The sequence below is a fragment of the Myotis daubentonii genome, chromosome 9 (assembly GCF_963259705.1).
Source record: "Myotis daubentonii chromosome 9, mMyoDau2.1, whole genome shotgun sequence".
NCBI lineage: Eukaryota > Metazoa > Chordata > Mammalia > Chiroptera > Vespertilionidae > Myotis > Myotis daubentonii.
The window spans coordinates 49,935,694-50,512,409 of record NC_081848.1 but is presented as its reverse complement, the minus strand read 5'-3'; the positions used below and the strand labels follow the sequence as shown (position 1 = coordinate 50,512,409).

Genomic DNA, 576,716 nt, shown 5'->3' with positions numbered 1-576,716 from the left:
AAGAATGGAACTGGACCACCATCTTACACCTTGCACAATATTTAACTAAAAATGAATTAAAGACTTGAATGTGAGACCTAAGACTATAAAATTCCTAGAGGAAAACTTAGGTGGTAAGCCCTTGACATAGATCTTGGTGATGATTTTTTTAAAAAATCTGACAGCAAAAGCAACAATAAGCAAGTGTGATTACATCAAATTAAAAAGCTTCTGCACAGTAAGGGAAACCATCAACAAAATAAAAAGGAGAAATGGAAGAAAATAACTGCAAATCACATATCTGATAAGGGGCTAATATCCCAAATACACAAAGAACTCATACAACTTAATAGCAAAACAAACAAACAAACCCCCAAACCCCAAACAACCCCCCCCAACAATTCCATTAATAAATGGGCAGAAGATCTGAATAGATATCTTTCCAAAGAAGACATAAAAATGGCCAATGGGTACATGAAAATATACTCAATATAATTAATCATGAGGGAAATGCAAATCAAAACCACAGTGAAACATTACTTCATACTTGTTACAATGGCTATTATAAAAAAGAGGAGATAAGTGTTGATGAGGATGTGGAAAAAAAGGAACTGTTGGTGGGAATGTAAATTGGTGCAGCCAGTATCGGAAACAGTACGGAAGTTCCTTAAAAAATAAAAAATAGAACAACTATATGATCCAGCAATTCCACTTCTGGGTACTTATCTGAAGAACACAAAAACACTAATTTGAAAAGATATATGCACCTCATGTTCGTTGTGGCATTATTTGCAATAGCCAAGACATGGAAACACTCTAACTGTCTATTGATAAATGAATGGATAAAGAAATCACACCCCTCAGTTTCAAGGGTTATTATAATGCTAAAATTATCAGAAGGGCATGTTATTTTAACATGAAGAGATACGTAGAAATATTCGTCTATAAAAAAAGAATGAAACCTTGCCATTTGTGATAACATGAATAGATCTCAAGGGCGTTATGCTAAGTGAAATAAGTCTGATAGAGAAAGACAAATATTGTATGATATCTCTTATATGTGTAATCTAAAAGTAAAGCTTATAGATACAGAAAACAGATTGGTGGTTGCAAGAGGAGATGGTGAAGGTGGGAGCTGGGAGAAATGGGTGAACTTTTTAAAAAAAAGTTTTTATTGATTTCAGAGAGAGGAGAGGAGAGGGAGAGAGAGATAGAAACATCAATGATGAGAGAGAATCATTGATTGGCTGCCTCCTGCATGCCCCCTACTAGAGATTGAGCCAAAGGTCAGGCATGTGCCCTGACTGGGAATCAAAATGTGACCTCCTAGTTCATGGGTCCATGCTCAACCACTGAGCCACACTGACTTGGCGGAACTTTTTTTTTTTTTTTTTTTTTTTAGTTTAAACAAATTGAATAATTAAAAAAGAAAAATATGAAACACTATTGAAAGCAATGAAAGAAAAATAAATAAGTTGAGATATATTCATTGTTCATTATCAAAGGCACAATATTATTAAGATGTCACTTCTTTTTAAATTGATTTAGAGTCAGTGAATCCCAATAAAAATCTCAGCAAGCTATTTTGTAGATATCGGCAAACTCATTTTAAACATTGAGTAGTCTAGACAAAACTGATGAAGAACAAGTCGATGAATTCACACTTTCCCAGTTTCAAGATTTATTATAATGCTACAATTATCAAAAGAGCATGATATTTTAAAATGAATAGACACATAGATAAATGAAACAAAATAGAGTCCAGGAATAGAACTGTGCAAATACAGTCAACTTGATCTTGGCCAGAAGAATAAAGACACATCAACACAGAAAAGATGGTCTTTTTAGTCTTTAGTTATCATCAACAAATGATGAGAGTACAAATGGACAATCACGAGGAATTAAATGAACAAAGATACAAACTTTGCACCTGGGACACAAATGACCTCAAAATCATTCATTGCCTTAAATATAAGATGCAAAGCTGTAAAAATTAGAGTGGGGAACTTATTGGAAGATTCTTGTGAAGCTAAGCATAGTGTCACCATGTGGCGCAGCAGTTGTGCCCTCTGTTGTGAAAATATAAAAACCCCTAAGAACACACATAAGGCAGAGTTATTAACAATGGGCAAAACCTGGAAGGAACCGCTGTAGGTGAACCACAACCAAGTGAGGCATAGTAGGTGGAGACACTTGAGGTACACATAGGCTGCAGGCACAGGGTAAGGAAACAGGAGCTCAGACAGGGGCTAGAGGAACAGTAAGTGAAAGCACAGGTTGTCCAGATGGACTGGAGGCACACAGAACATAGACATACATGAACTGGTAAGGCTGAAGCACGGGGTGGAATAGGGATGGAATAGGATGCAGACATATGGAGTGAGACATTGGAGGCCTGGTATTAGATGCAGGCACAGGAGATAGAGACACCCAAGGATGGATATGTGCTGCAGGTACAGGGGAAATTGACACCAGTTGCCTGACTGGTTTTAGGAACAGGAGATGGAGACTCATGTGGGTTGGCAAGGGCTGCAGGAACCAAGAAAAACAAACACACACCACCCTGCTGCATCCCAGGCGGAGGGCAGATAGCCTTTGTGGATACGCTCCCTGTCTTCTTCCCTGGGCCAGGTTGATGAGTTGGAACCTGCTTCATCTCTGTGACAGGAGTTCTCATGAATTCTGCCATTCTCTCTCCTTTCTGGTCATAGGAAACCTGACTTCTAATAGCACCAAAGACTGAATTACTGGTGTCAGGTTTTGTGCAATGCATGTTATATAGACTAATAAAGGCTTGAATATATAAACAAATGGAAAAAATCAGTTGTGTTTCTATACACTAACAATGAACTAACCAAAAAAGAAATTTACAATAGCATGAAAGAGAATAAAACACTCAGGAATAAATTTAACCAAGGAGATGAAAGACTTGTACACTGAAAACTGTAAAGTACTGATGAAAAAAATTAAAGAGGACACAGATAGATGGGAAATACCCTCTGTTTATTGTTTATGGGTGGGAAGAATATTGTTAAAATAGCTATACTACCCAAAATGATCTACAGATTCAATGTAATCCCTATCTAATGGAATTTTTTTTATAGAAATATAAAAAAATTCTAAATTTACTATGGAACCATGAAAGAGCCCGAATAACTAAAGTAATTTAAAGTAAGAACAACAAAGCTGGAAGTATCACACTTTCTGATTTCAAAATATAAAAATATAGTCATCAATATAGTATGATACTAGCATAGACATATAGACCAATAAAGCAGAATGGATAGCACAGAAATAAACCCATGTGTATACAAGTCAACTGAAATTCAACAAAGATGCCAAGAATACACATTAGGGAAAGGATAGTCTCTTCAATAAATGGTCTTGGGAAAACTAGATATCCGCAAGCAAAAGAATGAAATTAGACCCTTATCTTACATCATGCACAAAAATCAACTCAAAATGGAATAAAGACTTAAGTGTAAGACCTCAAACTATAAAACTAGAAGGAAACGTAGGCAAAAAGCTTCATGACATTGGTTTTAGCAATGATTTCTTGTTCATGACATCAAAAGCACAGGCAATCAAAACAAAAATAGACAAATGGGATTACATCAAACTAGGAAGTTTCTGCAGAGCAAAGGAAACAGTCAGCAAAATGAAAAGGCATGCTATGGAATGGGAGAGAACATTTGCAATGCATATATCTGACAAGGGGTTAATATCCAAAATATATAAGGAACTTCTAAAACTCAATAGCAGAAAAAGAAATAAGCTGACTTAAAAATGGGGGAAAACTGAATAAACAATTGTCCAGAGAAGACATACAGATGGCCAACAGGTAAATGAAAAGGTGCTCAACATCACTAACCATAAAATGCAAATCAAAATCACAATGTGATATCACCCTATCCCTGTTAGGATGGCTATTATGAAAAAAACACCCCAAAATATAAGTGTTTCAGGGATATGGAGAAAAGGAAACCATTGCATATTGTTGGTAGGGATATAAATTGGGACAGCTACTTTGCAAAACAGCATGAAAGTTCCTCAAAAAATTAGAAATACTGCCCAGCTAGTGTGTCTCAGTGGTTGAGTGTCAACCTATGAACCAGGAGGTCACAGTTCTATTCCCAGTCAGGGCACATGCCCGGGTTTCGGGCTTGATCCCTAGTAGGGGGTGTGCAGGTAGCTGATCAATGATTCTATCTCATCATTGATGTTTCTATATCTCCCCATCCCTTCCTCTCTGAAATAAATAAAAATATATTTTAAAAAATTAGAGAGTTCTATGTAATCCAGCAATCTCACCTTTGGGTATACAGAAGTGAAATTGCAATCAGGATCTCAGAGAGTTTTCTGTAGTCCCATGTTCACTGCAGATTTATTCACAATAGGCCAGACATGGGAGCAAATCTAAAATAAGATAGACACAGGACAAACACTATGTGATAGCACGTATATGAGGAATTTAAAGTAGTCAAATTCACAGGCACACAGAATGGAATGGCAGTTGCCAGAAACAGAGGGGAGGGAGAGAAAGGGAGGTATTAGTCAAAGGGTACAAAGTTGTAGATATACAAGGTGAATAGTATGGCAAAGTGCCTATAGTTAACAGCATTATGTATGCTTAAACATTTGCTGAGGAAGTAGATCTCAAGTTAAGTATTCTTATCACACAAATAAAGAGGGCAGTGGGAAACTTTTGAAAGTGATGGATATGTTGATGGCAAAGATTGTGGTGATGGTTTCATGGGTGTATACTTATCTCCAAACTGATCAAGTTGTATACGTTAAATATGTACAGCTTTTTGTATGTCAATTATACCTCAACAAGTGTTTTCTTTTCTTTTCAAAAGGATGGTGAAAGTGGACACCTTGCCTTCTTCCCAATCACAGGGAGAAAGCATTCAGTCCTTCACCATCTAGTAGAAATGGTGTAGTAGGTCCTAGCACTATTGAGTGTCTGGGCTTGTTGAACCACAAAATCATTGCAGCCCCAAATTCCTCCTCCCTGTCCCCTTCCTGACACTGCTTGCAGGGAGGATTCTCATGTGTGACTAATTGGGGTTTTAATGCTGGAGAGAAAAACTCACCAAGGCTTCATCAATAGGCTAAGGAAACCGCATGCAGGAGGCCATCCTGTCTGCAAGTTTAAGATTGGGTTTGGACTCTTTGGCCTTCTTTTGACCCTGTAGACAGAAGAGGCACGATCAGGGAAAGGGATGGCATCACTTGGGCTCAGCTTGGGTGGCACTCTAAACAAGTAAGTAAGGTTTGGATCGATGGGCAAGCACAAGATGGAGCATAGGATGTCAAGTCTTACAAACTCATAACCCCTTGTCTACATTGGCCGGCAGAGTTAGCCCGGCACACTTCTACCCAAAGAAAGGAATGAAGGAAAGTACAGCCAGGAGAAGCTGAAGAGCTGGTCCTTCATTGTATCTTATGTCTTTTAATCATTAGTGCAACAAGGCAAGCTGTTTTGTGTGTGTGTTTAAAACTTTCCATTCTTTAAAAAAAAATTTAGCTTTAAAAATATGAGGCAACCAAGCTTTTGGGAATGGGGAAGGGTGTTGAGTAACTGGCTCAAAGCCACACAGCTAAGAAGTGGCATAGTAAGGACTCAGACTCAAGTCTGAAAACCCAGGGTCTTTTCACCTTATCAAGCTGCCTCACTTAGTGTCTGGCGTGTATTGTAAGCTGGACACTAAACTAGAAATCAGCTTTATTCCCTCTTTCTTGTTCCTCAGGTTGTAAAAACACATTTTAAGAGGTTGGGGAGAGCAGTGCCTGCTGAGTCAGTCACTGGGGTAGAGACAATAGTGGTGCCTGAGGGTGTCCCATCACATCTGTGGACACACGTTCCTGTTTCCTGTCTGAAGGGAAAATGCCACAGAAGGAGTGGGTGCGATGCCGCCCTCTCTCCCAGTTACCTTATCCGATGAATGATTTAGGAAGGAGACATCTCAGAGAGGCCCACTTTAATTACGCCCACGAAAGAGGAGCTGCTGAAAGTGCCTCTGCTGGATTATTTATGAAGATGGAGGGGAAAGAGGCTTGGAAATAAAGAAGTGTAGAGAAGAGGAAGCAGGTGATGCAAAGGCGAGGAGAAAGAAAGGGATGGGAGAGGGGAGGGAGGAAGAGAAAGAAGCCAGGACTGTTGCTGCTTTTGGGGAGTGGAGTGGGGACGTTGGTAAGGTCAGGGGGAGAAGGCAGCTGGGAAGCGCTGAGTGAATGGCTCGGCTGCTTTCTGTCATCATTACAAACCATTGCAGAAGGGATCTCAGCTTCTGCTGAGAGGAGATACATTTCTGTTGATGCTCATGTTCAGGTTGACCCCAGCTGATAATGGAGTGACCTTCTGTCCACCCTTATGGTTCTGCATGGGAGAATTCCACAAGGTGAAATTATCCTGTGGGACTTTGTCTTTCTTAAGTGACCTTCCCCATACTTCCTCTGGGACCTTCCTCTGATCATCATTCCCTCACCCTGCTTTTTAAAAAATTTAGTTATCCTCTCTCCTTAGGGTCCTTCTCTCTCAACTTGAAAACAGAACTTCCTTTCCTTAAGTTTGATTAACCTCTGTAAGCCTCAGTTTGCTTGGATGTCAAAATGGAGCTAGAGCTGGCTCCCTTACATGACTCCGGGGGGTGGAATTAGGCAGTGTTGTGTAACATGGCCAGTTCCCAGGAGGTTTCCATTACTGGGTGTGTCTCTCCTTCCTTATTTTTTCTGTCTTCCTTTGAAAAGTGTGCTGTCCAATATGATGGCATTAGCCACAGGAGGCTACTGACACTTGAAATGTGGCTGTCTAATCTGAGAGGGGCTGCCTCTGTGTGAAGCATCATGATTGCATCCTAACACCTGCAAGTCCCTTACTGGTCATTCTTACCCTGGTCTCATGATTCATGTTACATGTATTTCCTTCTGAGATAGTTCTAAAGTGAATTTTATATATGTCACATGGCATACACACATATTTAAAGTAATAGCTTTATTGAGATATAATTTACAGGCCATAATGTTTATCCCTTTAAAGTATACAATTCAGTGGTTTTAGAATATTCAGAGTTGTGTGACGATTACCATGATCTAACTCCAGAACATTTTTATCAGCCCAGAAAAAAAGCTGTTCCCATTCCAGTGTCTTCTCATTTTCCCATTTCCTTAGCCCCTGGCAACCACTAGTCTGCTTTCTGTCTCTATTGATTAGTCTACAATCCATGAGTATTTCATATTAAATGGAGTTATACAATATGTGACCTTTTCACATAGCTTATATATGAGAACATCCCAATTATAATCTCCACATCTGGTGACAATCCATGCAATGTATTTTGTGTGATGTAGTGACAAGCAAGTGCATGGAAATGTAATTTTATTTATATACATGTACCCTTATGACCACGTTGTTGTTTTTTTAAAATATATTTTTATTGATTTCAGAGAGAGGAAGGGAGAGAGATAGATAGAAACATCAATGATGAGAGAGAATCATTGAACAACTGCCTCCTGCACTCCCCCAAATGGGGGATCGAGCCCACCACCCGGGTATGTGCCCTTGACCAGAATTGAACCTGGGACCCTTCAGTTCACAGGCTAACACTCTATCCACTGAGCCAAACCAGCTAGGGCCCCTTATGACCACTTTGGAAAATATTGTCTCCATTTCACAGGTGAGGAACCTAAAGCACAGAGAGGTTATGTAGCTGCCTAGGGTCACATTTCTATTAAATGGAAGAGCTGGGACTTAGACTCAGATTGCTTTTCCCCCTGTAATCTCCAATAGAGGTATGTGGGGATATTTTTCTTCTTCTCTCCTCTGAACCAAGCAGAGTATCTGATACTCATGTATATGTTTGTGAAATGGATGAATAATTCAAGGAATGAATCAGCTGAGCTATCAGGTGATGGGGAGAGGGGAGTGGCCTCGGAACCTCAGGTATTAGCCTGCCAGGCCCAGCAGGCCTTGTCACCCATGCTGTGTAGTACATGCCGCCTGCCTGCCCTGGGATGCTCGGCTATTAATCCTGGCTCTCCTCCTCCCTGGGCCATTAGTGTGTCACTGGGGTGCAGCGGCGAAACCTCCCAGGGCACTCTCGGGGGCGGCATGCTTCAGGAGGACAACTTCCTACAAATCAGGATGGATGGACAGAGGAGCCAGTGTCTGCTTGGGCCACTTAGAGTAATTTAGCGTATGAATTGTTTTCTCAGCTGGAGACAGTGTGGGTGTCTTGCTTTTCATTTGTGCTTCATTGTACATATTACCTCATGTGGAAAATTAACAGGCGTTAACCCCTCTGCACGGCCCAGGCTGGAGCAATGGACAAGGCTCCTGTAAAGAATGCAAAAGCTTAGGGTAAGAAGAGGGCTGACCACAGGGTCAGGGCAAGGGGAGACCCTCATCCCAGGTACCTGGGAGCATGTCCAGCCTGCATGTGGGCCCCTCAGCCCCAGGGGCACCAGAAGGGAGCCCTGTGCAGTTCCCTGAGATCCGGGGCTTTCTGGTGACTGTGCTGTGCAGCCAGGTGGGAAGGTAAATTAGACAAAATAAACAGATTAATAGGCGCTCCAGCCACTGGCAAGGGTGCCCCATTTCTCCCAGAATTCTGGGAACACCTTCTTTATCCTTTGTTTCTGACAGTCTCTTCCCTATTACGTGTGACATCATCTTCTGTCCTACATGTCATATCACTTGCTTAAACTTCTAGTGCAAAGGTCCTCTGGCCTCCCCTGCTTACCGACCCCTCCCGCCCTGCTCCCCCAGCTCGTCTGGTCCTGCTCCTCATTACTCTCGCTATTCTAGACACACTGACTTTTCGTTCTTCCCTGCATCATTCAGCCCCGCGTCTTTGTACACAGCTTCCTCTGCCTTGCAAACCCTATTTTTTCTCAGAGCCAAACTCCATTCAGTTTAAATGTCACTTCCTCGGGGAAGCGTTTTCTGATTTCACACCTCTCACCTCAAACCATTATATATGGTCTCAGTCTGCTATATTTCCCTATTAATAGCATTTGTCAAAACTGCAATTAAATACTTAGTCTGTAATTAGTTGTTTAATGACTGCCTTTCCTGCTACACTGTTGGCTCTGAGAGAGCAGAGACTGTCAGTCTCATTCACCTTTGTATCTCCAGGGTCGAGCACATTGCCTCGGGTGGAGTAAGTCCTCAAAAATGTATTGGATGAATGAATAGCTTTCTTGTTAGGTTGTGTTTTTGGTTTTTTTTTGTGTGTGTGTTTTTTTTTTGCCTTAGCAGGAGGTTTTTTTCTGAGATTTAAACTTGGCATTTCCAGGAGGAACTAATTACTAAGTACATTTAGTTCTGAGAATCATGTTATAATCCACATATAAGCCCAAGTACCACACACCACAGGCTAATCTTAGAGCAGTGTCACAAACAAAGGAGCACAGTTCAATACCAAAATAAATGCCCCTTCCGCTTCTAGCTCATTTTTCTCTCCCTGCCCTGACCTCTAATTTCTACGCTTTATTAGGCAGATTGACTCAGGCTTCTTCATTGAGCTGGGTATGCAATGGTAGTCCTTACCTATCACAAACTTGTAGTTTGATTACATAAAAGGCTTTTGGTATAGTCCAGGCAAGAGATTATGGTAATTTGGAAACCCATGAGATAAACACATTTAAGATATATTTTAGGAGATAAAGTTGAGGAGGGGTATCAAGGATGTTAGGGCTGACACTCCATATTAGCCATAATCCAAATGATATGTCCAAGTTGTTCATGGAATTTCATCATCCTATTTTCTGGGGATTAATTGTAAAATTCATGTGATTTAGTGCTGTCTGTTTCTGAGACGTGAGAAGTCCAATGGAGACTTTGGGGAAAGAATCACCTTCCTCTTAAAGAGAGAACCACAAAGGGGAACAATATCATTCTTTTGCTGAATGTGAACCAAGAACATCTTCTCTGACTACTTGTATCTCTGACTACTACTGCTACAAGACTGGAGGGGACAGCCACGGGAAGGCAGGTTATGGAAAGAGCCTGAGCCCTGGCGGACATCACTGAGTTGCTGATGCAGTGCGCCGGAGCCCACCCTCCCTGGAATTGTGGGTATGTGACATAAAGAACTTCCCAGTCTTTAAGCCGTTTGGCTGGATTTTCCATTACTTGCATCAGACAGCATACTGAATGATGGGAGGAGCCGTGGAAGCTCAGTGGGCACAAAGGTGTCTTTGTCTTGCTGGAAGATTTCCAGTCACAGGGACCACCTCGCAGGGCTGGGGCTCCCAGTTTCCCTTCTGACCTGCTCAGAGATGGAGCTGAGGCAGCAGGTGGGGGCCTCACTACCCATAGTTGGGAAGGGGTGGAGAATGACCCAGATCAAACAATAAATAGTGAATTCCTCTTTTGGGCCTTCAATATGCATTGAAATGGGAAGATGGTTACTTACTGATTTATTTGTTTTTCACCAGCTTATGTTCTAGACTTACTCTTCTTAGATCATGTATTTTTGAGGCATTTCCTCCCCAAAGAAATACTGCATTACAGTAACAGTAATAGAAATTAACATATAGAGAAGGATAAAAAAATCTCTATTATCCCACAACAAGCACAAACTGTTTTCTTTGCCCATGCTTCCTTAAAATTCTTGTTCATATTCATACAAAAATGTGCACAATGGTAATCATATCCAGGCATCATTAATTTTTTATTGCCGTATGACATTTGTGCTGTGAATTGCCCATATCCGTATAGCTTGATGATTTTTCACATGTGTTCACTTTTGTAACCACCGCTCAGTTCAAGATACAAAACACTTGACTGGGTATCATTTTGCAGTTTTATTTTAAAATTTAATGTCATATCAGAATCATGTTACCCTGCTGTTTATCCTAAGAATTTTTTAGTATGCTACATGGTCTTCATACTGATGACTATTAAAGGCTTTAAAACTTCAATCAAATGGCTGTGTCACAGATATCTGAGCCAACCCACATTACTGGACACTAAGATTGTTTAAAATTATTCTATATCATAAATAATGCTTCAGTGCTCTGTACAGTAGAGGTCAGAAACTGGAAGCCTGTAACCTGGATTCTGCCCACATACCCATTTTGTTAGTCTCATACAATGTTGGCACACAATATTTTTAAGAATACAGTATCTGAAAAAATTAAAAGAAAAGACTATCTAAATTTTGTTGTAGACTTGTAAAACTTGAGAGAACTCACATGCAAATCTAGATTTCTTGATTCCTTGATAAAGCAGAAGTTCTGGTCACACGGTCTACACTCCCAGGAGTGGCAGTCATGCGCAGACGAAGGGACTACCTTCCTTAGAAGAATATGCTCCCAGTTTGCCACAGTCCCTGTGACTCCTGATTTTTCAGGCCTGTTCACTAATTAACAGCATCTGTCTTGGCCCAGTAGGCAATTGAATTTGCTATTCCTGGCATATGGCTTCTTTTTCCCTGATGCTTATAAAGATGTCATTTATGCATAAAGTTGTTGACAACTCCAAGAAAATAATAAATAGAAGCACTTTCAGAAGAGCATAGTGAAGAAGAGCCTGCCTATTGTATCCAGGGCACCCTAGTATCAATCACAGCTCATGACTTTGGTCCAGTCACATCTTCTGTGGGCTTCAATTTTCTCAGGCTTCAGGTGAGAATATGACTCCCACTTCATGGAGCAATTGTGAAGCTCTACTAGAGCATAGCACACAGTAGGCAATCAGTAAATGGTGGCTAAGTAAAAAAAAATCTATTGGAAATGTTGATTGACTCAATTCTAGTTCTTAAAGAGGAACTAGAACATTTACTTTTATAAAAATAAGATTTAATTTCCTCTGAATTTTTGTAGTTCATTCAAAAAGTCTTCAGAGATTGTATAAAGTTTTAATAACAGCAACAATAATAATGATAATTGGATAGGATTAAATAAAGCTGTGTCTGAGTGTCTAAAGAGTGGCCTTCATACTATGATTTAATTGAAGTTGTAAATTAAAAGTGTGCTGCATTAACCCACCATATTAAGGAGGCTAAAATGGGAGAGAGATGGTCCTTAACATTGTTGTTTGAGCTGATACTTTTTTTAGGAGGATCATGATTGCCAGCTACTCCGTTTGGGCCTTTTCCAGTTGATTTTAACAGGTCCAGAGATTCTTTGAGGAGAATCTCTAATAATACAGAGGCTTGCCTCCAGAATTTTGAGAGCTTAGTGATTGACCTCCATATAAGAAACCTTTCCTAGAAGATGATTTGTCTTTCTCTGGTTCATGGTCCCACCATCTACTGGAAACGTAGGAATCATATTTACCTTGTTTTTCTCCTCCACATCCAATCTATCAGTAAGCCTATCAATTCTCCTTCCTAAATATCTCTCAATTCAACTTACTTCCCATCCATAGCAATACCACCCTCACTCAAGCCACAATGCACCCTATCCCTAAACAGCAAATAAGGTGATCTTTTAAATATTTAACTCAATTCATCTCACCCTACTTCTCAAAATACTTCCATGACTCCTATTTCACTTCAAACAAAATCCAAACTCCTTATTATTGCACACAAGGCTCTGTGTGATCTGTCCCCCAAATTCATCTCATACAAGGCTCCCCCTTTCTCATTATACTCCAGCAACATTGATCATCTTTCACACCAAGTTCTTACCCAGCCCAGAGACATTGCACATGCCTTACTTCTGCCTGCCATCCCAGCTCCTACCCCAAGTTCTTCAGCTCTCTTTATAAGGTTGGCTTCTTCAGGGCTCAGGTTCAAAGTCACATTTTCATCCTAGGGAAGCCCTTCATTATCTTTTCTTACAGCATCCTCTTCCTCATACCCCTCACACACTCTCTAATGACTTCGTTTCCTAGTTGTTAGCCTGTTTCCCCATAGTAATGTAAGTTTCACAAGAACTGAAATCAAGACTCTCTTATTTACCAGTTATATCCCCAGCTGCTAGCACATTGCTGGGCACATAGTAGGCATCAATAAGTATTAATTTAACGAAAGAAAGAGTGGGTGGATGTAACTGCTGTGAAATTCAGAGTAGTCTCAGGAAGGTTTTACTAGACTGTGATGTCTAGAAAGAATTTTAACCTAACTACCTATATCGGCATGTGTATGTGTTTGGTATTACTCACAGAAGCAAGTGTTTCAAAGGATATGGAAAAATTATCACCTTATCTCTAGCACTGTCCAGGGGAGGTCCTGGGTTCCAGACTAATTATCGCTTATATTTCTTTCTGAAAATTAATGACTCAGTATTGGGCTTATTGATCAGTATCCTGTAAGTTTGATTAGTATGTATTAGAACCCTTAACCTGATGAGTGCTGAGAGAGCTGACAAATCTAATCTGCTGAGGGTTGGATGCACCTTGGTCTCTCACTGGTGCTCAGCCCTGGTCACTGACTCATTGTTTAGCTGTGACCCAGGTCTCATTCTACACTTAATCAGGATATTCAGCTCTGGCCCTGCCTACTCTCTCACCACTTGATGACCGTGTGCCTTCCTCCTCTCAGCTTCTACAATCTCCCTTCTTCCCATTGTATGCCTTGACATAGTCAACAGATTTAAAACTTAAAAACCATTAAGTTAGGATACATATTCATATCAATAAACTGAAATTAACTTATGAACCAAGAGGTTTGACAACATCATGGACAACATTATGCCAACACGATTTGCCTTACTGGTGAAATGTGATATTACAACCCAGCTCTATGACATGTTACAAGTGTCCAGGTGAAAAGATAGGAAGAAAGCAAAATTCTGGGAGATATTAAGTGGGACTCGAGGACTGATGAGTTCTGGAGAATAGGAACAAGACAGAATTAATAACATGAGATATACAAAAGAAGAGTAAATTTCTAAATAAGGAGCATATTCCTCTTAGGGTCAGGACCAGCTAGGATCCTACCATGATTCTGGAAAATATGGAGGAAATTATTCTTCTTAGTCTTTATTTTAAGTTCTCTGATCTTGGTTTAGTCATTATTTCAACACCATGGAACCTTCTACTGGGAGCTTTTCCTGTGATCTGGTAACTTGTAGCTCATGGGAATGAGAGTGCTCAGAATCTCAGATCAGACAAGTCTGGCTTTGATTATAGCTGGCTACTTTCCAATCCAGGCCTATGCTAATGTGTAGTCTTAGGGAAAGTTGTGAGGTTGGACATATTTATTACCTACTAGAGGCCCAGCACATGAAATTCGTGAACGGGTAGGGTCACTAGGCCTGGCCTGCGATCAGAGCTGATCTTCCCTGACTGCTGGCAGCTGGTTCCGCCCCCCCTGCCGCAGCCGCCACCAGTCGCCCTCTGTGTGTGGGGCGACTGGCTGGGCGATCGGTCTCCCCCCACCCCCTGCAGCCCGCATCCGCTGCCACCCAGCCCTGGTTCCAGGTTCCCCATCGGGCCATCCGAGCCTGCTGGCCTGGGGGAGAGATCAAGAGGTTGGCTCACAGGCCCCTATCAGGTGATCAGGGCCTGCAGGCTGGGGGCAGCTCCTGCATTGTCTGCCCCTTGGTGGTCAGTGCGCGTGACAGCCAAGTGGTCATTCCGCAGTCTGGTCAATTTGCATATTACACTTTTATATATGTAGATGAATTTATTCTATCTTGTTTGTAGCATATACAACCCTCAGAGCCTCCACCACTTCCTATTCCCTTAGGTCCACTACTCTCATATTTGTAAAAGGAACAAAGTAGAAATAGGGGTAGTAACAATAATGATGATAGTATCAATCAGGATTCACTGGAGAAAAAATAAGATCTGGGTTCAAATACTAACTTCACCACTTATTAACTGTGCTTCATTTTGCTTTTAGCAATGTTAAAATCACAAGGTTATTGTGAGGATTCAATAATGTTTGCACTCATCACTTTTCCCCTTTTCAAGTATAGTGATATGTTTTAAAGTTATCTGGAGAGGCAAGGATTAAAATCAAGGAATGCTGCTTTAATGGCGTAATTTTAGACAGTGGGTGGCATACATACTTTTGGATTACAGCTTCTCCACATGCTCCTGGCATTATAATATGGAGGTGCCTTCTTCCTCTGCCTACATGTAATGGGATCTGGGCGTTGCCACTATGATTTCAGTATGATGGACATCCCTGGTCCTTGGCTCTGGCCTGTGTAATTGATCCTGTTCAGATGGAAGAGAGATTCTTTAAGTTTTGTTCAGGTCTATTAAATATTTCCTGAATGCATTCCTTCCTCTCCAGCCCCTCACTACTGTCATGGTTCAGGAACTCATCACTTCCTATATGCATCCCTGCATCATCCCTGCTGCTGGGCTCCAACTCTGCTGCTCACCCTTCACACAGCAGGCAGGGTGATCTTTCAAAAGCATGCATGTGTTTCCGTCAGCCCTTCACTGAAGGGCCTTCAGTAGCAGTGTGCTTTCCAGCCATAGTGGATCTCAACCTCTCTTGTAACACTCCAGTTTGTCACATCAGTGATAAGGCAGATTCATCCATCTATTCATTCAACAAATATTTATTGAGCATCTACTATGTGTTAGTTACTATTCTAGGTTAGGTATTTGAGGGGTACCTAAGTGAAAACAACAACAGCAATGACGACGACGACAACAACAACAACAACAACAACAACAACAACAAAACTCAGACAAAAATCAATGCCTGTTGTCAGAAGCTTGTTAAAAAAATAAGAGTTAAAGTCTGAAAGATTGTGGATGATTTATCTGTTTGAATATATAGTGGCTACATGTTTATTTCTACAGTAACATTTCCCTAAATCACTTGCCTGGTGAGGTGCTCCTTGATGGGGAGTGGAAGGGGAATTTATAGCTACTAGTCGGGGAATTGTGTATAAATCTGCATATTCCTTTGGCAGTGTGCATCTGAACAGCATCATCATTTAACTACAGAAAAAACGTTAAGGGTTGCTGCTTGTCTACAGGGTAGGGTACAAAGCTTTTAGCCTTCATTATTTGGCCTGGGCTTACCCCATCGGCCTCATTCTCTGCCGCTCCCTATCTTGTACTGTACACTCGCTGGCCCTCTCCCCATAAAACTGTTTCATATTGATTCAACTTCCCACAAATAGAAGGGTTTGGATCCTAGATAACTGAAATATGTAAATAATTTCCTTGCAAGGTCAGAGGTTGTCTTGTGGGAGTGGGTACTAAGTCCATGTTGTAAACTGAAAATGAGGAGTGAAGGGGGAATTTGGCTGGACCATCAGACTCCTGAGAATAGATCACGTTTCTAGTGTTTTAGAAAGGCACATTTCTTGGCATTTAGACAAAAAATAGGCACAGTCGGATGATAATAAATCTGAAAACATTTGTTGGTATTGGTATGTTATTATTCAGTCGCAAAAATAGCAAACACATTGGAGAATGGGTTAGCTTTGGAGGATAAGAAAGAAGTAAAACTTCTAATTAGTGTAGAGATGATCCTAATTTGGTCCATGTGTGAGAATGGAATGGACAAAAATGAACTGGAGAAGAAGACTTTTTTTTTTTTTTATTTATCTTTAAAATTTACTTTCCAATCAATCAAGCAAGCATACTCTCCACCTGATATTACACTGGTGAGTGAACATATTTTCATTTAATACCCTCATTCACATTTTTCTTAATGCTTATTTGTATATTTCTGTTGATGTAATAGTTTGCAAGAAAAAGAGGTCATGTGTCTGTCTGAAGGTGGAATCTTACGAATATGCAAATAATGTTTTGATGTGAGAAGAAGACTTTTACTACCCACAGGACATAAGAAAACTCTCAAAAGATGCAAATAGGAGCCAAGGCCAGGTGGATTCCTGCAAACATCAGAATTGCTCCTCGCAAAGTGGACTTGTAATGGAGCCTTAACTCTAAGCCACATGCTCCATTCCTCTTATTCTCACAATAAAGTTTTTCTCCTAATTCTCCCAACTTCTGACGCTGACACTTGTCTTCTCATGTATGACATCAAAAGTGATGCTCGACACAACAGTGGCAGCTTGAAGAGGGAGAAAGTAAGATCAATAAAGCTGCTCTTACTAGGTTTTTATAGAAAGGTGTGAAAGGGAGAATTTAGGCAACACAGATAGGGCTGTTGAACACGATCTGCCTGGGAGTCCACAGATGGTATTGGATGGAGATTCCCTCATGCCGTTTTTTCCCATGACACTCAGTATGGCTGGTTGGTGGTTCATCAGTGCGAGATTCACTAAGACGTGTAGGAAAATGGAATAACATCAAAGACACCCTTGGGGTATATCTCAGTGTCTTGAAGCAGGAAACAGAAATAGGGACTGAAAGCCAGGAGTTATTCTGGGAACATGAAGAAGAGCATAATAAGCAGGTTGAGGAGTATAGAGCCTGTGACTCTTCTGCTGTTGGGGTGACCCTGGGGGATTATGTCACAAGGTTCCCAGAAACAGGGCATATAGAAAGCTTGGCCTCTCCCCATACCTTTCTGCCCCCCACACAGGGCTGGACAATTCTCACTTCGAAAGGGCCACTATACAGTTCTGCAAAGTCTTGGCCTTTGCAGCCAAGACTTCAGTGCTTGGCTTCTCTCCAACAGTGGGTGAAATGTGGTGAGGGGTCATTCTGGGGTGACCCTCACTTTGTAATTAACCTTCCTAATTAGCATCTCACTTGCTTCCGATGGGGCAGTGCACACATGTTTGTGGTTATGTAACTGCCCAACGGGGCTGGGCCAGCTGTTTGTTGGCATCCTAATTGTCTCCAAATCACAGGGAAATGAATTGCAGTGAGAAGAGTAATGAGGAGTGGAGCACCCTGGCAGCCAGCCAATGGCTGCACACTGTCAGTGGCAAAGCTGGGGAATCTGCCATCAAAGTAGGGCCCTGGAGAGCCAGGGAAGGCAGATTCAGGTGCCATCCTGCTTAAGGAGGACTGGCGGGGGGCGGGGGGAGGGGGACCTAAGGGAGAAAAGATTGGGACCTAGGGAAAGAGAGCACTTGAGTGGGGACAGAAGGAGAGGTACAAGCACTTTCTCTTCTTTGTGACCTCTCTTTGTTCTTTTTCTTCTCTCCTATCTTCTGACCCCCAGCAGCCTCCAATACCACGTTAGCAGTGATCTGGAGAGCACAGGGAAGTGAAGAGAGGGCAGGGCAGGGCATGAAGAGGACGGGAGTTGATAAAACGGGTCTGCATAGATGTAAATGATGAAGAAGAGCAAAAAATATTAAAGAACAGTTATTCTCCACCCCATGTGAGTTTGCTGTTGCTACTGCCACTAAGGTGATTGTGCTGGCCCTACCACTGAAGTTGTGGCTGCCGCTGCTGGTGTAGTTATTTAAATGATGGGAATGGAAACCCTAGAGTTTAAGTCAAATGAGGAAGATTACAAATGTCATAGAATGAGATCAGCACTCTATAAAAACATCCCAAGAGTTCATAAAATGGGAAGTTAGTAAAAGGCAGTCAGTAAAAAGGAGTTTAGGAGAACCTAGTCCATCAAGGCTCAGTCAAGCTGGCGAATCTTGCATATTGGTGTGCATTAACGTGGCTGCGGCTGAAACCTAACCATGGGTTGATGATTGAAGGAGATTTGCAATGAGCTTGCAGGGGAAATCCCTATGGCCAGATTTGTCACTGAGTTCCCAGCATTGTCCAGGGAAGCGGGTCTGAAAATCAGGAAGACAGAGTATTCTTGACCTAGAGAAATGCAGGCAGGGATGTTTCATAGGTGCTCACAAGTGGTTGGGTGTAAAGTTCTTCAGGACTCTTCAGTTTCTGTTGATAAATTGACTCATGAATTTATTCCATATTTACTGGGCACAAGCTATAGGACAGATACTTTGTTAGTCCCTGGGAATAAAGAGGTGAATAAAACAGATGCAGCCCCTATCATCATTGAGCTTTTGGGAAGAAAATACAGAGAGTTATGCAAGAAAGTCCAGAGAAGAGATTGAGCATGGTGTGTTCTAGGCACTGAGACAGGGAAAATGGCTGGAGATGACACTGGAAAGGAAGGTGAGACCCAGGTCAAGTAGGGCCTTTGCTCTGTGTCAAAGGATTTGGGCTCTATTCTGAGGGCAACTGTGTTAACCAGAATATTTTTTTTATTGCAAGTGAAAGAAATTTAACTTGAACAACCTAAGGTGAAAAGGGATATTTACTGGCCTGGAATCTAAGGAAGAGATGACCGTACACTGATAGGAGCATCTGAGATGAGATTGAACTGAGGACACCAGAAGATCAGGAGCTTGAACCTGGCTAAGACTTTCCCTGCCTTTCCCACATTGCTGGCTTCTATCTCTTTTCCTACACACTTTCTTCAAATGGTAGAGAAAATGGACACCCTAGATTCTGAGTTTTTAGCTTACAGCGTCCACGATGGGAAAAGGAGTCACTGTCCTTTCTCCTGTCCCAGGTCAGATATCCCTGAGAGGAGGCTTATGGCCCATTTGGGTCAACTATCCATCCAGGACCCATCCTGTGTGTCTAGAAGGTGAAGTAAATGAAATAACTCAGAAGCTACACTAGGAACTATGTAAATTGGGTAGGGTGAGGGGGGCGGTGCTAGATATCCCATGGATCTTCACTACAGCCATCAGGACCCACTAAGCAACCCCTGGGCTTCTAAATTAGGTTCCCAAGATACACTGATTATGGGAGAGATGCAAAAATTAGTGTTAGGTCATTTGGCAAGTAATTGATATATGTATACTATGATTGATGACTTAGAGTAGTAATTCCATCTAAGTCTTTGTGATTGTAATTTATGATACAATGATGATGATGATGATGATGATGATGATGATGATGATGATGATAATGATGATGAAGAAGATATCCATCTCTTTTGGGTGTATGGACATAATTCACTTTTGAACCCACACAGCTAACATTGAGGGTTATGGCAACCCTATTAAGGCAGGGACAGCCTGAACCACCAGCAAATATCTTCCCCATCTCAAGTTCATCTCCTTTAAGCTTCATTTTCAGGGATGTCATTACTAAGAAGTAATGACAAATAATGACAAGCAGGAACCACATTTTCCTTCCACAATTAATTACCAAATATGGTGCATGCTCAATAAATACTTGATAAAGATAAGTGATAAATATCACTAGAGAATTCTTCTTATTATTTGTGTGCCTCTATTTGAATAAGCTAGGGTTTTCCACTAAACTTTTTGTTACCAACAGAATCTCCATGGATCCTCTAATAACAACCTTGACAGGCAAAGCTCCAAACAAACATTAATTAAATCTCTTAACACTCTTGTAAATCAGTGAGCCATATGGCAATTATAAAAAATGATAATTTTAAGGAGCAAGGAATTTTAAAATGATTGTTTACTTTATCATGACAGAGAAATAATTTATATACATACAAAAATGAATATTCAGAGCCATAGGTGAGACAGAAATGCTTGGCTAATTTCTGATGAGCCAGAATCAACTAGGTTAGATTTTGATCTTTTTGAGGGCAAATATATATATACTCTGCTTTATATCCCTAATTCATATGCCTGTCTTAGACCCACACTATCTAATAGAACTTTCTGTGATAATAAAAATGTTCTGTATCTGCAATGTCCAATAGGATAGCCAATAATGGCTAGTGTGACCAAGGAAATTTTAATTTGTCTAATATAATATAACTTAAATACCACATGAGGCTAGCTGTTACCATATTGAACAGTACAAACTTAGATCATGGATCATGGATTTGGAGGGGATATACTAGTACAAGAGATGTTAATATAATGTTAACCAGATCATGGTCTACATTCAGGAACAGGAATTATCATAATGTAAGATTGTACATTATCTCATCAGAGGTCATTCATTCATCCTTTCAAAGACCATATATTGAGTACCTACTATGTGCCAGGCTCTGAACTAATCAGGGGGTGGGGCAACAAATAAAGACTAATTATTGCCCTGACTTAAAGGTGAAGGGAGAAGACATGAAGAAATTTGTGATTATATTAAGGGCAAGCATGTGATATGTGGGAATATAGAAGCAGGACAACTAATTTATCCTGGGGGGGGGGTATGGAGTGGGATAGGTAGGTCACAGAATACTTCTCAGAGAAGTGGAGCTGATTCCTAAAGGAACAGTAAGGATTCTCCCATGTGATGAAGATGTGGGGGATCCGGGGAGAGAAATTTTCCCAGGCAGAGGGATAGGAACAGGCAATGGTACAGTACTATCGAGTTTGTACCTTTAGGGGAACTTCTAGATGTGAAATGTGTACTATAGAGTACATGTGGTGACTGGTCAGTCATGGTCCCAGGAAGAGGGCAGGAGCAGTAGAATGAAGTTTAGATTTTACCATAAATGTAGTGGGCATTCATTCAAAGGCTTTTAAGTAGGGGAGCCACAAGATCAGATTTTTGTTCTAGACAGACCCCTTGGCAGCAGTGTGGATAATGATTTAGAGGGAGTGAGAGTGGAGACAGGAGTCCCTGGGGGAAGACAAGCTTTCTTCTGTGAGAGGTCCCGAAGTTGCATCTAAAGTAGTAAGTGCTGCTAGCCAGATGTAGACATCTCTGCTCCCTTCTGAGAAATGGTGGGGATGTCTGGGGTACAGGGTGTGGGAAGATTTGAATTTGGCTTCAGGGAGAGCCAAGAGCCTGGCATGGCACCAGGGAAACCCTCCTTTGGAGAGAGAAATGTGTTTACTTGAGCTGCCTGTGTTTGCGAGGGTGGGTAGCCTGAGCTCGGTGAGCCTTGAGGTGAGCAAGTGGACTGGATTACTCTGCTACTTTCCTTCCTATCTTTCCATTGTATGCATGAACTTTTTCCTGGGTCACCTGCTGTATTAGTTTGCTCTGATTGCCATATACAAAATACCGGAGACTGGGTGACTTAAACTACAGATATTTATTTCTCATATTTTTAGATACTAGGGAGTCCATGATCAAGGTGCCGGCCAATTTGGTTCTTGGCAAGAGCTCTGTTCCAGGGTTGCAGATGGCTACCTTTTCACTCCATCCTCACATGGTCTTTTCTCAGTGCCTGCCAGTAGAGATACCTCTCCTCTTCCTCTTCCTCTTCCTCTTCCTCTTCCTCTTCCTCTTCCTCTTCCTCTTCCTCTTCCTCTTCTTTTAAGGCCATCGGTGAGTGCTCCACCCTCATGACCTACTCTAATTGTAATCAACTCCCAAAGGCCCCATTTCAAATACCACCATGTTGGGGTTAGGGCTTCAACATATGAAGTTGGGGATGATGCAAACGTTCAGTCTATAATAACTGCATCGGGCAAATGACCAGGTTCGTGGCTTGGTACACACATTTGGATTTCCCAGGGATATATGCTGAGTTTGCCTCCACTTGGTATCATAAGAGCATTTATAAAACCTGGGCAGGAACAGAGGGCTTCTGTTTCTAGAGGTTGCATAGTTGATACTCTGCTCCCTGCTGAGCAGGGGCAAGGACCCAGACCCACTCCCAGCCACCTATGCTAGGCCCAAAAACGATGTACTCATCTCTCCTGTGGTTTGCCTTTCTTATCTTCCATCTCTCATTCAGAAACAAGAGTCTGTATTTCCCAAATGTGCACAGCTGACTGGCCAAGGAGATATGAACTCAGAAGAATTTGGGTGGTTGGCACAGGTCAGGTTGGGTTGAGAATGTTAAGCAGTTCTGAGCTGCTCACATCTACCTGTCATTTTGACAGTGGTGGCCTTCGGGGGAAAGCCAGGGTCAAGATGAGATTAAAGAAAAGAGATTGGGAGTTACTAGGAGTACACACTTTTAAATCTCCCTCGATAAGATGGAGGTCTTGATAGGTAGTGGGTTCCCATTACGAAGGTGTGAAGGTAGATTTGGCAAAGATACTGTAGGGGCATAAAAGCAACAGATGAGGAGTTAGACTGGGAAAGCAGCAGATAGGACAGACTGAGGATCAGAACATTATGTACGTTCTGTGCCACATCATTTAAGTAAGCAGACCATAACAGGATAATGCTCACTGGGGGAAGTTCGGGTGCCTCGGGAGCACATTGGAAGGGATATGTCATCCAGACTTCAGGAAGGCTGGGAAGACCACCCAGAGGAAGTGATATTTAAGCAGAAACCCAAGGGATGAGTAGGAGTTACCTGGAAAAAGGGTGGTGGGATTGAGGGACACAGACCACTCCACTGTGTGATTCCTACGAAGAATGATCTGCCTCAAAGTGTCAATAGTGTGAAGTTAAGACACCATCATGTAGAATTAATTTGAAATTCCTGCCTCATGAGAGATGGCAGGCCTCTTGATATTAAAGCTATTTGAATGAGGTTTTTTTTTTTTTTTTGCTTCCTCATTTTAAATATGTTCAATATTCATCAAATTTAACACCTTTTGACAGGACCTATGACACTGTAGTGTAGAAAAGAGAATAGGGCCATTCTTTGCAATCTGAATTCTTTGTAGTACTGTACATCCTGGGAAGGCAATGGGCAAGTGTGGACAGTCCAATGAAATGTAGCCATGGCCAATAAACCACAGAATCCCTGTTTCTCCCATCTCTTGGCATCATCTTGGGGATGATGTTGTTCAGTCACGTGTCATTAGAAAGCTCCTCCTCATAGTCTCCTGTGATTCCTCCAGCCTCCAGGCTGTGAGAACTCTGGAAGGCACAGGCTGAGCCTGAGTTATTTATGGAGGAATGGAATGGAGAATGAGAAACAGACTTATGGGAGGCATAAAGGACCTCTGGGGAGAAAATGGAATCTTGACCTGGCTTCCATGGCCAAATTCCAAGAATATGCTTAGAAGTTTGGACTTTCTCCCTTGGGTAATGCACTCATAAATGTTTAGTTAAATGTTAAGAGAGCTGAAGCTCAGTTATAATGAACTAAACCTGACTTTGTGATAATCTGTCATATTGCTCACTTGCAGATTTTATGGTCACATCTTACACCCTCTTCTCTGTGGTTATTTGAATAATTATCTTGCTTTAACATGTTACAGAGATGGTATAAAGAAAACTAGCATGGAATTTGGAAACATTGTGAATCTCACCATCTGCATAGTTAGCTATGTGACCTGTGTCACTTATGTAACATGTCTAAGTGTGTTTTCTCTTTCAAAATTTAGGGGTAACCTCTGTCTCATAGAAAGTGTCCGGTATGGTGCCTGATACATAATATCAATAGATACTCAGTAAATATCCCCTTTTCTCAATTCATACTCATCTCTTCTCTTTTCAGTGTTCCTACATCTTAGGTCCTGTGAAAGTTTGTTACATTTGATGACTGTAAATCATATTTTAAATGAGGAAGAAAAAACCCTTAGCCATATGGCTTAGAGTATTAAGAAGTGTGTTGTATCTTACAAGACAGGAATTCCAACTTGACTCCAGAAAGAATATACTGTTTGTCAATTTTTAAGACCCATTTCCTTTAAAAGATCTGTATAAGAATGAAGAAATGGGAGACATATTTCAACTATCACATTTTTGACCAATCCAGAAAATTCAGTCATGCAAACTTTTTACTTTGAATAATTTTGATTTGAAAAATCATGGTGTAGGTTCATTTTTTCCATGCATAATTCAGAGCTGCCTCAATAAAATGTTGTAGACTCTTTAAACTGGGAAAAACCTTAATGATGACCTGTAAGAAATGCATGTGACAGTGGCATGGATTATTTTCAGGGATGTTAGTTGTTCCATAAACTGGTCCAATAAGGAAACTCAGACTCAGTTGAGTAGAAGTGAGTTGATCAAGATGTGGTGACAGGGTTAGTGACGAAGACATTGTGGTGGCCTGCGTAAGGCTTCTTTTTCATATGGCACTTGGGAGTCAGCTGCCTCTCTCTTGACCAATTGGCAGCAGCAGGACATACAGGGAGGCTGGCTTCTCTGGCCTTTACCTTCCCTCTCTGCCCTCCTAGTGTGGCTTAGATTCCCCTGCCCAGTGCAGCTAGGGGAAAACATTGTGAGTTGAGCATATTTACCAAGCTCCCATATGTTTCTCTTGAACTATTAGAAAATGGTCTGGCAGAGACTGAAAGTCAAAGCAAAGGAATATCCTGGTGGGGCTCATGCTGTACGTGGCGGGATCGGGGTCAGGCTGGGGAACCCAGCAGCAGGGGTGTGAGTGGGTGCATAGCTCAGAACTATGGATGGCCTCTTGACACATGCTCAGATGGGAAGTAGTTGAGGATCTGTACAGCAGCTGCTGGGACTTGTCACTCAGCAGCACTGTGGTACCTTGACAAAGCATTGCTGATTGGAAATTAAAATGCATGGAATTGTGAGGGGAGTGTTTTCAAGAAGAAACAGAACCAACTTAGTAGCCCCATTGAGGCTCTTACAGCCGAACACCAGATGCAAGGATTTTTCAAAGAAACCACAAGGCTTTCTTCCTTCCCGGAGCAGAAGGCTCAGTGTTTAGGTTGGTTATAGTAAAGCTGTTTTAGGATCAACTGCCAAATCCCGAGCAAGAGGTGTCAGAGAACTGTGTTGGGATTGAGGCAGACTCAGCCTTGGGACCAGTTTGGCCAAGCGGCGCTTTGATTCTATCCGGATCTGTTTGCCTGACTCAGACTCACTGGTGGGGATGGGCTCCTCAGGTTGTCCCACTGTCCCAAATCAAATACCTGCTGTGCTGTGGGGAGCAGGGGACTGCTGTGCCCAGGGAGTCACCACTTCTTCTCCTCACTCTGCTGTGCTGGACTAGATCAGTGAGTGCTGGCCATATGGTAGACATGAGATAGGACATTCCTGGACCCCTCCTCTCCTGGGCAGGAGGCTCAGCCAGATTTCCTCTTCCTGGGCTCAGATTTCTTCCATTAAAAAGTAGAGGTATGGAAATATACTTTATGTATAAAGTGCTGTAGAGGCAAATCTGCTGTTAATCAGTACACATTATAGATGTATAAAAATGACCCCATCTAATCTCTGAACCGATGCATATGTTACCTTAGATGGCAAAAAGGACTTTGCAGATATGATTAATTTAAGGATCTTGAGTTTGGAGATTATTTTGGATTATCTGGGTGGGCCCAATATAATGACAAAGTCCTTACAACAGAGACAAAGGAGTCAGAGTCAGAAAAAGGAGATGTGGTGATGGAGCCTGAGGTTGGAGTGATACACTTTGAAGATGGAGAAGAGACCCTGAGCCAAGGAATGTAAGGCAGCCCCTAGAAGCTGGAAGGCGCAAGGAGAGGGTTCTTTTCTAAAGCCTCCAGAAGGAATGCAGCCCCGCCACCACCTCGTTTTTACTCTTTTGACCTCACAGCTGTAGCATAATTTTTATTTTTTAAAGCATAACTTGTGCAATTTGTTACTGCAGCAATAGGAAACTAATACTACATATATATGTACTATATACACATACAAATGTATATATATATATATATATACACATATGTATGCATATATACATATATATTATGAGTTTAAAAATTCAAGGAATATAAAACTTATATGTATTTGTACATATTATATAAAGTAAAAATAGCAATAACACACAGTACTGGTTATGACTTATAATTGTGGTCTTTGGATGTTCTAGCATTGTGACTTATGAAAGTCACTGAATCTCTTTGTACCTCAGTTTCCTCATCAGTAAAAAGGCAATATTACCTATCTTATAGAGTTGAAGTAAGAGTTAAATGGATTAATCTATATAAAGTACTAATAAAAGCACCAGGCATGCAGGAAGTGTCATATTAGATAATATTATTATTATTACCCTGATTTTTCAGATGGAAAAACTGGAGTTGACTTTTCCATGGTCCTGCAGCTCTGAAGTGACACAGCTGGTGTCAGAACCTCATTCTCCACACCACACTTTCTTACCAACAGAAGGAAAGTATCTATATGGACCGAATGTTTGTATTCCTTCAAAATTCATATGTCAAAGCCCTAATCCCCAGTGTAACTGTATTTGGAGATATACCTCCAAAGGTTAATTAAGGTTAAATGAGGTCATAGGGTGGGGCCCTGATCATATCGGATCAGTGTTCTTAGAGCTCAGTAACCCCTGCAACCCCCCTCCCCATACACACTCTGGGGAAGAGGCTACTGAGGACATAGCAAGAAGGCAGCCATCTACAAGTCAGATAGAGAGGCCTCACAAGAAATCAAATATGCCAGCACCTGGGTCTTGGACTTCCAGCCTCCAGACCTATGAGAAATAGATCTATTGTGTAAGTCACTCACTCCATGATATTTTTTTATGGCAGTCTGAGCAGATTAATAATATTATCTTTCCCCAGGCCCCAATTCCATTCCACAGCCATACACTTCTGTTAGCTGATTGGTATATACCCTTTCAAACAGACAGACAGACACACATACACACAAACTTACAATGTAGAATAATTTTAAATAATATGAGGTTTTGTAACTTGGTTATTCATTTACTACATCATGAATGCCTTTTTTATTGAATTTATTTTAATTATAGAATAATACATAGATATATTCTTTTTACAAAATCAGAACATTATGGGTAAAGCTAAAGTCTCCTTTGGCCACCACTTTTTTTTTTTTTTTTTTTTTAAAGAAGAGTTTAATGAGCTTTTAGAGAGAGAGAGGAAAGAAGAGAGAAACATTGATGTGAGAGCTCAACATTGATCAGCTGTCTCTTGCACGCCCCCTACTGGGGATTGAGTCCTCAAACGGAGCAGGTGTCCTGACCAAGAATAGAACCAGCAACCTCTGGGTGCACAGGGACGATGCCCAACCAATTGAGCTACACCTGCCAGGGCTGGGCACTCTATTGATTTCAGAGAGTAAGGGAGAGGGAGAGAGAGATAGAAACATGAATGATGAGAGATAATCATTGATTGGCTGCCTCCTGGGCATGTGCCCTGACAGGGAATTGAACCTGGTTCATAGGTCAATGCTCAGCCACTGAGCCATGTCAGCCGGACTGGGCACCACTTTTAATGCTGCTCTTCTCCCCTGTGCCTTGTGATAACTTGTTTGAGTTTAGTGCTTATCCTTCCAGATTTTTGTTTGAATATCTTTGCACACGTGCACATGTATTCCTAGTAAATGTATTGTATTGTTTGTTGTTTGTGTCCATGTTCTTACCTAATTTGTGTCATACTGTAAAGATTGTTTGGAAACTTGCCACTGTGTTTTTGAGATCCGTCTATACTTGTGAACATAGATTTGCTTTATTCCTTTCTACCTCTGAATTGCATTCTATCACATGGATGTATTGAACATATTTGTCCATTCCATTATTGATGGACCTTTAGGCCATTTTCAATTTTGTGTTATTATAATGCTTCAATTAGTTTCCTTATCCAGTCTTCTTGCATGCATATTAAAGTGGTTCCCTGAGGTAGAGATGTAGGAAAGGAAATTCTGGGTCACAGGATATGCACATTCACAGTTTTAATAGAATGCCAAAGGACCTCCCAAAGTGATCGTCCTCATTATGTTTTTTCCAGCAGTGTGAGAGTACTCTTTTCTCTACAGTATCACCAACACTTGATTTTGTCAGTGTTTTAAATTTTGCAGATTTGGTGATAAAAATAGAATCCTCTAGTTTTAGTTTGCATTTAGAGAAGTTAACCAATTTAGATAGTTGAGCAACTTTTCAAACTGGCTTTTTGAATTTTCACATTTATGAATTGCCTATTCATATTCTTTCCCCAATTTATTGCATTGTCTACCTTTTTTTTATGATTTGTAGGAGTCCCAGTGGATATCTTTCTGTCTAAATACATGCAAGTTTACTTTAATTATTTCTTTAAATATATTTTATTGATTTTTTTACAGAGAGGAAGGGAGAGGGATAGAGAGTCTGAAACATCGATGAGAGAGAAACATCGATCAGCTGCCTCCTGCACACTCCCCACTGGGGATGTGCCCGCAACCAAGGTACATGCCCTTGACCAGAATCGAACCTGGGACCCTTGAGTCCGCAGGCCGATGCTCTATCCACTGAGCCAGACCGGTTAGGGCTAATCATTTTTTAATGGTTTTAAAGTATTTAACCACATACATCAAGGGTCAGCAAATACTGAAGCCAAATCTGGTCTTCCATATGTTTTTGTAAATAAAGTTGTTGTTTTTTTTGTTTTTTTTTTTACACATAGTCACTTTTGTTCTTTTACATATTGTCTATGGCTGATTTTGTGCTGCAACAGCAGAGCTGAGTAGCTATAACATAGGCTGTAAAGCCTAAAAATATTTTTTATCTGGCTCTTTATAGAAAATCTTTGTTCTCAGATAGATAAATCATAATTTCAGCATTTTTCGTTGGGTGCAGAGAGTTTGTTTCTCATTCCCCATTATTTTTATAAATCATCTGTAGTTTATATCATTAGCACATACATCTTTCCCTGCAGATGTGAGCATTTCCTTGGGCTGGATTCCTGGAAGTGAAATAGCTGGCTTATCAGAAGGCTGTGTTTCGTGAAAATTGCTTATTGGAACTAGTAATATGTCTGAATTGGAGCATATTTTACAGAATGATGATAGTTCTTTCCTAGGAATGATGATAGCCCCCATTATTTAGTACTTGCTAGATACCAGGCATTGTACTAGATGTCTTACATACTGGTATATTCTCTCATTTAATCCTCCCAATAACCCTGAAATTGCCATTGAAAACTGCCTTTTGTGAGGAAATTGAGGCTCAATGAAGTTAAGGAGCTTGTCTAAGGCCGCAGAACTGGCACATGGTAGAGATAGGATTTGAATCCATTTCTCTGACTTCAAAGCTCCCATATTTACTACTGCACAGTGATGTCTCTCAGTAAAAAACTAGATGATGCGCACTATTGGCATAACATCGTATTATAAGTAGCGATTTTGCATAATTGTTCTTCTTTAGATGAGCAGGTAACAACATTTGTAATTAATGTAGTAAGTTTTTATAGACAGATGGGTTAAATTAAAGTAATTTTATAGACTCTTAAAACTGTTGGCTTTCTTAAGCAAGCTAAACATTTCCTTTGCAATCTTATTTCTGTTTCTATAAATAAGGACGCAGCTGTGATGTGGGAGAAAGAATACTGGATTTAGAAGTTCAAATTTAGAAAAAAAAAAAACATGATTTCTGCCTCCTCTCAAGGTTGCTGTGTGACTCTGGGCAAATTTCCTGCCCTCTCTGCACCTCCGTTGGTTCACAGAGTTGTGAGAAATCAGTGTGAATGGCTGAGAAATGCTTGAGGCAGTATCTGACATGTAATAGGGTACAATCTACGATGGTTTTTGTGCCCCAAGGGTATTTCCAGGAGGAGGGCTCAATCTAATAAACCCTCAGTATACTTCTGGGAGCTTCTTTTTTTAAGCTCTGCTGTGCAACGCTAATATCACACCGTTGGCATAATAGTAACAGAGGTAGCAGACAGCGTCCATTGCCAAGAATGCACCTAATGCCTGCACACATTAGGGAGGCCGGGCTGTGACCTTCCCTGGCATTTCTATATTGCTATACCCGGCCCATGCTCTTTTGCATCCTGAAAACCTTAATGTGAACAGATAACATTTAGTCAACACTACTGTGCCAATTCTCTTATTTAATTCTCACAATGGTGCTAGTGGATCAGCACTCCTATTCCTCTGCAGGATAGAATAGATGAGGAAACAGAGGCCTAGACAGATTAAAGAGGCATGTACTGAATAGGTAAAAAATTAGGATTTGATTCCATATTTCTCTAACACTTAAGCCTCAGCATTTAATCATCATGCTATACTTTTCTCCTCCATTGGGAAGCCTTCCAGAAGAGGATCCCTTGCTGGGACCATGCATGCGCTTACCTCAGCTACGGGCTTGAGTTGGAGGATTTCCCCCCTCAGACATACAGTGCATCAGACTTGTGCCCGCTAAATGGTCATCTCTCAGCATTTGGAGCAACGGCTTGCCCCTCTTGACCATCTGGCGCCACGAGTCAGCGTGTCTGCCTTAGACATATTGATTTTTACTGCCATCTCAGCGAAGCCTCCCCAAGCATTAGAAAGCGAGATCTGACAGCTGACCATTTTGCTTTTATCACAGCCTTTCTCCTGTCAATGAAGGAGCCTCTTTCACCCCAGATTGCTTTCTAGCACCCATGTCAGAACCAGATCAATCTGTCTGTGCCATTCTGTTGGGGTTGTTGTCATCTTATTGGTTTTAGCCGCCTCCCAGACCATCTTGCTCGCAATAGAAGCTTCAAATGGCCTGGAACTCGTCTTTTATGGCCTCTGCCAGATTAAACATTTAGAACATAATATACCCAGCTTCAAAAACAATTGCACAGCCTTCCAACCAAGCAACATATTGATTTTAATTTAGGCAATTGCATGCGTTTTCAGGCCTTAGGAGGGACTTGGGGGCTTCAGACTGCCAGTGGCTCCTGGGTCTTCTCCCTCCCCACTCCTACTTCTCCACTTGGGGTGGGAAGAGCACCGGGTTGGAAACATAGGCCTCGTTCATTGCGCCATATTTTTGCTTTTGGAATTGAGAACATTTGAGCCCCAGTTCCCAAGTGGCCATGAAGTAGAAAGGCAGCAGGGTAACTGGGGTCAGACCCCTGGCTTCCCAGGGAATGGCACATGACCTTGGGGAGTCATTTCATCCTCTGGACCTCAGGCTTCTCACCAGTAAAATGGGGCAATGAGGACATTTAATATCTTAACAAAGCAGATGTTAAGATTAGTTATCAGGTGCTAGAAGATTCCTCAATACAAATTTGGTGAAAAAGTGGACTAGAGCGTAAAACATATAATGCTTTTTCATTGCGTGACTAACTATGGCGGAACATTTTAATGCCCAAGAAGGGTTTTTGCTCACCCCAAGGAGGCATTGATTCAACACCACCACCACTGCATGGAGACAATGGGGATTGGAACATTCTACATTTTGATAAAGATAACGGCATCCTACTTACAGGGCTGATGGTGTGTAGCTTGATTAATTTGCCAATTTCAGGGACTCAGTCATTGACACCAGACCCCAGCACAGTTTTCACTTGTTCGTTCAACATACATTTGGAGAGTTCTCACCTTGCCAGGCGCTGCTACATAACTGTGAATGTTGCCTTAAGGAACTCGTTCTTTAGGATGGAAGACAGACACACATAATGGTAATTTCCATGCACTGCTCCAATGGCTGTTCCAAAGAAACATCTGCCAAGGCTGGGGAAGGCCACTCTAGGTCTCCTTATTTTCCACTGCCACAGGGGTGCTAGGAACTGAAACTCAAATGCAGTGGCTTAAACACATTATCTGATTGTTTTGTAGCCCCTGGAGGTCAGGGGCTAGGGCCAAGGAGTTCCAGCTGTCACATCGACATGCCAGCAGGAAGAAGAGATCGGGTGAAGGGACAAAAGGCTTTTACTCTCAGCCGAGTTGGCCCTTTTTAAAGTGTTTTCCTGGAAGCCCTGGCCACTTACCTTTTTTTGAGACCACGTGAGTCTGCTAGCTGGGCACTTTTCCGCCCCCTACAGAAGAAGGAGGGGTAATGGTTACTGCATAGACTACTATTAGTTATTGCAACATCCACCAATAGAATGTTAGCTTTTCCCACCACCTCAAGATTTCTTACATCTGTTTAAAAATAAAGACGGATGAGGGAGATGTCAGACTGAGCCAATGACAAAGTTTTGTGGTACCACAGCTTCCAGTGGCATGATTAGTGTTGATTTGCATTCCTGGTGTGATGAGTGGGACTAACAGAGTGGAGGATGGAGATGAGATGGAGGGGCAAGCTGATGGGAAGCTGGCTCAGAAGGAAGCGACTTCCTTGGGGGGAGACGGGGAATGAGGCACATGGAAAGCTGTGTCTCTGGCAATCAAGGAGCCACTTTTCGTGTCTGCAATGGAAATGGGGAACGCCAGAGAGAGCACTGGGAGGTGGTTGGTAGTTGGGGCTATTTCTTTGGCTAAGATGTCTTGATCTGAATCTATAGCAGCAGCCAAAGGAGTTTTGCTACTTCAGCAAACTGCCTGAGAGGCCCCAAGCCCCTGGAATGAGTTTTAGCTCTCAGAAATGAGCCTGGAAGTTATGCTATCAGCCTCTTATCTTCCTAAATTGACCTGTCATGATGATATGAAGCAATTGTGTCTTTCAGATCAGAATAACTTTATACTTAAAAAAAACTCCCCACTCTGGTTGCCGAGAAATTAAATTAGAATAATGGATTGAGTTTGATAAGTGAAAATCTAACTTTGCCTGCTTTTAGAGAAATAGCTGAGTGTCAGCCAGAAATGAATGCTTCAGGACCTTGGAGAGTTTGATAAATGACAGATACTAATAACCCATTTTGTGGAGAGGTGCTCAGAGGTGTGGGAAGACATAGGCAACGGGGCCCATTGTAGCATTCATCCTGGACTCGCCATTGACTGCACAGCCATTGTGGAAGTCAACACATCCAACTTTCTGTCCTCCATCCCACTGGGACACTCCAAATTCAGCATGTCCAAACTGACTATCATCCTTCCCCCTAAACACTGGGTGGCAGTCTTGACTCCAGCCTATATACCTAATTCTTATCAATCACAATGCCCCACTGATTCAAATACCAGAATTTTTCTCAAGACCATTTTCTTCTCTCTACCCTTAGTAGAGTGGCCTAGTTCAGACTCTTCTTTCTCTTGTTCTGCTACCAACCAACCTTCCAATGGACACTTCTCCCCTCAAATCTCCTCCCTCACCTCTGTCTTTATATGTATGTGATGTTCCCACTCTCTGTGTAAAATTCTTCAGGGGCTCCCTTTCCCTACATGATAACATCCACTCTCCAAAGCATGGCTTATTCCAGTAATCAATCACACAGGTAGTGGAGTGTGGCAGTGTAAGTATATTCATCCAGAGCCTGCCACTTGCTGTGTGATTTTGGACAGTTACTTATACTGCCCGTGACTTGGTTTTCTCATCTGTAAAATGGGGATGATCATCTTGTCTCATTAGGTTGCTGTGAGAATTGAGTAAATAAAATAAAATTTTGTAAACACACACACACACACACACACACACACACACACACACACACACACAGAAAAGTGCCAGCCACATAGTAAGCGCTTATGAGCATTTGCTATTGTGACTCCTTTCCCATACACTATACTCCACCACACCTTGTCCTTTCCTCCTAGCAGTGAGGTATCCTCTCTCAGTCAGGCTGTCCCTTATTTTTGTTCACCTAGCCTCTGCTCACATTGACCCCTTTGCCTTGGAAGTTCTCCTGCACCTGGCCGGCTCCCAGCCATCTGCTGTGAGTTCAGGAAGTGCCTTCCAACCACCCATAATACCTCGGGCACATCCTTGGCTTCACATTTTACCTTCATCTACGTGCTTTCAGCCGGAATCCTCCACTAGCTCATGGAAAGGATGGGCTGCATCATATTGTTATTTTTTATCTCCTGCCCCTAGCTCAGTGATTGGTATGAAGAAGTGCAGTAAAAGTTTGTGGACTGGAAGATATTATAGTACTAATAAAAACCCCACTGTCAGAGCTATCTTTCTAAACATAGATCTGATGACAACTTTTCTCTACTCAGAAATGTTTATTCTGAAACAGTGAGGACTGTGTTCAGAATAAACCACAAAACTGGCAGCCCACTGGCCTTGCAGGACCAGGGAGAGCCTGGCTGGGAGATGTCTAACGCGGGTGTCCTAAGGCGGTGTAGCCTGAGGGAGAGCAGAAATCCTGAGCTGGAGAAGCAGAGTCTCAGCGGGGTGACCCTCATGCTATGTGAGCCACTTGTGGAGGGAACAGCTACCTTAGCTCTTCCTGTGACAAGCCAGCTCTGCCTACTCAACCCCCTGCTCACTGAGAACCCCTGGGCGGAGCATCAGAACCTATTTGGTGGCAACAATGATCCAAGGTGGTAGAGCTGTCAGTCATGGCCCAGGAGGACATTCAAAACCTGTGAGAGCAAGCCCCGCTGTAGGGCAGTGACACCAGCCCTGGGCAGCATCCAGACCTCACTGTGTCCAGGCAATACCTTCAGTGATTGAATTAGAATGCCTGGTGGTGGGACCCGGTGTCTGTCATGCAGCAGGTGAGGGAGAGCCACTGCTGTAGGAGGGGAGTGGTGCCGGGCTGGGTCCGAAGAAAGAATTAAACTCCACCTGTCTCTTTCCTTTGGGCCAGATGTGCTTCCTTCTTAAAAATCATTTATAGATTAAATTACTTTCCCAAATCTAGTCTGTAATAGGCAAATGATTGTTTACTCTCGAGCTTTTGTTCATTTGTTTGGTTTGCATGTTTTCGGGGTGCCTTGGGGTCATTATTGCTGTGACCAAGAGCAGCGATTTTCAACCCGTGTGCTGCAAGAATTTTTAAAACGTGCGGTACCTGACTATTTGGTCAGAGGCACTGACCTCTTTTCCCTTTGATTGTCAAATAAAAAAATGACAACAGCCAACACAACAATAGCTGTCCAGTGTGAGTGAATGAAAATTATAACTTTTTTTTGGTCAGATCAGCAAAAACATATATTGTTTGGTGTGCCACAGAATTTTAGTATTCGTTTATGTGCCATGAAATGGAAAAGGTTGAAAATCTAAGCTTAAGTCCCAGCTTAGATGGCAGGTTAGGCAGGTTCTGAGTTGCAAATAACAAAAATCAGTTTTTTTGTTAAGAGGAAAGAAAAGTTAAATAGAAAAGGGATTTTTTAAAGAAAGTTTTTATAACATGAAAACAAATAAATGCATATAACATACATTTGCAATTTTAACTATTTTTAAATTTACACTTCAATGGCATTAATGACATTCACAATTTTGTGCCACCATCACCAATATTTCCAAAACTTTTTCATCAACTTAGGCAGAAACTCTGTACCCATGAAGCACCAACTTTCCATTCTTCTCTTTCCCCAGCCCTGGGTAACATGATTCCTACTTTCTGTCTCTGTGAATTTGCCTATTCTAGATCTCTCATGTAAGCAGAGTTATGAAGTATCTATGTTTTTGTTTTTTTGTCTGACTTCATTGAGTATAATGTCTTCAATTTATCCATGTAGCATGTATAGGTACTTTATTCCTACTAATGGCTGAATACTATTTTATAGTGTGGATATATCACATTTTGTTTATCCAAGAAAATGAAATTCTTAAAGGATATTGAGAGGTTCTGTAGAAGAAAGCCTGGAGCCTGGGTAGCCAATGTGGGCTCCAGGTTCCACAGGGGCGTTAGCTGGGAATAGATCCCTGAGTGTTGAATCCAGTGGCCTCTCTACTGTGTGGTCTCAGATAAACTACTCTGAGACAGTCTCTCATCTGTAAAATAGCGATAAAAAATCTTGTTCAATCATTTGAGATAATTCAGGTAAACCATTCGACATAAATTGTGACACAAATAAGAGTGTTCGAGAATGTTACCCATTATTATGACTTATGCAATCATTGTTTATGCTTCTTCCTAATACAAAATCAGACAAGTACAACTTTTTTAAAAACATCTTTTTCTAAGGAAAGAAATAAAACTAAGTTGCTTTTTTTGTATGTGATTTCAATTGATTTTTTTGTTTTGTTTTGTTTTTGGTGGGAGGGTCCTTGGAACTTCTGAGGAAAGGAAGGAGGCTCCCTCCTGACTAAGAGGGCCACTACCCTGGGCAGTCCAGCCTATTGTCCTCTTTAGATGGGGCACCCTTAGGGCTATACTTTCTGAGTACAAGCCCACCCCATGGGAGCACGAAGGGCAAGCTGGGTGGAAGAGATGTCTGTGGAAAGGAAATAAAATATAGTTCCTTTTGACATGAAGAACTGTTGATTCTGACTGGACTCCCCTGCTATGGGAACTAGCTATAGACCCGGAGGATGCTATGGTCCTTTGGAAGTAGATGGACCCGGATTCAAATCCCAGTTCTGTTGCTTATAGGCCAAGTTACCTATTTTATAGGCCTAGAAGAGGTCACCGTGGGAGCTACAAAGGGTGGTAGCACCCAGGAGATCTACTGCACAAGGGTGCTGTGGGCAGAAGGGTCCTCATAGAGCCCCCAGAAGAAGCCTGAATATCAGGCAGAGGGGTCTTGTTGCTTATTAGTCTTTCACTCCCTCTGGCCTCTGCATAGTCAGCTCAGACATCTTGGCTGTGAGGAGCCTTCTGTGTGGTCTTTCCTCAGCAAGGAAGGAATATGAGAATTTCCCATCCATTACTGGTTGAGGTCCAACTTGAGCAACCTTGTAATGTAGCTGGGCTCTCTGATTTCTAAATGTTTTAGTTAGTTGCAAAATTGTGGGTTTTTTTTTTACATACATAAACGTTGTTAGAACAAAAGAATCTTACTCACTATTCAGATGCCCAGAGAAATCAAACCGGTAGGCTGCATTTCGACTTGGCTCTTGCCACTGCCCAGCAAGGCCATGTGAGTGCTGGCAGTGCAATTGTAAGGTGTTTTCTGAGACGTATCAGGGGCCCCCCTAATAGTGGTGTTTAGGACTGCATTGTAATCATGGCAATAATAATGACAATCTCTTACATGATACTGATCATTTAACTCCATCACTAATTTATGCTTTTCAAAACTGTGTCTAGCTTGTGATGGAAGACTAGCTTCCATTTTATCTATCTATCTATCTATCTATTTATTTAAAATATATTTTTATTGATTTCAGAGAGGAAGGGAGATGGAGAGAGAGTTAGAAACATCAATGATGAGAGGGAATCATTGATTGGCTGCCTCCTGCATGCCCCACACTGGGGATCTGACAGGGTTCTTGTTCCAGCATTAAGAAGGGTTCAGCAATCTGGAGAAGGCTGTGCATAGATTAAATAGGAGTCCAGAGACGAAACATAATTTTGAAAGGCATTTGGGGGTCAAAGGAGCTTACCTTAAAGGAAACTAAGATCTAAGTTCTAAGGTTTAAGGTCTCCTCATCTCAGGACCCCATGCTTTTTATTAATACAACTTGTCCTGAGGCGAGGCAGAGATATATACTTCAAAGGGTATATACACAAGCCTTGTCAGAATGGGGGAATTAGCCTACGGCTGTTCAGGTGTTTGGCCAGTAGGAGGCAATAACATGTAGATTAAGATGCTCTTTAGCTGTCTGGCAGCCAAGCAATCATCCCTTTTCAGGTTTGGGGAAATGCCATCAGCCATTCCCAGATTCAGCCCTGCTGTCATTCTGGAATTGGTCTCCGGCAGGGATCAAGCCTGCAACCCGGGCATGTGACCTTGACTGGAATCAAACCTGGGGCCCTTCAGTCCGCAGGCCGACCCTCTATCCACTGAGCCAAACCAGCTAGGGCTAGCTTCCATTTTACAGATGTGGAAACTGGAACTCAGATATCGATTGCTAACAGACGGCCCATCTGGGGTCAGTATACACATTTCTGGCTTCTGGTCTGGCGGCCAATTTATTTCCCCCACTATGAGGTAGCAATGTGGAGACTCTAGATTTTATTGACGTGGTGGTTTGTGATATGGTTCCAGGAAGGTCACTTGATCTCTCTTTGCCTGGATAGGGGGCAAATCTTTCTCTCTCTCTCCAAATTTCCAAAGAGGAAGCAATTCTCAGCCAGAGCAGGAGCCTGAGCCTATTTTGCAGACAGTGGGGTGTACAGGTGGATCATTGCCTGTGACCGGGGCCACAGTAAATTGATATTTGCTTCTCTCCAAGCCTCAGACAGACATAGGGAGGAAGGGCTGGGAAAGTGACATTTCTGTAAATAACTCCACCTGGTTCGGAGGGCAGGAGGATTGGCATGTCCCTGTAGCCTCATCAATTACCATCAACCCTTGCAAAGGGAGCCCCAGGAGAGAGCATCTCTTCACACTCTTATGATTATTTATAGTCACCTAATCCTGTCCATACTCTGGGGGGAGTGTGGTTTGCTCAAAGCAGCCTCCTTCCAGATGTGTTTATATCCTTCCAGGCCCAGTGGAATGCATCCTTCAGCCCCTCCACTACGTGGAGCAGAGGACATGCCCAACATTGGGGCATAACGAAGATGTGGAAGGGGCTGAATTTCTCAGTTCCTGTGGGTTTTGTTTGTTTGTTTACTGCAAAATAGCTTTATTGTTTCATTTGGTCCAACGCATGGGAGAGGGCTTCAGGGTGGTTAAAAGAATGGCTAGTAGTTTCGGAAAGAGGCTCAGGTAAAAGCCAGACACCAGGGGAATGCAGAGGGGCCCCTCAAAGGCCTCTGGGCTCCAAAGGCTCCAAGTCGTGCTTGACGGTGAACCCTTTGAAGAGATACTCACCCAGCCCAGCCTGGGGCCTGTTAGTTGGCTGGTTGCCCATCTTCTTGATGAGTTTCACCTCCTCATCCAGGAAGTGCTTCTCCAGGAAGTCACAGAGATGAGGGTCTGTGTGGGCAGAACCCAGGGCATGCAGCTCCAAAAGGGCCTGGTTCAGGTTCCTCTCCAAGGCCAGGGCAGCTTCCATGGCGTCCTGAGTTGGCCTGCCCGCCTCCCCCCGCCCCCCCCCCCCCCTTGGGAAGGCTTCAGCACATCCTGGAAGAGAATGAGGCCACCCTCAAGCTTCTTCTCCGCCAACTCAGGGAAGAATTGGCCCACAACCTCGATAGCCACATTGTCATGGTGGAAATAGAAGCCCAGAGAGTGGTAGGTGTGGGAGGCCCACGGGTGCAGGTTGACGGAGAGGTTGACCGCAGCCTCCACCTCAGTGGAATAATTCTGACGAATTTGGGAGCTCACGGTTGTTCAGCAATAAGGAGTTAAGGTAGAAAAAGAACACCGGTGTGTTGGCTCGTCCCGTGTGAAGGTGATGACTCGATAAGATGCAGGAGAGTGGCTGGAGGCTGGGAGAAGGGGGTCCCTGGGTCTGTTCTGTCCAAACACTGTTGAAGCAAGAGACAGGTCCGGGACGCCCGATGGCACCGCCTGAATAGCCTCTTTGCTGCTAAAGAAGGCAATTCGGTGTAGTGATTAAATAAACGTGCTTTGCAAGCAGATAGACCTGATTTTAAATCCCAGCTCTGCTGTTTACCAACTACAGTGTATGTGGTTTTCGTTGTTACTTAAAGCTTCGTCTCCGTTTCCTCATCTGTAAAATGGGATAATAATATCTCCTTCCAGGGTCATTGTGCGGTTTGAATGCAGTCCTGACACAGCAGGTGATAGGTGGACATATGGTGCCTATTCTTTTTTTTTACATTTTAAATATGGAATACTTCATGAATTTTCATGTCATCTTTGCCCAGGGGCCATGCTAATCTTTTTTGTATCATTCCAAGGTTAGGATATGTGCTACTGAAACAAGCACTGGTGCTTATTCTTATAAGACACTACTAGTTACTGTGTGTGTGTGTGTGTGTGTGTGTGTGTGTGTGTGTGTGTGTGTGTGTGTAGAAACCCATGGGCAGGACAGGTCAGAGGGGACTTCTTGGTAGGAGAGGTGATTGAGCTACCTGAGTGTCTGAAATATGTTACTGGACGTGCCAGCTGGGTGCCTACTGCCTGATTATGGGTTGGCAGAGTGCCTTAGACCAGCATTTAGGAGCAGCTGTTCTAGCCTGGGATGGTGGCCTGGGCGGCCAGTGTCCAGCGTCAAGACTTGGCAGCCTGTTCAGACGAAGAGTTCTGTTGGTTTGCCACACTGAGAGGAGCGTTTGTTTAGGAGCGAATCCAGCCCCCGCAAAAGTGAGGCTGCCTAAAGTGACAAAAAGAAAACATACATTTTTGGGTGGGTTATCTGCAGTTAATAGATTTTTTTAGTCAATGTTCAAATTTCCACAATTGTTTTCGTATTTTCCCCCAGTGGAATCTAAATGACATTCACACATGGCAAGTGGTTGATATTTCTCTTAGTCTCTTCAGCTGATAGATCCCCAACTCTCTTGTTATCTGCTTCCATCCATTTGTTGGAGAGACCAGGTAGTTTTTAGATGGGACTGCATCCCTGTGGTGTCAGCTCCCTGGCTCTTTGTCCCCTATATTTCCTATAAAATGGCAGCAAGATCTAGTGACTTGGTCTGATTCAGGTTTGTTTGTTTATCTGTAGGTCTACATTGTAGGCATTGTCCTGTGCTCCTATCACTCAGTACATATTGACTGGTTGTCTCTTTGTGATATAACAGCCATTGATAATCATTTTCCAGATTCATGATTTCATGTGTTTGCAAAATGGTGACATTCTATTCTATCATAAAAAATATAGAAATCTTGCCATTTGCAACATGAATGGACCTTGAGGGCATTATGCTAAGTTAAAGAAGGGAATGTTAAATTCCATATGATTTCACTTATATCTAAAACAAACAAACAATCAAAAACTGTGAACTCTGAACTACAGAGAACAGATTGGTGGCAGGGAGTGAAGTGAGTAAAGGTGGTCAAAAAGTACAAACTTCTAGTTAAAAAATAAATAATTCCTGGAATGTAATGTACAGCATGCTGTAGATGATAAGATTGTATTGTATATTTTAAAGTTGCTAAGAGAGTAGATCTTAAAAGTTCTCATCACAAGGAAAAATAATTGTAACTATGCATGGTGACATGTTAACTAGATGACTTACTGTGGTGGTCATTTCACAATATATGAAAATGTCAAATAATTATGTTGTACACTAATATAATGTTATATCAATTACATCTCAATTAAAAATTTTTTAAAAAATAAGGAAACAAAAATGTACAAAAAAGAACAGACAATTATTTTTCCAAAGTGTTATACCATTAACAATCCACCAAAAATGTAATTGCTCTATATCCTCATTGACAAATAGTATTATCAAGCTTTTAATTTTTAGTCATTCTCACAGTTCTGGAGGCTAGAAGTCCAAGATCATGGTGTCAGTGAGTTTAGTTTTTTCTTGGCTTGCAGATGGCTAGCTGCATGTTGGGTCTTCACATTGTCTTAGCTCTGTGGGTGGGCATCCTTGGTGTCTTTGTGTGTCCAAATTTCCTCTTTATATAAGAACATCAGTCAAATTGGATTAGGGTTCACCCAACAGCTTTATTTTAACTTAATCACCTCTTCAAAGGCCCTGCTAGATAGTCACTTCCTGAGGTGTACTGGGGGTTAGGGCTTCAACATATGAATTTAAAGGGACACAGCTGAGCTCATAACAGGATTGTATTGGATCTATAGATCAATGTTGAGATAATTGACATTTTAATAATATGGAACCTTCCAATCCAAGAGCATGTTATGTCTCTCCATATATCTACTAAGTCTTCTTTAACTTCCCAGAAATGTTTTCTGGTGTTCAGTATGGGGGGCTTGCATATATTTTGTTAACTTTATGCCTAGATTTTTTTTTGATGATATTGTAAATGGTATTTTCCCAAATTTCTAATTGTTTGGGACTAGTGTATAGAAATGCAATTACTTATTTGTATGTTGTATCCTGAAATTTTGTTAAATTACTGTATTAATTAGTATATTTTTGATAGATATCTTATCTATACAATCATTTACTTCTCCTTTCCAATCTTTATACTCTTTTCTTGCTTTTTTTGCATTGGTTAGGACTTTCAATACAATGCAGAATAGAAATGGTAAGAATAGACAGCCTCAACTCATTCTGGATCTTAGAGAAAAGTGTCCCAGGTTTTACCATGAAGGCTGAGATTAATTTTAGTTTTTTTCATAGATACCCTCTAACCATTTGGTAGCTATGAAAATGCATTTTTCAGATTTCCAAGCGTGGGAAGCTTAAAGACAGAGAGCCCAACAGCTGCATTCTGAAATCCATCACTTTGTGCTGAAGTCGATTCCCAAAGACTTCTCCCAGCCAATGCCTAGGAGATGTAGGATTCCTCTGGGGGGCCGTGACTGTGGCCTGAGGACTCCTTGATGGCTTTGCCTAACTCTCTAAAAGCTTCACTGAGGTTTCAGATGCTTCTACGTCACCTGCCTTCTTCCCCCACTCCTTCACCAGATTTGTATCAGGATCTGACAAGTCTCTCATTCTCTTCTAGGCCTTCTCCTCATTTCCTCTCACAATATTGTCCTCTAATAAATTTCTTGCATGTTTAATCCTGCCTTATTATCTGCTTTTTAGAAGACCTGTACTAACATGGGGATTAAGGAATTCCTTTTTTATTCGTAGTTGCTGAGAGGGTTTCCCCCCCTCTTAATCATGAATATGTATTGAATTCTGTGAAAGGATTTTTCTGCATTTACTAAACAATCATGTGATTTTTCTCCTTTTTTTCCTGTTAATATAGTAATGTTAATTGCTTTTTGAAAGTTAAGCCAACCTTGCATGTCTGAGATAAATCCTAGTTGGTTATAAAGTCTTGTCATTTTTTATATATCGTTGATCTTAGTTGCATATTTTCAAGGTTTTTATATCTTTATTCATGGGGGATATTAATCTGTAATGTCTGGTATCTTTATAAGGTTTTGGTGCCAATGTTATTCTGGTCTCATAAAATGAGTTTGGAAGTATTTCTTCTTCCTCTATTTTTTTAAAAAGTTTTTGTAAGATTGACATTATTTCTTTCAAATGTTTTGATAAATTTCACCAGGGCAGCCATCTGTGCCTGGGCTTTTCTTTCTTTTCTTCTTTGCATTTTTACTCTTTATTTCTGGCATATTTCATTGTCTGTAAGGACATTATTCTGCTCATTCTTCTTCTTGTTTTTTCTTAAAATAACTTTGTGTGGGATTGAAACACAATCCTTTTTTGTTGTTTATGCTTAAAGGGCATGAGTTATTCTATTCACTTTGGTAAGGAGAGTGGGCCAGGATTGTTTTCTTAGCTTCATAGCTCTGGAGTTCACTATTCTGTTATTACCAAGTGCTCAAATATATAGCTTATATATTCTAACATCTGCTGGTTCATTTAACCTCCTCCAGTTTTATCAGGAACTTTCCTTTCCTTTTTCCCTAGTGCCTTGTCCTATGTAAATTAGATTCTACCCGAGTAATTTCTATTCAGTTCACACCTTTGTCCTGAAGGGAGCTCTTGTAAGTTCTAAGAGTTCCTAGAACCCAGGCTGCCCCAGCATTCTCTGATCTTGTGGTCACACACTGAAGCCTGCAAGGTCCCTGCTGTTTTCCCCAAATTGTGTTTCCCTTCACTAGGGCATTTTCTCTTCTATTGGCAATTTGGGGTTTTCTGGCTCCCGAGTTTAACATAAATCCTGTGTCCTTTTTGCTTTCCTCACACACTTGTTGATGTCACATGGTCTGGGGGATATTTATGTTTTTTTGTTTTTTGTTTTCTCAACTGCTCATATTTTCGGGCTGGTATAGATTCTTGTTTTGCTGTAGATGTTGTCTGCGGGATTTTGATTTTGCTATCGTAGCTTGTCTGTTTGTGGAGTGATGAAAAAAAGATAAAAAAATTATGCCACCATTGCTACCACCTTCCTAGAGTCCCTGAATGTCTGGGAATTTTACGGTGAGGGTGGGTATAAAGATATCCAATTTTATGCCTGCCTTAGGAGCTTAGGCAATATGTACAAACCACCAAGAGTTTTATTTGATTTTGAAGTGTTAGAATTCTTGCAAGAAACTACAAAAGAACTTCAGGATTGATGGTGGTAGGCACAGAACACTAACAATAATGTAAGTGGGGGAAAATAAGATGAGTTCATTGAGCTCTTCCTGGTACCGGGTATTGTATGCAGTCTTTTGTGTGAATTTTCTTAATTTTTTCAACCACCTTATAAAGCAGGTACCATTATCTCCCTTACTTTTTCACTTTTATCATAAGGCAAGCAGTATCACTTTTACTTTACAGTGTTGAAGATGAGGCATAGAGTGGTTTGTAACTGTTCCACAGCCACACAAATCTCCCAGACTTCAAAATTGGTGTTTGTAGCCATTCTACCGTACCTCCCTCCCCTCTTTGTGCATATACAGCAGTGGATAAAGGGCTCAGAGTGTCAGGGAATCACTGCCATGTAGGGACCTGAACTCTTTTTTTAAAAAAATATATTTTATTGCCATAACCCGTTTGGCTCAGTGGATAGAGCATCGGCCTGCGGACTGAAGGGTCCCAGGTTCGATTCCGGTCAAGGGCATGTACCTTGGTTGTGGGCACATCCCCAGTGGGGGGTGTGCAGGAGGCAACTGATCGATGTTACTCTCTCATCGATGTTTCTAACTCTCTATCCCTCTTCCTTCCTCTCTGTAAAAAGTCAATAAAATATATTAAAAAAATATATATATATATTTTATTGATTTTTTACAGAGAGGAAGGGAGAGAGATAGTTAGAAACATCGATGAGAGAGAAACATCGATCAGCTGCCTCCTGCACATCTCCTACTGGGGATGTGTCCGCAACCCAGGTACATGCCCTTGACTAGAATCGAACCTGGGACCTTTCAGTCCACAGGCCGACGCTCTATCCACTGAGCCAAACCGGTTTCAGCGGGATCTGAACTCTTGCCTGAGCCATGGAGATGGCACCATGTGTCTAGCCTTAATGACTTGTTCTGCGGATACCATGCAACACTCTCCCCTACCTCACAAAAAGAAAAGCTTTGAGAGAGTATCCTCTAAGAAAGTGACGACTCTATAGTCCAATGGCAGGAACAGAGGGCTCTCCCCAGTGAGGCAGGGCAGCCAAGGTGGATATGTCAGTAATGACAAGGCCAGTGGTAGAAGCTTCCGTGGAGGTCACCAAATGACAGATGGGAGATCAGCCTCGGGGGAAGTCTCAGGAAAGCTTACCTTGCTCTGGATGAGAAAGTAGGTGCCGGTTCAGGTCTTCAGCTTCTAAGTGCTTCTCTTGAGAAATGAAGGCCATTGGTGGCAATTGCTACCCAGAGACAATGGGGACTACGCCTGGGGGGTTCTAAAGAAAGCTACCTGGGTTCACGTGCTGGCTTTGTCACTTCCTGGCTGTGGGCTGTGGGACCTTCAGCAAGATCCTTTACTTTTTTTTTTTTTTTGGCCTCTATTCCTCAAGTTGTAAAATGATACAGTAGTAAGACAGGCTTCATTGTGTTACTGATAGAAAGCACTTAGAATGATCCTTTCTGTCCTGTAAGTCTCTGCATATGTTCCTTCCAATTATAATCCATCCTTATTATTTGCAGATTCTGTGTTTGCAAATTTGCCCACTGGCTAAAATTTATTTGTAACCCCAATACCAATCTTCATGGTGCTTTCATGTCATTTGTGGAGAAGAATTTGAGTCACCCAATGTGTGTGTTTCCCACTCAGGTTGAATTAAATTGATGCTCAGCCTCCTGGTTTCAGCTCTTGTATTATAAACACTGTCCTTTCCACAGTCTAGTTAGTGTCACGTTTCCTCTTCCTCTTGCATTTTTGTGCTCCTTGTTGGTGATTGCACTGTCTAAAATGCCCCCAAGTATAGTGCTGAAGTGCTACCCACTGTTCCTAAGCACAAGAGGGCTGAGAGGTGCCTAACAGATAAATATGCAAGAAAGGCAGCATCACATGGACCTCGCCACCACTCCACTGTGCAAGCGCACAAAGCCAGAACCCAGCAAAGTTGCCATGGCCCTGTAACATCCTGGCAATCTGGCAGCAAACACGGTGATACAATTGCTATGGTACACATGTGACCAGAACATGAACCATGACAAAATGGGTCTTGGCACCAACACAACAATACACCGTGAGATTGTACCCAGACTCCACACCTCACACACCACCATGCCATAGCACTGGCATTATAATGTGACAACTTGGAGCACCACTCCACGGATCATGGTACCATCACATGCATATCATGCTATCTCAGTGCCCTGACAATCACCAGCATCTTGCAGAATTCTAGTATCTCTTTTGACCAACTTCCTTAATGGAGTCTCATCAGGTATTTTGGGGGTATTTAAGCTCAGCCTAGAAGCACCACTGATGTAAACTTCTGAAGGAATTCCCTCTGGCCGCGCCCTCCCTTGTGCTATTGGTTGATATGCCCGCCTTTCCCCCTGGGTATGAAGAGAGCAGAGATCATTTCTTTCTCACCTTTGCGTCTCTCAACACTTAATAAAGCACCTGGCTCAGAGTGAGTGTAAATAAGGAAAAGGCTGGTGAATGTGGCACTGAGTTAAAGAAATCCAATGACCTGGAGGGATGTTGTGTAAATCACAGTCACAGGTCCAGAGGTACCTTAGACTAGAATCAATATTTCCCAGAGTTTACTCATCCCTGCATTCATTTTTGCCATGTTTGTATATTACCAATTATTACCTCAATATCTTTAAATGTATTCATTAAAAAAGAACACACACACACACACACACACACACACACACACACTTCATTCCTTAAGAAGAAAAGAAAGAGCCCAAAGAATTAATAGCCCCTTGTTCTGTGTCGCTGTGGGATTTATGCCGATGTTGGCCTCTGTGCCCTGCTTGGTGTGTGAGGGCTGCATTTCAGGTGCTGCAGGAGATGAGCGAAGCCCGAGATAATCTGTGCCCCTGAAGAATGGACGGCTCCATGGATTTGGTGGCATCAGCCTAAGCTGGGTGGGGGTCTTTGAGGCTGTGCCTGACTGAGGCTGGGGAAGCAGCTGCCTCAGGAAGGCTGGGAGACTTAAATCAGCCTCCTGGGGCCTTCCTGGGAGAGGGGAGGTGCTCTTGTATTTGTTTCCAGTACCACCCTCGCTAACATTTGTTGAGCTCTTTCATTAAAGTGACCTACTTTCTCTTTAATTTTCATAACAGTTGAATGAGATTGGTACTTTTCACTATCCCCAGTTTGATATTTGGGAAACTGAAGCTCAGAATGGTTGTGCTTTCACAAGGCCACACAGCTGGTAAGAAGCGAGCTGGGGTTCAACCACAGGCGGGCAGCTCTGCGCCCCAGAGTCTGGTCTCCCAGCCGTTGCACTGCACTCCCGCTGTTTTTCCTCATTGGTATCCTGCTGCCCCGTGTGGCCAGGAGACACACATAGGAGTGGGATGATGTCTAGCTTCGCCTCTTTGCTTGGACGAAGCCATTCTCTGAGGGTTTGGAGAAGCTGATGGGTGAACCTTGGAGCACCTGAGAGCCGGTGGTCAGCTGAGCTGTGTGGCTCTTCATCTCGGAACATGTCTGGAGGCCCAGCCACCACTGCAGCCTGAGGTGTTCCAGAGACACAGTGGGACGTATTCTCAGGCATATAGAATGAGTAACATGAGAAGGTAGGATGCGGCTAATTCTATTGCCAGCATTTTGCTTGATTAAATGACACTCCCAGAGATGTGTAGTAGTAATTACTTCTTCTCTGTCATGTCCCCCTTTTCTCCCACTAATTTGTTCCTGAAATACATCTACAATTCAAGCTTGCCATGGTTGGTTACTTCTCAATCTACAATGATTTCATCTCGCTGATTTCGCTGGGGCTTTGTCCTAGTTTGCTCCTCAATGTGGGAGGCCCCTGATGGAAGTCTTGAGATGGTGAGCACAAATACTTATCTTAGAATATGAGCTCATTAATATTACATATGAATCAAGTACATGTGCACACATGTTCATAGCAGCCCTATTCACAATAGTCAAAGGGTGGAAATTGCCCAAATGTCCATCAGTGGATGAGTGGATAAACAAAATGTGGTAGAATCATGCAATGGAATATTATTTGGCCACAAAAGGAAATGAACCTTGAAAAGATTATCTTATCTAATAAAAGAGTGATATGCAAATTGACTGTCACTTCAACACACAAGATGGCCGCCCCCATGTGGACATAAGATGGCTGCCACAAGATGGTCAGCAGGGGAGGGCAGTTGGGGAAGATCAGGCCTACAGGGGGAGGGCAGCAAGAGAGGACCAGGCCAGCAGGGGGAGGGCAGTTGGGGGGAACCAGGCCAGCAGGGGAGGGCAGTTGGGGGGACCAGGCCAGCAGGGGAGGGCAGTTGGGGGCAATCAGGCCAGCAGGGGAGCAGTTACATGTTGATCAGGCTGGCAGGGGAGTGGTTAGGGGCTGATCAGGCTGGCAGGCAGAAGCGGTTAGGGGCAATCAGGCAGGCAGGCAGGCAAGCAGCTGGGAGCCAGCAGTCCTGAATTGTGAGATGGATGTCTGACTGCTCATTTAGGTCCGATCCCACACCGGTCAGTCAGACATCCCTAAACAGGCAGTTGGACATCCCTCGAGGGGTCCCAAATTAGAGAGGGTGCAAGCTGGGCTGAGGGACATACCTCCCCGCGCCCCCCGCATGAATTTCATGCACTGGGTCTCTAGTACTAAGTATAAGAAGCCAGACTCAAAATATCACATGGTTTCATTGATAAGAAAAACTCAGATTAGGTAAGTTCATAGAGACAGGTGTAGATTGGTGATGTTAGGGGCTGGGAGCCGGGGGGAATGGGGAAGAACTGTTCCCTGGGTATCCAGCTAGGGCGATGAAAACATTTTGGAACTAGATAGAGGCAGTGGTTACACAACATCGTGAATGTACTAAATGCCACTGAATTGCTCACCTTCAAATGGTTAATTTTATGTTATGTGAATTTTTCCTCAGTGAAACAAGACCAAAGTTTAAAAAATGTTATGTGGGAGATATTTGGGCAAAGCATCATATGGTTATTAAAAGGGATTTGAAGTCATGTCAGCACCTACCCAGTCCTTTAGTGGAAGCAGCATCTGTATTTTCTCATCTTTACACATTTCCCACACCGACAGGGGTGCTGCATGCTAACTGGGTGTCCCAGGAAAGCAGTAGGGATGACAAGAGGGTGACAGGGATGGGAACATAACCCAGGCAGGGAAGTTAGACTCCAGTTTAGGACACACTAGGCCATTTCTTCTGCCTGGAATATGGGAAGGAGGAGACCTTTTTTCATTTCAATTTCTCTAGGATGTACAAAAAAATTGATCAGAGGATATATAATTAAACAGCAATATAGTTTTAGAGAAGTGGAAAATGTTCTATTCATGAATTTTTTCCTTCAAGTTTATTGTTTCACTTAATTATAACAGCAACATAATCTATATATGTAAAAGGCTAATATGCAAAGTGTCCCCTCGGGAGTTTGACAGGAAGGATGGGAGTTTGATCACTCGCTATGATGTGTGCTGACCACCAGTGGGTAGTGCGGAACATGGCAGGCAACCAGCAGCAGCTGTGGGAAGTGAAGGAGCGAGGGAAGGAGGAGGCAAAGAGAAGGCAGGGAGGTGGGGAGGTGATTGGCCCTGATCGCCAGCTAGGCCTAGGGACCCTACCCATGCATGAATTTCATGCACCAGGCCTCTAGTACTTATTATAAATTGGGAAGAACGTAAAGCATAAAGAAAAAGGGGGAACATTACCTATTACCTCACCATGTAGAAGTAGCTACTTTTAATAGTTTAATATATCTTTCCCAGTATTTTATCTTTGCCTTTTAGTCACATAGCTAAAATCATGATGTACATAAATTTTTAACCTACTTCTTTTTTCTCATTATATTGTAATATAAGCATTCCTATGGTGGTTTATTAAAACTACTTTGTAAACATTATTGTGTTGGCTGCACAATATTCCATTGCCAGGAGGTATGGCTTATTTAACCAGCCCCCTATCATTATACATTTTGCTTGATATCTAAGAGCTAAATATTGAAAACTCCCCAAATGCATAGATCTCATGGGAGGAGTGACCCAGGAGGTCACCTGATTGGGTGACTGAAGATACAAAAACCTTCAGTGGAGGTGTCTGGGTACACTCTTGGGAAGGCATGTGATTATAACTTTGCTAATCCTATATAATAAAAGGCTAGTATGCAAATCAACCAAATGGCAGAATGATGGGTCACTATGATGCTCACTGACCACTAGGGGGCAGATGCTTAATGCAGGAGCTGCCCCTTGGTGGTCAGTGCACTCCCACAGTGGGAGAGCCACTCAGCCACAAGCCCTGAGCTGGGCTCACAGGTGGTGAGTGCAGCGGCAGTGGTGGGAGTCTCTCCAGCCTCCGTGGCAGCACTACAGATGTCTGACTGCCGGCTTGGGCCCTCTCCCTGGGGAGTGGGTCTAAGCCATCAGTTGGACATCCCCCAAGGGCTCCCAGACTGCGAGAGGGTGCAGGCTGGTCTGAGGGACCCCCACCCCCACCCCCAAGTGCACGAATACCATGCACCGGGCCTCTAGTAGGAAATAAACTCATAGCAGTAAATATCCTGTTTGGAGCACAAACACAAGGGTGACATCAGCACGCAGCCTAGACAAGAAAGAACCCAAAATTGACAGACTCATTCAGGCAGCTGCCCAGTGAGAAGGGATCCTGGCCCAGAGATTTATAATCTTCACATCCCCGTAAATATTTCCTGAGACCCAGTCTAGATAGTGGGCGATGGGCACCGTAGAGATAAGGCACCCACCCTCCTTGCCTCAGAGCAGCATGACATGCGGTAGGCAAGCCAACTGTTGTGTGATTGTGAAGACTGCTGCATAGTGCGGTCAGAGCCATGATAGGGCTGTGCATACTGGGAGCACAGCGCAGCGTGCTGGCCTTGTCGTGGTATGGTGTGGGAGGTGGGGACAAGGAGGTTGCCCAGAGAAGGTGACTCCGATGCTAACTCTCAGTAGATGAACTGGAATTACGGAGTCCTCTGAGCACCCCCAGTGGCCACCCCCCTTCTGATTCCACACTCACCAGGCGGCCATTGGTGAATTATTTGGCTTTCAACATCCACAGAGCAACAAGGCCCTGTGCAGGTCCATGGGATGGGTGCACCTCTCATTGCCATGACCATGTTAGCATCTGCTCTTGAGCTTGGTTCCTGAGAGTCTGTCCCTGAGAAATGGGCCTGCCCTTTGTTCCAACCTGGTGAGTTTTCTGGGCCTGCAAAGCTAAGGATGCCAGGGCCTGAGGCATGATGAAATCGCCAAGGGGACCCAGTCCCCCAAGAACGCCTCTCCTGTAATACTACAGCTTCATGCATGCCTTTTCCTTTCTAACGGCAACAGCTCCCTCTCAAGGGGTAGTGCAGAATATGCAAGATGCTGTGGGCAGTGAGGCTGGCTCAGAGCTGGTGCTCGGCAGTCTAATTCCTGGCCCCCTCCCTCACGGACTCCCCTGCTTCTGTTCGAGGGTAGCTAATGAGTGGAGATGAGTCACATAGTTCACCACACCCTCCAGCTAGTTCTCCCAGTTCATTAAGCAAGCCATCCGTCAATGTGACTGTTACTTTTTGAGATAAATGTTTAAAATATCATCGCTTATGACTAGTGTTTTTTTTTTTTTTTTTAAAAAAAAGCTCAAGGACTTGTTGGGGAGGCAGGGGGAAGATAGTGTGCATGCACAGAGCAGCCAGAAAATAATACTGGAAACTATTTGATGGTGAACGTTCCCTCCTCTAGGTGGGCTGGAATGCACCAACTCAACCCGGCTGGTTGTTTAGGGTCAGCATGGGATCTAACCAGGCAGTGCTCAGTACAAAGACTGGCTTCTTTCCGGACTTTTCCTGCTCTGCACCTGTGCTAGCACTGGCACCAGTCACCTTTATATCTGTGTGTGGAACAGAGGCTCTCCTTCCCCAGACTCTGTGCCTCATTGGTATACCTGGAACCAGTCCTATTGAAGAGCCTGATGTGGGCTCCACCTGGGAACCCCAGAAAGCCCCACTGTCCATCCCTCTTGTGAGCTGAGAGCCAAGGGAGTTTCACTAAGTTTGGTTTCTTAGGTAGTGGAAGCAGGGTCACGAAAGAATGGGAGACAGATGCCTTAAGCTGTAGTAGCAACATTTCCACAGGCTTAGGCGAAGCTTTGGGGAACTTTCATAGATGCCCAAGGTAGTCTTGGAGTTGAACTCAGACCTTTGGGTAGCCTGGATGAACTGAGCCAAGACTACAGCCCTGGGATGTCAGAGCTGTCTGGGGCCTCCATCAGGAATGCCCCTGACCACACACACTAGACTCACCCATTCCTTTCATTTCCTGTCCCCTGCCTGCTCTTCCCTTCACCTTCTTTCCAAGCTTTTCTCTGAAAACACTTGTCAGTCAGAGTCCTGGGGTCACCATGGCTACACTGAGGGGGAGGAGTTAACCTGAGGTGCTTGCTCCAATTGGAGCTTGTCGCTGGCCACCCTGGGCTGGACACAGCCTCTGGGCCCTGACAGGGCCACACGGGCCCTGATAGTTCATGAGCCCTGACACACTCCATGAATACAGTGGACCTGTCCTGCTACTGCTGCCCTGACCCTGGGTCTGTGTGATGCTGGCTCGCTTGTCAGCTGGCTGAAAACATCATTCTAAGCTCTATACTTAGACTTGCATCTAGGAATAAATACTCCTTTTCAGGGACGAAACTAGAAGGTGATAATAAACCAACCCTCCTCTACCATCACCAAAAAGAAAATCGAAAGGGAAGAAGCGGGGTCTGGCACTCAGTTCCTAATGTAATGCTCACGCCCGTCGCCTCCCCGCTCCCATCCCCAAGGCTGCTTCAGTTTCCTTAGGGTCCTCAGATCTCAGGCGTTGCCCCTGCTCGTGCACAAAGCAGAGGCCTGCGTCCAGCTCCTAGGTCAAGAGCAGCGACTCTGGGGCCAAATGTTTGTGTTCAAATCCTGGCTCAGCAGATTATAGCTGTTGGATTTGGGCTCGTTACGTTCTTCTCTGTGCCTCAGTTTCCCCATATGTAGAATAAAAATGATAATATTTCCAACCTAATAGTGTTGCTGTGAGGATGAAATGAGTTAATATATTCAAGGCACTTCAAGTACAGTGCTGGGAAGATGGGAAGCTATGTCTGCAATGAGAAGGTCCTGGGTGGTGACTGGGTTTCTGGCTGGGGTTGCGCCAGTCTGCTTCAGACAGGATTCTGCTCTGCGCTTTGGGTCTCTGTCACCTCTGCTTTGAGCCATTTGCAATAACAGATGATATTTATTGCAAAGGGTTTAATTAGAGGGACATTGGTATTTAATCCCCCCAAAAACTCTAGGATTAAAAAATGAAACCTGACTTAGAGAAGGCGTCTCAGGACAGTAACGGGAGACCGTGGGTCTCAGCTGAACGACAACAGGAGCCAGTTTATTTCTTGCAGGCGCAGCCGAAGTCTTTGAACCCACCCCCGAGCCTTCCTGACTCGGGACCTTGCTGCTTTCTCCCTTGGTGTCTAGATGCAGGCATGTGTCATGCACGGGGCGCATGGGGCTCTCAGAAGCTCCGGGCAGGTCCCCGAGCTCTCCGTGTGCAGACTGCAGCAGGAAAGCCCACTCCAACCTTCAAAAACAGAAGCAGCGCCCTGCGGGGCTGTCGGCTGCTCTGCCTGCCGCACGAAAGCGGAAACCTCTGAAACTATTGTAGAGGTACCTGGAGTTCTCAGTGTCTAGGACCTCAGGGAGTTTCTGGCCAGTGTTTGTGAATTTAACGAGAGAGAAACACACACTGTCCGGCAATATCTTCAACTGCCAGAAAAGCTACCCCTTGACAAGTATAGGGGCATGTGTTTAGGAGGGGGTCTCCCGGGGACCTGAAACCCCCAGCAGGGCAGCTCCTCCTGGTCAGCATAGAGTTTGCTGAATGACGTCTGTGCCCCTCCAGTGGCTGATGAGAGTCATAATAATTAAGTGCATTAAGCACTTACTGAGAGTTTTTGTGTCTTAGAACACTTACTCCTTACAACTAACTTGGAGGTGGGTACCTTTATTATCCCCATATACAGATTCACAAACTGAAGTTCAGAGAAGCAATGCGTCTTGTCCAAGGCACACAGCTGGTCACTGGCAGAGCTGGAATTCAAATCTGTTCTGTCTTTCTAGCCCCAAGAAGCTACACTTTTGCCTGCTTCGTGTGGTGCCTCTGTGTGTGATGAGTAGACAGAAAGGTTATGGACTTGGGTGCCGGATTGGCCTGGCTCTGCCTTATGAGCTGTGTGGCCTTGGACAGACCATTTAGTCTCTTTAACAGCAGCAGCAGCAGCGGCAATAACAGTGGGTACTTACTTGGCACTTGCTAGGAGCACCTGTGCTTTACTGTCCTCATTTGTTTAACTTGCAACAACCCTAGGAAGTTGCTACCGCTATTTTGCCAGGGAGTAATAACAGCAACCTCCGTGTGATCACATGAAGATTAAATGAGCTACTATTTAGGCAGCAGGTTAGGGCTAAATTGTAGGTAACGTGGTTGACTACAGCGCTGAGAGAGACACACAGGCCAGCTCCTCTCTGCCAACAGCCCCCGTTTGTGAGAAGAGCCGAGCCTGAGCTGGATCAGATATCTGTGCTTCTTTGATTTTCTCTGCTCAATGCATTAGCTCTGTGTCATGAAGCTGCCGGTCCTGCTATTTTCTCCAGAGCAGCCTAGACACCCCACAACCGTCTGCTGAATGGATGGGCCAAGGGGTCAGCAATCCCCTGTAGTGATTTTGTCATCATGTCCAGAACAGAAAGGCCGTTTTCTCATCGACAGAGAAAACTCATCTCTGGGAGGAGGCACTGGGGCCACCCGTGAGTCCCCTGTACATTTGGGTGGTATTTGGGGGCATTCTGCATGGCTCACCACCATCCCACTCCCCAAAAGATGACTTACTTTTCTGCACACAATTCCTAAGATTTTGTTCCTGGGGGTCAGAGGCGGGAGGGGGGGCAGTTGTAGTGGGGAGAGAAGCCATCACTACATGGACCAGAGAGGCACTTGGCATCCTGGTGAAGGGCGTGTGCCCCTAGCGCCTTGCCTGGACAGAGGCATCCTTGTTCGGGAGGCTGTCCTCCGGGCATCATGCACCACCTAATGTGTCCACTCCAGTCCCTTTAATGGCCCATTTCCATCCTGACTGGAAGGTTTTTTGTGTTTTTTTAACTGAACCTGAGCATCTCCTCCTCTGGAGTGTAAACTCATTTATTTTGGTCCTGTGCTCTGAGCAGAGAAGGGCCACCTGGTCACCAATTTCGATATAATAACCCTTCAGATCCTCAAAGACTGTTATTAAATCTCTCCCTGGCTGCCTCTTCTCCAACTAAATAATTCCTGCTCCTTTCACCTTTCTCCACAGGCCCAGTTCTTCCACTCGGTGAAGCACTGTTCAGATCCCCCCTGTCTTTCCTACGTGACCAGGAACTAGGAAGCTGAGGGGTCAGCCGAATGTTAGAGGCCACTGCTAGCTGAAGGGGAGGGGGCAAAGGGCAGTGTGTGTGTGGGGATCAGCCCATGGTACTCTCTTGTCCCTGGTCACTTGCACGCAGCCTCAGCTTCTCTCCTTGCTGCCGCCATCTAACAGATGGAAAGAAGAAAAAATGTGCCCTGGCTGGTTTGGCTCAGTGGATAGAGTGTCAGCCTCGGTTTGAAGGGTCCCTGGTTTGATTCCGGTCCAGGGCACGTACCTTGGTTGCAGGCTGGATTCCCAGCCCTGAGGCAACTAATTGATGTGTATTTCTCACAGCAGTGTTTCTGTCTTTCTCTCTTTCTCTCTCCCCCTCCCTTCCATTCTCTCTAAAAATCAATGAAAAAAATATACTCAGGTTAGGATTAAAAAAAAGAAGAAGAAGAAGACAAAAAAAATGCTTTCCACCAAGGGACAGCCTTGGCCCCCAACACTCCACCCCCTCCCCACTTCCTTCCTTCCAGCTCTGCCCGCTTCCATGTTGACCTCAGCTTTCTAGCTCCTCTGTTCGGTTCACATGCACAGAGAGGACAAGCAGAGAGCTGAAACAGGCACCCACCCACAAAAGCAAATAACAGCTACAGCTGACATGGCCTGGTGGCGGCCAGCTAGCTGCATGCTATGCTCTGTTCTTCAAACAACTGGATGGTCTGTACTTCACCCAAGAAGATTCTAAGTCTCAGCCATGAGCCCACAAGGCACTTGCCTGACAGCACACCCAGGAGTCAGTACAGCCAGAATGGAAAGCCAGGCAGTGGGACTTAGGACACAGTGCTTTTGACACCTGCTGTCTCATTCTGCTCGCTTTGCAGAAAGTGTATCAGGGATGGAAAAGAGCCCATGATGGGTACACCAGGAGCAGGTGACTACTGTGGCCACTGGGCTAAAGAAAGGGGTTCCGAGAAACAGAGGACCAGAAGGGAGCATCTCGAGAAGGAAGATGTGCGCAGAAGGCCCAGAGGTAACTTTTCCATGTTTGTCTTCCATCCAGGCCCAAGGTGACCTGTCCCCATGGAGCCCATTTTCTGGAAGAGGCCTGTTTGTGATCCAGACCTGTCCTCTGACTGCACAGATGTCACTGGCCTCTTCTCCATAAGGGTTCTCCCCAAGCTTCTCCAGTTCCAAGACTCCAGATCTCTCCCAATCCACCTTCTGGTTCCCAAATGGGCTCTCAGAGGTGAGGCCCAGGGGAACACCCTGGGAAGATATGGATCCTCCATTCCCCAGGCACTGGCCTGGACCCAGCCCTCCTGCTTCCCAGTCCACAGGGTCTGGCCTCTGACTCCACTCCCAGCATACTCACTTCCCAATTCCTCTTCTGCCCTCTCCGCCCAGCCATCACCTATAGAAAAGGAGTCTTTGCTCTCCCCCCCCCCCCTCACTACTACCAACTGGGGTGTGGTTGGCTAAAATATGACCCTCTGAGTAAGAGATAGCCACATCCTAATCCCTGGAACCTGAGAATGTTTCTGTATGTGGCAAAAAAAAAAGAGTTTTTTGCAGATGTGATTAAGTTAAGGATTTGGAGGTGGGGAGAGTACCCTGGGTTATCTAGGTCAGCCATTATCAACCTGTGGGTCACGACCCCTTTGGCGGTCGAACGACCCTTTCACAGGGGTCGCCTAAGACCATCCTGCATATCAGATATTTACATTACGATTCATAACAGTAGCAACATTACAGTTATGAAGTAGCAACGAAAATAATTTTATGGTTGGGTCACAACATGAGGAACTGTATTTAAAGGGCCAGAAGGTTGAGAACCACTGATCTAGGTGGACACTAAATGCAATCAGCTGTGTTCTTATCAAAGCAAGGCAGAGAGGGATTTGGCACCATCTGGTGTCAAAGTCTGGGAAGAGGAGAAGGAGATGTGAAGACAAAATAAAGAGAGGTTTGAAGATGTTGGCCTTGAGGATTGAAGTGATGTGGCTGCAAGCCAGGGAAAGCCAGCAGGCACCAGAAGCTGGAAGAGTTGAAGAGCAGATTTCCTTCCCAGACCCTCTGGAGTGAGCATGGCCCTGCCAACCCTTTGATCTTGGCCCAGTGATACTGATTTCAAAGTTCTAACCTCTAGAGCCATAACTGAATACATTTCTGTGCTTCTTTGTGGCAATTTTGTTACAGCAGCCATAAGATAGCGAATATATGGGCGCAACCAGTACAAATTTGCAGGTTGAAGTTTACCACCATGTAAAAATGTATGGACCCTATTTTTGCAATTCATTGTCTAGGGGTGGGCTAGCAGTGGGGGTATAGGTAAGAATTCGAATTCATAGTTTAGGGAGGTAGTACTTCTTTTCATGTTCAAGGCTCTTAAGGCCAGAAGCTTCTCCTATAGCAGTGATGGCGAACCTATGACACGCATGTCAGAGGTGACACGCGAACTCATTTTTTTGGTTGATTTTTCTTTGTTAAATGGCATTTACATATATAACATAAATATAAAAAATATAAGTCTTTGTTTTACTATGGCTGCAAAGATCAAAAAATTTCTATATGTGACACGGCACCAGAGTTAAGTTAGGGTTTTTCAAAATGCTGACACGCCGAGCTCAAAAGGTTCGCCATCACTGTCCTATAGAGTATTAGAGGAACTCGTTGAACTTGTTAGTTTGTGCCTCTTAGAGATGCTTGCATTTTTAAAAGAGAGCTGTCCTCCCCCCTCAAAGTGCAATCTTTAATCTCGTGTCTTCCCTAGGCTTTGCAGGTCCTGAGAACTGGCTCTTCTGTTGGCCCCTAAAATGCTAGAAGCCATAAAGATAGAGAACAATAAAAAGCGGGATGGGTGAGGGGATGAGGCTACTTAGCTTAGGTTGTCAAGAAAAGCTTTTTGAGGACATGACTTTTATGCTTAAAATCTGGATTATTCCAGGCAGAGAGAATAACACGAGCAAAGGTTTCGAGGCAGGAAAACACACAGACGTGCTCTAGGGCGGAAAGGAGGCCCAGTGCTGAGGAGCAGAGCGAAGCTGACCATGCAGAGCTTTGTCGGCCACTCTGGAGAGGCTGGCTTTTCTTAAGTCAAATTCAAAGCAGGCAAAATCCCAGACCCTTTGCAGTCTAACCTACCAGAACTATCTTTTTCCACCTCACAGATGAAGGTATTGGGACACAGAAAAATTAAGTTAAATAACTTCCTCAAAGTCACGCAACTAATGAATAGAGTCTGGATGGAAAACCATTTGTGGGTGACGCCAGACCCCATGCCCTTATCCCCCATGGCCAGGATCTCCAGTGGATTTCACTGTGGTTGACGTGCAGCTCAGCCTGGCTGTCAGTAGAGATGGACCTCTCAGGGCACCGTCTCCGATGTTGCAAACTTTAATTATTATGTCAGTCAGAGAAATGATCACTCAAGACGCGGTGAGGAAGTGTGGTTAATTCATCCTGTGGTTGGACCCATGGGGCCCATGGCTTTGACTTCTAATTGTGTGAAATGCCTTTGTAATCTAATGGGCTCTAATGTGGAGTGTTAATGATTCAAAACTGCTAGCTGATGTTAGAGAGGAGAGAGAAAGAGATAGAAGAGAGAGAAGTGGAGTTGGGGGTGGGGGCGGCAGAAAGAGAGAAGAGAAATTCAGTTAGCTCCTTGCCTGGGATCTATTTTCCAAATGGTCTTCTCATTCCTCTTTCTCCCATTCTCACTGCTCAATAAATGTTGCTATTATTATAAGTTACTAGAGGTCCGGTGCATGGATTTGCACATCGGTGAGGTCTCTTTGCCTGGCCTGCAGGGATGGGGCCAAAACCAGCTCTCCAACATCCCCTGAGAGGTCCCAGATTGCGAGTGGGTGGTTCTCGGGTGACACACCCTGGAATTGGGCTTCCTCCTCTCTGGAACTGCAGCTCTGCAGCTCCTGCATTGAATGTCTGCCCCCTAGTGGTCACTGTGCATCATAGCTACCAGTCGGACGGTTGAACGGTCAGGTGGTCGCTTAGGTTTTTATACATATAATTTCCTCAAAGTGGTGGAATTATGGGGGAACTCCCTGAAGAGAAAGAAAGCCAAGAAGATGGAGGAAGAGAGGACATTGCCAGAGGGGCTCACCTCATGGGATGGGTGGGGCCAGTCCTGCTGGGTCTAGACCAGCGGTTCTCAACCTGTGGGTCGCGACCCCTTTGGGGTTGAACGACCCTTTCACAGGGGTCGCCTAAGACCATCAGAAACAATATATATATTAAATATTGTGTTTGTGATTAATCACTATACTTTAATTATGTTCAATTTGTAACAATGAAATTGGGGGTCACCACAACATGAGGAACTGTATTAAAGGGCCACGGCATTAGGAAGGTTGAGAACCACTGGTCTAGACTGAGCCCTGAGCCACTGGAGGGCACAGAGTGGAATGGAGAGATCCAGGTGCCCCTGCAATAGGACCTCCCTGGAAATTGTTCACTTTAGTGGAATTCCGGGTTTTATGGCTCCCCCTGTGCTACCAGGTCCAAGCATAGAAGAGGAGATCCTTTAACATTGGGAGAAAGATACCTAGCTCTGAAGGTGAGGGTAGGAGGTAGAGGCAGGGGGAGGGGGATACCCTTTATTCATCTCTATACCTATTGTTTAGCACAGTGACTGACACAAGAAATGATGCACTGCAGGAGTGGACAGAACGAAATAATTCTAGCTCAGTCCTGCTGCCTGTTCCCTGGGTGACCTTGTTCCAGTTGTGTGGCCTCTTTGAGCTCAGTTTCCCCACCTTCTGAGTGGGCACGAGAGTAGCAGCCATCTGTCAGAGTTCGTCTTGGGGAGAAAGCACAGCGAACGCACCATGTGAATTCTAGGGCCCTAAACAGTTCTAAGGCATGAAAATCTCCCAGGCTGTGTCTGTTGTTCCTTTTCAGATATGCCAAGGTATCACATTTAGAAATGGTGAAAAGTTCTCCCACTGATATAATTCTGCATAATAATGAGAATATACATTTTCTTCTCCATAGGATTCAGGAAAGCTATTTTCAATTTGAATGGGAGGAGAAAATGCTGTCAATAAACATAATAAACATATTGTACTCCCTCCCCCCACCACACACAATTACTCTGCGAAAAGGAAAAAAAAGTAGCTCTCCACTGGCTTAGGACTAAAGAGTCAGTAACAGTATTTTTGTGCCTCATAAAGACTTCCCCGTTGTCCTCAGTCCCAGCAATGGAACTTTCTCCTCCTCCTCCTTCCCTATTTAACTTTGGGTAGTCTGATGTCCTGAAGATCGTTTTCTCCAAAGAGATCTCAGAATCCGTTGTGATCCTTCACTCCAGGGTTTCTGTGGGCCCCCTGGAGGGGCTGGGCTCTGCCTCTGGGCTGGCTGTAGTGGCTGTGCTAAGCCAGGCATCCCTAAGGCCCGGGTTTCTGAGCTCAGATGGTTGCGAGGGATACATGTGAGGTAGTGTTTGCTGGTGGAGGCTACATTCTAACGGAAATGCCGAGCAATGTCAAGGTAACAGCAGCCCTCCTGCCAGGAGAAGGGACTCATTACCACCCATTTTCTGACAGCGAATAGGAAATGCATTGACACAGAGGGAGCATTTAAAGCAAAAGTCTACCCAGTGAGTGCAGCATTCTGGGAGCTTCCATCCCTGCCTCCCCAGCCCTCAAGCCCCAAGCTCCTTTTTCCTTAGACACAGCCAGGAAGTTTCCCAGTCACCTTGGTGTGCGGATCAGCCATCCAGGGCTACCTTGGGAATGCACCCTTTTCTTGCTCCCAAGAAAGACCCGGAGGAGCACTTTGCCAAGAGCTCCTTCACCCCTGGGGTGTTGGGGACTGAGCGCCCTCTGGATCCCAGGCCTAAGGGATTGCAGAGTAGAGAAGCTGTAACAGAGGCCTCACCCCCAAATGAGAAAAACATCACCCCGTGTCCTTGCTTTCCATATACTTCCACCTTGGAGGCCAACAGAAATGACACATATGACTAGATATCAGACACAGTTGTTTGAGGCTGAGCAGCCCCTAACCTTCGGTGCCAGTGAGTGAACTGCAGTTTCCCTGCTGGGAGAGGGAGCTGGTGGCTGGAAGCTGGGAACTGAGCCAGAGGAATCCAGTTCAAAGATGCTGGGGAAGAGAGTGAAGAAGAAATCTCCAGTGCGCTGTCATAGCACCCAAGGGGTTCCGGGAGGGCATGCTTTCCTGCACCTCGGCTGATTTGGAAGGTGACAGAGTGGAAAGGAAGCTTGGAAAGAGACTACATCAGGTTTAGGTAAATATTTGTAGGCAGAGAGATAGACCCTGGTTCCAGCCTTGGCTCAGCCACATATGAAGTCCGTGACCTTGTGCCTGAATCTTGGAACCTCTGAGTTACCATTTTCTCATCTAGAAAATGAGGCCAGTGTTGCCACCCTCTTTGGGTGAGGTGAGATTTAATTAGAGGCTTGTGGCACAGGGACTGGTATCTCTAAGCTCAGTCAGCAGGGACTGTTTCTAGGACTTTTGAGCTCAGATGTCCATTAGCTGACAAACAGAGGAGGTGTCCCCAGTAAAATGCTAGCATTGGGTTTACAACCCCAACACTTCTTCAGCACCTTCAGGTGCTCCTGAGGTGTACCTATGGGTGGCTGGCCCTCCCCCGCTCCGAAATGTCACAAACCCCTGCCCAGACATGCGATTGGTCAAATAGTTGGCCATGCAGTGCCTGGAAGTGGCTGCCTCTGGCATCTGGAAAGAACTGCAGAGCCTTGGAGAGCTGTTCTTTTTGAGATACTGTCCGGCTCATTCTGCCACCCCTTTGGGGCCAGGCTTAGTGGCAGAGTGAGATCCCTAGTTCTACCTGGTCAGTGCTTGCTCCCCTCCCAATAGTCCCAGGTGCTAAAGTGCTGCACCAGTGCCTCTAGGCTCTTGATCTTCCGTCCTGTGCGATGATTACAATGCAGACTGCAGATGTGGCCTGGGTCTGGAGGGGGACTGGTGACAGGAAGGGTGAAATCTGGCCCGGGTTGAAATCCTAATGAAAATGGACCACTGACCAGATATTACTCAGTTCCTTATGGTAGAGTCCATAGGCACAATCATAGAATCAGCTATGGACTAAGCAACCCTGTGTGATTTCAGTTCACCACTTCCAGCTTGGTTTTATCATAATAACAATACTTACCATATTGACACACAGAGCAGGTCCTCAATAAATTATTTATGAGGGAAAAAAAAAGGATGATTAAAGTGAGAGCATCTAGCCCTGGCCAGTGTGTTCAGTGGTTAGAATGCCGGCCCTCCAACCGAAGGGTCTAAGGTTTGATTCCAGTCAAGGGCACCTACCTGGGTTACAGGTTCCCCACTCTGGTTGGGGAGCATGTGAGAGACAATCAATTGATGTGGCTCTCTCACATTGCTGTTTCTCTCTCTCTCCTCTCCCCCATCACTCCCCATCCCTCTCTCTCTAAAATCAATGGAAAAAATATACTCCAATGAGGATTAACAACAACAACAACATAAAGTGAAAGCAATCTAGCCTGATGCCAAGTAGGTGATAAATATATGTCAATAGAATCTGAATTTTACCCATTTTCTTCTCTGTGAAAATGAGAATAATATTAATAACACCTCCTTTGCACAGAATGAAGTGGGACAATCTGTGCAAAGAGCCTAGCAGAACGCCTGCCTTGCACTGGGTTTGCAATATCTGTTCTCTGTTATTGTTATCAACTGTGCAGGTAGGGGATTTTTATAATGTGGTTAATTTGAAACCAGGAAATGAGAAATAACTACCTCAGGAGTCCTCAGCTCTCCACACGCCAGCGGGGGGGTGGATGGAGAAGCAAAGTGAGGGACAGAGATAATGAAGAACATTGTGGCCTGCTAGGTACTTCCCAAGATGATAGGATTCTAAATCAGTTCCAAATGATACTTTTTCCCCCCCTTTCTCCGAGAAAGAAAGCAATTAGAGGCTACAAGAAGCCGAGAGTGACCAGGCGTGCTGTCCTTGGGACCCTGGGAGCATGTCAGGGGACAAGTCTGATTTTCATCTGCAAGAAAAGGACTCCGAGCATTCCTGACAAACGGCTTCATTTCTAGACAAGGCTGTTTGCTGTGGAAAGCAAGAGCAGAATAAGGCGAGGCTGAGCAAGGGAGTGTCAGCTGCAAATGCATCCCAATCATTGTGCAAGACAGATGTGCAAGACCAGGGCTCTGTGTGAGGATCATCAGACTAAACCTGGCGCGTATTTGATGACAGCTGAGACCTCGCTGTCCCTTACCTCTGGAGACGATAGAGTAAGTCCCCTGCCCTGGCTGCGAAAGCCCAGCTTCTCCGGGAGATTTCTGTAAGTCCCCCTGGCTTCGTGTCTGCAGCACGTTTATCGGGTCGGGAACTCATCCCTCTTCTAAATTTACACACACGCAGGCTCGCACATGGAGTTGCGTCTACCGGACTTGACTGCACATTTGGCTAAATGAAAAAGGTACACAACTTAGAACGGAATATTCGACACCCCTGTCCTAAACCATGCCTTAGCCATTCCTCAGCTGGGAGTATCGCTTCCCACCGTTCTCTTCCTTGTTTGCTTTCTCAGGAGACTAGTCTCTTCAGTCCAGCTCCCAGCCACCTTTCGTGTCCATCTGGAAGGGACTGCCGTTGAAGGGGACCTGCCCTCCTCAGGTGGCAGGTGTGCTTATACGTTACCCTCCCCCAGTCCACAGTCAAACCAAGAGGGTTTCTAAACCTGCTTGTTGAGGAAGGACAGGAGAGCGTGCTCCACGCATGGGAAGACTCTTCCTCCTGATCTGAGCAAGACAAAAGGTCAGAACCATCTGCCTGGAGCCGCAGGCCTCCCTTGCCAGCCTGGAAAATACACTGGCCAGGCTGGCTTCGTGCCCTCCAGCCTGCACACAGGGCTGGGTCTGTCATCGGGCATGCCCACTTGCTGCCTTGGACTAATAAGCCTGGGTGACAGGTGGCAAAGCAAAACATTATAGGCTGAGGTTTCAGCCAGAGGCCAACACTCATGCTGACCAGACCAGCTCTCCAGAGCAAAGATGGCACCAGCCTGCAGATCATACCACTCACATTTGCTTCTGCTCCATCCTGCAATGGCACAAGAGCAAATTAAACACACCTCTGAAGAGCAGGGACCACACAGCTGTCCTTTGCCAGCATTCACTGAGGGCCTCCTCTGTGTGTGAATGCTCCATAGGTGTCCTCACAATGACCCTGTGGGGAGAGAGGATCTCGCCTTGCAAAGGCAGATGCAGGCGTGGGCTTCCAGCCGGGCTCCAGAACTTGCTCATATCACCCTTCATGGCGATGATGGCCCATCCCTCCTGGGAGAAGAGGAAGGACACTGCCATTTACGGGGCACAAGCTGTGGTGCCTGGTGCTTCCACATGTCACCCTTTTCATTTCTCGTTGCACAGCTCGGACATATCATTAGCCCTACTTTTCAGACAAGGAAACCAAGTCTCGGAGAAAGAAAGGTCACAGGCCATATTATTATTCTGACTGCAGCTCTCCTTGTTGTCACCCACAGAGCAGCGACTCAGGGCTCAGTCCAGCATGTGTGGATGCCATTGGAAACCCCACCAAGCTCTCCACCCAGCTTTGCTGGCTCATTGTCGCCAGGTCTCTCCAACTGCCAGCATTTCTAACTAGTTACAGTGCCCAGGCCCGCAGCCACTGGGAGCCTGGCCTGGAACAGCAGGAATTCCCTCCCCAGCAGAGAGTGGCTTCTGCTGCCCATGCCCTGTGACCAGGTTGTCTAGAACAAGAGAGCTGAGCAGGAGGTGCAGGAGGTGCGGAAGCATCTAGCTGCAGCCTCCCTCCTCAACACCCTCTGCCTGCCCTGCCATTGCGGTCCAGTTCCTACCTCATAGGTCTTAGTGGGCCTGGAGCATGTTCTTGACTTTCAGTCTTTACTTTGGGGCTTTGATCTGATTTGAATGTATCTTGGTCAAGCAAGGTAGGTGCTCCTTTATACAGATTAGGGTGAAAACAGCACCCCAAGCCCATTCCAAGAATGCAATGCTTGATTGCTGTATCAGTCATGGTTCTACCAATAGGACATACCTACACACACACACACACACACACACACACACACACACACACATGTGTGTGTGTATATATACATATAGAGAGGGGGGTTATTTTTAAGGAATTAGCTCACTAACTGTAGGGGCTGGCAAGTCTGAAATCTGTGGGGCAGGTTGGCAGGCTGTAGACTCAGGTAAGAGATGATGGCAGGCATGATTCTGAATTCACAGCAGCAGGCTGGAAACTCGAACAGGACTTCTACATTGCAGTCTTGAGAGAATTCCTTCTTCGTTGGGAAACCTCAGTCTTTGCTCTTTTAAGGCCTTCAACTGATCGAATGAGGCCCACCCACATTATGGAGAGTCATCTGTTTTGCTCAAAGTCTACTGATTTAAATTTTATCACATCTACAAAATACCTTCACAGCAACATCTAGACTGCTGTTTGACCAAACAACTGGGCACCATAGCTGAGCCAAGCTGACACAGAAAGCTAATCCTCACAAGTGCAATCTGTGAGTAATAGCGGCAAGACCCTTCCACAGCTCCTTGATGTATCGGGAGTGGCCTCATCCAGGAGCTGCTGCAGTGGCCACGCACAGAAGTCACCATAAATAGTGGTAGAAGCTCTCCTCAGGGAGGGCATTCAGTGGAACTGATCAGTGCCCTTTAGGAGAAAGCTTCGAAACTTCCCAGGCATGAAGAGGTGGCTTTTGCCGTGGCAGACCTGTGTGCTTGGAAGCAAAATGCCACTGGCTGGGCACCGTGACATTTAGGAAATAGGCAACGGAATCTCACCCACAGAAAACAGAAGCAGGTCAGCTACCCCAAAGGTGGTGTCCAGAGCACAGCAGTGGAGATGGAATCTCCTGCTCCACCTGCCACCTCAGGCAGCAGTTCCTGGCAAGCTGTTCAGCTCTGGGGCCTTCCTGCCCTCAGAGGCTTAACCCCAAAGGGAAACAGAAAGAGAGATGTCAGGTGTTGCTGCTCCAGCTCCTGGTTCTCAGTGTAGCAAAATGCCCTACCCGAGAGTCTTGTCTCCCTTTTCCATAACAGAAGCTGGCTGCTGCTGCTTTTGGTACAGGCAGGGCTAAAAGCTTACATTTCTTAACAGGGGCGACCTGAAGGAGCTGATCATCCAGAATAATAATAGGACTGGCAAGCCTCACCTCCCTCTACATAACTGAGGGACCCAGGGAAAGCGCATGAATGGAGAACCACATTCCATGTGCTTAAATAATTGAATTATAAAATGTGCAAACACGCTATCAAATTGTGTTTGTAATTTTCTGTCCACATGTCTGTTCCTCCCACTACTCTGTCTGAGGTCAGGGACTGGGACTTGTTCATGCTGTATCCCCAGTGCCTGCAAAGAATAGGTGCTCACATGCCGGGATTGTGGATCCCTGGTAGGGGGCGTGCAGGAGGCAGTCGATTCATGCTTCTCTCATCATTGATGTCTCTGTCTCCCTCTCCCTTCCTCTCTCTGAAATCAGTAAAAATATATATTTTTAAAAAGTAAAAAAGAAAAAAGGAAAAGAATAGGTGCTCAAAGTGATTGTAGAATGATGAATGTGTAATGCTTATTCTCATAATTGCAATAGAAAAGGCTTAAGGATTTCTATCAAACTGCTATTAATAGATTAATCTAGTGGGAAAAAAATGTGCAAACATACTGTTGAATAAAATATGTTTTATTCTCCTACCTGGTTAAATATGCCTTCATAGGCACCTGAAAGGCCAGTTTGAAATGAGCATCCTCAGCTTCTACTGAGTTCTGAGAATATATTGTTACTAGAGGCCTGGTGCATGACATTTGTGAACTTGAGGGGGGGTTGTCTCTCAGCCCAGCCTGCACCCTTTAGCAGTCCAGGAGTCCTCCAGGGATGTCCGACTGACAGCTTAGGCCCATGGGGAGTGGGCCTAAGCCAGGGGTGGGCAAACTTTTTGACTCGAGGGCCACAGTGGGTTCTTAAACTGGAACAAAGGGCCGGAACAAAAGCATGGATGGAGTGTTTGTGTGAACTAATATAAATTCAAAGTAAACATCATTACATAAAAGGGTACGGTCTTTTTTTTTTTAGTTTTATTCATTTCAAACGGGCTGGATCCGGCCCGCAGGCCGTAGTTTGCCCACAGCTGGCCTAAGCCATCAGTCAGACATCCTTAGTGTGCTGAGGAGCAGAAGATGCTCCTGCCACCACCGCCGCTGCACTCACCAGTTGTCAGCCAGGCTTGTGGCTGAGCAGCACTCCCTCTGTGGGAGCACACTGACCACCAGGGGGCAGCTCCTGTGTTGAGCATCTGCCCCCTGGTGGTCAGTGCACATCAGAGGGACCAGTTGTTCTGCTGTTTGATCGATTTGCATATTACCCTTTTATTATATAGGATAAGGAGAACTGAGACAAGACCCCAGCCTCCAGGCTGCCTCTTACTCTGACCCACCCTTCAAGGGCCATTTCATGCGCACAGTAGACGCCCCAGCATGCATGTCTAAGCTCTGTCTGTAAGCCCTGTAAGCAGCTTCTCTTGGTCACCACTCCAGCCTAAGGGTGTACACACTAGCAGAGTGATCTAACTTTTGGAGGAGGTGTCCAGGAAAGAGGTCTGCTCAAACCTGGGGACCAGACTCAGGCTATCTGGGCAAAACTTAACTCAGGGTACCCAGAGTACATCTGGCTGTAGAGTGTGGGACAAGCTGAGGGTGGGCTCATCCTTTGGGCCCTGTGGACTCTGCTTCATGGAGAGGAGATCTAAAGTAGGGCTCTCTAAAGTGTGGGTGCCAGGGCAGGGAGCCCTCTTGTCTAAGAGTGGTCCTGTACATGGGAATGGTACCATAAGTGCCAAATCAGCAATAGCTTCTTGCTCTGGGTACCAACTATTTTGTGACTTGTTATTCAATCTGTTTCCATGGTTATCACTTCCCCTCTCATCATTTCCATCTCTTTTTTCCCCTTCTCTTTAATCTTGGAGATTTCACCAAGTTTTCCTATATCACAGATTAGATTTTTTTTTTTTTTTATGGTGAGTCAATTTTTCTGACCACTGCTATTTAGGGAGCATTTAAATTTTTTTTTAATATTTTATTTGGGGTTCTGTAGTCTTTTAAATTCTCTCCAGTTCCCTTTGCATCCCAGATTTTATTTCAAGCCCGGTTTTCACTCGTGATTCTTTTGGTCTACTTTACAGTGACCAGGTCTCCTTTCATGGCATTGAAGCATCAAGCAGGTTTTAAATAATTTATTCTGTCTCATAGTAAATAATTTTTCAAAGATAAATTTTGTCTTTCTTTTTCAAAGATGTAATTTTGCCTTTATTGTCTTCATATTGGGCTGTTAGTTGTTTGTTCATTTGTGAGAAGAAATTAATCTAGGTTTTCATTTTGCCAACACACTTCCCTAAATTCCTCTAGTGTCTGGCACTCCCTCTGGCATAGCTTGAGCTGCTGAGTGATCTGAGGGTCATGGCCTCTACCCCAGTGTAAGGTTCCTAGAAGTCGATGCACCTGCCTCCGGACAGTGGCATGGGATCTTGTTCTGAGGTCCCCGTCCTCTGTCTAAGCGTGAACCTGAGTACTGCTCTTTCTGACTGCATATAGTACGTAGAAAGCCCTGAGCCCTGGCATACTGGGCTTCTAGGGGGTCTGTCTCTGTCCCCATTTATGGTTTTCTAGGCACAGCACCCTCTACTCCCAACCCCATTGTATTCTTAGAGTTTTCATTTCTGAACAGATCTAGAGAATAGAGCTGGGGGCTGGCTGGTTTGGCTGAGTGGATAGAGCATCAGCCCGTGGACAGAGGGCCACAGGTTCGATTCTGGTCAAGGGCACGTACCTTGGTCGCAGGCTTGATCCCCAGCCCCAGTTGGTTGGGGCACATGCAAGGGGCAACCAGTCAATGTCTCTCTCTCACATTGATGTTTCTCTCCCCCGCCCCCTCCCTTCCACTCTCTCTAAAAATCAATGGAAAAATATCCTTGGGTGAGGATTAAAAAAAAAGAAAAGAAAGAAAATAGGGCTGGGGGAGGGGAAGGGAGCAAACAAATTAGCATGAATTTGGCTGTTTCCAAAAATAAGTACTGAACAGGAAGATGGGTAGCTCTCTTGTGTTTGGCAGATAATCACATGCCCAAGCCAGGGGAAGATGGTGGGGGGTGGGGGCGGCACACAAAGCTTTTTACTGCCCCCCCCCCTCCTGTTTCTGCCTAGGGTTCAGAGGGCAGAATATTTAGTCATTTAACTGAATATCTCAATCCAACCTCAACAGGAACAAACTAAGTGTTTGCTTTTTAAATCAGCTGTATACCTTAGAGAAATTTCCACCTGGGTTCTGGGAAAAATCTTTTTTTAGCCGTAGATTCTGCCTCATTCAGAGATTATTTAGTTGCAAGTGATAGAGCCATGCAAGCTAATTTAAGGAAAAAATAGAATTAATTGGAAGGACATAGGAGGTGGGAAATGAAGTTATGCCCCATGAGGGACTGGGAAACGGAGTGCTCTGATTTATACTGTGGGATGTGATTAGCTTGTCTTGGCCGAGAGTCAGAGTGAACGCTCCCCATGCTGGTAGCAGTAGGAAGATCAGAAATTCAGTTTAACCTTTCAAGGCCACAGCACCTCCCCCTTTATATGTACAATGCTTCTACTTTCAACTCAGGGATTCTGTTCATCTCATCGTGCAGCAGGCCTTGGTGGAAGGGTACTGGCTGCTGAGCTAAAGCTGCCCTCCGTAGGTCAGATCTGAAGCCTGGGGGCTGTGGCTGCAGCAGGTCTTAGGCCTCCATCTTGCCCCAGCCATGGTTCACTTTGAGAGGTGGTGAGCCCACTGCCCAGTGAATTAACGATGCCACCCAGACTCTCCTACCATGTGTGGAGGCTGCACCTGGGTGGCCTAGTCAGCACAGGTTCAATGTCTCTCACCTTATCAGTTGTTGGGGGGGATTGCACGGGAAGCAAAACTCAGCTCTCTACTGTGGGAAATAATTCATGGAATATAGTGATATCTCAGGCTTATTCTCTCTCAAATCTCTATAGATTTTGGTGTGGAACCCTCTTCAACTGCTATGGTTCCTCAAGGATTTCAGGTGGGAAGGCTCCATGCTTTAAGCCTACATGTTAGAACATTCAGTCATTGGCCTTTTCAGTACAATTCATGGCCCAAGAAGAGGGCTCAAGGCAGTGCCTGAAAGACTGGAGGTGGACTGGCTTTTGTGCCTGCAAACCCACAATCCCTGGTAAGTGGGACAGGACTAAACATAAGGGTGCCAAGACTAAGCATAAGCTCTACCTGTCTTTATTCTCATTGGCAACTTATCTCGAGGACTTTTTTGGGGATTCTTACACCTATCACTGCTCCTGGATTTGGATTAGGTGCATCCAAATTTGCCCCATAGAAATTCCTACCTTTAAATCTTGAAGGGAATGGGTTAAAGGTATCGGTGTCTTTCCTCCCAGAACTCTGAGTCCACTCTGCAAATTTCCCCCACGTTCTCACCAGAGCTCTGCACACCATCAACAAGTAAAAGATTCCCACACTGAGTCTTTTCCTCCTGGCTGGGACCACCTGCCTTACGTCTACATAAACAAGAGAGGTTCTCAAGAGCAGGTCAAGGTGAATGTTAACTTTCTTCTTCACTGAAGGAAAAGATTAATGAACTCATATGGGGCACTCCAGAATAACCTGAACCAGAAGTGAATATCATTAGTACCTAAGGGGGTCTCTTCTCTCACCCTCCTTTTCCCTCCCCCTGGCCACTCCTCTCTGCTTCTCTCCCTGGCTCTGTTCCATCCACCCATTTGCCAAGTGCTTTTCTCTGTCCTGCTTAAACACGATGCAGATGTAGCTGCCCCAGTCCAGCTTTACACACTTCCCTAGCTGAAGTGCTCTAGAGAAGCCAAGCAGAACTGTGGTGCAATTTTAAAGTCTTGGAAGAAAGAATCACATTGGCCAATTTGGGTCAGGTGTTCATCAGTGAACCAATCAGCTCTAGCCAGGCTGTGGGGCCACAAGTCTACTGCCCAATCAGTAAAGGCCACAGAAATCTGTCTGAGAGTGGAGCTGGCAGGGCAGGGAAATGGGAAAATGTCTACCAGTTTCCATCACTTTATTGCATTTCTTTCTGGTATTTTGATAAGAGGAAGAAGCGAGTTCTCCAAATGTTCAGTGCTAATCTGAGAAAGGAGTCACTAGGTTAATCTCCTGTGGCATCTGGAAGGCCTGTCATCTTACTTCACGGAACAGAGACTACCAAACTTTACAGGGTGTGGAGGTTTTATATCCAGAAATCTGACAATCTTTGATCAGCTTTAAGCTTTTCTGATACAGTGGTGGATAATTCCAATATGTGATTATTCATAATTTGAATCCAGTAATTCAAAGGGGACTGAGAACAATAAGAATGAAATAATGTCTGGAATATAGGGTTGAGGATGTGGAGTATGAGGTTGTAATAACATTTCACTTTTCCTTTTATTTTATAATTTATCTAGGTCACCATGAAGTGAATGCAATATATTTTCTGCCACCCTAAGTCCCCCGGGCAGAGCTGTGCCCCTCCCCTCTGCCTTCCACAGCACTTTGTTCATATTTCAATTTACTATTTATCACATCGCCTGGTCATTATTTGCTGATGGGTCTGTTTTCCCGGCCATACCATGTTCCTCTGGGGAAGAATCTGTATCGTGCTCCTTTTGTACTCTTAGCAGGCTTGAACACAGTAAAGGTTCAATAAATATTTGTTGAATGAACCAGACCCAGGACTAGATGAGCACAGGCAAGCCTTGGGTATTCGTGCAGCATCCAAGTTGAAGAATTCCCTGCCTTTCCGCTTCTTACTATGTGGACTCCATCCACGGCGAGGGGGCCTCTCATGGCTCTCTGCCTCCTATAACACACTCTCAGAATGGGGGTCTTCCCTGCACTCAGCCCACTTGGCTGAGCCTTCACCCTCTGCCTATCTCTCACAGTCCTCTTCCTGAGAGACCAGACCCAGCACTGCCTGGGTCCAACCTGGACAGATTTCTGGCACCATAACATTGCCCAGTACTTGATATGGTACAACTTCCTGCTCCACGCGGGCTCTTCTGTTTTCTTCTGTATGTGAGAATAGATGGTGATCCCTACACTCCCTTTCCTGTCCCTTACTCCAGTGTGGACCATATTTAAACTTGATCTGCACTTTGGCAGTGCAGACCCTCCCTCCACCCGATTTGACGTCATCCCTCTTCCTCATGCTATTGGTTGACCCCTGCTTTTCTCATTCTGTGTCCTCATCAGCTGCATGCAAATACCACGGCACATAAGGGCCCTGTTTTCTCTGGGTCACTATGCCGAGGGCTCAATGTGAACCCGTCCTGGCTCCTTTCAGAACTTTTACATGCATCACTAGGAGAGTGGTGTTTTCCCGCTGGTCTAGCTGGACCACTCAGTGTTTCCTCAGCTGGATAGTTGCCATGGCCACCATGTCAAACTGACCCTTCTGAAAGCTAAGACTGGGATCTATTGGCCCTCGTAAAATCAAAGCCAATTTGTGTTTGACTGGCTGACATGTCATGGAGCTGAGCCCCGCCTGGCTTCCTAAGGCAGCACGGGGGAGATGTGGGAATAAAGCCACCCACCAGAAAGGAAGCAGGACTACAGGCAGGCCACTTCTGTCACTCAGGGAAGCTTCAGTCTGGCATGAAAGCAAGTATCTGTGGGGACCACAGTGATAGCAGTAATTGCATTAGTTTCTAGGGCTGCCATAACAGAGAATCACAACATGGGTAGCTTAAAGCAACAGAAATTTATTGCCTCATAGTTCTGGAGGCTGAGTCCAAAATCAGTGTGTGGGCAAGGCTGTGCTCTCTGACCTCTGTAGGGTATAAGCTGCCTTGCCTCTTTCTGTTCTGTTGGTTTGCCCGCAATCCTGGGTGCTCCTGGGATTGCAGCACTCCAGTCCCTGCCTCTGTCACGTAACATTTTTCCTTCATGTATCTGCATCTTGGTGTCTTCTCCTCCACTCTAAGGACACCAGTCATATTGGGTTAGGATCCACCCCACTCCAGTATGACCTCATCTTAACGAATTACATCTGCAATGACCCTATTTCAAATAAGGGCACATTCTGAGGTGGAGGGGTTAGGACTTTGGCATATGTTTTCTGCAGACACAATTTCTATTCACAACAGTAATGCCAAGGGTGTCAGAATGAAATCTTGGGATTTCATTAAGTGGGTGGGGCTAAACAATGGAGAATTTAGGATGAACATTAATGAAGAACCCTGGTAGATTGTTAGATGGTTTAGGACTCAAAGCGAAGTTTGTATTCCATTATGATGACATTCAGGCCAGGTACATAGGAATGCCTGACTCTTATTCCCACTAGACTCTTAACCAAAGGAAGTACCCACAAGGATCATTGGCCAAGTGGGAAACCAAACACTGAGCAAGTGCCTGGACTTCAGTGCCCATTAGTAAAATATGGCACATTGATTGTCCAGGTGCTGATTAATCAGTTTAAAGTGCCTTCTCCCTTAGAGAGAGCTAGTAATGTGAGGGGCAGAGAAAAGCCAGTGGTGGAATGAGTCAGTTGGGAAGCAGGCAGTAAGACTCTAGCCACTGGTCTGAAGCACCCATTTTACTGGAGCCTGGGTCTGGGAAAGTAGTTTGAAGTGATGATAGCCCAGTTCTATGAACTGGGGTACCACATGAGACTCAATCTGGGCACAGGATGGGTACAAAGGTGTTCAGCACATGCACGATGAATTCCAGAAGCAAGGCTACAAACTAGTTAGATCTCTTCTCTAGCTTCTAGTCAAAATCAGTAGACACATGGATTGATCCAAATGCAATGGGTAGTGGCTATGGGGAGATGGGAGGGGGGCGAGGCACAGATATGGAAACTAGAAATTGTGATAGAACCTGACCTTTCTATCTACATGTCCCTTCTTAGTCATTAGTTTTCATCACTCTTTCGGCCCTTTTGTGCTCTCTGCAGCGGTCATACCTACTTGGCAATACTCCAAGCCTAGATGAACTCAACCAGTTCCCTGCATGAATTTGAATAACTAAACATTGCTGGAGAAAAATCACATACCTGAGACACTCCCCTTTAAACTCATAATTTCAATGCACTGCCCAGAATTTCTTATTATCTAATAAACTTGCTATTTCACCCTTTCTGATATTTCATACCTTCACCTTTCTTCTCAAATCTCCTACTTCATTTCTGCACGACTCATTCTCATCTAATTATCCTCAGTCAATTGTATCTAATTGAAAAATTAGAACCATCAGACAAGCACTAGTCTACATCTGCATTCATTTGCATTTCCCCTTCTGCCCTCCTGGAATAAAAGAGGAAGTGTGCTTCCACCACAGCTCAGATCCTCCTGGAACTGGATCCCATTCCCTCTCACTTTTTCAATGTTTTACTCTTCTAATTATCTCCTATCCCACCTCAATGAGACAGTCCTCCCATTTTCTATGGGATGATTTTCTTCAGCTCACCAACATGCTTGGCTCTCCTTTTTTCCTAAAAGTCCTTTGTTGGTTCCCTCATCCCTCTCTAAGTACTTATCATTTCTCTACATTCCTTCACAACTTATTGCCTCAAAATAGTTATTTACATAATCTCCATGGTTTCACCTCAATTACTCTTCAAATTATCAAATTGTGTCTCTTCCCTTATCATTTCACCCAAATCGTCTCACGTCAAGGTCCCCAACAATTTTCCTGTTGTCATATTGTCGATTTGTGTTCTTGGCCTTACTCAGCCTCTCTGCTGCATTAGACCCAGATGACTACGCCCTTATTTGACGTTACACCATTGGTTTTCTTCAGACATTTGGTATCTCCAACCATTTCTTCTCAGTTTCTATTATAGACCCTCTTCGTTTCCCGTTGTTCACATATTGGTGTTTCCCAGGGTTTGTTCTCTTTCTACACGCTCTTCCTCAATAACCAATTTTTATGCCCTAAAATATTGTCTACATGCTGATGATATCCAAATTTGTGTCTCCATTTCAATCTCTCATTTGTGCTCCAGACATGTGTATCCAACTGTCTACCTAAATTTCTACTTGAGTACATCATAGGCACTCTCAGCTTAAATATGCCCAAAACAAAACTCTTGAGTCTTTCTCCCCTATATCTTCAACCAAACCTATTCCTTTAATAGTCTGTTGATCCATTTCAGTAAATGGTGAGGCTATCCACTCATTTGCTCAAACCAAAAATGCAACTGTTGTCCTTTATTTCTTCATCTTTTTCAATAAACAAATCATGTCATTTCTATCTTCTAACACATCTTAAATCTATATATCAGCTTCTCTTATTCTTCATTAGTCAAAGCCTTTTGCATCTTTCTCTGGGGCTGCTATATATAACCATTTTAATGGTCACCTGCTTGATTTTTCTTTTAGCTCCTTTCAAATCTATTTTCATAAAATGATCAGAGGAATCTAAAAACAAATCAAGTCACACTTCTTCCTTGCTTTAAAGACCCCTTTGCATCTTTTCATTATGTTTTTAAGATTGAACTGAATTTACATGTAATAAAATGTGCAAATCTTACATGGCCCGTTCACTGAGTTTTCATAATTATAAACACCCGAGTAGTTACTAACCCAAACAAGTTTAATCTTGCATGAGTAGTTTGTTCTCTTTTACTTGCCTAGCAGTATTTCATTGGATGAATATACAGTTTGTTTATTCATGCTTTTATTGATGACAATTGTTTTCAGTCTTGGGCTATTATGAATAATGCTGCTGTGAACATTCATGTACAAGTCTTTATGTAGATATATGTTCTCATTTCCCTTGGGTAGTGTAATTGCTACCCAATTAGTATTGTAATTACTGGACTATACAGTAGAATTATGTTTAACTTTTAAAGAAATTGCCAAACTGTTTTCCAAAGTGGATATATTTTCATTACATTTAACATAAAACTTAAATTCCTTACATGGCCCAAACTCTTTTCCTCTGCAGCCTTATCTCACTCTACACATCACCTGCTCTACTTAGTCCCTCAAATACATGAAGCTTTTTCCCACCTCTAGCCCTCATCTCATTTATGATCATTTTTTAATTTACTTACTTTTTCTCTCTCCTCCACTAGACCGTGTCCTCCTTGATGGCAGGAACATGACTGTTTCTTCACCACTGTATACTCCGCTCTCAATGCCCTGTATGCAGTAGGTGCTCAACAAGGATTTGAAAAATAAATGAAAGCCTATTGACTGGGCTTTAGAATGTCTTGGGATACAGGCCCCTGGGCTGGGTGAGGATCTCACCCAGGATGGTAACCCATTTTAAGAAATTAGTGCTGAGAAAGAACATGAGATTTCTTTCTAGGAAATCTGAAAACATTTCAAATAAGTGCGCCTATTCATTTATATAATTGCACAGAGCACTTCCCACAAGCTCTCATTCTAAGTATTTCAGTAAAATAGGATAATGAGTCAGAGGGTTGAGAAGAGACAAACTGCCTTGAAACTTGAGGTCTTGTGAGAATCAGGACCAGCACCCTTCCCATGGCTTATAAGGAGAGATGCTGATAAAAAAAAAAAAAAAAAGGGCCAGAGAAGGTTCTTTATTAGAATCTGGAAGACCAGACTCAAGCCTGGGAGATGCCCTGGCAGGTGGAGTACAGCTATGAAGTCTGTTTTATGTTGCTGTAGAAAGAAGACTACCTTGGCTAAATGAAGTTAGCCTCTGTTGCCTGGATTCCCAAATACATAGGACTCCTTTGAAGATTGATGTTCATGATATTTTTCATTCCAAAACAGCCTCAGAAGATGAGGATAAGGTTGAATATAAACAACTGAGGCAGAACCAATGGTGCCTCTTACATAAAAGGCAGCCCAGAAGGTTGGGTCAGTAACTAATACAAAAGAAGAGAGCAGTGGAGCAACGGATCAATAAAGAAATATTTTATTTGTTTCAGGGATAGTATGCTTCAGAGATAGCTGCTCTTTCCACAAAGAAAGACTTCTTCCAGTTATTCTAAATGGACCAGGGGAGAAACTGGCATTCCCTGGGAACCAAACATATCAGAGAGGCGTCTGAGGTTGAAAGTAATAGAAATGGACTCTGACTACTTGAACAAGATAAGGGGAGTTATTGGAAGGATAGGGAATAGCCCTGAGGTTGAAGAAAAAGCTGAAGAATTCGAGTCCTGAAAGGTCAGGAACCAGGGGAGCTCCAGAGTTCTCAACTGTAGAAACGGATCAATATTTTATTATTTTTATTTATTTATTTTTAGGGAACTACCATCCAATGACTTAGCTTTAAAATCCTGCATGGAGAAGCTGGACTGACCTGTATTGTGGGCCATATGTCTGCCTCAGTGGGTGGGGGATCGAAGCCTGAGATTCTTTGTCCCACCAGAGCCACAGGGAGTAGAGAAAAAACTGTTTCACCAAGAAATCGATGTAGGCAAGACAAAACAAGTGATTCACTATTCTGATAGCGGTAGAGGTGTCAGCAACCGGAGTAATGAATTCATTCATTATTAATCTCATCAACACATATATAATTCAGTCATGTTACTGAGCTGTGTTATACCGATGAAATAAAATACACTGCTTATCCTTAAAGGAGTTACTACGTAATGTTGGGAGACAAAAAGACACATGAAACTATTCGAGTTATGGCTCCTTTGGTTGCGAGAAAATAAAATTCAAAGTTACTCTAGTAAAGAATGATGTTTATTGCAAGGACACAGAGTTCTCACAGAATCAAAGGACACGAAGTGAGCATCTGGGAGACGGAGAGGAGCAGAAGCAACTGGCTGCCACCTCCCTGTCTCTCTCCTGGGCCACGGACTCTTCTTTCCTCTCTGCATCTTATCAGCTCTCCTTTCCTTTCTCTGAGGAACAGCTTCCCCCTTTTACTCACCAACCCGTACATGGTGGTCATTACTTTCAATTTACAGGACCTTCTCACCACCAACTGTCAACAATCTTATGTTTTATGTCAAGTTCTCAAGACAGAATTTGTTCAGCCTTGCTCATCTTTTGGTGCAACACGAAGTTAGATTTCTAGCCAACAAACTTATTGGCTACTTTTGGGTCAAGCAGTCATCATTAGTTCAATTCCGCCTTAGATGTGTACATGTGTGTATGTGTGCTCATGCGCATTTTTTTTTTTTTTGGTGGGGGTTGGACAGAGAGGGGTGAGTTTGTGAAGCTATCGGTGAGGCTGGCTCTGTGGAATGCTTCTATTACAACGTACAGTTATAATGATCGAAGAGGAGGCATGACTGATGTTGACAAAGACAGCCCTGTTGTATCCATGCGCTGGAAACAAAGAAGAAGGGGAGAGGGGAGAGATGGAATGAAACCTTGATAAATAGTAGAACAGAGGGAAGGTGTGGTGAGCATCTGTTGCTTTTGTCAAGCATCCCTTCAGCTTTTGACTTGCAATCGTATTGCGTTTTGCTTCTGGAACTCACCCCACATTCCCTCTGTTCTTTTAATCTAGGCCATTTCCTCCAAGCACATCTAAGCTTTACATTTATCCCAGAAATTGTGATATTTTTATTTGTATTTCAAAATATTTTCTAATTTCCCTTTTGATTTCTATTTTTGTCAGATTAGTTATTTATGATCATGTTGTTAATTTCCAAACATTGGGATTTCCCCAGATATCTTCATGTTAATGATTTCTAGTTTGATTCCATTGTGATCCGAGAAAAAATGCTTTGTAAAGTTTCAACTCCTTTAAATGGATGGGCTTTTTTATGGTCCAGGAAATAGTCTATGTTGGTAAGTAGTGCGCGTGTACTTAAAAGAATGTGCATTCTGCCATTGATCAAATTGTTTTATATGTGTCAGGTTCACTTGGTTCATCTCTTCTGTATCCTTAGTGATCTTCATCAAGTTGTTGGGTTACTGAAAAGGTGTAGAAATATTCCACTACAATGTGGATCTGTGTAATTCTCCTTCCAGTCTATCAGTCTTTACTTCAGTTTTTTGAGGTTCTGTTATTAAGTGTATACACAATTAGGTCTGTTATGTCTTCTTAATGGAATCACTGATTTATTATTAGAAATAAACCTCTTTATTTTGTAATTTTTCTTGCACTGAATTCTTTTCTCTGTATTAATATAGTCACTCCAGCTTTCGTTTGATTAATGCTTTCACAATATATCTTTTTGCATCCTTTTACTTTTTTACTTATTTATTTCTATATTTTAAAAATGAGCTTCTTCTAGATAGCATAAAATTGGTTCCTGCTTCCTTTTTTTTCATGGAATAATTTCAGTATTTTTATTTCTGGTATTATTCTGAAATATTAAAATACATGCATGCATATGGACTTGACTACCTATAAATAGAACTTCATTTGGTTAGGAACATGTTCCAAATTGCTATATAATACACTCATTTTAACAACTAGACATTGGGTTATTTGGAAATGCACTAAAAAAAAATCTGGAAGTCTCATTTCAAATTTATAATTATTTTTCATCTTGTTATTTTTTTATATTTATTTCAATATCATATTTCTTTTACAGAAAATCAAAGTGGCTTACAAGTAGTACCTTATTTTAGTGAGTTCCATGTACTATCCAGTCTGTATAATGGGGCTATTTCTATATTTTTAGCTATAATAATGGGCTTTTTATATGGGTATAGGACTACAATGCTTCCTCTCTAAAACTTGTTTGGAAAAAAACAACAATTTTTTTTTACCTTTTTTATTAAATTTATTGGGGTGACACTGGTTAATAAAATTATATAGGTTTCAGGTGTATAATTCTATAATACACTATCTGTATATTGTATTGTGTGTTCACCACCCCTAGTCAATTCTCCTTCCATCACCATTCATTCTCCCTATACCCTCTTCTATCTCCCCCTTTCCCTCTTATAATCATTCTTGTCTATGTCTATAAGATTTTTTATTTTTTAATATATATATATTTATTTCAGAGAGGAAAGGAGAGGGAGAGAGAGATAGAAACACCAATGATAAGAGAGATTCATTGATCAGCTGCCTCCTGCATGCTCCACACTGGGCATGTGCCCTGACCAGGAATCGAACTGTGACCTCCTGGTTCATAGGTCAACACTCAACCACTGCACCACATCAGCTGGGCTATTTTTGTTTTTTGCTTAATCCCTTCAGCTTTTTCACCCAGCCCCACAAACCACCTCCCCTCTGACAGCTGTCAGTCTGTCTCTATCTATGATTCTGTTTCTATTTTGTTTGTTAGTTTATTTTGTTCATTAGATTCCACATATAAGTGAAATCATATGGTATTTGTCTTTCTCTGACTGGCTTATTTCACTTACCATAAAGCTCTTCAAGTCCATCCATCTGTCTCAAAGGGTAAGATTTCCTTCTTTATTGACAGCCGAGTGGTATTCCATTGTGTGAATGTCTCACAGCATCTACTGATGGGCACCTGGGCTGTTTCCAGATCTTGACTATTGTAAATAATGCTGCCGTGAACATAGGGGTGCATATATTTTTTCTGTTTGGTGTTTCAGGATTCTTAGGATATATTCCCAGAAGTGGAATCACTGGGTCATAAAGCAGTTCCATTTTTAATTGTTTGAGGTAACTCCATACTGCTTTCCACAGTGGCTGCATCAATCTGCCTTCCCACCAGCAGTGCACAGGGGCTCCTTTCCCCCCCACACCCTTGCCAAACCTTGTTTGTTGATTTACTGATGATAGCCATTCTGGCAGGTGTGAGGTGATATCTCATTGTGGTTTTAATTTGCATCTCTCTGGTGATTAATGATGTTGATCATCTTTGTGTATGCCTATGGGTCATCTGTGTGTCCTCTTTGGAGAATTGTCTATTCAGGTCCACTGCCCATTTTTTTATTGGATTAATTGTTTGTAGGGTTTTTTTGGTGTGTTGAGTTTTGTAAGTTCTTTATACATTTTGTATATTAACTCTTATCAGATGTTTTATTGGTGAATATGTTCTCCCATTTAATGGGTTGTCTTTTCATTTTGTTGATGGTTTCCTTTGCCGTGTAAAAAATAATCAGTTTTTTATTCTTTTTCAAATTTATAATGGCTTAATTTAAAAATATATGTATATTTTGCTATTCATGTCTTCTTAATATTTCTCAATGTTATGGACTTTCAATCGATCTCTTGGTCATTACTCCTGCCCACCATCTCTAAGATGCCTTGGAACCCCGTACTTCTGCTAATTTTGCCAGAAAACTCAGATATTCTTGCCTGGGGAAGAAGTGAGTGGGCTGGGTATCAGATATCTTCATCTAGGTGTACTGGCTCCACTGAATTCATTGACTTTCCAGGGTTTTATGGAGTAAGTTGCTGTTTTTTTCACATCCCTCCTCTGGCTTCTTTTACCTTTGCCAAATCAGTATCTATTGCTCCAACAACTTTCAGACTTTTAAAAAAAAATCTATAGAGATCTTTCAATGCTGACTGATGTCCCCTTTCTCATTCTCTATGTGGTTTTTAAGAATTATTCTTTTTAGCAGACTAGTGGGAACTCAAAATGAAGAAGAAATAACACATGCTAGCAAACAGCTATATTTAACCAGAACTCCAACTTGTATAATTTTTATTGCTATTGCTATAATGAACACCTTTATCTGCCTGTAGCGTTTTATTCTCCTTTTGCATTTATGGATTAGTGTAGGATCAAAAGCACACGTAAGAAATTAGACTTAAGTAGCTAGAGGGATACGTTATCTCACATTTCTGAAGCTGAGAAGAGCTGTAGGGAGAATTTTAGGCTAATGGGAAGGGAAATGAATATCTTTGTTTCCTATGTTTTCATCTTTAATGAATGTATTATTTTTTAATGTTTTTTTATTAATTTTAAAGAGATAGAGAGAGAGGGAGAGAGAAACATTAACATCAATAGGCTGCCTCCTGCACACCACACCCCCCACTAGGGATTGAGCCCACAACCTGGGCATGTGCCCTGACCGGGAATCAAAGTGATGACCCCTTGGTGCATGTGTCGATGTTCAACCACTGAGCCATGCCAGCTGGGCTTAATGAGTTTATTTGTAGAGTGACAGGACTATGGATGTCTTGGACTCTTTAAAGGGTGGGGGAGGAGGAGTCTAGAGCACTTTTCTTTGAGAAATAAAGAGCCATACTGGAAGCTTCTTCAATTTTAGTTCTTTGCCTAAGACAGACTCTGTTGACTTAACTTCCCAAGGAAATGAAATCTTCATTGAAAAGTCCAAGGCATTAGCCCTGAGGGCCAGACATCTTCCAGGGATTGTGCTTGCTGGTGCGCAAGGCTTCTGCTTTTCCCAAATCCCAGCCCGAATGGGCTGTGAGTCTGCGGAAATCCCAGAGAAAGAAGGAGCCTGCAAAGATTTCCCAGCAGGTAGGAGCTGCTCCACATGTGCTCTGGGTCTAGGTGAAACCAGCTATCTGCACATGGTTTCACCGAAATGAAAGACCCCTCTTTTTAGCTGGTTGACTCTGAGCTTCAGCTCACTGAACTGTGATCTGTAGCAGGAGAATCCTTGTCCATTCTCAGCTGTACCTTGTCTGTTAGAGCCTGGGCCCAAACCAGCAACAGGAGGCCCTGAGAACCCAGACCAAAGTAGGAACTGAATAACTTGACTCATTTCACCCTATCCCTCCTTTGGAGTATGAACTCTTCCAACACTTTTATTTCTTACATTTCCCCCACAACGCTTTATATAGCAATGTGAGCACAGTGCAGGCACTAAGAAAATAATTATTAGCTAAAAATTTGTCCAAAGCGGAGGGGGTAAATGACAGCCCCTCTCATTCACACAGCATTTTATAGTTTTCATGGCCCTTTCCTGGCTCATCTGATCCTCACTATAGCCCTGGGACGTTCTCAGGATAGTGAATAGTGTCTTTTATAGATGAGGTAGCTGAGGTCAGTTACACAATTTGTCCAAGGTCAGACAGCTAATATATGTCAGTAGCAGGAGTCTCCTGACTTCAAGTCCAAAGTTATTTCCCGAGTATAATGTTGTCTTGGAAAATCAATAACATCACAAAACTTGGGAGTCACCCACATAAAAAAAATATCCTATAAATCTTATTATGTTATACCCAGACTATGCGCCAATACCTCCTTTACTCCCCACTGCTAACAGATTTGGTCTTTTGTGCCTTAATCTCAAAGTCCTGGGAGAAAGAATCTGATTGGGCTAACCTCTGGCCACGAGGTGTCTATCTCTTGTTCAATCAGCTTTGTCAGAAGTGGACCTGAGGGTGGTGGGGGAAGCAGGGTCGCAGAATGCACCTGCTATGGCTAAGGGTTACTCCGGGTAGAGAGTGTGATGCTTCTGGCACAGTGTCCTGGCCTCTCCTGCTTTGCCTTCTTTCAGAAAGAGAGAGCGACAAGGAAGAAAGGATGGGAGTTTTTGAAGAACAAAAGTGGCTACCAGTCAACTAATTTTCCTTTGTTCCTCTATTGCATATGTTGTCTTTCTTGTGGGTTTTTAAATTAATTTGTTTTGTTGTTGTTGTTGTTGTTATTATTATTATTATTATTATTATTATTATTTGATTTAACCCCTTTTGTGGTGCCACCAGGAACCCTTGCTCAGTTTTGACAGGATCCAAGGAAGTCCTGTCACTTGCCCCACCAGGCACAACCCTCAATCCTGATCTTCTCAGGTTAATCCCTTGAAGGCAATCATTAGAATAAATGCTCAGGCTGGGGCTTAGTTGATCAAGTAGTTTATGAGGAATGAAGTTACAGATGTTAGCAACATATAGGCAATTGGGAGTCTCCTTTCCTTCCCATGACACTGAATGAGTCCCCACCATCTTTCCCTATTGACCATATAAACTCACCTTCATGTATATGGTGGTCTTGAATCTACAAAATGACCTGTGGTATGAGACACACTCAGGTTAGGTGGCTGCTGTGAGAGTTGGGTCTCCAACTGGGAGCTTGGGAGGCATGGAGTTAACATAAAAATAAGAGAAGCTGGAGTGCTAGGGGCAGAGACATAAAAAAAGGGGAGCTTTCTTTGTACTGTAAGATCATTAGACAGGAAGGGCTGGGAAAGGGGCTGGTAGTGGTCCCTTGAGTAGGATGGGAAGACTCTACCTTAATAAAACCAAGCATAACAGTAAGCATTCTGTGTATCTTCTTGCTTTCTCAGATGTCCCTTGCCGGGGTCCAGCCCCAGCGGATCCAGGGGTCCCCAAAGGTGTGGACGGAGTTGGCGAAGAAGGAAGGACACGGAGACAGCGTTCAGTTGATCAGCAGCCCAGCCAGGATCTCCAGCCAAGTTCTGGTCTGGATCTCCAGAGAGGTTCTGCTTCGGATCTCTAGCGAGGTTCTGTAGCCATGTTCCCTCGCTAGGTTCTCCAGCCAGGTTCTGTCCAGGCTCTCCAGTCAGGTTCAGTGTCCAGGTTCCAGTCAGGTTCTCCTGCCAATCTCTGTAGTCAGGTTCAGTCCAGGATCCCTTGCCATGTTCTCCCGCTAGGCTCTGTCTCTAGGCTCCGAGGCCAGTCCCTCTCCAGGATCCTCCGGCATGCTCTCTCCAGCGAAGTTCTTCTGTCTCTAGTGAACGTTCTGTGTAGGTTCTGTGCCTAGGCTCTGTCTCTCTTGGTCCTGTCTTCCAAGCCCTGTGTCCTTAGTTCTGTGTTCTGAGTTCTGTCTGTTGTTGTCTTGTTGCATCTGTATTTATACCAGTTGATTCTAATCCTGTCAATTTCTATTACAAAGGTTAGGGCGTTTCTTATCTCCATTCCAGGGAGTAAAGATTATGTAGCTTAAGCATGATTGTTTGTAGTTAAATTGATTAACTACCCGCCTGGCACTTAGTTAAGGAGTTTCATCCCCTCCCTAACTTCAGGGGAAAATCCCTACCTGGGGATTCAACCTTTCTCAGAGAGGTGACCTTGGTTAAAACACAGCGCCAAGAAGGTGAGCAAACATATTAAGAACCGTATGCCATATATGCCAGGTCCCTTGAAACAGCAAGGATGGACCGGCTCCCGGCAGTCCCTGATCAGGGAGGATTTATGGTTTCTTTTTCTCTCTTCTCTTTTCTCTTCTCTTCTCTTCTCTTCTCTTCTCTTCTCTTCTCTTCTCTTCTCTTCTCTTCTCTTCTCTTCTCCTCTTTCTATTTTCCTCCCTTTCTCCCTCCTTTCCTCTCTCTCTTTCTTTCTTTCCTTCCTTCTTTTTCTTTCTCTTTCTTTCTTCCTTTCTCTCTGCCTTCCCCCTCCCCCCCCCCACCCCCACCTCCATCACCCTGATATCATAGAGACTGAAAGTCCTCCATCCTAGGGTTGATGGAATCAGGTCCAGCTGTGCCCATCAGCTGCTGGGCTGCTTTTCAGGGAGGTTTGGAAAGTTCCAGCAAAATCCCTGCCTTTGAACCAGAACCCTGCTGCATGTGGATCCTTTGTAGTGGAGACAAATATCTTTGTTCTCGATAAAAAGTAGAGCGGCACTCTTGTGGGGCCTTTCTCTCTACTGAGAATTCCAAGTAAGGCTTTTTTATCCCTGAGAGCACTATGTTGCTTTAATGTCTGGCAGAGCATAACTTGTAATCATGTCATTAGAAGTAAAGGCTGCCCTGAGATGGTGGCTGGAGGAGAATGGGCACCAAAGAAGAGAGGATTTTGGCTGAAAATGAGCTGCTGAATAATTTATCGGGAATTGAAAAGTCAATACCTTAAATGAGGCGTGGTGAAGCTCAGGAACTCGGAGGTACACACTGTGAGGATGTGCTTTTCGAGAAAACATTACCAAAAGGAATGGCTCTTGAGAAGGAGCAGGAGGCAGAGAGACCCTGATCAGGGGCTGGGGTTGGGGTAGGGCACAAAAGGATAAGAACAGAGCTTGCCTTCAAGGCCACTGCATGTTACCTGGAGGAGAGGTGAGGCTTGAAAGGAGTTGGGGAAAGGTTCAGAACAAAATGGGTGATGCTAAGCAGGAGTTCCAAGAAGACTTGAACAGTGGACATGGGAAAGCTTCCTGGGGGAAGGAGGACTCAGGCCTGGAAGGGAGCATTTGACAAAGGGAGAGGAGATAAAGGGGATTTTATCAGACAGACTGTTAAGCTGTAGCAGAGAGAGAAGCTAAGGAGGCTGCTGGCGATACGGGTTGAAGGATGCCATGCAGAAGAATGGAGATGTGTTCAAGTTTGAAATGAAAACCTTTGCAGATTTTGGGGCAAGATATTGACATTTATTGATTCTATAGATATTCAGCATATAACTGAAGAGTTATGTTTCAGATTTTGTGTTCAGTGCTATGCATGCCATGGTGAGCAAAAATGACAGGCATGAGTCTTGACCTAACAGGATTTATATTCTGGTGAGGTAGATAGAGAACCAAAAAAATAGAAATCATATTTATTGTGCTAAGTGTTCTATATGTATCATCTCAACATTCACTGTGAAGTTAAGATGTGGGTGAAATAATTATTTCCAGTTTACAGATAAAGAAATTGAGGCTTAGAGAAGTTAAGTAATTTGCCCAAGGCAACCCGGCTGATAAATGGTGGAGCTACAAATCTAACAATGATGATTTGGGGCTAAATGTTTGGATGAGGAAGTGGATAAGGCCATGGGTCAATGTTGGATGCATGTCTTTGTTCAGGGGGTCAGGGAGGCTCTGGATGTGGTTAAAAGAGATTAATCAAAGAACTTAATATACTTATAAGCATAGCCCATAGACAGGGGTAATAGGGTGGTGAAGACCTGAGGGTGGGTGGGTAGGGACTGGGAGGAGGGGGATAAAGGGGAGGAGGGACGGGAGACATCTATAAAACTATCAACAATAAAATATATATATTTAAAAGTAAAATAGCTGAAACCTGTAAGATGAACTAGGGCCGTGGTCGGCAAACCAGGGCTTGCGAGCCACATGCGACTCTTTGACCCCTTGAGTGTGGCTCTTCCACAAAATACCACATGTGGGTGCGCATGTACAGTGCGACTGAAACTTTGTGGCCCATGCGCAGAAGTCGGTATTTTGTGGAAGAGCTGGTATTTTGTGGAAGAGCCACACTCAAGGGGCCAAAGAGCCGCATGTGACTTGCGAGCTGCGGTTTGCCGAGCCGCAGTTTGCCGACCACTGAACTAGGGTGATGTGGTGAGGTAAGAGTGGCCTAGAAGTGGTGAAGGAGGAAGGTAGGAGGGGACAGATCTGTAGGACTTTAAATGCTTGTCTGGGAGACTAGACTGCACCCTGAGCTTAATGAGAAGCCACTGAAGGGTTAGCTAAGAGGAGAGGAGTGTGTGTGTGTGTGTGTGTGTGACAGAATCAATTTTGCATTTTTAGGAGATCACTCTGGCTGCTTTGTGGGGAATTGATTGGTGGGGCCAAGAGTGCAAGCAGCTGGAACAGTGAGGAAGTTGAGAAGCAGGAAATAAGTGAACCAATAAATATGTCAAACCCTTGAATACTTTATTCATTGGAGAGTCCCACAGCCCGTCTCACGAAGCCTTTTTCCCCTCATTTACATCCAATTCTAATAACTCAGCTGTTCGTTTCCACAATTTATAGCAGATTAAGAGTAACAATTTAAGAAAGAATTTGGGAGTGCAGTGGGTGAAAAACACTAGCAATTCTGAAAAGTGGCAGTTTGATTCTAAGGAAAAGACAAACCTAAATTGCTCAGCAGGTTGGTATTATGCAACGGAAAGACACATAGCCCTACTCCAATGGCATCCTCACATTTTAATGTAGTATTTGATAACCTTAGTGATTAATTTGAGTCAACAGCAAAGTGAGATCTTAACCTTTCTTTAAAAAGTCAGGGAATAAGGGAAGCCTCCTGTTCCCAGAAGCGCTTGCAGGTGGAACCTCCCAAGATTGCCGCCAAGCATGAGCTCGGTACTCTGGCCTGGTCTCCAAGGCCAGCTCTGTGTCTCCCTGGTGTGAGGGTGGCCACCCTAGGGTTGCTTGAGTGGAGGGACTGTGGACTGGTCAAAGCCTCCTGACTCTTGTCAGGGACCCTGAAACATGGGCTGAACCAAGATGACAAAGTGACATGATAGTCTTGGGCCTCCTCCTTCAGAAGTCCCGTCAGGACACTTTTAGCCTTTAGGGTTTAGAACGGTTGCAGCTGCTAGGGAACCAACTCAGAGAAGCACAATGTGTAAATGACCCCTCAGTGCCTGGACTCTCAGATCTTACCAGGGTGGACATGGCTCCCGCCCCTCCCTGGGGCCTGGCCTAGGTTATGTGGGCATCGTCCTGTGCTGTAAGGACTTAGAGTCACTGTTGGAGTATTGCCCAGCGTAGTACTCAGACATTCAGGCACGACCTGTCATCACAAGGATCATACTCCACCTTTCACAGTGGGAGGTGTCAGTGTAACCAGAAACAGGGCCTGGCCCTTGGTGGGTCTGCCTATGTCAGCTGGTAGGTAGTGTGTGGGTTCTTGACTTTGAGCAGGAAAAAGTTCACAACACAAGTCCAGATGACCATGAGGGAACATTTATTAAAGCTGGGGATGTGAAACATGAAAGGGCTTAGCATAGAAAAAGCAACAGGAGAGCCTATGCTGCCTTAGCTCTCTGGGAAGTCAGAGAAAAGGGGGCCCTGGGATCAGGTTCAGGGGTTAGCCTGGGACAAGCTGCTACTGCCCATTGCTCTCCTGGTGGGGTCCCTTAGAGTTTAGGGGGAATAAGTTGGGGGAAGAAAATGGGGGAGAGAATGGCAGGAGCTGCTTTCCAGAATGAGAGCACGTACTGGGTCCTTTGTCTTGAATCTTTATCTCTTTCTCACAGGCAGAAATCTCAGGGGAGGTCTCAGGGGAGGATTTTAGCAGAATATTCATCAGTTCTCTAGGTGTGCTCCTCCAGGGCCATGGTCTGTACCAATTGGTCAGTGTCAGGGCAGGGGGTCATTAGTCATTGCAGCTGGTCCTGGTGTCGCCCACTGGGTTTTGCTGCTTTTCTGGGTCTGGAGATGAAATATACCTGAGGCCTTGATGTTATCTCCAGGGAGATGACCTGTAAATTGCTCTGCATTTTGTTCAGCTATCTGTCTCCCTGTTCCACTTGTCCTGGCTCACTGGCCTGTCCATCAGAAGTGCGGCCCTGGAGTTGGGTAGATGTAAGACTCCTGAACCACTCCTATTTCAGGTGACTTATTTTGTTGTTGTTAGTATAACAGACTTTAAGAAATGTTATTTGGTTAAGATCTAGGAGGCCACAGTAGGAAAAAATATTGTCCAAATTCTGGGGAGGCCCCCCAGGCCTCCATTCTGTAAGGACTTAGATCCGCTATTGCTTCCTCCAGCTATCCTGGACTCTTGGCTCCATGGAGTTACTCCAGATGATAGGGTTCCATCTGGGAGGCCCATTAGGAAAAAATATTCAGTAGAAGACAGTTGGGCTGGTCTGAGAGGCCAGCCTGGACCTCACCTTTTACTCAGTTAGGACATTCTGGCAGGGAAGCATAACCATTGGAAGTTGACTGTGGGAGCTGTGCTGTTTCTTACACAACTTATACTAGCTTCAGTTCTGGGTGTATTTTTTATTGCTATGATAAATGTAATTGAATTGTTTCCAAATTGTTTTTAGGAGTGTAGAAAAACAATTGATTTTTGTTTATTGATTTTATATCTAGAAACTTATTAAAGTGCCTTATTAATTATAATAAATTAGCATTTATTTGGAGTTCTCTCTCTATATAATCATCTCAGAATAATGACAGTTTGAATTTTATCTTTTTGGAAAGAAAAAAGGAACACGTGCAAGGTGCAAGTATATTTTAAGAAGATTCTTTTCCAAACTGATTTAAATATAGGAGAACAAATAAATCACATTTAACTTACCTGTAGATTCTTATATGTCAGATTTATTGTTGTCTGACACTGTCAGATGACACATAATTTAAGTAGAAATATTATTCATCAATTTATTTTTAGTACCCTGATAGGCTGTGGGGATATTATTGTGAGTAAAACTCAGAGAACCATCTCTGCCACCAGAAGCTTATAGGCTAAGGTTGTTTATTAGTTAAGGGTCTAGGTGAGACATGGAGACAGTTTAGTTAAGGTCATGATGGAAGACATGGAGAGTTGTGCAAGGATTTGTGGCATACTTAGTAGTTAAGGCCAATACCACCTGGTCATGGATTGGGCATGAGGAGCAAAGGAGAGGGGATTGGCAGGGATACTTCTGGGCTTGTGGTTTGCACAAGGGAATGAATGTTATCATTCATTGAGACAGAGAACCCTGAACGAGGACCAGAATTGGTAAGGAAGGGAATAGGGGATGCTTGTGAGTTTGGTTTTGCCATTTTGATCTTGAGATGTTTTTGAGTCATTTAAAGAGGGATGTTAGAAGGCATTTGGGTATACTGGTCTGGACCTTGGAGGAGAGACCTGGCTGGAACCATCTGTTGTTAGAGTAATTGATGGTTTGGCAATTGATGAAATTGGCTGGAGAGAACAGAGGAAGTAGAGAGAGACTTGGATGGAATCTAGAGGAGCTACATTTAATGGCCAGATTAAAAAAAGATAGGTTGGCAGTGAGGAGAGGCAAGAGGAAATCTAGGAGAGTGTGCTGTCCTAGAAGCAAAGGAAATTGAATTTTTTAAAGAAAGAAGAGAAATTTAACTGTCAAAAGTTAATGAAAAGTAAGTTGAGGACTGAGAAATGAATGCTATTGAATATAATCACATTGTAATCATGGACAACGTTATTAAGAGCTAATTTGGAGGTGATTATCATGGTTGAAGACTGAGTGGGAAGTGAGATTTTTTATAATTTATTGGAAAACAAATGAATTTGCACTGTTGTATTTTGGTATCAGAATATGTCCCACGTAAGAATGTTACCTGTTAAGGCTTATAAAAATAAACTTTATGAATGAGCACAACCTTAAAATATTGAACCTACCCATTCAGCATTGCAGTCACCCTGCAAGGAAATTAGGGTTAGATGGCCATGAATTTGTCATGTCTTTCAAACTACTTGGAAATACTGGGTCCTAAGTACTTTGTTCTAAAATCTGTCAGTTCTCTCATCATGCTTGCAAATGCTTGGATAAGAGAGTCCGTGCACAGTAGAGAATTACTAGCACTTAGACATTCTTTGGTTTTGGACTCTGTTAGAGAGTGATTATACTGATATCTGTAAACATATCCTGCCACATCCACCTATCTATTGGCACCTGCTGAGGTTATTTCAGCTGGAATCATCCATTTGAGTACTTTGTACACCTGCATTTGTCTTCGATCTAAGTTTAGAGAAGTCCTTTGATGACGAATAGCACAGTTCTCTGAGGAGAGCTTGTGGGACTGCTGTAAATGCAAGCTGCCCCCATCTCTGGGCTCTGGCTCTGTCACAGGAAGCAGATTGTTGACTATCTCCCAGATGCTTCTTGCCACTCGCAATTTGTGCTTTCTACAGAAATCACTCTGTTCTGAACAAGCTGGTCACCTCACTGTTGTGAGAAGGTTGTGTGTTTGCTGAATATTTTATTTACCATCTGGCTGGCAGCAAAGCGCAGAACATACTTAAGGGCTAACAGTGCCCCAGACCATCATATACCAACCCTGAAAAGGCCACTCGCTTCTCCTGGCTGGCACCAACAATCCCTCACACGGGTCCTGTGCTACCTCTGAGGTTTTGGAAAGGAGGGCTCAGGGCTGTGCAGCAGCTGAAGGAGCTTTCTGTCCTTTCATCCAGGCAGCAGGGTAGCCCCCAGGCATTTTCCTAAGAGGAGGGGCATTTAGTTATCCCAGAGCCTCTTCTTTCTGTCTTCCTAAAGTCCACGCAAGCTTCCAGAGAAGCACCTTTTATGGGTATGCAGAAATCTGTGATGTACTTCTGCTACATGTATTCCCTAGCGCAGTGATGGCGAAACTTTTGAGCTCGGCACATCAGCATTTTGAAAAACCCTAACTTAACTCTGGTGCCGTGTCACATATAGAAATTTTTTGATATTTGCAACCATAGTAAAACAAAGACTTATATTTTTGATATTTATTTTATATACTTAAATGCCATTTAATAAAGAAAAATCAACCAAAAAAATGAGTTCACGTGTCACCTCTGACACGTGTGTCATAGGTTCGCCATCACTGCCCTAGCGGCTCCATAAATGACTTCCCTTTCCTTCACTTCACCAACCAGACTATCTTTCGGAAAGGGGAGATTCAGTAGCTCTTTTCCTTGTTCAGGGGACAATATCTAGTTAGAGTTTGAAAGCATTTTTGTTTTCAGCAATCCTCTTTACAGATGAAAATAATTCAAGTCTCTCAATTTTGAGTCTGAATCAGCCAGTAATTCCTTCATTGAAGATAGATATTCCTTAACAGATACCCAGGAGGGATGTGGTAGATGGAAAGAATACTGGACTTAGAATTATAAGTCCTATACCACTTCTACTTATTAATCTTTGACCTTAGGTACAGTGTCCTCATCTGAAAAATGGGTATAATAATATCAATAATATTTCGTTATGGGCTTGTGGTGAAGATCAAGACATGTTTGAACAGTTATCTTTAGATTAAACAGTACAGTAGAGCCTCAGGTTACATCGGAGATCCGTTCCTACGGTGCGACGTAATGCGATTTTTTGCTGTAAGTTGGAACCCACCTACATAAGCATCTACGTCACTAACATGGAGCACATACACAGCAGTAATGAAGTGAAACAGTAAAAGAAATTTAAAAGACAGATAACAATTCCTGACCTTTACTTGTGGTAAATAAATAATAAAAAACATAAAGCACATATGTACATACGTCAAAATGACAGAACTTTTTTTTATGAATAAATAAGAGATGGCGACGTAACCACGAAAAGACGTACGAAACGATGTATGTCAAATCCGATGTAACCTGAGGACTGTCTGTACTAGTATACCCAACCCACCCTACAGATGTAGGTGGTCTAACAGGATACATTACTGCTCTGTAGTTTTACTAATATAAATTGTATTTATATAAATGGTACTAATCCCTTTAAGTTATGAAGCATTAAAAATACATACAGCCCTAGCTGGTTTTGCTCAGTGGATAGAGCGTCAGCCTGCAGACTGAAGGGTCCTAGGTTCGATTCCAGTCAAGGGCACATGCCTGGGTTGTGGGCTTGATCCCCAGTGGGGGGCGTGCAGGAGGCAGTCAATCAATGATTCTCTCTCCTCGTTGATGTTTCTATCTCTGTCTCTGTCTCCCTTCCTTTATGAAATCAATAAAAATATATATATGCTAAAGGCCCAGTGCACAAAATTCATGCATGGAGGAGGGGGGTCCCTCAGCCCAGCCTGCACTCTCTCCAATCTGGGACACGTTGTGGGATCAGGCCTAAACCAGCAGTCGGACATGCCTCTTGCAATCCAGGACTGCTGGCTCCTAACCGTTCGCTTGTCTGCCTGCCTGATCTCCCCTAACCACTCTGCCTGCCGGCTTGATCGCCCCCTAACTGCCCTCCCCTGCTGGCCTGGTTGCCCCTAACTGCCATCCCCTGCCAGCCTGATAGCCCCTAACTGCCTCTGCCTTGGCCCCTGCCACTGTGGCTTTGTCTGAAGGACATCTGGAAGACATCTGGTCTAATTAGCATATTACCCTTTTATTGATATAGATTAAATATATATATTAGTATTTATATACACAGAAGGATTAGTTTCCTGAATATTTGCTATAAATGTGTCTAATTAGGGATTGGCAATGAAAAAGCATGATTTCTTATTTAAATAAAAGTGTTAAGTACTATTAAAACTAACATTTGTTAAATGCTTACCACAGACTGAGTAGCAAGCGTTACAAATATTAATTCATTTCATCTTCACAATCCTATGAGTTAGATATTGCATTTTACACATGAGGAAATTGAGATACAAAAATTTATAACTTGTCTACTTTCACAGAACTAGTAAATGGCAGATCTAGAGTTCAAATCCAAGTCTGTCTGGTTACATGTGTGTAAGCACTATGTTCTACTGCTTTCCTAATCAACATATCTCCTCTTGAGCATCCTTTTAAAGAACAGAAAATCAAAACATTTATAAAATCTTTTGCTAATATTCACTAGCAGACAACTCCTCAAAATGTAATTTATAGAGAGTATACAAAACTAAGAAATGGCTTTGAGTGAATAAAAGAAAGAGGTGGTGGTTGACAACATTCCTGCTCTCACAAATGGTGAAAGTGGTTATGTACCTTGATGATTCCATTGATTTTTTCAATAGGAAACACACACAACTAGTATAAGTAGCTTAAGTCTTGGGTGTGTGTGTGCGCACATGCACGCATGTGTATTATATGTGTGTGTGCATTTGCTGCATTTGCCAAAAACCTTCCTCCTATGGAATAGCTCTCTTCTCTATGGCCATAAACCATTTAGGTTGGCCACTTTCCTGATGAAGAAGAATGATTATTATGAATGCAAAGGTTGAGTTATGTTTGGTGTGATGAGCTCAAAGCCTACCAATGTGTGAGGCTGGGCTGGCCATTTGTTTACTGGGTGTCATAGTTATTTCTCATGTACCAATGAGGAAATGGTTTTAGGTCACAAAGCAGGACAGCAACCAATGTGAAGCAAATTTCAACTCAACCAAAGGAATCATTTTTTTAAATTAAAAAAATAATAATTCAAACATCAGAAGTTATTACATTAAGAAATATTCATTGTAAAAATTCAGTCATTACAGATGAACTTGGTAAGAAATTCAGAAGTTGGTCACTACCCTTAATTATGGGTCTTTTCCCAAAGGAAGCTTATAGCTAACAATTCCATGTGTATTGCCTCTCAGAACTTTTGTGTATATAACTCATCTGGCGATTTGGTTAAACTGCAGATCCTGATTCAGTAGATGTGTGATGGGCCTGGGATTCTGCATTTCTGCTAAGCACTCATCTTATGCTGATGCAACTGGTGCATGGACCACACTTTGAGTCCAAGGTCATGAGGTATGTGCGTTGCTAATTTTATCATGTATGCCAAAGTGCATTTCAAAGTGATTGTACAATTACACTTTCACCAGCAGGACACATGAGTACTTATTTCTCTTACATTCTCTCTAATATTTAAAAATTATCACATTAAATTTGCCAATCTGTTAAGGTGAGATATGATATCTATATTTCAAAAATATATTTCCTGATTTTTAACAAGTTTAAGCATCCATTCATATATTTATTGGATATTTATACATTCTCTTTAGTTAATTGCTTGCTCATATTCTTCTTTTTTAAAAAATATATTTTATTGATTTTTTTACAGAAAGGAAGGGAGAGAGATAGAGAGTTAGAAACATCGATGAGAGAGAAACATCGATTCAGCTGCCTCCTGTATACCCCCTACTGGGGATGTACCTGCAACCAAGGTACATGCCCTTGGCCAGAATCAAACCTGGGACACCTTAGTCCGCAGGCTGACGCTCTATCCACTGAGCCAAACTGGTTAGGGCGCTTGCTCATATTCTCGCCCCATTTTTCCTTTTGGGAATTTTTGCCCCTCTGTTTTATTGGTTTATATGAAATTTTTTATACATTTTGGATATCAATCCTTGGTGTATTAACTATCTTACAAATATTTCCCTCCAGGTCTAAAGAACAAATTCCCACTTGGCAGAGCTGTCTAGTGATTGAATGGAAGCAGAGCCACTCAACAATCCCTTGTTGGGAAGGAAGTTCGTGCCTCTATTATTAACTGTGGGAGCCTTTCTCTTTATATTAATATAATATATCAAATTAGAACTTACCCGACTGTACTACAGTTGTTTGTTGATCTCCTCCACTAAACAGTGATCTCCTGAGCACAGGGGTGCAGCTCCCCAAGGCACCTCTGCATTGCCAGTACCCAACATTGGGTCTAGCACAGAGCAGGCACTCAGAAATACTTAGTGCAGTGGTTCTCAACCTTCTGGCCCTTTAAATACAGTTCCTCATGCTGTGACCCAACCATAAAATTATTTTCATTGCTACTTCATAACTGTAATGTTGCTAGATATGAATCGTAACGTAAATATCTGATATGCAGGATGGTCTTAGGCGACCCCTGTAAAAGGGTCATTCGACAGCCAAAGGGGTCGCGACCCACAGGTTGAGAACCGCTGATTAGTGGATGAATAAGTGGACAGATGGTTAAATGGGTCTAGTTGCAGGATTCCTGTCAGGATCTGCCCTGCAATTCAGCTAGGAGTTGCCTTGGGCCTTTCAGTAACTGAAGAGGAGGAGCCAAGAGTCTTAGAGCCTTTGCTCCTAGTTAGAGAAAAATTTTCTCAGGGTGGCTTGTCTTTCTCTCCTTTCATTTAACTTTCAGATACTTCGGTGCTTAGAAATAGTAATAATAACAATAGCCAATACTTATATAGTGCCTTTAACGTGCTTTATATACATGAATTCATCTAATTCTCAAAACAGCTCCACACAATAGGTATTGTTATTATTGTCTCCATTTAGTAGATGAAGGAACTGAGGCACAGAAAGGTTAAGTAACTTGCTCAGGATCATACAGCTAGTAAATGGCAGAACTGGAATATGGACCCAGCTGTTTCTGCTCAAGGGACAACATATGAAAAACACCAGGCTTGCCCCAATGTTCCTCTTTGTTCCCCTTTCCTCACCCAGACATGTGCCTTTTCTGTCATTGGCTCTCAGTCCTATGGCTTGGCAGAATCCAATCTCAGACCTATTGTTCCTTTATCTCCTTTGCCTCTAAACCTTGCATCCATCCCTGCAGGAAGCCCCAACAATCCCTTTTATTCTAGGGACCTGGCAACCTTACTTCCCATGCAGCCAGACCAGGGGTTGGAGCTTTCCACCCTCAGGGCCCATTTTCCCCCAGTAGCCCCCCAATTCCAGTTGCTACTTCTGGGCCCAAGGCTTTGTATGGTGCTGCCATCTGGTGGGTATAGATAACCACTGACAATACTCTCTGATGAGTGGACCCCTGCCATTGGCCGAGGTTGGTCTACTGTTCCTTTTTAACCCCCAGTCAGGGTACTTCGCTTAGAATGTATTTAGCTGATAGTTAAGCTCCATTAATGACTGGCTTTTCCAATTCTGGTGTCAAAGATAATCCAAATAAAGGCTTAGTACTGGTGGGAAGACGGTGTGGCCGTACTTGTGGGTGAGAAGTCCTACTTAGCTGCCCCTCAAATCACCTGAGGAGAGTATCTGCCTATATAAAAGATGGGTGCGATACAAAGGTTGTGCTGTGAAGACCCTGCCGGGGTCCAGCCCTGGAGGGCCAGGGGTTCCCAAAGGTGTGGACGGAGTCGGCGAAGAATGTTTTACACGGAGACAGTGTTCAGAACTCTCTAGCTCTCTTTAGTCTCCGTGGATCTTCCTGTGCCTGGCTGAGGCCACAGAGAAAGATCCCGAGGCAAACCGAGCCTTTATTTTATAGTCAGAGGTAAACAAGGTAGTGGTTACCAAAGTTACACTGTTCTTGTGAGTTTCACTTGTTTTTGTTCTTATTCTTGCTGCACTTCCCTCAGCCCATTAGCTTCCCAGATAAGATCTAGGGAGGGTCATAAAGGCAAGCCTAATGATGCTTAAGAGGACTGTGCCCTCTAAGCTGGGACTTGTTTGTGACATTGCCAACAGGTCAGTCCCAGGCTTAACCCTGTAGCTGCTCCCCACAGACCCTACCAGGAATCTCCAGCCTTTTTGTAGGCTCCTCTAGGTACTCACTTTCCTCTTGCAGCCAGAGTGGAAGGAGACCCCAAACTCAAATGCTAGGCATAAGTTTAAAGAAACACATTGTACTAGATTCTCTGTTAGTCTGGCTCACATCCATTATCTGACTAACTTCAGTGATCTCCTGAGGCAGGATTTATTTAAAATAAAGATGAGGAAACACTTAGGAGTTAGGTAAATGACCTAACTTGAGAATCAGAAACATCCTTCCAATTCAAGAATTATTTTTAGCAGCTTTCAAGGCTCAGAAAGGAGGCTCATCTGGAAGCTCTGAGACCCAGGTTATAGCCATATGTCTGGAGTCAACTGGGTAGGGCCCTGAGCAACTGGTCACGAGACAAAACCTCAGGGGCTCAGTAATTGTTTGGATTGAATGGAATTGAATGGAGGGCCAAAGATATGAATCTCTACTCAGGCATCCTATCCTATATAATAAAAGGGTAATATGCAAATCAACTGAATGGCAGAAAGACCGGCTGTTATGACACGCACTGACCACCAAGGGGCAGATGCTCAAAGCAGGAGCTGCACCCTGGTGGTCAGTGTGCTCCCACAGGGGGAGCACTGCTTAGCCAGAAGCTGGGCTGAAGGCTGGCGAGCACAGCTGCAGTGGCAGGAGACTCTCCCGCCTCTGCTGCAGTGATAAGGACATCCGACTGCCGACTTAGGCCTGCTCCATGTGGGGAGCAGGCCAAAGCCGTCAGTTGGACATCCCCTGAAGGCTCCCGGACTGAGAGAGGGCACAGGCCACGCTGAGGGACCCCTCCAAGTGCATGAATTTCGTGCACCAGGCCTCTAGTTGTTTTAAGAAAGATTACATGAGGGCTAAAAACCTTTGTGGGCCAAGTTTTGTGCTCCCTTCCAATCTACTTGTTTATAACCAAAGGGTCGGGAGTCTTAAGTTTGAGGTTACTGGGGGCATCAGTCTCTGAAAACCAGCTTTCCATTTTTACCATCCTATCAGCCTATGGAGATCCCTGTACTACTGATGGTGAAGACAGACATTATGAATAGAAAACCACTGTGCTAGAGCCCAGTTAGGCAAGCTGAGTACCTTTCTTCAGTATAGCTTCAGTTCCAGTTAGCTTACATTAGAGAGAGAGCACTGATACTGGTTGGGGAGAAACCAAGTATTGCTAAATAGGATAGGGTTCATGGATTTGAACTCTGGCCTGGAAGGGGAGGAACCATATTCTGGAAGGAAACTCACCTGATCCTGAGCACCCATTATGTGTCCTGAACCAATTAAAGCCCTTTCTGGTGCACTCTCTCATTTAATCCTCACAACTAATCCCTTCAGCAAGTCTTGTTTACATTTGACACGTGGAGAAATGGAGACCCAGTGACTTTTTGAAACTTGTCCAAGCTCACATAACCTGGGATTAGAGTCCTGGAGTCTGGCTGCACCTCTGGTGGATATTCTTTAAACAGGTCATCTGGACCCTGTGCCTTTTCAGAGTGGAGAGCCTGCTCTGCATTCCTCCACAGTTACACATTAGAGGATCAGCCGGACAAAAATGTAAGGTCACACAATCCACGTTGCTTTCTCTTTGAACCTTATTTTTAAACTTGGGGCCTCCTCCCTAACCCGCACCCCCATCAAGAATGTGAAAATGAGTACAGCTTTTCTCTCTCTAGCCCTGTGATGGTTTAGGAAGATGCTGGGAGGAGCTGGACTTCCAGGGTTTCTCCTGGGAGGGTGCAGAACAGAAAGGAGAACTAGACCTTTCTCATTAGCAAAACCCAAGGCCATTGCCTGTACATCCAGCCAGCCAGAGGAAAGACCAGACCCTTCATCTGTGAGCTGGTTATACTTCCAGAGGAGAAGAAGGGGAGAGGCAAGTTTTTATCCCCTCATGGATAGAGATTTCTATACCTTGATTTCCTCCCCCTCCCCCACAAATAGCATGTGTTCTTTCCTCTCAAATTTATGGACACATACGTACTCTCCTTTTCTGCTCTCCTCAGCTCACACCTATTGTTCTCCCTTCTAGCTATGGGTAAAGAGAAATCTTCTGGGATCCCCAGTTGGTGTCTGTTTTCACAGCATCTTTTAGGGGTTTAGCACTGGTCAAAGGGCCCCTGGCTGATGGCTATAAAGTGCCCCTTCTGTGGTTTTGTGCTCTCCCTCTTCGGTGGGGCCAGTGCTTTGAATCCAGAAGACATCACTTGAGGGAGCCACAAGGTGTACAAGGTGGGCATGCAGCAGGCTGCCTCCCTGAATCTTCAGGCCAGGGAAATGCATGCTACAGATTGAGAAGAGGAAAGAAATATGTGTTTTAAAAAGTCTTTGTCTAAAGGAATTCTATTCAGGTGCTGAGAAGACGTGAGTTCAGCAGAAAGGGGTAATATGAATATCTGCTCTAATAACAAACAAAATAGTGTCAGCCATTGGAGTCCAGACTTGTGCCTTTGCTGATAGTCACAGGCCTCCCTAACATCAATCACAAGAAGCATGCATGGGGGCTGTGCAGTTCACAGAGAGCTTATCCACCTGCTCCTTCCCCAGGGATGATTCTGTGCTGGGTGTCCCTATGCACTGAGATGATCCTGGTCCCCCATTGGAGACAATGGGTGTTATAGGGTGCAGTGTGGTTCTGGGGGTGCACAGACTTAAAAACAAATCTAGATCAGGGCAAAAATTTTTGAGGGGGATGACGGTAGTGGTGGTCCAAAATCTTCTAGGAGATGCCTAACAGTGGTTGGCAAACTCATTAGTCAACAGAGCCAAATATCAACAGTACAACGATTGAAATTTCTTTTGAGAGCCAAATTTTTTAAACTTAAACTATATAGGTAGGTACATTGTTATTAACTTAATTAGGGTACTCCTAAGGCTTAGGAAGAGCCACACTCAAGGGGCCAAAGAGCTGCATGTGGCTCTTGAGCCGCAGTTTGCTGACCACGGGAGGTTGGCTCCGTTGACAGTTGCCAAGTTTGGAGACATCCAGGAGGCCAGCGGACAGGGTAGAGGTCAAAGTGAGGTCAAGGAACTAGTGGTACCTACAGAGCCTGACCAAGAGCAAGACAGGGCAGGTGATCCCACACATGCTTCCTTGGCCTCTCTGCGTCTTGGCAGCCAGAAAAATCAGTCCAGGAACTGACTGGTGGGGGGGCCAGTGCAAGAAGCCCCTTGGCAGGGGCCAGGGAGGGACTCTGAGCTTAGGGAACTCCCCGCCCCCCCCCCCCCCCCCAAAGACTGGAAGTTCCAGAGCATGAGCAAGAGGTGGAATTTACCCAGAGGTGGAATCTGCCGACGGAGGGGCTGGGACTGGCAGTGCGTCCTGGCCAGCAGCTTTGGGTCTGGGGCAGGAGCGCAGGTGACGGTGGTTGCTCAGGCTCACCCCTGCAGGGCGGGAGCCAGGCGCGGCTGGCAGGTGGGGCCTGGGGGCTGGACTCCGCCCCGCCACCCGCCTCCCGCGCCCTCCGCCTTGGTCCCGCCGCCCAGCACCAGCCCCTCTCCCAAGCCGGAGCGCGATTGGTGGCGGCGCTTGTCGCTCGGAGGGGGCCGGGCGCTCTGCTCCGCGGCTCTCACCGCCGCCGCCGCTGCCTTCCCTCTAGCAGTGCGGGCCGGTGGGACCGCCGAGGCACCCGGAGGCTGGCGATGGGAAGCGGCGCGGCCGCGGACCCAGGCTGTGGCAAAGTTTCCCAGGCGCGCGTATTGGGGCTCGCAGCTGCCGGCCACCCGTAACCGCTCGGAGAAGGGTTCGGAGATTTTAAATTTGGGAAAAATCCACCTCATTTCCTTTGTCAGGCTCTCTCTCCGGGCGGCCAACGGCGGGAGCGCCAAACTTGGGCTCCGCGGCTCCGCAGCCAGCAGACTGCGCTTTGGGGAATCTCGGGACTCGGGTGCTCGCGTGCCCCGCCGCCCGGGGCGGGCCAGGGGGTGTGAGCGCGGGGCAATCCAGGGCGCGCACCGTGAGGAGGGGCCCGGAGCTCTATATGGAGGAGGGAGCCCAGAATGGTGTGCACCAGGAAGACCAAAACTTTGGTGTCCACTTGCGTGATCCTGAGCGGCATGACCAACATCATATGTCTGCTCTACGTGGGCTGGGTCACCAACTACATCGCCAGCGTGTATGTGCGGGGGCAGGAGCCGGCGCCCGACAAGAAGCTGGAGGAAGACAAAGGGGACACCCTGAAGATTATTGAACGGCTGGACCACCTGGAGAATGTCATCAAGCAGCACATCCAAGGTACGGGAGCCCCGGGAAACTTGGGCCGCCCGTGAGGCCCGGGAGTGCCCAGCGCAGCGCGGGGTGCGTGGGTGCCGGGTCACAGCTAAGGAGCGACTGCGGGGCTGAGGCTGCAGATGCGAGGGGGCCTGCGTGTACGCTCTCGCCGGAGTGCGGGACCCTCGTGCCTGCGGCCGTGCGCGCTTCTCCAGGACACACGTGTGTGCTGCTCACCGGCAGTGTGGGGGCGCGCTGCACACGTGTCCAAATGTGCGTGTGACTCCCGGCTGGTTGCTCGCAGGCTCTCGGGATCCCACACAGGTCCGACTTCAGTGTGTGTACGTGTGACTGTGTGTGTGTACAAGAGAGCGCACGCAGGCTTTAGAGCTCATTTGGCTACTGTAGGGGCCACGGTGAGATGCCCACGCGGCCTCAGCCATTGGCATTTAGAACCCACAGGCTGCGGGACGAGCGGAAGCTGGGAAGATTGCAGAGCCCCAGCCCCGCGGTGCGCGGTCTGTAGGGGGAGACGCAGGGAGATCCGTGGTTGGGGTGCTGCTTGTCCTCTCCACCACCACCGCCTTTGGCTCTAAGACCCTCTCTAGGAGCAGGTGTGGACCGGGGAAGAAGAGTCGGCGCCTGGAGCTCTGTGTATTGCGGTGGCGCCTCCGCTTAGGATCTAGAATCGGGAGAACACGCCCTGGGCTGCGCCTTCCTCACGGAGCCGTTGGCAGCTGGATGAAGGCCCTTCCCCTTGGTAGCTCCACTCCTGGGCCCAGGGAGTGGCTGGGCGGAGCAGACAGACCCGCCTGGGTGGGTCTGGAATCCAAGGCAGTGCTGGGAGGTTTCACTCCAGGCCTGGGCTGGGGCCAAGGGGAGGATGGGGTGCTGGGCAGGCGCTCCATCCAGGTGACCTGGTCCAGAGAGCTGTCAGAGGCAGGGAATGGAGAGCTCCAGGCACCGTCTGCACGCAGGCTGTGCACACACATGCAGATCTCTCACGTTCAGTTCACACTTATCTTTTCTTTGCCACTCACACCCCCTGCTTTCTGCCAGGCCTGTGAGCTGCTTAAGGGCAGGCTCAGCTGAGCCTAGTTCACCTGTAAATCTGGCAGGCCCACCTGGCTTTGGTTCCAGCACCTCGTGCACCCTGTAGAAGCACTCTCTTTTGTTTACACGTGAGCGTCTAGATCCAACTCTTGCACCTGCTGCTCCTGCCGGGGTGGAGACAGCTGCTCTCTCCACCTTTGGTGTGTTTCCTCACTGTGTCCAGAATAGTTCCTTCCCAAGCAGGTCCAGGTGAGTGCAGGCGAGGGGTGCATAGCCACGGTGCTTCCTGACTGATGACTTCAAAGCAGGTTCATGGCGCTGACACTTCCCCAGAAAAGGAGACGGTTGGCAGCTTCGCCTTCACACCTGCCTCTGCCTCTCAACCTGGCATGGGTCTCGGCAGACCCATTTATCTTTCCCATGGTGCCTGTTGCTGCTCTTTCTTACTTGTCCTCTTCCCTCCCCCGGGTCTGGGCTGACAATTCATCAGCAATGGAAGTACAATGTTTGCCCCAGGGTGACTCAGAATGTTCCCAGGGAGACACAAGGCCATTCCTTACTTTGACATTTTCAGTTTGCCCACAGATTTTGAGAGATTTTTAATTCACAGATTCTCTTTCTGTATCTATATCCCAGAAAATGAGTCTCTTATGTTTCCCAGTCTGGTCAGGGAGGAGGTGAGCAAAATACTACTTTGGAGAGCAGTGAGGAGACACTCTGAACCCGTGAGCTCATCACAGAGTGGGCCCCTGTCATGTTGAATGTGGAAATGTGGACCATGTCACATGGTTGATAAGGTTCTGCATGAAAATGAGTGCAATGTTGAAGTTGAAAGAAGCCTTTGTGATTTTTTTTTTCTCCCGGGAAACCTTATAACGATGCATTGTTTGGGAGCTCTCAATTTTATACCTGAAAACACTGACAAGGATGGAAAAAGAAGAGGGAGCAGGATCCTTAAAACGTGTTAGTACCGTTCTCTCGAATATGTGCGATGCCTGTGTTATGACTCCTGTGGATGTTCAGAAATGGCCAGGTTCTCAGGACAGAAAGCCACAACCCAGGAGGGTGGGGAGGGGTTGGTGACAGGAAACGACTGGGCAGGAAGCAGATGGAGGGCAGAGGCTACATGGTCGGTTGTGCCAATGACAAGTGACAGCTTCCTGTAGTGCTGGAGTCATCCCTGAGCTGAGATTTAGGGGATTTAAAGGGAAATTTAGGGATTTACCGTATTTAGGGGTTTACCTACAAATTTGGGACTGGCAGAGTGCTGTGCTCTGAAGGCAGAGGAGGGGAAAGGACAGATTAGACTCTTGTGCTTGATGATATGGGCGTTTACGTATACTCCACCATCAGGTGTCCTGTAGTCAGTGGAGACTTTTTGAGCAATTCAGTTTACTTTGCTGAACTGGGGGGAGGGGGGTGGAGATAAAGGATGATAATAATAATAATAGCTAAAAATTACCCAGCATCTATTACGTGCCCAACACTACTCTAAGTGCTTTACATATATTTACTAATTTAATCCTCACACCCCTTTGAGGTAGGTAATATTAATTTCATTTTACAGATGGGGAGGTTATACGACTTGTTTAGAGTCAAGGGCAAAGCCTTGGCCTTGCCTCAGATGTTCCAGGAACGACACTGGGAGGTAACTTTGGATACAGAAGTGAATCAAGACACTTCGGGTCCCTGTCATAGCAGACTTGTTTTCAAAGGACAATAGAATTTCTCGTATTAAACAGAGTCAGGGTTTGTTAGCCAGTTAATGGAAGAATTGGTTAAAGAGGGGAATGAAACATTACCTACATGCATTAAATATTTTATTTTACTATTATTCACTGAGGTGTAGTAAGTAGTGCAGGAATTTAAAGCCAGCTAACGTGACTTCAGAGTCTGTGTTCTTAACCATATACTCTGCGGTCTCCTAAGAGGGCCAGGGGATCAAAGGGGGACCAGTGCCCATCTGGATGGGGGATTTGATATCAGAGTGAGGTACCTCAGAGGGAGGCCCCGTGTCATAGCCTTCCAACTTGGAGACTTCCTAAATAAACTCAGGAAGCTCTGGGGTTTGTTTTGCTTCATGCGGAGAGGCAGAGGTTACGTTCACTTAAAAAGTGTTTGAGGAACAGCCAGGACATTTCCTGGCATTCACAGCGAGTAGGTATTGGATGGATGCGTGGATGAATGAATGAGTACACAGTGCGGGCGCCCAGTGCACTGCTTAGTCATTAATGAAACATTTCCATTCGCAAATGAATATGTTTTGCTTTGGAGCCTTGCTCAGGCTCCTCTTTGCTTTGGAAGAAAAGTTGTCCTGGAAGCTGCAAATGTCACAAAATGTTCTGCAGGATGTTCCGTAGGACTTGCAATTAGAAGAGACTTTGGAGCATCACCCTAGAGGTCTGTTCCAGTCATGACTGAAGAGTTTATTTTCCTCTTGAGGGTGGCAGTGATATTTCATTTTAATTTGTTTTCTGATTGAATGATTTAATTAGATGGTGTTTGGGAATCTCTTGGGAATGTAAATTGCAGTTTTGAGATTTATTTATTTATTTTATTATTATTATTTTTTTTTGCCAAATAGATGGTAAACGGAAGGGTGGATAACTCCAGATTTACAGAATAGCATCCTAATGGGTTGGGAACACAAAATAACTGTTGGAACAGATTTGGTCTTAGGAGGAGAAAGATCGGATTACTTGAGGTGGTGAGGTGGAGAAAGTAGAGGGGTGCTGAAGTAGGCCTAAGTGTTGGAGAGCTTAGGAAATGTTAATGTTAATTCACTTCTTAATTTGGAAGTCCAAAAGAAACAAAACCAGCATTTCCCTTTTCTTGATTAGTATCTTTTTGAGTCTGAAAAAGAATGTGCCAATATGAAAGAAAATACTTAAAAATGTATAAAAGTGCCTCTAATTTATTTATTCTACCCTCAAGACAGCCATTTGGCTTTGTGAGCCTTCCCTTCCAGCTTTGTCCTTCTGTCTCCATCTGTCTCTTAAAAGCAAAGGTGTAGTCGTGGTTTACATGTAATTTCCTATTCTGATTTTTTCAATTTGCTTTTTGTTAGAAGCATTTTTTCATGTTTGCTACATGGTTTATTGATTCAGTCCTTCTCTACTGGAGACTTAAATGTGCCAGGAATGACACTGGGGAGGTGACTTTGGAAACAGAAGTGAGTCAAGACACTTCGGGTCCCTGTCACAGCAGACTTGTTTTTAAAGGACAATAGAATTTCTCATAATAAACAGAGTTGGGGTTTGTTAGTTAATAGAACAATTTTTATTTTACTAATCTTCAAAAGGTACATTCATTTACCAGCCTTCTGATGTAAGGCTGAGGCCTTGCCTTTGGCCAGCGTGTGCTTTCTGATCATCTTCCTTGCATAAATCACACCCATAATGTGCTGTTTACAATGTCTGAATTTTTATTGTTTTCCTTAAAATTCATTGAGAACCTAAAGATGCTTATAAAGCAATCTCAGTGTAGGAGCTTACATTTTTATGATTCTGACTGATCTTTTGCAGTCATTTTGCACTCTTGTAATTTGACTGCTATGTAAGTGACTAGCTTTATAAAGTCTTTCCAAAGCATTTAAATTAATTTTCTTAGAAATAGCAACTCTCATCTTTTTAGTAGTCGTATTCCATAGGCTCATATAACATGCAATTAAATTACATTGTTACCAGGACAAGTACCCAGAGTATAAACACATTTGGGAGCAAACCCATTGGGCTGGTGGTAAGCATACAACTCAGTTGCTAGCGGGAGATTGAGTGGGGGTAGGAGAAAAGCTGACACAGAGGGACAAAGGCATCCTGCAGTTTGTTTCTTAGGGGGAATGAAAGCATGGTGAGTCTGGAGAGATGATTCAGTGCAGGATTTTTAAAGAGAACTTTTACAGTACTTTTAATGACTGCATAATATTCCATCATTAATATAGCATCATTGACTTAACTATTTCCCTATTTTTGAACTTTCCATGCTCTGTTACAAATAATGCAGAAATAAACATCTTCACCTCACTGTTTTCTTCATTTGAATTACTTATTTCCAGAAGTGGGATTACCATCGACTCAAAGATATGAACATTGTGATGAAAGATTGTTTTTCAAAAGGAAAGCCTTTGTACATGACCACCAGCGATGTATTATTGTACCGGTTACATGGAGACTGGCCAGCACTGGGTGTTACCATTCAATATATTCTGGGAAAATATAATCCCTGTCAAATATCCTATTCTTTTGCTTTCCACTCCTTTGAGGACTATAGAACATAATATCCTCCCGCTGCACCCAGGTGTGATTTCACCTGGCACTGGTGTCCTTTTGTCAGTTTTCCTCTTGAGTTATCAGTGTTTGTGATTTGTGTGTTAGATAGTTATATTCTACTTACGCATATCATACATAAATAATACCTGTATTCTATATGACATATGTGATTTTTGCTTTACAGAGATGCCTTAGGGCAGTGGTCGGCAAACTCATTAGTCAACAGAGCCAAATATCAATAGTACGATGATTGAAATTCCTTTTGAGAGCCAAATGTTTTAAACTTAAACTATATAGGTAGGTACATTGTTATTAACTTAATTAGGGTACTCCTAAGGCTTAGGAAGAGCCACACTCAAGGGGCCAAAGAGCTGCATGTGGCTCTTGAGCCTCAGTTGGCCAACCATGGCCTTAGGGCAATGGTTTTCAAACTCTGTCCCCAGGAGCCCCAGGCTTCTAGAAGGATTGTCAAGGGCGGGGGGGGGGGGGGGGGGAGGAGACATATGTAATACTCTTTGTAATACTTTAAGCAATAAAAAAAAAAAAGAAAGAAAGAAATGAAAGGGGCAAGTGACATCTCCTGGACCCCTCCCCCCTCCTTCAACCAGGGCAGCTCCTCTGTCATCTGTCTTATGTTTGGTGTTCTGTAAAATATTTCACTGTCTTGGGAGAATCACTGTCTTGGGAGAAAAGAGAGATCAGGCTGTTTCATTTTTGTGGGGGATGATAGTAGCAGAGAGAATTCAAGAAAGTAAACAAATCTAAAAGCAAATTGAATTCCTGGGTGGTGTTCTTATAACCTCTCTTTCCCCTCCTGAATACCATGATTAATAATGTATTACAATTGTATGATTAATTTCTAAATCCATTACCTTACTTCATTGAGTCAAGATCATCCCAACAATAGGAAATGGATTAACTGCTTTTTGTTTCCTAAAAATTTATTAGCCATATTATGTACATATGTTAATGTATATCAGGTCAGTAGAAGTGGTTGCTCATGGTGGTTAAAAACCATATAAGGTCCTTAAAAATCAGAAAATATTCTAGGCCTGAAGATTGGGAGATATTTTTCTCCCTACAGCTTTTAGATGTCACCTAGAGTTGGTCAGTGTCCTCTTCATCTGATCTCTGACTTGGTGGGGTTGTGAAGAAGAGGATATGATCTTTGCTGGATGCTTGCAGTTTATTTGAAGAAAGGGTGTCATTTATTATTATTATTTTTTTAATTTGCATTCTTTTTAAAAAAATATATTTTTTATTGATTTCAAAGAGGAAAGGAGAGGAAGAGAGAGATAGAAACATCAACAATGAGAGCGAATCATTGGTTAGCTGCCTCCTGCACGCCCCCCACTGGGGATTGAGCCTGCAACCAGGCATGTGCCCTTGACTGGAATCAAACCTGGGACCTTACAGTCTGCAGGCCGACGCTTTATCCACTGAGCCAAACCAGCCAGGGCAAAAGGGTGTCATTTAAGCAGTGAGGCTATTTGTCCTTCAGAATGAACTGTGGCATGTGAAATTATATTAGGAACAGTGATTGATATTTTGAGAGAGTTCAATAGCAGGATGTAGAAGTTGAGCCCAATTACCTTTATTAATAGCTCAGGACCACATCTTTATGGACTAGAAAGACCTTGCCAAAGAATACAACTTTTTCCCATGGCCAAAAAATTTTCATTTTTATCCAGAAGTGTGTAGGCTGTAAAATAAATGAGTTCCACATTCTTTCCCACTCACTTGACATAAATTGTTATTTGCCCTTGATAAGTAGGCTGATGTAGAATCTCAAGGAGAATTCAGAATGAAACGTCGGAGAGCCACCGTCTGGTTTTCTGCTTTTTGAGGGCCTCAAAGGTCAGCTTCCGTTGCTTGGGTTAGGCTGGTCTGTGTTTCCCCAAAGGTATTAATGGGATTCAGAGCCACATACAAGGTTACTGGAGTATCTTCATTACCATCCTGTAGGATTTCGGACTTCACTTAACTTGAAAAGCTGAATGTGCTATTGCCTTGATCTGAGGCTTGGAGGTCTCTTTAGGATTGTTGCCCCTGGGACAGGCAGGCTACCCTGTGGAGAAGCAGGTAGGACGTTGGTCCATCTGGAGGTGATACTGCACAGATGTTCCTTTGGGGAAACACTAAGCTGAATGTGAGTGATGCAGGTAGCCAAGAATCAGCAAGGTGGGGTTTTTGGAGAAAAAGGATTAGGCATGAAGTTGGAGAGGTGGACGTTCATATATGTGGGATGGGTACTAAGTCTGCTGGTGGATGATCCAGATTCAGTGATTGGTGGGCTGCGCTGCTCTTCTGGCCTTGCATGTCTCTCTAGGGCTAGGGGCTCTGCCTTGAATTTGTCAGAGATTTGATTATTTGCTGGCACCTACAATAGTCCTCTTACCAAATCTCACGCTGCCTTTGGGGTCAGCTTCATTCCTCAATGCAGTGCTTGAGCACAGGAGTTCTTGATATTTCTTTTTCCTTACACACACACACACACACACACACACACACACCTTTACATGCAGGGCACATTCCCCAGGGCAGGGTCAGGATGCATGTCCCAACACACTGCATGCATTCACTTTCACTCCATTTCTTTGTCTCTCACTTCAGAAAGCATATTAGTATGCAAGAGAGTGTGATAACCTTGAAATCCCGTCAATTTATTAAACTTAATCATTCATAAGCTTTGGTACTGAAATTATTGTTAATAACAAATTACTGAACAACTGTTCCATCATACAGTACGCAGTGGCAGTGATCGGGAACAGCTGCTGTTCTGGAATCTTCTGTGTGGGTCTATGTACTCTTTGTGGACCCAGCTGAGGGCAGCCCACAGCAGCTTTAAGCATGAGGATTTCTGCTTATATGAACACTGATGCTTTGGTAGTTTTTCTGGCTACATGATTATGGATTTAAAATATGTTGGTCGAACAGACCATCCCAGTAGCTATGCAGTTTTGAGATGTAGTCCTTTTTCATTGCCTGACATTTAATTTCAGTTCTGTGAATCAGGTTTGCTGAAAGCCCTGAATGTCCAGCCCCAGTGAACAGTGAGAGGCTTCATGTATGATGCCACAGCTCAGATGGTATTCGCACCAGCCAGCACACTTCGCTGAGCTATGTCTTGTTACCACTGTCCTTTAAGAGCTCATAAGCATACAGGGTTTGGAAAGATCCAGGACAGTGGCTTCTGCACCCATCTCCTCGGGACAGATGAGAATAATGGAAAATGATGCCTGAAGAAGACATGAATGGGTTCATTGCACCGGGGTCCAGAGTCTACGTCTCAGAGTGAGCACCCTATTTAAGATGGTTGGGTGCTGCATCTTGAACAAGTTCTGGTGCCTTGTTTGGCTTCACCAGTCCGACCTGCCCATCTTTGTCCTCTGGGGACTTAGAGTTAAAGGCCATTGAGGTCTCAGAGGAGCGGGAAGGTAATTCAGGGGCCCCGGCAGGACAGCATCTGAAACTTGGGTTAGTAAGTGTCGTGCTAGTGGCCTCTGGGGACCTAGGGGAACAGCACCAACATTGCTCGAGCCTATGACTATGAGAGTAAGGATACTCAGGAGAGATGTGAAGCTACAGAAGTGACAAATGAGAATTCTAGCCAAACTCTTGATTTATTTGAAAAATAACAGGCCTATAAAGAATTGAAGATTGATTATATTAGAGGGGGATGGAGGAAGAACTACCACTGAGGTCCGGGACTGGGCTAGGTACTGTCCATGCATATTGCTTTTTATCTTCAGAGCATGGTGAGGGACAGTTTTAGGGGTGTGAACATAAAGATGTAGAGACTTAGAGAGTTTGCACAAGGTCACAGAGCTGATAGGTGGTAGAGCCAAGAAAGGTAAGTGTCTCCAACATCTGTGCTCTTTACCTAATAGAACATATCAACAAGACACTCTCACAGACAGAGGACCGGAAGATCATTATATCAGAAACTGTGTGAGAGTCTAAGCTCAGAGGCCGTGGTTCAGGTGGGATAGGGAGCCAGGCAGATGTCTTGGTCTGTCCTTGTGTAAGCAAGGAACCTTGAGGTCAGGTCAGGGCACCAGAGTGAGAAGACCTTGCTTTGGAGGGGCAGTCATGAGGGCTTGGAGAGAGAGCCCTTTCTCCTGGCTCTTGTGGATCCACTGGGTGTTATGGGGCCTGTGGGAACTTGACCTTGTAGGAAGAGTGGAGTGTACCAGCTGCAGACTCAAGCTCATTCAGGTTTCACATGTGGCTTTTGAGCACCTCCAGTGTGCCAGTCACTGTGCTGAGTGCTTTCCTGTGCACTGACGTGTCTTCTAGGATGACCAACTCATCCCGTTTGGCCAGGACTCTCAGTGTTTTAAAACTGAAAGTCCTGGGTCCAAGGAGGCCCCTCAGCCCTGGGCAGACCTGGATGATTGGTCATCCTCTTTGTCTCAGTGAGGGTGGTAACCCTACTGATTGATTGTACCACACCCGTGTCTTCTGCTCTCTGTTCTTGAATGTTGACTTTGTCCAAGAGTTAGAAAGAAGACAGTGAGAGACCCAGCAGCCCCTGTCTTATCCCCTACCCCCCAGCCCGTCCAGGCTGCATCCTCTCTCCTTTGCTATTAGTTCCACCTTGGCGCTCTGTGATTTTTAGCTGTCTGAGCCTCTTAGGATTTGGAAAGGGAAAAGAAACAATTGCTGTAAATGAAAGCTCTAATAAAGTGATTTGGGCACAGAACATCAGCAGCTGTTTATTTGCCCCAAACAGTAGGAGTCTGTATTCATAACCTTGTGAGTTACATGCTAGGAAGTTAAAAGTAAGCAAAAATCTTACTTGAGACCCGCAAATGTGACTTGCTTCCTTTATTGAACTAATCTCTCTTCCTGTATATGCTGGTGACATTTTCCATTATCCACGTGGAAGATTCCTTTGGATCTGCTGTTACAGGTTATTTCGCTGGGCCTCGGCGAGGGTCCCAGAGCAGAGCGCTTTTCTGGTTTGTCTTTACTGCAGTCCTGATGCTGGGTGTTTATGTGGTTCCTGCCTCGAAGGATCTCGGGGAGTGGGACAGGCTTTGTCTAATTAATCATCTTATTTCCCTGACAGAGAGGGAGCCACGGAAGGATGGGAGTGGGCGACGCTTTAGACCCGCCTGTCTGTTCATGGCCCTGGAGGGAGTCTTTTAACATTTTGGTTTCTTTTGCTTCTAAATCTCAGTTTAATAATAAACCGAGCCTCTGATTTGTTTTATTTTCTAAAGGACTGTATGGAGGCAAATATCACATGCAGGGATTATGATGTAGACCCTCCAAGTCTATAATTGGGCCAGGCTTTAAAGAAAAAAATTGTTAGAATCTGGGGAGTTATGCTGGAAGGGGAAGCCAGTGGAAAGTGGATAGAAGATATTTTTATCAGTGTTTCAAAAATTGGAAAAAAAGAACCAGTGACGAAGTATAGAAATAGGTCAGAACCTGTCTGGGAGATGGGAAGGGGAAGAGAATTAATATTTGTTGAGCATCTATTATGTGCTAAATGCTTTACACGGGTTACACCATTTTAATGTTGTAAGCAACCCTGTGGAATGGTGTTGTTTACCCCTCCCCCCCGCCTCCCCCATTTTATAGATGAGGAAATCCAGGCTCAGCACCTATCATTTACTGTCCAGGGTTATGCGGTGAGAGTAGGAGACAAAACCTTGTTACCTCTACCAAGCTCCTTAGTAAGGGGCTAGGGACCCTCTTGTTTTTCTGCTCTAGTGATGCTGATCAAGGGAAACAGGCTCATCCCTATGTCTCAGCAGAAACTTTTCAGGTGAGACTGGAAGAAGGAATCACGAGAGCAGCAAGGCCCTCCCTCCATGGGTTACAAAGTGACTGCTTTGTGCCTTCTTTCCTGGAGACTCAGGAGAACAGCCGTGCCAGGAGCTGGCCAGGACAAGCACTCTGGCAGGCTGAGAGCCTCCCGACATGGCTCTCTGCAGCTGGCAGTGTTGTGGTTTTTTTTTGTTTTTTTGTTTTTTTCCGGGAGAGGACTTAGTGTGAACAAGACCATGTCTTCCACTCATTCAGTTCACAACTTTATTGGGGTTGGGGGTGGGGAGCGGGTGGGCATCCAACACAGGGCAGGGTCCGGCCAGGGATGGTAGAGGGGTCTGGCGCACACAAAGGAAGCAGCAGGCATGCCCAGGTCTGCCAGAGCTTCCCATTTAATTGAGGTGGGTTACTCAGGGTGCAGTGCATGATACAGTGGGCTCTAAGCTCTGTGGGCAGATGTAAGAGGTAGACCCCAAGTTTCATATTGTTTATTGGGGCCTGTGGGGCCTATGGGATGATTGGGAGAAACTGCAGACATGCCTCCCAGTTTCTATTCTCCTCTATTTGGGCTGGAGTTTGATGGTGGCCTGGGATGTACTCCTGCCTTCTGCTAGTCACATGCTCACATTCTCCCTTTCCTTCATTCAACCAGCATTTATTGAGCACCTAGTAAGTGGTGGGAATATACTGGTATCAGTGGAACAAACACAAAAATATGAAGGGGTTACAATGAAGTGAGGTGGTCAGTGACTCAACTAGAAGCAAAGGCTTGAAGAAAGTTAGGTGGGGACTCTGTCTGGGGGAAGAGAGTTCCAGGTGGAGGGAACAGCCAGTGCAAAGACCCCGAGGCAGGAATGTGCCATGTGCCTGGTGTGACTGGGGAACAGTGGTGTGGCTAGTGGGGCCAGAGCAGAGTCACTGTGAGGAACAGGCTGGCAGAGGGGCAGCCAGGGGCCGCTGGGGAGCAGGTTGTGCAAGCCTTGGAGACCACTGTGTGAGGAATGCTCTGGGAGGAATGGGGAGCCACTGGAAAGGGTGAGAAGAGGAACCTGCTCTTAAAGGCATCCATCGGGCAGTTCTCTGGCTGCTTCCTGATACTTCTCCTGGTCTTGACACGGTGCCAGGTGTGGTGTGGCGATGACAAAATACCTGGGACAAGGGTCCTTTTCTTTAAAAGGCTCATCATCAGGCTGGGCAGACAGCACAAGAAACGATTGAGGCTCATTCATAAGCGGATGCAGTGCGGGTTAAAGCTGAATTCTAGGAGTGCCTCGTCAGAACAGGCTTCAGGGAGGGCTTGGGACTTATGACACATCTTTGAAGAATGAGGAGGATTTAGAGGAGTGTAGTCCGGAAGATTAGCGGAATGCAAGTTAGATATTAAGTAAAACCAACAGTTACCTTGAAGAGGGAAGCCCGGGTTCTCTCAGTTAGTGTGAGGCCCACGGGGATCGGATCAGCACTGCCGTTTCCACGCAGGTGACCTTGGGCATGTCTCTTCATGTCCCAGAGCCTCCGTTTCCCTAACTGCAGACATGAGGACAGTCGCTCCGTAAACACTGCAGGATTGTTGTGCTGAGTAAAGGAGGTGACGTGCAGGAAAGCACCCCACCTGCCTACCACCTTTTCTTCAGTCTTCCTTTCCCCCCTCTTTCCTTCACTCCCACTCCTTTCCTTCTTGGAGCTTGTATAGAAAGTATGGTCCGGAATACATTTTCTGGTTGTACCACCTGGCATATCAAATGTGAAGCCATTCCAGCGCAATTAGACACTGTGTGTCAGGACTTTCCCCGTCAAATCCAGCCTGAGAGAGTCATCGGGGAGATTAGAGGGAGCCCGACTCAGGCTTCTCAGCTGAGACATGTTGGAGTGTCTGTCTGATCTGACTGCTCCTCCGAAATCCGAAGCCTGCAGGCCTGGGGACTGCCCCTGTCTGCAGACAAATACTTATTTCGTAAGGCCTCTTGGCATGGCAGTGGGCAGCGGACCTGTGAGGAATGTGGTGTTTGTGGGGAGCTTGGCGGGTGGGAGAGTCATGCGAGGTGTCCAGTTACCTGGCGGAGAGTCTCATTTCTGAGGGAGAGCCTGCTTGGGGAGAGACCGCTGTTTTCCCCATCTCGGCCTCCCCAGAGAATCGGAGCTGCTCTGCCTGTCTTCCTGCCACGGTGAATTTGATTTAGCTCCAAGCAATGTGACTTATAATTTCAACTGCAGGCAGGAAGGTGTGATTTAAGACAATTGTCAGGAAGATTCAATTTAATCTTTCTTCCTTCCCCCTCTACAAAATGTGCATTTTGTTGCATGATATAATTTTAGTATACACTTTTTACAACTCAGATAGATGTAGTTTCACGTTGGGAAGGTACACTCTACATTTTTTTTTTAAGTACTTATCTATTTAAAGTCTCCTTAGTGACAGCAGGAAACTAGGCTGGCTTTTGTTTTTTCACGCGTGAGAATTGTAGTAAATCATTCTGATACTTCCTGGGCAATAAGCCTTTTTATTTTTTTATTATTAGCAAGGTTTCTTGATTAATAAGTGATTTTGGTCACTTATTAGTAGGGAGATAATTGCCTTAATGTAACAATAAAATTATTTTATTTACTTAAAACTGTACAGTTGTGAATTTTGAATATTTTCAACAATAGCCAGTTGCTCTTAGCAAAACAGGCATAAGTATTTTTTACTTAGTAATTACTTTAGAAGTACAGAGAGTATGCATTGATTTTTGTAAATAGAAAACTAAATGTCTTATTTCACCCTGACTCATACGGTATTAGAAACTTAGAGTATTGTGTTGTGCTGCTCAGTGCAATCCTCCCTCTTTCTCATATATTAGCAAAGAAGGGTGAGCTTTGTCAAGTCGAATCTCAGTTGTAAAAATTCTAACCTGAAGGGTCGTTACTTAGAATCAGAGCATGCTAGAGCCAGAAGTTAACATCAGCTCATCACCCTCAAACTGTTTGCTGCCCTGACTGGAGTAGAACATCAGCCAGTGCACCAAAGGGTCATGGGTTGAGTTCCCAGTCAAGGGACACATACCTGGGTTGCAGGTGTAATCCTGGCCCTGGTTGGGGTGTGTGCAGGAGGCAATCAGTTGATGTGTCTCTCACATCAATGTTTCTCTCTCTTCCTCCCTCCCTCCTTCCCTTTCTCCCTCCCTCACGCCCTCCCTCCCTCCCTCCTTCCTTTCCACTCTCTCTCTAAAAATCAATGGGAAAAATATCCTTCGGTGAGGATACTTGTTTGCTGAGGGACCCAAGGTTCAGCACAATTTGGTGACCACCCTGAGTGCCCTCCCATGGGCCCTAGAGACTCTGGGATGGGCATCTAGGAGTCAGTCCTGACTCAAATTTAGAAAGTTTCCTTCTACATCCATTGCATCCCTCAACCTCAGAAGAGCTTCTGCAATGGGAAGGTAAATCCTTAGTTGTATATTCTCAGATGAAGGCAGATGCTTAAGGGGCCAAGGGATGGGTAGATTTTCAGATGGGCAGGTTTCCTTCCATGGGGTCTCAGGGAATGAGGCTAAAGGGGCCCTCAGTCCCCTCTCCCTGTATGCCTGGATCTCTGAAGCCTGCACCCTAGCATATTCAAGGTTGGGGATCATTTCAGGGTTGGGGATCATCTTCAGGCTTGGGGACATAGCACTGAGCAGGACCTGACTTTGGATCCAAGCAGTGCGTGGGAGCTCCTGATGATGCTGAGTCTGTATTGGGAGTAGTTATCGTCCCAGCTTTTCAAATCCCAGTGGTGGTGCAGATGGAGGAGGAGCAGAGATTTTATACCAAGGAGAGAAAAAGAGAGAAAATTTAACATTTAACAGGCACCAACTAGATGTTTGTTTAATTCACTTCATAGAGTTTAATCCTTAAAATAAGCCTGAGAGATCATTAGCCCCATTTTACAGACAAGAAAATCGTACTGTATTGTGACTCTTAACCTGCTTTTCCCATCACACTGTGGGTTCTCCGAGGGTAGAGACAGGGCCCTGTGTTTCCCAGTTTCCGGTTTCACACAGTGGCAGGCATGTCGTTGGGACTAAGTAGGAATTTGTTGAGTGACTGAATGAATAAATAGCAGGCCTGCCTAAAACCACTTACTGAGAAGATTCGTATCCGGGTCTGGAAGGGAGGTCAGGGCACTGAAGGGCTGCTTCTCGTCCCTCAGGCTCGGGGTGGCTTGCGGGTGGCTTGCGGGAGGTGATCTCACACTGCGTCCTCCTTCGGGGCCCCGGGCAGGAAAACATGTGCTCCTGGGGTCTCTTTCACGGCACCTCATGGCTCGTCCTGTGCTTTCCAGGCTTCATCACAGGGAAGCAGCAGCGCAGTGGGGCGTGTGTGTGCAATGTGCTTTTCTGCACTGAGATTCCCCCGGAGGCAGCTGGTGAGAGGAGCATGAAGCCGTCAGGGGGGCCCCCAATGTCTTTATTTTCATAAAGCTGTCACTTGTGGTCACTTTCAAACGAAAGCAATCCTGTGGGTACAGAAGAGGGGGAAATAAACCCGCACTGAAAGCAGAGCATAATGCCCGCAAAGATGCAGCTGAACAGAGGACGGAGTTGAGGTCATTTAAAGGGCTACTGGGGAGTCAGCAGGAAGGAGAAGGCATGGTTTGATTGTCTCGAAAGAGTGGAGAATTCCTCAGGGCCTGGGCTAGGGGAAAGGTGTCCTTTGGCTTCCCGTTGAGGTGATACCTGTTTGGCTTCCTGTCCCTGCTGTGCAAGTGAGACCCTCAGGATGGATCCACGGGTAGGGGTGGCAGGTGGGAGGCAGGAGTGAGTTGGGACTTGCTCTTTCACACCCAGGAGAAGGGGCGGGGGGACTGTCTGCAGGGAGGAGCACTGTCAGACAAGACATCTCTGGAGTCCGGAGTGGGTTGTCCTTCCTGCCCTGTCGAATTCCTTGGGCACCCCAGGCAGGAGGTGGGCACGGGGAGAAGGTCCTCTGTGACCAGCCCGTTGGACAGAACAGCCCGTTAGCAGGAGCCACAGGTTACTACGGTTTTTCTTTTCCCATTATTCCCCGATATTTTCTATTTGAAAAGAGTCTTTTAAGCAGCAGGGTGGATGAGGGCATAGTAGACATAAGGGGAAAAATTGAAAATGTCATTTAAAAATGGCTATTCGATTCTTTTTTACCTCCATAGACAGATGGCTGCCTCACCTTTTGCCCATGGCCAGGAGCAAGAGCCTGATGGGTCTGCGAGGAGAGCAGTGATTTTATTTTTCTTTTCATTCCGAGCAGATTGTGTAGCCCTGGAGGTGTTGGGGACCAGTGGAATGAAACTCTGGGCTGGGAAACTAATTATGCCGCCCTGCATGGCTGAGCTAGTTAATACCAAACTGTCACCAGGCTGATTCTTCCCTGGGGCAGAAAAGCTTCCCAAACTCCTCATCTCTCTCTCTTTGCCTAGGGAGAGGAGGCCTTTGGGTTCTGCTGGTTTGAGAGAACAGGAGCAAAATCCAGGAAGCTTCTGGAAGCTCTGAAATGGTGCTCTGGGTTCTGGCTCCAAAGGTGGCCTCTGATACACAGCAGCCCTGCCTCCTCCAGCTCAGATGAGGCGCTGACTTTCAGAGTCAGATCCACTGGGTTCAAATCCAGGGGCTGCCACTCACTGGTGTGAGGTCGCTGGAGGCTGCCCAGAGTACCGAGGACTGGAAACGGAGTGCCTGTCCACCCTGTCCCTTCCCCCTCCCCAGCAGGGTGGGCTCAACAATGTGTCGCTTGAATGGTAAGCCTGCCTCACTCTACTCATCCTTAAAAGGAGACCCAGCCAGGTGGAGGGCATGGTCAGCATGGTGTCATTTATGGAGACCACACACGACAATGGATACTCAGAAATTCAATTATGCTTTTAAATGGATTTTTAACTTCTTAATCAAACCAATACACATCTGTGAAAAATGGATACATAAATATGAGTAAGGCATATTTATTCCATCTGTAGATAATAAAGTTGTTATGCTTTGCAACGATTCTCACTCCAGTACTTTCTGCTCCCCTTCCCACCCCCCCCCGCACCCCCTTCACCCCCCACCAAGGGAGAACTGTGGCCCACAGTCTATGCAGACCCCAGCTAGCCAGGCATCTCCAACAGCACTGGGTCTAATAAAATCCATGGGTCTTTTGAAGGACAGAAAAAGAATTTTAAACATTGGTGGAAGCATTTAAAAATATAGCCTTTGTGACAACGAGAACATCATGACTATTCAGCTTGTGCACAATCTCAAGCAATTAGGCAGATGTGTACTTCCAGGGAGGGTGTTACCCTGATGGCTGAGGGCACTAGGGCTGCTATCATTTCAAAACCAGATTTCCCTGGTGCCTTTGGGGTCTGATTTCAGGGAAATTTGGGGATGAAGTCTCAGAGACATTCTATTTCCTTCCCCCACCTTTGCCAGGCCACATGCCCCTTGCCTACATCCATATACCCAGACTTTAGCTCAGAACTTGCCAGGTCTCCTGAGAGAGGACTCCCTGGTTCTGAAAGCTGAGGCGGCAGCTGATGCAGAGGGGCAGCAAGGCAGCCTGCTCCAGCCGGGAAGGACGGCTGTGACGGGGTAAAGCTTAGCCTGGGCTGGTTTCTGTCAAGAGCCCAGTTCTCTCCATGTTGAATTCCCACCAGAATTAATTGTCTTTGGAGAAGCACCAAGCACCAATGGAAAGAGCTGATGGAGGACACGGCTTAGAACTGTGCCCTGTCAAAGGAGACTTTGCATCCTCCAGGACTTTCTTCTGACTTTTCAGGAGAACCAGGGTTTTAGCAACTACAGGGTGAGACAAAAGTAAGGTTACTGTTGTGAGTACACAAAACACAGAGTTTATTCTTCTTATGATTTATGAATGATTGTATTATCTTCCATACACACAACTGTAAACCTACTTTTGCCCCACCCTGTATGTATCTCCAGGTATTCTGGGACAACTGAGTTCCAAGTATTCTGATCTGTTGTCTTCAGGGACCATCTAAAGCAGCTGTGGGCAAACTACGGCCCGCGCCGGATCTGGCCTGTTTGAAATGAATAAAACTATTGAAAAAAAAGACCGTACCCTTTTATGTAATGATGTTTACTTTGAATTTATATTAGTTCACACAAACACTCCATCCATGCTTTTGTTCTGGCCCTCCGTTCCAGTTTAAGAACCCATTGTGGCTCTTGAGTCAAAAAGTTTGCCCACCCCTGAATTCTAAAGGAATCATAACTTCTAGCATTTCCAAAGTTTACTACTCATGTTGATCCCTGTACCTGGAAGCGTAGTGCAAGGCCTTTGCCAGACCCCATGCCCCTTATTTTTAATTTAGACAATATGGTCACCTGAAGTAAGCAGAGCACTGGTACATGGAGCCAGCTGTTCCCTAAATGATTTTTCCCCTGCAAATCACATGGGCATTTCAGGAATGGTAGTGTGAGGAACTCAGTGGATGCTCTCCCCGGTTAAAAACAACAACACAAAAACTGGTGAAAATTATTTTTAAAACCCAACCATTTAAAGTCTCTGGGAGTTGTTATAAGAGCATACATGAACTGGAGAAACACTTACTCAAGGAAATCTAAATCTCAATAAGAATAGCTATAATCTGTGGCTTTGGAACCATGACCTGCTCCTTCCCTGGGCCCCACCTCAAAGAGACAGAAGCTGTTCTCTGGGCAGATATAGATAAGAAAACAGATCAGTAAATATCATGAAATCTGGAGAAAAGAGATAAACTGATGTAAAAAAGAATGACATAAAACATACAGCATTGTTGGGTCTATAACAGAAAAATAATATTAGATAATAATAGCATAAAGGAGGCACAAAAATGGGGAGGAGAGATATAACTCACCAAATTAAGTTAATGGATTTGGGTGTGTTACCATGTATGTTGTAAACTTTAGAATAGCCACTAAAAAATAACTTAAGAAATGTAGTTAAAAATCATTAAAAAATTAAAATGTTGTACAATATTCACTTAATGCCCAAAAATGCAGGAAAGAAAGAAAAGAGAAACAACAACAAAAATAGATGAGATCTATAAAAAACAAAAAGTAAAATTGCAGGTGTAAATCCAACTATATCAATAATATTATTATGTGACTGCATTAAGCTCTCCAGTCAAAATGTAAATGATCAGACTGGATGTAAACACAAGGTGCAGCTACATAAGGTCTAGAGGAGACTCACTGTTAATTCAAAGTACAAACTGCTGGAAAGGGAGAGGATGAGTAAAGATACAACCATAAGGAACATGCAGTGACTACATTAATATCAGACAAAATGGCTTTTAAAGTAAAAAACACGTTACTAAAGAAAAATAAATAATAATAAAAGGGTCAACCCACCAACAATATATAGCAATTATAAACACAGATGCACCTAACAGCAGAGTCCCAAAAGACCCAAAGCAAAAAAGGAAAGAATTGAAGGGAAAAATAGACAATTCAACAGAAATAGTGGGATGACTTCAATACCTCCTTAAAATAATGAGTAGAACAATTAGGTAGAAGTACAACAAGGATGTAGAAGACTTGAACAAAGCTATAAACCAACAAGACCTAACAGATATCTATAAAACAATCCACTCAACAAAAATAGAACACACGTTTTTCTCAAGTACATATGAAACATTCTCTACAGTAGACCATATGCTTGGTCATAAAACAAGCCTCAGTAAATTTATAAGGACTGAGATCATGGAATTAAATAGGGAACAAATAAGAGAAGAGTATCTGGAGAATTCACAAATAATGTGGAAATTAAACAAAACACTCTTAAATAATGAGTTACAGAAGAGATCCAAAGGGAAATTAGCAGTTGTACCCCTACCTCACTCCATACATAAAAACTAACTCAAAATGGATTATAGACCTAACTGTAAGAGATAAACTAAAACATTCATATAAGAAAACAGTCATAAATCTTTATGACCTTGGGTTAGGGCCCCAGCCGTGGGCAAACTACGGCCTGTTTGAAATGAATAAAACTATTGAAAAAAAAGACCATACCCTTTTATGTAATGATGTTTACTTTGAATTTATATTAGTTCACACAAACACTCCATCCATGCTTTTGTTCCGGCCCTCCGGTCCAGTTTAAGAACCCATTGTGGCCCTCGAGTCAAAAAGTTTGCCCACCCCTGGGTTAGGCAAAGGCTCCTTAGATATGACACCAAAAGCACAAGTGATAAAAGAAAAAGATAAATTGAACATAATCAAAATTAAAAGGTTTTATGCATCAAAGGTCACTATCAAGTGAGTGAAATGGTAATCCATAGAATTGGAGAAAATATTTAGAGATCATATATCTGTTAAGTGATTAATTTTAAAATATGAAAAACTTATAACAATTAAAATGTAATAAATAACCCAACTGAAAAATGGGCAAAGTGTCTGAATAGCATTTCCCCAAAGAAGATATACAGACCTTCAATAAGCACATGAAAAGATGATCAACATAATTATGCAGGAAATGCAAATCAAAACCACGAGATATGACTTCACACCCACTAGGGTGGCTTTAATAAAAAACACAGATAATAATGAGTATTGGTGAGGTTGTGGAGACATTGGAATCCTCATACATTGCTGGTGGGAAATAAAATGGTGCAATCACTTTGGAACCAGTTTGGGAATTCTCTAAATTTTTAAATTTAGAGTTACAATCTGACCCAGTAATTTCACTTCCAGGTATATACCCAAGGTAATTAAAACACATGTCCACACAAAAACATATATGAATGTTCATAGCACTATTATTCAGAACAGGCAAAAAATGGAAACATTCTAAATGTCTATCAACTGATGAATGGTAAACAAAATATGGTATATCTATGCAATGAAATATTATTCAGGCAGAAAGGTAATGAAGTACTGATACATGCTACAGCATGGGTAAACTTTGAAAACATTCTAAGTGTAAGAAAACAGATATAAAAGACTACCTAGTGTATCATTTGATATATATGAATAGGCAAATTTATAGAGACAGAAAGTAGATTTGTGTTTGCCTAGGGCTGTGGGTGGGAGTAGAAAATGGGGGGTGGCTACTAATGGGTATGGTTTCTTGTGGGAATGACAAACATAGTCTAAAATTAGATTGTGGTAATGGATACACACAGGTCTGTGAGTACCCTAAATACAGTTGAATTGTACCCTTTAAGTGGGCCAATGGAATGGTATGAGGATTATATATTAACTAGAGGTCAGATGCACGAAATTCGTGCAAGAGTAGGCCTGCCTTCCCCCAGGTGCCGGCCCCTGCTTTCCTCTTGCACCTGGGACCTGGGCTTCCCTCGTAGCCCCAGCTTTGTCTGGAAGGTCATTCAGAAGGTTGTTCGGAAGGATGGCTGGGCTGATTAGCATATTACCCTTTTATTATTATAGATAAAACTGTTGAAAATTACATAGGGTTATTAAATGTTAAGACCTGATTTAGGCTAGTGTTTTCCCAGTGTTGGTGGGTGGAGGAGAGCTTTTCTTCATGTAAGATTTATTTCTGGAATGAGATTCACCTGGAGAGGAACTACAGCTACCAATGAACTGTGGCCATTTGGATCTGACACTCCTTTAAGAACTGTGCTCTCTTCTCTCTCTTACATGCAGACACACACACACAGAGTCTGGTGCAGAATGAAAACTACTTTCAGTTATAAAAAGGAGTATTTACTATGTTTGTCTTCTGGCAAAACAGAGGAGCTGAGAAGCAATAGGAAAACACCTTTTTTTGAAAAATTCTACCACTCCCCATAGTACAAACGTGAGGACCAGCTCTTTGAAAACCCACAAGCAGCACAGGGAAATCATGTTCCCGTGAGCATGGGGCTCATCTTTGAAATCTTATCGCCAAAACTCAAGAGTGCATTTGAAGAAGCCTGGAAATTTTTAGAAGGTAAAATTCACTTACAGTATCTTCTGGAGATTATGGGGGAAAAAAACCAGGTGTGGTCCAGTTACATAAATATCTCACTGGTATTTTGAGATATTTCATGTGGAGAAAAGGGAACAAAATTCCTTGCACACCTTAGAACCCTTTTGTTAGCATCAGTGTGATTCCAGGGAAGAAAGGCCAAGCTTCACGGTGCCTTTCAGAAATTTGGAAATATTGAATGTGGTAAAAAGAAAAAGAAAAAAAAGATATATTTTTGATTAAATGAAAATCTGGGTTTCTTGAAAAAAAAAAAAGAAATTTGGAAAATTGAGGGACAGATTTGGAATGCACTGTTCATGCCACAGATATTTTAGCTCATGAGCTGACAAAGACGGAAGCATCCCTTGTGATCCTCTGGTCCAGGGGCTGCAAATTCAAATGCCAGGCCGGTAAATTAAATGGCTGATAAGGGCTTGTTACAATATAACAGGGGATATTTGGGGTGACAGAGAAATGGACACTGTATGTCATGCCCAGAGGTGGCTGGAGTGGACATATTGAAAGAGAGCTTGGGTGACCCTTGTTCTGGTCTGACTCCTGACATTATATACACAAGGGGGTGATCAGAGGCCTTGAAGAGGAAATGACTTCATAGGTTACTGTGTCTGCTGTTTGCACAGTGGAGCTACATGAAAAAAAATTCCAGGATGGGTCTCAGACTTCCTTGGAAATGAGCCCCTATCCTGCCTCTGGCATTTCAGTGAGTCCCGACTCCCAAATGTGCTTTGGAGAGTGGTAGAGTTTTTACGTGCAGAATGTTCCCACTGTCTCTCACTTTTCTGGCTTCCTAAGAAAGAACCGTGATGTATATTCTGTTTCTGAATTCAGTGTTGTTTTGAGCTTGTGCCTGACTCAGGATGTGTGCTGTGTGCCCGTAAGGGGAGGGAGCATGGTTCCTCCAGGGAACCATGGTAGGAACTTGGGGGAGGGAGCCCCTTATTTGGCTCGAGGTACCTTTTGGCCTTGGAAAGTGTAAGACAGAAGTGGAAAGAATTAATGGCTCCACATTATCTAGAAAACTCCGTCCATTTCCTTGCAGGAACAGCATGTCAATATGTTTTTGTGTGGTGGACAATGTGTGGGAAACAACTTTGATTTTTTTTTTTTCTTTGTAACTGTGCATGCAATTTCTTAGCATTTTACTTCCGGTAATTGATTAAAGCTTTCCTGTCTCTTTAGTCATTAAATAGTAAAATGCCTGCTGGAGATGAATTGATGGTATTTCTAGGGGCTTGCTTAGAGAAATAGGAGTCTCCTTAACTGGTGGAAAAGTTTGTTTTGATTTGTGCTGAATAGACTTTAGTAGCTAATGTTTACTGAGTATTTACTATGTGCCAGGTACCATGCGAGGTGGTGTATACAAATTATCTCACTTTATCTTCACAGAAACAGTCTGCGATAGGTACTTTCATTATCCTCATTTTCTGATATTAAAATTGAGGCTCACAAGCATTAAGTAATGTATCCAGGGTTACTTACTTGGCACGTGGCGGGAAAGGAATTGACTTCATGTGGCCAGACAATAGAGTCTGAACCCTTGACAATTGACCGATTTTCTTCAAAATGAGAACCTTTACGTCCTTATGTAATTGCAGGTGGATGTGGGCTTTCATGATTATAGGTGTGTTTTTAGGAACTCAAACCTTATAACTGGTGTGTTTTGGACCTTTCAAAGAGCATGTGTATGGCTGGGCCCATCTGTATGGCTGGGCTTAATGTATTTCTGTCCAGCACTAAAGAGAATGTACTTCCATCACTGTCTTAGCCTCCTTTGACCCCTACCTTCACCCAGAAAGGAGCATTTCCATAAAGTTGTTTTAAAATGACAGCAGTATGCACTGGGGGACCGCATTCCTGTGGTTGAAAATGTAAGCGAGGAAGAGAAGATTTAGGCTGCCAGGGCCTCCTTCCCACTCGCCTATAAAGCAGAAAGGGAATATTTGGAATAATTTTCAGTTTCCAATGAGGAGCCTGAGAGACACGGATGAGAAAGAACTCCATGAGGTCCGTGCAATTCAGTCAACCATGGGCCAAGCACTGCACTAGATGCTTTACATACAGATCTCAGTCAGTCCTCCTAATAACCTTGTTGAGTTGACGTCCCTGTTTCACCAATGAGGAAATAGAGATTTCAGAGGCAAGTTGGGGGTTGATATCCCACTAGCATATGCCAGGTGCACTGGTGCAGCAGAACAGCCAGGGCCCTTCTGATTGGCTGGCACCTATTTTATTTAGAGTAAAGAAAGTTAACTGTAGTACTATCAAACTTCAGTGGCTTTGACTAGTAAAAATGTATTCCTTACTTAGCCAATGACCAGGTTAGGGTGAGCCAGACATTCCTGCCATCCAAGGATACTGGCTCAGCCTTGAAGCCTTCTGCTTGACCCTCTTCATGTAGATGACAGACAGGAAGAGAAAGGACATGAGAACCTTCCAGGGAGGTTTTTATGGGCCAGGACTAGAAGTGGAGCACATAATTGCCACCATATTTTAAGGGCAGGAACTTAGTCATGTGGCACCCCCTAACTACAAGGGAAGCTGGGAAATGTAGTCTGGCTGATTGCCCAGGAGGAAAGGAAATGAGTTTTAGTGAACACATAGCAGTCTCTGCCACATGAGCATGCTCTACTGGTTGTTGTCTATTGGAGTTCTAGGTTAACTCACAAAGCCAGCATATGTGACCGCAGATCTGGATGCTCTGCAGTCTCTCTCATTTTCCTCGCAGCGGTTCTCAACCTGTGGGTCGCCAACAATGAAAATACATCCTGCATATCAGATATTTACATTACGATTCATAACAGTAGCAAAATTACAGTTATGAAATAGCAACGAAAATAATTTTATGGTTGGGGGTCACCACAACATGAGGAACTGCATTAAAGGGTTGTGGCATTAGGAAGGTTGAGAACCATAATGCCTGGATCAAATTCTGTGGGTGCTGCATGTGACCATGTGGTCTTTGCCTTCTTGGGTCACATCATGTGGATGCCCTCCCTGTGCCCTGCCCTGCACTATTTGGGCTGTGGATCTAAGAATAGGTTTTTGGGAATTTGGGGGAGCAGCCAACTCAGGTCAGGTCTTTGAAGCTCCCAGCTTATGTGGTGCTCAGTGGCTATGCTGGGAGTGAGAGACGATGGACCGACTGTGTCACTCAAACTGTGCCACTCTACCCAGCTGAGCTCGGACTGTCATTAGCATTCAGCAAGGCTCTGAGTTTTGTACAAATCAGCTGTTTAGGGATGAAAAAAACAACAACAAAACTGCTGAATGCCTCTCTTGGTTGAAGCTCCTATGAGTGTCCATGTTGATTAGAAGCAAAAGGGGAGCCATGGTATAGTGTTTTCCTTTGGGAGCATAGTTAGGAGTCATTTTCAGCAATGTAGCTACATGTTACGATGCTCTTGGAATGTGGGCATCTCCTATCTTTGGCAAAGGGCATGGCTTGCTCCTCTTTAGAGCTCCAGACCTTGCTTATTTGAAGGAGCCAGAAGGAACTATTGGTTTCCTAAGTGTGCTTGTCCCCTGAAAAAAATGCTGGATTAACCATCTCTTCCCACATTTTTACACTGGTTCTTAACAGAAGTCTCAAGTTGCAAAGGGACTCTCTTCCTTCAAGCCTCTCTCTCCACTCTTATGGGGACTCTCAGGAGAGGGGCTCACACTAAACATCAGGTTCAAACACTTTATCCCTTTACTCAGAGCTTCGGCATCACTTCCTAGTCTCTTACCACTTGGGAAGGTGATTCCACACATGCAGTCCTCCCAAAACAAAGGCTTGGTGTACCATGCCAGTGTTGACTGCAGTCACTGTGGTCACTGGTGTAGCAGATCCCACTTCCTCAGGCCTGGGCAGAAACAGGCCTTGGAAGTAAAGAGTTCTAATGGGCACTGCCTGTTGATGGTGATTAAGTGGGCACTGAGAATTTCCCTAGTTCCAGGTGTCGGGGAGTTTGAGACAAATAACATCTGTTCTCATCTAAAGGGAGAGTGGCAAAGTACAAATCATAAGTCACTCTCAATAAATCCTGGAGCTGGGGTTTGAGATCAAGAGTGCAATCTGTTCGCCCAAGTGCATAGGGTATTTGTAGTATTTTCGTTGAATATCGAAAACAGAATTAAATTTCTCCAGAGCCCAGAGCTGACCCATTATTGCTAAGCCTGGTGTCTGCCTGATCCAGGGAGAGAATTCATAGGCAGAGGTAAGAATTGACTCACCTGGCAGGAATCAAGGCATAACTAACTAACCTCCCTCCCTCCCTCCCTCCCCCCTTCCCTCCCTCCCTTCATCTACCCATTCATGCATCCATTGACTTGGTCAACAGACAGTGCCAGATTCTATGCTAGGGAGATGTAGTGCCTGCCTACAGGTTCATATGCCAATATGGGTGGACACATGGACAGATGTAACCCAGTCCCCAGGTAGAATGTGGTAAGTGCCATAAGAGAGGGACCAGCAGGAATGTGTGATGGAAGATCAGCAGTGAGTGGACTCTCCTCCAGGTGAGCAGATGTGTGAGTAGGTTTGGAAGTTTTCATGGAGAAAGGGGTATCTGAGCGGATCACTGAAAGATGGGTTGGATTTTAACTACAAAAGGTTGGGGAAATGGGTTAGGAGCCTCAAGGCTCCTGTATATATAAAGGTGTGGAAGTTAGGAATGAAAATGGAGATCTGTGAAATGCCTCGCCTATAATCAGTTAGTGGAGATGTGCCACTCTTAGTGAATCAGGGGAAAGGCTTTCTCCTTCTCGCCCTCTCCTTCGCCTCAGATTTCAGCATTTTGGGTCCATATTAATCTTTGGGATCATGAAGAGGTCTTTGAAATGGGGGGGGGGGGCACGAGTGGCTGTGGCTTCACCTTGTCTTCACCAGCCACGGACTTTTCCCTCCTCTTTCATTGTGAGCACCTACCAGGGAAAGTCAAGGGGAGACATTGCCCATTACTTTTCCTTATTCCAGGTTGGTTTTGATGTTGATGACTGGCCTTACTCCGCTAGGATAAAACTTCTGGAACAGAATTTGTGAGGACTTTAGATTTTAAAACCCCAGCTTTCCCCACTTTAGACTATTTCCCCGGTGTGACTGTGGGTGGTCCTGCAGGCCCGGGTCTGGAGCTCCGGTTCAGAGAGTAGGCTGAGCACCAGGGAGCTCCTTTCTAGACCCCGGCTTAGGTGTGGTTGCTGCTCATTCCCATCTCACAGAGAAGCTGGAAGTCCCAACAGCCCCCTCTCGCAGCTCTCCTTGATCTGGCCTATAACTCATTCTTCAGAGGCAAGCCTGCTTGGCTGATAGGGTCCATCTACCTGGCATAGTGACTTGGGCATCATGGTGTTTCCAGCCATTGTTCATCCCTCTGGAATGTTGCCCCCAAGTTACATGTCTCAAGTTATATCCAAGTTTTCTCTTTAGGGAGTGAGGCAAGGGAGGTTTGTACTCAAAACTTTGTGCCACTGATAATGGCATTTGGCAGTATCCAATCAAAACAGATCCTGGCTACAGCACTTTCTAGCAGGGTGCTAGAGACCCCCGAATGTGACGGACAGTAACTGTTTAGTTGCTGATTCTTGAGGGAGGTTGGAGTACTGAGGGAGGGGCCAGGATGGTGGGTGGTAGTGGTGGGAGATTATCTCTGAAGTGGCTCAGGACAGTAACTTTTTACCAAATGGTAAGACACTGTGTTAGTATTTTAAGAACTGATATGGTGAGACCAGTCTGTGCCAGCTAAATGCCAACCCTGAAACACGTCATCTTATCAACCTCCCCCTGGCTATTTATAGCCCAAGCAGAAAGGTCCAGGTTGGCTTCTGCTTGTCAATCAGGGAAGATCTTACCATTGGGACTTGGAGGAGGCTGAGCCTGAGTCATATGGATAGTGGGCCCTGAACAAGCATAATTTACTATCTTCTAACAATAATTTAAACCTGTGATTTTTAAATATTTTCATTACACGGCTCCTTTATGCTCTTAAGAATTTTTGAGGGCCCAAAGAGCTTTTGTTCATGTAAGTTACATCTATCAATATTTACCGCATTATAAATTTAAACAGAAACATTTAAAAATAATTTATTAATTTATTTGCCGATGACAATAATAAACCCAATTATATTTCAACATAAATAACATTTTTTTTAAATGAAAAAGAGCTACAGTTTCTAAAACAAAACTTACTTTATGGAGATGAGTTGCACTGTTTTGTATTTCTCACAAATATCTTTAATGTCTGGCTTGGTACTGGATTCTCACATCTGCTTCTGCATTCACTCTGCTGCAGTATATGTTACTGTGCTTGAAGTATAAGAACATTGTTCGCATGGATATGTAGAGGGGAAAGGGGGGAGTCATTTTAATAGGATTTTCAGATAATTGTGATATTCTCCTTTGAGGCTATGCCCAAACTGGACAAACGGTAAGTTTGTAGAGGCTAGTTGCCATGTGGAATATGAAACTGTACCAATACACTTTTGTGCCTCTTACATTAAAATCCCCTGATCCGTCTTGTCCTTTTATACTTGTATCTTCTACCGGAGCATGATTCTGTAACACTTTCACTGTGCGTTTGGAAAAGATAGGTTCACTGAATTATGGGATCTAAATGTTGATACATTTTACCACCCAGTATCAATAATTACTTTTACGAATATTACTGGGGATCTCATCAGAAGTCTATGGGGAAGTTATTAAGCTCCTGGTGGTGGATGCAAGTTTTCCAAAATTCGAATTTTGGCTTAAGAGCTTACATTTTATCATTGGGATAAATACTCTCGGGAATGTTTCTTGAATTGACAAGCTCAAGTATTTTTTTTATGATAAAAGTCTGACAGATTCCTGACTTGGAATAACTTTGGTCTGTCAGTCAGTTGCTCTTTCAAGTAAAAAAGAATGTCCCATGAAAAAAGTGGCCAGTTCAGCTCGCATGTCAAACACACAAGTGCTTTTTCTCGAGACGACCATCACACTTCCATCTGCAGAAGTGCTTTCTGGGTGTGTTTGTTTACAGAATAATAGGAATAGTTTACTCGATGGCTCATTGGTTTTGCTTGTTTGTACTCCAACTCCCCAGGAATCTCAAGGAGAAAGGACTCTCTGGGTGCCTCACTCTACACAGGCCTCCCGCCTGCCTGTATGGTCCGTGCTCCTCGGCACAGTGCCCGCCCATTCACGGCCACGTCAGATGCCTGGAGAACAGGAACCGCTCCTCTCGCGGCGTCTGCCATCATTTCCACCCGTCAGTAACCTGATATCTCCAAGGTCCATGTTTACTTTGATGGATCTTCTTAAGAGTGTAAAATACAAGCTGTCCCCTAGTGTTTATGTTGTTTTCTTTCCTGGACATAACTTCCTGGCTCAGCACAGTGTCTACCCTTGAGCTTCCTGTCCGTCACTGTTGGAAGGACACTTTGCTTTAATTTTATTGCCTCTGGCCACTTGTCCTGCCTTTTGGAACCAAGTTCCTGGAATTCAGGGGCCACTTCTCCTACTGTCCCTTTTTGCTCCTCTATGTGTGTCCTCTCTTCTCCTCTCTGCCTGATTATACTCTTCAAAGCGTAAATGGTGTCTAGCCAGCCAGCGCACGATGCCATTTCTTTCTGACTTCTTATGTCCTCAGGAGAATTTGGTTCATCTCGATTTCATTGTGTGACCCCGTGCTTTTGTTTTGTGGAGAGATAACTTGCCCCAGACCAAAATTCACTTACGTGGGTCCTATATGGGATGCCGAGACCATATACTCCTTGGAGACTGGACTATGCCTTGGACAACTTTATTTCTCCGTCTTGGTTCCGCTAACACTTGGCACATTGTGAGGATTCAACCACCACTGACTGACAGTGTGTAAGTTGCCAGTTTGGTTTTGGCTTTGCTAAAGGAGCTGAAGATTTCAGCATTTTCCATTGCCACACATGGTGTGTCCCCTTCTGAAGGTCTGCATTTGAACGAGCAACATCTCAATGGACCTCTGGTCTTTGGATGTTCTGCCTTTGGGGAATGAGATGTAAATGTGTCCTTTGCTGGTGCCAGGTGGAGAGGAATTTAGTAGCTACAACCTTTTTCATTTATTGATTAAATTCAGCTTTCATGTGTTTTTCAGCCAAAAAAACAGAGCTAGCAACCTTTTCACCCTCTGAATTTTATTTTGGCCCATGGATTCTGATAGTGTGCATTTAGTCATTCATTCCAAACATGCTAATGGAGCACCTGCTATGGACGAGGCACTGTGTGGAGGATGCAGAGGCATGGAGTAGGTCATCATCTATCAGGGGAGGTGACATATGCACACAGAGAATGAGCATCCAGGAGGACAGGTGCCAGGAAAAAGAACCCAAGAAATGCATAGTGTAATTGGCTGCATCTTCCCTGACCACTAATCAGGTGGGAGGCCTATATCTCAACACAGAGCCTGGGTCTGTGTTGGTTTGGAAAAATTCTCTCATATGGTGACAAATTGAGCGCAACTTCTCAGTAAAGAACTGGAAAGTAGCATGTCTTCCCTGGCCCTCATGGCGTTCTCAGAAAAGCAAGCGAACGTCCCTTCTGAGGCCTGTGCAGGCAGGACTTAAAGAGAGGCCAGTGCCTTTCAGGTTGGGATATAAGTTAACATGGGGGAGAAGATGGCTCAGGTTATCCCAGACCCTTTCCCCTGCAGGCCCATGGTGGCTGATTTGCAGAAGGTGTGTGGCTGGGGTGAGGGTGGGTGAGGTAGTGCGGGTACAGCTGATGGGGTGTGTGTGTGTGTCTGTTCTCCACTTAGCAGCCAGGGGAGTCTTGTAAAAACACAGTCACATCAGAGCACTCTTCTTAAAGTGCTGTAATGGTTATTCATTGTACGAAGAATAAATTGTGCCTCCTTTAACAGGGCCTGCAAGGCTGTATCAGTGAGTTTCTTCTAGGCTGGGCTGTAGCAACGTCGCAAAGGCTTTCATCCCCAAAGCTGTATTTGCCACCCACATGGAGTGTGAGCACTGCTTCACAGGCCTTCCTCATTCCGGGATCGAGGCCGAGGGAGCAGCATGGCTGAGCATCATACTGGTTCTCAGAGCTTCAGTTAGAGGTGCTGGACATCACTTCTGCTCACATCCATGCCCCTGGCCCATGCAGGTGAGAGCCACTCCCTGTGGGGCCAGACATGTAGTCCCCAGTGCATGGCACTGCAGGTCACAGGGCAATAGATGAGCACGTTTCACCCCTTTACAGGAAGGAGCAATAGCACACTGCCCCCCTGCACCCCCATGGCCCTTTGCTCTCTGGTCCTGCCCCTGCCCCTTCCTCCACTCCACCACTCTCTCGGGCCTCTCACTCTGCTCTGGCTCCATCAGCCGTGTGCGGATCCTCAAACACAAAGTACTTCCCACCTCAGGGCCTCTGCCCAGAATGCCCGGTTCTTTGCCAGGCTCCTCGTCACTTCATTCAGTCTCCTGCCCAGATCTCAGCTCCTCAGAGACGCCTTTCCTGACAGCTCCCCTCCTCTTTGCCCCTGCCTCTGCTTTGCTTTCCTTTGTACACACACAGCCACCTGAGATACGTGATCTATCTGCTCATTTGTTGTCTTTCTCCTCCAGTAGACTTCACTGTCATGAGGGCAGGGACTTGGTCCTGTTCTTCTTGGCATCTCTTGTACTGCCTGTCTGACATTTGGTGGACTTTCAATTATACATGTGGAGTGAACGGGTGCTCACCCATAGGATGATCAAGTCCGTCCCAAAGCAGACATGCTTCTCGCCTATGGGGGCTCAGGGTAGCAGCCCTTTTGGGAATAAGCACAAGACTCCAACCAGCCTGGATGCTCCTGTCCTGCCGAGCATGCAACAGCCACATGCATCCTTTTTAGGCCCCTGTATGGGGACTTCCCCTTCATCTGCTAGTCTACCCAGGGGGGTTAGATGGATCCAATTATTATAAAGCATCCAATCAGCAGCAGCCCCTGTTGAATTAACAAGGACCTGCTGGCTCTCCCCCCAATACACCCCAGTGGGTGGGGAGTTTTAGCTGGGGTCACAGCTGCTCCTGTCTCTGCTTGCATCACTGTTCAGATCCAAAGTAGCAGGGAAGTCAGCAGCCATTACAGATGGGCAAGGAAAGCAGAGAATCCTGGGGGGCACCCCCAGAAGGCATGAATTACACATGACCAGCACCTGGCTCCATTTAGAACCCATTTGCACCCAGATGAAAAATGAACTTGTCACATCAGTCAGATCCAGTGGGACTCACCGGGTCTCTGAATCCAGGGAACAGCTAGAAAGCCAGGCCCACCTGGGTCCTGCCTCTTGCCCTGTATCTGCTCCCTCTGCCCTGTGCTCATACTTACACAGCATCAGTGTGGGCTGTGCTCCCCATGCCCCCACCCCCAGCTCGGCCCCACCCCTCAGGCCTCAGGGCACTTCTGTCCTGTGTCTTTGAACAGTTTAGGAAAGATGAGGCCTTCCCAGCTGTGGCAGCTGGAGCTCAGCAAGCCTGCTTCTCTTGGGACACCAGCAAATAGACTAAGCTCATGTAGCACATAAATTGCCCTCATCAACACTCACTGTCTCTCTCTCCAAGGACCACAGGAAGCTGCAAAGCAGGCTTCAGGGTGGCACCAATCCTTGGTATCCTTTCGATGGGACGGCCTTGTGCTGGAGGAAGGGAAAGGTCACAGAGACCCCAGTGTGACCTTTTCAATGTGATTGTCCCGCCCAGTGTGGGATGGAAGTAAGTCCTGGTCCTGTGTTCATAGATTTGGAGATGTTTGTCAGCATGTAGAGAGGCACTCACCCTGGGCCCTCATTCCTGCTGAGCCTAGGTGTAAGATAGGTCCACATTAGGTCAAGGGAGAGGCAGCTCTGATATTGGTGATTGTAGGTGGGGACAGGGCTGGTGGACACTGGAACATGTTGGTGTGGCCATATGGGCCGTCTTGATCAGTATCTCTTTGGATTGTTTTGTTGGGTGTTCTGTTTGGGCTGTGCCCATCCTATCCCACTATTACATATTTTGCATATTACTCTTGTGTGGAGGTCTCATTAATCTGTAACTTCCAGTGGCTGAACTGCCTGGCCATAGAACTGCCGGCATTTATACTTGAAAAATGAGTGGGATACCAGCCCGTGTGGCTCTGACCCACGAACCAGGAGGTTATGGTTTGATTCCCTGTCAGGGCACATGCCCAGGTTTCAGACTCAATCCCCAGTAGGGAGTGTGCAGGAGGCAGCCTATCAATGATTCTTTCTCATCATTGATGTTCCTATTTCTCTCTCTCTCCTGAAATAAAGAAAACATATTTAAGAAAAACTGAATAAGAGTTCAGTAGCAGAATGGTGAAGGGAGGGATTCCAAGTTGAGGGAACAGCCTGAGCAGAGGTCCAGAGGCATGAGGAAGCCTGAACTATTTAGAGGTTAACATCTTGGGGACGATAAGGAGAATCCAGAGTTAGGCCTCAGGGTGGAGAAGGAACAGGATGGCACCTTTCTCAGCCTTTAGGATCAGTAACAGGTGAGATTTGCCCTGGGCCTGCCAAGGTACTTTCTCATAGGTCTTTCTCTGTTGTTGGGGACAGTCTGGGCAACCTGGACCCAGACACAGAATGTGAGTTAGTGGTAAACTCAGAGTTTATCTAATTGTTGAATATCGGCCTCCATTTTATAGAGATATCTCCTTTCCATCCATCCATCCATCCATCCATCCATCCATCCATCCATCCTCAGTCTCTTTGTCTCCAATCCTCTTACTCTCTCTTTTGCTTTCTTGTCCAAAGTTGAGTGATACAGAATTTTCCATCTTCCAAACTCCCTGCTTCCTGGCCTTCTTTTCATTCCTGTAGGAAACCCACCACACTGAGGGTGTGGGAAGCACCTTTTGCTGAGTTCTCAAGTCCTCTGAAGCCATTTTCAGGTGAAGTTACTGAGTCACATTTCAGCTATGAGCTGGGTTCTGACCCAGGGCACTGAAGCTACGTCCTGACAACCTCCCTCCACAGCGCTCCCAGAATGCCCTCCTCACTGAAACAGGGTTAAATGTGGGAATTAGTTCTTGAGCATTACAGGGCTTAGCACATTGATTTATAAAATCACCCATTGGCATGGCTTCAGAGAACACAGGAATGGGCTTACGAGTTGATTTAGAAGGAGGCAGATTATCAATGAATCTGAATCACACTGCTTTTTCATTGCCCTTCCCACATTGATACTCTGGGTGTCAATTCCTGAGCCCTCATCTAATCTTCCTGGTGTCTGATTATGTCCTATGAGGCCATGGGGACCTTGATAGTGATCCAGGGGCTCCGGGCCTGATGGGCAAGGGTAGGGATAGAGACCTTAGCTCAACCTTGCCTTTCACCACAGCGACTCTGTTCTACCTATATTTTAGGTTGGACACATATCTCATAATTAAAACAAGTTTGGAAATCACTGGAGTGAGGAAGCCACTCCAATATATGGTAGCCTGGCCAAGTAACCTGCTGCCTGTCTCCTATAAGCCCTGGTCCAGCCTGGAGAGATGGTGGCAGCTGGGCCTCGACTCAGCACTCACTAGAGCCAGCTGTGGGCAGAGCAGGGTGGCCCTATGTCTTGGCAGCAGAGCAGGATGCTTCCTCTGTCATCACCACCACTTGGCCAAACATATGCCCAGACTTACATTCCCTCCCCTCCCCCGCCCCCAGCCCCACTGAGATAGTCTGTCCACAGCCAGGTTCCAGCCACCCCTGTGTGTCTGCTGGGATGCCACTGGGCAGGAAACTCAAGTTGCCCTCCTGGCCGGGTTCGGATCTGGAAGTGGCCTGTCCTTTTCCCAGCTGTCCAGTGGTGTTGCTCTCACCTCCTTCCTTCCTGAAGCCCAAGGCGGAGAGAGGCCACCTCATTCCTTTTGGATCTCCAGGGAGCCAGTTGGTCCAAGCTTCAAGTTCTTTGCTGTTGACATATCCGTTCAATTTCCAAGAAGGCACAAAGCATCAGAAGGCTAATTTTAGGAAACAGATGGTAGGGAAAGGTAGGTTTGGGATTGTACTTTCGCTTCTTCTCCTCATCACTGCCTTTGCGCATGCAGCAGGAGTCCGGGAAGAAGGTGGGTGGTAAGGAGATGGCAGTGCCCATTTGTTCTGTGCACGGGAGGCCAGACCTGCCTGCAACATGCTCCCCTGGCTCCCCCTGGCCCTCTGACTCCAGGAGATGTGGTCTCTTCCTGAGACACCAAGTTGCGTTGTCCCTTTCTTCTTTTCTAAAAAGCTAGTCAGTAAATCCATCTTGGCAAAGGAAAGAATAAAAGCGAAACCTCTTCTTAATTGGCTCAAGGCCATTGCACGCATTACCAGGTGCATTCAAGCTGCAATTTACTTTTTAATTAAAGTTCTTTCTTCCTCCCAGAAAGCTGAACATTGGGCCAGTGTTCTCTCACCTGGAAAAGGTGTATTGGGGAGCAGTTACAAGGAGAAAGCGAGGAGATCATTTGGCTTATCGAGTTAGATTTTTCCCCCTCTTTTTATTCCTTTTGGTTCCTCCTCGCAGGTTTTAGTTTGTTCTTAGCCAGTGACCTGCAGGAGGGTCTGCCCAGGATCCTTGTACAAACTCCATGGCTGCTAGGGTATTCTTGGCTCATTCCTCCCAGTCCCTGATTCTGTGGCCCAGGGACCCAAGTCAACACAGGCAAGAAAGCCTTACCCAGAGCAGGCTCCCATGAGGAGTTCACAGTGCCTTCACTTTAGTGAATATGGGAAAGGCCATGGGAAGGTCACATCCTGAGGTTAAGGCCTTGCTTGCTCCTTCTCCTCCCAAATTGCCACAGTCTTTCCTCTCATTTTATAGGGTAGTCTCCTGCTCCTTTGAAGCCTTGGCTACCCCAATACCACCCAGGCCCTGTCTTCTTGCTTTTCTTTAAGCAATTCCAAAACCATGAATCTTCCTGACAAAGACACTCTCTTGGTGGGGGCGGGGAGGGAGGGGGGTCCTAGCTGAGAACTTGTCTGCATCCCCTTTCCACTATACTAAGGTGAAGGTTGCATCTGCCTGCCCCAAAACGTTTAGCACCGCTGTATTCTGGGTGTGAAGCCCAGGATTTTGTGAAGCCCAGGATTTAGAACCCCTGGGTTAGAGGGGAGAGAGTAGGCAGGCACTCCTTACCAGTGACACTATATCTAGTGAGACAGAAGCTGGAGGGGACAGGGTCTTTTCCCTCTTGGGGGTGTGTGAATGGCTTCCTTTTCTGGCACTTAGTGATCTTCACTCTTAAGATGTCTGGCATTTTCCAGAGCATGGATAGGGAAGGTTCAGAGGGCACCTGCCCTGGAGTAGGGCTGGATGATCAGAGTTGCCCCCGTCTGGGCCAAGCTGCATTCTGTGGTGTAGGGTGATGGGTGGTCCAGTGATGGGTCCCACAGTGGTCTCCATGAGGACCTGATAGGTGTGAAGTTGATGGTAATAATCGGACTAATGTCTAATATTACTGTGTCCTTGGTATGGGCCAGGTACTTGCTGAGTGCAACGCATCCGTCATTTCATTTACTCTCCACCACTACCCACTGAAGTAAGTATCATCATCCCCATTGTACAGATGAGAAAACTGTGGGCAGGCCATACACCAGTCAGTGCTGCAGATATGTGGTCTTGCATTAAAGCAAGAGTCTGGCAGTCTAAGAGGCTACAAAGATAGTTTGACAACTGCTGAAGTCTGAGTTTTGGTTTCTGTCTATAGAAGGGATAGCCCGGACACCCAGCCAACGGTGGTCCCAGGCCAGGGTCTTTCCCTGGAGGCGTAGTGAAGGTCTGCCCTCAGCTAGCCACACACACACTTTGTTTTTGTTATTGACATTTTGTTATTTGACATTTTACAGAGTGGAAGGGAGAGGGATAGAGAGTTAGAAACATCTACGAGAGAGAAACATCTATCAGCTGCCTCCTGCACACCCCCTACTGGGGATGTGCCTGCAACCATGCCCTTGAGCAGAATCAAACCTGGGACCCTTGAGTCCGCAGGCTGATGCTCTATCCACTGAGCCAAACCAGTCAGGGTGCGCACATACACACACACACACACACAGACACCCCCCCCACACACACACACACACTTTGTTCCATCTCTGGAACTAATGGTGTACAGTCACACTGTGACAACTGGGGCCCAGGCTGTGGCCAACAGAGAGATATTTGCTTTGTGCAACAGCAAATAAAATTTTAAAAAATTATTATTTGGTTTTCAGTTTACAAATCACATTTTCATTCTTGGGTAATCCGGACCTCATACCCAAAGCCCTGACCGTATTAGTAACATGTGCTAACCCAGCTAAGGGAGCAGGCCCAGACCCAGCTTGGGTGTCTGAGTTGGGCAGGCATGGGATTGAATCTTAGCCCCACTGCCTTCCAGTTGTGTGAACCTATTTAATCTCTTAGAGTCTTAGTTTCTTGATATGTTAAATGGGATAGTAACTCTTCTTATATGGTCAATGTGAGACTTAAAAGAGGGTCACACAATGTGGCTGGCGTAACACAGAACATGTGCCTGCACATTGTAGATGAACATATCAGTGAATGCTAATACCTCCTCCCCCTCCTCCCCTCCTATCTCCCGCCCCTCCATCCTCTCATCTCACTACATCAGGTTAAAGCAACGTCTTGACGCTGATCTCTTTGGGGAAATTTATTGGGATTATATGATGTTCTGTCATTTAGATTTTTCTCTTACTTATTCTAAACCCGAGTCATGAAGCCAGGATGAGGCTGTGCATGGATCCACAGCTTGGTGAGCAGTGATGGGAAGCCTGACCAAAGACCCCCACCTGGGAATCAGTGCCCAGAACCTGGCCAGATGCAGTCACAGCAGGAGCTCAGGCTAGAGAAGGGCAACGGCATCCTCTTACCCGCCTGGGCTTTAATACATCCCAGGCTGCCTTGCCTTCCAGAAACAAACAGAATATTGATAGCCAGGCGGTTCAACAGAAGAGCCTGAAACCCTGGCTCTGTCTCTCTCTGGGTGACCCTGGGTAGTTACTGCACCTCTCTGAACCACGGTTTCCTCTTATGTGGAATGCGGGCCAGGTCACCTGCTCCTAGTATCGTTGTACAGGCGCACTATGTTCTTAACGAATATGGGTATTACTTTCAACGTTTGAGGTTGATATCACATTTCCTCCTCAAAGGAGTGACCATAATGATAATTTGTTGGCTCCAGAATGGTTCGTGACTTACAAACGGAGTCCCTTACTTAGCTGAGTGGCTTTCTTTCCTTCCTTCCTGCTTCTCTCCTCTCTTCCTTCCTCTCATTCTCCCTCCCTCCCATCGTTTCATAGCATCTGCTGTTGGCCAGACACACTGTGCTGGAGCTGGGGAGGACAAGGGGAGGGATGAAGTTTCCACACTTGAAGAGCTCACAGAGAAGATAGCACAGGGCATAAGTTCCAAGGCAGGAAAGGCTGAGCCAGGGATGGCGAGTGGCTCTGGAGTAGGGGAAAGGTGACTTGGAGACAGCGACCATGAATGACCACCCAGTGGCTCATTTCATCATGGGCTTCTACCCTCCAATGCCGTACCAGGAATTAATTGTATTCATAGTAATGAGTTTGGACCTGGCCACCAGACTGGCTTAAATAAACCTCTCTTAAATGTTAGATTTATGATGCATTTTTACATAATAGCAGCAGTAACTAGACCGGGCACATGCTAAATAGATGAACCCAAATGTTTAAAGAAACCTGGTCCAGGAACGCCAGTGAGAAACACCTCATGATAAATCATGGCTATTAATTTGCGTGCTTTGGGTCTGCCAGGCTGGAGCAAACAATTCTTTAGCCTCCCGGGAGTGTTGAGCAACAAGCCTTTATGAACATTCCGAGTAATTTATACTAATGCTTCTGTTCGTCCTTGCTTTCTGAACACGACTCCTGTGCTGAGAAAGATGTTGTGTTGGCACCATCTGTTTTGTGTGGCTCTCCTGCTCGTCCTGCAGAAGGAATTTCCTTTTGACATTGGCTCCTGCCTGTGCCCAGAGTGCCTTTTGCCATCTTGGACAGTGGTCAGTGTTGGTGGGACTTTTCATGACATGGAACAGACTTGGACCCTAAATAAACCTCCTGTGACATTCTGGTGGCCACGATGCTGTGGGTGAAAGGCCAGCCAGAGCCAGGACTGACTGGCTTCTCCTGGAGACTGTATTAGGTTGGCTTAGCCAGAACTTGGGTTAGGAACTGAGGGAGGATCTTGTGTCTGTCCTCACTTCCAATGCTTTGCCCTCAGAGTCTAAAGCTTTGTTCACAGCAGCTCCTTGCTCTCCATCAGCCTTTTGCAGACACAAGTGAGTTTGTCTTCCTAGGGAGACCGAGGTTGCTGGGGAGATGTGGCGGCCGAATAGTGCTCCCACCTCCCTCATTACCTTCCTCCTTCCCAGAGCTTCAGGCTCTGGCTCTGTAACATGGGATACTAACCTCAGGCTGGCATGGTTGTGGTGAACGGAAATGTTATCATCTATGAGAAGTACCCAGTCCTAAGCAGTGCTTGGTTACTTGTGACTGTTCATTTTGGCCTGACCCGTTGAGGTGGGCACACAGACCTTAGGTAAGGCTGAAACCCCATTCCAACCAGTCTTGTCGCTGTCGTGAAGGGCTCTCTGAGGAATGCTGTGGCCCCTCTGAATCATGTCCTGTGTCCACTGCTTGCTGGCCCTGGAGAATAGGCTAAGGAAAAGTCCTGTGAGGGTAAAAAAAAAAAAGGTTACTGGAAAGGGTTTTGTGTAGCCTTGGTGCTCAATACATGGCAGTGCCGTCTCCTCTTTGTCAAATGTATGAGCATAAGGGGCTGTTGTTTTAAGAATTCTTCTCCATGGTTTGCCTTCTGGCCTGGTGAACTCAAAATGGCCACCTGGGCTGCAGTTAGAGTTGTTGCTGTCATTGTGTTCCCTTCTTTCTTGTCAGCAAAAACCGGTGCCTGCTTCCACACCCCTGGCAGCTGGCAGGGAGGTCAGGTCACCCCAGGGCCATCTGTTCCTTGTCCTCCTGCAGAAGGGCATGGGCTGACCATGTTCAATGTCAGGGCTCCTCCTGTCCCATTCCTGGGCTCAGACTCACGTCCTGATGCTGTCAGTGCAGGACGGGCAGGACGCCTGCAGGCAGAGCCGCTGTCTCACATATGCCCCACTTGCCTGGTTCCATGGATGGGGCTGGAGAGGAGCTTGGGCCCTGGACTGAGGCCGAACTTATGTCCCAGCTCAGCGACTTTGGACAAGTTGCCTAGCCTCTCTGCGCCTCAGTTACTCATCTTTAAGGCAGAGGTAATGACCCTGGCTGGTGTGTTGGATCATCAGCCTGTGCACTGATGGGTCTTGGGTTCAATTCCTGGTCAAGGGCACATATGTACGTGGGCTGCAGGTTTGATCCTCGCTCCCTCTGACTCTCTCACATTGATGCTGTTCTCTCTCTCTCTCTCTCTCTCGCTCTCTCTCTCTCTCTCTCCCTCTCACCCTTCCTTTTCATTCACTCTCTCTCTAAAAACTAATGGAAAAATACCCACAATCCTCTAGTGAAAATTAAAAGAAGGTAACAGTAATAACTCCCTCATATGATATTTCATGAAGACTGAGTTATGCAGGCGAAGTGCTTCAATGGTTCCTGGCATATAGTCAATAATTTATGAATGTTAGTTACTTTATTATTTTACTCATATCATTTGCCTTGTCCCTATGAGCTACCCAAAGGCCAAGTAGGGTGCACTCCTTTTCTGGATGAGGAAACTGAGGCTGAGATGTTACATGCTCAAGGATCTCACAGGAAGGAGTGGCTGAGCCTGGATCCCTGCAAGACATGGCATGACAATAGTGTCTATACCACTACTTGATGATGGTGTCCAAACACTGCTCTACAGGCCTGCTTGCATGGGGAATACAGATTCCTGGGCCCCACCCTGGATCTGCTGAGTCACCATCTCCAGCGGTGGAGCCTGGAAATTTGTATTGCAAAGTGCCTTCCAAGGGATTCCAACTGATGCCCAGTCAGTGTTGGGGTCGGAGTCATCCCAGGGCACACGGACAGGGCAGGGACCCCGGAATGAACAAACACCTTCACCGCCTGCAACCCAGGAAAACGTGCCATCCACAGGTTAAGTAAAAACTTGTGGAGATGTAGGTGAAGAAAATGGTCACTTTACCACACACCAATTATTTTTCCAGGCTATTGGATTCCTTTGCAGATTGAATAACCTCCTTAGGTATTATGGGCCCCGTGGAGGAAGTCCATGTTAACTGAATCGAACCATTCTTTGTTAAGATATTATGTTTGGCCTGCACACAGTTAATTGACAGTAGATTGCCAAAGCCAACAAATTCAGTTGCTTGCCCAAGAGCACACATTGCAGAGGGCCCCTGGGGACTTGGTTGATCTGAAATTGTGCAGCATCCCACCCACAGCACAGTCTCTGTGCCGAGGAAAAGGCATCCGTCACCAGAGGAACATGAATTCACCTGGCACTTCCTCTGACTTTGATCTGACCCAGTCATTGGGAGGACTAGACCCTTGGGGGCTTCTGGAAACACAGGGCCCAGACCCAGAGGGTGACACTAATTTTGAAGAGCTACATTTATCACCAAATAACCTTGTTCCCCAGCACACGGAGGAAAGGCATTGCAGACTCCTTGGTTGCCTCCTTCCATCACAGAGTCAGGAGGCGATTCTCCAAAGACACATCCCTGGGCCCTTTCCCTTTAGTGTCCTAATGTTGCTGTGTTGGGGGTAGCTAAACGCGTGGGTCAAGGATCAGTGTGTCTGACACTCGCTAGCCATGTGCTCTTGGGCAAGCAACTAAATTTGTCTTAAGCCTCAATATTCTCATCTGTAAAATGGAAGTCCCCCAGGAGGAAAAGAGCTTGGTGCATTCAGGGAACCTAGGGTGTGAAGGGAAGGAGGGCAAATGAGGCTGGAGTTGTGGGCAGGCATAGATCACGCAAGGCCTGGTGGGCTGAGCTGCAGGGAGAGGCAAGCAGCTGTGGGCAATGCCAGGCCAGCCAGGGCATGTAAGGAGGGAGGAGACTTACAGATTAGCGGTGTTAAAAGGTTCCATTAACTGCAGGGTGGAGACTAGGGGTGTGGGAGCAAGAAAGCAGCGGGGAGGCTGCTAGCGTGATTCATGGTAGACTCAGTCCAACACGTTAACTCTCATACTGTGTGCTCAGCCCAGTGCTAAGCTCTTTGGGGCAAATACTGATCCATGAGATGGGGTGCATTCTTCCAGTCACAGTCCAGGGCTCAGCCTCACCGACTCTCAGCCCAGCTGAGCTCATCACACATTCTCTGCTCACGGCGGAATCTAGGCCCTTTCCGTGAGTTTTCCCAGCCAGGAAAAGTCCAGGCTGCATTTCCCATCAGGCAGGCCCTTTCCTTCCTGAGCAGCCTGCTCAGCTCATGTCCCTCTTAGACAAACCTCCCTGAGCCAGAGTTCCTTTCCTGAGAGTTTCCTTCCTGAGAGTTTCCTCTCTCCATGGACCAGCTTCTGACGGTTTCAATTAATCTCCTCTGGCTGCTCCAGCAACCTCATGTCCTATTTTCTGATCCCCACGTCTCATCTCTGCCCTGCTTGCCTACTTACCAGCAACTTGAACGTAGGTCACGGTCACTGCTGGTTGTGCACTGGTATCCAGACCCCTCCTTGTCCATGGTCTGTGGTGGGTGGAAGAATGGACTCTCATCACATTGAGCATCATTCAGTCATTTGAGGAAGCAGTTTTCCTGGGCAGATGGAATGTAGCCCTTGGTGTGGTGAAGGCCTGACTGTCAAGACTCTTACCTATTCCTCTGGGCTCAGGACGTGGTCCCCCTACAGGGACTTTGGCAAACCAGGAGGCTCTTTGTCTCTTGGGGAGAGGCCCTATGGCCTATGTGCTCCCTGAAACCAGAGTTTTTTGTTTGTTTAATCCTCACCCGAGGATATTTTTCCATTGCTTTTAGATAGAGTGAAAGGAAGGGGGGAGAAATGAGGGGGGAGAGAGAGAGAAACATCAATGTGAGAGAAATACATCTATTGGTTGCCTCCCACATGTGTTTCTACCGGGACTGGAGGTCAAATTTGCAACCAAGGTACGTGCCCTTGACCAGGAATTGAACCTGAAACCTTTCGGTGTGCAGGCCGACACTCTAACCACTGAGCAAACCGGCCAGGGTGAAACCAGAGTTTTTTTTAAAAAGAATTCAGAGAGAATGTGAAACAGAAAGTGGGGAGCGTGGCAGGTGAGATTCTGAATTCGGATCAACAAACACCGTAGCAAAGTTCCACACCCTGATACAGTTTCCAGGCCACTCTGGCTGTGTAATGTGATCTAAAGGTATGACTTATCCGGAAGGACCCTTTTCCAGTTGGGATGCTGCGGTTAGGGCAGGCGGTGGTCTTACACACTCCAAGCAGAAGATAAACCTCAAGTGGAAAGCTAAGACTTTGGGCTTCCTTCCATAGTAGCATCTCTGAACTGAGTTTTCTTTAGCTTTCCAAAGTCTGGAACGAGAGGCAACTATTTTGTAGCTCTTGGTTGAGTTGTTCTGAATGTACCTCATTCTATTCTCGCTTGCCGGTCAGTCATCACTGGTTGCCTTCTGGGTGTTGGTGAATCCTTAACTACAGTGACAAGGAACTGGGTGACCACAGAATGCACAAGAAGCTGGGCGTTGGGAAGACTCACAGTGCATTCGTCACATGGTCAAGGGTTTTGAAATGCGTCTGTCTTAGAATCCCCCGCCAAACAAAATCTTACCTGGAAACCTAATCAGTTTAACAGATCCAAGCAGAACTGATCTGGCTAAAATAAGAGAGGAGGGCCCACTGGCCACAGGCTTCTTCTCACCCCAGCTGTCTGCTGAGACTTCTCTGAGGAATCCAGGGCTGGGTTTGAAAACCACTGATCAGTTGAGACAGGGAGAGTGACTTGGAGACTCATGGTTTAGGGAGTGCCTTCCCGGAAATGGAGTCCAGCATTCCCACCTCAGGACTCGCTCCTGTATATCGAGCTCTGTGTCTTAGACCTTGAATGTCCGTCAGCTGTGGTGTGGAGCCTCTGCAGGAGAGGAAAAGGGGGGATATCCGCTCTGAGACCCCCAGTGGTGGTGTTGAAACATTAGGCCTTCTTTTCTCCCGACTAGAGTCGTTGGGAATGAATGAGCCATGAACTAAGAGCACTGCTGGGAAGGTCCACTTCTTAAGGCGTCTTCAATGTAAATGGGTGGAAAGAGAGTCACAGTAAAGATGGAATCAGGCCCGGGCTTCGTTAGGTGGCAGATAAGAGCCATAGGATATGGGTGTAAAGAGCTGGCAGACTCCCAGCAGCCTTCTTGCCACTCCTGGATCGGAAGGTGATTACTCAGTTGTTGCTAAGTTAGGCTGCATAACAAACAGCCCCCACATCTCAGTGGCTCACAAAACAAAGGTTTATTTCTTCCCGTGTTGCATGTGGGTTTTGCATCGGCTGTGGTTCTGCTCCATATACGTTTCTCATTCCGCAACGTGACTCTTTTATTGCAGTTGAGAAGAACAAGAGGCCGAGCCAGGTTGCACAGTCACATTTAAAACTTCTGCTCAGACTTGGCATACTTCACATTTGCTCACATTTCATTGACCAGAAGAAGTCACATGACAGAGCTTGATAACGAGGCGGGGTGAGGGGTTTGTAAGTCACAAGGCAAGGGGAAATTATCTTACAGACAAGGGTGAGGTTAATTGCAAATGACTGATGTCTACCAGAAAGAGGGTTAGGGTGGAATTGGTGGAAGACATGCATGGTGCTTATCTCTGTAGGACACTTTAAGATAGATGCTTTAAGATCTCTGGATCCTAACTCTTAAAAGAGCTAAGAAAGTCTATGCCAAGTCTATCCCCTGGTACTCAAGCAATGCCATGTATCCCTCGTGAGGGACTTCTGTTTTCCTTTTTCTGCCCCAGCAGAGTAGGTGGGCCTGTGCTGGCTTATAGAGGCAGTGATGGGCATCCCCTGGTGAGGTCGGCCAACTTTGGTGCCCAGGGAGGCTCAAGGAGCACCACTGATTGACATTGCTTTAAGGCCGTGCTTTGCAGGGAGTTGGAAGGTGTGACCCTCTCTGCTGACCAGGAGCCGCTGACATGTTAAAAAGGTTGTCAGCAGCACTTTCCCAAGTTACCCAGATCCAAAACTACAATGAGGGAGGCCTGGAGTGGTCATTCCCACCACTCTCCCCCTCCCCCTTCCAGGAATTGTGCATTCTGGACTTTATGGTATTGCTCTGACAGATGAAAAATCAAAGCAGAAGCAATTTGAGACACTGGGCCTCCAAACAACTCTACCTTCCCAATGAAAATCAATGGGTGCCTACTTTAATGGAGGTGTTAGTGCTCTTCATGGTATTGATTACTCATACGTCAAGAATTAGTAAATCACTCGGCAGTGGGGTCATTGTAGTTTCGGATCTGGGTAGCTTGGGAAAGTGCTGCCAACAACCTTTTTAACAGTGTCAGTGGCTCCTGGTCAGTGGAGAGGGTCACACCATGCGCCTGTGAGTTCCAGGTGGCCTTTGACCAGAGGGACAGTGCTCAAGACCTCCCTTCGGCAGTGGCTGCTCCCCCGAGCGTCTTCTGCAGCAACTCCCATGCCAGGAGCGCCCAGGGCTCTCAGGGCTGCTTGTTCTTCCACCGCTTCAGAGGCCAGTCAACAGGAAGCTGGTCTCCAGGCTGTGGGGTGAGAAAAACAAGCATTCAAACAAAAAGAGCCCTGAGAAGGAGCCAAGAACCTGCACCCACTTTTGCATTCAAATAACCTTCCCTGGCATTGCATAAGCAACCAGGAAGGCCAAGCCCAGGATCAGAAGCGACCCTGCACCCTCTGCAGAAGGACAGGCCTGGGCCAGGTCAGGTCAGAGGGCTCAGGAGGCTGAGGGCATTCAGGGCAGTCTGTTCAGGGGACCTTCTGATCCCCTGAAGCGGCTTGCCTTGTTTTTCCTTCACACTTCTTATGTTGAATTATTTCAAACTTATAAAGAAGTTGCAAGATTAGTACCAGGGACATCCATATACCCTTCACCTGCTTTCACCACTCTTAACATTTTGCCACATTTCATATTTGCCTTATCTCTCTTTCTACATATATTTATGATCTCCCTGAACTACTAGAGAATTATAGCCTTTATGCCCCCTAAATACTTTAGCATGTATCTCCTAAGAACAAAGACATTCTCCTGCAGAACCACAATATACTTAGCACTCTCAGGAAAATTAATGCCACTACAATACTATTATGCATGATTCTTATTCATACTTCCTTGCTGGATGCAAGGATGTTCTTTATAGCAGGGGTCGACTCCAGGGGCCACGTTTTGCCTGCTGCCTGTTTTCATAAATAAAGTTTTCTTGGAACACAGCCACACGCAGAAACTTCCGTATGGTTTATGGTTGTGCTATAGCTACAGAATTGAGTAGTGGTGACAGGAACTATAAGTCTCACAAAGCCTGAAATACTTTACGACCTGACCCTTTAAGAAAAGGGGTGCTAACCTGTGTATTAACATTTCTGTAATCCAGGAGCCCTTCGAGGCTCATACTTTGCCTATGTTTTTGATGTTTAGAAAACTTGTAAATGATCCCTAGCTTATGGAGGTTCCTTCCACACAATGACAAGAGGCTCCCTGTTGGAATGTGAACAGACATGAAGGATGCTAAGTCTGCACAGAAATTTGAAGTGTGACTGTGCCTCTTGTTCTTCTCAGTCACAATATAATGGGCATGTCATGGAATGATAAAATATATGGGGCGGAACCATGGCCTGATGTCCCTGCTCCCTCCATCCCCATGTCCTGTTGCTTCCCTGGAACCCCTGGTTCTGGGGAGCTGCTTGATGTGTGACACGAAGGATTCATGCCCCAGATATCTTCGTTCCTGCAGTTTCCTTTGCCCGCAGTCTCTCCACACTTTGTCTTTGAAGAGTTGGAGCAAGCACCACCTTCTGGAAGCCTCCCAAGCCTTTTTCACTTCCCATTCCCAAGACCCTTTACCCACCTTCTAATTGTCTAAGCTCCTGAGACCCAGTGGGTTTTCCAACAGCAGAGCACTTACCACAATAATGCATTGACTCATATGCGGTTGGTCTCACCCACTAGTTTGTGGAGGCCTCCTTGGTACCTAATATACAATCCTTGTTTATTGAATGAATGAATAGATTCTTAAATGGCTAAAGGGCTTCTCTCTTATTCCCAGGGTCATCTCATGGGATTTCCAGCTCTTCCCTTCCCAGTGCCTGTGATTGGGTTACTTACCCTCATGGTGGGTAATTTCAAAGTGTCTTTAAACTTCTGTAACATAGGGACTGAAATGAAAAGAGATAGAGTGAGGAATACAGGGCACATGGTGGAAGCCACAATCCCACCAGCTCCCTGCCTCCAGCACTGCTTCTTTGAAGCCAGGAGTCCCATTTCAACCTTCACCACCTCTGTCCTAGACTGTGCCAGTCATTGGTGCTTGCTTGGAGTTGGGGTTCCCAGCCACCATTATGTGGCCAGGGGCATTGGTAGTGGACAAAAGAAGCATTCACTGTGTGCTGAGCACCATCTCACTTGATGGGAAGAGGCCCAGTGCACAAATTTGTGCATGGGTGGGGTCCGGCCTGCCCGGTCGATTGGGGTGCATCGGGCCAGGCCTGTTGGGAGGAGGAGACGGCAGGAGGTTGGCCAACTGACCCACCCCGATTGAGGCCCAATCAGGGCCAGGCCAGCCGGGGGGAGGGGCCGTGGGTGTTAACCACTGGCCTTGCCCTTGATCGAAGTGCGGGGGGCTGATTGGGAGTGGGGCTGGCTGTGAGGAGGGACTGTGGGCAGTGGGCTGGCTGGCCCCACCCCTGAATGGGGTAGGTGGGACTGATCAGGGGGCCAGTGGCCAGGTAGAGGGGCCATGGGTGGTTGGCTGGCCGACCCCACCCCCGATTGGTCTGGGGGGGCGGGGGGTGAAGGAGGGCGCGATCAGGGGCAGAGCTGGCTGGGGGGAGGGGCCAAGGGCTGAGTGGGGTGGTAGGGGCCCATCGGGGGCGGGACGACCAAGAGAAGGTGCCACAGGTGGTTGGCCAACCGGCCCTACCCCTAATCGAGGTGGCGGGGGGCTGATCTGGGGTGGGGCCAGGTGAGGGGAGGGGCTGCAGGAGGTTGGCCACCGCTGGCCCCACACACAACCAGGCCAGTTCACTGGCTGCAGTGGGTGTCATAATGACCGGTTGTTACAGTGTTCCAGTCACTTTTTATATACTGGTATATAGAATTTATTTATTTATTTATTTATTTATTTATTTATTTATTTATTTATTTATTTATTTATTTATTTAGAGATGGAGGGAAGGGAGAGAGAGAAGCATCACTGTGAGAGAGATACACCAATCAGTTGCCTCCCATAGGCACCCTTCTTGGGATCAAGCCCACAACCTAGTCATGTGCCCTAACTGGAATTTGAACTCTGACCTCCCAGTGCATGGAGTGATGCTCCAACCAACTGAGCCACACTGGCCAGGGCTCAGGGTTACATGTGAGACAAATGAATCTCCCAGCCCTCACACAGGGCAGAGGAAATGCATGGGGCCATGAGGAAGAAAGGAAGGGAGATGTGGAAGAGAGGACCCCAGGGGCCTAGGCAGTGCAGCTGTTAGGTATTTACTCTAGGTCTGCTCTTCCAAGTGCTTGCCCACCAGCCTTCTGGGGACTGGGAATGCAGGGCTGGCTTTGGGTTCCCAGCGGGAGTTGACTGTAGAATGTTGATTCCCAGGGATATGTTTGTCCTCTTAGGACCTAGAATGGGGTCCTGGCAGAGAGTGGGGTGTGCTGCCTCTTAAGCGGGGCTGATAGTAGAGCACAGTGGTCACAAACCTGGGCTTTGGAGCCACACATCCCGGGGTGAAGGCTTACAAGCTCTGTGACCTTGAGCAAGTTATTTTACCGCTCAGGTTTGTGCAACTGTAGAATGGGGTAATGCCGGTACCTACCTCGTGGGCTGTTGTAAGGGTTAAACAAGCTAACATGCATTTAGCACATGCCTCTCTGGTAGTCAGCCTCGGTAGGTCTTTGCTGGTTTCAGGGTGTTGGTACAAGCCATGATACTCCCAATGGCAGATCAGCATGACGCTTATCTCCTGCGCTCTGCTTTTTCTTTTCTTTTCTTTTTAAATTTTTTCTGCATGGACAGTTTCTTGCTTTCAGAACTCAAAATGCTACTTAGGAGTTTTGCAAGAATTTGCTCACAAGTCCTGGGAAAGAATGTGTTTTCTCATCTCATTTCATCTCCCTGTCTCTGGATATTTATAGTTCTGGATAGAAAAGAGTTGCTTTGATTTCTCAGAATAGTTTCCACAAAAGTGTGGTGTTGGGAGGCAGGGCTGGGTGCTGGGCTTGGCATCGGAAGATCTGGGTTTGAATCCCACTTACTAGCTGTGTGACCCCTCACCCCAACCACAAGCTAAGTCAATATTCTGAGCCTCAGTTTCCTGACTTATGAAATGGGGATACAGTGATCGTCAAATGAGGTAACCCCTACGGCTGTGCCCAGCCCACTGCCTGCAGAAGGAAGACACTGTTTCAGTTGAATCTGAGCATTTAAATCCTTTTCTGACTTAAATGTTCAGCCTCAGAAGTTGGAAGCTACCCGGGCTGTGATGGTAGGGCTCCCAGCTGGGAGCGGTCCAGAGGCATTCTCTAGTGATGCAGTTAAAGGCAGCAGAGCCTGTCTTCCAGCTATTGGCTGTTCCCTTACCAAGGGGCCCTATTTCGACTACTGGAACTGGGCTTCTGGAAAGAACAGACTGCAGGCTGAGCTGAAGTGGCACCGTGGGAGCAAAGTCAGGAAGAGCCTAGTCCCCAGACCCAGGGCAGCATGAGACCAACAGCCACACGCTCGAGGAGGACCAGTTTGGACATTCACTCTCCTTCGACCTGAGGGACTCCCTGAGGGCACTGCTGCTGGATGGGGTGAGGGTCAGGGAGCGCCTCCTGAGCTGGGGGTGGGGGGCTGATTTGCAGGGGGGAGTCTTAGGCAGGAAACATCTGGAAAATGATGGCAAACTGTAGAAGGCAGGGAGAGAACCAGCACACAGAGGAAGCGGGCAGCTCCTGCATCTCCATCTTCACCACAGGGGAGCGAACAAAGTGTTGTGGAGAGAAAGCCTGTGCCCCAAGCTTGGCAGACCAAGGTCAAGTTTGTCTTGCTGCTTCCTTCCACTTAACCCAGGTTAAATGGTTTCCCTCAGCCTCAGGGTGCCCATCATCAAAATGAGGACTAAAGGCATGGCACTTAGTATTTGGACGCACTTAGTATGTGATTGTTTCTTCTTCCCCATGGGATTTCATAATAAACTAGAGGCCCGGTGCACGACATTCGTGCACTCGGGGGTTGGAGGGCTCCCTCTGCCTGACCTGTGCTCTTTCGCAATCTGGGAGCCCTTGGAGGATGTCCGACTGATGCAGCTTAGGCCCACTCCCCACACAGACATCCTTAGCGCTGCCACAGAGATGGGCCGCTGCTCTTGCCAATTGTCAGCCTGGCTGTGGCCAAGAGGTACACCCCCTTGTGGGAGCACACTGACCACCAGGGGGCAGCTCCTGCATTGAGCGTCTGCCCCCTGGTGGTCAGTGCACAACATAGCGACCAGTCATTCTGCCATTCAGTCAATTTGCATATTACCCTTTTATTATATAGGACAACACAGTATTTGCTCATCTACCAACTTATTTTGCTATTTGTAAAAGTTCATATGGACCATGCATGGAGCTTTGAAATTGTGCTGTTTGCTGTGGGGTTGAGGAGGGGCAGAGGCTAGCTTGGCAGAGATAGGGATGTTTCCAGGACAACTCCTAGGGCCCCAATTCTGCCTCCTAGAAGATGTAGCACCTAGAGGAGTGACCCCCACATCTTTATTAAAGAGGAAGGATTAAGAATGTGGGCTGTGGAGGCATTTAGATGGCCTGGATGCCTGGCCAGAACCCTGCCCTGCTCTTACTCACTGTGTGACCATGGGCAGGTCCCCTCACCCTGTTTGCAGACTGGGAAACAGTGTTGAAAAGCTTACGTAACTTGCCCCAAGTCAGCTGGCTTGTAAAGACCAGCGCAGGGATTCGAATCCAGAACTGTAGGATTCCTTTCCCTACAACACGGTGCTTCATTCATAGGAGAAGCATTGATGTTTGGCCCCAGAGTGTGGGGATGCGGGGGGCGGGGGGGGGCAGGTGGAGGTAGAGAAAGACTCTCCAGAGCTGCTGTGAAGAGAAAGTGACTGCTCTCAGGGAGCCCAGACTTCCCTGTCACCTCCCTGAAAGAGGCACCGGCAGTTTCTGAGGCTGCTGTTTCTTCATGGATTTTTAATAAAGATGATAAATGAGCCAAGCATTGATAAGAAAAGGCAATTGGTATTTGGGCTATGCATTGTTCTAGTAACATGTATTTTTCACTCCAGGCCCTAAGTGACTTTTTTTGTTAAAATGCCAGAACGGAAAGAAAGGTTAAATAAAATGAGTTTTTTGTGGCAGTGTCAACCCAGGGGCCTCTGCAGGACAGGCTCCTCGGGCAGCCGAGCTGTGAGCCTGTCAGCTCCCCAGTGACAGCGCTGTGGAATGTCATGCAACAACACCTTTCTCCCAGCAAGAAGGCTACAGGAGGGATTCCCCAGGAAAGGCCTGGTAGGAATCTCAGTAGTTCCGCTCCTTGGAGGCCCAATCGGGTCTGAAGTCCCAGGAAAATGGTGTCAGCACCTGCAAGGTGGGCAGGCAGGCAGAGCTGCCAGTGGCTGCTTGACCGGGTCAGTGCCCTGCATGGAGCCTGCAGCCCGAGAGGGTCAGGAGCTGAGCTCACGGCTGGCTCTGAAGGAGGCTGCTCCCATGGGAGCGTCCAGAGGACTGGCAGAGGTCCATGTCCCCAAGAAGACCTGCTTAGTCCAGGCCTTAAAGACCCTGGATACCAGTTGGTGAATTGCCTTCTAGACTCAGTGGTTCAGCCACGACCTATGAACCAGAAGGTCACAGTTCAATTTCTGGTCAGGGCACATGCCTGGGGTGCAGGCTCAATCCCCAGTGTGGGGTGTGCGGGAGGTAGCCGATCAGTGATTCTCATCATTGATGTTTCTCTCTCCCTCCCTTCCTCTCTGAAATAAATAAAAATATATTTTAACAAATAGAAGGTTATATTAAGCAAATGTCCATGCTGTGGTTTGAAAGGATGTTGTCACAACTATCTTGTTCCATTCCATTGCATCTTATCCTGTCCCAACCCATCCCATGCCATGCTGTGCCATTTTATTCCACCCCACGCCTCTCTCTGCTTTAAGCCAGGGGTGGGGAACACCGGCCCAGGGCCGTATAAGGCCCAAATCATTTGGACTTGCCCTGCCAAGGCTTTAGGGGTGAGTTAAATCAATGTCTGACCAAATCCAGCAGGCTAATTTTTAAGTTGACAATTTTGTATGGCCCTCGACTGATGTTAAAAATATCCAAATGGCCTTTGGCAGAAAAAAGGTTCCCCACCCCTGCACCAGTCACGAGGGTGTACTTGGTTCCAGATCCTGTATCAAGACTTAAATCCTGGCCTTTATGAAGCTCTCGCTCTAACGGGAAATGAGCAGACAGTTACAGGGTGATGAAGACAATAGGTGGAGAGACCGGCCTTCCCCCTTCTCCCACACATTACACCCAAGGAACAGAGGCAGCTGGAGGGGGAAGTAGGTTGGGGAAGGTTTCTTGAAGGTGATTATTGGGTTGAATTTTCAAAGGATGAATAGGAGTTTATCAGGCAAACAGCAAATCACTCGACTAGAGCTTCAATAGAACATGCTAGGTGCTGGTTCACACTCCTGGCATTTTCCCTATTATAACTCACTTACTCCTCATAACAGCCTGAGAGGCGGGTGCTCTTCTCATCACCATCACCTCCACTTTCCAAGCGAGGAAATAGAGGCACAGAGCGATCCAGTGTCGGTAGAGCTGGGGTTCAAACCCAGGCAGGCTGTGCTTCCATCTCCGTGCCCCGTGGCCACTCTGGCAGGGCAGGGGGACATTGCAGCACAGAGGTGAGAAGTGGTGTTGTCCTTGGTCATGAGGACAGTAAGCGGGGGCTCCAGGGCTCACTCCTCCTGTCCTGCAGACAGTTTTCTCCATGAAGTCTTGTTGACCCACGCTCTGCACCCTCGGTGTCACAGTGGGCAGCAGGAACCAGGGTCACCCCCCTCCACCTCCAGTGTGCTCTCCTGCCGGGGGAGCTGGGGGAATCCAGCAGCTTGTCCGCTGCTGAGGCTCCAGGCCAGGAAACTCTGAGCCCGGGCCGGACTTTCCATCGCCGCTGTATGTGGAGAAGGATGGGAAATGCTGCCTGGTTCCAGGCATGATGCGCGGCCATTCTGGCACACCCAGGCTCCAGCCACAGGGACAAGTGCTGTGTCCACCCACAGCTCAGTCTCCACCCACACCCAGTCTCACCCTGCCTGACACCTTGGACATATGTGAAGCACGTGAGCTGGGGCATGTGCCAGCTCTCAACAGCAGGACTTAGCCATCCTTTCTCACTTGTCTTTTCCTAGAGAAAATTGAGAATCCCATCTCATCTGTTGTTACAAGGTATGGTCTTTTCTTGATTTTAGACTTAAGACTCGTTGTTGATTTAATAATAGTTTTTCAGAGGAAAAAGAAGAAACTACCACATTAAATGTACACATGACTGTAAGACTGTTTGACATTTCAGGAACATTGACATGTAAGAAAGAAATGAGCATCTGAGAGTCTTGGGAATATAGCGTTTTCTAAAGCTGTTGTGGCTGTGTGAGGACATCTGCTTGGGGGCTTGCCCAGCGAGGAGCAGGGTGGTGCTGGCTGGCAGAGGCAGGGCAGCTGGTGGAGGTCCACATCTGTCCGGTCTGCCTCGGCCGCACCCAGCGTCAATCATGCAGGCCCACTTTGGGGACAATCCAGGTAGCTCCAAAGCACTCACCGCTGAATTCATTCTTCAGTTGAGTTTAACAAATAATCAGCTCCCACTTCAAGCTGGGAAGTGTCAAGCTCAGCGGTCACAGGGATCCTCTGTGATCACCGGGAGCCTTGGCGCATCCTCTTGGAGGACGAGTGGTAATTGGAGCCTGAGGTGACAAGAGAAATTGGAGCCTGAGGTGACAAGAGAGCACCGGGCCCTCAGAGCCTCTGAGTCAAGGGGACTTGAGCTCTAATCTGGGCAACAGTAGATGCATTGCTTTGCCTCCCTGTGTCCCAGATTCTTCTTCTATGTAGTGAGTTTGCAAAACAATAAGTATAGCAGCTAACAGTCCCTGAGTGCCTTTATGCAAAGTGCTGAGGTCCCAGAAAACCTCATTGTATTGTTTGTGGATTCCAAGGAAATAACCTAGAGCCATGGTCGGCAGCTAGCGAGCCACATGCGGCTCTTTGGCCCCTTGAGTGTGGCCTTTCCTAAGCCTTAGGGGTACCCTAATTACGTTAATAACAATGTACCTACCTATATAGTTTAAGTTTAAAAAATTGGGCTCTCAAAAGAAGTTTCAATCGTTGTACTGTTGATATTTGGCTCTGTTGACTAATGAGTTTGCCGACCACTGACCTAGAGGACTGGTGTGAAAGACGGGTTTATTAGGAATTACTGTGCTCACCCGCGCTGCCAACCATTGCTATTGTTTTGCCACCACCCAGACTTTCCCAGCATAAGGTTTTGTAGAGTATAGAAAACAGGGCATGCGGGGGCAGGGGCACATGTATGAGATCAAAACACTAGCTGTTTACAATCCAGGCTCATACCTAGACACAGTTCCTTTTTGGCCGGGTTTCCAAGTTCTCACAGTCGGCTGACAGATGGCCTTCACTATATCCCCACAGGGTGGGTGGGGGAGTTGGAGCATGGGAAGGAGTCCATGTTACCATTTACCATACAGGTGCTTAGCATGTGCTATCCATTATTCTGCAAGTCTTATCAATACTAGTTCATTTAATCCTCACAACAACTCTGAGAGTTAGGTACTGTTATTATCTCCACTTACCAGATGAGGTAATGGAGGCACAGAGCAGTTAAGTAATTTTTCCAGAGTTACACAGCTTGTAAATGGAAGAGATAAGAGCTGAATCCAGACTTTCTGGTTACAGTGTTCATGCTGTAACATAATAGCCTCATTAATCATGAGGGGACTAGGTTAGAGCAATAATTATTTCATTTTAAAAAGCCAACATAACCCTGCTTGCAGGGACCTGGAGGCACCTCTCTGGCCTCCTGGGGTCCTTGAAACAGCTAGACCGGACAAAAGTTAAGGGCCATCTGGTGCCAACATCCTGGGATTGTCAGGGAAAGACACAGGGTCGAGCACCGGGGCCTCACTGAACCCCCTTACCCTCTGGAGCAGGCTGATGATGTGGCACCTCTTCTATCTAATATTTTTGAAATATTTGATCAACATTTATTTGTTGGGATCAGGGAGAAAACAGATTTTCTAGTAATAAAATCTGTACAGTTTTCTTTTTAAGGCTATGATATGCACTGAGCTTAACATTTGAACTTATTTGGAGCTGTAGTTTACTGCACATTTTCCCGTCCCTCCTAACTGTACAGCACCGGTCAGTCATATTCGCTAAAGGTAACGGTGGCTTACACTGACACATCATAAAATGCTCGTTCCCTGCAAACAGCACTATGTTCTGCTTTACTTCTTTTGGAAGTTCCGTTGACTGCTGCCGCCAAGTTCAGGCTGCTGGGAGCGGGCATCATGCAAAGTTAGTGGCACTGTCTGTACTTGCACGGTGCTACTTCCACGTGAAAATTGCAAAAATCCTCAGTGGAGGCAGCAAGCTAGGGCCAGTGAGAAGGCTTATTTATTTATTTATTTTCCCTCAAGGGAACTATCTTGCACAGAAGTGAGACTGCCTCACTTTCCAGCAGTTATGTCTATTCCATAGTTGCCCATGGAAACCTGAGCTAACTGGTGCCATATTGCTGATGTACTCGTGCTTTTGCAGTCCAATCCAGGAGAATGTCAGGGCTGCCATGTACACAGTGCGGGGTGTGTATTGCGCAATTCTAGAGGAAAGCAACAAGGTGAATTGTGCAGTTGTATCTCCTGCACATACAGCCTTCTTGCTCAGATAGTTGACTTCATAACCCCATGATGGAGTCTCAGCTTTGCTTTGTACATTTACCCCAATTGCAAGGGAGCGGAAATCCTGGGTTCATCTCTGCTTCTACCTCACTGTGTGTCCTTGGGCAACAAATGCCTCTCCTTTCTTTGGGTCCTAGTTTCTTCCTTTAAACCTAAAATGTTAACACAAGGTGACTTTATAGGTTCCATCATCTACTAGTACATATCATTGATTTGCTTTATCCTTGAACTTGGCACTGATGGTCTGCTGATTTCTGGTTTGGCTTATGTCCGATCTAGGTTATAGGGCTGCAAGGACATGAAAGTAAACCAGATTAACGCTCAGATGTCCTGCTCTGAGTTCTCTCAGATCCTAGCCTTTCCTGTTATAAGCTGGGATTCTTTGGAGAAGCGACCATCTCCTTGAGAAAGGGTCTGCTTGGTCCAGCGTAGGTGTCACCCTAACTAGGCTGTTTCATTTGACCAAGGAGCCTATCCCTTGATCTGAGGAAGCTCTGGCTGAGGTAGACATACCCTTGCAGGAAGCAGAGACTGTTGCCTTTATGCTCTGGGAATTCCGTTAAGGAAATGAGGAAAGTCTGGTAGGGCGCTTCCTTGGTGGATGTATTAGTTTCCAAGGGCTATTGTAGCAAAGTACCACAGAGTGGGTGGTTTTAAACAATAGAAATCCTTTTCCAGTTCTGGAGGCTGGAGGTCCAAAAATCAAGGTATCAGTAGAGCCATACCTACTGATATGGTTCTAGGGAACAATCCTCTGAAGGTTCTGGGGAAGAATCCTTTCTTGTTTCTTCCTTGCTTCTGGTTGTCAGGAGTCCCTGGTATTTCTTGGCTTGTAGATGCATCACTCCAGTCTCTGCCTCCATCTTCACATGGCCTACTTACCTGTGTGTCGCTTCATCTCTGTTTTCTCTTCTTATAAGGACACCAGTCATTGGATTAGGACCCACCTCAATCCAGTGTGACCTCATCTTAACTAATTACATTTACAAAGATCCTATTTCCAAATAAAGTCATGTTCTAAAGTTTACATGGACCTGATTTGGGGAGGGGGGCATTATTCAATTCAATACAGTGGGCCATCTGGGCTCCTAGTGCTCAGATCATTGCTGGTGTAATTCTCCTGGAATCTCTCATGGATACCACCACAGGTCTGAAGTCTAGAATCTTTTTATTTACTCTCTTTAGAACTGCAGGATGCTTGGTGCCAATCTCTTGACTTCTCTCCTGTTCTCCAGGACTCTTAAAGACCACTGAAAAGGGTCTGGTCCTTCACTGGCAAGTTCTCACAGTGCCCTGAGTTCATCTAGGGCAGGAGGTGTGCCTTGTGTATTTATCTAAGAGCCCTCTTGCATTTTCTTCAAACACCTTGGGTTTCTGTGCATTTGTCATCCAACAGACAGGTATTAAGAGCCTACTCTGTTCCAGGCATGTGCTAGCCCTGGGACAGCTATGTGCATGGGAGCTGTTGTGTCCGTGGTGGGTGTAGCCTCTAAAGAAGTAGATATACAGAGAGGTGATACATTGTCAAACAGTGATAAGCCCCGTGAAAGAGGAGTCATGGGAGGTGGGGGAAGATAGATAGGGAAGGGAGGGAAGTCCTCTCCCATGCCAATGATTGTCCAATGCTTAGCATTAGGTTAGAGTCTAGACCAGGGCGTTCATAATCCAGTGGCTCCCAGCTCCAGGCAGGTATCTTGGTTGCAGGTTCAATCCCCAGCCCTGGTCAGGGCACAAGAGGGAGGCAGTCAATTGATGTGTCTCTCTTATGTTGATGTTTCTCTCTCTCTCCCCCCCCCCTTCCACTCTCTCTAAAAAAAATTTAATGGAAAAATATACTCACTCCCCGGGTGAGGATTAGTGTGTGTATATATATATATATATACCCATACCATGGGGACACTGGAGTCCCTGACAGCTGACGAGGGCCTCCACTCGGTCCCCAGGGCCACCATCATTAGCTGGTGCTAAGGCAGGATCTGCTCTGACATGCCTCTGACAGTGGGCGTTATCCAACATGAGGCTGTTTGGTGCTTTTCAACCTTTTAGAGCCCAGGAAGACAGGTGAGGAGGAAAGAGGTTGGCTCCTGGTGACAGATCAGCATGGATACGTGATTTTCCCCCCGAGTAATTTAACTTCCCTGAGTTTCGGTCTCCCCTCGAGAAAAGGGGGACACTCTTGCCCACCTCATAGCCTTCTAGTGAAGATTCAGTGAAGTAAACCATGTCGCATAGCTGATGCCCACAAATATCAGCTCAGGTCCAATCACTTATAAGTAAGACTCCACAAGACAGCACATGTGGTTGACCAGGGAAGCTTCTGAAAGCCTTCCCTTGGCACCTAGTAGATGCTCAATAAAAGTTTGTGGCCGGAGGGGGCAATGTAGCGAAGGGCTGCCTGTCTTTGGGGGCTCAGCAGGCCCCGAGCTCTGAGTGTCCAGAGTAAGTGGGAGCTCTCTCCTCCCTCTGGCACTGAATGCCCTCTCCCTCTTCCTCTCTTCCTTACAGGACTTCCAGGCCTCTGCGGGGTGGCGGGGGGGAGGGGAGAGGTTTCTGCCCGAATGTGTTTGGAGGTGCAGAAGCTGCCCCTGGCTGTCTTTGCCAGGCACAAGACTAAATCTGTTGGAAACAATGGGGTGCAGGAATCACTTTGCAGAGAATAATTGGATTTCCCCCAAACAAACGGAGCAGGTTTAAGTCGGAGCACAGAGTCCAGGTGGGTTTTGTCACAGGGGAGGCCTGCTAGACTCACGTTTTTACATGCCCACTCCTGGGCGATGCTATCGCGGTCTGCGGTCTGACTTCCAAGCACTGGAGCGTGGATTAAGCTGCAGTGGGGGAAGATAAGAGCCCTGTTCCTGGCAAATGTTTACACCATGTCAGGAAAATGCTCCTGAGTTCGATCTGATAAAAGAGGCCCCTGCAGCCTCCTGCCTTCCAGAGAGGAGCCCTGTCCTTGGCATTTGATTGGCATGGATGGTGTGGCGGGCAGGGGTTACAGGGGTATAGTCTGTCGACTCTGCCTTTTGCCTTCCCCAGCAGCCAGAGCTCCTCCCAGGAGAAGAGGTCTTTGAGAGCAGCTCCCTCTTAGCATCTTTGAATCTCAGTTTCCACATCTATAACATGACAATCATGATATACACTTCACTGGGATGTTGGTAGGATTTCATGCCACATGGGTTCAAAGAGCCTAGGCGGGTGCCTGCCAGAGGGGGTTCAAGGGTTATGACCTTCTTGATCAGCAGGCTGCTCCCTCCTCACTGCCTGCTCCTTCCAGAGCCCTCACCCCTCTGCTGGGAGACCACAGGCTCAGACAAACACTGTGGGCAACAGGGCCGTGCAGGCCTCAAGTCTAGCTATTCTTGCCTCCCCATTAACACCATCTTTGTGGAGGGTGTCTACAGGAGAGATGGATGTGGATAAGCCACGTGAGGGAACCAGCCACACTTCTCACAACACAGCTGCTGGGAGAGCTCCAGTTCTCAAAGTGCATCCCATGGAACACCAATGGAATTTCGAGGGTAAATGCACTTGAAAATACTATTTTAAGGATGACCTAACTATATTAACCATACTAAAGGCGCTATGATACCTTACAGTAAGAAAGCCTGGGTCTCTTCTAGGGTGTCCCAAATAAATTGGATCACAGAAGACCCCAAACTCCACCCCCCCCCGCCCCCGCCCAATATAACACCTGCTAAGAGACACAGATTGTGTCTTTCATGGAAGGCACATTGAAAAACACTGTAGAATCAGATAGAGGTGCTTCTTGAGATATTTTAGACCACAGCACCCCTGAGGCCACCTCTGTCCCCCCACTCACTGCTGACCCCCATATCTCTGCTGCCCCCTCTCCTCACAGAGACTGTGCTTCCTCTAGAATCCAGCTGCTCTCGGAAAAGAGACAGGGCTGATGGGCAGTCGGGCGGCATTTGGGGATGGGTTGGGGCAGAGGGGAGCAAGCTGACTGGGAAGATAGCTAAGGCAGGGCATAGGGCAGGAATGGAAGCCCTGGCCACAAGCTTCAGCTCTAGAGATATTGCTGTTGCAGGGAATGCGTAGCTCTTCCAATAGAGGGGGCAGATGAACCTGGGCTGAGGGGAAGAGGCGGTGTCAGCAGGGGGGTGGTGACACAGAGAAATCCACTCACCCTAGGTGACTTCCACTGGCCCCTCGCCAACAGATCCTTTCGTGGTTCTGAAGTGTGGAGCAGGGGCCAGCAGTGCAGAGGGAGAGCTGTAATCAATGTATAATTACAACGTATCAGGCAGGCAGAGCCAGCCGGCTGTGTCTGGTGAGGCAAATTCTCCAGTGCTCCCTTAGGGATGTGCTCATGCATTTCTAGGAGCTAAATGGATTTCTGGACCACATTTGTGGACTTGCAATCAGGGACATGGCAGGCAACCTTGGCACCCAGCAGCGAGCGGATGCAGCTGAGCAGAAAGTGAAACTTAAAAGGGGGACTGATAGAAGGGCTCAGGAGGGGGCAGAAGTTAGCAGGGCCGCTTTGGGCGGAACCCCGGGGACAGACAGTGCAGGGGCCTGCTGTTCCTTAGCCTTCTGCATTTCTTTCTTCTGCTAAGGGCCTTCTATGGGTCTCTCCTATTTCTTCTTTCAGTGACTTTCAAAGGCATTTTCCATCTCTGAGCCATCCCTCCTCTCTCCTCTGTGGATCCTCTGGCTGTGGATTCTGGGAGGGGCAGGCAGGGAGGGGGTAATGGAGGCCCTGGCTGCAGCCACGCTCGGGGCGGGGGGGGGGGGCGGGGGGGGGCGGTTAGGGGGACTGTGTATATGGGCTTAGTGGGGTGGTGTCTTATTCCAGCAGTGCTTGGCCCTGGGTGCTGGGTCAGGAAGGCAAAGTACACATAGTCAGCCTGAAATCCAGGCAGCAGACAGAGGGCCTGCTCAGGACCTCAGTGCCAGCTCTGGCCGGGGCATAGGAGGAAGGCCCCAATCTGGGCATGGGGAGAGGTATAAAAAAAGAGGTTAAAAAAAGAGTCCTGGCCGATGTGACTTAGTTGTCTGAGCTTCAACCTGTGTATCAAAAGGTTTCTGGTTCCATTTCCAGTCGGGGCACATACCCAGGTTGTGATCCCTAGTTGGGGTGCATACAAGAGGCAGCTAATCAATGTTTTTCTCTATGCTTCTCTCTCTCTCTCTCTCTCTCTCTCTCTCTCTCTCTCTCTCTCTCTCTCTCTATCTCCCTCTCTCTCTCTCTCAAAAAAAAAAAAAAGGGGGGGGGGAGAAGAAGAAAAAAGGAAGAGGAACCAGGCAGAACTTCAGGGTGGTTCTCAAACTGGAGAATCCCCTGGAGGGCCTGTTAAAAATGTGGGTTTCTGAGCCCCACCTCCTGGAGTTTGTAGTTGCCTAGGTAGGAAGTAGGGCTCCAGAATTTGTATATCCAGCAGGTTCCCGGGTGATGCAAACCTGTTGGTCCTGGGTCAATAGCTTGAGAACTAACTGTTCTAAACTAGTACAAGTAGGCAAAGCACAGAGCTGATTGGAGGGGTGGGGGTGGTAAGCCCAGGCCCCTGGTGCTGGCTTCGGGGTTGCTAATGATGGATGCAGCAGCCTGTCTGCCCAGAAGGCCATCGTGTGGGGAGTGGTGTCTCCTGGAAGCTGCTGCTCTGGAATGGCTCAGGAATGTGGGTGGAGGTGGAGGCCTGGGGATGAGTGAGGCTTGTACTTGGTTATTTAATCAAGGAGGCTCTTGTATTCACTGAGAAAAGCCAACAGAATCCGGTGGAGGCTAGCATGTTGGGTCCAACTCTGGCCAAAGGCAAGTTCTCTAAATCCAGGCGAGGTGTCTCTGGGAATTGCTCTGTGTTTAGTGGGATCTCAGTTCTCTCCAGTTCTGTCCAAAATAAGCCCCCGCCTAACGAACCTTTACTGGGAGCCAGGCTGCGTCTAAATTGCTTCCTCATATTTAATTCTAACGATGAGGCTCTCCAAGGTTAAGTAGCTTGCCCAGGTCTCACAGCCGTACCCTGTTTTCCTTTCTTCAGCAGTCATTTACTCACACCTACTGTCCATCGGGCCCTGCGCTGGGCACAGGATGCTGGCATGGCCCTCAGGAAGCCTCTGGCCCGCCTAAAGCCATGACGCATAAGCGCCGTGTACACACCACGTTGACATTACTGTAAACATCTGAATGAAGAGTTATGGGGCCAGAGGGGGCCTGGCTAACCTTCTCGGGGTCCCAGGGTCCTTGTCACAGTTTGGCTCTGGCAGGTGAGTGAGGCAAGTGGCCACAGCTCTCACATGACACATAGGCTCAGAAACTCCTGAGACCCAACTTCCTGCCAGAGGCCCCACTGGCTGCTTTCTCCTCTTCCTCCTTTTTGGTGAATGCATTTGTAAATATGTCATTTTCCTTTTCAGAAGTTCTTATTTCAGTCCAGGAAATGAGCAGTCACGGCAACTATATCCACCGACTTTTCCAGCACCTTCAGCCTGCTCTGTCCTCACCAGGGCCATGAGCTGTAACGGCCTCCCAGGCAGGGCTGATGCACCTTTAATGCTGAGGAAGCCTAAAGCAGCGGTTCTCAACCTGTGGGTCGCGACCCCTTTGGCAGTAGAACGACCCTTTCACAGGGGTTGCCTAAGACCATCCTGCATATCAGATATTTACATTACGATTCATAATAGTAGCAACATTACAGTTATGAAGTAGCAATGAATATAATTATATGGTTGGGTCACAACAGGAGGAACTGTATTTAAAGGGCCAGAAGGTTGAGAACCACTGGCCTAAAGGGTCAGAGGTCTTGGAAACTGCTGGGCTTTGCTAATGTGGGCTCCCTGCCTCAGTGATGACCTCGGGGCCCAGTGGTTCTCCGGGTGGAAGTCAAGGCCTGGCATTCGCAGAGGACAGGCTCCGGCAGTGGTCCTGAGGCCAGCGGCCCCTCTTCTCCAGGACCTGGTAGGAACACTTTGCTCTCTGACAGACTCTGTTGCATAAGAAAAAAGAACCAAGTTGGCCCACATAGAAATAAACAGCAACTTTATTTAGTTTACTTCGCTTCAGAGAGAAAGATATAGTGTTGTGCTGACCCACTTTTTAAAAAAGTTTATGTTTTTCTTTATATAAATAAATGAATTCATTATAAAGCATTTGAAAAAAGATTTTTGGAGTATTTCCTTTCAGGCCTTTTCCCCTTGTATAGAGTTTTGTTTTTATACCTATAGTCGGGCCACCTTCTAAAATGTTCCCTTGCCCCCAGAAAAGGTTCAATCCCCCCCATTATCCATCCCCACTGGGCACTGCCCACTCCCGCCATGGTATTTATTGCAATTAATTACAATGACATCTATATTAGGACAGCTATGTGCTTATTTGTCTGACTTCTCTAGATCTGCAGTGTTCAAGATGGCAGCCGCTAACCACGTGGGGCTATTTAATTTAGATTAAATGAACTGAAATAAAATTAAAAATTCAGCTTCTTGTTCAGTTGCACTAGCTACTAGTACATTTCAAGTGCTCAAAACCACAGGTTCAGAACTGTTTTGTTTCAGAAAGTTCTATTGGACAGCTCTGCTTCAGACCGTCCTTTCCCATGCACACAGGAGAGCCAGGCCCATCTTTACCTTGTGTAATGAAATATTCCATACACCTGGAATCTGAGAATCTAGTGAAACTTTGGAAATGCTTTATTTCTAAATGATGGGAGGGAGGAGGAGAGGGAGAGAGAGATGGCAGGAAGAAGGAGGGAAAGATAGGAGAAAGTTCCAGAAGAGCTGTGTGGAGGTGTGACAAGAGAATGGCTTGGGGATTGCTCAGTTCTAGGCCCCACATGACTAAGAGGTTAGTCAAGGGTTCCCCAACTGCAGGATGCCAAAAATAATGTGTTATTTGGAAAGCTGTGAGGTCCTCGTGTCTTTCTATAAGGGGATCCAAGCATGTAGTCCCTGGGAAACAGGCACCATCACCCTGCTTGTCCAGGTGACTGGAGCCCAGGAAGGTTTAGAAACTGTCATATTGTCTAGACTCGAGACACTGCACTCTGTGGTCCCACCTGGGCTGAGACCACCTGTGCGGCTCCCCCAGGGGCTGAGAGCTGAGCACTCCCTGCTTCTGTGTCTTTGCTGTGGGTTCACCCTATAATGCAGCTGATTCCCTGCTTCCCCGGGCTGCCATTCGCCTTGTCTAGTCAGCAAAGCCTGCTTTTTCAGTAGCATCCGCTACTGCATTATGTGGGTCTTCTCTCCCCAGCTAACCCAGATCTGGACTGGCTGTGAGCGGGGCGTGTTGAGAAGCCAAATCAGCCAGGATGGGCCCTTACCTTGTTTCCCCATGCTTCAGGGTAGACTGAATAAGGAAGGCGAGTCCATAGGGTATGTACGTGGGCTGGGCTCTGCTACAGGGGGAGGGCGGGGGGAGGGGTGATGCATGGGTCCCGACCCATCCCCTGGGTTTGTAAGCAGAGCAGTTCAGAGAAGCTAGTGACCTGGAAACCACCCTGTAAATAAACACTCCATGTATGCAACAAGGAGCAGGAACTGGGAACCACTGGGAAGAGTTGTAGGCCAGCAACCTGGCCGGTGGGTATCACACTGAAAGGTCAGGGCGGAGAGGAGAGTGAAGAAGAAAACTCAAGGGCCAAGGGAGCCTTTGTGAGAGTCAAGTTCTGGCTCAGAACTGGGATCGCATGTTCCAGTTCAGCGGTTCTCAACCTGTGGGTCGCCAACCTGTGGGTCGCGACCCCTTTGGGGGTCGAACGACCCTTTCACAGGGGTCGCCTAAGACCATCGGAAAACACATATATAATTACATATTGTTTTTGTGATTAATCACTATGCTTTAATTATGTTCAATTTGTAACAATGAAAATACATCCTGCAGATCAGATATTTACATTATGATTCATAACAGTAGCAACATTACAGTTATGAAGTAGCAACGAAAATAATTTTATGGTTGGGGATCACCACAACATGAGGAACTGTATTAAAGGGTCGCAGCATTAGGAAGGTTGAGAACCACTGATTTAGATGGAAGCAGCCTCTTAAAGGAGCCCACACTCATGGGACAGATTACCAGGGGTGGGCAAACTTTTTGACTCGAGGGCCACAATGGGCTCTTACACTGGACCGGAGGGCCGGAACAAAAGCATGGATGGAGTGTTTGTGTGAACTAATATAAATTCAAAGTAAACATCATTACATAAAAGGGTGCGGTCTTTTTTTTTTTTTTAGTTTTATTCATTTCAAACGGGCCGTAGTTTGCCCACGGCTGGATTAGCCCCACATGCAGTGTTGGGCACTGGCGTAGAGGAAGATGCCTAAAAAAGCAAATCAAGCCATTGCGGTCACCTGAGCTATCAGTTAAAATTAGGTTCAGCAGTGAGTTGACTGAGGACCCAGGGTAACAGTGGCTTAAGCAGGACAGAAGTGTGTTTCTCTCTCACATTTAAGATGTCTGAGGCTGGTGTGGCGGTTCCAGTATCAGGGGCCTGGACTCTTTGTAGCTTATTGCCGTCATCCTCAACATAAGCCTTCCAATTTGTGGTCCAAAATGCCTGCTCTGGCTCCAGCCAGCAGGAAAAAAGGAAGGAGAAGAAGGGCACATCCTTCCTTTTAAGGACAATCCCTGGAAGTCACTCATAGCACTTTCTCATACATCCTATTGTCTAGAACGTAGTCACATGGCCACATCTAGCTTTAAGGGAAGCTGAGATAGACAATCTTTCTTTTTTTTTCCTGAATAGTCACGTACCCAGCCATCATTTGGGTGTTCTAACTAGCAATCTCTGCCACAAGAGCTATTATGAAATGCATTATCATGAATGAGAGTATAGATGAAGCATCGGTTGTCTACCAGGAAAACATCTATCACGATCAGCCAAATGCTTTTGTATTTGTGTTGAATCTTCTGCTCTCAGCACCGAGATCTGTTTATTGAATTTACAGTTACTGCCTTGGATGGGAGACTTTTAGCATGCGAAAGCAGAGCTGGGGAAAGTGATAAGTTGTTTATGTGTTTACTCTTGTGTGCCTGCCACTTATTGCGATTCAAAACTTGTTTAGATGTGCCATCATTATGAATGGGGGGAGAGATGGTTTCGTTCGCGTGGCCTGGAGGCCTTCAGAGGAACCTGCTTCTGTCCAAGGGGGAGGTTTCTGGGCCAGCGGCCCCAGGAGGTCCAGATGTCAGACCGAGTGGAGGCTGCAGAGATGCTCCTGTGAGCAGAGTGGCAGGGACCAGAGGGCTAGCTGGACAAGAGTGTGTTTTGGCTGGAACAGTTTTGTCTTAGCTCTTGGTGCCTTGCCTATTGGGTGTTGAAGAGATACTCCCTCGAGACCTGGGGAGTCAGGGCTGACTCTCTCCCTGGACTCCTGCCTCTTGCAGTCCCAGGAGGGTGTGCCGTGCAGTGCATGGCGACTGGGAGTAAGGACAGGGTTAATTGGAAAGGTCAGCTTGTGCTCTCTTCTGTAACTGAGCCGTTTAAATCCTTGGAGCTTGCAGTCGGTGCCGGTTTTATCTGGATAACCATCAACTAGGTGCTCCCCATGTCACACGGTGATTTGTAATGAGGGCAACTTCTGAGGGTCTGGGATGTGAGAAATGGAGAAGGTCTGTCTTGGCATCTCAACACCATGGGGCTGAGGTCCCCAAACTCTTCCCGCCCAAGGAGCACCCTGGGCTTCGTCTGGAACTCAGAGTTGAAAGAAAGGGCCTGGAGTCCTGGCTGTCACCTTCCCACTGATTGACTCTGGGGAGTGGGGGGGGGGGGTTGTTCCGGGCAATGGGAAGAGCACGTGCAGATGCCTTCCTGCGTGAGTGAGCGTGGTGTGTCCCAGGGGTGGCAGGCAGAGCATGTGGGGCAGGATGAGAGGCTGCGAAGGCCCTGAATGCCATGCCAAGGAACTGGGCTTTCTCTGGGGGGCAGTGGGGAGCCTCCACCGAGTGAAGTGTGGGCTGGGGAGAGAGAAGATCGGGTCTGTGTTTATACTGCTCACCTGGTGCAGCACGGAAGAGGGGCTCGAGTATCTGGATGCAGGAAGACCTGAGAGGACCCTGAGGACCGTGGAGCAGGGGCTCGAAGCTACTGTGGATGAGCAGGAATGTGTTTTATGGAGCAGCTTTCCACAAAGGTATTGGTGAGAGCTTCCCTGCGGCCGGGAGTGACAGGGTTGCCTTCCTCAGTTTGTGGAGTGGGAGGCATGCCTGGCAGCTACACAGAGGCCTGGGTCATGGTCACCACCAAAGGCTGGGTGAGAAGAGCGGTAGGCCTTCGGGCTGAGCAGCTCCTGCTGGGAGAGCCATCTGGGTGCCCTGGCCTCATTGTCTGCAGTGAGCTTTGAGTGCTCTTCCCATCGCTTACTGCCTGGAGCCTTGCCCAAGCCTAAAATTGCACCAAGCAGGAAATTTGGTGGCTGCCCTCCAGCCTTCAGGAAAGGATCCATCTCCCCCAGAACTAGGAGAGGCTGGAGGACCTGGGTCCTGCCCCTGGAAGGGGCTCACGCCTAGGGCCTCGATCCAGCAGCAGTGCCTGTCAATTATTGTGCACCTACTGTGGTGGGCACAGGGCTGAATACTTTCTGTACATTTTCTCATTTAATCGGCACACCAGCTCCACAATGCGGGTAGGATTATTCTTATCTTTCTTATTAGTCAGTTTAAAAGTACAGGCTAAGCTACCTTTGTGTTTGAAAATATATACTTACACATGGAATGTGCACAACAACCTGAGTAAGTTTGTTTACTTCCTCTCCCTCCATATTACAGCTGGGAAGGTAGATGTTCAGAGAGGTGAAGAGAGCTGACCAAGACCACTTAGCTAGAAAGTGGTAGAGGTAGGATTTGAACCCAAACAGCTTAATGCTTAACCAGTTTACTCCATAATCTCTTCTCAACACCCCAGCTCTTTCTCTTTGAAATTGGCTTGACAGCTTTTCATGACGGGTGTGGTAGGAGTTATTTCTTGGCATGTGAAAAGTAAGTAATATGTGGTGCTTTCCTCATCCATGTATTCTTTCATTCATTCATTCATGTATTCATTCATTCACTCATTGAAAAATCGTTAAGTGTGTACCAGCACTGTGCTCCTGGCTGGGATGTCTAGGATGGGGTCTCTGCCCACTAAGAGTTCATGGCTTAGAGAGGAGATAGATATATAAAGAAACGCTAAGATTTCACGGAAGGAGGAGAGCTAAGGGGAGGAAGCCCAGGTTGCTATGGTAGCACAGAGGTGGCCTATCTGATAGGGTAGAGAGTGTGAGGAAAGCTCTAATAGGAGGTGGATTTGAGCTAGATGAGCTGTTTCCACGGTGGTGGGGTAGGGGTGGGTGCCACCGCAGGAAGGCCTTATATGTCAGGCTAATGGATTAAGACTTGATCCTGCAAGCCTTGGAAAGAAGGGAAGAATTTTAAGTAGGGAGTAGCATGAGGAGGTCTGTGGCTTAGAAAGACTACCCTGGTGGAGGCTGGCTTGGAGAGGGTAAGATTAAGGACCAGGAGCCCAACTGGGAGACTTCTGGAACAACGCAGGTGAGGAAGGCTGTAGGTGGAAACTAGCACAGTAACGGTGGCAATGGAGGTGCAGTTCCAGGAAGATCTGGTGACGGATTAGGTATGGGAATGTGAGAGAGAAGGAGGAGTGGTGATGATTTTGAGTGAAACATGCATGGAAATGCAGGCAATTACTCCCTGCCCCTGTTTGGGGAGGAAGGGTGAAAGAGCATGTAGGTAGAGAGCGTGATGGTGAAAAACATTGGCAGCCACCATATCACACCCTTAATCTCAGCCAGTGGGGACACTGCAGCCTTAGGATTGGGTGTGGGCAAGTAAGGAAGCCTGCAGTTTGTCTCCGTTTAATCAGGAGCCTCTCTATATGACCACATTTCTGTTTTCCAAAGTGCGAGCTATTCTTTGGAAAAGAGAATTATACCAGTGCACAAACCTTTTAGCCAATCGGATGCGTTTATAGGGTTACTAGAGACTGGGAGAATTTTCCAACACATTTCCCCTCTGCCCATTCCGAGTCTGAGTAGACAGCACTGCCCATTTCGCCTTTCAGGAAATTACAAGTTTCTGTCTGGGCCCTCGAAGACCTGCTTTCTGACACATTTCTGAGTTGATATGTCATCATGATCAGAAAGAGTCACATAGAAGAGCTGTCAGGTCTTTCAGTGCTTGTGGAGGGTACTGTTTTGAAATGTACATTTCCTTTGAGGTGACAGGAGAGTCGTAAAGCTGCATGGCAGTCACAGAGCAGGCCAGGGAAGCCCGCAGAAGCCAAGATCAGAACCAGGTTTCAGGGCCAATTGTGGGAGCCCCACAGTGCAGTCCCAGAACTGCTAATGTGACTGCCATGACCCCAAGCTTTCTAACAAAACTTCGTAATTAAACAGGGAATGGCAGCGACTCATATCAGCAAGCCATCGCTTTCAGCTCTTGGAACACTTCAGTGCTCGTACAATGCATGTGGACAAAGCAAACCCGAACCACCCAGGAGTTCTGGGCACACCATTGTCCTAGCACCAGGGATGTAGGAGTCGCAAGTTTCCATAGCAACGAGGCAGAGAAACTGATCTCAAACCTTCCAGGGCCCTTTGCCAAGGTTATAAGGACACTGTCTAAGCCCTGGAGATGATGAAACTGACTATCTCTGTCTTTGAAATATTGACGTGGAGGTGAGGAAGAGGTTCTTTTGTTGTTGTTGTTGTTGTTGTTGTTTGTTTGTTAATCTTCACCTGATAATATTTTTCCATTGATTTTTAGAGAGAATGGAAGGGAGAGGGAGAGACACAGAGAGAGAAACATTGATGTGAGAGAGAACCATCGATTGGTTGCCTCCTGCACTCGGGGCCAGGGATCAAGCCTGCAACTGAGTTACATGCCCCTGACAGGAATCAAAGCCGGGACCCTTCAGAACCCCCCCAACCCCCCACCCCGGGGCCAGCTTCCCTCTGTGTTCCCAGTAACCCACTGTTGCAGCTGCTTGGCCTTTCACTGTTGAGGCTTGGTCCTCAGGGGCTTGCTGAGGGGACGGTGTGAGGCTTCTCCTTGGCGGAGCCGGTATCTCCATCTGACTTGCCTGTGATCTTCCTGCAGGAGGTTGTGAGCAGTGAGCATGTGTCAGGATAGCTCACTGGAGCGGTGACCAGGCTGAGGGACAGCCTCTTCAGAAGAGAACTCTGGGCTTGGCTCCAGCTCTGGGCTTATATGGAAAGTCCTGGAAGGAGGGCGTGGTCTCTCCGGGAGGCTTGTATCCAGGACAAAAGTGAAGGGAGGAGCAAGGAGGAAAGGAGCATGGCTCCACTGCTGACTGAGACACTTGCGGGCAAGAGGTACTAGGGGAGGAGAAGGGCCTCTGGTCCATCTTGAGCCCTTGAGAGGGAGGGAGCCTTGGGTGGCAGAGCTGAGGGCAGAACCACACGCCGCAGATGGGATTGTCCTCAGCACCAGGCCCCACGAAGATCAGGTCGCACAGCACGCGCTTGTTAATGACGGAATTCATTCATTTTGCATGTTTTGAGCGCCTGCTCCCTGCCAGGCACTTGTCTAGCTGGGGAACAAGACGGTTAAAGCTTTGCTGGCAGGAAGCCTACATCCTGGGGCTGAGTGGGCAGTGGGGGGCAGGGCCCCCAGAGCTCTGATGGTGGGAGGAAGGGGAAATGGGGGAGACGCCAGCATTTATTGGAACCTTTGGCCTTAGGTGGTCTGGCATTGCTGTCCAGTGGGGATAATGCCAGGAAATTAAAGAAAGCAAAGGCAGGAGTGAGGAGGGGAGACCCGCACACCCACAACGTGTGGGTAGGGGGCCGGAAGCCTTCTTCTTTTTTTTTTTAATATATTTTATTGATTTTTTACAGAGAGGAAGGGAGAGAGATAGAGAGTTGGAAACATCGATGAGAGAGAAACATCGATCAGCTGCCTCCTGCACATCTCCCACTGGGGATGTGCCCGCAACCCAGGTACATGCCCTTGACCGGAATCGAACCTGGGACCTTTCAGTCCACAGGCCGACGCTCTATCCACCGAGCCAAACCGGTTTCGGCTGGAAGCCTTCTGTATGGTGTCTCCTGTAATCCTCCCAAAGACCCAGCGAGGCCCTCTTTATTATCACCATTTATAGATTCGCTGAGAGGGTGAGCAGCTCGCCCAAGGCACACATCTTGGAAGGCAGGGTTCCCCTCAGGTCAGGAGGACATCGTTCCACTGGGAAGGGGAGCTGTGAGGTCCCGAGAAGAGGGCCTCAGTTTCTAGGGCCCTAGGGTTGCTGTTTCCAGCAATAAAATATTTGCCTCAACTGCTGACACGGGAAGGTGCCGGTGACACCCTGGCCTCTCCCAACCTTCGGCCCAGCAACTCAGCTGGCGACCGAATGGGACAGGTGCCCCGGGGTGTCGGCTGAAATGGGAGCGCAGCTGGAGGAGCAGCTCGGCCCAGCTGCTGCTGCAGGACATTGGGCCTTTTCCTCCCAGTGGCCTTCTGTCCCCAACCGTGGCCCTGGGTGGTGGCGAGGGGTGGGCTGCACTGCCTACAGCACCTGCCTTGGGCTCAGAGCCGGTGTGGTCAAGGTGACACAGCAGGTTTGATTTCCAGCTTGCTTTTTTCCAGCCCTAAGCCAGTTTCCCAGACTCCCATAATTTCATCATGAGCAAAACGAGGCTGACCGTCACAACAGCACAGGACTGTGACGAGAATGAGCACAAACAAGACTGGCAAAGCACTCAGCAGTATCTGGCATCTAGTAAATGCTCAATAATTGGTAGGTATTCTGATTGTTATTATATTATATTAGTATCAGATGAAATGTGGTCGTGGGCTGGGCTGTAAGGCACAGTTTATCCTGGGGGTTGAGTCATATTTCCCCAGGATGCACAGGGCAAGGAAACTTACAGCCGATAGAGACTTTATGGCAGAAGATTCTAAACTTCCTTGTCATCAGACCACCTAGGAGCTCATTAAAGGTCCAGGCTATACTCCCCCCCATTCCCTCCTCCCTCCCCAGGGATTTTGATTCATGGGTCTGGAGTGAGGTCTTGATTCTGCATTTTTAATAAGATTCTGAAGTGGTTCTGTTGCAGGAAGTCCAAGGGCAATGTTTGGGGCAGCACTGCTTTCTAAGCTGTTTTCTTCGGCCCGGCCTAAAGGCTGGCTCTCCTTCGCGGCTGCCATGGCCAGGCTATTTCTGTCTAATCACCAGGAGCTGTCGCCTCAAATCGGGCTCCTTTTCCCGGGCAGCCCTGGAGACACGCGGACAAGTCCTTTCTCCTCGCTCCCTGTCTAGACACCATGCTGACCTACAAAAGCTTTTCTCCTTATAAAACATGATCACCTGTCTCCCGGCGACCACATTTTTCAAACTCTCTCCCGAGAAACATGGTTAGAAAAGAGTTTTTGTTTTTTTTTTCTGACTTGGGAATCTGTCGTAAAAGTGTTCCAAAGGTGCAATGCATTTGCTTTTATTGGTCTATTGAACAGATTCCCTAGCAAATGTAGAGTAGGGTAGCTGAGTAGTTAAACATACAGACTGTGGCACTGGACAGCCTGGGTTTAAATTATACTTCTGCCCCTTATTAGCTGTGTGATCTTGGGCAAGTTACATAACCTCTCTGTGCCTCAGTTTGCTCATGTTTGTAACAGGACTAACAGCAACGCCTATCCCATAGAGTTGTTGTCAAGATTGGCTGAGTTAATATGGATAAAGCACTTAACAGTGTCTTCATCATAGTGAGCAAACTGTAGCTGCATGCCACCACCTGGACACATCCAGGGAGTGTGGACATCGCATACATTTCAGGAAATTCAATGAGAATCTACGTAGTGGTGCTGACTGTCTTCAGCCAAGCCCTGTTGTTTCCCGACATAGAACTCTGCCTCGAAGCACCGCTTTGAGAAGCAGGAACGAACAAGCCAATATAGTGATGGAAGAAGCCATGTCTGTGGCCGCCACGTGTGAAGCTGAATGTCATTTTGGTCAAACCCTATTAGCAAACCCCGGCCAGCCTTCTCTTTGCAGAATCACTCTAGCTGCGATCTAGGGGGCATGCAGGGGCCAGGGGACTATTTTTTGTCTCAGTCTTTATTTCTAAGATATGGACTTGCTTCAGATCTTGGTTTCCTTGATGACAGAGCTGTAGAGGAAGAATCTGAGGTAATGAAGGGAGGTATTAGCAGTGGCCAGACGGCAGTGTCTATCTGACCTTCAGTGATGACCAAAGACAAGGGAAGGAAAGCCCCCCCCCCCTCCCCTCCCTGCAGGTCAGAGCCTGCCTTGCCTTCCTTGGGAGGCAGGATAGCAATGGGGCTTGGCACTGGGGCCTTGGGGTAAGCAGACCTACTGGGCAGCCTGGCCTGGCACCTGTTAGCTGTGTGGTCTTGAGAACTTTGCTCACCAGCCTAATCCTCCTCTGTAGGATAAAGGTAATAATAGCACTTACGTCACTGAGTTGTTGCATCGAGTTCAGCAAGGTAATGTATATAAGGTACCTAGAACTCAATAACTAAGCTTTTTTATTATTATTTCTGAGTAGTCTTTTCCATGCACTCAATCTAGGCTAAAGTCTTGATATTTCAGGTGTTTCCCTATGGAGGCTCCTTAAAAGTATAGTCAGGAACAGCTAGAGAGAAAACACAGATTGAAAGACAGTATACGTGGGCCAGCCCATGAGTTACTGTGTGTGTGTTTGGACAGGAAGTGGGTAGGGACTTGGAGCTCCGTGTGTAGGGAGCACCCTCTATACCAGTGATGGCAAACCTTTTGAGCTCAGCGTGTCAGCATTTTGAAAAACCCTAACTTAACTCTGGTGCTGTGTCACATATAGAAATTTTTTGATATTTGTAACCATAGTAAAACAAACACTTATATTTTTGATATTTATTTTATATATTTAAATGCCATTGAACAAAGAAAAATCAACCAAAAAATGAGTTTGCATGTCACCTCTGACACGCGTGTCATAGGTTCACCATCACTGTTCTATACAGTAAAAGTGCTCTTTTTTAAAAAAAATATATATTTTATTGATTTTTTACAAAGAGGAAGGGAGAGAGATAGAGAGTTAGAAACATCGATGAGAGAGAAACATCGATCAGCCGCCTTCTGCACATCTCCTACTGGGGATGTGCCCACAACCAAGGTACATGCCCTTGACCGAAATCGAACCTGGGACCCTTCAGTCCGCAGGCCGACGCTCTATCCACTGAGCCAAACCGGTTTCGGCTAAAGGTGCTCTTTAGGATTTCCTGTGACTCTACTGGGTGCTCCTGAAGCAGTTGCAGGAAGTAAAGGAACAGGCAGAAAAACAGGTCTAAACAAGCAGGCCCTAGGAAGCAGGGCTCAATACCATGAGGCAGCCAGCCCCTAAGCTGCCGAGGAGGGTGTGGCCTGCAGGAAAGGCACCGGCTGTGCAGGCTGGGTGGGCTTGGGTCACCAAGGTGGCGGAGAAGGTCTGGAACTCAAGGTGGAGGTCACTGCGTGCCGGTCAGCAGGCAGACCTCAGGGCAGGCTTCGGGAGCTCAGGTGGCCTGGCCTAGCTGGGCCTAGTCACCCGGCTGGCAGCAGGGCAGGACTCTGCTCGCTGGGAAGGAGTGGCATGAGCTCGGAGCTCAGAGCCCAGCCCTGGAATCTGGAGCCCATGGAAACAGGGGAGCCAACCCTAGGAGCCTGGAAGTTGGCCCCAAAGGACAACAAAGGCAGTACAGAAAAAATAACACAGAAGATTGCACCTAGAGCAGTGGTTCTCAACCTTCTGTCCCTTTAAATACAGTTCCTCATGTTGTGACCCAACCATAAAATTATTTTCGTTGCTACTTCATAACTGTAATGTTGCTACTGTTATGAATCGTAATGTAAATATCTGATATGCAGGATGGTCTTTGGCGACCCCTGTGAAAGGGTCGTTCAACCGCCACAGGGTTCGCGACCCACAGGTTGACCTAGAGCTTTACTATGCACAAAAAATCACATTATCTCAAGCAATTTTCCCACCAACCCAAGGAGGAAAGTATTGTTATCACCGTATTACTGATGAGAAAACTGATTGCCTGGAGCTGCTCAGCCCAGAACCAGGAATTGTCCAGGCCTGCTCGCTCAGAGCACATGCTCTTACCCAGGCACTAGAGAACTTGGGTCTCCAGGTGGCCAGGGCCCAGCATCTGCCTCCCCAACAGCTTTTTACACTTGTTCTTTCATGTTATATAAAAAACACAACGCTGTGGACGGAGAGCCACGTAGCTGCACCGTGGGTTTTTGGAAAGGAACCTGATGGAGCTCCTTGTCCAGTCTCCTAACTTAAAGATAAGGAACTGAAGGTTCAAAGAGGTTAACAGCCTTGCCTCGGGGCACTGGAAGATGGTAGCAGAGCCAGGTCTGCTGGCTTCTTGCCCACATTGTCTCCGCTGCATGAACGGTCTCCCTCCCATGCTGTAGTCGATGTGGATTATGGGCCGTGCTCCATAAGGAACCGCAGCAGCAGCAGCATGAAAGGCACCGGCATATCTCACAGGACAGGTGGCCAGAGTCATTTGTGTCTGTAGTTGCATTTGTAAACGCAGCATGAAGAACCCATCAAGAAACTGGCAACAGTTGCACAGGTTCTGTTTGTCTGCTAATTAAAACAAGGGGAACGCCAATGGAAAGAAGATGGATTGGGGAAAAGGTGGCAGTTCTCAAGTCATGCAGAATGGCAGGAGGGGTAGCAGTCCATGCCTTGGGCAGGGATAGACCTGCCCCTCAGTGGGCGGGTGTGTTGGTGGCTTTGGCTCAGCCACCACCTCCTCATCTGTCTGGCTGACGGGCTAAGCATCTTGAGGACAGTACTGTGTCATATTTACCTTTGCATCAGCAGCACTCAGCACGGGGTCTGGCATGGAGCAGGTATCCAAGCAAATGTTTGACTTACTGAATGAAGGATTGAAAACCATTACTCAAGGCAAGGGTGAGACCGAATGTCTGGTCAGTAGCTCTCCCCTCCTTTCATATTACACCTACCATGGTCTCCAAAGTCTCCAGGTTTGGCCTGCAGGGAGGCCCCATGGTCATCCTCTGCCTCTTTGAAATTAGCCTCAGGAGCCATCGGCTTGGTGATGGGGATCACCACTGGCGTTGGTTAGTGCCGACTGGCTGTGGTCAAAGGCCTGGATGCCAGGGTCAGGGTGCTTCACTTCAAGTCTTGGTTTTATCCCTTTTCATCTGTGTGACCTCTCAAGCTTCCATTTTCTTAACTGTTAAGTAGGGGTGATAGCACCGGGGATGCTGAGGAATGAATGAGACAGTATACAGTTCTGGCACCTAGTAAGGGCTCAGTCCATGTTAGGTCTTTATACTGTCATTCCCTGAGGGGCTGAGGGAGTGACAGGTCCCTTCTTGCTCCCTCTGCCAGGTGGGCAGTGAGCAAGCCTGGGCTGTGCCCACATTGCCTTTGTTTAGGAACACAAAGGAGAGTGGGAGATAATGAGGCAGAGAGGAGAGGAGTCTATCAGAAATGATGGGAGAAACTATCGGATGCACAGACATTCGTGGGGCAAACCCACGATTGGATAATATTTCCATTCTGTTTCTTTCATCTGTGACTTAGTTATTGGAAGTGCAGGGGGAAAGCCAGAATGCACTGCTATGATTGTATAAATGAGGCTTATAAATACCTGTTGTGGAGAGCAGGCAGCATGGAGAGATCGGGGTGCCCACAGTGAGCCCCGACTCAGTGCCGTGGGCCCCAGCTCTTCTGATCTGGAGATGTTACACATGTCTGTCTCTGAGTGACTCACCTCACTCCTGGAGGCTCCTCAGGGAGACCTACGTGTCTCAGCATTGAGGCTAAGGAGCACTGTGGCATTGAATGGGCTTGGGAGACTGGCATCATTGGGTATGGCAAAGACAGCACGGTTTAGAGCAGGGAAGACCTGGGTTTGCGTTCCACTCTATCACTTGCCAGCTGTGTGGCCGTTGGCGCCTTGGCCAGGCCCCAATCGCCCTGTACACTGCAGGTAGTGACACATGACGGATGGGTTGCTGTGAGGATGGAGCTGATTCCTGAGGGCAGCTCAGCAGGAGTCTTTCCAGCTTTGGCAAGATAGGCAGGCATTTCTGAAGCCAGACAACTGTAATATTTTCAGGGGCCTGAGGTTACCTAAAGGCTGGGGATTAGCAGGGATAGGCAGGGGTCTAGGGCGACGTGCTGGTCATCAGGATGGTGCAAGTGTGCACAGGCCCAGCTTTGGCCCCCGAGCAGACCCCAAAGGTTGAGCCATCTGACCTTCCGAAGGATGCCTCTAGTTATTGTTCTAGTTATTATTATTATTTGTACAATTATGCAACACCCACATTGCCATCTGGTTAGTTAGCTGGCCTTTCAGTTTCTGTCAGTGACACCGACTGCAAATGATCTGGGTCTGAGTCCCTGCTTGGCCTTGCTCAGAGGGAGGGTTGGCTGAGGGCTGTTAGCTGGTCAGCCCTCCCACTGCTTCAGCCCATCAGAAAGCCCTTGTCCTGCCACTTAACACCCCTCCCACCCCACCCCCCTTCTTTCTCCCCTCCCCCCTGCCCCACCCTCCTTAGCTTTGACCTGGCCAGCCTCAAAGAAGCTTGTCGGGCAGCCCTTTGTGTTTTCCGTAGGACTGCAGCCAGGACAGTAAGTCTGCCGTATTGGTTGAGGAAATCTCTAATGCTCTTCTCCATCGGCTGCACAGCTGACCAGAGTGGCCCTGGGATGTGAACATGGAGGGATGCCATGGATGGTTTAGTTCAGGTGAATGGTGGTTGGGAGCTCGGTCTCCAGTCTCGGCTTGGTGTGGCCTGAGGAGTCTCCACAACTATAAGGTCAGTTGTCTGTCTCCCCTTTTCCTCAGTGGATGCAGCACCACACCTGTTTTGAGCAGGTTGGCTTCCAGAGGGTTAACTGCAAAATGCACCCAGGATAGCAAAGCTAATGAGCCCTTTTCAAATGAAAAGTGCCCATTTTCAGGTTGGGTATGTCTGCCCAGAGGGATGTTAGGATTTTGGTTCAGATGGTATTGCCCTGCTGTTGCTGAGAGAGCCTGCCCCGTGCCTGCCTGCCTCTCCTGTAGGCAGAGATAGAGCCCTGTCAGCAGCCCAGGAAGGGCCCTGCCTTTGGGTTCCTGTGGAGGGAGGGCATTAATTCACTTCATTTAAAAATTGCCTTAAAAGCTTTTGAGTGTATGTTAAGGATGGCAGGGAGCTAGTTCCCTTCCCTGACCATTTTAGGCCAGGAATTCTCGTTCCCTGGGCCTCTCTCTGGCTAGCCTGGCCTTGCAAGCCCATGCCTGTGCATGAGTCTGCGTTGGGGAGGAGTGGGCGAGGGCCTGGCTCACCAGCCCTGGGGAATGAGGAAGGCCCTGGCTCCAGGAAAAGCTGCCCCTGTGGGAACCAGGTAGACCTGTGCTACCTGAGCCCTCGCTCAGCTGCCCTGTCCAAGAGTCCTGCAGTGCTGAGGACTGGGCTCAGAGCTTCCGCAGGTATAGGAGTGTTTCTGTAGACGATCCATACTGAGTGTGAAAACCAAGGATAGCTGCTCACATGTACTCACTCATACACAAGCATGCACCTATAAGCAGTCATACACATACATACACACATTCACACACAGCAAACACACTTACACATATATATACACACCTGTACGCAGGCTCTCTCTGTTTCACACACACTCTCATATACACACATATACACACTCTTTCACATACATATGCTCACACACACTCTGTCACATACTTTCTCTCACAACACACACTGCCTCACACAATACTCACTTTCATACACACACATTCATGCACATACAGACATCTATGCATACACACACATATACATATACAGAGATCGGGTTTGGTCAGAACAGGTAAACCTGTTCGAAGAGATTGCTGCTCCTATCTGCAGCTCCCAGCTAAATCCACTACTGGATGACTTAGACTTACCTGCTCAGCACAACGTGGGGACAATGCTGTGACTCTGCGCCCTGGGTACCCAGCCAGTTCTGGGACCGGAGGCACACATCCTAGAGCCAGAGCACCCAGGATCACAGAGATACCAAGAATGAGGGCCAGGCTGGCTTCTTCCAGAGCAGCAAGCCCCCTAAAGAATCCCAGGCTGGCGTGACTCACTAATGCATGGGCTAGACGCATCTTCTACATTAAATCACGCCCCTCAATGGGCCCGTGTCCAGCTGCTCACTTCCCCTGAAGGGCTAGTGCCTGTGGACACTGAGACTGTACTGCATACACTGGAATTTGCATGATGTGATCAAACTTGTCCTTTCCCCACTCATGACTGTTCTTTTGTCCTTACTGGAGGCGCTTAGCCAGGGAAGCAGGATAGGGGTGCAGAGAACACAGGCTCTACAGTAAGACTGAACCACAGTTGCACCTGGGCTCACTGTAGGATCCAGGTCAAAGCCCCGAGCCTATTTTCTCAACTGTGAAGTGAGGATATTCATGCCTATCTTTTAGACTTGTTGTGAGGTTTAAATAAATGTTATGAAAAGAGACCAGCAATGTAACTGGCATACAGTAGGTGTTCAGTAAATGGGTAGCTCCCTTCTCCAGTCTTTGTTTTACGTTCTCCTGGCTGAGGGGCAGCTTCAACCTACATGAGAGAACCAGACCCATTCAGACACAGGTGAGTCTCCATGCTGCCTGTGCTGCCCTGCCAGCTCTGATGACGAGGGGACTCGATTCTGGCCTGCTCCTTCTTGACCTGGTGTATTAGGTTCTTCAGAGAAACAGAACTAACAGGATATATATATATATATATATATATATATATATATATATATATATATATATATATATAGTTTATTATAAGAAATTGCCTCATGGTTATAGCGGCCGACAAGTTCCAAGATCGGCAGTAGGCAAGCTAAAGACCTAAGAGTGCTGATGGAGCTCCAGTCTGAAAGCAGCAGGTGTGAGACCCAACAAAAGCCAACATTTCGTTTCTGGTCCAAAGGCAGGAAAACACTGATGTTCCAGCTCAGGCAGGCAGGCAAGAAGTGCTCCCTATGACTTGCAGGAGGATCATCCTTTTGGTTCTATTCAGGCCTTCAGCTGATTGGATGAGGACCACACACATTGGGGAGGGCTGTCTACTTTACTCAGCCTACTCATTCACATGTTAATCTCATCCAGAAACACTCTCATAGACTCACCCAGAATAATATCTTACCAAGTATCTGGGCACTCCATGGTCAAGTCAAGTTGACACCAAATTCACCATCACACCTGGTACTTGGTGACCTCATGCTTCAGTGGGTGTCCTGGTGCAGACTGGGGGCAGGCACCAGTCTTAGGACCTCCTGGAGCTGTTGGTCATTCCTGTGACACTGCAGAGGCTGTATATCCAGACATGAATATATAACAAAGACCCACACCAGCCCTGTGGGCTTCTCTCGATGGCAGAAACATTAAAGCTTTGCCATCAACTTGTTTGAAATGACTCTCATTATCCTCCACATTATCTTTAAAACCCCCTTACCTCTCCTCCTCACACTCTGTTTCTGTTTAAATCCTTCCAGTTCCTTCCTCTTTACTATTTCCTTCTCACACCCATGACTTTTTTCTACCCACTGCCATCACCCAAGCCCTGGCTACCATTGCCTCTTGCCACTTTCCTGCATCTTCCTCCCCAGTGTTGTTCTTGTCCTCACTCTTGCCCCACAGAGCCCATCATCCACACTCACTCTTGCCAGAGGCAGCTCTCTAAAATAAGAGAACCAACCATGTAATTCCCTAATTAATTCCCTTATCAGCTTCTCACTGCCTAGTAGAGTTTGCAAGCTGATGCCATAAAGGCCAAATTCAGCTCACACGTAAGAAATAATAATTTGAATGCCTTCACATATGAAGGTTGTGTGCCTTCCAGTTTACCACAGTCCTTACCACTCCTTATTGTCTTACACCAGCTCACCTCCCTCCTTTGTTGCTTGTTCAGTTCCTGAAGTCAGAGGCCCAAACTCTTCAGTGTAACATTTGAGTCCCGTCACAATTTGACTTTGGCTAACCATCCCAGATTGATTTCTGGCCAGTTCTATCTAAGTACCTGGTGCTCTAGCCATCCTGGTCTGCACCTTTCACCAAACACACAGTATTCTTTCTCATTTTCATGCCTTTATCCCGCTGTTCAGTTTGCTTGGGTGGTCTTTCTCTCCTTGAACTCCTGGCCAGTTCCTCATTATCCTGTAAGACTTTGTTCATATGCCACCTCTGTTCATATTTCTTCCTCTGTAACATGGAGTAATCATAGGACCTGCTTCATGGGGTTGCCATGAGGATTAAATGAGAGAACCCATGCGAAGTGCTTACTGTGTCAGGAATATAGGCAGTGCCCAGGAAATATCCAGCCATCTGCCTTCCTGGTTTTGATGGTGGCAATGAGAGGGATTGCTGTCTGTCTTTAGCCAGGGTGCCCGAGTTTGACAGGCTTTTACCACCCACAGTTAAAGCAAATAGAGAGTGTTTGGTGTCCATTAGCTATAAATAGGAAATATCCCATTGCAGATGCCTGGCTTGATGGGGTGATGCAAAGTTGGGGGGGGGGGCGGGTGGACAGAGAGAATTTATTATGCCTAGAAAGCTCTGTGTGAGAAAATAGAACAGAGACAATGAAATCTGATTTTACAAGTACTTCTAGACTTGTGGTTTAAAACTATGTCTGTGTATATTTAATCTTGAAGGAATTTAAATATTTCACGGGCCATTGCTCATGGCCTGGCACCTCTCACCAGTGAACTGGTGGCGGAGACAGCGCTTTGTGTCATCTGTTTACAGTTCAGGTGAACGAAGCTCTGAGGACATTTACTGAGGAAAAACCTGTTAATTGCAGAACCACTAGGAATAATAATTATTGTTTCTGTTTGGTGCTGAAATGAGTTGGCTGCATCAGACTGGAGACTTGCAAGGCAAACAAGTTATCTGCAGGCATAGAAAGTGGATGATAGGTGACATTTGATCTAAAAGTGCCTCAGATAATAAAATACAGTTCTGTGCCAGTTTTTTTTTTCCTTATGCAGAGAAGAGTCAAAGTGGAGGTAGAAGCAGATGCTTCTTGGCTCTATCCTTAGTCCAGGGTTGGGGGCATCTCCAAGATAATTAAGACTTTTAGAAAGATCGCAATGCAAGGAGTTCAGGCACAGACTGAAGCATTCTTGGCTGGGAACACTGAAGTCATTGGCAATCTGGTGCCAAGACCTGAGAGATCCATTTCTTTTTTTCTTTTTTAAATGTTTTTTATTGATCTTAGAGAGAAAGGAAGGGAGAAGGAGAGATAGAGAGATGAGAGAGGAGAGAAAAACATTGATCAGCTGCCTTCTGCAGACCCCCCACCAGAAATCAAGCCTGGACACTTGTCCCAATGGGGAATTGAACTGGCGACCTTCCAGTGCGTGGGGTGATGCTCAACCAACTGAGCCACACCAGCCAGGACTGAGAGATCCATTTGTAAAAGGGAAAATCTAATCCCTGTGTTGAACTCTCTCCTGGAGGAGGTATCTACATCAAATGGGAGCTGCCATATTGTCGGTGAAACATGATCACAGACGTGGAAGAAGCCAGCCAGCTTAGTGTGTGGTGTATCAAAGGCCGTGTTGCTGCTCAGTGAGGTCTGATGTGCTCCTGTTGGAGGGTTATACTTCCCACTGCCCCCAGACACCAGGCGTGGCCATGTGACTTATTTTGGCCAAGGAAAGGTGAACGGAAGTGGCATGTGTCACGTCCAGTGGAAGCTTTAAGAGCCAGCCTGTGCTCCACCTTGTTCTTTTTTCTCTCTGCCATCGACACAGGGTCACTGGTGCAGGTGCTCCATCAGCCCGGATTCCCGTGGGAGGTTGACAGTGACAATACGGGAGCTCTCAGTTGACTTTGATGGATATGTAGCCTGAGGAAGAAGTAAGCCACTGATATTTGGGGTGTTTTTATGACTGCAGTCTAATCCAGTCTATCCTGACAGGTACACTTTTTAAAAGGAAGAATGATATAGCATTGATTACTTCTGTGAATAACTAGATACATCCTGATTTTTATAGCAGAAGGACTAAGAAAAAGAAGTGTCCACAATGCTCTAAATGGACCAACAATTCAGTTTGTAAAGTAACATCAAGGACCTCAGGAGTCCACTTTTAAGAGTCTGGAAATTTATTCACAAAATCGTAGTATGTCACGGTCACACTGACACTCCCTCACCCACAGAAATGATCAGTTCATGACCAGCCCCATGGATTGTGGGGAAATGTCACATAAGGGAAGCCATCACATATTTGTCTCGTTCCCTTCAGCCATACCCATTGCTTGATCTTTCTTGATTGCATCTTGCCTTTATGGCTTTGTACATGCTTGATACCCTGCCTAGAATACCATTGTCCTCTTTGCTTCCAACATTTCGTCCCTTTAGTGAATGCCTGGATCCCCTCCATGTGGATTATCTCCTTTACTATAATAAACCTATGAGGCAGTTCTTATGACCACTCCCATTTTGCAGATAAGGAAACTGAGGCTTATAGAAGTTAAATAGGTGACTCCAAGTACAGTGGTAGCAGGAAGCGGGAGGTCTTCAAACCCAAGAAGTCTAGTTTCAAAGCTGACATTCACAACCTTATACATGGCCTCCCTGGGAAAGTCAGTGGATGCGCCAGGATACACGGCTGTAAGCAACAGCAACAACAGCACCGGCTGATACAATCAGAGAGAATTACGAAAAGAGTGGGCAGCTCATGGCATTTCCAAGAGGGCTAGAAGACCAGGCTCTCAGTTATGTACCTCACCCCAAGTCTTCCTTCAGTGGAGGGCCACCCCAGCACAGCCAACACGGCCACTGGGCCCTGGAATGTGATGTATACTGTGCCCTAGTAGAAGCTTTAGGAGCCACTGCACAGAAGACTCTTGCTGCTCTTTTTCTCTTCCAGGAAAATGGCCCACATAGGGCTTGCTCCTTCAGCCTGTGCCTTGGAATAGGAAGACACATGGAACAGCAGAGCCTAGCAGAGCTCAGTAGCAGCCACAATTGACTCACACCGTCTGCAGCATAAATATGAGCAAGAAATAAATGCTCTTGTTCTAAATCACTGATGGCTATTGGGAGGCGGGGAGGTTTGAGCATTTGTTATAGTTTTGTTGGGACGAGGGGGAGGTTTGAGCATTTGTTATAGCAAAACTGTCTGATAACATGTATCCTGAGAACCACTCCACAACAGCGTCTGCTAAGCAAAGGAAATGCATCAATAAATAGGACCCAGTCTCTGCCTTCATGCCGCTTTTCTATGGCACTCACAAGTCACAGCTGGCACAGAGAGTGGAAATGTTTTTTTTTTTTAAGTATATTTTATTGATTTTTTGCAGAGAGGAAGGGAGAGGGATAGAGAGTTAGAAACATCGATGAGAGAGAAACATTGATCAGCTGCCTCCTGCACACTCCCTACTGGGGATGTGCCCGCAACCAAGGTACATGCCCTTGACCAGAATCGAACCTGGGACCCTTGAGTCCGCAGGCTGATGCTCTATCTACTGAGCCAAACTGGTTAGGGCGGAAATGTTTTAAGAAAGGCAAAAACACTGGGGAAGAAGATAGACTTTATTTTTTAAAATATGTTTTTATTAATTTCAGCGAGGAAGGGAGAAGGAGAGAAGACATAGAAACATCAGTGATGACAGAGAATCTGTTGGCTACCTCCTGTACACCCCCCACTGGGGATCGAGCCTGCAACCCATGCATGTGCCCTGACCAGGAATCAAACCATAACCTCCTGGTTCATAGGTCAATGCTCAACCACTAAGCCACACTGGCCAGGTGTGGGAACTTCTTTGTTCTCTGTGTGGAGTGTGCCTTCCATTGCCAGTAGCAGAAGATCTGAGTTTGGTTTCATCAGGGAAGCTGGTAGGATCTTTTAGCTGCTGCAACAAGGTCCTTAGAGAGGGAATCGGCAGAAGGAGCTGGCAGTACTGCTGGTACCGTCAAAGCCCGGAGAGCAGGCCCTGGGATGTTCTGAGGGACTTGGGCCTGGAGCTCCTTCCAGTTTTTCCTGGTCTGTGTTTAGAGAAGCTGATGGGTCCCGGGCTCCCACCCTGACCCGAATGACTGATGCTCTCCCCTGGACTGTCGATATATTGGTTCGGGCTCATTTCTCAACGAGAGTCCTTTCCTAGTGAAAGCCACAGACTGCAGTGCCCCTAAATCAGTCTTCTATGTTCCTGTATTTTCAAGAAGTTGCTTCTCTGTGTCTTCAACTTTGTGGGAAGACCAAGAGCTGTTTTCCCTGTTTCAGTTTAGACACCAGTTATGTACCTCACCCCAAGGACACCAGGATCTAGTTGATTCTGGGCTTTGGCCCCAGGAGTTTTGAGTAGAAAACCAACCTTTGTAATCAAGACACCCAAAGACACATTGTCTGTGTTATAAAGGATTCAGGGCAGTGGAAACCCCTGGATTCCCAAATCCAATTAATAATTTCACGAGACAGTTCATTAGAATGCACAAGTGCTTAACTAAACAAAACCGTAATTGAAGCTGTCAGAAGTGATCCACGTTGTGTTAGCATTTTCTCATTCACACATCATTTCCTCTACAATTTAGTTAAGTAACAAACACTTCGTATCCTGCCACTGGCATTTTCAGCCATGAAATGCAATTGGTGTTTGTATTGGGCAAATGCAGAGAAAGGGCTTTTGAACAACTGGTTGGCGGGAGAGGGGCTCCAGCTTGGGGATAAGCAGGGTCTTGTGCAACCAAAGCCAAAGTCAACCTGGTGTGGCATGGCTCCTGGGAAATTCTCTGGAACTTGGCATCCTGTGGGAAGGTGGCACCTTCTGCGGGCATCTCTGGGGCTCTGCCATCTTGGGGACTGTGCGAGGGAGACAGCCTTTCTGAGCAGAGCTGGCTAACCAAGTTAGAGAGGGCACTGGGCCTGGGCAAGCCTGCCTCTCCCAGGATGCCTGCCAGCCCACCTTCACTGCAGAATCCCTTTAGCTGAAGCTGGTAATCATGGGAAAGAGATCCCTTTTCTTAGGAGGCTCCTTTTGCAGGGTTACCAGTGTTCTCACCTTGGTGAGAATGGTGTCAAGCCTTCTTCTCAGTAGGTTTTGAAGCTCAAGGGCTGGAGGTAGGAATCGCAGGGAGTGAGAAGAAGGGACCTGGGTGTCCCAGCGGGGGCAGGCCTGGGACTGAGGGTTGCTGCAGGAGCTCTGTGACTCCCAGCCTCATCCGGGTAGCCATTCTCACACACAGAAATGGAGAAGGGAGTAACTGCTTGTTTTTTAAGTATTTCTTAGGACAGAGCCAATTTGTGCAGCCCCAGAGTAAGGATGACAGAGCTGTATGTGACGGTCTGCTTGACCATTAGTTATCTGAGGATAACTAAAACACCACAAATACTCACTTAATTGAATAAAATGAATCCATATGTGTGTATACATTCCCCCTCTTTATTTCTTCCAGGGTGGGAAAAAGCATTCTCATACAGCAATGAAGTGATACGTTAATGCTAACAGGGTTGGCAATCCCAGTAGGTTTGGGTGGGTGAAAGCCATACCTCAGGTCTCACTAGGGCTGTCCAGTTGTCCCTGGACCACAGCAACCTTCATGTGGCCTGTTTTACAGAGTTGACCTTGTCTGGATGTGTAGCTTGGTCAGCCAACTTCAGCCGTGGCCTTAGTGTCTCTCTTGGCTTTAGCACATCTATATGCTACAATGGTAGTGGGGACAACTACTGCTTATGGAGGGCCTACTGTGTGCCAGTGCAGCCCTGTCTGAGGGTGGGTCTCATTATGATAGGGAATGGAGACTCAGAGGGGTCAGGTAATTTTTCTAAGGCCACTAAGTGCAGAGCTGCGAATTTAAGTCGAAGCTTCTTTTGCTCCATCTGAGATGTTTTCTGTTTGTTTCTCTGCCTGCTAGAATGTCAGGTCTGTGAGGGCAGAGGTTGTGTTGGTTTTATTCACTGGGTCTGAGGGGTAGCTCACCCATGGAAAGACCAGAGGACTTGTGAGCAGACAGAGACCATGATTACAAACTGTCTCTCCCTCTTAGAGGTGTATGACCTCGAATATATTCCAACCTTCCTGCATCCAGTGTATTTGTCTATAAAATGGGAATACTAATTCTGCCTTCTTGCACTATTGTGAAGATTCTCAATAATAGCTAACATTTCCTGGGTACTTATCATGCGTGTACCAAGCATTTTGCAGGGATAACCTCATTTCATCTTCGTGATATCCCAGGAAGGGGACCATAACTTTCTTATTTTATAGATGGGACACCTGAGACACAGATGGTGACTTGCTCAAGGCCCCACAACTAGGAAATGGCAGGTTCAGAACCTGAGCCTGGCATCTGAATCTAGACATGGTGTACTTTTCTCTAATGCCTCTCTTAGACAACATGCGCTTGGTGGACGAGGCCCCCAATAAATGATAGCTTTTCTCCTTATGGGATCTGCCTTTTCCCATGGCTAAATTCTTTTCTGGGATCAGGCCTCCTTTTGGATTCCTGTCCGACAAGCAATCAGACTTTGGCTTTCTCTCACCCCTGGTGTCCTGTTGGGCTCTGGGCTCCAGACTGCCCTGGTCCAGTTGCTCCTGCTTCTGTGGCCACTCATCTAGGTGGCCATAGTTCTATCTCTGTGTGCTCTAGTCCCACCTCCAGCAGCCAGGATGGCAGCGCTGGGAGATGGGTCCAAGCTCAGCCTTGGGATGGAAGTCTATTAGTCTTTTGACAGCTTCTTCGAGTTTGCTCTTTATAGGGTAAGAGCGGGAGTGGGACAGGACTGGTGGCTTGTGGCCAGAGCCAGATTAGTGACAAACAATGGGAAATGTAACATTTCACTGTTAGGAAACAGATTCTCACTGTGATTGGTCTTTTTCTCATCCACATTCAGAAATAGCAGGATCGTTGACGCTTAGGCCACTAGGGAGGCCTGCCACCCATTGTCACTGCAAAAGCAGTGCTTATGGACGCTCCCTCCTGGGGGACAGTTCAGGATGCTGCTGCGTGAAGGCCCGAGTCTATGTCACCCATGTGGGGAGCCTCGGCCTGCAAGTCAGGAGTGACTTCCCGGAATGGTCAACCTGGGCAGGCAACTGTAGGAGTGAGCTTGGGAGTGCCAGGAACCTAACCCTGCTTCAACGCCACGCTCCCAAACTTACTCCTGAGGAACCTGAGATAAGCAACCTCAGTTTCCCCACCTGCAATGTGGGAATCACTGAGCAGTTTTGGGTCCAAGATGCTCTTTGAGGGAAGCTGTCTTAGGAAACTCCCTCTCCTGTTCTGACTCCACCTCTGAGATCACAGGAGATCTCCCAGGGAGAGGCCCCTCACTCTCAGCGGCCTCCCTGAACCAATGCTGGGGCCAACGCTAAGGGTCTGAGCTGCCCACTGGCCCACCAGCCCGCTGGCCTTATTTCCCATCCTTGTCCCGTTCAAGCCTGATGCTTTCTTTCTGAAAGTCCCACCAGAACTGGTCAAACGGGAGCCTGTAAGTGTCTAGAAACACATTTTCAGTCCCACTTACAGCAAAGGAACAACAACCTTTAAAACTCTACACAAAAGTAAATGATGTTCCCTGTGAGCAGCCCCAGAAGAAATGTCATTGGAGACACACACTGTTTTATGTGCCCTATGTAAATGTCCTAGGAAATTAGCTGGCTTCCTTCTTTAAAGCCCTCTTGTCCCTTGTCTTGAACAAAACAGATTAGATATTTTGAGTGGCAGGAGCTGGAGGCTTAGCAGAGAAGACAAGTGCCCTGGTGATGTGGAGGTTGAGGTGGGCTTTGCATTGATGGGAGACAGAGAGTTATCAGTTTCATCACCAGGGCCTCTTTGAGATGTGCCAGCCACCGGCCTCTCATAGGATGTGCAAGATGACCCACACCTTTGAAATAGGTAGACTCTGTGGCAATGGAGGGCTTCAAAATCCAGAGTCAGATTTGTTTTTAAATATTTTTATTGATTTTTTAGAGAGAGAGGAAGGGAGAAGGATAGAGTGATACCGGTAAAAACATCAATGAGAGAGACACATTGATGGGCTGCCTTCTGGGGATCGAGCCTTGACCGGGAATTGAACCGGTACCTGTTGGTTCAAGGATTGGCACTTAACCACTAAGCACACCAGCCGAGCCAGAGCCAGATATTTAACTCAGATAATTCCATTAGGAGTTGCTTAGGAATGGAGCCAGGTACAGAGAAGCAACTGACAGGTATTAACATCTGCAGTGTGCCAAGCACAGTGCCAACTCCTTGTCTGCAGTCTCTGCATTTATTGCTCCCACCCCCATGAGGGAGTTCTGATTCCCCTCTCACGGAAGAGGAAACTGAGGCTCAGAGGCATGCAGCACCTTCCCCAAGATCACACAGGGAGCAAATGCTGCAGTTGGGACCTGAACCCAGATCCAAGTGTCTGTGCTTCCAAAGTGGGAGCAGGAATCCTGGAAAAGAGCTCTTCTTCTCCACCACCAAGCTGCCTTTTCTTCTCCATTGTGTATCTGTGGCCCAGGGAGGAGGGCTGCCCATTGTTTTGGGGTCTGTCTGCTAGGAAATCTACATGAAGTTCCATCCACACTTACTATCCATTGCTTTTTCTGTGTTTGTACCTTGGATGTTTGAGCTCACACATGAACACACATATGAAGACACCCACACACCACATGCACAGACATACATACACACATACACACATAGAAGCCACCTGATTGATGAGAGGAATTGGCTTCATTCTGGGACTTTCAAAGGAGTTCTTTTTCTAGCCAGCACCTCGTGTCCTGGTTGCACTGATAGATGGACTTAGACTCTAAGTCTTAGAGGGTAGCCAAGCACAGATAATACCCTTGACTTAAGGCACATAATGAGTCCAGGCCTCCGGGGCTGCCAAACCCCCACAGCACCTTCTAGACACAGTCTCTGCACAAACTGCCAATGGGGATGAAGAATCTGTCACTTAAATTATGTTGGACAAGGTCTGAGCTGGGCTGAGCCATCCTGAGGAAATGGCCAATTTGCTGTCACCGGACTAGGCACAGAAAGAACCTGCATTGGGGTGTGTGCGTGCGTGTGTGTGTGTGTGTGTGTATGTGTGTAAGCATGTGTGTTCCCTCACACAGACCCCCACTCCACATCTCTCACCCCGACTTCCTGGTCCCCCTTGGAATGAGGAGTTTCCGGGATGCTTCCCTCTGTCTCTAAGCGACACCCGGGGAGAATGCCTGTGAGTGACAGGGGGCTGTGAACTGTTCCTGTGGAGGAAAGCACAGTCCTGCCGGCGGAGCTGGAGCGGCCGAGTCTGACAGCCGGGAGACGGGGGTCACGAGTGCCCACACACACGACAGACTGCGTGTGAGGTCACATGCCACGGGGACTGGGGCTGGATTAACCCCTTACTGATCCTGTGGAGGCAGGAGGGTTCAGAGAAAAAAATTGACTTCTTCTTTGGTGACTTTAATGAAGAAGGTTCCTAAGAATCTGGCTTGATAGTTTCCTGGGAAGATTTAAAAACAAGGATTCTTAACCTGGACTTCATGGATAAGCTCTAGGGAATCTGTGAACATGCAAAAATTATGGGAATAATTCTGTATATATATGCATACATATGTACATATGTATGCATGTATATACATATATGTGTGTATGTATACAAATGTAGATATGTGTGCATGCATTTTCTGAGGAGATGGTCCAACACTTTTCTCTGATTTTCCAAGTGGTGTGTGGCCTAAAAGCAGAGAAATACTACTTTATTTGCACAACTAGGGCCCAGCAAAGTCTTCCCAGAATTGGGAAGTCCCGCTCTGAGGATCACGCATGTGGGGTTTGGCTCTGTCCGCTTCAGGGAACTGGCACAGTTGGGCTTCATTGGTGGCTGTGGACAGAGACACCTCAGAATGAGCTTTCCGCAGACCAATTTGTTAGGTTTGACACCAGGGCCTGGTGGCAGGTGCAGCACTGAGGAGCTCTCCCTGCGTGACCCTGGATAGCAGTCCCTCCAGTCTTCAGCAGATTCCTTGGCTGGGATTTGGGGATTCAGTGCCATTATTCCCAGCAGGAAACCTCATTCTATCCAAGAGGAGGGCAGCCTCTTCTCGGAATTTCCAGGAAAGCGGGCCCTCATCGGCAGCCTGTCCCTCCTCCGTGGCACCTGGGTGGGCCTCTGTCTTTGGCAGGGGTTACGCAGAAGGCAGGGTCAACTGTACACCCACCCAGGAGGGAAGGGTGCCAGCTGGGCCTGCAGGAACTGCACTGAACCAGGCTTCCCCAGGCGCCGTCCTCACCGGTAGAGCTGTGGATGGAGTGTAGAGGCTGCAGACAGTCCTTTGGGGCTGGAAGGCCTGCATCCCAAAGGATGACTCTCCACCTGAGGGGGAGCTCAGTGGGCACATGTGTAGGGTTGGGTTCTGAGACTGTCTGCGTCATAGACACAGAAGCCCGTCTTTGAAATGAGTTGTCATGTGCTCGGCCCTGAGATTCGCCCTGAGGCCACAGAAATGCCCTTTTTCCTGAAAAGATCACAGCCTAGAAGAAGAGACTGATGGGCCCACAGGTCCCACTAGATGGTATGAAACCTGGACAATAGCTGGTGGGTCAGGCACTTTCATTCCTGCATTTCTTGCACTCAGCCCAGAGTAAGACCCAGGAACTGTGTCACGAGTGGATAAATAAATGCCTTCTACGTGGTGCTCGAAGGGACTTCCTGTGCCCTACTGCCTGGCATAAGGCCTGATGATTAGTTGTACTCACGGAAGGTTTGCACAGTGAGTGGCCTGACTAAAGGTAGGAGCATGGGGAGACTTCATCAAAGAGGAGATGCAGCGCAGGGAGCCTTCATTGCCCTGTTTCATATCTCATGCTTCTTATCTGCCCATCTTGTAAGGCTCTGAGAGAGCATGAGAAGACAATAGATGTCAAAGTGCTTTGTGCACTTCAGTGCTAGGCAAAACGCTAGCTGCCACTAAAGGTGGTTTTCCCAGTGCGGGAATTTCCAGTACCTTGTTTGTTCTTGGTTGCTGTAGAGACATCGGTATTGTCTCTGGGCCTTGTTTGTAATGCTCTTTTGGGGCAGCAGCTGGGTCTGCCCTTGTGTTGAACTTCCCATGCTACAGCTGGCACAGGCTAGGCACTTGGTTGGCATTCTCAGGGCCATAGTGAGGGGTCTGGAGGGTTCAGATGCTGTAACCAAGAACCCAAGGGGTGTGCTAGGAGGCCCTGCCCTCAGGAGGCTGCCCGGAGGACATGACCACTCGGGCTCTGTTGTGTATGAATGTACCTCCTGAGTGATGCCGAGTGGCCCCAAGCATGGCCAACGGAATGAGAGTGCCCTCCAGTTGTCATCACGAACAGGACGTTCCAGTTTTCACACATGATGGAGTTGCCCTTGGTGTGGACCACAGGCCAGGGAAGGTCTTGAATTCAAATTGCCAGCATGTGGCTGAAGGTCAGAGGTCAGAAAGTACATTTTTGTTCTCTGAAAGTGGTTAGCCATCGAGGGCCTTGGTCTCTCCTTCTGATAAGATGTGCCAAGGGTGGTGGGTTAGCAGAGTGGGAGAACGTCATTCCATCTTCAAAGGAGCAGGTCAATTGGTGGAGCTCTCAGTCTTCTCTCAGTCTTCCGGTACCTACTTATGGAGTAGTTACCATGCATAGCACATTGCAGGGGGCCTGGGGCGAGGGAAGAAGTCACATGAATTCTGTTCTTGGAGTTTTCAGCCAGGACTAGATTAAGATATATGGGTTCCTAAGAATTGTAGTGCTCTCTCCCCCTCTTCCCTGTATGTAATTCAAAATAAAAATGTATTACATTATAAATATTTGTGAGGAATACCAGTCAGTTCTGATTTTTCTCATGATAACTACTTAAACACTTAATTTTCTTAATATATCAAATTCTTTCAAAAGTATTTTGGTGCTTGAACTTTGTTGATGTCTTAAACACATGCCCAGTGTGCTGTTCAAATGCCACAGCCCTGACCTCAGCCGTTGGGGAGATAAGACACACACAGAACAACAACATGTACCAGGTGCCCTAAGTGTCAGAGACTAAGAGAACTCAGGCAGGGGGTGGTTACTCCCCCAACAAATTCTTGTGGAAGAGCAAACATTTGGCCCTGAACTGCAAGGCTAAGTGAAGTTTGTAAGTTCTGTGGTGGAGATCAAGTCATTCAGGATAGAGGAACCAGAATGAGCAAAGGCAAAGCATGGGGATTGTAGAAGAAGAGGGGATGTGAAAGGGAGTCATGGGAGACAGGATAAAAGACCTGGCCAATTCTATAGGGCCTTGAATGCCAGGATAAGGAGTTTGGATTGTATTAAAGTAGTTCTTGGGAGTCACTGAGGATTTCTGAGCCTCTTCGATTGTAGACCAGTTTTCACCTTCAGGATATTCAAAACCACCCTTGCATTGCCTTTAAGAGTATCTACAGTGATGAAGTGATGCCCAAGTAATTGCGTATTGGCAATTGCTTTCACTGTGCTTTGGTGTAATGCTTTTTTTAAATGAAGTTCTAGCCTCTAAGTGCATCCATAGGAAAAAGTGCCAAAGGCTTCATTATCATTAACCGGTGCCAAATGGGATTTACAGAGATAGGGAAGTGAATGAAGACCGTGTCTCTGTCCTCCCATTACTGTTCAATTCTGCTGGGGAGGGAGCACAATAATTACAGCGATTAAAAAACAACAGCAATTTGGGGAAGCAATATTCTCATGGTCTCAAAGTTAACACCCCACACATTACTTATTAATTACAAAGGAACAAAGTAATTTTATAATGGAGAAATATGGCGGCAATGACCTGATGTGATCACACTGAGCATTGCCAATAATGGGACAAATGTGGTTTTGATGGAGTACATGGGCAGGACACAGCATCACCTACATACTCTTTTTTATTTTCTTTTATCCTCACCCTAGGATATGTTTTTTAAATTGATTTTTACAGAGAAGGTAAAGGGGGGAGAAGAGAGAGATACATTGATGTGAGAGAGAAACATCAATCAGTTGCCTCCCCTGCAGGCCCTGACTGGGGATCGAACCCACAACCTAGGTATGTGCCCTGACCGGGAATTGAACCCTCAACCTTTTGGTGTATAGGATGACACTCCAACCAACTGAACCATCCATCCAGGACACTTACATACTATTCTTGCCAAAACACTTTGACCTGAATATAATAAAGAAAATTAATCAGACACTTTCCATTGTAGAATGTGCTTCAAATCAAATCACATAGACTCTAAAACTGTCAATGTTTTGAAAAGTGTGTGTGTGTGTGTGTGTGTGTGTGTGTGTGTGCGCGCAGAAGGACTGTACTAGACTAAAGGAGACCTAAAAAGATATGACAACCAAATGCAATACTTGAGCTTTGACTGGATCATGAATTAGAGAAATGAACAAAGAGCTATAAAGGACATTATTGGGAAAATTGGAACATTTTTAATATGGAAAGTATAGTAAATAATAGTTTATTCTATCAATGTTCAATTTCTTGGCTATGATAATGGTATCATATTAATGTACAAGAATGCCTAAATGCGATACAATGTTAACAACTGATGATCTAGATGAAGGCTATACAGATATTTATTGTGTTACTCTTTTAACTTTTCCAAGGTTTGACTTTTTTTAATTTCCTTAAGGCAACAGCAACTCCAAAGGCAACAGCAATCTAGAATAATGTATGCGTTTAGAACTGGGACCTCAGATTGTCATGAAGTTAACTATGTGTTATAAAGCTACCCTGGACCAAATGTACATACCCCTTGTTTAATAATAGAGACGTGTGCTATAAGCTTACTACACAATGAATTGTGGCAGTTAATCTTATTTTCTCATCTATTCCCATTGCAAACATGAAGGATAATCTCTAATAGGTTGAAGTGCAAATGTTTGCTAGAGGAGGGCTTGGAATGAACTGCTATATTCAGGAGTGTTTGGGCATTTCAGGGCTCTGTAGACATTGTTTTATTACGTGCCTTGCTTCCCTTCGTGTTTTCTTCGCTTTACTCTTGCTAAGATAATGTGCTCTGCTCTGCTTGAATGTCTTTACTATTAATAATGCCCAGCTTTTGGGACATTGTTCTGACAGTTGTCCCATCTCTCAGTGTCTAACAGAGCTAGGTTGCTATGCCATAGTTTGCCAGTAAGTGTCACTGATCAGCAACTTTAAAATTTTCTGAGTCTGAGGCTTTGTGATCTAGAAAATGCATCAGTAATTTTCCTTATCAATTCTGTAAACTAAAATTCAACTAAGATTTTTATTTAAAACCAAAGAATACTTTTGAAAAGCTGTAATTCTTGGATTTTAATGAGTGTTGCACCTGTGGTTAACATTAGGAGAATGAGTGTAACTGCTGTGTAGGACACACAGTCCTGCCAGTGTCTTGGGGCAGATAGAGATTCAAAGTCCAGCACATAGAGAAACTAAACGAATTAGGACAGTGGCTTTTTGTTTTTGTTTAGGTTTTTTTTTTTTTTTTTTGGTGTCATTAAAAGCATAAATTGCATTCAGGAGAAAGATACTTTTTATTTATTTTTAGAAAATCAGCTTTTTTAAAAAAACATATTTTTTTATTAATTTCAGAGAGGAAGGGAGAGGGAGAGAGAGATAGGAACATCAATGATGAGAAAAATCATTGATTGGGCTTCCACCTGCTCCAGACAGGAAGAAAGGACAGATAAGAAGGAAGAAAATCAACAAAAAAATAACTTGAAAAAATTTTCCATAACTGAAGCACATGTCAAAATTGAAAGGTCCCACAGAGTGCCTCTCCTAATGAATGAAAATAAGCCCATATCAAGGCATATGAAGTGCATTTTAGGAATACTATGGGCAAAGTAAAGCTCCCATAAGTTCCCATACAGAAAAGTCAAAGGGTTAAGAATTATAATGACCTCAGATTATTCAAAAACAACATTGGAAACTAGAAGATAGGGCAATGCCTTTAACATCCTGAGGGAAAATGATTTCCAACTTGAAATCGCCTAAATTATTAAGTATAGATATGGAATAAAGTCACTTTCAGAAATAAACAGCTACAAATGGGTGGGGAGGAGAGACAGAATATGATTATAAAAGTTAAACTTTCATTTTTTATTAGGTAAGTCAATAGATAATGCTTTGAACTGAAAAAAAAAACTGAGAAAGAATATAAGCACATTATATTGGGGTTTTTCTCTGAGACTCAGCTTCCTCATTTATTACTAGTAGGTGGAGAAATGTGTCTTCTTCAGTAGGTTTTTATGAGAATTAAATATTCCCTGTATAAAGTAAGTCTTTAATAAATGTTTATTTTGAGGATTTCTCCTTTTGTTTTGAGTTCATGAGAGACTTTAAAAAGTAGACATTCTTAATGGAAAAGTTCACCTACTCACTCATCCATCAAACACTGGGGTCCATGTGATGGTCCTGAAAAACAGTGCCGAGGCAGTCAGCCCTGAGTGGCAGGTCACTCGTCTGTTTGTCCGTGTTTTCAGGTTCCCAGTGTATGGGGAATAGCCTCTGCCAGGGAGAGGCTTTCTTCAGGTGCCCTTTCCATTGGAAGCCTCGGGGGGCGGGGGTGGGGGGGGGTAGGCAGGTACCCTGTACTCTTCCTTGTTCTATCTTCCTAGTGTGGAAGATGAAAAAGCAAAAGTGTGGTCTGGGAAGGAATGTTGGATTGTCCAACTTCCTGAGCCAGGACCAGCAGGCCATGTTACTGACCTGCTCTTCACCCTTCTCTGTAGCTAAACGTCTCCAAGGACACACCAGGGCATCTCTGGCGCCATCCCACCCTGGCCTGCCACGGGTCCCCTGAGCATTTTCTTGCCCACTGGCTACTCATTTTGTTCACTTGGTACCTGGAAGCAGCATGATCTTTAAAGTTTCTTCACATGCCTTCTCTTTTCTAGCATCACAGTTCTTTCTCCTAGTTCATTTTTAATTAATCTAAGACAAGTGCCCCACTTTCTAGCAGAAAATAGCAGTGACAGGAATCAATAGTGCCAGTTGATTCATGGTCGGCCCTCCTCCGGGGAGCCTGAGCCTGAGACACGAATACTCTTCAGTATAATCTGGCGAGGGGGAAGGTCATGGAAATTTTAGAGAGAACAGTTTCAGTGGAGTGTCAGGGACTGAAGCCAGGCTCTATGGCATTTATGAGGGAGGAGGTGGTGAGGCAATGGAAGTCATAATGAGCAACCCAGGATGGTGCCAGCTCCTGTTACTTGTAGTGTTGCCTAGAGCTGTTTGCGGAGCAGGATTATAAAGTTGCTTCTGGGGGAATCAGGGAGGAGCATTATGATTGATTACTAATGTCTGATATGGGCGTAGGCGTGGGCATAGTTGGCATGCCTGGCCCCTATGTGCCATCCTTAGCAGAGATAAGATGTTCAAGGAACTGGTTATTCATCTCCATTCCCTTGGCATGGCCTGCCCTTTCTTGTCTCCCCATTTGTACTCAGGGTTGTTACTCATGGTATCTCACAAGCAGCCCATGGCTCATCGGAGCAGACACTGGCTGTAAACAACCAGTGTGCCCATAGCGGTATGTACCACCAAATCTCAGCCCTACTGTTGCTTCTGTTGTTTACTGAACCTGTAGTGTTCTTTCACTGTGTTGATCTAGTGAACCCCACTCATTCTTCAAGCAATCTTTAAATGTCATCTCCTCAAGGGAGCATTTCCTATAGATTTGCCCCTTAATCTATGTCCCCATGATACATGGTGCATATCAAGATGATAGCACTTGCACACTTTAGAATTGCAGTTGTTTATGTATTTTTCTTTTTTTCCTGGAAGCTACTTGTGGGCATCATGGGGGCTTGATTCATCTCTGAGTCACTGAAGACAAGAGAATGCTTGGTATATAATTGGCACTCAGTAAATTGCCTCTCTTGCCTAGCATAGTACAAGCTTTCATTAAATGTTTGATGATCTGATTTATTTGTGGTCAGTTTTCTTTTTAATAAGGAAAATGTGAATATGTTTGAGGACAAAACAAAAATGCCTGGTACTCAATGGAACTTCTATGAATTGGGATTGGGCCCAGGCCTGTCCAGTCCACAGGATCCAATGACCTGGAAAAGAGGCATCTGATCTAGAGTTCCTTCTAAGACCTCATCACCACATGCCCTGCCTGCACCTTTTTGCTCTGATCCCCCTCTTGGTCAGGTCTGGAGACTGTTGAGGGAGTCTCAACACATACTTACTGAGCACCTACTATTTGTGGGCACTGGGGACACAGGCCCCAGCCCCCAGGGGTTCGTTAGAAAAGAAAACTATGTAAAGACTTTATGATATAAAAGGAAACCTTTCAATTGTTTGTCTTTATATGCCCCACCCATGTGAAAGCAAACCAGGAGAGAGGAAGCCAGTGCAAATAATTTTTTAAAGATAATGTCAAAATACCAAAACAGGCAAATGAATGTACGCAGCCAGAATTGAGCATCAGTTATCCTTGGTTGAGTGTGGTGTCAGGGAGGACCAGGGGCCAGGGATGAACTCGCTCTGGGTGACGGTTGTATGGAGGCGCTCCACTTGTGAAGGTTCATCAGGCTCTCCTCTGTGTGAGGTGCACCTTTCTGTATGTACCTCACACATCCACAAAAAAGGGAAGGAAGGTGATGCCTGGAAATAAGTTGGAACATCGTAGAAGGTAGTGAAGTGTTCTCATAATCCTCCCCAACCACAGGGAGTACTGTTTCATTATCATAGTTTGGATTCAAAAGTACGAAATTCTTTCTAACTGACAAAGACACCCACAGATGGACTCGGCTTTGGAGGGGGTGGGGCAGAACAGTAGCTTTGTTTTATTGGTTGCTGAGCCCATCGTGCCTAGCCCAGGGCCTGGGCTGAGCAGGTCAGCACCTCAGCTCTGTGAAATGATGGTACAGTTTTGACAATGATGATAGCAATAACTATTCTCTATCAAGAATTCCAGTTGTGTGTGTCAGGTCCTTCACCCATGACCTCCCTTGGCTTCCAGCAGCCCCACTTAACTTGAAAGAAACTGAGGCTCAACAAAATGAAATACTTATGCAAGGAAACTGAGCTAATACGTGGGACAAAGCTGGCCTTTGAAATTTGGCTTCTCTTACTTTGAAGCCCTGTTCTTCCTCCTATAGCTCTTGGATACCTTCATGTCTGGCCCCAGTCCTGGCATTGTACACTTCTAGAATCCATCTACTGCTTTAAAGGGTGTGGCTGGGAAGAGCAGCCTGTTTGCTTCTGCCCTGAGGACAGAGGTGAGGCTGTTGGTGTGTAGGGACCAGGTCCCCTTCTTCTCCCTGTGTTTGCCCAGCCTGTGTTTTGCAAACATTTTAATGGGGAGCAGAGTCCAGGCCAATGGGGGATGCCTGGGCTAGACCAGAGTCCACAGAGTGAGCGACTGTGCTTCCATCTCAAACGCTTTGCCTCCTGGGCTGGAAAGTACACTTCCTTCAGGGAGAGTTGGGGCCTGAAGCTGCTAAGAAATCCAGCGGTGAATCCTCTGAGGATGCGCTGCGCCCCTCATGACTGGCAACTTATTACAAATGTCACAACTTATCTGCAGCTGGAAGGATAATTCAGCAAACTCTGCCTCCGCCAAATGAGGATGTTTGCATTTCCTACCAAGCATCCTGTTCATGTGCTAACAGAAGCGATCAGCGAAGGAGGTCTCAATCAAACAAACACATGATTAACCTTTAAAACAGACACATAAACAATCACAATGGATGAATTATGCAGCCCTGCTGCTGACACCAGCCCACATCTGGCTTCTCTGCCCAGGCTGTTCCTATAAATGACTTTCCTTCCTTCTTCCTTTCCTGGCGCTCTACCTGTTTTCCTTTACACAGAAGCCAGCAGAGTGTCAGAGGCTTCCTGTCCGTGCTCCCGAACAGTCCCGCCCTGGAGGGGCTTGGGGACCAGTCCTCTCAAAGGCCGCACATGCTCCCGCCTGCCGGCCTGTTCGCCCAGTGGGATGGCCTGGAACCACCCCAGGCAAACACAGGGACCCTTTACTGCCAAGGCCGACAGTTCACAGAAGAGAGGAGAGTTGGGTACTGGTGGTTTCAGCTTGTTTGCAAGGGGCCTCAGAGACCACACCCCCTGCAAACCTCAGCTCACCTTAGAGAGACACCTTATTTATGCAGCATGAGCCTCGCTTTGTGAGGTGCTGAGCTCAGGGGGAAAACACTTTATCCTCAGACAGGCTCTACACATAGACCTGGGGAGTGTCCTTGCAGACATCTGCTGTAGGCCAAACGGCCATTTGGCATCCTGCAGGGCTCCTCTTGGCTCCTGCCAGCGGCCAGCCTCCTGGTCCAAGGCCCCTACAGAGGATCTGACAGGGAGGGATCTACAGTGTTTGGGGCAGCAAGGCAGCGGGCAAGGGAGCAGGATGGAGGGAGCCAGCTCTCAAGCCTTCCTGGGCTGCATTTGCTTCTACCCTCCCCAGACTAGAGAGTCAGTAAGTGGAAGAGAGGACAGGCATCTTAGCAAGTTGGAGTCCAGGCTCTAGAAACCCAACTCGTGCTGCCCCCTGGGAATTTGGAAATTATGATGGCGGCTGCTGATAACAGGGGCCCACATTTGTACCAGGCCTTCTGGCTTTCAAGGCACTTTCCCCTGTGTTCACTGACATACGCAGACAAGGTATAAATAGGCCGTTCTTGGATTTAGGAATGAGAAATAAGTGGCTTCACATTGGGCCATCTCTGTGGCAGACTCATTATTATATAATATCGGCAGATTGTGTCTTGGAATAGTTTGTTCATGAGAGAGTAACGCAAAAAAAAAAAAATACTGTGCTTTAGAAACTCAGCAGATCATCTCTGATGCCTTAATAAAGAGAGAGTGAATAATAGAATAACATTAGCTTTTACCACTTTATCAAGTGGGTATTTTCACCATTTAAAATGAGGCTGGTCAGGTCTAAGCTTCTGTGAGATTTAAACATCTCCTTCCCTTGGTTACTTATTCATTCCCATCGGTGTCTCGGTTAAATAGTGACAGTGCTGGAAAAATAATAACACAGAATTTTTTCTAACAGAGACTGTTCAAGTGCTATGCACACCAGAGTACGCCACCAACGTGTGTTGAATAATTGAGTGAAGGAGTGAATTCTGACTTCTACTTTCTGAAGATAGGATTGTTATCAAGTCTGGGAGAAATTGTGCATTCTGGGCCCAAGTGGATAGTCATTTTTTTTTTTTTTTTCCCCTTTGGTTTTTTTTTTTTTTTTTTTATTGCTTAAAGTATTACAAAGGGTATTACATATGTATCCATTTTATCCCCCCGCCCTAGACAGTCCCCTAGCCTCCCCTATCACCCAGTGTCTTATGTCCATTGGTTATGCTTATATGCATGCATACAAGTCCTTTAGTTGATCTCTTACCCCCCTACCTCCTGCCCCCCAACCCTCCCCGGCCTTCCCGCTGCAGCTCGACAATCTGTTTGAGGCAGCTCTGCCTCTGTATCTATTGTTGTTCAAAAGTTTATAATAGTCTCTATTGTCCACGAATGAGTGAGATCATGTGATATTTTTCCTTTATTGACTGGCTTATTTCACTTAGCATAATGCTCTCCAGTTCCATCCATGACGTTGCAAATGGTAAGAGTTCCTTCCTTTTTACAGCAGCATAGTATTCCATCGTGTAGATGTACCACAGTTTTCTAATCCATTCATCTACTGATGGGCACTTAGGCTGTTTCCAGATCTTAGCTATGGTGAATTGTGCTGCTATGAACATAGGGGTGCATATATCCTTTCTGATTGGTGTTTCTGGTTTCTTGGGATATATTCCTAGAAGTGGGATCACAGGGTCAAATGGGAGTTCCATTTTCAGTTTTTTAAGGAAACTCCATACTGTCTTCCATAGTGGCTGGACCAGTCTGCATTCCCACCAGCAGTGCACAAGTGTTCCTTTTTCTCCAAATCCTCTCCAGCACTTGTCGTTTGTTGATTTGTTGATGATAGCCAGTCTGACAGGTGTGAGATGGTACCTCATTGCTGTTTTGATTTGCATCTCTCGGATGATTAGTGACTTTGAGCATGTTTTCATATGTCTCTTGGCTTTCTGGATGTCCTCTTTTGAAAGGTGTCTATTTAGGTCCTTTGCCCATTTTTTGATTGGATTGTTTATCTTTCTTTTGTTAAGTTGTATGAGTTCCCTATAAATTTTGGAGATTAGGCCCTTATCAGATATGTCATTGGCAAATATGTTTTCCCACACAGTGGGTTTTCTCGTTGTTTTGTTGATGGTTTCTTTTGCTGTGCAGAAGCTTTTTATTTTGATGTAGTCCCATTTGTTCATTTTTTCTTTAGTTTCAAGTGCCCTAGGAGCTGTATCAGTGAAGAAATTGCTTCGGCATATGTCTGAGATTTTGTTGCCTTTGGATTCTTCTAGAATTTTTATGGTTTCCTGTCGTACATTTAAGTCCTTTATCCATTTTGAGTTTATTTTTGTGTATGGTGTAAGTTGGTGGTCTAGTTTCATTTTCTTGCATATATCTGTCCAATTTTCCCAACACCATTTATTGAAGAGACTATCTTGGCTCCATTGTATGTTCTTGCCTCCTTTGTCAAATATTAATTGAGCATATTGGTTCGGGCCGATTTCTGGGCTCTCTATTCTATTCCATTGATCTATATGCCTATTCTTGTGCCAGTACCAGGCAGTTTTGAGAACAGTGGCTTTGTAATACAACTTGATATCTGGTATTGAGATCCCACCTACTTTGTTCTTTTTCAGGATTGCTGCAGCTATTCGGGGTCTTTTTTTATTCCAGATGAATTTTTGGAAAGTTCGTTCTAGATCTCTGAAGTATGCTGTTGGTACTTTAATGGGAAGTGCGTTGAATTTATAGATTGTTTTGGGTAGTATGGACATTTTGATGATGTTGATTCTACCAATCCATGAACACGGTATGTTCTTCCATCTGTTTATGTCTTCCTCTATGTCTTTTTTCAACGTCCTGTAGTTTTCTGAGTAGAGGTCTTTTACCTCTTTAGTTAAGTTTATTCCTAGGTAGCTTAGTTTTTTCGGTGCAATGGTAAACGGGATTGTTTTTATAATCTCTCTTTCTGAAAGTTCACTATTGGTGTATAGAAATGCCTCAGATTTCTTGGGGTTAATTTTGTATCCTGCTACATTGCCAAATTCATGTATTAAGTCTAGTAGCTTTTTGATGGAATCTCTAGGGTTTTGTATGTATAATATCATGTCGTCTGCAAATAAGGACAGTTTTACTTCCTCTTTTCCAATTTGGATGCCTTTTATTTCTTCTTCTTGCCGAATTGCAATGGCTAACACTTCCAGTACTATGTTGAACAGGAGTGGTGAGAGGGGGCATCCCTGTCTTGTTCCTGTTCCTAGGGGAAATGGTGTTAGTTTTTGTCCGTTGAGTATGATGTTGGCTGTGGGCCTGTCATATATGGCTTTTATTATGTTGAGGTATGATCCTTCTACTCCCACCTTGCTGAGAGTTTTTATCAAAAATGGGTGTTGAATTTTGTCAAATGCTTTTTCTGCATCAATTGATATGACCATGTGGTTTTTTTCTTTCAATTTGTTTATGTGATGTATCACGTTTATTGATTTGCGGATATTGTACCATCCTTGCATCCCTGGGATAAATCCTACTTGGTCATGGTGTATGATCTTTCTGATGTACTGCTGGATCCGATTTGCTAAGATTTTGTTGAGGATTTTGGCATCTATGTTCATGAGGGATATTGGCCTGTAATTCTCTTTCATTGTGTTGTCTTTACCTGGTTTTGGTATTAGGGTGATGCTGGCTTCATAGAATGAGCTTGGAAGTGTTCCTTCCTCTTGAATTTTTTGTAGTAGTCTGAGGAGGATAGGTTTTAGTTCTTCCTTGAATGTTTGGTAAAACTCCCCTGTGAAGCCGTCTGGTCCTGGGCTTTTGTTTGATGGAAGCTTTTTGATGACTGCTTCAATTTCTTCCATAGTTATTGGCCTGTTGAGATTTTTAGATTCTTCCTGATTGAGTTTTGGAATGCTGTATTTTTCTAGGAATTTGTCCATTTCCTCCAGGTTGTCTAGTTTGTTGGAGTAAAGCTGTCCATAGTATTTTTTAACAATCATTTGTATTTCTGTGGGGTCTGTTGTTATTTCGCCTCTGTCGTTTCTGATTTTATTTATTTGGGTCCTCTCTCTCTGCTTCTTGGTGAGTCTGGCTAGAGGTTTATCAATCTTGTTTATCCTTTCAAAGAACCAGCTCTTGGTTTCATTGATTTTCTGTATTGTTTTTTTGGTCTCTATGTCATTTATTTCTGCTCTAATCTTTATTATCTCCTTCCTTCTGCTCACTCTGGGGTTTTCTTGTTGCTCTCTTTCTAATTCTTTGAGTTGTAGAGTTAGATGATTTACTACCATTTTTTCTTGTTTTTTGAGATAGGCCTGTAGAGCTATAAACTTCCCTCTCAGGACTGCTTTCAATGTGTCCCATAGGTTTTGGATTGTTGTGTTTTCATTGTCATTAGTTTCCAGGATGTTTTTAATTTCTTCTTTGATCTCATTGGTAACCCAATCAATATTTAATAGCATGCTATTCAGCTTCCAGGTGTTTGGGTATTTTGGGTTGTTTTTATTGTAGTTTATTTCTAATATTATGCCATCGTGGTCTGCGAAGACGCTTTTTATGATTTCAATCTTCTTGAATTTGGGGATACTTTGCTTGTGACCCAATATGTGGTCTATTTTTGAATATGTCCCATGAGCACCTGAGAAGAACGTATATTCTCTGGCTTTGGGGTGAAGTGTTCTGAAGATGTCTATTAAGTCCATCTGATCTAGTGAGTCATTTAGGATTGCTGTATCTTTGCTGATTGTTTGTCTATAGGACTTATCCAGTGCTGTCAATGGTGTATTAAAGTCCCCTACTATGATTGTATTGTTGTCGATCTCTCCTTTGATATCTTCCAGGAGTTTTTTTATGAATTTGGGTGCTCCTACATTGGGTGCATATATGTTTACCAGGGTTATATCTTCTTGTTGTATTGATCCCTTTAGTATTATGAAGTGGCCTTCCTTATCTCTTGTTAAGGCCTTCACTTTGAGGTCTATTTTGTCCGATATAAGTATTGCTACCCCAGCTTTCTTTTCCTTTCCATTTGCCTGAAAGATATTTTTCCATCCTTTCACTTTCAGTCTGTGTGAGTCCCTTCTAATGAGGTGGGTTTCTTGTAGACAGCAGATGTATGGGTCATGTTTTTTTATCCATTCAGCCACTCGATGTCTTTTGGTTGGAGCATTTAGTCCGTTTACGTTTAAAGTTATTATTGAAAGGTACTTGTTTGTAGCCATTTCTTTTTGTGTGTGTGTGTGGCTGTTTTCTTTCTGAGCTTTTTATTTCTTCTTTTTATACCAGTCCCTTTAGCATTCCTTGCATTGCTGGCTTGGTGGTGACAAACTCCCTTAGTCTTTTTTTGTCTGTGAAGGTTCTTATTTCCCCTTCAAGTTTGAATGATAGCCTTGCTGGATAGAGTATTCTTGGATTCAGTCCTTTGCTTTGCATCACTTTGTAAATTTCAGACCATTCTTTTCTGGCCTGATGTGTTTCTGTTGAGAAGTCATTTGACAATCTAATGGGAGATCCCTTGTATGTAACTTTCCGTCTCTCTCTTGCAGCCTGTAAGATTCTCTCTTTGTCCTGAACATTTGCCATGGTGATTATGATGTGTCTTGGTGTGGGTCTTTTCGGGTTCACCTTGTTTGGGACTCTCTGGGCTTGTGTGACTTTTTTCTTCCCCACCTCAGGAAAGTTTTCTGATATTATTTCTTCGAGTAGGTTTTCTAATCCTTGTTCATCTTTCTGTTGTTCTGGTACTCCTATTATTCGTATGTTGTTTCGTTTCATGTTGTCCCAAAGCTCCCTTAGGCTCTCCTCCTGTCTTTTAATTTTTTTCTCCAATTGCAGTACATTTTGGGTGTGTTTTGCTTCCTTGTCTTCTAATTCACTTATTCGGTCCTCCGCTTCTCCTAGTCTACTGTTGATACTTTCAATGGAGTTTTTCATTGCAGCTATATCACTCTTCATTTCTTCTTGGGTCTTACTTAGGTTGTTGATTTTTTCATCTGTTTCTTCTAGCTTCTTCCATATGTTATCGATTTTTTCATCTGTTTCTTCTAGCTTCTTCCATATGTTATCGATTTTTTCATCTGTTTCTTCTTGCTTCTTGCAGAGGTTGTCGATTTTTTCCTCCATCCGGTTTATGCACTCTAGGATCCTTATTCTGAATTCTTTATCTGTCATGTTGCATGCCTCTGTATTACTTAGCTGCTTTTCTGGAGAGTCCTCCTTCTCTTTCCTTTGGGGGTTTCTTTGTCTACCCATGTTTGATCTCACTGACATATCTAGACGTTGAGTTGTTCAGTGGTTGCTCCCTTGGTGGCAGTGACTCCTTGGTCTGTGGTTGCTCTTCGGGTGGTTGCGGTAGCAGCTGCTCTTCAGTTGGCAGCAGCTCCTCTGGTGGGTGCTGTTCACAGCTGTGGTGGCTCTTCCGGCTGGTGGGGCGAGGTTTCACGTACAGCTGCTGTTCCTCAGCAGAGGATGAGGTGCTCAGGAGGTTGCTGTTGCTTGGATCTGCTGCGTTGATTTAAAGGCACAAAATACAACACAACAAGGCACCACGTACCAGGCACTATACACAAATATATTCACGATATTAATAACCCCAATTAAAGGTGACCACCTGAATTAAGAGAATTAGGGGATAAGGAAGAAGGAAGAGAAAAAGATAAAAGAGAAAAAGGAAAAGAAAAGTAGGGACCAAAAAAAGGGAGTGCAAAAATGAAATTGGGAAAAAGGAAGGGGGAAAATAAAAGTGAGAAAAGAAAAAAAAAAAAAAAAAGAGCGAAAAGAGAGAATGAAGTGGAAGAGGGAAGAGACTTTTTATATGAGGAGAATACTCCTATAGAACAGCCATTAATCCCAACAAATTCCAGCAACAGCTCCCTGGATATGAATGCAAACTAGAAACAACCAATAATATAACGATGAAAATAGAATGGTGAACACTAATCCCAAAATAAAATAAAGAAAAAATAAAATGGCACTTTAAAAAATGGTAAAATGGTAGCAGTAATAATACTGGTTAAAAATAAGAAGGTAGTAATTAAAAGGGTAAAATCAGGTGATGGAAAAAGAAGAAAAGAAAGAGAAAAAAAAAAGAACAGAAAAAAAAAGAATGAAAAAAAAGTTGGTTTCTTAGTTAAAAAGTGAAAAAAGAAAAAAAATTGCAGTAGTGAAGGTCCTTCGTTTCTTCTATTCTTCAGTGTGGCTCGCCTTAGACCTTCCAGGTATTCAGGAGAGTGTTGAGTTTCCCTGCGATATACTGTTCCTCTGTGTTGTAAACCACAGTCCTTATTTTAAAGCATGCCGCATTTATTTCCCAGACTGCCTTATTTTGTGTTTAGCAAAGAGTCCGTTTGTGGGTCGGCCTCTGGGTGGCAGTGTTCTGGGGTTGGCCTCTGAGGCTATAGGGCCTCTCTGTCCAGTGGAAGTTCACTGCCCAGAGCTGACTGCGTAATAGTTAGTTACCGGTGCTATGTTGTTGCTGGGATTGAAAATCCCCCTATAGGCCAGACCCTGTTAACTCCCAGGGACTGATCAGGTTATCTTAATCCTTGATCTCGTACAGGGTGGAATCTGGGTGTGGCTGTGCTCCTTGCCTGGGGGCTGGGGGGAGGAGACTCCCTCTCAGGAGCGGGTGGCTGCCCCAGTCCGGGGCTCTGGGGTGTCTCAGCACTCAATTCACTACCACCTCTCCCGGCTCCCCCTCTTTCCCCAGTCTCTCCCCAGATTCCACTCCCCAGCACACTCTCCCTCTCTTCAGCACAGGTGAGTGTCTGTATCCGAAATGTCCCATGAACAGGATTCAGTGAAAACAAACAAACAAATGCCGGCCGCGGAAACGGGGAAGGCTTGGTTTCTGTAAGCTTCTTCTCTTACCGGGACTGCATGGTCAGGTCAGCTCTTCAGGCTGCCCCCTTTAGGCTCAGTCCTCCGTGATCACAGAACCCAGCTCTCAATTTCCCTGGCGGCGCCAGGAATCCCGCGGTTCTCCTTTCCCCCGTCAGGGGCTGTGCCTGTCCCAAGGGACGCAGCTGTCTGCCACGCGGTCTCCCTCCGACTCTCTGGGCTCAGAGGTCTGGCAAACTTTCCTGCCCAAATCCCTGGTTTTTTTTTACCTTACCAGGGGAGTTCTGCTCTTCCCGGCTGTAAACCCTCTCACCAGCTGAGCAATTTCGCCAATTCGGTGTGAGTGTTACTAGCTTCAGCTGCTCGTTCCATTTGCTCCGGGACACGACCTGGGACGCGTCTGCCTATATCGCCGCCATCTTGGTTCTCTGGATAGTCATTTTTTTTTTGTCTCTGTGAGTGGGATTGGGAAAGGGGTCCTCTCAGACGTACTGCTCAGGCCCAGCCTCGCTCTCTGAGCTTAGCCTCCTTGGATCTGCCTTTCTGTTCAATTTCCAGACTGAGGTTGGTGTTGCACAGAGGCCTCTGTGCCAGTCAACTAACAAATCTGTCTTCTGTGCACCCCTGCTCTGTACCTGGCTGCCAGCGAGGCACGGCTCTGTGGGAACAGCAGACAGGAGGGAACTCCCAGATGTGAAGGGAGCTGGGCCCTGTGCTCAGCACCTTATCTTCTCCACTTGTATGGACAACGGAAGGAAAGGAGGTCCCTGGTCCCTTGCCTAATGAGATGCACTGTCCAGAAAGAGGAAGAGGGCGAGGATGGGGGAGGTAACTAATGCTTGTTGATCTCTACTCTGGGCTTTGAAAAGCTTCTCAGCCTTGGCATGATGGACACTGTGGACTGGACTGTTCTTCGTTGTGGAGGCTGTGCTGTTCATTGTGGGATGGTTACTAATGTTACCAGCATCCTTGGCTTCTGGCTTCTACCCATTGATGCCAGTGGTGTGCCTTCCCCCACCCCTGCCAAAAATGACTCCAGGCATTGCCACTGGCCTAGGCACATGGCCTGTGTTAACTCATCTAAGCCTCAACCACCGTGAGACAGGTGTTACTGTCCTTAACTTTACAGAGATGGACACAAGCCTAAAGCCACAGGAAGGGGGTAGTGACACTAGAATGTGAAACTCATGTCTGTCATCCAGTGTCAGGGACTCCTGAGAGGCCAGCCTCTTGCAAGTCCTTTGTAGTGATCTGTCAAGTTCTCCACTGTTCCAGAACCCTGCACTGTAACTCTTCTCCCTGTAGATCTGAAATTTCCTTATCACTTGCTTTGAGATCCCAATTGGGCTGCCAATGAAGTCCTTTTGTAGTAGAGAATGAGATGAGAACAAATATGAAGATGCCGAGTTTCAACAACATTTGGCCTTTCTTTTGGCTTTTTCTCCTTTTCTTGACCCTCTTTCTGTCTCTGTCTCTATAAGTCTCCGTCTTAATGTCTGGAGCCATTGAGTTCTTGAGGTTTGGGGCTGTTGGGAGCTACCCTCTGCAAAGGCTGGGAGGGCTCCATCTCATCCCATACATATAACCCACTCTCTGCAAACCCTCCACCTCAACAATTTCATGTGCTGTGTCAGTACTAAGTTGGGGAAACAGAGGTCTGGATCTTTCTGGGGGTCACACTTGGGGCCATGGTTCAGACCAGAGCTTGGGTTGCCAGGATAGAAGGCATGACTGTGGGAACCATGCAGACACAGGTGAACATAGGACAGGCCATGTGGTGGGATGTGCATCTTGGAAGGCAGGTCTGGAGCTCCTGGAGGTCAGGCTTGGAGTGGGGGGCTACGGGCAGGCAGAGGGAGCCCAGCAGAGGGCAGATAAGGAAGATTTACACAATCCAGGAAAGACAGCCCCCCAGAAGGGAGGCATGACAGAGTGATGCAGGCATAGCCTCAGGAGGGACATGCTGGTGAGGCTGCATCCGTCCCAGGATGGGGGTCCTGAGCCCATAGGTGAGGTACATGGGTGGCAGGCTGCAGCTAGGGTGAGAGGGCAGTGGGGGGAGGACAGAAATGATGAAGAAAGGCTTTATTTCTAATTAAATTGCAGAAAAGAGGACAGGACAGTGACATAAGAGAGGATTTGGCCAGGCTGATGGTTCATGGACTTATGCTCTGCCAGCTCAGGGGGATGCTGACTGTGTTTGGTGCTTTATGGGCCAGAGGAGTAGATGCAGTGTTGGGACAGAGACCTGGGCCTAAATTTTGGATCTATTCAGTGAACAAAAGTCACAAAGCTGGGCATCATAGCACCTGCCTTCAGAGGGATCATGAGGGCAAGAGGTAACATGTAAATTGCCAGCATAGAGCAGGAGCTCTAGAGTGGTAACTGTAAACAGCATCCTTTGACTCAGCCAAGAGTGCAATTTACTCCCTGTTTTTGTGAATATTATTTATGATGTTGTCAAAATTTGAAAGATAGGGGAAATTGTTAAAAGGAAAATAACCATCTATCAGAGAAAACCTTTTGGCATCTTTCCCTTTAATTTTCTTTGACTACAACTACAATTACTGCTATTAACAAGTGCTACGACTGCAATATAATCTCTCTTAACCCATTCCTACTTAACCAACTCACGAATTCACCAATGTTCTCCACTCCCTTCCTTCTGTAAAACCCACTGGCTGAGGGCCACAGCCCACTGGGCACTCAGCTCCCAGGGAGCCTGGGATTCCTATGAGCATCTGCCCTCACCACTGGGGTGAATACTTACAAGGGCCAGAGAGCTGCATTCATTCTCATCCTTCTTACATTGGGTGAACTTGTTATTGTAATAACGTAATTTAATTAAATATTAACAATTGCGCACCAGTAGTTTTATTGCTAGCTTTACCCAGTGGCCAGATAAGTTTCTATTGAACGAGTACAAAAAAAACGTCTTACAAAGTATCATACTTTAAAAAGATATTAGCTTGTAAGAACATGTAATAAATAACTTCAAAATGCAGTGGGTATTTAATTTCAAGATATGCCTTTAACATTTATGTAAAACACTGTGTAATATGAAAACACGAGAATGCTCGTGATCCAGCCGCAATGTGTTAAGTGACCCAATGACATGTGAGTAAAAAGAGAATTGTTTTATTTTTAGGAAAACTAAGTTACACGTATTGAATGATTCAATAAGTCTATCAGTAGCGATGAAGGCTATCAGATAGATGAATTATGGGCAGGGAAGCTGATATAGATTAGAAGAAATGTGTATATAATCCTAGAAGAACTTTGCACTTAGATTGTTTCATCTGGGAGTTTAAGTTATATCTCTCTTCTAAAGTCAAATCTGGAAATAACAGATGATATATCTAAAGGTTATGAATTATTAAAAAAATAGATCTAGAACTCTAGTAGTGGCCTTATTGCTGTATCAAAAGATTAGCAAAAAAGTTTTAAGTTGAAATAGTATTTAATATTTGTATAGTATGGCCCTGTCTGGTGTGGTTCAGTTGGTTGAACATTGGGGTGCGTACAGGAGGCAACTGATTGATGTTTCTTTCTCACATCGATGCCTCTCTCTCGCTATCTCTCTCTTTCTCTCTCTCTCTCTCCCTCACTCTCCCTTGGTCTCACTCTAAAGTCAATAAAAACACATATTTTTTAAAAGATTTGTATTGTATGCATGTATAATTTTAGTGATCTCTGCTTTATTCAATTTTTTTGATTAATTGATTCACTGGGCCTTCTTATGTTAGATAAGAAAGTTGGTACTTGAAATACTGTGTTTTAGATGCTTATTATATGCCAAGGCCTCTGCAAGACTCATAATGTATAATTACCTCATTTATTTTATAAAGAACTCTTTGGAGTAGCATTTCATCCCGAAAAAAAAATTTATTCATTAGCTATTGTATGCAGAACACTGTTCCAGATACTGGAGGTGTGGGTGGACAAATCAAGCCATGTCCCTGTTCTCACGGAGGTATATGCTACTGTGTGTCTGTGCTGAAGGAGGGAGGCAGAACACAAATAATAAACAAGACCATTTTGTGTAATGATAAGTGTTATAAAGAAAACACAACATTATGATAGAGTGACTGATGAGGGAATGGTTGAGGTACTGGTACTGGGTGGTCAGGGAGGGCCTCCCTACAGCAGGCAACAAAGGGGCTGAGACTTGAATGACAGGAAGGGTCTCTTTCTGGGGCCACAGCAAGTGCAAAGGTCCTGAGGTGGGAATGAGCCTGGAATCCGGAAGGCCAGTGAGGCTGGAGCATAGTGAGTGAGTGAGAGGAAGGGTGGGAAGAGCAGGAGCAATGAGGCCCCTGGGTGAGACCGGGTGAAGAATATGGATATTATACTAAGGGAGAAGGGAAGCTATTGTTGATTTTAAGTGAGGGAGTGATGGGATCTGATTTATGTTTTCAAATGTTTACTCTAGCTATGGTGGCTGGTGGATTGCTGAGGGCGAGGGGATGGCCATAGAAGTGGATAGACTAGCTAGGAGGCCAGTGCAGAGATCCAGGCCAGAAGTGCAGAGCGTGTAGACTGCAGTGGGAACAGCAGAGGCAGAGGGGTGCGAGTCAGAATAGTATGAGATCTGCACAAGGAAACTCAGTGTCTTCTAGCTAACTCTGCAGGGCTTCCCTTCCCCCGGTACAATCTTTCCTTTCTCCCACCCTCTTCATAATAACCCTTCATCTACTCCTCTGCAGTGTCTAGTAGAACCCACTAAGAGACAGTGAGCTGCCTCTTCTTTAGAAAAGTGTAATTGATGACAAGCAAACCTCTTTCTGCACAAGGACAAGTGGCCTGTTTTGTTTTCCTGGCATGCGCCATTATTGAAGTTGATAGGAGTCTATTGCTGGGTAAGTGTGGGCTCGTGGCTAAACCCAGGAGCTGCAGGTTGAGCTCAACTGAATCAGGCAATAGCTCACCTTCCCCAAGATTGGACCCAGTTTTCAGTATGGTTTTCTCTGGAGTATTGCTGATGGGTGGGGGAGATCCCAGGCTTCAAGGTGACGAGTGAAGCACAGGGGAGGGGCCTGCCATTTTCCAAGCAGCTGATGACTGTCTGAGTATTCAAATAAGGTCAGTAGGTCATCAAAATTTTATTGCTATATTTTATACCAACCCTTTAAATTATGTGGGAAAGTCTTCTTAAAGACCCCTTCTGCATATTCATTCATTCAACAGACTTGCAGTGAGCCCCCAGCTCATTTCTTGCTTTGTGTCCTTAGAGCTTCAGCTGAGACATAAGGATGCCGCTCGCACATACCTCTCAGGATTATGTAAATGAGATGAAAGGATGGATGTGATACACACATAGTCAAGTTGGGGGTCTTAGAAAAGATGAGGGAGGAGCTCACTTGGTTTCCTCTGGAGGGCCTACACCCTGCCTGTGCAGTCCTTAGTTACCTGACTTAATGGCTCTTGGTGGCCCGTGGAATGCTAGTCCCACAAGTCATCCTTCTCCAAATGTTAAATTCATTTGGGGGACATTTGCATACTAAATCCCCTGTTGAAGATTCATAGTCATCATTAGCATAGTCAGGTTCTGAGAAGTATGTCACTTCCATAAAGTTTAATTTTGTATAACTTAACCATTCCTATCTCACTTCAGAAAATACTTCTTTTCATCATATTTTGTAGGATCGACTTTAGGAATCAAAGTCGGAAATCTAAGGCTCCCAACCCTCAGTCCAGAAGTTCAAATTGCTAACAAAAGTGCTGACCTGATTTCTAATACCTTTCCATTCACATCTCTTGGGCTGGATCAGATTTTTTATTTAAGATGTAATTTCAGAGTTTATTGAGACATTCCTCATTCTCCTCCTTCCCTTGGCAAAACCAAGGTGATCTTGAAGATTCATGTGGGAGCTTCTACATTCATAGGCTCAAACCACAGAGAACATGATTGGCTTATCACTCCATGTTATTGTGTTTTCCTTTGGTGGAATTGGGCGTCTGATTTGTGACACTCCCAGATGATCATGGTTGGGGTTGTAAGATTAAAATACTTACCCTCCAAGGAGAACATTCGTCTTAGACCAGCTTTGAATAGTGGCTCCATGGGCTAGATTCATCTCTGATTTGGCTACAGTGGGAATGCACTAAGATGAGTGTGAGTTCTGAGAGAATGGAAGAGGAAATGCTGTCAAATCTACCCTCATCTTCTGCAGAGTTAAAAACAAAAAAGACTGTGCTGTGTGGAAATGTGTACATGGCAAGTTACAGAAGGGAAAAGGGAAACCGACCAGTTGTGAGGCATGACTCTGCGTCCAGGTCACCCTGCAAAGTGCCTCCCATGTGGCTGCATTGGGTGAGTCTGGGTGGTGGTTAGTGCAGAGAGGGAGATGGCGCGTGTGAACTGAGCCTTGCAGGGCAGAGATGGTTCCAGTCATCTTGGACATGGTAGCCCTGAGCATGGCCCCTGGAGTCAGATAAGGTGGCCAAGGACAAATACAAAGTGAGGAGGGAACAGACTCTCTGGGTCACATGGGCAACTAGACCGGAGATGCTGGGGCAGGGACCCAGTTCCTAGGCTCAAGTGTCTGGCTTGTTTATGCTGCCCCTAAACACCATTAGTTTTCTGTTGGGAACTTGAATGTCATCTTCTTGTGTTCAGATCCCACTCCTGGGACTTTCTTCTTTTTCTCCACCTCTTAATTGTGTGATGATGATGATGATGATGATAGTATTTAACATCGTGATATTGTGATTTATAATAAGAAATATATATTTGGTCTCTGGCTAAGTTCCTGAAACAGAGCTCCTACACCCTTGGAATTTCCTAAGTGTGGAGAGCCATAAATGTGTCTTTTATGTTATTGAGGTGTTTTTTGGAGCATCCCTAAGTCACCTAAATTTGGGAGCTGTTCACCAGAGGAACCAGCTCTGTTATTAAAGGGTTAGAACTTTCAGTGCCACCCCATGACTTCCTGGGAGGGGTGGGGGTCGGGGCAAGAGAATGAGTTCAGTCACTCATTCTCTAATCTGTCGCTCCTAAGTGATGAAGCCTCCAAAAACCCCAAAAGGACTGGGCTCAGGGAGCCTCCAGGTTGGTGACTACATGAAGATTCAGGGAGAGAGGTGAGCTCAGAGGGCATGGAAACTCCACATCTCTTCTCACACACCTTGCCCCACGTGTCTTTTCCGTGCAGCTATTTCTGAGTTACATCCTTTTGTAATAAACCAGTGATCTAGTAAGGAAAATGTGTCTGAGTTCTGTGAACCACTCCAGCAAATTAATCAAACCTGAAGAGGGGGTCATTGGAACCTCCAATTTAAAACCAGGTATTCAGAAATACAGGCGACAACCTGGACTTTCAAATGGCGTCTTAAATGGGATGAGGTGGCAGACAGTCTGGTAGGACCGAGCCCTTAACCTGTAAGATCTGACACTATCTTCAGGTAGTGACAGAAATGGAACTATAGGATACCCAGCTGGTGTTGGAGAATTGCTTGGTGTGGAAAACACATGCAGACACATCATAAAATCATAAACATTTATTAACCACTTAATATGTGCCAGGTACCATGCTCATTTGTTATATCATGGCCTCATTAAATCCTTGCAGCAGCCTTCTGAGTTATTTTTTTTATTGACTTCAAATTCATTTTATAGATGAGAAAACAGAGGCCCAGGGAGGCCCTGGGATGGGAACCACTCTGAACCATTATGATGTGGCCTCTGGTTTGCGGCTACACACTGGGATGTGAGCAGGCTGGAGAAAGAAAGGCTGGAAATTCCTACTCGTGCCTTGTGGCTACCACCTGGCAGGCCCCAGTGGTGGATGTTCGCCATGTACTCTCTTTCAAAAATCTTGAGGTGTAGCCCTAGCTGGTTTGGGTCAGTGGATAGAGCAGCCGTGGGCAAACTACGGCCCGTGGGCCGGATCCGGCCCGTTTGAAATGAATAAAACAAAACAAAACAAAAGACCGTACCCTTTTATGTAATGATGTTTACTTTGAATTTATATTAGTTCACACAAACACTCCATCCATGCTTTTGTTCCGGCCCTCCGGTCCAGTTTAAGAACCCATTGTGGCCCTCGAGTCAAAAAGTTTGCCCACCCCTGGGATAGAGCATCAGCCTGTAGACTGAAAGGTCCTGGGTTTGATTCCAGTCAAGGGCACGTGTCAGGGTTGTGGGCTTGATCCCCATTAGGGGCATGCAGGAGGCAGCTGATCAATGATTCTCTCTCATCATTGATGTTTCCATCTCTCTCTCCCTCTCTTGTCCTCTCTGAAATCAATAAAAATATATTAAAAAAAACAAACAAAATAAACAAACAAAAAAAAACCTTGAGGTGTGGATATTGTCATTGCCATTTTGTAACCAACAACCATTTACTCAGCACCACTGTGTGCTAGAGACTATACTAGAAACTTCCAACCTTATCCCCAGTTCTAACAATTCTTCAAGGTGGCTGATATTATCTCCTCTCACAGATGAGAAACTGAGGCTTGCAGGGCTTAAGCTACTTCCCAAGCTTATGCAGCAAAGTTGAGCTTGTGTACAAAAACGCTTGCAAAACCACGAGCTTTTAATGAATGAGGGGTTGTTTTTCTGGAGTAGTCTCTGGCGTTGAGCGGTGCAGAGAAGCAAAATGGAAAGATTCATCCAGCTGAGGGAAAGCTGCCCTGTTGAAGCCCATGACTGGAGAGTCCTGGGCAGCGACTTGGTCTCGGGAGCTTTGGAGCACAGATTCTTACTAGCCGTGTGCTTTTGTGTGTTGCTGGCTTAGGCTACTTCGTCCCGCAGTTCATAGCATTCTTGGCTTCTATGGCGCGGCTGTTGCTGGTTCTAAACTGGCAGCATCCAGGAACCAGAGATGCCTCTTGTGAGACAGTGAGCGATGAGTAGGAATGTGACCTGAAAGGCAGGGCCTGGTGCCCACTCGTGTCTGTGTGCCTACTGCCGGATGCCACGCCAAAAGGCTAAAATGCTCGGTCCTGATAGCAGGATGTCTGGTGCTACTTAAGCACCAGGATACAATTTGGAATGATTTTCCTTGGCCCTGAAGGACTTTTTTTTCATTAACTTATTAATTCTGGTTCAGCCAATAAAACTCATCACGCATTATTCATTTTAGAATTTAAAAATCAAATTCTGCGTCAATGCTAAATGGATCACAGATAATCTTTCCTTCTATGAGAGATGAGCTTTTCATTACCGATTCCGTCCATTTGAATCGCCTGCAGTGGACGGGCTTTGTTCCTCAGGCTAGTGTGGCTGTGGACGCCAAGGAAGATGGTCTTGCTCATGGGGGGAGCGATGTCTCAGAGGCCCCCTTCCGTGCTTGCTTCCGTGGCTCTGGCTGTAGACCGTGCCGGCAGAAACGGCTGGCCCAGGACTCCGCCAACAGCCCTCCGAGGGCTCAGATTCCAGGGTACAAGAGTGAAGGGAAATGGGGTTGCATGATTAAACGAGTTTGCGTCAGAAAATGCCCAGCAAGTGCTTTGAAGCATAGAGATGATCAGCAGGCTCTGCACAGGGCCACATGAAAACCCAGCCCGTCCGGAGGCGTTAGGTCTGCTTTGGGAAACGTGGAGAAATGGCCCGGCTGGAAGAGCCCCCACAGCCTGCAGTTTGCTCCTTTGAGCGAATCAATTGGCTTTTTAAAACTCAGGTTTTAATTGCTTATGCCCTGGGAGAGGCTTTTTCAATACATTTCCCATCTGGCAAGACTAATTGTTCTTTGCATCCAGTGAATAGATGGGTGCTCTGAGCCTGCGAAGGAGGCCTAGAGACGTTCATGCCGATGCGTGTCACTGCTCGTGACTCTTTGATGACCGAGAGTCTTTTCTGCCATCTGACTCTTGCCAATGATTCCTAAGATACGTTTTGTATCTGCATATTCACAGGGCTTCTGGGATGACAGAGGGGCAAGGTGTCCATGTATGAACATGGCACCTGATGGAGTATCACCTGCATCATGGGCCTGGCTTCTGACCTCCCCGGTGATGATGGCCCACGTAGGTCAGGGAGACAAGTGAGATGGACCAGAGAGGACCACCTCTTCCTGGACACTTGCTGGGCTCTAGGATCTGGTCTCTGTGGGTGCTCCTACCTGCCTCAGGGGACACATTTCTGCCCTGCACTGAGTCGCAGGCCCCAGTATCTTCCAGAGCCTTCCTTCAGGGACTGGTTTGGTGAGCATGGCTGTGCCAGAGTAATAATGCTGCTGGGCTGCCTTATCTCAGTTTGGATACACAGCCCATGCTAAGCTGTCTCTGTTTCCTTGGAGATAACCAGCCCCATCGCAGCATGATTGCAGTGGTCGGCAAACTGCGGCTCGCAAGCCACATGCAGCTCTTTGGCCCCTTCAGTGTGGCTCTTCCACAAAATACCGGCTCTTCCACAGAATACCAACTTCTGCGCGTGGACCGCGAAGTTTCAATCGCACTGTACATGCGTGCCCACACATGGTATTTTGTGGAAGAGCCACACTGAAGGGGCCAAAGAGCCACATGTGGCTTGCGAGCCGCGGTTTGCCGACCACGGGTTTGGAGAGACCACAGTAAGCATCACAAAGCTTCTTGGCTGCGCTTGCTAGGAAAGACCTTCTGGGCAGGGCTGTCTCTGACACACGAGTCAGGGATGGTCCCACAGTGGGCATGCATTCCCTGGTAACTCTGTCACACCATCAGCCATCATGGAAACAACAGAACCAATCTCTGTGGGTCCCTGGAGACTGGGCTGAATTCTCACACACTGAGTAATTCAGTGCAGGGCAGAAAGTGCATATCCCAGAAGGGTATCTTGCCCGGTACAGCTGTTCAGTCACTGATGAACTGCTGCAGCAGACTTTACCCCCCTTTTACCCTGGATGTCTGCCCTGCTCATCCTTTCGTAGCCAGGGACCTGCAGGCTCCTGGCACCCTTCCCCCCACATACAGCAAAAGGCCTGGAGTGAGAATCCCAGGGGGTTGGGCTCTGTGTTGCCCCTGCACAGCCCAAGAGGCCTATGACATTTGCTGAGCCAGTGTTCAGCATAAGCTATTTGAAGCAGCAAGGAGAAGTTTGAAACCCTGTAGAGAAGACATGTTTGTAGGCTTTGGAGCAAAACTCATCTGCATGATGCTCTAAGTACAGATCAGAGACCAATACACAATTCCACATTCATCTGGCTACATGTCCTTGGATGGGACACTTCTGCTTTTCTCTACTAATAGGCAACTGCCCTGGTTTTCTGCTAGTCTGGACTGGCTTTTCCCTGAGTGTTCCTATACCCCATGCCACTGGGGCACCAGGCCTGCCTTGACCCATAGCCCCTGAGCCAAGCAGGACAGGGGACTCTGTCTTCCCAGGACAGAGAATCACAAATAAGAATGGCTCCTTATACATTTTACATGCACCTTATTTGATTCTTCCAGCCACCTGGCGGGGTATATATTATTATCCTCTTTTGATGAATAAGGTAGTTAAGGCCAAAGGGGTTAGGAGGCCACATAATTGGCAAGCTTCAGGGCAGGGCCATAAAGACAGGTTTGTCTGACTTCAGAGCCCCAAACATTATCTACCTTAATCTACCCTTTCAGGGATTTAGCAACACCAAAGAAGGTAGAGCTGTGGAACCACCAGTTAGAGGTAGAGGTAGTAAGGAGAGAGTGGGAAGAAGGGGGAAAGGGTAGGAAAGAAAGTGACATGCTCATTCAGTCATTCATTCATTCACTCATTAGTTCATTACATATGGTTGATTTGGGGTTAGATACTGAGATGAGTAAGACCAGCCCCTGCTCTGGAGAATCTCACAGAGTAACAGACAGTGTGCTGAGTGGAACCGTGTTCAATCTGCACATAGTTCTGCAGGGCACAGGCTAGAAAACAGTGAGTTCTGGGTGGGATATGCACAGAGGTGAGGATTGAACTTGAGGGGAGATGGGCATTCTTGGCAGAGAGAACCCGTAAACAAAAGCCCAGAGGTTGAGGGGCACATGAGCTAATTGGGGGATGATGGCTGGTTATTCCCGGGCAGGAGAGTGGTGGTGAGAGGAGGCTGGGTTAGGGGGGGCCTTGGTTGTCATAGCAGGTCATGTGGTGGGGCATGGCAAGAGCATTCCTTCCTGCCTCGTTCACTGCTCAACTCGTATCAACTCCCTTTACAAACATGTGTCAGCCACTGTCAGCAGATTAGGGGGTCTTGGCTGGGTTGGGTTGTCCATCAGCTTGGACAAAGGCATTCCGGGTCTGCTTTTTTTGCCTTGGATTTGAGGGACCTGCTACCAGAGCATAGTTGCTGATACCAAAACCATGCTGGAGAGCAGAAAACAGGCAGGAACTCCTGTTGGCTGCCAGACACATCCCCATGGAGATTTATTGAGCGTTAAATGTCAGTATCGATGTAATAAAGATGGTACACTGTAAGCAATAAGCACCTTCCAGGTGAGGAACCATTTTCAATAAATTGTCAACTTGTCTGGTACTATGAATTATTAAAAAAAAAAAAAACACGATGAGGAAACCCCACTTGGAGTTACTTCACTTTCAGATCTACTCAGCTCTGTCCCTTCTTGTCAGAAGCACCAGTGTCCTGTGGCACCCAATGAACTTGGACTTTTATCTTATAAAAAATACCCATGTTTCTTTTGTTTTCTTTCCAGTGATGGAAAAAGTGTTGATGGGGAATGGATTTCTGGCCTTTAGAGGGCCTTGTGACAGGCAGGGAATTGGGGGGAAATGAATGAAGGAGAAAAAGAAGGCAGGAAGGGCCAGAGATGCAAGGCACCCGGGATGGTCAAGACATCTGACAAATGTGGCGGTGTCAGCTGGGGCCCATTCAACCCTCAAGATCTGCACATCATTCTGGGTGATTCCACAGCCCCTGGGAGGACAGTGTCCTCCTCGCAGACTCCTGCTCACTCCCAGGATCTCAAGGCTGCCCTAACTCCTGGGCTCCTGTCTTCCCAGGGACTACCTCTGGGGTGTGCTCACTGCGCTCAGAGTTGGGGAGTTCCACAAAGATAATTTACAGAGGGGTCAGGTACACAGGAGGCCTTGGTTTTGTCTCCAAAAACCTAGATTAAAACATCAGCTGGCCACTTTACCTCATGGGGTTCCCCCCAACCCCCTACATTTCATCCCAGGCTCACATCATCTTGCTGGCCTGGCACTCTCTGTCCTGCATTCTCTTTTTCAGGAGCAAACTCCCAGTCCTTCACCCAGGCCCAGGAAGGCCCCCTTCCCTCCTGTGACTCCTCAGCCACAGCTGGTGCCTTAGTCCTTGGGGGAGGTTGTGTGTGCTGTCTTTCTACCTGGCATTCATCAAGTTGGTTTCTGGAGACTTCTCTTGCTAGGAGGAATTCTCCTGTGGCCTTAACATAACACACATTGGTTATCCCGATGTTCTCAGGCTCACCTTGAGATTGGCACGATGATCACATTTTACTGATGAGAAATCCGAGGCTTGAAAATGTTGAGTGATTTGTCCAATGTCTCACGTTGAGTGGCATTTCCAAGGGCCATGCTCAGCTGCCCAGTCTCTCCTCATGCCTCCTGGCCCTGGTCCTAGCTCCGCTCTCTTCCCTTTGCCAGGGCTGCTGAGGGCCTGTCCTCCTAATCCCCAGGACTGTCATTCTTGTAAGCCAATGACCATGCATGCTCTGTCCTGTACCCATTCCATCATTTGAAGGCAGCAAAGTGGCCTTGGGGTGCTTTATTAACATTTCACTTGGCTATTTTTGAAGCAAAATAGGACCTTGGTTCCCAGTGGTCCTCAGAAGGCCTGTTGCATTTTGCAGGAGCTCTGCAAAAGGTCCTTAGAGGTGGCCCAGCTCAGCCAGCCATCCCGACTCCAGCACTCACCTGCTCTATGACTTCAGGTGATCTTGCTTTTTAACCACTCTGAGCTTCTAGTTCCTTATTTGTAAAATGCAGGTAATAATCTCACTGAGCTCATCTAATCTCACTGAAGATTAAGTGAGGAAATGAGTTGAGGGGCTCTGGTGCCCAGTAGATGCTGTTTCCTGGGGTGAGAGGGGGGTACACACTGGACCCAACCTGTCCAGCAATGGCTGCTTTGCTCTGGGCCTTCGTTTCAACCTGCATCTGCCCACACATAGTTCACAGCTTCTCTTTTAGAGCCACATTAATCATCCCTCCAAAAACATGCAGGCAGGAGCCTAAATACCAACTCGCCCACGGATATTGAGCTCATTATTTATTGAAGAAACTTGGGTGCATCTTGGGCACGGCCCGCATCCACTTGCCCTCCCGCAGCTCATTAGTGAAACTGAAGCTGGCTGTAGTGCCTTCTGCCTTTTGAACTCTTGCCTCGATTGAGAGGAAATGCGTGTTTCAGACTGGCCTTGTGGGGGGACACCTGACCTTTCTCGAGTCTTCTGCTGGCCCTGGTTTCCAGGAGCTCTGTGTGAGAGTCCAGGAGCAGGCTAGGGCGCATTCTCAGATCCATCCTGCCATGGGATTCTCCAGAATGAATGGGCAGGTTTACCCTCAGAGAAACATCCAGTGGACATTCGGTCATCTTCAACCAAGATGTTTTAGATGTTTTTGCTAGGACCACGTGCTGAGTGCCCTGGGAGACCAGAGAAGGGCCTCCCCCCGCCCGGAGGATCAGCACAGATTCCTGGAAGCTGGATTTTGGAGGAAAATTTAGCCAGGCTAAGAATGGAGCTGGGAAAAGGACGGTATTCCAGACAAAAGGAATAATAGCAAGAGCACAGTCCAGGGGGCATGGCATTCTCTCTTAGGCACAATGGTGGGCACCAGGTTGGACTGATAGGGAGGCGAGGCAGACAAGATTTCAGACTAGCAAACCTACAGGTTTTTCCTGGTTTAAAGAGAACTCTGAGCCACGGGAGTGAATCTGAGCAAAGGTGTCTCAAATTTTAATGGGCACTTGAATCACGTGGGGCTTGGTAAATGCAGATTATGCTTAGTGTAGGTCTGTGCTGGGGTCCAAGAGCCTGCATTTCTAACAAGCTCCTAGGTCAGTGGTCGGCAAACTGCGGCTCGGCAAACCGCAGCTTGCGAGCCACATACAGCTCTTTGGCCCCTTGAGTGTGGCTCTTCCACAAAATACAGACTTCTGCGTATGGGCCACGAAGTTTCAATCGCACTGTACGTGCACGCCCGCACGTGGTATTTTGTGGAAGAGCCACACTCAAGGGGCCCAAGAGCCACATGTGACTCGCGAGCCGCCATTTGCCGACCACGGTCCTAGGTGAAGCTCATGCTGCTGGTCCACGGACCACACTTTGAGGAGCAAGGAATAGACCTGCAGCAGGCAGGACAAGCCCAGTGTCTGACCATGGAGGGTTTCGATCCTTGTTGCTATGACTATGCATGGATGGCGAGTGAAGTTTGGCTTTAGCTAATTCCATGAAGCAGCTGAGGGACTGGCGTTTTAACCAATGCACAGGCTCACCACCTTCGTATGGGGGATACTAGTTTGTTTTTATCTTCTTCTTAATGACATTTGCCTTCCGTAGCCATGTTTCTGAATTCCCACAAGGACAGGGCAAAGGCCTCCATGAGGAAGACAGACTGTTCTGTCTGTGGGAACCCAAGCTGGTGTGTCGGTCCCCAGGGCTTCTATCTGAACATAAAAGGCTGAGGTCTCACCCTGGGGGAAGGATGCCCCCTCTTTCAGTGAGTCCAGTGATGCCATCGCTCCTTCTCTTCGCCTCTGTGCGTTTTCCCTCATTGCAGAGCAGATTAAGCTGGGCCTTCTGCCCAGAGTCCTCTCGTTCCCTTGCCCACTGGCTCTGCGGGCTGTGTGTTGATAAAGAGCTTTAATAATGGGCCTTGTGAGCAGTGTGGAAGCACAGCTCCAGGGTGGAGCCACGTACCCAGCACAGGTGTGCTGACTGCATGGGGGCCAGTGTAGCTTAGGGAGGGTGCAGGGGCCCCGCCTGACCCTCAGGCACAATCTGGCTGTCCATGGGCTCCTCAGCAGCCCGGATGGAGCCGAATGCTCCGCCCCGCACCCCCCCCCCACCCCCGCACCCCACCCCTACATACACACTTTCTATGGCATTCTGTTCTTTCTCACCCTGGGGTCTCCATCCCAAAGGCTCTAGTTTGTGCCATGCAATACAGTTTAGAAACTGCATGTTAAGTACCCGTCATGGGCCTGGGCCATGGGGAAACAAGGGTCCTTCTTCTTAAGAAGTCACAGCTGAAAATAGAAAAGGACTTTGACAATTATAAGTCAGTGTGGTTGGAGGGGAGCTCGGGGACCATGGGGAACCAGGTAGGGGTGAATGATTCTGTGGCATGGGATGGAGAAATTTAGATGCGATCAAGCACACTCTGGATGGTATGGCCATAGACTGGGATGGATACATTCAATGAAATGTGCTTAAGTCGTGCTTAGAGGGATCCCTTCATCCTACACATACTTATGCAGCCTGACACTGAGCTGTGAACTGGGACTCAGCTGTGACAGGAAACAAGGCCTGTGCCTGGAGGGCCTCCTAGGGTGGGAGATAAACATGTCCTGGGCAGGTGTAGCAGGTGCCTTGCCCAAATCCTCTCACCTTGTTCCTTCAGGGCACACTGGCCCAACCTCAACCATCAGCCCTTACATTTCTTTGCTCAGGTGTTTTCTCTTTCCATTGATGTCCACCCTGCTGGGACAGGCCAGAGTGCTAGGGAATTAACGTCCCTGCCTGCCACAGCAGCTGTCAATCAAAGCCTGGCAGGAGATCGTATATAAATACCCCAAGTTTCTCTCCCTTGAGAAGACAACTCTGAGGTGTGGGATCTACACCGAGTGTCCCCAGAAGGATTCAGCCCCAGTCTCCCACTTGCAGGATGGAGCACCCTTTACTGCCTGCCTTCCTGTCCTGTCTCCCTCTTCTCCCTTACCAGGATTTTCTTCACCTTCCACTCAAACTCTAATGCTTGTCCCAGGGTTGGCTTTGGGGCAAACCTACCCTGATAGTAGAGAAGGAGGGATCTAAGTTTCAGAAGAGGCAGCAGCATGAGCAAAAGCAGAGACGTGTGGGAATGTCAGGTGTGTAGGGAACTGTGGGTGCTATGCTGTAGCTGGGGTGAGGGGTGGCACAGACTATCTTCTCCTGCTGGGTTAGGGGGACTCCTTGGGGTGGGTCTACACCCTCTTGGTCCTGAGCTCACTCACCTGGCTCCTGCGAGTAGCCTCTCCAACCCATGGAAAATCTGGCACTGCCACCCCATTGGAGTTTCCCTCTGGAAGCAACTTGAGCAAATTCCATTAGATTGGAGGATCTGTGTTCAGTAACTTGGTGAAGATTATTGATGAAAGCATTTCTCAAAGCAAGTTCCATAGAGCATCAGTCCTGGGTTTTGCCCCTTAAAGGATGGCTCCCTGGTCACATGAGCTTGCCCAGTGCTGCAATTACACTTTACTCTGGGAGGTCCCCGTGTACATCCAAGGCCTGAGAAGTCCTGAGTCACACACAATTCTTTTTCACTTAACCAGGATTACCCAGTATTTCCATAGTCATTTGACCATGAAACCTCCTATTTCACAGCACTTAGTAACTGCACAGAAGGAAGGTTCTGCAGAGCATGCTGGGAGGACCCGCCTGGAGAGTCAGAGAGGACTGGAGGGCAGAAGTGGCTTCCAAGGTCACTCTTCTGCTGTCCGTGAGTTCCAGCAGGCATGGCTGCCAATGGTCCACAGTCCAACCACAAACCCAACACTGGGTATTGGCCGGAGACACCTGGAGCCTTTTTCTGCCAGAGACTAGAAGCAATGGTTCGAATAAGTTCACAGTGCGCATCATAGACAGTTGCAGCTCAGAAGGCAGCTGGAGAGATGAGAGAAACCACTACCTGGAATAATTCAGCCCATTAGGCCAATGAAAGATGGACAGACAATTAAGAATGAAGACAGAATATCCAGACCATTATCAGAGGGATAAACTAAAACCTGGAATGAGAGAAGTAAAAAAACCCACACCAAATAACAGTGACTGAGGGTGAGTTATGACATATGACTGAAAGAAAGATGGCAAAAGAGAGAATGATAGAGGGAGAGAGGGAGGAGGTGGGGGGAGAGAGAGAGAGAGGAAGTACTCTGCTCTTCACTTATTTTGTGGCCACCACCAGTGACCTCCTCTGGGAGGTTGCATTTTAGACTGGAGGTCATTGAATCAAAGAAATTCAAAGCTCAAAATAGGAAGGGTGATAAAGAACAGTGTTTCCCCACTTAGATTTTAAAACGCAAGAAGTAGTTTTTACTGCCTTCCATCTCTCTTCTCCAGCATCCCAGTGCGAAGGGAGGGCATAACAACTTTACTCCCCTCTTCTCATCCTCACTTTTCTTCTCCCCAACTCCTGGATTGGGGAGGTGAGCATCTATGTATGTTACCTATCCATAGTATCACTCGAGTTTAGAAACCACGATATGAAACACAGCTGTTTTAAATGAGTTTATGTTTCTGTCCTGGGCCCCGCTAGATGAAGCTTCACAGGATAACACATTGGTCCACCAGCCAGGAGCTTCAGGGTGTGATGGGGTGTAGGACTGGGCCTCAAACCATAGATAAATAAATGTCTTGATTTTTACATGGGGCAGAGGTCAGCTTTGTAAACTATGGGTAGTGAGTTTAATGTCCTTCCTCAGCAAACAGCTAAAATGAATCATTATTTTTAAAATCATTTTTGAATTTTATCTAAGTAATTCTTTACATAGTTGAAAATGTCACGTAGCACCTACAATGAAATAAAATAGTTCTCTACTTTACCAGACTCATCTTCCCAGCCCTGACCCCTAAAGGAATTCTGTTTAATTCTTTTAGCTGCTGCTTCTCATATTTGCCACCACATTTCTAGACGACATGCGTATGCCACCATGTCCTGACTCACAAGATGAGGCACTGTATATATTGGATTCCTGTTCTGGTAGATGAGGGTTTGGCTTCCTTACACTCTCCACTTCTCCCAAACACACTCCTCCCTCCCCCAAGCTTCATACATTGGGTTAAAACAGTGGGCGGTGTTTACACTATACACAGTGCAAGTATTGCTCACTGTTGAATAGACTTCCATGATGTAAGAATCCACTAAGCATTTTAATAGGAAGGGAGTGATTTAGGAATTGGTTGCACAGGTGATGAAAGAGCTGGGGGGCAAGCAGGAAAACTTGAGAAGACAAGAAATTAGCAACAGCAGGACCCTGCTGCCCTGTGAAAGGTTGGAGAGCCAAGGGCAGCCTACAGGAGTCCACGCCCCGCTCCCCTCTCTAACTCCCACGATACAGAACAGGTTGGAGAACAGCAAGAAATGGATACGAGAACAAATAGGCAACTACCAGGCACACTAATAGTCAATATTTGCCCTTTTTATGAAAAATAATTACGTGAGTGTTTAGCATTGATTTTTTTCAATGTGCCTCTGTCACATCTGTTTTACACCTTTGATAATGCTTTTCAAATGTTTGAATATTTCATATAATTCACTGATTTCATTTTGTTTCTTGGATGCTTGACTCTTCCGCTCCAGGCGGGGCTGTTTGCTCCAGGCCTGCCTCGTGCTGCCACCTGGGGTCTCAGGACACCTTCATCCCGGGGAGTCCCTCATCCTCAATCCTGGGCTGAATCCATCTGTGCGAATCCCATGGCTTCCTCTTTCTCAGTAGCTCCCCAAGAAAGAGGCCATGGGAAATAGATGTTCTGCCTTTTCGTGTCTGAAAATGTCTTTATTCTACACTCACATTTGATTGACAGGTTAGCTGGCTTTAGAACTCTAGATTGAAAACATTTTTTCTTGGGATTTTGAAGGGCTGATTCATTGACTTCTAACTGCCATTGTTGCTTTTTAGATCTGTTGCCATCCAGTATTTTTGCTCCTTTTTATATGACCTGTTTTTTGTTTTATTTTGTTTTTTTCTCTTTGGGAGTTTTTAGGATCTTCTCTATATCCACAGATTATCCTTGCAAACTGAGACGAAGAACCCCATATATAGATTTGTTTTGCTGAGTGCAGAAAGCCAGCCCCTCCACAGTGAGGAAAATATCAAGGCCCAGGGGGATTGAAGCTGTTGTCGTAGATAGAGCATGAGATCCCAGAGGACTCAGTTCCTAATTGTAGGACTTCCTGACAGAATTAGCCATCAGCCATGGCGATCAAGTGAAGCTGCTCTGACTGGGTGTACCTGGTACTTTGAATAAACAGGACCCAGGGGGTGTAATTATAGAAGCACCTTTATTTTTGCTATCACTGTTCATACTGGATGGGACTAAGTGTTCCCTGGATGTCGGTGAAAATTCAGACAGGACCAGGACTTTCTTTCCCTTTGATGGGCAACAATAAATCAAATGATTAGTTTAAACCAAACACAGTCTCAATTCAGTCATTAAGAGGGCCCCGTGCTATGTAATCAGCAAAACTTCAAACTTGATTTGATGTTAATTCTTCTCCAAAGGCTCTGCCGTCTGAGGAGGGGAAGTGTGGTCCTGCTTCTCTCTTCTCTTGCTCCTCCTTCCCAATTTGCTAGCTGTTCTCTCTCTGCATTCCCTAAAGGAGGAGGCAGGGGAGGTTTAGGGCAGGTTGGGTCTTACTCGGCTGACACTGTCCTAAGTTGGCTTTGTGTCCTCTGGTTTTTCTGAAGACACCTGCTGAACCAGGTAATTTCAACGTCCTTGACAGAGACAGTACCTCAGCTTTAACTGGCTACTCCCAGTCCTCCCAAGGTTCCTGTCCTGGTGGTGCCCCTACAGAAGCTTCCTGAAGGACCCCTTGCCCTGGCAGCTGCCTTCTTGGGCAGAGGCCTGTTCCAATGACAGCAGGCTGATGTTTTCACCTTGGGTTCCATGTTTGTGTTCCACCGTCCTTCCATCGGAGGGTGTTTTAGTGGCTGCTTTAGCTGTCTCAGGACTGAACCATCAGTCATGAGACTCCTGTGTCCACCAACTCCAGGGAGCACTTAGCAGTTTTCTAGGTGGTTCCAGAGACATGTCTCCCACTAAGTTTGGGGTGGGAGGTAGGTCATCCAACCTTTCCCCTTAGGTGAGACCCCCACCTCAGAAATCCTCTTCACAAATCCTCTCCTTAATCTTTAACAGCCCAGCCTTGATCCCCTAAATCTGGGTGAATTTCTAATCAAATTCCAATCACCTACTTTGAAGTTTCACAGGGGTTTGTCTAAGAACTCACTTGGGCAATTGGGTGTCTTAGTGAAAATTCCCAGCTTAGCATTCTTGTTATGTGGACATCTTCAAGAATCTGCCTTCCTATTACACTCCAGTTATACACCAGGCCAACATTCCTATGAAACAGCCAACTTGAATATTCTAATTGCCTCAGAGCAATTAGATATCCCCTCCCAGGCTCCTGGAAAGCCAGGGAGGGGGCCTGCAAATTTGATTTCTTCAGAAAGAGAGTTTCCTGGTAAAGGACATTCCAATTAGTGCACTGATGGCTCAGCCTTGTCGCTGGAGCTGTCAATAGCAGGGCGAGAGTGCTGGGCGATGCTTTATGAGCCAATAAAGGAGGATGCCACAGCACCTCCAGAGTCATGGGAAGCACGTTTTGTTTGCTTATTTACTGCCTTTAATTTTATAGGCTCTGGGAGAAATTCCTCCCTTCTGAATGTGTCCAATTAGCTCTGTTTACCCACGAGGAATCACGTTCCTTGGCTCTGAGTATTTCTGAATAACCACAGAGAAAACACAGAAGGAGAACAGAAATACATATCCCTCGCCTGAACAGTTCCTGGCCCTAATCAGTCAGCTATGGCAAGGGTGAGAGTCTGGAATTCCAGGGGACATGACTGAGGGGCCACCTCTTCATGCTCTTCTGAGGTTTACATGACCCCCAATTCCACTGCTACCCGTGAGAACCTTGGCACTAAGCTAGGGTTATCAGTTGGGTTGAGGGAGGCCTGAACTACCTGATTTCTGATGTTCATGGATATGGCTGGAAGATATGAAGAAGAAATACAATTCTTGAACTAGTGTGTTGAGATATCATAGCTTCCAGGGGCAAAGGAAAGGCTGAACAGAGAAGGGTTCTCCATGTCCATATTTCTATCATGTAAGCCATATTTCTGTACAGGAAGGAAAGTGTTGAGCTTAGAGAATGGAATGGGTCATGAGACCTGTTGGTTAGAGCACTGTCCTGATATGCCAAGGTTGTGGGTTTGATCCCGGTCAAGTCACATACAAGAAGTAACCAATGAATGCATAATTAAGTGGAACAACAAATCAGTATTTCTCTCTCTCTCTCTGACTCTGTTTTCTCTCTCTAAAATTAAAAAAAAAAATTTTTTTAAAGAAATGGGTCATGAAAACCATGGTTTCCTCACTCTCTCCCTGGATTTGGTGCCTGTTGCTTCCTCTTGTGTAGACAGTGGACTCGGGGTCGGCATGGTTTGGAATTCTGTGAAGTCAAGACACCACATGGCAGATGAGTGTGGACTATGACCCCTGGGGACTTGTTCCACCCAGGCTTCCTATGGGAGTGGGTTGAGGATGGGAGATTCAGATCAGCACTTAAGGGGTTTTCTAATATCACTCTGCTCAAGGCTGGGCATCTTCTGAAAATATGATAAGTAAATGTTGGACGGGTTCAACTGTCTGCATGGCTCCTCTCAGGGCTGCCTAGCAGTATTGTTAAGTGCTATGCTCAGCATAAACAACAGGATCCAGCAGCTTCTGGCGAAGTTTCAAAGACTGTTTTAAAGTATATTTTTGGATTTCTACATTCATTATGACTAAAAGGAACAAAACTCATTTGGGGTCTCGGGAGCTGCAACTCTAAACTCCCAGGCTGTTAGGAGCCATGCCCTCAGCTTCTTATCCTGCTGCTTTAATGAGGTTAATTATTTTTTCCCACTGAGCATCTACCTGTGATCTTCGTGAAAATATGAAATAAATGACACACATGGAGATTTAGAAGAATATCACTGTGGATTGTGGATGTTAATATGCTCTAGAAATATGATAATTATCAGCTATTTGTGATGCAGCGGCTGTAGTATGATACTAAAATGTATTGTGCAGGTAGAAAGCACCAAGAGAAGTGATATGTAGTAGAATTATAAGAGAAAGGCGATCTTGTTTGGATATTCTCTTTGTTGTTATAAAATTGAAATGGGAGAAAGTTGAGACCTACATGTTGAAATGTACATGGTATTTAGTAGTCCCTTTATTTTTGTTTGTTGAATGAGTGTGATATCTTTCCCCTGGAAGGTGGATCAGTGTGTGTGTCTACAGGGTCCTGCTTGGTCCTCCCCTAGCTTCTAGTCATGCTGGTCTCATTTTAGTTCTTTGGACCCCCCTGAGTTCTTTCTGGCCACAAGACTCAATACTTGCTGTCTCCTTTTGTTCTGTGGCAGACTCATTCTTGTCTCTCAGGTGACAGCTTGAATGTGTCCCTGCTTAAGACTTATGCTGACCCCTCTATCTAAAGCTGTGCTTCCCTCCAACTTTCTCTTTATTATGCTAAGTTTATTCCCTTCACAACAATTGTTACAATCTGCAAGGGCCTCCATTCTTGCTTTATTTTACTTAATGTTTGTCTCCATCAATAGAATGTAGGCTCCACTTGGCAGATTTGCCTGGCAAGTTCAGTTATGGCCATAGCACCAGGTGCTCAATTAGCATAACAAAGTTAATGGCTCCGGAGTGAACTTGCTTCTCTCTGCCCCACACAGGTTGGCTTTGCCAAAAGAAAGCACTAATGCTGCTGTCCCTGGAGACTTCCTTTTCTTTAAAGATTTTTTTATTGATTTTTAGAGAGAGAGGAAGGGAGAGGGAGAGAGACAAAGAGAGAAACATCCCTGTGACGTGGATACATCGATCAGCTGCCTCCTGCATGCTCCCTACTGGGAATTGAGCCTGCAAGTTGGGCATGTGCCCTGTCCTGCGATGGAACCAGCAACCTTTCAGTGCCCAACCAACCGGCCAGGGCTCCCTGGAGACTTCCTTTAGGAATGATATTCAGGATGATACTGAAAGTGCTGCTCACATATTTCACTCTGCGCTGTCTGTGCACGCTGCCACCTTCAGGCCTGCAATGAGCCTTCTGGAATCCGCAGGCTTTCTAAATGCTAAATATGTGGCATAATCAGATCTCGGATCTCTGGTGAATAACTAACACACCTTTATGTTAAAATGCAGATTTTCCATTGAAAGGCAAATCTCTCTTTTCAAACCTTTGAGTAAGTCTGGGTTTGTATTTATAAAGTAAGTTATATGCAAGAGCATATTCTGGGCCCTGAGCACTTTCATTTGATTGCTCAGTAAATGCATTTTCACTCATCCAAGTTCTTGCCTCAGAGTATTTTGCACTGAGATAGTCAAATAAGTGACAGTAGCCCTATTGAGTTCTATTTAATTTTATTCAATAACGTTCTGCATGGTTCCAGGGATTTTCTGGGCCTTTGTGTCCCAAAGATGGGTTGAGAATATTTTCTTTGGGGCCAGGTGGGTTTGGGGGTTGTACATAGGGGCAGTGGAGCCCAATTGGGTAACATGGTTGGTACCCTGCCCCTACTTACTGTATCATCTTGTCTAAGATGCTTCTTGGAATTTTGATTTCCTCAACTCTCAAACAGGGATAGTAATTCCTACCCCCATGAGATTATTTGAAAGATGCAATGATATAAACACAATGTCTGGCACATAATTAGTGTTTTATGAACATAGCATAGCTGGATTCATTCTACTAACATTTTAATCACCAGCACTCCAACTAGACTCAGTATATAATTGTATCTTTGCTCTACTTTGAGCATTCAGTTGGCGCTCAGTGCACACTTAAAATGTCATTTGTTATTGTTTTCTCATTATAAAACGAATAATCATCATCCATTGAACAATCCATAAATAACTGCTAATATTTTAGTATTCTCTCCCTTTTCCCTCTTTGAATGGACACATCTAAAATTGATTTCAGTTAGATTTGCTGGGGGCAGAGAAGGGCAGCCCTGAGAAATACATGAGGCCAGAGGGAAAGATTGCCCTGATGCACCCCCACTTCCATGTGACCCCTCTTTCCCTTTAACCCTGGGCCGGCCCTGGGCCAAAGTGAGATTCTAGGCATTGGCCCCGAGTCCTACAGGTCCCTCTCTCTGAGTCTCCACCAGGCAGTGCCCAGCAGTGGGTAGCCTGGCCCACTGTTTGATTTTTGGGGGTCCTATTTGAAAAATCCCCCAGTCCTGAGAATCCTGCCTACATGTGACTCAGGGAACTGGGTCTTAATGAAGAGCCCGTGGGGTCCTCCATCCCCCAACCTGGCCTTGCTTTGATTCCTTAGCTGCCTTCGTGCAGCTCAGCCTCAGCCGCCCTGTTTCTCAAAGTGTGTTCCAGGGAACACTGCATCAGAAACACTGAAAGAGTTGGTCGTGTAGAACAAAGACTCGGAATCTTAAAAGAAGACTTGGCCATTTATAAGACTTGCATGGCAGAGAGGAAGGGGGATTGTGCTCGCCAACTGAGGGCTGGGGTCCACCAAAGCCTGGGTCCTTGGCAGGTTTCCTTCTCTAAACCCGAAAATATTCAAGAGCCCTTCACGATTTGCCTTGGGGAGGAGGGGCCTTCGATGCTCGTGGGAAAAAGAGATGTCATGATGTTCAGATGAGGAAAACAGGCCTTGCAACCATCGGTTATTAAACTTCCAAAAGACTGAAAGAGGGTTATGATAGCACTACCTGAGAGAAGGCATACTATTGGTCTAATACAGTGGTGGCGAACCTTTTGAGCTCGGCGTGTCAGCATTTTGAAAAACCCTAACTTAACTCTGGTGCCGTGTCACATATAGAAATTTTTTTTATATTTGCAACCATAGTAAAACAAAGACATATTTTTGATATTTATTTTATATATTTAAATGCCATTTAACAAAGAAAAATCAACCAAAAAAATGAGTTCGCGTGTCACCTCTGACACGTGTGTCATAGGTTTGCCATCACTGGTCTAATACCATGTGTATGGTCGATGAAGGGCCCCAGTATTTGTTCAGGGGATGCAGGGTTGCTTTATTATTGGAGATGTGAGGTGGTTTGAATTGACATGAAGTTTTGATCAGGGAGGAGCTAGTTTCTTGAGATTTGTTAATAATTACCCTGTTCAGGAATTTCAGCCCAGCATCTCTGGGGACAGCCCAGCATCTCTGGGGACGGCCCAACTCAGGGCGAATCTGTATTTTCACCAGACTCTCCAGGTGGCTTCTTGTGTACACACTGAAGTTTGGAAATCTTTCCCCAGCCAGGTGGTTCTAAATCTTGGCTGCATATTGGAAACACCAGGGGAGGTAAAAAAGAAACAAGACAAAACAAGATGCCTGGAGCCCATCTTGAGAGATTGATTCGGTAGGGCTCAGGCATCAGTCGTTTTTGTCTTTTTGTCCTTGCTTTGTGCCCGTAGGCTTTAATGTGCAGCCATGGTTGGGAAGTCAGGGTTAGCTGTGGCCTCAGGGATGGTGCCTGTCTGGGCCCCACCCACACATGAGTGTGTGTGGGGGTGTGTCTCCTAGGCTGACTCCAAACCCCCGAGGCGTTTATGGCTGGGAACTGGGGTGGTTCCCTTCAAATGCCTTTATCTGGTCATCGAATTGGCACAGCAGCTCTGCTGTGCCTGCAGGTTCTTGCTGGGAGCCCAGAGCAGAGCCTCTGTCTCTTGCCTGTCCCATCTGGCTGTGGGTAAGAAAGCCTCTATGAAGGAGCAAGGGCAGCAGCTGCAGTGGCACCAGTCAGTCCTGGGAGGTTCTAACTCTCAAGGCGACCTTGCCTGGGACAGCAGCACCTGATGCAGTGGGCTCTGCATGTCAGTGGAGGAGCCAGCAGAGCCCTCCCGCCGCCCTCCCGCAGTGGGCACATGCAGCGTGCGTGGCCAGCGAGCACATACAGGAATACCTGTCTTCTCTCCCTCAAGGCCTCCTACCTGCTGGACCCCAGGCTAGGAAGATGCTCTCTTCCAAAAACACTGCCCCTGTTCATAGATGATCAATTCATCTACCATCTTTTATTAATCAAAGACACATGTAGCTGTTAAGCAGGGCTCCTGACTCCCAGTCGACAAGGCGTTTTTTTAGAAATCTAACCCAAAGCCCAGGAATGATCTCTGTGTGCCCGGTAGCTATGCCTTTTGGAAGCAGTTTGAAGACCCTGGGAATTCCTGCCCAGGTCCCTCCTCCTGTCCTATGTGCCTCTCACTTCTGCCCCAACCTTGCCTCTGTGTTGTCTTTAGCAAGTCCCTGAAGCCTCAGACCTTCCCTACCCTCCACTCAGGGTCTACCTTCCCCAAGGGGGCTCCACAGTTGCTTTTGAAAACCACTGTCCTAGCTAAGTTATTTTCAGTGGAGGGCATCTTCCCTCCTTCCAGGGGTGGGGATCCATGTCAAAATCATGAGACAGTAGGGTTAGGTGGCATGCACACTTTGAAAAAGTTTATTCCCAATGACCACTGTTTTTATTTGTTTTCAGTTGTGACATTTAATTTCATTTATTTTCAAATTTCAAGCAATGTGAAAGGTGGGTAGAGATTTTAACATTTATGAAAAGGGGGCAATGATTTATAAAAGGTTGTAATTCACTGATCTAGATCAGTGGTTTTCAAAATATGGGTTACAGCCCATTAATAGGTCATGGCATCCGTTTTCTGGGTCATGACCAGCTTTCCTTCTTGATAGAATACTGTAGCATAAAATAGAATAAACCAGAGTTAGTCACACATAGTAAGGTTAAATACTACTTTGCAAATTGTGGTTTCCCTTATGTATGTTTGCATGCCTGTGATAGATAGACCTAATGCATAACGTAGTTCTTACTGTGGGCTATGATTGAAAGGAGCCAAGAGCTGGTCTGAGTGGGTGGTCCCTGCTGTTCTCTGAGGCTCTAACTTCACCTCACACCTGCATGTGGGCACCTCCAACTCGCTGTGCTGGCGAGCAATGCAGAGGGCCGAGGGCTCAGGGAGGCAGGACTGCTGGGTGGGGTGAGCCCGTCCCCTTGAGAGAGCCCAGCACCCCACAAATGTTCAACAATAACGTTCCTCCTACTGGCACTTGGCAGAGGCATGGCGGTTAACAGAGGGCCAACCTTGCCCAAATCCATGGTCCAGGGAGCTAATCGTGGTATGTCTTATACAAGGCAAGTGATATGGGTGTACAAAGTGGGCACGGGATCTCCCCTGGATTACTCCCAACACTCAGCACAGGACCTGACCCATAACAACAGTAACAATTGCCAATGATAATATAGCACATAGAATGTGAGAGGCTTTGTTAGTAACGTATTCAATCCACCACAATAACCCCACGCAGAAGCAAGTATTACGATTACCCCCAATTTTCCACATTAGGAAACTGAGACATGGAGAGGCTGGGGGACTTGCGCCAGGCCTGCCAGGCTAGGCTCCCTAACTGACAGCTGCATCTCAATGCATGTTCATTGAATAAGTGAATTCACTTTCACTCATAACTTCAAATGCATGGAGTTTAATTTTCACCTCTCTGTGGGTACCCAGAATAGGTAGAGCAAGCCCACGTGTCTTTTGTAGTGTGCCTGGGCCCACCGGGAGCTTCTGTCTGAGCGCCCCGCCCAGGGGAAAGGGCATGAGCACTGGGCCCATCTCCTTCCTGAACACAGAGGGACATGCTCAGGGGCCCATGAGAAGCTGTACATCGGGTGTCTTCCCTAGTCACACAGGGTCTCCGAGCAGAGCTCTTATCCTCAGGTCTGAGCCTGGAGCCCCAGGAAGGTCTCCCAGGAAGGCCATCTCGGCCCCTCGTGACTCTTTCTGGGCGTAGGACAGGCTTGCTTATGCACTTTGAAAATTCATTTTGTAAAGCAAACACTCATGATTCTGGAAGTTTCTGAAGGAAGTTAGGACCCTGAGGATAATCCCGAGGCCCACAGAAGTGGCCTCGTCTGACCTGGTGTGGGAGATGTGAGTGTGGCTACTTTCCAAAGCCCATGGCTGACGGAGATAGATAACCAGGGGACTGCTTATTCATTGTGTCCGGACATGTAGCGTTTCTTTGTCTGCAACTTTTGTGTGGCTGAACACTGGGCCCACCTCCTTCCTCTGCCGCAGGTGCCTGTGCAGCACAACTGGGTTGATAAAGAATTTACCAGATGGGAAGGACTCATTTTCCCCCTTTCAAAATTATAGGCATGATGGGTTTGGGGTTTATTTTTGGTGTCTGTGTTTTTTGTTGTTGTTGTTTTTGTTTTTTGGGGCACACATTCCACCGGACACATGCCGCATTCATAATACAAAGCACTGAGACACCATAAAGGTTTTCGCATCTTTCATATGATAAATATTTTCACCGTCACGCTCAAGAAATGGATTTTGTTTGAAAGTGGCCTATTTCTTTTGATGGCTTCTTTGACGTGGATTCAAAGCTTTTCCTGGTCCTGCAGGGGTCTGAGGTTGGAAGGGTCTGTTTGTTAACTTTCTTCAAAGGGCAAATCCACTTCTTTTGGCCAAAATCCAGCTGTGGCTGCCAGGGCTGGGAGATCGATGACGGGGGACAGTGATGAGAAGATGCCGGTGAGCCAGCAGCTGCTGGGAGTGATGGCAGTCGCAGCCCTGGGCCCCCACAGCTGGGCCTCCACGAGCCTGTGAGCAGATCCGCCAGCACCCTGGCTCCTAGTGATCCTTCATTGTGAATTACACTGAGAGATTCAGATGTGGCTGTTTAACCAGAGGGAGCTCCATCACATTTCTTCATGCAAGTTTGTCTTTACAAGTGTTCTTCTCTCGTCTTTGAAATAACACATTTTTAATGGTCTTTCTACATGCAGTGAGCAGCCACTTGGGACGAGAGGAATCCGTGTTCAGGACAAACTTTTGTGGGGCGCTGTGGCCCTGTGTGCATGTGCGTGTGCCCATATGTGAGGATACAGCTGGAGATAACTGAGTAAGCAGGAACTCTGCTGTCCTCTGGGAGCCTGGGTTAACAGTCCGGGGATCTTGTGATTAATATCCTTCCCTGCACACCTGCAGCGCGCCTCTTACCTACCTGTCAGCCTGACGTATAGTTGCAGGTGTTTCTGTACATCAGACCCAGGTAACCACACTGGTGAGGGTCTCTGAGGAAGGATTTGCTGCTTTGCCCAGGGCTCAGGCTGTGGGGTTTGGCTGCCTCAGAGGTACTAGAAACACTGGGTGGTTGAACAGGTTGCTTTTTCTTAGAGCCATGTTGCAGGAACCATCCTGGGTGGTGGAGGGAGCCCTGAGCAGGGATTGAGGGCATTCAGGGCCTTTGTCTACTCTCCTACTCCTAGAATCAGCTGTTACTTAGCTGTGTGACCTCGGCAAGTCATTTAACCTCTCTGGACCTGAATTCATTTATTTATAAAACCAAGACTTGAACAGGAGGTATAAGGATTCCATTGAACATTCTTTTTCCAAGTGGAAGCCACCAGTCCCTGTGTGAGCCAGAATCCATCATCTGAACCAACTTAGAACAACAGCATTTTAGCGCATGAAAGGTTCTTAGAGATCATCTGGATCCACCCCTTTCATTTTTTACCCACGAGAAAACTGAGGCCTAAGGAGCGGGAGGGACTTGCCCAAAGCCCCAGGAGTGTGTGTGGCTCCCAGTCACCTCCTCAGCCTGGTTCTCAGAGTGGGGCCCAATGAGCAGTCTCCGATTCCCTGGGGAATCTGTTAGACATGCACCTTCTGAAGCTGCACCCCATACTTGCTAAGTCAGACCTAGGGTGGAGCCCAGCGATGATCTGTGAATGTGCGGCCCCACTGGTTAAGTCTGAGGCTTGCTAACATTTGGGAAAAATACAGCACCCGGCTGCCCCTTTAAGACTAGAACAAAGACATTGGAAACCAGCAGGCTTCCCTGAGAGACTGGAATGAAAGGGGTAGAGTAATATTAGAAAGGAAAGGTATACACGCGCTTCCCAGCTAACGCCAGGCTGCAGGTTTCCAAAGAGAGGGCTCTGTGTAGGCGGTTCCTGCGCCTCTGAGGTACAGGCTGTTGCAAGCTGGCATCTGAAGTTGGTCCGGCCACAGGCTGTCCTACAGCAAAGGGCCACGTCTTTCTCCCAGCTGAGCCCGGCTGTTCCCATCTGTGCCAGGAGAAGTGTGCCACTTTCACATCAGCAGGGTTGGCCAGCTAGTTCATTCCAAGAAACTGATGTGTAGAAACACGATGTTTTATGTGTGAACCGCGAGGTGTATATTTAGGAGTCCAGGTGCTCAGCTGTCAGCTCTCAGGGGGGAAAAATGATGGTATGTGCTTCAGAGTTCATTATATCTCCTAGGCAGACTCGTGGGTTTAAAGGGCTCTTTTAAAGTAGCACATAATGGCTCCTATAAATCCTGGTTCCTAAGATACAGACATTTGTCACTCCCTAAAATGAGGTTTTTTTTACATGTTCTTTATATTGGTTGGCTTGGAGCATAAAAACTTGGAGCTTTAATAGTAGCTTTCATTCTGCATAATTCGAATCAAAGTCCATTTCCATTTCCATGAGGGTGTGTGAGCCCTGAGCTTGGTGGCCCCTGCCTGCCCATTAGTCTCAGCCACACCCAGGCCCAGAGCCCACGCTGGGCTGGCAGGGAGGATAGGCAGTCCCAGCCCTGCACAGGAGTGGGTGGGATTTGGCTGCCAGAGGTTGTCACGCAGTATGTGGAGTTGGCTCCCAGAGTCAGAAGAATTCCTGTTCCTTGCCTGTCGTGTCAGCCCAGGCAGAAATGACTGAGCTCCTCCTTAAATGCCTGACTTATTCTCGAGTTCCTTGCTGGGACTTGCCACCCTTCCAGAATCCTAGCCCACCTGGCTGGGGCTACCCTCCCTAACCCTTGCCAACTCCAACCCAGAGTGTGGGGCCTGATTCCTCTAACCTTGCCCTTGCCTACGGTCTTGTTTTCAGTGACTTGAACATCCAGAATCATAACTGCCTTTTGTCCTTCCCAGCTGGGGCTGGATTCGACCACCCTTGTCCCAAGCCAGGTGGGCTAAGGCTGTGTCCTATGAGGCTGATATATCAGCCAGGGGCTCAGAGTGGGTCCTCAGTGGAACAAGGCAAAGAGGTGTCTCAAAGCCAGTGCCCGAAGGCAGAGGCCCACTACCAGCAAGCAGAGCCTCGCTGACACACTCACAGGGCTAACCTGGTGTAAGGCACTGCTCCGAGAGCTAACACAGGTTCACTCCTTTATTCCTTACTACAAGCAGGTGAGGCAGGTATGTTAGCATCAACAGAGAGCCATCAGCCATCGTATCCACAGTGTGTGCTACCATTACACCAAGAGTTAGCAAACCACAGCCCACAAGCCAAATCTGACCTGCCACCTGCCGTAGAAATAGTTTTCTTGGAAAGCAGCCACACCCACTCATTTATGTACAGTAGTCTCCCCTTCGCCCTGGTTTCACTTTCCATAGTTGTAGTTACCCATGACTTACTGAAATGTGAAAATAATAAATGCAAAATTTCAGAAATAAACAATTCGTGTTTTAAATTGTATGCCATTCTGAGTAGCAATGAAATCTCATGTCATCTAGCTCTATCCTACCCAGATGTGAATCATCCCTTTAGCCAGTATTATCCACACTGTAGACACTAGCCACCTGTAGTCAATTAGTATCTGTCGAGGTTGTCAGCTCCACTGTCATGGTATCACAGTGCTTTTGTTTAAATCATCCTTATTTTACTTAATAGTGGCCACAAAGCCATTCACACTACTTTTATTACAGTATGTTGTTACACATGTTCTATTTTATTGTTAGTTACTAGAGGCCCAGTGCACGAAATTCTTGCATTCGGGGGAGGGGGGTCTCTCAGCCTGGCCTGCGCCCTCTCGCAGTCCAGGACCCTTTGGGGGATGTCTACCTGCTGGCTTAAGACCAATCCCCTAAGCCAGCAGTCAGACATCCCTCTCACAGTCTGGGACCACTCGCTTCTTACCACCCACCTGTAGTGGAGGTGGGAGAGGCTCCCGCCATCACCGCTGCACTCACCAGCTGTGAGCCCGGCTTCTGGCTGAGTGGTGCTTCCCCTGTGGGAGCACACTGACCACCAGGGGGCAACTCCTGCATTGAGCATCTGCCTCCTGGTGGTCAGTGCACATCATAGTGACCAGCCATTCAGCCAGTTGTTCCGCCATTTGATCGATTTGCATATTAGAGTTTTATTATATAGGATTGTTGTTAATCTCTTACTGTGCCTAATTTATAAATTAAACTTTATCAAAGGCATATATGTATAGGAAAAAACATAGTATATATAGAGTTCGGTACTATCTGCAGTGCCGAACATCTCTTGGGGGTCTTGGAATGCATAGCCATAGGTAAAGGGGACTACTGGATTGTCTGTGACTGCTTTCCCAAGGTGGAGTTGAACAGTTGTGACTGAGACCCCGTGACCAGCCAGGCCTAAACTAGTCACACTGGTCCGTTACAGGAAAAGGTTTGCAGCCTCTGTTTTACTTCCTGCTTCCTGCATTTGAGAGCAGATTGTTCCTGCATGTGCCAGTGTGCATTTTCCTGGGTAATGGTCACAGTTTTCATCAGATTCTTAGATGAGAACTCTCCCAAAACAATAGAACTGCAGCTTTAGGGAGTTTTAAAAGCAGAGTTTGGGGTACCCAAGTGTTGGCCCCAGCCCAAAACACAGCAGCAGGAGGCAGAGGCAGAGATCAGGAGCCAGCTGGCAAGTGGGGCGATTCCATCAGAGCTAATGGGGAACACACAGAGAGGCGGGAGCGTGACGGTCACAGTACCTGCCTTGCTTGGCATAGGAGGGAAGCAGGACCCGTGTGGCTTCACGGTCAGGGTTGAGCCCCCTCAACAGCTCATGGCCACCTGCTGGCCTCATGTCGCCTGCTTCTTTGGAGAACCTGGCCGGCAGCCCTGCCCTGCTTGTCCTGGGCGCGCCTGCCTGTTCATTCTCAGAGGTGGAGGGTCAGGGATGAGTGTGTGGCTGTGCTAAGAGCAGCGCAGGGGCATGGTTGGCTCTCGACAAATGTGAACTCGCGTTCCTTTGCCTCACTACAACCCTGAAGGCCAAGTATTAGAATCTCCCTTCTAGAGATGGCGAACACCACAATGACTGATCTCTTACTGGGGCAGGCAGAGTGGCGGCCCCGCAAAGATGTGCACACCCTTATCTCTGGAACCTCTGAGTATGTTACCTTCCATGACCTTGGAGAATGAAGGTCGCAGGTGGAATTACGTTGTCGACCAGCTAACCTGGATTATCCAGGTGGACCCAGAGTTGTCACAGGATCCTTACCAATGGACAAGGGTGTCAGGAGAGGAGGACACAGTGAGGCCCTGTGAAAAGGACTCAACCCACTGCTTACTGACCATGGAGCAAGAGAGCGCTGAGCCAAGGAGTGCAGGTGGCCTCTAACAGCTGACAATGAGGATTCGAGGATTCAGGTATCTATCATACTATCAACCATAAAAAATACATTAAAAGAGAAAAAAGAATCCAAGGAAATGGAACATCCAGAAAGGAACGCAGCCCTGCCGACACCTTGATTTTAGCTCAGGGAGACCCTGATCTCCAAAACTACAAGACAATACATTGGTATTATCTTAAGCCACTAAATTTGTGTTTCTTTGTTAGAGCAGCAACAGGAAGTTAATCAATTTACCATGAGTTGGATAGTTTTCGGAGAACTTTACTGGCATCCAGCCCCTCGCTTAATCTTTGCAGTGAGCTAGAGATAAATATTAGTGTCTGCTCTAAACAGATTAAACAGATGAGCAAGCTGAGATGGAGGAGCTCGATGAGGTCACACAGAGCTGGTGAAGGGCAGAGCTGGCTCAAGCCCCTGCAGCGGGCGGCCCTTTGCCGTGCCAGCCCTGGCCCTGCCTCATCACAAGGCATGCTGGAGAAGCCGCTCTTCTTCCCCGAAACACTCTCCAGGTGCCAGAGGAAGCTCTCCGGACTCACCTGTGCCACGATGAATAAAATCGCCGTTCAGAGATTTTAAAGGTGTCGGACCGGAGACTGTCAGGGCTCCTTTCTTCTGATTGGCTCCAAGCCCTTCCCTGTCAGATTCCACTGCTTTCTCCTCCCAGTTCTGAGGATTCCTGAAAGAGAACGTGTAATTGTGGAGGCTGCTGGCAAAAGACCTTCAGCTCATGTTCTAATGCCTCTCCAGGAGGAGGGGAGAAGGGAGACCCTCCACTCAACAGAATACCGTGTTTCCTTGTTATTAGGGCTCTTAGCACATCCAGGGGAGCCCATCTACAAGTGGAGTCATCGGGTCTTGCTTTGCTAGATATAAGAAAAGCACCATAATGATGTGCTGAAGTCCTGCTTTTTCTCCCAATAAAACTCAAACACTGGCTTCATCTTACAAAAGAGAAATGGAGGCCCAGGGAATGGGTTTGCCAGTGTTGGAGGTGGGGCTGGCCGAGGTCTCTGCCTCTCAGGCCAGCCTGCTTCGCTCCTGGCCTTGGCTGGAACCAGGCACCGTGGTTGGGTGTTGGCCCTCGACTGGGTGTTGGAAGAGGAGGAAGGAGAACACAGTGCAGAAACAGAAGGCAAACGAGGCAGCCAGGGCTGGCCTGCTGCTCAGGGTGAAGTCCCTCCCTGTGTGGAGGAGTGAATCCTGCCTCCTCAGCAGGGCTCCACCAGTGAGCTTTGATACTCTACACATGCAGCCTAGGCTTCTGGGTCAGGGAGGCCCACACATTAGCCTCCTTGGTGGGGATAATGGTGACCTCGCATGGGCAGGGAACCAGCAGGCCAGAGTTTACTGAAAGCGATGAGGAATGTACATTTCCGAAAATTCAATAAGCCCTTTACTTTTAACCCCAAATAAAATGTGCAATCAGGCACCTCAAGAGTGGAAGAAAATTTTATAAAAATCATTGAGTTGTACATTTGAAAAAAGGTAAAATTTGTGGTATGTAAATGATACCCGAATAAAACTGTTTAAAAAAATAATAAAATGAGTGGAAGGAAAGGAAGCATCCCTTAAGAAGTTTATCAGGGATACTCGGCAACGCTGTCTCCACTATTTAATGCTTAGCCTTCATCTTTCCAAAGCTGACTTCGCAGCCACTCCCTTCGCAGCCTGACCATCTGTTCCTGTTCACAAGTGAAGGAAACGGAGGCCTGACGGGGCTGCGGGGCTTGTCCAGAGAGCATGGAGAGCAGACCCAGGAGAAAAGGGGTCCCCAGAGCACTCTGCTGGGAGGTCCGGAGGCAGGACCATCTGCGCCCATTCCTCGGATGACCTTAGACACAGGCCGGCCTGCCTGTCCCAGTTTCTCCTGCCTCCTCATCCCTGGGTTCTGATCTTATCACCAAACACCCAAAGCTTCATCTTTGAGCATGGCCTGAGGGGAGGAACAGAAATAGCCATGGCTGTAGGACTGGCTACAGGGCAGAAGCAAGGCCCCCTCTCCACCCACCCTTGAAGCCTTCCTTGCCATCCCCTCTGCCTGAAGCAGGGACATACAGCAAACCAAGTAACCCACAGAAATAAGAAGGCTCCACCTCTTTCCTGGGAAAATATCCCTAAAGGGACCCAGACCGAGGGACCAGAGGCAGAGCTGCCAATTCCCATGAGTGCAGGGTCCGGCTTGGGCACAGGCTCAGGGATATTCGAGCTGTGTCCCAGTGGGTTCTGTCTGCCCCCTTGGCCGGGCTCGACCAGTCCTCGGTCCAACCCCGAGGTGGGTGCCCCAAACCACATTGACCTGCAGCAGCAACCATGCAATGTTACCTTCTATTGCTTTTTAGGATTCATCCTAAAATCCAAGGAGCAGAGAAGGTGCTGGCCTCTTGCTCAGGAAGAGATCTGGGCTACAACCTCCCCTGCAGCCCTTCCAAAAGCCACCGGCACCTCAGAGCTGTCACTGAAGTGCATGGCAGGAGCTGGCAATGGGTCAGCTTCCAAAGATGGGCATCTCCAGGAACGCGGTCCAGGAGAGGACAGGCGGTTGGAAGCGGACAGGGCTAGGCAGCATTACAGTGTCTGCTTCACTCCCAAACCCATTTCCTATCTGCTCCATTGCACAGTCTCAGCACCGCCAAGACCCTGGAGCAAAAGCAGCCGGGTGAGCCCTCATCTGGGCTGCTCACTGAAGCAGCCACCTCATGCAGGTATCCTTCCCGCTTTCTGCATCAGTGGCTTGGCAGGATGTCCAGATGTGCTTCTCAGGCCTGGCTGGTGAGCCCGTGGACAGCGCTTAGAGCTTCGGCTTTTGTTACATGAATTGCTCAAAGCTTCGGGAGCTGATTTCCTGCCCCACTTCCCTCCTTTCTCCAGGAATTATCCTGGAGGCTGTCAGACCTGTACTGTAATTCTCAGCTCTCATCCTGGGCTCTGAGTCAGGCCCGGTCAATGGGATGTATCTCTGAGATCATATTGTGGCCTTTTCAGATGCCTCATGTGAGCACTGGCAGAACTTTCTGGAAAGCAGGTCATGCGCAGTGAGGGGTGGCGGTTGTTTACCGTTGATCACATTCCATGGAACTGCCTGAGAAGCTCCTAAGACCCTACTGTTCGTCTTGGGTGACTTTGCTTACGTGAACTAGATGGGAGTTTGTCCTGGCCACACCTTCCCCGGCTTTGTGGTCCCACTGATGACACAGCACCGGTGCCCTGCAGCTCCCTCTGGAGGGTTTCGGGGAGGGGGGGCGGCTAGCAGACAAGAGAGTTACTGACCCCGCCATGACCTGCTGCCAGCCAGGTGCCAGGCACTGTGTAAGCACTGGGGGTCCAGGGAGAACAAAGCAAATCTCTGACCTCCCGGAGCTCACATTCTAGTGGGGAAACAAGCAAGATAAATAGAAAAGTACATAGGCAGGTGCGAGAGGATTGAATGTTTAGGGAAGGCCTTGCCGGGCAAGTGGCTTTGGAGTAAAGACATAAGGGGTGTCAGCAGGAGGTGTAGAGGGAAGTGGGAAGCACCAAAGGCACTGAGGTGAGATGCGCCAAGGGGGCCGTGGGAGGAGGTGAGCTCTGTGGGCTGTGGGGTCCGCATCACCAGGGGCCTTAAAGGCATTAGAAGAAACTCTGTCTTTCATGCCAAGGGAGACAGACGGCCATCAGGGGGTCCTTCACAAAGAGGGGCCTAGCATGGTGCTGTCTCCCCCAGCCTGTGGGTCTCCTCAGCCCAGCTGGGGCTCCCCTCCTGCCCACCCCACGTGGCTCATGGTGAGTCGGAGTAGGTGGAGGAATTCCTCCCTGCCTGTGTGTTACACGTGCCACTTGAGACCCACGGGTGGCTGTCTGGGGAAATGGCCATTCAGTTTTCCCTCTCTGTCTGTTTGTCCCTAGGACCCAGACAAGGGCATGGCTGGTGCAGAATGGGCTGGGATGACAGCCTCCCCTTTATACTCAGAACCCCCCAAACTCTCTGGCTCAGCTATAAGCTGAGTTCATTGTACCCTGCTCAATGTCTGCCATGAATGACCTCGGCCTTGGACAGCCCTCAGCCCCCTGGATATACGCTTCTCTGGAGTCACCCTTGGTCAGGTGTGCCCAAATAGGTCTGAACCCCAGAAGGGGGCAGCAGCCAGAGTCCGCTCCTAGGAGGAGAGATGGCCATGGGTCTGGCCCTACTCCACAGGTGTCCAGACACCCCGAGGCCTGCAGAGGACCCAGCGGGGCACTTGCCTGAGGTGCCTTTACCACCTCAGCATGTTAAAGATGCCCCTCCTTTGCTGACGACCAAGTAGGTCCGATTTCTTACTGGAGAGGGAAGGGAGTCAATCTAGGACGAGTTAAATGCAGGCCACTTATCTTTGGACACAGAGACCTTCATCTGGGAACTAGACAGCAGCAGCAGCTTTCAGAGTCAGGACCTCCAGGCAGGGCCATCTTCCCCACCTGAACACAAGAGGTGTTGGTGGAAAAGCACCTGGGCGGGGCTGTGGGGCTTCATGGGGCCTTAGCAGCAACATTTGTTGAGCTAACATTATGTTCTAGGCACCATGCTGGGCTCCTTACAGGGACCATCTCTTGAATATGCACAAATGATCTAGGAAGAAGGAACTGTTATTATCAACCCCATTTTACAGTTGAGGAAACTGAGGTGTAAGATAAGCTGGACTAAACTGGTACGTGGTAGAGCTGGAGTACAAAACCCAGGATTCTGTCTCTGTAGCCAGTGCTCTTAACCAGTCCTTGGAAAGGAAAGGAAAAGAGATGGAGTTAGCAGAGGCAAGAGATGTCAAATGTAAGGTGTAGAGCAGGAGACAGCACACTTAAAGGGCCAGATAGTATTTTATACTTTGCAGGCCAGATGGTCTCTGTTGCATCTACTCAACTCTGCCCTTGTAGCTCTGAGACTATGTTCTAATAAAGCTTTATTGATAAAACAGGTGGTGGGCCAGATATGACCCTGGTACCATGGTTTGCCACTCATGGTGCAGAGGAAAATGTGGGTCTGGAGGAAGCCAGACCTTTCTTATCAAACACACCTAGGTGATCTTGGATTAGTCATTTAACCTTTTCATTGTTGGTTTCCTCATGTCTACTAACTAACCACTATGGGGTACTACTCATTATTTTCATATGATGTATTGAGTCTCTTGAAAGAGCTACACACTGTACTGGGAGCCATGCCATCTCAGGGAACAAGACATACGTTGTCTTGCCCCCACCTCATCATTCAGGACCCACTGCTTTCAAGTTTGCTAACATTTGCATCCATACTGAGTGAAAAGGTAGAAGCATGGGATCGGACTCAGGACTTTAATATGTTTATAATGCAATATTACACAACACAGGCCTAATTGAGAATCGTAATTTTCCATGAACTGATCTCATTTTACTAGGTAATATCCATTTAGGTCTGTGAGAGCAGTAAAACGCCATTCCTGTTAAATATTATATGATTCAATTGGTTCACTGATTTAGATTTTTACTACCCGCCATTCCAAATGACTGAGTCATACATCATTTTAGAGATAACAAGGGCCTTCAAGATCACGCCAGCCCTGTACTTCTCTTCAAAAATGCCTGGTAGGGGAGAGCAGGTGCTGCCTGACTTCTGGGATGGAGCTCTGAGCAGCCACCACACTAAAGATGCTTGCTTTGTCATAGAAATGCACCCACAGTTTGCATTTTACTCCTTACTATGTCCTAATCTAGTTAATGTGCCTGAGTTTCCTTCTGTAAGGCTAACTGGTAACCAAGATGATATACCCATCTTCAAAGACCCTGAATGCCGGGGTCCAACCCCAGCAGGTCCAGGGGTCCCCAAAGGCGTGGACGGAGTCGGCGAAGAAGGAATGACATGGAGACAGTGTTCAGTTGATCAGCAGCCTAGCAAGGATCTCTAGCCAGGATCTCCTGCCAAGTTCTGGTCTGGATCTCCAGAGAGGTTCTGCTTAGGATCTCTAGCCAGGTTCTGTAGCCATGTTCCCTCGCTAGGTTCTCCAGCCAGGTTCTGTCTGAGATCTCCAGCCAGGTTCAGTCACCAGGTTCTAGTCAGGTTCTCTTGCCATATTTCTGTAGTCAGGCTCAGTCCAGGATCTTTTGCCATGTTCTCTCCAGCGAAGTTCTTCTGTCTGTAGGTTCTGTCTTCTGAGTTCTGACTTCTAACTTCTGTCTCTTGCTCTCTTGTTACATCTGTATTTATACCAGTTGATTCAATCCTATCAATCTCTATTACAAAGGTTAGGGCGTTTCTTATCTCCATTCCAGGGAGTAAAGATTATGTAGCTTAAGCATGATTGTTCATAGTTAAAGTGATTAATTACCCGCCTGGCACTTAGTCGAGGGGTTTTATTCCCTCCCTAACTTCAGGGGAAAATCCCTACCTGGGGATTCAACCTTTCTCGGAGAGGTGACCTTGGTTAAAACACAGCGCCAAGAAGGTGAGCAAACATATTAAGAACCGTATGCCATATATGCCAGGTCCCTTGAAACAGCAAGGCTGGACCAGCTCCCGGCACCTGAAATCCTAGCCCCTTGCCTATCTCCAGCCTGTACTTTTAAGTTACCTGGCATAGTTGTGCCATGCACCTACTGGCTCTATGTGGACACCTGAGGGGACATTGGCAAGTGTCCCCAGCCTGCCTCTGCTGTTCCTAACTTGCTTCCTCTTCTTTCTGGCCTGTCTCATTCCGGCTCCTGGCTCTCTCTCTCTTACTTACATTCTGCTTCTGAGCATAGAAGACATCTCTGTCCAGTTTCTCTGATTTCTGACCTTGAATGGTTTAATCTGACTACCTGCCCCTTGGGATGAATTTCAAAGTTCCAACCCATCAGCCTATGTCCTGGCAAGACCTACCTGTTACCCCCATGAAAGAGGAATTTAAATGACCGGCCAGGTTCCCCTTGCTATAGCACCCTTAATTACCACTTATTGTGCACTTATTCTGAGCCATCTGCTGGCCTAAGTGCTTTGTGTTCATTATTTTATGTAATCCTCACAGATCCCAGGGGCAGGTGGGTGGGTGTTATTATTCCCGCATTACAGGTGGGAAAGTCCAGGCATAGAGAGGCTGAGTGTTTGCTTGTGGCCTGTGGCAGGGAGTGGTGGAGCAGGGATTTATTTGAATCCGTGTCTATGTGAATTCAAAACCTCTGCTCTTAGAGGTAATAATACCTCCTCCATTTTATTGGAATGTTCCATGCAAACCATGACCTGGTGTGGGGACTGCCCCCCACAAAGTCTACCAGGGGCCCCGTGAGCAGTGCCAGAGTGTGGGGCACTGAGGGTGGATTGGCCATCCCCGGTGCCACAGATGGTGGGCGGAGTCTGGAAGCAGCAGGAGGCAGTCTGCCTGGGGGTCCTTGTAGCCAGGTGAATGTCATGTGGGAGGGCCAGGTAACTCACAGTGGGACCAGAGAGTGGAGAGGGCGGTGGGCTGGTGAGAACCAGGCAAGGGAGCAGACCCTCAACTAGGGGACCTGGGTGTGGGGCAGGCTTAGGGCTGGCAGGGAGGGGGGATACAATCTGGGGAAAGAGAAGCAGAAACCCGTTCTAGTGCTGGAGTCGCATGTCTGACAGGGAAGCAGACTGGGAAAGGAGGGGTTTCAGTTGGAAGCCATGGGGCATCAGGGTCACATCCATCAGCCTCCCAGTAGACCCTGATGGGTATATTTCTATATCCCTTGTGCCTAGTGAATAGTGGGTGGAGGAATGAATGGATAGATGGGTAAATGAGTTTGAGGAAGCATGAAGATTCCAGTCTCCCAAAGATGACACTAAGATAGTTTACCCAAAGAAAGGGTGAGGAAGGGAAAGGGGTTGTCGTGGCATATGCAGGGGTGCACTCTGACCCACTGTCTCCTTATCCCTTCTTTCTCCAGAGGCTCCCGCTAAGCCTGAGGAGGCGGAGGCTGAGCCCTTCACAGACTCCTCTCTGTTTGCACACTGGGGCCAGGAGCTCAGCCCCGAAGGCCGGCGCATGGCCCTGAAGCAGTTCCAGTACTACGGCTACAACGCCTATCTCAGTGACCGCCTGCCCCTCAACCGGCCCCTGCCTGACCTCAGACCCAGTGGGTGAGCAGAGTCAGTGGCTGGGCTCTCGTTGACCTGTGGGGGACGGGGGCAGCACAGTGCTGGGATGGAGCCAGGTCTGGGCATGTGGACTCCTGTGTCCCTCCCCTGCTTCCGTCCCTTTGGCCAGCATTGGGCAGGTCACTCTCCCCTTCCTCCTTCCTCAGCCTCAGTTTCTCCTTCTGCTAAGCAGGGGGGAGGCTTTCTTCCATTTGAGATTTTGAGGGTTAATCACCTAATTTACTCCTTAAGGGCACTGGAATCATCTAGCATTCCGGTTAATACGTAATTTTAACCTAATTGTTGCATTTTTACGAACAATTATGTTTTTTCTATAAATTAGTTTTTTAAAGTACATCCATCTTCCAGGGCTAACAAGTCATTACACCAGACAGAGAAGTCTGTCTTGCCTTCTCTCTTTGTTACAGAAGATGTTCCTTTAAGGTTCAGTTAGAATTTTTATTGCTCCTAATTATTAAAAATGTGGGCACGTTCCACAGCTCAGAAAATCTCATTAACTTCGGTGAGCTCGCCCCACACCTTCTTTCCCCCTCTTTCTCCTTATTTTAAAAATGGTCTTAAAGCTGCAAACCACTGTGAGCTTATCGCTAGAGTTTTTGGGAAAGATCTTGCTGCTGGGTTTGGAGACTATGTTCTTTTGGGAAAGAGAGTTCAGTTGAATTCAGTGGACACTTATTGAGCAGCTGCTGTGTGCAGTGTGATTTTGTAAGGTTTTTCCTGGCCCAGGGAGAATCTGGCCGGGTTCTAGGGATGCAAAGGCAGCTGAGGACCTATGAGGAAAGAGGAGTATATGTTCACTTAAAGCAGCGGTTCTCAACCTGTGGGTCGCGACCCTTTGGGGGTCAAACGACCCTTTAACAGGGGCCGCCTAAGACCATCGGAAAACACATATATAATTACATATTGTTTTTGTGATTAATCACTATGTTTTAATTATGTTCAATTTGTAACAATGAAAATACATCCTGCATATCAGATATTTACATTACGATTCATAACAGTAGCAAAATTGCAGTTATGAAGTAGCAACTAAAATAATTTTATGGTTGGGGGTCACCACAACATGAGGAACTGTATTAAAGGGTCACAGCATTAGGAAGGTTGAGAACCACTGACTTAAAGGATGTTTATTGAGCACTTCTGAGTCTAGGCACAGGGATAGAGCAGTGAACAAAACAGACAAGAATCCTTGCCCTCCTGGAGCTTGCATTCCAGGTGGGGGAAGAGAGATAATAAACAAAACCAAGAAGTCAGCTATGTGGCATGTTAGATGGCAGTAAATGCTACGGAGAAACATAAAGTGGGAAAGAGAGACAGGGCCAGGCTGGAATAGGAGAAGGGGTTGAAGTTTTAATGACGTGGTCAGAGAAGGCCTCACTGAGATGGTGACATTTGAGAAACGACCTAGAGATGAAGAAGCAAGTCATGTGAACACCTGAAGGGAAAACTTTCTAGGCAGAGAGACCAGCAAGTGCAAAGGTCCTGAGGTAGACGTGTGCTTGGCATGTTTGAAGGAGAGGAAGGAAGCTCATGTGGCTGGAACAGAGCAAGCAAAAAGGCTGGAGGTGGAGATGGGGCTGGAGGGACAACAGATTAAGGAGGTCAGTGGTTCTCAATCGTGGCTACACGTTGGACTCATCTGGGAGCTTTAAAATACTCCTGATGGTGGAGCTCACCCAGACCAATGATGAGCATTTCCAGAGGTGGCACTCCGTGTCCATATTGTTTATAGTTCTCAGGTGATCCCAGCAGACAGCTGAGGTGGAGAACTGCAGAGAGGGGCTTTGTAGGCAGCTGCGAGGCGTGCGGCTTTTACTCTGTAAGATGGGGGTCTGTGGGAAGAGCTTGAGCAGATTAATAATGTGCTTTGGTTGTCATTTTCAACCACCCTTCTGGCTGTGGTGTTGAGAACAGACCGAAGGGGTCAGGGTGAAAGCAGGGAGGCCAGTTAGGAGGTTCCTGCAGAAATCCAGGTGAGAGGTGGTCATGGCTTGGACCATGACAGCGGTGGGGCAGATGCTGAGATAGGGTTGAATTCTGGGAATATCCTGAAGGTGACTTCAACTAGGTGCCACAGGGTCTCGCCCTCTGGGAGCGCTGCAGAGACCACACCTGGGGTTGGGGGAGAATCATATCTGATGTGGGCAAAACCCAGAGACTCTGGTGAAAGGGTCCTAAAAGGAGTTGGGGCCCCAGGACTCCTGCAGGGTCTTGGCCATGACCTTGGCCAGAACAGGAACTGCGGACTTTCAGCTAGCTGTGACACACAACACAGGCCCAGCTCTGACGCAAAGCACGTTTGTTCCAAATGAAAGGGGAATAAAGAAGGAATCCCAGGAAAGGGTGGATCTTACAGACTACAGCATGGCTGTAACAGGAACACAGGTATTCACACAGGGCTTGACTCCTGGAGAATGCCCCTCCCATTTGGACCACGCCCACCTGCAATGAAGGCAGCGAAGGAACTGGTCTATTCGTCCCAATCAGAGTCATGGAAACGGAGGAACAGAAAGAGTAGGAGTCGTGTCCAAGGTCACGCCTTCACCCTTCATCGAGGGAGGTGCCCTACAGGCTGTTTCTTTCTACTCCCAGGGGAGAGAAACGGGAAGTGGGAGGGTGGCGGGCACAGAGGCCCTGCGGCCTTTCTCAGGAGGGCAGGGCTCCCTGGCAGGCAGGTTCCTCTCCGGAGGAAGCATTAACAGAGGCAGCCTGGACTGAGAAAGCCTCAGCGCAGGACTCCAGGTGGTCAGATCCTGCAGTTTCCTCGTGAGCCGCTGGAGCGGAGCTGTCATCACAAAGAAAGCCTTTCCCTCTGTACAGAGCTTCCGTTAATGGAGCTTCCATGCCTCCCCCTTGGGGCAGGGCGACTTTTGTCAGCCCCTTTTCATAGCTGGGAGACCGCAGTCTCCAAGAAGAGGCAGAGCGGAGCTTCCTGCTCCTCCAGGAGGGCTCCTCAATGGCTCATCCCCGCGGTTCCTCTTCGCACAAGTGCTTGGAGGCTCTGTGTACGGCCTCCGTGCCAGACACCCCCCAGACTGGAGAGCTGTTGGGGACCACTCCAAACAAGCATGTGCAGAGGCAAAACAGTGCCTCTCTTTCTGTCAATTTCCATAAAAACATCCCTGCCTTGTCACAAGGTCATTGCTGGGCTTATCCTGCTTAACTCAGTTTGGAAACATCTTTTCAATATCTTTTACTATCATCCTATTTCAAATTATGCTGGCAAATATTTACGTAGCATGAGCCATGCTCTCTGGGACACGTTTGGCACTTTGGTTATATTAACTCTTTGACTTTTCACAGGAACCTCTGGAAGAGATGCTAGATGCACGGTTTTCCTTTACTCCTTTCCTTACTCATACTCACAATACTTCCTGCCCCAGATGTGTAATTTTTCTCCCCACATTAACCAATTCCCTGACACCGGCTGGGTGTCCTACAATTCAATTCCGTTTTGACACTGTCTACCTGGAGTTAGCATCGGATCCCACAGGTTAAGGGCTCCGCACACCCGTCTGCCCCCATTTCACATGCCAGGCACAAGTCCCAGGCTGTCACTGGTGGCTCACTATAAATTGGGGTTCCCCCAACCCCTCCTTGGGTTCAGTAATTTGCTAGATTGGCTCACAGAGCTCAGGGAAACACTTGTGTTGACCAGCTTATTATAAAGGATATGATAAAGGACACCGATGAGCGGCCAGACGAAGAGGTAGCCAGGGCAGGACCTTCTGTGGGGCTGGGGTGGGTCACTCTCCCGGTAGGGGGATGTGTGCACCAGCCCGGAAGCCATCGAAATCCCACACTGTAGGGACTTTTATGGATGCCTCATCACATAGGCAGGAGCGGTCATTAACTCATTGTCCAGCCCCTCTCCTCCCTCCAAAGGATAGGAAGTAGAGCTGAAAGCGTCAAACTTCTGCTCAGCCCCTTTTCATAGCTGGTCTTTCTGGTAACCAGCCCTCATGTAGGAAGGAGCCCACCAGGAGTCACCTCATTAGGTCAGAAACTGCTCTTACTGTCCAGGAAATGCCAAGGGTTTTAGGAGCTCTGCGTCAGGAACCAGGGTCAAAGACTAAATAGGAGCAGGAACAGCCCAATATCTATATATATAAAAAGCCAGTGACCAGAACGCCGTAACGACTGATCACTATGATGCCCACTGTGGCCAGCAAACCAGCCAATCAGGGGGTGGGGCCTGCCAGCCAACCTCCTGCAGCCTCTCCCCCCAGACTGCCCCACCCCCAATGGGCCCCCCCCCATTGGCCCACGGCCCCTCCCCCAGCCAGCTCCGCCCCTGATTGGCCCCCACACACATCAATTGTGGGGGGCCCCACCGGCCAATTGCCCTTGGCCCCTCCCCCCAGCTCGCCCAGCCCTGATCAGGCCCCAATCGGGGCAGGCCCTCTGGCCAACCTCCAGCAGTCTCCTCCTCCCAACAGGCCCGGCCCCAATCAGCCCCGATTGTGGCCAGGCTGGCCAGACCCCAACTGTGCAGGAATTTGTGCACTGGGCCTCTAGTATATATATGTTTTTTATAATTTTACAGTAGTATTATTAGTCTCCATTTTACAGAAGAGGAAACTGAGTACAGAGAGATTATATATCTGCTTCGGGCACTCGTTGGCAGAGCTGGGGTTTGAACCCAGCCAGTCTGGCAAAGGAATTTGTGCTTGTGACTGTCACAGTGCTTTGCTGCCTTCAGGTGGCAGTTTGTGTCACTCTAAAGGGACTGGGGGGCGGCTGCTTTAACAGAGCTCTAAGCTGATCAGTTCATCTGGTGGGGAAGGTCTGCCTCTCAGTATTGGAAAAAATGTCTTAGTGAACATCAAACCTGTTATCTGGGTGGAGAGTGATGCCCCGGCTAGGGTGAATGTTGGATTTGGAGCCAGTGGGTGAGGGTGGGAACACCTGGGGAGGAAGCCCATGCTAACTGCCTGCCTCCAAGAGAGTCATGCCAGGTGGCTCTTGCTTTCCATCCCCCATGCCTCTCCCTGATGTTATGCTTGGCTTTATTCCTGGACCAGAAAGTGGATGTTCCAGATCCTGCCCCATCCTTCCTCTCCTCACCTGTGGCCATCCCTTATTCTCTCTCTCTCTCTCTCTCTCTCTCTCTCTCTCTCTCTCTCTCTCTCTCTCTCTCTCTCTCTCTCCTGAAAGGTGACTTACCTTGCCACCTCTCTGAGAGAGGACTGAACTGTGCTCAGTGCCTTATACATAGGACAAGACATAACCAGAAGGAAAAAATGTCCATCTAACTGGTTGCTAGACTCATTAATTTATTTATCCAATAACTATTATTGAGCACCTAGTGTGTGCCAGGCACCGAGTGAGCACCTAGTGTGTGCCAGAGAAACCTCAAGGAGCTTCTGCCACAGTGGGAATCCAGAGTGCAAGGCAGGCAATCGGAACACCTGCCCACAATCCCCCGGCCTCCTCAGGGAGGAGTCTTCCTCACAGGTTTCTAGTAAGTCAGGGGCTGAACTTGATGGCCCACAGAAACCTGTCCTTCTGTGGCCTCTCTGGAGGAAGACAGGACCTGCAGAGTGGTGTCTGCAGGGAGCCTCCCTTTACCTGTTTGACTCCCCTCCCCTGGGAGAGGAGGACAGGGGAGCATGAAGTCAGCCGGCAGTTCTTTCGGCCTCACCTGGGCTCTTTGGGCAGAGAGCGGACAAACTTTCTCTGGGCACCAGGATACTTTGCTTTTGGGAAAATCAAAATGCCATTCATTCTCCCTGAGTTGTTGTAACAAGGCCACTGGCCATCCAGGTGGGAAAACCTGGGGACACTGGACATTGGCTATATCACCAGTGAGCCTCCTGGACCTCAGCCCATGAGAAGCTTTGCCAGATCTGGGGGAGGGGGAGGCTTGCCTGCTTGCTTCCTGGGTTGAGAAGATACCAGGACCTCAGGACTGAAGGGGAGAAAAGCCACATCTCAGCCTGGCTGGGCGTGGCTCTATTGCTCACGCCCCCCGTGCAAGCTCCAAACCTTCTTGTGGCTCCTGCTCCCAGCACCCATCCTCCTCCTCCTCCTTAGCCGTAGGCACCAAAGTAACCTCCCAGGCGCCAAAAGAGAAAAAGGAGAAAACAAGCCTTGATTGGCGGGTGGACTACAGAGGTATATCATTTGTCAAAACACATCAAGCTGTGTACTTAAGATCTGTGCATTTTTGCATGTAAATTCAGCATCGGGGATTTGTGTGTGTGTGTGTGTGTGTGTGTGTGTGCTTTTTTTAAAGTGAGGGTGTGAGAAAGAGATCAGGGAAGTCCTTTGCCTGAGAGGTGGAGAGGGAGGATGGAAGAGACATCTTCTGAGAGGTCGATAGGTTTTGAGAAGATGGTTGTGGTTGTGGGGAAGGATGATCATGGGGGTGGCGGTTAAAGCAAGCTTGCCACCCCAGTGACAGCGGCTCAGGCAGGTGGCATGTGGGTGACCACAGTTCCACAGCAGCAGGCGCACACTGAATTTTTTCCTACAGGCAGTGGTTGTTATTTCCAAACAGAGCCCGGGGGCACTTGGGGGAGAGTAGGAGAAGCGGCCTTCCAGTGCCAGGCATCAGGGCTGTCACGTTGCCATGGCAACTCTCTGGCCTTCCTCCAAGGTAGCTCAGGGCAGAGCCTCGGGCAGGTGCTGCTTCCTGCCTCTTGTTGGCAGATCCTCAGAGGCTCCTGAGTCAATGATGTCACCTTTCTCTCCAGCAGTCCCCTGAGGTCCACTCCCTCCCTTGCAGGGGGTAGGTGGACTGGCTCCTCAGTTGCCTGGTGGGTTAGGGCCTGAGGCTGAGGCATGAGGGGTTGTTAAAAGAGAGACTATTTTCTGCAGCCCCAGGTGGGAGCAGTTGGGACAGATCCACACCCACACACCCACAAAGGAGCCCTGGGCCCTGAGCTGAAGAAACCATGTGTGAACACCCAAGAGGAAAGGAGCAGGCCAGGATTACAGCAGAGAGAATGTGTCCTGGAGCCAGGGGCTCCATCCGTCTGGGAGCAGGTCAGGGTCCATCCAAGGTGAATGTGGGTGTTTGCTGCCACCACCCTGGGTGTGGCCACAGTTTTGGGTGTATGGATTGGAGTACTGTGGGGTCTTCAGGGTCTCTAGATAGACATCTAAGAGCTCAGTTTTAGGGGCAGGAGGACTGGCTTTATGAGTGTGTATGGTGGGTAGAATAATGGCCTCCCTCGGATGTCCATATCCTAACGCCCAGAACCTGTGAATAGGGTGTGTTATGTGGCAAAGAATGAAGGCTGCAGACAGAAATAAAGGTGCTAATCAGCTGACTTCAAAATGAGATTCTTCTGGGTTATCTGGATGGGCCCAATGTTATTGCAAGGTCACTGAAAAAATGGAAGAGAGAGGTAGAAGAGTCCAAGATGGCAATCTGAGAAGGACTTGACCAGCCCCTGCTGGCTTTGAAGTTGGAAGAGAGCCATAAGCCAAGGAATGTGGGCAGCCTTTAATTGATTTTTTTTCTTAACAAACCCACAACCTTGGTGTATTGGGACGGTGCTTTAACCAACTGAGCTACCTGGTCAAGGGCCTGGGCAGCCTTGAGATAGGTACTGGAAAAGGCATGCAAACATTATCACCTTGAGCATTCAGAAAGCAATGCAGCCATACCAACTCCTTGATATTAGCCCGGTGAGACCTCGAGAATGGTAAGATAATAAATGTGTGTTGTTGTAAGCCACCAAGGCTGTAGTAATTTCTTACAGCAGCAACATCAGTGTTAGGAAACTAACACAGCATGCAACAGGACCCCAAGAAGGCTGCAAGGACTCTGCACTTGGCTTAAAGTTCTTTGCTCACTTTGTTAAAATTCTGAGTAATTTTTTAACAGGGGCCACCATAGTTTCTTTTTGCACTGAGCCCCACAAATTATATAGCTGGTCCTGGGGGAGAGGGGGCGGGCTCCAGGTATCAGTGCTATGCAAACTGCTTTATGTCTGGTTTGTGTGTGTGTGTGTGTGTGTGTGTGTGTGTGTTGGGGGGGGGGGTTACTGAATTTTGTCCTTACATCTCTCTGAGGTAGTTATTATTTTCATTTTATATAGTAGAATCCTGAGTATTTGAAAGGTCAAGAAACTTGTTTAAGTTCCCACAGGCAGTATGTGGCAACCAGTAGTTTTACCTGGATCTTGTGTCTCCAAACACTCCCTCAGCACCCGTGGCTCACCCTGCTCAGGTGAGCTTTTCTGGTTTGGGATCTTGGCTCCGTGGAGATGACCCAAAGTTTGTGGAAAGGGTGTGCTCCATGAGGGCAGCCTCGGGGAAAAGGGGTCAAATAAACACCCTTAGGTAATAATTCTGCTGTTGCACTGAAAATGCTAACTGCACAAACACAGTTGGGGGGAAATACTAACTAAAGCAGCCTGGAAAAAAATATTTCTGGTTCTTCATAAATGTTAAGCTCATTATGGGCCAGTAGTGTCATGTGGTTGTTCTTAAAGGTGGCGTAATCTTGAGCTGTATATTCTTTTAATCTTTATTGATTGACTGGTTTGAAAGAGAGAGAGAGATTTGTTGTTCCATTTATTTATGCATTCATTGGTTGCTTCTCAGAGGTGCCCTGACTAGAGAACAAACACACAACTTTGGCATATCAGGACAAAGCTCTAATCAACTGAGCTACCCAGCCAGGGCTTGAGCTATGTTAGTAGAGGTATCTCTACCACAAAAACCCCGTGGTCGTGACACCGTCACAGTGGAACGACCAAAGGCTGGTCACCAGGAGGCTGAGTGTGCGGGCGCTGGCAGGGACTTGACACCAGCATGTGTGGGTGGAGCTGCGAGCACGGCGAGGCCACACGGGTGGGTGGGGAATGCGATTTCATTTGCTGGGCTTCTAGTAATGTCTTAAAAAGGGGAGGTGACAGTTTTGTTTTACTCTGCTACTCAGATCACAACTGCAGAAATGGAGTAAAAGGGATAAAAAGAAAGTAGAGTATGTTCAGAGGAGAACAACCTAGGAGAAGAACTGGATAACATGACAAGCAGATGAAGCTTCTGCTTAGATTATAGAGTAATATTTAAAACCTGATTCCCTGGGTTCCAAGGTCAGGTCTCTCACTTATAAGCTGGTTGACTTCCAGCAAGTTACTTAGCCTCTCTGTACCTTGGTTTTCCTGTCTGTAAATTAGTGATACTAATACAAAGATTATATCCTATATAATAAAACCCTAATATGCAAATCGACTGAACAGCTGAACAACCAGTGGAATCACCAGTCCCTATGACACACACTGACCACCAGGGGGCAGAAGCCCAATGCTAGAACTGCCCCTGGTGGTCAATGTGATCCTACTGGGGGAGCGCCGCTCAGCCAGAAGCCGAGCTCACAGCTGGTGAGCACAGCGGCAGTGAAGGGAGTCTCTCCTGCCTCCACTGCAGGCGGGCGGTAAGGAGTGAGGGGTCCTGGACTGCAAGAGTCCTAGACTGTGAGAGGGATGTCTGACTGCCAGCTTAGGCCTGATATCTTTGGGTCTAAGCCGGCAGGAGGACATCCCCCGAGGGGTCCTGGACTGAGAGAGGGCACAGGCCGGGCTGAGCCCCACCCCCCAAACTCAGTGCACGAATATCGTGCACCAGGCCTGTAGTTGTAATATATGTCGAGCTCTAAGAACACTGCCTGACATGTAGTAACCACTCTTTAACTTTTTGTTACTTTTATGACCTGGGTCTCTCATTTGTAAAAGAGATGTCTTTGGGGATGCTATCATCACTTTAACTACCTGAAGGACCACTATGTGGACAAGGAGCCCCACAGGACAGGCTACCTGCCCTGGCGCTGGATGAGAGGGGGACCAGGCAGCCCTGTAAGGCAGACCAGACTGAGGCCCCCAAGCGGGACTTCTCCCCCGCCCGCATTCTGGGCATCAGAGGCTGAAACCAGCCTGGACTTCCTTTTCCTGACACACAGGGCCCACTTTCCCTCTCCCCACAGTCCTCAGCTCTCCTTGCCACAAACCTGTCCAGCTCACCAACAAACCCACCACATGGAGACACTCAGTCCCCATGGGGCTTTCCCACTACTCCAGCTGACTTCTGTGCCCTGAGAGTGACTGGCTGTCTATGGAGCCCAGGGATCCCATTTTCCCTGCACTTCTAAGATGTGGGGACAGTCTCCCCGCTTCCTGTTGACTATTTATGTTTTTAATGACTCGTTTCCCTGTTGTCCTACTTGCAGTCCGTGTCTGAGATAGCAGTTCCTCTCTCTAAATTGGTAGTCACCTGAAAGGATGTTTGTAGAACTTTTTTAAAATCATGTTTTTATTGACTTTCAGAGAGAGAGGGAGAGGGATAGAGATATAGAAACCCTGATGAGAGAGAAACATCATCGATTTGCTGCCTCCTGCATGCCCCCCACTGGGAACCGAGCCTACAACCCAGGCACATGCCCTGATCTGGAATCGAAGCAGTGACCTCTTGGTTCATGGTTCGATGCTCAACCACAGAGTCACACTGGCCGGGCAGAACTTTTGTCTCTGGATGAAAGCTGGAGGTCTTGATGATCACGTCTACTTAGTAGTTTTCCTGTCGGCGATTCCCTTGCTGGATTCTGTTCCGAGATCAGTTGGCCCATTTCTCTTCCTTTACAGACTGTTAAAACTCCCCATTCTCAGATGTCCACCATCTCCTCCACATCTGAGCTAGAGGGGGTGTCTTGCCCAATCCCCAAAGGCCCTGCCACCATTATCCTCTGCTTTACCCAACTCTGGCTTATTGGATGGTCTGTTCTTATTGTTGCAGTCAGGCAAGGAGTAACTGTTCAACGCAGCAATTCCTGTTCTATCGGATCATGGTGGGAACCCCAGAGCTTTCATGGGCCTGAATTGATTCTGCCATTCCCCATTCAAGTATTTATTAGTTTTTTTTCATTCATCCAGACACCCGGGGCTTTCTGGGTGGACATTGTGGGAGGCACAGGGGGTACCTGGTGAACAAAGCGATCCGGAAGGGTCTGGAAGAAGAAGCTACAAGTGTACCATGCATGGTCACTGGAGGATCAAGCAAGTCCTGGGGTGCAGGTAGGATGGTGGAAGGGGAATGTGGGGTGGACATCGATGACTGAAGGGCTAAGAGGGGACTGCTGATCCTGGGGCCAAGTGGTTAGCAGTGCCCCTGACCACCTGTGCTGACCACAGTTGCAGGAAGGGCCTCTCTGGGGGCACTTGGGGGAGTGGGTACGTGAGAGTATCATCTTCTCACTGCTTGATTCAGGTAGGTCCCACCTCCACTCCCAGAACCCTGACATAGTTGGACCTGGTTCCTCATGTTCATTGGCAGATAGACCCTAGCTCATGTTCTACTTGATACGCATTCTGGAGAGGTCTAGCCGTCCTTCCACCCAGGTCAGGCGGCTCCATGGGTGGAGAGCTTGAGGTCAGGGAGGAGAGACTCTGAGATCCAATCCGGAGGCCTCTGGCTGCTGCCCTGGGTGATACCCAGGGACCAGGAGCCTGGGTTGCCCTCATTCCGTCTGCACTGCTTCCCGGCCTCTCGCAGTAATGGCAGTGAAGCTCTTGATATAAACTTGCTTTGTAAATAGTTCAAACAGTCTTGGGGGGCTCTGCTGAGAGGCTCCCTACATCGCTGCTCCCGTCCCCACACCGCCTCTGGGTGCAGAGATCGATAAAGTCGAGTTTATCATGACCATCAATTCTCGCTGATTAGACAGCCATAGTACTCCTCTCTCAGAAATGCCTTGTTTTTATCTCTCATGGAAAATGGCTTGACTTTGAACAAGAATGAGAGTAAAAAGGGAACTCCTGTGGCTTGATTTTATAGGAGAAGGTGCCTCTTCTCAAAATGAGTAAGGGATTGGTCTCATGCAGCCAGGCTTTCTCCAGGAGTGTCGCCCGGAAGGGACCAGGCACACCTTTGTGGCTTCCCTGAAGCTCATCTCCCCGGCCTTTCTCTGGAGAGGCGGGGAAGCAGTGTGTGGGGAAGACGCCCAGAGCAGGCAGGAGGGCAGGGCCTGGGAGCAGAGGGTATGCATGGCCAGACCTGGAGGACCAGGTGCTGGGAGAGGCCATCTCCGAAGTGTGACTCGTGTTCATTGGCAGATAGACCCCAGCTTCTATTCTACTTGATAGGCATTCTGGAGAGGTCTAGCCCTCCTTCTAAAGGTGTGATGAACAGTTTCCAATAAGGCCAGTATATTGGGACACACTCACTATCTCTGGAGAGGCCGAGCACTCGGTGGGGCTCAGTGCTGGTTGTTAGACAAAACAAGTGCCAGACTCCGGCACAGAGGTGGTGGGAGGGCCCTGAGCAGCTCCCAGGAGAGAAGGGAAGGATTTAAGGAGGTCAGGACATTTGGCGGGGGGAGGGGGGGCCTAGGGGAGGGGGGATCACTTAATTACAGTGCAAAGAAACTGAGGACTGCTGAGCCCGAACCTGAGGGAGCCGCACGTTCAGCAGGGGAAGCGGGGTGGGGTGGTGACTCCTGCAGGAGAAGGTTTCTAAGAAGAAGGAACACGCTGAGATCAGTAGCCTGCGTGTAAAATGTAGGCCTTCTACAAATAAACAAACCTGTTAGTTTTGTTCAATTCCAGAAACTTACCATGTGCCAGCCCCTGGTTTAAGTTTAGAAGGTAACACAGTGCAAAGTAAACTCCTTGCTCTCAGGGAGGGTCCTTACAGTAGAGGGAGACAGATGGTAAACAGAGAAGCGATGCACTAGACTAGGTGTCTGTTATGTTCAAATGTTTGTCATATAAAAAAAAACAAACACACCTTATGTTCAAAAGAGACTTTCATATGAAAATAGTGATCAGCAGACTTTCACTTGCGAAATGGATACAACATTCCCATTCTGCTTGGAAAAGGCCATCAGGAAACCCCTCGAAGGCGCTGGGGCTCAAACCATCAGGACCCGCAGGGCCCTTGCTGGGAGAAATCCACTGTGGTCTCCTGGGAAGCGGGACGCGGAGTAGTTATGTTGAGAATTAAGAAGGGAAGAAAGCAGGGGGAGGCAGTTACCCGCTAACTCTGGAAAACACCTGGGAGCACCTGGAGCTCTGGCCCTCGAGGTCTCAGAACTCAGGGGAAACCTCCGCGGACGGCAAGCAGACGTAGGGTCTCCGTCCTCATGCTGGTGGAGTTCGCGGGGAGGACAGTGAGCCAGGCCCAATATACTGGCCTTACTGGGAGCTGTTCACCAATCACACTTTCAGAGAAGAAAAATAAAGGTCACGCGGGAGTGGTTTGGCCGTACATGGTATTTTTAAAATGCAATTTGCAAGTGGGTTGTGTGTTCATGCTTAGTTCAGTTTCCACGCCAACAGAAAGGCCAGCTGCTGGCCTCCACAGTCATAAATAAGCACAAGCAAGAAGAATTGCTTGGCTGTTAACCACAAACCTTTTAATTGCTATCATAGAAATCATATTCACAATAATAAAAATGTTTAACAAGGGTGTGATGAGCGTAAGGAGTCACTCCAGTCTCCCTCCTTCCCAAGTCCCTCCCTGCACCTCCCCCTCTCCTTGTCCCTTTACTGCAGTTAAAGAAGCTGCTTTGCCTCCCTGGCCTGGACTCCAGTCTCAGCACGTTCCCTTGTCCCACTGGGCCTTTGAAGGGCTCACCTTGAGTGACATTTAAGTTTCTGATCAAATCTCTCCTCCCCACAGAGCCCATCCCTGACCCCTTCTTCTAGAACAGTGGCCAGGGCATCATGCTGACATCCTACCCTGTGTTACTTTCCATCTCCACACTTATACGAATCTGGGTCATTTGTTTGCCTCTGTGTTTACTGTTTCCCCGGACAAAGTGAAAGCTCCACGGTTACGGGTACTTGATCCACACCCCCCTGCATCCTCAGTGCAGAACTGCCTCGTGGAAGAAGCTCAGTCCACATTAATTCCATTAAATGTAACAATGAACGAATTCGACACCAACCTGTTAACCTGAGGGTTTTATGAAAATTGTAAGTATGAAGCAGATTTGGGAAAAGGCTCCACTCTTTCCCTTCCTCCACCCCTTTTTGGTGAGAGAGAAGGAGAGCTTGAAATAGAATGGGAGAAGTTTCTGTAAATTTCTGGTAACCATAGAGACGGCGATTTTAGTTTATTAATCTCCTCCTCTTCAGCAGGCGGGGGCCCCACGGTGATTTCTCCGAATTGCTCCGCGCTGGTTATCCCACAGACTTCCTCATTAAGGAAGAGCAGGCCCATGCCTATCCTGCAGCACGTTAATTACTGACGAGCAGGAGCCCTGTGCTATTATGCTCATTAGTGCGCGCTCTAACCTGGCTGTGCCTCCACATGGGAGCAATGCAACGCGGTCACCAGCCCTGACCATGGAGCCCTCAGTGGTTGGTGGTGGGAGTGGGCAGCCTCCTGTCTGAGGCCAGGGCCTGGGACAGGGCTGCCATTCAACCCCCGAGGATGGGATCTCAGTGCCTCTGGAACGGCGGCGTTTAGTTTCAGCTGGAGAAGGGCACCAGCGGTGGTTCCCTGCCCACTAAGGCAATGCTTGCAGGGAAGGAACTGGACATGTCTGTCAACCATGACACTTCTGGTTGTTTGGCCTCTTTATGGCGTCTGATTTCAGGGTTGCGTGTTCCTCTTCCCACGGGGAATGGGGTGCAGACTTTCATGAATTTGCCTCATGTCCTTTGGGTAAAAGATCTCCAAATGGCTTCAGGGTTTCAGTGAAGCAAGGGGGGAAGGGCAGTCTCTCCCACAATTATTTCTTCTTCAAGAAAGAACCCTGGTGTAGATATCAGAAGCCCAGCGTAGATATTCTCTCTTGGCAGCTGACTCCTGGCGGGGACTCAGCCGCTCTGGGCCCAAGTGTCCTCATCTGTGAAATGAGACTAGACTTGTCCTTCCATCCCTCCTTCATTCACGTTGAGACTCTGACTTCAACCTGGCTCTGAAGGCCGGACCCCTGTGATGAAGGAAGGGCAGGGAGGCCCAGGCAGTATCCCTGCTGGAGGAGCCAGGGTGGATTCCGGCAGCAGAAGGCCCTGGGAAGAGACATGGTTCCCTCCTGAGGCAGAGCATCTGAGGTCTGGCCTCACCTAGGCACTGGCTGCCATTTTGGAAACGCTGAGACTTTCCTTTGGTTGTATTTTCTCTCCCATTGGTTTTAGAAATGTTGAGTCATTCTTCCAGTAAATACTCAGTGACCACCTACTGGGTCCAGGCTTTGCACTAGGTGCTAAGGGCGCAGCTATTCAGCTGGGCTAGTCTTTGACGCATTCAGATCCTGTTGTGGGGCAAACAGTTTTAATGGTGTGAGCTGGTCTGCTGCACACTTGGGGGTTGGCTTCACTGTATCAAAGAGACCTGGGAAGAATCAGGACTCCGGAGCCCTCCAGGAAAGCTGGAGCCATGAGATAGGGTGGACCAGCACCTGGGGTGCCCCCGAGGATTCCCTGAAAGGTGTAAGGTCCTGGTTCTCCTTCTTTCCAGGTGCCGCAACCTCTCATTCCCTGCCAGCCTGCCCGAGGTCAGCATCGTGTTCATCTTTGTCAATGAAGCCCTCTCGGTGCTTCTGCGCTCCATCCACTCGGCCATGGAACGCACGCCTTCGCACCTGCTCAAGGAGATCATCCTGGTGGACGACAACAGCAGCAACGGTGAGTGTTCGAGCTCCTCGCTCTGCGGCTGACCCTTGAGCAGAGGAGTCAGCCTCTACGCGGGGTTCTCATTTTCTCAAGGCTCTCTGTGGCGGCTCCTGCTCTGGGACATTGCCTCCGTGATGAGAGATTCATGGTGATCAGTGCTCTGGAAGGTGCACTCCGTAAGGTGTGCCTTCTTTGCATCCCACTGAGGCCTGATCCCCAAGCTCTGTCTTACCAACCTTCCTCTCTTCCCTCCAACATAGTGTAATGAGATCAATAGCCCTGACCTCTACCCCAACCACATCCACAGTGGACGTGGAATTGGAGCTGTGTACACAGAGTAATTGAAGTCATTGACTGGGAGGAGAGGGTTGGCAAAGAGAAGAGAGAAGACCAGAAAATAGAGGTTGAGAGAATGCTGAGTGTAAGACATGTAGGAGTCAGGAGGAAGAGGGTCGACTGGTGAGAGACAGGGAAGGCACAGCAGGAGAACTGGAGAACACATATTCCACAGACAGAGAATTTCAGGAATGAGAGTCATCTGTTTGAATGAACCCACAGAGAGGTGGAAGGACGCAGAGTCTAGGAAGAGTCCAGTGGGTTTGGAAGGTGCAGAGCATGCAAACCTCAGCAAGAAGCTTTCAAGACTTGGCATGCAGCTGTAGAAGCCAGGTGAAGGTGAAGAGCAGGCATGGAGGTGGACTTTTCTGTCAGGGATTTTAACTGTGAAAGAGAATCAGGAACTAAGACAGGAATTGAAGCAAAGTTTTACATACACACACATACAGACAGACATTTAATTAAAAAACAATTAAAAAAATTAACCACAATCTACAGCAAAATATATATGTATATCATGACCCAGGATGACATGCCTACTCACACCCAATTGTATGCACATGCTATTGAAACAAAACTTTTAAGAAACAATAGTTACCCTTATAATGGGTGAAGCATGCTCTTTTCTATTACAGTCTGGTCTGTGTTACTCAGGTGTATTGTATTGTATTGTATTGTATTGTATTGTATTGTATTGTATTGTATTATATTGTACTAGGGGCCCGGTGCACGAAATTCGTGCACTGGGTGTGTGTGTGGGGGGGGAGTGTCCCTCAGCCCAGCCTGCCCCCTCTCACATACTGGGAGCCCTCAGGCGTTGACCCCCATCACCCTCCAATCGCAGGATCGGCCCCTTGCCCAGGCCTGACGCCTCTGGCCTAGGCGTTCGGCCCAGGCAGCGGGGACCCGCAGCTGCAGCGGCCCCACGATCGTGGGCTTCACTTTAGGCCCAGGCAAGGGACCCCTAGCTCCTGGGACTGCCAGCTTCGACCATGCCCAGCTCCCATCGCTGGCTCCACCCCTACTTCCTGCTATCACTGGCCAGGGCGGAAAAGGCACCTGATTCTCTGATCATGGCTGGGGGGCAGGGCAAAGGTGGCCCCAGGGCCGCCTTTGCCCTGCCCCCCAGCTCTTAGCTCCCCACTGGGTTTCCGATCACTGTCAGTGGCAGGGGGCTTCTTCCTGCTTTCCCTTTCGCCTCCCTGCATTGTGCCTACATATGCAAATTAACCACCATCTTGTTGGCAGTTAACTGCCATCTCAGTTGGCAGTTAATTTGCATATAGCCCTGATTAGCCAATGAAAAGTGTAGCTCGTACGCCAATTACCATTTTTCTCTTTTATTAGTGTTGATTGTATTGTATTGTGTGTATTTGCCTTGTTTGAAAGTAAAGTTGTTCTCGAGACCCTGACTGCAGGTTAGAATTGCTTGGAGAACTTTTAAGAAGTCCAGGTGGCCATCCCTTAGCCCTGGTGATTTAATGGGTTTGAGGAGCAGGTGCCTGTGGCCCTTGGCCCGAGATGGAGGTACCTGAGTCCCTTGAGGCCAAGGGATGGAGCAGGGCCTGTGAGGAGGGAGGAGAATGGATCCTGGGCACAGAAACCAGGGTTGCCTCTGGGAAGAAAGGGCCCATCTTTCTGCCCTTCGAGAGGATCAGATGGGTGAATAGGGAGATAGCTGGAGGCAATGAGGAGTGTGGCAACGGGGGCTGAGGCTGGCAGAGCAATAGCACCCTCTGGTTTGCAGGACTCTGCATGGGTGGAGGGCATTGTGGGAAGGGGTCTGGTGCCAGCTGGAGAGCCCCTTGGGAATAGGACAGGACGGACCAGTAAAGGGGTTCCCTGGGAGCAGCCTGAGCTAAGCTCTTAAGAGAAGAGGAGGGACACTTGAGACTGGCTGCTGGAGGAAGTGAGCCATCTCTGGCCTTACTTAGCAGAGAACTGAAGGATCCTTTGCACCGGTCCTGCCTGACTTGCGTGAGCGTGGCTGCGGCCATGTCCTGGGCAGGCTCCATTTGGGCCTGCTTCTCTTGGCACCATCTCACTCAGCACTGAACTACCATTTATCTCACATCAGGCCTCTGCTCAGTTCACAAGCATTTATAGAGTGCCTGGCTGGGCCAAGGGCATGTGGGAATGATGGACCAGACCTAACCCCTGACATCAGGGAGTCATACAAATAAATGTAAAATAAGGATGAAACATAACAGGACTCGGTTTCCAGTCTCAGGTCTACCACTTCCTGGTCTTTTGCTTGTTTTTTTGTTTTGTTTTTAATATATCGGTATTGTTTTCAGAGAGGAAGGGAGAGGGAGAGAGAGACAGACATCAATGATGAGAGAGAATCATTGTTTGGCTGCTACCTGAATACCCCCAACTGGGGATCGAGCCTGCAACCCAGGCATATGCTCCAACCAGGAATTAAACCATGGTTCATAGGTCAATACTCAACCACTGAGCCACACTGGTCAGTCTGCTTTTTGTTTTATGTGCCATGTGGGGACATCAGGTCCTGCCTTGCCCTGTCCATCCCATAGTCACTGAGGATAAATTGAGGGAATGGGAGTGAAAGTGCTATATGAGCTGCGTGGTTCTACGAGTGAGTTAAATGACAATAATAAAAATAGCAACATTAACAACAACACTAGCTGGCATGGAGCCTCTGCTTAGAGGCAGCCGTGCCTTTCTCTCTTTTCTGGGGGGAAGATCAGAGAATTTGTCATTAGGCCAGCTTTTCGGTTCCAGCTCTTTGTAGCTTCTTCCTAGCTGTGAGTTCTTAACCTCTGTGAACCCCATTTTCCTTATCTATAAAATTGGGATGTATAATTCCTACCTCGGGGATTGTTCGGAAGCTTGAGTGAGATAACGCAGGATGGAAGGGATGTTGGTGTTTAAAACTGTAAGTGAAGCAGGAGTACGGAGCTTTCAGAATGAATCCCTTGCTAAGCCTTCCTTCCTCGGCGTTTGTCAGAGGTTCTGTGTGTTCTGGTGCCTTGTAGCCTCTTCTGCAGGCACCTTGCTTTGGGGTTAGGCTGTGTTCCCATAAACACAGGGAAGGGGCAGTTGATTACTGCTTTCTTCATCCAAGCCCTTTGGACCTTTAGCTCTCTCTCGGAAACCCAGGGCTGAAGGCTCTGCAGACAGTCCTGGTGTAGGAGTCTGAGTTACCGTTCTCTTGCTTCTTAAGCAATTTCCTAAACGAGCTTCACTCTTTCAGGGACTGACTCCTGTATAAGATGCTGACAGTATGCTAAAGTGATCTCAGGCTTTCGTGTTTGAGCTCCACTAAAAATATGGAGATTCAGATCAGCCACTTTGCTGCCCCAGGACATTTGCACTTGCTGTTCTCACCACCTGGAATGCTCTTGCCCCTTGATATCTGCACATCTTGTTCCTTTGCCTCTTCAGGCCTTTGCTCAAATGCCACCTTGCCACCCTATTTAAAATGGGAGCCCTTACCTCTGTTACTCCTCACCCTTCCTTGCTTGTTTTCCTTTAGAGCACCAATCACCACCTGACCTTCTGTACTCACTTGATTACTTCCCTTATTTATTTGGACATTTTCTCTCCACTAGTATGTAAGTTCCATGAAGACAGGGAGATTTGTTTTGTCCATTGCTGTCTCTCTAGCACCGAGAATAGCACCTGGTACTTGTAGGTGTTCAATAAATATTGATTCAATGGAAAGAATGAATGAGTCTTGATTCTGTAGGTCTGGGGCAATTGCTAGGCATCTGCATTTTAATAAGCTTCTCAGAGCTTTCCGATGCAGTGGGACGGTCTCATTGCTGTCCTCCATCCGTACTGCAGCTGAGCCTGGACAGCAGGCACTCAAGTTCCCCCAGGGCTAGCCTCAAGCAGCGGGCACTGTGGGTGGCGTGTTTCTTCCTGCAGTGGGGTCCTGGCACCTCCTGCCCATCCCAGGGAGAAGGCGTGAATGGCAGGTGGAATGCAGAGCAGGAGGGGAAGCTTCTCTTGCTGTTACCCCAACCAGGGAGGACCTATGCACGGAGTCCAGCGGCCAACCCTGGGCCTCCGCCTTCGATCTCGCCCAACCTCTGCAGGCAGTCGCCGCAGTGGGGGCCTTGCCGTGTCCTCCCTGCAACCCCGCGGCAGTGCTTCCCCTCCCTGGCTCCTCTTCCTTGTTATCTCAAGGACATGGGGGAGCCCGTGCGAGCCTCCTGGTTTTAATTACTGTGTTTGCAGTGACTCCCAATGGGCCAACGACTTCAGCTGGGGCTGAGTGATTCAACCTTTACAGACCTCCAGAGGGAGGAAGCACCAGGATTTTCAGCTCATAGAGTCGTCTCTGCCTGTGCATCTGGGCACTCATTTGCTTGTTCATTCATTCATCCATGTGTTCAATTCCTCAACAGGTCTTTGCTGGCCATATAATTTTTGCCAAGTACATTGGCACATGGCTGAGCCACCGCCCCCCCTTCCCTTGTGAACTCACTCATGTGACACAGGTGTCATGTGACACAGTACATCGCTCAGAGCAGGTGCTCAGTGAAATGAGTCCTGGCAGGCTCCTTCATCAGCTGCCCGGAGTCACCACTTCCCCGAATCTGGCCACTCCCGCTTCAAAAAATTTTTTTCTTTGTACTCAGTTTCTTTGTACTCAGTTTCTCTGTTTCCTCTTTAAACTCCTGTCCTTATTTGATAAACTTAAAAATCATACACAGTTCTCTCATACTACTTTGAGGGCCTGTCAAAAGCCGAATCTGAATTTTGTAACTAAAAGTACATCAAAACAATGGCAATATCAAATACTCTTTTCAGAATCCCATCTCCTGGAGATTTTGATCTGCTCCTGGTTGGCAGTGACTTGCCCAACCTAAACCAGCTTAATGTTTGAACTCTTCTGCTGCTTTGCAACAAGGGAATGGCCAGTTTCCACCCCTCACACACCTAAGGCTGGGGTTGAGTGGTGTCTCTCCTGGCCTATCGATATCCTTTCCTAGGAATGGCTGCCTCCTCCCCCCCCCCCCCCCACACATACACACACACTCCTACTCCCTTTGCCCAGCTCCAACCTCAGGCTCCTCTCAGGTGCCACTGCTTCCAGGAAGCCTTCCATCTCTCCACACTACGCCCCAACCGGCTGGATCAGGGAGTGCACACACATGCCCTACCTTCTCCCACACGGTGTTCGAGCTGTTTATTGACTCACTAAATTACAGAGAGCTATTTAATACAGACTAGCCAAGCTGACCAGTGTGAGAGGGGTACAGTGCTGGGCATCTCAGTGTCCCTTCAACTAGCCCAGTGCCCAGCACAGAGTAGTCACTAAACAAATTTTGTTGACAAGAGAACAGGGAAGTAGACATGATTATCATCTGTATATCACAGATGAAGAAGCTAAGTCTCAGAGAGCTAAAAACAATAAAAATTGTTTAAAAAATTTAAAAAGTGACCAGGGCTCAGGGTCACATAAATAGCAGGATGTGATGGTATAGGAACTCAAACTCAGGTCCTCTGGCCCTGGAACCCATTTCTGCTATTCACCACACTTCCGGAAGCCTGGGGGATGTGTGGACATAAGCTCAGTCCTTGGTGGACGTCCCCGATAGCCAGCCACACCATTGCTTCTTGGTTAGGGCAAATCAGAGCCAATGTGATCCACACACACATTAACAAGGTGGGCCTGTGTCCTGGAGTCCCAGCGTGGGTTAGCTGTCCCCATACCCTCTTAGGTACAGGGCCTGATCTACTTCAGGGCAGGGCAGCAGGCATGGCCAGAGGGGTCCCCAGGCTGGCTTCCAGGCCCTTGGCTAAACCACTGCCTGGTAGGGGGTCTCTGCCCAGGGTTGTAGTTTGACCCCCACTTCTCCAGACCTGGGCCTCGGACCAGCGTGACTCCCAGTGCTCCAAGTCAGAGTCCCACGCAGTGAGCGCTTAGTATGTGCCAGAGACTATTCTAAGTACTTTATAGAAATTAACTGGTGCTCTGTGACAATGGTAAGAACGATGATCAGCGTCATTTTTATAACAAGGAAGCAGGCACAGAGCAGTTAGGAACGTGTCCAAAGTCACACAGAAGTGGGATTTGAACCTAGATTGTCTGGCTTGGGAGCCTACACCCTGGACTATTAAACAAGGTTGCCTCAGGTGCACCATGGCTCCCTGACGCCAAAAGACTTACTTGAATGTCGTCCTCATTCTCTTTCCTCCATCCACTCTGGAGAGAGAGCTGTTGGGCAGCAGGGCCAGTGAGGAAGAAAGCAAAGAAGAAACTTAAGAGAAGGGTGTGCTGTTTCCTCAGCTGGAGCTTTGTCGGGTCGAATAAGGAAAGACATTTCCCAGCGAGCTTCTTGGCTCGTGTTGGGGTAGAGAGGAAATCGAAGAGTTGGCAGCCATGCTCTAGGTCACCTTGTGAGAGGGGGCAGCTTCCTGTTTCCTTTGAAATAGAGAGAAGTTGATATGCCTGTGTGTGTACCCATATGTGTACGTGTGCACACACATATGTGTACATGTGTTTGCATGTGTGCATCTGAACAAGGCTGTGAGAGTGAATATGAATGAACCTGTGAGTGTGCATGTAGGCAGTGTGAGCATGTGTAAACAGTGTGTCTTAGTCTATTTGGGCTGCTATAACAAAATACCATAGACTGGATGGCTGAAGCAACAGACGTTTACTTCTCAGGTTCCGGAGGCTGGGAAGTCCAAGATCGAGGTGCCAACAGATTCAGTGTCTGCGGAGAGCCTGCCTCCTGGCTTGCAGACAGCTGCCTTCTCTGTGTGTCCTCACATGGCCTTCCCTCAGTGTGTGGGTGTGGAGAGAGCGATCTCTAGTGTCTCTTTCTCTGTGGATAAGGGCACTAATCCCATCATGGGGGTTCTATCCGCATGACCTTGATTAACCCTAATTACCTCCCAAAGGCCCCACATCCAAACACCCTACGAATTTGGGGGCACACACATCCATTCCTTAGCACTGGGCTGTGTGTGCAGTGTGAGTGATGGTGTGCATGCAAGTCCCCACTGACAGCAGCTCAGCCTCTCCCACCGCTACCTGGAGCCACCCTCACCATCCCTATGAATGACAAGTAATTGCACAACTGTGAATCATTGTTAGTTTTAATTGTTGGTATGAAAATCACAGTGTAGTGACGAAATAGAATCAGAGCTCCCAGATTGCCGCCAGCTGCTGGGCCCCCTCCCCCAAGCCTCCGCAAAGCCCCCATCCTCCCTTGGCCCAGAGCCTGCCTAATCATTGTTTAATGTTTCAAAGATGCTGTCCTACACGAGAGATACGCATTCCGGGCTGTAAAAATACCAACAGCTTTGCATGCAGCTGGAATAATTGCAAAAATAAAAAACGCAGAGGAAAAAAATGGTCAGACAGTATTGTGCTTTATGGAGCTTAAAGAAGCCCATATAGCTAATCTAATTACAGCCAAGCCTCAGGCAGCTTGGAGGTATTTATACAGCCAGGCACATGGGCTGTCAGCTCTCTCAGCTGAAGGCTTTTTGTCACCACCCACCTCTATTCCTTTGACCTGTGTGACTAGAGTGGCCCACCCACAAGACTGGGAGTGGGCACCCAGCAACCTGGAGAGGAGGCAGCCAGGACTGAACTCTGCAGGAGTCCTGGCCACTCTCACCTTCGCTCCTTCTGCCCAGGGCTGCCTCTACCTGCCCAATTCATCATCCATCACCAGCCTGGGGGGATTTCTTGGCCACAGGCACATATTGATGTCCTCGGTGTTGTCCAGCACTCTCCTGAGGAAATGGTCTGTGTGGCTCTTGAGCTCCTGCTTGCTTCTGGTGGCAGATGCCTAGCCCTCCCTGCCGACTCAAGCCCTGACCCTAGGGCTGGGCCCAGCCTGTGACTAAGGGAATCAGATAAATATCTCTGGCAGATTCAATTGTATCAGCTTCTGAGCAAACCTCATAGGGTTCTGCAGGTTGTGCCCTTCACCAGGGCACCCAGACAAGGAGCACGTGTGTGTGGGGGGGGGGGGGGGGAGGGGGCGGGGCAGGGGGAGAGGGATGGGACGGAGAAAATAGCCCATGCTCTCCATTTGCTAAACCATTCATACTGCAACGAGTCTGTCTCCGATGTGCATTTTTCTAATTGAGGGTCCCAGAGGGGATGCCTTTCTAGGATGCATATCGAGGTGCCAGGGTCGCCCAGCAGCCCTGGCCTCTGCAGAGAAGAGCAGCAGCCTCCCTTTGCCAGTGGGCACCTGGCCTGACAGAGCTGCTGCAGCCTGCGGTGTGTCCTGCACCTGCGGTCTTCCAAACCCCACTTTCCTCACCCTTCTCTGAGTTGGTCCTACACTTGGGCTTCTGCGTCTGTTCCCCACCAACCCTCAGTTCCCTGCTGGGATGGAGCCTTGCTCAGAGACCCTCATCCCCTGAGCTGGGCCCTGGCTCTCCACACAGCCCTGGCCAACCCCCTTCCTTAAGAGGCGGGACTCTGCTCCCTGGTTTGACCCACTTGCTTTCCTGCATCCTGAGGGCTAGGACCTCCCACTGATAGACTCCTCCCCCTGAAATGAAAGCTCTTAGTGGTGCCTGGAAGTGCCCCGCCCCTGGGGATGCTGCCTCTCTGTGGACCACCCGCGGAGCTCAGTCTTTCCAGTGCCAGCCCCGCTGTTACCAGCCTCCTCTGTCCTCACCAGCCACCGCTGAGGCCCCAGCAGTGTGCACAGCCAAGCCTGCCTGAGGCTGGCAATAGTGAGGGCAGTTCTTCACTCCTTTTGGGTTCCTTTACCAAAAAGGAAACTGACTTAGAAAATCAGGAATTTCCCAACCTACTTCCCTGTAACCAAGAATAGCCCCTAGAGCAGTGATGCGAACCTTTTGAGCTCGGCGTGCCAGCATTTTGAAAAACCCTAACTTAACTCTGGTGCCGTGTCACATATAGAAATTTTTTGATCTTTGCAACCATAGTAAAACAAAGACTTATATTTTTGATATTTATATATTTAAATGCCATTTAACAAAGAAAAATCAACCAAAAAATGAGTTCGCATGTCACCTGTGACACGTGTGTCATAGGTTCGCCATCACTGCCCTAGAGAGCTTTGGGACTGCCTTTTTAATATATATATGTAGCTCAGGAGCCCCCTGTAAGCAGCCTGCAGCCACGGGGTTGGATCATTTTGCTTTACAGACCCGTCAGGGTGACCAGTGTTTGATTAGCGAAGCTGGCAGGAACCAAGTACAAAAGGCCTCTTCCTCTGGTCGGCTGTGTGACCATCTGGCGAAGGGGAGATTCCCGGAGCCGGAGCTCTGAGCGGAGTGTGGGAGGGCATCAGGAGAGGTGCCCCTTGCCCTCAGGTGAGGGGCCTGCAGCCAGCAGCTGGGAGTCAGGCCGTCCCTGGAAGAGGCCAGGACTGAGCCAGCAGCGCAGCTGGCAGGAGAGGTCTCCTTGTGCCCTCTTGGCTCCCGGCCTATCTTGCTCGGCAGCTTGAAAAGACAAACCAGCGCTGACAGTGTAAGTGGAGCTGAATGCAGGCACTGCTGGTGAGCCGAGACCCTTCCTCTGCTTTCCCAGTCATGGAAAACGGCCTGAAACCCGCCACATCCAATACTTCCTGTGGGTATCAGCTATTTGGAGGATGGGATGCCTTCTGGGGGGGTTGGTTTCTGAACGGCTGCCCCAAACCAGGCAGGGAAGCAGGTGTCCCCCGGCAGCTCCAGGGACCAGGTGCTCAGCAAAAGGAGGTGCGTGGACGAGGGCTGGAGCCTGCAGTCATCTCCACAGCTGCCCAGATCTGTCCTGCAAATGAGCTTTCCGAGCTCTTTGGAGACCAGCGTGCTCCTGGTTTGATGTCAGGGTGGGAGGCTGTGCTGGGAAAAGCATTGGGGTGGGGAAGCTCCAGCCACAGGTGTGGACCCACCTATGTGCCATGTCAACAGAAACCTGCACTCGCTGTGGAGGTGGGGTGCAGGGAGGGCGGGGTTTCGTTTTCTATTTTACCAAGGTCCTAATCTGCTCTCAGGGGCCCTCAATTGGGGGAAAACTTCTTATTTTTTTCAGGGACTGCCTCGCCTGTCTGCTAGGCCCACGGGGACTTACACCTCTTCTGCTCTTACCGTCATTCACGCGCATTCAGTCAGCAAACCCAGTACCTGTTCTGAGCTCTGTGCCGGGAGGCAGTGGTGAACCCAATGTGGTACCTGCCTGTGAGGAGCTTCCGTCGGGGATGGCAGCAGGCCAGTGGGCAGACTCTGCAGCCCTCATTGGACACAGATGTCGAAATGAGCTGCCTCATGTCTAGTGGTTGTTAGAAGCTGCTATCTCATGAGCTTAAGATGTAAGTAGAATTTTAGGGAGAGAGGCTCTTAAACAGAAAGAAACCACAACAATATCGGATCAGTGAGCAGGAACGTTGTGGACTCTGATGCCATTCTTAGTCACATCCCTGCATCTTGAGACCTTAGAAGCCGCTTGCATCGGGCACCTTGTGCCAGGCTAGGCGTGGGAGAGGGGAGTGACCAGCACCAGGAAAGCTGACCGGGCTGAGAGGAGACAGATTGTGGGAGACTCCCAGTAGTGTGTCAGTCCCATTGAGCTCATCTCACTAGGTTTCTTTCAGGGCAAGAGGCAGGACAGGAGGCAGGGGAGGGGGCAAGAGCTCAGGCCTCCATGTGAACCAAATCGCTGTGGGTGGCTGTGATTTGGATGTGCCACTGCTCACCAGGGCTCATCTGGTTCTTCCTCTCTGCATCCCCGCCTCTTCTTACACTGCAACCCTAGCGGATGGTCGTGGATTAGCTTGTGGTCCTCGTGGTTGGTGCAGGGGTGGCTGCCATCTGGGAGTGAATAACCACAGCATTTCAACGCCGAAGGAGACCCAGGAAAATGCTTCTCCTCTGGGGAAAGGAGTATGAATTAGAACCCTACAAACCCAAGCCTTTAAACCAGTGGTTCTCAACCTTCTGGCCCTTTAAATACAGTTCCTCGTGTTGTGACCCACCCATAAAATTATTCTCGTTGCTACTTCATAACTGTAATGTTGCTGCTGTTATGAATCGTCATGTAAATATCTGATATGCAGGATGGTCTTAGGCGACCCCTGTGAAAGGGGTCGACCACCAAAGGGGTCGCGACCCACAGGTTGAGAACTGCTGCTTTAAACCCTTCCTCACCTGGTGAATTCAATGGGGTGACAGAAATGAATTAGAAATTGGATCAGAGCTCAGCATTTACATGGGTTCTGAGCCAAATGGAAATTAAAACGAGTGTCTGCGGCAGGGTTATGGTGAAGGCGAGGCTTCAAGCGTGCCTTGGCAGAGCGTCCCAACCGGGTCTGGGAGGGGAATTGATCAAAGGATCCTGCTGATGAGCTCAGGGGGTGGACAGCGGGTGCTCTGCCCAGACGGTGGGGAGGAATTAACTTGTCACCGGTCAGCACTTACTGATGCAACAGAAAATTCAGCCACGTGGCAGGTTTTCATGCCAGGCTGTGCAGCGGCCACATTGACGCCCTATATCTTCCCTAAGGTGCTCAGGCACTGAAGAAAGGAATATTTTTACCTGAGTTGAAAGAGGTTTCCGGCTAAGTCCCGTGGACTGAGTGTGTCTGCAAGCTTATCTGTGCTGTCAAATTTCATTTGTCTTAAACATGAGAACAAATGCAGAGAATTGAAGAAAACAAAGGTGTGTGCCGCGTGCTTCTGACCAGGGCTGCTCGGTCATGAGGCTAAGATATTGGCTGAAGTGATTGTGTTTTTTCTGAAAAGAACATTGAAGGTTGTTGTTCAGTCTTTCTGAAGTGAGTTCCTAGAATCTTAGCGGGCCAGCTGCTGCCCTCTGGACCTATGTACTCCGCATTCCTGTGACATATCAATCCATCGTTGGGTGAATGCCCACTGTCTACTGAATTCCCAAATTCTGCTTGGCCGGAAAAGCAGGTCCCAGTTATCAGGCTCTCTCATTATTCCAGGTGCATCCATTAGAGGGGGCGGGAAGGGAAGAGAGGGCAGGGGCAGGGGAGAGGATAAGGGGAGGGAGAGGGAGAAACATGGGGAGACAGATGAATGGGTAGGTGGATAGAAGGATTTAATCTTATTTCATTCCCTGACATAGGTGTTTTATGCTCATTTGAGAGATGAAGGAATGGAGGATCAGAGCAGGTAGTGAGTCACCAAAGTTCTCACGACAAGATGGTGGCAGCGCTGGGGCTTGAGTCCCCATTTCTCAATTCTAAGTCCAGTGTGTCCCTCTTCGTCTTTCTGTTATTGCCTATGAGGCTTTTTTTTCCCCTGCCTGCCTTGTACCTAGAAATGGACCCACGTGGGTTTGGATGAACTGCTTATACAAATAGGTGGCCAGAAGGAGATCTATATTTTTCATTCAGCAAATATTTATTGATCACTGTGTTGGCAGATCCTGGCCCCCGGTGTATACCCGCCTCTTGCAGTTATTCAGTCAGTCACTAATCTGGGCACTGCTGCGAAGGGGCTCTGTAGATGGAATTAAGGTCCAGTCAGTTTGGGGGGGCCTGACCTCGTGACGTGAGTTCTTTATAAGCAGGTTCCTCTGGCTGGTTACAGAAAGGGGAGGCACAGAGCTGCACTCTGGTGGCCTGGCAGAAGCAGCGCCCACACTGTGCACTGCCTGAGGGGTCGCGGGGCAGGGACCTGCAGGTGGTCTCTCGTTGCTGAGAAGGCCCCGCTGACAGCTAGCAGGGAAACACGGATTTCAGTCCTACAGTGACTGCAAGGGAAGGACTTATGCCCACAACCAGTAAGGCTAGAAGAGGACCCTGAGGCCCAGATGAGCACTGAAGCACTGGCCAACACAATTTCAACCCAGTGACACCCTGAGCAGAGGGTCCTATAGAAACTGTGAGATAATCAGCTTGTGTTGTTTTAAGCTGCTACATGTGTGGTGTTTTGTCACAGTAACATAATACCAAGATAGTCGCCTCCCAAGTGCCAGCCCCTGTGCTATGCCCAGGGATGTGACATTGGCATGGTCCCTACCCTTAGGGGCTCACAGCCTGATATGCTAGATAGACAGGTCACAATCAAATGATGACAGACTGTGACAAATGCTGTAAAACATATAAATATGATGACATGAAGTAAATGAAATGTGGAGGGGAACGTGCTTCAGGTTAGATGACTAGAGATGGTCTCTGTGAGTTGAACTCTGAAGGATGAAAGGGAGTCAACCACATGAAGAGCCATGGAAAGGTGTTTCAGGCAGAGGGAACAGCACATGCCAGGACCCTGAGGTGGGATGGAGCCTAACATGTTTTCAGTCACATGAAGGCAGCTGTAGCTGGAGGGTGGTAAGGAAGGCAAAGGATGGCTTGAGATAGTGTTGAAGATTTAAGCAGGGTCTGGTCATGTAGGACCTGTAGAGTATTACTCTCGGTGCGATGGGCGGCACCAATGACTGTTGAGTGGGAGTGAGAGATGATCTGATTGACATTATTGGAAGATCTCTGGCTACACTGTAGTGAACAGTTTGGGTAAGGGTAGGAGTGGAAGCAGGGAAGTCATTAGGAAGGCTCTTGGAATACTGCAGGCCAGAAAGGAGGGTGGTTCGGAATATGCTGGCTGGAGAGAGAGAAGCAGATGATGGACTGAGCTTTTGGATTTGCTGGTGAATTGGATGAAGGCGGTGAAGAAAAGGACGGAATCGAAGGTGAAGTTCAGGTTTCTGGCTTGAGCGATGGGGTGAATGTGCCACTCACCAAGATGGGAAGGACGGGATTGGAGGAGGAGGGGTGCCGACCGGCTCCCGGCAGAGGGGAGGAGCAGTTTGGGGAGTTAAATCAGAGTGAGTTAAATTTTGAATGTGGGACATCTGAGGGGAGAGCTCCAGTAGACACTTGGACAGGTGGGCACTGTGAGCGGGGTGGTGCCCTGGCTCAAGGACATCAGGACCAGCTGACCTGGCTTGAGCATCCCCTGGAAGAGTGGCAGAGTGCCCGGGGCCACACAGCAGGGCTGCCAAGACCCGGGCCCGGGCCTCTGAAGCACTCACCCTTCTGGGCCCCGCCGTTCCAGTGCTGAGCCTGGTGCGGCCACACGCCAGAGTGGCGCGTCCTGGGACGGAGAGGCTCCGGTGTGAAGCTGACCTCTCAGCGAGCTGCTATAGCTGTTCTGGTCTAGTAGCAAGGTGCATCAGCACCAAATTACATAAACCTGAAATTGCAGCCTAATGTTGCTAAGGGGCCTGAGGGAGCCTGGGAAGAATGAGCGTGAACAAGGAATCGTCGGTGGGATGATCAAATCCCTGATTAAAATCACCTCCCAGGGTCAAGTGGCCTCTAGAGAAAGTGGAGAGTCCCTGTGAATCCTAATGGGGCAGGTGCCACTCCTAAAGGATGTTTGGCAAGACTGCCTCCTCCTTCTCCGGGGGCCACTCATTGCAGGAGAGGCTGCTGTGGAGACAGCTCCCTGGGGATCTGACCACTGGGCTCAGCCTGTAGCGGCTCCCTACAGAAGCCGCATGGCAGGTCCGGTGTGGCTCCTCCACCTTGCCTCGGAGGGGCTGTTCCCTGGGAGCAGCCCCTGAGACATGGATTCAACAGCAAGTAGTGTATTTAGGAAATCTGAGCAATACCATGAAGTCGGGGAGTTAAGCTAAGGAAAGGAAGCAGCCAATAAGAGTATGTTCTCGGGTCAGGCACCACTGCGGGCAGGTGGAACTGAATTCTACAGGGAAGCTGGAGACGGTGTAAAACACGCCCTAGAATGATCACCCCTGAGGGGTGAGGGGACTGGGGCATTTATATACCAGCTCCCTTTAGTTGTTGGTTCCCTTTAGTTGTTCGTGGCTGCTCTCAAGGAAAGATCATTTCTAGTCTGTCAGCCCTCCATATACTGGGACAGAGCAGTTTTCTGTGGCTTTGAATAAAGCCCCGAGCGAGTGTTCTGGCCCTAAGACGTGGTGGTGGAGAGAGGAACTCTGAAAGAAGGAGGCTCAGTTGGAGTGTCGTCCCCAGGCACAAGGTTGCAGGTTTGACCTCATTTGACCCAAGATGAGTGCATAAATAAGTGGAACAAGAACTCTCTACCCCTGTCTCTCTCTCTCTCTCATAAATTTAAAGAAAATTAAAGATTGGGGTGGGGGGGGGGGAGAAGGAAGCTGCAAGGGTATGATTAGGCCAACCATAGCATCTGCCACAAGGGCCATGAGGCATATGTTTTGGATACTTTTATAAACTGTGCTTTTAAAAGCTTTGTGATACTGACTCTACCTAAATTTTCATAGGCCAAGCTGCAAGGCATGCTGGGACCTCTGAAGCAAGTTATGCCAGACCAGGGTTAGAGTGTCTCATGCCCCAGGAGGTTGACCTGATGCCTGAAGGCAGAGCCCACAGTGCCTTGAGACATGGCGCTCCGTTTCCTCTTAAGTCTCTGTCCAGCGGGTCCATCCAGTGGACAGAGCACCTGCAGGAAGCTGTGGCCGGGGATTGTAGAGACTTTAGTACTTGGGCAGGGGCAGGGATCAGAGAGCCACAGATTCCGCAGTTTTGAAGCACAAGCCCAGCCAGGAGATCAAGGATAAGGTGCAGTCTTTGGGAAAAACTGTGGCAAGAAGGGTCTTAGGTCAGTTCTAAGAATGCAAACCAGAAAACCAAGGTAGAACCACACTTGTAAGGCCTGAGTATGCTGCAGGGAAGTGGGAGGGAGCTGCAGCTGGACTGGCAACAGGTGCTGAGGGCGCTTTTTGGTACCTCAGATGCCGGCCGGAGCCCTGGTTGGTGTCATGGACACTATTGGTGCCCACCCAGATCCCCTTTACCGGCGAGTTCACCTGTCCTCCAGCTTCTGTGAGTGCTGGCGGCCAGCAGCTCAGCTGCACCCTTCTCCTTGAAATGGCGCTCTTTGGAGAGCTTCTTCGCCTAGATATGCCTGGGAGAATCCTCTTCCAGGTGTGGCCCGGAACTAGTGCCTGGTTGGTGTGTGTGTCTAAAATTCCACCCCTGGCCTCAAACGGGATGACCCTGAGGTGCCCCTGATGCTGCAGAGCTTCCTGTGGGAGCAGCCTGAGCCTACATGCAGCTGGACTCAGATCTTTCCCGGCTTCTTCCCCTGCCCTAACCTGCTCCCCTCCACTCGCTAACAGGAATTATTACTCCAGAGCCTGCCCTCAGTAAACCACTCACCCAAGAATCCCCATGTCGGGCTCTGCTTTTAGAGAACCCCACGTAAGGCTTCTGAAATGCGTGGAATGTGGCAGCAGCGCCAGGCTGAGTGGGTAAGAAGTTTGTAAGAGATAGGTATCCAACCCTCCTGTCGTGCCAGATTTCTGGGCCAAACTGGACCCTCTGAGCAAACTAGGATGGTTGGTCAGTGTCTCAATTAGAATGAATTGAGTTCCTGTGTGAGCCCAGAGCTGTGCTAGATTCAGTGGGGACTAAAAAGGAAACACGAAAATATGTCCTCAGTGAAATTCAACTAAGCAAGGGTTTATTTCTATAAGCCTTTTCCTTCTGTTGTACTTCTAGTACATTTTAGCCACTCCCTGTGGTTAGGTATCAGATAAAAGAAAGAAGGGACTGGAAGTTGGGACAAGAAAAAAGGAGATAAGGCAACAGATCAGCGGTTCTCAACCTGTGGGTCGCAACCCCTTTGGGGGTCGAACGACCCTTTCACAGGGGTCGCCTTAGACCATCCTGCATATCAGATATTTACAGTATGATTCATAACAGTAGCAACATTACAGTTATGAAGTAGCAACGAAAATAATTTTATGGTCAGGTCACAACATGAGGAACTGTATTTAAAGGGCCAGAAGGTTAAGAAGGACTGCAACAGATAGAGTGATGAGATTTTGGCAACATGACCTTGGGAGAGATGAAGGAAACTGAGGCAAAAATAAATAAATAAACAAAATAGCCCCAGCCCTCCACTCCCCGGGCTGTTTTGAGAGGAATAGAAAAAGCCATCCCAGGACCCTGCCCCTTCCAGCACATCCCAGTAGGAAGCTGTCATGGAGAGGGCTGGTTGCATAACTTTTTTTATTTTAAAGGTATTCTCTTGCCCGCTGGCGTGGCTCAGTGGTTGAGCATAAACCTATGAACTAGGAGGTCACAGTTTGATTCCTGGTCAGAGCACATACCTGTGTTGTGGGGTCTATCCCCAGTAGGGGGCGTGCAGGAGGCAGCCAATCAATGACTCTCATCATTGATGTTTCTCTCTCCTTCTCCCTTCCTCTCTAAAATCAATTAAATAAAAAATAAAAAGATATCCTCTCATTTAAAATTTTTTTCTTAAATTGTATTTTTCAATTAACTGCTGTTATACCGGGGAGGGCTTGAGACACATTGGCAAACAGCCCGAGTTAAAGGAGGGTGGGTCAGGCCTTTGCACCTGAGACGCCAAGTGCGGCTGCCTGGCTGGAGCCATGGAGGACGGGAGGCAGGAGCCACCAGCTCTGAGCCATAAAGTCAGACAGATGGTGACCATTTAACAGGAACTCCAGACACAGAGAAATGCCGCTCGGTGTGCATAGTCTCCGCCTCAGAGCAAAGCAGACTTTCATGTGTGTCATTGAAAGCTGCAGGGGAGCGGAATCTAGAAAAGGTTTCAGCGAACAAAGGTCGGTAAGTGGAAATTAATTATACAGTGCCACGATGACTCATTTAAGAGTGTAAAGATACCACGAATGGTCTCTCTATTTCACGTGTGGTCTTCATTGTTTGAGTGTAATGAAGGTAAAACTGCGTCAGGGCTCACAGAGGTTCACTTCTGCACTCGCTCTTCCAGCCTCCTATTTTGCTGACAATCTCAGTCCCCTGACTGCAGGATCAGAAGGCAGGGTCCTGGCAGGAAGCCGGTGGCACAGTTTAATAATAGAGATTATTTACAGAAGTTTAAGCAGCGTGTAAAGAAGCCACAAGAAATAGTGCAAGCCCTGGGGCTGGAAACAGCAGGGATTATTCCTACCCCAGACCGATAGGGGCAGAAAACATAAGGGAACTGGAGCCCAATGGAACTGAAGGGACCTGGCAGGAGCCGGCCTTTTTGTACCACAGGGAGGTGCTGGGGGCATAGACCCTTCCTTCTAATTCCCTGCTGTCCGGCATGGTTGCCTGTTGATGCCTTCCCCACCGCCAGCCTCCTGGGGCACAGGGAGGGCAGAGAATGGTGGGAGTGCATGGAGGGTGCCGGGCCAGACCACATGCTGTCCCAGCTAAGGGTGCTTCAGGACAGACCCTCACAAGGCAGAGCGGCTCAGAGTGTAATGCTGATTGTCAGTTGTGTCCTTGTCAGTGCATGTTAGTCTCTTTTCAGGAGGAATGGAGAGGCCCTCAAACAACGAAAGAGAAAAAACAGTCCTCAGAAGTCAGCCCCAGAGACTAGCAGAGCAGGGTGATGGCAGATGAGGAACTGAGGCCCAGAGGATCGAAGTGCCCTGTTCACTTCTGCACTTGCTCCTCCATCCTCCTGTGATTTAGGGACAAAGCCAGTTCAGAGCTGGATAAAGTGCAGGGTGTGGTGAGGTGACTGTCTTTAGGAAGGTCTAGGATCTGAGATTTCTGTGTGGAGCTGCCTCAGGTGATAGGGGCGGGACAGAGCTGGATGGCCGTGGACAGAGAGGAAAGGAAAAGCTCTCTGGGAAGAGCTTATCTCCTCAGTGGAGCCTCAGTTTGGGGCTAGGGTCTCCCAGAGGACCTTGTCCAACACATGAAGGCCCGGCCACGGTGGAGATGGAGGGCTGATGAGGCTCAGGACTTTGGCCAGTTGGTGCCCTCAACTTTTTCCAGGCTGTGCCTTCAGCCAGAGCAGACTATGTGGAAACAGGGGCTGCTCTGGCTCTGTGACCCCCATTGAGCTTGCCCTTGGGGAGGACAGGGGTTACAGTCTGCCTTTGGGGAGCCTGAGCTACAGGAATTTGGCGACCAAGCATCCTTCCTAAGGACCCTGAGCTCGGGAGAAGGGCGTTCAGCTTCCCCCCAGGAGCCAACAGCTGGGAGAGGTGGGCAGGATCCAGAGAGCTGCCAGCTTTGCTGCCCATCTCTCAGCAAGGGAGAGAGGTCTGTCGGTAGCATGAAGAAAATGCTGGTTTCACCTTCAGCCTGTGGTTGGTACCAGGCCTGTGTTTATGAATTAAACTGATAAGAACAGATACTACACTTGATCTTAGCCAAAAGGCCGAGAAGCGATGAGGCCTGTGTTTAATTGAAGATGTCTGCCCTCTAAGAATCCGTAATGACCATCAGGGCCTCACCACCAGGTCAGAAATGGCAGACTGGGTGATTAGGATGCAGATTTACTTGTGGGACAGGGCTGTTTGGACCATTTGAAGCCTGGTCACGTGAGTTCTTGTGTGTCTGCTTTGAGCACTGTCTAGGAATCTAGCTTGTAACTGACCCAAATCAGGCAGTTCCCTCATGGAGCCCTGCCCTGACCCAGGCACTGCCACTTTCTTGGCTACATATGCCCAGCCCTTGTCCTCAAGGAGCTCAAGGTCAGTGGAAATGGGGGCCCGAGAAGCCACGTAAACGAATTTTGACCCATTACAGACTGTTAGCACATCAGCTCAGGGCTGGAACCTAGCAAAATTAGACCTCTCCCTCATGCTGAGGATGAGGGCGTGGCTATCTAGCCAGCCACTAATAAGTATGAGAGAATGGACTCTTTTTATTTATTGTAGAGACATTTGGTTAACTGGGAGAGTAGGGATCACAATGGGGATGCCAAAGAGACGACGACTCTCAAAAGGAGAGTCTGGCTTAGTGTACATATGCCTTCTCCCATCTGGAGCACCTCCTTCCAGAGCCTTCTTTACGTAGAATGTGAGTGCTCTATGGTCCGTCCATTGAGGGGAACAGTCCTCTGGGCCACATAGCATATGGATACTTCTTAGTTCTTTGTCAGGTGTTTTCTCTGGCTAGCTGTATTGTAAACTCCTCAGGGAGAGGGCCATGCCTTAGGTATAGTTTCTCCCACAGAACATCCAGGACACACTTGTTCAAGGTGTGAATGGTTGAGTGGGGGCCTCCACTCAGTGCACCTCCTGGGCTAACCTGGCCTCTCCTCTCCTCTCTGGAGCCAGTGATGGCTTCCACCTTTTCACTCATGGATCTCACATTCATGGGGGATTTGATCCCTTTTCCTGTAGCCTAGTAAACCTTTGTTTAGAAATGTCCCTCCTTCTACTTTGCCCTCCTTTTAGGTTTAAGTTCAGTGGCCAAATAAAGCTATGCACTCCCTTACCTGGCAGTGCTTTCTGTTTCTGGACAATAGCGGTCACTGGGAAGATCTCCTCTCCTGTCCCATAAATCACCGGGCAGCACTGGCTGGCTACTTCATGCCGCTGACTCTGAGAAAGCTCTGCAGTGCTATTTCTGAATAATAATAAATGGAGCTGGGGTTCAGTGGCCTTTGCTGTTCATCTCTGGTTCTGCAGAGCAGAGAGGTGTGTGCTTAAGGGAGTCAGGTTATGTCTCAGGGGTGGCAACTCTCTCAGGGGAAGGCAGCTTCCCTAATTGCCTCTTCATTGCAGAAGTTGCCTGGTCTGTTTCCTCAAGGGACAATTTGCTCATCTGAGTGGAGGATGCTTTTAGCTATTCAGCTCCAGCCCTTTGCTTGTTCTGTCAGAAAGCCACACAATTACAAAGGGAGGATGACTTCTGGCTGGATGGCAGCCCTTAAAGCCATCCCCTGCAGTGCACAGCTAGCCCTACACACTTCCATCCTCCCTCTGCAGCCTTGGCCCAAGCACCTTTGCTCAGTCCATTCTATGTGCAGAATCCCAGCCTGTTCCCAGTCCCCAGGTTAGAGAGTCTGTTGGCTCACATCCAAGCACCTTGGCACTGAGCCTGCCTCCCTCCCTGACTCTGATTAGGAGTGTTTCCCCAGTGATGCTGTTGGAGGCTCCCTTAGGTAAGTGACCTACTGGTCCAGCCTAGTCCCAGGACCCCCTCCTCAGCACCAACCCCTCATGGATAATATTCCTCCTGGGTTTACCCTGCTGGGAAAGACCGGTGGCAATGGCCCTGGGCTTTAGAAAGGGCGAGATAGGAACACCCACTGGCCAAGGACATGACCCTGGACTGTGTCTGAGAACTCTCATGTCCTTTCTGTTCTGCTGACTTTTATCTTGGGCATCCTCCGTGAATTTGGATTTTCATTTTTGTTTTGATGGCTGTCATTTTGAATATGGATTCGGTCATATTCTGAAATTATTTTGGCATCCTTGTCCCAATTTGTATGACATATTAACTCCATGGCCCCCTCGTGTTCACTTTTTCTTTTATTGCATTACAGCGGCACCTGGGCCCATCCTCCCCTCTCAACACGGTTGAAGTAGCATATAGATATTAGACCATTTTTGTAAGTGACTTTAGGAACAGAAACAGGGCTGGAAATACCAGTGTTTTTGATGTCAACTAGCTTAGTATACTCAGTATAAAAATTAGCCCTATGAAGGCAGAATATTTCAATCTTTACCTGCAATTTAATCGTTGTCCCAGATATCAGCATGGAAAATCAGAAAAGGTACAATAAATTGCTGAGTTGTGATAGACTCTAATGTCATGGAGGCTGCAGACAGCATGACGATCATCCTCCTACTTAATGAAGGAGGGTTGTTTGTTTTGTAACAATCCCAGCAGCTGCTAATCCAGCCCAGACGCTTGGCCCATCGCAGGGACTCAGTAAATAGTGGGTATTATTTTAAAATGCAATGACGGATTCATTTCTCTAATGGATGCAATTTTTATTAAAATGACAACATAAATTACAGTTACTCACAATGAGAAAGTTGAAATAGGGAGACATATCCTGGGGAAATGCATAATCCCCCTCACAGCTCATTGGGACTTTCAAATCATCTCTCTAGTAGAAATCTCTATGGGATGAGATACCAGGCGTCTGGCCCAGCAGGACTGTTGATACCCTGCACATCGCAAAGCACGACACTGAAGCTCCTAAAAATCAGGTTAGGACTAGTGCATCAGTAAAGCTACCTGCGCAGAGAATGACAGATATGCAGGAGTCCAAAGCATAGGGTGAAAGAGACACACCCAACCAGGTAAAAGTCATGTTTCTTTCTTAGCAAATACCACTCTTCGCCATCACTCCTGGATGAATCTTGACTTTTTTCTCCTGGGAATTATTAACTTGCTCTCCCCACTCTGATAGCTTCCAGGCACTGAAAAGACTTCTTCCAGTTCATAGATTGGGCCGAAGGAACCCTCAGAGGGTTTCTACTTGTGGTCTTTATTCAATGATTCTCTCTAATTTTCCTAAGGAGAAAAGATGATACTTCCTTGTTCTACAGATTCAGAGATGTTCCCCCTAACAAAAGGTCCTCTTCTTCTGTGTGGTTCTCTCTGCTCTGTGGCTGAGAAGGGAGAAGCCCCCACCCCCATACCAAGGCGTTCTGTGCACAAGTTCCCCTCACCCCCAGCCACTGAAACCTGCCTCACCCTCTTTACTGTCACCTTATTCCTTCCAAAGTCCAGCCATATCAAACTCACCTGAAAAATGATTTATTTAACTGGTCTCTGCTGAGGAGATAACCATAGTCTCAGTTTTATCTTAAGAACATTTTAAATACAAGTGGAACAAAACCAAATGATTTTTAAACAACAATACAGTGATTTCCTCCCATGTCTCCTTCATAGCCTAGAAAACGAAAACAAAGGAAGGGAAGGGAAGAGGAGATAGTTTCCTGCAATCCCCTCACCCTGACCCCCTGCACCACACCCACCACAGAGCAGGAGGGAAATGGAGTGATGGCCAATACCTGCAGCCAAGTCCCAGGACCCAGGACACAGAAGCAATAAGTAGCCAAGTCAGGCTTTTACTGGTTCACACCTCTTTAAGGAATGAGTAGGTTTCTCTTTGAAGTACACCGGTGTGGGGAGGGTGGGTGTGGGAGGAGAAGCACAGCTCCATAAAGTTCTGTGGCTCAGAGTTCACTCCACAGTTAGAAGTGGGACCCCTTCCCTCCGCTGCCTTCTGCGACAGGCCTCAGGCTGGGAGTGGAGTCAGGGTCTGCTGAGGGCTGGATCAGGCTGGATGTTCAGGTTGAGGCCAGAATGGTGCTCAAGTCATGGCTGATGGAGTCACCAGGGTGTAGTCAGGGTCTGGATCAGGTTGGGGGGTGGGGGGGCGCAGATGGTTGTGCTCAAGGGGAGACCAAGGTCAAGATGAAGTCAGAGTTAGGTTGAGATTAGAGCTAAGTAAGGCAGAGGCGCACTTGAGTGGGAATATGGCTATGGGTAGTAGAGTTTGAGAACTGGGTTAGGTTTGGGTGGTGCCATGGTTCCAGAGGGTCAGATCGGACTGCCTTGCGCCTCTAGCACCAAATGTTTGGTCCGCTCCCCTGGGGGCTGTGTGAACCTTAACTCCCTCAGGGCCCAGGGCTCATGCCAACCTTTGTGTGTTTCAGCTCTTGCTCCTGTCCCTCCTGCCTCCCCATATTTCCCAGGCATTAGCTTTTCCCTTGGGGAATAAAAGTAGCTGAGTTGAATCCAGCAGATACAGCCACCTGTCTTGCCCATCTGCAGATGGATGGTGCTGGCAGAGGCCTGGGCACTGACGCTGAGGATCCCCTGGGAACCCAGTGATCAATGCCGCCCCACTTCCCGGAGCAGAGATAATTGGTTCCATGTTGTGCATGCACGCACTCCTCTTGACACTCACTCCTTTCCAGAAGGAAAAACCCATCTTGTAGGGAGCCTGTGAGAAACGGAGCATTCTCCTCCCGCTGCCAGGCAAATGCGGGGCATTAGCTAATCATTTCCCTGGCGTCTCTGGGCACAGGTTCCTTGGAATAGCCAGGCTCCCGGAAAGTGACTCTGAATGTTGTTTTCTGGGTCCTGCCCACCTCACACCGCTCCCTGGGAGCAGGGTCCAGGAGGTAGGACAGAAGTCCTCTACCCCACGGGGAGCAGTAGGTGCAGCTGCTGGCAGCAGGGTGGGGTTCTCTCCGTATCGTCCAGCCACTGGACTAAAGGATCATGAGCAGCCTCATCCCTTTCAATAGCGTGAGGGCACTGTGCCCACCAGATCACAGACCCTTAGCCCCTCTCCCGTGTTTGGCCAGGGTGCGGGGAGGCACAGCAGTCAGTGGAGTCCATGTTACAGCTGAGCAATGGCCATGGCACAGCTCAGATGGGCTGCTGTCTGCTGGGCAAGCCGTCCTCCTCAGGTGCTGGGCCCTAGACCACATCAAAGCCGTTCTCTGCCTTGACTGAGGGCAGGGAAGGAGAGGGTATAGTGCCAGATTATGATTCCATTTGGAGATTTCCAGAAAGAGGAACTTCAGAGAGGAGGAAAAATGTGACCTGACCTCCCAGCAACAAGGGGTGACACATGAGGGTGGTTGAAAGACTCAGTAGTATTCTGCTTCCAGCAGGGAAGCCCCAGAATGTCCAAAGCACTTCCCGAACCAAAAGGTCTGGCTTGTGGCACAGTCACCAGGGCAAAACTTGGGACCGGTGGGCAGAAATGACAGAGGCAGATTTCTCCTCTGCTTGGGAAGGCACTGTTTTCAGCCAGAGCCGTTCCGCAGGAGAATGAGCACCCACTTTGTGAGGTACCCAGTTCCTTCTGACAGGAAACAACCCAGCACAGTGGGAGTGGCATAGCAGAAGCACGGTGTCCAGGGTTCATGTTGTGGTGAGGGGTTGGATAACTGACCAGGAGAGGCCCTTTCTGTGGGGCAGTCTGAGAAAGATGTCCAAATCCAAGGTCAAGTGCTTGATGACAGGTCCTACTTGGCCTTCTGCATACTTCTCCCCTGTCTAGGCCCCTACTTCTTGCCTTGTATCCTATCACCTCCCCCACACCGTGTTTGAGCATTATCATCCCTTCTGCCCTGAGGAGAGCATGATTGTTCCTAAATGACCCTGTTTATTTCCTGGTTCTGAGAATCACTTTCCTTGGGGGAATGCCTGGGGCAGGGAAGAGAGAAGCACCCACCTCCCAGAGCTGTGCTAACTCCAAAGAGAAATAAGCATCACACCATCCCCAGGGCCCACAAGGACCTACCTGAGACTCCTTGTCAGATGCCATCGGCCCTACACAGGCCTTCACATCTTCCCATTTCCCTCCGCAGCCTCTTTCTCCTGCTGCCTCAAGACAGGGGCATCAGGGTATCAGACTGCAGGCTTGGAAAAGGGCTGACACCTAGCTCCCCAAAGAGTGTTTGGGGTGCATGAAGATGAGGAGTGGGCCCTGAGATCGTGCCATGTGAAATCCCTCTCAGCAAGACCCGTGGCTGATGTCCTCGCTCTCACATAACTCCACGTGCCCAGTAGAGGCCCGTAGGCACCTCAACATAAGGAGTTAATTATTTTGCTTCCCACTGCTGTGAAGTTCCTCTCAGTGTGGCAGCCGACCAGAGGAGGCTGCCTCCCATCAAAGCCTGGTTCAATAAGATACAAGCAGTTGGGGATTCAAGACACACTGTCATCACAGATTAAAACATGTCTGTGCCCCCAATAACAATAATTATTTTTTCTGAGAATATTGACTGTGTTGCTTACATGTCATAGATGAGAGGGAACGAAATCTAATTCCACCAGGCTGGGTCATTTAAAGGAAATCTCCATTCTATAGATGCACCGAAGGGTAGCATTCCCATGGTGACAAGAAATGACCATGATTGTGGGACTCTACTGTTGCCCCACAATTTGCTTCCCAGCCTTTCAGCCTAATTCTCTTCTCTAATGGAAGATTCTGTGCCAGCCACCTGTGATTACATTTCATTTGCTTAATATGTAGACTCATTGTGTATCCCTCAGCTTTGGTACATGCTGTTTCTCCATAGAGAAGGATATGCTCACCTTTATCCATCTGGCAAACTCCTCTTCATCCCTTAAAGCCCAGGTGAGATGCCAACTCGTCTGTAAAGCCCTCCTTATTCTCAAGAAGAGTTCGCTGTTGAGAATTCCATGACCTCTATTTACCTCTGTTGTGGCACTTACCAGTTAGAATGGAGTCTGTTTAGATGTTGTCTGTCTCCCATTGGGCTGGGAACTCCTTGAGACTGTCTCTTCAGTGTCTAGGACAGTGCCTGGCATATAGGTTCTCAATAAAAGTTTGCTCAATGTGCTTTTTCTATTGTATGCAAAGCAACCTGGCCCCTCTTGTTTACACTTTTAAATGGCAATATTAAACATGTTAAAGTGAGATGTTTGTTCAAAATAACAAAAGGAGCTATTCCCTAGCAGAGGGACACCAGTATTCTTGTTCCTGGAAGCTGTGTTTTATGCACAGAATGTCAAAGGGGAGCCCAGAGTGGCCCCCACGCAGCCTCCCCGAACATTACAAGAGGCAGCACAGTTGGGACTGGGTCTGAGTCTTCAGGACAAAGTACTGGGACCAGGCAAGCTGGGGCCACTCAGCACCTGAACCTACAGGGAGTCCCCCTTGCAGCCTAAATCTTCACTTTGCTCCCCGACAAAAGCAGGAAGGTTCACCTCTATCTGCCACATTCAGAAGGTTGGTCCAAGTTTATGTGTTTGTTTTTTCATTTCTCACTTAGAAAGGGAGTTAAGTTTTCTTTGCTCTGAGCTCCCAACCCTGGAACCTCTGAGGTCAAACACATTGTGATTTCCTGACTTCCTTCTGGATTGCAGAGGATCTGGAAGCAGCCTTTTCCCTGACTGTAAGGAGTTTGGAGACCTGCAGTGGGTCAGGCAGAGATTCTTTTAGAATGCCAGGCCAGTCTGCCCACCCGCTGTTTATTTCCCCGCAAACTTAATCAGTACGTTAAGGGGGTGTGGGTGTTAACCTGGCTCCATGGAGGAATGTGGATAGCTCTCCAGTCCTGCGATTGGTCCCTTAAGTGGTTCCGAAGAAGGCCTTTGATAAAAGCAATAGAAAGAATTCATCAGATTGGGTGCACCCTTCTCCTAGAGACAGGAGTGAACCATTCCTTTTTCTTTTCAGAAAGCCTTTCCGGGTCACATTATCTACACTACATTCAGTGCAGGGCACTGGAGCTATATGGTAACAACAAGCTGTGGGCACAGGTGTCTCGGTCTTACCGTTCAGAGGGGGAGACAGACTGGGAAACACTAGTGTTTTTAGGCTCAGCAAGGAAAGGAGGACTTTCTAAGAGTTGAAATTAGGAGTTCGACAAGCAAAAGAGAAAGAGGAGCTTAAGTGTACTGTGACTACTCTAAGTGGCCTGAAAGCTTTGGTTTGTGGGAATTCTGTTGTCCTAGTGGTCATCTCCAAGATGAGTACAGCTGCCCACTTCCAGCCTGTGTCCCCGTCTCCTAGGATACACCCCATTGCTGGAAGAGTCTTGCCCCTGTTCAGTACTGTTCCCCATTCTCTGACAGCTTAAAGCCAGGATGCCCAATCCTGCATTTTGCATCTTCCATGATTGCACTCCAGCCGTCCTCTCTGGGCTCAGCTCACTACTGCCTTCCTGTGTCCTGTATCCAAAAACTGCCCATGGTCCTGCCCTAACCTACCTTCAACCAGTAAAGAGTGGGTGCTTAGCCCCATCCAGGCACTGGAGCCAATTCTGTCCTGAGTTTGGGGAAGTTTAAAGGTTTTTAGATCAATAACTCAATGGTATGTACTCATAACATGGTTCCAATACAAAAGAACTGGCAAGGAATGGGACAAAGGCTGGAGACCTGTTCCATCCATGGCCATCCAGCCACTCTCAGTCAGGATTAGCAGGTGACAGCACAGATTTTCCTGGTGACATCAAAGCCAGGTTGAGATGCATATTTAAGAATGGACACAAGACCGAAGTCTGAGAACTCTACCCAGGTATCAAGTACTGTGAATCCCCGGCCGGCTTTCAGGTGCCCATCATCATGGGTCTCATCTGGTCTCCTTCTCTCCGTCCCCTCCCATTGCACCTTAATGAAGCAACTCCTGTGTAAGGTAGAGGATGGCAGTGGCAAGTGTTTCCAACTTGGGTTGTTTTTTGTTTTGTGTTTGGTTTTTTTTGGATTCTGGCCTTTGTAACTGATTTCTTGCTTGTCCATGTGACCAAACCCCTGGCCCCGAGTCCAGATAGATGGGCCATGTTCTCTGCTGGAGAGTCCATCCTCTGAGCTGTCAACAGCTGTTGTCTGTACACCTCCTGGAATGGGATCCATCTATACCTGTTCCAGGTACCATGTGCAAACTCATACTGACCACCAATACTGACCACTGGGTGGGACTTCTAGCCCTTCACCTTTTGCCAGGCTCCCCTGAGACTACATATGTCTGGTCCATCTTCTTCCTCCTCTCTGCTTCTGGGCCCTTCCCCATCCACTCAAGGCTAATGGGCATATCTCACCTATCCCTTCCCATATGAGCTGCCTCAGGACCAATATGTAAATTTTGGTTCCCACTCTATCTGGTGCACTTGAGTTTGGGGCACAGGTTTATGTCTGTGCTTCCAGTTTTATGTCTGTCAAATTATATATTGTTAGATTTGACACATCATTTCCTCTTAAATTTTTTTAAAAATCTATTACCATCGCCTCCCTCCCTACCCTCTCCCCCATCTTACCAGTTACAAAGTTTGATGGGTATACCTTCTCTATCTTTATCTAAGCTACCAAGAAAAGAAATACATCCAGATGGGACTAAAGGCAGTGCTTTTTGCCTGCTGCTAGAAACCCCTTTTACACTGCTATGGAGCCATAAATTAATCCCTTTGGACATAGTCATTCAATTAGTAGCTATTTCACTTGATTATATAAGCATCCAGTCCAGATGTTTCAAAGTGGTGGTTTTCTGGCAACTGGTTTGTTTGGTCAGTACAGTATTTCTAAAAATTTAAACTCTTATTAAAAATTAGACTCCTCACCAAGATATCCACATTTCTGGCTTCCCTTGAAAAATATCAACAATCAGCTGGAACTGAGCGGCAGATGCCTTTGTTAAGTAGGCATGCTCTCTGTGGTTTACCACAGTCCTTGATTACTTGACTCAGATGTTTTGGGTGTACAACCTTCCTAAAAGATATGAAAGCAGACTTTGTCTAACGATCATTGTGTTAGTCATCTATTGCTGTGTGACAAGTTATCCCCCCCGTAGCAGGCTAAAACAACCAGCATGTGTTTATCTCACACAGTCTTTGGGGGTCAGGACTACAGAGGTGCGGCAGCTGGATGGTTCTGGATCATGAGGTTGCAGTCAAGATGTTGGCTGAGGCTGCAGTTATCTGAAGGCTTGACTGGGGCTGGGGGACCTGCATGGATCTTTCCTCAGGACACAGCAGCCAGCTTCCCCCAGAGTGAGTGCTCCAGGGGAGAATGACCAAGCTGTGATGTTTCTTATGGCCTAGTCCCCTTCTGCCACATCTATTCATTAGGGGCAGGTCACTAAGTCCAGCCCACACTCTGGGGAAAGGAATTAGCTCCATTTCCTAAAGAGAGGAATATCAGAGACCTGGCAAACATACTTTTCAAAACCGTCCTAATCAGATTGGATAAGGCATGTAAAACTCAGCACTGTGTCCCTAATGCAAAGTAGGTAATTGATGTTACTTATGATAATCATAATAACAACTGATAACACTGAGTATTTATTACCTGCCAGACAGTCTTCTGAAAGCTTACATGCATTCACTCTTTAACCTCACAACAACTTGATGATAGTTTTTTATTATTAGTTCCCATTTTGCAGCTTAGAACACATGCCCAGTGAGGAAGAACAATTAGGCCAAGTCCACGCACTGGCAACTGGAGAGAGGGAATTTGAACTCTGCTAGTGTAGTTTCAAAAATCTATCCACTTAACCATCAAACTACATCGACTCTCGGAGTTTACTGTGGATTATGGTCCTTATTTCTACATTATTGTTATGATTAAAACCCATCCCTTTACAATCTTGCTCCTTGCTCTTTGGATAAAATCAAACCTCTTGGACATGACTTAGAGGGCCTCTTCCTCTGGGTTCACCTCTCCCACCCTCTCACCCCATCTCACTCCTCTCCACCCGCACGCCCTCCCCACTGACTTCAGGAGCTTCAGCCCATCTTAAGCACCAGGATCCTTCTGTTTCCAGGAGATTTGCACAGGCTGGGTTAATGTGCCTGGGTCATCTCCCTTCCTCTCTCAACAAAGAATTCTTGCCTGTGTGTGATGTGAAATCCCTTTTTGCCTGTGGTGTGAATAATCCTTTCCCTTTGCTTGGGTTGAAACCCCATGCATGTATCTGGTTGTCCAGCCCCTTTCTTATCCACATCAGTTTAGATATGACCTCCAGTGGGTCCCAGTGCCCTGAGAGGTGGTCTTCGCCGCCAGGAGACTGAAGTGTCTTGAGAACAGGCACTATCTTCATGTTCATTTTTATCAAAGTCATTAAATACCTAGGACTCTAAGATTTTGAGGGAGACAGCAGTGGGCATGGAAGGAACTCACGTTGAAGAAAGGCATGTAAAGATCTGAGTCCAGCCTCTGCTGTGTAAGTATGCGGCCTTGGACATGTTCCACCCCTCAGTTTTCTCATCTATGAAATGCAAATACCAATAGCTCCTCTCAGGGTTGTTTTGCAGATTGAATAATGCCTGTAATGTGTGGAGCACTTTAGTGCAGGAGCATAGCAGTTATTTAATAAATGTTAATTTCCTTCCTCTTCCCTTCAAATCCGGCCTTATTCTCATGGGTGTGGAGGCAATGACTGCAGGAGGAGCTGTGCTTTCTCTCAGGGGCCCTCATTCAATATGCCGTTGGCCCCAATCATGGGCCCCTTCTTACTCATCTTAATTCTGTTCTTACAGATTTCAATCTACTGCAATTTTGAATCTCCTTTCTGTTTCCTCTACATGACCTTTAAAAAATAGGAGCTCCCTCAAAAGTTCTCCATGGTCTGATGTTTCTAGATTTTGTACTATGTTCTCCCTGTTTGGGATCATTGCTGGTTATTCAAGCAGAATTTTTGTTCTCAGGGCCTCCTTCCAAAGCCTGTAATCCATGAAATCACATCTTTCCCATCTACTCTTGGAAATCTGTGTACTGAAGCCCAGGCTTGGGGTACACCTAGTCTTCCCCTCTCCAACAGGCACTGTGACATTTCCCCCAAGGTTTCCCAGCATTCTAAGGACGCTAAGCTCTTCACCAACTCTTCATGGTTGATGAGAATTATAAGAGCAAAGGTGTTTCTTTTAATATTTATTACTCCTGTACCATATATCGAGCATCGTTTCAGCACCAGAAGTCAGTTGAGAGAAAAAGCCCATGCCTGTCTAGGTCATACATTTTAGTTTCATGCCTGTCTAAAAACAACATCAAAATAGACAAATAAGGGTTAATACTAGAGGCCTGGTGCATGAAATTCGTGCACTCAGGGTGTCCCTCAGCCCAGCCTGTAACCTCTCACAGTCCGGGAGCCCTCAGGGGATGTCCAACTGCTACAGAGGTGGGAGAGGCTCCCACTGCTGCCCTCGCCAGCTGTGAGCCTGGCTCAGGGCTTCTGGCTGAGTGGCACACCCCCTGTGGGAGCACACTGACCACCAGGGGCAGCTCCTGCATTGAGCATCTGCCCCTGGTGTTCCGTACGCATCATAGTGACCAGTCATTTTGCCATTCGGTCAATTTGCATATTAGCCTTTTATTATATAGAACTAGAGGCCTGGTGCACAAAAATTTGTGCACTGGGGGGGGGTGGAGGAGTCCCTCAGCCTGGCCTGTGCCCATTCACAGTCCAGGACCCCTTGGGGGGTGTCCACCTGTTGACTTAGGCCCACTCCCCAGGGGATCAGGCCTAAGCTTGCAGTCAGACATCCTTCTGGCAGCCAGGGAGCCCTCGGGGGATGTCCGACTAAAGGCTTAGGCCCCCAGCGGATCAGGTCTAAACCATTAGTTGGACATTCTTAGTGCTGCCACGGAGGTGGGAGAGGCTCCTGCCACCACCACTGCGCTGGCCATCCATGAGCCAGCTTCTGGCTGAGTGGCACTCCCCATATAAAAGTGCACTGACCACCATGGGGCAGCTCCTGCATTGAGCGTCTGCCCCCTGGTGACCAGTGCGCATCATAGCAACTGGTCATTCTGCCGTTCAGTCAATGTGCATATTAGCCTTTTATTATTATTATATAGGATGTCCCTATTTCCCCCCTTTTGCCCCCTCTACCCAGCTCTTGACCCCACTTCTCTCTGGCCATCACCATACTGTTGTCTGTGTCCATGCGTTGTGCATATATTTTCTTTGGCTAATCCCTTCTTTAAATTCACTTCTTTAAATTTTTATTTTCAGATAAGTGCTTATAACTGCACTATTATATATTTTCTATTATATCATTTAGAATTAAGATATTTTTTAATTGAACCCTTGTAAATTTTAGCACAACTTAATAAATTATTCTAGAAGCAATTAGATTTTTCATGTAATGCAGATACATTTCAATTAATATTTTATTAATTTTTAATTTTTTAATTTGAAATAATCTCATACATGTAAAAAAAACTATAAAATACTACAGCATATTATATGTACCCTTCACCCAATTTCTTAGGTGTTAATAATTTAAACATAACCATTATACAACTAACAGAATTTGGAATATATTTTTCTTAACATCTCTTTAATGTTACTTAATCCATTTACTTTGTTTTTGTTAATCTTCACTTAAGGATATTTTTCCATTGAATTTTAGAGAGGGTGAAGGGAAAGGGAGAGACACATTGATTGGTTGCCTCCTGCACATGCTTTGATAGGGAATGGGGATCAAGCCAGCAACTGAGGTACATGCCCTTGACTGGAATCGAACCTGGGACCCTTCAGTTCATGGGCTAATGCTCTATTCACTGAGCGAAACAGGCTGCAGCTTAATTCATTTACTTTTAATCTATATGTGTCTTTATATTTAAAGTGGGTTTTGTTTTTGATTCACCCTCATAATGTCTTTTAATTGGTGCATTTATGCCACTGACTTTCAGAGTGCTTACTGATAGAGTTACTACCATATCAGGTGGCTTCTGGGGCTTCTGGGGCCGGCCTGCCTTGCCACCTGGGATGGATTGGATCCCAGGCAGCAAGGCAGGCCAGCTTCTGGGGCTTCTGGGGCAGCCAGCCTGCCCTGGATGGCAGCACACTGGTGGCTCGCACTGTTCTGCCCTACCTGCAGTATGCAAATTAGTCGCCATCTTTGTTGGCGGTTAATTTGCATATCACACTGATTAGCCAATGGGAGGCATAGCGAAGGTACAGTCAATTACCATGTTTGTCTATTATTAGATAGGATAATTTTTAGATAGTTAAAAATACTTGCAGGAAAATAAGACAGGGTAGGTGATAGAACACGTAGGGATGGAGGGGAGTGGACTGGAGGAATGGGGTGATGAGATGGTGAGGGACAGCGTTTCTGAGGTTGTGCTGTTCCAAAGAAACTGAACCCAGGGAGTTAGTCCTGCAAAGACCAGGAGGAGATCTCTGAGGTGGGCAGTGCAATCGCGAAGGCCCAGAGCTGAGGAAAAAAAGGGTTTTAATCAGAACTCACAGAGTCCTAGGAGAACCAGGGTGGCTCTTAAGGAATTCCCAATCCTCCTGAAATAGGCAAATGGGTTTCTGTGTGTTTGCATAGATGTGTGTGTGTGCGCGTGTGCATGTGCGTGTGCGTGTGTGTGTGTGTGTGTGTTTCTGTGTGCATCAAGGAAAAGGACCTGTACTGTTGGTTTCAACAGACTCTCTGACATCTCCAAGATGCACAAAGAGTAAACAACAATGGCATCATTCCCTCTAGCCATGGGGGACGGGGGTCAGGATATCAAACATCCTGCTTTGCATGGGAAGCCTTCCCTCTGGCATCTGGGCAGCCAGGGCCCTCCCTCTTTGCCTCCCCACCAGCCCTGCGATCTGGGACACAAACAGCTTCCTACTTGCTCCATCTGGTCAGAGTGCCCATAGCAGATTAGAGATCCAAAGTTCTCACCTGTTTTTCTCCCCTTTGGGCTTCACCAAACACTTCCAGCCTTGTGTTAGGTGGTTCCAGGCAGGAGCCTTGCTCCCCAGCCTTGAGTTCTCTTTGCTCATTACCCATGCTGACCATATTGCTAAGTCAACTTCTGAGGAGAAAAGGTTTGTTTTCAAATCCCACCTCAATAATTTCCTCACCCGAGTCATGGTTCCCACGCAGACATTCTTTCTCCGCTATCCCTGCTGTTCTCCATAGTAACGAGTTTGTGCATTTCTCCTCTGGCATCACTTAATCTCTAAGCAAACTCCCTCTTCCTCTCCTCACAGAAATGTTGCCCTTCTTGATCCAGCCTTTGGGGATTCCAGGCCAGAATCGAGAGAGCCAAGCACTGCTTCTCAGTACCATTGGCAGACCCAGCTGATGTCCTGCCAGTTCTTTGCTCTCTCACAGTGAGTGGGGGGAAAAAGCAACAGAAGCACCACGTAGCTATCCCAGTGTCTCACTGTCCTGCCCAGCCCTTACAGATGTGCCTCTTTCTCTATGTGGGGTTGTCCAGCCCCAGGTGGGTTAACAACAGCGGGAAATAGCCTGTCATGGCTGGGTAAGCCTCAGCCATACCCCAGGTAGGAGGTGCCTCTCCCAAGTGGCTGTGGGCTCTTAGCAGTCAGTGACAATGCTGTCCTTATACCCACCAGTGCTGGGGAGTCTCTCTCATTGGTTGACAGTTGCATCAGGGTTCTGGTCAACATGCTGTGCCTACAGAAGAGCTAGCTTTCCGCTCGCGTTTCCCCAGTATTCCAGAACCTTCTCCTCTTCCTCCTTGTCTTGTTTCTCCACTCCGAGTTTGGTTTCCTCCTCACATCAGCTTGCCCTCCTTCTCTCTCCCTCCTCCTTCTCCTGTTTTTGGTGTCATTCCTGTTCCCTCTGCTCTGTAGGAAGATACCCTCTCAGAAGCTGCTTTTCCAGGTCCCCTCCCCTTGCCCTCAGTGTGTGAGCACTTACACTTGACACACATTGGCCATCTCTTGCCTTTGGCAGGAAGACCCGAAGCTCCCTGAGGTCTGACGTTGCCTCCTCACCTTCCTTCTAGTTTATGGGTCGCAGTGTGTCATCTCATGGGGCTGTAGTGAAGATTACGCGAGATAATGTGGGTGAAGCACCTAGCACAGAGTAGGTACCAGACAGGCTAAGTTGCTCTTCTCCTTCTCTCCTTTCTGCTTCCGCTGGGGCATCTTCTCCACTCTGGCCACACACGAGTGCTGCACGATGACCAGGCTTTCTCTATAGCTCTCTGGGCTGGCAGCATCGTAAACCAGTCACAGAGACCCCATGGACACCGAGGTTCTCACTGCGGGACCTTGCCAGCCCAGGTTGTTGGGGACTGGATCTTACCTGAGGGTGGGTGTCCTGCACATTTATGCTGAATGAGTGAATGGATGATTTGAGAAAGATCACTAAAAGTCCCGATTCTGAAGTTGGAGACCTACGCGAGCTGGTGCTATAGGCCCATTCTGTGTGCTGATTCTCTTCAAAAGCCTGGGGACCACGTCAGGTCCTGCTGAGGGGAGGGGGCCAGGCTCACCTTTTCACCTGGGAGACCCATGAGTTGTGTCCGTGGTGAGTGCACCAGGCCTGGTGTTTCAACCTCGGGGGTCATAGGAGAGTGAGGAACCCACCACGTGCCAGGCAAAGTTGGGGTGTGGTCAGCAAAGGCTTCACTGGTCCCGGCAGAGGCCAGGCCCAGCCTCCCTGTGTCCTCTCTGTCCACGTCCAGCATGCTGACTCACCAATGGTCTCCAGCCCTTGTTAGAGACCCAAACAGGCCTGACTGAGGCCTGTAGTGAGTGAGGAACTCATAACTTATATTTTTGGCGCAGGGAGGGGGAAAGAAAAACAAAAACCTCACTGTTTGGGTTTCTGGAATCGAGAAGTTCCTTTTGCTGCTGCAAAGTACATTATTACATTAACAAACTGATCAAAAGTCTTTCCTGACATTTCAGCTCACCTCTAAGGGACCTTTAGGTGGGAGAACTCCAAATAAAGCTTCCTTACAGCCAGAGTGGAGAAGATGCCCCAGTTCCACCTGGACACCCCTTTTCCGTCCCCTTCATCTTCCTAGCAAAGCCCCCACATCCATCCATTGAGACAAACGGAAACATAGTCCTGTAAAGCTTGCCCCATCCTGCACGAGTGTCACAGCTCCTTGTGACAACCACTTTGCACACACACCTCAAGGCACTGAAATGATCTGTTTAATTATTTCCTCCCACTACACTCTGAGCTTCTTGAGGGTGGAACGCCCACTTACTCCACATCCCAGCCCTGATCACCTGCCGAGTGCTGGGAACGCATGAAGAGAAAGGCTTTGCCTTGGAGGGAGGGGCTGTGCTAGCCCTCCCTTCACTCAGCCCCATCTCCGCTCAGTTCCATGGCCAAGGCCACGCATCTCCAGGCCTAGAGGCCATGGAGGGACTCCTGGGGCTGACCCTACCTTCCAGGAGGGCTGCCTGCTCTGTTTGTCTGGATGTGCCCTGTCGAGCTTACAAATACCTCATTTCACATCTCATCCTGGGGCCTTTCCCTGAACCCAGCTCCTTGCTTAGGCCAGACCACGTGCCTCACCCTTTGCTACGGTGTCTCCTGAGGTCCAAACCTATGACTTTGGCTTCACAAACACCAGCAGCCTCCTCCTGCCTATTGGATAAATGACATTGCCGCCCCTCTGTGGTTAGTGTCACCCCTGCTTAGAGACCACAGCTGCTAGGCCCCCTGTCCCATCACTGTCTGCCCCTCACTGCTCTCTTTGTCCACGTAGCACGAGCTCCCTGCCTGACATGACAGGATGCACCCATTTACTAGGATGTACCTATGTATTCCGGGTCCCACCTACTAGTCTGGAGCTCCCAGGGGGAAAGGAGCCTGGTTTGCTGCCTGAGCTGAGCCCACCATCTATCACAGTGGCTGGTGCAGAGACCTGCTCAGTGACATTTGTTGAATGAGCAAATGTCCAGACAACATGCCACCACTCTCCGAGCTCGAGTTCCCCATGTCCACCATGTGCAAGGGGTGAAGTCAGTCGCTGACAGGTTGGGGTGGGAAAGGGGTTGGGGATTGAATATGGAGTAGCCAGGTTTTGAGTGGCCCTGGAGGAGAGCCACCTTGGGGTTCTGTGCCTACAGAAATCCCAGGGTAATCTGCTGCACTCCAGCTTTCCCAAATGATGCAGGGGTCCCTGCTCCCAGCCTTAGCACCTTCCTTTGAAAGGGAGGAAAGGAACAAAGAACTTCAGACGAATGAAAAAACAATAGGAATACTATTCAGCACTGACAACATGCCAGGCATTATCTCCCTACAGCAGCCCCAAGAGGGAGATAACTATTCCCCTGTCAAAGGTAAGAAAACAGGCCCAAGAGGTCAAACCACGTGCCCAAAGTCACTCAGCTGCCAAATGGCTGCACTGAGGATTAAAATGAGGTCTCCTCTCCCCCGAGCCCTGCTCCTTCTGTTCTACATGACATCTTTCAATAAGGAAAGAAAAACTGAGGGCTAAGAGCAGAGCACTTGGGTTCTGCCTTGTCACCCGCTCCTTCGCGGGTTCTCCCCTTGGAGGATAGATTGCCTGGCGGAGGAAAAGAGCATCGGACCTCCGGATCTAACAAGCACCACAGCGAGCTGGGCTGTAAATACTAGTATGTGTGCGAAGCCCACGGGTCCCCCGAGTCAGGAATCAGCCAGCCTGAGGCCCCGGTCACACAGCCTGAGCAGCACTGATTTGCAAAAGTACAGAGCTGACTTCCAGCCTGAGGGAGCCTCAGCTCTTCCCGGGAGGGCGCTCAGGGCTGAGCCTGCAGGATTCAGACCCGAAGACTGATGCTGCTTCTCACTGGTCACCTAGCACCCTGCGTCTGGGTTCCAAGAAGCGAAAAAGCCCCTCCCTACCCTTAGCCTTTCCTCCAGTTGGAAAGCTGCAGGTGAAGGAAGGCCTCCCACGGAACCTGCGCAAGGTCAGATGAGGCAGGAAGGACGGCCCAGGCGGAGGGAACAGTGTGGCACCACTGACCTTGGTATACCAGTGGTCGGCAAACTGCGGCTTGGCAAACCGCGGCTCTTGAGCCAACTGCGGCTCTTTGGCCCCTTCATTGTGGCTCTTCCACAAAATACCAACTTCTGCGCATGGGCCACGAAGTTTCAATCACACTGTACGTGCGCGCCCACACGTGGTATTTTGTAGAAGAGCCACACTCAAGGGGCCAAAGAGCCGCATGTGGCTCTCGAGCCGCGGTTTGTCGACCATGGGATAGGCCAACAATGGTGGGGAAGGGGTGCTATAGTTCAGGCATTTACAGAAGCTTCGAATACTAGGATCTCAGGATCATGGGAGTTACTATCTAAGAATCACAGACTCTAGGAATCTCAGAATCTTGAAATTTGGGGCTCAGGCGGTAAACTCTTGGGCTCTCAGTCATGAGTTTTGGGATCATCAAATTCCTAAGCTAGGCAGCACCCTGAACTCTTCAAGTCTTGCACAAAATAAGTTAGCATCAGAATTCCAGTTGGCCCTCGGCTTAACTGCCAATGGCAGCTGCCCTTCTCCAGCACCAACACATGGGGTAGGAGGGCCCGGGCCTCCTGGAATCCCTATGGGACACCAAGAGGGCTTGCTCTCAGCTTGGAATTAACCTGCTGTCAAATGCTGATGCCAGCATTTCCCATGGAGGGAACTTACCTGCCCAGTCCTCCAGAGTTGGAAGGGCCGGGGCTGCAGCAGGGTCCACTGTGCCTGGATGCACCCATCATGGCATCCTAAGTAAGTCCTAGAATTCCTGCTGAAAACCATCAGAGTAGCCAGAATATCTTATGCTCTTTAGGTAATTTTGCAGCTGCAGTCTCACCTTTACTTTATAGGAGTTTCCTCCTTACACAGCCCCAGAGAGCACAAAGGCAAGCCGGCTCTTTTCCAAGATCATTCAGTCCATGAAGACAACTGATTTCTGTTAGTCCATTATTCTCATTTTCATTTTTTTAATTACTCACTGTGGACATCGGTGAAATGGAGAGCCTGGAGCTCTGGCCCTGGAAGAAGGGGCATTGGGTTCTCTTCCTGGTGGGACTGATTACCAGCCCTGTGACCTCAGGCAAATCTGGGGGTGTGAGGAGCAAAGAGGGGGTAAGGGCTCAGAATGCCCTGCCTGGAGCCGAAGGGTGTGGCTGGACCTGTGAACACTCAGATTGGTTCCGGCAGCCTTTTGTCCTGGGCCCAGAGTGGATGGATTTCTCCGCAGGATTGTACTGTGAACCCCAAAGGCGAGTAACAAGCACTCTGGGAAACCCTTGCCCAAACGGAGGCCCTCTTCCCTCACGTCTTGATCTTATTGCTCAGGGATTTGTATCCCAGAGAAGTTGGAACTTCTGTGTGAACGCTCCATATCAGCCTTCTAGTCAAAAAGAAGCTGAATTTGGCAGCCTAACGAGAGAGAGAGAGAGAGAGAGAGAGAGAGAGAGAGAGAGATTGATTTCCACCCAATAAACACATCTCTGACTAGCCATTTTTATATCATTCAGAAACCAGTTCTGACCATTTTGTTGTTGAATACAGGATCTTTTGGAAAATAAGTCATTTTTATAGCAGGTAAGAGGATATTAGTGGATGTTGAGAGCCTGGCTTTGGAGACCACTAAGTGAGGAGTGCATATTTCTTGTGGGTTTTTGTGGTCACCCATGTCTGGCTATGACAAAAAAGAGTAGACCTAGAGACAGGTGGCTGTCTACTAGGTGGTAATTCTGGGACTTTCTCTAACTTGCTGAACTAATGCTTGGACTTCCCTGGAAGGTGTGCCACTATGCTTAGGTCCGGTAGCCATATTTATATGCCATCTGTGGGGCTCCTGGGTAGAGCTTTCCTCTCCCCAAGTCCTGAGTAAGGAGAATAATTTAAGGCCATTTCACATCTACTTCAGTATCAATTGACTTTGAAGAAGTGCAGCTATTAAAGGAGTCAGACAGCAGTGCAGCTGTTAGGTGTATTGGACAGAAGAATAAACTACATGGGAGACATTTGTAAACTGCCTAGGACTTGACAGCTTGTCTGGAATGATCTTAGAGAGGAATGCATAAAACAAGGCTGACCTCTCCCCCACCCCTACCCCCACCCCCTACCCCCCACCCTAGGCTCAGGACTCAGGCTGGTCTATTTTGCTCTGGATCCCAGCTCACCATCATTCATCAGCAGGGCCACCTGAGTCCACAGACCCCCTCCAGATTCTTCAGGGGTGGGGGTCCCGTGGCATCTATATGCATTTATATTTTAGCTTCTCAGGTGAGTGGATGATCAGCTAAGTTCAACAGCCATCGCATCCTAATGAATAATCTCTTCTTTAAAGTGTGTTGGCATATCATTTGTGTTCAATGGCCCAAATGGCTTTAGAGGAAAGCCAGTTAATCTTCTATTCTGGGGAACAGCTACTGCTCCCTCTTAGAGGAATAAACAGAAATGTGCTGGGCTTTTAATCTTCAAATCAGCACCATTGGAGGCAAGCAATTATTAGCACTTCTCAACGGGGTGCTCACACTTGCTTTCCTTCAGGCAGTTGGCGGGAGGGAGTGGCAACTCTAATCCAGGTTGAGCTAAAGGGCAAGGCTGGCCTGAAACTGGGGACAGGCAGAGGGGACAAAAGGCAATGCCTTGGGGATGTCAGGGGGAGGCATCTGGGAACTACAGGGGATAGTCCAAGGCAGTGATGGCGAACCTTTTGAGCTCGGCGTGTCAGCATTTTGAAAAACCCTAACTTAACTCTGGTGCCATGTCACATATAGAAATTTTTGATATTTGCAACCATAGTAAAACAAAGACTTATATTTTTTATATTTATTTTATATATTTAAATGCCATTTAACAAAGAAAAATCAACCAAAAAAATGAGTTCATAGGTTCGTCATCACTGGTCCAAGGCATCAGATCCAAAGATCGGGTTTGGTACTATCTGCGGTGTCAGGCATCCCCTGGGGCTCTCCTGCCTCCCTCTCAGCATTGCCTCGATGCCCAGTTCCCTCATCTCCTCAATGATAACACAAGCAGGGCCACATCCTACCTGTCCATCCCGGCCTGTTGGTTTGGGGGTCTTAGAATGCATCCCCTGCAGATAAGGAGGAACTAGTGTAAGAGCTATGCAAGGTTTCTCCAACTCGGTGCTACTGACATTTTGAGTTGGATAATTCTTTATTGTGGAGAGCTGTGCTATGCACTGTAGGGTGTTTAGCAGCCTTGATGCCTAGTAGCACCCCACCCCCCAGTTGTGCACCAAGCACTGCATCTCAGGCCCAGAAGGCCTGTCATTTAAGAGGACTCAGTGTTGTCCGGCCAGTGTGGCTCAGTTGTCAAGTTCGATTCCCAGTCAGGGCACATGGCCGGGTTGCTGGCTCAATCCCTAGTAGGGGTATGCAGGAGGCAGCCCATCAATGGTTCTCTCTTATCATTGATGTTTCTATCTCCCTCTCCCTTCCTCTCTGAAATCAATAAAATAAATAAATAAAATAAAAAGAGGCCTCATTGTCTGGAAAAACTGAATTGGTTTCTGATCTTCTTTTTCAAAAAATCTCCCTGTTCCTTCCCCTACTCTTTCCCCTTTCTTCCTCCTCCCCTTTTCCTCTTCCTCTTCCTCTCTCCACCCCCTCTTTTTCCCCTCCCTCCATCTTTCCTTCTCCCTCTCTCCCTGACATCTCCCACCCCCTCAGTGGAGTACATCACATACCTCTAAACATCCATTAGAATGAATGTTTCATAGGGACTGTCTTGTTCACAGTATTGCCATAGCAGCTAGATCAGTAACTGCTGATGAGACAAATATAATGACGAATCACAGGGTTCTATGGTTCGTCTCCTTACCCAGGAGCCCCACAGATGGCATATAAACATATAAAGTTTTTTATATGTTTTTTGAGCTAAGTTCTATTGGGTACATAATGAATGCCCAATATTTTCTGAATGAATGAATGAATGAATGATGGGTGGCCTCTCCCTTCACTCCTGCCTCCCCCAAACCTGGAACAAGCCTGGGAAATGATCACCTGGGTTGTGAGGGAGGGATAGGAGCTGAACCTGGTTCTCCATAGCAAGCCTGGGTAGGCCATTTTACAAGATGCCTGTGCAGCTGCCTTCCAAAGAGCGAAGTCCCATCGGGCATCAATTTCCTGATTCCTTTTCCTTTATGCAAGAGATAAAGGGTATCTCATTAGGTGTTTACTAGTGAATCAGTTTAACAGCCATTGGTACCAGACTTCTCCTGCTCAGCCTGCAGTTTGTTCCTTTTAGGGTGACTTCGTGGAGCTAATTGCTTGTTATGGGAGCAGTCCAGGGGACATATATATAGGGAGGGAAGAAAGGGCTCTGTTTGACCAGGCTGGTGAATTTTGCATTTTTATTTGGCATCTAAGTCTGAAGGAGGGGGAACAGGCAAGCAGCCCGCACTCAGCTGGCTCTGGGAAAGGCACCTCATGGGGACGATGGAGTGGCCTGTGACCTCCTAAGACACTGGTTCTCAACCTTGGCTGCACATTAGAATCACCTGGGAATCTTTTTAAAATCCTGATTTCTGGGCCTCATCCTCCGGAAATCCTGTTTCTTTGTTATTAATGTTGTGGCCCCACCCCATAACAAAGAAACAGAATTTCTGGAGGATGAGGCCCAGAAATCAGGATTTTAAAAAGATTCCCAGGTGATTCTAATGTGCAGCCAAGGTTGAGAACCACTGTCCTAAGAGGTGAATAGTGTTCCTGAGCATGCTGATTGACAGAGGTCATCCAGATGTCAGCAGAACAGGGATTTGTGGACAGCAAGAGAGGGCTGAAGGAGCAATAGAAACAGGGTAACACCTGGCCCCATGCAGGGTGCAAATTGTATTTCTTCGTTAGAGCTGGTGCCGTCTACAGCTCTGCCATTGATTCTAAATTTGGCAAAGTCACAGAGAACAGACTTCCTACCTCCCCCTTTCCTCAGCACATTAAAACAAACATGAAATACAGCCTTCCCTTTCTTTCCACAATTATACCCCTGTCATGCTCTACAAAGACATTTTGTAAAAGTTATTTATAGAGATTTCAAAAATAATGAAAGGTAGCTTATGTAGAAAAAAAAGGTAAAAGACAATGTAGCTTTTAGGCTACAAGTTGAAAATCAAACCTTTAGCAAAGTTAGAGAAGCAAAAATGCTCATAGAACCCTGTGATTTGTCATTATATTTGTCTCTGAGCTCCCTGGCAGCCTTGGCAAAAAGGTAAATATGATGGGTTATGGATTTGAGTTTAGGTAAGTAAAGTTTTTTATATGTTTTTTGAGCTAAGTTCTGAGAAGTATTTATCATATATGATGTAGAATAGGTAATAGGCAATATCTTGTACAATAGTTTTCTAACGAATACAGAAGTACTCTTGAGATATTTTTTGCTTTGGCAGTTGACAAAGGTTGAAGGAAAAAATGAAAACCTTATTAGGTAAAGGTGTTTTGAAAAGACTGAGCCAGTGTTATCCAGGACATTATACACCTTTAAAAAAAATTAAAAATTGTTTGGTTAGAGCTAAACAGCAGCCATTGTTTGGGATGTAGCTCTCTGAGAACAGGATTTTTCTCTAGCTGATGCACTAGAAACTTTTATTCTAGTTCACTGTTAACAGAGCTCAGAGGTACAAAGGGGCAAGCAGCTGCTATGAGAAAGAAAGCCTTTTCATCTCTTGCTGCCACCTTCTTAGCTGGCTCTTCTGTGTCTGAATTCATTTCCTGTGCCTCAGGAGTTCACAATCTTATTTTAACCCCGGCATCATACCAGAACAATAGGTCCTGTTTTGATAGCCTTTGTGTATAACAAACCACCCCAGAAGCTAATGGCTTAAAACAGCAACCATTCATTGGCTCATAATTCTGCAATAAGGGCTGGAGCCGTGATTCTGTGGTAGGGGCAGTTCCTTTCTGCTCTATGAGGTGTCAGCCGGGTTCCCTGTGTTCACAGTCAGCCCGTGGCCAAAGGATCCAAGGTGGCCTCACTCACAGGTCTGGGGCCTCGGTGGGGTAGCCTGAATGGCTGGGGCCTCTCTGGGCCTCTCATCCACAGGGACCTGGCTCCGGCTTCCTCACTTAGGGCAGCCAGAGAAGGAAAGCAGAAGCCGCAGGCCTCCCAAGGCCTGGGACTGGCAGGAGGTCCCTCCTTGCTGCACCCTGTTGTCACACGACCAGCTCAGAGTCAGTGTGTGAGGCAGCTGCACACGGCTGTGAATTCAGAGAGGTGGGGTTTGTGGGGGGTCATTTGGGGGCAGTCATCCAGTGCCCTGTTCCATCAACACCATAGAAGTGGTCCCCATAGGCAGCGACTCTCACCTGTGGAGCGAGTTACTACCCCAGTTCTCACTCCAAGTGCCGTACACTCGCCACCTCACTGTCAAATATCAGGTTTTATGAGCTCTCTATTTAACATTCCCCAAAAGGACTTATGAGGGGTGGACTTTGAAGTGATGACACAGCGTTTTAAGAGGCCTCCTGTCAACCATACACGAAGACCTGTAAGCATGGGGCACACTGAGTTATGCTGCTCTGTGGCCAACTTCCTGACATTTGTGCGACAGTGGCATCCCCAGGCCTCCCTGTCAGCTGTTCAATCCGAGGTCACGGGGTCATTTTTAAATCAGCTAAAGTGAGCTATACAGCGTGTTGGTGGCAGCCCAAAAGTCAACTGAATTTTCTCTGGGCTGGAATGAGAATGCCTGACAGCCCCCACTGGCCCTAGATCTGGACCAAGGTCACACTGTTTAAAAAAAAAATGACTTGAATGAGAATTAAGTGCATGGGCTCATCACTTTTAGAAGCTAGAAAACTGGAAGGGCTAGGTAGCAGACATTGGCTAACAGAACCAGGCAGGGAAACATTTTGACTTTGGATAAACAATATCAATCTTTTAAAAAAATGAATTAAGTAGAAGTAAACGTACGATCCTATGTTTTGGTTCAGCACATGCATGTGCACACACAAACACAAGCATGAATACATGCACCCACCCCTGCATGAAGAGATGGCAGGGGGAGGCTTCACTTAGCAGCACCATGTGGAGAGAACCTATAGGTGTTTGCTTCCAGTAAACTCACTTTGAGTCCAAAGTAGGCAAAGGTAATGTGACCTTAAACTACAAGAATAGGGGCATAGATTCTAGAATAAGGGAAGTGATTAGTTCCCTCTATTCTCTATAGCCCAATTTACTCCAGAAGTATTGGGCCAATTTCTAGGTGCATAGATTAAAAATGTTAGAGAAAAACTAACATATCTAGAGGGAATTTCAAGATGGTATAAAGACTTGAACTCATGATATATGAGGAAATATGAGGAGGAACTAAAGATATTTGACCTGGAGAAATCCTCAGCAAGAACTGAAGGGTGGTCTTCAACTCGAAATGCTTGTCTTATGGAAGAGGGACTTGATCTGCCCTCTGTGGCCACACAATAAGGCTTGGGCCAGTGAGTGGAAGGTTGAGAGACCCTGGGCTTGAGGGCAAGAGAGAAAAGAACATGTCATAGTCCGTGTAACTCCGTGAGGAATGACCCTGTCAGTGGAGGGGCTGGAGGATCGCTCATCAGGATAGACAGGGGTTCACACCTTTGATGGATAATTGGTTCAAAACTAACTTACTATCCTGTCCAACTCACTCTGAGGTCTTGGGATTCACAGGGACTTGCTCAAGGTCACAGAGCAGGTTAGAAGCTGTCCAGGACCAGAGGCTCCGGCCTCCCTCTCAGCATTTCTGCCTTGGATGCCCAGTTTCCTCACCTCTGCAATGGTAACTCAAGCAGGGGTACCCTCCTTCCAGCCTTTGGTTTGGGCAGTTTCATGTGTAAAAGGATTTGAAGTCAATGTCTTCAGGAGGGCTTACCCTTCTGGCAGTGACCATCATGCCTCATTGTCCTCCTGGCATGAGGCTTGCATGCATTCATATCTTCTGTTTGGCCACCGTGGCCTTGTTGCTTGCAGACTTCTAACCTGGGGTCAGGGCAGAGGAGGAAGAGATGGCTCTGGATGAGAGATTATGAAGAGGCCTTGTCAACCAGAGATGGATCTCCGTCCCTTACAACTCCCAGTGATGGAAACTGTGAGGCAGGAAGGAGGGAGCTAACTTTTTTTTTAGCATTTACTGTGTGTTATGCATTATTCACACGTCAATTCCACTTAATCCTCGTAACAACCTGGTTTTCTAGGACTACAAAGTACAAAGCACCACAAACTGGGTGGCTTTGAACACAGAAACCTATTGTCTCTCAGTCCTAGGGTACAAACTAGAGGCGTAGGCAGGGCCACGCTCCCTCTGAAGGCAGCAGGGAAGGGTCTGTTCCAGGCTTCTCTCCTAGCGCCTTGTGAGCTCAGGTGTTCCTTGGCTGGCAGACGGCATCTTCTCTATGTCTCCTCACCGGTCTTCCTTCTGTGCATGCCTAACTCCGTATCCATCATCTATCATATTGAATTAGGGCCTAATGCCTTTATCTTAACTTGGTTAAATCTGCAAAGACTCTAATTCCAAATGAGGTCATATTCTGAGTTACAGGGGGTTAAACTTCAGCATATCTTCTTAGGGGGACACAATTCAACCCATAACAGTTCACCTTATAGTCACCCCAAGTTCATGTCCTTCCCATATGCAAAATCCCATCCAAACTTCTTCATGGACATCCAGAGTTGGTTTAGTAAAGCAGACGTACAATGCGGTGCTGTTGACTCTAACCACTGTCCTTCTACTACACTCTGCTGCTGCCGTGGGGCACACCTACCATGCACCTGGCACTGTGCCAGCTGCTTCATGCCCTTTTCTCACACCTAGTGGGCTGCTTACATGGTGGGGCCCAGACTGGGCACCAAGGGACATGGAGCTCCTACCATTCATTCTCTGATAAGGAGAGGGCTCAGCCCGGTGGGTCTGTCCAGGGCCTGGCTGAGAAGATGGTAGGAAGGGTGATTGAGAGGCAGATACTGAGAACATAGGAAGAGTGGGACTCGAGTTCTGGGGAGGTGCTGTGGTCACAGGTGGGAGAATGTGGCCCACTCAGGTCATCATTTGGGGGGACGGCGCCCTCATAGGCTGTTGCCTGTGCTGCTGTGGAGAACACAGTGGATGTGGCTGCTGTGCTCTCCCCAGTGGAGGGGCGAGGGGCCCTGCTGGGTTGCTCAGGCCCCACTTACAGTTATGAAGGAGCAGGGGACTCAGTGTATAGCCAGGCCCAGCAACAGCAGGCAGCAAACCAATGCAGCTGCTCACAGGGCACAGCTCCTGGTCACGCATGTCCTGGAGAGATGGAGACCCAGCAGGAGTGGGTCCTGGGCTGCCAGCTCCGAAGATGCAGCATTCCCTCGGGATTGGGGGAGGACTGTGGAGGGCACTGGGATGAAGGAGCTGGTGAGAAGAATGTGGTTTGTGCCATCATTAGACCTGGCTTAAAAGCACCCACTGCCCCTCACATGCTGCATGACATTGGAGAAGTTCATAAACCCTTCTGAGCGTCATTTTCCTGAGGGCTTGTTGTAAAGATTAAATCGTCAATGTGTGTAGGCATGTGATCCTATGTAAGTTGATGGGCTCCATAAATGCTATTTTCACCTCTATTTTTCTCTTCAAATCTGAGCTATACTGGTCATCCTGGGGACCACCAAGGAAGACCGGGGAGGGAAATGGGCCCTCCAGCCTCTCTCTGTGGGTCATTTCTCCACGAAAGGTGGGATGTTTTGATTGTTCCCATTATGCTAACAATACGTTTTCTCCCTCACAGAGGAGCTGAAGGAGAAGCTGACAGAGTACGTGGACAAGGTGAATGGCCAGAAGCCAGGCTTCATCAAAGTTGTGCGCCACAGCAAGCAGGAGGGCCTCATCCGCTCCCGGGTCAGCGGCTGGAGGGCGGCCACTGCCCCTGTAGTGGCGCTCTTTGATGCCCATGTGGAGTTCAATGTGGGCTGGTAAGTGCCCATCAGGAGAGGAGGGTGGTCCAGGAGCTTCGACTCAGATGGGTGCAAAGCATGCTGGGATCTCAGTCATGTGGGGGTAAGCAGAGAATTCTGGGAACAGGTGAGGTATGGGTATGTGAGTGACTAGGCAAGGGTCAACACACAGTGTCTAAAGGATACAGTGACATGAGGCTTGACTCTGGCTGGCGTGGTCCTCTGGCAGAAAGGTAAATGCTACGGGCAAAGCAGAGAGTACTAGCCCGGCTAGGAACAGGACTGCAACTCCCAGGAAAGTGAGAGCTGGACCAGATATGAGACAGAAGCCCAACCACACCGACGAGCCAAGGCCTAGTGGGCAGAGGGAGCTAAGATGGTTTGATGTCACCAGTGCCCTCGGTTCCCCAGAGGCCAAGCCAGTGGTAGCTCAATATGGCAGATTCTCCCTCCGGGTGAAACTCGGTCTCAGGAAACCTTTATTGCTCTGGCCACCGCTGCTGTGAGGGGGAAGAGAACACACACAGGCCTTCAATAGTGTCATCCGAGCAGGGTGGGGCACTTGATACCAACATCCCTCCAGGCCAGAGTGTGTCTGTGGCCCCTGTGTGTGACTTTGCAGAGAGCCTGGGCATGGGAGGACCAGGCACTGGGAATGGCTGAGGGAACCCCCCCTCCTGACCACTATGCCTGATGGTGCTGGGTCTGCTCTCCTCCCAGACTCCAGGTGCCACCCTGCCTCCCTGGAGTGGGGTGAAGAGTGCCATTTAGCAGGCAGGAGCAGCCGGGCCTGCACGCAGCATGCCTGGATTTGGGCAGACTTTCACATAACAGGCCGAATTAAGATTGCAGTGCGGCCGTTTTTCATAGTTGAAGTCCCTGCTTGCCATTTGTGACTATTTAAAAGGCATTTTCGTTGGATTTATAGCCAGGAGAGGAGAGGGACACTTACTATTTCAAGCTGATTTAAATAAACAATTACGCAACAATTCATTATTAATGAGAAGCTTATCATTACTCTCTGCAAACACTTTACTTGCCTGGTGCCCACAAGGGCTTCTGGCTCCCTGGAAGCCGGACCTGCCACCTCTCCTTGGGCAGAGGCGAACATGTGGGGTGGGGTGGGGGTTGGGGGGGCACAGACGGCAGGCCCCAGGCAGCATGAAGTAAGTGTGTTCTCACCCCTGTCTCTGACATCCTCACCTGCCTGTTTCCTAGTTAATGTGCTAAATTTGAGCAAAATCAAAGCCCATGTTGAAAGCTTCCCAGGGAACCTCAGATCTGTTTCTTCTTCCTTTAAGTCTTGATTTTTTTTTCTAGTGAAAAAAAAAAATGAAAGCAAGCAGACACATGGATGTAAGGCACTAAGAATCTCTCAGCTCAGCCCAGAAGGTGCTAAGGAGTGGCTGGGCCTCTTGCCAGCCCAGAAGTATGGGGGTTGGGAGGCTGGTAGGGCCCCTGCCCAGGAGGAGAGCAGCGCTCCCCTGGAGGAGATGTCCAGGTGTCTTTTCCTCTTTCCACAGGGGAGGAGCTTTAGGAGTCGTCAATCTGGTGTCTCTTCACCTTGGAGGCAGTAACCCCTCTCTCCCTCCCTCCTGCTCAGGGCTGAACCCGTACTCACCCGCATAAAGGAGAACCGGAAGCGGATCATCTCACCATCGTTTGACAATATCAAATATGACAACTTTGAGATAGAAGAGTACCCGCTGGCCGCCCAGGGCTTTGACTGGGAGCTGTGGTGCCGCTACCTAAACCCCCCCAAGGCCTGGTGGAAGCTGGAGAACTCCACGGCCCCGATCAGGTACAGCCTCCTTACCTGCGATCTCTCTGCCTCGTCCTCCAGGGCAAGAGCTCCCCTCCCAGCACAACCCTTACTCCCCAAACTCCAGTCCCATCATGGGATGGTGGGTGGGGTGAGGTGAGCGGTGGTGGAAAGGAATTGCAAGTGACCTCCAGTCACTCACTGCTCACCAGCTCTGTGATCTCTTTTCAAAGAGCCGTGGCTCCCAGATTCATTCAGAGGCTCAGTTACTCATTCCAGCACATCTCTGTGGGGCACCTGCTGGGAGCCAACTACTATCTACGCTGGGTGCTTGGGATCCAGAGTGATTAAGAGTCAATCCCTGCCAGCAAAATCCTGAAGTCGAGTAAAGACAGATACAATAATTGGAATAACAAATTATTCCACCACACTGGTGGAAACCGCAAGGAAAGTAGGGAGAATCCTTTGCTGAGAGTGTAGCATCTGCACTTGTTTCTAAGGGCAAGTAGGAGATCGCAGGCTTAGGCCAGAGGCATCCATATTCGAAGGAGCAGAGTGAGTTCCTGGGCACAGAGCAGGTTCAAAGGGAGCAGCCTGAGGCCACGAGGCTGGAGGGAAAGGAGAGGCAGGACCAGACCTCACAGCACCCTGTAGGCCTTGCTGATGTTTGAGCTTATCCTTTAGGACTCAGACGAAAGGAACTTCAAACTGCATTTCAAAGGTCCCAAACTCTTTCAGCCTTTGCCGCTACCTTCATAGACCCCCGAATGACTCCCATGTGCAGCCTGTTTTATGAATCAGAACTCCTGAAACAGCCGTCCCCACAAGCCCTTGTTTCTGTCTGGTTAATCACAGATCAGGCGCCTTTGTGCTCCCTGCAAAGGGCTGCCTGTTAAACGCACAGACACACCAGAAGGTGGCCTAGGGGACAGTCCCTGGAATGAAAGAGATTAGAAACTCGATGTCACTTTGTATTACATGAGGACGGAAGATTATGAAAAGTGTAATTGAGGGGGTGATTATTATCTAAGATCACATCTTCCTTGCCAGAAGAAAAAGCACATACTGTATTCATATTTAAAACGGGATGGAAGAGAACTCCACCTGGCTCTCCTGTGCTTATCTCGATTACCTATCTGTTAGGCCCCTGCCACAATTTTGTGTTGTTCAATATTTGTTTGGAGGTCCCTGTGTGCAAGGACCTTTTACACACATGGTCTTATTTGTTCCTCATCATAACCTGGTGACAGCTATTGTGTCATCCCTGCTTCACAAGATGAGGAGAGCAAGGCTGACAAGGAGAATGGCTCTGCCAAAGGCTCTGGCCAGGGGAGCCAGGATCCAAACCCAGGTCAGCTAGATCCCATGCCTAGTTGTCATCCCCCTAGTCACCCACGCTGAGCTCAGGCCTGGGGTGGCTGAATTCTGCCCAGGTCTGTTGATCTTTGGAGGGAAATACGCCACCACGTAACAAGCATTCTTACAGACGCCTGCACTGATGTTAGTTGCTTCAGCCTGGTCTTCATAAACCCACATTCTGGGTCCTTCACAAAGAATAGCGTCTCACTCTCAAATTTTCCTTCCCCTGCTTGCTAGCAAGACCTTGGCTGAAAGAAAGTATATTAATGGAGAAAACATCCCTGGTTTTATCCCTAGATAAAGACAGCTCCGCGGAAAGTTGTGGGTTATATAAATGTATCATGCCCACCTGGGCCCGTTTCCACGGGCTGTACTTTGGTGCTTTGTCCACACACAGCATGCGCTGCAGGAAGAGCCCAGAGGTATCTTCTGCTGCGTTCTGCAGGGGTGTCTTTGAGATAGTTTTTCACTGTGTCCTGAAGTGACTGACCTCTTAAAGAAGACTGACATCAGAGATTTCTTTCAACTTCACTGCCAGTCAAAGAAAGCCTTGCTATCCCTGAGGAATTAGTAATGCTATTTCCACATGGGACCCATAAATCTTATTTCTAAGACCAGGTATGCTCATGTTCACCTCAGCCACCAGGAAGCTCGGGGTCCACTTTGTGGATCCACTTGTAGAAGGACCTAATGCTGCACATGCATTCTAACTAGCCCCCAACTTCATTGTGAATTTTTTGTCTCTTCAGACACTTATCTATTTTATTTTCCATGTATTTTACATTTTTCTTGTAAGCTATTTCTAATTTGGGGGGGAATGAGACAAGGTATAAATTAACACAACTTTCAGGCTGACTGAGCCCACTTAATACCCTCACTGGTTAATAAGTGACGGACTGCCTGAGGTGGCCTGTGCTCTTTCCTTGACTGGGTCTGGCCAGATGGGGAAGGCTCCGTCCTATGTGTCCAGCGGTGCCAGCTCAGTTCAGCACTGCAGGATGCTGAGGGAAAGGCTGAGTACCCACTCTGCCCGCCTGTTGGGCTTATGTCTTAAGTCACCATGATTTACAGAGGGGAGTCTCTGGGCTTTTGTAATGGGCAAGTGCCTCTTTTAAAATGATCTTTTGAGTACCAATTATGTCCCAGAGGATTTCAATACTTAATTTCATCCTGTGAGGTTATATAGTGGATTCTATTTCATAGATATGGAATCAGAGGCTCAAAGAGGCTAGGGAACTTCTCTCAGAGGAACAGCCATAATGGGGATTTTTTTCCAAGGCACTCACTTCCAAGGCCAAGGTCAAGCGTCTCCCACCAGAGCAGGAATTCACTCTGCTTAGGAGAAGTGCTTGAGGTGGACTGACCACCCTACGTACCTGCGATCTAGGGAAGGTGAAGCCATTCAGAATAAAATGCTGTGATTGAAAGGAGGAGGGACAGGAGCCCCCAGGCGCCAGTCTCTGCCTGAGCAGCTTCTGGCATCAGTACTCTCCAAAGACATAGCCTGCAGAATAGCTGTTTCCCCACGTGGATGAGTTTCCACTTTCAAAGATGGGTCTATTTGCATGTGATTACCAGTTTTCTTATCGCTGAAGAGTCTTCATTTCTCCTTTTTTTTCTCTTCCCCTCCAAATCGTTCAGCCACCAGCTGATAGGCTGCTACACAAGGACTAGAAATGGTAGCCGTGTGCAGTGGAACAATGCAGAGTCATGGCTCCCAGCAGAGAAGCAGCCCACACACCCTCATGCTGATTCACCTAACGTGGGTCACTCCTCGTAAAGTTCCGTGCTGGGCATCCACACAGCCGGTGAGCCCCACGCTTATGCTCACCAAGGAAAGGCCTTCCAGCTGCTGGACCTACTAACTGTGGACGTGTAGTGCCAGCCTAAGACCCATGCTGAATTCTAGACCAGGTGTCGTATCTCAGGCCTACCTGTTGGATATCTCCCCACAGGCACCTTAGACCAGTGTTCCCAGCAAGGAATACTTCTTGCTTCTGAAGCCAGCTTCTTCTCTGTACCCAATTTTGATGTGTGGCCCCACTCCACCATCACCCAAGCCAGAAAGCCAGCTGCCATCCAGATTCCCCCCTCGCTCTTACCTCCATAGTTCATCTATTTCAAAGTTCTGCTGATTTTATAGTAAAATATGTCTTTAGACAATCCCTGTCTCCACTCTTGGCCCAGGTCCTCATCATTTCCAGGGCTAGCTGGATATAGCAACAGGCTCCCTAACTGGATTCCTAATTTCCATACAATCTCCTACAATCTGACTTCCCTCAGCTGCTCAAGGATTACAACACAGATCTTTAAAAACACAGATCTGCTCATACCACTGTCTGCTTAAAGTTTCTCAGGGACCCTCCTTTGTCTATAGATAAAATCCAAATTATTTCCCATGCTAGCCAACGCCCCAGCTAACTTTTCTAAGTGGACCAAGGTTGGCATGCAGAACCCAAGTTGGGGAAGGGTGAGAAAGTTGGCAGGGCGCCCTGGTAGAAACAGAGACGGGCTGTGCAGTTCAAAGTTCAGGGGCCAGGGCAACTCTAGATACAGACATTCAACCCAGCCTGGCAGGCTGAGCACCACTTCTGTGGGCTAACACACATGCAAGCACCAGGGGGACTGATGGCTGGTCCCAGGACAGGAGCTGGCCGCTGCAGCCCTGCAGAAATAGCCTCCCTGGGGCAGCTGGTGAGGGTCGACCTATGAGGGCCGCTCAGAGAACCAGCTCTGCACCAGCTTTGGCAGCAAAGGAAGGAAAAGGACCAGCTCTTCTTGGTGGGAAGGTACCACTGCTCTCACTCCCCTGGCAGCACCATGAGACAGCCGCTCTGCTAACCTGGCCCACCTCCCCTCACCTCTGCAGGAGCCCAGCCCTCATTGGATGCTTCATTGTGGACCGCCAGTACTTCCAGGAGATTGGCTTACTGGATGAAGGCATGGAAGTCTATGGAGGCGAGAACGTCGAGCTCGGGATCAGGGTGAGCAGGGATTCTCACCCACAGGGCTCGGCTCAGCTCCCCAAAGAGTGACTGAGTCTAGGGCAGCGGTTCTCAACCTGTGGGTCGCGACCCCTTTGGGGGTCGAACGACGCTTTCACAGGGGTCGCCTAAATACATCCTGCATATCAGATGTTTACATTACGGTTCATAACAGTAGCAAAATTACAGTTATGAAGTAGCAACGAAAATAATTTTATGGTGGGGGGTCACCACAACATGAGGAACTGTATTAAAGGGTCGTGGCATTAGGAAGGTTGAGAACCACTGGTCTAGGGGGTGGAGAAATGGGGCTCAAGGTTGAGGGTCATGTACAGATTCTGAATGTCCATTCACTAAGCTTGGTCTGTCTGTATGCAGTTAGCACTGATGGGGATGAGTTAGTGGCACAGGATGGCACCTACAGAATTTTCAGGAAGAAACTTCAGAGACTGCATGGTTGGGGGTGGGGACATGGAAGAGTTGAGCTCCCAACTCAAGGGAACAACCTCTTTGTTAAAACCAAACATATGCTTCTCCGGAGTGAGCAAAGTTGTGCTCCAGGTGCAGGCACCAAGGGCTGTATGAACAAGATTGACCCTCAGAGTTACCTCCCCTTGGGATCTCTCACTCATATTCTCTGTCTCCTCCACAGTGGCCCCTAACGTCCTAAAGCCTTTGTCAAGAGAGAGCTACAGGGAAATAAACTCATGGAATATAAAGAGCAAAACATTCCATGCTGGTCAGACCCTCAGACCCGTTCATACCTCATACCATTTTCTGGAGGTGGCCCCAATCCCACCTCAAAGCATGGGGCCCTCCACAGCCATCACTGCATGGTGTGAATCCTCAATAGACACCATTTAGTTTCTCATCCTAGAGGAACATTTCCTAGGCTCTGCCCCTTTCCCTGGGCCCATGAAAAGATGCCGGGGGTCTTAATCCGGCATCAAGAAGGGTTCAGCAATCTGGAGAAGGTGCTGTGCGTAAATTAAATAAGAGTCCAGGGATGAAACATAATTTTGAAAGGCATTATAGGGAGTCACAGAAGACTTAGCTAAAGAAAACCAAGTTCTCCTTGTCTCAGGACCCCTTGCTGTTTAACACAATTTGTCCTAAGGCAAGGTGGAGATATACAGGTACAGAATCCATTGTCAGATTGGGGAATTGCCTTTGGCTGTTCAGGTGTTTGGCCAGTAGGAGGCAATAACATGTAAACTGAGATGCCCTGAGCTGTCTGGCAGCAAGCAACCATCCTTTTCAGGTTTGGGGGAATGCCCTTGCCACTCCAGATGAATCAACCCTGCTGACATGCTGGAACTGGCTTCCGGCAAAAAGATAATTCCAAAATGAACCCCTCCCCATGTCTGATGGCATGCACAGGTCCCCTGGTGGTTGGCAAGAATGGGATGATGGATACAACAAAGGACCTGGTCCTAGGGGGAGGCCCATGCCTCTATCTAGGTTGTGATCCTATAAAAAACCCAACATTCAAGCTGTGGGGACCTTCAATGGTCCCCACTGTCCTCTCCAATGGGGATCTTTAAGCAGCGTGACACATCCATGCACTCACTGTCAGCCCCCCATGCACACTGCACCGATGCCTGGCTGGCTCCTACCGGTGATCCACTCTCACACCTTTGGCCTTAGTGTCTGTCTGTGCCTGGTGTCTCCAGTTTCTAATATTCAGTTCCTACTCAGGGACTTCAGCTTGGACATACCTTCCTGTCAACTCTGACCCCCTTAGCCCTCCCACCCACTGGACAGCCTGCTGGTCCTGCACATCCTCCACCTTGCCCTGAGGGGAGACTGGGCACCTCCAATGAGCATCTCACATCACCTGCAGTGGCCTGACACATACTGTGTGAGCTGGACTTGTTCCCCAGACTGAACACTAGGGCTTTGAGGACTGGCAGCAGGAGCAGCTTCTCTGAAGAAGAGCTCAGAAAACACTTTCTGACAGCTATATTCCCTGAACCTGAGACAGTGCTTTGGAGGCAGTCAAATGCACAGGCTTATTGGGGAGCTAATATATTCATAGAGGGCAGTGCCTGCATAACCACCTCATTTTTACAGCTGTCCCTACACTGGTCATTTACCCGCCACCTGCGTCCTAACCATCTCATTTCAGCGCCGCTCCTGGATAAATGCTTGCCCCCAAACATAATCTTTTTCACTAGGAGTTGCTGCCAGGAATTGGCTGAGCGAGCAGGTTAGCCTCTAGTCACTTATGCTCTCTGGGTAAAAATATCTGGAACGGAGAAAGGAATTAGATTTGTGAACTCTGCTTCCAACACGTCTGTGAGTCAATCACGGAGTGATGGGAGATTTCTGGCTTCCCCTTGCCTAGGTTATAAAGCTGTTCCGAGCATGGGCCTGGGTAAGCCTGTCAAATACTTGTTAAAAATCTTCGGTGGTTTCGTGTTCAGAGTGTAAAATACAGTGCAAAATGTTGCCTGGCTGGTTTTTCCTTCATCTCTTCCCTCCTACTTTACGGAGATGAAGTGTCATCGGAGCTGCAGGAAAGGTGGCTTTTAAAGCAGGGACCCAGCAACTTGTTGGCTGGCAGAGCTGAGAAGAGAGGTGGGGCTAGTTCATTTGAATTCTAGTTCCCTTTGTAAAGAACACGGAACTGCTGAGCATCTCTAAAATAGATGCTCACGTTTTGTGTGGTTGTCAGTGTTTTTCTTTTATGTTTTATAAGTTAATATCTCTGAACCTCCCTTTCCTCTTCTAGGATTTCCCATCAATTACCCCACAGGATTGTGTGTGAAAATGAGAGACATTGCTTTTCTCACCTCATTTAGTCAGAGGCCACTATTCAAGGTCCTTACCCATCTAGAACACAGAAATAGTGTCATTTGCACAATTATTCAGTACCCGCTCTGTGCCAGCGATTGTGCTAGGCACCTTGCTTATGCCATCCACCTATAAAACACCCTAAAAAGTAGCTGCTATTGTAATATTCCTTTTTTTTTTCAGATGAGGAAATTGTGAAATTAAGAGCTTACATATCATCTCAAGGTCATACAATTTATAAGATGGGGAGAAAGAGTCCAACCCTAGGTCTTTATGATTTGAAAGACTAGATAGTTATACCACAGTGATCTAGAGATAAAAGCCCTTATAACATCCAAAAAAAGGCATTACAATGTCCTTGCAGCAATTACCTTCTACTTTATTCATTATTGTGTCTGCTGAGTTTCCATTTAAAAGCTTATTCTTATCTTGCAGTCATTTCTAATGTGTTTTTTTTTTAAACTTATGATTTCTAAGTTCACAACTTAGTGGGAGAAGTAAAAGAGCTACTATGGCCAAGAAGAATGAGAAGAGTGGGAAATAAGAGCTGATGTGTAGAATTCATAACAATTACATAATTGATGGCTATGGAAGTGCTAGGATTTTTAAGAAAGCATTTGAGAGCTGGAAAGCAATTAAGAAATTGTTAGACAATGTTATGGGTGGAATTGCATCCCCTCCAAAATATGCTGAAGTTCTAACCCCTTGTACCTGTGAATATGACCTTATTTGGAAACAGGGTCTTTGCAGATGTAATCAGCTTAAGGTGAGGTCATAGTGATCTAGGGTGGGCCCTAACCCAACATTACAGGGTCTTTATGAGAGACACGCAGGGAAGATGACCATGAGAGGATGGAGGCAGAGAATGGAGTTATGTTGCCACAAGTCAAGGAATACCTGAGACCACCAGAAGCTGAAAGAAGGAGCCTTCTTTTAAGGAAGGTTTCTTCCCTCGAAGTTTTGGAGGGAGCATGGCCAATACCTGATTTTAGACGTCTAGCCTCTGGAACAGTGAGAGAACACATTCCTGGGTTTTTAGGTGATCCAGCTTACGGTACTTTGTTATCACAGCCCAAGGAAACTAATACAGAGACCAATAATTAAGGGAAAGTAGGAACCTAGAGAAAGCCTGAGTCTGTTCTATTTGAAGAATCTAGTGACTTCAAGATTGTTTTCTCAATTTCATAGAGTACAGGAACAGAATACAAAGCCCAAGGCTTGCCCAAGATAAAGAGTGTAACAACATGTCCTCCCTCCCTACACACACACACACACACACACACACACACACACAGCTCCCATGAAGCTGGGACTCCATAGGTCAATGATCTCAGTATAAAGATGAATTAGAGATACTCCCATCCTCACCCTCTCAGGCTTCTGCTGGGAAGATAGGAAAAAATTGTCCTCTATGAATCCTTCCCTTAGATTTATAACTTAAAATCAAAATATTTCCTGGCCCAGAAAACCTCAATAGTATTTAGCTTAAAGTTGCTGGAAGTTCTTAGGCATCTGCAAAAGTGTGTACAAGTTCTCTCTGGGGAAAGACCCCTTTAACTCGGGCCACAGACTTCCCACAGCTAGAGTTCCAAGGGATATGCAGTCACTTAAAACCACACACACACACACACACACACACACACACACACACACACACACACACAAAGATAGCGATGAAAGAAAGCACCCAGAGCAAACACCAGCAAAAGCTTTGGACAGCCAAATTTGATCCACAGTCTTCAGGTATTGAATCTATCAGACAGGATATAAAATAAGTTGTGAAATATATTTAAATAAAAATTTTAACACATTTAAAATATGAATAAGAAGCAAGAGACTATAAAAAGATCAGTCATATTAGGATAAAATAGAATTTCAAGCATGAAAAATAATAAAAATAAAATTAAAAACTTAATGGATATATTAAACAGTTAGACAGACATTGTTAAAGGAAAGAAATTAGTAAACTGGAAAATAGACCTGAAGAAATTATTTAAAATCAGCCTAGGATGATAAAGAAAAAAGAGGTTGAGAGACATTTAAAATTGAGGGAGAGGATCTAGTATTTTAGAATTCCAACTGGAGAGGGTAAAATGAGAGGATGAGACAAAAGCAATATTTAAATAGATAATCACTGAAAATATGTCAAACCTGGTGAAAGACCGGTCTTTAGGTTCACAAAGTCAATCTATCCAAAGCAAGATAAATACAGATATATTCACCCCCAGACATATCAGTGAAACTACAAAATGCCAAAGACAAAGAGAAGATAGACCAACTAAAGATTGATGGTAGAGAAACAATTGACTTCTCCGTGGCAATAATGGTCCAGAAGACCATTAAATACTATTTTAAGTATGTTGAGAGAAAATAATTATCAAATTATATATGTATGCTTAATAAAATATCTTTCAAAAACTAAGGCAAAAAAGAAAGTCATTTTTTGATTCACAAACACTGAAAGAGTTGCCACTAAAAGGCAAATAAAATTATAAAGGATATACTTTAAAATACAGAAAATGATCCCAGAAGGTAAATAGATAAAAGAAAAATAATAAGCTCATACAATACATATGTGTAAATCTAAAGAAATAGTGATGGTATATAGCACAATAGAAATGGTTTATGGGGTTGCGTTATTTACAATAGCTAAAATCTGGCAACAGCGCAAGTGCCCATCAGTAGATGAGTGGATTAAAAAGCTGTGGTACATTTACACCATGGAATACTATGTGGCTGTAAAAATGAAGGATCTATTACAGCTTGTGACAGCATGGAGGGACCGGGAGATTATTATACTAAGCAAAATAAGCCAGTTAAAGAAAGACAAATATCACATGCCCTCACTTATATATGGAATCTAATGAACAAAGTAAACTGACCAAAAAAATAGGTGCAGAGGCATGGATGCATGAAACAGACCGACAGATTTCAGAGGGAAGGGGGTGGAAGAGAGAGGAAGAGATTAACTAAAAAGATATATGCATATATGCATAGCCCATGGGCACAAACAATAGTGTGGAGAAGGCCTGGGTGAGAGCAGGGGCTGGGTGGAGAGGCGGAAAGGAGGAGGAATGGGAGGCATCTATAATACTGTCAACAATAAGTAAAACTAAAAAATAATGAATTAAAAAAATTGAAAACTATAATGCAAAATAATTGCAAATAAATCGGGAGGGATGAATGTAATAAAGGTGTTCTAAAATGCCTATATTGTTAATAAGGATACTAGTTGACTTTAAGTTTCAATATAATAAGCATATTAAAATTTCTAGAGGAGTCATAAAAATCAGAGATGTAGAAAACCTAGCTTTCAAAATATTGGAGGGGGGAAATTAAATATGAAAATAATAAGAAAGAGAGAAGTAAAACAGGTGGTACAAAGATAAAACATAAGATGGTAAAAATAAATCCAAATATCAGTAAATACACTAAATTTGCATGGACTAAATTAAAAGACAAATAGTTTTAGACTAGATTTTTAAAACTATCTGTAAGCTATTTATAAGAAACATGTCTGAAGTATATAATACAGAAAGGTTCAAATCTAAATGGATGGAAAAAGTTATAACAGGCAAATGCCAGTCCAAAGAAAATTGCTGTAGTTATATTAATATAAGAAAAAATACTAATATGGCATGCTTTAGTATAAGTAAAGGAGATTTCTACAAAATGATAATATGTGCAATTCACCAGAAATACATAATAATTATAAGCTTTTATGCACCTAGTCCTACAACCTTAATTTATATAAACTAAAAATTAACAGAATTATAAGGCATAGACATCTTCACTAAGATGGTGGAGGATTTAAATAAATTCCTCCAAGTAATTGATAGACCAACACAACAGTTTGAATCTAATGGGAACATATAGAACACTGCATCTAACAACTACAAGATTTAATAAATGTCAAGGGATCAACATCATGTAGACCATCTTCTCTAACCACAATGGAATTAAATGAAAAGTCCATAACCAAAAATTATAGACAAAGCAGTATTTTTGGAAATTGTGAAACACTTCTCAATAACTCACACATCAAAGAAGAGAAATTAAATTGTAAATTTGGAAGTATTTTTAACTGAATGATAAATATACTACATATCACATTATATGAAATGCAGTTAAACTAGTACTTAAGAGAAATTGTATAGTATTTCATTCTTGTATAAGAAAGAAAAGCTAAAAGTTAGTGAGCTAAATATACAATATAAATAGTTAGAAAAAATAAGAATAAAACTAGATGAAAATAATAAAAAGGTAACAGAAATTAATGAAATAGAAATATATATTAGAAAGGACGGATAAAGCCAAAGCTTGGTTCTTTTAAAAACTAATCAAAATGACAAACTTTTAGCAGGAGAGGAGAAGGGAGTGGAGGGGAGAGGAGGGTAGGAGAGGAGAGGAGAGGAGAGGAGAGACTAATAAATAACAATATGAAAAAATTGGTAGGAAAATATAGCTTATGAAACTGACACAGGAAGAAATAAAAACAAAAATTATCCTATAACCATTAAAGAAGTTAAATCTGTAGTTTAAAATATTCTCATAAATAAAAAAATTTTCTCACAAATGAAAAACTAAGTCAGGTGGTTATACCATCAAGCACTGCTTCACTTTTAAGGAACAAAATATTCCAACTCATGCAAGTTATTTGAACATAAAATGCAGAATAGATACTAAGTGACCAAAAGCACAGCAGCCTGGATCTCTTTCTTCCAGGACCAAACATCCAGACAGATCCCCAGGTTTACAGCGTAATTGTTGATCTTATTAACAGTCCCACGTCATAAAGAAAAGTCTAAATTATATTCTGTATACTCTGTTCAATAAGACAAAAGATGCACATACATATCTAAAGATTTCTTTGGGAAATGTAAAACTTGTTAAACTTCAGATATTGAAAGAGACCACTCCTTCATTATGTGGAATTGACAAAGGAAAACTGATCTGGAAACCTAGCCTATTTATAATTCCTTGAAATTAAATTTTTTAATATAAACAACAGTTGTCTCCAGTTTTCTGGAATGGAAACCATAGAGGTAGGAGGGGGAGAGAAAGCCTGGCATCATGACTGAGCCAGTGGCCTACCAGGTGTCCAGAACAGGCATTCAGATGAAAGAGACTCCTCCTCCCCATCTTGCCCAAGATGTAGATGGATCTTGACTGGACTGAGCTCTTTGGACTGTATCACAGAGAAGAGAGTGACCAGACAGGACACTCTGTTGGACACCCATTGGGCATATCTGCAAGTCACTGACTCTTTGGATATCTGTGCTTTACTCCCTTATGGGTTCTCGGCATTTTAGAGTCTCTACCTTCAAACATTTATTTTCATCTGTCTCTTTAGAATATGGTCTGTTATTATAATGCCTCTCACACAGCTTTTCACCCTCCAGGCTGACTGACCTTTTACCATCTGCTGGATAATTCTCTTTATTCTGGCTCACCCACGTTACCCAAGCCCCAGTGCCAGCCTTGCCACTCTTGCCTAGCCTCACCATAAGTCTGACTGGGTGGGGGACAGCTCCCTGTGAGTGATTCTGCCCCGACACCCTATAAAGCTGAGCAACGTCCAGGACAGGAGGAAGTCCAGCCGACTTGCTCCACGTTTGGCCTTGTAGTCACCAAGGAATTGTTAAAGCTTCTCTTCATCCGGGTATCCTTATCTAATAGCTTAATGAAGCAGAAATTTGCATTTGAGATTTCTCAATACCTCAAAGAGTGGCTTTATTTTAAATCGGTGACATCTTTCTATTGTCCTAATCTGCCAGTTTTCATCCCCTCTCTAAAGTCTTCTTTCATAGCCATGGAGTATCTAGGATCTCTGCATGGCCTGCCCTGGGAAAATGCCAGAGGCCATTGCACAGGGCCTCAGGGATGAAGGAAGCAAGAAGGTATGGACACAGTGGGAGGAATAGACTTTACAAACTTCATAGTCACCAGTATCGGGGATGTCTTAGTCCCTGGACTAGGTTCATCTGTGGCTCTTCTATCCTTTAAGTAACAATGGCAATGCCTTTCATACATATTTTCAAAAATCTTTCCCTACAATTACCCTGTTAAATGCACACAGCAATCAAGTGCTGTAGGCAAGCCAGATATCATTACCCTATAATGTTTTAAGATTAAAAATGTTTATGTGGACCAAAAAAGTTAATTCATTCTCATACTTTGTTATCTCAATATTATAGTCATTATTTTAACAATAAAGATAACAAGAAATCAATTTAAGAGCTTTGCACACTATGAAGTGTTCTATCTATACTATATAAAACATGATCATCCTATCTAATAATAGACAAAGATTGAAATTAACTGTACCTCACTACGCTTCCCTTTGGCTAATCAGCGAGATATGCAAATTAACTGCCAACAAAGATGGCAGCCAGCAGCCACACAGCTGAAGCGAGCAGAAGGTTTGCTTGCTCCAGTGATGGAGGAAGCCAAGCTTCCCCACCTGCCGCAGCCCAGCTCTGAGCTGCGAAAGCAACATAGTTTCAATTATAGAAGCTAAACAAACCCCAGATACCTGCTTTCAGCAGGCCGTGGCCTCGGAGCTGGAGTGGCAACAAAGTTTCAATTATAGAAGGTAAATAAATCCCAGAATAAAAAAGAAAAAGAAAAAAAGGAGAGGCTTGGAGCTTCAGTCACCGGAGGGCTTGGCCAGCCTGAAAACCCTCAGCCCCTCATCCAGACTGGCCAGGCACCCCAGTGGGGACCCCCACCCTGAAGGGGGTGTGACCAGCTGCAAACAGCCATCAGCCCCTCACCCAGGCTGGCCAGGCACCCAAGTGGGACCCCCACCCTGATCTGGGACACCCTTCAGGGCAAACCAGCCGGCCCCCACCCATGCACCAGGCCAATATCCTATATAGTAAAAGGGTAATATGCAAACTGACAGCAGAAAGATTGGGAGTGACTGGTCACTATGACACACACTGACCACCAGGGGGCAGATGCTCAATGCAGGAGCTGCCCTCTGGTGGTCAGTGAGCTCCCACATGGGGGAGCTCTGGTCAGCCACAAGCCAGGCTGATGGCTGCCAGTACAGTGGTGGTGGTGGGAGCCTCTCCTGCCTCCTCAGCAGCGCTAAGGATGTCCGACTGCAGCTTAGGTCTGCTCCCCGCTGGCAAGTGGACATCCCCCGAGGGCTGCCGGGCTGCCAGAGGGATGTCTGATTGCCAGCTTAGACCCAATCCTCCGGGGAGCAGGCCTAAGCCAGCAGATGGTCATCCCCCGAGGGGTCCCAGACTGTGAGAGGGCACAGGCCGGGCTGAGGGACCTCCCCACCGAGTGCACAAATTTTTGTGCACTGGGTCTCTAGTATCTATTATATGTGTAGATATATGTTATATAAGTACACTAGCATACAGTTTATATAGTGATTTATTTTTTAAAACATTCTTTAATTTATATTATTATGGTCCTACTGAACTTTTTATTCAGATAACACTCAGGAATCTATATTGTAAGCAAAGAAATCTGACTCAGGCTAACAGAAAGAGAAAGGGATTTATCGCAGGCCATTGAATATCTCAAATAATTAACGAGAAGTCTAGAGAAGCTGATGCTGAAATCTAGACTAGATAGCAGGAACCATAGCAAAAGCTAAGTGGTCCTAAATGGTCTATTTATGCATGACTAGATGTCCTACCACTGGATACTAAGCACCATTCCTCAGGTATTGGTTATATTCACCAGGATTCTGAGTACTGAGTGAGAGCCTACTGTTGGCTAAACCTCAATTATACATCCATGCCATAGCTTCCAGGGGACAGGGACCAGTCATATATGCCTCCTTGCAGCTTCCAGAGGCCCAAGAATTACACATTACACAGTCCCTAATATAGGAAGGGGATTTAAACTTAAGTGTCCTCTACAACAAGTAATATAATGTCTAGGGTAGTATGCTCTATTTTTTGGATATTTTATCATAAATGGGATTTTTTAAACAACCTCTTTATTATGGACAATTTTATATGTATGCAAAAATAGAAAGAATACTGTAATCAGTCCCTCTGTATCAATCACATAGTGTGAACACATTTTAAAACTCATATCGCCTGTTTGATTTTAATCTCTATCCCAGTGGTCGGCAAACTGCGGCTCACGAGCCACATGCGGCTCTTTGGCCCCTTGAGTGTGGCTCTTCCTAAACCTTAGGAATACCCTAATTAAGTTAATAACAATGTACCTACCTATATAGTTTAAGTTTAAAAAATTTGGCTCTCAAAAGAAATTTCAGTCGTGCTATTGATATTTGGCTCTGTTGACTAATGAGTTTGCCGACCACTGCATCCCAATCCAATCCTCCCCCAACTCCAGTTATTTTGAAGCAATCTCCATACATTATAGCATGGAAAAGTACCTCAATATATATCCAAAATAAATGAGAACTTTAAAAAAAAAAAAAAACATGACCACAATACTATTTTTAGTCCTAAAAGTATTGAAAAGAATTCCCTAATACCATCAAATATTCAGTGTTCGTTTCTTAATTCTCTCCTAAGTTTTCGTTTGGTTATACAATTTGTTTGCTTGAGTCAAGATCCAATTGTTAATATATCTTTTCAAGTGTTTATTAATCTACTATATTTCTCCTCCATGTGTTTTGTTCCTCCTTGTAATTTATTTTTTAAAAGATCAGGCCATGCCCTAACCGGTTTGGCTCAGTGGATAGAGCATCAGCCTGCAGACTGAAGGGTCCCAGGTTTGAATCCGGTCAAGGGCATGTCCCCAGTAGGGGGTGTGCAGGAGGCAGCTGATCGATGTTTCTCTCTCATCAATATTTCTAACTTTCTAGCCCTCTCCCGTCCTCTCTATAAAAAAATCAATAAAATATATTTTAAAAAATAAATAAAAGATCAGGCCATTTGTCTTATAGAGACTCCCACAGTCTAGATCAGGGGTGGGCAAACTTTTTGACTTGAGGGCCACAATAGGTTCTTAAACTGGACTGGAGGGCCGGAACAAAAGCATGGATGGAGTGTTTGTGTGAACTAATATAAATTCAAAGTAAATATCATTACATAAAAGGGTACGGTCTTTTTTTTTTTAGTTTTATTCATTTCAAACGGGCCGGATCCAGCCCGTGGTCCGTAGTTTGCCTACGGCTGGTCTAGATTTTCTCAATTGTGTTCCTCTAATGTCATTTAACATGTTCCTCTGTCCCATATATTTCTTCTAAATTGGTAGTTAGATCTAGAGATGTAGGTTCAATTTTGAAGCAAGGATATTTCATAGGCAGTGTTTCTGTACTTCCATCACGTAGAACACGATGCCTGTCTACCCATTTGTGATGCTAACCGTCATTGCTGATTATTCCCCAGATCCAATAATTCATTAGGGATGGCAAAATGATGACATTTTCATTTTACTTCTCCTTCCTCATTTATCAGCTGGGATAACTGCTGGTGCACAATCACCTATTCTTTGGTTGCTGGGAAGTACGACCAAGTTCATTTAAAAACATCAGAATAAATAATTCTATAACAGCTTTCAAAGTGTTGAATTGATTTTTCACCACCTTCCAAAGAGGAACATTTCATTTTTAGCATTTTTAGTGTCATTATGAATTTTCATATATTTGATGTACCTCAGTTCATTACATTTAACATCCTTATTGTTTTGCAAATTTTCACCTTTGGCCATTGAGAGTCTATTGACATTAGTTCTGAGTCCTTTTGCCTCTTTGCCGGCTTCCCTGCCAGCAGCAGTGCTCCAGGCTCACCTGTGCAGTTCCTGCTCCTGAGCAGTGGTCAGCCAGGTCCCTAAGGAGCCCAGCTGTCTTTGAGTGAGCAGTGCTGTTTACAGCCTCCATCCAGGGCTGCTTATTGCTACTGGCTTCGTCCATGTTTCTAGGTCTTCTCAGTAGTCAGAGCTAGAAATTATCTTCGTAGAAATAAAATACTCCAGGCGTTCGTGGTGATCTCTCTGGTGCAAATTTAGAACTACTGGGTTGTTACTTAACCTTATCCATCTTATATCTACATTTCCTTTCTCCCATGCCAAAATTTCTGGGTTTTAATGATACCAACATATTTACTTGTTTGTTTTATTCCTCGGTATGCACACAACTGTCTCAGAACAGTTTAATATTTTTTGCATTTCTTTTTGTCTAGGTTTTATTCCTCTAGAGATATACTGTCAAATGACTGTAATCTTACCGACCTAATACACAGGTCCATTTGTCTCATTTTGCTTTTAATTTTTAGGAATAGATTTTTTTTTCATATTTAACTTTTTGTCACTATTAAATATTTACATAATTCCAAAGTGAAATCTGTAGAAGACAGTGTCTTCAGAAAAATATACCTTCTATCACTGCCCTTGTCATCCTGTTTCCTTATTACCTGTACAAAAACATTTTGTTTTTTCTGTTTTACTTTGTACTTTAAAAACTACAGTCATGTATGGCATACTGACTCTTCTGTCAAGGATGAACCACATAAATGATGTTGATCACATAAGATTATGATGGAGCTGAAAAATTCCTATTGCCTTGTGCATAGCAGCCATGATGTCATAGCACAACGCATTACTCATGTGTTTGTGGTGATGCTGGTGTGAACACACCTACTGCATGACCAGTCACACAAAAGTATCGCACATACAGTGACGTACAGTACATAATACTTGATAATGATAATAACAAACAACTTTGTTACTGGTTTATGTATTTGCTAGTCTATTCTTTTTATCTTTACCTTAGAGTATACTCTTTCTACTTATAAAAAAATGTTTCTGTATACTCTGTCAGCAGCCTCATATCATATGTCTTGTGTGGCGTACGATCGCATCAATTTCTCTTGTGCTTGATTTAATCTCGTGTTTTGTTCAGTAACGTGCTGTTCAGACTTGTAGCCTAGGAGCCATAGACGGTACCATGCAGCCTAGGTGTGTAGAAGGCTGTACCATGCAGCTTAGGTGTGTAGAAGGCTGTACCATGCAGGTGTGTGTAAGTGCACTCTATGATGTGCACACAAGGATGAAATCGCCTAATGACACATTTCTCAGGATGTATCCATTGTTAAGTGGAGCATGACTGTATAAGTAAATATGTACATATAGTCACCTATCTCTTTCTTAGATAAATGGTAGTATACTACGCACACTTTTCACTACCTTGTTGTTGTTTTTTCATGATGTACATTTTTTCTGCAGATCACTTTATAATAGTATAAAGATACTAGAGGCCCGGTGCACAAAAATTTGTGCACTCAGGGGGGCGGGAGGGGGGTCCCTCAGCCCGGCCTGTGCCCTCTCACAGTCTGGGACCCCTTGGGAGATAACGACCTGCTGGCTTAGGCCTGCTCCCGGGTGGCAGAGGGCAGGCCCAATCCCTAGGTGCAGCCCCTGTTTGGGCTCAGAGCAGGGCTGATTGGGGAGTTGGGGCGCCGCCCCCTGTCATGCACAGAGCAGGGCGGATCGGGAGGTTGCGATGCCACCCTCAGTCACGCTCAGGGTAGGGCTGATTGGGGGGTTGGGGCACCGCCCCTGTCACACTCAAGGCAGGTTCGATGGGGAGGTTGCGGTGCCACCCCCTGTCACGCACAGAGCAGGGCCAATCAGGGGGTTGGGGAGCTCCCCCCTGTCACACACAGAGCAGGGCAGATCAAAAGGGTTGGGGCACCCCCCTCTATCACCCACAGAGCAGGGCCGATCAGGGGGTTGGGGCGCCGCCACTGTCACACTCAGGGCAGGGCCGATGGGGAGGTTATGGCTCTACCCCATCACACACAGAGCAGGGCTCGTGGGGTGAGGGGTTTGGGGCGCCGCCCCCTGTCACACACAGAGCCGCAGGGTGATCAGGGGTTTGGGGAGCTCCCCCCTATCAGGCACAGAGCAGGGCCGATCAGGGGGTTGGGGCACCTTCACCAGTCATGAACAGAGCAGGGCCAATAGGGAGGTTGTGGCCACGGCCCCTGTCACACACACAGCTGCAGGGCGATCGGGGGTTTGGGCGCTGCCCCCTGTCACGCTGATCCCGGTGCCAGGAGGCCTCTCGGCTCCGCTGATCCCGGTGCTGGGAGGCCTCGCGGCTCCGCTGATTCTGGTGCTGGGAGACATATTACCCTTTTACTATATAGGATAGAGGCCTGGTGCATGGGTGGGGACTGGCTCGTTTGCCCTGAAGGGTGTCCTGGATCAGGGTGGGGGTCCCCACTGGGGTGCCTGGCCAGCCTGGAATAGGCGATGATGGCTGTTTGCAGCTGGTCACACACCCTTCAGGGTGGGGGTCCCCACTGGGGTGCCTGGCCAGTCTGGGTGAGGGGCTGAGGGCTGTTTTCAGGCTGGGACTGAAGCTCCCAACTGCTCGTTTTTTTCTTTTTTTTTTCTTTTTTTTATTCTGAGCCAGCTTTAGCTCTGAGGCTCCAGCTCTTAGGCCTCCGTTCCTGAAAGCAGGTATCTGGTTTGTTTCGGTTCTATTATCGAAACTCTGTATCAACTCCAGGTCTGCGATCCCAGCCAGCTGAAAGCTGGTTTCTGGGTTTTGTTTAGCTTCTATATTTGTTACAATGTTTGAAACTGCAGGCTCAGAGGCCGGCAAGGCAGGCGGGGAACGTTGGTTTCCTCCGTCACTGAAGCAAGCAAGCCTCATGTTAGTTTCAAGCTGCCTGGCTGCCAGCCGCCATCTTGACTGACAACTAATTTGCATATCTCGCTGATTAGCCAATGGGAAGGGTATCAGTCGTACACCAATTACCATGTTTCTCTTTTATTAGATAGGATGTTTCTCATTGCTTTTCTGTGGCTGCATATTACTCCAGTGTGTGACCATTCCGTAGTTTTTGCTACCAGTTTCCTTTTGAGGACATATGCTATGATTAATAGTATTGTGAACATATTTTTTATATTTTACTAGGTTATGATCTTAATAGATTCCTACAAATGGAATTGTGAGGTCAAAAGGCAAATGCATGTGTAATTTTGCCAGACCTTATCAAATATCTCTCCAGACGGGCAATGCTTTTTTGTCCTAGCAGGAATGATGACAGGGCCTGCTTCCTCACAGCCGACCAACCTGTGTTATTGAATATTTGGGGTTCCGCCAATCTGACAGATGAAAAATGGCTTTCAGAGTAGTTTTCATTTGCATTTCTCTTATTAAGAGCTAGGTTGAGCAGCTTTTCATATGATTAAGGCCATTTACATTTCTTTTTTCTATGAACTTTTCATATCTTTGGCCCATTTTCCTGTAGAATTGTTAGTCTTTTCTCTATTTTTAGAATCTCTTTAACATTAGGGGTGGTAATTTTTTGCATGTCAAATACATTGCAAATATTTTCTCCCAGTTTGTGACTTATCTTTTGATTTTGCTTCTGGTGTTTTTGTCATGCAAAGGCTTTTTCTTTGTAATGTAAACAAATGTACCAGTCTTTTTCCTTCTTGCTTCCAGAATTCAGTCATAGAAAAACTTACCTACTGTCAGGTTACAGAGGTATTCACCTATGTTTTCTTCTAATACTTGTACGATTATAATTTTTACATTGTAATCTCTGTTTTGTTCAGAACTTATCCTGATGTATGGTATAAGGAATGGACCCAAGGTCTTATTTTTCTGTATAACCATCCAGTTATCCTAACACCTTCTATTTAAATAACATCTCGTCTTTACTGGTTTGTAATACTACCTTTATCATACACTAAATCACCATACATATTTGAATCTGTTTCTGGATTTTACATTCTGGTTCCATTGATATGTTGATGTATTCATGTATTAATATCACACAATATCAATTATATGGGCTTTATGTTATGTTTGTAAGTCCAGACTTACAAATGTTTGAATGTCATGTTATGTTTGCAAATTGGATTCTCCATGTTTGTATCATGGAGGTCTTGAATTCAAAGGAGGAGAAGACGTGTGAGAGACACAAACATCATCTTTCCCTCTTACTTCCCGACTAGACTTTACAAACTTGATGCCAGGAATTCTGGGCACTTAATTTTTTCATACTGATACTTGGAACATAGTATGTGCTCAGTTAACAGGTTTTGATTTGGTATGCCAGTGAAATGTAAGAGAATATATTCTACAATATAAGATCAGAGCTATGAACAGTAGAATGGAAGCTGTAATGGATGTAGTTATCAATTCAATTCAAGAAACAGATATTAGGACCATTTTTTCAAAAAGGAATGCCTAATGGGATAGTGAGCTGCCTATAATTGGACCTGTTTAAGGCATGGCCACCTCTCTGTATTACTAGAAAGACAGATGAGATTTCTGATCATAATACTGAGTTAACAGTAATGTAGCAGTAATTGTATGTGAGCTACTGTCCTAAGTACTTTACGTGCATTAACTTACTCCTTGCAACAACTTTGTGATTCAGGTACTTACATTACCCCCAGTAACAGGTGGATACACTGAAGCACCAAGAGGCGAGAGGTGACATAACTTGCCCTCTGTCCAATGACTGGTAAATGGCAAAGCTGATATTTGAAGACATTGTGCCTTACATAGGTAGGCACCATGTAGTGGCCTTCAGTAAGACAAAATTTCTCATGCTCTCCTGTGGGTTCATTCACATATTTACTCATTCATTTATTCTTTAAATACCCACTTGCTGGTGCTGGGAAACTAGAGGTGAATGACAAAAACCCTGCCTTTCAGTGGCTGTCTGTCTAACTGGAGAGACAACCACCTTACCGTCTTCTAAGTACCGGTCTAATAGAAGATTATAGAAATGTCATGAGCTTAAACAGGATGTTTCGACCCCTCCCTCCATGTTGACTTCAGGGACCTCTGTGTTACTGATCCACCAATGGCAACTGTAGTGAATACACAATTCAGAAAATATGTCCACACTTTTTCTTGCAATATTCCTAAAAAAATATTTAAAGCAAGCAGTTATCCTTTTTCCAAACTATGAGTAATAATAGTCAACACAAATTAAAGTGACAAATAAAAATGAACACAGTAAACATTTTTAAAATTGAAAAATTGATTGAAGAAATGAATAGTGGCATCATTTTCATCTGCAAAATTTGATTCAGGAAAACTAAACTTGGTTGAAATTATAACCATAAAAGAAAACTCTGTGATGGAGGCCATAATTGTAAAATGTGATGTGGATTTAAAAATACTGATGGATGAATTATACCTTAATTGTTAAATCAATGCAAAAAAGTATTAACCTCAATGAAAAAATCCAGTAAAATAAAACTGGAAATTACCATAAAAGGAAATGGATTTTTATAACATTATATAGAAAATTGACCAAGAGTATTAAATTGCCTTAGTGACATTTACTCCAGAAAATACTTTCTGTATGGAAATTTATCACTGTGAATATAGTTTTTTTGTTATTTTAAAAATATTTTTTATTGATTTTAGAGATGAAGGGGGAGAGAGAGAAACATCAATGATAAGAGAGAATCTTTGATCGGCTGCCTCCTGCACACCCCATACTGGGGATCAAGCCCACAACCCACGTATGTGCCCTGACTGGGAATCAAACCATGACCTCCTGCTTCATAGGTCAACACTCAACCACTGAACCACGCTGGCTGGACTGTGAGTATAGTTTTGATTAAAGCACTAGCATGGCATAACCCATTCAGGGTCAAAATGGTAGGGATGAAAGCACCTGTATGTATTGAAGTAGCCCCCAGGACAGAGTAACCACTGGACACATGGAAGTTGGGTCAGGTGTCACAGCTAAGGTGGCAGTTAGGCTAGGTGCCAAGGAATGAGTGTGTGTTCTTCAGGCAGGAAAAAGGACAGACACTCCGGAGAGTCAGAGTAATGTGTAGATTGACAGCTGAGAAGGAGCGTGACTGGCTAAACTGTATGGCTGGGAACCAGAGTCTGTAACAGGACAGGGGTTAAAGCAGAAGGTCAGAGACAAAAGAGAAGAGGTAGAGCTATCAGAATGGGGAGGTGGGGAGGAGGGAGGATTGGTCATTGGCAACCAGAAGGCAGCCTTTGGTGGGCTCTTTGCTCATCCTGGCTTGTCCAACATTTTCATTAGTGACTTCAGTAAAAGAAAAAGTGTACTTATGGTAGATGACCTGGGGGCCAAGAGAGTTCAGACACTTCTTGGGCACCAATACTGGCATTTCTAAGTCTGAAATATCTAAGATTTGGCTTAGTGACATAACTCTTGGACAACAGAAAGAGGTTATTATTTCATAAGCAGATACATATTCACAGTTGTTATAAGTATTTGGCCATAGTCTGGAAGAAAATGATGATGATGATAGTGATGATAATGATAACAGGAACTTCCAGTTATTGTGTACTAGTGGCCCATAATCTTGTATATATTATCTCATTACTTTTTATAATAGCCCTGTGAACTCCATGTTGTTATCCCCATTTTGTAAATTAGGAACCTGGAAGTAACAGGATTAAACACTTCCCAAGATCACTCAAGATTAGAACCAACCTGACTGGTTTCCAGGCTCATGCCTTCTCACTGTGTCATGTTGCTTATCCACCTCTACTTTCAGGGTTTGAAATCATCCATGGCATACAGTTCAATTTCACAGGCTAACCTGGGCCAAGATTGCTTCGGGAAATGGTCACAGTTCTGTTTCAGTGCTCAAAGAGTCAGCTCAAATCCCTCCTGGGGGCTGGGGCCAGGGTTCGATAATACCACACAATGTCTTTGCCTGAGCTCGCAGTAGACTCCAAAACTGGAGCAGGTGCCCTAGCCGGTTTGGCTCAGTGGACAGAGCGTCAGCCTGTGGACTGAAGGGTCCCAGGTTCGATTCCAGTCAAGGGCACATGCCTGGGTTGCAGGTTTGGTCCCCAGTAGGGGGCCTGCAGGAGGCAGAGGATCAATGATTCTCTCTCATCATTGGTGTTTCTATCTCTCTCTCCTTCTCCATTCCTCCCTGAAATCAATACAAAGATTAAAAAAGAAAGAAAGAAAGAAACTAAAAGCAAAGTTTAAAAAAAAAAACAAAAAACTGGAGCAGGTGATAGAGACAAGAGCTGAGCCAAAAGCCAGAGTCCAGAGTCAGAAAGGAGGTAGACTGAGGAGCTGACAAAAGAGAGAAGCCAGAAACAGACAGAAAGTCAGAACCCTGGGTTCGGGGGCCACAGACACAGAGGAGGAAAAGGAAGCACATCAGGTCTGTAGCAACTGCCTAGAACAGGCATCACCATGATTTGAGACTTTTTGCAAAATATATCTAGGGCTGAAGGGCTAGAGACTTTGCTGAAATTACCAGTAAAAAAGGTTCAGGCAGGTTAATATGTGCGTATCTAGCCTGCTGTGACCTTGGACTTGGAGGTTTCAGTAATCCCAGCTCATTGCTAGCATCGTGGCTGAGGAAGATGATTAAAAACAGTGGCTATCACCGTTTCAGGCAAATCAGCTGTTCTCTGCCAGCACAGTCAGAGAGACTTGAGGAGGAAGAGACGGGGTGTGGGCACTGGCATCCCTGCTCAGCTGAGAGGGTCTCAGGAAACCACCAGATGCAACATCTCATAGAAGGGCCACAAGCAGGTTCTCTACCTCCCGTCCCCAGAGACAGAGAAAATTAAACCCCTTACATTGGATTTTAGTCTTTGGTTGCTTCTAAATGTTAGGGTTAGTCAAAGCTAGCTGGAGGAATAACACATCCGTGTGTGTGTGTGTGTGTGTGTGTGTGTGTGTGTGTGTGTGTGTGTGTTTTGTGTGAGTGTGTTGTGTGGGTGAAGACAGTGAGCCCGCCACTGTTTTGTATCATTTTATCATGAATTGGCATCTGCTCTGGCATTGTCCTTCAGCCGCTGTCATGGGGTGAAACCTTCAGAAGGCTGACAACTGTGCAATAGACTAAGTGTTCCTCTGTGAAGTCTTCTGAGGCCAAGGTTTCAGCACAGTTTTCAAGTTTGTGGGCTTTTATGCTTTCTAAGGGAAATTTCCCGGTGACTCAAAGCTTTAGCTGATGCGTCATCCACATGTTCCCTTAGCATTGTGTTGCATATTAATTAATAATGGTTTCAGTTACCACTGAAGGTCAAGACCTAGCCTTTCCTGCTCCTTATAAATGAGCTATTAAAGATCCGACAAAGACGGCATTGAAATTTCAAGTCCAGATGTTGGGAGATTTTGGGGTGCCATTGGCTAAGAAAGGGGTATTTGGGGTAGAGACTTGTTTAGGGAGCAGGGGGAAATGAGAGCGAGTTTGATATTAAAAATAGCAATTTAGAAGTTATTTTGGAAATAATCAAAAGCGTGCATTATTCATCTATCTATTCACTCCTAAAGTGAACATTTATTATGCTGCTTGTGCTGTGAACTTGGCATTAGGATACAGAGCAATGTAGTATCTGGATCATGACTTCAACAGGAAGTCAGAAATACATAATTTAAGGTAAAGAGAAGACTCAGATGTGAGACAAGGGGAGCAGGTGCCCTCTGTGTGCCCATTGAAGGTAAGAGGAAAGAGGAGCCCAGTAAGGATGAAAGTTTGAACTGAGAAGAGACTTTAGAATTGAGTGTGGGCATAGGCAATGGAGAACAGGGGCAGAGTGGTGCCCAGATTATGGGGAAGAATTGGCTGGGGAGAGAAGAGCTAGATTGCTGGAAAATCACAGATATCCGGGGAAGGCAGCATTTCAGGAGTACAATAACCATGCTAAGATGAATAGTAATGATAAGAGCTACCGTTCAGCAAACATTTTTGCTCAGTGAATTTATTTATTTAATGCCGGGTACAGTGCTGATCACTGGGTGTGCAGTGATGAACAGAAGAGTGTGCCTTCAGAGAGCTTACATTCTAGTGAGTTTTATGCTGTATGTCATTTCCTCCTCCAAAGGCTAGAATTATTATCCTCATTTTACAGATACAAACTCTGAGGCTCAGAGAGATTGGGCCACTTGCCCAGGTTGCACAGGGAAAGAGTGGTGGAGCTTGGCTTTGAACACAGGTCTGTCTGGTGACAAAACCTCTATATCCCCACCCTGTGCTATGAGAGTGTGAGTGAGAAAGGGCATGCCAATGCAGCCGGGAGAAGCCCTTGGAGGCAGAGGTGGAGTCAACAGCTGGTGACTTCAGACAGACTCACAGGGCCAGGCAGGGAGTGGCGAGGGATTGAAAGGAGGCAGAGTTTAGAGAGTTTATCTGACCATGAATGGAGGGAAAGGGAGTCACTGAAAATGGTGACTCCGTGCCGGCTTACAGGGCCATGGGAAAGTATGGACTTGACCTTGAGAGAGTGGTTGAGATTTTAGGGTCCTTCTAGTTGGTCAACTGTAGTTGGCCCTGCTCTCTTAGAATGTGAGCCATTAGGGGTGGCCTTCTGGGACCATGGGCCTGAAATTCCCAGGTCCCTTGAGCTCTGAGCAACTTGGGGCCCATGAGGCCTAAACCTCTGGGATTTGCGGGACTTTCCTGCTTGTGATCCCCATGTATGAGGGAAGCTTGGTGCCCCAAGCAGCCAGGAACCAACCAGTCTGCCATGCCCAGCAGCAAAGGCACCTGAGAGGTGGGAGGAAGGCGTCTCTGCCATAGCACATTGTCTCCTGCACATTCTCCACAATTACAAACCAGCCTCCAAACAGAGCAGCTTAACAGTACGTTGTAAAAGTTTTATGGTGAGTAAAGATAAGTGCAAAATTAGCCCCTGAAGAACACAGCAATTAAAAAGTACACAATGAAGCAACTCGCTAGAGTGGCGGGGAGCCGACGAGGGAGCACACTGTGGACAAGTTTTCTCTGGACGGGGCTTCACGATCGAGGTTTTTAAATTGTGTTCAATGAGGGAGCCATAGGAGAAGGAACTTTAATAAACTGCCTGGGAGAGGTAATAATAAAGAGTTTTGAGACTCAGACTGAAGGAAATTTTTATTTCCTTAAAAAATTGGGACCAAGGTGGGGGGGGGGGGGGAATGGCAATAAAGGCCATTATTGGGACAATGAATGAAATTTGACGATAGACTGTAAATTAGATAAAAGTAATGTATCTAAGTTTAATTTCCTTACTGGGGGGAAAAAGCAAAAATAAGCAAATAAATAAATAAATGAACATGGGAGTCAGCAATGTATGTTAAAGCTCTGGCGAGTCATTCTCTCTCTCTCTCTCTCTCTCTCCTTTTCTTTTTCGTGTTTGTTTTTCTTTAATTGAGTCTGCCTACTGTTTTGTATCATGCCCTGAAAGGTAGGTTTTTACTACCATTACATGGTGGTTCTAATTTTCCAAGGAAGGACCATCAGGCAAGGCCAGAATTAGCTGCTCAAAATGACTGACAGAAACTGAGCCTGGGCTTCTCTTTCTTCTCCCCCCGCCCCCCACCCTTTTTCCTCCTCCTGTTTTATTGTCATTGTCTTTATCATCATCATTCAGACACTGGTTTTCTTTTGACAAGACCTGATATTCATATATCTGAAATTGCAGACGGGGAAGACAGAAGCATTTATTCCCATTACGCATGCTCTTTGCTTTGTAAAGCCATGCAAGGGGAGGGATCCCTAGGAGGAAAGTTTTCCAGTGCTTGTCAGTGATGATCCCTACACACAAGTTTTTCTGTTGAGCAAGGCTTACCTCAGGGGTCCTCAAACTACGGCCCGCGGGCCACATGCAAATACAAATACTGTATTTGTTCCCGTTTTGTTTTTTTACTTCAAAATAAGATATGTGCAGTGTACATAGGAATTTGTTCATAGTTTTTTTTAAACTATAGTCCGGCCCTCCAACGATCTGAGGGACAGTGAACTGGCCCCCTGTTTAAAAAGTTTGAGGACCCCTGGCCTACCTGAATATAAAGTGAGTCATGGAAATAAAGAGTTAACTCCTGCTGAACTACCCGAGGGAACAATATTTACTCCTTTAGGTTCTCTCTCTCTCTCTCTCTCTCTCTCTCTCTCTCTCTCTCTCTCTCTCTCTCTGAGTGTGTGTGTGTGCGCGCCTGCTGCCTGTCTAGTTCTGGACAATCCGAGGGACAGGTCCCTGGTCCCTTTCCCTCCTCGGGGCACCGCCCAGCAGTGGTGGAGTGCCCCACTTTATTCTTTACGTCTGCTTCAGGTCCTGCTCACCAGGGCGTGAGGGGCCTAATGACTTGCTTAGTTTTCCCTGCAGCCATGTAAAGAAGTCATGGAGTAGGAGGGAGAAAATAGTGGTAATATTGTGATTTCAAAACAGATACTTATTTTGAATTTTAATGTTTCTGAAATCAGATTTGACATACATTTGGCATATCTTCATACATAGTAAATATATAAATAAATTACAATTTATTATCCAAACCAGAACAATTTTGAGAGTGAAAGGGGTTTCTATTAATAATTATACTGGAACAACAGGTATAAACCAGTATTGTCATGGGCAAACCAGAACATATGGTCACACGACTTATAATTTTATGTGCCCATTTAATGCAGTTCATTCACTTGACATTATTTGTTAGGTGCCTACCATAGGTGGCATTGGGTATACAGTGTTTAACATGGGCATATAGTGTTTAAAGAGTAAACACAGCCCTTTCCTCTTGGAGGAGCTAATGGTATAATAAGACAGCTGATAAAAGGGGGTAAAATATAAATACATAGTTACAAATTGCAATAAGTGCTGTATTGGATAACTCGACATACCACAGACTAGGTGGCTTAAGCACTAGGAATTTACTTTCTCACAGTTATGGAGGCAAGAAGTCTGAGATCAAGATGCCAGTGTGCCTAACCAATGGACATAGACAACAGGGGGGTGAGGGCATGAGTGGGGGGCGGGGGGCAAGGAGGGATAAGGACACATATGTAATACCTTAATCAATAAAGAAATTTTTAAAAAGATGCCAGTGTGGTCGGGTTCTGGTGAGAGTCCTCTTCCTGACTTTCAGACCACCTGCCACCTTCTCGCTGTGTCCTTAAATGGCAGAGAGAACGCTCTAGTGTCTTTTTCTTTTCTTATAAGGAGGCCTCGCCCTATACCCTCCTTTAACCTTAATCACCTTTTTAAACTTTCTTTCTCCAGTACAGTCACCTGAGGGTTAGGGCTTTGACATGTGAATTGGAGGGGGACACAATTTAGTCCATAGCAAGTACTACAATGGAAAACATAGAATGTAAGTTCCAGAAAGTCAGGAATTTTGTATGTTTTGTTCTATGATGAAATTCCTATCTCATACAACAGTGCCTGGCACATAGTAAGTGCTCGATAAATAATTGTCGACTTGAATTAAAGCAGAGAAAGGACATGATCTGATTTATAATTTTAGAAGATGGATTGAAGGTCAACAGGGTTGAAGCAAAGGGACTTGTTAGGAGGCTGTTGATAGAGTTGTCCACACAAAAATAATAGCACTTGGACCAGGATGTTGGCTGTGCAGATTGAGAGATGTGATTAAATTAGCTATATTTAGGAGGTAGAACTGACTGCATTTTGCTGATGTAATTGGATGTGGAGGGAGAGGAAGATGACATAATTATGGATGAATTACATTATTTATGTATGTTTCAGGCTTGGACTATTAGGTGGATGAGGGGAAGACTAAAGGACAGATGGGGAGGCAGGGAAGGAAATAAAGAACTTAGTTGTGGACAAGGTAAGTTTATGGTGCCTGAGAGACATACAGGGAGGGTGATGTGTAGGCAGTTGGATATATAAATCTTCAGCTCAGAGGAAGGTAGTATTCCCCTGCCTAAAAAGCTCTTACTGTGGCAATGGTGAATCTTACCATTAATGGAATCTTGCAGTGTTAATAATTTTATCCAATACTTAGTGGGTTTTAAACTTGTACTGGGTGTTGAAATCAACCTCCTGCATGCATTACCTCATTGAATTATCAAAATATCTATTTTTGCAATGTGTCATTTTTGTCTCCATTTCACAGACAAGGAAACTGTATGTTAGAAGGTGAAATGAGTCGCCTAAAGTCACCAACCCAGCAAATGGGAAATGTGAGCTTTGATACCAAGACTGTTGAACCCCAAAGCCTATGCTTGTAACCACAATGACCTTCTATTTTCCAAGGAGCAGAGATCTTGGAGGCATTTTCTACTCTCCTTCTAAATTAGCATCTGACCTTGAACCTCAGTTTCCTCACCCAGGAAAGGATGGGAGGCTATGTCAGGTCCCCTATAGTTCTACGATACTGCAGTGCTGATCTCTTTTGTAAATCCATTTTTTTAATGTGAGTTTTCTATAAGTGCCTTTCAGAGATGATACCCAAGCTGAAAATTCATTCTGATGTGTATAAAAAGGGCAAATCTCTTTTAGCAAGGACCCCGCACACCAGCTTTCTTAATCTGAATTCCAATGGAGTAAGAGGAAAGCTCCATAGAACAAATATAATTTCTAAGTGAGAGGACGCTCAGCATCTCGGATTCATTTTTATCATCTGAATGATAACCTCAAAGGTCCCATGGAGCCAAATGTGGGGGTAATGCTTGGTTCAGACACATAGCTTCCCCTAATGTCTGCACCAGGGTCTGCCAGACTGCCACAGCTCCTCACCTATGCTGGCTCAGTGACACCTGAGTTACCTGGCCCCACTGTGCTGGGGTGACAGAACAGTGATTCTTGGTTTTTCTGCATTTCAAAAAGACCCCCCTGAACTATGGTGAGCCAGCATCACACTTTTGAGGGGGCATCTGATATGGGCAGCCCATTTGAATTTGATTGGGACATGTTAATGAGCCATTGATATGTGTGGGATTTGTTTCTGATTAGATTAAACTTCTGAGAGAATAAAGAAACAGCCACTGATTAAAGACATAAAGAGGAAGCACTTTAAATGAGTAAGTGGTTCATCTGCATATAGAAAAGTATCAATTAAACATAGTCCAGGGGACCAGATCTGAATAGCAGCTGGATAGAGCGAGCTTTTCTGAATAGGGCCACAAAGAAGGCGCTCACGGCGATTCAAAGGGACTTAACTCGCCAGAGAGGGCTCTGAACACTCCCAAGGAAATGGAAAAGACTCTCAGATGAGGGATGGGAAGGGTTTTATTTGGATTTCAGAAAATTGCTCCCCAAGTTACATTCAAGCTCATTATCATTCTCTGGTAGCACCAGTGATAGTCAAGGGGTCAGAGAGCCTAGTTCCAAACAAATAGATGATTAGAGTAAACTGCACATGGGTCAATGGGACCCTGATTTGGAATTTGGCCAATACTTCTGCCTCTTGGGGCTGCTATAGTTTTGCTTCCATGGAAATGCCTGGACCCCCTAGCCAGCCTTCCCCACCTCCCTGGCTCATTCTGAGATGGTGGAGCTGCCACAGGGCTGCTGTCTATGGCTGCCTGAGGAACCCCTAGCCATTCATGACCTCCAAGCCATGGCCTTTTCTTTTCCTCCCTGCTGACTTCTTCCAGGTCTTCTGACCTCTGCCCTGGTTCTGGACTTGAACCACACTCTAACCTGCAGCCTGTTCTACTCAGGTCCTAACACCCTCCTACCCCTGACTGCTTCCTCTCTCATCCCTTGGGACTAAATCTACTCTCTGATAGCCTGCTAAATCTTCAGCCTCTAGGAGGTCCTGCTCTGAACTGATGCATCACCTGGATTTGGGGAGCTGTCACTTTCTGGACCATCTCTTCTCAGGCCTGGAACCTTCTGCCACAAAGTCCCACCCAATAGACTGAATCCCTGGTACCAGTGCTACAGGGCCCAAGCCCAGGCCCCTCTGGTCACCTTGGCTCTTTGCACACTGGCAGATTGAAATAATCAGGGAAATGATCACAGGCTGCAGTAGCAGCCCCCTAGCCCCAGAGGCTTAACCTAGGACAAGTTCATTTCCTGCTCATATCACAGTCCCCTGGGCAGCTATTTTCCAAGTGGTAACCGAGGGACTCAGGTTGCTTCCTTTATGGGTTCCCTATCTTTGAACTTCAAGGTCATCCTGGCTTAAACATCCAGGAGATTGGGAGGGAAAGGAATAGAAATTCTTACGGGTTTCCCACACTAGATACTTACCCACCTTGGCCAGGAAGTGACAGCTGTCATTTCCTCTCTCATTGGCCTGAGCTGCTCACATGGTCCCTCATGACTGCAAGGGAGTCTGGAAGATGTAGAGGAGCATGCAGGTATTAGTGAATGACAGGAGTCTGCCGTACCCTTGTAGACCACCCTTCTCCTGTCTGTGCTTTTATAACCCCAGTATGTTCAGGCCTGACTTCTTTCTTTTCTTCATTTTTGTCTTGAGTTCAACTTAGCCTGACTTTAGACAGTATTAATAAGGCCTGTTGGCTGGTAGGAGATTTGAGATCATCATGAATAAACTCTCCTTGGTTGGAACCATGAAAGGATGCCTTCCAAGCTCAATGGCCACGTTTGCCAGGAGATCGTCATGAACTCTCCCATGAGGAAGTGAACTCCCACAGCCCCCGTCTTTATAGTCAGAGCATTAGGGTCCGAGGAAGAGCTGGATCCTCGGTACATGGTGGGCTAGCGTGCTGAGCTTGGTGCTGTCGCTGCCCCTGGGTTTCCTGTAGGTAAGCAGCTATTTCAACAAAGCTCCAGTCCCTGTAAAACTGCCTTTTAACATTTTCTCCAGGCGACTTCCCCTGCTGCCTCTGATAGTTAAGAAGAATCCCTTTCAAATCGGGAAGCTGCTTTGGGTGCTTCTTAGCGTCGATCCAAAACCAGACCCCATCAGAGACACCTTCCAAGAAAAAGCACCCCAGTTTCCCCAAGCAGTGGTCTGTCCAGAGACTCTTCAATAGTGTCTATTGTAAGAGGAGGGCGGAAGCTGTATCCCCAGGGAGTGCTTTTCAGTGGAGCCTGATAAAAGAATAAGCATTGTCAGACTTTAAAAATGTTTCTTTATACTTTAAAATAACAAAATGTCTACCCTTGGAATCCTGGGAGAGCACCAAGCCAAGTGCAGTGGGGATAATTCAGAACTAAAGCCCAGTCCGTCTTTCATTCATGCAGTAAGTGTCTGCCATGAGCCAGATCCTGTTTAGGCACTGGAGGGTCCTTAATGAGAGCAAGGGGGCCAGGGCCTCCTCTATTGGCGGGTGTTGCGGACCCATAAACAGGAGAAAGAAAAGTGCTATCTCACTAGTAGTCAGGGAGTTGTAAATTAAAACTACAGTGAGAATGAATCTCATATCCATTGGGTTGGCAAAAATGAAAACGTTGGACAATGCCAAGTGTTGGCGCGATTGTGAAGCGACATGAGTGCTCGCCTGTGCTGGTGGGAGTGGAACTTGGGGACTGACTTTGGAAGAGTTTCACTCTTGACTGTGTGTGTAACCTGTGCCTCCAAAATCAATCCCTCTGTAGCGTAAACACACTGAGGCTCCTGCTCTTGGGCACCAAGAGATGCATGTAAGATTGTTCCAAGGAGCGCTATTCATCATACCGGAAACAGCCAGACTGCCGCCAACAGGAGAATGCCTAAACAAACTGCTGTGTATTTATACAATGGAACACGGTGGTGGTGAAAGGAAATGAAGCGAGAAGCAAGTTGCAGAATGCAGACAGTATGCTTCCGTTCACATAGCGTTCAAAAACAGCCAAAAGGAAAGCTAAACAGGTAGTTTAGGTTGGTGGCAAGGAAATTATTAACAAATTTCAGGATAATGGATTACCTCAGGAGGTAAGGAGGGGCACACAGAGATTTCTAGGTTCTTGCCAATGTACTGTTTCTTAAGCAGGTGGTAAGGAAAGAGTTGTCTCCTGTATTATGTGTCGTTAACTGTATGTATGCATTTTACACACACACACACACACACACACACACACACACACAGTGATCATAAGTGCTGTGCAAGGAGAAGTATGGGTGCTATGGGAATACATAGCAGAGGCATTTAACCAAATTTAGGACAGTAGGGAAAGTAGGTAGGAACTAGCAAAAAAATGTAGGTGGTGGTGGTGGTATGGGAGAGAAATCCAATAAAGGGAATGGCATGGGGTGGGTGGGGAGAAAACCAAGAACAAGGTCAGCCCTAGGAATTAAGAGAAGGTGGTGAAACTGGACAGTATGGGGTAAAGGATGAAGCTGCAGTGAATACGAGGGCCCAGATCTCAGAGATCTTGCAAATCACATGAAGGATCTTTCTCTGGAGACTAAAGGTTGCAGGTGCAGGAAGGAGATGCATTTGGGGAGGAAGTTGACTCCTCGTCTTACATCATCCCCATCCCAGCTCCTCCTCTACCTCCTACCCTTGATCCAGCTTGCTGACAGCCCCTGCCTTTTGTCTTAGCCTTGCTCAGATTTGAGCTCTTTCCCGTTCTTTTTTAAAAAATATTTTTTCATTGATTTCAGAGAGGAAGGGAGAGGGATAGAGAGATAAAACAGCAATGATGAGAATCACTGATTGGCTGCCTCCTCCACAGTCCCTACTGGGGATCGAGCAGCAACCCGGGTATGTGCCCCGGCTGGGAAATCAAACTGCGACATCCTGGTTCATAGGTCAACGCTCAACCACTGAGCCACACTGGCTGGGCCTCTCTCCCCTCCTATTCCCATGCAGGGCCAGGACTGGGGTGCAATGAGTGAGGTGCCTGTGACATAGACCTGAAGGAGCACTCTGCCCAGCACGGCTCGATGTCTTGGTCGCATGTCTGGCCCACAGCCACTCTGTGGATCACTGTGGTCTGCCAGCGATTGTCAGGCCTCAGCTTCAGCCTCCATCCTCCTCATCTTTCTCCCTCAGCCTGCCTGGTTTGGCTTTCTACTCTTGTCTCAGCATTTCACAGCCAAGTTAGGCGAAACAGCTACACATAAAACGATAATTACCAACATGAGCCAAGAAATGCGGACCACATGAGTGGTACAAATCGTGTTTTGGGATTTTGGAGGAATGGGGCCAGGCTGGCTTTGGATGGATGGGGAGCAGGAAAGAGGCTTTCTGGGCTAAGGGAACAGTGGGAACATTTTGCCAAGAGCAAAGAGCTCATGCAAGTCCTAAGGAGATAAAAGCTGGAAAGGACTTGTGATCTTGAGCTGTGAACCGTGGCTACAAAGTACAAGGCTCAGGTGTCACCGCCCCACAACCCCTTACCCACAATAAACGTTACTAATAAATTATGGCAGGCTTTTCCACTGAGCCCCAGATTGCGGGGGGCGAGGGGGGGAGGGCGGGGGGAGCTCAAATCCTTCTCAACACAGTGCTTCAGAAGGACATTAATAAGCAAAATGATTTAACACAGGAGTGGCAAATCTGTCCCTGCCACAGACTACAGTGAGCACGGGTCTCTGAGGAGGAGAGATGGTCATACTGTGTCCTGTTGCATTGTCTCCAGTGTCTCCCAGTTTACAAATCCCAGTTACAGCTCTGCCGGTTGTGTCTCAGATACGGACATCATTTGAGGTGCTGGCAACAAAACTGACAATCACACAATGAAAGTAGAAAAGCCCAGCCAATGTGGCTCAGTGGTTGAGAGTTGACCCACCAACCAAGAGGTCACTTTTCGATTCCCAGTCAGGGCACATGCCCGGATAGCGGGCTCGATCCCCAATGGAGGTGTGCAGGAGGCATCCAATCAATGGTGTTTCTCTCTCATTAATGTTTCTGTCTCCCTTCCTCTCTCTCTAAAACTCAATAAAGACATATTAAATGGTAGAAGTAAAGAAGTAGAAAGGATCTAAGACACTACTGAGTCCAGCTCTCCACTGGACAGCTGGGAGACCCTGAGGCATGGAAGGGGAAAGTGGCAAACATAAACTCAGGCTTGTGACCCTGACCTTGTGCCAGCAGCTGCCAGCCCTGGGAAGGGAAAGGACTGTGCCTGCCCTAGGAACCCTCTCTGCGCCTATCTTTGCTAGTGGGAGCTTTTCATACAGCATCTCTTTTAAACCTCCCAGATTATCATTATTCTCCATAAAAAGGCAACTGACATCCGAATCAAAGGCTAATGGGCAGTAGAGGCAGGATTTAAACCCTCTTCCAGCCTTTTCAGAAACAATCTCACAGTCTTCCCAGCACTCTGGGAAGGGCTGGCGGTGAGTGGGACTTGCTTCGGGTTCTTGGTCACAACGGGGGTCCAGAAGCTACTCTGAGGGCGAAAGCAGGCATTGGCCAGGTTGGGGGCCTTCTGTAGGGAGTTCAGGTTCCACAAGAAGGAGCCGCCTGCTATAGCCCATGCTCATTTGATGACTTCCCAGGTTTTACGATGTTAATTTAAGCCCTGAAGCCGGAGTAAGCCTTTTCGGTTGCAGCAGTACGCACTTAAATGTCAGGACTTTGCTGAAAAACCGCCCTGGGTTTGAAGGAAGTCATTGTGCTCAGTAAATGTTTATCGCCTTTTATGTTTATCACCTTTATTAGGGGATCTCGCTGAGTGACTTAAAACCAACTATCTATATAGTTAAAGCCCAGGGCTCTCGGATTGCTGGAATCACTCATTCAAATAACAGATATTGCATATATATTAGATGCCTGGTGTATACAATGTGACCCTTGTCTTCCTTGAGCTTATAGTCTAGCGGGGAGAGGGAGAGCGAAGAGGGGGACACATTGACAGAATAAATTAATAAATGGAAATATTATGAATAAATGTTATTAATAACAAAGACAGGGCAACTAAAAGTATTCAAGGGGATCTCATTTAGACTGGACGGGTCAAAGAAGGTAATATTGGTGCTGGGTAACAAGTAGGGGAAGAGTAATTCCAGAAAGATGGAATAGCAGGTGCAAAGGCACAGAACCAGAGAGAACTTGGTGTGGTCAAGACACATGTTGACCAGTGCCCAGCCAGAAGCCATGAGGTCCAGCCTTGGGTGGACATGCTGTCAGGTGTCCTCAGTGCCAGGAAGACTAGCATGGACCTCTCTTTTTATAACAATACTGGGTCTCATGCACTTTATGTGAAAATTAAGTTCTGCCTCTTGCAGGTGCTTCCTGTGCCTTATGACTTCACCTGACTTCTTGGTTAGAGCCTTGACCTTCAGCTCAGCCACCCCTTTGGTCCCCACCTCCCCTACCCTCTCTCCTCTTGGCACCCCTGCCCCCTTGAATTTGCAGCGCGAAGCCAGCATTCTTTCCTGCACCTTCGCCCTCCATCAGTGACCTTGCTTCCCTGCTGTCTGTAGTCTCCATCTGGTTTGGGTCTTCCCATATCACACCAGCTGTGACATGTGTCCCAGGTCCAGCTCCTTCTCTCACTTCCCATCCCCTGCCCCTCTCAAGCCTCTCTGGAAACTTCCTGGCATCATCCCCCATGGAGTCCAAACTCCAGTGACTTCCTTTCCTATACTTTGTCTACCACCCATGAGAGGGTTCTGAGATCAGCCGTGAGTGAGACTTGGAAGTCTCCTATCTCAACCATTGTCAGCAAGAGCCACTCATCACCCAGGACGGGAGAGCACAGGCTTTCTCATATTTACTTCAGCATCATTAGCCAGGCTCCAGAAGTGGTGGGTAAACACACCCAACACACATCTTCTGTTCCAGCAGCCAGAAGCTGCCGGGAACCCAAAGGCTTTCACCCTCTCCATAGATGAGGTCCTTCCACAGAAGAGAGGAGAGTGATGATGGCCCCTGGGTTAGCAAGTGCTCCCAATCTCTGGGGGGACCACAGTGGAAGGCAGCCCATCTGTCGTCTGGTGAGCTTCACCCAGACGGTTGAGTCCTCTGCTCCCTGAAGGTGCATGTGTGGAGAGCGGCTACAGCATTTGGACAGGTTCAAGCCTCGGACTGACTTGTGGCAAAGCCACATACAAGTCCCAGCTTGGAGGGCAAAGCCCTCCCAGCACAATTGTAGCCCAAAAGGCTTTTGTTGTAAGCTTGACCTTATAGTCTGACCCTGTAGTCCTAGGGTAGCTAAGGGATGTGGGCTGCGGGGGTGCAGCAAGTGCTGCCTAAACAAAGCTTGATAGAGTTCAGAGAATGGAACAACAGGAAAGAAGCAGATTTGAAACTCGCAAGAACATTTTAAACATCTTGCCCTTGTTTTGCTTTATGTGATCTGACTATAAAATAAAGCTTCGGCTTACAGGCTATGTCACTGTTTCCTCATCCAGGCATAGGGATCCACCTGGTCCCAACTATATTCTCTTGTCTGTCATCTTTAATCCTTCACTGCCCCTCCTCAGGTTCACCCCTGGCCATGCTGGACATGGTTCAGGATGCACAGGAGGAGCCAAATAGCAGTTATAATGGTTGTTTTAAAGTAATAATAATGGATGCAGACGAGGGCTCACAGGGTTCCCAGCATTATGACAGGAGCTTCCCAAGCCCACCACCCAGTGCAGGACCACTGTCATATGTTTTTCACAATGAGAGGTTAGGGAGCCTAAAATTGCCACTCAGCCAGCACACAGCTGGGTTAGAATAGACCCAGATGTCCTGTCCTCACCTCCTTGCCTCACCCCATGCAGTGCTCACATTGAGGCAGGCACAAGGTTAACAGATAGCCTCACCTCATCTCCGTCTTCCCCTGGGAGGAGGCACCTGCCAGAGGTGACACAGCAGCAGGTGGAGGAGGCGGAACCCTGGAGCCAGTTCCCTCTGGCTCCAACACTGTGCTTTAGGACACTTTGTGCTGCTCCCAGCAGGCAGAACCCCCCACCCCCCGCTGGAAACCCATCATCCGTCCTGGGCACCACTTAGCACATGTCTACAGTAGCAGTTGGTGAAGAACTTAAGAACATTTTGAAAGGGAAGGAGATAATTAAAGAGCAAGTGCAAGAGTGCTATCAGTGGGAAAGATAAGGCAGGGATGTTGAACTGACACCCTGAGGATGAGTCAGGGGAAGTGGGGTAGAGGTGGGGCAGGTAATTGCATGTGTAGAAGTCCAGAGGTGAGAGAAAACCCTGGCACTCCAGAGGAGGTAAAGGCATCTCAGCATGGCTGTAGCATAGAGTGTGTGGGGAAGCGGGCAGGAAGCTGGAGGGGTGGGCGGGAGCTGTGCTAGGGAGGGAGTGGTTCAGGGGGCCTCTGATCCAGCTTACACCTTCCAAAGATTCCTCTGGATGCTGTGTGGCGAAGAGGCTGGAGGAGGAAGGCAGGAGGGAATCCGTTGTTTGGAGGCTGTTGCAGAGCCCAGAGGGGACAAGACTAGGCTGCAAGAGGACAGTGGCAGTGGGGTAGAGTCAGGGAGGATCAAGAGCTTCACAGTGAGTTCACACACTCCCTTTACTGTGTGGCTAAGGGCCTGATGGGAGGTGCTGCCACCACCCTTCTGATTACAACTAGGAGAACCACCCACTCTTAGGTGAATAAGGAACTGACTCTTTGAGAAACAGGCCTCATAATAGAAGAGCTTCGTTATGAATCATGTTGTGCTCTGTTGCTGAAATATGTCAAGTAATAGCCTGCAGTTCCAAAAAGAATAATTACCCTGACTCTCTGTGTTGTCAATAACATATTCACAGTATAAACAGGCTTCCATGGAAAATCTAAGCCAAGTGAATTGGACATGAGCACAATTCCTGGGATGGATAGGTCACAGAAATGAAGATGCACAGTCTGAGGCTTGCACTCCCGATCCACAGGACCACTCTGGGTGTGGGAACTACTTTCAAAGCATGGATCCTCCTCTGGCTTTGATGGGTGTCATATACTTTTGTCTTCAGTACCAGTTGTGTGGTCTTGGGCAAGGGACAGCCGTTAGTCTGTCTCTTCACTTGGAATTAGAGGCAATAACAACTACCTCAGAGGGCATTCTAAAGAGTCTGTTGTATAATTTGTATGGTAATAACTGAGATTGATTGAGTATTATATGCCAGACATTTTCCTAAACAATTTGCATATAATAACTTTAATCTTCTCAACAGTTTCATGAGAGAGGTACTTTTATAATCCCTAAGATGAGGAAACTGAACCATAATGAGATCAATGACTTAGTCAAGGTCATATAGGTAGTAAGAAACAGCCAGGATTTGATCTCAGATCATGCACTCATAACCACCATGCTACACTCCCTCCCCACAAGCAGAGTCCAGGCCTGGAACATAGTGGATGCTTAGTGGGAATGTTTATTTCCTCTTCATTTGGCCCTAAATAATATGCCAAGTGCAGGACAAGCTTAGAAAGTGGTAAATCAATAAATTGCCTTCCAACTCTAACAGCCTGTGGGGGACCAACTGGTGTGAGATAGATTGATGGAAGAGGAGGAATTATCTTTCTAACTAGCATAGGGAAATTAAGCTAAATCCAAAGCTGACCTTATCTTAGATGAAAACATATGGTTGTTGATGGGCGAAGTTGTAAGTAAAAACATCATCCACCACATCATCTAGTTGACAATACCTGACAAGTGTCCACTGCTGTCCACCAAGAGACCTTGATTGCTTTACCTCACTCATCAGCTCTGACCAGGCATTTCAGATTCATGTCACATTGATTGATTGACTGATTAAGCATCAATATTTTTTTCATTCAACAAGTACTTACAAAGTACCTCTATGTACCAGGCCTTATCTTAGATGCTAGAAATGAGAAATGAATGAGATATGGGTTCTGCCCTCTAGGAACTCAGAGAGAGGGAGGGAGGCTGGCTTATCAGCAGGTAAGTTGTGATATCAAGAGCTTTGAGGGCCAGAGGAGGAAGCAATTGGCTCTGCCTCAAGAATTGAGCAAAGACCCCCACAACAGAGGGGTCATGTGACGAAGGTCTTGAGAGATGATATTTTTCAGCTGGAGAAAAAGTGGGGAGAGCATTCTAAAATTACAAACAGAATGGACGGAAGCCTCAAGGCACAAAAGCTTGTGCACGTTCTGGACCATTGCAAGTTCAGAGTGGCTGGAATGATTGCGGCAACAGCTCCAAAACACTGTCCCTTAATGCTCAGAAAGCAAGGTCATTTAAACATTTTTTTCGCCCTGACCGGTTTGGCTCAGTGGATAGAGCATTAGCCTGTGGACTGGGGCGGGAGTCCCAGGTTTGGTTCCGGTCAAGAGCATGTACCTTAGTTGTAGGCACATCCCCAGTGAGGGGTGTGCAGGAGGCAGCTGATCAATGTTTCTCTCTCATCAATGTTTCTAACTCTCTATCCCTCTCCCTTCCTCTCTGTAAAAAAATCAATAAAATATATTTTTTAAAAATTTTTTCAAAGTCAGAGTGCATCCAGTTCAAGCTCCTACTCACCAAGGTCATTGAAAAGTTTAATATGGGCTTTTTTTTCAGCTCCCTCTCTCTTGGGTTCTATCAGAATTCAGGACTCAGGAAAGATGGAGTAGGAGAAGGGTGTCTGCTCTCTCCCTGTGGTAACCACTAATCCTTGTCCAGGTCCATGCGGTCCCTGCAAAGATGACATCTCTGCTGGCAGTCCCTGCTGGTCCCTCCATGTCAGCACTGCTACAGAGACCATTCTCAAGGTTTTGTTAGCTTCTTCTTTGGGGCAAGGAGAACTCAGATCTTTGGTCACAAAATGCCATGTCTTTTCTTCGGAGGAGTGAATGGGATGGAGAGAGAAGGTGTATTAATTATTTGCACATAAACCCACAGCAAGAAGAAACAAGACACGAATTAATGACCCAATAATCTCCTTAGGTAGGAGTAGAAATAAGGTACAGCTTGCTGCTTTTGCAGACAGTGGTCTGGCGAGACAAGGTGAAGAGAGCTGGCTTCGTCTGTGCTCACATTGAGTAGTCACCTGTGGCCTGGGTTAGAGGCACAGATTTATGTCATGGCACTGATGAGTGGCTCTGTGTCTTCTGCAGGTGTGGCAGTGTGGTGGGAGCGTGGAGGTCCTGCCCTGCTCTCGGATTGCCCACATTGAGCGAGCCCACAAGCCCTACACTGAGGACCTCACTGCCCATGTTCGCAGGAACGCCCTCAGGGTGGCCGAAGTCTGGATGGATGAATTTAAAAGCCATGTGTACATGGCATGGAACATACCCCAAGAGGTAGGGAGCTCCCATGGGGATGGGTTTCTTGGGGCTTGGTGGGAAAAAAACAAACAAACAAAAAACAAACATAAGACTAAATCCTCTTCCCATGGGTCAATTAGTCTTGTTTACTGTGCTAAAGTGGACTCTTGGCCCCAAAATATACTACATGTTGAAGAAAGGGGCTGATGATGCAGTGCTATGCCATGACTTATCCCCATCCCTGGTTAGAATGCTTCATGGAGGACTTCTCTCCAGACCTTAGTGTCCTCATTTTAAATGAGAGAATTTGACCAGGTAACTCCAAGAATACTCGATGTTCTGAGGTTCTCAGCTTCCCTAACATTCAGTGCTTCACGGTCCTGACCTAAAAAAAAATACCAGCCATTACCAAAAATCACAAAATGCACCTTGACCTCCCTGTAGATTTAGATTCAAGGTTCTCCATCAAATCTTTGATCAATGAAATAAGGAATGTCCATATGCCTTGGGGATTTATTGAGCCACATAGATGGAGATGGGATACACTCCCAAAGGGACCCTCAGGAGGAAAAGGGAACTATTCTGGACATTTTTTAGGCTGCTTCTAACCTTCACAGAACCCCATCATTGCCTGCCACTATCCTCTATCCCTCTAGTCACCTACACTCAAGAAGTACAAGAAAGAAAGAAATTATTCTCTAGTCAATTTATTCAGCCTTGTCATGTGTCATATGGAAATGACCTTGAACTGCTGAGTTGGAAGAACCCAACAGATGCCAGCCACAGGATCCCAACCTGCTTAGCAGCCTGTCTGCCTGGAGATCATTGCTTATGTTGCATTTTATGTGTGACTGAGCTGTTGACTACATGACCTCCTCCTCTCCTCCCAAGGCCATGGCTTCCCTTGGGAGTCCTTTATAATACCTCAGCTCTCTCTTCCTAACAGGGCAATGATTGAGTTTTGCTTAAAGTTTCCATGTGAAGGCTCTGTTTCCTGATTTCTCTCATAAGCTATTGGCTGAGTGACTGAGAAAGTAGGTTGGGTTATGGGTACAAGCTTTTAGGCAGCCTCCCACCCCCACCCACCACTGTCACCAACATGGGGGAGGGACTTGAGTTGGGTTGCATACTCCCACCACCAGTGAGATTTCAAAATTTGGGAGGAAGAATGAGAAGCCAACGAGTACCAGTCAGAGTGTGCCCAAACCTATGGATCAACCCCAAGATTGCATCCCTGACAGTAGGCGTGTTTCTAGGGAAACGGTGGTACCTTCTGGACCCATCTGGGGCTGTGGGCGTTGGATCACAGTATTCTGGGCAGCATGCTGAGCCCTGCTGTGGGTGTCCTCTAATAGAAAGACATTAAGAACACTTGGAAACTCCAAAGAGCTCTCCAGTGAGGCGTTGCTAAGGGCTCTGCTAAAGGACTAGAGTCCTGTTCATACTCTTGCCCCCTTTCTCTCTGTACCCCCAAGCTAGAAATCTCCCCCAACTGCAGCTGCCAGATATTGAAACCATAGCAAATTCAATGAGAACTGAGTTAAAAATAATGGAAAACGATGAAATGCAGTATCTGTCTGTGACTCCTCAGGGTTGTAGCTCAAACCAAGCGAAGCGGGTGGGTAGGCAGTGGTGGTGAATCCCAGAAAGGCAGATGAGACGTGGGAGTGTCCAGGATAGAGACTTAGGCAGAGAAGAAAGGGGGTCAGTGTGTTTCCTACAAATCTGTCTCTGGACCCCCTTGTTCCCTTTATGTCCAAACTCCCTCTTATAGCTCTTTTCAAACTTCTGCAGAGTCAATACCTGTTCACTTCCCATTCACTTCTCAAGTCACATCCTAGTACCCCATCAAAACTGCTTTAGACAGTCATCATGGACATTTTAGTTTTTAACCTACAGGATCCCACCTTCCCTTGTAACTCTGTGCTCCCTTGGGGCCATGATCCCACACCTCAGAATGTCTTCATCTCTCTCCACTTGCTCCTAATTCCTTTTGAGCTCCTCTTACTTCCACTGGATGCGTAAGTGTCCCCAGGGATCCATCCTTTGCTCCCTCCTCTCATATGCACCATCTCTCTGGGTAATCCTACCTATTCTTCGGTTTTGTACCCACCTATCTATGGACAACTTCTGATTGATATCCCGAGCCCTGACTTCTACTGTTAGTTTCAGACTTACATCTGACAGCTTCTCCTGGATGTTCCCATGGTGCTCCAGACTGACCTGACCAAAACTGAGAACAGCTCCCCACCCCCAAATCGGCTCCAGTTCTTATTCTTTACCTCAGCTCGTGATACCACTGTCTGCCCAGACATAGGAGCTTGAAACTGAGTATCTTATTTTAATCCTCCTCTTTCTCAAGCCCCATTCCCAGTCCATCACCAAGCCATCCTCTCCCTCCTGCCTCTTCTCATGTAGGAGTTCAGGCCTGTCTCATCCTCCGCAACAGTTTCCATCTAGATTCCCTGGCTCAAGTCTTACCCCTCTCAAATCTACTCTCCACACTACCCCAAGTTATGTCTTAAAAACCTCTCAGTGACAATGTTATGTCCTACCTAAAATTGTTAAATGATTCTCCAGTGTTTGACACAGATTCAAGATTTCTCCTTTGCCCACCCACCCTGTTTTGGAGTCTGCAGATTGCCTGGACTATGGGAACTGTCCGTAGCTCCCTGTCCATTCCATGCTGTTTCTCACCTCTGTGTGTTTTCCAGTTTTGTCCTCTCTGCTTGGAATTTCCTACTCAAAACCCCTTCCCCAGCTTCCACCCTTACTGACTCCCCTCCATCCTTTTAGACTCAGTGCCAGCCGGGGAGAAGACTCCTTTTTGCATGGATGTCTCTGTCATTGCATCATCACCCTATAACAGATTGTTCTGTTATATAAAGGTCTCTCTCTCTCATAGACCAGTGGCTCTCAGATCTGGCTGGACTTGAAAATTACTTGGGCTTCAGCCCCAGAGATTGTGACTTAGTTGGTTTGGAAGGGGACCAGAGATCCTTTTTTTGGAAAACTCGGGGATTCTAATGTCCACCTAGGCGGAGAACCACTGCCCTAGACCATGAGCTTCCTGAGGACAGATTGGTTTTTTCACATTTGTGTCACCATGCCTAGCACAAGGCGGATCACATGGTCAGAGCTCAGTCAAACCTTGCTAATGTTTATTAACAGATGATTCTGCTGGTCCTGGGCATAATCCCTTCCTCCCTTGGTCCTAAAAGCACATCTGCAGACCAACTTGGAGAATCACTTGGAGAACTTTAGAAAAAACACTGATTCTGGGTCCCATCCTCAGAGATTCTGATGGTTACCGTGTAGGTGCCAGAATCTATAAAAAGCTCTCCGAGTGCTGGTTTGGGGCAGTCAGATTCCAAACTCATCTTTAGCATCACCTACTCCAGGCAGCCTTCCTTGAGCGCTCACTTCCTTTCCCTGCCATCCCGACTGCCCCACACCATGAGACGGACTAAGAGCCTTTCATCTGTTGTCCCTTAGCACTCTCTCTTCCCTCCACGCTCACACTGTGTGTAGTCTGTGAATGTGTCTGGATCTTCCAGACTCTCCTTTCTGGCAGACTGTGACTTCTTCCTATTTGAATACACAGTGGTTAGGGCAGCACCTAACACCTACTAGGCACTCAGAAAAGGTGAGTTGAATAAAAAACAAAGAAGAGAAAGTATAGATGCTGCATGGCTCCATGTTTGCCTAGCTGCCCTTAATGTGGTGACGTCCCAATACTGTACCTTTACCTCAGTCACAAGCACATCTGTTTTCTATTTACTTAACCTTTCCTCTATGGCATCCCAGCTGCAAATGTGGAGCTGGAACCCTTCAACCGTGCCTAGTGTCTGTCTTGGGAATTAAATAAGTTAACGTATGTAAAGACACTGATCAGAGCCTGGCAAATGGAAGGAGTGTTGCCTCTTGTTGCTGTTATTGCTTATGCCTTCTGCCTTTGCACCCCAGCTTCAAAATGCCCCTGCTGGGCACTCATCCTCTCCTGCTGCTTTTTATGCTGAATCTTCCCAGGCTGTGCACTGAACAGAAATGACTCTCACCTGCTCCCTCACCACGTCCAGTCTCAAGCATTTAGAAGGCTAGAGGAGCCTCCAGCTCTCGCTTCCTTCTACTTGAATTGAAAATCAGTTTTCTTATCAATAAACAGAAAGTCAGTGTGCAGCAAAGCATCCAGATTTTCTTACATGGGGTTCAGGGACTCTAGACTGGCCCCTGCTGAGTGCCAGGGGTGACTCGCCCTGGTGCTCGGGCGACGGCCCTTCCTTAGCTTTGGCTGCAAGGAATTGTGTGTGGCTGTACACACAGGCAGGAATACTGGACAGCTTTGTGTGTGGCTAAGTGTATTAGCTTCCTAGGGCTTCCAAAACCAGTTACTCCCAACAGAGTGACTTAGAACAACAGTAATTCATCCTCTCACAGTCTGAAGGTCGGAAGCCCAAAATCGAAGTGCGGGCAGGGCTGTGCTCCCTTCAAAGGCTCGAGGGGAGGATCCTTCCTTGCCTGGTGCTCCTTGGCTTATAGACACATCATTCCAATCTCTACCTCTGTCTCTGTGTCCAAACCTTCCTCTCCTTTCTCTTATAAAGATTTAGGCTCAGCCCTGGCCGGTTTGGCTCAGTGGATTAACCGTCAACCTGTGGAATCCCAGGTTTGATTCCCGTCAAGGGCACATGCCTGGGTTTCAGGCTCGATCCCCAGTAGGGGGTGTGCAGGAGGCAGCCAGTCAATGATCCCCTCTCATCATTGGTGTTTCTATTTCTCTCTCCCTTTCCCTTCCTCTCTGAAATCAATACAAATATATATTTTTAAAAATTTAGGCTCACCCTAAATCCAGAATGATTTCATCTCAAGGTTTCTAATCTACAAAGACCCTATTTCCAAATCAGATCACATTCGGAGGTTCAGATAGACAAAAATTTGGGGTGGAGAGACACTCTTCAATCCATTCCACCAAGTAAGTATTCAGCAAGGGAGGAAAGATACATTCATTGTTTTTCTAATAGCAAGGACCAAGGTGAACTTCTCTGAGAAAGTTTGCTTATTTCTCAATTTCTGCCCCCTGCTCTGAAAGAGTTTCACACAATTTACAGGAAACAAACGGTGCAGAAGTGCTGAACCATTAAAATGGAAAGGCTTAAGTCGATTAATAAACAGGAAGAGGAAAGGGTCGTTATATCCAGAAATATAAGCCACAGAAAGCTCTGATTCTTGAGTCTCTTAGAAGTCAGAGTACTGATGGCCCCTGACTGGTTACATCTCTCCCACCTTCGATTCCACCAGAAGGAGGGAGACAAACTGTCCCCAGGTCCTGAGTATAGAAAGAAAGTTTTCCCAGGGGAACACAAGTTCTTCTAGTGGCTCCTGGTAAAAGCTGAGGCATAGTGTTCATTTTCCATCATATAAAGGCAATTATAGCAGGAAGGGGGGAGGCCTGGATTCAGGTAAATAGCTTTGCGATATAAGGATAAAGTGCAGACAAGTTTAAAGGGTCAGTACTTCACAGGCGCCTTGGGGTGGGGTTACATTTAGTGCCAGTTGCTGTGTTCACTTCATAACCACTGTCTCCACTCCGGCTCATTAGTGTAGTTCAGATGATGTCTAGGCCAGGGGCACCGAGATAAGCCGAACATGTCTCCTGACCACAGGGAGCCAGGGTCCAGCAGAGAGGCCACGTAGCCGTCAGGAGAGGAGACTAGACAAATTATAGAGCAGCCACCCACCGAGAAGTACTCAAAAGACAGGTCTTCGCTGACATTCCTCCCTAGGACACTGGGTCTCAAACCCTCAGGCTGCAGCAGGTTCACATTTTTATGTTACCTGCATTCTGTTGGGCAAAAATAAATGGAATTCTTTTATATTTACATTTTGTTTTCACTGGACCACCCTGCCCCCACCCCCGCCATTGTCTGATGTCAAAAGCTTGTTAGGATCATGTTCAGACACATGCAGCAGCCATCTTTGTGATTTTTCTCAGACATGTCAGACTTAAACTCTGTCAGTTTCACTGTCATTCCAGCCCCAGTTTCTGATCCCCTGAGCTGATCTAGACCCAGCATTCACACATCCACCATGTGGGCCACAGTGCCGGTGGGAGAGCTGTGGTCCCCATCCTCCTCCATCTCCACTCTGGGCTGCTGTGTAATGAGATGCCAAGGTTCCTGGCTCCATGGTGCCCTCTCTGAGATGCCACCAAGTCTCCATTCTCTGCTATGGCATCAGCTCTGTTTCAGCCGACTCTGTGCCCTATTCAACAGCTGGTGTGGGGCTCAGGGACACTCTGTGCTCTCTCTCCACTTGGTGCTATGACCACAAGAAACATGGGGGCTTCTCTCTCCCTCTCCCTCAAGGACACATTCATGCCTCCAATACCACTCCTTGCTGCTGCACCATGGTGGCTCAGGGACCACCCTTCTGACCTACCTGGGAAGTGTGGGACACAGGTACTGTCTATGCTAAGACCCCCAGCTTAAGGAGAGAGTCTGCTTCTCTCACTGGGACTTGGCCTCAGGAGGCAGAAGGGCAGCCCCTTGCAGATTCACGGGGAAAGGTTAAAAGTACGCAACTCATAGCTCCATTTATTAATGGTGGGACTTCGGCAAGTCACTAAAGAGGTCACTCCTTGTCTGTAAAATGCAGATTAGATAGTGCTACTTCATGGATTTAAATAGAACAATATGCATAAATATAAAGAAATCTAATAAATAAGTATAAACATATATGTCTGATTCATATAGAACAAAGCCTAGCACATTGTTATACCAGCCTCATTGTGATGACCATTAGGAAGAGTATTAGAATTAGCACTATCCCATCTTTAATCCTTTTCCTTCCCTCTCCCCCCACAACTTAATCTCTCAGCTCTCTCTTGAAGTAGGAAAAACCCTTTTCAGACTATATTCCTCCCACTTTTTTCACCTACAGCCAGACTACAAGTTTCTGTTGTTGTTGTTGTTTTAGTTTAAAATGTGAGGATTTGCCATCGTTATTTCCACAGGCCTTTGATGACAGTCCCCATCAACGTTGAGACCTCGTTTCATAGTCCAGGTGGGGATGCCTATGGGTTAGGTACCTGTTGGGAAGTTCGAGTTGAGTTCCCTTCATTAGACAGTCTCCAGGAATCCTGGTGGGGGAGGACTGGGGAGAAGCATGCCCTGGTGGTGGCTGCATCTCTGTGTTTGCACCCCGTGTAGGACTCAGGAATCGACATCGGAGACATTACTGCAAGGAAAGCTCTGAGGAAGCAGCTGCAGTGCAAGACCTTCCGGTGGTACCTGGTCAGCGTGTACCCGGAGATGAGGATGTACTCAGACATCATCGCCTACGGGGTGGTAAGGAGCCAGCCCCTTGGGGTTCCATTCAGTCACAGAGAACAAGACCAGAGAGATGCTGGTTTCTAGAGTTGTGTGCAAGGCAGCCTTTGCTTTCCTAGCCCAAACCTCCCCAGTCCCTTACAAGAGGCACTTAGTCGCTTCTGCTAGGCCTATGCAATTCAGCTCTGGTCCAAACATGCATATTCCACTTGATAAAATAAAAACCTGCAGTTAGGTTAAGATCCCAAGGCCATATGACAAACACCTGTTGTTCCCCAGGAGTGGGTGCCTCCATGACTCCACTCACACACAAAGCCTCCTGAAAGGAGTTCTGGGAAATACAACTTTGAGTTTGCTGTATTTTGAGGGATATTTTAGTATTGCTCATTGATTGGTCCCCCTGTTGGAGGTGGCAAGATGGAGGGGCAGAGCACAGGCAGACCTGGTTCCAGTCTTGACCAGCACACTTCCTAGGTAAGTGTCTTAATGCCTATGGGCCTCCATTTTTTCATACAGTAAAGGGGTAAAAGAAAGTCTAAGATATATAAATGTATTTTCTATCTAAGTTTAAAATACTATTCTTCCAATATCCCCAGGACCATAAAATCCTTATGGTATTTTAAGTGATACCTGATTGATTTTGGGCTATCTCACCTGGTTTTTGTTGACTGAACAAACACATAAAGTTTTTCTGCTGATAGTTAAGTGCTACCTACCTCACCTTGTGTTAAGATGAGGAAACAGAGAGGCAAAGTGACTTGCCCATATTTATACAGGTAATCAATAACTCTGAGTCTAAAACATCAGCTGCTTATATCACCTCAATTCCTCCCTTGGAAGAGTGTCCCCTCAGACCTCTCTGATATCCCAGGATGGAAAGTTGAAGGTAAACTAAGGCCTCTCCCTTTGATGACCTGTTGTCAGAACTAAGTTCAAGGGCTGCCTCAGCAGAAATAAAATGGGCACAGCATGCGCCTGGAAGGGGAAGAATCCTTGTGGATGAATTGGCCTCAGTGTGCTCTGTGGGCCTCCCAATCTAACATCCTTGGATTCTTACAGAAACAGAGCTGAGATCCCAGGAATTCCTCTTCCCACCTCCTGCAGGGTCTCTGTTGTCCTGGGGACCAGCCTGTAAGAGGAGGACAGATCCTCCCACAAGTGTTGCCATGGGCATGGTTGGCATGTCCTCAGAGAACCGCCCACGGGCCTCTTGCCTCTCCACTCTCAGGCTGTTATAATTCCAATGTCAGAAAATTCAGCAGGTGCTGTCCAGCAGTTACCTGAGACTCCAGATCCTGTCATCACCATGGAAACACATTGGACTATGAGGTGCCCATTAGCCCTGCCTCCCTCCCCAGAACTATTCTGAGGACACAGTTGCTACTGGTGCTCCTACACTGCCCATACTAAGTTGCATGTGCTGCTTGGCTATTGTTGGACCCCGTCCGAAAAAGACAGTTAGGCAAATATAACTTCAGAAAAACGATTAGCCCAAAACCTCTGTGAGCCAGACCAAACAGTAGTAGCCAAACTCAGCCAAAGATGCAGGGAAAGCAGTAACAGGGGAGGTGTGTGCTGTTCTGGGTCTTGGCCAGGGGCATTCTTGTCTTCCAAGCAAAAGGGTCCTCTCTTACAAACACATACAGCAGGTTGACCATGGAGCCCTCTTAATGCCACACCCAATTCTTAGGGCTGACGGAGGTTTCTGACCCCTGCATGCTCATCTGCCAGACACTGTTTAGAACCCTGCCAGCCTCCCTCCACTCCTGCCTCCTCCAGAGGCTGGGCTCTGACATGAGCAAAGATACACTTGCTTGTCAAGGAGCATAATGAACCCTCAGTAAGGGCAATAGGGTGAAGATGGGTGAGGCAAGATGCAGCCACAAGAACAAAAGGATTTGCTGGGGCTGAAATGCTCTTCCTGGTGATTATTTTTATTCTGAAGTGGAGAGGCCAAGTGTCTTTTCAGACGTAGAGTTTCTCATTCCTTTTTCCCTCCAGCCCATGCCTAAACTACCTTGCTCAGGTCAAATAAGCCCCTGGGACTGTCAGTTGGGCCAGTATCAAGTCTATATAAACCAGGCCATTAATCCACTAATCGGTCCCATTAATGACTCCTGCAGGCTGAAGGGCCTGTAGACCTGTTGTATGGGCCTGGGTTTCCCCTGGATCATTGAGCTCCCCTGGGAGACAGAGTGGCTCTGGATTAATTCCATCTCTGGTGCTGACAGTAGAGATGGAGCAGCACCTGGAAACAGACATGCCCAGCTTCTGAATGTGGGTTTTCCTACTTATTCGCTCCACAATATGCAAAACCTTAGACCGTTTCCTGGGGCATCTTTCACGGTCTCAGGATTGTCGCCATTTACCTGATGGAAAGACCTTGGACTTCAGAGACAGACAGACACCAGCTCTGCCACTTGTCCAACTATAATGCCATTCATTTAGAAATGCCATTTACTTGTACATTTCAGTCATTCATTCATTGCACATGTATTTACTGTCTACTGTGTACCAGAGCTGGCCGGTGGGAAGACTCCGGTCAGACAGGTGGAGGAGCTGGGGAAACATGGAGCCACAGCCTCACACACAGCCTGGGTTAGGAAGGCTCCCAGAGTGACAGAGAAGCTGAGAACCAAAGGAAGAAGAGGATTTAGTCAGGCGAAGAGAAGACCAAAGCAGGGCATCCACACAGTGGGAGTAGCATTGCAGACAGAGAGGTGAGGCAGAGCTTCTGACTGGTCCACACTTCCTTGTTTTGAGGATTAGGTGGGATAATGCATGTAGCACACAGCACGTAGATGCAGTCATAAAAATTGGTTTCCCAGGAGTTATGTTGCATTATCCAAGGCCACACAGCTGGAGCCAGGATTCCATCCCAGTCTGTCTCTCCAACTGTGTCAGCAGGCCACCTGCTAATGGGAGAGTGATGGCATAGCCAACGTGGACTTTATCAAGGGCATCACCCACCCCCTCACTCAGAGGTTGACTTTAAGATCCCAGGAAGAACAAGTCTGACATCAAGGGTCTCTGGACCTTTCTCTTTGTAGCGCATTTAGCAGGTCTTGCTAATGGTTCCAGTGCTGGGCTTCAGGTGTGACACCCCCCAGTCCCTGGGCTGCGGGAGAAGTCCAGAGTGTTTGCTATGCTCCTCCCGCACAGGCCAGCCAAGTTGTTGGTTTATCGTGAGGATCTGCTGCACAGACAGACACTCCTGGGGCCCTGCCTAGGGAGCTGGCACATGTCCATATTTCTTCAGAATCTCCAAACCACGAGTTTGAGATTGAGCTGCTGTCACCCAGTAAAGAAAGGAAGCTCAAGAGAAAATAATTTGACTCTGTTCCTTGTCCCTGTCGAGAACAGGGTATGCATAGACCACACATGCACCTCTGGTTCTGTCCTATTTCACATCCCTGACTCAGGGTCATTGAACTCCTGCCACAACCTGTCAGGACTACCAAAGCTCAGCCACTGCCTGCTGCTGGCCTTCCCCAATATGACCCACCTGTGGTCCATTGCCCTGGTCTCCCCCTGGATGTCGATGTCCAGCCTCCTGTTCTAAACAGACTGCTTTGGTTGCTGAGAAAAGCTATTTAAACTAGCTCAAGTTAAGGTGGGTAAAGATGCCACACACTCTCTTATGGACACAGGAGCTGAAGGACAGCTGGATGCGGGCACTCGATCTGGGAAGCCATGAAACCACAACAGTAGCAGGATGATCTGTCTCTAATTCTGTCTGCCTCATGCTTCATCTCCTCCTTGATCACAGCTGGATTTCTCTGCTTGCACATGGCCCAACAGATCCCCCACGCCCAGTCTAAGTGGCCTTATAATCCTAGTGGCCACCACATTTGTCCTGTTGATTGTCTTGTGCTTGTAGGTGAGGATAAGAGTGACCTCTCTTCTCCGGCTCCCACCTGGCCCTCTTCTCTCTTATTCACCTGCCAAATCCCCCACCGTGGAGAACTCTCATCAACTGGGCCTCCACTGGGGCCTGGTCAAATCACTGCTGGATATGCTGGGCAGTGAGGGCCTGGTCCCAGGTCCCCAAAACAGCTAGCATGTTGCCCACTTCCCCCAACCCTGAGGAGTAAAAACAGAGGCCTGTCCAGAGACCTCTGAAGGCCATGGTGCTCCTTTCGGGTAGATGGAGAGGAACAGCCTAGCACCCTCTTGAATGCGTACTTGCAGGTGGATCTTTTCTTTTTACCTAGACCACTCAGCTCCCCAGACACAGCTTGCTCTTTAACATGTGAATGCTTAATGTGAATGCTTGGACTTCTGGCCTCTGGCACTGTGAGACAAAGGGGCCGGTCTTAACCTCAGCACCTTTGTGCAAAGAAAAAGTGCTTGTTGGTTTCCATAGTATTCAAGGGGCTTTGGGCTAATTATGGAAATGGAGCCTGTGTCAGCGGAAAGCTTGTTTCTCCTGATTTAATGTATTTGTTTCTCTGTTCCTTTCTCTTTGGTTGTGGCCGCCCCTGCCCTGGTGTTCAGCTGCAGAACTCTCTGAAGACCGATTTGTGTCTCGATCAGGGTCCAGACACAGAGAATGTTCCCATCGTGTATATCTGCCACGGAATGACGCCCCAGGTGAGTGCTCTGAGAGCTCCCCACACTGCACCGGGGTGTGCACGTGTGTGTGGGGGGGGGGGAAGAATAGTTAAACTCTGTCTTGGGTATCCTGGGCCCTGAGACCTTGGGGCTTTTCATTAGGAGGTGTCCTGATGAGCAAAAAGGAAGAGTCGTGCCTGCCTTGCCTGGAAGGAGGCAGGGAGCAGATGCTGGGATGCCAGGGTCTTCTGTTATGGAGATTAAAGAAGGCGATACCTTTCTAGATGGTAGGCGATACCTTTCTAGATGGGCACCTGCCTCCCCTGGGAGAGATGGGTAAATCACAGCCCTGGTCCTGGCAGCCATGCCCTGCCCTAGCAGGAGGAAACCCAGGACTCCCCCAAACTCCTGGCACCTGAGAGTCCCTTCAGAGGGCCATTGCATAGCCTCCAGCTGTGTCCTTTAGTAGATCACAGCTGGGGCCAAAATGTATAGCCATGAGACCCCTTCTAGAACTTAGGACATTCTTCTGGTGGAGAGGGAAGAGCAGCTACCAGGAAAATAAGTTATCCCTGAAAAATTCCCCATTCATGGCTTCAGCTACCCAGAGAGGATGTCAAGGACACAGGCAAAAGAAATGGTTTATTCAACAAAGTGCAATGAACAATCATTGATGGAGAGCTCCATAGGCTAACTGTTCCTACTTGACATTTTCTAAGTTTACCTATCTTACTTCCAGCAGTGCACAATGATTTTAAAAAAGATATTTATAATAGAAGATATATATATATATTTGTATAATTACAAGTTAGTATTTAAAAGAGTTGTACCTTCCTAAATACACAACCAAAGGATATAATGATGTGTCAATCAATGTAATGTAGTGGGACTTCCCCACAATTGTCCATGGTTATCTCCACCATGGTTATGTTCTGTTTTGTTGTTCAGCTGCTGTGATATCACTGGTCAGTCCCAGGTCAGCATGTCACACTGTGCCCACACCACGCAATATGGCAGCTCATTCTTCATTATTACAATGGTGTGACATTTATAATGGGTGGCTATTTTTATGCAAACCTTATATCTATCAACATGTAACATAGCGTACAGAAACTCTCTTTCTGGCCTGCAGATGGTCACCTTCTCAGTATGTCCTCACATGGCAAGGAGAGAGAGAACGAGTGAGCCCTATCAGATCAGGGCTCTACCTTTATGACATCATTTAACTTTAACTTGAAGATTTGGAAAATTCTCAGCCTACCAATATTTCAAAAAAAAGAAGGAGGAGGAGGAGGAGGAGGAGAAGGAGGAGGAGGAAGAGGAGGAGGAGGAGGAGGAGGAGGAGGAGGAGGAGGAGGAGGAGGAGGAGGAGGAGGAGGAGAAAACTTATTCTGAAGAGAACACTGAAAGTATGACTGAACAACCATTTGATTAAGAGATCATGGGTGGGACTCATGGACTTAATCAGCCATTGCAGCAGCAGAAGCCAGAGATAGAGGTGAGGTTATATAAACAGAGACACTGCCAGTTTGAACTAGAGACAGTGAGACTGGATGAAGGAAGGCTGTTGGACTTGTTCGAGTCTTTAAGATGGGACCATGGAGCTGTTCAGTTGTGAGCAGGCACCATTCCTATTGTCACCTCACCTGTCTCTGGGCCTTTATTTTGTTTTACTCTCTTACTGAAATATAATTTCACTCTCAAGTGCAAAGTGTACAGCTCAATGAATCTCTACATTTGTAGACACTGTGCAGTCACCACCCAGATGAAGCTCATCTTCCCACTGGGCTTCCTCCTTCCTCCTCTTGGTCAGTACCTCCACCCAAAAGTAACAACGATTTTAATTTCCAGCATTGCTGATTCCTTGTAACTGGGCCTGTCTCCTTGTCGGCAAACAAGGAAGTTGGACTGGTCATCTCTGACAATCTGCTGACCTTGAATTCTTTCCTTCTGAACTTCACTTGGTCTGGGAATCTGTGAGTTTGTCCTATGCTTATGAGGAATATGGGGAGCTGCCTGCCCTTGATGCTTTGTAAATCAGCATCTTAATGTGAGCTATAGCAAGTCTCAAAGGCTTGGTCCCCCTCCCCCTTCCTCAAAGCCACAGCAGCCTCATGTAACTGGGCCTCACAGGGAACACTGGGTCCTATTGCCCTCTCCACCTGGCCCACAGCCGAGGTGCACAGCTGTCAGTGCCCAGAGGTAAGGAGGCTTAAAACCAACCTCAGATCAGACACACTTCCCAGGGAGGTACTGGGATTCTGCTGCAACAGGAATTTGTTGAGTCTGTCCTGCCTAGTGAGCTGGGAAAGCCAGAGGTCTGGGTCATCCTGGAGATGGGCTGTGTGTTCTGGCCAGAGTTCCTCCACCCACTGTATTATTTCCTAGAACATTTGTAGCAAAGGACCACAGACTGGGTGGCTTGAACAACAGAAATGTATTGTCTCACGGTGCCAGAGGCCAGAAGTCCAAGATCAAGGTGTCATTAGGGCCATGTCCCTCTAAAGCAGCGGTTCTCAACCTGTGGGTCGCGACCCCTTTGGGGGTCGAATGACCCTTTCACAGGGGTCGCCTAAGACCATCAGAAAACACATATAATTGCATATTGTTTTTGTGATTAATCACTATGCTTTAATTATGTTCAATATGTAACAATGAAAAGACATCCTGCATATCAGATATTTACATTACGATTCATAACAATAGCAAAAGTACAGTTATGAAGTAGCAACGAAAATAATTTTATGGTTGGGGGTCACCACAACATGAGGAACTGTATTAAAGGGTCGCGGCATTAGGAAGGTTGAGAACCACTGATCTAAAGGCACTAAGGGAAGTTTCTGTTCCACTCTCTGGGAGTTCCTTGGCTTGTGGCAGCATCACTCCAACTTCACATGGTGCTGTTCTCCTTGTGTGCATGTCTGTGTCCAAATTCCCCCCTTTCATAAGGATGCCAGTCACACTGATTAGGGGCTTACCCTATACCAGTATGACCTCGCCTTAACTAATGACATCTGCAACAACCCTGTTTCCAAATACAGTGGGGCCTTGACTTACGAGTTTAATTCGTTCCGAGACCGAGCTCGTTAACTCAAATTACTCTATCAACTCAATGCAAAAAATCGGCCGAGATACAGACAGCTGGTATCTCAAAAAACTCGTTAGTTGGGACACTCATAAGTCAAGGCCCCACTGTAAGATCACAGTTGAAGGTGGTGGGTTAGGACTTCCACATAGGAAATTTGGAGGTACACAGTTCAATGCACAGCACCCCAAGATGAGAAGAATGTGACTGGAAACCTGGCTTTTATGCCCTGGCTGAGAAGTGCTTCCTACGACCTCTCACAGAGCTCATCATGTGGCCATGCTTAACAGCAGAGAATGTGGGAAGTTATGGGTTCCTGCAGGCGCAAGAAGCCTGGTCTCTGCACATGACCTTAAGTATTTTCTAAATCAAGTCCACCTCTGACAAGTAAGAGTACACGATAATGGCATCTGGGGATGTGAACTGACCTGCCTGAGGTCACACCACCCAGTTCCTGGCAAAGACAGGACTAGGAAGGATGCCTATATTTTGACTTCCAGTTTCTCCTTCAGTTTTACTCATTGAATATATGATAGCTTGTCTTTCAGGAAATCCTCATATTTTAGAAAGTTTCATTTCCCCTGAAGAATAAATTGGTCTAGTGATAGGAATTTTTTTTTTAGAGCACCTTGTCACATGGCCCACCACAGGGCCCAAAGACATTAGGGACCTTGGGCTAGAAAGTGGGGCAGAGTTCTCATCTGTGTCTAAACCGTTTGAGAAATTCTGCTTAAATTTTGTTTAAAAAGTTCACTCTGATATCGTTGTGATATACCCAGATCTCAGGGAAGGCCCTGGGTAAGAGAAGGGCGTAACTCACCAAATTGGTGAGAGGAAGCTGATGAAAAGCATGCTAATTAGTTAATGAGTAAACGTAGCCATTTTATTTAAATTAGCAGCAAATTTCAAGCAGTCCCCAAAATAACTGAGAATATTAGTCCTAATTAATGTAATAGCTGGAAAATTTCTGCTGGGAAAAATATAATAATGGGGTCTCCCTACAGACTCTTATTCATAAATCAGTCACTCATTCACTCATTCATTCATTTGCTCATTCAAGAAACATACCCTGAGTATTCTTTTATGCCAAGAATTGTGACAAAGGCAGGTTTGCCCAGGCCCCTGGTCTGGAGAGGGAGGCAGGTCCTGAGATCATTAAAATTTGTACAGTGCAACCACTTGCAACATACTACCCCAAACCACCTTTTCAGCCCTTCAAAGGAGAGATTGTGGGACAAGACAGTGTCTGGGGACTCCTCTCCTTCTTTTTGCTGGAATATTCTGGTCTGTAAACGACTCAGGGAAAGAGACAGTGCTTTTCCTAGGGGAAGGTGAATTCTTGGCTGTAGAAGAAAGGAGATAAAAGGGACTTGAGTTCCTTGTAAAGTTTCTGGAATACGGACGCTGCCACGTTTCTGGTTTCTGCTTCAGGCAGTGCTTTTTGACTCAAGGGATAAAGATGAGAGCTGAGTTGAAAGAAGTATTCTGTTTTTACCCACGTTAGCTCAGGTAGTATGTTTAATAAAGGTAAGAAAAGTGTGGAATTGTAGATGGACTTTGGTACCTTTGCTTTGTGGAATTTTTTTTCTTTTCTTTTTCATTTGTTAAAGTTCTGAGAGAGAGAGAGAGAGAGAGAGAGAGAGAGAGAGAGAGAGAGATATGACTGAATGAACTTGCTTATTTCTTTGTCTGTATGCTACTTCTCTAGAAACTGCCATTCCCACGTGGGGTCATAATGCCGCCATCACCCCTCCCCTACTTGGCAATTATCCGGCAGCCGTGCATGGAACGTCAGAGGCCTCTCATGGGTTCTACTTGAACCTCCAGATCTTTCAAGTTACATCTCAGAGACAATTGAAAAGATTTTACTTTCTGGGCCAAGAATTTAAATCGCCAGCCCCTTTCTTGTAGCCTTTGGGAGCTTCCCCCCTTCCTGTGATTTTTATTTATAAACTAGAGGCCTGATGCAAGAAATTCATGCAAGAATAGGCTTTCATTCTCCTGGCTGCTTACACCAGCTTCCGTCCTGCTGCCAGCACCCAGGACCCAGGCTTCCCTCACAGAGGGAGGCCCTGCCACCCACCTCTGCAGGGTGATCATGGGGCGATGGCTGGGCCCCCGACCAATTACATCACACCCGCCTTGGTTGGCCTGGCACCAGTGGGTGTCATAGCGTGGTCCCAGATGGTCATCTGGATGGTCGTCCAGATGGTCATTCCATTGTTTGGCCATTCGGTCGATTTGCATATCATGCTTTTATTATATAGGATAAATTAGAGTATCTGTGAGGTTTTATAAAACCTCTCTGAATTTACTTCTTGGCTCTGATGGGATGAAACTGTGCCCTCCACAACTCCTTGTGTGGCGCTGTATTGCCCTGGTGCCTGCTGACGAAAGTTAGTGCAGGGCCCTGACTGGGATACAGTTTGAGGGGAGCCTCAACCAGCCCTGAAAATTTGGCTAGTGCCCTCCAAGCTTGTACTATTGGGGACTAATCCAGATAGAGTTACTTGGATCTCTTAATTTACTGGCCTCTTTATTTACTGGGCTATAGGCTCCCATCATTCCTAGGGGCCATCGTCCCCTCAGGATGCAGAGCGAGGGGTGCCTCTGGGTGATGCAGGGGTTGCCCAGCCCCAGCCCTGCTCTCTGCCCTCCCCCTGGGCAGCAGTCACTTAGCTCCTCCCGGTGGCATTTCCACTTTCACAGTGCAGACAGGGTGTCTGAGGGGCAGTTCTTACTCCAGAGGATCCAGGGCAGTGACAGTGCACTCACCAGCTCGGGGTCAGGCAAGGCTGGGACCTAACCCCATTCTGCCCATACCACACATGTGATTGGGGCAAGCGATTTAATCTCGCTAGTGGCCAGTATGTTTTAATCTGTGAACTCAGGCCAACAATATACACTTTACTGAATTATCGTGAGGGCTCTGCTGGTCTGAATGTAACAACTCTTAGCCCAGGGCCTAGAACACGATGATACGTGTTATTATGTCACACCTAAGGGCAGCCTCTCCGAGGGTGAGTAAGAGGGATGCTCAAGGCTGGGATGAATAAGGCTGACCACCTGCAGTCATGCCTCCCCCACCCTGACCCAGAACCCCCAGGGCTGAAGTGGCTCCCTTCCGCCTTACAGCCCTTTGAGGCGTCCATGGAGACCAGGTGCCTGCTGCGTCCTGCCTGCATCCCATGGCTCAGGAAATCACTCATATCTGTCCGCTCATCAGTAAATGACGAGTGAATGCATTGTTTCATTACCGAGGCCTGCAGTCTCGCTCCTTCCCTACAGCCCTGCCGACAGAACATGAACTAGCCTGTGCTGGGCGCCTGGAGGCTGCTTGGGTGCGAACCCCTTCTCTGCCTCATATTAGCTGTGTCACATGGGACAGGATACTTCATTTCTCTTGACCCTAAATACCTGCAATTTAAAACAAAATGTACTGCAGAGTAAATGTTACTTTTGGGTTACTAATATGCATCACATTCGTATAACATATATGTGTGTATATATAATTATTGAGCCTGTCGGTCTCCCTAGACACCTTACATATGTCAATTCATTTCATCTTCAAACCACATTGCCAGCTTATTCCCACTATAACGATGTCGGCTCAAAGACACAAAGGTGCACCCAAGTCCCCACTCATAACAGGTGGTGGCTGCAGACCTAGGTGCCTAGAACATGATGGATGGCAGGTGTGACTGTGTCACTGTCACACCCAAGAGCATCCTCTCCTGGGTGAAGGAGCTCGAGGCTGGAAAGGGCAGGCCGACCACCTGTGCTTTCTCTCCCAGCACTGCCTCCCGGAGATTCTGGCTACTTCCACAGGGCGTGGCCCAGGTGACCGTCACAGGGCTCCCTCTCCATCACTGACACCCACTGCACCTGCCTGTGGCCATCAGCCTGGGGCTGGTCCAGCTGTGAATGGGGTGAGCACCCAGGTAATTTCTCACCTGCTTTTGGAAAGCACCCCATTTCCATGTCCCTTTTGGAGGCTGCACACGGAGCAGAGCCAGTAGCCCCAGTGCATCACTCAGCATGGAGTGCAGGCGCCCAGGGAGGGAGTGGACGGATGTGTTGGGCACACAGATGTTGGTGCTGCCGTGGTAACCTCTTTCGCCGAGTGATGGTGAACTCCGGGCTGCTCCCCCAGCATCAGGGCTAAAAAAAACAGGAGCCGCCTCATTTGTTATTCATTCCACATGATATGTTCTTCATTCACTTCACGTCCAAACTCCGCAATTAGAGTGGTAAGCGGTGAGATTTGCCGGACTTTTATGAAGCTCCCACAGGCTGGGAAGAGGCTGTCGTTAGCAGCACCACAGTTGGCCAACACTGGGGAAGATGGCCCCGCTCACCACCCAGAGGGAGGCCGGGCCCTCCACCCACCATTCTTTGGAGAGCTTTGCTCTCAGGCCGCGGTGGACATGGGGACAGGACCCTGAGCCAGTGGCAGGGAGCTAAATTTAGATCTTGACTTAGCTCTGTTCTCTCTGATTACTTACTCCACCTCTCTGGGTTTCCACTTCCTAGTCGGGAAGATGGCCTGGACACTGAGACTTAAGTAAAGTGACACACCCACGCGTGCCTAGCACCAAGCCTGGCACAGCATTGGGCTCAGCGATGTTAGTTTCTTGTTCTAATGAGGGCAGTCTCTCACCCTTTTTTGAGACCTTGCTTGTCTACCGGAAGATAATAATACAACAGCTTACACTTATTTTCTTCCTGTTCCTAAGCATCTTTCTAAAGGCTTCGATGAATACTCTCAGCAGCCCTGGGAAGTGGCCACTGCTCTTACCCACGTGGACAGGGGAGAAAACTGGGCCTCGGGGCACTTAGGTAACTTGCTCAGGGCCACAAACTTACCAAGTGGGAGAACCTGTTTGCCTGATGGCAGAGCCCATGCTCAAAGCCATGGCTCCGGCTGCCTCCCTGGTGTCATTAATTCCGTGGCCTCTGCGCCCAAGACGTTCTCTGGACAGAGAGGGACAGTAAGCCGCGCAGTGGGGAAGTGATGAGGGCTGGGCCCCCAGGAGCGGTCAGAGCACGCTTGCTGGATGGACAAAGCCTGCAGCGAGAGATCGGGGGAGGGTGTAGCTGATTTAGCCAACCACCAGGCATGCTCTTCTTCTTAGGACCTAAAGGAAAGCTAAGTCTAATTTGCAGTCTTTTCTCTGAAAGATCTTATGGCAGGTCCCCGAGACTGGGCTGAAGGAGATTTGAAAAATACTACCCCATCGACACTGCCCTTCCCAGCCACCCTGGGCCAGGACACAGCACTGGCGGGTCAGCTCTCCCGTGATTCACGAGGGTGGTCTGCACGTGCCTCTTACCTTTGGGGATTCCCCTCCCAACCCCACCTCAGAGGAACTGGGGCAACCATCTCCCCATTGGAGGACGTCTGTCTCCACATTCCAGGGCCAGTGTATCAGACCCAAAGCCCCCCCTTCCCTCCCCTTCTTATCCTGCAGGTCTCAGCCCACTTCCATGGGCAGTCTCTGCTGACCCCTCATCAAGACGCTCTCACTTGCTGTTCTCAGATCTCTACACCTGTCTGATTCCTGTATCCCAGCTCTTGTATTGTATGTACAAATGTACCAGTAAGTGTACTCACAGTTGCCAGCACTGTAACAGCAGTGAGCCAGTGGCAGAGTATACGTTGTAAGCACTGTGTCTTAGGAGAGAGGCCTCTCTTGAATAGCGCAGGTACAGTGCCTGCCCCCACCAAGGCACCTCCTCTTTTATCTACTTGGAGCAGGAAGTGGGAAGGTTTCCCCAAAGTCTACGAGGAGGCTCCGCAGCACACAGCACAGCCCCTTGAGAAGAGGGCTGTGCTATTCACTGCCTCTTGCTGTTTCTTCCTAGGGAGTCAGTGACATGTAGGGTGGGGCAGTTCTTCATCGTGTGGGACTGTCCTACTCGCTGTGTTTAGCATCCCTGGACCCTGACCAGCTGTAGTGTCCATGTGGGACCCAGACATCCCCATGCATTTCCAAAGGTGCCCTGGAGTGGGTGGGACCACCCCTCGCTGAGAATGTGACAACGAAGGCACCTAAGAAACAGGATCTGGGATTTGGGAATGGCTAGTGGCCTGGAGTGGGAAGTCTGAATGGTATTTCTATCAGGGCCCCTTAAGGATGTGCTTGTTTATTTCAAGAGAGTTCCTAAGTAGATGTGTTCAGAATATATGATGGGCATAAATGGATTGTTAGATTTGATTTTCCCACCTAACTCCATTGTCACCACACTGCCTCTGCCCCGGCCGCTGAAATCTGTTTCTCGCTGCGCGTCAGTCCTGCCAGCATAGCACCTTATGGAGTCCTTGAGGTTAGCACTGTGTAAGACTGGAAATTTTAGCAGTGCTGGGCCCTCTAAATCAATCACCAGAACAGCTTTATTTCTTTTCTTGCTCAGAAATACACCATTAAATGCAGGAACACGTGTGGGAGGAGAGGTTGGCTCGGGTGAAGGACACACTTAAAAAGAAAATTTTATAACATTTTTTTTCTGCAGGAAAAAGGACATGCTGGTCTTAATTCTTGTAGAACTGGGCTACAGAACACATTTACGTCTCTGCAGTATCTTGAGCTCCTTGGAATATTCTGGGCTGTTCAGAAGTCATTGAATCACATTTGCTTGGGGCATTATAGATGCTTAATAAATGCGTGTTGGGTAAAGGACTGAGTAAATTCATGGAAAAGTAAAGCCTTTTAAGTGGTCACAAAATGGACTGAGCCCGTCTTCCCCATCTCAGTCCCTCCGGGGGCCCTAGGGTGGCAAGGTTCACCCATGATATGTGCAGTAGTTGTGGAATGTCTGGGAAGATGGGGTAGCAAGAGCACTTCCATCCAGGGAGGTGAGTGAGGAAGTAGGGTCAGTGGGTGTAGGCTCCTCTTCCCCAACTCTCCCCAGAGTTTACAATGAAGGGATAGAGAAAGGGGCTGACCATTGGGAGCGGTTCAGAGTTGATAGAAAGTGTGATCAGATTTGCTTTTCAAGGAGAGCAATCAGGAAGCATGTTTTGAAGCTGAGAGAAAGAACTCAGTAGCAAAGGAGGTCGGGGAGAGAATGAAACGACATTCTGGGGGTGGGAACCAGGGCAAGGACAGGAGAGGATGCAGTCCAAGCCCAGTGAGACGTTCTGCCTCTGAGGCCTGGGCGGGATGAGGGAGGTTCAGAGGAACTGGTTTCCAGGCTGCCTTGCAAGTAGAGCCTGAGGGATCTGTTATGTCTGAGGAGAGAAGCTTTAGAAACCCACTGAAGGGAATGGACGCAGAGGCTGTGCAGGCTGAAAGGTGGTGTGGAGGGGCCCAGACAAAGCTGAAGACCAGGAGTTTGTGGTGGGTCTGACTTGCCCAGTTTCATGATTTTCTTGGTGAGCGATCCAGGGAACGGTGTGGGGAAAGCCAACGAGGCTGCAGAGGTGAAATGTATAGGGTGTTGAACACAAAAAGAATAGGAATTGCAGACTTGATGGAGCTGGCAAGGGGGTAGTTGAAGGAATTTGGGTACAGCCCTTCTAGGGACATGGAAGTGCCAGAGGGAGGTGAAAGTGTGGGAGGAAAGGAAGAAAGGTTGTTATTCCAAAGGCCTTTGATGAGCAGGCATTTGGGAAGTAAGGGAGTGAGCAGGCAAGGTTCATAGGTAGTTGGGTGAAAGTAGGGAATGAAGGATGGAACTTCAGGGGCCCAGCAGTTCCAGGCACTGAGAGCTGGGGTCTGCAGGTGGGTGGCTACGGTGTCCCTCCCTGGCACAGAGGCCATGGTGCAGGTTAGGTCGTTCATTATCTGCCACCCTGAAGTATTGCCCAGTGGAATGCAGAGGACGCTCTGAGCCTGGCGCCAAAGACCTTGGTGGACGCACTGGGTGAGAAGAACAGAGTGGGCAGAGTGTGGTGGTGTCTGACCTCAGAGGCTTAAGGAGGAGGTATTTGTATACGGGGATGGAGGAGCTGAGGTGGAGTAGGGGTGCTGCATGGAGAGGAGTGTCAGCTCCAGTTTGTGTCCCCGGTGGCTGAGCCAGCAGATTCAAGGCACACAATAGTGGCAGTGTCCTCCAGGAAGAGCCATTTCGGCGGGGGCAGGAGGAGTCCCTTTTGGTGAGAAAGGGCTGTCCTTGAAAGAGACTGTGAGTTTGATAGGCAGTTTCAGAAGACTCAAGGGAAGGCTCGTGAGAGAGGGCAAGCAAGGGAAGATGAGCCAGGGGAAGAGCAAAGCCTATCAGGAGTTCAGAGAGGACGCGAGAGCCCCGTAAAGACAACAAAAATCAAATGTTATGTACACGCATAGGGCCCATGGGAACTGGGAGGTTGGGAGAAAAGAGGTGGCAGAATCCGGTTGGGGGAACCGCATCTCTGTACCATGGCCATTGCAATCACCCGCGCTTCCCAGCTTTTGTGCTCAGGACAAAGCAACCACTTCCAAAGCTCGTTTCGTCCTCATAACTGAACTGCTTCCCCATCGTGTCACACTGCATTCAGCCCAGGATCAGCAGGGCTCTGGAAGCTCTACTCTGCCAGGGGAAGGGAACAGAGTCCCTGCTGCCAAGGAGAAAAGAGGCTGGGTCACAGTGACTTTGAGAGGTCAGGGAGGCCTTCCTGGAGGAAGCGCTGCACCTAGACCTTAAAGGAATCACAGGATGTGTGGAGTAAAGGCAGCGTGGGAAGAGCTCCTCAGGAGTGGGGGCGCAGGGAGAAGGGGCGGGTCCTTTCTTTCTTTAGTAAGAAGCGAGGTGCTGTAGTAGTTGAGAGCTGGGTTTGGAGCCAGATGACCTGAGTTCAGTTCCCAGCTCTGCCACTTGCTACCCATTCATTTACATCTATCTAACTCTGTTTTCTCATCTAAAAAGGCAGATCATATTACCCCACTTTATTTAGGGTTATTTTGAGGATTAAATAAGTGTAGTTATAAAGCACTTAGCCTCCCTGGCATTTAGTTATAGCTCATTATGTGGGATATATTATCATTATTATAATTATTTATGCTATTTTCTTCAATCAGGAGGGGGGGAAAGGGAGTAGCAATTTGCTGAGCACCTACACCCTGTACCTTATATTTTACAAGCACACCTGTGAAATGAGCCACCTGCAACAGCACACGTTTGCTACACGCCGAGCTATCCCCAAAATTTAGTAAGTTACGACACATCCATTAATTTAGCTCAAGAGTCTATGCATCAGCAATCTGGGCTGGGCTGGGCTGGCCCTTCCCTCTGCCAGTCTCAGCTGGGATGGCTCAGGCATCGGTAGCCACTGCTGGTCAGCGCTGAGTGGCTTCCGGAGGCTGGCTGTCAGCCGCAATGAGGGAACTTCCTGGGCTTCACCACCCGACAGGCTCGCCCAGGCTGCTTCCCATGATGGTGTGAGCGGGGTTTCTAAGGGCAGCGAGAAAGGGCCAGTGCTACTGCGTGAGTGCTTTCCAGGTCTCTGCTGTGTCGCATTTGCTGTGGAAATGTTGCCATTGACCAAAGTAAGTCATATGGCCAAGCCCAGACTCAGAGGAGAGAAAGTAGATCCTTTGAAAGGAGGAACTACATTGCAAAGTGGTTTGCGTGCAAAGATGGGGAACTCTGGGGCCATTTTTATAATCTATCATAATGTCCTATTACATTCACGTTGTATTATTTCATTTACTCGCTCATTCATTCATTCATTCATTCACCCAAACGTATTTATTGAGCACCTACCTTGTGGTATGGCAAGAAAAGGAATCCCTAAAAAGAATGTCCTTTAGTTTTCTAACACTTTCTCTGTCACAGCGCAGCCATCTGGCATTGCTCTGAGTCCATGACATCCATAAAGACGTGAGCTGGACCCTTTTCTTGGGGAAGAGAGAGATGGAGCTAGAGGTGATCTGGAAACAGGCAAAAAAAATATTTACAAATTAAAATCAGGCACCAATATTTCATCCCCATGAAGTCTGTTTTTCTGGGCTAACTTCTCCCTGCTGGATCTTAACCTGCAGGATTATTACCAAGTTCTTTCCCCATCTTTCTGCTCACTGAGATTGCTGATGAGTCCAGAGCCCCATCAAGCTTATGTTAAAATCTCTGTTAAACACATACCCACACATGCACACACACACCCTGGGAACATTCTAAGCTCTTCTTTTTAAAAAAATGTTTTTATTGATTTTAGAGAGAGGGGAAGGGAGAGGATAGAGAGATAGAAACATTGCTGAAAGAGAAACATTGATCAACTGCCTCCAGCACTCCCCCTACTGGGGATTGAGCCTGAAACCCCAGCATGTTCCCTGACAGGGAATCGAACAGGTGATCTCTTGGTTCATGGGTTGATGCTCAACCACTGAGACACACCAGCCAGGCTAAGCTCTTCTTAATTCAGTGCAGAAAAACAGTTGTGATGTGCCAGCAAGACATTGAGCTCCCTCACTGCTCACAGGGTTAGCCCTGGCACAGACTGTGTCCTGGAGGTAAATATTAAGAATCTTGTGCAGCAGAGAGGATCTTGTTCTATCCAAGCTGTTAATCCTCAGGGCTCTCTGGAGGGTGGTGCCGAAAACACTGGTCCAAACCTTGGGCAGAGAGAAGTGTAGAGGAGTCTTGGAGTAAGAGGTATGAAACAGGTACCAAGGAGGGCCTTCTGAGCTGAAGTTCAGTGTCCCTGGTATAGCTTCTTAACACATTCATTTAATCAACCAATACATTATGAGGGTATGTATGCATGAAGCAGTGGGTTAGATAGTATATACAATAGTGAGCAAGATAAGCATGGTCCCTTCCCTCTGGAACTTGGAGCCTAGGGGGCAGTGACCAGTGTCAAAAGAACATACTAAGCTAACAGTAACCACCACTAAGTCTGTATGATTCCCTGACAGCCCTGTGAGGTAGGGACCATTACTGTCTCCTGCTTTTAAAGAAGAGAACATTGAGAGCATGAATGGCCAAGTAGCGGTCCCTAGTCACAGAGCAAATGACTGAGGGTGGGGACTTGAATTAGGCAATTTAGATCCAGAGTCAGTCTCTTGAATCAACCCCCTTCCCTCTGCCCCCACAAGGTCAAGTCCCTTTGGCATGCAGTTCCCAGTTCCCTCATACTTTTCCTTAAGAGCACGCATCCCATTCTGTGGTTCTATTTTGTGTATTATTTGGTGAGGGAGCATGCTAGATGGTCAGTCAGTTCAGGCTCCATTATGTTCCAGTAACAGACGACCTCAAAGTCCAAGTGGCTTATAACAACAAACACTTCTGAGTCAGGCGACGTGTCCAAGTGTTTCCCCGCCTTATCTTCCTCTTGCAGCGCCTTGTCAAAGCGGCCGACAGTCCCAAAGGCATGCTCATCGAAAGCACAGCTCGTTTGCCATGCTGTCAGCCTCCTGAGTTGTTGCAGGCAACAGTTTTTCCAGTGGTTTTGCCCCTACATAAAAGAGGTCACCACCTTTCCAGCGTTCAGAGTTAGTTCCTCATCACCCACATTCCAGCCCCAAAGTCAAAGCCCCCCAGTGTGAGGTTTGGCACCACTCCTCATCTAGAATCGATTTCTTCATCATTCCGCTTAGACTGATGATCCCTAAATCGCAGTGGCTTAAAACAAGTCAAGCTTATTTCTTGCTCATGCTTCATGCTCAGATGGCCCAGCTTCAGCACTGTGTCTCCTCTTTTTGGGGGACCAAAGGCGCAGCCCCCATCTGGGACACTGCCAGGCCAACTGTCGTTCACATGAGAGCTCTTAAAGCTTCTGATTGGAAACGACACCTGTCTCTCCCACTCACATATCATAGTGACAGACACGTGCCAAGTCTCACACCAGCGACGAGGGGATGTGGGACGTGCAATAGCTCAGTCGGGAGGGGAGCACAGAAGGGGCCTCCTGGGACAGGCAGCGGATCAATCGCCCAGATTAGTCAGGGCGCCTGCACTGACTGTCACATCGATGCAGGCTTCGCAGCCTGTTGTGTTTGGAAAAGGGGGATGTCAGAGCATGTTTTCCTCCGTGCACTCGATAGGCTCCGTCTTCGCTGTTTGTCAGGGAGTAGACCCAGCTGACGGCAGACAAGCAGGCAGCTCTGAAGGGCTTCGAGCAGCACCTTCCAACATCGGGGCCCAAAGGGGACCCAGCAGCAGACGGCAGGTGTTTGAGGTTTCTTGAAGATAAGTTCCAGATGAACCAGGAACTGAAATGAATGTGTCATTTCAGGGGAGGGGTTAACAACCAGAAGAACTGAAATAAATGTGGGCAGCTTATGCTAAAAACAAAGACGAAACCTGGGGCGAAGCCTTTTGTAGACGCAAAGGGAGGGTTGGCTGGTGCAGGCAGGAGGGCGTCAGCTCCAGCTGCCTCAGCATGAAAGCTCATGGACCTTATCCAGCTGGACATGGCTGAGCTGCAGAGTGGCCTCATCTCGTCTCTCTTGATTTCATATTAGAAATTCCTGGGAAGAGAGAGCCTTGGCCTCTTATAGCTCCACTCTCACCAGTGGGTGTCTAGAGTCACAGAACACAGACTATTTGGGGCCCACCCTTGGTCAGAGCCATCCTCGGAGGGGATGGGTGTTGTTAAACATCGAAGGCCAAGTGCAATGACCTCACAGCTGCCTGCCCCAGTCCCTGGTTGGCACCCTCTCATCTTGTCCGACAGCAGCACCCATCGGTGCACACCTTCTTCCCCGTGACGAGGCCAGTTCTCAGTGGCTGGGCCCCGACCCACCACCTTGGCCATCACTGGGATTGGGCCTCCTCTGCGACCTCCCTTGGCGGCACATGTCTCTCTGGAGTAGCCGTGGCTTGGCAGAGGGCTCTGCTGGAGAGAGCTACAAAGACAAGCACCTGTGTCCGGCAGCCAGGCTAATCTTTCGGAGAGCAGGCCAAGAGCAGGAGGAAGGGGGGTGGGGGGGGAGCAGATGCTGCTGCAGAGCCTAGATGAGGGCTAAGGCCCAGGGTGGGGCAGTTGGGAAGCACTGCCCCCTAGAGAGAGACACAGGAGGCTGCAGGAAAACAGGGCTCAGCCAGTGATCCCAGGCCAGGGCCCTTGCTCTTATCCTGAACCACGTTACCTCCCCATAACGAGCTTTCTCTGCAGTCCTCATCCTCTCCGCTCATACCCTAATGCTGGCTAAGGTTTACTACTCACCTTCTCCCCGGGGCTTTCCAAGGCGGTGTGAACCCCCAGCCTCACTAGCTTTCACCCCCTGAAGAAAGCACACTGGTATGTGCGTGAGTGAGGTGTTTCCTTATCTTGTAAACAAAAGCTAGACACTTTCAGAGGCCCTTAAACGAAAGTTAGACTTTCCAAGACCCTTTGACTCAAAAGACTCTGAGGGCCTCTCAGATGTGCTGATGAGAGGAGGGACAGTCACAACTGAAGTCACAGCTCCTGCTTCCAGAGGGTGCTGTCCAAACTCTTCACATCACCCCCACACCCCATCTTTCCACCCCCATAGTCTGCTCTAAGCCTGGCCCTGAGGCTGGTCCCTCACCCTCTGCAGGACTGTCTCCCACCACGCCGAGAGCTCCTCCAGGGAGGGCATGTCTGGCTCCTCTCTGCACCCCAATGTCCAGCTCAGGCTGCACCCTGGAGGGCACAAGGAGTGTTTGCTGAATTAAAGTGGATCCACCACTGAGCATGGGCTGAGTGCCAGTTATAAACCTCTCTCCCAAGCCTGGTGCTTAGCCTGTCTATTCCCCCACCAGGGAAATGGGCTCATGGGGGTGGGAGGTGGAGCGGAGCGGAGCCCTGAGCTAGGGCCTGGTTCCACCTTTCTGCTCCTTCATAGTTACAGCAAGCAGAAGGTTTAGCAATGTTTCCAGTCCCCTGTATCCAACTGGTTCTGTGGTTAGTGAACATGGATCGTTTGGGAAATAACGCCCCTTCATTCCTGATTTAGCATCAGTGCCCTGTGGCCCTCAGCATGATAGCTAACCTCTGTGTCCAGGGGTCAGTGACCAGAAACCAAGCCCCTAAATCAGCCCGCCCTGACTGCAGGGAGCCAGCAGTAGCTCATTCTTGGTAAAGAGGACGAAGAGCCCATTGCTAGCACATAATATGGGTGTCACAGCCACCACACTAATGAAATGTAATAAGCAAGGCTGTGCTTCCCGCCCCCCCCCCCATGCCCTCTGTCACTGTGCCCTCACCCTGCCTGCTATTTCCGTGATTCCTTATCCACAGGCCTCCTGGCCAGTCATACCTGGGACCAGGCCCAATCACCCCGCTGAACCCTCTCCGCTGGGTCTTCTCTGCCCTCCTGTGAGCACCCCTGTCCCTGCTGCCTTGTGCTTGCCCTGCAGCTCCTGTGGCCAGGCTAGGAGCTGTCAGTATATCAGTCCTCACTGCTCCTTACAGACCAGGAAACCAAGGCCCAGCGTGGCTCCCAGCCGGGAAGTGAGGGTGGAGACCCACCTGACTCGGAAGCCCACCTTCTCTACTCCAGCAGGCCACCTTGCTCCTGGACCAGCGGTTCTCAGGTGTTCCCCTCCGTCAGACTTACCTGGAGGGCCTGTTAAAGCACAGATCCCTGGACTCTCAGAGTTTCTGATTCAGTAGGTCTGTGTTGATGGGTGCACAATGTACATTCCTAACAAGTCCCCAGGTGATACAGGCCACATTTGAGAACCATTCTCCTAACCTGTTGGTGCTTCCCAACCTGTTGGCCACTCTCATCAGAGCCATAAAAATAAGTAGGGGATCCAGCTGTCCCCCCACAGTGAGAGGGAGGCTTGGAACCGGGGGGTCCTACGTGCTGTCTCTACATTTCTCCCTAGGCTCCTCTAAGTCTCCTTCACACGGCTAGTTTCCACCTCCACTGCGTAACTGTGAAAAGCGCTGCTCTAAAACATGAGGCCTTCACCAGGAGGGAGCCTTAAGGCTTAGTAAACCGTGGTTAGCTTATGCTCCACCAACGGAGTTTGTAAACACTCAGATGAATGGCTTTAACTTCCTGTTTCCAACTTCCACTCCCTTGCATTCTCCAGTGGCAGAGTCAGGCACTGAGGTGATGTTTGATACATGTGAGGGGAGATTCCTGTGCAAGGCCATACCTCAGTCTCTGCCAGAAGCAGGAGGGATGCTGAGGAACCTCAGCCCTGGGGGTCTGCCTGGCTTGGCTCTGAGGCCCCAAGGGCAGAAGTGTGCATTGAAGTTGGGGCTGGGGAGCCCACTGTGGGCTACTGGCTGGCTGTCCTGCTTGGCTATTAGTCATCACTTCTGCCCCCAGCCTGAGCGAGAGGAAAATGCCTCTGGATGTTTGTTCTTTCACCTTGCCTGTGGCTTCTCTCTTTCTCTTGTGAGCAACAGAATGAAAGGCAGAGCTGGGTTTGTAGGCCTGCCAAGCGGGATGGACTGTGTGGAGAAGGCGCTGAATCAATCATTTACAGTGGAGGGGGAGCTGTGGGGTTGGGGACGTGGTTTTCCTGCCCAGGGGTCTGTAAAATATCCACAGGCAGGGTAACACCCGCCCTCCGCCTCTGACGTGAGTTACAGGAAGGATGCTACTCTTAGCACTTCGTACCGCCTTGTGTTATGGGCCTTTTAGTCCAAGTCCCCTCTGGCCCACTGCTGCTCCCTCAGCACAGGCCCCCTCATGGCTCAAAGGGATCTCAGTGAAGCTTCCAAGCCAGCCTCCAGCCTCTTTTGCTCCAGCCTGCCGGGCGAGACCGGGAGTGACCCGAGGGAGGGAAGCGAGTGAGGTGAGAGGTCACGCGTGGCTCTGGAGTCGCACGGCCTCGTTTGAATCTCTGCTGTTGTCCTCCGCCTGTGCCGCACTGGACAGGTTCCTTAGTTCCGCTGTGCCTCAGTGTCCTCATCTACAGGGTGCGGGTAACAGTAGCACCCATCTCCTGGAGGTACTCTTAGGATTCCCCGGGATAAAGCACATAAATTGTGTTATGTCTGACTCATAGTAGGAGCTAAATGTTTCTGCTTTTATTGTTAGCAGTGTAAGGCAGGGCTCTCTAGCTCAGCACTACTGACATTTCAGACTCGGTAACTCTTGGCGTGAGGGCCGATCTGTGCATTGTAGGATGCTCTGCAGCAGCCCTGGCCTCCACCCACTCGATGCCAGTAGCAGCCACCACCCCCCCACCCCCCACCAGGACAGTCAAAAATGTCTCCAGGCATTGTCAGATTCCCCTGATGGGCAAAACTGCCCCTGTTGACAGCCACAGTTCTGAATCGTTTCTTCCCGGCACCTTCCAGGCTCCGAAAACACAGCAGCGCCTGCTGGGCCTGTGGAGGCTAATGTGGGGCATCTGCACTGAACTGTTCCCCTCTTTTATGTGAGGTTCAGTCCACCGCTGGCTGGGCGCCTGAGGCGTCCCGGTGACGCCCTGAGCGAATCCTCTGCCGAGTCTCCCTGTGATCCGCCTGTTTTCCGGTTGCACCACTGGGGATGCACTTCATTGTTGGTTTTTTAAATAACAGCTGTCTGTTTCTGTTATGATTTTCCCAGACGCTGGAGCAATAAGCAGCTCTGATGACAGCCGTGCCGGTAGTAAGTGCACGCGTCTCTCAGGCATCTCCCCCAAGCACTGCAGAGCCGCTAAGTGGGTAGAACTGATTTCAGCTATTGCCTGGGCGGCCGCTGTGTCTGTGGAGCCTGCCCTGGAGACCAGAGCTGGGCCCGAAGGACAGGGGTGGAGGAGAGGGGGGTAGTGACTGGCTCCCTGGCTGTCCTTGCCTTGCTCCTGAGCCTCAGGAAACCTGGGTCCTGGCACGCCAGCTGATTCAGAGCTACACTCTGCCCTGAGAGAGCACGGTGCATTCAATCCAAGGAGAGAAATAGCTGTGCATCTTTGGCAGGAAGCCCATGCGGCAGGCTGAACACCACCCTCCCCCCCCACACACACACACACTTTTGCATATCCAGGGAAGGCTCTGGAGGTGCTGAGTTTTCATTTCTGTTCTCGTGGTAGCAAGAGTCAGGGTAGGCGAGTGGAAGAAGAAGGGACGATTCTTATATTAGTGTGATTAGGGCTGTTATTTCCTGATATGTTAGTTTCCCCACCTTGGCTGTTGATCTTCCAGGACAGGAGGGGTCATAGCTCTCTCGCCTCATTTCTCAGAACCACGTTAGAGGTTGTTTGTTGTTGGATGGATGGGTGGATGACTGGGTAAGATGCTTAACTGCATTTGTTTAATTGCCCAAATCTTATCAGTTATCAAATTCTCCCTCAACTCCAATCCCCTGGAGGGCGCAGCAGGTCATCAACTTTGCTTGATGGGCAACTGGAAACCCAGGCCCCACAGGGATGGTGTCAGGATGCTCAGGCGGAGCCCACTTCTTACCCAATTTAGGTGCTGAATCGTCTCCCTGGCCTCAGTGTTCTGGTCCCGTTTCCACATGAAGCCGGGCATTCTGCCCTTGGCCTCTGCTCAGAACTTGGTCACCCTGGCCCCTCGCCGCTGCTATGGGAAGAATCAGTAAACTTTAGTAGTTTCCCCATCTATGTCTATGGACTCGCCAAGCCTGATAACTTGTAAGATTACCTTGGAGAGCAGATCCTTCCTGTACTAAGGTCTTCCTTCTATCCCTCCAGACGTACTCTCCACCCGTCTCCTCCCCCTCTGAGAGCCGACTTTACGGAGTGTTTAGGTGGGCTCCCTGTGTTCTCCGGCTTCCAGATGAGTTCTGCCAGTGGGCAGGCCCAGCAGAAGAATGGAAAGAGGATGGGAGGGTAAAGTCAGGGTATTTATTCACCACCACTCACCGTTACCCCCAAACCTTCCTTCCTGAATCTTCTCTCAAGTCAACCTTCTCTACATAACTTTTCTCTTCTAGGTTCTGGTAACTTCTCTCTCCTCTCCTCCGTTTGGGCCTAGGAGTGATAACAGCTCCATGTTACCATCCTCAGGGAACTACACTATCCCTGTGGTGCCCTTGCACCCACCCACACCACTGAGAACTGTGCCTTCATTACATTATATCCGTGGCAGTTCCTCTGTTGAGTGTACCATCTGTTCCTGCTGGAACCTTGATTTATACCCTGGCCCGAGCTTCTTCTTAGGTCTGAAGTGACCCTGCCTGTCTCTCCACCCCCTCCCTGGACTTCCAGGCACCAGGAAAGTGTGGTCCTGAAGAACCTCCCCTTACTTTCCCTCCTTACATGCACTGCCCGCCTCGCCCCATGGTCCCTTTCATTCCCTGCACTCAGGTTTTAAAAATCTATTAACCACCTCCTTTAACTAAAGCAAGAACTACTTCATTTTGCCATTGGGAATGAGTCAAAAATGTTTACCAGTGAGAATTTTGAATAGATCACGATAATAAGAGGGCCCACCCTGAATTCTAACCTAAAGCAAAGAAATGTGGTATCTGGATTTGCCCAGAGGTCTAACCATAGGTGGGGTGTCAATTCCTTTAGGAGTGTGAAGAAAGGGGCTCACAGAGCCTGTGACTGCCCACTTAGAGCCCTTGTTGTGAGCCACTGCTGGGGGAAGGCCAGGACTCATGTCCTTTCTTCTCTACCAGGGTCAGCAAATGACAGAGCACGGGACAGCCCTGTTTTTGTAAGGAAAGCATCACCGGAATGCAGCCACTGGTTCCTGTGTTACCTGTGGCTGTGTCCATGCTTCAATGGCAGCATTGGGTTGACGGGGATGGCAGGGCCCTCTGTGCAGAAACAGTTAACACAGCAGTGATTCTGGCCCTTATAAGGCTGGCCCTTGACTGGCGTCCGAGAACTTAGATTTCAGGAGGGTTCCCACCATTCCCACTCCGCTACGAGTAGCTCATGGTGTCTACACTGGTTGTTTAAACCGTATGGTTTATGCTAAATACCTGCTTTCCTTCTGGAAGCCTGGAACTTTCTTACATACCAGGCAGAGGCTGCCTATGTGAAGAGCCCCCCAAAAAGCCCCTGGGGGCTTGGTCTGTAAGAGCACTTCACGCGGGCTGTCTCAGCTCTGAGCGGGGGGGGGGGGGGGGGGGGATTCTGTGCATCCTGTGTGACCTCTGGGAGAGGACCTTGGAAGCTTGGACCTGGTTTCCCCAGACTTCACCCCATGTGCCCTTTCCCTTCGCTGATTTGATCTGTATCCTTCCACTGTGATAAATCGTAGCCGTGAGTACAGCCATGTGCTGAGTCCTGTGAGTCAGTGAATCACTGAACCTGGGGCTGGTCTTGGGGACCTCTCCATACTCCTGCAAAGCCAGAAATATTTGCCATCTGGCCCTTTAAGAAAAAGTTTGCCAACCCCTGCTGTGCACAGTCCTAGGATGGATGGAAGCTCACTGTTGTATATCTCCTATCCCCCAGACTCCAAACCCCCTAATAGTGTCCAGGTTTCCTGCTCTCTAACTACTGGCCACGCACAGTATCTTGCATAAAGTATTTATGGAGGGAGAAGTCAGCAAGCCTGTAAATAATGGATTTAAGAAGTGCTTTTTTAAACGGTGGGTGGTGAAATCAGTTTAAAAGGTTTGACCAATGCTTTTCAATGGAAGAATAGAATAGAAAGCATTTGCATTTAGGGAGGCTAAGTTTCATTTCTTGAAAAGTTTGTTTCAATTGTACATGTGGACCAGATGCTGTGCTGGATCGCAATGTAAAAGGGAGTCGTCTAGTCAATTGTAATAAAACATATGAAGGTCATTGGATTATAATCCCTTCGCCAGATGCTTGGGGAGACACCCTGCTAACCCTCCCCATCTCTTTGGTCGTCAGCATGTAACCTCCTTCTCCCCCACCCCCAGAACGTGTACTACACCAGCAGTCAGCAGATCCATGTGGGCGTCCTGAGCCCCACAGTTGACGACGATGACAACCGGTGCCTGGTGGACGTCAACAGCCGGCCGCGGCTCATCGAGTGCAGTTACGCCAAAGCCAAGAGGATGAAGCTTCACTGGCAGTTCTCTCAGGTAACAGCCCAGCAGGAGGCAGAGCAAAGGGAATGGGGAGGGGCCCAGGGGCCAGGAAGGGTCTGGGAGGAGAGGGACACTGGCTAGAGGGAGGTGTGACTCCAGGCAACTCTTGGGATTTATTGAGCACTTACTATATGCCAGGGGTTTCACATACTTCAGTTCATTGGGTTGTTATTATTAGATTGTCATTGTTGCTGTTTTATTATCATTTTATTTAAGTTTTCGATGTAAGGAAGCAGGCTCAGAGTTGGGAGTCACCTGTACAAAGTCACATAGTAAGAGTAGGGCTGGGATTTAAACTTGGGTTTCTCTGGCTTTAAACCCTCGAATTTCTTCTACACAAGCTCATTCTCAGGACATGAAGCCCAGCCTCCCAGGTATAGACAGTGCTGGGACCCTTCTGATCTATGACCCCTCGGCCTGCCTTCCTCCCAGTAGGGGTCGCTCTAGGGGATGAGGTTACCACACAGGGCAGTGTCTTGGGACATTTTGTAAAGGGCAGTCTGCCTTGACTCACTGAGAGAGGAGGCAGGCGAGAGGAGCCGGGATTTCCTGGAATGGTCCCTGGAGGTCATGGCCCAGCCAGGCACCTGCCACTCGGGGACTTTGTGTCAGCCGGATACGAGTGTTCTTGAACTAAAGTAAGTTCCCTGGCCCCTTCAGAGGCCTTGCTCCTCCCAGGAGCTCTGGAATCACCAGGAAAACAGAGCTTCATCTGTGCGGCCCGGGTCTCTCTGTGTCCAGCCGCATGCAGTTCGATGTTGATAAGCATGGCAACTCCATCTCAAAAGTGACACTGAGATTAAATGACCTGGCCAAGATCGCACAGCCCAAGCACGGCCAAGCTGGAGTTCCAACAGGCCGGCTGAATCTGACCCCAGGCTGCTTCAATATCCCAGCCCCCCAGGGCAGGCCCATCTGCCTCCTTTTCAGCCCTCGCAGACAGACGGCCTTCCCACATATGCTCCAAGGTTGTGGACGCATGGCTCAGCTCATCTGTGCAGATCTGAATGCCTTGGTGCCCCTCACTAACCCTCATCTCATCTCTCCATCTGTGATTGGGACAGAGGAAGGAACAAAACAATGGGTGTCCTCGAAACAGACCCTCCAAAATCCAGCTCCTTCCTTCCCTCATCTTGGCACATGGCATTGAATAGGGAGCCCAGCACGATTCCTGCTTGAAGGGACACAGTGAGCGACAAAGCAGGCCATGTTGGCGCGTGGGGACGGGGCAGCCTTCGGCCACTTAGGCATCTATCTAATTGAAACTCCCAGAATGCTTTGATCCTTCTACCAAGGAAACTGTTTGAAAATGATATTTTTAAATCCCTATTTGCAAATCCAGAGAGCTACTCTTACTTGATATTTTGAAATTAACATTTGTGAAATTTTTGTTTAAAACAAAATGATCAATATTTATCAAGCGACCTGGAATCTCTCCCCAAGCCCACATTGGTTAGGAGCTGCTCTTGACAAGGCCAGAGGATGCTGGGAGACTCTTAAATAACTAAAGTCGTGTTCTTAGACATGTTTTCTTGCAACAGGTTTTAATCTTTGCAAATTTCATAGGGAACCTACCAACTAGAATTTTCCGGTGCAGAAGTTGGGCTGAAAGGAGCTTTTAATGGTGCATTTTAAATCTCCTTTCCGGTTGCACAGCCTGCATTATTTACTCCCCTGAGGGCTGCATTTAAACTCCACAGACACTCAGGCTGAATTAATTTCAAAATAATCTAGTGCGATTCTCCCCCGATCGCCTACAAAGAAGATAGGCATTTGCATATCTTAGTGTTCCATCTCATACCCTGACTTTCTGTTTAATGCCTTTCCTCTAACTCTGAGAAGCCCTTCTGAATTTCCAATGCTTCCGGGGTGAACCGGGACAGCGCTCGATTCTGACACTGAGAAACCAGGTTTGACGAAAACATCTCTTGGCAACACGGACGCACACGGCTCTAAGGAACAATTTCCCAATAATGAACATTCTTTCCTTCAGTCGTTCATCAAACATTTATGAAGCACAGGGGTCTGGGCAAGAGGGATGCAGATGTGAGTCAAACAGGGCCTCTATTCGGAGGAGCTCCTGGGCATGTAAACACACCACACTTGGTGATGAGAGCCGAAAGGCGGGGGAGGGTGTTCTGGGACCCCAGGCTGACAGAACTCAGGGAACATTCAAGGCTTGTTTGATCTAGATCTTGGAAGTTGTGGAACAGTTCCCAGGTGTAGAAAGAGAGAAGAACATTCCATGTAGAGGCTCAGCCTGGGCAAAGGCAAGAAAAAGCAGAGCACGCTTGAGAAATGGAAATCAGGTTTGGTGTGGGTGGGGTTTAGAATTTTCCACGGGGCATAAGAGAGATGAGACTTAAGAGTAAGTGTGAGCAGATAATGGTGGTCGCCGGAAGCCACGCTAAGAAGTTTAGATTTCACCTTAAAAGCAAAGGGAGAAACTAAGGGAGATTCTTAAGCAACGGATTGTGGTGATGGGGTCTGAGTCCCTCCGGCAGCAGAGTACAAGTGGGATGGAAGAAAAGCGGCTGCTCCATTCTCCCTGTGAGAGAAGAGGTGACTTGGCTGGCATGGGGGCCTGGGGCCAGGCAGCTGTTGGGAGGACTTGGAGAGTCGTTTCAAGTCTATTGGCAGTAGTGATGGGTTAAGTGGAGGTAGTTGTGAAGAGGGGTTATTAATCCAAGACCACCCCAGGACAGCTTCCTCATAGTCAGGGTTGTCCTGACATGAGGTTGGTGGTTCAGAGAAGAGGTGGGCTCAGGGAACACTGGGCAGGCCATCTGAGGCTATACAGCTCTAAACGGAACTGGACTGGATGGTCGTAAGGGCTTGCCACCGCTGAAATTCTGCCATTCTAAGCTGAAATTAGACAGCAGTCCTGAGAGGGCTTTCCCCCTAGAAGCCCCACTGGGCCTGCCTTAGTGAAAAGCAGCATGAATTTGAAAATTAGCTGAGTTCTTGTTTGAGGGTCATATTTACCCCACTTTATGGAATCATTTGTTATTTCACTCCCTGCCCCTGTCTTCTGTCAGCCGGTAGACTGAAGGTCTGGGCTGTCTTCCACTTTCAGAATCTCCAATCCTTCTTGAGAAGCCTGAGACAGAGCAAATGTCCAGTGTGCTATTGATCGAAGGAAGGAGTCCCTGATTTAACAACTCACAAATATTAATTAAAGGTCTCTGATGTGCTAGGAGCTAGGTTTGGGGAGACCCAAAGATGAACAAAATCCTTCGATGGTCCTCCTTGCATGCATGCATGCTGAAAATAAAAAAAAAAAAAACAATAAGACTGTACTTCCAGGACATTTCAATGTAATAGTCAAAGCGCCCTGCTCAGTTGGAAATCCCTAGTTCCTACAGGAAACACTTGTAGGTGGTAGCACATCCCAACTGCATGCGCTAAGTGGGGTGCTCAAAGTCACAGGGCCAATGTGCACTTCTCCCTCTACTGTAACTCCAGATGGAGGGAGGCAGGGAGGTAGAGATGTTTTATACTAAAACTAGAGGCCCAGTGTACGAAATTCGTGCACTGGTAGGGTCCCTAACTGCTGTCAGTCGGGTACTCCCTCCCTCTCCTCGGCCAGCCCCGCCCGTCGTCGAACTCCTGGATGAACTCCCCATGGAGGAGACAATTTGCATACTATATTTTTATTATATAGGACAAGTGTGTGCACGGTATGGAGTACACATTTGTATGAAGATCTTTTAACACAGGAGGCTTTGATGAGTTGTCAGGTACTCAGACTGTAGTTCATGCTGCCCCCCAGACTGGGGTGTGCCGCCACTCCCATTGGCTGCCAGGTTCTTTGGTGGAAATAGCAGGGCCCATCTGGGAGACAAAGGCACACAGATCAGTGTTCCACCGGCGGCTGTCCCCACACCTCCGCCTTGTGCTGCCTCCTTCTCAGTGCAGCGTGTATGCATTTTCTAAATGAGGACCATCCAGGACAACAAGAGGTTTCTATTAACGCCAGGAGAGAAGAGAGTTTCCAGAGTATGAGGAGACCGACTGGAGGAGTGCTGAGCACAGAGCCAAGCCCGCCTGTCCAGGGACAATCAGCTCTGATTGGTGGGGTCCAATTTGAAAAATTGATGCAAGATGAGTAACCCACTCAGAACAGAACCTGTCTGCAGAGCACATTTCCCAGGGAGCACCGCTAATTCTGCCAAAGAATTTCCCAACACAAGGGAGGAGGAGCTCTGACTTTCTCCCGCTCCAGCCCCCATGCTCTGCCAGGAAGTCCAACTTTGAGAACCTTTTGTGCTGAACAGGAAGACTCTGGTCGGGTATTTCATTGTGGCTTTGGAATAAAACAGCTTTTCATTTCCATGTCACATGAAGGGGCAAGGGTGGAACTGTCCAGCTTGGAGACTGGCGAAGCTCTGTTCAGGCCCTGGCTGTTTTCTTGGTTATCGTTAGTGGATGGTAGTCAGCACCCCCTTTTTCCCCGGCTCACCCCACAGAGATCAGGAGCCAGGACCAGGTGCAATGGCTCACTCCCCACTACGCAGACCTCGGGGAGGTTTGGCAATGTGTTTATCAAGCATTTCTACGGTGCTTACTATGCGTCTGGTACTATTGTAACTGATTTATAAAGATTACTTGGTCCCCATGATAATGTCATTAGATACTTTAATTATCCTCATTCTACAGATGAGGAAACCGAGGCCCAGAAGAATTGAATAATTTGTCCAAGGTCAAATCTGGGAATTCTGTCCAATTTGGGGCCCACACTGCCTTGGTCTCACCTCTGGAAAGCCAGTGGATGGCAGCTATGGCAGCTCCGGGCTGGGTCTCCCTGCCAAGCCACGTCGAAGGTGCGCCTGAACTGGCTGGATTCCCGCCTCCTTAGCACACTCCCTCCTGCCACCCTGCTGTCTTCATTCCCCACCCACCACCACCACCACCTCCACCTTTCCTTTCACACTTGACATTGCCATTGCTCCATCCTCAGTCCACTGGAGCTTCACCACAAATCCCAGGCCCGTCTCCCTCGGCCACCAAGTCTCCTTGAAGAAAGACAAACACCAAAGAGCTTATTGAGTCAATGAAGCGTTGGCTATTCATGTTACAGAAAGACCCCTTTCCCCTACAAAATGGCTTAATCTCAGGTGTCTGTAACCAGCACTAACATCCCACCTATGCCTTCAAGTATTTGATTACTGATTATAAACTGCTTAACCTGGAAACTCCTGCGCTCACTGAGCTTAAAGCCAAAGCCCCACCGGGCCACTTGCCCCTGGAAAATTAATTAAAAAGGAGAGTGGAAGGGGAGCTCTGAAATAAATAGAGCATACAGGATGCAGTCCACACACGACCTCCTGGCGATCACAACCGTGAGACCTGGGTGAGCTCAGGCCAGACGCTCCAAATGCCGCTCCTCAGGGAGGCCAGTGCCAGCAACTAGCTGGGCCCAGCCCTTTCCCTGGACAAGGTGATGGTGTTTGAGGTCCCCTCTGTGATCCCCGGACCAGCACCACCACCAGCAGCAGCACTGGGAAGTTTAAAGAAATGCATTTTGAGCCTCATTGGAGACCTACTAGATCAGAAAAGTGGAGCCCAGCGATCTATGGTTTAACAATCCCTTCAGGAGCTCTGTCTAATCCATCTACCCAACCTATAGCTCCAGGGGGAGCCAGGATGCTTAGTCTGGTGCTAGCTGTTCCACCCCGAGCTGCCGCAGACACACACCTGGGGAAACTGAGGCAGGGAGGAAGGGCCACGCGATCTGGGGTCAGCTCCTCAATCCCTCAGCCCCAGGGACTGATGGACAACCATAGATCTGCATGTGCCTGTGGACATGGTCAGTGCTCCACGTGGAGACAGGGTCAGTCCCCCCAGTGCTCTGGCTCCTTTTGCAAAGGACAAGACTGAAGCCCAGACCAGCACTTAGCCAAGGTCACGGCCAGGGAGAGCCAGAGGCAGGGCTGGGAGCAGGGGCCCGTGTCCTTGGGTTCCGCTCCCACCGCCTCTCATGCCCTTGCTAGTCTCCACTCCAGCGAGGCCCAGAAGGAGAAGGCACCAAGCTGGGGGCTGGGCACCCAGCTCTCGGGATTATTATTAGGCTTCTTGAGTCTGTACATTCAGCTTGCGATTTTTTTAATGCTGTTTCCATATTTAATTTGGTTCCTTTTCCAATTAAGCTCTCTGTGTGCCACAGCATCTCTCCTGCCAGGTTTAATTGCCCTTATTTAAATTCTTTAATTAAAAGTATTATGTGTTTCCAGATCCCGTAGTTGTAAGTATTACACAAATAATTTAGATGACTGGACTAGTAAACCAAGTGACTGCACCCTCCACAGGGGGCGGGGCCGGGTGGGGGTTCTGCATCAAGCCTTAGCCCCCCAGAGCCCTGGGTCTGTCCCAGAGGCTGCTGGCTGGCCCTGGGTGTGAGGACGAGAGCCTGCTAACAGGTCCCTGCTTCCTTCCTCCCTCCAACGCTTAATGCTCAACACAGCAGAGTGACATGGTTAACATGTCAGTCCTACTCTGCAGTGGCTGGCCCTGGTCACCAGGCAAAATGCCTAAGTCCATTCTGTGGCTCTAAGGCCCCACACAACCTGCCCCACACTCACCTCTTGGGCCTCATCTCCTATGCCTACCCCCATGCCTACTCTGAGCCGGGGCCTCTGTGCTGTTCTCCAAACACACCAGGCCTCTATCTGAGCGGGAGCTTTACTCTGGGGCCTGGGACTCTCCCCAGATATCCCCTGGGCTAACTCCTCTCCTTCACATCTTGCTCAGATCTCCCTCCCATCACCTCTTACCATTGCAGCCTGCCTCACCGCCATGCCCGAGCCCTCTCACCCGGCTTGCCTTGGTCCATTCAGGCTGCTATAACAAAACGACCATAGATTGCGTGGCTTAAACAACAAACATTTATTTTGAAGGCTGGGAAGTCCAAGGCCAAGGTGCCAGCAAATGCAGGGTCTGGTGAGAACCCTCTTTCCAGTTTGCATATGGCAGCCTTCTCACTGTCCTCACATGGGGGCGGGGGACGGGGGGAGAGGTGAGAGGGAGAGAGGTCATCCCTCTCCTGTCTCTTCACATAATCCCATTCATGAGGGTTCCATGCCCACCTCCAAATACCATCACATAGGGGATTGGGCCTTCAGCATGAATTTTAGGGGCACACACATGCACACACACACTGCTCTACATTTTTGTGCAGCCTATCACCTTCTAACACACTATAGAATTTATCGTTTGCTCCTCCTCCTAGAATAGTCTTCACTAAGATAAGGATTATTTCTTGTTTGGTCACTGATGTTCCTGACACACAGTAGGCATTAATTAAATATTGGATGGATGGATGGATGGATGGATGGATGGATGGATGGATGGATGGATGGATGGGTGGATGGATGGATGGATGGGTGGATGGGTGGATGAATAGATGGATGGATGGATAAAACATGTCTCTGCAGAGAGTCTTCAAAAGAACTAGATCAAACTGGCTCTTCAGAGCCTCTTGGAGGTGATTTTCCTCTCTGGTCAAGAAGACCCCAGGTGTTGGGGCCCGAACAGCTGTCAGTCTAGTCCACTCCCTTGAGACAGGCAGGGGGTGGAATAAATTGTGGGTGGACTGGCCACTTGTTCTGGTGGGGAACAGTAAAGGGGACTGGCTCCCGGAATCCCCGCCTAATTCTGCCACTGCCTGACCATGTGATCCTGGGCAAGTCTCCTGACCTCTCTGAGCCTCAGTCTCCAATTCTATAAAATGGTGATAATTAGCATCTCCACCTCTCAGGGTTATTGTGAGGAATACGTGAGATCGGGCATGTAAAGCATTTGATACAGTGCTGGGCATGTGATCGATAGTGTTAACTGTTCTTACTTTTATCCCAGGTGCAAAGCCTGCAGGTAGAGGTGCAGTTGGTAGCAACACCAGGCTGCTCCCAAGGGGGCTGAACTCACCAGGAAGGGACTGAGTGGAGGAGGGGAAGGCTCCTTTCCAATGGCGGTGAATGGAACTTGCCCAGAGAGAGGCAAGACCCCAGAGTTTATTCAGTGAGAGAGGTCAAGGTCTGAGAAGGAAGACAAGAGGGAGAAAGCGCCAGGGGCCAGTGCTAGCTCTAGCACCAAGGGGTGGCCTGGCCCTTCTCCCCCTACTCCAGATGTCTTTCCAAGACTCATGCCTGGGCTCTGCTCATTGGGGCCTCCAGGGTGGCCTGACTACTCCATTATACAAAATTCTCCTTTCGGAGCCTCCAGACAGGGAGCTCTCCTTGGCCTCACACTCTGCCCTCCCTGCAGCCAGCCCCACACACTCTCACAGAGGCTGTGCTTCTCCACACCCCACCCTGCTCTTGGCCTCACTCCATTTCTTCCACATTCTTCCCAGAGGCCACCCTGGCTGTTTCTGCCCCAGGGTCACCACACTTCCTGTCTCTAGGGTGCCGAGGGCATGGTTGGGCCAGGGTAGGGCCTGGGAAATGTCATAGTTGAATCTCCGAAGGAACACTTTACTTCTCAGAGACTGCCCCTGTCTTCCTCTCTCAGCCTTGGCACGGTGCCCTGCAGCAGGCTCAGAATGTTCCTGAGTGGCTGGTGGGAAAGGAGGCGGCCGCGGCCTCCTGTCTGGGACCAGTTCCTCCAAGCTTCCGTGGCCCAGGGTTTGCTGAAGCAGCCTGGCCCAGCCCCTGAGGACATGCTGAGCAGTCAAAATCTCCAGTGGAACGGAAGGTCACTTGGTCTGGCCCCATCTGCTTGCTGTGCACTTTTTCTGGATCCCCCACCTGATTCTATGAACAGCCTCATATCCGTTTGTTGTTTGTAGCTGATAAAGGGATTTCCCATCTGTCCTGCTCATCCTCCAGTAATCAGGACAGAAGTGATCATCTGACCCTAGAGATAATGGAACCAGAAGAGTGGGCGGCTGCCCAGGGCCACACAGCTGACCACCAGAAAAGAAGCATCCTAGTTCAGCACTCTCCCCTTTCCATCTCACCCCCTGGAGTGCCGAACCCGCAGCAGATGTCGTGAATAAGAGAGCTGGCTGGTTTCATCCAGCCCTGCCTGCGCTGCACTCCCAGCAGTGGGTAGAACCACCGGGCTGGCCGGATGTTGGAACGTCAGGAGAAGCTGGGTACAGTTCCACTGAAGAAGCACCAGCCACATGGCCCAGCCTGTGGGTGGGCAGCAGATGTGCTTGGTCTGGAGGCTGCAAGCTTTTACACAGAAGCCATAGAAACTGGGCCAGGCAGAGCCATAGGCTGGCCTGTTTGGAGCAAGTGTCACAGGGATGCCTCTGTGTCCAAAAGTCCAGCCTTTGAGGAATAGGATGGGGCCTTAAGGTGAACCACAGCCTCTGAGAGGACAACTTGAGGATGTCCACCACAGTCCCAGCGTGGTTCATGGTTCGGGACTGTGGTGTGGCCACCAACAGTGCCCATTCCTTGGCTGTGCTGCAAGGGCCTATTTATTGTTCAGTGGAAATGAGGTGGTTTGTGCTCTGTGATCAGTTCTGAGTGACACAAAACAAAAGGAGGGCATCCAGAGTGGGGAGAGTATACAAAATTCTTCCATAAGAAACTCAACGTGGGAAAGCATAGAACTGGGGGACATGGGCCTCACCTTCCCCTGTCAGAAGGGAAGAGGTGGAGAAGCAGGAGCTGACCCAAGTGTGGGACCCCAAGGGGTGTTCGGGGTTCCCTTGCTGGTTCCCCTGATCTTAGTTCAACAGAAGGAGAATTCCCCCAGGAGGAGCCACTGTGGAAAGAAAGTGCTGGTTTGGGGGCTGTCCCTGCAGGTGGACATGCAGAGCTAAAGGGCCCGAGGCCCAAGTGCAGAGCCATTCAGGTTGCAGACGAGAACAAGAGGATCAGTTTCAAAGTCCCTTCCCACATGAGTCCTTTCTGAGCCCCTGTCTCATGGCCACTGTCCTGTCCTGTCAGGACATGACCTGTGGGTTTCTTTCTGGCTGTACCTGGGGAGGGGGGATCCACGAGGTCCCTATTTCAGTTCCCCCTTTGTTCTGATGTCTCTGTGATCCTAGGGGCAGTGAGCCATTGCTCTCCTCAGAGGAGGTGCTGGCTGGGCTGGGCTGCTTCACTCACTCAAATGCTTCTGAAGAGGTTTGCTGTCTGCAAGGCCATCTCCCACACACCAGACCTTGGGAAGTTCCACACCCGCTCCTGACACACACACACACACACACACACACGGACTTCACCATCTGGCTTCTCACTCCCCTGCCTCCTTCACACTCGGCTCAAAGTCCCTCCTGGGAGCTGGAATTTTGTTTTAATTTTTTTAACTGAAGAACAGCACATACACACAGAAACATGCAAATATACGTACAAAAATAAATGCTCAACTTATTTAAAACCAAGTAAATGCCTATGCATGCACCACCCTGGTCAGAAAGAGCACCCCACCAGCACCCCAGAAGCCCCCTTCTTGCTTCCTGTCATTCGCCACCCCCTCCACCCCAAAGGTAACCCCACCCTGACTTGAACACTGTGGTTTTATTTTGTCTGCTCGGGAAGTTTATAGAAGTAGGATTATGTATATATTCTGCCTGATTTCCTTTGCTAACATTGTATTTTTGAAATTCACCCCTCTTGAGTAGAGAGCCAGTGTGTCCGTTTTTGATGCTGCATAGTATTCCTTTATGTGAGTCACCGCTGTTTTCTATCCTCCCTCCTATTGATGGATGGTTGGGTTGTTTCCAGGCTGGAGCTTTTAGAAATCATGTTTCAAAAGGCACCTGGGTACCTGTCTGTGGTGCACACCTTTCTGCTAGTTGTATAGCTATAGGTACAGCTGTTGGGTCGCAGGGAAGTGTCTGTTCAGCTGGGGCAGATACTGCCAGTTTTCTCAGTGGTTGTGAGAACTGAGTCTCGATGTGCTCTTGAGATGTCAGTTGTTGCCAGGGGGATGGTGGTGGCAGACTGGGGATGACTTCCAGAAAGGACTTCTGTCTCCCTCGCTCACAGTGGGCTGTTCGCTGGGATGGGCATGGGTGCAGCTGGGGGTGGGCTCAGAGTCTCCCTCTCTTTGCTGCCAGGCCTGCCAGGGTGAACCTGAGCATGGTCACCCCGTCCTGTGACCGATTCCCTTCTTACCTATATAAGTCATGACAGCCAGATTAATGATCACCTGTCGTGTTCCATCCAAGCTTTTTGCTGGATGTTGAGGGGACAGAAATTGATAAAACATAGAACTCTCAGTCCAGCGGGGGAAAAGATAAGTAAATAAGAACTTTTACTGTCCTTCGATAAATGCTGAGCGGGGAAAAAGCACGGGATGGAGAACACTGCGCCAGCTGGGGAACTGGAGGGGAGGAAGCTGGTGGAAGGTGAGAAGCCTCTGGGGGAAGGAGCAGGCGCCGAGCCTTCAGTGACTATGGCTTGGCCTGAAGCAGAGCGTGGAGAGGACGCCAGGCACAGGGACAGCTTGTTCAACGTCTAGGAATCCTGAGAAAATGTAAATGCATTCAGCAAACTACACAGAGTTTGGTATCACTGCAGTTCAAGGTGTGCAAGTTGAGGGGGACCGGGCCAGAGAGAGACACAGCACCACACCATGAGCATGCGCTACAGCGCTGGGCTCTGTCTTCCAGGCCAGATACCCATCTGAAAGGATCACTACTCCCTGCCTCCTGAAGTGGGAAGGGGATCAGTGAGGAGGCTGATGTAGTTGCCAGGGGAGAGAAGATGGTGGCCTGAATCAGGGCAAGTACGGAGGGATAGCGATAAGGAGACAGCCACGAGGCCTGAAGAAGGTGGAATTGACAGGAATCGGTGCCTAATGAGATGCTGGGGAGTGGTGGACATATACTGAAAATGCCCAGCTTTCCCACAACGATGCCTGGTTATGGCTGAGATGGGAAACACAGTAGGTTCTGGGGAAAAGGTGAGTTTTAGCATATAATCAAGTAGCATTAAGCTACAAGGAGCCCACTTACCCAGCCCAAGCAATTCCACTCATTTGGGACACCAAAGCCCAGCTGAGCACATTTTCAATAAAACTCAGAGATACTCAAAATGCTGACACCCAGGCACATAGCCAGCAGCCCCAGTGTGTTTGGGGTATAAACTTAGTGTGCATGGCTACAGAACATTCCAGAACACCAGCAGCATGGGGAGACGATGCCTATCCAGGGATGAGGAAGTCCAGTGGCCTTTTAGACAGAATCCAGGAGCCTGAACTTGGTTGAGACCAGCACTGATGGCTCTAGAGGTCCAGTTGGGAGCACAGACCCTAAAAGCAGGAGGTCTGGTGATACTGAAATTCAGGCCAATCACGGGGTGGTCCCAAGGAGCTAGGCTTTTCAGAGCAGGGGCCCAGCCTATGGTTATGGAGAATAGGGCTTAATCCCCCAGAGAGGAGCCGTAGGAGCAGCCCAGCATGCTGTACCCCAGCCAGGTAGATGGACATCGGGGTGGGGTATCTCTGTTCTAGTGAAAAGCTAGGGCTCTGTGAAGAAAACTTACACACAAGGTCATTCTCAGGGAGGAGATCAACACATCAGAGATGGGAGCCCGAGGCTTCATGGGAATGCAGGCCCCAGACCTCCCGTGGCCTCATTGGATCCCAGACATCTAGACGCACACATAGTCCCAGCCGCTAGGCCTCAGGCTCCCCGGACCTCCCCATGTTGCCTGGACACCCTCTGACTCCACCCTCTGCCCTGGCTCCTAGGGAGGCCCCATCCAGAACCTCAAGTCCAAGCGCTGCCTGGAGCTGCAGGAGAACAGTGACTTGGAGTTCGGCTTCCAGCTGGTGCTGCAGAAGTGTTCGGGCCAGCGCTGGAGCATCACCAACGTCCTGAGGAGCCTGGTGTCCTGACCCGCCGGGACCCGCCCCGCCCGCCCTTTTGCTACTGTGTAGCACCTGCTGCAAGTTGCCTGCTGTCCGCGTGGGTGGTTGGAAGTCCTGGAGCCAGGTTGGTGGGCCCCCCTTAAAGAGCTTTCTATTTCCTATTCAATTTTCGAGCAGTTTCTAGGAAGATGCTGAATGGTGGGTGAAGGTCGTGAATATCATAAACTATTTTGCAACTGTAAATAGGGGACAAATGGAAAATATTTATAACTGTCAATAAAATACTATTATTAAGAAAAGGGTTTCTGCCATCTTTTGTGCCTGGTGGAGATTCATGCCCGGCTCCTCTGAACCTGGAGTTCTCACAGCCCAAGACACATCCCTGCTTGCCCTTCGGGCTCTGCGCCCCTGAGAAAGGAGGCCCTCGGGCCCTGCAAGCAGTGGGAGCGTGTTGTGCAAGCCGCCTGCTTTCTTAGTGAGGCCCAGGGTGGCGAGAAGGCCACTGTGAGCTCGGGGGCACCTTGTCTGGAAGATGGCCTCCGTTCTTCGTTCCCGGAGAAAGCAGGAGTGCTCACTGGCCCCTGGAGTGTCCTCCACTGGCCATCTGCTGGCTCCAGTACACTGCCCTATCCTGAAGTCACCTCCATCACCTCCCAGTGCTGTGCACAGCTCAGCCCCTCAGCAGTGACACTGCCCACAGCAAACGCCCCCTCCAGTCATTAGCTCCATTCCGTTGGCTCCTTCCATGAATCGTGGTGCATTTGCTTCCCTTCCTGAGACTGTTGGAACAAAAAAACCACAAACCTGGTGACTCAAACTACACACTCTGTTGGGGTTCTGGAAGCTAGGAGTCGGAGATCGAGGTGTGAGCAGCATTGGTTCCTTCTGAGCGCTGTGAGGAGACTCTCTCTCCAAGCCCCGGTGACTCAGGCACTGCCTGGCCTGCAGAAGGCCATCTCCTTCCTGTGTCTTCTGTCGTCTTTCCTCTGTTTGTCTGTGTCCAAATTTTCTCCTTTTTTTAAGGACACCAGTCATGTTGGATAAGGCCCACGGTAATGACCTCATTTGTACTCGATTACCTCTATAAAAACCCTATTTTCAAATACAGTCCCATTCAGAGGCACTGGGATTGAGGACACATCTTCCTGGGGGGGACACAACTCAACCCATGGCATGGCTCAGTCAGTTAGGGCTCCAAGGCACCCCCCTGACCCCAGCCTGGGGAAACTGGTGACTATCCTGCTTGCAGCCTGTTGCCCAATCCTCTGTCTCTCCAGCAGCGTCCCCTGAGTGTTTCTCGTCCCCGTCCAAGAGACTGTCCTCTGGTGGGGGCTCCTGTGTTCAGTTTGAAGGACACCCCGCCCCCAGCACCACCTCCAACACTTTAGTTCATACTAGAGCTATGATAAGTGACAGGCTAGACCAGTAGTCGGCAAACTCATTAGTCAACAGAGCCAAATATCAACAGTACAACGATTGAAATTTCTTTTGAGAGCCAAAAATTTTAAACTGAAACTATATAAGTAGGTACATTGTTATTAACTTAATGAGGGTACTCCAAAGACTTAGGAAGAGCCACACTCAAGGGGCCAAAGAGCCGCATGTGGCTCACGAGCCACAGTTTGCCGACCACGAGGCTAGACTGAAGTAGGAGAGGAAACCCTTTCTCGACAGGTTCCAGCCCCACTCACCCCCTCAAGTTTTCTGGGGCCCTGCAGTCACCTGTTTGGGCTCAGTAATTTATAGCTGAAAAACGGATAACACAGAGACCTCCTGCACCTAAGGGACCCCAAGGGAAGAGGGACCTCCTGTCTCACCACCTTTGCACACCGAGAACCCCATCTAGCACGGGATTCACCCTAGAGGGGCCCGTGGGAGCTTCCCAGGCCACTGCCATGGGCACCCCTTACTTACTCTCTGCCTACCTAAGCCGTATCATGCCTGCGCTCATTCCGGTGGAACTCTTCCTATAGCTGTAATATCCCGTACTTCTAGAGTCACTCTCAGTTCTAGTCTCACTCTACCCACCTCCTCTCTCCCTCTAAAATACCACTTCCTGTTCTTCACCATCACTCACACGTGCTTCCCGTCCCCCGTGCTCCCAAGCCCGGTCCTCAGGCTACCAGCATCAGCATTACCTGGGAACGTATTAGAAAAACACTTCTCAAGCTTCCCAAACCATAAACAATCCAGGTTCTGACAAGCCCTCCAGTGATTCTGCTTCTCTGCTAAAGTCTGAGAACGACTGCCCAGCACTACCCTGAGCCAGTGCACACACGCCCTCCCTCCCGTCCTGGCCCAGGCTCATTCGCAGCAACATCCGTTCATACCGCCCCACCTGTTCACACCTCGACGCCACACCCCATCCAGAGTGTCCCTGCACCCACCCGCCTCCCATGGTCCCTGCCACACCACGTTCTGTGAGGAGCGGGAGGACCAAGAGCATGGGCTCTGGAGCCAGGCAGCCCAGTTCATCCCCGCCCTGCCATTGTCCAGCTGAATGGCCTGGAGCAGATACTTAACCTCTCTGTGCCTCCATTTCCCAACCCCCTTAAAAATGGAGATACTAATAGTGTATCTTTTATGGGGTTGTTATAAAAATGAGATGAGTAAATTTATGTAAAGCAGAGCAGTGATGGAAACATAATAAGTGCTCTAACGTCTGAGCTATTATTATTTCATCCATTGACATCCTGACACCCATCGCTGTAACCAATATCCACACCTTTATGCCAACCCACACCCACATTTCCCCTTCCTGTCGACATCCATAGCCCTCCCCACCTGCAGTGACAACACCCACTCATGTCTGTTCCATCTGCCTGGAGGCATTTGTCTTATACCCTTCGCTACCTTCACCCCCACCCCTGCAAACCCCACCCTCCTGCCCTCTTATCAGAGGCACCCCCGACCCCGACATCAACCACTCCCAACAACATCATCCCAAGAAGAAAACCCAAGAATGACGCCCTCCCCCATAAGCTAACCTGGGGCAGTTAAAACAGGACAGGGGCAGCTCCCTCCTGGGATACCACTCACCATCTCCCTGAGCCTAGTTGCCCGAGCCCTGGTGGAGAAGGCTCTGCGAAGGCCTGGGGGGCCCTGACCTCCTAGGAGTGGGGACCACGTGGCCAGTCCAGGCTCCACTATATGTTGGAAGTATAAAGATCAGAATTCCAGGGCCATGTGACTCCAAGCAGAGGCACTGAATGGGTGTGGGGCAGGCAGGAGGGTTAGAAGGCCCCAGCCCATTCAGACCCAGCCTCAGCCCACCCCAGCCTCAGCCCAACCCAGACCCAGCCCACCCCAGCCCCAGCCCACCCCAGCCTCAGCCCACCCCAGCCCCAGCCCACCCTAGCCTCAGCCCATCCCAGCCCCACCCCATCCCAGCCCCAGCCCACCCCAGCCTCAGCCCACCCCAGCCCCAGCCCATCCCAGCCTCAGCCCATCCCAGCCTCAGCCCATCCCAGCCCCAGCCCACCTCAGCCTCAGCCCATCCCAGCCCCAGCCCATCCCAGCCCTAGCCCACCTCAGCCCCAGCCCATCCCAGCCCCAGCCCATCCCAGCCTCAGCCCACCCCAGCCCCAGCCCACCTCAGCCCCAGCCCATCCCAGCCTCAGCCCATCCCAGCCCCAGCCCATCCCAGCCCCAGCCCACCCCAGCCCCAGCCCACCTCAGCCCCAGCCCATCCCAGCCCCAGCCCATCCCAGCCCCAGCCCACCCCAGCCTCAGCCCACCCCAGCCCCAGCCCATCCCAGCCCCAGCCCATCCCAGCGCCAGCCCACCTCAGCCCACCCCAGCCTCAGCCCACCCAAGCCCCAGCCCACCTCAGCCCAGGCCATCCCAGCCCCAGCCCACCCCAGCCCCAGCCCACCTCAGCCTCAGCCCATCCCAGCCCCAGCCCATCCCAGCCCTAGCCCACCTCAGCCCCAGCCCATCCCAGCCCCAGCCCATCCCAGCCTCAGCCCACCCCAGCCCCAGCCCACCTCAGCCCCAGCCCATCCCAGCCTCAGCCCACCCCAGCCCCAGCCCACCCCAGCCCCAGCCCACCTCAGCCCCAGCCCATCCCAGCCCCAGCCCATCCCAGCCTCAGCCCATCCCAGCCCCAGCCCATCCCAGCCCCAGCCCACCCCAGCCCCAGCCCACCTCAGCCCCAGCCCATCACAGCCCCAGCCCATCCCAGCCCTAGCCCATCCCAGCCCCAGCCCATCCCAGCCTCAGCCCATCCCAGCCCCAGCCCACCCCAGCCCCAGCCCATCCCAGCCCCAGCCCACACCAGCCCCAGCCCATCCCAGCCCCAGCCCATCCCAGCCTCAGCCCACCTCAGCCCCAGCCCATCCCAGCCTCAGCCCATCCCAGCCCCAGCCCACCCCAGCCCCAGCCCATCCCAGCCCCAGCCCATCCCAGCCTCAGCCCACCTCAGCCCCAGCCCATCCCAGCCCCAGCCCACCTCAGCCCCAGCCCACCCCAGCCCCAGCCCACCCCAGCCCCAGCCCATCCCAGCCCCAGCCCATCAAAGCCTCAGCCCATCCCAGCCCCAGCCCATCCCAGCCTCAGCCCATCCCAGCCTCAGCCCATCCCAGCCCCAGCCCACCCCAGCCCCAGCCCATCCCAGCCCCAGCCCATCCCAGCCTCAGCCCATCCCAGCCCCAGCCCACCCCAGCCCCAGCCCACCCCAGCCTCAGCCCATCCCAGCCCCAGCCCACCCCAACCTCAGCCCACCACAGCCTCAGCCCATCCCAGCCCCAGCCCACCTAAGCCCCAGCCTCAGCCCACTCCAGCCTCAGCCCACCCCAGCCTCAGCCCATCCCAGCCTCAGCCCATCCCAGCCTCAGCCCACTCCAGCCTCAGCCCATCCCAGCCCCAGCCCATCCCAGCCTCAGCCCACCTCAGCCCCAGCCCATCCCAGCCCCAGCCCACCTCAGCCCCAGCCCATCCCAGCCCCAGCCCACCTCAACCCCAGCCCATCCGAGCCCTAGCCCACCTCAGCCCCAGCCCATCCCAGCCCCAGCCCATCCCAGCCTCAGCCCACCCCAGCCCCAGCCCACCTCAGCCCCAGCCCACCCCAGCCCCAGCCCACCCCAGCCCAAGCCCATCCCAGCCCCAGCCCATCCCAGCCTCAGCCCATCCCAGCCCCAGCCCACCCCAGCCCCAGCCCACCCCAGCCTCAGCCCATCCCAGCCCCAGCCCACCCCAACCTCAGCCCACCCCAGCCTCAGCCCATCCCAGCCCCAGCCCACCTAAGCCCCAGCCTCAGCCCACCCCAGCCCCAGCCCACCCCAGCCTCAGCCCATCCCAGCCCCAGCCCACCCCAACCTCAGCCCACCCCAGCCTCAGCCCATCCCAGCCCCAGCCCACCTAAGCCCCAGCATCAGCCCACTCCAGCCTCAGCCCACCCCAGCCTCAGCCCATCCCAGCCTCAGCCCATCCCAGCCCCAGCCCACCTCAGCCTCAGCCCACCCCAGCCCCAGCCCACCTCAGCCCCAGCCCATCCCAGCCCCAGCCCCAGCCCACCCCAGCCCCAGCCCACCTCAGCCCCAGCCCATCCCAGCCCCAGCCCATCCCAGCCCCAGCCCATCCCAGCCCCAGCCCACCCCAGCCCCAGCCCACCTCAGCCCCAGCCCATCCCAGCCCCAGCCCCAGCCCACCCCAGCCCCAGCCCATCCCAGCCTCAGCCCATCCCAGCCCCAGCCCATCCCAGCCCCAGCCCACCCCAGCCCCAGCCCACCCCAGCCCCAGCCCACCTCAGCCCCAGCCCATCCCAGCCCCAGCCCATCCCAGCCCCAGCCCACCCCAGCCTCAGCCCACCCCAGCCCCAGCCCATCCCAGCCCCAGCCCATCCCAGCGCCAGCCCACCTCAGCCCACCCCAGCCTCAGCCCACCCGAGCCCCAGCCCACCTCAGCCCAGGCCATCCCAGCCCCAGCCCACCCCAGCCCCAGCCCACCTCAGCCTCAGCCCATCCCAGCCCCAGCCCATCCCAGCCCTAGCCCACCTCAGCCCCAGCCCATCCCAGCCCCAGCCCATCCCAGCCCCAGCCCATCCCAGCCTCAGCCCATCCCAGCTCCAGCCCATCCCAGCCCCAGCCCACCCCAGCCCCAGCCCACCTCAGCCCCAGCCCATCACAGCCCCAGCCCATCCCAGCCCTAGCCCATCCCAGCCCCAGCCCATCCCAGCCTCAGCCCATCCCAGCCCCAGCCCACCCCAGCCCCAGCCCATCCCAGCCCCAGCCCACACCAGCCCCAGCCCATCCCAGCCCCAGCCCATCCCAGCCTCAGCCCACCTCAGCCCCAGCCCATCCCAGCCTCAGCCCATCCCAGCCCCAGCCCACCCCAGCCCCAGCCCATCCCAGCCCCAGCCCATCCCAGCCTCAGCCCACCTCAGCCCCAGCCCATCCCAGCCCCAGCCCACCTCAGCCCCAGCCCATCCCAGCCCCAGCCCACCCCAGCCCCAGCCCATCCCAGCCCCAGCCCATCCCAGCCTCAGCCCATCCCAGCCCCAGCCCATCCCAGCCTCAGCCCATCCCAGCCTCAGCCCATCCCAGCCTCAGCCCATCCCAGCCCCAGCCCACCCCAGCCCCAGCCCATCCCAGCCCCAGCCCATCCCAGCCTCAGCCCATCCCAGCCCCAGCCCACCCCAGCCCCAGCCCACCCCAGCCTCAGCCCATCCCAGCCCCAGCCCACCCCAACCTCAGCCCACCCCAGCCTCAGCCCATCCCAGCCCCAGCCCACCTAAGCCCCAGCCTCAGCCCACTCCAGCCTCAGCCCACCCCAGCCTCAGCCCATCCCAGCCTCAGCCCATCCCAGCCTCAGCCCACTCCAGCCTCAGCCCATCCCAGCCCCAGCCCACCTCAGCCTCAGCCCACCCCAGCCCCAGCCCATCCCATCCCAGCCTCAGCCCACCCCAGCCCCAGCCCATCCCAGCCCCAGCCCACCTCAGCCCCAGCCCATCCCAGCCCCAGCCCACCTCAGCCCCAGCCCATCCCAGCCCCAGCCCACCTCAACCCCAGCCCATCCCAGCCCCAGCCCACCTCAGCCCCAGCCCATCCCAGCCCCAGCCCACCTCAGCCTCAGCCCACCCCAGCCCCAGCCCATCCCAGCCTCAGCCCACCCCATCCCCAGCCCATCCCAGCCCCAGCCCACCTCAGCCCCAGCCCATCCCAGCCTCAGCCCACCCCAGCCCCAGCCCATCCCAGCCCCAGCCCACCTCAGCCCCAGCCCATCCCAGCCTCAGCCCACCTCAGCCTCAGCCCATCCCAGCCTCAGCCCATCCCAGCCCCAGCCCACCTAAGCCCCAGCCTCAGCCCACTCCAGCCCCAGCCCATCCCAGCCCCAGCCCATCCCAGCCTCAGCCCACCTCAGCCTCAGCCCATCCCAGCCTCAGCCCATCCCAGCCCCAGCCCATCCCAGCCTCAGCCCATCCCAGCCCCAGCCCACCTAAGCCCCAGCCTCAGCCCACTCCAGCCCCAGCCCATCCCAGCCCCAGCCCATCCCAGCCTCAGCCCATCCCAGCCCCAGCCCACCCCAGCCCCAGCCCATCCCAGCCCCAGCCCATCCCGGCCTCAGCCCACCCCAGCCTCAGCCCACCTAAGCCCCAGCCCCAGCCCATCCCAGCCTCAGCCCATCCCAGCCTCAGCCCATCCCAGCCTCAGCCCACCTCAGCCTCAGCCCATCCCAGCCTCAGCCCATCCCAGCCTCAGCCCATCCCAGCCCCAGCCCATCCCAGCCTCAGCCCATCCCAGCCCCAGCCCACCTAAGCCCCAGCCTCAGCCCACTCCAGCCCCAGCCCATCCCAGCCCCAGCCCATCCCAGCCTCAGCCCATCCCAGCCCCAGCCCACCCCAGCCCCAGCCCATCCCAGCCCCAGCCCATCCCGGCCTCAGCCCACCCCAGCCTCAGCCCACCTAAGCCCCAGCCCCAGCCCATCCCAGCCTCAGCCCATCCCAGCCTCAGCCCATCCCAGCCTCAGCCCACCTCAGCCTCAGCCCATCCCAGCCTCAGCCCATCCCAGCCTCAGCCCACCCCAGCCCCAGCCCACCCCAGCCCCAGCCCATCCCAGCCCCAGCCCACCCTAGCCTCAGCCCATCCCTGCCCCAGCCCATCCCAGCCCCAGCCCACCTCAGCCCCAGCCCATCCCAGCCTCAGCTGGCTGCTTTTTCTGCTGTTGCTGTAAGCTCATTAACAGCTGTTTAGTACTCTTGAACACCCTGGGGTGAGATCATTATTTTTTTAATGATTTGCACATTAAACAACTTTTGTTTCCTGTTCTACTGCCTTTGCTGATACTAGAAAAGCCTTTTTAGCCCCATGTGACAAGAGCCCCTTGACAGCCAGCCCTGCTGCCTGGCCCACAGCTCAGCTCCACAGCTCATGAAGGAGACCGGCTCCTCTGTCCCTGATGCAAGATGGACGCGACTATCTGCAGAAAGAGTGGCGCAAGCCATCAGTGGCCTGGCCATATCCTGACTGGCCCTGCAGGTCACCTGCCTACAGCTCCTGCAGCTTCCTGCTTCCCCTTCTGAGGCCCTTTTCTGGCCCCAGGCACATGCTCAGACTGGAATACCAGAGAGTTTATCTCTCAGGAACAATCTTCCGTCAGTGAGGGGTGGGCCTCCTGACCCTCCAGAGGAATACATGGCAGGTCTGAGCCTCCAGTCTCTCAAAGGTCCCCAGTGGGACTGAGCCTCAGTGGCCCACCTTGATGCACCCCCTTCTTCCCTGCTCCCTGTCTCATCTCCCCTCTCCTTCCCTGTACTGCCCTCTCCCAAATGCTCATCTCTAAGGCTGCCGCTGGGAGATACAGCTCACTCCCACTCCTGCACAATGCCCCCCCATGAGCACCAGTGCCCCCCAAATCCACATCTATACCCCGGGCCTGATCTCCCACTGCTGATGGGCTCTGGGAAGCTGGGTGCTGTACCTCAGATAATGCTGACCTATGTGCTGAAAGCAGACCTATCACTCCTCCTCCCAGGCCTACCCCAGTGATACCACCCTCACCAGGTGCTTAAGCCAGAGGCCTCCTCTTACCCCTAACCCCCTCACTCCTCAGCCTCCCACCTGTATCTCAGTCCCCCAGGCAGTGATGCCTCCTGACAACCCAGTAATATTCCCCGGCCCCTTCATCGCTCACATGGACCCGCCCCCTCACCTCCGGTCTCTCCCACGCTGCGCCTCATCGGTCCTCCACACGCAGTAGTCACAGGGCTCTTTCTGAAATGCAAATATGATTACATTCCTTCCTGGCCTAAAACCTTCAGTGGGTCTCATCAAAAATGGAAAATGAATAACACAGGCACCGGACTCCGAGGTTTTTCCTTCAGCAGGTCCAGAGGCTGTGCCTAAAGCATCCAGGATGGGGACTTTGGACACAGGGTGGGCTGTGGATGTGAGGAGCCCTGGCTTCTTGGCGGTCACACCCACTGGACATCGGCAGCCCACTCCTCCAGGGATGTTCGTGTCCCATGTCTTTGTTCCTTTGTTCAGAAGCTTTTCTTAAGAAATGTAGTAGTTCGTTAGGGGTCCTGTAACAAAGTCCCACGGACTGGTGTCTTAAACGACTGAAATGTGTAGTTTCGCAGTTCTGGAGCCCGGAGGTCCAAGGTCCCGGTGTCAGCAGGTTGGATCCTCTGAGGGCTGTGAGGAAAGGACGTGTGCCAGGCCCCTCTCCTGGGCTTACAGACGGCTGACCTCTCTCTCTGTGTCTCTACATTGTCTGCCCTCTGTGCATGCCTGTCTCTGCTTCCAAATTTCCTCTTCTTAAAAGGACACTGGATTGGATTAGGGTGCATCTTAGTGACCTCGTTTTAACCTCATGACCCCTGGAAAGACCCTATCTCCAAATGAGGTCACATTCTAAGGTGCAGGGGTTGAGGACTTCAACATATAAATTTTGGGTCCAGTTTCCAGGGCTGCTGCTGCCACCCTCACAACAGCCCCTAGGGGGCACTGTACTCCCCTTGTGCTCTGTCCAAATCCTCCCCCTGTGTTCCTTGGTGAGGCACACCAGGATTTCTGAAAGGGACTGAGCTACCAAAGGGGACTCCATGGAAATGATCCCCAGACCAAGGACAGCCTGGGAGTCATTTCCCCCCAATACTTTCTGCTCCCCTAGGATGTTCTAGCCACAGCTTTCACCAGACCTGGTCACCCTCAGTTCCTGACAGTGAACCTGACCCCTTTCTGACTAGGGCAAAAAAGACCCTTCTGTATTCGCGTATGAGTCAGGACCTCGGCTGGATACAGATGGCGCACTCGGGGGCTAACTGAAGAGTTTAATGAGGGTGACAGTGTGGGCAGGGTAAGGTGAAACTCCCAAAGACAGCAAGAGTGGAAGCTCAAGGGACAGAGAGAGAGGGTGCTTCCAAACCCCACTGACAGCTGCTTTCATGGAAGTGGGCTGTCCAATAGGATCCAGGCCAACTTAGGAGGAGCCCCCACTGTAGAACCCACAGCCCAGCAGAGAGGGAGCCTTTAGGGGGCTTGGGAAAATTCCTCCATGTCTCCTTCCTCCTGCTGTCAGATAGTCAACCAAAGCCGCCCATTGGCCAAACCCAGCTGGAGGCAGAAGGTGGAGGAGCCACTGATGTGGTCCACAGAGCAGGCCAGGGAGCAGCTAGAAAAGGCTTCAGGCCACCTCACTGCCTCTCCCGTCTTCCTAGTCACATCTCTCCCTCAGCCTCTGAATGCCTCCTGCACTGAAACCAACCATACCACGTGCTTCCCCGTTTAGCTACTCCTTTTACTGATGTGAAAGAGAGAGGAGAAAGAGAGGTCTCCCCACCTCCAGCCTGAGTCCCTAAGGATTTTGTTAGCCTTGCCTCATCCTGTCCAATTCCTCAGGGTCATCAAGACTTGGGTCTCCTTCAATAGCCTCAGACCTTCCTGACCATGGGAAGGTCTCATTGGCTGGGTGCTGCTGCCAAGAGGCTTCCTACTCATCAGCTCTGTATTCAACCGGCTATCTCTTGTAGAGCTCTTTCCATGCCTCAGTTTCCTTAACTGTAAAATGGGGGTGGTAATAATAATATTATATGAGAAAGTAAATGCAAAGCACTTCATAAGGAACACACAAAGAGAAAGAGAAGTGCCTAAGACCCACCCAGAGGGAGCCATGTCCTGTTTTGTTGGTGTAATTTGGGTGTCTGCTTGGGTTGGACTACCCCATTACTTAAGTCAATAAATTGCCTTTGCAGCTTAAGCTGGTTTTAGTTGAATTTTCTGTAATTTGCTACCAAAAGAATCTTGACTAGTGAGGTTATTTTGAGAATTGAGACAACTACAGTGCACAGAGTTACAGCGCCTGGCACGTAGTGAGCACTTGGCAAACATTAGCTGCTATTCTTCTTGTTGGACCCATTGGGTTGGTGGCCTGGAGTTGGCCTCGATGCTGTAAAAGAGCCTAGAACGGGCCTCGACCTTGTGCACTGGACTAGCTAACAGATCCCTTCCATTTAAGTGCATTTAGTTGGTCAGGGCTGCCTAGAGTAATGTGTTGGGAAAGAATCTGAGTCTCTGGCTTCCATAGGGAAGAGAACCAGAGAGGATGAGCCAGGGCGAGGCAAAGCATGCCCGGTGTCCTATTTGGCCTTTCCATCCCCTCTTCCCCCACTCCATTGTGCTGCTCCAGAAGGTGTCCTCCCAGATGGGCCTGCATCTCTCCATGGCCCTCAGCTCACTGGGCAGGGGCTCTGGAGCCCCTCATTGGCTGGGTGCTGCTTCCAAGAGGCTTCCTACTCATCAGCGCTGTGTCCTGCCCCACAGCCCCAAACACTAGTCATTGCAGTCACCTGCCCAAATTGCATAGACCCTCCAGCGGCAGGCACACTGCCCTCAGCCCTTCCCCTTTGGGCTCTGGCCCCCTCCCCATCCCTGCCAGGGGAGAGGGCTGAAGTTCAGTGTGCCTGCTCACCTGTACCATGCTTGGTGTCTGGGGAAAGTCACAGGCCAGGAAGGTCCTAATCATAATCATAATAACAACAAACATTTGATTCTATGGCCAGGTACTGAGGTAAATACTTTCCATGTATTTTCTCATTTAATATTCATTATAACATCAGGAAGCAACTATTATTATCACCACCATTTTATAGGTAAGGAAAATGGAGTCATGGACAGACCAAATCATTCTATAAGGACGTATAACTAGTAAGAGACAGAGGTTGGATTTGAACTCAGGCTGATTGTAGAGCCTGTTCTGTTAGCCTCTACTACACCATTCTGCCTCCCTTGGGGGGGCCCTGGGAGCCCCACAGTAACCGTACACTCCAAGTGTGCATTGATGCCAGTGCTCCTCCCTGAGGCTATACCTGGGTCACTAACACCTATAGGAGCACCGGACCTGACCCAGACCTGTACTAGGGTTTTGCCAACTCATCGTACCCTACAAGATAGGTTCCATTCTCAGCATCATTTTATAGATGAAGAAACCAAGGCATAGAAGTCAAATAGCTTGCCTAAGGTCATATAGCTGGCCAGTGGTTGTAGCCAGAATTTGAACTCAGACCCCCTGCTTTAAGGCTGTGGTGTTAACCACTGGGCAACACCACCTGCCAGCCACCTGGCTGCCTCTGTGTGATAAGGGATCCACAGGTGGTGCCAAGGCCACCGGGAGCCAGCCTCACTGGGCTCCACTGGAAATGGCTGTAAAGACTGCCCCCATTTCAGTTTCCTGATGAGCCTGACCTTCCAAACGTGACCACAGTGAGAGTGTGATTAATGAGCCAATTATTTCTGGGGAAGACATCGTGCAAAATAAATAGCCCATTTCCCTTCAATTTACTGTTTTAATAAATAAATAGTGCTCCATGCTCGGGGTTTGTTTATTGCTGCTCATACCTGAAAGTTCATGATGAATCTTCATGTTGTTCATTTCTAAAATTAATCAGATCTGCCCAACGACTTTGAAATATAGGGCCGCATCTGTCCTTCGACGTTAACAACAGGACAGCCAGGTGGAGCCCCGGGGAGAGGCAGGGCTGGGGGAAGTGTGGGCAGAGGGCAGGGTGCTCGGTGCTCTGGACCCATGGCCGTGCATGCCCACCCAGAGAACCACAGTCAGGGAGCCTCACAATGTAGCTCCATGATTGATGGTTCAAGGGAGGTCACAAAAACAGACAGGGGCATAGGAGGAGCAAAACCTTCTCTTTCCTCTGCTTCAGTTGTGGATTCAAACAAGAGCCGTCTGTCCAGAGTCCACCCAATGGGCCAAACTGTAAAAGGCCTTCACCTCCTCTTCAGCAGTCATGGGTGATTGCATGGTCATGTATTCAACCGGCTATCTTTTGTAGAGCTCTTTCCATGCCTCAGTTTCCTTAACTGTAAAATGGGGGTGGTAATAATAATATTATATGAGAAAGTAAATGCAAAGCACTTCATAAGGAACACACAAAGAAAAAGAGAAGTGCCTGAGACCCACCCAGAGGGAGCCATGTCCTGTTTTGTTGGTGTAATTTGGGTGTCTGCTTGGGTTGGACTACCCCATTACTTAAGTCAATAAACTGCCTTTGCAGCTTAAGCTGGTTTTAGTTGGATTTTCTGTAATTTGCTACCAAAAGAATCTTGACTAGTGAGGTTATTTTGAGAATTGAGACAACTACAGTACACAGAGTTACAGCGCCTGGCACGTAGTGAGCGCTTGGCAAACATTAGCTGCTATTCTTCTTGTTGGACCCATTGGGTTGGTGGGGCCACATAGCAGGCTGTTTAGATGAGGTACTGAAGAGCTTCCTGGGAGAACACTAACCCTAAGGGATGAGGAATTCAGTGCCTAACACTGACTCAGAAAGAAAACTTTCATCAGCAGGACGGAGCAGGGAGTGGTGTCTGAGGAGAGCCTGGTGGCTGTCAGTCAGCTCCACCTGGTTCAGCCCCACTGAACGTCCAAGTGTGTGCTCTGTGGGGGGGGGGGCGAGTGAAATGGAACGGGGAAGGCTGGAAGTTCCTGACTTCACCCTGTATGCTCTCTTCCGTTTGGCTGCTAACATCACTCGGCACAGGAAGGGGAGCGAGGCGGACTCCCCCTCTTCGCAGTAGAGCCCAGGAACCCTCGTCACTGTGAGGCAGCCCAGGCTGAAAGGTCAGTTAGGACTAGTTTGCTCTGAGGAGCCAAAATCCCCAAATAAACAAGCTTAGTCTCTTTAAGATATGGCTTCTAAGCATTCAATACATGCAGGCTTTGAGGAGGACAGAAAAATAAAATACAGGTTCTGCATTAGCGGTTCATTATCTAAAGAAACATGTGTGTATGTATGTACACCAGGATGGATGGATGGATGGATGGATGGATGGGTGACTCATCAAAGTACATCAATAGCATCTATGGTTTGCTCATATGAACCTAATGGGTCTTCATAAAATATTAACCATGATTTTGAGCTCATATGCTCCATCTGTTACCCTATTAAGTTAACCAGTGCCTCTGTGACACGCTGAGAATTGCCATTTGAGGTAGAACTAAACATATTTGAGCTGACATCTTTATAGTTTTTTATCTCCCATGCAGGTCTGCATAGCAGCAAAGGCAGTAATGAAACCAGCACAAATATTAGATGCCTTTGTTGGAGATGTACTTATAGATCCCTTCTTTCCCAATGAACATAGCCCTTGCCTAGCTCATCCCCGAGGCCTGGCCCCAGCACCTCTTTGGAGGAGAGGAGGAAATAGACGTGAGCTGTAGCTAACCTGGATTACCATTTACCTGTTCTCCCCTGTTCTCCTGAACTACCAGCAAGAACATTCACATTTTAGCTCTTGTTGACTTTCTGAGCTCTGCATGTTGCCCTGATACAAAGCAATCCTCCCCCTTGGAAAGGCCAAAGCTTCATCCCTTAATTCCTTGTATAAACCCTTTGTTTCAACCCTGGGTCTGAACAATCACATCTTCAGGCCTTTGACAGCTCTCAGGAGAGCTAAATTCCCTTGTGGTTTCAGAGGAATAATAGTGTGGGGATAGTTAAGAGCGAGGAACAAAAAAAAAATGTAAGAGAACAGTACCTACAACTAGATGGCAATACTTTTGATGCTCTGTTGCTAGGAGCGTACATATTAGGACGGTTATGCCTTCTTGGAGAATTGACCTCTTTATTATTATGTAATGCCCGCTTTATCCCTGATAATTTTCCTTGGTTTGAACTTCACTGCCTGAAATTACTATAACTACTCCTGCTTTTTTTTTTACTGGTGTTAGCATGGCATAGCTTTCTCTATCCATTTAGTTTTAATCTATGTGTCTTTATCTTTAAAGTGGTTTCTTGGGTCTTGTTTTTTTGATCCACTTTGACAATCTTGTAATTGGTGCATTTAGTGATCATTGATGTAGTTGGATTAGTAGCTACCATATTGGTTACTGTGTTCTATTTGTTGCTTTGTTCTTTATTCATCAATTATAGCTCAGGTTTCCATCGCCCTACACTGTTCCCAAGAGGGTTTCAGCTCATGGGTTTCTGTTCCTATAAGTTGTGATCTCTGGATTCGCTTGTTGGTCTCTCCAGTTTGGGGGGTAGCAATTTGTCCTATGACCTCACTCTCCTTATGGATCTGAGAAGAGTTGTTGAATTTTCACTTCTCAGGGTATTGACTTCTAAGCTCCCTACATCCTGAAGGGAAGGGGGGGGGCCTTTTTCATCAATATTTCTAAAATCCTAGGGGAAGTGAACGATTTTCTAGCAAAATACAAGTTACTTAAATTGATCCCAAAATACATCAAAATCTTGAATAACCATGGGAAAAACTTGGCAGAGTTTTAAAGACCTGGCCCAGGACGCCTGGTAAGGAGAGGTGTTTGGCTTGTGCTTTCACCCTCCTTCTGTGGACCTGGGAGAAACAATGGGGGGCAGGGGCAAGCGTCACTTGTCCAACTTGTGCACCTGCTGCATACCCTCCTGGGGAGTCAAGCCCTCCGAGAGGCAGGCACACGGCCAATTTTGACCCCCTCGTACCTACATTCCTGAACACCTGCAATAACCCCATCCCTGCAGCTTGTCTGTGCGTGTCTCCTCTGTGGCCTCACGGAGCCTGAGCCACTGCAGGTGCCTTGCCTCACACAGACGGCCAAGGTCCCCGGGAGGTCGCCCTGGGTTGCAGGGCGTCCCAGTGCCTCTGCCCTTTGCTGGTCTTGTGAACTGTGGCTTAGGGGAACCTTGGAAGCAGCTGTCCACGGGACTAGGGGAGACCCTGGAGTTCCAGACAGTACCTGCCTCCAGTACCCACCTGCCACCCCCAGAGCAGAAGGCCACACCTGAGGTGAATTCATCAATTATAGTGCAGGTTTCCATCGCCCTACACTGTTCCCAAGTGTGGACAGGGCCGGCCAGGTGCGCAGTCAGCTCTGCTCAGCCAGGCCCTGCCAGACTGGGGGTTTCTCGTCTGTCATCCTGACTGTGCTGATGGTGCATCTTCAAACTCCGCTAAACGATGAGACGGCCTTTTAGCTGCAATACACCAACCCAATTTGGGAGCCCAAATGACATGGCTCCATCTCATTGGCAGGAATTACGGCTCTTGAGTTGGTCACAAGCTGCAGAATAAGTGAAATTGTTGACAAAGAGAAATGTGTTTGAAAACATGACGTGATCTATGGTTAAAGCCTGTGCATTCTGCATCCATCTCAGAAATATTCTATTTCCAGAGCAATTTCTTCACTAACTAGCTATCTCTGGAATGGACCATATGTCTTTTTCATTACTGTGTCAGTCCTGCCCCTGTTGGCAACAGTTCCAGCTGCTAAGCTCCTGATTCCCCATCCACAGGCTCAAACCTGTCCAGGCTCTTGGGCCATGATTCACAGAGACTCTGTGCCCACCTTGGTCCCTGATGCTCCAGAGTCCTTTCTGGGGGCACAAAGCTGGGCCACAGAGCTGGCCTCGGGGTCCTGAGTGCAGAATGTGTAGTCACAGCCACCCTCCAAATAGTCACCACTATGGTATCGGGTCCAGAAAGCTGATCCAGAAGCAGGTAAGGCTGGCCCGTGCCCAAGCAGGAAACTCTCAACAAGGGGCACAAGGTTTGCGATATTGACATTCAGATTTAAAGAGACGCGGTACGAGACTTTCTTTGTAACACCTTTGGAGTGTGCTAGATTCATGGCTAAGCCAAAGGCCCTTAAGGAGCCGTGCAAGATCTAGGTGAAAGGTTACATTGGAGCTGATACGAAATCTGTAACAAGGGGCTTTGGAGAAGGCATTCTATGAGCAAATGCCTAAAAGCAAAAATAATAGGCAACCCATACATGCCTATGTGCCAGACACTTAACTACTAATTTACATGTATTAGCTCTTTGAAATCTCAGCAACCTTATGCTACTATTATTATGCCTAGTTTACTGATGAGAAAACGAAGGTATGTGTAGTCCATGGAAAGAACCTCATACTCACCAGAGGTGCCATCACTTGTAGTAAGAAAGGTATCTAGAAAACAGAAATGTCAGCCTCCTGCCCTGACAGTAGCAAGCATGTCAAACTCGTTTAAACGAGGCATGCCGCCCGCCGGCCGCGAGTTTGACCTGCTTGCACTGTGGTGTCGGTGGAGGAAGCACAGGAGTTTGGGGGTGAGATGTGACTGTTTCTGAAATGCTTCTGCCTCAGGTGCACTGTATTCCCTCTTCTCTTCTCAGCAAGAGGCTCTACCGCCCACCTAAGCAGCACTCCCAGCCTTGGCTGCACGTTTAGAATCACCTGGGGCGAGTTTAACAGTTACAACGCCCAGACCAAGGGAACCAGAGTCTCCAGGGAGGCATGCAGGCACCAGCGTTATTGGAAGCCTTCGCTGATTTTAGGCAAGACTTGATCTCTTCCGCAGAGAGCGTTCTGGCTGGAAGAGAAGGTGATTGCGGCAGTTCAAATCCTGATCAGCAGAATGTGAGGAGCTCGTCCAAGTCACTGCCTGTGGAGTGTGAGCCACCTGGGGAAGGAAGGCACACACAACATGCCAGTGAGAAACGTGTGGCTGCCAACAGGGTCACAGGACACCTGACAGCAGTCCTGTCAAGCCTGATGGAAGTAAACATGGCTTGGAAACCTCGAAGGCAATATGTGTAGGTGGGGAGCCGAAGGTGAAGCCACAGAGAGGTGAAGCAGTTCCGAAGACCACAGACGCTGCTGACAAGGTACATGCCTCTGTGGGCAGAACAGAAACACCGCCAACAGAGTGCAGCCGAGGGAACGATCAGCTCATTTGTGCCTGGTGTCGGACGGCAAGTACACAGCGAATAATCTCCGCGCGGCTGCACTGTTTTATAATAACAGCCCATGGCCACACTGCACACGCCTGAAGTCTGATGTCAGAGCAGAAATAAAAATGCTTTGAAGCAGAAATTCCTGGGCTTAAAATCTTTCCTGACATTCTCTCGCTCTGCGTCTAACTACCCCCTTTGAGATTTTACTTCTTTTTCTGTAAAAGGGAATCATTAATTCATACAACGAATGTCTATTGAGCATCTGCCATGTTCCAGGCGTTGATTTAGATGCAGGGAATAGTGCAGGTAACAACACAGATAAAAGCCCCTGTTTTCTTCGAGTTTACATATTGTTCAGGGCAAGCAAACAATGAACTAACAAGTAAAATACATAGCAGGTTGGGCTGTGACGAGTGCTGTGAAGTTATATAAAGCAGGGGAAGGAGATCAGATGCCTGAGGGTGGGGAATGCAGTTTTATTGGATGGTCAGGGAATACCTCCCTGAGAAGATGACATCTAAACAATACCCTGAAGGAATGAAGGGAGCAGGCCAGGCAGAGATCTGGGGGAAGAGTGTTCCAGGCAGCAGGAGCAGCAAGTGCAAAGGCCCTGTGGTAAAGAATGTGCCTAGTATGCTATGCTTGGGAATAAAGTGATCTACCTTCTGTGGTTGTGTATGTGTGCATGTGTGTGTATGTGTATATTTACATATATTTGGGGGAAGAGTATGGAAATAACTGGGGGATGCCCCAAAAGCCTTGAATAACTTGGGAACCATCCTTCCTAAAAAGAGGGGCTATCACCTCTTCTGGGTGGCAATAAAGCAATCTACTTAGAGCTCAGTTGGTGGCCTTTACAACAAAGCCAGGCCCAGACAAGCGCCAAATGCCCCACACATTAGTGACGGGTGTCACTCTTTGGCAAAGTGATGAGGTCAAAATTTCCTACCAAGAAAAATGCCCTTTCCTCGAATGTGTCTGTGCTGGGTTGTCTCTGAGAAAAAGTGATGCTCCCTGTGAAGAGGTGCCCTTGCTCCTCAGATGAGCCCATAAGGAAAGCAGCCTCACCCCCTTGGGGTGGAGAGAGGAGGGAGATTATGGCACCATCTCACAGGCCCTCGGCCCCTCCCTCCCAGGGGCAGCAGAATGGACACCATTATCCGCCTAAAGGAAGTCTGAAGTACTCCAGCTTACAAGACCTAAAGGCAGAAACAACCCTAGATTAGACCATCCCTCCTTGGTCTTTCATATGTTAGCACGTAGAACTCCTCCAACAAGCATGATGCATCACAGAATTGTAATAGAGAAAGATGGTGCTGAGAAGTGTTACAAGCATGTTTTTTGATCCATGGGAACTCAATTAATGCTGTCTATTGTTGTCATTATTATTATTCTCATTACAAGCTAGGTATAGACACCAATCATTGGACATTGGGCCTCTACCCTGGAATCTGGTGCCCTGAATCTTGACCTTGGGCCAAAGTTCAGTCATTCTCTACAGGGCTTACATTTTTTACCTGGGCAGGACCCAGACAGAGAAAAGCTGTCTGTAACAGGCTTACCTGGGCTGACTCACACCCCAACTTCAAGGGCAACTCTAATTGGAAGCCCTGGGAGTTCTCAGGGGCCTGAGGCTCCTGCTTGTTGCTGTACGAACCCCCTCCAGAGACCAAGGGAGATTTCCAGTAAGATGGGCTCTGCCCTGTTCTCCGACAAGCTGTGTCAGACTTCCAGGAATGGTGCTTTGTGTATCTTGGTCTGAGGCAGTAGAGTTAAGAAATGCAATTAGCTGCTAAAAGCTCTGATGGCAAGTCAGATTGCCCGATCCCTGGGAGGCCATCAGTCAAGAAGCAGACAAAGGTATCCTTAAGTCCTCGGTGCTGTGGCTCTGTTTCTTGATGGAGTTGGCTCATTTGCCCCCATTGTGGGCATAGCATGAAATTTTAACTCTAAAAAGATGGTTCCAAATGGTGAATAGGGATATCATCGCCCATTATTACAGGACTCCATATACTTTTCTTTGTTTTGGGAGGTAGCTGGTAAGTAGAAATAAGAGGAGCAAGGGGAGGGTGGGGTGAAGTTTGATATGATGAGAAGCACACTGGACTTAACATGAGAAAACCTTAGTGTCAATTCCAGCTGTGCCTCTACTATGCTGTATGACCGTGGGCAAGTTATTTGACCTTGCTGAGCTTGCTTTCTCTGTAAAATAAAACAGAAATATTGATCGAGTTGTGAGAAAGCTATTCTCTTTGCAGGTGGATTCTGACTCCAGCAGAAACAACCTCTGTGTGTGTGTGTGTGTGTGTGTGTGTGTGTGTGTGTGTGTGTGTGTGATACTCTTTTTTTAAAAAAATTAAAATCTTTATTGTTCAGATTATTACAGTTGTTCCTCTTTTCCTCCCCATAGCTCCCCTCCACCCGGTTCCCACTCCACCCTCTGCCCTTAGCCCCTGCCCCCCCCCACCCGGCACTGTCCTCATCCATAGGTGTACGATTTTTGTCCAGTCTCTTCCCGCACCCCTTTCCCCCCCAAGAATAGTAAGTCCACTCCCTTTCTATGCCCCTGATTCTATTATAATCACCAGTTTATTCTGTTCATCAGATTATTTATTCACTTGATTCTTAGATTCACTTGTTGATAGATGTGTATTTGTTGTTCATAATTTGTATCTTTACCTTTTTCTTCTTCTTCCTCTTCTTAAAGGATACCTTTCAGCATTTCATATAATACTGGTTTGGTGGTGATGAACTCCTTTAGCTTTTCCTTATCTGTGAAGCTCTTTATCTGACCTTCAATTCTCAATGATAGCTTTGCTGGGTAAAGTAATCTTGGTTGTAGGTTCTTGCTATTCATCACTTTGAATATTTCATGCCACTCCCTTCTGGCCTGCATGGTTTCTGTTGAGAAATCAGCTGACAGTTGTATGGGTACTCCTTTGTAGGTAACTGACTGTTTTTCTCTTGCTGCTTTTAAGATTCTCTCTTTGTCTTTTGCTCTTGGCATTTTAATTATGATGTGTCTTGGTGTGGTCCTCTTTGGATTCCTTTTTTGGGGGGTTCTTGTGTGTGATATTCTTTATAGAAAGGTACAGAGGGATGGAAGACACCACCATACACCTGTGCCTTTGGGTTCTAGAGGCAGACATAGTTGGAATGACCCCCTGGGGTCATGATAACAGGGTGTGAGCATCACCCATCTCTGGCCAGACCCAGACACTTGGGCTCAGACTGCCTACCAAGGGGTAGGCAGTGAGGCCCCATAACCCTCTGGCCACAGAAACAGGTCTGCTGACTAGCAGTTGTTCTTCCTAGCTTTACCAAGGCCAAAAATATAATATCAGTGGTAACTGTGGGTATAGTGGATGGAATTCTGGCTCTGGAATCTACCTTCGAATCCTAGCTCTGCCCTTACTAGGTAAATTATTTAGCTTCTTTGTGCTTTTGTTTTCTCATATGTAAAATGAAAGAAATGATTATAGATCTCTCCTAGTGTAGTTATGAGGTTTAAATGAGATAATATATGTAAAATGCATGAACGAGTACCCAGCATATAAAAGGGCCCCCCCCCAAAAAAAAAAAACAAAACAAAACATTAGCTACTGTTATTGCTAACACTTATTGAGTTGGCTTAGGGAGATAACTATGACCCAGACAGTGTGTTGGGTGCGTAAACCCTCATATTTACCCTGTGATCTCTGTAATGTTAATATCCCATTAAAGACACCAAAATGTAGAGAGTGACTCTCCCAAAGGCACCCAGCTGATTCCTTCAGGAAGTTTCTCAAGCAAAAAGGAATTTCCTTCCTCATCTGGATCCCTATCACACTGTGAAACACCTGCCAATGACACTGTACTGTAAAGATCTGTTACCACTTTGTCTTTCTCTATGGGGTTGGTGAAATACAGCCCATGGACCACACTTAATTTTTTAAGTCGTTTAATTGTAATGGTTGTGTCCATTTGTTTTCATATTGTCTATGGTGCTTTCACACTACAGTGGAGAGTTGAGTGATTGCAACAGAGACAATCTGGTCCACAAAGCTAAAAGTATTCATGAGCTGGCCCTTCAGAGGAGTTTGCCGGCCCCTGCATTAGACTATGAGCACTGGGAAGCAGGGCTCACACCTTCCATCTCTGTGCCCCTCATCTCAGCACGCGATGGGGCTCCTTAAACATGGGCTGAATGAGGGGGTGAGTAAGCATGTGGCAGACTTGAATGGATGCCACCTCAGAAGGAATGACCCCTCAGAAGCCCCGCTGTCGGGCTCTTGGCCCCACCCAGTTCCTGGGAAGCCCCTGGGCTCGGTGATGCTGCCAACTGCAGAGTGGTCCCACGGGTGATGCTGAGACAGAACCAGTGACAGGTCTCCACATCATCATCCCAGCACCACTCGCAGCTCCCAAATGAGAGGATCAGCGTCCTCTGGGAAGGAAACCCCTCTTCCGTCCTCGCTGGTGAGATGGAGGTGGTTTGGGGAGCACACCTGCTCCTTCCTGCCCACTGCCTCCCGCCCAGGGGTTGGGTGCTGTGCCTGTCCTTGGGGCCTCCTGTGCATGACAGCAGGATTGCCTTTCTGCTTGAGGCAGGCTGTCCCACAGCGACTACTTCAGCCTCTTGTTGCAAAACAGCAACAACTACAAGGAAAATAGCTGCTGTTTGTTGAGCTCCTGCTCTGTGCCAGGCACGGGGCCTGCCTCCTACTTTCCCAGCTCTTAGAACAGCCCTGAGATGCAAGGTGGGCTTTCTCAACCCATTTAAAGATGAGGAAACTGAGGCCCCTGCCCAAGGTCACATAACCAGTAAGGGGTATTATTTCCTCTTTTCTCATGTCCCTGACCGGCTTCCCTAGGGACCCATAGCCCAGCAACTAGAACAGTATTGGCGCTCCGGCATTTGAATCAAATAGTCTCACCTGCCCCAGCCTGGCCCACGGCAGATGAGGTTGTCATTTGTTAGAGATGCGTTTGCTATGCACTGGCACTGTGTCAGGTTTTATGGAGAGCACTCAGCACAGAGGTCGCCAGCGCAGCTCTGTCTTTCAAGGACTTCACAGTCTAATAAGGAGAGGCAGATAGGAAACCAGCAAGCAGCACAACAGGTAAGGCGCTGGGTGAGGGGAATGGGCAGTGAGGAGGGGCTCCGAGTGGGCGTGGCTCGAGTGGGCATGTCCAGTGGGCGGGGCTGTAACCTCCGCCTCACCCCTCCAAGTTAGCTGTCCATCATCTTCTTCCATAAAGTTAGTTCCATATAGCTGCTCCCTTTGAACGGCTCCTTTGCTAAGTTTGAAAACTTCTGCCCTCGGGGATGAACAAAGCAGGAAGAACAAAGTGCTGATGCCATCATCATCCAAACTACACATTTTTTCAAAAAATCACGTTCTCTCGGAAGTTCACAGAGACCAGCTCTTAAATACATTCCTGGAGCGTTTTTCTTCTCAGAGGACAATTAACCTTTGCAATTAGCTTCATCAACAGGAACTTAATAGCAAATGTTTGGTCGCTTAGCAACAAGCAAGCAGCCGCCAGCGGGATTGCTCTAGCTTTGTTACCGAGAGTCTCCTGGGAGGCAGGCTGAGGAAAGCGGGTGGGATTTCCAGACTCTGCACAGCTCTTTGCCCGAGAGTGCTGACCACTCACCCAAGGTCCTGCTGTCAGTGACCTGCGGGGCCCATGAGCCAATGAGTGAGGGCTCAGCCTCTCATCACTGACTGAAAAAGGAAAACCCCGTAGCCTCTGGTGCCTCAGATGTCCCAGAGGAACCTTCAAGAATGGCCCGGCAAGGGGGTGTCGGTCTGCTTCACCCCTTAGGGCAGTGGTTCTCAACCTTCCTAATGCCGCGACCCTTTAATACAGTTCCTCATGCTGTGGTGACCCCCAATTTCATTGTTACAAATTGAACATAATTAAAGCGTAGTGATTAATCACAAAAACAATATGTAATTATATATGTGTTTTCCGATGGTCTCAGGCGACCCCTGTGAAAGGGTCGTCTGACCCCCAAAGGGGTCGTGACCCACAGGTTGAGAACCGCTGCCTTAGGACAATGTGCCCTGGGAGAAACAGGGCCTCCTGAATACCTACTTCAGGGTCACTTCATGTCTTTCCAATTTTCACAGGGCCCCTTATCCCCCTTTTTTTGTTGTCAATATTTTTTCCATTCCTTTTCAGAGAGAGTGGAAAGGAGGAAGGTGAGTGGGGAGGAGGGGGGGGTAGAAACATCGATGTGAGAGAGACACATCAATTGGTTGCCTCTCCCACATGTGCCCTGACCGGGGTTAGGAAACAAACCTGCAACCAGGCACATGCCCTTGACTGGGAATCAACCCCCAGACCCTTCAGAGCGCAGTCTGATGCTCTAACCACTGGGAATGCCAGCCAAGGCCTTATCCCCACTTTAAATGGGAAGACTGAGGCTTCGATTGAATCACTTGCCCGGTGTGCCCAGTGGTAAGTTCTGGGGCAGCTTGGTCCCCAGCGCGTGCTCTTTCCACATCCGCCCAACGTGCTGCCAGGCTGTGCGCCCGTTCTGGGCCTGGGCTTCAGTGTTGGGCGCAGTGGGTCTCTCTGGTCCACCCAGCCTGGCACGTCTGCATCTTCTTCCCAAACTCGCACCAGCTCAGAAGCCACTGCCGGCTTCGGAGGCATTTACTTGGACCTCTCTGTTCTCTGATTTCACTGACCATGTTTCCCAGGATGAAGAATCCTTTCTTTCTGAGTGTCAGATTCCAAACCGAAAAGCAGTAAAATTGTATTCAGATCCTGGCTTTCACATTCACCAGCTGCATCACCTTGGGGACTTAACCACCCTTCCTCGGGTCCAAAAGGTGATCCTGTCTTGTCGTAGGTCCTCAAGAAACAAAAAATACAGAACAACAAAACAAACCACCGCCAGGCGGCTCACACCCCTGTCCTGCTCCGCTCCTGCCTCCTTTCCCTCACAAGAACTTCCCCCTATAAAGTGACCTGAAGAAGGTTTAGATCAAGTGACTGCTAGAGACCTCTCAGTATGTATACTCATAAACCCAAACAAATGCCTTGAAGAAAATGTCCTCCTTTTCCTTTGAAATAAAAGTCCTCCAAGGCTGACAGATCTGATTTGGATTCTGACTCCATCGTGTAACAGCTCTGTGACCTGGGCAGACACCCTCTCTCAGCCTCCACACCATCCACAATTGTCCACGCGGAGGAAAGTAATTCTTCCCCAATAGGGTTCTAGTGAAAACTAACTCTGAAAACCAATAAACAACAGCTTATCCCAGGACCTGGCCCAAGGCTCACCTAAGCTATTCAGGCAATACATGTTTTGTCTGAATCCATTCGACAAACATAGCCCGGATGTGTTCCTGTTGTGAAATTCTTATTGGCGTATTTTTACCAAATTAGTCATATCTACACTGTTTCAGCACCAGCTTTAGGGAATAGCATACCTGCTTCTATTTTCAAACAAATTCATACCAAAATAAAATAACTGCAATCCCATTTCCTTTGGCACTCTGAAAGGGCTGTATATGCATGAAATGGCAGCTTGGGTTTTAGAAATTCTCTTTTTTAGAAATGGAACTTCCCAACTGCCTGCCACCCCCAGGGTCTCGCTTGATGATCAGCTCGCCCTGTTTGAAACACTTCACTGGCCTCTCAGGATGTGCAGAAGTCTGCAAAACAAACCTCATCGTGTTAAACAGAGAGTTGCCATATGACCCAGCAATTCCGTTCCTAGAGATAACCAAGAGAACTGGAAAATATGCCCACACAAAACTTGTGCATGAGTGTTCATAGCAGCATTATTCATAAAGCCAGAAAGTGGGGGGAAACCAAATGGCCACCAATTCATGAGTGGATAAACAAAGCATGGTATATCTATAGTTTTAGTTTCCTATGACTGCTTTAACACATTGCCAGAAACTTAGTGGCTTAAAACAAAACTGTAAGAGAATACGTTTATTATCTTACTTCTCTTAAATTCTAGAGGCCAGAGTCCTTAATCTGTTTCACTGGCTGGAGTCCAATTATTGGCCAGACTGGCTCCTTCTGGAGGCTCTGAAGGGAGAATCTATTTCCTTGTCTTTTTCAGCTTCTAGTGTCTACCTGTATTCCTCGGCTTGTGGCCCCTTCCTCTATTTCTGAAGTGCAACACTCCAGTCTCTGCTTTTATCATCACAGTTGCCTGGATAATCCAGGATCTTTTTCCCACCTCAAGATCCTTACTCAATCACAGCTACAAAGTCCCCTTTGCCACATAAGGTAACACTCCAGGGATTAGGATTTAGGTGGTGGACATCTTTGGAAGTCATTATTCAGCCTACCATACAATAGAATATTATCCAGCCAAAAAAGGAATAATGTACTCATATATGCTACAACTTGGACAAAACTTGAAAAGTGCTCAGTGAAAGAAATGCCACAAAATGTATGAATCCATTTATATGAAATGTCCAGCATTAGCAAGTCCATAGTGACAGAAAGTGGATTAGTGATTGTCGGGGGCTGGAGGTAGGGACAGGGGGGCAGGGGTGATTGGAAGTGACGGCTAATAAGTATGTGGTTTCTTTGGGGGTGATAAAGTTCTGAAATTAGATAATGGTTGGTGATGGTGGCACAACTTCATGAATACACTAAAAGCCACTGAACTATCGACTTTAAAACAATGAATTTATGATCTGTGAGTTATATCTCAATGAAAAATAAACAATTTAGAAGGAACCTCATCATGCATGGATATTACCTATAAATGATAAAAGTGGAAATATTATTTTTAAAACAAATTGTGGTCTGAATCCATTTATTTCAATAAAGTGTTTTACACCAAATTGTTCAACCAAATTGTATATTTCCCAGGAGGCAGTATAGTGTGGGGTGGAGGGTGGACTCTGAATTAGTTCAAGTACTAGCTCTGCCCCTTACTAGCTGTGTTTTCTGAGCCTCAGTTTTCTCACCGGCAAAGTGGGAATACTAAAAATGCTTGTCTCTCAGAGTTGTGAAAATTCAATAGAATAATTCAGGTAAAGCTCAGCATGTAGTGAGTGCTCAACACCTTTGTGCTACTGATTACATTACCCTGGTCCCCTCTGCTTGGCCCTTTGGTGGAGAGAAAGAATGTGATGCTGATCAACCCAAAGGGGGCCCAATAGGCAACCACTAATTGACACCAGGAGATGGAGAGTGAGCTGATTCGATTTGTCTTTTAAGAACATGTCTCTGGCTGTGGTGTGGCAGAGAAAAACAACTGTGCTGAAAAAGAGGCTGAAAGCAATGGTTAGGGCACTGTGGCAATGGTCAAGACACTGGGTGGCAGGGACCTGAACTTGGGCAGGGATGGAGAATGGGAGGGAGAGTCTCCTTTTGTCTCCATTGACACCCAGTTTACACACTGAACACCAGTACACACCTGAGTGCATAGATACACAGGCAAACACCCCCCGCCCCCCATCCACAGCACTGGCATTCTGTAACCACAGGAGTGGACCCATTGGCGAGTGTGATGATTAATTTGATATGTGAATTTGACTAGGCTTCATTGCCCGATGATTCAATAAAACACAAATCTAGGTGTTTCTGTGAAGGTATTCTGTAGATGTGGTCTTTTTCAAAGCCCTTCAGGTGACTATCATGTGTTGTCAGGGCTGAGTACCTCCACTCTGGAGCTTTGCCATTTGAGAATTGGGCCATGGGCCAACACCATTAACATCACCTGGGTGCTTGTGAGACATGCAGGTTGGCAGGCCTCACCCAGACCTACTGCCTCTGAATCTGCTTCACCAGCTCCCCAGGGGATTCAGAGGCACCGTGGGAAATAAAGTCAACCTTCACCCACGGACGGCTGCCCAGCCCACTCTGGCTCCCACTCCATGACTGCAGCTCTGGATCCTATTGAGGGGTCCCAATGACCAAATGTTACGGGTGCTGTACCCCTCATCTGAGACCCTCCCCACCAGCCAGGCCTGGGCTCCACTAAGGCTCACAAATTATTTCTCTTCAGAATAGAAGCACTCACCCCACGCCCAGTGCAAGCATTCCTCCTGCTGCGTCCATACACAGCCTCTTTGTTGGGTTGGCCTTGACTCATAGCAACTACTTAACTGGGCACCTACTAAATGATGAGGACTTTACAAACACCCATCAGTTTAGCCATCCCGTGACCCCCAGTAGGATAAGTTTTATTAGCCTCATTTTGCCCATGCAGACACTGAGGCTCAGAGAGGTTAAAGCTAAGAGCCCACATTCACACAGCTGGCCAGTAGCAGAGCTGTAATGGGCACCCGGGGTGTCCAAAACTTTATTACACTGTGCTTCATAAATAAAACAGTGAAGGGACTTCAAAAACCAGACTCTGAAATTCCAACATTCTCGGGAAAAAAAGGAAATGTAACTACATCGCCATTTCCTGAGAACCGTAACCAGAGGGGGAAGGATTTGACATAAGAAAAAGCGCCTTTGGGAATATGAGCTTGTGCATTAATGTAATGATTATTCCTCCCACCTGGGCTCTAACTATATTTTTATTAGGATGCTTTACATATTCTTTAGCTTTCTTAAAATGCTAAACTGACTCTGAGTCCCCAAATGTGCCCCAAATCTAGGTAGTATGTTTAGAGGAAGCAAAAGCCCCTCGCAAAATAACTCCCAGAGGCCTGAGTTGGTGGTTTGTATAGCAAGACGGTGATAATCCACTTCTCTCCCGGGAATGCAACTGACATAAAATTCAAACCAAACTGAATTGATGAAATGAACCCTCAGGCTTGAAGGCTCATCCTGTGACCTGAATCGCTATGATCATGACTGTCCGGAGATCTGTGCCAGGCTCCTCCGTGGCCGGGTTAAGGGCCAGGGTTCCAGGCTCTGGAGAGTTAGGTAGCTCCATCTGTAGCCACGGTCAGAGGTCAGCTAGTAATGAGGGTCAGGATTCATGGCCGGGGTTTAAACTCAGTCAGTGACCAAATCTCCAGCCAGGAATAGAAACTGCATGAAATAAGGTTTACTAAACGACTCTCTCCAAACTCACTGATTTGCAGGGTCACAAGGTCTCTCGTTTGTGGTTCCTTGTTACGATGGCCATAATTTGCTTTCACATACTTCAGCACAGAGGGGGACTCAATTCTCAGAGCTTTTGCCCTAATAGAGAATCCGCAGACCAGGGGTCATCCGCTAACGTGTACACTCCAGTGGAAGCCCATTAGGTCAGAAGCCACTGTGTAAGCATTTCTGTTAGTTGTATTTCAATCAACAGATGAGGTTCTGAAAATTAGTGTGTCACATATCAGAAATGGGCTTTCCTGGTAAAAACAGTGGCCTTTTGACGAGGAAGATGAAAATTAGGAATGAGTCTGTATTGGTGGAATGAGGAGCGCTCAAATATGTGGACTGGCTGAAAATACTTTGGAAACAATATTCGCCTTTGCCTGAACAGGACAAAAACATCCAGGAAGGCCTGTGCCCTTGAGCAGGGGTGGGCAAACTTTTTGACTCGAGGGCCACAATAGGTTCTTAAACTGGACCGGAGGGCCGGAACAAGAGCATGGATGGAGTGTTTGTGTGAACTAATATAAATTCAAAGTAAACATCATTACATAAAAGGGTATGGTCTTCTTTTTTTTTAGTTTTATTCATTTCAAACGGGAGGGATCCGGCCCACGGGCCGTAGTTTGCCCACGGCTGCTCTAAGAGCAAACTAAGGAACCTCACTGAACATGTGTGCAGAGCCCTCCAGCCCACAAAGCACGTTTCCCTCAGGCCGTATCATTTGCCCTTCACCATGACTCATTATTATCCATCCTTCCCACATTGCCTAGGTGAATAAAACGAGGGTCCCAGTAACTTACCCTGGATCCTCCGGCTGGTGCAGGTGCGGCCCACTCCCCAGGCCCCCGTCATTACACAGAGATTCTCAGCACAGTCCCTGGAGCTCATTGCCTAGCCCTGCTTTATCCTCGCCAGCTCTGTGACTTGGGAAAATTACTCAGCTTCTCTCTGCCTCAATTTCCTCATCTGGAAAACAATCATCATAATAATGGCATTTATCTCTTAGGGCTGCTGTGAAGATTAAATGCATTATTATGCACAAAGAGCATAGGATACTGCCTGATGCATCATAAGTACAACAGAAGTGTAAGCTATTATTAGCATTAGCTCTAATCCGGGATCCCAGCAGAGTCTTCTCATTAGGTTTCTGGGCATCACTGGGTGACTTCAGGGAAGTTTCTCTACCCCTCTGTGTCCATCCACAGATTGGCCCTCAGGAAACTGGGATTCTCCCTGAGTCTGTCTTCTCTTTCTCCTGTCCTTGGACCCCTCCTCTCTCTTTCCCCTTCTACCACCAACAGTTGCTCCCCCTATACCCCACTCCCCACACCCACACCAAATCAGACAGGCTATCCCAAGAGTCTAGGTGAGGAACAGCTTTTGTATTCAAAAGCTGTCCTTTACAATGGTCGTTTTTGAATGTTCAATACAAAAAGAACTCGTTGTCTCCTTTAAGAGCCCAGTTTGAATTTTTTAAAAAAGCTCTCCCGTGAGAAGCAGCTTTGAATCTGCTTCCTGGCTGCAGCAGGGGGATTATCAGCAGAGAACCACATTGCATACTTAATTGCAAAGCCATCCCCTGGCCAAAGGCTGCTCTGGGATAAGAGGCAGCTTGGGGCCCTCGTAACTACTTCGTACTCCAAGTTCTGCAGAAGACATCATGGTGCAATAGAGGGGATCTCGGTGGGAGCGTTGCTCTCCAACACTCAAGAATGACAGAGGTGACCTGCCATGTTGGGACTCGCTTTGACCTGTGGCCTCTTAGAACCCTGGTCTTTGGACACCTAAGAATTACCCTAGGGAAATGGGAGGGCCAGGACGGGCAGTTCCTGGAGGTCCTACATTCATTCTTACGCTGCCCAGGGACAGAGTGGGCTTTGCCCAAAGGGGAAACCAAAGAGATCTGTTGGGTCTGCCTGGACCACTTCCATCTACGGGCTGGCGAAGTGTTTGGTGTGAAAGGGTATAGGGCCCAGTGCACAGGAGTGACTAGGAAATGTCTGAGGTGTGAATTTCCTGGAGGTTGATGATCCACTCACCTCCAATTGTACGTTTAACATTCGGGGACTCTGCAGGGTTGCTGGTGGGGGTGATTGGTTGAGGGCTGAGCCACTTCAGTGCCCTCCCCTCCAGCAGTGAAGGAGGAACAGTCTTCAGAAAACTTTATCTCGGCCTTTCAAGTAGAGATAGTGGAAGCTTACACAGCTCAGCAGCTCCTCCAGATGTATATCAGCAAATTGAAGCTTTTCAGAGTCCCCGTGGAGCATCCAAGTTAAGGGATGGAGGGCGATATCTGCGAGGGCAGATTTCCCGGGAGTGTTTGGGAACTTCCTAAACACAATAGGAAATGAACAGCAAAAAACAACCAGCTCTCACCTCACACATCAGGGAAAGTGTCAAGTTTTATAGAAACTTAACTAAGCCACACAAAGCCAAGTTTTTCCAAATCACTTGGTTTAGAAGCTCCTAATGGGGAAAAGATCATTCTAATAGGGACCCCCATCTTTGCCTGGATCACTATTGCCAGCCTCTTTTTCAGGTTACCTGTCTCTAGTCTTTCATCCAATCATCTTCCAGACCATCATTAGAAATGTGTTTCTATGCCGAACCGGTTTGGCTCAGTGGATAGAGCGTTGGCCTGCGGACTCAGGGGTCCCAGGTTCGATTCCGGTCAAGGGCATGTACCTTAGTTGCAGGCACATCCCCACTGGGGGGTGTGCAGGAAGCAGCTGATCGATCTCTCTCATCGATGTTTCTGGCTCTCTATCCCTCTCCCTTCTTCTCTGTAAAAAATCAATAAAATATATTTTTAAAAAAAAGAAGAAGAAAGAAATGTGTTTCTAAATCACATATCTGGTCACACCGGACTCCTTCTTAGTACTTCCAAGTTCTGCAGAAGACATCATGGTGCAATAAAACTCGGTGGGATCCCAGTGGCTCCCATTGTGTTCAAGATGGAACAAAGATCCCTCCACTTGGCATGCAAAGCCCTTCAAAATCTGGTCTCCATTCAGGCTTGAGACGCACCTGGGGCTCACCAGTAAAGCTGTTACAATATTGAAATACCTCTGTGCTCCTTTGATGACCCTTTGCCATTCACCAGCCAACCCCCTTTGCTCACTTGGCTTCTGGCCAGACCCTGGCAGGAAAGACAGCGCCTCTTATGGCATTTGGCACTGGCTCCGCAGTAGGTGTATGCTGGGCAGAGGCCTTGGCATTGACCAGTGTTCCCTAGAGAAGCCCTTGCATGGGCACTTTTGGAGCTACAGCTTCAGCAGAATTGCTCAATGCAATATTTTAAATACTACTCCTGCCTCAGTCAACTGTACTAGACTTCTTGTTCACCTTGCTTATTTATTTGTTGAATGGATCAAAGAGCACCTGAATGAATCAAGGAGTGAATGATGGATGTCCTAGCACCTGCTATCTTCCCAGCTTCGTCATGAAGGAAGGAGGTCCCTGGGCCATGTGGGTGGGTGAGTGGAGGAATAGCCCTTCTCCCATAGCAGAAGACCTGTCTCTAGGGCAGGGCGGAGGTAGGATAGCAACCCTCCTCTCTGAAGCCCAGTTTCTGCTGCTCCTTTTATCTTTACTCAGGAGACAGCATCACCGATTCTATCCAGAGCTGCAGGTGAGTCACTCTGCCCAGCCTCACCCACCCCACACAGGTTTCCTTGACTTTGACTCATCCATCTATATGAATAGACTTTTCTTGGTGCTGTCCTGCCTCAGCTCTGTCCAGCAGCCTAATGAAAGGGAGCAGGGCAGACTTCTGTGCTTGTTGTAGGGGTGGTGTGATGAAAGCAAAGAGAAGGCAAACCACAGGCCCAGGTTCCCACAGCTGGACAGAGGCAAGGTTCCTGTGATGAACCCCTGGCCCAGCACTTTTTATATAAATGAAGCTGCTTATTGATATCCGTAAGGGGTAACAGTCCATCTCTCTTTAACTAACCACTTAAGTGTACCGGAAGACTCTTTATAGTGGAGGCAGAGACCTTGTGCTTGGCCACACCCAGGCAATTCCTACTGCTTTCTCCTGTCCTTGGCCCCTGATCCATCCTCAGAGGCACTGCCCTTGTTGATAACAGGCTGGAGGGACCACTGCTGTGGGGCAGGGGATGTGGGGTGGGGGGGGGGGCAGCGCTACACACAGTCTGTCCCTCAAGACTGACAAATCTCCTATCTAGATGCAGTCGGTGCAAGATGGATGGCAAACAACATTTGGACTGACAGGTGCCATTTACTAATGTGCTCTAGATCAATGGCTCCCAAAATTAAAACATTCTGTATCTGTCAGATGGTCCCCACCAGACTCCCTGGCAGGACAGAGGTGCCAGCCTCCGATTAGTGTGAGGGTAGAGGCAGTGGAGGTGGGGAGACTGTCAGCCGTGGGGGAGGGGTGGCATTTCCCACTAGAGTCATGAGCAAGTCTCCCCCAACCACAGTGGCTCCAGAGGCTCCCCAGAAAGTGAGGAAATGAGGAGCGGGAAGTCCAGACAGGAGCATTTTGTAGCTGGAGAGCAGAGGAGACATCCCTGAGTTTCCCAGCAAGCTGAGCACTACCCTGGGCTTGGACAAGACCTGAAATACCCAGGAGAACCAGCGCCCATGGTGAAAACCGTTTCCTGTTTGCCTTCATCCTTTGGGATCTGTGGGCATAGCAGATGCTGTGGATGCCCCATACCATCTTCCTCCAGCCTGCCTGAGTTCACTGAGTCACAAAGACTGTTCTCAGCCCTCACTCCCAGCACCCAGTCTCTCTCCTCTGCCTGCTGGCCTCTCTTGAGAAGGCTAACCCCTATTTTTGTAAAAATTACTATTTGAAATTCTCTGCTATTAGATGATCCCTTATTCTGTAAGTCAACTCTGTTATTTTTAGATGGCCCCTTACTCTGTAAATTAACTTTGCTTTCTAGCTACTTGAATAATAGGGAAGATAAACTTGGCTGTCTGACCTTGTAGGCTAGTCATCTGACGTAAGGTCCAGAAAAACCCTTATTTGGGAGACAAAGGGGGTGGAAAGATATAAATAAGGAAAGCTTCCTCCATGTTTTTGCCCAGAAATTTGGGAGACATCTCCCTATGGGCCTGCTGGCGAATAAATGGTGTTACTCCATTTCTCTGGGTATTGCTTGGTTTTTCTCTGGTCTTCTGTAAGCATCATTTCTTCTGTAACACTCTGAGTCACCAGGCACCTCTGTGAAATACAAGGAAGTTAATGCCTGGGGCTCGGGGCTGGGGGCTGGCAGTGGCTAGATAAGTGCCCCAGCCCTTCCTCCCGCCCCACCCTCGCCCCCCTCCCACCATGTCCTCCAGTGGCACACTTCTTTCATTTTTTAAAATTTATATTTATTGTTGAAAGTATTATAGATCTCCCAATTTTTCCCCCATTGACTCCTCCTCCCCACTCCCACCCCTTCCCCAGGCCTTCACCACACTATTTGTGTCCATGGGTTATGCATATATGCATACAAGTTCTTGGTTTTTTATTGTTTAAAGTATTACATATGTCTCCTTTTTCCCTGATTGACCCCCCACCATCACCACCACTCCCACCCCTGAGGGCAAGCCCCCACCACTCTAGGGTCTGTGTCCATTGGTTATGCTAATATGCATGCATATTAGTGCTTTGGTTGATCTCTCACTCCTCCCCCCACCTTTGCTCTGAGGTTGGACAGTCTGTTCAGTGCTATCTTGTCTCTGTATCTATTTTTGTTCATCAGTTTATGTTGATCATTATATCCCACATATGAGTGAGATCATGTGACATTTATCTTTCTCCGACTGGCTTATTTCACTTAGCATAATGCTCTCCAGTTCCATCCATGCTGTTGCAACTGGTAAAAGTTCCTTCTTTTTTATAGCAGCATAGTATTCCATTGTGTAGATGTGCCACCGTTTTTAATCCACTCATCTGCTGATGGGCACATAGGCTGTTTCCAAATCTTAGCTATTATAAATTGTGCTGCTATGAACATAGGGGTGCATATAGCCTTTCTGATTGGTGCTTCTGGTTTCTTGCGATATATTCCTAGAAGTGGGATCACTGGGTCAAATGGGAGTTCCATTTTTAACTTTTTGAGGAAACTCCATACTGTCTTCCACAGTGGCTGCACCAGTCTGCATTCCCACCTGCAGTGTCGTTTGTTGATTGTTGATGATAGCCATTCTAACAGGTGTGAGATGATACCTCATTGTTGTTTTATTTTGCATCTCTCAGATGATTAGTGACTTTGAGCATGTTTTCATATGTCTCCTGGCCTTCTGTATATCCTCTTTCAAAAAGTGTCTATTTAGGTCCTTTGCCCATTTTTTGATTGGATTGTTTATCTTCCTTTTGTTAAGTTGTATGAGTTCCCTGTAAATTTTGGAAATTAAACCCTTATCTGAAATAGCATTGGCAAATATATTCTCCCATGCAGTGGGCTTTCTTGTTGTTTTGTTGATGGTTTCTTTTGCTGTGCAGAATCTTTTTATTTTGATGTAGTCCTTGCATACAAGCTCTTTGGTTAATCTCTTCCCACCCTCCACCTGTCCCTTCCTTCTGAGAATCCTCAGTCTATTGTCTGTTTCCATGCTGGGTCTCCTGGCACATCTCTGAGGCAAGGGCCAGCCACATGGTTTGCAGAAGGTCCCCAGGGGACTAAGCCTGGCTTCCCATGAAGGTGACTCGTTTGTTAGTTTCACTTAAATGGCTCCTCTCCTTCCATATCTAACTTGACCCCCTTCCTCCTGTGCTTCCTGGGATCACCTTCCAAATAAATATCCATGTCCTTATCCTCCAGGAATGGCCTCACCCTCTCTTCCTCTGAGCCTCCCGTAGGATCACAGGGATTTGTGAGCAGAGGGCACAAAAAGGCCCGCACTTGGCTCTTGGCTCCACCCTGACTGACTACAAATCCTAGAGCATTGGTGCCCTCTCCTCCCACTCCCTCTCACCTTTGCCCTTGGCTTACCAGTTGGCAGCCCAGCCATTAACTTGACTCTCCTGGACCTGGTGGATCTGTACAGGCACAAACCAAGTAACATCGTAGAAATAACAAGGAGGCCATTGGCTTCCAGCTTTGGCATTAGCTGTGTGGCCTTGGGGAAGACACATAACCTCTCTGAACTTCAGTTTCCCCAACTCTATAATTAGAAAGTATCCAAACCTATCTCATGGATTGTAGCTATGATCAAATGGGGAAATATCTGTGACTCTTTGTAAACTATAGCTTTTCCATGGCAGAAATTTAGCTGGTACCCACCAGAACAGCTGTATGTTGTTTATGGCTGTTGCTTGTTCTGATTGGTTGGAGCCCGGGCTATCCCTAGAATTCAACATTTTCAGTGTCACTTCTGACTAACACTATGATTGCATGTACATCCTGTGCCCCTTGTATGGCAGCAGCTGGCCTAGCTCTCTGAATAGTAGAACCCCAGCTCATCTAGAATGGGGGTCCTGGGGGCAGGAGGCCCCTAATCTGACTGTGCCAGGGAAGGGCGTGTCGATGTAGTCTAATGCATCCTCCAGACAGATCAATGCCACTTTAAACATGCAAACACAGTGCAAATATGCCACATGGCTGGCTTTGAGGCCCAGCCGGTTGCTAAGGAGTCCAGTATTCATCCAGCTTAATTAAGTGAGTCTAAAGGGCTACATGCTCTCTTTCCCCCATCCATCCTCAAAAAAAGGGCCTCAGCAGAAGTCAGTTAATTATTCAGAAGGCTGCATTGGGAGGTTGAGGAGGACAACCTGGGGACAAGACAGCAGGAGCTCAGGGTTGGGCACAGGAGGGGTATACTAACAAGACCAAAGTGGCCTAATACAGGATGGCATAGGGAGATAGGCAGAAGCCTTAATTAACATCTGTTTGCATATTCAATGTCAACTGTGAGTTGTTTAAACCAAACTCAAAGGTACACAGAAATCTGTAGTGACTGTCAGAAAATGATAAGACTTTGCGGTTTTGCATTTTGCCTTGGAATACAAAAGATTGCAAATCTGCTCTGTGTGATACTCATATCAAAGGTAAACTCCAATTTAATTAAACTAACCAAGGACTACACTTAAACACACCCTTCTCCCCGCACCCCCCCCCCTCATTCTCACCCCGCCCCACCCTGCTCTAAGCCCCAGCTATTATCTAAGCCCCCTTGACTATTATCAGCCAAGCTGTGGATTGCATTAAACGATCTTCCTGCCGAGTCATGACAACTGTGGCCTTGAAGTTGGCACCCAGGACCCTGGGACAATCACTCCTGGGGAGAACACAGGGCATGGTGGGATAGTAGATCTGTGTGCTGTCCTCCAGGCAAGAGGCCAGCTTTGACTTAGTGGTGGTTTGGTGTGCATAGGAGGAAACTAGAGCTGAGAGCTAGGGTTTCAGGAGGGGAGAAAATTAGCATTTATTCAGTATATCCTGTCTGCAACCCCTTAGTTGTACCTGTACGTTTTGGAAAGTTCTTCAAGTGCAGCCTATTACAAGAGTGGATACTTTATACAGAGTCACCTCAGGTGTCGATTCTCACCTCTTCTCTTTCCCACCGTCCCATCAGTCTTCCTACCCTGCTGTCGACTCCCCAGAGTCCCGGATCAAAGCCTTTTGTTCTGTATTATTTTATATGAGGAGGAGGAAGGGGGTGGGGGTAGCTTTTTCTCTTAAGCATAACTTCGCCGTGTTGCCACCTTACAATATGACCACACTCTAAGGATGCCACCTCTTTTCTTGATGAAGACTAGACCTCACCCTGGGAGGTGGCCAGGAGGAAGAGAAAGGAAAGTAAGACTATCCTGTGCTCTCACTAGTGCCCTAGGCCCGTCACCCACGTGCTCTCACCTACTTCTCGCAACTATCACATCATAGTCCAACCCCTTCTGTCACCAAGGAAACCAAAACTCAGAAATGTTGAGTGAATCCCTAATACAGGGAGTTAGTCTTGGAGCCAAGACCCAGGATTTGTCTGACCAAAGCCCATGCCCTCTGCCCTGAGCCACTGCCTCTGTCCTGGCTTGGCCAGACTCTAGAATGCATTATCCTGTGTCCCGTGGGGTACAATGAACTCTGGCTTAATTCTGACATTTGGGGGACAGCAAAGAATTTGGTCAACAAGTAGGGAGAGCGTGGCTGGAGGACCTTGGACGTGGGTGATGCTTGGAGCTCCACAAGGTTGTCCAGGGTCCCAGGCTGGAGCAGAGAATCAGCAAGGGTCCCAGGTCCTGGGGACAAGGCCCAGCCCCTGGAGAAGCTGGGGAAGGATGAGGATCCAGCCCTGTCAGCTGTAATTCAGAACTGGAGGGAGAGCAGCCCTGGGGTGAGCAAGGAGAGTCAGGGTACCGGCCCTGCTGCTGTCATCTTGAGGGACTATGGCTCCCCTTTGAGGAATAGCAGGACCTCAGTGCATGACTGGAGGTGTGGGGAAGCCAGTTGAAAGGGTTCAAGGTAATGCTGACACCAGCCAGGGAGCCCTGTGCTCAGCTAGAAAGGTGGCACCATCACACTGGGCTTCAGTTCAGAGGGTCAGACTCTCCCCTCCCTCTGAAACCTTCAAAGGAGCCCCTAAGGTCCACCCGGGAGCGAGTCTGCCTTTAAGTTCAAGGCTGGGAAGGGGAGGGGCAGAACAGAGGCTGACAAAACGGGTGGCAGGAAACTCTCCAGAAGCCTTCCTTCCGGTGCAAGCCCTGTGGACACAGAGTTTGAGGCCCTGCCCAATGCAGTGATGCTCCAAGGCACCCACTGTGGGCCCCAGGAGGATGCAGCCAAAACATCAGACACCAGGAAAAGTTTTCCCAAAGAACTTGGACTTCGTTTGGCCATCTGTTGCTCCCTGCCCTGTACGTCACCTCAGCAGAAACTCCTAACTTAGCTCTGGGCCCTGAAGCTCCTCACGGACAAAACCCCTGGGCAAAGCAAGGGGCCAGACTGTTCTAACGCAGGTTCTCTGTCTTGAACAAGAAAAACCAACGAATCAGATCTGGCCTTGCCCACAGCCTGAGCTCATGGTGGTTAAGGGTTGGGCTGGAGCCGAGCTGAGCACCAGAGATGACAGAGACGCAGGGTGGGCTGCTTGAGTGGCTTCTGCCTTCTCTGTGGCCCCTCTGAGGACATCCTCGTGAACGGACCACAAGGGGAAGCAACTGGATCATTTTTCCCCAGGGAGCTGGCTCACTCTGTAGCCTCATTAGTTTCCAAGGCAAATTTAGGTAGAGCAGCAAAAATACATACATTTGTAATAGAATCACATTAATATGTAGAAAAAGGTCCGATGTAAATTGGATAGTGACATTTGAAAACCCTTTGGTAAATGGCTGAGCAGAGCTTAAGATTCCAACTGGATGCTTGATGTCAAAGAGGTGACCTGTGCGGCTCCCACAGAGGGCTCCTGCTTCCCACGCTTTGCCCACACATGGCTCAGGAACTGATTTTGAAACTCTATCAACATGTGGGTGTGACTTCCACGCATCAAAATGGCTCATTCTTTCCCCCTCTGAGGTATACTCTACCCAACATTGGCCAGGGTAGGGGAAGCAGACCCTCACACAGTAGCGCTGAAGGGAGTGTGGGGTGGCAATTGGACAGAATGAACCAATAGCCTTGAACTTGTTCCCATTTCCTGACCTAGTCTTTAATTTCTAAGAACTGAGTCTAAAATCGTGGTTGAGGGTTTCCACACATACACTACCCTGCCCCACCCCACTCCAATGTAGCTGAAAAAATATTCATGAAAACTTTATTTCAGGGGAAGGAGAAAATAAATGAAATGAAATGCAGCAAAGTGAAATAAAATAAACAAAATGAAACCCCCACTGCTTGTCTCCTACAGGAATGGCACATTTGTCTCACGAGTAATTGGCTATCTGATTTAGAAATTTCCTGGCCTTTGGGTTATGAAAGGAAAGGCTTTGGGCTAGGCCATATGTGAGAGACACAGACAGCAAAGGAACTAAATCACCTAGCATAGCAAAGTCTCCCTGGCAACTCAAGAGAAAAAAGTTTTGGGAATGTGAGACAGCTGAGAAGGGAGAAGATGGGGAGAGAGCTGGGCCAGATAGTATCATGGGCCACGCAGAGAGAGGCAATAAAAAATCCTCAAGGAGGGAATAATGATGTCTACTATTCCTTTCTCCGGGCTAAAATCCCATTTGACCCAAACCCTTTAATTCAGGTCATTGTGTTAACTGGCCTGTGGGAAATGGAGGAGGAGGAGCCAGACAGCTCATAGTTAAAATAAAGTGAACAAAAAAAAGCTGGAACAGCTAACAGAGCGGTGGAAGACAGTGAGAAGTGACTGCAAATGGTGACGGCAGCAAGAGTGTAGAACAGATCAGCTCAGTCGTGGGCACTGGTCTCCACCCTCCCTCATTGCCCAGAATCCTCAGCAACATTTGCCAGGAGGATGCCAGGAGGCAGACGCCACCAAGAAAATCCAGAGGAAACCACATTGTGTTACAGGTGATGGAATTACAATTTGGTATTGAATTTTCTTCTTTGCTTATATGTATTTTCTAAATTTTTAAACAAGTATGTATTACTTGTGAAAAGTAGAAATAAAATTTAAAAAGTTTGCTGACATGACCGCAGCAGGACTTACATAGCCAGCAGGAGCCCGTAAGCATCACCCGGACCATTTTCCTGTGCACAGAGGAACAGCACACAGCCTGGAAGCCTGCCCCCATCCCTGATACCTGCACAGGATGCCAGCCAGGCCAGCCCAGCCAGGGGCACGGCCCCTCTTGTTCTCAGGCTCTGCCAACAAGACTTCCAGAACCCCAGGAACACTCTTCAGAGAAGACAGCCAAGGCAGACGCCGTCCTTAAAAGGATCCTTGTTACCTCACATTTTCTAGACCCAGTGTTCTGACGTCTTAAAGAAGAATCACATGTGGAGGGTGGATGCTTCCAGAAAAGACAATGGCCATGCATCCCAGCTACACGCCAAGCTCCCGCTCTGATCCTTTCAGAAAACTTGAAGATCCCAGGTTTCTGGGTCCCAGCCATGGCCGCGCTGGTTGACAATGAAAACCCCATTCCGCTCTCCGTGCTCCCTCTGGCCTCGTGAATCTTGGCAGAAGGCTGCTCTCCTGTGGCGATGTCTCCCGTATTAATTTAAGTCTTTTCAAGACATACTTACTAATTAAAATGTGAAACAGTTTTTATCCCTTTAATTAAGATACAAGATGGGAAGCATAATTTAATTCGGTCTATTGAAGATATCAGGATTATTAGCTCCATAACTTGCTTCCATTACAGATGACTATGTTAAACAATTTTTTTTTCTCCCACACTGGTTGAAGCTTTGGCATGTGCACTGAGTCCTGAAACACTGGGGGGGAGGGCGGGTTGGGGACTGAGACCCATTGAAAAGGAGCCACATGGAAGTCACTGAGAACATCAGCTTTCGGACCCTGTCTCAGGTTGGGTTCTCCTAGAAGCAGATCCTAAGAAAGAGTTGAGTAAGCAACTTGTACAAGAAGACCTTTTAGGCCTTTAAGGCACTGAGGTGTGAAATAGGGACAGGAAGAGGGTCAACCTTGGTGAACAAAAGAATATGTTACCCCTGCGGGGAACTGAGGTAACCTCCCTGGAGACACCTGATAGTGCACAATACACCCCGAGGGAGGAGGAAGCTGGGGTGTTTACCCTCCAATTGTCCACCATGGGCTAAGGGCTGCTCCCAGGGGTATCAGCTCCCCCATCCTTACACCCTCCCCGCTCAGGCCAAGAGTTGTGCAGGGCAGCCATCAGGGATGAGGGGTGAGGAGTGAGGGGTGAGGGATGAGATAAGATGGGCAGGGCACAGCCCTGTGCTTGCAATTGCTGAAAAAGGAGGCATGCAGGGAGAGTCTCAATTGCTGACTTATTAGTAAGCTCTTTCCATGGTCCAAGAGACAGAGTCTTGGACTGGCAGCCAGAGTCCTCACCTGGAAGCCTCTGGGGAAGGCTACGGGCAGAAGGAGGTGTGTCCAACTCTCTGACCCAAAGGCAGAGAAGAAGGTGGGGAAACAGGAAAAGCACAGCCAGGAGCCTGGAAATGGAATGAGGGAGAGTTCTAAGGTCATTTCAGTTAGTTAAGCCCAGAGGGAACTTTCTCACCCAGCACTGGAGCCCTGACCTTCTGGGGTTCGAGTCCTCTGGAGAGCAAGGTGTGGAGTTCCAGCTTCTTCCAGTTGAAGATGGAGAGGGCAGCTGTGAATTTGACCCCGTACTAACTGGAAAATGGGGAGTGAACATATTGTGCGAGACAGAGTCTGAGAAGATACCAGTCAATCAGAAATGACACGGGATAGGGAGTCGGCTAAAGGGAAGATTCTGAAGGTGAGACTGCATCCCGAGCTGGGTTGAAGGATGACAGGAACCAAAGAACTGAGCTTAGGAAGGAAGATGGGGCATTAGATGCCTGTGTCAGGGAGCTATACACAATCAGCCGGGTAAGGATGAGCTGGATTAGAGCCCACGGAGGATGCAAGACAAGGTGCCCAGCAGTAAATCTCCTTTGTCAGAGGGAACATGGTGGGACACAGAGAGGTTAGCACTGGCAGCCTGACCTCCTGGACTTTAAGCCCTGATTCTACCACTTACTTGGTTGGTAACCTTGGGCAAGAAGCTTAGCTCCTCTGAATCCCTACATAGAATTCTATGAGGGCTGATGTAGAAAAAATCCATAGCATAGAGTCTGCCCCATGGTGGGAGCCCATGAAAGTTACTTCCTGTCCTGTCTTACAGTGAGCTCACATTGTAACCTGTATAACACTCTGGGACTCATACCTTCAGGGAGCCTAAACGTGGCAATTTCTGACTGTGTGTGCGTGTGTAGACGTCTGTGAATGTGTAGGAGGGGGCAAGAAGTAGAGACATCCTCTCTATCCTAGTTTCTTTGAGCGTACCTGTCCTAATTTAAAAATAAAACACCTAGCTGTGTGTACCAACTCCCTTCCTGACTCTGGCATTTCCCCAGACAGGTGGGACAGTAAGGCAGAAGGGACTAACGCAGGAGGATGAGGCCCAGAAATCAGGATTTTAAAAAGATTCCCAGGTGATTCTAATGTGCAGCCAAGGTTGAGAACCACTGGACTAAAAGGTCATGGCTCCAGCCCCACAGCTGGTGATTGATTGTCAGAGCAGGCCACTGAATGCTTTCACTACTTCCATCCTCCCTACCACCTGGTCCAGCCCCTGGAGGCCCACCCCAGCCAGGCCCTCATCAAGCCGAGGCCATGGCACTCTGTGCAGGATATGCAGGGGGTCTTTTAGAGTAGAAGTGGGGAGACACTGTGTGGGATATGCAGGGGTCTTTTAGGGCAGAAGTGGGGAGACACTGTGTGGGATATGCAGGGGTCTTTTAGGGTAGAAGTGGGGAGACACTGTGTGGGATATGCAGGGGTCTTTTAGGGTAGAAGTGGGGAGACACTGTGTGGGATATGCAGGGGTCTTTTAGGGTAGAAGTGGGGAGACACTGTGTGGGATATGCAGGGGTCTTTTAGGGTTGAAGTGGGGAGACACTGTGTGGGATATGCAGGGGTCTTTTAGGGTAGAAGTGGGGAGACACTGTGTGGGATATGCAGGGGTCTTTTAGGGTAGAAGTGGGGAGACACTGTGTGGGATATGCAGGGGTCTTTTAGGGTTGAAGTGGGGAGACACTGTGTGGGATATGCAGGGGTCTTTTAGGGTAGAAGTGGGGAGACACTGTGTGGGATATGCAGGGGGTCTTTTAGGGTAGAAGTGGGGAGACACTGTGTGGGATATGCAGGGGTCTTTTAGGGTTGAAGTGGGGAGACACTGTGTGGGATATGCAGGGGGTCTTTTAGGGTAGAAGTGGGGAGACACTGTGTGGGATATGCAGGGGTCTTTTAGGGTTGAAGTGGGGAGACACTGTGTGGGATATGCAGGGGGGCTTCAGGGTAGAAGTGGGGAGACACTGTGTGGGATATGCAGGGGTCTTTAGGGCAGAAGTGGGGAGACACTGTGTGGGATATGCAGGGGTCTTTTAGGGTAGAAGTGGGGAGACACTGTGTGGGATATGCAGGGGGTCTTTTAGGGTAGAAGTGGGGAGACACTGTGTGGGATATGCAGGGGTCTTTTAGGGTTGAAGTGGGGAGACACTGTGTGGGATATGCAGGGGTCTTTTAGGGTAGAAGTGGGGAGACACTGTGTGGGATATGCAGGGGGTCTTTTAGGGTAGAAGTGGGGAGACACTGTGTGGGATATGCAGGGGGTCTTTTAGGGTAGAAGTGGGGAGACACTGTGTGGGATATGCAGGGGTCTTTTAGGGTAGAAGTGGGGAGACACTGTGTGGGATATGCAGGGGTCTTTTAGGGTAGAAGTGGGGAGACACTGTGTGGGATATGCAGGGGGTCTTTTAGGGTAGAAGTGGGGAGACACTGTGTGGGATATGCAGGGGGTCTTTTAGGGTAGAAGTGGGGAGACACTGTGTGGGATATGCAGGGGGTCTTTTAGGGTAGAAGTGGGGAGACACTGTGTGGGATATGCAGGAGGTCTTTTAGGGTAGAAGTGGGGAGACACTGTGTGGGATATGCAGGGGGTCTTTTAGGGTTGTAGTGGGAGCAGGGGTGGGGAAAGTGAATATTTGAATCTGAGCAGAGCTTGCTCCTAACTGAAGGAATTTTTCTTCCCACCCAACAACCCTTCTGAGAAGCGACAGTCAGGGGAGGAACACTGATTCAGCCTGAGAAACACAGGCCTGAAATTCCATCAGGGAGTCTTCACTCCACACAGACTCGCAGGGGCTGGAAATCAGGGCCTCAGGAGAGCTGGCATGAGTGCGCCCCCTGTGGTTGAACCTGAGGAAGAGGGAGAGCCGAAGCTTCCACCCAACAGCGCTCGGGCCTTCTTCCCGCCACCTCTCATATGCCTCTCTTTCTTTGGGCACCAGAAGAACAGAACATCTTAAATCTTAAAGAAGTGTGGCCATGAGAATTCAATACTAATGCCATCAGCCCCCTCTTTGGGTCCACAGCCCTGGCTGTTGGGGCCTTCCTGAGGGGACTCGGTGAAAACCCCTGGAGAGACAGTGCACATAGCAGGGCCACTTCTCTCCTGCCACACTTCATGCACCGTGAATTTTAAAACAACATGTGGGAAAGCCACCTTCATTGTCAGACCACATGAAGGGCTCACTCTATCTCTTGTCCAGAAATGCCTCCAAGCTGAACCCCTTCCTGAGCGCAGAAGAGCTTCCCAGGCAGTGGGTGGAGGACCCTCTAGCCCCTGGCCCAGGAGAAAACTGGGCACAGTGGCCCCTGTTCCCTGACACCTGTGCTCCTCCCATTGCTGTTGGAATTTGACTTGGGTCACTTGAGCTTGATTTGCTACATCTTACTTTTTTGTGGCTCTGATTATGCTGTTGCCACTCAGAGTAGGGAGAAGCCAGGGGACTAAGAGGCAAGGAGGTGGGTGATGGCAGAAGTGATCACAGGACCCTGGCCGGGTAGCTTGGCTGGTTGGAGCATTGTCCCCACACACGAAGGTTGCAGGTTCTATCCCAGGTCAGGGCACTGCAAGAATCAACCAATGAATGCATAAATGAGTGAAACAACAAATCGATGTTTCTTTCTCCCTTCCTCTCTCTCTGAAGTCAATCAATAAATAAACATTTTAATTAAAAAACAAAGTAATTACAGGGGCTGCTGGGAAAACCCATAGCTGGACGAATGGGCCCATAGGCATGAGGGCTTCTGTCCACCAGTCCTTACAACCTCCCCACTCACAGCTGTTGACTTTGAGTGCATCACCAGGGCCCAATGTAGTTCCCCTGGTGATTCCTGGAGTTTGTCCAATCTGTCCTTTGTCCTGAGCTCCATAACCATTTATCCAGATATTTCAGAGTGGCCCATAGACAGCAGATGCACTCACTCAAACCTGTCCTTTTCATCTAGCCCTCAAGTCTGATTCTCTCCCATTGGTTCCCCATCCCTGTGACAGATGTCCTGCAGGCCGGCAATGTGTCATCCTTGATGCCACTCCTTCCATCCCTGGTACCCAATCATGCATCCAGCCCAGCCAGTTCCACCTCCAATGTACTAGTATATCTCGAATCTGTGTACATCTTGCCATTCTTGCCACAATCATTCAAGTTCAAACTTCCTCTCAGCATCTCACATCGGGATTATTTTCACACACACCCACTGGTCTGGCCTGGTTTCACTGGTCTTGCCCCAACATTTAGTCCGTCTGCCTAGAATATCCTCTTTCTTTTGTCCATCTTGTAAACCCTCTCTCCTCATTAGCCTTCCTCCTCTGTGAAGCCCTGGAGGATTCACCCGTTTAATATGAGGGACAATAACTTCCGCTGAGGGCCCAGACCCTGGCACTCACACATCCATTTGAATCCTGATCACATGGCACTGCCACTGATCATTGGCACAGCTTTCTGCCCGCAGGGCTCCTGGAGAGCAGAGGCTGTGCTTCCTTCATCTCTGGGCCCCCAATGTCTAACTCAGTTCTTGGCAAATAGCAAATGCTTCAGAACTATTTTCTTGACTTAAGGAATCCTTTAATAAAGAGGACAGAGGTCTTTGAAAATCCTTTTTCTCCCATATCTGAAGGATATAGAAATTGGATTTTATGTTGGTATCTTTCTAATCATACACCCAATTATCTAACCCAGACTGAATCTTTTAGCAACTGAATCCATCCAGCACAGCATATCCCTCACTCAACAGCCAGGACAACTTTTGTAAGGAAATTTCCTTGTCTCACCTCCCATTTTGTTGTTTTAATTCTTTAAAATTTGAGCTATATCTCCATTTCAGAGCCTCAATACCTAACATTCCCCGTGGGCTGGTGAAACACAGTTGTAGTGCAGTGTCCAGTTTTTCTGGTCCTGCCATCAGGGGAAAATAGACTTCTTTCTCTTGGCTCATGCCTCCATACTCAACAGCCCAGAGCTACCCATTTGCAAACATTCAGTGTTTGAAAATAATAGTAACCAAAAAATGAAGAAGAGAACATCAATCAATGTTACCTGAGTCTATAGGCATAAAGTGGTATTCATAAAAATCACAGATTCTATCTCAGTGATGCTCAGAGACGAGTTCTCCAGATCACTAATTGCTCCTGGGAGAAAATATATCTGCTTGGGTTCTGTAGGTGCTTTGCACATGCACTTACTCGTTCATTCAGTAAGCATTCATTGAGCACCTGCTGTGTGCCAGCCATTGTGCTGGACTCTGAGCAATCCAGAGATGAGCACCAAAGTTCCTCTCCATGGTTTGGACTTTTACTCACCTTTCTACTTTGGCGGTTTACTCCAGCCTGATTCCTTCCTCTCTGTCCCCCAAGTGTTGGCAGGAACAGCATGACTTCTTGTGCCCTTATTCTTCTGTTATTCCTACAATTTCTCTCAAGACCAAACTTCTTGAGAGGAAAAAAAAGGTTTTCTTTTCTGACTATTTTCTATTTCAACTTCCTTTTGTTTTATCACAAAATCAATTGCAACCTCCTCACTGCAGGCAAAACTGCTGCCCTTAAGTGGACTTCAAGCTTTTAAATACACTTGGTGTACATTCTCCCTATCACAACTACATAGTCACTCACCAATCAATCCTTCCTTCCTTTCATCTACTCATCCATTCACCCATCCATTCATCCATCCATCATCCATCCATTTATTGAGCAGATACTATGTACCAGGCACTGAATAACCACAGGCCCAGCACTAAAAAGCTCATAATGTGATGGGGGAGAATGAAATTTTTATAAATGTTCATGAAGAGTGTCGAAGGAATAATGTGTGAACCCAAAGGAGAAGGTGATTAATTCTAACAAGTATGGAAAGGTGACATCAAAAAGTTGACATTTGAGCTGAGTCTTGAAGGTGGAAAAGAGGGAGAAATGCCATTCAGAGGAAATAGCCACTTGGAGGCTTAAAATAATTAGGTATGAACAGAAAAAAACAAATGTCAAAAAGCTCAATATGAATGGAGCAAAGGAAGCAGATAGGAGAGAAATACTAAATAAGGTTAAGTTATTAATTCCATTTTTCTTCTATTGACATTGAAAGGTTCTTATTACTCAAATACAAAGGACCACTCCAGAGTGACAAACAGCCACAGAGAAGAAAAATCTTGAATTTCTATCCTGAGGAGAAAAAGTAATCAAGAACTCTTCAAAATTATAATTAAAAAGGAGATAAAAACTGACCCCATATCTACAGGGCTTATGACAGTGATTTTGTACTGCATTATCTCATTTCATCTTAATGACTGTGGGGAGAGATTATGGTTGCCCTTGAACATATGGGAAAACTGAGGCACAAAGACTTTAGGACACTTGCCCAATGTCACACAATTGCTGGTTTACAGATCTAGGGTTTAAATTCAAATCTACCTCAGCCGATCAATGATTCTCTCTCATTGGTCTCTCTCTCTCTCTCTCTCTCTCTCTCTCTCTCTCTCTCTCTCTCTTCCTCTCTCTCCCTTCCTCTCTGAAATCAATAAAAATATTTAAAAAACATAAAATAAAAAATAATAAAAATTTTCAAATCTGCCTCATTTAAAAGACGCTGTTTATTGCATCACATTGTGCCCATTCAGCGTGACAGCGCTGGGTGATGAGAGCATGGATAGGGGTTGGAGCCCAATCAGCACCCAAGCTTGGATAAGGAGACTTCAGTGGAAGCCCTGGGTCTCCTTAATAGCTCCATGACCTTGGACAAATCACGTGGCTTCGTGAGCATCCGTTTTGCCTCTAAAATGACATGGTGTGTTGGATTATCCAGGTCCACCATTCTTTGTTTCCAAGCCAAGCAAGAGAATGTGCTCACTGTCAAATGAATAAAATTTTACAACATTTCTGCTTTATTTGATGTTGGAATGTCTCCCCATAAAAATGAAACAGAGCCTTGATTGTGAGTCCGTGATTGATCCCGTTGCTTCACTGGTCTGGTCCTCATCGTTTCCTCTGAATCCACTGATGCTTGTTGAGGGTGTGTTCTGTGTGAGGCATACTCTGCCAGCAGCCCAATGAGGTGTGGGGGAAGTAACTGGCCTGGTGGGTACAGTCCTAAATTCAGTTTTTCTACATCTTCAAACTAAGTGAACTGGCTGACTTTTCCCAAACTGTCTTTTGAGGGACACTAATTTCAGCTGTTAAAAGATATTAGGGGACCAAAAGTATCCTGTGCCCAAAAAATTTGGGGGGAAAAAACTGTATCAAACAAGGATAAACAAGCTTCTATATTGTGGGGCTCCTCCCAGACTTTGATAAGCTGATGTCTTAGGAATTCTTCAAGAAAGAGAAGAATAATCAGGGTTTCCCAAACTTTCTGGACTACAGAATCTTTTTCAAGGAATACCTAGCCAAATGAATGTCCCAATGACTACACTTTGGGAGCACCAGATCATGGGTTTAAAACTCTTAATTAAACAGGGGCTGAATTGTAATTATAAATGTGCTGCAATATGAAAGATGAGAGGTCACCCCTGCCAGTGTTCATTAACTGTTAACAGAAAGGGGATCCGATCTGCGTTCATAATGAGCACTGTCTCTGGCCGTCAAGTGACCCTACAGCTCACACTCTCTCCCCTCAGCCGGGAGGGGAGCAGTGGGGCCAGATGACCTCTGACACTCTGGGAGTGCATTTACCCAAAAGGCATTCAAATGCCCCTTTTCTTCCCTTGTGACATTTTGGGAAGATGAATCATGGGGCAAGGGGGCCCTCACCCCTCTTCTAAGTACACGTGCTTGTCAGCAGGAGGTTTCTTCAAAGGGTCTTCCGAGACTGTGTCCTTGTCTATAATGACTGGTTGGTGTGTTTTCTCATGAATCTGCAGACACCCGCAGTGTAGGAGTTGGGCCAGTAGTCTCTTGTAATATTTTCATGAGTTGATATTTTTAAAAGCTAAAGGGTACTGCTTTCCTTCCCCATTTGTAGAACTAGGGCAGGAATAGCCCGGTGGTGAGGATCACATTTGTGAATATGGTGAGTTTATTTTGCTATTTTCTCATGCAAAAATGAAAATAATCTTAAAATGCCTAATTTACTTGAAAAAGAAAACATATCTATATTTTTATTCTTTTCTCTCCTATTTCCACCCTTTCAATAACGCTTAATTTTTTCTTGGTGTGAAGAGAGTAAATTCTTCCTATAAAATTTGGGAAAATACAAAAAGTCATAAAGAAAAAAATAAAAATAGTCAGTTGTCCCATCATCTGTGGAAAACTACCAATACTTATTTATTCAATGCTTATATATTCATAAATACATGTATCACATACAGGAAATAACATAAATAAATAAATTGTTTTTACCGAATTGAGACGTTACTGTATATAGTTTTCAAACCTGCTTTTTTCACTTAGTGCTGTGTCATCAGCAGAGTCTGAAGGCTGAAGTTCCCCATTCCAGATCGCCTGGGGTGTTGGCTCATAGACGCACTGATGACTTTACAAGCTGCTGTCAAACATGACAAGTGACGGCCGTGGCATTCTTACAGATATATGCAACAGTGGTTCTTGAAGGCAATTAAATATGGCATTGCTCTCACTACCTAATGTGTTTGTATCAGCTCCTGTAATTGTTTTCTAAAGTCATAACTTTCTCAAGTTAATTATAAACAAATTGCTGTGCTTAATTAATGGGGATCACTAATGGGTATTATCTAATATGCATGTGAATGAACCTTGAGGCAGCCTCACAAGGCTGGATTACTGATGTCAAGAATGTCAAGATGGTGGCCCTGGGAGAGAAGTCAATCACGCAGAACGCAGGCCTTGAGTGCACTCCAGGAAACCCTGGGGCCGGAATCTGCTGCAGCAACAGTGTCCCAAAGTTATTGGTGCCCATGCTGGATCTTCAGGGTGTATGACCCCTTGGACCTGCCCGGCTATGCATCAAGAAGGAGCTGAGATGAGGGTGACTGGATGTGCTCTCAGTTTATTAATGAAAGTCTCTCTCTAGCAGCACAGATTTCTTGTCTATGTTACCCCACGTGGTCCTCCCCTCACCTACCACACTGTAGCTAGTTTGACGTGAAGGTGATGAGACTGGACACTGGGGCCAGGCTCCCAGGGTTCAAGTCTCAGCTCTGCCAGCCACTAGATGGGAGAACATGGGCAAGTTACTGCTTAATAGCACAGTGCCCCATTTGTAAATAATAACATGTGTTGTGAAGCTGATAGATGATTGGTAGATAGATAGATAGATAGATAATAGATAGAATAGACATTTAACTTACTCATTGGTCCACTCATATTTTTTTATTCTTAAATTTATTTACTCGTATTTTCATTTATTCAATCATTCATTCATTCATTTACCCACTCATCTGTCCATCTAACTAATTATTTATTTCACACAAACTTTCCTATGTGCTAAGTACCATACTATGTGTTAGGAATATAGAATTGAGTAAGACAAAATTCTAATCATAAGGAAATCACAGTCTAATGGATTAGATAGTCGTTTACATACATAATGGCATGAGATTGTTTTAGGTCCCACAGTACAGAGACATACAATGTATTTTGCGAGTCTAGGATTGATTGTCCCTGCTTGGAAGTGAGGGGGGATCCTGGCTGGAGAAGGAATACTTGAGTGAGACTTCATCAAGTGAAGAAGAAGGTGGGCAAGGACAGGAGAGAGCACTAGGTACAGCCATGTGGCAATGGGCCCATGGCTCCCATAATTTGTAATTCACATGCATCTCAGACACGTCATGAGTCCTGTGCTCTGGCGAGGACATATGTGGGCACAAGAAAAGACAAAAACAGTCCTCACTTTATCTGCCCACTTCTGTCTGTCACCAGACGATGAAGGTGATGGTTTTCAATTTTTCAGGAAATGATCTGAGGTGAGGACAACATGGACCCCCGAGTACTGGAGGCGCCCAGCCCACCCGGGTTGAGCAAGTCCTCATGGGTCTGTCACCCTCCAGTGTCTCTGGTCATCCTCAGCCACCACGGGAGCATAAACCTCTGTAATGTGAAGAGAGATTCACTCCAACACTAAACAGGGTATTTGTGGGGGAGTGAATGCTGTTTACCCCTTCAGAGTGGGATTTCCCAGCTTCTCCCTCTGAGGAGCCCATCAGAGTGATTCTCGGTTTATATAGTACCTTTTCTTCAAGTAGCTTCATAAATTTTTAATCAAAATTGTATTTTAGAAACTAAAATCTACTTGATTTCTACCAGACTGTCACACCAGAAAGGAATTTTATAAATCCCAAATGGGATTCTTTTAATGTCTATATTTCTTCTTCTTCAAGTGAGCTTCCAACCAAGCCTTCAGATTTCCTTTCCTTTTTTTCAAAAGGACCTTTTACGCACAATGTCAAATCCAAAACTGTGACATTCAGTAAGTGACATTCTATTCTAAGTCACTTTGACAAAATAATGAACTCTATTTGTAGGAGCAATAGAGTCTCATCTGACAAGGAGGTGTCTCTGGAGTTTTGCTACAAATGGAAAAACTATTTCATTTTTTTCTTTCTGATAAAACGGCAAGTTTGAGATCTTGGAGAAACTTTTTGGAAACGGTGGAAAATGCCCGTGAATCTGTAGGTAAGCCCTCACCATATTCGCATGTCCTCCTGTTCGTCAGTCATGTTTGGATTTCTGGTTGAGGCCAACACACACCATGGGCCTCCATCCAGGTGAGCCGCATCCCGTGCCTGGGGGCAAACAAGGACTCGGCTTCAGGACAGCTTTAGCTTCCCACCAAAGACCGGCCACCACGGCATTTCTTTCCTCTGCCAGTGACACACAGGGACACTGGCTCAGGTGAGAGTCACAGGCTGGTAATCACTTGGGATTAGCAATCCCAAGGCAGGGCCCCTGGTCACAAATCCAGCTCATAACCCAAATCAGGGCTTCTTTGTTTTGAACTGTTTATGTTTGCTATAGCTCCTTGGTCGTTTTTAAAAACCTGAGGCTAACTTTCAAGGTGAGCCCAGGAACCCTGAGTTATCAGTGAGAGCCAGTAGGATGTCCTAGAGAAACAGGACTGGGGACTTTGATCGTAACTGTCCAGCCCTTGAACTCTCTGCTAAAAAAGAGGGGACCAAGGCTGCCTCAGACCTGGGGGAGAGAGCAGGAAGCTCACATCAACATAGGAGCTGAAGTCACATGGCCCTACTTAGACACTGGCTGTCACAAGAAGAGATGAATTTTATTTTTTATTTGAAAAACATGTTTAAAACAATAGATAAAAATCATGTATTAGCTCACCATATCTTTTAAAATTATTAAAATAGGAAATAAAACTCTTTTTCTCTATCCTACCATGAATTCCCCCCTTTGCCATGATTATCATTGTCCATCCTTCCTAACATTGTCCATCCTTCCTGACATTTCCTGTCTGTAGACTAAAGATAGATAGACATGTATAAAATTAGAGGGTCTTTTCTTATTAGTAGTAACATAGTTTTGTGCCTTCGGATCCTGGGGAGCATGTTTTAAGTTCTGTGAGAAAGGTTGGTAAAGCAGAAGGGAATCTTGAGTCCCAGTGGTGTTCTTAGACAAGACTGTGGAGACCTGGACTGTACTTATTACCCAGATCCCTGATTACCACTCCCCACTCTCCTGGCTCCGCCCAGACCATATTAATGCGGTGTGGGAATGTTCCTATCAGGTGTCCCTTTTGTTTTAAAGCCCAGTCAAAGACAGAATAGCAGGCATTTTTTTCAATAAGAAGACATGATCGACTGAGTATAGCAGATTTCCCTCCCCAATGTGGGTGGGCCTTATCCAATCAGTTGAAGGCCTGACTAGAGCATGAAGACTAACCTTCCCCAAGTAAAAGGGAATTTCACCTGCCTGGCTACTTTCAGACTTGAAGTGAAACATTGGCTCTTCTTATGTCTCATCAAATGAAATGATTGGGGTGCAGGGGGACAGGCAAAGTTTGTCAGTGAGCAGTCAATATATTAACTGCAGAGCCAAAATAAAAACATGTGTGGCGGTAACTGTGACCTAATAGGATGTAAATAGTAAACACTCCAACAATGTAGAAATGAGAGGAGAAGGTGAAATATGGTTGGATAAAAATGACTTCATACCTAATATCTGGGAGTTAGTAGTTAGCATTCAAAACTAACCAAACGGGGCAAGTGAGTCTGCCAATTGAGCACCAGACTACAGAGGCGTTAGGACGAACACAGCTGCAGAACGAAGGCTGTGTTGAGTTTAATTCTCAGCTCTGCTGCCTGATTTTAAGCAATTATGTTCACCTGGACCACGGATGTGGCTACCCACCTGAGAGGTTTACACTTACTGGAAAGTTGCCAAGAGGCAGACGTGGCGGCCCCTGAGACCAGAGCTGTCCATGTGCAGGAGCCACGCCTCCTCTCGTCATAGGCGAGAGCAGGGCACTGGACTGGCTCTCCCGATGCTCACAGTGCTCATTTCTAGGGGGCAGGTGATTCTAAAATTGTGAGACACCACTTTCCCTGCAGGGCCCTTCTCTTGAACGTTTGACCCACCAGTGGGAGCCTCCCAGGACTTTTTCTTATTTCTTGTAGCTGGTTCCTGCCCCACTGTTTTGTTTTGTTGTTTTTGTTTGTTTGTTTGTTTGTTTTGTGCGTGTTTGTGTGTGTGTTTTGGGGGCTTTTCCTGCTCTCATTATAAACATTTAGAAATTACAGATATTTCTCTAATGTTATTATTCTTGTGACTTTATAATCTTTTACCTTTACAGTTTTAATTTTTGTTTTTTTAATCCTTAAATCCCATCTACTTGTACTGTTTTTCTGCTTCCTACCTTATATTTTAGCCATTTTATCTTAATCTTTCATCTCATTTGCTTTTATGATTTTAGCCTTTTATTTTGTTGGCTTATAGCCTTTTAGGTTTTCTTTTAAATCTCATCCTTTTTATCCCATTGTTATTTTTAAGTTGCTAACCTTTTGCCTTCGTTATGATTTATAGTCTCTTAAAAATGTGAATTTTTTTATTGTTTTTTTAATCACCTTATAACCTTCCATACTCTCTCTCGTGATTGAAATAATCTTTTCATTTCTCCCTGGTCTTATACTGTAGATGTTACCTTTTCCATTTCCTTTAACAATGGCCAGCCAGAATATGTGGCCATAGCTGTGGCTGCAGGAGAAAAGCTCACCTGTAAGGCGGGGTGGCAGGGAGATTGGGGCCCATCTTCCTTGCATTTGTCCTAAAAGCTCCACCCTGTTCTTATAAGGAGTAGCAGAAGCTATCTCTTCCTATTCAAGAGTCTCTACTCCATCCCAGCCCGCAAACCTCTGGGAGACCCCCGTTAACCCTCCAGAATTCTAACTCCCTGCACAGCGGACAGACTGGATGGTCGCGCTGTGCCAACCATCTCCTACCCTCTGGTATCAGCGGAGAGATTCCCTGTTTGGTCGGTTTTTTAAAATAAATATATTGATTTTTTCACAGAGAGAAAGAGAGGGATAGAGAGTTAGAAACATCGACGTGAGAAAGATCACCAGCTGCCTCCTGCACACTCCCCACTGGGGATGTGCCCGCAACGAAAGCACATGCCCTTGGCCAGAATCGAACCTGGGACCCTTGAGTCTGCAGGCCAGCGCTCTATCCACTGAGCCAAACCAGTTAGGGCTATAGAGACTCCCTGTTTTTAAATCCTTCACCTCCAAGCCCCTAAGACCCTGCTGGGACCAGTTTCCGCTTAGCTTTGCTTCCATTGCCTCGCGGGAGATGCTTTCTCTCCAACCTCCTACCAAACAGAAAGCTGATCACTTAAATACACTCCTACACACGCTGTATCCTAGGCAACAAAGTGCTTACCCACCCAGTTTGTGGTTAAACAACACCCTTGGGGAAGAGAGAACCCTCAGGGGCGGCTCCCGGTCATATTCCAAGCTTCCACCGGTGTAATTGATTCAGGCCACGGCAACGAGCAATGGGATCAGAGTCTAGAAACTAATTACAGGAGGCATGTGTTTGGTGATTGAGGGAAGGGCCATCTAATTTTTACAACTTTATAAAACAAGGTCAATTATTCAAACCTTGCAGGTCCCAGTCTACTTTCTGGCAGGCCTGGTAATAATCGCTCATTTTATACAGTTTTTTAAAACAAAGTCCTCAAGCTAAATAATAGACAGTAATAAAATTTCCTGTGCCCAGAACTGCTCAAGGAGGGTCTCAATGGTCAGATTTTGGACTTTGGTTCTGTTCTGGGCATGATGATTCAGGCACACAGCAATTTTCAATAAATATTTGTTGGAATAATTAAGTAAATGCCTCAAAAAGTCATATCTGCCATTTTTAAGAGCAGATATGACTTCTTGCCCCATTATTTTTAGATATTTCATCTAAACATATGTTGTTGCCTTTCTGTTTTTTAATCAAAAGTTAAACCTAAGTTTCTCAAGCCAGCGCTTCATATTAGTTATTCTACTGCTGCCTGCTGCACTGTTTCTGTGGGGAAACATCTAAGAACAGCACAAGATCCTTGGAGGTATTTGCCATTTCCCTGGTCTGATCTGTGGACAGGGTGATATGAGCCCAGTGTATGTTGTGTATGTTCATCTGGAACAGGGCTCTGCAGGCTTTTTCTACAGAGGAGCAGAGAGTATTGGTGGGCCATACAGTCTGGGTTGCAAACACTGCACTCTACCATCGTAGCATGAAAGCAGCCACAGACAATATGTAACAAATGGCATGGCTGGGTTCCAGTGACATTTTATTTATGGACATTAAAACATGAATATCATATCATTTTTTGTGTCATCAAATATTATTATTATTATTTTAAAAAACCAACCATATGAAAATGTACTAAAATTTATTAATCATCATAGAAATAGACTCATAGATACAGAGAATAAACTGATGGTTTTTAGCCTTTTATTTTGTTGGCTTATAGCCTTTTACCTTTTCTTTTAAATCTCATGCATTTTATTCCATTGTTATTTTTAAGTTGCAGAATGGAACTGGTGGGAGGGTGGGGGAGGGTGCTGGGTGAAAAGGGTGAAGGGATTAAGAAGCACAAATTGGCAGTTACAGAATAGTGATGGGGATGTAAAGTACAGCATAGAGAATAGAGTCAATAATATTGTGATAACGATGTACGGTGCCAGGTGGGTACTAGACTTATTAGGGGATCACTTCATAAGTTATATAAATGTCTAACCACTATGCTGTACACCTAAAACTAATATAATATTGAATGACAACTGTAACTTTAAAAATAAAATAAACTTCATTAATCATCAAGAAAATGCAACTAAAGCCATAGTATACCACCCCACACCCACCATAATGGCTAAAAAGAAAGTCAGAAAGTCCCAGACCATGGCTGGTGAGAATGTGGGACGAAGTGAACTCTTCTACAACATTGGCGCAAATGTAAATTGGTGCAATTATTCTGGTAAACTGTGTTTCCATGTCTAACAAAGCCGAACATCTGCATGCCTTATTACCCAGCTATTTCACTTCTAGTTGTACACCCAGCAGAAATGCACTCATGTATCCACCACACAATATGTGCTCTGATGATCATAGCAGCACCATTTGTAACAGGGAGAAAACTGGATATTATCCAAGTGTGCATCAGCAGTGGACTGATAAACAAATTGAAACATAATGGAATCCAGTACTATATATTCCACATAATGGACATGCATGCAACAATGTGAATGAAATTCAGAAAACATAATATGAACTGGGAAAAGCCAGACCCCAGTGAGTATCTATTTATTATTCCATTCACGTAGACTGCAGCGATGGACAAGACGAATGTGTGCTATTAGACATTAGGAGGATGGTCGCCTTTGGGTGGGCGCAGTCACTGAAAGGGACCACAACGAAGGACTTCGGGATGCTGGTCAGGATGATTCTTGATCTTGGTGTCGATTACTTGTGTCTGTTCTGTTTGTGAAAATTCCTTGAGCTCCAAAAACTCACAGCTACGTTTACTATTGCTCCATAATATAGATTATTCCATGATGAATACTGGCTACAGCTAATACTACCTGCTTCATTTTACTATGCTTGGCATTAGCCTGACAAATGGGGCCCTGTCCAGCCCTGACTCTGCTGCAGAGACTTCGTAATTTGTCAAAATGTGTGCGTCAATGTTGAGCATCATCAGACGTGAACCCCACGAACAGTAACGTCTGTGAACATGGAATCGTTTCTCTCCACTTTGAACATCTTTCTAAAGCAGTTCTGGCAGGTGACGACGAGATCCTTGAAAGGGCAATGACTAAGGGTCTCCAGAGTCGTGTCTGACACAGATTTCCCATGCAGGTGCGTTACCCAGGCAGGCTCAGAAATGGCTTCACGTGGGCCTCTCCCAGGAGCCAATGTGTTTGAATAGCATTTGAGATGCCGAGATGTCATTGTTCCCTGCCTCCTTAGCACACCCTGGTCCCATTTGCCAACTGCATGAAGCTTTTCATTGTCTCCCTATGTTGTAAAGGTCCTACGACAAATTCTCAGGTTCAGATGTAATTCGTGTTGAGCACTCCCATTCATTTGTCTGCTTACACTCCCCCTCCTTCTTCCAGAAAGGTTCAAAGTGGCTTCCACACATTCTGCTGTTGGAGCCATCTTTAGGGGTTACCGCCTAGCCTGTGAGCGCCCTCCTCTAAGAACTTCTTCTCTCAGTCTCAGGGGTGGGTCTGGAAGCCACATTTGCAGTTTATTGCCCCTCCCCCATGGTCCTGGGTGAATAGACCTGGGAAGATGACTGACCCAAGCTGGGCCCATTGCAATCTTTCTCCTGAGAATTTGAAATTGGTACTTGGAGACAGCTGTCATTTCCCACAAACTGGCTGAATGAGACCATGTCAACCTACCTTTTCACAGAGAAGGAAGGAAAGCTGGTCCACAGAGATAGACAATGAAACAGATAAATAGGAGAAAGTAGAAATGGGGTGTTTGGGAAAGAGAAAGGAGAGAGACTGGGAGAGAGGATGCCTTGGTTTCTGATATGTCTCTCAATTCTGGTTCCTGTCCCTCCTATGGCCGAAGCCCATTCCTCCCGTGTCCATGAGATAACCCCTGTAATATTATAATGACTCCCTCCTGCACTCTTTAGCTTCAGCTAGCTCAAGTGGATTATCCACAGACTCTAAAATATAACTCATTACAACAAGATAAAGTCACATTTGAAATGTGTCGACAAAATGGAAAATGAGACCTGAAGGCTAGTATGGTGTCAGGAGAGAGGAGAAGATACCAACAGCAGCCACAAGACCCTACGTGTTTGCTGCTACCAGCCAACAAATGCCAAGAGGATGAGTTCTTAGGTATCAGCCACTCTCAACTCTCTGCATGAGGGACTCTGGAGAGCTCCGGGAGAAACATGCCCAGGCTCCGCCCCAGAGGTCCTGATTTGTTGGTCTGGATGGGCATCTTTATGTTGCAAAAGCTCTCTTGTGATTCTAAAGTGTGGCCAGGGTGAAGAGCAAGAGTTTATCATCACAATATGTAGAAGTAAAAGTAAATAATGAATCAAACAAAAACAGCTCCTTGAGAGAAGTACAGGAATGGTGCTGAGGCCACAGAGAGAAATTCCCCCTGTGGATCCTCATTTGCAGGACACGTGTGATGCACTGTACAATGTCCTCAACAATATCCTTAAATACTGAAGTGTCCCTGAAGGTGAGGTTTTTGATAATCCCAAAGCAGCTTCCAGGGAAACAACCCCTCAGGGTGGGACAAACCAATTCTGCTGCCTGGGATCATCTCGGAATGGGCGTGGAGTATTTGGAACAGCTGTTTTGGGCACCTGGCATGTGATAGAGCTCACCGTGTTTCAGACTTGAGCAAATCTGCCTTAGGAGTCAGCTAGCACGGTGAGGATCGGTGTCCCCTTTGGAATGGTGGGGAGCTTGGCAAGGACACGTGCATGAACAGGAAGCTAAGAAGCAGGTAGAAGGAGTCATTGGTGGGCCAAGACCCCCTTCCAGAAGCATTTGGGATACACTCCAGTGCAGACAAAAGGGCAATCAAGCTCCAAAAGTTCTCCCTCTGAGCACAAACAGCCATAATTTCTGCTTGGAAGAAATTTAAAGCAGGTGAACCAAATACACATCCTGTTCATAAAACATCTCTATGAACACCCAAGGAACATTTAACCTTGAGAAATATAGTTTCCTGGTTCCCTCTCTAAGCTAAATTATTTTCAAAATATATGACTATGTGACTGAATTAGTTAACTTGTTCCTTAGGGTTATTGACCATAAGTCAGTTTAATGTTGGAGGCTGTCTAGCCAAAATGATGACTTTGTTTTTAGAAGCATTTGATCTGTAGTCCTTTACAACATTAATTAGATAGTATGTAAGTTATCTAGTAAGGTCAGCACTGGCTCATGAATCTAAACTACGGTATCTATGAATAAGTGAAGACCCCCCCTTTATTTTTTATAAAAAGGGGTGATATCCTGATATCTTAATCACTGAAAAGGAGTAGCAAGACTTTGAGATATTAATTAAACCAAAGGCAGGCCAGAATAAATCTCTTTGGAACATGCCATCTGATTCATCAAAAGAATATTCTTGTTGGGTAGTTCCTAAATCAGGAGTCAGCAAACCACAGCCCAAATTTGGTCTTCAGCAGTTTTTGTGTGACCTACAAGCTAAGAATGTTTTTTGTTTTTGGGTTTTATATATTAGCAACTTGTGAGCTAAATCTTGAAGATTGAGGCAGGGATGACAGGAAGAACATTCCAGACAAAAAGATGGGCATAAGGAAATATGGAGACCTAAAGTCGCTCTCCCAGCTGAGGAAGACTGCTCACCTCCATAGAAGAATTAAGGGATTCAGATTCATGCCTTTAGAGCTTGACTGTGCATCAGTTAGGAGGTGCCAATGCTTATCCTCACTGTATCACCGGGCACCTGCCTGTCCAGGATGAGCCATATGGTTCCTCAGCATACTCTGTGCTTATGGGACAACAGGAGTGAAAGGTGAACCACCAGGAGCTGATACCCTGAAGTGAGAGGTCATTGCAGCCTGATCAGAAGTACCCAGCAAGGGAAGCGGTAAGATGATTCAAGTCCTGAATCATCAGCTTCCTCCACGGGGCAACTCTTCAAACAGGTGGGAGAATGGTGACCATAGTCAATGGAGCCCATTAGGTTCTATTGGGGAGAAACAGGTCAGGTAGAGCACATCAGGTACATTATGTCTAATCCTGGGCACCGCATTCTGTTGGTGAGTGGACTCAGAACCATCTTCCCTGAGGAATACAGGTTTAAATTGAAGCAGGATATAGGGGAGGGGGCCAAGGAATATCATGAAGATGGGTTAGGTTTTCTTATTCTGCACCAGAAAGGAGAACTAAAAGCTCAAATGAAAATTACAGAAAGGGAGATTTTGGCTCAACATAAAGAATTTTTTGATCATTAACAAATATTTCTTGAGAACCGAATATGTGCCAGAATTATTCTAGGTACTTGATAGCAATGGGAGCTATCCAGCCATGGAATGAGATGCCTTGGAAAGTAGTGGGATCTCTGTCACAAGAGATGTTCAAGCAGAGGCAAGTAGACCTCTTAGTGGAAATGCTGAGGGAGGAATTGAAGCCTGAGGCACGAAACTGACCCAGCTGGCTTCCGGTTTCTCTTTATCCCTGCAACTCTCTGACCTGTGCTTCCTACGGACTGAAGACACTTGTCTAAGTTACAGTCAGAGATCTGCGTGTGGTATCCTGGGGAGGCTAAGAGGAAAGGGAGACATTGTCATCCTCGCCCTATGGGTAGAAAACCCATCCAGAGAAAAGTGAAATGATGTTATTGAGGCCACACGGACAATAGGGTCAGAAGCAGGCCTGGAGACCAGGCTTCCCGCCTCTGAGTCTTGCATTTGTGCCTCTGCACCACGTGGCCCGACACTCCTTTGGCCTGCTGGCTGATGGTCCTGAAGTGGCCAGCGCCCCTGGATTCCCAGGCAGTGTGGTATCAGTCCTCGCCATGCTGTGGATCAAGGCTTACATCAGGGCGGCCTCGGTGGCAGTGCAGTCCTACAGGGCTGCTTCCTCATGCTCAGGCTTTAATGCTCTGTGGTCCTTATCTTGGAATTATTGATAATGTTATTTTTGAGCCTGTGTTTGCTAAGTGAGATCTGATGGACAACGGAGCATTCACAGGAGCTGAGGGTCTCAGGTCACTTGCGCCCTTGCCTCCTGCTACCTCTCCAAAACTCTCAAGGAGTGGGCTGCCTGCAGAGTTTCTCTCTCCCCAGCCCCCCCCCCCCCACAGCTACTGCCCTCTACCCCAGGCAGGGCACAGGGAGGATTGGGGTCCAGCACACACCCTACACGCAGCACCATGGGGTGGGACTTAGCAGCACCATGACACTTCCGGTTCATGGCCAGCCAGAGGCCACGCCTCCAGGGGATTGAACCTCTCACCTACCCCCAATCCAGATGCCATAACATCCCAGCATGAACTTTTTTTTAATCCTCACGTGAGGATATGTTTTTATTGACGAGAGAGAGAGAGAAAGAGAGAGAAACATCAATGTGAGAGAGAAATTTATATCTGTTGCCTCCTTTACGCTCCCACCTGGGGATCTAACTGCGACCTAGGTATGTGCCATAACCAGGAATTGAACCTGCAACTTTTTGGTGTGTGGATCACACTCCAACTGAGCCACCAGGCCAGGGCTCCCAGCATGGATTTTTAAAGTCAGTGGGGGGACCCATCTGCTGTGCTTTGGGGTGGTAGGCTCATGGTTAAGGGGAAATGCCTGGCTTGGTTTCTCCAGACCCTCAATGGCTGCAGGAAGCCTAGTCCTGAGGCTGGCAGCAGGGGGCCAAGCAGGGGGGGGGGGGGCGGGGGGGGGTAGGGGCGGAGCCAGCAGCTTCAGGCCAGAAAAAGCTCAAGATACATACTCTCCTGTAAGTGTCCCCATGCCTGAGTGTCCCCAAGCCAGCTCCATCCCTCAGGGATCCTCTACTTTGGAGCCTGGCTTGGGTTTGTCTCTCTGGCCAGCTCAAGGCACCCTCTAGGGCAGCCATGGGCAAACTACTGGCCGCAGACCGGATCCAGCCCGTTTGAAATGAATAAAACTAAAAAAAAAAAAAAAAAAAGACCGTACCCTTTTATGTAATGATGTTTACTTTGAATTTATATTAGTTCACACAAACACTCCATCCATGCTTTTGTTCCGGCCCTCCAGTCCAGTTTAAGAACCCATTGTGGCCCTCGAGTCAAAAAGTTTGCCCACCCCTGCTCTAGGGACTAGCTACAAAATAGGAAATGTAAATACAAATATATGCTCTTATATTTGCACTTACATTTGCATTGCACAGTATAAAGTTGGACAGTAAAATTCATGCTAATAATTGAAAACTAATTTGTCTTGGTCGGTGGGGGCTTGCCCGGGGGGTGGGAATGGCTGGGGGGGGGTCGTCAATTGGGGCAAAAAGAGACATATGTAAAACTTTAGACAATTAAAAAAATAATTAATTAATTAATTTTAAAAAGAAAATTAATTTGTCTTTAGCAAGTGAATGACATTAAACAGCAAGTGAAAAACACTATGACAAGTGAGAGAGACAGTAGGAAAAAGCTTTATCTATAACAGCACTTTTTTCTGCGTTTTAACCTTGGGGCCCCACATTTTCATTTTGCACTGAGCCTCACAAATTATGTAGGCAGTCCTGGTGACAACTCGCTCCTTGCCGAAGCCAACACGTGTGCAAACCTGGCAGCTGACCCTGAAACCACTAGCTGGAGCCCAGTTCGACAATAATGTTGCTTTCTGTGAGTGCCCCGTGGTGACTCACAGCTCGAGACTGTATATTTCTCACTTGTCTGAATGCAAAGTAAAAGTGGCTATTTTTATAGAACAACAACCCAAGAAAAATATGGAATTCAGCCCATCTCCATGCACGGCTGCACCTGAGACACTCAGCACACATAATAAATCTGTCTTTGGAAACTTGCTCCTTTGCAGTTGTGACACAGATAAATGACAAGTATTAAATCTTAAGGGGGGAGAAGCAGCTGCTGTGCTTGTTGAATTACGAAGACATAAGCCTCCAGGCCGGCTGATTTGAGGCACCCGCCAGGGGCCTCCTGGGGAAGCGTACAGGTGAGCTGGGAGGATGTCACCGCACAGTGTCTGTCTTCACCAACCCGAAGAACCCAAGGTCACATCTAAAAGCACTGGGTCTGACCTTGGGAAGCCACTGGATTTGGACCAGTAAGAGGACCTTGTTGGGGACAGATGCTACACTAAGGCAGTGGGCTCAGAACTTAGATTGTCATCTAAAGGAATATTTCTTTAACCAGAATGGGTTCCTGGAGAAAGAGCAAGGACTAGCAACAGACATATTTATTTGTTTACTGCTCAGCCCAGCATTGTTGTTGGTAGGAGTCAAGGGCCAGGATGGGAATAATTCTGGAATGCCAGAGGCAAACATAGCTAGTAGGGGCCACATTCCATCCGGGAGTGTTCCTCTCCCCCGGGGGAAGCCTCTGAGGGCAGGGGCCTTCACTTCTCTGATTTGACTTCTGGTGCTCCGTAGTTTACCCAGCTTGGAGTGGGAGCTCAGAGCCCTTTAAAAAATAAATTAAATTAAATCTACCACCTTTGTTCTTTAGATGGGGAAACTGACCCAGAGTTTTGGTGGTATTTCCAAAATCACACAGCTACCCAATGGCACAGCTGGGATCAGACCAAGACCTATTGACCCAATTCAATCTGTGTCTCTTCTATCGCACTCAAAGAGAACATCGGTGTTTCAATTTCTTTGAAGGTTATATATGCTCCCTATGGATGGGGGAAATCTCAACCATTAGCAGAATTGGGGTCCGGAGAAGGGCGGAGGAAGGGGTGCCAAGCCCGGCCAACACAACAAAGGCTGACAGTTGCTCAGACAAGGAAGGCCAGACCCTCAGCTCAGGGGGACCCTCTGTTGGCCCCACCCAACATCCTGAGGTGAGAGCTCTTCGCAGGAAGATCACACCATCGATAGGAGGAAGGGCCAGACACTCTTCTCAGAGCTCAGAGCTCCCATGGATCAACTCACTTCATCCTAGCAACCCAGTCAGGGAGGCACAGTATTAACTCCATTGGAAGGAAACTGAGGACAATCTGCCAGTGAGACGGGAGTCCATCTTCCACCCGAACGTCTGAGCCGCCCCTCTGGCCAGTTGAGCTTCTTCCTGTCTGATACTGAGAAAGGCAGAGGAAGGCCCTTAGGAAAGGGTAACTCTGACGCCTCCCATGGAAGCAGGAGCCCAGCACCTGCTGCTGGAAAGGCCATGCTGGGGAGCACTTGGCACCCAGCTCTTTCCCTGGACTTCTCCCTTCTCTAGAGCCATCTCCTGAACTCATCAGACTGGGAGCTGGATGCCTGCATCCTCGAACATTCCGATCCCATCGTCCCTGCAATGGAGAAGGGAGAGAGCAGCACTCACAGAGCCCAAGTTCCCCGGTCCTTACATCTCCCACTCACTGGCTATGAACTTGGATGAGTCACTGGACATCTCCAGGCCTCAGTCTCTTTACCGAGCACTGCTTCATAGGGATCAAATGACTTCTCACCTGTAAATTGTTCTGTGTGAGCCATCATCCAACCTGTTGCAATTAAGTCACAACTAGGACCAGCCACTTGAGAGTATTTGAGAGCACAGACTTTGGAGCCAGACAGGTTATGGTCAAATAGTGAACATTTCTCAGCCTTCATCTCTGTAAAATGGGTATGACAGTAGTGCCTACTACAGGGATGTTAGAAGTCTTATGTCAGATAATTTATGAAAATTAATAGTAAGAATTTTGTATGACTTTAAATAAGTTAATATATAATACAGTCACTGATAGGAGGCCCTGGCACATGTGTATTAGCTGTTAATATTAATAATTTTCAACTAAAGACAGTTATAAGTCAGACAAATGTCTATAAAGTGCTTAGTTCTGTTTCTAGCACGTGGTTTGTTCTCAATGAATATAAGCTGCTAGGTAATGTCATTTTATTGTTGCTGTCATTGTTATCACTAATAGGCTTGACTCAGACACCCCACCTTTAGCGAATCTAAATATTCCCTCTTGGACTCGAACCCAGCCTGACTCCTGCAATAACAGGTAAGGAAAACATTCAGGTATTCTCCCATTGGAAGGCCAGGTCCCTAAAGATAGGATTGGTAGCCTGAAAAATGGATAAAAGGAAAAATCCAATGCCTGGGTCCTCATCACCGGTGTGTGCTTGGCCTAAGCTATCTCTTGGGACCTCGCTATTCAAAGGGGGACCGGAGGACAGCCAGCATCCGGCATCCCAGGGAGTGGGATCCAAGAAATGCAGCATGTCAGTCCCACCCAGACCTCCTGAGTTAGAATCCACATGTTACAAACCCCTGGCGATGCCCATTGACAGCGGAGTGGAGCAGCGCTGCCTTACTGTGGGCTCAGCAGGACTCTACCCTTTTCTGCCTGGCCTGGTCCAGGTAAGAGGGCTGGACTTGATCACCACCCCAAAGCTGGCTCTACCATCTGTGCAGTCACCTGGGCCCTGGGCCCTATGCCCAGAAAGGCCAGGGGGCTTGGTTTAATGTTCTGCCCTTGCTGTCTTGACATTCTTAGTAATTGGAACAAGGGGCCCCACTCTTTCACTTTGCACTGAGTCCCACAAATTAGGTCGTCTTGATGCCTATTACCCAGGACCCTTTAGGACTGGGACCTAGAGTCTGTCTGGCTTTGCTCTAGTGGCTGGAGATGGAACTTCACATGACTTCCTTGGGATGTTCTGTTCAACTTCTTCACACCTACATATTGTTATACACATGTCCTCAGACCCAGGCGTCCCTGGCAGGACCTGGGTTCTGGCGAATGTGGAAGTGTAGGGGGTAGTATCGAGTTCCCGCAGAGTGAACTTGGAAAGCCAGGCTGAGACTCTGACTCCAGAAAGACTGCCGAGAACCTCCCTTTTTTGCTTTGCTGGTGGTGGGCCCTGGTGCCATCCTCCAAGTCCCAGGGCGAGGTCCATAGGTAGCAGGAAAGACTGGCTGACATGCTGTCATTTCCCAGAGGCATCAACCACCCCCTTACACACAGCTCTTCTTAACCTCCTCAAAGTAGAACTGCCCTGAGCATTTGAGTCTCACAGACATAAATGTGGGGACAATCACAGAAAATAGGTGCGTCCTTCCCACGTCTTCCGTCTCAGCGACTGGCCCCACTCTCTCTCTCTCTAGTTCACAAGCAGAATCCAAGGAGTCTCCTTGACACCTCCCTCTCCTGCAGCACCCTTTACAGCAAACACTGTCCGCTTCACCTCTTAGAGAACTTTCCAGTCCTCCCTCCCACCTCTCTCTTTCCTCACTGTCTCCTCCTTCAAGCTGCCACCATCCCTCCTCGGGGCCCAGAAGTGGCCTCTAAATTAGTCTCCTCACATCCACACCCGCCCCCATCCAATCTGTTCTCCATTCTGCAAACAAAATGGTCTTAAAAACATGCAATCCTGATTATGTATTTGTCCTTAAATTCCTTCATGTCTTCTTACTTATTGTGCTGCAGATGAAGAATAAAAGTCTTCGTGTGGCCTAGGAGCCCCTACAAGGCCTCAGGCCTCAGTTTGCATCTGGCTGTGCCTCACACTTCTCCAGTCCTCTCCAGCCAGCCTGGCCTCCCCTCAGTGCCTTCTCCCACTCCTCCCCACGGTCATTATCTCCCCACTTTTGCCTACTTGACATCTGCTGTGGTTAGTGGTCACCTGTGCAGTCCCTGCAGGCAGTCAGGCTCCACATCCCTAGCTCCCACACTTTTTTAAATTGTGTGACTGAGTAATTTACAAAAGTCCCCTGCATCTCAGTCTCCTCATCTGTAAAAGGAAGCAGTAATAGTACCTGCGGCGACAGGAATAAATGAGATGGTGCGTGGACAGCACTTGGTGCCAGGCACGTCGTGAACACTTAGAAACGTCGGTTGTCATCATAACGCATCAATCCAAGCAGACTTCCTCAGCGAGGCCGTCCCTGGAGTGCCTCCCCCTTGCCTCCTCCCAAGTCAGGTCGGGTGCCCTCCTGTGGGTCTCATAGTCCCTGCTCCTTCCTTCCTTTCACAGCACAGCGTGGATTCACCTGCCTTATGTTCTAGGCCATAAGCTCCCCCAGGCTAAAAACAGTGCCTGTTTGCTCACCATCCCCCCCCCCCCTCGCGCCCCAGAACCTAGCACAGTTTCTCAAAATAAACACTCCCTTTTTGGTGAAGTCCGGAGGGTGTGGGCACGGGGTATGATGTGGGCTTCCTGTCACCACATAGGGAGTTAGAGAATTGGGGACAAGAGAAGATGCTTGGACCATCCTGGGCAGGCCTACCAGTGGCTGATGTCAGATGAATGGTCCGCCCATTTCTAGCAAGCTCTGGGGAGAGGCACAAGTCAGTCCCAGTGCCCCCTGAACACTGTGCAGCACTGCTGGTACCTCCCTGCTGCCTGAGGACCTCAGAGTGCAGCCCACAGTATTGCTGTAGGGACCCTACCACAGAGGACAGCCTTTCCCACGCTCGTTGGCTGCCCAGCCTCAGTAAGGTGCACCCAACAAGTCCATCTAGTTACAGAGGGGTGTCGTTTGGATTTCCATGTCTCCATTACAGAGCACAGACAGGTGTTTGCATTACAATAATGCATCACTTTGAGTCTAAGTTACTTCTGCCGCCTCCTTGCCGTGTGGCACAGGTGTGGCTCCTTGTAGAAATAGCTGAGGGCTTGCTCTGAGCCCAGGACAGGTTGAACCTTGAACACTCTCAGCCCATTTTGCCGATGAGGAACTGAGGCTTCAGAACCCCAGGTCTCAGCTACTGTGTGGTAGACACCGGGTTTGAGTCCAGGCAGCCTGACCCCAAATGCTTGAGCTATGTGTGATGCTTCTTTGGACTTACCTTTAGACAGGACTAGTGAGGGGTGGGCAGGCTGTGCAATCTCCCAGGGCCCTGGTGTCTAGAGGGGAATGTAGGGCCTCACTATGCCGCATATCAATACTAACTGTATTGAGAACTTTAGCTTGTGCCCCATCGCTGGTGAAAATGTTTCCCCGAGGTCTGATGGTGTCTTTTGGCTGCCCTGTCTAGGAAGAAGTAGAAAGAGCAAAGCTCAGAGCGTCAGGGAACGCCCGGGATGTACTTTGGGTCTCTTCCCACCTCCGGGCTTCCTTTCCCCGGACATAAAACACAGGTAGATGAGATGGCCTTTCAGGTCTCCTCTTACCCTCTCCACATCCAGATCTGCCCACACAGGAGAAGCGCATTTAAGCTGAAGCTTAAATAATTGAGCAGCTGGCACATGGGCAGCCCTCAGAGTAGTTTCAGGGGCGCCTCAGGCATCTGGACTTTTCCATCATATCTACATCCATCCCCATCATTTCCTTACACTTGACGAGCCATGTGGGTTGTCGTCAAGGCTGTGTTTTATGGAAAAGATTTCAGGGCTCAATCCCAAACAGGGAGCATGGAGTCCCTGAAAGGGAGGGTCCAGAGTGTCATTGAAGGGGACAAAGAGACAGCATAAATGAAAACGAGACCAATCTCACTTGAATTCAGGGGTGAAAATTCTAAACAAAACACCGGCAAATTGAATTAAACAGTGTATCCAAAGAATAATTTACCAAAACCAAATAGGGTTTACCCAAAGAATGCAAAGCTGTTTTAATATGAGTAAATCCGTTTACAAAACACATCGATGGGTCAAATAAGAGAACCATATGACTCTCAATAGAAGCAGAAAAATCATTTATGAAGATTCAACATGGATTCCTAAGGGGGACATTCTCTAAAATTCTAGGAATAGATGTACAAGTGGACATTTGTGGGGGTTTTATGGTGGGAGGCACTCCACAGCTGAACTCCCTCGCTAGGTTGGGGAAGTCCCCACTGTCTGGGTTCTGGTGGGAGGCAGAGTGACCTCCCACGATAGAAATGGAGGAAACAGACACTCACAGTTCTGGGCACGGTCCCACCCTTGCAACACAGTGTGGCACTTGGCCTAGGCCCAGACAGTGGCTCAAAAAGGACAGGCAGCAGAAAAAATTTTAAAAATTTTTCAATTTTAGCTCTTTCGAGAGCAAAGAACTTGTTATGGTGGTTCCAGTAACAGCAGCAACATCAGTTTGCAAGGAGAACAGTAACAATAGCACAAGCCGCTGCCTCCAGGCTCCAGGGGCCGCAGTGCTGGCGTTTCTGGCTGTGCCTCCCCCGTTCTAAGACACAGCAGCCGTCCCCTCTGTTCTGCGTTGTGATCTGAGCTTGGCACAAACTGCTCTGGCTCCCTTTGTGCCTGACCTTCCGGTGAGTCTCTGTCCTGCCCAGGATCCTGTCAATAAATTCCTTTTCTGCTTAAATCACCCAGAATCCATTTCTGCTATTGGCAGTGAAGAAATCTTAATGATGCAGAAGGCTATTTCTTTAACATAAAAAGAATATGACTCTTTTCTTTTCTTTTTTAAGAATAGTGTATTAATTTTTAAGTGAATCAGAGAGAGAGAAGCATCGGTTGGCTGCCTCCTACACGCCCCCTACTGGGGATGGAGTCTGCAACCTGGGTGTGTGTCCTGACTAGAATCCAACAGACAACCTTATGGTGCACTGGTTGATGCCCAACCAACTGAGCCACACCTGCCAGGCCTGTCTTTTTTCCTTTTTTCTTCAAATCTGTGGCAAAAAAAAAAAAAAAGAAAGAAAAAAAGGAAAACAAAACAAAAAATTCCATAAATACTAAACTTCATATTAGAACAAAGAGCAAAACAAGGATTACAGCCAAAACCACGATGATGATGATGATGATGATTTTGTCTATGTACCCGTGTCTTTTGTTTTTGTTTTTTTCCCATGTCTTTTTTTAAAAAGGTTTGTTGAGGTACAATTTGCATACACTGAAATTTACCCCTTTAAAGTGTATAATGTGATGGGTTTTAGCTATTATGTATAGTCATTTAAGCACCATGGGTTTTAGCCATTATGTATAGTCATTTAAGCATACATGCAATATATGTATAAACTATTTCCATTACCCCAGAAAGTTCCCTCAAGTTCCCTTAAAGTTACTCCCTCCCCTTCCCCAGTCCTGGCAACCATTGATCTGACTTCTGTCCCCACAGTTTGGCCTCCTCTGGAATGTCGTATCATGCCTTTGGTGGCTTTCTTCTTTCACTTGACATACGGCCTTTGAGATCCATGCATGTTGTTGCATGAGCACTATTCCCTTGTATAAGTGTGCCAACAGTGGTTTATCCACTCAATGACATTGGGGACGTTTTCAGTTTCAGACTGTTATGAGTGAAACTTCTATAAACACTTGGTGTAAAGGTTTTCATATAAACATATACATTTATTTTTATTGGGTAACTATCTAAGGGTAGGAATGCTGCGTCGCGTTAGGTAAATATTTCACTTCATAAGGAACTGCCACACTGCTTTCCAAAGTGCTGGCTGCTCTGCATTCCCACTAATGCTCTGTGAGGCTTGCCGTTCCTCTTCATTCTCACCAGCACTTGGTATTATCAGTCTTTTAATGTCAGCTGCCTACTGGACATACAGCTGTATCTTGGTTTGGTTTTGATTTTTATTTCTCTAATAACTAATGATGTCGAGCATCTTTTCATCTATTTATTTGCCACCAATATGTCTTTTTTTTTGGGGGGGGGGTGTCTGCTCAAGCTTTTCCCCTATTTTTTTTATTTAGTTGTTTATCTTATTACTGATATTTCTGTATATGTTTTGAATATAAGTTCCTCAGCAGATTTGTGTTTTGCAAATATTTTCTCCCTGTGGTTTGTATTTTCTTTTTCTTACGGCTGTCTTTCAAAAAGCAAAAGCTTGATTTTGATAAAGTTTAATTTTTTGTTTTTTTCTTTTATGACTCATGCTTTATGTGTCTTACCTAAAAAATTAATGCCTAGCCAGAGGACACAAAGAATTTATTTCTCTTATGCTTGCCTCTGAAAATTTTATAGTTTTAGCTCTTGCATTTGAGTCTATGATTCATTTTGAGTTAAATTTTGTATGTAGAGTGAGAAAAGGGTTCATTTTTACATATAAATATAAAAATTTTCCAGAATAGTATTGTTATGTAACATAGTTCTAGATGTTCTGGTTGCCATAGTAAAATACAAACATAAGAGATAAAATTATTGGAAAGGAGGAGAAAAACCATTATTTACAGTCAACATGATTTCATGCCCCCAAAACCTCAAGAGAATCCATTGAAAACACATGGAATTAGTAAGGAGAATTCAATAAAAATGATTCATTACAGAATAAACATGCAAAAACCAATAACTTCTCAATATAACAGCAGTAATTATTTAAAGGATATAGTAGAAAAATAAAGAATCCCATGCACAATAGCAACAAAAGACATCAATGCCTACAATTAATTTTTTGCATGTGTGGTATGCTATTTTTCCATTAAAGTTTACATTCAATTATTTTATATTCATTTCAGGTGTGCAGGATAGTGATTAGACAATCGTCTATATATATAAAAGCCTAATATGCCAAGTGTCCAACCTATCGGTTGACTGTTCAGTTGACTGCTCAACCAGTTGCTATAACACACACTGACCACCAGGGGGCAGATGCTCCAACCAGTCGGTTAGCTTGCTGCTGGGGACTGGCCGATCAGAACTGGGTGAGATGGGCTGGGCACACCCTGGATCCCTCCTAGGGTCCCTCCCTGGCCGGCTGGCCCCCATCGGTCCCGATCAGGACTGGGCAAGATGGCTCCAATCGGCCTTGATTGCTGGCCAGGCCAAGGAACCCCACCCATGCACAAATTCATGCACCAAGCCCCTAGTATACTTTAAAAATGTTCCCCCTAATATTATCTATACCACCTGGCACCATACATAATTATTACAATACTAGAGGCCTGGTGCACAACATTCGTGCACTGGGGGAGGAGGGACCCTCAGCCTGACCTGCGCCCTCTAGCAGTCTGGGACCCCTTGGGGGATGTCCAGCTGTTGGCTTAGACCTGCTCCTCACTACCACCACTGTGCTCGCCAGCCGTGAGCCTGGCTTCTGGCTGAGTGATGCTCCCCCTGTGGGAGCACTCTAACCACCAGGGGACAGCTCCTGTGTTGAGCATCTGCCTCCTGGTGGTCAGTGTGCGTCATAGCAACCAGTCATTCTGCCATTTGGTTGATTTGAATATTAGGGTTTTATTATACAGGATTATTGACTATATTTCCTATGCTGTACTTTATATCCCCATGACTATTTTGTAACTGCCAATTTGTACTTTTGCATCCCTTCACCTCTTTCACCTAGTCCAGTGGTCAGCAAACTGCGGCTCAGCAAACGGCGGCTCATGAGCCACAGGCGGCTCTTTGACCCCTTGAGTGTGGCTCTTCCACAAAATACCAGCTCTTCCACAAAATACCAACTTCTGCGCATGGGCCACGAAGTTTCAATCGCACTGTACATGCATGCCCCCACGTGGTATTTTGTGAAAGAGCCACACTGAAGGGGCCAAAGAGCCGCATGTGGCTCGCAAGCCACGGTTTGCCGACCACGGACCTAGTCCCCCATGCCCCTCCCCCCTGGCAACCACCTGTCCTCTCTCTGTGTCTATGAGTCTGTTTCAATTTTGTCTGTTCATTTATTTTGTTCTTTAGATTTCATATGTAAGTAAAATCTCTGTCTGACTTATTTCATCGAACACAATACCTTTTAGGTCCATTCATGCTGTTACAAATGGTAAGATTTCATTCTTTTTTTTATGGCCCAGTATCATTCCATTATATTCATAGCATTTTTATTCAGTCATCTATTCAGTCATCTACTGATGGGCACTTGGGTTGCTCCCATATCTTGGCTATTGTAAATAAAACTGTAATGAGTATAGGAGTGCAAATACTCTTTCAAATTAATGTTTTGGGTTTCTTCAGATAAATACCCAGAAGTGGAATTGTTGGGTCATAAGGCAGTTTCATTTTTAATTTTTTTAAACCTCCACAGTAGCTGCATCAATCTGCATTCCAATCGACAGTGCATGAGGGTTCCTGTTCTTCACATCTTCACCAACATTTGCTATTTGTAGATTTACTGATAATGGTCATTCTGACAGGTGTGAGATGATATCTCATTATGATTTTAATTTGCATTTCTCTGACTATTAGACCTACAAATAATCTTAACAAAGAAAGTACAGGATCTATGTAATAAAAATTGAAAAGCTTTGTTGAGGACATAAAAGAAGATAAGTAAATATAGATATGCCAAGCTCTTAGATGAAAATTAGATGAAAAGTATTTCAATAATCTAAAGATGTTAATTTTTCCAAAGGAATTTGTAATACTTGGAGGAGAGGGGTTGGAACATGCCAAAATAATTCTAAACTTATCTGGAAGAGTGAACAGTAAGGAGTAGCTGATATTGTAAAAGATATTATAAGCCCTGGTCAGGTGTCTCAGTTGGTTAGCATGTTGTCCTGATACATCAAGGTTACAGGTTGGATCTCCAATCAGGACACATACAAGAATCAGCTAATGAATACATGGATGGGTGGAGCAATAATTGATGTTTCTCTCTCTCTCCTTCTCTCTCAAAATCAAGAAGTAGAAGTTAAAAGTAAATAAATAAATAAATAAATAAATAAATAAGACATAATTTATATATTGTGTAAGGGAACAAAATAAAATAAATAGATGGATCAATATGCTACAATAGGATAAGTTAGTCTGAAACAGAACCTGATGCATATTAAAACTTCATGTATAATAACTGAAGCATAATTAATCAGTTGGGGTCAAGATATACTGCAGGGTGGTGAACACAGTACAATATATGGATAATGTATTATAGAATTGTACACCTAAAACCCATATAATTTTATTAACCAATGTCACCCCAATAAGTTCAATAAAAGAGAAAGAAAGATATTACTGCAGAGTAGCAAGAATGGAAAAAAGAAGACCAATTACGAGGCTCTGAGACTAGTCCCAGAGAAATATGATGGCAGACAATTTCCCTGGGTTCCTAAGCCAGAGCAGCTCCTTCGTCAGGCAAGCAGGTACCCATCTGGGAGCAGGGCACTGCAGTGCCCTCTACTGACAAAGCTTAACATCGTGCCAGCTGGCAAAGGAAAAAGATTGGAAAGGGCTCTTATTTTTCTTCATAGTTCAGGCAGCAAACAGTGAGTTTGGAGCTGACAGGTAATATATTGATAACTGACACAGGATGTAAGTGCCAGCCCACACTTTTCCAACACAATTACAGTCTCAGCTTTGGACACATTTGCTAACATCCCAATGGCCAAAGCAAGTCACCTAACCAAGTCCAATTATTAATGGTGAGGGGGAGTATACGTTACAGAGGAGGGGGGAGGGAAGTGAACACTTGCTAAGCTATAATCTAAAGATCACAGAGGTGGTACTGGTAGGACATCCTGGTGGATTGAAGAGGAAGGAAAAGAGAGATGACTCTTAGAGTTTGGATATGAGCAGCTGAGTGGATGTTGATGCTATTTACTAATACAGGAAGGACCAGAAGATAAACAAGTTTGCTGGGTAAAAGCAAAAGTTTGAACTTGTTAAACATTGACATCTAAAGGAGATTTTGAGGCAGCTAGATATGAGTCTACGGCTCAAGAGAAAGGTCACATCTAGAGATCTGAGCATGATAATCACTGGCTTATAGGAAGTGTTTTATGCCTTGGGGTCACCTGGGGAAGGAATGTAGCTGGAGCAGAGAAACTGTCCAAGGATGGGGCCTGGGAACTTTCCTATTTAGATAACAGGTAGGAAGAAGGATTTGGTAAGGGGACCTCAATGGAGGGGCTGGTGTTGCGGAAGAAAACGAGGAAAGTGTAGGGGTCACAGGAGCCAAGAGAAGAAAATGTTGGAAGTAGGAAGAAGTGCCCAATGAAGCAAAATATTCCTGGGAATTTGAAATGTTCCTGAGAACAGAGATGAAGGTTGTTGGTGACCTTGGAAAGAGCTACTTAGGGGACCAGCTCTATGAAGAAGCACTGCGCTAAGTGCTGGAGATAAAGAGATGAGCAAGATGCATTTCTTGCCCTTTAGGAAATCACTGCCTGGAGAGGAAGGCGGGCATGAAAATAAATCACTGCAATACAATGTGATAAATCTTACACTAGAATAACACTTCCCTAAATGCATTCCACTGAACACCACTATTAGAGGGAGATGTTAATCGGTGCTCCAAAGTGTTCCAAAACCAAACAAGCTTGGGAAACGCTTGAAACCGAACCCCATCTCAGGCTACAGTGCCAATGGCAGAACACTTAGCTCTATGCTCAGGTGTTAGGAAACCAATGTATTGCACCGTGGGTTCCTGTCTACACAACCAGATCCTGCCTGGCATTCCCCAAGAATTAAGGAAAAACAATGCCAGCTCCACAGTCAGTAGAAACAGCCACCAAGGGGGGAGGGAAATTGCACTGAAGAGCAGCCTCTGGCAGTGTGACCTGACAGCAGAGCTGCTCTCAGCGGCAATGCCCAGGCAGGATTCCCCTGGATGTGCCCTGGGTCCTGTGGCAGAGCAGCAGGGGGAGGGAACCCCTGCGCGGGACTCCCAGGTGGCCCTGTGCACAGGACACAGCGCCTGAGACCTCCCAGTGGAGTCCATGGAACTGCATTCCCAGGGCAGCCACCCACCTGCTGCTGCAGAAGTGAGAGGTCTGGCTTTCAATTAATCTTGCAATTTCCCCCAGAGGTAGGAAAATTAGGAAAAATTAAATCACCAGCTGGCTCCTCAGCAGTTTCAGGCCCCCTTCATTTTTTCCCTGACAGCTAAGGCACGGGAGGCAGCAGAGACCCCGTTAATACTTTGTTGCACAAAATGCATGCTGCTGAACAAAAAGCAAGGCATTAGTCTGTGGCTCCAGGATTCCCAGGTGATTTCGGAAGCCTCCTACCTCCGACAGGTAGAAAGTGCAAGGAACGTGAGGGGCGGGGTTCTCACTCACACCTATTGGAGGGGAACAAGAGGAGCCGCTGGTCTGGCAGGAGAACCTGGGTCTGCAACCTTGTTCTAGCTGTGGGAAGGGTGGCCCGCCAGGGCACAGACATCAGGAGACCACGAGGAGAAATAATCCACCTTCTCCTCATCGTTCTTCTTGACATTTTAGGATGAGGCCCAGAAATTAGGATTTTAAAAAGATTCCCAGGTGATTCTAATGTGCAGCCAAGGTTGAGAACCACTGGTTTAAGGGGTTGTGTAAGTCACCTTTCTAAAGAGTCAAGGGAAAAAAAAAAAAGACTATTCTATTTGGAGCTGTTTTTGGTGCAACAAATCAAATGTCACTCCAACTGGCTGTGGAACAGAGATATGGTTTGTTGCAGTGACACAGAGGAAACTTAGACTAAACAGACAGGATAGGAGGCACAGCCAGGCCCTGCAGCTTCTAGATCTGGGAATAGCTCAGTCTCACCGAGGCCATGTGGCCTCTCTAATTCTGTTTCCACTTGATTCTTGTTCAACCGGCTTCCTCTGCTTATACATATTGTACTTGGACCTCCATGGCTGCTACCAATCCTGACTCTAGATCACTTTTAGTCTAAAGAAACTACCATCTGCTGGCTACAGTCCCTGTGTCATTTCATCCAAATTCTTTAGAACTGAATCACTGGCTGGTAGGAGGCAAGTCAATGGGACAATAGGTCATTAACCAGGAAACAGATGAGCTATTCAGCAACTATTGTCATGCCAAGGAGGTTGGAGCCCTGTGACATTTGCATTGAAATTTGCACTGTCCCTTCCAGGAGATGTGAGCTGGGCAGATATTGAAGTCCAAATAACATAGAGTTGTATAGATGATTACCATCAGCGATGCAGACATGTGGAAAGAATACATAGCAAAGCCTGAATAATGCCCCCCAAAGGTGTCCACATCCTAATCCCGGAAACCTGTTAATGTGTTTACCTTATATGGCAAAATGGAGTGCAGATGTGAATAAGTTAAGGATCTTGGCATGGGGTGATTGTGCTGGGTTCTCTACATGGGCCCAAGAGTGCTTGTAAGAGGGAGGCAGGAGGGTCAAAGACAGTGTAGGAGATGAGACACCAGAAACAAGAGATTGGAGTGATTCCAGAAACAGGTAACAAACTAAGGGAATGCAGGCAGTGCTAGAAGCTAAAAAATAATCCAGGAAAATGGATTCTCTACTGAGGCCTCTGGGAGCAACACAGCCCTCCTACATTTTGATTTTAGACTTCTGAACTCCCTAACTGTCAGCGGATAAATGTATTGTTTTAAGCCACCAAGTTGGTGCTAATTTGTTACCGCAGCCAGAAACCATGGGTGCCATCATCCTATCGCTATAAGCACTCTGGCCTCTCCGAGAGAACTGAAACCTTAGCTCATTATCTTTTGGGGTACAATTGGAATTCAAGTAAATGCCACTCTGTTGTGTATACCTTGCATTTACTTTTTCCCAAACTGAAGGTTTGATTAAGTTGATTCATCACTGTCTAATAAACAGTATTCCTATTGGTCATACTGATGGAGCACCGTTGAGGGGTTTCATGCCAATACCCTGTGGAGGGTGGTGGCTTCCCTCTTGTCCAATACCTGGACCCTGGTCCAATCAGCTGTGGTCAGGGCAGCAAGACTACTGTCAGTTAGTACAAATTCGCGCGCACACACACACACACACATGCACACACACGCACACAGTTATTAGGGAAAGAATAGGTTTGAGCTATTTGTGGAAGTCACCTGAGGACACCTCCTACAGCCAGTAGGGTTTAACATGGAGACATTCAGGAAACACTTTTGAGATTTGTTTGGTTTTTTTAATTAATTTCAGAGCGGCATGGAGAGGAAGAGATAGAAACATCAATGATGAGAGAGAATCATTGATCGCCTGCCTCCTGCATGCCCTCTACTGGGATCGAGCCCGCAACCCAGGTAGGAGCCCTTGACTGGACTCGAACCTAACACCCTTCAGTCTGCAGTCGGATGCTCTATCCACTAAGCCAACCAGCTAGGGCAATTTTGAGGTTTTAAGAGAAGAAAGACCCTTACTGACCTACTTTACCAACTTTAATGCTGCCTCTTGAGTTGTCAGAAGCTTTAGAGCTAAAAGGCCTGACATTCCTTTCTTTGGGGTCCTTTGAAGCCCCACTGTCTCCTAACGCCAGCACTGAAAGCAGTCCTCCTCCCAGGTCAAAGGTGACCCTTCCCCCTGCATCTCCCACCTTGCCCTTGGCCCCACAGATCGATTTGCAGGACGGCACAGGCTCACTGCTTGCCCTGGAGCAGTATTTTTGGAGTTGAGAAAAAAGAAAAAAGAATCTGTTGAAGCCAATTTCAGTTCTAGGCATGAAAAGGGATGCATTGCTTGAGCTTCTGGAAATCGGGATGGCTTAAGAAGTCAAGGAGACATTTGAAGTATTGCCTTCAGGGCTGGAAGAAACCCAAACAATCAGAGGTGTAAATGCACAGGATTCAGGTGTTGGCATATCCCTAAAATCAGGCGGCAGGAGCCTGGCCTCATTTAGAATTGCTGGAAAATGCATGTATTCAGCTCACTCTGAAGGCTCCTGGACAATTCTGTTTGGATCAGCCTTTTCCTATAGGGTTTGTCTTACTTATGACTATTATTTTTTAGTGATTTATGTTTTCCTCTTATAATATGCTACCTTTTATTAAACAATTGGGCATCCCACATCAGACTATCTAGAAATAAACTTGTGCTTTTCTGTGGTATTTGTTAAAAGATGAGGATTTTTCAACTCATTATTTACCTTTTTATAGACTTTCAACAACTCGTCTCAAAACAATTCCACCAGCTTTCTTAACCTGAATCTTCAGTTAGGTTTTCCAATCCCTCTCATTAAAAACTTTATAGTGTTTTAAATTTTATTGAAAGTATCATGTACATCTTTTATGATTCCTTTAATAAAGATTAAATGCATATATATTTTTAAATATACATTTATATAATAGATATATTTACCCAAGAAGGCAAAAATTACCTGCCATATACTTTTTTGTTAGAAAATAAAACCAATCTGGCTTCTAGCATAGGCATGTGTAGTCCCTCCCAGAGAGTCCCTTGGAGCAGGGTCAGGGCCAGTTTCATCTCACTCTTCTCTGGAGAATGAGAGATCAGCTCCGTGGGCCATGGCCTCCCTCCTGCAAGGTCACCCTCCTCATGATGCCCAGGTCCATTGTGAAGACCCCAGGAGAGTGTGGGTGGCTCTGGGGAAGCAGCAGGAAGTCTGCCGAGCATTGGGCAGGGAGGGGGCCTCAGCACATGGCACTGTGGGGAAGACAGAGCCAGGCTCCCTGGGCACCTCTCTCTCTCACATCTCTATGGAGATCACCTTTCTGCCCCTTGTATGGGCACAGCCCCAGGCCTACACTCCTGCCAACAGCATCTTGGAGGCAAGCTGGATAAACCCTTAGGCTGCCATGAGACCCCAAAGCTATGCCTCCTGTAGCCAACACATGAAGAATAAGCGGGTGTGGTTTCCGAAAGCCCAGTGTCTCCACCTCACACTCAGTCCCTGACCCTCCAGCGGAGGCAGCTCTGCGATGTCAGTATGTCTGGGCTGGGGAGGGTGTGCTGAGTGGGGTGCCAGCAGCTGACCTGGTTGCCCACCTGTTTGTTAGGCCTGGATACATCCTGCCCACAGACACAGGACTTGGATGACTGGGAACCTTCCCAGGCCACCATGGGCCCTCACTACCTCCCAGAGGCCAGATCAGCAGAATGTCTGGCCTAAGGAGCTGTCGGGAAACTCTACAAAGGGCTGCAGCTAAGCCTTAGTGAGGAGTAAATTGCTAATCATAGTTCCAATTGTGCCCACCTGCCCGCCTTCCCAAGGGTATTTGCTTCATCAAAAGAATAGAGCTGTGATGGTGGCAAGGTGATCCATGAGAGTGGGGTCATAAGGGAGAGAGCCCTGCCGGGTCTCCCCTAAATGAGGAAGCATCCAGTCCTGTCCACAAGGCTCCCATGGGCACCTGGAGCCCAGAAAAGAGGGTTTGGGGCTGGAGGAGCTGTTGCCTTTAGGCTCCTGTAGCAGGGAGCTCAGGGGGCTTCGTGTTTAGGGTGGAGCCTCAGGCGCTGTGTGACTTCCACAGTAGCAGCCGTCATAGATCTCTATGTGGATCTATTTTCAAAAATTTTAAGCTACTTGTAGAAACTGTACGTGTTTTCCGTAACCAGAACCATGCCCCCCACCCAAAGCTACAAGCTTCAATTTATATCAACTCGATATTTATACCAACTGTGAAATTTCTTATGGATAAGAAGTTCTGACTGGCAGTTATATCTGGTTTTAATGAATAAAACTGTGAAAGTACAATTATTATCTGCAAGCAAAGAGTACATGGTAGATAGGATTTTCCACAGCATGGAGTTCAAGGGAGAAAACAACACAGAAGGTATCCATGGTGATGAGAAGGCTGGGAGCACCGAAATAAGACCAGGGGCGGGGGCAGGAGCTCAGGAAAGGTGGCTGGATTGCATGCAGTCTCTTAAAGTGAAAAGCCATACATCGTAGTGGAAATAGTGTAGCATATATAAGAGAACTCTGGGCCGTTGCCTTGCTGTGTGACCTTGGGCAAGTCCCTTCCCTTGCTGGGTGTGTTTTCACACCTGTTCAATGAAGGGCTTGGACTCATCTGATTCCCCCTCCCAGGACCAGGGTTCTGGACCCAGCCTGAAGAAAGGGGAATTGGGGATATGGTACAACTTCAAGGCTGTGTGACCCTGAGCAAACTGCTATACCTCTGAGCCTCAAGTTTCCATTAATACTAGTGCCTACCTCTCAATGCTTCAGTAAGTCTCCAGAGTTCTTCCAGCTGCTGGTTTTACTGCTGCTGCTTCCAACCTCTTTTGAGCTCTGACCCCTGGCTTGGATTTAGGGTTGTGGCATAGATAGCTGAGCACCAAGACTAATTGCTCACAGGCCTCTTATATCCCACAGTTCTCTGCCTCCTCTCAGGGCCCGTCCTGCTTTGCTATCAGCTTTCCCATCTCAGCATCTCTTCGCTCTTTCCTTTTCAACCTGACTGTTACTGAAGCCCTGACAGAAGAAATCGGTAAACGCTAAACAGATGTGTCTCAGCTTTGGAGTAAATGGCAGGGCTAATCCATCCTCACAGAAGCAAACATACCTTGCCATCTGAGTCATGCCAAAGGTGATTTACTGAAATTAGAAGGTTTCCAAATACAAGATAAAGGATGATTTCAAATATCCTACAGTAACACACCAGCTTAAGACAGAGTTTGGCTACTACAATTTTTGGAGGATGGATGGAAGGGCCAGCTGCCCCTTCTCTGTTAAAAGAAATGGAAGCCTTAGAGGACTACAGGCGGGGGTGGGGAGGGGAGGAGAAATCTACAAGTGGAAAATAGGAATTACTATATTAAGAGCCTCTATTAAGGTAAATGTCTTGCTCAAAGATGGACAACCTCGATGCATGTGGGGTTTGGTGCTGGTGGAGGGTGGGAAGATGGTAAAGTGAAAAATGACTCAGAGGTTGTGGCTCATGGTGTCCTTGAAGAGGGGAGAAGGGTTGGGGACGTGGAGGAGAGGCAGTTTCAGAGTGAGGGAGGCAGCCTCCAAGATGGCCCCAGTGACCCCCACTTCCTGGTATTTACACCCGATATGTAACCCCTCCCATGGAGTGCGGGTTGCTAATGAACAGCTGTGGGATGGCACTTCTGATGTTAGGTTACAAAAAGACTGTGGCTTCCATCTTGCTCACCGTCTGTTGCTCTCTCTTGCTCTGCGGGGAGCCAGCTGCTGTGTCGTAAGCTGCCGTATGGAGAAACCCACCTGCAAGGCCCTGAGGGTGCCTCTGGCCAGCAGCCAGCTGATAGCCTCGGTCCACCAGCCCTTGAGGAACTGATCCTTCCAGCACCTATAGGAGAGGGCTTAGAAGTGGGTCCCTTTCCAGTGGAACCAACTACCACATCAGACTGTAGCCCCAGCTGGCACAGGGACTCTTTGGAGGAAAAGAAGAGAAAAAGAGAGTTGAGTCGTGTGCTTTACATACTTTATCTTGAACCTCGAATTCATTCTGTGAATGATGTCAGCACCTCCATGGCGTAGATGAGGAAGGAAACCAAGGCTCAAATAGGTAAATCGTGCCAAATGTCATGTGACAAGTGAATAGAAAAATGGGGATTTGAAACCTGGAGATTTGACTAATGCCAAAGCCCACACTCTGGTTGGTTATTTCAGAAATATACTGTGTTTGCCCAGCCCGTGTGGGTTGAGCATCGACCTATGAACCAGGAGGTCACAGTTCAATTCCCAGTCAGGGCACATGCCCGAGTTGCAGTCTCCATCCCCAGTAGGGGCCATGCAGAAGGCAGGCAATCAATGATTCTCTCTCATCATTGATGTTTCTATCTCTCCTTCCATTTTCCTTCTTCTATGAAATCAATAAAAATATATTTATAAAAATAAAGAAATACACTGTGTTTATTTTCCAATTCAAAGTAACAATGGATAACTGTCCAATTATAAACACAGGGAGACTGGAATGCCATGCTAACCGAGACCAAACCTTCCCTGGGTTGGAGATAAACCCCCAAGCAGCATTAGAAGCTCATCAGAGCCTGTAACATACCCTTGGGGTAGAACTCTCTACATGCAAAATGATCTAGTTTCTTTCATTTATTTTAAAAGTTAAAGATAATAGCTGAATCTGATATTACTATGGGCCAAGTACCACTTCCAAGAAGTTTACAAGTTTTAACTCACTTAGCCCCATGAGGAACTTAATATTATAGTCACCCAACTTACAAATGGGAAACAGGCATAGATAAGTTAAATAATTTGCTCCAAGTCATTCTACTGTAAGGGCATGGCCAGAATGTAAACCTAGACAGTCTGGCTCCAGAGTTTCATGCAAGATCTGCAACTGAAGTCTGTCTGGGCCCTGGGCTGTCATGTCACCTGGGCTCCCAGACAGCAAGTCTACTTCCTTTGCTGATCAGGCTCAGCTGCCCTGGGTTTCAGGCCCCCAACTTCTGAATTCAACTGTCACCTATGACTTTCCCTATTCAATTCCTGAGACTGGAATTGCAGTTCTCTGCCTTGACTTCATCTATCCTGACTCCCAGGCTGTCCACACCTGCACCCTGGCCCATGTCTGCTTCGTGGCCTGGCTCCTGACTCACATCGGCCAGCCTGAGCCTCTGCCCACTGCCATGCTGCCCCAAGGAAAGACCAGCCCCTGGGACAGGCCAGGGTCAATTTTCTTAGAGCTATAAATGGTCTCAATTCTGGGGATATTATGTGAAGAAAGAGATTGTTTCCAGGCGAGGAAAATAGCAATACAGAGGCAGAAGAGCATTACTGTGTGGATAAAAAGATGACCTATGAAAATGAACCAACAGAGCCAAGAAGTTAGATTAAGGTTACAGACCGATCTGGTAGGGAAGCTACTAAAAGCTGTTATAGACCTCCAGGGCACAATGAGAAAGCAAATCTGCCCATGTTTATGCAGATAACAGGCTGTTAAAGAAGCCATAACACTGATCATATGGGATTTCTATAGCCCTGCAATGGTCTGGAATAAGAATTGTGGGGTGGTAAGCAGGAGGGGCGCAGAGCCGACAGTGACCCAGGCTCTCCTCCAGGAGACTGTGTTGGGCCATCAGGACGATTGGGAGCTATTTGGGCAGCCATCCACAAAGCCGAATGCAATGAGGGATGAAGAGACAGGGCTAAAATGCTAAAAGCAGCATTTCAAACAAGTCTCAATTCAGTTTAGTCTTCCATCTGTAGTGACTTTAAAAATATAGTTCCCAAATTGCCCGTGGCATCTGGGAGACAGAGTCTGTGGGCAGACACCTGCTCACCAGTGAGAATTCAGAATGGCATTTCTGGGTGGGGTCCCGGTGGTTGATCTGTAAGGAAGACAGACACATAATTCCAGAATAGCAGAGCTGAGAGGTCCTTAAAAATGACGTAAACTGCCCACAGAGGGTGAGTGACATACTCAAGGTTTCGCACATCTGGAAAAGGGAGGGGCTAGACCTTCATAGTCCTAGGTCCTTGCTGAGGTCTCAGCATTCCCTGGGGTGAGTGGAGTGAAAGTCCTTGAAAGTGTCTCCTTGAAGGAAGTATAGAATCAGAGGCATGTTGGTTGCCAGGGAGGAAACAGGGGAAAATGAACAAAGATGGATAAATTCAGATCTGAGTTCTCTTCAGAAAAAAAAATTCTAATAATTATTAACCCTCATTAGCTTAGAGAAAGCAAGAAAACAACTACTGGGGTAGAAAAAAGTAGGTTCACAGTTGTAATACAAAAAAAATTATAATCTATATATCAACACTAATAAAAGAGAAAAATGGTAATTGGCGTATGAGCTACCCTTTTCATTGGCTAATCAGGGCTATATGCAAATTAACTGCCAACTAAGATTGACAGTTAACTGCCAACTAAGATTGGCAGTTAACTGCCAACAAGATGGCGGTTAATTTGCATATGTAGGCACAATGCAGGGAGGTGAAAGGGAAAGCAGGAAGAAGCCCCCTGCCACTGACAGTGATCGGAAACCCAGGGGAGAGCTAAGAGCTGGGGGGCAGGGCAAAGGCGGCCCTGGGGCCGCCTTTGCCCTGCCCCCCAGCCATGATGGGAGAATCAGGCGCCTTTGCCGCCCTGGCCAGTGATAGCAGGAAGTAGGGGTGGAGCCAGCGATGGGAGCTGGGCATGGTCGAAGCTGGCAGTCCCAGGAGCTAGGCGTCCCTTGCCTGGGCCTAAAGTGAAGCCCACAATCGTGGGGCCACTGCAGTTGTGGGTCCCCGCTGCCCAGGCCGGACGCCTCAGCCAGAGGCATCCTGCAGAGGCAGGGGTGGAGCCCGCGCGATCGTGGCGCCCCCCGCTGCCACTGCAGGTCCCTGCTGCCTGGGCCAGATGCCTAGGCCAGAGGCATCAGGCCTGGGCAAGGGGCTGATCTTGCGATTGGAGGGTGATGGGGGTCAGCGCCTGAGGGCTCCCAGTATGTGAGAGGGGGCAGGCTGGGCTGAGGGACACTCCCCCCCACACACACCCAGTGCACGAATTTTGTGCACCGGGCCCCTAGTATATAAAATAATAGAGAAATATGCTAATTAACTGGGACACTGTAACGGGTCGACTGGACAGGAGGAGGTTGCACACGCAGTATCAGGGGCGGGATGGCAGGGGCCTCCATGCGCCTGCACTGGGGGAGGGCCTGATCAGCAGCAGCCGCAGCTGCTCCAAGGGCCGGAGAGGGAGGCAGGGTGGGACAGGAGGGTGGGAGGTGCTGCAAGATTTCGAATCGCGTGCTGGGCTCCTAGTAATTAATAATATACAAAATGAACTCTGTGTACTCACAACTGTAAACCTACTCTTGCCCACCTGTACGTAAAGGCAAGACTAGGAAAGAAGCTGTTGGTTCCCATAGACGTCAACCACCCAGGTGACTGTGCCCCACCCATTCACACATCTTTGAGGATCGGTGAAAGTTGACAACAGACTGTACCTATTCCAGGTGACTGTCCTTGAGCCGCTCACTGACTCGGCCTCTGTGCCTGCCAGTCTCCTTCTTCCCAGGCTTCTGAGTCTCTGCCCAGTTTTGACATTTCTTCTGGCCTCATCAGATTAGTCACTTAATCCCTGGCTCCTTGGACCTCAGCTTTCTGCATCGCTCTGAGCCCTGGCTTATGTTAACATCTCCCGCTGTCCTCCTGGGAGACCCCTGCTCTCAAGGCAGAAACAGACCCATGGAGGCCCATGTGCTAGACTCGCCCCCGGTTCCTCTCAAGTAGACATTTTGTCTTAAACCCTAAGTTTTCACCTGGGATGAGGTTAGAACAACTCTTCACATCTTTTCTCTTGAGAATTTAGAGCTGTGAGACAAAAAAAGGAAAAACCATAGAGCTGGCTACAGAAAGGGCAGGGCAGCAGGTCCTAAATGTGCAAGATGCTTTGGGCTGAAGTACCAGCCCAATGCTGCTGCCTCCAGTGCACAGGCGCATTGGCGGGCGGGGGGGGGGCGGGGGGGGCGGGGGGGGGATGGCGGGGGCGGGGGTGCCGAGAAGGGCTCTGGGAGAAGATTCCCCAGCTCTCCCAGTTTTCTCCTGCAGCTGTACCTAGACTGGGCTCTCGGGCCCTGTGGTTTGCAGAGGAGAGGGAACTGACCTGGGGTTGGTCAAGACATTTGGGTCCTAAGTGACAAATCTAGCTCAAATTAGCCACAACAAAAGGGTCTTTATTGGATATCATGACCTCACAAGCCCGGAGTGAAACTGACAGGCTTAGCCAGAACCAGGGCTCAAATGGAGCCAGGAAGACTCTGCCTCTCCCTTTTCCTCAGCCTGGCTTCCACCCAGGTGACTATTTTATTCTATGAGCTGATGTTCTCCGTGTGGTAGGAAAATGACTCTGGCAGACTTGAGTCACTGTCCTCAGAGCTGGCTCTCCAAAGCCAGAGCAGACTGTCAGGGAAACTGGTTGGCCCTGCAGGACTGTACGCCAGGCCCTGGACCGACTGCATGGCGGAGATGAGGTGCTTCACGTCACGGTGTTGGGGTTGCAGGGGAAGAAACGCTCCAGTTGAGTCACTTTGAGTCAGGAAGGGGTTGTTCACCAAAGGAAAGGATGTTAGGGGGAAAAAGTTTTTTTAGTGGAACCTCATGTCCCATTTGTCTGGGAAGCAGGCTAGCTTACTCACTGCCTACAACTGGGCAGCATCCCCCCAACCCCAGCCGATGCCACCCTGTGCTAAAGGCTCAGGAGCCCCCTGCTAGGCCTGTGCAAAGACATCCCACTGACTTCTCAGCTGTCTGAAGATAACAAGCTTGAATATTAGTCTGGATTCCCAGAAGGCCTGCGCAGGTTGGCCGAAGAGTGTTTTTCATGACGATGACCTAAACCTGCAGCCACTTTGAACAGGTTCATGCATCTCAGTGTGAAATCTGTTTGTAACCTGGGGCACCCTGTCAAGACTACAATAAACCCCTCTTCCAGCCTGTGGGTAGGAATAGGTTCTCAGGAGCAGTAACAGCTCAGATTTCTCTGTCTCATTACTTTCTCTGCTCCCACAAGACTGCAGCCCTGCGCTTCACAGGTGATGTCTCGGGTGGCGGTCTCCATTCCCCATTTCCTGCCAGGCCTCATAGTCCCTGATCTCCCTGCTCCTTCTCCACAGAGCACCTGAGGGCCTGAGGCGCACCAAGTGCCACAGCACTGCTGGTCCCAGGTAGAGGCGGGCAGAAGGCCCCACTCCCTGACCCTGAGCCCCAGGCTCGGGTGCCGATCTGAAATGAGCAACCACCATGTCCGCTCTGTGAGAACAGCTCCTCAGCTCCCACCTGTGATCTCTCCCTCCTATGGAGAGATCTCCCGGCCTGCCCCACCCCCCAGCACATGCCCTCACCCCCTAGTGTCTGTGTCCATTGGTTATGCTCATATACATGCATACAAGTCCTTTGGTTGATCTCTTACCCCCCTCCAACCCTCCACTCCCTTCCCACTGAAGTTTGACAGTCTGTCCGATGCTTCTTGGTCTCTGTATCTGTTTTTGTTCATCAGTTTATGTTGCTCATTATATTCCACATATGAATGAGATCATGTGATATTTACCTTTCTCCAACTGGCTTATTTCACTTAGCATAATGCTCTCCAGTTCCATCCATGCTGTTGCAAATGATAAGCATTCCTTCTTTTTTAGAGCAGCGTAGTATTCCATCGTGTAGATGTACCACAGTTTTCTAACCCACTCATCTCTTGATGGGCACTTAGGCTGTTTCCAGATCTTAGCTGTAAATTGTGCCGCTATGAACATAGGCTCTTTTACATACAGTGGTCAGGGAAGGACTCTATGGACAGATGACATCTGAGCAGAGACCTGCAAGGAGCGAGCAAGTGAGGCGCACAGGCTGGTTGGGAAGGGCATCTCAGGAAGAGGGAACTGCAAATGCAAGGACCCTGAGGGCAGACCTTGCCCAGCATTTGGATGGACAGTAGGGTACCCAGTGTGCCTGGAGCTGGTGAGCAACAGAGAGTGTAGGGGTTGAGCGTAGAGGCAGTGGAAGGCGGAAAGCCCAGCACCTTGTAGGTCGCCGTGAGCGCTTTATTCTAAGGTGATGGGGAACCAGACCCCATAGACATGTCTGAAAATACCTTTGAGCCTTATCTGGATTCCCAGTTACAGAGGAAAATACAGCAGGTGGTGGGGCACTGATCTCCCTGCAAGAGTGCACATGGAAACTAGTTTGACTAAGTGAAATAAGCCAGTCGGCATAAGACAAGTATCACATGCTGTCACTCATATGTGGAATCTAATGAACAAAATAGATCCAGAGACACAAAAACATAAAATAGACTGATGATCTCAGAGGTAAGGGACTGAGGAGCAGGAAGAGATCAATCAAAGCACTTATATGCATACTGGAGGCCCAGTGCACAAAATTCTTGCGGGGGAGGGGAGAGGAGGGGAAGGGTCCCTCAGCCTGGCCTGCACCCTCTCGCAATCCAGGACCTCTGGCTCCTAACCGCTCGCCTGCCTGCCTGATTCCCCCTAACCACTCTGCCTGCCTGCCTAATTGCCCCTAACTGCTTGCCTGCCGTCCTGATTACCCCTAACCACTCACCTGCCTGCCTGATGGCCCCTAACTGCCTCTGCCTCAGCCCCCACCACCGCGGCGTCTTCTGGAATGACGTCTGGAAGATCGTTTGGCTGTCCAGTCTAATTAGCATATTACGCTTTTATTATTATAGACTAGGGGCCCGGTGCACGAAATTCGTGCACTGGGTGGCGGGGAGGAGTGTCCCTCGGCCCAGCCTGCCCCCTCTCACATACTGGGAGCCCTCAGGCGTTGACCCCCATCACTCTCCAATCGCAGGATCGGCCCCTTGCCCAGGCCTGATGCCTCTGGCTGAGGCGTCCGGCCCGGGCAGCGGGGACCCGCAGCTGCAGCGGCCCCGCGATCATGGGCTCCGCTTTAGGCCCAGGCAAGGGACCCCTAGCTCCTGGGACTGCCAGCTTCGATCGTGCCCAGCTCCCATCGCTGGCTCCACCCCTACTTCTTGCTATCACTGGCCAGGGCGGAAAAGGCACCTGATTCTCCCATCATGGCTGGGGGGCAGGGCAAAGGCAGCCCCAGGGCCACCTTTGCCCTGCCCCCCAGCTCTTAGCTCCCCCCTGGGTTTCCAATCACTGTCAGTGGCAGGGGGCTTCTTCCTGCTTTCCCTTTCGCCTCCCTGCATTGTGCCTACATATGCAAATTAACTGCCATCTTGTTGGCAGTTAACTGCCAATCTTAGTTGGCAGTTAATTTGCATATAGCCCTGATTAGCCAATGAAAAGGGTAGCTCATACGCCAATTACCATTTTTCTCTTTTATTAGTGTTGATATGCATAATCCATGGACACAGACAATGGTGTGGTGAAGGCTTGGGGAGGTGGGGGTCGGGTAGGAGCAGGGTGGCAGGGGTCAATGAGGGGGAAAAGATAAATTCAAAACTAAACTAAACTAAACTAAGCTTTGAAAGATGACCAGGAGTTTGTCAGGTGAAGGAAAGAAGAAGAAAGCATCCCAGATCCAGGCAGCTGCCTGGGGCAGCATCAGCGGTGCCGATGAGCTTGGGGCTTGCAGATAGCTTTTCCCTCATAAGCAAGCTCTTTTATTTAATCTGGGGAAATGAGGTGCTATTAAATTAATTTCTCGGCTGTCATTGCCGGAAAGCTAAGGACAGTGGATTTACAGGCAGAGGAAGAGCAGGGGAGGCCCACAAGACAGCACAGAGGTGGCAGAGTTTGCAAATTCCTGATTCAGGTCTGCCCGACAGTCATTCCAACATATGGGCTTCCTTCTGCTGTGCAGGCACCGTGCAGTAACTAAATAGGAAATGAGAGTCCCCTGATAGGTTGTTGTACCCAGGGCCCCAGAAATGATGGAAAGGTGGCCTGCCTCTGCCGTGGGGTGAACCCAAAAGTAATTACCAGGATACTTTGCAGATTATTGAATAAGTCCCTATAACTGGCACATTGATTTATATAAGACCCAGAGATTTTGAGAGATTTGAAAAAATATTAAGAATCAATCAATATTTTAATTTATTTCAGGGTCCAGGAGACTCGGCTCTGCAGAAAGCCGCTGGGAGGAGACAGCGACCTTGCCACAGGCCTGGCGGGCAGGAGGCAGGAGGCCCTGGAGCCTGTTTGGCAGCAGCTGCAGGGAGGGACTTCTGGCCTCTGGAATGTTCTCTTTCTTCCTGACATCCGTCAGATGTCAGGCAGCCTAGGGCTGGAGGGCCTCAGGGTGACTGTGCTCTGGGGCCTGTGGGAGGAGAGGCCCTCAGCTGGGAGATGGGGAGCTTGACATAGTCCCAGGACATAGTCCTCGGGGGCTGGAGAGGGAGCCTGTAGACTTCCTCTGTTTTCCAAGGACACACTGCTGGGGTCTGGGGACGTCTTCATAGAGCCACTGGGTGACATGACATCTGTGGGGGAGATCCAGCATCTTCTCCCTGGGACTGCCCTCTCCCCATGCCCTCTCACGGGAGGTATGAGCTCCTGTCTCCGACCACCACCACCCGGGCATCTGATTCCACTGTCGGCCATAAGCGCCCTTTAGGCTGAGACGGCATTTGATCCATGTCTGTGCCGCCAGCACCTGGCAGCATGCCTGGCCCAGAACAGGCAGATGAAAAAAAAAAAAAAATGCACTGCATCAACGAGTGGTCAAATGAACTAACACAAGAAAAAACAAATACTTGTTCGTGGAAATGGTTTTTAAAGGTCACACGATATATTTGGATGAGTGAAGTTTCAACAACAGAAGTCACATTCGAATTGGGTCCTGAGAGGAGCTTACAAGGTGCAGACAGCGTAAGGGACTGACCAAGGCCTGCAGCGCCCGGGGCAGTGCCGGGGGCGGAGGGGGGGGACAGAGCTGCGGTCACCCCAGGCCTGGTGGAGCAGTGACCCCTCCTGGAGAGGCCCGCCTGACATTGGCCAACGTGGAAGCCCCTCTATTGGGAGTGGAGAAAGGGGAGAGATGACCCAGTAGTACCCAGCACGGGGCTGTCGGGTAACTCTGCCTTTGACCTTCTGCCTTAACCACCCATGAGAAGGGCAAACCTGGGCAGGCCTAACTGACGGCCTCACCCAGAGGCTGTAAGCAGGCAGTTTTGTTCCCCAGGAGATATTGGGCACTGCCGCAGATGGTTTGCTTTTTATAGTTCGGGGAGGGAGGAAGGATGCTACTAGCTTGTGTCGGGTAAAGGCCAAAGATGCTGCAAAACACATGAAAATGTACAAGAAGCTCCCACAGCAAAGAACTGTCCAGCCCAAGATGCCCGTAGTGCTGAGGGTGAGAACTCCTGGCCTAAGGGGATGTTCCAGAAGAACCTTTGCGTGGGCGGGAGAGTGTTGCCCTCGCTCTTCTGGCAAAGGTGGCATCGTTAGGTCTGGCCCCAGATCTGTCACCAGCGAGTGCCCTGTGTCCTGCCTTCTCATGTCCTGCCTTGGGACGGTGCCACGTTCAGGCAGAAGCCCCTATGCTCTCCATCGCTCCTCGCTGACAGCAGAGTGGCCAGGGTGGCAGAGGCGGTGGGAGGACAGGCAGATGGCACGGCCAAGCCAGGGGCCTCCACAGCCTGGCTCTGCCTTCTCCTGGAGGTCAAACCTCATTCCGCTCGTTTTCAGTTTTACATTCACACCCTAAAAACATTTGGTAAAAGGGGGTCAAGTCTTGCCATCCGTCCCTTTCACTTTTATTGTATTTATAACAAAAAGAAGAAATCAGGAGGAAACTGAATTCAAACTGCAAATGACGTGCTGCTTGCCCGGCAGCTGGGACCCTCCGAGCAAGGCTGCTCCTCAGGGAGGGGCTTGACCTCTGGGTACAGAGGAGAGAGCACACAGAGCGGGAACCGGGCAGCTCACGGCAGCCCTGGGATGCAGGGGGTACTGTCTCCATTGACGGATGAGGACACTGAGGCTCACCAAGAGGAGGTTAGTCATCCAAGGCTGTGCTCCCAAAAAGTAGCAAAGCAAAGACTTGAGTCCTGTGCTGGGCCCATCGACTCCAAGATGTGGACAATGGTGCTTCCTATTCCATCCTGACCTGGAATTGTTAACTCATTCCCAGTGTGGGTGTCAGTAAAACTGTTGAATATAATATTGTGTGTTAACTATACAAGTTTAAGTAACGGTGGTTCTTAAGAAAGCTTTCTTTTTCTCCCTGTCACATCTTAGAGAGCTGGTCTCTCACCTGACCCTCTGGGGCCAGAGCTGAGGAGAGAAAGAGTTTCATTCATACACTCACGCCACAAACGTTTATTGAAAGAGAGCTGCATGACACATGCTACACGTGTGGTGGCCAGAGAACACCATACTGAGCAAAGCAGGTACTGAAAAAGAGCCCTTAAAATGATCAGAGAAGACCTGAATAAGGGCAGACTGCATTTATTGAGCACTCACTGTGAGAGCTGATGTTTCAGGATTTTACATTGTACTTATTCTAACTCACTACTGTTACTGCTCCCATTTTACAGATGAGAAAACTGAAACAGCCAAGGAAATTGTTCAAGGATACCAAGTGTAATAGTTGGGCTCTGTTCTGACACATGTTACATGGATGAACCTTGAGGACATTATATTAAGTAAAATTAGCCAGTCACAAAAAGGACAAATATGGTGTGATTCCACTGACTAGTATATGAGTTACCTATAGTACCTTATAGTAAAATTCACAGAGACAGGAAGTAGCATGATGGTTGCCAGGGAACAGACAAGGGCAGAATAGGGAGTTGTTGTTTAATGGGGACAGAATTTCAGTTTAGGAGATGGATAGTGGTGATGGTTGCACAATGATGTGAATGTACTTAATGCCACCAAACTTAAAAGCGGTTAAAATGGTAAATTTTACATTATGTGTATTTTGCCACCATAAAAAAGTAAAAAATATATAACTTTTAATTTGACCATTAAAATTCATAAATTGGTAGGAAAGAAGGTTGGGCAGTGGAACCCATTCTCTTAACCATCCCCTGTGTTAGACGGTTGACCCCAACATGCCACCTCTAAAGAGAGAAGAGACCTGATGTAAGCCAAGAGCTGAGGTGGTGGAATGAAGTCCACAGATGCAGGCAAACTTGGGTCTAAAAGTGAGGACAGACCCAAAGCAAATGGCCTGAGATGCTGAAGCAGGGGAGAGACCGAGCTGGACGCAGGAATAGGGCTGGCTTAGGCTAATTCACAGGGCTACTTGCCAGGCAAGAGGTATTCTGTGCTAGGGGTAGAAGGTGACCAGATATGAATTCAGCAGCACTTGAAGGTACATTATCCTCCTTCTAGACATTTCCCCGAGAACTTCCAGAGTTCTGGCCCAGCTCATTTCTGCAGATGAGACCTGAGGGACACCAGGTCTACCGGTCCAGAGCAGAATGAGCCCTGGGATGATACTACCAAGCAAAGGGGGGAGGAGTCAGCAGGGGCTCCCTGAGCTGGCATCACAGTCCTTGGGGCTAATTCAAGAGGAAGGCTGCTGGAAAGGGAACACATAAGTGTGGTGGCTGGGGACAGATCAAACAGGATTCTCTCTCCTGGGAGACACATCGTGGGTGTCAGTAGCCAGGAAATAAAGCGAGAGGTTGGAGGCAGGAAGGAGCTGATGGATGCAGCCAAAGGAGAGGCTGGGCAGAGGAGGGAACGAAGGACAGGTGAGGGCTGGTGCTAAGCAGGGCGGAATATGGAGGAAGGCCCCAGTTGGAGACACGTAGGTTCAGGAGCTAAGTTTGCAAGTGCAGGGGGTTAATCTGGACCCTCTTTCTACATAGCACCTGGGGCCTGCCCCAGACCAGGGACAGGTCTTTAAAGGGACTGGCTTCCCATGAGTTGACACCCCTCTGCAGCTACAACTAATGGTCATCTTCAAAGGGTATAATGATCATCTTTAGAGAAGCAGTGTGCGGGCACACACCCAGGAGATCTGGCATCTCACCCTGGACATAACTTAATCTCTGAGTTCCTGTTTCTTCATCAGTAGAGTGGGGATACTAGTTCCCAACAATCCTCACAGGCGTGTTCTGAGGATCCAGTGAGAAAAGAGGGGTGGCAGTTCTGTGACATCTACACCATATGATGGATTTGTAAGTGAGCTTGAAAATGTTAAATAGCAAAATTACAGCAACACAGAGGCCCATCCCTGCCACTAGGAGAAGAGGGGGAACAATGTGACTTTGGAAATATGCAAGGTGTGGGGTGGTGAGGAAATGATAGCTACATTACATTGCTATAGTCTAATTAAAAACCCAAACCAGAGGTCTGTAACAATTCTACTGCTCTGAGGCCAGTGTCAGGAGGAGCACAAAACTGCAGGCAGAGATCTGTGAATAAGCAAGGGACCACGCCCAGCTGGGGCTGTGGGACTACATGGGGTCTGGTAGGTGGAGCCGCATAGGCCACAGTCCAGGGAATGTGAGTGTTTGGTGGAAGGGCAGAGGGGAGGTGGGTGTTAAAGACTCAGCACAGATTTCTACTAACTAAATACTCTTAGACCAGTGGTCGGCAAACTGCGGCTCGTGAGCCACATGCGGCTCTTTGGCCCTTTGAGTGTGGCCACGAAGTTTCAATTGCACTGTACGTGCGCGCCGCATGTGGTATTTTGTGGAAGAGCCACACTCAAGGGGCTGCAGTTTGCCGACTGCTGTCTTAGACCATCCCGCCATCTAAACACCAACAGGCTCCATAAACCTTCCCCATTGTTCCTGGCCCCTCCTAATCTGTTCAGTCAATAAATAAAATTAATGTTTCGTTAAATAATAATAATAATAATGGATACCAGGAATTAAACATCTATAACAATGGCTACCACTGTATCTTATAGGCCTGATGCCATATTCAATATTTTGTATCTATTATCCCATTACATCTTAACAACTGTGCATTTTATACATAAATCTTTGAGAGGTTAAATAACTTGTCCAACGTCACCCATCAGGCAAGAGGAAGAGTAGGATTTGAACCCATGTCTGTCTGATGCCAAAATCAAGTATATTAGCCTTCAGTGCCCCTCATCTCTTGAGGGCTAGCAAGCATGCTGGGCATAACCCTGCCTGTTCCGTAAATAATCTCAAGTGAGATGGCAAAGAAAATGCCACTATGATGACCTGGACAATTCAAAGTCACTTGAACATTGAAGAACCTGCTTGGCTCTCTGAATCTGTTGTGGCTTTCCAGGGGAGAAACGTGTAAGTGAACTTATGTGCATCCACAGGGTGCTGGGCCAGCAGCTGTGAATAGCATTCCCTGACTAATTTCCACGTAATGGCTCTGGGTGTAAAGAGTAGAGGGAATAATTGTAATAATAGGCAGGTTAATCTGCTCCATTATTTACACTTTGTAAACTATTGAGCAGAGAGGCATTAATGGTTTTGCCAAAGCAGAGCAGAACCTGGGAAGGCCTCTCTGCCTTCACTGCTACCGGGAAGAGGCAATTGTTCCATTTGGGACTCTGGGCCTGCGGCAGAGGAAGCAAGTTCCACAGGGAATGAAGGAGTGGCTGGGCCAGTGCTGTCATTTCATTCAAATAACTTGCAGGGAGGTTGGGGGGGGGGGGGGGGTGATGAAAGCCATCTATCACCTGTAGGCCTCCACCAGCTTTGGAATCAAACCCAGGTTTGAAGGTGGGTTCCCTTGTGTAACAATGTAAGTTACTAGAACTGAAGTTTCCAGAGTCCCATTCCCCCACCCCACGCCCAGTCCCACAAACCTTTTCTCAAAGCGATTTATTCAGGAGACTAAAAACATAATTCAGTAAGCATTCATTTATGATATTCTGGAGAAAAATGTACTGTTAAAAACTCAGGGCTGACTATAGGCCCTTAAAATGCTTGAAGATTAGGCTGTTTTTCCTTCTTTCTTGCTTTGTTTTATGTCTGACAACAACCAGGAGACATCCTTTGTGGTGTATGATGGAAAGACCATGGACGTTACAGTGGGACCGAATGGGTACAATTCTCCTCTCCCCACCCACCGAAGCTCTGAGGTCCAAGCAACACACTGCATCTCTCTGAGCCTTAGTTTCAGAACATCCCTAGTTTGACTATTCTCAAGTAACCCATTTCTTCTTGCTATGGTAAGTAGAGGTATATCAAGGATATTAGTCTTTTCAAAGGACTAAATTTGGGTTTTGTTGTATTTTCTTTTGTGGCTAATTAAAGAATACATTTCCGTCCCAAAGGCCTTCAAGTTCAATTTCTGCATATATTTTTTATTCATTTACTTCTATTTTCCTTGCTCTTAATATGTTCCTTTTCTAACTTCTTGAGGGAGAAACTTGATTTGTTACTTTGTACTATCACAGTATAAAGATACTTTCTTCTTTACACAACGACACAAAAATATTGACATTTTTATTATTCAGTTCAAACATTTTTCTAATGTCCTCTGTGACTTCTTTGACCCACAAGCTATTTTGAACTGTATTTATAAATTTCTAAACATGTAGAAGATGTTTTATTAGGCCTTTGTTATTGATTTCAGGTTTAATTGCATTTTAGACAGAGGACATGCTCTGGATGATTTCAGTTCTTTGAAATGTGTTGAAACTTGTTTTATGACCCAGCATAAGGTCAATTAGAACAAATGTTCTAGTTTTAACTTGTTAGGTAAAAATTTGTTTTTCTAAAGCTAGACAAGTGGATTCTAAAGTTCATGGAAAAATACACACACAGAATAACTAGGAAAAATACTGAAAAGTGAGAACTCTGAGATGAAACTAGCCTTACCAGCTATTAAAACATATTAAAAATCCTTTATAACGACAATAGTGGTACCTACACATGAATAGACAGAAAGACTGTAGAAATGGGACAGAAATTCAAGAAACAGATCCAAATGCATATGGAAATCATGTATATAGTATAAGTGGCATCTCAAATCACTGCGGCACAAATTACTTTTTCATAAATGGTGTGGGAAAATGAGAGCCACTTGTAAAAATTATATCCTTTTCTTGTACTGAATACAAGACTAAACTTGAAGTAAATCAGTTATAGAAATATACAAAATTAAATTATGTAAGTACCAGAAGAAAACACAGGTAAATTCCTCTATGACCTGAGTGTAGGGAAGGATTTTGAGTCTTTATAGTTATTGTATTTTAACGCCTAGAATTCCCATTTGGTTTCTTTTTAGAGTTTTCAGATACCTATCAAGATTTTCAACCTTCTCTATTATTCTCTTGAGCATAGTAACCATAGTTATTTTAGATTTATCTGATAACTTCAATATCTTTTTCCCCTGTGGGATTATTTCTATTAATAGTTGATTCTGCAACTACATTTCTTCTGCCAAGGAAGAAGAATAAAGAAGTTTATATTCTCTTTGCTTATAGATGTCTTCTTGTTGGCTTATATAAAATGCCTACGGGGCCAGGTAGGTAACACAAATTAATAAATTTAGCCGGGTAAAATGTAATAGGGAAGGGTGGGGACTGTAGCTAACTGGGGAACACATTTCCTTCCCAAAGGCCTTCAAGTTCAAAACCTGTAAATACTTTCAAGTCAAACAAAACACATCTGTGAACTAAATTTGCTTTCCCAATGCCACAAACTTGTGTCCCTAAACTAGAGACTGTTGTATTCCTTCCCTTAAGAAATTTTCGGGTAGCTGCATCCATTTACTTCTACTAAGGGATTGATTCAGGAGAATTATTGTGAAGTCTTGACGGTAATAATAGCTAACATATCTATAATCTATATTATATGCTAAGAATTCCTCTAAAGACTTTACATATGCTAATTTAATCCTTACAACTGTATTATGAAGAAATCCCTCATCATCCTTATTGGATAGATGAGGAAACTGAAGCACAGCAAGATTAACAGACTTGATCAGGTTCCCTCAGTTAGTTAGTAGCAGATCTGGGATTCAGACCCCAGCAGTCTGGCCCTAGAGACCATGGTCTTCATTACTACACAACCCTGCCTCTCCACCTACAGAGGAAGAAAAGAGCTCTTGCTCTGGAAGCTGAAATTCTTGACTGGGTTCCACTTGACCATGAAATCTGCAAAGAAGCAGAAAGAAGCGTGCTGTTGTGTGAGTACTCTGAGGTGCTCAGCTCCGTAGACCCCACCATGTTGTCATTCTGTCTATTATAAACCAGGATGCATTGAATGTCAATCCAATTAGTAAATGTAAAATCACCGTCTTCATAAACCATACTTGGACATTTAATATGCCAAACATGATCATTTTATGGGCAAGCCAAGTTATCCATAATACATGTTTATGTTCTGCAGCTATCAAGATGGCTTCAGATTTACAGAGTGCTAAAAAAAACTTCATCATAAATTTCAATTTTCCCTAAAATTGCTTTTTTAAAATGAACCAGGAAAAATTATATCCCTGTCAATGTCTCCCCTCGAGTAGGTTTTGAATTCGTAAAAAGTTGAAATTGCTCAAAGATTGAGGGTCCTTGTGCAGCTCTGAACAGTCACACATATTAAAGTATGTCTTCAGTTCTGTACTCTTTCGGGGAGGCTTGTGGAGTTGTCCATATATTCATGGGATTAGGGAAGACAGACCTACTCCCAAGTTTTAAATAGTTTAGGTGCTCAGTAGCATGTAGTCTCAGAGCTCTACAAAGTGGTTGCTGGACAAAAGACCTTGCTGAGGATGAGGTGAGAGGGGGCGGGGCCTCCCAGGGGCCACACTGGAGGTCTGAGGAAGGAGTCAGTAGCCTGTGGGCTGGAGATGGCTGAAAATCTGCACCTGCAAAGCTCACTCACTCCTTCCTCAGGACTGCGGGTGGTACAGACGTCTCATCCCTGACCCCTTTGAAATATAAACTGAGTGAGAGGTTGGCAGGACACTTCACCAGGAACCTCTAAGGCAGTGGTTCTCAACCTTCTGGCCCTTTAAATACAGTTCCTCATGTTGTGACCCAACCATAAAATTATTTTCGTTGCTACTTCATAACTGTAATGTTGCTACTGTTATGAATCGTAATGTAAATATCTGATATGCAGGATGGTCTTAGGCGACCCCTGTGAAAGGGTCGTTCCACCCCCAAAGGGGTCGCGACCCACAGGTTGAGAACCGCTGTGAGTCTAAGGACTCCAAAAAGTCTCTGAGTCCAGGACCCTGCCGGGGCCACACAGGAAGGAGAGCATACACCTGTCTTTCAAAGGGCAGGAAAAAGGGAGAGCACATTGGATTCAAGCCTGGTCATTGGCTCAGGTCGTCACACGCCAAACCCCATGGATGGGTCTGGGGTGGCAGGGGGTGGAGAGGTAGGACAATGACAAAAAGCAGTAAGATCAGTGCAACAGAATAGAAAGCTAAACTTAGGTCCCAGTATATATGAGAATTTAGTTTACCGTAGAGGTAGTTTTTCAAATGACTGAGGAGACTGTGATTATTCAATAAACTATTTGATGCAAAACACTAGCTCTTGGGCCAAAATGAAGTCAGGTCTCCACCTTATACCATATAGAAAAATAAGTACCAGATAAATTAAAGATCAACATTTGAATATTTATTATTTTTAAAAAATAAAAGAAAATATTCAGGAAAAGATGGCAGTACGTGAGCAAGTTTATAAAACTATATTGTCCAAAACCTAAGTAAACAAAAAGAAGTCAATAACAAATATACCATTGACATTGAAACTATAGCAGGATCCGAATCTCACACCACAAACTTCAAGAAATATCCTGAAACTGAAATAAAAAGTATTTGACTATCGGAATCGTCAAAGAGAGTGCAAAACAGAGTCATGAAGACTAAAAAAAAAACAAAAACAAAAAGAACACATTCTTTAAAGTTGTACTAACATCCACCTTTTCTCACCCAATTTGGAGTAATGGGAACCAGGGCTAAACGTGGCCTGAGGGAATGTGCAATGCTCCGCCTAGAGCTCCTTTTCCCCAATGTACCTGATTTCCTGAGCATAACGTGAGAGGGAAAGGAGAACTCACCCTAAGGATAACTGACAACAGGCCCAGTTGGGCAGGAGTAGAAATAACAAGGCCATTTTAACAAGGCTGTTTTAATCCAAAAGCCAGGAACCTCTAGGATTTTGTGTAAACATGGCCAGTTCACCCCAAAGCAGAGCGAACTAAGGCTGGGAGAGTCCAGCCATGGGACAGAGCCTGGCCCCAGGTCAGCACGTTCTCTAGAACAATGAATCCATGTGAGCCTTTAAGTCTCAGGAACAAACAACCACAATTACAAAACAGAGGTGAAATTTATAACTCCTGAAATGAAAACCACATTAGGAAAATATCTACATTATAAACTAGAACAAAAATCACAGACCATACCAACAAAATATTGGAAGTAGAAAGGTGTAAAGAAAGCATGTCCATTGATTTTTTTTTTTTCTCTTTCATGGGAGGTGGGGCTGTCTGTAGATATGGCTTCATCAATAAAGTTGAGAATCTGAGACTGAAAGTATGTTTAACTGTGTTATTTGCCTATACATGCAGACGTATTAAGTAGTAGAGCTGAAAACAGGCTGTAAACCTTCCAAAATAGCAAAGCAGAAAATATAAAATGGACAACAATAGCAAATGACACACACACCAAAAAAAAAACCCTAGAAAATAGCAAGTAATGATTTTTAAATTTAATTTAATTTAATTTTTCCCATCACTTTTATCCCCTCTATACTTCTCCACTCCTGCACACTGTTCACTCACCACTCACCACACTGTTATCCATGACCATGGGTTCTCTCTCTTTTTTATTAGCAAGAATTTGAAAAAGCATAAAGTAGAAAGTAGATGACAGAAATAAAACTAAATACATCTGATATGACAATAGTATGAATGCAAGAGAGAAGAATTAATTAAAAAATAAATTCAGTGTTTTTATATGGGCAACCAAATACTGTGTCTCAGCAAACAATTTCCTTTACACCAGAGCCTTTCCTCCTGCTCAGCCTGGGATCTGGTCTTGCCTCTCCCACTCCCAAGGCAGGGAGGGTCAATGGCAACTCACCTGCTTGCTGTCCAAGCCCTTCCGGGCAGGTGAGCACTTCCCAGGTCCCTGCCATTCAAACCAGTCTGGCCTCAGAAGATAAGGATTTGACTGTGATGTTAAGGTTCCTGGCATATGAGAAAGTGAGATTCCAGCTCAAATATTGTAGGAAAGGAGCCTTGAAAGGTACAAAAGAGAATCTTTAGAATCTACTAAGAGGACTCCATTCCAAGCCAGAACAAACATACCCCATAACTTCTCTAATATGGGTGCTCATTAGTTCCATCACGAGGAACCGGTAGATATTTTCATCAGAATGCTTTCTAGGTCATTTATAATTAGCTATGCATATTTATGCTTAGGTCACGGTAGCATGAACTATATAATTCTTACCCTACAGCACGAGTTCAGAAATTCTCAGACTTTCTCTTCCAGTTTTTCCGCTTCTCCTCTTCAGATCTTACATTAAAATGCCATGCAGTGTTTGGACATGGGAGACCTAATCTGACTATACCAATGTCCTCATCTCAGAATGGGGACAAAAAGATTAAGCGGGATCCCCATCATCATCATCACCAACACAAAAACAGCAACAATAATGATAGCAGATAACCTGTACTGAGCATTTGTCATACGGCAGAAACTATGCTAAACACTGTACATGCATCATTTCATTTAATCCTGACAGATAAGGAAGCAGAAAGTGGGATTCAAACCCAGGCCTTTTTGATTCCACAACCTACATACTTACCCACAACACTAACCACACCAGGCTTTCCTTTTTTTCTGTCTAATAGTGCTGAATGGAACACTTGCACATCGGTTTCCACATGTCATCCTTGCAGCAACCCAGTGAAGCAAGAATGATCATCACCGTCTTACAGATGAGGTTGCCAAGTGAGTAGCATTCGGAGATCAGGCCCTGAGTAAGTGGAGAGACAGAATCCTTCTTTCTCTAAAGGCCAGTCTTTCCGTGCAGCCTCTTCTCACTCTAATCATTACTCTCCTGATTATCAGAGGAGCGAGGAAGACAGACTCGCCCCTGGGTTCAACATGGAACTTTTCTCTCTGTTCCTCTTTTCCCCACTCACCCCTGGAAAACAAAGCAGTTCCGTGCTCTGGGAGCGCGTGGCCTCCTTCATGATCTCCAGGTGCTGTTTTCAATCTTGTTGATTTTTTCTTCTTCTCCATTTTCTTATCAAGGGGTTGTACACAGACTATAATTTTGCCACGCAAGGTGACAGCCACTTTGGAAGTTCTCCACACATTCGTACACAATTTAGGGAAATAGCAGCAGGCTCCAAGGAAAGCATACATCTCAGCCAACGTAGTCGTTTGGATAGGGGAGCTTCCCAGAAATGAGATTGGCTTTTTTCCGGGGGCGCTCCAGTCCCTTTGGAGAAGTGACCAGAGGAACGTGGTAAATGCCTTCTTTCTACCAAATATTGAAAAGCCTGCTATCACCCAGGCTCTTTTCTCAACTGAAAAAGTGCTAACCAGAACCAAGGGACAAAGAAGTCAGCCCTGCACGTTGTAACAGAGAGAGATGCATAACAGGTGAATCCTTCGTTAGTCAGAGAAAGTTAAACCTCAGCATCATGATGGACACGCTAAAGTTCATGTGTGGGTGAAAAGAAAGGGGACCTAAGGCAAGTAACCCAGAGGGTGATCTGATCTGAAATTCCTAACTGGGCAGGTCATGATGGATAGTCAAGCCTGGCCTATACCTTCTTTAGAAAAAAGGTTTCAAGCCAGTGCTGTCCACTGTTCTTGTGCATCCAGGTTAATACACCTTTGAAATGCCAGACGTAATACCTCTCAAGGGGTTACCAACCCTCAAGAGAGCACATAATCTTGTTCACTCTCCTATAATCTGGTCCCCACCTTGCTTTCTCCCACCTCCATGTAATCTTTTTTAATTCCTTCCTTAAGTTCAATTGCATCAATGAAGCTGCAAAATCTGTTATTCTCTGGGAGCATTTGAGATCTTGCTCCCTGGTATATGTGGTCAGCTTGGCTCAAATAAACTCTTATAAAAAAAAATTACTACAGGCTTGGACATTTCTTATGTCGACATGTGCTGTTGGCACCTCTTATAAATACTTTTTGAATTCCCTAACATAGTTCTCCTGGGTTCCCCTCAGTTCCCCTGAGTATCATGAGGTCTTCCCTACATAAGTGTCAAAAGATAAGCTCCTGCCTCGCTGACCGTAAGGCAGTTCTCACAGGTGACCTTAGATTATATTTGGTTATAAAAGAAAGCCTGTGATTTTCAGGGCAAATGATCTAGAATGCGGTGGTCATCCAGGTTCTGGTGGGTAAGCACTTCCCTTCTTTCTTCTGTGGGAAACTGAAAGGCCTTGTTTTAAATTCTAATTTTGCATCATAAACCAGGCCCAGGTGGCAGCTAGAAAAACTCTGTGGTGGGTTCTGCTTCTGGCAACGGCAGACCAGGTTGTTTCAGCCAAGTCTCTCTCTAAAAACAATTCTACAATCTAAACAAAATATTTTGAAAACCCATTTGAAGGCATAGGAAAGCTCCTAACGTTATAAAAAAATGCACAGCCTGGTAAGAATAAAATAGAGAAACAAGAGAGTTTAGACTAGCATTTGGGGGTCTCTAGAGGCAGGGACAGTTCCAAAAGCAATGACGGAGAGGCTGAGGAACTGAGCAAAGTTGTCTGAAATCACACAGCTTGAATGACCAAAAAAAATATAGAGAGTTCATGGTTTTTTTAAGAGGGAAGGAGTTTTCAGTTCCAGAACTTCAATTTAATTCTTTTTGACAGTTTCTAAATAGCTGCCAATTTTTTTCCGCCTTGATATTTAAACTTTAAAATTATTAATCTAATTATTGTTAACTCTGTGTGGGATAACTCTGTCAGGATCTTTCATGACTATGTCTTTCTGTGTGTTTGCTTTTTCTCTTGTATTTTTAGGCAAATCTTGTCTTCTTGCATGTCTGATTATTTTGTATTTGCATGCTGCATATTGTGCCTGACAAATTGCTGTGATAATTTATGGCTCTGGTATTTTACTCCAGAGAGGACTTACTTTGGTTTCTGGCAAGTCACCTTGCATTATAATCAGTTATTAGGTGATTCAAAGTTGACTGCAGACCTTGTGAGGGCTCATCGATTCCTGGCTGACACTTTCTTCCAGAGAGGGTAGGATCCTGGTAAACCCGGGTGGCTTTGGGTTGGCACCTCTAAATACAATGTTGGCTTTCTTTGGCTGCCTAATCCAAGATCATGAAACATAGGGATAAATGCCCTTATGTTTTCTTCTAAGAGTTTATAGTTTCTATCCCTAGAAATAGGACTTTGATCTATTTTTGAATTAGTTTTTGTATGTGGTGTGAGGAGGACCCCCACTTCATTCTTTTGCACCAGGATATCTAGCTGTCCCAGAATCATTTGATGAAAAGATGATTCTTTCCCCCACTGGACTGCTTTGTCACCTTGTCAAAAATCTATGGATCATAAATGTCAGGAGGGTTTACTTCTGGACTCTCAATTCTATTCCATTGACCTACATGTCTATCCTTATGCCAATACCAACTGTCTGTATCTTTTTAATAAGTTCTGAAATCAGGAAGTGTGAGTCCTCCAACTTTCCCCCGCCCCCCGCCCCAAGATTATTTTGGCTAGTAATGACTCCTCGAATTTCCATATGATTTTAAGATCACCTTTTCAGTTTCTGCAAAGAAGACAGCTGGGATTATAGGAATAGTCTTGAATCTGTAGACCAATTTTGGAAAAGTGCCATCTTAACAATATTGAGTCTTCTGATCCACAAGGTTCAGATAAGTTACCTACCCATAGCCAGGTAGCTTTTTATAAATAATAGAAGTGAGCCAGCTCTCCCCACTAACTTCTGCCCTGGTTGAGTGCCTAGGAGACTGACCTATCCCAGCACCATCCCCGAGAGCCAAACAAAGGCACTGCCATATGAGCAGTTGTCCATGGTGCCATTTGAAAAGTGAAGCTAAACTTCTCTAGATATGTAACAAGGTAAAAAAAAAAAAATCTATTTGTTGAAAGACCTCCCAAAAAGAATCCTTCCATGAACAACTTGGGAAAGAGGGCAGGACCACCCAGCGGCATCTCTAGTCATCTTCAGAGGTAAGAGCAAGCCTGCTTCCTCAGGAGGGTGGGCCTATAACTTCCGTCTTATTTTGCTGATCATGTTATGGAAAGTCTGGGCAGAGCTGAATTGCTTGAAATAACAGAGAACAAATTGCACCTGGCCCAGCATTTTTTTATTCTGCTTCTCCTCAAGGCTTCACTCAGCTTCTCTTAAAATGTTGAACAAATATTTAAAGGCTATTTTGTTGAAGAGGCATCAAATGATCAATCTGCCTGGGGTGCCCACGTGTCTCAGTCCAGCCCTGCCTCCCCCTATTAGGATATGGCAAAGCCAAGAGCTCTATAGCCGATCTCAGTAATTAGCAAGAGTTAAGCTTTTCACTGTGTCCACAAACAGTATGGATTGTGGAGTTTCTGCTTAGCTGATCGGAAAATTGTAACACTTTGGCTTTAGTGTTTTCAGCAGCTTTTAGCTAAGCATTCATTAATTATGCAAAACAGGCTTCAGGGGAACGATTCTATTGAGTTAATTAATATCAAGTGTTGCTAGCCAATTAGCAGCCTTCTCTCTTAATGTGAGGAGGATGCTGTGGGACATGCCCGACAGAGCTAGCTCCCCTCTCATCTCTCTGTCCTACTCCGTCTCCCTTCCGTGACAGAAGTCAGAAGCACTCTTACTGAGGAAGGCCACAGGTAAGGACGTCCTCCCCACCCCCGGACCTACCTGCATCCTGGACCACTTCGATGGTCATTTGGATATTGCACCTCTAAGTGTGGTCTGTGGGCCAGCAGCATCAGCCTCTCTGAGGATGCTATTGACATGAAGACTCTCAGGTCCAACACCAGACTTTATGAATCAGAATCTGCACTTTATCAAAATCCCCTAGTGATCCACATGGACATTAAAATTTGAGAATCACTGATGTCGAAGATCCTCCCAAGACCCCAAGACACTGCCCCTTACAATTCCTGGCCTTTTTAAATCCTGGCCATTTACTTTAGCCACCACAGACACCCATGAACACATCTAGAACCTTGCCTTACCTCCACCTATATAATCTTACCATCCTGTCCTACTCTCTGACCATCTTCAAACACCAACATGCAAATCTCTCATTCTCTTATTCCCACTGCCTACCTAACAGAGACCTCCAGTCTACTGGCCACACCAGACAGTCTCCCAATCTGTCTGTCACCTTGTAGCTTCCTTTCTTTTCCATGATAAACAGCATTCTCTCTTTATTGTGCTCAACTCTCCTGCCCCATGTAGATCTGATTACAAATGCTAAGGCTTCTTGGCTGCTGGGAAATCTGCTTATCCCTAGCAGCTTTCTCCCCCATTCCAGCCACTCTTCCAAACTTTACCCCTCTTTTCAAACTCCTTGTCTCATCAGGTAAACCCTCTTCCCCCAGAGAAGTCCAAGCCATCCAGACAACGCCCTCTCTTGTCCCCTTCAAGCTTACCTGCATCTGCATGTCTCTCTTTCTTCTTCTCCACCCCCTTCCTGGATGAAAGAGATATCCCTCCTTCTGTCTAAAGTTAAACTTTCCATCTGGGTCTGCAGACCCTTCCCAGGAAGGGAAGGACCCTTAAGGAACTTGGTTCCATCAATCACTGTTTCTATAATTTCAACTTTTCCCTCTCCTCTAGTTCCTTCCCCACACATTATAAATGTGCATGAGTCTCTCCCTTCTTTGAAAGAAGTGCCTGTCATAGCCCCATAGCCTTCCCAAGGGAACTTCCTTTTTTTAGTCCTCACTTAAGAGTCGAGCTTTCTCCACTCTTCAGCTTTGAACAATTCCCAAAAGGCCACACAGACTCTCGGCCGCTGAGCAATGCTGCCTCCTCCAAGAAGGTGAGGCTCAAGGAAACCAGGTCACCTTTGGTCAACAGACATCCTTTGTGAGTTAAATACTCCTCCTTGAGAGCAGAGACCAACTTCGGGGTTTTGTTCTAACAAGTAGAGGCCTCCTGGGCACAGCTCCCCTCCTCTGCATAGAGATGGGCTGCCACCATGCTGAGCTGAGTGCTTGCCAGGCTGCCTTGGCACAGCCTGGAGCACCTGCCGGTAATACATACCATGAAAAAAACAAATTGAAATAGAATTGCCCTGACACTGGGAGGGAACGGGAGTCACGGAATTGTCATGGGAAATCTGTCCTGCTGAATTTTTCATATTTCTGCTGTCAAACTGAGTTGACCAGACCCGCCCTGGGAATGAAATGAAGGGACCCAAAGCAAAGCAAAGGCTCAGTTTCTTGTCAGAGCCCATTAAGGTGACCAGTTCAGATAGCAGATGGTGACATTATTATGCAATTTCCATGGTTAATTTGAAGATTCATCCCTCTCTCACTCTCTCCCCCCTCTCACACACATGCATGCATGCACTCACACACACACACAAGCACACACACACACGCCTCAGGACATGAGGGATTTGGATGGCTTCAAGGTCCACCTCAGGCACCTAAAGCAGCATTTCCCACAAGGTGTTCTGTCAACATTCGTGTCAAGGAAGGTTCACAGGCTTGGGGCTAACAGGGTCCTATGCTCTGATCATTTGGGGGATGCAGGATTAAGCCAAGTTGTCTGTTTCCCACAGGACTCCTTGGGACCGCGTTCACATATGCTGGGAGTCTCCAGAGCAGACACAGTGTGCAGAATCGGCCAAATGCCTCTGCCCACTGTGTTGTAGGGAACACACTGTGGGAACTGCTTTCTACAACACAAGCCCTGATCCTTCTTTCTCCTCAAGCTCCAGATGCTGAGGACTCTACCTGACATCCTGCCCTGCCCAGTTCTGCAGCCAGCCTCACCAACAGGGGACTCTCGATAAGGTCATAGGACAAAGAAGCAACACCCGGACTCCCAGGTGTCTACAGAGCGTAACCTGCTCTTGCTTCTGAACCTCTCCCTCACCACAGGTGGGCTCGCTCCTTACATATGGGCTTCTGCCCAGTTTCTCTGCCCAGCACTTGGACTTGAACCCCATTCGGAACCTTATCCCATTTGGTGGGACTGACCCTTGCCTCTTTCTTGCCACCACCTCCCCAGGAGCTGTGTTCTGCAACCAGATACTCTCTTTCTTCCTTGGATCCTCCTGCAGCTGAAATGTTTACTGAGACTCTGCCCATGTGATCTCACATATTATCTACCACTTGGGTGGCCCTGACCTCACCCACCAACTGGCTCCTGACATGGATGTGTATTGTAAATACCCATGTATGTCAAACCTCTTGGCTTTTGGACAACAGAATGCCCACTACTCCCACTGGCACAGGACTCACAGCCAGGCCATGTGCCAGTGCCCAGACCACATAGTGCCAGCAGCCCTTCATCCCCACTGGTCCTGTGGGTGAGGTCCTGGTGTGCTCAGTGGTCAGGCCTGCCCAGGTTGTGAACAGGAGCTTGGCATTTCTTAGACAACATCCCCATCACAACACAGGTCAGCAAGACACACAGCCGAGGTTTGAGGCTCAAGACCAAAGCAGAGGTGGTGAGAAGTACCAGGGCGTTCCTTGCACATGGCGCTGACTGAGTGGTGTGGAGCACATTCAGAGGATTTAGATTTTTCTGGGAAGAACAGGACAGTTATATTAGATCAATGATTTCAGTCATTTGAATGTCATGGGTCTTTACAATTTCAAAAACACTCTTTGAGAGACTTTATAATGTTGGTAATCAAATAAAGGGCAATATGCAGACAGTCCTTGGGTTACATTGGACTTGACGTACATCGTTTCGTGGTTACATTGCCATCTCCCATTTATTTATAAACTAAAATGAAAAAAGTTCCATCATTTCGACGTATGTACATATGTGCTTTATGTTTTTTATTATTTATTTACTACAAGTAAAGGTCAGGAGTTGTTATCTTTCTTTTAAATGTTTTTTACTGTTTCACTTCATTACCGCTGTGCATGTGCTCCATGTGAGCGACGTACGTGCTTATGTAGGTTAGGTCCAACTTACGGCTAGAATCGCATTAAGCCGTGCCTTAGGAACGGATCTCCGACATAACCTGAGGACCTACTGTATATAACAATAATCTGTAATCTCCCTCGTTTCACACAAGAAGCTATATCTTAATACCAAAGAAGTAGGGAAGACAACCTCTGCATTTGGAAAATTAGTTCTCTGGAAGATGTCTATTCTTTCCCTGTTTTACCGGAGACCAGTAGGAATTGATCATGGATCAACCCTAGTCTGGAGTGTGGAATTTTGGAGCCACTGCCCAAGAGGGTCTCCAGGACCTCAGATTAGTTTGCTGCTCACCCGGCAGCCAGATATATTTGACAGCGCAGATTACTCGGTGGAACTTCTTTTTACGAAAACAAATCTGTCTTTCTGCCACTCTCACGCCTTGGTCCTGGTTCTCGCTTGACCCAGATCATGTTTGCTGTTCCTTTTTTAGGATCTCCCTTTAGACATTTGAAGCCTGTGCCTTAGGCCTTCCTCAGGCTACCATCCCGTGCCCTTCCCCAGGTCAGGACTGGATTCTGAGGAAGGAGAGAAAGGGCGAGGTCTGAGCACTGGGGAGGTCTCTACTGTTCTTCCTTCCTCCCTGGCCTGCCTTCAACGAGACAGGGCTGGAAGATGCCCCGACAGAAGGCAAGAGACCAGAGAACCAGGGCAGGTGGGCGTCCTGAGCAGCGGGGACCTGGAGCCTGACATGAGAAAGCCTTGGTAGGTCCAGGGACAACATGGAATGGGCCTCTCCCAGCAGGGTGCCGGGCTCTGTCCCCTCCAAACACAGAGCAGTTCCAGGGGAGGTCATTTGGGTGGTCATCGCAGCACATAAGGGGATGAGCTTGCAAGCCCCTCACCTCCCTCTGGCAGCACTGTCCCAGTACACAGCTGTGTGCAGGCCACATGTTAGTGGCTCCAGGTAGATAGGGCAGAACAGAACTGCTCGGTGAGTCAGGGCAGCTCAGAGCCTGGAGGAAGACCACAGCCTCAATAGCCACCTGGGGAAAGGGCTGAGGATCTTTGTGAGGCCCTGAAGCATTTGTGAGTTTCATTCTCATGTATTGAATGTTGAGCTTAAAATTTGTCAGTGGCTTCCCATTCTTCCTAAGATTAAAAAAAAACAACAAAAAACATATTTCTTAACTTAGGCTACCAAGCATTGTGTGAGCCTCATCACCCATGCTCTACCCAACTCACCAAGACCCAGCCACACCGACTGTCTTTCAGGTCCCTCAAATGTCCCCTGCCTGCTAGGTATGGGCTGCCCCCTTTCTCTGGACCGCTCTCCCCACAAGCCCCCATTTACCTCCTCACCTTCTCCCCTTCCTTTGGATCTCAGCTGAAAGTTCCTTTCTTAGGGAGGCTTTCCTTGGCCCCCTGATCTGGAGTGGCACTAACATGGTAGCCACTAGCCACAGGTGGCCCCTGAGCACTTGAAATGTGGCCGGTCCAAATGGAGAAACACCGTAAGTATAAAATACACACTGGGTTTTTGAAAACTTAGTATGAACATTAGAATGTAAAATGTCTCATTGATAATTTGTAATATTGATTACATGTTGAAATGGTGATATTTTAAACATAAATAAAATATTATACTAAAATTGATTTCACCTCTTTTTTTTTTTTTTTTTACTTTTACTAATGTGGCACCCAGGAAATGGAAAGTTACATGTACGGCCTGTACTTATGCCTCACAGTTTATTTCTGTTGGAAGGTGCTGGTCCAGAGCATATTGCCCTGCTATGTGCTTGGGTAGAGCCTTACATTTCATCTTTCTAACCTTTATTGCACTTTATAATGATGCACTCCCACTGGAATACAAACTCAACGAGGACAGAGACTGTGTTTGTTTCTCATTGTGTCCTCAGCTGCTAACACAGTCCTTGGCACACAGTAGGAGCACACCAAATGCATGTTAAATGCCAGGCACTTTACACACAGCAATTTCAAGCTTGTGTGTGAATGTGCCTATCACATGTGTGCACATGTATGTGCACACATAAATAAAAATAAATAAAAACTTTTCTGTTGAAATCTTACACAGAACCTCATCATATAAAACAAGAGGACAGCAGAACAGTTTTTGATGAAACTGAGTGAGAGCTTCTGCTTGATGGCCCTCACTGTTCTGGGGAAACCTAGAGCCCCCCATAGGTAGTAGGAAGATCACTGTGCTGCCTTACCCACCCCTCAACAGCTCGGTGAGGAATTGTAGCAGAGAGTGGTAGTGTGTTTAGCAGCCAGTGCATGGTGGGGCCAAGTAGGTGCCTACTGAACAGCAGATCCCAACTACTTTCCCGATGCACTGAAGACTCACAGAGGGTAGAACAGTGAAGCCTTGGGACTCCACTTCTCTGCCTCCAGAGCAGCAAACTGGAGCTGGGTGACTTCAGGCAACTCTGGTCACTCCTCCAACATAAGTAGAGATGAATACATCTACTTTGTAAGGGTTATAGGGGAGGATTGAATGAAAAAAAAAAAGTATTATATCATCCAGTATAGTATCTGGCATATAGTAGGTACTCAATAAGTAGTTGTCGTCATCATCATCATCATCATCATCATCATCATTAAAAGGAAGCAAACAGTAAGCCTTTGCAACAGCAGTCTAAATAGCAGCATACTTCAATCACTTGCTCAATATATTTCCCTGCTGTCAACATTAGTGATCTGTAGCCATGACTTACACTTTGTATAGGTAAACGCACACACATGGATGTAAGCACTAAGTACACATGCCATCAAACTCTACAGTCTGTGTGTGTAATATGTGTAGGAGAGGAACTGAGCTGAATGCATTTCCATAAGTGGTCCTGCACAGAGACAAGTGCTCCTCAAATAGAAAACCAACTGTGTCACCTCCCAAAACAGTTTCATGCCACTGTCTCTATGAGCTGAACAAGGGACACAGGAACATTTGTTCCTAAGTAACAACAAAAAGAATCTGTCTCACTTATTCTTAGTAACCAAGCCTAATCCCAGTTCCTGAGGTGCTGCCTGTCATGTTTCATTTGAGAAAGGCATCATCACTGCTCCATGGTGCCAAGGACAGAGCCAAGTCTCCGCCTTGCAAACACAGTGGCAGCTCCCATTTGTCATGGAACAAAGAGGCAGCAGGCCAGGGGGACCAACGTCCAAAGACTTAGTAACAACCCAGCACCTGTCAAAGCATAGGCAGGCTTTGCTTTGGAGCCAAAAACCACAGCGTTTCCACCAAGAACTGTAGGGTGGGAGCGTACATAGTGAGACCTGCTAATCAGTGATTCACTAACAGACGTCTCCATGGGTCCCAGCTGTAAGAGCAGGGCCTGGAAACCAGCTCCAGTCCTGCTCCTTCCCCCTTCCATCCACAGCACTCATTCAGAAGCCGCATTCTGTGGCCCTTCCACAGGGTCCATGAACCCAAAACAGGGGCTACAGAAGGCTCCAGGGTATAGACAGGCCAGCAAAGGACACCCAGAACCCCAGGCTTCCCATCTCTGCTCTCCTCCCTGATAGCCAGAATCTCTCAAAGCGCACACTGGCTAAGGGCCCAGAGGCCTTTCCCTCCCTTTCCTCACTCCTTTCCACCCATCATCACACTTTACTCATGAAAAGAGGTTTTTACTAAAGATTCAGCCTGGCATAACATGGGTAACCACAGGGGTTTGCAAACTCTTTCTGTAAATGGCCAGATAGTAAGTATTTTGGGCTTTGTGGGACCTACCAACTCTGTTGTAACTGCTCATCTCTGCTGTTATAGACAGAAAAGAAAAAAAAAACAAATGATTTCACTCATATGTGGAATATAAAACAAAAAAGTAGCAACAAACAAAACAAAAACAAACTCATAGACAACAAACAGGATGGTGGTTACCGGAGGGGCAGGGGGATAGGGAGGGGAAAATGGGTAAAGAGAGTCAAATATATGGTAATGGATAGAAACAAGACTTTAGCTGGTAAGCACACAATAGAGTATAAAGATATGACAATTTAATGTTGGACACCTAAAATTTATATGTTATTAACCAATGTTACCTCCATTTAAAAAATGAATTTTAAAAAAAAACCTTTCCTGATGTAGTGCAAAAGAAGTCATAGGTAGTAAGTAGATGATGCATGTGGCTATTTACCAAAAACTTTATTTACAAAAACAGGTGGCAGGTGGAATTTGGCCTGCAGGCTGTAGATAGCCAACCCCTGCTTTACAATAAGCAAAGTGAAAACAAATTCAGGTCAACCAGAACTTTTGTTTTTAAATGAACTAGGATGGGATGGGATGGGATGGGATGGGAAGACTAGACTAGAACATGCAGAGTTAATTGCATGGAGAAATACATACTGTTTTGTTTTGGTTTGTTGTCTAAATCTAAAGCCCTTGCCTTTTTCTCCATATCATGGTCCTCTTTGGGGAGATTAGTTTGCTGCAGCCCCAAACCCCAAGCTGAAGCTCACCCTCTATTCCTACTTGGGAATAATGCCTAATCAATTCCTAAACACTCAAAAATGAAGCAGTAAGTGCCAGGAGCCAGTGTGGGTTTACCAAGAACAGGTAATGTCAATGCAGGTTTTTTTCCTTTTTTCATGGGTTATTAGAGCTACAGACCAGGGAAATCAAGTAGAGAGCATATGTCTGAGTTTCCAGGCAGTCTGATGAGGTTTCTTGTAGGGACCTGTGGAGCGGCTAGTGAGATAAACACTGAAGAATGAATGAGTGAAGCAGGTTCATGGTTGGTGGATCAACCATAACCAAGAAGCATCATTTAATGGAGCAAGGAGGATCACAGGAAGAGGATTCAGCTGCCTATGAATGAGTGGAGGGAGTGATGATGTTACTAGACTAAAGGGGTGTGCTCACATGCCCAATCAAACATGAACGGGAGTTTGTAGCAAAGGAAGTAGAGGTTATTAGTTTAGAAAATGGTACCAAGCCCGGAGTCATAGGTAAGCTAGTGCTAAAAGACCTGATTCCATGATGGCTTCCAGGGGGTGGGTTACACAGGGAAAATTACTAATCATGGTGGCTAAATGAGTTGGGGTCCTGGGCTCCACTGATTGATTGGGGCCAGGGTAGGGAGGAGTTGATCATTGTATCAGGGCCTGATGTCAGCCATGGCGTTGTTCTGTCTGATTTTGCAAGTGTGGTCCGTAGGGTGCTCAGCTTTCATGGGCCTGGAGCTGAAAAACAACTGAAGTCAAGATGTTAACTTTAGCTTGACCAAAACTCTCTTTCTGTGGTCAGACCTGAGGCTTTGTTCTTAAGACAGTTTAATACTGACCAGATTCTGGTAACCTATGGGCTTAATGATTGAGAAAGGCGTGGACACACAGAAAGGAAAAATGGTCATGTTAACGAAATGGAGTTTTGCCCGGCCCAGGTGGAGCACTGTCCAGTACACCAAACAGGTTTCGGGTTGATTCTTGGTCATGGCACATACCTAGGATGTGGGTTTGATCTGTGGTCAGGTAGTGTATAGGAGGCAACTGATCAATGTTTCTCTCTCACATCTCTCCTCTCTCTCTCTTTTCCCCTTCCTCTATCTCTAAAAATAAAATTAATAAACATATCCTAAGGTGAAGATTTAAAAAAGAATGAAAGAAAGAAACTGAGTTTTGGCCTTAGCCTGGTAGCTCAGTTGGTTAGAGCATCGTCCCATTATGCCAGCCAAGGTTGCAGGTTCAGTCTCTGGTCAGCACATGCGCAAATCAATCAATGCATGCATAGATGACTAGAACCACAAATCAATGTTTCTCCCTTCCTCTCTCTCTAAAATGAATGAATGAATGAATGAATGAATGAATGAATGAATGAAACAGGATTTCTGCATTGTTAAAGTGAGGACTCTGGCAAGTAGAAAGTGGTACAATCAGTGTAACAGGAGCAGCTAATTCAGTGAAAACAGCAAAGGCATTGGAATCAGATAAACCACAACTCAAATCCCAGTTCTACCACTTATTAGCTGCTTGACCTTGAGATTTCCATGAGGCCCTCCCCCTTCCTTATCTGTTGTGAGAATTAAATGAGATAGTGTATAGAAAGCCCTTAGCACAGTGCCTGGCATATAATAGGTTCATTTATCTTCTTCTCAATCATTTCCTCCTTCATTCATTTTTTTCATCAAGCATTTATCAAGGCACTGGTGGTGAATACTGGAGTTGCAAATATGCACAACAAAGAGCTCCTGGCCTAAGAATGCAAATTAGCAGGAGAGAAAGAAATGTTTAAAAAGAAAGTCTAATACAGCATGATAAGTACAACAAGAGAATCATGTACAATACACAGAGGCAAAAGGGATTAGCCCTGAGGCAGAAGCAGAGGTGGTTACCAAAGTAGACTTCCCAGAGAAGGTGATGTCTACAATGTGTTCAGAACATAAATAAGAGTTTTCCTGGCACTCAAGGAGAGAGGAAACATTACAAAGACTTGGAAAAGGAGAATAGCATGCTGAGCCTCAATGGAGTATAAAGAGCAAATGAGGGGCAGGGGGTGAAGTTGGAGCTCCACTTTCTCCCTGCTCTTCCCACCCAAACCCTAAGCTGCTGTCATGGTCAGCAGGGCAAAAGGAAAGAAAAGTAGCAAAATGAGACAGAAATGCCTAGGGGGCTACACCAGGTCACAGAGAAGACAAGAGCAAGGAAAACTTCTTGCTTGCTGGAAAGACCAGCCTTCCCATTCAGCCCTGCATTCAGGAATGGCATTTCTCCAGGCCCCTGGCTCAGGACATTTGGAACTGGCATTTGTGAAAAGTTAAAGGATCTGCCAGAACCCAGACATCCACACTTGCCCCTAGTGGTCAGGTATATCCCAGATGTTGACTAATGTGTTAAATTAATTTCCATGAAGACCAAGACTTGTCTCATCCATCACCAAACCCACAGGGCCTAGAATAATGTCTGGCATGCACAAGGAGCTTGGTAAATATTTATTGAGTGAATAAATGTATGGATTCACAGGAAGTCTGCAGAGAAGTATGATAATCTACCAGAGTTCTCCATCCTCAGCTCATCATGATTAATAATTCGATGGAAACCTAAAGGGGTTTCTGGGGGAAATAGATAAAATAAGAATGGGATTAGGAAGAATTTTGAATGTAGGGATGAATCAACTCAAGATTCAAACTATCTGGAGAAGGCAGAGCCTGGTGATAGGAGATTTTCACAGATTTGCCATGCCAGTTGAGAGACGGGATTTAGCAGCAGTGTACCTGGAAAAGAATCATGGGTCTTAATTGACCATAAACTCAGTCAGAATTTGAGGTACAAAAAAGCCGCCAAGAAACCAACTGTGCTCTGAGGTACCGAATCCAGAAATGTGGGAGGTGATGGTCCCAGAATAAGGTATGCTACTTGGACCACCTCTACGGTAATTGGCTTGGTACCTGAAATATGCTCAAAGGAGGGAAATCAAGGACAGAATGGAGATTATATCATACTAGGGGCCCGGTGCACGAAATTCGTGCACTGGGTGTGTGTGTGGGGGGGGGAGTGTCCCTCAGCCCAGCCTGCCCCCTCTCACATACTGGGAGCCCTCAGGCATTGACCCCCATCACCCTCCAATCGCAGGATCGGCCCCTTGCCCAGGCCTGACACCTCTGGCCTAGGCGTCCGGCCTGGGCAGCGGGGACCCGCAGCTGCAGCGGCCCCGTGATGGTGGGCTTCGCTTTAGGCCCAGGCAAGGGACCCCTAGCTCCTGGGACTTCCAGCTTCAACCGTGTCCAGCTCCCATCACTGGCTCCACCCCTACTTCCTGCTATCACTGGCCCAGGGCGGCAAAGGCACCTGATTCTCCGATCATGGCTGGGGGGCAGGGCAAAGGCAGCCCTAGGGCCGCCTTTGCCCTGCCCCCCAGCTCTTAGCTCTCCCCTGGGTTTCCGATCACTGTCAGTGGCAGGGGGCTTCTTCCTGCTTTCCCTTTCACCTCCCTGCATTGTGCCTACATATGCAAATTAGCCGCCATCTTGTTGGCAGTTAACTGCCAATCTTAGTTGGCAGTTAACTACCAATCTTAGTTGGCAGTTAATTTGCATATAGCCCTGATTAGCCAATGAAAAGGGTAGCTTGTACGCCAATTACCATTTTTCTCTTTTATTAGTGTTGATGAGAAACAACTGAAGGAACTGGACATGTTCAGCCCAGGTAAGTGTCAGAAGGAGTATCCATTTCCTAAGCTGCCATAACAAAATACCACAAACTAGGTGGCTTAAAGCTACTGAAACTTATTCTCTCACAGTTTTGGGAGCCAGAGTCTAACGTCGAGGGGCTCACAGGAGCTCCCTCTGAAGTCTCTAAGGAAGGACCCTTCCTTGGCTCTTCCAGCGTCTGGTAGCCGGAGGCATTCCTTGGCTCTTGGCTGCATCATTCCAACCTCTGCCTCCATCTTCACATGCAGTTCTCCCTCTGTGTGCCTGTGTGCCTTCTCATAAGGAACCCAGTCATTTTGGATGAAGGGCCCTTCCTGCTCCATTTTGCACTTAATTACATTGACAATGACGCTATTTCCAAATAAGGTCATATTCTAAAGTGCTGGGGTTTAGGACTTCAGCATATCTCTCCCGGAGACACAAATCAACCCTCACAGAGGGCAAGAGGACTGTCTTCATATATTTAAAGAGGTCTCTCGTAGAGGATTTGATCTGTGTGGCTCCAAGGGCAGAACTAAGAACAGGGACTGAACATTACAGGGATGCAAACTATAGCTATGTATAAAGAACTCTCTAAGAATTAAAACTGCGCCCTGTGACTCCCAACCCCAAAGCTGCGGAGGAAGAGGCAAGGCAACCCATTTGGTGGCGTTGGGTGAATTCTTTCCTAGGAAGGGGATCGAGCTGCATGGCCTCATGTCACTCTCGGTTGACTTGATTCCATGTGACACTGCCCTCTGGTACTCTGGCACGAGGAAAGCATTTTTAACCAAGCTGTGATTTAAGGGGCTGTTTCCAAGAGGCAATGTAAGTAGATGAGCTCCACGCTAATGCAGGCTGCTTATGAGAAATGGAGCAGGAATTGCAGGCCCCAAAAATGAATATAAATTCAGCAGCTATTTTAATTTTTAATTGGGAAGAAAAGCCTATCCCAGCCAGAAGAAAATAGGGGAGGGGTATAATTTGCACAACACAATGGAAAGCATTTGTTAGTGCTGTCGAGACAAATGGTGGAGTCTTGTGTCCTCTTCCATCCTCACCAGTGGGATGGGAAAGATTGCTACAGGGACTGCGCTGCTGGCCGCCTCATGGGTAATGAAGGTCGTGGTTTATGAGCACAACTACCCTGCTCCAGACACAGCTTCATCGGTATGCAGGCCCAGCAGCCCCACCACCAGCCCCACGCCCTGAGTAGATTTGGGGATTTAGTCATCATGTCTCCACTCTCTACATCCCTCTCATTTTTAGGACATTTTTGCTCTCTAATGGAGCAGCTGGAAGACAGAAGGTGGTCAGGGGAAGAGAAGTGGCATTTATTAGGCACCTAGTTTGTGCCCGACGTTGGTCTCATTGAATTATGGAGGCTTTGGACTCTGTGGATGTCAGAGTGTGTGTGTGTGTGTGTGTGTGTGTGTGTGTGTGTGTTTGCGCACGCGCTTGCACAGTTGTGATCTAAGAGGAGGGAGAGGGAAAAGGTGCAAAGTGCTTAGAAAATGAGAAGATTATGGATCACAAGGTGCATAAAGGGTCCAGGACTGGCCTCATGGGAACAATGAATTACCCAGTTTGTAATGGAAGTTCCTGTCTCCAACAGCGGTATCCAGTCAGGACGGGATTTGCAGTCATAGGGGTGACTAGACTCAAGGACTGAGATGGACGAACGCTGAAGGACCTGAGAGGATGGAAGTTCTTCCAAGCCGGGGAGGCCTCAGCCAAACATCAGGTGTCTGTTCAGGATCCCGATGCACCCAGAGCCCTAAACGCTGCCATTTTTGTTCCTGTTACATCTACTTGTTTGCTTGATTACCTCTGGAACCTTAGTAAAACTATCCCCTTGAAGGCTCTAGATCTGTGAGCCTCCGAATTTGGCTACAAAAGGATCATTGGGGAGATAGTTTATAAAGCAGATACCAAATTTCACCCTCAGAGAGCGCCAGATTCGGTAGGCTTAGGACAGCAGTTCTCAACCTGTGGGTCCCGACCTCTTTGGGGGTCGAATGACCCTTTCACAGGGGTCACCTAAGACCATCAGAAAACACATATATAATTACATATTGTTTTTGTGATTAATCACTATGCTTTAATTATGTTCAATCTGTAACAATGAAATTGGGGGTCACCACAACATGAGGACCTGTATTGAAGGGTCGCGGCATTAGGAAGGTTGAGAACCACTCGTTTAGGATGACACTTGGTGATCTGTACTTTTAACAAGCACCACAGGTACACAGAGGCCCACGCTTTGAGGAATTCTACTTCCGATCATTTATGCCTTTGTCAGAAGAAAAAGAGGATATGTCCCTACCTGGGATAAAGGAAAGGAAAGTGCCCCTAAAGGCCCGTATGCTGGTGCCACAACATGGGAGCTGGGGGGCTTCAGAGGCTGCCCCTCAACTGTCCAGCTCCCAGAAATTTTAGCGATTCTTGGTTGTGCCTAAAGTCTCACCACTGCTCTCTTCCTTAGCATAAGTGGCTAGTAGCAGTTGATGAAGGAAGGTAGCACAGAAGAATGTTATGGCCAAAGAAAACGCATGTACCCAAGATCGCCGGTGGGGAGGAGCATGATGCTTGGGAGACCATAGAGGTCAGCAAGGTCAGTGGAGCTGGAGTGAAAGGCACAGGATGGGGCTAGGGTTGGAGGAGCAAAAGGCAAAACCAGAGCAGGGCTTTGTAGGATTTTGACTGTACACTATGAGCCATGAAAGGCCATTTAGCATTGGGATATTGGAGAAGGGTACTAATCTCTGCAAAAAACAAACAAACAAACAAAAAAACACCCAGAATCATATAAGTCCCCTTTTCAGAGAAGAAAAATTTGAGATGAGAAATGAATCACCTTTTAAGGAGGGAATCGACTTTAATTAAAGGGAACTAGGAAAATCACCTGGACTTGAAAGTACTTTTGTTTACCTAGGCATTATGCGGTAAATTGCTTTTCGTGGCTGATAAGAGAAGCTGGAAGATAAAGATTATTTACAACCCAGGTAGTTAAAGAACCTGTTTGCTTACAAATCAGACTGAGACAAGGTCCCCAGTAAAACCAAACTGGATTATGCTCCACTAAAGAGACAAATTTCTCACGTGCCCTTCTATAAAAAGAGATAAGGACTGTCTTCCTGTCCAATTGTTTTTGAAGGGTCTGTTTTTACCCATCTGAAATGCCTGTGCACATCAAGAATTGGGAAACATGTTTGAGGTAGTCATGGGAAGTCATAAACATAACTGGAGGCTGTAATCACTGGAAATTGTAATTATTAGTAGTAACTTCAGATATAATTAAACAAAAGGAATTACAATTTTTTCTTCTTTTCTTTGCCTAAACCCCATTGTTGACCAACAACATAAAAGTCTCAGTTTGTGGTTTTGGGAGTTTGAAACAGTAGCTGCCAGTCTTTCTTTTGAGGCTGTTAAAATAAAAATGAGAGTTTTGTGCCCTGCCGGTGTGAGTCAGTGGTTGTGCATTGACCTGTGAACCAGGAGGTTGTGGTTTGATTCCCGGTCAGGGCACATGCCGGGTTGCAGGCTCAGTCCCAAGTAGGGAGCATGCAGGAGGCAGCTGATCAATGATTCCCTCTCATCATTGTAGTTTCTATCTCTCTCTCCCTCTCCCCTCCTCTCTGAAATCAATTTAAAATGCATATTTAAACAAAATAAAATAAAAAGAACCACATTCCTCATGCTGCAAGGGAGAGGATAAAGCCAAAGTGGATGACTTCTGGGTTACTTCTGAGTACACAGTCCCTTCAGAAAGCATTGCACCCGAAGCTATCTGCATAAACCACCGATCAAAATGGCACATGGGAAATTTTCTGCTGTTTGATCTGTGTGGACAGTCACATCAGATCACTCAAGCCAAGAACTTCCAAAGTTAATGATCCATGAGTCTTCACGGATCTTTCCTATTAGTTCAGAATTCTCTCACAGAGACAGACCCCAGGACTCCAACAGTTAGATGATGCCGCCTTTGTCATTCCAAACCACCACTGTGCGGGGCAGCTGCTCCTCTCCAGGCTGTCCTAATTAGCAGCATGGCCCTCATTAACAGCTGCAGCGTGTTTAATTGTTCTCCCCCACATGGAGCAGGGCCTATACAATCTCCCCCAAATACATCCTCCTGTGAAAGCGGTGCACGCCATGGCAGCAGATGTTTGCTGACAGTGGGCCTGACAACTTGCTCTGCCAGGATCTAAGATTCTCTCCCAGCGCCAGTGAGGATGGGGCAAAGCACCCCAGAGAGAGCACCACCATCACGCAGACTACGGGGCTCAGCACCCCAGAGAGAGCACCACCATCACGCAGACTACGGGGCTCAGCTGAGCACGTGGCATATAGTAGGCACTCAATTAGTTACCAGTAGGGCTGATAATCTGCTAATAAGCACCAAGACAGCACAGTAGTTGTCAAAATATGGAAAACTCCCATGCAGAATGCTAAATATCTGCTTCACCAACCCCAGTCCACCCAAAGTCTACCACTACCACTGCCACCATCACCACATGGTGGTCTGATGGCCTTCCCCCAGGACCCTTGGGACATCCTCACAGTCCAGCATCCATTCTGATTGGTCAGTGCCATAGTTACCAGCCATTACATTCAATATCAGGCCTAGTTATCACCATCCTCATTGTCATCATTATTATGTACAGGACCACACTCTCACAAATATTTATACCCAGAAACTCAGCCCTGCCTCCCACAGGTTCTCCCCTGCCTCTCGGATTGCTCCTTCTCTTGCTCTACAGTAGGTTCCTATCCTCCCCTCATCCTTTCAGGGCTGATATTTTGTGGCTCAACGCAATCCCCGAGTCATCTCATCCACAGCCATGACTTCATTGGCATCGTGCAAGGATTCGTCAGTCCCCACGGTGGGGGATTTGTCAATGTGGGTAGGCAGGACCTCTGTTACCCATAATTCCTTTCTCTGGGCTATAAGAGACGTCTTAGGTGAGACTTGGAAGGGGACAGTAAAGCAGAGACCATTTTTGTTTTACTCTCAGAAAGCTGCTGCAGGGCGACAGGTGCTGTTGCCACTAACCTGTTGGCCTCCTCACAGTGTGAGGCAACAGCCAGGCGGCAGCTCCTCTGGCTCCTACTGGATCACTCCCTGCAGCGCCTCATGCTGCTGGGCCAGGTGCAGATTAGCTCTGTGATGAAGGTAATCAGCCTCTCCTGCAGTGAAAGCATAAAGGAGGTGAGAGGTCAAGGACGGTCCTAAGGCAGTCTCGTGAGTTCTGGCTCATCCTTGCAGATTCCCTTTTGTCTTGCATTCCCAGTATCACATCCATCCTCCTCTCCTGCCTGCCTGCCCCGCAGACACAAAGTAACAGCCTTACACAACTGTTGACCAGCTCCCACATTGCAAATGTCAAACCCCTACAATAAATCTATATCTATAGATGATAGATAGATAGATAGATAGATAGATAGATAGATAGATAGATGATAGATAGATACAGAAAAATAGCTCTCCTAATGGTTCTGCTTCTCTGATTGAACTCTGATTTATACAAACGTCTACCTGTCATCTAGGCCATACATCAAGTATCATCCCTACTTCGCTCTCCCCATCATTTCCAGCATCTAAGCATCTACTCAGGGAGCCATTCCACCGTCCAACATGTTTTGTTCTCTAAGTACATGGATCTTCCTGTTTTTTGTTTTGTTTTATGTTGAGACTTGACAATGGGACTGTTTGTTTTATTAAATAGCAACTAAAATATCCCGATAGAAAAGCAGAAGGGAATACGTGAGTGACTGCTACTTAAAGGCTCAACAAAGAACTATGAATAGCCAAAGTTCAGGTCAGCTTTCCTTTTCACCCCCTTGTGACTGTGCTAGCATTAAGCCACCAGACGTGATCCCTTGGAAAGGCACAGCCATGGAAAGTAAGGTAGAGCCTTTCACTACAGAGCATCTGTTTCAACCAGTGGCAAACACTGCCTCACCGGGGGCTTGGCAGCAGCTTACATATTAAGAACACGTGTTACAGAAATGTGTCTGTATTTCTTTATCATAAAGGTGACAGGAGTTGCTAAGCAAATTCAAACAACAGAAATGTTAGCCTGCTTAAGAGCAAGGGAGCTTAAGTACTGGCCTTTACATTCATGTAATAAATATGCTCCTTACACGTCTTCCTACCTCTTTAATAATGTCCTGGCATGGGTCCCTAACACGTCCTCCTCTTCCCTTTTAGCATTTGTCCTCTGGGTGCCTGATTATAATGGAAATACATTTCCTTACAAATGTTCTGTTTCTCTAGCCCATCATTCATCATCCACTCACAAAACATTTATTAAGTGCCTGCTGTTTGTCAGGTGCTGGGACTATGACAGCTTATTAGTACAGGATTTGTATTTGTGGAATTTTCATTCTAATGGGGGCAGATCATCTATCAAAAAGTAATCAAATAAACAATATTCCATTTAGTGACAGGTGCCACAAAATAAATATATAGATACACAAAGTGAAATAAGGGAGAGTGAGTGTGAACGGGTGGTCAAAGAAGGCCTCTTGGAGGAGGTGACAACTAAGCAGAGGTGTAGACACGGGAAGGAACCAGCCACACGGCCATCCGAGGAAGAGCTTCTCGGCCAAAGGTGCTGAGGTGGCCAAGGTCCTGTCGTGCATTCATTCTGTGACAAAAAAATAATTAATAATGAGTACTGGATGTTTCTCCCTTCAGTTTCTGGAATATCCGAGGCTCTTTTCTGCTTTTGCACATTCTGTTCCCTTACTGGATCATATCTGAATGTTTCTTCATTTTTCAGGTTTCAGTCCAAACATCCCAAAGTATAACTGTTTGTATGTTGTATTAATGAGGATTCTCCAGAGAAACAGAACCAACAGGAGAGATACGGATACAGGTGCAGGTGCAGGTACAGGTACAGGTACAGGTACAGGTATAGATACAGATTCAGGTGCAGGTACAGGTAGATTTATATAAGAATTAGCTCACATGATTATAGAGGTTGAGAAATCCCATGCTCCACAGTCTGCAAGCTGACTAACAAGGAAAATGGGTGATATAAGTCAGTCCAAGCCCAAAGGCCTGAGAATTATGGGGCCAATGGTGTAACTCCAGGTCCAAGTCGGAAGGCCTGAGAACCAGGAGTACCAATGAACAGGGGCAGGGAAGACGGGTGTCTCAGCTCAAGCAAAGAGCAACTTCAGCCTTCCTCCTCCTTTTTATTCTATTCAGGCCCTCGGGAGAGTGGGTGATGCCCACCCTCATTGGTGAGATTGATCTTCTTTCCTGAGTCTACTGATCCAAATGCTAGAAAGACAGACACACCCAGAAATAACCTTTTACCAGCTATCTGGGAAGCTCTCAGCCCAGCCAAATTGACACAGAAATGCCGGAAGCCAGTCCATCCTTGCTGCTTGACACAGTCACCGCAGGGAAGAAACATCTGCACAGCATATGTTTCAAGGGACCTGGTGTATATGGCATACTGTTCTTAATATGTTTGCTCCCCTTCTTAGCACTATGTGTTCTAATCAGGGTCACCTCTCTGAGAAAGGTTGTTTCCCCAGGTGGGGATTTTTTTCCCTGGAGTTAGGGATTAACAGGACTAAGGAAGGGAATAAATCAGTAAAACCCCTTAACTAAGTACCAGACGGGTAGTTAATCACCTTAACTACGAACAATCACGCTTAAATTACATAATTTTTACTTAGGATAATCTCCTTCAGTTACTTCCTTGTAGCTTAACAGAACAGTAGAGTAGTGACCTTGGAATGGAGATAACAAATGCCCTAACCTTTGGAATAGAATGGATAGGATTAAAATCAAATGGTATAAATACAGATGTAACAGGAGAATAAAGAGAGAACCTGGCTGGAGAACCTGGCTAGAGAACCTGGCTTTGCTGATCATCTGAACACTGCCTCCATGTCATTCATTCTTCGCCAACTCCGTCCACACCATTGGGCACCCCTGGACCTGCTGCGGCTGGACCCCAACACAGAAAATTTCCCATCACATAAGTGTAATTTATTGAACACATAGAAAGCATTCAGAATAATTGTTGAATGAAAGTTCCAATGAATGGGTCATAAAAGAGTCATCCACAGAGCAACCAACCCAGGTAGGCTGTGCATTGGGAAAAGGGTGAGGGTGGAATACAAAGGAAAGAAAGTTATTGAGACAAATTAGGATTTAGGAAGAAGAAAAGAAGGTGGAAGGGCAGGAAGACTCCTAAGAGAAGCCAAGCAGAGGGGCTAGGCTAGAGGGAACAGCCGGCGAGCAGGCCAGCAGGACAGTGGACAGCAGGGCAGAGAAAGCCTAGAGCAAAACAACAGCTGCACTGCAGGCCAGGGGCCAGCAAAGGTTTCAGTACTGTTCAGAGGGACAGTGTCATCCAAGCCTGAGATGCAAGGCATAGGGACCTGCTCCCTACCACCCAGTCCTCCGCTGCCTACCTCTGTCAGCAATGGACAGGGTGCTTACTCCCAGCATCAGCAACCATCAACCCCCACGCAGTGAGTCTTTTCTTCTCTACTCAAAGCATTCATAGCCATTCTTAGTCATCCTTCGTCATTCTTCACAGGGCAGTAGTGACACCATCCACCCTCTGCTCACCCACCCGCAGGACGGTTTCTAGTTTGTGAAGCTCCCCTTTTGCAGGGTATTGCCCACAATAGCACCCACTGCCCCAGATGTGGCTGAAGCCCCATGCAACAGGACAACAATGACATTTGGTATTATGATGGCGTTCTCAAGGCCTTTGAAACTGACAAGCTCACTGGCCGGGGGAAAGCCTGGGATAGCATTGAGCCCCCGCCTGCCTTGACAGGAGAGGTTACAGCAAATGCCCTTGTAATTCCTTGTGTGGCAAATGAATGCAAGGCAGGAGGAGAGGGAAATAGAACCTGGCGAGGGCACAAGCTTTCTGGAGGACCCCAACAGATGGGGCCATGCATAATGAGATAACACAGGTTCCAATCTCAGGGCCAGCTGCTAAGGCGCGACTTCTTTCTCAGCAGAAGAAACAAGAAATTCTCCTTGAAATGAGCAATACAAGGCAGACAAATGTGCCCAAGGAGAGCTTGAGGATTGAATGCCCCCCCCCCCCCGGGCTCTTTGGGGAGCCAGCAAGTTCAATTGAAAATGCCAGCGCAGGTAGAGGCAGATTCCTTTTTACCTGCTCAGACTGGATGAAAAACAGACCCTGAGCACTCGTGTGCACCTTCCGAAGACATGGGGGCACCTGCATTGCTGATGGATGTCCTAGCGGACCGCTTTCTGCTCAGAGCTAGTATTTCCCCATTTTCTTATGCCAGAAAAAAAACTAAAGAGCTCTGGTACCTTCTTCCCTGGGATGTTGTTTTTAATGTACCCATAAAAGTATATCTTAAAAAGGAGTTGCTCAGTTCCCAACATGCGGATAATTGATTTGTTACAACTCACAAAAGAGCATTTGTCATTTCCAAACAACCAGGACCGACGTGCCTCTTCCTCCCAAGATGAGCGTGGAGGCACTTGACTTATTGCTGCCATTAAATTGAAGTGTTCGGCTGATTATTTGGTATTTCAGAATTCCTTAAATCACCACCTTATTTGGGTGATTATAATTTTAAGAAGAGACATTTGATTCATAGTCAACTTTGGGGAAGAGGAAGGAGGGCGAGGGAGGGGCCGGGAGGGGTAGAGCAGACAAGAGGCTGGATGAATTTACAATTGGAAACATCTGTTTGATGTATCACCCCCTTCTCCAGCCCTGGGATTGCAGGCCTGGAATATGCCTATTCCTGGGAGATTGTCATTACCTGAGCTTTGGCAGATAAATATAAGAAGAAGGATAGGGGCAGGGGGACTCCAGGGCTCTTTGCAGATTGGGATGTACCATTCCATACAGAATCTGGTTTCTCCCCAGTGGAACAGAGCGGCGCTCCAACGTGAAATTTATCCTGTGATGCATGGGCACGCCATGAGACCAAGGTCCGTGTTCAAGGAGGAATGAGGCAAGCAGAGGGCTGGCTCCACCTGGACACAGCTGGGTTCTGAGATGCGCCAGAGCGGAAAATGACTTCTTAGGCCCCAGTGAGTCCATAAATCAGCTGGATGTGTTAGCAGTGGAAGGGAGGCAGACCAGCACAGCAGGCTCTTAGGAAGGACCCAGGAATGATCAGCAGTGATGCCCACTTTGGATAAACCTACAGCCTAATAGGGAAGACCTGAGTGACGTGCTGATTGTCCCCAACAGGTTAAAAAGCATGTAAATTGTGTGGTGGGTGGTTACGCATACATGGCACAGCACTGTTCATAGTGCCTCTTCCAGCTGGAAGTCAGTGTCTAAAATTTCTTTTCCAGGAAACAAAGACTCTCTACTCCAACAAAGGGAGGTCAGGCTTGACTTTAAATGCCCCAGGAGAGGGACCCTGCTGGTCCTTCTGTATTGTTTAAATTGAAGCTTGTACAGAGACCCAGAGGGCTGTACAGTGAGAGAATCCAAAACTTGTCCTCTGGGGAATACATCCAGAAAATGGGGCATTCGGCCTGGAAAAGAGAAGGGATAGAAGAGATCACGCATGTCTGAAAGGTGGTCATGGAAAAGGGGGGGGCAGATTTATTTGTAGTCGCTCCAGAGAGAAGAGTAAGGATTGCTGGCCCCAAGCTGCAGAGAAGCAGACTTCAGCCCAACAGAATTGAGCAATGAGAGCTCTGCGGGTATAGCAGCAGTGGGCAAACTGCGGCCCGCGGGCCGGATCCGGCCCGTTTGAAATGAATAAAACTAAAAAAAAAAGACCGTACCCTTTTATGTAATGATGTTTACTTTGAATTTATATCAGTTCACACAAACACTCCATCCATGCTTTTGTTCCGGCCCTCCGGTCCAGTTTAAGAACCCATTATGGCCCTTGATTCAAAAAGTTTGCCCACCCCTGGGAGACAGGGTAGGCAGTGAGCTCCCTGCCTGGCGAGGTGTTAGTGGACAGTCTGGGTGGTCATGTTAGAGGCACCACTTAGGAAATTCTGTGTTTGGTGGGAAGCAAAGCTAAATGCAATTTAAGGCCCCTTGTCACTGTAAGATTATAGCAGTGGTTCTCAACCTGTGGGTCGCGACCCCTTTGGGGGTGGAACGACCCTTTCACAGGGGTCGCCTAAGACCATCCTGCATATCAGATATTTACATTACGATTCATAACAGTAGCAACATTACAGTTATGAAGTAGCAACAAAAATAATTTTATGGTTGGGTCACAACATGAGGAACTGTATTTAAAAGGCCAGAAGGTTGAGAACCACTGGATTATAAAATTCTGTAACTTGAATACACATTAAAATATACATGGTTAATAGGTTCTTTCCAGAAAGTACATTGTATTAAAAACAAAGAAAATCTTTTTTTAAAATATGTTTGTATTAACTTCAGAGAGGAAGGGAAAGGGAGAGAGAGAAAAAAACATAAATGATGAGAGAGAATCGTTGATCGGCTGCCTCCTGCATGCCCCCTACTGGGGATCAAGCCTGCAACCTGGGCATGTGCCCTTGACCGGAATCAAACCCAGGACCCTTCAGTCCACAGGCCAATGCTCTATCCACTGAGCCAAACTGGCGAGGGCAAAAAAAAAAAAACACAAAGGAAATCTTATTTTAAAAAGTAATGGCTATATTAATGGAATAATATGTGCCCCTAACAGGAGAAGTGGGCTTAGAAATGTATAATGACTGTGGGTGGCCATTCCAGTGCTGAACGTGGTACACTAACTTGGAGTGGTGATAATGCAGAAGGATTAAGAACAAATACACTGGCATCAGCAAGTGTTTCTAGGTTCTGATTCTATCACTTACTAGCTGTGTGGCCTTGGGAAAGTTACTTAACCTTTCTGAGCTTCATTTTTCTCATTGGCCAAGTGAGGATCCTAATAGTGCCACTCTTATAGAGACAGTGTAAAGAAAGATTCAGTCTGGTCATTTATGCAAGGAATCAAGCACTCAATTGGTATAAGCTATTAAGAGTAAAATAGCATTTTCTTAATTTTAGATGCACAATTTTCTGAAATCAGAACATGTCTTATAATAGATATTCACATGTATTATTTTGTTCCCTCCCACCACACAGCCGCCTTTCATAGTTACCAACCTGAGCTCTTGGGGAGAATGAGAAGTGAAATCTGCTAACCCAAGCATGCATCTACATTTGTTTCTTCAGTACCCCAGGTAGGATGTCATTCAGAATTCAGCAAACAAGACAGGCTACCACTCACCCCTTCTTTCTGAGAGCCTGGTTGTGGTCCTATGCCAGATGGCTGCACATACATCACCCACTTAATCCTCGTGTCAGCCGTGTGAGGGCAGCATTATTCTCCCCATCTGGACACTGAGGCTCAGCGTGTCTAGGAAGCTCGCCCAAAAGCATGTCGCTGGAAAATAGTGCATCCAGTTTATAAGCCAGGTCTGTTTGACTTCATTGCCTAGGCCATTTCCCAGGACGCTATAAGAAAGCTGGGAATTACCGCTCTTCCTACTTCCAGGTTATTAACTCCCAGGCTAAGGCTTCATATGTGGCCTCTAACACACAGTGGTTCTCTGGGAGCTGGAAGAGATGTGTGGGAAAAGGGACCAGTATAGGCTCCAGTGCTCCATCCTACATCAACCCTTTGTGTACCTCCTGAAGGGGGATGTGTGCACACACAGGCACACATGCACACACGCATTCACACACATGCACTCATTCGCGGACACATATGGCAGCCATCTGAGGGACGGGGTGAGGGTGGGCTTCACTGGAGCGAGGATGCTGGTTGCTCCCCGACAGCCTCCTGGGACCGTCACTACTTTAGCAAAGTTCCCAGACCACGGATCGGCCCCCAACCTCACAGGCCTAGAAACAGGATTTTGTCCACAGAGGAAGAGGACTCGGGAAACCTGATTCAGACACGCACAGAGGACTGACGCCTCAGCCACCTGCCAGTGTACTGATTGGCAGTGAGCGCTCTGGGTGCCCAGCGGCCTGCGCCATTTTTGGGCCTGACTGGGCTCTGTGTCCCTGGCGACAGCCTCTTACAAAGCCAAACTGCCAGCATCAGGGCAGGGTGGCAGGAAGGGCTGAGGTCTTGTCCCAGAGAGGCATGACCTGCAAGGGCACCAGCCTCAGGTGCAGGCCTGGACCTGCTCCCTCCCCCTGAGCAAAGTCCTGTGGCACCTTGGCCCCTGTGGCTCCCAAAGGGGCTTCCTGAGGCTGACTAGCCCCCTCCTCCTGGTAGTCCCCTCCTCTTCCTGGACGTGACAGCCTCCATGTCTGGCTGCCTCTCTGAGGTGAAGTTGCCTAGCTCTGCCTGATCACTGTCCCTCCCCACACCCAGTGTGCACTGCCCCTCCCCCCATCATGCATGGTGGCCACCTCATCTGGAAGAGTAGATGAGGGGCCCTCAACTACCAGAGTCTGCAGAGCAGAGGAAGAGGTGCTGGCCTATTTCCCGCTGCTGCTACACTGCTGAGTGAGCCCAAATGCAAGGGGTCCCACTCCTTCCCACCAGGGTGGGTCCCTGTAATTTTAGCTCCTCCATCCCGAGGCTGGAAGTAAGTTCTCTTGCTCCAGACCTGACGAGACATATGTAGCAGATGAGCCTGGAGGAAGGAAGCCTCTAAGCCCAGTTCACAGACCTCTGAATCCCTTAACCAGAGGCTCCTCTCTCAATCCTCACCCCACAGTCTGCGGTATTCTCTGAGAAGTATCCCAACCTCTCTCCAGCACTGAGCCCAACCCTGAGGGACACCCAGCACATTCCTGCAGCCACTCCCCGCCCTCCCCACGGTGATCATGTTCCTTGGGGCTCCCCATGGTCTCCTGGTACTGCCTGAGGTCCCTGCGAACATCTGGATAATAATAACGAACATTTATCACAATAACAGCATCTATCATACACATATCAAATACGTACTATATGCCAGGTCCTCTGCTGAACGTTTTACATGCATTAGAATCTCATTTAATCCTGCAAACAACCCTGAGAGACGAGTGTTGTTCACATTTCCTGGATGGGGAAACCAAAAAGCCAAGAGTAGAGCCCTCAGTGTCACCCAGCTAATATGTGGCAGGGCCAGGCCTTGAACCCAGACCTGTCTGACTTCAGAGCCTATGAGTATAAGCACTGCTCTATCCTGCTCCCCCTCCAGCAGTGCCAGCTGTCTAGTGGCACTGCCAAGTCTGCCACAGGGGCAGGAATACTGAGAGGCTTTGTCTCCTCCATCATTTATTCAGAAGGGCTAGGGAGAAAACATAGTTCATGGGATAGGAATAATGGAGGGTGCTATTTAGATGGGGTGATCAAAGTTTGAGTCAGCACCCTAATATTTTTATATGGACTATTAAATTCTTAATTCTATCTATTTTGCTATGCAAAAGCAGCTTTCAATCCTGCCCCAGTCCAAGCATCACCCCCTAAAAGATATTGATTCCTCCATCAATATCCAGGGCTAGGACCACTTCCAAGTGACCCTGCCCACCCTGTTGGCCTCCCCAGGACTACCTTCTGTGGCCAAGACAGCTTTCACCAGACTGTGCCTCGTGCATGATTGGCAGCTCAATTCCAGGTCCCCAACTCCCCAGCCCACAGGCACTGGGAGCTTCTGCACCAGGCTGCCCTTTGCAGAGCCACCCTATCACGCATGCAAAGGGCTCTTTCTTTCCCTCAGTTCACTGGCATGGCATCCAAAGGAGGAGAACTGCAGTGAGAAAAAAATAAAGATTTTAAGAATCTTTATTAAAAATAAAGGTTTTAAGATTTTCTGGCATAATTCAAAGGGAGATTATGCTAAGTCTGGAGAGAAAAATCTTTTCATCAAAGGAGCATCATTAGAATTTTCCACATCATTTAAACCTCTGTGATCATTTAAACCAGTGAATTTTAAAAAATAAATAAATAATAATACCATTTTAAAAGTATGCAAAATATGTTTAAGTAAATGCCGGGAAAGCTGCTCATAGGTCCTTCTTCTCTCCCACTATCAAGTAGAACTGATAAGCATGGTTTTCTGAATAACTAGCACGAAAAGGAAACAGGCCAAAAGCCTTGGCCAAGGACTACAGTGTGCACAGAAGGGAAATGGGAGGGACCACAATAAGATGAGTAGAAGACAGCAGGTCTGTTCAACACATACATTTTAAACACCTACTGTATGCCAGGCCCTGTGTCAGGCATTTATGACACAGAGATTTTAAAAAGAAGAAAAGAAAAGGCTAGTCTCAGGCAGCTCCAGGTCTAATGGGGGTGCCGGACTGGTACTCCAGCGACTATGGCATGATGAAAGCACAAGGGCCTTTGACATACACAGGAAACTCTAGAGTTCCGTTTCCAGCTCTTTGACTCAATTGGAAAAGTCACTGAACCATCTGTGCTTCCCTTTTCTCATTTAGAAAGTGAGGATAATGAAAATGAGCTAAAGTGTGTAAATCCCCGGAAAGAGTGCCTGCTACCTGCTGTATGTGCTCGCCCTTCCTGTTGTTGTTATAGTAGATGGGGCACCCAGTCTAGGCCCCATCCCCTCGCCCACCACTACTAAAGGCAAGGTTTGCAGAAGGCTTGCTGAGCTGTCCTACGAAGGATGGGGGAGTTGGCCAAGTGGAGCAGGTGGGAGGAAGAGGAAATGGCAGGGGGGAGGAAGAGGCGTATTAAAGTGGATGCTGTATGTGAGGAACTCTATCACAAGGATGATGAATAATGAGATCTGGAGAGCAGAGTGGTAGCAGATAAGGCAGGGAGGTACACAGAGTTCAGTTCTTGGGGAATATTTTTTTGTCGGCCTAAAGAGCTTCAGTGGTTTTGTTTGTGTGTTGGAAGCTGTTGGAGGGTTTTAAACACAGCAGCAGCATAATCAGATTTGCAACCTAGAAAAGAACTTTGCCTGGGGAGAGGCTGGAAGAAGGGTCAGCTGATAGAAGACTAACCAATCTTCCTCCTAAGAAATGAGGGGGACAAAAAGTGGAATGGGTCAAGAGAAAAAAATCAAAAGATATTTAGGATTTTCAGTCTAAGATGGTGAATTGAATATGTGCATGCATTTTTATCTATGCTCTCTCTTAAAACCCCACTAAAACAACAGTAGTGATTTTTTTTTACAGTATAAACCCCAAAGACAAAAGAGAATAAAGAATCAATAGCAATAAATTTTTGGAAACTGAAAGCAGACAACTAGTTGATAATGGACAAGGGAACTCAATTCTAGCCAGGCAATGAGCAAAACCAAGTACCACTTGAACTGTACCATATAAGCCCATAGGTCCAGGCCCAGGCAGCACTGGGACTTCTCCAAGTGAGAGGGACAGGAGCTCAGGTGGGCACACTGAGTGAATGTCTATCTTCAGAGCAGTTAAAGACCCAGTTCTACCCAGTGGAGCATCATCTCTAGTCTCTAGGATAGCATTGCCCATAGAAATAGTGTGAGCCACATACATAATTTAAAATTTTCTAGTATTCTAACCTTTAAAAAGTAAAAAGAAATATAGCTAATGTAACTCAATATATCCAAAATATCATTATAAAAAATTATTAGTGAACTCTTTTACATTTTTATTTTTCAAAAAACTGTGTATTTTATACTCACATCAATTTGGACACTAAGTTTTCATCAGAAATACTTGATCTGTGTTTAGATTTCATAAAATCTACAGTTTAAAAAGTTCAAATTGTTCTAAAATATGTTAATGTTTCCCAATATCAAAGTATGCATTTTTTAAGTACATTTATTAAAATTAAAAATGTAGTCCCCCAATCATAGTAGGCACATGTTAAGCACTAAGAGTCCCATGTGGCTGGAGGCTACTGTATTGAACAGCACAAGATAGGATCTCTGGACTAAGAGACACCAAGTCCAGTGGAAACCAAGGGCACTATACATAAAACAGTGTTTGTCTACTTAGAGGATGTGGAGACTTACAGCCTTCCTCTGGTGATTGCTGTTAAGCCAGGAGACTGCGGATTCTTGTCCAGGAAATTGGACCAGTCCAAGAGGAAGGCACAAACCTCTGATAACAAGGGATCCACCTAAGCCAGTGGTCGGCAAACTCATTAGTCAACAGAGCCAAATATCAACAGTACAACAACTGAAATTTCTTTTGAGAGCCAAATTTTTTAAACTTAAACTATATAGGTAGTACATTGTTATTAACTTAATTAGGGTACTCCTAAAGCTTAGAAAGAGCTACACTCAAGGGGCCAAAGAGCTGCATGTGGCTCACGAGCCACAGTTTGCCGACCACGGACCTAAGCAATCTAGCAAAATGACCTATATTAAGGCTCAGAATTGGTGAGACAAAAGCAAACAGACAAGGATCACCAAACATTTAAGGAATGCCTCTATCCCAGAGACAGACTAAAATACATGGGGAAAAGCAATGTGAGGGGAAGAGACTAGGCAAGAAAAAGAAAGCATTCAGATATCTATATATATAAAAGGCTAATATGCAAAGTGTCCCCTCGGGAGTTCGACAAGGAGACCAGGAGTTCGATCATTCACTATGATGTGTGCTGACCACCAGGGGGAGGTGTGGAATATGGAGGGCTACCCACAGCAGTGGCGGGGTGCTGAGGGAGCGAGGGAAGGAGGAGGTGGGGAGGCGGGGAGGCAGGGAACCTGATTGGCCCTGATCCCTGGCCAGGCCTAGGGACCCTACCTGTGCACGAATTTTGTGCACTGGGCCTCTAGTCTATTGATAATTACCTTAGAGAGGCAGGTGAAGATTTTGAATTCACTGAATTAGAACAGGAAGCTATTAAAAAGTAATATTCAGGAAACAAACAACAATAAAAGTGCTCTTGGAAATTTACAAAAACCTGTGAGCAGAAATGAAAGATCCAATACAAGGGTTAGAAGATAAAATCAAGTAAATCTCCCAGAAAGTACAGCCAAAAGATAAGGAGATGGAAAATGAGAGAGAAGAGATTTTTTAAATGGAGGGTCAGATCAGAAGATACAGTAGCTGAAAAATAAGAATTCTAGTGTAAAGGGGAGAAAATGGTGGGGAGGGAAACATTTAAGAAAATGTTTTTTTCAAGAAAATATCCTGGAGTGCCCTCAGCAGTCCCAGATCTGTCTCTTGCTTCAACAGTGTTTGGACAGAACAGACCCAGGGACACCCCTTCTTCCAGCCTCCGGCCACTCTCCTGCGTTTTATCCAGTCACCACCACCTTTAGAACCACCGCTGAGACCAGCCAACACACCAGGTTTTTTTTATACCTTAACTCTTTATTGCTGAACAACCATGAGCTCCCAAATTTGTCAGAATTATTCCACTGAGGTGGAGGCTGCGGTCAACCTCCTGGCCAACCTGCATCTGTGGGCCTCCTACACCTACCTCTCTCTGGGCTTCTATTTCAACTGTGATGATGTGGCTCTGCAGGGCAAGGGCCACTTCTTCCCTGAGTTGGTGGAAAAGAAGCTTGAGGGCACTGAGCATCTCTTAAAGTTGCAAAACAAGCTCGGTGGCCACATTCTCTTCCAGGATGTGCTGAAGCCTTCCCAAGATGAGTGGGTGGGGCAAAACTCAGGATGCCATGGAAGCCGCCCTGGCCTTGGAGAGGAACCTGAACCAGCTCTTTTGGAGCTGCATGCCCTGGGTTCTGTCCATGCAGACCCTCATCTCTGTGACTTCCTGGAGAAACATTTCCTGGATGAACAAGTGAAACTCATGAAGAAGATGGGCGACATCTGACTGACCTCTGCAGGCTGGCCGGCCCCCAGACTGGGCTGGGCAAGTATCTCTTTGAAAGGCTCACCCTCAAGCACTACTTGGAGCCTTTGGAGCCCAGAGGCCTTTGAGGGGCCCTTCTGCATTGCCCTGGTGTCTGGCTTTTACCTGAGCCTCTCCCTGAAACCACTAGTCATTCTTTTAACCACTTGAAGTCCTCTCCCATGCATTGGACCAAATGAAACAATACAAAATTTTGCAGCAAAAAAAAAAAAAAAAAAAAAAGGAAGGAAGGAAGGAAGGAAGGAAGGAAGGAAGGAAGGAAGGAAGGAAGGAAGGAAGGAAAGAAGGAGGAAGGAAGGAAGGAAGGAAGGAAGGAAGGAAGGAAGGAAGGAAGGAAGGAAGGAAGGAAGGAAATATCCTGGAGTTTCCATAATGAAAGGGCCCATTGAGCACCCAGCACAATGGATAAAAATAGTGACTCTAAAGCATAGAAGGGAAATTCAGAACCCTGGGGCCAAATAAAATACCCTGAAAACTTGAAGAGAAAAGAAGGGGAAAAGATTACCAAGAAAATGAATCAAAATATGATTGACATGAAACTTCCCAACGGCAACTCTGACATCTAAAAAAAACAAAGCAATGCCATAGAATACTGAGGGAAAATAAGTTTTAACTCAGAATTCTATACTTACTCAAATACAATAGTTGAATAGAAACAGTTAGAGGCTTGCCAAGTTAAAAAAATATATATCACCGCCAACTTTCTCTGAGGGTTGCTGGAGGATATGACACACCAAAATGAGGAAGTAAGTGAAGAAGATGACATGAGATGCAAGAAACAGGGCGTCTGGCACAAGAGAGACGCAAAGGGCCCCTAGGATACTGGTGAGGAATGAATGAGTATGGTCTCTGTGCAGCATAGAGATCAGCAGGCAGCTCGAAGCTTCATAAGCAATTTCTTCAAGAAAATGTTTATAAACTACTAATATGTTGAAATATATGGAGAGGAAATTGAGACATCTGGGAGGATATTTAGGGGTTGAATTAGTGATGAATACAAAGAACACAATGGAAAAATATTAATAGAAGATAATTATAAATGCCACAGAGAATAAAGAGTTATGCAAAAAAGGACAATAACTAAGCTGAAAATAAATTTTATAGTCACAATCATATAAATATGAATCTTGAGCAAACTGAAATTATCATATGAATATGAAGGGAGAGTGAGGGAGTTGCAGAAGTGTGTGGTGTGTGTACATGAGGAGACAAGAGTGAACAACTAAAGGCTCAGCCACCATAGAAGAAGTCAACAGATGAGGCTGACAGTGAGCTACCAAGAAGTAGTGGTATAATCATATATTCAGAACTGGAGGTAAATACTAAAAAAAACACACACACAAAAGGAGAGGAGACTCGATGGGGTGGAGTGACCTGGGGCAGGGACTACAGTAATTTTGTAAAGGACTTGTTCAAACTATGGTCCCATTTAACCTTGTTAAAAAACTAAAACTTTAAACAAAGGAACTATTTAGGATTGACAGAAGATTCTAGTTGTGTGGAGAAAAAAGTAAGAGTATTAGTCAGCTCAGGCTGCCATAACAAAATACCATAGACTAGGTGGCATAACCAGCAGGAATCTATTTTCCTAGCTCTGGAGGCTGGAAGTCCAAAATCAAGGTCCAGTAGGGTCAGCTCCTGGTGAGAGGTCTCTTTCTGGCTTGTAGATAGTCAACTTTTTGCTGTTTCCTCACGTGTCCTCGTCTTCTAAAGCCAGTCCTAACAGATTGCCACCTTATAACCTAATTTAACCTTAAGTTTCTTCGAAAGACCCTACCTCCAGAAATAGTGGTATTAGGGTCTAGGGCTTCAACATTCAATTTAGTTCATAGCAAGGAGTCAGGGTTGATGGGTCATTTCTAGTTTGAGTTATTAAATGGATGGGAATGTCACAACATAGGTATGAAGCCCAAGCAGGCCCTGGTCAGTTTTTCTCAGTGGTTAGAGCAGGGGTGGGCGAACTTTTTGACTCGAGGGCCACAATGGGTTCTTAAACTGGACTGGAGGGCCGGAACAAAAGCATGGATGGAGTGTTTGTGTGAACTAATATAAATTCAAAGTAAACATCATCACATAAAAGGGTACGGTCTTTTTTTTTTTTTTAGTTTTATTCATTTCAAACGGGCCGGATCTGGCCCGCGGGCCGTAGTTTGCCCACGGCTGGGTTAGAGTGTTGGCCTGAGCACCGAAAAGTCGAAGGTTCGATTCCCAGTCAAGGGCAGGTGCCTTGGTTGCAGGCTTAATCCCTGGTCCTGGTCCTGGTCCAGGTGCGTGCAGGAGGCAACCAGTCAATGTGTCTCTCTCACATCAATGTTTCTCTCTCTCTTTCCCCCTCCTCCCTCCCTTCCACTCTCTTTTTAAAGACCAATGGAAAAAATATCCTCTGATGAGGATTAACAACAACCACCAAAAAAATCTAAGCCGGAGGGCAGGGAGCCAATCAATTGGCAATGACAAGGTCCAGGTTAGGCTAAGTCTGCAGTACCAGTGGGACAGCTGAGAGGAGTATCCAGTTGATGATTGTACATAGAGTTCGGAGCTCATAGCCCAGATCTGAGCTGGAAACAATCGTTCCAATTAAAGCCACAGACTTTCTGGGAATGGAGTGGGGTAAAAGGAAAGGAAGGGCAAACTCAAACCCGTAAAGATCACCACGGCTTAATGGTCAATGGGTTTCATGAAGAGGAGACCCCAAGGAAGCTGAGGAAGTGATCAATGGTTAAATGCTCCAGAGAGACCTAATGATGTAAGGATTGAAAACTGTCCTCGTGGCCTGATGGCGAGGAGGACATGGCAGCCTTACCCAGAGCAGGTTGAGTGGAGTGACGGGGAAGATGCCAACCTACGTTGAGGAGCAAATGGGAAACAAGTGAATGGGGCATGAGTAGATAGTAGAGCGCTCTTTCCAGATATCTGGCTGTGAAGGAAAAGAAAGAGATAAAGGCATAGCTTAAAGCACAATGATTATGTGTTTAGAGGGAAAACCCATAGGGAGAGAAGATATGGAAGAGACAAGTGATCATTGAAAGAGTGAGGCTATGGTAAATATGAAAGGGGGTGGGATACAAAGCCATGGTGATGGGATATGTCTTAGGAAAAGCACGCCTTCATAGGAATGGAAGAGAGTAGGATAAAAAGGGAAAGGGGAAGAAAGTAGGAGAAAAGGATAAAATATGGAGGCTGATCACCCCCATAATTTCATCTCTTTTGTGTTATTCTCTCAGGAGTTACTGAGTGAGAACACTTGGTCACCACTCTCTATGGTTTGTGTTTTTGTTTTGTTTTGTTTTGTTTTTGCTCCTGCCCCATTCATTCTTTCCTCACCTTGTTCCTCTGGGCTCCAGCCTCTTGTCTTTTTCCTTTCCCTGTGCTACTTGCCTGTCATTGATATGGTCTTTGCTGAGCCTCCACTGCCTCATAGCACAAAGGCAACAGAGGGGGCTGGGACTAAGGGGTTTAGGTCCAAGTACCCAATACACAGCTAATGAGCTCCCCAGGGGACACAGGGGAAAACAGCTGGAGGCATAGCTGGGTCATAGCTGTCCTTCAGAGAGATGCCTCTCGGGCAGGGAGACTGTCACCTTCCTCCACACCTGCCTGACAGATTGAGGGAATAGAAGAGTACAGAGGAGGTCAGTCCACCAACATGTGAGTCCTTCATTAGGTCCCTGGTCATTTCCAACCCTTTCAAATGAAATACAAAAAATTCTCAGACCCACAACCTTACACAGTGGCTGTACTCTTAGTATTTACTGACTGAGAAAATGTAATTCCAAGAGGATCCTCTGAATCTACTACTGCCTTGAAGTATTTTCTTTTTCACACGTGCATCTACATATTTGCAACATACATGAATACATAATTCCAAGATATACCTGCCTATAAGCAATGCTTGGTGAGTGTATGGCTCTGTGAAACTCTGCAAGAAATCTATTTTTCTTAGCCACCAGGGTCCAAATTCCCCTGGTTGGAAAAGATGGGTCCAGATTTTGCCAGAGTTGGGGGGTGAAGTGGGGAGATACTCTGCCATGGCTGGGAAGTATCTTCATGAGATCAAATCAGATGATCAGCAAGATCAGGGAATGGAAATCCTCCCAGAGAGTTCTACATGTCTTTATTTCCTCCTACATGGAGTTTGCCACCCATGCCTGCAGGCACCGAAGAATAATACCTAATTGAGTGTGTGACTCCCCACATCTAAATGAATATGTCGAGATCACTGGAGTGAATAAATGTTTAAATTAGTAACTGTGTCAGTTATTATTTGTATCAAAGCTCTCTCTTCAGTCTTAAGATAATTGTCCTTGCTCCTCCTTCTCCACCCACTCAATTTTGCAATCTATTATGTGCCAGCCTAGGCCTACACACATTATATATGTGATCTCATTTAATCTTGACACCCTCATGGAGTATGCTCATCCTCATTTTATAGATGTGGAAACTGAGGATCAAACAGGTCATTTGTTTTGCCCAAAGTCGCATAGCAATAGATAAGGAGTTAGGATCCAAACTCAGATTCTATATGGTACAAATTTTCTTTTTGCTACAGTACATAGTCTTTTTGCCCTCTGAAATATAGAGCTTTTGTCAAGAGATAAAGTAGAGGTAGGGGGTGGGTGGTAGTCATTTTTTAAGCTGGTTCCAGGCAGAAGGAACTCCTCCTAATGGCATTTCCATAATTAGAATGCATTTTTTCTGATAGTTATAATTCAGGCAATTGCAGTGACATTCAGCTGAAACCTGGCACTCAAGATGTTCCTTTCTCTTAAAAGTTCACTTTTAATTGGTCCCAGTTCTTTCCAAGTCTGGAAGAAGTGCACAATGTGTACTTCTGACGTTTCCGATGTAGAGGCCTGTTTGACACAAGTACTCAATCCCTGGATTTTATTCTGAATTCCCCAGTAAGAGGCAGGGAGGACTGGATGGGAGAGGCAGACAAAGAGGAAAAGGGTGGGGGCTCCTCAAACAAAGGGATTTCTCCCTACAGAGCACAGGGGGACTCAAGATTCCAGAGTACATTCTATAAACCATATGGGGTAGGAAAATACCCTGCAGAGGGAGCACTCCCTCACCCCACACATCTCCAGGGACACTTGGGCTGTAACGATGACGCCCCCACTCTCCCAGTCTGAACAGCCTTGACTGAGTCTTCCACTGTAATTAAGGTGGACACCCTCAAGAGAAGCTGGATTGTGTCTGGTCAAGTAAGACTCCTCTAGAATTCTCAATTCTCTGGACTTAAGAAATATCCCAAATCCCAAAGAGTTCTAGTATTTGTATGAAATGAAGAGAGAAAAACCAGGGAACCAGAGTATGGTGATGGGGAGAACAAAGAATGAAGTAGGACCAGAAGATGTAGATTGAAGTTTGCTGTATGCTATCGATGTAAAGTCCTTGAGCCTTGACTTCCTGGGCCAAGAAGAAATTGAGTTAATAATCCCAGCTAGTGAGGACTAGACGTGGCATTATATCTAGCCTAGTTCAAACTACTGTTTCTTACTATAGCAGACTAGATGTTCTAACAAACACTCCGCTTATGCTAAATGAAGTATGAGAACAAATGAGTTAGGAAGACAGTAAAAAATTCTCAGAAGCCCAAAATTAGGTATAGGTGTTGGAAGCCTAAAAGAACACTGTAACCAAATTTCCCTTGAGGGCATTTGGAAAACCCAGGTGGCCTTGAGCTTCAGTATGTATGGCCCAGCAGTTTATAGGAAACAAGAGACAAGCTCTATGGCCCATCCAAAGTGAGGAATCTAAACAGGAGAACCACCCCCCACCCCCACCCCACCCCACCCCATATAAACCTAGGAACTCAAAGCACGGTGTCCTCACGAGTAAAGTAGAAATAATAGCCCACCCCTTCCCCAGAGGGGTTGGTAAAAAAAAAAAAAAAAATTGACCACCTCAAATCTTGGCTTTTAGATGGAAAAGATTTCTGAGAATTACAAGTACAAGCCCAAGTCACAATCAAGATATGAAGCTCAACTTGTTATCTAAATTATCCACAAAGCCCCAAGCTGAGACTGCCACTTAAAGATACCCTGTTTAATAGTGCCCCCAGGAGCCTGTCAGAAACAAATCCTTTTTGGAGAAACTCATCCGCAACCCAGGCTTCAATGATTTCTACAAGTAACATTGAAAAAAATATGTAATCTGCTCAAAAAAGCATAACACACAAGGAAACATGACACCATAAGTAAAAGCCAGCAGAAACAGCATCGGCTCATCATAACCCGTAAAGATGTCAGATATTAGAATTAACAGACACAAAATGCAAAGTAAGTTTAATATTCTTAGAAATAAAAATAAGAGTAGGGAGAACCATAAACATGAGCAAACAGATTAGAAAAACAAAAGAGTATAATAATTGAAATCAAAAGCCAATGAATGGGTGTAACATTGTTAGACACACCTAAAAAGAAATTTCATCAATTCTAAAGCAAATCTGAAAAAATTTATCCAAAATGTAGCATTGAAGTAAAAAAATAATAATAATGTTTTTTTAATATGTGAAAGAGAGGTTAAGAGACATGGAAGCTAAAGTGAAAAGGTCTAATTTACATCTAACCAGTTTCAAAAGAAGAGGAGAAAACATTTGAAGAACTGATGGCTGAGACTTTTTCAAGACTAAAAAAGACATTAATCTTCAGATTCAGCAAATTCCGAGGAGAATAATTAAAACAAAATTCACTTCTAAATATAGTGAATCTGCAAAACACGAAAGACAAAGAGAGGCCCTTTAAAATAACTAGGGGGGGGATGAGAAGACAAACAGAAAACAATCAAGCTGACAGGTGACTTCTCAATGAAAACCACAGAACAATGGAATGATATCTTCAGGTGCTGAGAAAAAAAGTAAGTTGTAGACTCAGCAAAAATGTCCACCAAGAATGAGGGTGAAATTTTCAGACAAAAATTCAGATGGGTGTCACCAGAAGGCCCTCACTGTGCCAGTTACCAATGTATTATCTCTCGGCTCCAAATTTGTTCTTCTGCTCTGCAATGTAGAGATGAACTCTTTAAACACTTGTCCTTTGCCGGCTGGCATCACAGAAAGCTTCGTCAATAAAGGGCACTGGAAAGACATTGTAGAATTTTCCTTCCGGGTTCCAGTCCTTGGCCTCTCAGCCCAGCTTCTCCAGAACCTGGCTTCTCCACTCTGTCAGGACAATCGGCCAGCAGCTTCCCCAGTAGCTCCCTCAGGTGGTGTCTTAGTGGAGTGCCTCTAACAAGACAACTCCTGATCAACAGCTTTCCCTGGTGACCTGGAGGACAGATTTCCACAAATTCCACTACAGCAACTTCTCTGCCATTGAAATTGATAAATATGGGTAAATTTTAAAAATATACATTCATTTCCTTCTTTCATCTTCCTAAGTCTGGTGCCTCTAAAACAAATCTCCAAGAAATTATCCCTTTGGTCCTCCCCTCCTAGGCCAGCCAAATGGTGGTGTGATGAAAGCATGAGCTCTGGAGTCAGACAACCAGGGTATAAATCACAGCTCTGCCACTTGCAGCTACGTGACCTCCAAGAAATTGCTTAACCTCTTTAAGCCTGTTTCCTCATCTGATAACAGAGACTAAACCATCCATTTGCCATGAGACATAACTTAGAGAACCTATTTGAAACTGCCTACTAGAACATAGTACCTTCTCACTTTTTAAGAAACCATTTAGAAAAGACAGGCTTCCCCCAAAGATCCCTGAATCCCTCTCCTGGTCATAGAGTTTTCTTTCCTTCAGAGGACCTCCATGCTCTTGAAAGGAATTCTCCAATGTTCTTTGTCTAATGGGTTTATTGTATTAGCTAATGTATGTCTGCACAGAGCTCAGAAAAAGAAAAGTGTTGAGCCAGCTCCTTCCACCACCTGGTTCTCTTCCCTACCTAATGGGTTTCTAAATCTTTAAATTAGAGCCCTGGATATTTGGCCCTCTTGCTATAATCAGATCCAGGAGAGACTAGCTGTCCTGAGCCAAGGATGAAGGGGAAAGTCAAGGATATCTAATGACATTTGCTATGCTGTCAGTCTGAAGCCAATCCATCTTAGCTGGCACTGACTGAGCCAGACCATTATGTAATATACAGGGCTGGTGGGAGGGGAGAGGAGGTTGACATCAAGATTTCCCAAGTCCACACATAATGTGGGTATTGGCCAACTCTGCTCGCCCACCCATGATGTGTGTGAGTCTGGCTAGTTTGAATGGATGCCAGCTAGGCCCTGTAGTACTCAGTCATTTAGCCTCTTGATCATCACTCTGTTAGTGACACAAACAATAGTCCTTTGAAAGGAAAGTTGGGGGCTGGAATCTTAGCTAATTTAAAGACTTTCAGAAGAATTATTGAACCAGAATAGATAACTATGGGTCCTTTCAGCACTCATTCTGATTGTAAGAAGCCAGGCTAGAGATCAGGCCTGTTTGAAAGGCAGGATTTATGCTGAAGGTGGGGTCTTCACCCAGGGATCATGACAGCCTATAGTGTCCAACCCCAGAGAACTTCCCGGGGTCAAATACTTGCTTTTTTCAGACCCAGATACCATGTTGAAAACTCTTAAAGGGGGAGGAAACCTCGCGGGAGGCGAGCCCAAGGAGCTCTCCCACAAGGACACAGCTACCTGGGTAGCAATAAAGTGTCCCAAGTAAAAGGCTCTGTCATCCAAGTGCCATTAGGGCAAAGCTCTCTGGAGCGACTCCACTCAGCATCAGCATCAACAGACCAGCTAGAGCCAGTTCGGTGACAGCCTGGCCTGAATCACACTGGCCTGAGCTGAGATGACCTTATAAACTCACCTGCAAGACACATTGCTGTCCTGCCTGCCCTTGTCATCCAGCTGGTCTTTGTTTGAAACCTGAAGTCAGCAAACTTTTTCCGTAAATGACCTGATAGCAAATCCTTAACAGTTTGTAAGCCGAACAGTCTCAATTGTTGCAAATACTCAATTCAGAGTTTTGTAGCATAAAAATAGTCAAACAACATGCAAATGAACATGACTGTGTTCCAATAGAACTTTATATACAAAAACAGGTGGTGGGCCAGGTTTGTCCGCTAACCCCTGATATAAACTCATGACAATCTTAGCCTACTGGCTGGATTCTCCCTGATTCTGGGTTACATGCATCAAAGAGCTATTCTTGTCTGTGCCTGGCTCTCTTGTGGCTATCCAGGGCCAGAAACCCCATCCTGGGATATCTCCAAACTCCTCATCCCTGCCTTTCCATTCCCTACCTCTTACTATGTTGTCCAAGACACCAAATGCCTTGTGGTTGTCCGAAGTTCCCCTCCATGCCTTTACTCATGCTGTCTCCTCTGCCTGGGTGCCCTTCCCCCTCCTCCTCACCAGCTGTTTCTTCAACCTTTAAGAAGCAACTCAGCCATGTTATTTTCTAGAAGGCCTTCTTTGCACTACCCTCCATCTCTCTGCACCCCTCCTTTCCACTCCCATAATACTCCATGATTTCCCCATTATTTGAAAAGTGTTCATTTATTGGTCTAACGCTCTAATTAGGTTGCAGGTTTCTGGAGGGCAAGAACAGTTTCTTACTCATTTATGTGTCCCTAGTACCCAACTGTGGCTCAGAGTAATGGCTGAGAGAACAATCAGCTGGACAAATGAATCACTATGCATAGCCTTTTGCAGGGAGTCTCCGTGCTCTGCATACACATTCCCTCATCTCCTTGCATATTGCCATGGAGCATCCTGCAATCAATCCCCCATGTCTGACTCTCATTTCCATCCCCGCCCTGTCTGCATGTCTAATGCTTTCACAATCAGTTCTCTCCTTGGAGGATGAAGCCTGCATTCTTCTTCCGCCTTCTTCTCTGAACTTCTGGAGAACCTCAGAGCTCTGCCACCTTAGCCACTTCCCAGAGGTGAGCATTTCAACAGCAGACATGATCAGTAGCTTGAAGTGTTTCATACCTTGGAATAAATAGGAATTTTTCAAACCTGAGAGCATCGTCACAATTAGAAGATGCTCTGTTGGCTGTTAACCAAAGGAGACTGTGGGTGCAAAGAAGTTGGCAATGTAAGGAAAGAAAACACAAGCTCAGATCCCAGCCAGCGAAGCACAGTGCTTAGGGTGTAGTGGAGAGACATAAAAAAAAAAAGGTGAGTTTTAGCCAGCAGGAAAGCGGAAGACTCTGCCTTCGCCAGCTCCTCCCAGCTGTTGACACTCAAGCCAAACATTTGTACATTCAGCCCTGACCAAGCCTTGAGGTTTTCCTGAACCAGGATGGAGAGAAGGTTGGGAGTCTCAGCTCTGTGAGTAGGCATGGCCCAAGGGAGCTCTGGGCCTCCATGTTCTCAGATTTGTCAATTCCCCCAAAATCCTATCATGGTGACCCATAGACTAGGCTATAGACTGGGCGCCTCTCTCCATTTCCCTCCCAGCAGGTCAATTCTCTGCTGGGACTGCCTGTGTCCTGAGCCCAGCCTTCAAGGCTATAGTATGGCTGCTGACCTAGCCATGCCATCATTTTCTCTGGAGTCTAGAATCCTCCTCCTGCACTCCCTGCTGTTACCTCCCACCTGACAATGGCTTTACCGACACAAGGAGGGGCTCATCACATGTCCACTCTGGTCCTTTCTGAACCTCACCTCGTCCACGAGCAGAGCCTGAGGCCAGTGCCCATGGAACAGCTTCTATTCCTCTCCCAGGAGCCTTCTCCTCTAGAAGAAATGTTCTCCATCCTCTTGGTGCTCTGAGTTTCCTGGAACATAATCCAGACTCTGCAGCATCAATTTTGGCAGCGTTTTGTCAATTAATCTTTCATCTACATTGATCCTCTGAAAAACGACTTCCTCGTTATCCATCTTGCAGTGTCGCCACTTGGCGGTCTGAATGGCAAAGCACCCGTCAAACTCCGATGCTCTCTCTGTTGTAGTGAGAGAGCCAAGGCTTTCGAATCAAACAAACCTGAGTGAGAGGCCCAGCTCTGCCACACTCCAGCTACGTGACCTTGGATGAATCACTTGGTCTCTCAACCTCAAAGGTTAAAAGAATCCCTGTTGAGGAAGGTCATGGTGAAGACATGACCCCCAGCTTGACCATGAGCTGGACCCAGGCAATTGGAGGCTCTCCACTCCCTCCCCGGTGCTTGGAATGTACTCTCTGCTCACCTTCCCCATGCTAGAAGCTGCCCAGGACACAGCCTTGCCATAGTAATGTGGTGATGAGACCATCTAGACTGAGTTCATGACTAAACCCAGCTCAGGTCCCCTGGGAACATGACTTCCCCCAGTTAGGCCTCTATATAAACTTTTAAGATTTGTAGGCTGGTGCAGAAAACTACTTATCTTGAGGCCACCCAAGGCAAATCTCGTAAGTAAGTTCCCTTGTTTATTAAACGTGCCACCTACCAATGTGAAGTGGTCTGCCTCTTTCTTTGGTGTTATTGAGAAGATCAAATCACACAATTCATCTGAGATCCTGCAAACACTATATAAGCGTAAAGCCTATTTTTACTAGTACAGTTTTTCACTGGTTCCCAGGCAGACTGAGGCTGACCTTCAGTTTCTAGGCCTCAGAGAAGCGACGTTGAGGGCACAAGCTTGAGGGGTGGCCCTGAATGCTCCCCATCTCTCCACTGGCAAAGTCACAACTCACCCTGCAAGGCATAAGCCCAGGTGGAATGGAGCTCAAAGTGAAAGCCAAGACACAGGGTCTTATTTCAGGTGCAGAAACAAAGACAGAGGGTGGTGTGACCAAAACCTCATTTATTACCCCACTCAAACTGGCCCGAATCCTGGGAATGGTAGCTTGGTGCCATCCCCAAGATTCAGGCTGTGGCTTTCCCCAAGGGGAGTGTGCAGAAGACACTGGACACTGGCTTTCTTTTCCCAAGCACCAAGGAAAAGGGACTGAAACTCCATAGCGCATGTCACTGTGGGTGCACCCCCTCTTTTCTCCTCCCTCTCCCTCTCATGTCATGGTGATCAGCATGGACACAGGCTCTGAGGTCAGGGACACAGTGTCAAGTCCCAGCTCCACCCCCTGCTCATCACTCTGGGCTTCAGATTCTTATAAAATGGAGATGATGATACCCATTTGTTAGGTTTCTGTGAAGTTTGAATGGATACAAAAGTGCTTTGTTAACCGTAAAGTGCTACGTAAAAGCTCCTTACTGCATTCCTAACTCTTCATCCCCCAGTGAGGCCCAGGTCCTTCTGCTCACTCCCCCACCCCCACCTTCAAGGCCGGAGTGGATCAGATCAGATGCACTGGAATCGAAAATCAACCACAGCAGTGTTTCCCTACCAGAGGACTATGAACTGAAGTTCCCTCTATGAGGAGAGAAGAGACAAAGCTTTCAGTTCCACATTTCAGGCAAAATAAGCAGGTGAATGGATAATTTGGAAGTTACTGGGTTCCTTGTCTCTGAGTCCTAAAACCAAGGCTGGTCCTTGGGGAAAATTGTTGCAGGGTGCCTGGAAGTTGAACCAGGAAATATAGTGGGATCTGGGCAGACTCTGACATTCCCCTTTGACTGCCCTCCTTTATTTAGAGCTGGGAGGCCAGGATTATTCTCCCTGTGAAGCTCCCTGTTTGCAGTTCTACCCTCGCTGTCTAAGTGATCTCCACCACTGATGTGGAGGCTGGAAACAGCCCAATCGCAGAGAGTCAAGATTTGTTTTCATGTCCATCTGAATGACTCTTTGTTGTGAATTTGTCCTTTGGGCAAGAAGCAGTCGCAGTTTAAAACCCAGGATTCAAATCCTTAGCTCAACTGATTAGCTTGAGCTAGTGTGCCCCAGTTATCTCATCTCAAAAATGAACATGGAATAATATATTCTTCAAGTTTAAATTAGTTAATGTAATCTAAGTCCTTAGAATAGTGCCTGGTATGAAGTAAGCACCGTATGTGTTTTCAGCAGCTATTGTTATTGTTGCTGTTGTTGTTTCATGGTTGCTGTGCTACTGCTGTTAAGGGGGTAGCCTGAAACACAAACTGAATTTAAAGTGCCCGGCACCCCCCAGCATATGGGTTGCAATAAGCCCTCCAGGTGATTCTGATGCACACGAATGCTTCAAGCCATGGGCTAGAGGGATGGACAACAGTTCCCAGAAAAAGAAATGTGGGTACTCTCACCTAGATTTATTTAAATGTGCAACCTCACTAAATATAAGAGAAATAAACATTACAATTATATGTTAAGCTCAGATCCTTCTGCTTATGGAGGTATCATTTCTCATCATCCAGATGGCAAAAATCCAAAAGGTTGACAACAAGTTCTGTTGGTGAGTCTGTGTGGAAACAGGCATTCATGTGCAGCATGGGTAGGAATGCAAAAGGTAACATTTGGCAATATCTAGCAAAGTTACATATTTATCCACCTTTTAAGCCAGAAGCCCACATCTAGGAGTCTATTCTAAAGGAATGCCGGTGATATATGAAGGGAGAAAAATGAATGAATGAAACTACTCATTGTAGATGTATCTATAAAAGATTAGAAACCACTCAAACACAAGAGGGGACTGGTTGTATGATTCTGTACATCTGCCTGAAAGAGTACTGGGCTCCTATGGAAAGGATGCTGTGGGGTAACCTCTAAGACACCAGGTTAAGTGAAAAAAACAAGTTGGAATAAAGTGTTTATAGTATACGTTATCATTTGTCTAAGAAAGAGAATATATATATATATATATATATATATATATATATATATATATACAATTGACCCTTGAACAACACAGGTTTGAACTGTGTGGTTCCATTAATATGCAGATTTTTCCCAATAAATACACAGTAGACCCTCTGTATTTCCAGGTTTCACATCCAAGGTTGGGAATCCATGGATATGGAGGGACAATTGGGTGCATTGTTTTACACTGTTTCTTATATAAGGGATTTGAGCATTCACAAATTCTGATATCCACAGGGGGTCCTGAAATCAATTCCTGTGAATGACTGTAGTTAAGTTTTTGGTAAGTCAAAAGTTATACGCAGATTTTCAACTACACAGAGGTGGGCACCCCCCATGTTGTTCAAGGGTCAACTATGCATATATATTTGTATATGTATGTGTATATGAGTCCAAAGGAGATATATATATATATATATATATATATATATATATATATATATATATATATATGTGTGTGTGTGTGTGTGTGTATGAGTCCAAAGGATATATATATATCCTTTTTTTAAAATATACATTGCAAGGATGTGTTGGACTCTTTATGCCCCATTTACTGTTTCATAGTTCATGTATTAGCTCCATTCAGCCATTGCTGCAGCAAGCAGCTGTGCACAGCTATAACCTGTCACAGTTCTTAACCAAGCTGCGCTGCAGATCTCTTACATTTTCCTCTGAGATGTGCCGGCCACTGCTGGCAATCACTTTGGTTCATAAGCACACCTGAAGGTTCCAGGAAATTAACACTCTTGAGACAATCCTTGACCAACAGGGGACAAGAGCACAGGAGCCGTGGATCAATACTCCCATCTGCCACATGTTAAGCAGATAATTCTGAGGCACATGGTTCCTCAGTGGTCCTCTGTAGTTATCAGCTCAATAACACATTCTTAGATTGATCTTCCTTTCTCCTGTTTCCCTCTTCCTCCATCTCTCATTACTGTCCCCTGTGGTCACTCCAAAACCTAATTACTTGCACACACTCATTGTCTCATAGTCTGCTTGGGGGGAAAACCCAAACTAAGGCAAAGAATAAACCATTAAAAAAAGTTAATGATTACTTATAGGAATGGAGGGAATAGAAATAGAAACTAGATTGCATGACTGTATTTTACATTTTAGACTTGACTTTTGATACATTTAAATATTTTATATAACTATAAAACAAAATTAAATTTCAAAAAGTACTCCCTAAAATTGAAAGTTAAATGAAACAAACAAGCCTAAACGTGTTTAATGTTGGAGGAATGATCACACAGAGAACTACTCCAAGTGACTTTAAAACATAATTTAACTGCACTTTCCTAGTGCAATCAACCCTAACAACAAAAGAAATGGGAAAATAATCTTAACCTGCTTTCAGTAGTCAGAGGTAGGGCTGTTACTGCTATTCTGAGGCTGTTGTATGTGTAGTACAGGGTAAAGCAATAAGAATTATATTGTTGTCATTGAAAGCTTGTATTTTCCACATGAGTGAAAAGAGATACAGATATTAGATTAAGGAGGGTTTTTTTTCTAATCCATAATGTTGCATTTGAGTTAGAATCATCATAAAAAAACACTCATTGTATATTTAGTGTTTAAAAATAAATACATATTTTCCAGCTTCATTCCTTTATAAGGCCTAGAAGCAATGATTAACATGATTAGAAATAATAATTAGAAAGAGTATTCATGAAAACTCTAGCACACAAACTGTGGACAATTTAAACCATTCCCCACTTTAAAATTTAAAAAAAAAACACACACAAGGCTCCTTGGAGAAATGGCTGGTTCTAAATTGGGGCAAGAAATGTACAAAATGAGCCCAGAACATTTTGTCATACAAGTAAGAAAAGACATTATCAAATACCACTAGGCTTGTGTCAAAGGGTCTTAAAGAAGCCACTTGAATAAGTTCCTCCTAGTTGGCCAATGATGGGATGACATGAACCTCAATAAGGATAAACACTACAATGGATTGAAATGCATCAAATATGTTTACAAATTGCAAATTGGTAAGTCAAGGGGGAAAAAATCTAGTTATTCCTACATTTTCTATGTGACTATATATCAGGATAATTAATTTATGAAGAGAAATGTCTTCCTGTAGAAAAATTCTAGTTTAATAAATGAAGGAAAAATGATAGAGGTAGAATATCACCATTTTGCAATCCATGATGAATGAATAGGTCCAGTCAGGGATTATCAATAGTTACAACATCACCAAACAAGAGGCAACTAGACATTATGTACCTCCTGATGGGCCACCTATAAATAGCCTTGTCAAAAATCAAACTTGAATCTACCAAACCTCTAGTGCAGTGGTTCTCAACCTTCTGGCCCTTTAAATACAGTTCCTCATGTTGTGACCCAACCATAAAATTATTCTCGTTGCTACTTCATAACTGTAATGTTGCTACTGTTATGAATCCTAATGTAAATATCTGATATGCAGGATGGTCTTAGGTGACCCCTGTGAAAGGATTGTTCAATCGCCAAAGGGGTCGTGACCTGCAGGTTGAGAACCACTGCTCTAGTGCCACCTACCAAGGAGGGAGAGGAACGTGTGAAATGACACCACAGAGAGGCAACAGCAAAATTCAGGCTGTGGGGATCTCTAGAGAACAAAAGGCTCAGCTTCTTCAACGGGTACTTAAAAAAAAAAAACTAAAAAAAAACAAGTAAGCAGCCCTACACATGAACAGAGACTTAAGCAATATCAAGCAATAGCAATGTTTGGAGCTTATTTAGATTCCTCATTTAGACAGGCCTCTGCTTTGACCATGTTCCATGCTCCAAGCTCCAACCAAGGTCAGGGCTTTCGCATCCTGGGGGGTCAATGGAGGTCTATTAGAGAGACATCTTGAAATGAGAGCCATGGCCAGTCTCCACGGTCCCTGGACCTTTAATCCACCATCTCTCCCCTCCACCACACTCTCTAGCTCCTCCCACTGTTCCTGGCATCAGTGCTGAGCTGTGTGTCCTGCTCCTTGGCCTTTATTTCATCCTGTTCTTCACTCCCCTGCTGACAACCCTCGTTGTTCATTATCCTGCCTCTGACTTCATTCATCCCTCCCTCCAAAGGTGATGCTCTGCACTCCCCTTCCACTAAGTCCTGGCTCCCCTTCCCTCCCCATGCGGTCCTCCCTCTAACCACGCTGCCATACACATACTGCCTTGAGTAAATGGCACTGCGCTGCGCAGCTCAGTCTCCAAACTCCACATTCCACTACTCAGCTCGCTGGGCCCATCAGTGCCACCCAGAGAGTCCAACACTCTCCTGACTGTGCTCGTCCACCCTCTGCCCAGCCATCTTCCAGGGACTCGGAGAATGTCCCAGTGAGATAGGGCCTGCTTTCATTGATGGGTATTAAACATGGGCCTCCAAAGGTGCCTCATTCCCAGGAATCTGACAGGTAGAGGCTCCACACTGTGCCCGCCAGGGTAGCCTGACTGAGGCCTCGCCTATCAGAAGTCAGGAATGAGTTGGACAATGAGTTTCCACTCACACATTCACAGAGTGCTGACCACTCCCCAGAGTTATCTCTCCACTGAGTTAGCACTCGGTGGGGTCAGAGCAGCAGCATTGGCCTCTAACCCTTTGCAGGACTCAGGACAGAGGCTCCAGGGATGGAGAGGCAACCCCACTTAAAGGCATTAAAGGGCAAGTGGGTCGGTATTGTGCTAAGTGAAATAAGCCAGTCAGAGAAAGACAAATGCCATCGGATCTCACTAATATGTGGAATCTAATGAACAAAATAAACTGATGAACAAAGTGGAATGGACTGGCTGGTGCCAGAGGGGAGGGAGGTAGGATGACTGGATAAAGAAGGTGGAGGGACTGGCTAAAGAATAGACATGCCACGGACAATAGTGTGGTGGAGGCCAAGGGAGGGGGAGGCAGAGGTGAGTAGAGGTGGGCAAAGGGGAGGAGGGAACATGGGGGGACATCTGCAATCATGTCAACATTAAAATGTTTTAATTAAAAAAAAAAAAAGATCAAGTGGGTCATTCAGCTCCAGACTGGAAAGTGCATCTTAAGACTTAAAAAGTCCTCTTTAGAGCTACTCACCAGAGACAAGCAGCCCCCGGCAGCACAGACTCAATTGTGCGGACAAGTTGCCTTGTACGTGTGCATTCTGCTTCTCGTTTTGGAAGAGTAAGAGATAAAGGGTAGCTGAATAATTAATATTAGGAAATTTGACAAGGCAAGCCAAAGGGAAAGGAAAGAGTAGCGAAGGCATTCTTCTGGGAGAAAAGCATCAATGTAAACAGAGCCACAGGAAAAGCAAGTCAGCTTGCAGAGCTCGCTGTGGCTGCTACTCTGCTCCTGCCCTGGGTCCCCACCCTGCCCCCTGCAATGACACTCCTCGGCAAAGCTCTGTCTTCTGAATGCTATGTGATCTTGACAAAAGTGGAAGATGCATTTCCTCCCCCATTTTATCAATTAAGTCGGAAGCTTGAGGAGGTCACGTGGCCTGCCTGTAGCCACCAGGGCCTTGTGAAGGATCTAGTGTGTGAGCTCAAGTCTGTCTGGCTCCAAAGTCTGTGCTCTTTACCCAACTAATTGCTGCCTCCAGTCCAAGTCGGAATTCCTCATTCACTCTTCCACACAGCCCTTCACAGTTTTAGAACCAACTTTCCACTACCCGCTCTTCCCCACCCCCAGGCCGATGCTCTGCAGCCAACAGCTCCAGCCCCTCTGTTGTCGCCATGGCCTCAAATCTTTGCATCTTTCCTCCCTGAATATGTTCCAATTTGCCCAAACCCTCTTCAACATGTGGGGCCCGGAAATGGACACAGATTTTCAGATCTGGGCTGCTGCGATGACCAAAGCCCAGCCTGGAGGACGATCTCCCCTCCGATCTGGAATGGAAGCTGATGGCGCACACACTGGCTGAGAGTGAGTGCTCACTCAGCCACAGCTCCCTGCTGCTCTGGGGCGGGCCTCCGCTAAGCCAGCTCTCCTCTTCCTACACTTGACGGATTTGTTGTTTTGAATCTCAGCTCAGGACTCTTCCTTGATTGATCTCAATTCCATTCAACAAACACCCACCTAGCCAGGCACGGTGCTGGTTGCTGGGAGCCGAGTTAACAAGGCGCTATTGATCTCCACACGGCTATTTTCCAGCCACAACTCAGCTCAGAGCGCCCCTCTGGGCACCCCCACCCCATGCCTTCCCTCTGGGGGCCTGGTACACCCTGCACTTTCTCCCATCCGCTGCCCAGACCTTCCTCAAGAGCAGAGCCACACCCTGGAAACTGCCAGGGCCCTGGAGTGGTGCTGAGCTGACCATAGTTATGCCAAGCAGAGTATTTTTGTTAGTGAGTGAACAGCTGCCAGGAACACTTCAAGACATGATTTACTGCTTCTCTGAGGGTTGTTTACACCAGAGCTCTCTGTTCCTGTCACAGCCCGCGCCTCCCATGAAAAACCTGTCACAGTTTGTGATCTGAGGGGAGCCTGTTTGCCTGAAGGAAGAAAGCAGTATATTTTTCCCACACAGGAAGGAATGCAATGTTTTCTCACCTGGCCTGGAAGTCATCACGGAAGCTCAGGGAGCAGGCATTAGCTGACCCAGGCCCAGACCCTGCCCAGTCAGAGGTTACCCGTGGTTACAGGGGCTATTTCACGCGGCCTTGATCCCCTGGTGAGCTGCTAGCGCCTGAGTCCAGCTATGAAAGGTTGAACCCCATAAGGCCGGGAGACCATAGTAGGATTCTGGTCCTTTCCAGTCAGTCAACACAAAGTTTGAGCTTTAGCTAAAATGACTTGAGGCTTGGTATGGCGGGAACCGTGGCCACTGTGAAAGCGCTCTAGGCTGGGAGACGGAACCCCTGGGTCTGGGTTCCAACTCTACCACTTCCCCTGACTATGTGACCTTGGGTTGGCTATTCACACTCTCTGGGCCCCAGTGTCCCCATCAGCCACGGGCAGAGAGCTAACAGGCAGGCTCCTCAAAGGCACTTCAGAAGGTAAGCCTATTCAGTCTTCTGGGTTGTGAGTGTGGCTGGGGAGCCAGCATGTCCGGGTTTATACCCCAGCTCCACATTGACCAGCTGGATGGCCGTGGGCAAGTCACCTAAGTTCTCTACACCTCAGTTTCCTCTTCTGTGAAGTGGGGATGATACTAGTACATATCTCAGAGGATTCTTTGGAGGATTAAATGAGCACACCAAGTGCTGAGAACGTGCCTGACACGTAGTGAATTCTCAATAATTGGTGAAACGCCACCACCAATTATTACCTTGTTGTTTTTGTTATAATTACCAACCTGGGCCTAGCCTTACCCATCGATATGAAACTGCTCTTGAGAATTCAATGAAATGCAGGTTTTGTGCCTTGAAATAAATGTTCCTCTTACAGAGGTTATCTGCCGTTTGAGATCCCTCAGAGCAAGGATGGGGAAGGCACCCATGGCCGCCCTAAGACCCCAGAAGGCGCAGGGGACCTCGCTTTGGCCCCACTCGTCTGCATGGTCACCTGAAACGGTGGGGTGGGAGTGCCCAGAGGGGCAGGACCCAGGATAGCTCTGCTCCCAGCAGCACAGGCCACACTCCGCCTCCTCTCAGCAATCACGCAGGGCTGAGGGAAGAGGCATTGCACAGGGATCCATCCCTACCCTGTCTGTGCCAGAGGGGCGGCTTGGGGTGCGGCCCTCCCTGGTGCTTGCTCCTCCAGGCTCCCCGCAGGAAGATGAGTCATCTCTGCAGTGGTGAAAGGCCTCTTGTCCCCTAGAAAAAGCCCAGTAAGAGCTTGTTCAGAAAGAGTGACGAGCTGCAAAGCTTCTGAAGCTGCTGACCAGCTGAGCCTGGACCACTAGGGGAAGTGACTGAAATTTCTGATAGCCTTTTCCTGAGGCTTAGCACTGCCCACGGGGTAGTGGCAGGACGAGGCTTAGCTGGCTCCCACGCTTAGCTTCTTGCATCTTGCTAATTTACCTTGTGCCTAAAATAGCCTCAGGGCCCCTCTCTGCCCCCCAACGGCAATGCCCGTTTTTCCTACTGATATCTCTTATTGCACAATAAGATGAAAGTTGGAGCTTTATTACTCAAATTGTTGATTCAGGAGTGTATGGCTCAGGTACACAGCTAAGGGCTAACCGGTACTGAAGCCCAGACTGGCCGTCCCAGTCATGCAACACTGGGCAACACAGTCTCCCACGCAGAGGCCTGCCCCCAGAAAAATGTGCCACCTCATTCCCACTCCTGTAGTCAGCTCCCCATAGGAGAAAAGAGCTGAGCTGCACATGCCCATGTCCTTGTCCCAAACCCACCCGACCAGGGAGAAGCCAGGAGGGTTGTGCCAACTTGCCCTCCACATGGAGGGCACATCCAAAGTGGGGAATAGGTGTCTCCCCCAACACCTCCTGCCTACTTTGCCAGTTCCTCTCAGCCTCCCACACTCAGCTCTCAGGCCTCCCTCAGCGACTCTGGTCCGTGTCAGTGGCTTGGGCTTCACTAAAGCACAAGATCTTCAACGGCCAAATGGTCTCCATCTACACAGTAGCTCGGAGTGTTGGTGGTGCGACTCTGCCATGTACTAGCTGTGTGACTTTGTACAAGTTACTCAACCTCTCTCCGTCAACTTCAATTTCCTTCTCCATGAATGGTGTAGTCATAGTGCCTACCTCACAGGGTCTATAAAGATAATTTGCAATAATTTTTGGAACATTGTCAGAGCTGTAATTAGGGATGATGAGGATGATCTGTGATGTCAAAGGCCCATTTATGGGAGGGGATGAAATGGAGCAAAAGAGAGTGCCTGCCCTGTTTCCCAGCGTGAGCAGCCTGGCTCCCCCAGGTGCTCTGGCAGCGGCCCACTGTCACCTGCCCGGGCCTCACAAGGACTCGTGTATCCCCGAGAGCAGACAGCCATGGCCAATAAAGATAAGGACGTCTCAAAGGATGTCGCCCCTGCCCTGCTGGACCAGTATATGTAACTCAGACAAAAGAAACGCGAGAGAAGGCCCTTGAGGTCCCTGTCACCTATGAATGATGCGCTTGGCCAAGACAGAGACCAGAACACTTGTCCCTCAAGTCCCCAAGCCTGCTTCCTGCTGATAAGCCCCAGGTCCCAGAGTGGGACTAGCTTAAAACCAATCTCCTCACTGGACTGGAGGGATGGGGGCCTTGGGGAGCTTCCTGTAGCAACAGCTGTACTGGCAGCTCCACGTTTTCCTGACAAGAGTCCGGGAAGTTGATTTCAACAACAGGAAAGCTGATAACCTAGACACCAAAGTTAAAATCTGGGCTAGCCCAGCCCCAGGCCAACCTAGCTCTGGGCGTGGCCTCTGTCTGAGGCTTTTCAAGCAGGCCCAGCACCAAACCCCCTTCCTCCCAAGCTCGGGCAGACTCCTGGGCCTGAGGGGAGGGTTCACACATCTGGGCCCCACAAGCCCGGAATCACCAGGCGATTAAAATTGCCTTTTATTATGGCCCCGAGGGCTATAAACAAGCAAGCCTGACATATGGGTCATTCCTGAGACTCCTGCTCCATTGGTTTTAAGGGCCCCTTGGTGGTAAAGAATTTCAAAGCTGCTAACTTCATAGTATATTAAAGTGGAATATATTCCTCTGAATGGTCCTCAGGTGAGAACCAGTGCTTAGCAAACACCGCTTGGCTTCCTCTTAAAGAACCCAAGACTGACCCCTGGTGGTCTCCAAGCCCAGCTGAAGCCCAGCCTTTCCTATATCCATCAGTGAGAACCTTCCCTGACTCAATATCTCTCTCTCTCTCTCTCTCTCTCTCTCTCTCTCTCTCTCTCTCTCAGTCTTTTTCTCTCTGTCTTTCTATGTGTCTCCATATGTATGTGCCTTTCTTTCTGCTTATCCCTCCCTTCTCCCATGAGATGCCCAATCCCTTGGACATGTAGGGGTAATCGCATATTAGAATGAGATTCTTCTCACCTTGTCTCAAAGGAGACACCAATACGTGAGAGAACAAATAAGGAGATAAGATATCAAAATGAATGTAAAATAGAGGTCACTCCCCCAATTATGCAAATTCACCGAGGAAATAGGCCCCAGAATTTGTTTCATAATCTTTTAAAGCCCCTTAGTCAGTTTCTAAAGGAGGTTGTTTTCACCTTCCGGTCTCACTTCCATCACACGCCCACCCGTACTCCCTATGCCGTGTTAAAGGTGACCTGCCACCCTAGGCACCTCTGTGTCCCAGCAGGCAGAGGTTTTCAGGGCTCCATGCCTTGGTTTTACTGCTCTTTCTTCCTGGAATACTTTCCCCTAGTTTGCCCCTCACAGTCCTGTTTAACCTTCAAGGCCAACCTAAAATGCCTCTCCTTCCTAAAGCCACCCCAGGGCACCCCAGGATGAACTGTACCCTCCTCTGTGCTCCCAGACGGAATCAGAGAGGGAGTGTACACATCTGTCCCCTTACCAGCCTCTAAGGTCCTTAGGACATGGGGTACAGGTGGGTCGTGCCTGGCAGAATGCATCACTTGGGAAATGTTGGTGGATGCGCTAGAGCAGATCCTATTGGCAGCAGTGCCTCAGAGAGTTTTCTCTGTTCTGAATATCAAAGCAAAGACAGAGAGAAATGAGTCCCTTGGAGGTGAGGAGTTGGAAGGAAAGTGCCAAAGCCAGTGCTCAGAGCAGGGAGTGGCTCAGAGCCACCTACCTCCCTTGACCTTCCGTGCTGGCATCAAAGTCCCCATCCAGCTCATGTCCAGGCAGCTGTCACTGGGCGGATGCTGCACAATCTGCCTTAAGGCGAGGACCGAAGTGTTTGTCACAGGCTGTGTCTCTATGATCCGTGCCTTCAGAGCAAGTGTCTACGCTACACAACCTGCATCTAAATAACCCAACCGCACAGAATGCTTTTGTAACCCCTGTCGATAAAGCCCGTGTCTCTACAATCCAATATTTGTGCAAACCGTGTCTCCTCAACCTTTGTCTCTACGGTGGGTCTGTATCTCTCTCCGACGTCTGTCAAACCCCCCTTGTTTGTGATTCCGTCTGGGGCAGCCCACCTCTGCGCAGCAGGCCCACACTGTCACCCTGGGTTTCTGCACAATATGTCTGGGTAAAGAATAAATGATCAAAGAGGAGCAGTTTTATTTGTGGCCCATTTTGAAAGGAACATCTTCCCACTCAATCCAGGTGCTAAGATGGTGACTGCGAAAGCCATCAGGATTGTTTCTTCGGAAAATAGTTCCTTTATCTCAGAACTTTATAAAGACAGAAAAAAAGGGGGAAAGGACCTGAATAGACATTTTTCCAAAGAAGACATCCTAATGACCAACAAGTACATGAAAAGATGCTTCACTAATGATGATCACTAATCATCAGGGAAATGCACATCAAAACCATAATGAGATATCACCTCACACCTGTTAGAATGGCTATCATCAAAAAGACAAGAGATAACACACGTTGATGAGGCTGTGGAGAAAAGGGAGCCCTGGTGCAATTTACTAAGAAAAGGCATTTCTTAAATCCTCTATTATGTTTTCTAGGTAATCAGATTCACTACATTTTAGTTGTAAAATACATTTTAAAGTGAGGCATGTCATAAAAACAGACAAATAAACCAATGGAACAGAAAGAATCAAGAGTCCAGAAATAAACTGACGTATGTACAGTCAACAAATATTTGACTGTGGAGAAAAGACAGTCTCTTCAATCAATGGTGCTGGGGAAGTTGGATGTTCAGACATAAAAGAATAAAATGAGATCTCTATCTTACACAACTTTCAAACATTGACTAAGTGAATTAAAAACTTAAATGTAAAACTTGAAACCATTAACTTCCTAGAAGAAAACATAAGGAAAAAGCTCCTGACCATGGATGGGTTTTGGTCATGATTTTTGGATATGACACCTAAAGCACAAGCAACAGAATACATAACAAGTGGTCCTACATCGCACTGAAAAGCCCTTGCACAGCAAAGTAACAGCCAACAAAAGGAAAAGACAACCTGCTAAATCTAGAAAAATATTTGCAAATTATATCTGATAAGGGGTCAATATCCAAAATATATAAAGAGCTCATACACCTCAATAGCAAAACAAACAAAAAAGAAAATAATCTAATTTTAAAATGGGCAAAGGACCTGAACAGACATTTTTCCAAAGAAGACATCCTAATGACCAACAAGTACATGAAAAGATGCTTCACATCACTAATCATCAGGGAAATGCACATCAAAACCGTAATAAGAGATCACCTCACACCTGTTAGAATGGCTATCATCAAAAAGACTAGAGATAACCCACGTTGAGGAGGATGTGGAGGAAAGGGAGCCATTGTGCACTGTCTGAGAATGGAAATTGGTGCAGCTACTATGGAAAACAGTATGGAGGTTCCTTTTAATTTTAAAAAATTAAAAGTAGAACATATGATCCAGTAATTCCGCTTCTGGGAACATATCCAAAGGAAATAAAATCGCTATGTCAAAAAGCTATCTGCACCCCCATGTTCACTGCAGCATTCTTTACAATAGCCAAAGCATGAGAACAACCGAAGTGTCTATCAACAGATAAATTGATTTTAAAATGTGATTTATATACACAATGGAATACTTATTCGGCCATAAAAATGAAGGAATTTCTGCCATTTATAACAAGAATGGACCTTGAGGGTATTATGATAAATGAAATAAGTCAGACACAATAAGTCAGAAAGACAAATATGGTATGATTTCACTCATATATGGACTCTAAAACAAAACAAAAAACCTCATAGAAAACGAGATCAGTTTTGTGGTTGCCAGAGACTGAGGGTAAGGAGCGGGGGTGGTGAGGAGGGTGAGGTTGGGGAATTCGATAAAGGTGGGCAAAAGGAACAAACTTCCAGTTATAAGATAAATCATTACTGGGGATATAATGTACAACATGATGACTATAGTTAACACTGGTGTATGATATTTTTAAAAGTTGCTAAGAGAGTAGAACCTAAAAGTTCTCATAATAAGGAAAAACATTTTTGTGTCTATATGAGATGATAGATGTTAACTAAACTTATTTGGTAATCATTTCACAATATATATAAGCCAAGTCATTATTCCATACACCTTAAACTTAAACAGTGCTGTGTGCCCATTATAGCTCAATAAAACTGAAAGGTACATCTATAGCTATGTTTCTACTTCAAAATCATCTACACTGTCCTTTTATTCTAATTAATTATTCTAATAACATTCTAATAAACATTTGTTTTCTGTAACAAAATTTTAGACTCTTGCCCAGCCAGTGTGGCTCAGTGGTCAAGAGTTGACTCGTGCCAAAACTGGTTTGGCTCAGTGGATAGAGCGTCGGCCTGCGGACTGAAAGGCCCCAGGTTCGATTCCAGTCAAGGGCATGTACCTGGGTTGCAGGCACATCCCCAATAGGAGGTGTGCAGGAGGCAGCTGATCGATGTTTCTCTCTCATCGATGTTTCTAACTCTCTATCTCTCTCCCTTCCTCTCTGTAAAAAATCAATAAAATACACTAAAAAAAAAAAAAAAAAAAAAAGAGTTGACTCGTGAACCAAGAAGTCCCTGATTTGATTCCCATTCAGGGCACATGCCCGGTTTGCGGACTCAATCCCCAGTAGGGGGCATGCAGGAGGCAGCCAATTGATGTCTCTCTTTTATCAATGTTTCTATCTATCCTCTCCCTTTCTCTCTCTCTAAAATCAATAAAAACATATTAACAATTTTTTCAGAATCTCAAGCTTAAAAATCCTTGCAACTTACCAACAAAATTTTTTAATGTTGAAGGAAAATTCTGTCCATTTTAATAAACAAACTTGGGAATTCAACTTATAACTTTCATTTTAGTTTTAGAGGATAGAGTATATAAATAGTTGCTAAGATTTTAGCTATTTAATCCTGTATTTCTCAGTGGGATGCCACTGGGATTTGGGAGAAGAATATTCCCATTATGGAAGATGCCCCATGCATTGCAGGATATTTCACATTCCTGGTTCTGTCCATTAAATATCAGGGATACCTCTCAGTCTATATGACACAAAAAGCACTCCCACACATTTTCAAAATACACTCCAAAGAAGCTGTATGGGTCCTGATTGAGAATCACTGGTCTAAACAGTTTATGTAGCCATTTACCTGATGTGGGACATTTGGACTGGTTCTAGCTTACGGCTATTACAAATCTATAATAATAAAAGCGCAGTATGCTAATTAGACCGGACATCCTTCCAGATGTCCTTCTGGACAACCTTCCAGACAAAGCCAGGGCTGTGAGGGAAACCCAGGTCCCAGGTGCTTGCCGGTGCCAGCAGCTGGGGGAAGGAAGGCCTGCTCTTGCACAAATTTCGTGCATCGGGCCTCTAATAAAGCTATAAGCCCTAGATGGTTTGGTTCAGCGGATAGAGCGTCAATCTGTGGACTAAAGGGTCCCGGGTTCAATTCCAGCCAAAGGCATATATCCGGGTTGTGGGCTCAATCCCCCCCACCAGTAGGGGGTGTGCAGGAGTCAGACAATCAATGATACTCTCTCATCATTGATGTTTCTATCTCTCTCTCCCTTCCTCTCTGAAATCAATAAAAATAGATTTTTTTACAAAACTATAAATATTTGGACGCTGGCTTTTGTGTGAGTGTAAGTCCTAATTTCTCTAGGATAAATTCCCAAGAGTGCAATTGCTGGGTTCTATGGGAGTTGCATCTTATTTTTAAGAAACTGTCAAACTGTTTCCCAGAATGGTTGAACATTATTCTGGCATCGTATATATTTTATCCATTTTCTAATTGGATAGTTTGTTTTTTTTACTCTTGAGTTTTGAGAGTTCTTTATACTCTAAATACCAGTCCTTTGTCAGATGTCTGGTCTGCAAATATTTTTCCCAGTCTATAGCTTTTTTAAATCCTCTTTACATGGGCTTTCATAGAGAAAAGTGTATAATTTTGATGAGCCCAAATTTGTCCATTTTCAAATTATGCTTTTGATGTCAAGTCTGAGAATTCTTTACCTAGTGCAGATCCCAAAGATTTTATCCTATGTTTCTTTCTAAAAGTTTTATAGTTTCATGTTTTACATTTGAGGTCATTTTTTCCACTTTGAGCTATTTTTGTATAAAGCGTGAGACTTGGGTCAAGGTTCATTTTATTTGCCTATGGATGTCCAATACCATTTGTTGAAAAGGCTATTTAACTTTCATTTTAATCTAGGCTAAATTGAAGAGTTTTGATATTTATAATCATCCCTACCCCCCCCCAAATACCCCAAAACACACACACACAAACACACACACACATGTAAACAGCATAGAGTTTGTTAACAGTCAACACAAGCATACATATTTACAGCCAGCTACTAGCCAACTAAAATAGTGCCATTAAAACTTTCTTCAAAAATAGATTTGCCAGATATATCACAGCTAAAGGTCTAATATCCGTAATATATACAGAACTTTTAAAAATTGAGGAAACAGGAACCAAACAACATAGAAAAATGAGCAAAATTCATGAATAGACAATTTACCTAAAAAAAGATAAAAACAGTTACTTATAAGAAGTTATTCAACTCATAGAAAGATAAATGCAAATTAAAACCACACTGAAATACCACTTATCAACTATCAAATTAGCAAAAATTTTAAAACTTGGCACCACACTGTGGTGGCAAGGGCTGAGGAGAAATAGGCACTCTCATGCATTGCTGATAGGAATGCAAGATGGTACAGCCTTATGGAGGGGACTTCGGCAGTACTTAACAAGACTACATATGCATTTACCTCTTGTTCCAGAAATTCACTTCTAGGAACTTACGCTGAAAATACACCTGCAACAATATAAAGTTACATATGCACAAGTTTATTCATTGCAGCATTATTTGTAATTGCAAAATATTGGAAACAACCTGAATGCTCACACATAGGAGATGTGTTGAATAAACTAAATTATATCCACACAATGGAGCACTATGCAGTGCTAAAAGAAAACGGGGGTGATCTCTATGAAACGGCATGGAGAGATTTCCAGGACATATTTTGTAAGTGAAAAAAAGGAGACTGCAAAAGGCTAAAGTATTATACCTTTTGTGAGGGAAGAGGAAACAAGAAAATTCTATATACTTCCTTACTTCATTGCAAAAGGAAATTGAAAAAAAAAAGAAACCAGAAATTAAAGAGAAGGGTTATCTAAAAGGCTGGGGGGTTGGGGGGGGGGGGGGACAGGGGCCGGGGCGGGGGGGGGAAGAAACAGGTGGATAAGGGAGTGATGCTTCACTGAGAGTAACTTTTGATATAGTTTGAAGTATAGAATCATGTTTATGTTTTAAGTACCTTTCTAAAAACATCAAGTCAAATCTCTGAAATAAACAGAAAAAAATGAACCTAATCATAATTGAAAAGAATAACACAACTAATGGTGAAGGGGGAGAGCAAGAAAACAAACCCAAGTAATTTTTTGTTGTTTTTTATTGATTTCAGAGAGGAAAGGAGAAGGAGAGAGAGAGAAGGAGAGAGAAACATCAGTGATGAGAGAGAATCATTGATTGGCTGCCTCCTGCACGCCCCCTACTGGGGATCAAGCCTGCAACCTGGGCATGTGCCCTTGACCAGAATCAAACCCAGGACTCTTCAGTCCACCAGCCTTCGCTCTATCCCTTGACCCAAACCAGCTAGGGCCCAAGTAATTTTTTAACACAGAACCTTGACTATGTACTTTCAATCTAAAGACAAAAAGAACTCTAAATAAATAATTCTACTTACAGACATGTTTTCTTGTGTGTGGTTTTGTTTTGTTTTTCATTGCTGTTGTTTCTGTTTTTTGTGTGGGGATTTTTGTGCAGTGGTATGGGTTAGCCATTCTGAAACTACGTTCTGTGACAAATAGGATTGAGCAAATGAATAAATAAATTGAAATTGTGGGAGCCAGGTTTCTCACTGGGAGCAACAGCTGTTACAAATATGGAATGGGAGAAGCTTAGGATGAACCCTGTGGTGTAGGACTGGAATTAGAGATATGGGATAAACAGATAGGGGTGTGTGTGTGTGTGTGTGTGTGTGTGTGTGTGTGTGTGTGTTGTCTTAGATCTGTAAGCTGAAGGGGCCTAGAAGCAATGATACACCAGTAGCTATGAACACACCTACTACCCAGATCTTCTAAATATTATTCCTTATAATAATAATAACGAGGGTTCCTTGGAGAAATGACTGACTCCAAGGTTGCAGCAAGAAGGACCAGGATAGCTTGCTACAGAAAGTAAAGAAGTGCTCAAAAAATTATAGGAACAAATCAAAAAGCATAGGAGCCAACTTGATGGAGCTCCCACTACCAAATCTGAGTACATGTCAGCATCAAAATAAATAGTGATAATAGTGACTTATAGCCCATTGAATAAAGTAAGAACCATGTGTGTAAACGGATATAATTAAATAAATGAATATATCACTGGGAGGTAAGAGAAAGAGCTTCCTTACAGAATTATGACAACTAATTAATGTAGAAAGGATGTTGGAGTTAGAAAAACCATTTTGATGCTTAAACTAATGGGTGATAGTTTGATAAGGAACAGGGTGTTTACATAGTTTAAAGTATCTTCCCACAAATTACTTAATCACAAGGGGGGAAATGAGAACCTGCAGTGGGGAAGCCTGGAGGACACCACCTTACCATGGGGTCAAGGTCACCATCCTTTGACAATATCACATCCCTTCCAACACAGCGTTCTGACAAGGACACAGCACCGCTTCTGTGGGATACGAACTAAAAATGCACGATGTGAATCCTGTCCTGAGGAAACATTATACAAACTGAAATTGGGGGTAATTTACAAAATAACTGACCTGTACTCTTCAAAAATGGTGAGGCTGTGAAAGACAAAAGCTGAGGAAATATTCCAAATTAAAGAAGACTGGAGAGAGACGTGACACCTAAATGCAATGTGTGAACCTGGACCAGATCCTGGACCAGGAAAAAAAAATAGCTATAAAGACAATTGGCAAAATTTGAATTTGGACTGTGGATTGGATGACAGCATTTTGTCAATGTTAAATTTCCCAATTTTGATCACTGTACTGTAATAAACATTCTACAAAATGTCCTTGTTCTTATAAAATATACACTGATGTATTTAGGGATAAAGGGATCTAATGCCTACTTACTCTAAAATGATTCAGACATGTTTATACTTGGAAAGAGAGAACAAATGTTCATGCCAGGGGGGCAAAATGCTAACTCTTGGTGAATCTGGATGAAAGCTATTTTGTACCATTGCAACTTTTCGTGCATTTAAACATATCAAAATGAAAAGTTACAAAAGAACCTTTTTTTTTTACCAGTGGAATATTTTCTTAAATGAAATCCCACCTGGAAGCTTGATGTGTCCAACATAAAAACTCAGAGTTATTCTGAATGAAATAGGAACAGAAGATCCAGAGATCTGCACTCTCAGACCCCCTCCCGCCCTCCAGAGCAACACCTGAAGGCACGACCACAGACGCTGGGCTGTGCCCTGCCAATCCCCCTCCACAGGAGCCCTGGATGTGCCTAGGCCACACCTCTGGCTTCATCCCTGTCTGGATTCTCGTTCTAGTCATCTCTGCTCTCCAACTTCCTCTGGCCTATGCTCTCCATGCTTACCTGGCCTTTTCCTAATATTTATGCACATATGCCAATTGCTGAGAATTCTGTCTGTCTACTACTGCCTCCTCTCCATGATGCTCAAAAATGGTCTTCCCTGCCCAGTCGGAGTGTCGTAGTTGGCTGAGCATCATCCTGCGCCCCAAAAGGTTGCCGGTGTGATGCCTGGTCACAGCACACGCTCTCTCTAAGCATGTCCTCGGGCGAGATTCTAAGAAAACAACTGTTCTTCCCCAACCCCACAGAGCTCACAGTTGCTATTGTATTTCCATTTCTGCTTCCAGCTGCAGCTGCCCGTACCTGTACCAAGCAGAAACTTCCTGGGGAGGTGAGTGCTTTCCTTGCCCTATAAAATGCCTGCTGGAGGGGACCTCATTGGCATTAGGCAGGGAAAACTTACTTGTATGCATTCCCTGTGGCTGCCGTAACAAATTACCACGAAAGTGGTGGCTTAAAGCAACACCAATTTATTCTTTTTCAGTTCTGGTTGTCAGAACTCCAAAATCAGCTTCACTGGACTGGAATCGAGGTGCAGCCAGTCCTGGATCCTCCTAGAGGCTTTGCAAGGAGAATCCATTTCCTTTCCTTCTTCGGCTGCTCGTTTCTGCCTGAATTCCTTGGCTGTGCTCCTTCCTCCATTTTCAAAGGGCATCATACCTGCTCCATCATCACCTTGCCTTCTGCTCTTCTGAGTCATCTCCCTCGCCATCCCTCCCCTAAGGACACTTGTGATTACATTTAGGGCCCATCCAGAAGATCCAGGACACTCTCCCCATCGCAAGAGCCTTCACTTGGTCACATCTGCAAAGTCCCTTTGCCTTGTAAAGTCACATTCACGGGTCCTAAGGGTTGGAACCTGGGTGTCTCCCAAGGCCATTATTCAGCCTGTCACAAATGGATTACTGTCCAGCAGCCTTTCCCTATTATAAACACCCCCAGTCTTTAGGGTCATTTGCTGGCTTTTACCTAATTCCCCCCCCCGCCCCCCACCAAGAGATTCAAGTTCAAAACTGTTCATTTACAATAATAGACACCGCCTTCCTTTTGCTGCTCTGCTTCATCATGGCCCCTAATTGTAGGCAAAGTTACAGAGCTGTGTCTGTCTACACAGCTCTTCCTACACCACCCCTTTACCAGCTGAAGTGATGAATTGCCTTGGTCTTGTATAGCCCTAGCCTGGGATACAAGCTTCTGAAAGCAACAGAAAAAGGATTGAGCTAGAAGATCTCTGCTAATTTTCCAAGACTATGGCTGGGGTGGGCTGAGGTCTCCCCGGGAGCTCTCATCAACAACCACACACATAAATCAAGAAGG

At 47.0% G+C, this 576,716-nt stretch overlaps 2 protein-coding genes, 2 non-coding genes and 1 pseudogene across 6 annotated transcripts; 2 read left to right on the top strand and 3 right to left on the bottom strand.

The window, feature by feature from the left end:
- Positions 1-38,835: 38,835 nt before the first annotated feature.
- On the bottom strand, positions 38,836-39,192 carry LOC132242209 (ferritin light chain-like). The gene has a single exon (XM_059711119.1). It carries the CDS (start codon positions 39,183-39,185, stop codon positions 38,934-38,936), a length of 252 nt encoding a protein of 83 aa, XP_059567102.1. The 5' UTR covers positions 39,186-39,192; the 3' UTR covers positions 38,836-38,933.
- Positions 39,193-39,918: 726 nt separating this feature from the next.
- LOC132242367 (U6 spliceosomal RNA) lies at positions 39,919-40,025 on the bottom strand. Its single transcript, XR_009454572.1, has one exon. It is a non-coding gene; the product is annotated as a U6 spliceosomal RNA (small nuclear RNA).
- Positions 40,026-101,682: 61,657 nt separating this feature from the next.
- Positions 101,683-407,677, top strand: GALNT18 (polypeptide N-acetylgalactosaminyltransferase 18). Of its 3 annotated transcripts, none has more exons than XM_059708908.1 (11): positions 101,684-102,413; positions 252,424-252,616; positions 268,052-268,218; positions 316,094-316,277; positions 317,863-318,060; positions 322,250-322,364; positions 359,671-359,856; positions 367,029-367,166; positions 371,652-371,741; positions 394,434-394,598; positions 407,259-407,677. In XM_059708908.1, the coding sequence occupies exons 1-11, from the start codon at positions 102,179-102,181 to the stop codon at positions 407,403-407,405; spliced, it is 1,818 nt and encodes a 605-aa protein (XP_059564891.1). In that variant the 5' UTR covers positions 101,684-102,178; the 3' UTR covers positions 407,406-407,677. The 3 variants fall into 3 exon arrangements, with proteins under 3 accessions (XP_059564892.1, XP_059564891.1, XP_059564890.1); XM_059708907.1 differs by having other exon boundaries at positions 101,685-102,413; positions 371,646-371,741; XM_059708909.1 differs by lacking the exon at positions 359,671-359,856 and having other exon boundaries at positions 101,683-102,413; positions 371,646-371,741.
- On the bottom strand, positions 287,442-287,634 carry LOC132242475 (U2 spliceosomal RNA). Its single transcript, XR_009454658.1, has one exon. It is a non-coding gene; the product is annotated as a U2 spliceosomal RNA (small nuclear RNA).
- Positions 407,678-543,708: 136,031 nt separating the features above from the next.
- On the top strand, positions 543,709-544,344 carry LOC132242208 (ferritin light chain-like; annotated as a pseudogene).
- The last annotated feature ends 32,372 nt before the right edge of the window (positions 544,345-576,716 follow it).

What these genes read in the sequence shown, in the direction of transcription:
- LOC132242209 (XM_059711119.1), bottom strand. Translation starts at nt 39,185, where the DNA reads ATGGAAGCTGCCCTGGCCTTGGAGAGGAACCTGAACCAGGCCCTTTTG.
- GALNT18 (XM_059708907.1), top strand. Translation starts at nt 102,179, where the DNA reads ATGGTGTGCACCAGGAAGACCAAAACTTTGGTGTCCACTTGCGTGATC. An exon ending in CATCAAGCAGCACATCCAAG is followed by an intron (nt 102,414 to 252,423) that starts GTACGGGAGCCC and finishes TTCTTTCTCCAG; the next exon opens with AGGCTCCCGCTAAGCCTGAG. An exon ending in GTGGAGTTCAATGTGGGCTG is followed by an intron (nt 316,278 to 317,862) that starts GTAAGTGCCCAT and finishes CCTCCTGCTCAG; the next exon opens with GGCTGAACCCGTACTCACCC.